This window comes from Rattus norvegicus, chromosome 8 (assembly GCF_036323735.1).
Source record: "Rattus norvegicus strain BN/NHsdMcwi chromosome 8, GRCr8, whole genome shotgun sequence".
Lineage (NCBI taxonomy): Eukaryota > Metazoa > Chordata > Mammalia > Rodentia > Muridae > Rattus > Rattus norvegicus.
In genome coordinates, this window is record NC_086026.1 from 129,405,336 (window position 1) to 129,860,730 (window position 455,395).

A 455,395-nucleotide genomic window follows, 5' to 3' on the forward strand; every position below is an offset into this window, starting at 1 on the left:
GTGTGTGTGTGTGTGTGTGTGTACATGTGTGTGTGCATGTGCATGCATGCATGGGTGTGTGTGTATATGCACATATGTGTGTGTGGTATGTAAGAAGTTATGCTCACCTGTGCATACACATGTGGAGACCAGAGTGTGTGTGTACGTGTGTGTGTGCTTGTGTGTGCATGCATGCATGGGTATGTGTGTGCACATATGTGCGTGCGGTGTGTAAGAAGTTATGCTCACCTGTTCATACACATGCAGAGACCAGTGTGTGTGTGTATACATGTGTGTGTACGTGTGTGTGCGTGTGTGTGTGTGGTGTGTGTAAGAAGTTATGCTCACCTATGCATACACATGTGGAGACCAGAGTGTCTTTTTCTTTTGGTCAATCTCCACTTAATTTTTGAGACAGGGCCTCTCTCTGAAATGGAAACCTGCAGTTTGGCTATGCTGGCTGGCTAGTAAGCTCCAGTACCCTCCTGTCTCTACCCTTTACCCCCAGTGCTGGGGCTACACACACACTAGCACAGTTGGCTCTTATGTCGGTGCTGGGAATCCGAACACAGGTCCTTCTGCTAGTACTCCATACAGTTTACCAGTTAAGCCAGGCTGCCAGCCTCCTATATTTTTAATCTTTTACTTGTATGGATGTCTTGTCTATGTATGTATCTGTGCACCGTGTGATGCCTGGTGCCTGTAGAAGCCAGAAGAGGGCAGCAGATTCCCCAGGGACTTGAGTTACAGGAGGTTGTGGGCTGCCTTTGTAGGTGCCATTGAACCTGGATCCTCTGGAAGAGCAGCAAGTGCTCTCAACCACGGAGCCATCTCTCCAGCACCGCCCCCAGACTATTTTTAATTGACACACGGAAATTATAAGTATTTGTGGAACACCAAATGATGTTTCGATGCACCCAGACACCGCGCGATGTAGAAGGGAGCTAGCCCTAGCCGAGCGTCTGCCATCCAAGTTCTTTCTCCAAGTATTTCCTTGAAACACTGAGCACACAGTGCTTTCTACAGCCACAGCATTGTGCACTAGAACAGCAGAACCTGTTTTCCATGTCTGAGCATGGCTAGGTACCCATTGGCCAACCTTCTTTATCCTTGCCTGCACTTCTCTTCCCAAGAACTTCTATTGTGATTTGTGTCTTCTCATACCCAGAGTCACAGAGCTGACTAGATCTCCATTCTCTAGAGCACAAGCCCTGACTAGAATGCAAAGTTCTCCTTTCTCTTTCCCCTACCCCAAGGACATGCCAGCAAGTCTGGAGACCACGCCTATGGGGCAGCCCTGAGAGCTAGCGAGAGGGGAAGGAGGCACAGCACTAGTTACTTGTCCCATTGCTGTGACAGAGCTCCGGCAAAAGCAGCTCAAAAAAGGTTTGTTTGAGCTCCTGCTATGAGGGACACAGCCTCACAGTGGGAGGTGGTGAAGGGGGACAGGAAGAAGGGGATGATTAGAGCATCTGCAGTCAGGAAGCAGAGAGACAAATGCTGGTGCTCTGCTGGCCTTCTCCTTTTGATTCAGCCCAGAACTCCAGTCCATGGGGTCCGGGGTAGGTAGGTCCTCCTTCCTCACTGAATGCTTCCTGATGCACACCCATGGCTGTGTCTCCTAGGCTGTTTTACACCCAGGCAAGTTGACATGAGGAGTCATCATTCCTATGATTCTCCTAAGAGACCCACTGTGAGAACTTGTCACAACGGTGGATCTAAACATGTAACCCCAAAAGTTCCAGCATGTTCCTTCCCGAACTGTCTTAAACAAACAAAAACAAAAATCCCCCGCATACTCTGAGACATAAAAGCAGGGTGCTTTTCAGGCCCGTCCTGTCTTGTTGTAGGCATTTGGGGAAGCCACCACCCAGGGCAGGATGTCACTGCAGGTAAATACATATAAGCATCTATAAAGGGCAGGGGGACAGGGTTCTGAGACCCCCGGGTTCCACCAACCGTGTTAGACCTAAGGGATGAGGGGAGTGGATCATCACATACAGAACTAAAGCCAGGAGACCAGCCTCTGCCCCACCCCCGCCCTGCATTCAGAAGCCTGACATAAGTGCCCAGGTTTCCCGAGAGACTCGCCATCATATGCCCCAGCACACATCTCACACACTACACAAAGCGAGAGAGCACGCGCACACACACACACCACATATAACACACCATACCATGCACACCATGTACACCACACACCATACCTGCACACCACACGTACCCCACACACTCTAGCTTAGAATCAGCAGCCTTACAGGCTCATACTTGGTTCATCTTCTGCAGGCTCACTGCTGACCTCACAGACTTGTCCCTGCTGTGGCTTCAGTCCCACACAGTTGCTCAAAGTCAAGGAATCTTGCATCTCCCGGACCCACAAAGGGATCAGGGTGCCTCTTTAAAATGTGCAGAGTGAGGGGCAGAGAAGATGGCTCAGGTGGTAAGGTGCTCACCACACAAACATGAGGACCTAAGTCCAGTTCCCAAGAACTTGTGTTGAAGTCAGGCATGGTGACTCATCTACAATCCCAGTGTTGGAGGGGAGGAGACAGGCAGACACCTGCTGCTCATGGGCTATGCAGCCTCCCTGATCTGGGTTCTGTGACAGACCCTGTCTCAAAAACTAATGCGCAATCCAACTAGAGAAGACAAACACACCAACCTCTGGCCTTTACACACCCCCACACCTCCCACACACCCCATACCATACACACACACACACACATACACACACACCACACACACCACACACACACACCCATACATACACACCACACACATACCACACACACACACATACACACCACACACACACCACACACACACACCACACACACCACACACACACACACACACCCATACATACACACCACACACATACCACACACACACACATATACACACACACATACACACCACACACACACCACACACTACACACACACCACACACACACATATACACACACACACCACACACACCACAGACACACACACATATACACACACACCACACATACACCACACACACATACACACCACACACACATACACACACACCACATACCACACACACCACCCACACACACATACAAGCCTCACACAAATGTGCACAGTGATACCAGACCATGAGGCCAAGCATGCTAACCATGGGACCCAGGCTCCATTCCCTCTTGCGCAAACATGTCCAGAGAACTCTAAGCAAGAGAGGTGCATACAAGAATGACCTCTGTGGGGGTTGGGGATTTAGCTCAGTGGTAGAGCCCTTGCCTAGGAAGCGCAAGGCCCTGGGTTCGGTCCCCAGCTCCAAAAAAAAAAAAAAAAAGAACAACAACAAAAAAAAAAAAAAAAAAGAATGACCTCTGCACTGAGCCGAGGAATCTGGGTACATTTATCATGCCCCTCCCTGGGACTTCGTGAGCACCGAGGTCTGTGTGTGTGAGTAGCCTATCATCAGGGCCACAGAGAAGCTACCTTCATGGCTTCCACTGTCTCTTGCTCATGCAGAGACCTCACCTCCCGGCTAACCATGTGCCTGGCAGTATGCTAACAGTGTGTAAGCCTGTGTGGAAGTGGCCCAGTCTTGACCCAACTATTTGTCATCTAACCAGTGGCTTCTCTCAGACACCCAGTTTATCCTCCTGGGAATAGTGCCTATTCATACAGTCTTTGTGAGGGCTCAAAGGTCACCTGCAGGACCCACCTGTGGGAACGTATCTGAGAGGTCAAGTAAGGTCCCCCTGAGCAAATCCTGCATCAAGAATTCAAGTGCCTGAGGTTACTCTGGGGAGTGTCCTTAGCAGGAAGGGAACAAGGAAGTGTTCAGCACACTGGAAGCCCAGATTTCAACATAGTCAGGACTCCTAGAAGCCATCCCTGGGAGGGAAAAAGGTTACCACAGAATAGTCCTCTGGGAGAGTCAGCTTCTACATGCCTGAGGGTAATTCCCCAGGGACAGAACTTTATGGCCAACTTTTACAGCAGCTGATCAGGAACCCCTCTGTCAAGGAGCTCTGGGTAGGGCTACCCCTGGACCCACCCTCCTTCCTCTGGCACAGTCACCCCTCTTATCTGTGGTTTCAGTTACACACGGTCAGCCAGGGTCTGAACTATGAGTCACCGCATGGTGGAGGGGAGGGGTGGATACAGGATATTGAGACACAGCAAAGAGCAAAAGCGGAACATCTGTGTCTGTGTATTGTTTTCCTGTCTATTGTATCGCTGCTGCCGCTGGTCATCTCTCACCGCGCTTGACTCACAAATTAAATGTTAATCATAGGTATGCATGTGTGTGTAAAAACTCAATGAACGCGGCCATCGATACCATCTAGTTTCAAGAATCCAAAAAGGTCCTAGAATATATCCCTGGGCTGGGAACAATGTGGAGAGAGGCTGTGCAGTACTAGAATGAGCCACCTTGCTCAGTGGGCACAAACAATCTTTAATCTGTATTTTGAGATACAATGTGGAAGGGCTAATGGCCGCCTCTCACTCACAGCCTCATCCCAGGTCACACCCACAGCCTTACCCTAGGTTCTGCAGATGCGTTTGGATCTTAGGAGGTGCAGGAATTGCTTTGCCAGGAACACTGACAACTTTACCCAGCCAACCACACCCTCCTCTGGTTGACCACTCTGACGAGGTGGCTCTTCTCAGAAGGCTGAGGAAGGTCCATCCACAATGGTGGAATGAAGCTTCACTTCCCTAAGAAGCTTCACTTCTCACAGAGCAGACGGTGAAGCTGGCAGACAGCCCCACGCCCACCCCAGAATGCAGCTCTGCATTCTGACCTCATCAGACTCACACAGTATTAGTGTTTCCTGTAGCCATGAGGAAAGGGTTGTCTTGGTACTTGGAGGTTTCAGTCTATGATAAACTGGCCTCTTGGCTTTGTGGTGAGGCAACCTGTCACAGCAGAAGAATCAAACTGCTTACGAGCCTGAAGAGAGGAAGAGAGAATTCAAGTCCCACCATCCAATGGGCTGAGGATGATGTCTCCAGTACCCTGAATACACAATATTCCAGACCCACAGCATGCCACTTGCTAACTCAGAACCAGGGTGACAGGACCCCACTCTGTGTGCATGGGAGCATGAGTTTGCTTGGCTACCACTGTTCCACACTGTCTTGCACAGCACACTGACTGTGACTTCTCCACCTTCCTTTTTGTGTGTCAAGAAAAGTGTGGGAACCTAAAGACAACATCAAGTCCAAGGACACTTAGCCCAGCTTCAGGAAGTCAGTTTGGGATCAACTAATCAGGGGCCCTAGGCAAGTGGTCTCACCCCTCAAGCCTTTCTTTCTGTATGGGTGTAATTGGCAATGGTGTCATGAGACAAAGTACTGAAAGCCCCCAACGTGTGTCATGTCCACAGTAGACATGCAAAATATGTCTTCACAGCCTAGCTTGGGGCTATGCATGCGCTGACCTTTGCAAAATGCAACTGAGACAATTGCATTAAAGCTATTTGGCCTTCAGGCCCCCAGGATGAGTGGATGAGGAGGAAGGAGTCTAGGACACTTTGATCTCAATCTCTGCCTGCTGTCCTCTTGTCCCTGGTGGTTTTAACAGCATGTCATCAGCTGTCTACACCTGGGAAGATCCCGCCCTGACTAAGCAAAGCCTCTGTCTTGCAACAGGATAGGTGAATGGATGGGTAGATGGATAGATGAATGGATGAGTGGATGGAAGGATGGATGGATAGATAGATGGGTGGATGGATAGGTGGATGGATGGGTGGATGGATAGATGGATGGGTGGATGGATAGGTGGATGGATAGATGGATGGGTGGATGGATAGGTGGATGAATGGATGGGTGGATAGATGGATGGGTGGATGGATAGGTGGATGAATGGGTGGATGGATAGATGGGTGGGTGGATGGATGGGTGGATGGATGGGTGGATGGATGAGTGGATAGATGGATGGACGGATGGATGGATGGATGGATGGATGGATGGATGGATGAGTGGATGGATGGATGGATGGATGGATGGATGGACAGATGGATGAGTGGGTGAGTAAGTGGATGGATGGGTGGATGGATGGATGGATGGATGGGTGGATGGATGAGTGGATGGATGGATGGATGGATGGATGGATGGATGGATGGATGAGTGGATGGATGGACGGATGGATGAGTGGGTGAGTAAGTGGATGGATAGATGGATGGATGGATGGATGGATGGATGGATGGATGGATAGATGGGTAGAGGGATGGGTAGATAGATGAATACATGAAGATGAGGGCAGAAGCTACATGGCTTTGGCATTTGTCCCACATTGCAGCCCTCCAAACCTGAAAGCAAACACAATGAACTGGTGGTGTCTCTGGAGTAGGCTCTGACAGTGATCTTGTTTGGATATTGATATTTCAATTTTCTTTTACTTACTTAAAATCATTTAATAATCAGGAGGATTGGAGTAAGAAAGGAATCTGGACCTTTAGCTTCACTTTAAAAAGTGACATCACGTAGTACTATGTCCAATTTTCTAAGGAACCTCCAGACCGATTTCCAGAGTGGTTGTATCAGCTTGCAGTCCCACCAACAATGGAGGGGTCTTCCTCTTTCTCCACATCCTCGACAGCATCTGCTGTTACCTGAGTTTTTGGTCTTAGCCATTCTCACTGGTGTGAGGTGAAATCTCGGGGTTGTTTTGATTTTCATTTTCCTGATGACTAAGGATGTTGAACATTTCTTTAGGTGGTCCTTGGCCATTTGATATTCCTCAGTTGAGAATTCTTTGTTTAGCTCTGTACCCTATTTTTTATTTTTTTATTTATTTATTTATTTATTTATTTATTTATTTATTTATTTATTTTTTGGTTCTTTTTTTCGGAGCTGGGGACCGAACCCAGAGCCTTGCGCTTCCTAGGCAAGCGCTCTACCACTGAGCTAAATCCCCAACCCCTGTACCCTATTTTTTAATAGGATTATTTGACTCCCTGGAGTCTAACTTCTTGAGTTCTTTGTATATATTGGATATTAGTCCCCTGTTGGATGTAGGATTGGTAAAGATCTTTTCAAAATCTTCCCTAAGGGGGAAGTCTTCCTACTCGTTATACAAGACCAAGAGCCTCTGCTCCTGGGGATGAGATAAACATTGTTATGAATTGAACCTGAGTCCGGAAACAATGGGACAACCTCAGATAAGGATCCAAGCATGGACCTGCCTTTCTCCAGAATTCCCAGCCATGGGATTGCCTTACACCAGGATCCCCAACCGTGGGACTGCCTTGCATCAGGATTCCCAGCCATGAGGCTGCCTCATATTCTGATCCCCAGCCAAAGACTCTGAGACTAGGACTGAGTCCAATGCCTGGGTTCATTTGAGGAATGGTTCCAGAAGATACTAGTAGGGTAGGTAGGGAGTCTGCTAATGCAGAGTGGCCGGTGAGCAGCTGTCACATGGGCATAATGCCAGATGAGTCAGCTGGGCTGGTGACAATAAATCCAGAGACATTCGGCATAACTTAGCAAAGTCTAATGTCATCATGAACTCTGCCCTTCCTCATGCGTCTGAAGAAGAAAAACGACCACCTCCGCTTTGGCCGGACCTCCAGTGTTTGTGGGTGCTCCGACTGTACCCAGCCCCTAGGGACATGCAGCATGGGCATCCGAGTGGAAGGAGATATTTGTTCGAGTGAATTACGGTTAAAATATTTGCATTGGCAGATATTACTAAAGCAGGGAGCCCTCTGTCGTCACAGGAAGCTGGAGGAAAGAAACCTCCAGCTTTGTTCACACAGATTCTCAGGACTATCACGCCTTTCTGTGGAAGTGGCCCCCCATACTAAGAGATTTCACTGTCACACAGTGGAAATCAGAGGTGGGGTCTGAGAGCAATCCATGCAGTAGTGTCTTGTGTTAACTAGGGACCTAGGAACCTGCCCCAACCCTGTGTGTGTGTGTGTGTGTGTGTGTGTGTGTGTGTATGTGTATGTGTGTGTATGTGTATGCATGTGTGTATGTGTGTGTATGTGTATGTGTATGTGTGTATGTGTGTATATGTGTGTTTGTGTGTATGTGTGTGTATGTGTATGTGTGTATGTGTGTTTGTGTGTATGTGTGTGTTTGTGTGTGTGTCTGTGTATGTGTATGATGTATATATGTGTGTGTGTATGTGTGTGTATGTGTATGCATGTGTGTATGTGTGTATATGTGTGTTTGTGTGTATGTGTGTGTATGTGTGTATGTGTATGTGTGTGTATGTGCATGCATGTGTGTATGTGTGTATGTGTATGTGTGTGTATGTGCATGCATGTGTGTATGTGTGTGTATGTGTATGCATGTGTGTATGTGTGTATATGTGTGTTTGTGTGTATGTGTGTGTATGTGTATGCATGTGTGTATGTGTGTATGTGTGTGTATGTGTGTGTATGTGTGTATATGTGTGTTTGTGTATATGGGTGTGTGTGCGCACGTGTGTGTGCATGTGTGTGTATGTGTATGTTTGTGTGTGTATGTATATGTGTGTGTTTGTGTGTGTATCTGTGTATGTGTGTGGTGTGTATGTGTGTGCATGTGTGTATATGTGTGTGTTTGTGTGTTTATGTGTATGTGTGTGGTGTGTGTGTATGTATGTATATGTGTGTGTATGTGTATGTGTGTGTTTATGTGTATGTGTGAATATGTGTGTATATGTGCGTGTATGTGTATGTGTTATGTGTATGTATGTATGAGAAATTATTAAGTATAACCATATTGACACCCACCACAACTGTAGAGCTTCCGTGCACCTTCTGGTTTTCCCCACTGATTTTCTGTCCCACAGACAGGAATTCCCACTTCCTGTAACAATGAGGGGAGTCAAACAACCAGTCTTCTGAGGAGGTGGCCAGTGGTCTGCATTTCCTATCTTACACCTCAAGAACAGAGCACGGAGTTGACACTTGATTTATTTGTTCATAATTCTTTCTCTCCATCCCTCCAAGCTGGTGAGGCTTCATGTGTGACCACAAAGGGGTTCCCTCCCATCACCCAGTGTGAACCTCAGGGAGAGAGGAAAGCACAAAGCCCCTCTATGGCCCTGAGCTGCTGTGGGAGAGCAACAAGGAGGAAGGATGTGCCTCGGAGTGAATAAAGCTCCCCTTATTCCGGTTTTACCAAACTCCCCACCGCTGTTTCCTTCAGTGCTTGTGTGTGTGAAGTAAAAAAGACATTCTCGGGCCCCTGCCAAAGCCTGGGATAAGCTGCAGGGAGCCAACATCCTGTCAACCTCAGCGTCTGGGGAAACAGAGGCTCCTGGAGCCCTCCCTGACCTCGGCTTCACTGTTGCTTCATGGAGCCCCACCTTGTTCTCCCAGCATGCCTTGTTTGTTAGATGCTCCTTACACTGGTGGCTGTTTGATTCTGACCCACTGCATTTAAAGTCAGGAATGTGCATTATATGGCTCTACTTGTGTGTATGAAGCAGGGAAGCCATGTGGTCCCTCAGTATTTTCCAGGGGACAGTTGGGCTTCAGGGATGTCCAGCTGATAGGACCCGAGAGTACAGGATAGTTTCCCTCAGTCTCTGCAGTCACTGACATCTCAGGCCAGATAATCCTTTGTTGTGGGAGCAATGGTGTGCATCCGTGTGCACTGGTGCATTGTGGGACATTAAACCACATCATCTCCTTCTACCCATCCAACGACAGAAGCAACCTCCACCCACTAAGCCGTGCCATGTCAAATATTTCCTGGAGGTTTTGTTGACAGGTTTACCAAAATAACAAACTTAAATTTTTAACTTTCTATAACTAATAATTGTGGGGTTTTTTTACTATAAAGTGTATATATTGTAATAATTGGGACAAACTTTACTAAAAATTTGTTCATTGTTGGGGATCTGGGGGTGTGGTTTAGTGTACGATCCTTAGTATAACCCTTGCTATTGTTATATTTCTATATAGTTATTTATAAATCTATTATTTAATTATTGATAAATTATATAAAGTTAGTTATATATTTTAAAATATTTAAGGTAATTTTCAGAATGTATATGTACCTGTAGTCTAAAATTGAAACAACTCAGAAACTGAAATTTTCTGTTGACAGTGTGGGGACTGGAGAATTCACCAACTCAATTCAATTGAGAACCATTGATCTTCACACACACATTTGTAGCAGATGTGAAGCTTGGTCTTCATGTGTGTCCCTTAACAATTGGAGCAGGGCTGTCTCTGACTCTCTTGCCTGATACTGGGTTCCCTTCTCCTACCTGGACTGCCTGGCTGGGTCTCAGTGGGAGAGGAGGTGCTTAGTCCTGCCTGAACTGGATATCCTAGGGGAGGATGGTACCCAGTGGGGACTTTGTTTTCTCTGAAGGGAAAAGGAAGGTTTGATAGGGAGATTTGTAGGGGTGAGATTGGGAAGAAAGGAGGGAGGGGGATGCAATTGGGATGTTATATGAATTTAAAAAAAAAGTAACAAGAGAAAAAACAAAACAAGCCATTGACCTGTGGTTAATAGTTCTGGCTTCTCTTGCAGGGGGACCGGGGTTCAATTCCCAGCACCCACATGTGTTTCACAACCATCTGTCACTCCAGTTCAGGAAACTCTGAGGGTCTGGTACTCATGTGTACCCACTCATACACAGGATTTAAAACACAAAAATAGATCTAAAAAATAAACCACAAACAGAACTCCCAGCCTAGGGTGACCAGTCACTGCAGTTTCCCAAGGCTTTTCTTGGTTTGGGTCGTAAGACTGCAGGCACTTGGGGAACTCGGTTACCTTACAGGCCTGTCTGTCCTTTTGATATTGTGACAGGCATTGTTAGCCGCAGAGTTCACGTTCCAAACAGTGCAGATTGAAAAAAAAAATTGTCTTAAGTTTGCAGTTTTGCATTGGGCTGTACTCATCTTGGGGTACACGTGGCCCCAAGGCCTCAGGTTGGATACACCCAAGATGGTCTCTCCTCAATGGTTTGTTTACCCTTCGAACTGATTCCTGTGTCCATTCGTGGGAGATGGTGGGGAGGCTCTGCTAGAAATCTGACAGGAAGGGATTTCTAAGAAATTGCTAGATGGCCTGGTTTTGCTGAATTGTTGATTTTAAGTCGTAGCCAAAGCATTACCAATAACGGCTGGTGTCAGTCTGCAGAGCCACTCTGGGCAGATTCTTTTTCATAGAACAAAGGGTTCCTGTCCCAGGAGTTCATCTTAAGTAGCCTGACACCCAAAGCTAATGGAGCATCCTAACCAGCAGGAAACTGCATCCACACTTTGGCTTCCTGCAGATCTTCAGGTGAACTTTCTGTGAATAGTCATTGCCTTAATTCAGATTTGTATGACTGACCCATCCCTCCATCTAGAGCTGCTAGTGGTAACACAGGTTCTGCCCCACCCTCACCACCCTGTTAGCGTGGGTTGGTGGAGATAGCCAAGGGAGGCTCGGAATGGAGGGTATACCAGACAATTCTTCCTTTCCCGTTTTGCTCTCACCTCCCATAGTATTTGTCTGGCATGGGACCCCACAGCCAACTCTGAAACTTATGTCGCAGAACTTGGACTTTGGGCACTATAAGGACACCTAGCTCCTGCCATCTGACATGGGGTTAGTGGGTGATATGTAGAGATAGAATAAAGAGATCTCCATGAACTCAGAAGTGAGACTGTTTTCCAAGACCATCTTGCACACGGTGGCTGTGAGGGACTTGATAGATGGTTATCTGAGGATTCTAGAAATGCCCCAAAATTCCCAGTAGGGTGTCTGAGACGGTGTCCAGGCAGGATGAGGTGGATACTGTCATGTCCGCTCAGCTCCTGTATCCTCACTGGGATGTACCCAAAGAGCCTGATAGTGCGTTGGACTTCTCAAACTGGTCTCTTAAGGGTAAAGATGGCAAAGCTTGGAGGAGGGTGTTGTGGCAAAAGAAGGAAAGGAGGGAACAGAAAAGGACAAAGACCCAAAGGCGTTATGTTTCAGTCTTTCTGAAGGGGTTCAAGCTGCTTCAGGGGCTGCTGAATTCATGGCCTGCGTTAGAGGGAGCAGGGCTTCTGTTCCTATTTTGGAAGCAATGGCATTATTGCCTCTGCTGGCATTTCACTGATTTCCGAGTTAAAGGTCAGTAGCCTTTTTCTCTGGTTTCATTTATGTTTATGTTTTCCCCTCCTCAAGCATGGAGAACAAAGGCCACTCGTGGTCACTTACCCCAGGTCCTCAGTATCACAAATCCCTCAACCCCTCATCTAAGACTCCCTGGGCTATAGAGACACTCCAAAATTCCCGATGCATTTTGGAAGGGTCATTGGTACATGAACCATATCCTATATAGGTCCTCCGTGGGCTCTGAGAGATCCGTTAAACAATGGCGTTAATATCTAGGAGAGTGATATGAGTGAGTATGTACAGCCGCAGTATGAACTTAGCAGCCCCTCAGCAGCCTCTCTCCACCTCTGCCGATCAGGACAGAAACGCTGTTCTGGCTCTCAAAGCTTGTATCAGTTATTCTTCTCATTGCTGGGACAACATATCTGATAAGAAGCAATTCAAGAATTGCTTTTTTATTTTGTTTTATTTAGTTTATTGTGGCTCCTCAGGGAGCTGTAAGTTCATCGTGGTGAGGAAGGCAGGGGTGTTAGACAGCTGGCCACACTGCACCATCAGGCAGAAGGTAGCCATGAGGTAGTGAGCGCTGGGCTTAGTCGAATTCCTTCATTTGTTTGTTTGCCTTCCTCCTTCCGCTCCTCCTCCAAATGTAGTCTGAAGTCCCAGCTGTGGCAGTTTGGTGGGAAATGTCCCCCTCTGTGTTTGAATACTTGTTACCCCAACAGCAGCACCTTTCGGAAAGATTACAGACCCTATGGGGGTGGAGCCTCTGGAGGAAGTGCGTCACTGGCTGTGAGCATTGATGTTTTACAGCCTCCCTCCCCACCTTCTGCTTCCGGTGCACAGTTGAGAATGTGATGAGCCAGCTTCCTGCTGCTGCTGTGATTCTTTCTATGCCTGAGGTCGTGCCTTCCCTTTGTGTCCTTTGGAACTGTAAGCCAAAATAAACCCTTTCCTCCCCTTAATTGCTTAAGGGCAGCAACAGAAAGGAAACTAAGACATCAGCCTGTGGGAAGGTGGGGAACTGTGCCACCACATTGATGGTGAGACTTTGGATCTTAGCTAACCTGACCCACAAACTCCCTCGTACACATACCCACAGTCAGCTCTTCAACGACGCTAAGTCCTGTCAAGTTGAGAGTATATATTAATCGTCATAGAGTGGTTGAGTCTTGACATTATGGATAAAAGATTGTGGTCTTACCGCCACCTATTTTCCCATCAATATATTAACATTTAGAATGAGAGCGACTCCTAGTCCTCAGCCTGGGTAAGCCCTCACCATTTCCCTTTTATAAGAGTAAAGATGGATTGAGAACAGCTTTTAGGGCACCTGTTCTCAACCTTCCTAATGCTATGACCCCCAGCCATAAAATTATTTTTGTTGCTACTTCATAACTGAAGTAAATATCTGTGTTTTCTGATCGTCTTAGGTAACCCCTGTAAAAAGATTGTTGGAACGGGGTTGGGGATTTAGCTCAGTGGTAGAGCGCTTGCCTAGCAAGCGCAAGGCCCTGGGTTCGGTCCCCAGCTCCGAAAAAAGAAAAAGGAAAAAAAAAAAGATTGTTGGACACCCCAAGGGGGTCACGACCCACAGGTTGAGAACCACTATTCTAGATCCCCAAGCACTTAAGACTGGTTGTGAAGTCACAGAAATGATAGCCCCTGTGAAGCCTAAAACTTCTAGAAGCCAGGTATCCACTGGGACAGCCAGCAAGGAGGGCGCAACGAAGCTCTCAAGAAGCTAAGTCGACTGTTGTATCAGCACAGATCTGAAGTCAGAAGACTGGGCACGGGAGGGTAAGAGGACTGGCCAACCTCTTTAGGACTGGGAGATTGGATAGACAGGTGTGGTCAGTCTGTGCTGCCCTTTGAAGGAGCCCTTGAAAGTCACAGTCATCGCCTACTCTCAAGCTCTATCTCCTGAGTGGATTTGGTCATCGCCTCAGTTGAGGCCAGTCTGGAAGAGCAGTTTCTCCTCTGACAGTCTGGGCGTGTATCCAGGAGATGCTCATGGTGCAACCTTCTGTCCATCAGTTACCCAAGAGCCAGGTGGCCTGGCTCTGCCTGGGTCTCCTGCCACAGAGTGACAGGAGGAAGCAGACAAGTGTAGCTTCATTAGTCCACACTCAGCTTTAAGCCTTAGCTCCAGCATCCTTCTGGGGCGTCTGGCAGAGCAGGCTCCATAATGGAACGACTCAGGATGAGGTCCTGTTACCCCACAGTTCCCTAAATCGGGTCATCTGCTCAGTGAGGGGGGTCACCTCCAGGCAAAAAGACTTGCCATGGCATCATGCACCAAGAGTCTGAAAAACACAGCACAGTTGATGGGCTGAACCCAGGCCCCTCAGCGTGTGCCCACGGAGTTCCAGAGTGGTGTTACGCACAGCACAAAAACCACAGACGCGTCCTGGCAGACACCTCGCCAGGCATCTGGCAGGAAGGAATCCACCTGACTAGAACCACCGCATGAAGTAGTTTGGTTCTGTGCCATGGCTTTAGGCCCACCCCTGGCTTCAGTCTACCTGTGATGAAGAGTGCCCTCCTTGGGCAGACACTCTTGTGGATGACATGTTTCTCTCTGCCTGAGAGAGTCTGAGCAAGGGAGGGAAGGAGGAAGGCACCCAGTCTCCTCTGCGGCTTCCATGGGCATGCACCTGTACACACAATTGTGCGTGCACACACTCTAAAGGGAGGAGTCCCCCATCTCCGGCTCTGAAGGGCATCTTACTTCCGTATATGGATGGTCTATGCAGGCCTGGAGTGGACATGATTACAGCTTCCTAGTGCCCTGGAGACTCCTGGGGTACAAGCAGCCCTGTAGCTCTCCTCTCTCACAGGTGGCCAAGTGAGCAAACCTCTGTTCATAGGGCACACAGTAGGGTTCCTTTTAGCCAGTGACTCCAGGGCCAGACTGAGCTGAGCAATCCGGAGCTTAAAGGCCTTTCCTACGTGATGAGGCCGTTCCTTCTGGAAGGTCTCAGGCCTGGCCAGCAGAGACCATTTGCCACAAATGACTGAGCTAGAAGGTGGGATGTCTTTAGTCTGCTCAAATGTGGCTAGGAGAGACTGCCCACCCACCAGAGTGGTCACCATAGAGATTCCCACCACGGTCGTCAGCTCCTGTGGCAGGCCTGCTGTTGTCAGAGCAAGATGGCAGCATGATGGCCTCTGGTAGCTGGGTCTGACTCATAAGCCTGTACGAGTCGTTCTTGGAGACTTCCAAAAATACCTCGACGTGGAGTTCTCCAAAGAGATCTGGTTGAATACTCCAGATTTTAAAAATACAACTAGCATCTTAGTTCCGGCATTTGTTGCTGTGACAAATGCCCAACAAGAACCTGAGGAGTTTGTCGAGATTCATGGTTTAAGGTACAGTCCACCATCTTGGGGCTGCCATGGCAGCCACATTGAGAGGTCACGTGACAGCCACAGTCCGGACGCAGAGAGATGAACACTGGCGCTCTGCTGGCTCCTTTCTGTTTAGTCCGGGACCTCACCTCCTAGGATGGTACCGCTCACTTTCAGGGTGAAAGTTAGCCCAACATAGAACCTGCCTCGCAGGCACTGCCAGGGGTGTGTCTCACTGTTACCCACCATTTCCTCATCCATCAGCGTGTCACCTCAGAAGCCAGGCTGCCTGTGCTCAGATCTCTGCTGTGCCATCCCGGGCTGCAGCACGGACATGTCTTTATCGTGGTCACCTCTCTGTAAAAAGGTACGGCGCTGGGATATTTGCCCAGAGGTTTCCATGAGGTGAGACTATTCTGTAGTCTCACCATAGACAGGAAAGGTTCGAAACCTGACAGCTTCTCCGTCCGTCTGCAGCTGAGACTTCGGTAGTGAGTGCTGATCCATTCTGAATGCCTTTCCTATCTGCCAAGTTCTTTTTAAAACAAGTTATATCTTCAGGGTATTTAAATTTCCCCTTCATATTATTTTATACACGTAGGTGTTTTGCTTGAAGGTGTATCTGTGAACCATTTGTGTACCAGGTGCTCTTGGAGGCCAGAAGAGGGCGTCAGATCCCCTGGAACTAGAGTTACAGTCGCGAGCCAATATGTGAGTGCTGGGAACTGAACCCACGTCCTCTGGAAGAGTAGCCAGTGCTCCTAACCACTGAGCCACCTCTCCAACCCAGGTCCTATATCTTATAGCTCTTTATTTCTTTAGTGCCTCTTCTTATTGAAGAACCCCAAGTGGCAGGATCTAATGTCCCAGGACCCTTCCCTACCTGACTGAGCACAGACTTACGTTGGACCCACCTACTTGGAGCCACAGCCAAATACGGTGGCTGTGATGGTGGCCATGAGGGCCAGCCACTGTCCAGTGAGCTAAGCAGTGGACGCTTCTCCAGGCCCGTTGACATGTGACTCTGGGAATTGCTCCTGGATGCCTGTCTCCCACCCCAGCTGGGTTCTTATGCTGTTACTTAAGAGCCACGCAGCAGACACAGCTACACTGCCATCATGCAGGTGAGCCACAGCCTGAAGCTCACAAGCCTTTACCCGGGAGCAGTTCCCCAGAGCCTCCAGCAAGCCAGTGTGAGCTCTGACTCACGAAGCTCTCACAGCTTCCCGTTTGCTTCTCCCAGACACAGCTCAGCCCAGTTGCTGTGCTATCATTAGGCTCTGAGGACACAGATGGGAAACCACAGCCTCTCATCTAAGGCCAGCCTGGTCTACACAGTGAGTTCCAGGACATCAGGGGCTACCCAGAGAAACCCTGTCTTGAGAAACAAACAAAGAAAGCATACTGAGCAAGCCATTTAGTACAAGCCCCTAAGCAGCACTTCTCTCCAGCCTCTGCTTCAGTCCCTGCCTGGCTACTCCTGATGATGGACAGTGTGTAAGCCTAATTAACCCTCTCCTCCCCCAAGCAGCTTTGATGGGAGTGTTCTGTCAGAGCAACTGAAGTCAAACGGACACAAGTGTTACTTACAGGGTTTTCCTTCTCAGTCCCCTCAGCCTACTCACAGTCTGTAAGGTTCCCTTTCTCAAAACGGAGCCCTCATATTTTTGTCTGGTTGTTTTTTGTTATGTTTTTTGTTTGTCACTTTCTCTGTGATTCCATTCTGATGGGATCTTAATGTAGTTCTGAGATGCATTTCTGTCATTGCTAAGGACTCCTAAGGATGTCCATTGGCCAGTTGTGCCTCGTCCTTTGTGAGCCGTCTCCACGCTACTCTCTCGTTTATCTATTGGGTTAAAGCTTGGAGTTCTGCTGCTATCTTTTTTTTTTTCTTTTCTTTTTTTCAGAGCTGGGGACCAAACCCAGGGCCTTGCACTTGCTAGGCAAGTGCTCTACCACTGAGCTAAATCCCCAAACCCTTCTGCTGCCATCTTAGTTCTTCATACAATCTAGATATGACTCACCTGTTGGGCATAACGCTTGCAAAGATTTCCTCCTACTCTGTCCTCTGTCCCATCCAGCTGTTCTTTGGCTAGACGCAGGATTTTTCTATTGTGTTCCTTTTCAGAAAGTCCTTGCCAACACCCATGTCTTAAAGCATTTGCCCTGCATATGAGGACAGGGACGGGGCTGTGCCTTCCTCCACACAGAGCCATTGGACCTTCCCAGGGAGGCTGGCATTTCTCTGTGGCTTGTTTTGGCATTGTCTGGTGTCTTTCTTTGCTGCCCAGAATCAACTTGTGGAAGAAAGGGGTTTATTTGGCCTACAGTTCCCAGTCCATCATCAAAGGCGGGAACTCAGGCAGGGCAGGAGCTGAGGCAGAGGCCATGGAGAGTGCTGCTTACTGGCTTGCTCCTGCTGGCTTTCTCACCTGCTTTCCTATAGAACACAGGACCACCTGCCCAGGGATGGCCCTGCCCACAGTGGGCTGGGCCCTCCCCCGTCAATCATTAACCACTGGCCAATCTGATGGAGGCTCCTGTTCCCAGGTGACTCTAGTTTGCATCAAATGGACAAAACCTAACCTAAAGTGCACAGACATTTTTGGGTCACAAGTCGGTGGCCACACTCTGTGGGTTTATATGTGGCCCTCCATTCCTCTCCATTCATCTAGGTGTCTATTTTGGCACTGATGCCACACCGTCCTGTCACTCCGGCTCTGTTGTACTTATCTCTGTTGAGATAAGGTTCCGCCATGCCTCTGGCAGTGAGTGTTCCTTTTGCTCAGGACTCTTTTTGGCATCTAGGGTGTTCCACGTGAATTTTAGGATTCTTTTTTAATGTTGGTGACAAACATCTTTGGAGTTTTGAAAGGGATCGTGGCCAATGGCTGAGCAGGGAGACAGAGGCGGGACTTTTAGGATTCCCAGAGGAGGGTACCAGGGCTCTGGCGATTCTCGCTCTAGCAGATGAGACTGGCCGTCTCCTTTTCTAAGGGTTCCTGGTGCAGCCCATCTCTAACCCACAGATCCAGCCCTGCCATTTCTGTGGAAGATAATTTAAACTAGAAAAAGAAGACAGCAGCAGCCTGCACCCAGTGGTGCCCTAAGAGGGCAAAGGTGTGTGTGGATGGTTTCCTATCAGCCGATTGGACCTTTGCTCCAAAGCAGTCTTAGATAAACACTCCCTGTCCTCAGCAGCCCTCCCTTCTTATTGCATCCGACTTACAGCCATCCCAGTACACAAATCCCAACATCTCCGTTGTATCCCATTTGGAAATAGTTCCACTTCCTATCCTCCGCCTGCCTCTTCCCCTGATCTCTCCTGTAGGAGGTGTCTGTCACATGACTGTACACTTCAGCTTATCTGTCTGCAAAACAGGATCCGTGGTACTTATTTGTAAAGCCAGCAAGGAGGTGGCCATTCCAGCACTGTAAGCTACATCCCAGGGAAGGTGACTCCGACCCAGGTAACCCGCCAGCCTGAGGCTCGCAGTACTGAGGTAGCCCTGGAAGGGCGAGCACCAGTAAGAGCAGAAAGAGAGGGGAGTCGGTGGCTAGGTAAAAATGTCAGGAATGAGAACAATTGTGTTGATGACTGCAGCGGTAATTCTCCCAGGCTTGGAGAAGAGGTCCCAGAGCCACACCTGTCACAGAGCATAAAGAAACAATCAGTTAGCAACAAAGTAGCCAATCCCTTCTTTGCTGAGTGTTTCAGTCATAAACAGGATCAATACTGGACTATGAATGTTGTAGCTACCCATTGTCCTGAGGCTTCTGGGGCCGAGGAGACTGAAGGCAAAGCATCTGATACATTCTGACTCCTTACGGAGTGAGGACATTGTTGGGGCACCGAGGACTGAGCTACACATCGGTGAGTCACATCCCCATTAAGAACTCGTCCACTTGGTAATGCTGCATAACCCAAACCACAGACTCCATCTGGAATGAAACCCGTGTCCACATGCAAACCTTGCACTCCGGAGGCAGAAGTGGAAGGGCGCGGGTTGGAAGACAGATTGAACTGCATAGTGAGCTGGACACTCAGTAAATCCCAAGCAACCCCCTCAAATGAGACAGTCTGCAGGCTCCAGCAGTGCGAACCATTCTGGATCTATAGTGCTGCCTGACTCTGGGCTCACAAACAAAGCCAACTGAGGTTGCAAAACTAACTTTGCTGTTGTTTGACCTTTGCCACGGGTCTCTCTCTGCCCTAAATCTTGATGTTTCTTTTCTCCAGCATTCTTCTCGCATCTTCGCGTTCTTCACGTGGACTCTCTGCGTGTTCAACTCCCTTGTTTTCCTGTGTCATTTTCTCCCATTTGCCATCATCATCTCTGTGGGAACAGAGCCAGTGTTCATGTCAGGGGAAAATTCTAGGCTCTTTATGCCTCTCCCCAAAAAACAGTGGGCTTGGGGAATATTATGGGAGCTAAAGATAGAGCTTTTCACGTAACCAAAAAAAGATCAAAATTCTAACCCTTCTGGAAGCCAGTGGCCAGCTGGGACCACACTCCCTCTGTCCAGAGTTAAACTGGAGATTATTCTGCCCAGGAAACGTAAAGCAGATGTCTGAGCCACTTTCTCTGGACGTTAGAAGACAAACATCCAGTTGGTGGGAATTGATTTATTTTGCCTCCCTCTCTCTGTCTCTCTCTGTCTCTCTCTCTCTGTCTCTCTCTCTGTCTCTCTCTCTCTGTCTCTCTCTCTCTGTCTCTCTCTCTCTGTCTCTCTCTCTCTCTGTCTCTCTCTCTCTGTCTCTCTCTGTCTCTCTCTGTCTCTGTCTCTCTCTCTGTCTCTCTGTCTCTCTGTCTCTCTCTCTCTCTCTCTCTCTCTCTCCTTCCCTCCCTCCCTCCCTCCCTCTCTCTTCCCCTTTGCCTTCTAGGGAACATCTTGAGTATCTGGGTTGGGACATCGGTTGCCATGAGAAACAGTACCACCTCCAAAGTGAAGAAAGAAAACTCTGAACTGAAAAAAGAAAGTTACTTCCCCGCACATCTGCTCCATAAAAAAGTTCTTACCACCTGTGGTGACACATCCCAGCCCTACAGGAGGAAGGGGAGAAAGAGAAGAGGAAGAGGAAGCTGGATGAAGAAGAGACAGTTGATCAGGAGTTCCAGGATAGCCTGGGCTACATGATGAGACCGTGTCAAGAGCAAAGCGAAAGCCCACAGCAATGGGATGCACAAGGGAGTCTCCAAGGACAACGTCAGAGCTTCCTACCGTTCAGCACATGGACGTCGGTCATCTCTGGAGCTAGGGCAGATGTTCAATGGGAGAAGCTGGATGTTGTCTCTGAACATGGTTCCTCTGGAACCCTCCCAGACCCAACTGATTAATTAGTTGTTAAGATTGAGTCTAGCTCTGACTATCGGATCATGCTGAGAATCCTACCTCGGGTGCTATGCGGTCTCCTCCCATGAACCTCGTGTCCACAGGAATCAGTCACATCTCCCATCTCTACACAGTGCCAGCCTGTTGATAACAGTAATGCTCTTATCAATAAACAACTGTAGAAAACAAAACTGCCAAAGGCTTCAGATAATACGGAATTTTAAAATAGGAGTTTAGTGCTTCTCTCTGCCCACCCGGCATTTGTGTGCCGCAAACACATGGATGATGTCAGCAGCACCCGTTGTGGAGATGGAGAGGCAGCTCGGTGGTTAACAGCACTGACTGCTCTTCCGGCAAACCCAGGTTTCATTTCCAGTATGCTCACTGTGGCTTGCAACCACCTGTAGCACTAATTCCAGGGCTTCTGGCTCCGTGGGCACCAGGCATGCATGCACACGCACATGCACATTCATAGATGCAGACAACACACTCAAAGATATTTAAAAAAATATTGTGTGTTGGCAGACAGGTATGCATTAAACATCTATTGTGTGTTGTGAGTGGAGTTTCTTTTTGGTGAGATATTATTATTTCCTTTTTTAATGAGATGGAAAAACTGAAGTCAAAAGAAACTAAATAATTTTAGCAAGTGCTTTGCTGGGAGCTTGTCACATTTCACACTCAGATATGTCTTCTTGGACAAATCATAGAATCTGGAATGAATCTCAGAATATCATGAGAGCCTGAGAACATCCCCCAGAATATTCCAGATAGCCCAGGGGTACAGTGAGAGAAAGAAGGGGATGAAAGGAAGAGAGAAAAGGAGAAATGAGCCAGGAGGGGAGGGAAGGGAAGAGAAGAAGGGGGGGGGGCTTCTTTCTTTTAACTCATTACTGAAGTGTCGACACGCTGTCAGCCAGGGCTCTCCAGAAGAAAAGAGCCAATAGGATGAAGACGATACTGATGAGGTATTCGAATGATTACATTAGACAGGCTGGGTAGTCCAATGGTGGTTGCCTGCCCATAGATGAATGAGAGTCAAGAGCTGCCCAGTCCACAAGGCTGCATATCTCAGCCATCCTGGTCTGGTGCTAAAGGCCGGGGACTCCTAGAGAGCCACCCATCTAAAGTCTGTTCTCGGCAAGCTATAGAAGCCGGAGTCTACAGAGAGTGATGGTGCAGAGCAGACATACTGACCTGCAGAAGGTGAGGGTGAGTAGGCAAAGCGGGCCCGCTTTTCGCTCTGCCTCCTTGTAACTGAGCTGCCAGAAGGTACTGCTCACAAAGGACCCTCAACCAGTCCTTCCTGACAATCTTCTCACAGGTCCACCGAGAGGCACGTCTGCAGTTGGGTTCAGATCCAATCAAGTTGACAACCTAAATTAGCTAGCACACCTCTGTATAGAAAACTGCACATGTCACGGATACCAGGTGAGTCTTCTGCAAATTGAACATGGATCCTCACTGGCACCCATGGTGCCCCCTTCGTGCTCTTTTCTCTACCCGAGGGTAACTATGATGTTAGCTTCCCCAGTCATGATTGCCTTGGCTGGCCTTTGGGCTGGTTTATTCTTTGTGAATTCATTCACGCACCATGCAGCTCTTGGTGTGAATGTGTCTGTTTCCTTTGCTGGCATCAAGTGAGGCTTACCAGCATAGCCGCAGGTACTTGACGATGGTCCAATCCTTCTGCTGATCAAATCTCATGGTCTAAATGTCTCACAGTTCCCCATCCTATCAGTGCCAGGCTCTTGGAAAACATCCAGGTTCTTGCTGCTATGAATAGGGATGCAATGAAGAAATCTAGAAATATCTCTTGGTGAACATATGTTGATATTTCTGTTGGAATGATATAGAGACACAGACAGAAATAGAGGAGGAGACAGAGACAAGGGTGCACGTGGAGTCACCAGAAGCACATGCTTATCCTCAGTGAATGATAGCAGCTCTATGTGCAACTATGCCAAGCCAACAGTGTGCGAGAGTACAGGTGGCAAGCAGTCGTAATGGCTCATGCCTGCAATCCAGCACCCAGGAGGACAAGGCAGAAGGATCCTGATTTACAGGAACGGCCTAGCACACAGATCAAATTCTAGGCCAACCAGAGATACAGTGTGATACTTTGTCTTAGAGAAATAAACAAACACCAATTGCTTTCATCCTCAGCACACTGTGTGTGTGTGTGTGTGTGTGTGTGTGTGTCAGAGAGAGAGAGGAGAGAAGGTGTCTGTGTGTGTCTACGTGTGTCTCTGTACGTGAAGGTGTGTATGTTTGTGTGTCTGTGTGTATGTGAAGGTGTGTGGAGGTTGAAAGACCATTTGTGGGAGTCAGTTCTCACTCCTACCATGTAGAAGCCAGGGACTACACCCAGGTTGCTAGGTTCCACAGCAAGCGTCTTAATGGCTGAGCCATGTTGAGGACCCAGCCTGGTTTTCTCTGGGATTTTATTCGTTTGCATGCCCTAATCTTTTTTTAGACCTACGAGCGCTACCCTCCATCCCCAGACCACTCACAAGTTCTTGCCTTGTAGGGTTCTGGGAGCTGTGGTTTTCCTGGTCCTGTTATCTTTTAGGAGTACCACAGTTCTTAGCAGGACCAGTCTGACCCTCTGCGGCCCATTAGTTCATTCCTTTCTTATCTAGGCCTAGAAAAACTGTCCCTCCAGAAACCAGCTCCCTTCAGGCAAACTCTAATCTCGCTTCCACTGACTGGGAGGGGCAGTTTATCACCTGAATGGAGTAAACCAGCCGAATCTGTTTTGTCCTGAAGCATTGAAAGCTTCAGTCCCTCCATAATGGCCTAAGGTAACGTTCCTGCTCAGCCCTCTACAGGGATGCCACCCACCCACCAGCCATGTGTTCCTTGGCCATCCCCTTCTTTTCACATCACTTTTAGAGCTTAAACCAGCTGGGATAGGGAGAGCCTACTCCAATCCCTTTGCCTTAGACCTGCAGACCACAGGGTCCTCCTGCTCCCAGTCATCATACCGCATACACGTGGCAATGTCACCAAAGGCAATGAAGTCCACGAATATAAGCACTAGGGGTCTTCGTGTGGTCGGCCGTCACGAGGGCGGCCTTGTCCTTTCTGCTTCACCTCCATCCTCTCTCTCCCAAGATGTTCTGCCCGAGCAAGGGGGGCACCCAGAAGTCATCCTTCCTGGCTGATATTGATGTAACAGGAGAGTTGGGAACTGGGGATGGACAGATGTGGGCCTGATTCTAGCTCACAAATCCTTCCTCATCCAGAACCTCCTATTCATTCGCCTTCCAGAGTTTCTGCTGTGATCAGCAAAAGTCTGGGGCTCAGAGGAGCTCAAGGCAGGAACTGAGCACACGCTAATTCCTCTCTCCTTGCAGAGTCAGCCCAAAGCTCTCCCAATACCTCCTCCAGGGAACAGCTCTCCTGGGCCCATCTACGCCAGGCTGTGGTGCGTGATTCCTCATTAGCAGGTGTGAAGAGCTTGGAGAAGGAAAAAGGCAGAGTAAAGGTCCACAGGGCGGGGCCTCTTCGGCTCTCTCTTCCATTGCCCTTCATGCTTGAGCACAGAGCCATGGACATGACAAAGGTGACCCAGGACGCTGTCCTCCAAGATGCTTGAGGCAGCACAGCTTTTGGGAGCCTTTTAGCATTTTAAATCAAAGCAAAGATTGCTCAAAAAAATAAATCACATAGCAATCGAAGCCAAAGGAATGTCGGTGGCTGTCCCTAGAAGCCACATACGGCTATTTTCGGCTCCCAGTAAAGCCTGGACACTGTAATTAACATAATAACATGTTCCCTTCCATAAAGACAGGTGACACAGTTGACCCCAGTCCCCATCTGGGCACAGGACGTGTGCTGTGAGTTGTTTTCTCAGCTGTGGACTTGGGCTGTCCACCACGACCTTCTCATCTTGTGTGGATTGGGGCTGGGTATTTTCAGGAGGATCAGAAAAAGTGAGCAAGGGGTCAACTAGACCTTCAGGGAAGAGCTGATGGATGGGAAGTCTGAAGACATCAAAAGCAGGATAGAAATGGACTCCAGTCGTGAGAGAGAGAGAGTATATGTGTGTGTGTGTGTGTGTGTGTGTGTGTGTGTACCTGTGTGCGCTTGTGCACATGCTTGTATGTATGTATGCATGTGTGTGCTTGTATGTGCTTATATGTGTGTGCCTGGGTGTGCTTGCGCACATGCTTGTGCTTGTGTGTGCCTGTGCATATATATGCTTGTGCTTGAGTGTGTGTACATGTGTGTGTGTGTGCATTTGTGTGTTGCATGCATGTTTGTGCACATGTGTCTGTGGGTGTTCTCACCCTGCATGCATGTAGAAACCAGAATCGAATGCTTAGTGGCTCCTCTATTACTCTCCATCTTTTTCCCCCCTTTTTCAATCTTGTTTTATTTTTGAGACAAGATCCCTCACTGAACCAGGAGCTCACTGATTGGCTTGGCTAACTGGCCAGCAAGCCCCAGAATCTGTCTTCTTTCCCCTGGCAGTCAGGCCACGCCCATCTCTTATGAGGACTCAAAGCCTCATGCTTGCCCAGCCAGCACTTTGCCCAGCAAGTGTCTCCGAAGCCATCATGTCTCAGCGCCACAGAGGATAAAATCCTCCGTTGGTCTTTTTCACCCAAACTGGTGGAGTGAGTACAGTCTCCCCACTAGGCCACCTCCTCATCTGGGGGAATGTCAAATACATGCTTTTAAGCCATCTTCCTTGAACACAGCAAAGCCCAGTAGCCCACAGGGAAGAAGCCACAAAACACTAGGCCACCAGGAAGAAAATGGTGGCCATCCAAAGAAGACACAGCACCAGCTTGTCTTGCATCCTGAAGCTCTCAGATGCTGACCCTTCCTGCCAGCCTTGTTCAGCCATCTGGAGCCTTCCCCTCTGGTCTGCCTCCAGGTCCAAACTAGGCTAGTCTAACCAGATCACTCAGGCTTTCTGATAGTACCTTGAAATGTTGTGACCTGCTGGGCCCCTGTCTATCATTGAGTTGGGTCTTGAACCCCAAAGCCATCTTGCTAATCCTGAGAAGGACAAGAAGCCTTTCAGCAATCTTCCGTTCATTTGTAATGATCTCTTGGGCCCCGTTCAGTCCAGAAGTCCTGGTCCTAAGAATAGCTTATATGCCCAACATGAACTTATCCATGAGTGTGTGTGTGTGTGTGTGTGTGTGTGTGTGTGTGTGTGTGTGTGTCTGTCTGTCTGTCTGCATGTCTGTCTGTCCCTGGTGTGTACAGACACGTAGAAACAGGCATGTATCCACAATAAAAGCCATCAGAGCCTACAATTACGAAGACCTTAGTCATGAGCATAGTAGCTTTCAAACATCCCAATAAACTTAATAAAGGCAGGGCAGGTCTTGCTGTTCATATCCAGACTTTCTGACTTCAGGCCGGAGCCCTCTGCACCTGTGAGCCACATGGAACCCCTGGCAGGCAGAGCCCCTAGGAGGCCATATGCTGTAGATAGCACTAGTCTGACCTGAGTTTGAATCTTACCTCAGTGTCTGTGTGCTTTATGACCGTGGATATGGGAAGGCCAGAGGTCAATATCAGGTGTCTTCCTTAGTCCCTTTCCTATTTGATTTTTGAGACAAGGTCTCTGATCTAGTTCAGCCTGCCTCACTGGCCAGCTGCTGTAGTGACTCTCCTGGCTCTGCATCCTCAGCGCTATGCTCACAGGTGTCCACTGCTGTGCCCAGCTTTTCACACGGGTGCCAGCGATCCAAACTCAGGTTACCATGACAGCATAGCAAGCACTTTACTGAGTGAGCCATCTTCCCAGCCCCAGCAGCTACCAACTTCCTATCAAGGTTTGTATTACCTCTCCACAATGAGGGAACTAATGGTATTTACATCAATGCGGAGTTTATCTGTGAAAATGCCTGGCACAGACCTAACAGAACGAGCGCCCAATAATCTACCATTTAGATTAGTTCTGTACCATGACTTGTACTGACCTCTGAAATATTTCTTGCCCCATCTGATGTTCAGAATGGACTTGATTTTAAATATCTGGGACCAAACTCCACCCCTAGTGAAGAGCTTTTGTCCACGGTGAGGCCAGGTGAGCAGGGTCAGAAGGGCAGTACAGGGTTCGGAGGAAGGGACAGTGACACCTCTCGTGAGACTCTTGGTCTTCTAGATGGTTGGATCCAATCGATTTGTGTGCAGCCAACACAGAGGAAATAATGTGCTGAGATGTAGCTGCCCAGAAAGAATTGTTGACAGCTCTCTTTAAAGGAGCCCCAATCCCATAAAGAGCCAAAAATAACAGCAAAACAATAGTAAGAATCTTGGCTTTCAACATGGAACACACTTCCTGCTCAGAACACTTGAAAAATCCATCTAGAAACAGCATTTGGCGTTCGAGGGGTCAGCTGGAGTCACGTTCAATGAATGCTGCAAGCCTGAGGTCAGAAGGCTGAAGCCCAGATTCCAGCTGCTGCCCAGGCCTGGCTCCTGCAGGAGGCCTCCCATGCACTGATGCCCAGAAGGAATGACCTTTCAGGGGGCTGTGACGGCTCATGGGCCTAACTTAAGAGACACGCCTCTGGACAGACCTCTGAAAATACTTCCAGGAAGTGCCAAGAGTAAATGATGAATGCCTCTTCAGTAGGGGCTCCCAGATACAGAGCTCTGAGGGCAAGGCAATGAGGCCTCCCTCTCTTTGCTTTTTCCTGGGAGTGCCTCCACTGCCATTGTTGCTGGGCCACCATCAGACTCCAGCTCCTTCAACCTCCCAATTGAAGACTGCTGGCTCTCCAGGGGGTCCTCCAGGCCTTCCGTGCCAGGAAGCATTCAGCCTGTGGGTGGATCAGCTACTGGGTTCTCAGTCTCTCTTGGACACACATAGCACCTTTACCCCATGAGTCTTTTCTGAGCTGAATGTGGATCGTTAACTATTTCTGAAGCAGGGCTTCACGCTTAGTGTGACCATAGCCGTTTTGCAGCAGGGCTTCACAGTTAGTGTGACCCGTAACTGTTCTGCAGAGGGAATTCACATTTGGTGTGACCCGTAACTGTTCTGCAGAGGGACTTCACACCTGGTGTGACCCGTAACTGCTCCGCAGAGGGGCTTCACACCTGGTGTGACCCATAACTGTTCTGCAGAGGGGCTTCACACCTGGTGTGACCCGTAACTGCTCCGCAGAGGGGCTTCACACCTGGTGTGACCCATAACTGTTCTGCAGAGGGGCTTCACACCTGGTGTGACCCGTAACTGTTCTGCAGAGGGACTTCACACCTGGTGTGACCCATAACTGTTCCGCAGAGGGGCTTCACACTTGGTGTGACCTGTAACTGTTCTGCAGAGGGGCTTCACATTTGGTGTGACCTGTAACTGTTCTGCAGAGGGGCTTCACACTTGGTATGACCCGTAACTGTTCTGCAGTGGGGCTTCACACTGTAACTCAGCAGATTTATCATGTAAACAAGCATACTCCTGGGAGTGAAAGAAGACCGTAGTAAACACATAGCAGTCCCTGGGACTGTCCAAGGCCAACCTGGACACACGGCCATCATACTCCAACCTATCTGTGCAGAACAGTCTGCATTCATTTCATCATTAGCCTAAGTCAAGAGCGGATGGCTCATTCTGGCCACTGATTGAGTCAGGCTGTGTTTTAGTCATCTAGACTTTGACCTGATTCACAGCCTTGAGCTGAGGAGGGCCAAAGGCATAAAATGTCTGTAGCATACAGAATCGTCCCAACTAACGGAGGAATGTTCTGAACTAAAACGGCAAAAGAATTTCTCCACCGGGAGGTATCGTTGTGTGGGGGTGATGGTGTTATCAAGAATAATATAAAACTCTGGAAGATGGCCTCAAATTCCTCCAGGAACAGTTGGTGTCTGCAGAGGTCATTCTTCAAGGTCAAATTAAAAGTCAAGATTTAAAAAAAAAACTGACATGCATACTCCACCTGTGCTGGCCTTGACTGTTGACCTCGAGGGTACAGCTATTTTATTTCTAAGCAATGGACTTACTGGAGCCGGGGATAGAAGCTGTTGTGAGATACCTAACGTGGGTGCTAGCAACTGAACTCAATTTCTCCGGAAGAGCAGTGAGCACTCTTAACCACTAAGCCATCTTTCTGGCTGTAGATTGTGGCATTTTAGCAGAGATCTACTGAGAAGATTTATGCCATATTAAATGAATTAATCAGTATGACCTAGTTTTGCACACACACATTCTGTCTTCCCATACATAAGCAGAGAGACACAATCTACCTGTTCGCCTGCAGACAAACACGCATGCAAAACTCATAGAAGGATATGGAGTATGATTTGGGGTGAGCGAAACGAGATGACCCAAAGCTCACGGGTTCCCCTTTAACACTTTCTCCAGCCATGAGGAGACAGGCAGCTTCTAGGTATTATCAGCAAGTGCTGGAGACTGCAGCCCCCTGGGGAGAGTCTAAGAAAAGAAACAGCAGCCACAACTCTAAGATCTGTGCCTGAGACTGTCATGGGGTCCCAGATGATTGCCCTAACCTTCGATCAGTCATGGAGTGGAAGCTGCCTCACCCCTGGGCTCAGCGTGCAGATCTGCAGGGACTGGAGCCATGCTGAGGGGCGGGGTGGGCACTGGGTGGGGAACAGGAGGGAAGCAGTTGAAAAGGAGCAAACCATTCTCTATTCCAGTGTTCTTCTGGGAGGGAAACTTGTGCTCTGGCTGCCAAGACAATCATTTCTGGGCTCAGAAGCAGGAAGAGATTCACTAAACACTACACCACAGCACAAAGCATCCTTGCCAAGAATCTGGCTCTGGCCTGACTGGGTTATGGTATAAGTCCTCAGAAGCAAGACCCACAGCGAGATTCATGAGGCACAGGGAAGCTAGTTTGTCATTGGCCTCTTCAGATGACTCACGGATCATGCCAGTTTAGAATGGCAGTCCCCACTTGTGTGGGAAGATGAAGACTTATATTAAGCTCCTTGGTTATACTAATGCCAACACAAAAATAGCACACCCATTTCACTAACAAAGAAACCGAGGCTTGGGCTCAGGAAATAGTGAAGTGCTTGTCATGCATGCACATGGACCTGAGTTCAGCTCCCAAAACCACATAGAAAAAGGTCAGGCTTGGTGGCACATGTTTGTCATCCCAGCACTAGGGAGGTAAAGACAGGTCTCTAAGGCCCACTGGAGAGCCAACCTAGCCTAGTCAGTGAGTTTCAGTAAGAGACACTGCCTCAAAAAGAAAGATGGACAGAACCTGATGAACAGTACACCAGATTTCCTCTGTTCCCACACACATGTGCAATATACCACACTCACACACACATGTATACACACCACACACATACCATATACCATACACACACCACACATACTACATACTATACACACATACCACATATACACATATACCACACATACCACACACACCACATACACACATACCACACACACCACACACATACACACCATACACACCACACACATACACACCATACACAGCACACACATACACACCACACATACTACATACTATACACACATACCACATATACACATATACCACACATACCACACACACCACATACACACATACCACACACACCACACACATACACACCATACACACCACACACATACACACCATACACAGCACACACATACACACTATACACACCACACACACACACACACCACACATACCACATACACACCACACACCCACACCCACACCCACACACCATATACCACATATACACCACACACACTCACTCACATACACACACAAATCTGGAGCTCAAAGAGGTCAAGTCCCACAGTTGATCAGTGTCAGGTTTAATGTAGGTCAGTCACAGTCTACCTTCCCACCAATGAACACCTCCAAAACTTGACAGATGCTGAGGTGGGCCCTGATGTGTAACATGGCTGCTGACTCTCTATGAGCCTTATGTCCAAAGACTCCAGGGGCCCTGGAACTTGTCCTTGAAGACAGGGTGTAGAGACGGTTAGTCCAAATTATCAACTGTCCCTCAGACCACCAGTTAGAAATGTATCCCTGATAAATAAAATGTTACATTTGCTCTAAGGAGAGGGTGTCCCTCTCCAGCTTCAACTTTGTCAAATGACAGCATTAGCTACCAGCCATCTGCTGCTGCATAACAAACAACCCCAAGCCAGGAAGCCTGCAGGGCTCTCCGTTTGTTCAGCCTTTGCCATGGTGAGTTGGCAGTTTCCAGTGGGCCTGGCTGGTGTTCCTTCCTTCTGCTCTTGGTTAAGCTCCTGCCTGCATCTGCTGTCAGTCACGGGCCTTGTCTCTCGTCCCTGAGCTCTCTCAATTCTGAGGTCTCCCTGGACAACTGGGCACAGCTGTCTTTGCTCCACGTAGCCTCTTGTTTTCAGCGGCCTCACCTCAGCCAGGCAAAGAGACCAAGTTTTAAGAGAGAAAAGTCCACAGGGCTTCCTGAGGCCTAGATACAGAAATGTTTCTTTAGGGCTGGAGAGATGGCTCAGCGGTTAAGAGCACCCGACTGCTCTTCCAGAGGTCCTGAGTTCAATTCCCAGCAACCACATGGTGGCTCACAACCATCTGTAAACAGATCCGATTTTCTCTTCTGGTGTATCTGAAGACAGCTACAGTGTACTTATATATAATAAATGAATAAATAAATCTTTAAAAAAAAAAGAAAGAAATGTTTCTTTATACTTTTGACACTTTGTATCAGACAATGCCCATTATAAAGCCAACCCAATTTCATGAGTGGAAGACTAGACACCTGCTCCGGATGGGGAGATCTGTGCAGCCTTCCTGCAGAGAGGCATAGTTACACCGTCCTCATGCAAACAAGTCACCCCTAGTATCTTCCCAACCTAGCTCAGCAACAGGGTGGGTGTTGATTCACCATGCCCCATCATCACTACCCCAGGCCCTGCACCTAATGGACTCCTCCTATTCTTGCAATGGTTTTAATTGTCAACTTGACCAGAATTAGAATCACCTAAGAGACACACCTCTAAATCTGTGAGGTTGTTTCCAGAGAAGTTTAACTGAGGAGGGAAGATCTACCCTGAATGTGGGCGGCGCCATCCCCTAGGCTGGGGTCCTAAACTGAATTAAAGAGTACAAAGAATCAAGTAAGCCAAGCACCCACTTCCTCTCTAGCCCCACGGACCCCCATAGCTGCAGCATGGCCAACTGCCTCACCTTCTCATCTCACAGGCCTCAAAAATCTCACCATATGTTCTCCATGATGAAATAAATGTATGTTCCCAGGCTAAGGAACAGCGGAGAATAAACCTTCCTCCTTAAGTTACTTCTGTCAGGCATTCTGTCACAACAGTGAGAGAAGTAATTAACTCAATAGACGTTTGCCTAAAGAGATACACCGACACATGCACACAAACACACACACACACACTCTCTCTCACACACACACACTCATGCACATATACTTACATATTCTCATGCATACACATACACTCACACACATACTCTCATAAACACACATACAGACTCTCACACTCATATATACTAATGCACATATGTGCATATGCATGCACTCACACACACAGACATTCACACACACTCACATATACATACACTCACACACATATACTCACATACTCTCATACACATGCATATACACTCTCATACACATACACACATAACATACATATACATATACACTCACAAATATACATTCACACACATACTTTCATACACACACTCTCATGCATGCATTCACACACATACACTCATGCACACACACAACACTCTCACACATACACACTCAAACACAAATACACAATAGTGCACATATGCACACAAACGTGTACTTACACACACATACACTCACTCATACACACACATATACTCACATACGTGTACACTCTCATACACTCACACACATACATGTGCACTCACGCCTAGTAAGAGTAGTGACAGTACATTATCTTTTCTTTGGGAGACATTACCTTAGCTGTAACCCAATCAATTTTTCCACACACTTATTTAAGAAAGCATCCGGAGGCCTCTTAGGATATGCCTGCCACTATATGAGGGAGTTCTTGGCATGGAGTACACAAAGGCATGTTCTTGGCATGGTTTGCCCAAAGATGACAAACCATGGAGTGTTACACAGAGAGGGGCCAGCACGCTCAGGGAGAGCAGTGTGAACTGCGTGGGCTAGACTGGAGCACAGGAGAGGCAAGTGTGGAAGTGGGAGCCGTGGGCCTTGCGAGCTCTGTAAATAGTTCCGAGCTTTGTGCTGAGCAATGGGACTGAAAGGTAAAGAGTGGAGGTGGATTGGCATTAATTTTATATCACTCTGGGACAGTGGCAGTGAGCATGCTCGGTGTTGTTTCTGATAAGTCCCCTCATAGGTGACAGTCGGCAGCATTTGTAGATTGACTGGCAGTAGAGGCTGTAGGAGGGTGACATGGGGTTGACATTCCAATGTAGGTGACTTGGTCTACTTGGGTCTACTCTCCAACAGAAGAGGAAAAGCAAGCTGACACAGGCGGAGGTCAGTGTGGCCCAGGTGAGCTCGGGGATACAGCACATCCATGGGCGAGTGTTGAGGAAGTGGTGGGGGTACCTTGGAACTAGCTCGAGAGAAAGGCTGCAGGTTCCCTTGGTTCTGTTGAGTACATTGTCCTTGACTTCTGAGTGGTCCTTGGGGGCCGTCTTGCAGCGTCTCCCAAGCGCCAGGGAACCCCCGCTTCTTAAAGCAGGAGGAAGTGTATGTCGGTTTGCTGGAAGTGTTCACCCAGCACACCAATTTATACTCATTGTGATTGGGCGATTATTTACAGCATTCCCAGGGGTGCAGCGCCAGCTGGAGTCAAGCTTCCTGGAGCCGAGCTTCGTAATGGCTTCCCACCTCACTCTCTCAGCAATTACATTCCGGCTGGTGGTACATGTACTTGTATAAATTGTTCACCAATAAACATGTCCCTTAAGAGCCTTATATACCTTCCAGAGGCTTCATGAAATAACCATACAGGTCCATCATGCCACCCTTCTGCCCTTAGATTTTTATAGGGGATCCCCCATTAACTTTAATGGGGATAGTTGTTAAGTGTCTCCCCACACACCCCTGTTATAGATCAAGATCCCTGCATGACCAGTAAAAGACAGTCTTTGAAAGTCTCCCAGGTTGGTCCTGCCCACCTTTGCAGTGACTGCCAAGGTCCCCTCCGAGGGTGGTCCTCATGCTGTGACTGACCCCGAAGCTTCCTTCCTCACCTGAGGCTTTTTCCTTTGTGGGTTTGTTTTAGAATTGCTTCTATATCAGTCAGGAAGATGGTTGGGCCACTACCGTGAAACAGACTACCCAAGAAACCTTAACCTGATATTTTCCTCTTTCATATGATATTCCTGGGTGTGGGGGAGGCCACTCCCCATGTTCACCCCAGGACCCCTGTCTCCTCCATTGTCCATGGTCATCTTCATCGGTGTGGCCAAAGGCAGGCTGTGGCTAACTCTGGAGTCTGGGGTTGAGAACTTGGTGTGAGAATAAAGGAACTCCATCCACGTGGCTTTTCTGTCTTAACCACCTGGGAGTTTAGCCCTCAGCTCAGCTCAGCTTGGCATGACCCGTGATGGGTTCTAGAGCTTCAGGGAATGCAGAGGGGGTGAAACACTAGCAAAGGTGCCACACCTTTGAATAGCTGTCCTCCTGAACCACGATTTTGAGAATGGAACAGTATTGAGAGGTAATCTTTTAAGACCAGAAAGATGGCTCAGTGATTAAGAGCACTGACTTCTCTTGCAGAGGACTTTGGCTCCATTTCTAGCATACTCATGGCAGCTCACAACTGCCTGTAACTCCAGCTGCAGTGAATCTGACTACTGTTTCTCCTTCTCCCCCTCCCCCTCCTCTCCCTTCCCTCTCCCTCTCCCCCCCTTCTCCTCCACCACTGCCGCCACCACTGCTGCTGCTGCTGCTGCTGCTGCTGCTGCTGCTGCTGCTGCTGCTGCTGCTGCTGCTCCTCCTCCTCCTCCTCCTCCCCCTCTTCCTCCTCCTCTGCTGCCTCTGCTTCTGCTTCTCCTCCTCCTGGCCTTAATGGGTACTGCACACATGCGGTGCACAGACCTGCAAGTATCTGACAAGAAACAGCTTAAAGGAGAAAGGGTTTGTTTTGGCTACATTTTGACTATCCAGTCCATCATGGTGGGAAAGGCCTGGTGGTGGGAGCATGAGGCAGCTGGTCACATTGCAGCAACATTCTAGAAGCAAAGAGCAGACAGGAAGTGGGTCTGAGCTATGAGGGAACGACTTCCTCTGATAGTCTTCATAGTCAAACTGATGCCCTTGCAGAGAGGGATCTCCTGTGGCTTCTTCCTTTCACACAGCATGTCTGAGTCATCAGAAAATTCTGAGTCTTCCTCCCTGGCTCTTTAGGAGCTGACTGTTTCCCACCATGTCCACCACGCACCCAAGTCACCATCCAGCTTTTCCTAGAGGTAACCTTCCAATGCCTGGAGGTCATCCTGTCTACACTGTCTGTTTTCGACACAGCAGTCGGAGTCCCTACAACACCAGAGCCTGATGCTTCTCAGGTCACAATTACCCAGCATCTTTCCCCTCCAGTCAAGATCCGAAGCTAGAAACCCACGATGGTCTGCAAGCCCTCCATCTGACTCTGCCTGCCAAAGCCCCCTCCACTCGCCCCGTCCCTTCCGTTCCAGTCTCATTTCCTTGCTGTGATAAAATATCCAGACCAAAAGCAACTTCGAAGAAGAAATGCTTTGTGTGGCTCATGGTTCTAGGTAGCACAGTCCATCACTGGCAGGAACTTGAAAGCAGGCCTGCTTGCTCTTCTGTGAGCGGGAAACTCCCTTCCTGGGTGATGTTGTATCAAAGCACAAACACGATGAGTATAAGTCTCTGGCTCCTACTAAAACCTTCTGCTTTCACTGCTTTGGAGGAACAGGTGCTTACCACGGGCCAGCGGGGATGACCACCATCACTGACAAGACTAGAATTCGAAGAACCCACTTGCCTTTCTTTTGCCCTTGTATAGTAGGGTGATGTGAGTCTGTGGGATTTGGCTGAAGCCCAGCAATTGTCATCTAAAACTTTCATTGTCTTGCTAATCTGCAACTTGCTGGTCCTTTGCCTAAAGAGAGCAGAGTTTTGGAGGGATTGCTAGTCAGCTCTTACAGCTCTGTGTCTGGTATATATGAAGCAAAACCAAAATCTGATAAGTCCACTGCCATGCCCATCTGTGAGTCTGCAGGGCTTTGGTTGGTCGTCTGCCTTCCTTCCTACCTCGGTCTTAGCCTTGATTCCTGTTGAAACTACCACTACTTTTAGTCATGTTCAATAGGAGGACAAAGTATTTCCTCTCCGTCTCCCCAGAAAAAAGGGTCTCCTGGGCACACTGCTTTCATTTCTCTCAATCCATTCTATGTATTTTTAAATACTTGGTAATGTTCCCTACATGAAGCTCTCGTTTTAAAAAAAAAACACCATCGTAATGTAAGTATGATTTTAATGATTATAGAATACTATCACATTCATATCAAGCTTTTTCTTAGTCATTTCTCTATAACCACTTGAATTATTTCCAGTGTTTTACTGTGTTGTTCCTTTGGCCCATCCCTTAATGAATCCGTGGCTCGTTTCCAAGGCGCTGCTAAATGTAAGTACGGTCGTAATTAGCATCACTGTGTATTTCTGTATTTGAAAGTATCATTTCTAAATATGGAGCTGCAGAGTCCACGGCTAAGAATATTATATTGAGCACTGTTTGGAGGAAGATTTGGAATATGTCTACAGAAAACACTGATAGAAACTCCGGTGTAATGTTTGACTTTTAGTCCCTGTTTGAGGACATCACCAGCTCAATTAGAAAGATGGGACTTCCTGGACCTCTGGCAGGGGCCTGTTACCAACCTGCAAGCCAGAGCTCAAGTTTCAGGCACATCATCTCCCAGAAATCTCTAACATATTCTTTAGTGCCCAGGTCTATGGATTTGAGCCTTCTTAGGATGCATACTCAGTGACTGCTTAGGTTAGAACATTTGTGTGTGGGATGGTCAAAGTCTTCATAGTCTCTCTAACTACCATGAAGTGTGAGGGCCACAAGTGTGCTAGTCACTAGTTTACTTCTATTCACTCATTTAGTTATGTGTGTTTGTGATTGTGTGTATGTGTAACGGTGTATATGTGTGTATATGTGTGCATATGTGTGACTGTGTAAATGTGTATGTAAGTATGTATATGTGAGTATGTATATGTGTGTGATATGTGTGCATATGTATGTGTATATGTGTAACTGTGTGTATATGTATGTGGTGTTGCATGTGTGTGCATATGTGTGAATGTGTATATGTGCGTATGTATGTATATGTGTGGTATATGTGTATGTGTGTGTAAGTGTATGAGTATGTATATGTGTATAGTGTGTATATGTGTATAGTGCATATGTATGTGTATATGTATAACTATGTGTATATGTGTGTGATGTGTGTGTATATGTGTAACTGTATGTGTGTGTGGTGTGTGTGTAAGTATGTGTATGTGTGAGTATATATATGTGTATGGTGTGTGTATATGCATGAGAGTGTGTGTGTGTGTGTGTGTGTGTGAAGACTAGAGGTTTTCAGGAAGTTATCTTTTCTTAATTACTTTCCTGTCTTATTTTTTGAGACAGTTTCACTTTACACTGGAAACTCTGTTTTAGCTATATTTGCTGCCCAGCAAGGAAGTCCCTGGGAGTCTCCATCCCCATTCCTCAGTGCTGGAGTTGCAGGTAAGCAGCACAGTGCCAGTTTACACAGGTCTTAGGGATCCGAAGAGGTCCTCAGCTGAACGACTCGACCTCCTGAGCCTGCTCCTACCCCATGTGTACTGCATTACATATTCAGTAGCCACAGTCTGGGCCACACCATCCCATCAAATCAATAGCCACCAGCCACATGTAACTATCTACATTTGAATTAACTCAAATTAAAAATTCACATTCTCAGTTTTTTACTTGCTGCCCCTCAAGTGCTCCCTTGGCCCATGTGCCCCGTGGTTATTGTGTTGAACAGTGAGGATTAGAAATTTTCCACCATGGCAGAAAGTTTGACTGGACCATGTAAGCAGAGTGATTCCTCTTGAGACCCAGCTGCCACCAGGCACCTTTGTTTCATAATTACCTCCCCACAAACCAATTCAGGCCTGAGACGAAGTACATCCTTCTGCTCATGGAAGACACAAAGGGGCATCCCACCCAAAGAGGCTGACAACAATTACAGTCACGAATGACTTGGAGAATTTACCAGGTGCTGGGCCCCCGGCTAAAAGCTGATTTCCCACAGCCCCAGGTCCTGGAAACCACTCTAGACATGTGAAGATTCAGGTAAATGAAATAGTCTCCCTTTCACTAGAAACAATTTGTCCGGAGAAATGTTTTTCTATGTATGAAGCTCAGACTGGGGAGTAGGAAGCCAGGCTCCTGGCCAAGGACTAAAAGGCTCCCAGCTAATTTCTCTGTAACTATTTGTTTTGCTGGGCACGATGGTTCACACCTGTCACCTCAGAGTTCAGGAGGCTGAGGCAAGAGGATTGTTACAAGTTTAAGGCCAGACTGGGATACAAATCTCTCTCTCTCTCTCTCTCTCTCTCTCTCTCTCTCTCTCTCTCTCTCCCTCCCTTCCTCCCTCCTTTCCCTTCCCCTCCCCTCCTTCTCTCCCCCTCTCTCTCCCTCTCCCCTCCCTATCCTCTTCTCTCTCTCTCTCTCTCTCTCTCTCTCTCTCACACACACACACACACACACACACACACACACACAATGTCGGAAGGTTACTCAGTTCTTTCTGTCCACACAGACCTATTGGCAGGAATGGAGGGAAGAAGGGCCTGGTTTTGTCCACTGGAGTTAGGAGTGCTTCCGCCCAGTGCTGGAGCATCTGTTCGGCTAGCTGAGAAGGCTGTCTGGGCCACAGCACACCGATGATCCCAGTGTGGAGATGAATTGCTAATGTGGATGTTTGCTTGAGGCTGAATTTGGAAGCGAGGTTGCTATGTCACCGATGCTGCCTCAGGTCCCCCACAGCCTGACTGAAGCAGGCATCGCCATCCTCCGCCAAGTAATGTGAAGCTACAGGGCATCAAGGAGGGGCCTGCCAGGGATCGCCCACAGGAAGCCAATGCCAGGGGCTCACTCAGGGACGAGAGACAGGCAGCAGTCAGTCAGAGCCAGGGTGCTCCCCAGATCTTGCTCCAGGGCCCCTGAGCGTAGGAGCTGATGGGAGCGTGAGGTTTCATAAACTGTCAGGATAAAAAGCCAAGTGAGGTGTCTTGGCCATTCCTATCTTGTCTGCTCTGGAGTGGAGCCCGGGCACTCCCTGAGATATTAGAGCATTAAACCTGTCACAGTAAATACTCGGGAATTAATACAGTGACTTCCAGTTCTGGCAGTGCAATTTGCCATCTAAATTGTTACCTTCCCCAGGACGGTACATAAACAAGATGAGCGGGTCACAGGGACTTTGCAACAGGCGTGGTACTCACGGTGCCTGGCTCTTACCAGGAAGAGAGCCCACTCTTGACACTGCCCTTTCTATGCCAAGCAGGGAGTCAGCTCCTGGGAGCTTCACAGAATTACCAGGATGCTGAAGTTCAGAGTCATTGGCCCAAGGTCCCCAAGCTCCTGGAGTCAGAAGGTATCTTCAGCTCCATGTTTCTGACCACTGAATTGGGTCTTGAAAGAGTTCCAGTGCTGGGGACTGGCTCTGTTGCCACGGCGCTCTGTTCGAAAGCATGAGGATGTGAGTTTGAGTCTCAGAACCCACATACGCAGGGGCAATGTGAGGTAGTAGGCCCAACAGGGAGGAGCTCCTGATGGGAGGCATTCCTGGGCTTTGGTGCTCAGCAACCCTAGGCTGCCTGGCCAGCTCTAGGACCTAGTGACAGACCCCGTCTCAGAAAACAAGATGAATGACTCCTGAGATTGTCCTTTAGCTTCTGAGCACACATCCACATTCACATGTACTGACGTGCACAGGTGACCTTCACACACACTAACAGGCATGCATGCACATATGCACATGCACACACACACACACACACACACACACACACACACACGTATGAGAGAGAGGAGGGAAGGGGGAGGGAAACAGAGGGAGGGAGAGAGGGAGAAGAAGAGGGAGGAAGGGGGAGGGAGAGAGAGGGAGAGAGGAAGAGGGAGGCAGAGAGGGAGAAGGAGTGGGGGAGGGGGAGGGAGAGAGAGGGAGAGGAAGGGAGAGAGGGGAGAGGGGGAGGGGAAGGGAGAGGAAGGGAGAGGGGGAGGAGAGGGAGGGAGGGAAAAGGAGAGGGAGGGAGAGAGGGAGAAGAGGGAAGGAGGGAAAAGGAGAGGGGGAGGGGGAGGGGAGGCAAATGGGGAGGGGGAGGGAGAGAGTTGTAGGAAGAAAGTGTCAGCATGAGAAAACACAAACTATAGTGTAGAGAAGGGACTGTGGCCAGAGCTCTGCCCAGCCCCAAGAATCCCTTTTCCCTTTCTGCATACCCCTGTTCCAGCTGTCAAGCCTCTTCATTTCCAACAGTCCCATCAGGAGGACTGGCTGTGTAGAAGGGCTCCCACCATATGCTACTCACAAGAGCAGAAGTCTGGAAGAGCCCGCCTTTGGCATCTCCCCGCAGGCAAGGACTGACTGGGGAATAGGAAACCCTGGCATACAGCCTTGGCTCAGGACAAATTCTGAGATGTGACACAGAGCACACTGTGGGACCAGGCCCAGCCCAGCACTCTGCTTCTGATCACACCCTTGCTGTGTCCGTCTCTCCACCCACCTGTCTTCCTCTCTCAATCCTTAGTACCTTCTGGAAGCGCCTCTCTGGCAGCTCTGTTTCCCACGCATGTCCATCTCAGCGGCTGCTTCTGTGGAGCCCACGCAAAGACAAACTTCCATTGTGAAGGGCAGATTTGACGGCATGCCTCCGGCCCCTTCCTCCTCTATGAACAAGTAGCTGAAGGCCAAGCTTGGTCTTCTGTGCCTAGCCTCGAACTCTCCTCCCTGCTGATAAAGCCTGTAGCCCATCCTCTGAACTGAAAGAGAAACGTAGATGTATTAGTTAGCTTTCTCAAGACAGAAGGACGTATGGAAGGAGGATCCATCAGAGCCTGGAGGCTGTGGAAGGACCAAGAGTAACTGTGCTCCAATCTGTGGGCCAGGAGTCAGAGCCAGACAGGAAACAGAGCTGGGTTTCTAAGACTATGGATGGGAGATGCACTTCTCCATAGCCTACCCCACAACCTCCCCAAACAGCACGAGCTGGGGGCCTGGTGGGGGACATTGAAACCCCAACAGTAGATGTTTACAATCTCACTGACCCCTCACGTGCCCCAAAACAAGTCTTTGATATTCCGGACAAAGCCCCTTCACCCACCTTGGGTGTGAACCAGGGGTCTCTTTTGTTCCAATACTTAATTCTGTTCTTATCTAGAGGGAAAGTGTCCCCTTCCCTGGCCCCTTGGGTGTCTCTATCTTCATCTCTCAGCGTCCCTGAGTCTCACTGAAGAGTCTGTTCCTGGGGCTGGAGAGAAGGGCCTGACTGCTCTTGCAGAGGACCAGAATTTAATTCCAGCTCCCACATTTGATGGCCGACAGCTAGTTCTAAGTCCAGCCCCAGGATCTGGTACCCTGTCTGGCCTCTTTGAACAGCTGCGCGCGCACGCATGCACGCACGCACGCACGCACGCACACACACACACACACACACATTTTTTTTTAAGGAGCAGGCCCAGATGCCACCTCCTCTGTGTCTTCTGTTGCTGCCACATTAACAGCTGGTCACACAGGATTGCATGGAGCAAGCACACGGTGCTGTCCGGACCCACAGGCTGCAACCCAGCTCCCGGGCTGCTGTTCTCACGCACGGCCCAATAACTTCAGGACACTGGCGTGGTGTCTGTGACTTGCACAAGTGCACACGCAGCTTCCCTTGCACAGGCTGCTGTGAGCTCAGCATCCCTTTAATTTGCTTGCGTGCTCTGTCAGTGCCATGGTTGGCACATACGAGGAGACGTCGAGCTTGCCCTGCGAAGCAGGTATTGGTCCTTCTAATTTTGTTTCACTGTACTGATCCGCTCACCTTCTAAAGCTGGAACAGAAATACACAGAACGTTATTTTTAAAAAAAGAAAGAAAGAAAGAAAGAACTTGGCCACATGGAAGGAAGTCACTACTCCCACAGGCAGGGACTGTCACATTCCTCTTGTGCAGCCATCTTGAGTGCCAAGGGACCTCCTTAGAGATTGACAGTAGCTCTGGACCCTGAGAGGGGAGTCACTGCTAGTTCGGTTCCCTGGGTCACAGAGAAATGGAAGCCGGTAACACAGGGGAGTGGGCTGGGCTTTTCTTTCAGCTCACAAGACTGAAGCACACTTCCCATTTCCCAAAGGCCGCAATTATTTCCTGGAGAAGAGATTCAAATGACCCAGATAGTTAATTCAGTGAGACTGCCCCAAAAAGTATTTACCTAAAAGGCAGTTTTGTCGGGAATAACATCACAACGGAGTAGAGGCTGCCTTCCGATGCCTGAAAAATGCAAGTGAGGGGTTCAAGGCTGGGGCCTAATCTAAACAGGGAGGGCAGGGGTTTGGGTGCTAGAGAGAAGAAGCCAAGGAGGGGAGACAGGGAGAGGGGTGAGGAGAGGGGAGAGAGGAGGAAACAACGAGAGGGGATCTATCTCAGTAGAAAAAGATGTAGCGGATCCTCAAGCTCATTCAGCCTTTCAGAGGAACGCCAACAAATCCACACTCAAGCCACGGACCTGCCTCCAAGACAGCGGGGCCTGAGATGTGTGGAGTCACAGCGGCTGGATTTGTAGAATATGTAGAGAACTCCAAAAATCAGACACAAATAAACCCGTGGTCCAGCCAGCAGGTAGAAGGGTGATTTGGAATGCAGCTGGCGAGATAGGTCGGTGGGGAAAGCATTCACAGTGCCAGTGTGAGGGACCTGAGCTCAGACCCCCAGGGCACCAGCACCAGGGACAGTGGTGTGTGTGTGTGTGTGTGTGTGTGTGTGTGTGTGTGTGTGTGTATGTGTAACCCCGAGTTCTTACTGCAAGATGGGAGGTAGAGACAGGAGACTTCCTCGAGCCTACAGGCCAAGCAGCCCAAACCACAAATCTTCAAACTGTATGACTTCCTGTCTCAAACAAGGAAGAGGAAAATTGATGTCTGAGGTTGTCTCATGACCTCTCCTCTTACACTGCGGTGTAAATGCACTCACATCCATCGATGTACACACACATGTGCTCGTGCGTGCACGCACACACACACACGCACTCCCCAGCTCCTATAGACTCCAGTTACTGAGGAAATGTGGCAGTGTTGTGTGCTGACTTGTTCTATCCCTCAGACCCAGTCGCTAAGAGCATAGTTAGGGGCCAGCCATAGGACATACCTCTCTCCCTGTTTCCTGAATGTCCACTCGTCTTCCCATCACCAACATATGTTTCTTGTTCCACACAGGATGCCTGTGTGTCCTGCAGACCTGAGCACAGAGCTGGCACACAGTAGAGCCTCCATAAATATTTGCAGATGGTCTGGTGGGAAGGAGGCCTGCCTTCAGCTGGCTGCATCTCATGCCTCCTGCCATCTCTTGACTGTGGCTGTCTGTCAGACTCCTGTGGCACAGACAGAAGCTGATTTCTACCAACTATGGATAAAAGAACCTTTTCCCGAGTCCTTCAAGGGGAGAAAACACCAAACCAGGGCTGGGGGAGAAATGATTGCCGAATCCACAGTGAGGGCTTTGTATGAAGTTCCTCCGCTTGCTATTTCTAGTGATGCAGGGAAGGGTCAGGTAAAAGGGTGCTTTCCTGGCAGGCTAGGGCATTGCCACCTGGGATGTCTGTGACAAGGCCACCAGGAGAAGGGATGGCTGGGAGGCAGGAAGCCACCAAAGAGCCCTGTACACTACAGAAATGCAGCGCCTTGTCTGGCCACCCAGGAGCTCCAGCAAGGAAACAACATCCTTTTGTGGTCTGCCCTGGCTGACTGCCAGGGCTCAACAAGGGCCTTGTGATATGCACTTTTGAAATGTGTTGGTGGCAGAATGGCATGTCTAACTCGTATTTAATGCCCATCAGCATTTATGTCTCTTTCTCACGCCCACAGAGGCAGACTGGCTATATGTGGCGAACTGTGGCAGCCTGACTTGAGTGACTGGAGCTCTCAGATTATTTTTTACCCTAATCCTGGTCTCTGTCAGGTTCCAGTGGGTCCTTGGAGGACAGAGACAGAAGGAAGGTATGCCTAGTATCCGTCCCCATTTACATACTGTGTAACCTTTGATCACCTTTTGATCAGTGTCACTACAGACTTCTACAGAAGGATGGCAGCCCTGTTTACAGGTAGGGAAAATGAGGCTCAGAGGAGTTAAATCACGTGGCTCAGAATAACACACACAGGATGTGGTAAAGAGGGACTCAACCCCAGCCTCTCTTCTTCAGCAACGAGGCTCTCCCAAACCCTTTCCTGAGACCCCAGGGTCAGGCTAGTGAGGTGGCTCAATGGGTAAAGAGGCTTGAACATCGAATCCGATGACTTGAGTTGGATCTCTGATCCCCACATGGCGTAAGAGAGACCTGACTCTTGAGAGTTGTCCTCAGACCTCCACATGTGTCTCAAAGCACATGCTCAATCACATGCATTAATTAATTAATAATTAAAATTAATAATTAATTAATTAATTAAAAAGACCCCATTCATCTGCATTTCTACCAATTCTACCCCATCTTGTGAGTGACCCTGGTCACTTAGAGTTTGGAAGAGCCCCAGCAGAGCAGGCCCACCCTGTTCCTCATGGTTTGCTTTGAGGGTTTTCTACTTGATTGGGGGCCACTAATTCACACAATGTGTCTTGAAAGCACACACACACACACACACACACACACACACACACACACACACACAAATCCTATGGGTCCCCCCACCCAATGGTTTTCTTATTTTCCTGTAGCTTACGAGCAACATCTGTGCTGGCTCCTCAAGTTCCCTGGGTGGTCCCTACGAATCCCAGCACAGAATGGCCACACACCCCACCAGTAGGAAAGGCTCATCATACTGAAGGGATTCACGAAGTAGAAACGAAGAAACTGAAAGAAAGCTGTCCTGTTGGGCTAGCCCCTGTCCCTGGAACAGCATGCGAAGGAAAGAAGTTAATTTGAAAGTTAATCTCAGAAAGTTCTAGGATGTTGTCGGAAAATGAGACAGAGAAACAATGTGTCAAGATGCTAACAATCAGTTTGCCTCCGTAGAAAACTGGAGCTCAGTCCCCTCAGGCCTTTCTGGGGATACTATACAGAGCATGCCTGAGAGAAGGACCACCCACAGGACAAGAACACTGGGGCCTCTGTCCACCTGCTCCGAGATACACCAAACACTCAAACACACATGGGGTAGAAGTTCTTAGACCTGAGGTTCTCAACCTCTCTAATGCTGAGACCCTTTACCACAGACCCTTGTGTTGTGGTGACCCCCAACCATAAGACTGTTTTTACTGCTATTGCATAACTGTAATTTTGCTACAATTGTGAATCATAAGGTAAATCGCTGATAGGAGAACCCCCAAGGGGTTGTGGGCCCACAGGTTGAAAACTGCTGTCTTAGACAGACCCATGGACATCAGATGCAAAGCTGTCATCAAGTACAGGGGTGATAAGTATCACAGGGTCACAGGTGGGGTACCACAAGCATAGCTTCAGTCCCCATGGTGGTCTCATGCTATATTCTGGGACAAGAGGCCAAAGATCTTCCCTCTTACCCCTTCCTCCTCTGTGGGTTCGATTAGGAAAATACAAAAGGGGACCCTGGGTAGCCTCGCCTGTGGCAGTCCCACCCCCTTAGCCATGCAAGACCAGGGAATAAAGGACCAGAAGTCACTACCTACTGTGCAGGAATCTCAGGAGAGGTAGAGAGTCACATCGATTTGAAATAAATCAATGAGTCAGAGGAAGCTGAGCAGGAAGGAGAAGGGAGTCAATCCTGAGGCTTCTCTGTGCTCTGCATCCGTGAGCTACAGCATCCATGATGAGCAGCCACGGAGACTGGTGGGCGGGGCAGAGGAGGCCTGGAGCAGTGAAGGAAGTGTTTTCACAGTCTTGCAGGAAGTTGCCCATTAGACGCAAAGGTGACCACAAAACAAACTCCAATGTGACTCCTCTCGGAAATGCAAGGAGGTTTGAGATGTGGGAAGAAGGGATTCTTTGCAGTTTGGGGGAGGATATTTGGGTCCATTCCCCCCATTATACAGTAATGGACCAACTGCCTCTTGCCTCTCTAGCACCGATCAGCCTTCTGGGTGTATGATTTCCCCCTGCAGGTCCCATGGGCTTCTTCTGTCTCCATCTGCTCTGTCTGTCTGTCTGTCTGTCTCTTTCCCTTCCTTCCTCCTTCCCTCCCTTCCTCTTTCCCTCCCAACTTCCCTCCGACCATCCCTCCTTCCCTCCTTTCCTCTCTCCCTGTTCCTCTTGTCATCCCCTCTTTGTGTCTCTCTGGGCCAGTACATGTCTAGAAGGCCCCCACATTATCCCCCATCACACTTTCCCGGGGATCCCCAAAGCTCCTTCCAACCTCTTCCAGAGACTACTGTGCACCTCCGGGGAGGGTCTGGATTCTCAGCAACTGAAGCTGCATAAACAAGGGGCGGTGGGGAGTAGAGCATATGTGTCCCAGCGGCCGCCTGTGCTGGCGGCAGCCGGAGGCCTGACAGGCTCGTCCACTGCCAAGCACTACTCAAAGTGTCAGTCACCAACAGCCTTCCATTCAAGGGCCCCTGTTTGCCGTGATCAACATTTCAAAAGCGAGTGCGCAAGGCGTACAGTAGGTTGCTGTAATTCACCCAGGGCTTCGCCTGCCGCTGGGAGACCAGCCGTATTCTTCTCTCTGAGTGAGCTATTTTTACCAACGCTCCCCCCCAACCCCCGCCCCTTCATTCCAGCTCCCGTTTCAGCCTCGGAGCGGAATTAGACTCTTTCTTCCTCTTGTAGGCTCCCCCTCTCTGTTATTATATAAAACCATTGCAGCCCTTAAGGAGTTGCCATCTGACATCCCCAGCTCCTGGATCCCCAGAACAGAGCTGGGAAGGAATAAATGGAAGGGAGGGAAAAGCAGCGTTCTGTTCCGGCTCCAGCAACGTGAACCGTCAGAGAGCTAACAGCAGCCAAGCATTTGGTGTTAATCTTTAATATTCCCAAGAACTTGTCACCTCTTCCTTCAGGCCCACAGCTGCCTCCTCCAAGTGAGCTCATGCTTCTCACAAGACATCACACCTTCTATTGTGTTCTGGAAAAAAATAAAAAGTACCCACCAGAGGGGACTTCTGAGTGATCAGCCTGCCAAGGGAGGAAGGGAAGCTGTGCTCGGTATTTACACGGGAGAAGACCGAACGAGCTGAGCACAGTTCCTCCCGCTCTTCCCAGGCCTCACAAGTTTGCAGCAGATCCTGCCTGCGCTCAGCCTCTGATGCCTTGTCTCCCTCCCCTAAGCCCCAGAAGTCAGAGGCCTGTGTTTAACAAATGTCAGGGATGAACATGGCACCAGAAGGTGCAAAGGCCCCGTGCCTGTTGCTTGGCTGACAGTGTGTCTACTGTTGGCAGTTTATTCTCACCAAGACAGGTAAGCCAGCAGGGTAAGCCAGGACGTCTCACCCTGTGCAAAGGGCAAGACCCTCTCTCTACATATACTGTGTGTCTCCTCTCTCTCTACATATACTATGTGTCTCCTCTCTACATATACTATGTGTCTCCTCTCTCTCTACATATACTGTGTGTCTCCACATAAGTCCCTTAGGAGCAGATCCTAGACCAGGATTCTAGGAGAATGAGTTTATCTGGAAGGAGACCTAGCAAATACCTTAGAGGATGTGAGACAGAGGGCAAAGAGCCAATCCAGCGCGTGTATTGAGTTTAATCCCTGCAGAACCGCAAAAGTCAGTGTGGAGTGTGCCTCAGAGTGACTGCACAGAGCAGCACCTGTGGGGCAAGGGTCAGTGAGCCTCAGCACCCTCACCCACTGGCCATGCCCTGGGTTAGTGCTGCTGGGAGGGAGGTGGAAGTTGTCTGGTCCTTTGAGAACACCTCCAGGATAGATGTGCGAGCGTAGGCCACTGGATGGATGTAACTGGGGAGCTGGCCACTGGAAGGTTGTCACCATGGTACCCATAAGAGGAATGTCACTGTGATGCTGGCCACAGGGAGGACCATTCATCAAGTGGACAGACATCATCGGAAAGCTGGCCACTGGATAGATGTCACAGTGGTGGCTTGCCACTGGGTGGACAAGGCAGTTACCAGATGCCAGGAGATGTCACCTTGGTCCTAACTCTTGGATGTACGTTTATGCGTAAGCTAGAGGGAATATGGGCACAAGACCCATGCAAATGTCAGCGGCCTCTATTGTTTCTTGGGTTTGAGTCCAGATAAAGAACAAGCAACTCCACCTTGACCTGAACCTCCACAAATGTCCTTCCGACTTCTCAATGACTGGGGCTCTCTCTGTTCTGTTCCTCTGTAGATCCTGTATGACACACCCATAGAGTAAAGGAATCAGCAGCTGGGACACAGGGAGAGTGAGGGTGACAGGGGGATGTCCAGCCTCAGGGGAGGGGCTGGCTCTCATTCCCAGTGAATTGTGATCTGAGCTTGCTAGGCCATCTATCTTTGGGAAGAAACCAGAATCCAGGAGAAAGGGTAAGCACACACACTAATTTCAGAGAAAACAAAATCAGGTTATTAAATCCCATTTGCAAATCCCACCTGCTTCCAGCGAGGCCTATCAACTCTTTACTGCAAAGTGAGATTAAAAAGAGGCAGGGGCAGCACCTGGCCGAGCCTAGGCTTCCTCTCAGTGCTCAGTGAAAGCCTGAAATGGAGCTGCTTTTACCACACTGCGGGACTCTCTATTCAGTGCAGCTCTGTGGCTCCCTTGTACATCTGTCTGTCACCTTGAGCCTCTAGAGATCTTGACACCATGCTTCATAGCCAGGCTGGGCCCTTTACCAACCGCTGAGGTTTCGCTGCTTGCTTCTGACCTCAGAGGACCTCTTCATGCGATCCAGGCAGGGAGTCACCCCGAGCCAACATTTCATCTCCATTGCTCACTCCCAATGTGCTGATGCTCATGGTTTCTTCCCTCCACCTCTACATCCCTCCACACATCCTACCTATGGTCCAGTATCTATGTACCCATCATCCTTCTGTACAAAGACTCCAGAGTCACGGAAATGCTATCCTTTTCCTGGAAAGCTGATGGGCTTATGGTGTGTGTGTGTGTGTGTGTGTGTGTGTGTGTGTGTGTGTGGTGTGTGTATGTGGTGTGTGTGTGTGTGGTGTGTGTGTATGTGGTGTGTGAGTGTGGTGTGTGTGTATGTGTGGTGTGTGTGTATGTGTGGTGTGTGTGTGTGGTATGTGGTGTGTGTGTGTATGTGGTGTGTGTGTGTATGTGGTGTGTGTGTGTGTGGTGTGTGTGTGTGTGTGGTGTGTGTGTATGTGTGGTGTGTGTGTGTGGTATGTGGTGTGTGTGTATGTGGTGTGTGTGTGTGTATGTGGTGTGTGTGTGGTGTGTGTGTGTGGTATGTGTGTATGTGTGGTGTGTGTGTGTGGTATGTGGTGTGTGTGTGTGTGGTGTGTGTGTATGTGGTGTGTGTGTGTGGTGTGTGTGTGTGTGGTGTGTGTGTGTGTGGTATGTGTGTATGTGTGGTGTGTGTGTGTGGTATGTGGTGTGTGTGTATGTGTGTGTGTGTGGTGTGTGTGTGTGTGGTGTGTGTGTGTGTGTGTATGTGTGTGGTGTGTAAAGAGATAAAGGGATCAAGAGACTTGCCCAAGGTCCCATGGTGTGTGAGGAAGTGAGTCGCACCTGCTCACGGCACTCCATGTAGAGTGAGATCTCTGTTACAACCTGGGAGTTGGAGAAGGGGGAGAGAAAAGCCACAAGGCAGGGGTGGTGCTGGACAGACTGATCAGCAATGGTGGGGTGGGGGGTCTGGAGAGACTGATCAGCAGCCAAGAGCCCTGGCTGTTCATGCACAGAACAGGGTTTGGTCCCAACATCCACAGGGCAGCTCATAGCCGCCTATAGCTTCAGTTCCAGGGAATATGACGCTCTCTTCTGGCCTCCCCCGCGGGCACTGCACAAGTGTGATACGTATGCTCACATGCAGACACTCATACACATATTTTTTTTTCATTTAAAAAGACAAGCAATCACCCTGCCCTCTACAAATGGGATGAGGGCAAGTCATGGTTGAGGGAGAGGGAAGCGTCAGAAATCTAAGTGGGTGCCAAGAGAGAGGCTGCCAGGGAGACTTGAGACAGGGTAGTTCAGGGTGTCTCTCTACTTCAGTGGGGATTGACCATGGGACTATTATAGATTCGCTAACATCTCACAGAGAAAACTAATAAAACCGGAACAGGAAGACAGCTAATTAGACTAGCCGATGGCTGGTCTACTGAAGATGCCTCATAAACAACTAGCCGAGAGAGGTCATGCGAGGAACATGTCTGCTCACTTCCAGGACTCTCTGCAGAGGACAGAGAGTGGACAAGAAGCAATTTATCTCTGAATCTCTGTCCCAAATTTCCACTGCCCACCACCTGTGCAGAGAACGATGTAGAACAGTCTCTGTACAGACAGGCAGATGTGTATACACACTTGTGCGGGACAGGACCTACCATCACCATAGAGACAAAAACTCTGTGCACGTCTGTGAGGGAGCTTCTTGATTCGTTAACTGGGGCATGGAGAGCCCCCCCTGGCTGTGGACAGCATATCCACGCTGGGGGTCTCAGACTGAATAAAAACCAGAAAGTGAGCTGAAAATCAACATCTATCTGTCTCTGCTTCCTGACTGTGGGTGCTATATGACCTCACACTCCTGTCAGTGTGTTTTCCTTGCCCAATAGACTGTACCTTCAAGCTAGGAGCCAAAACAAATGACTGACTCTTTAAGTCAAGTATGGTCAAGGCTACAAGAAAAGTAAGTAACGAGACACTTTTACTCCATACAGTGCTCTCTGGTGAAATATCAAAGCCAGAGTCTTACATCTGGTTTCTCCATCTTTGACCATGAAACAAACTGCTGTACTTTGAATGTTTGCATCCTGATTGACAGCTCAACAGAGAAGAGAATTTGTTGCTCCTATGGGGTGCTGAGTTCTGTTCCCAGCATCCGGTCCCACATTGAGTCCCACAGCATCTGGTCTCACAGCATCCGGTCCCATAGCATTGGGTTTTACAGGATCCCAGAATTTTGATGTTCCTTTTTGGCCTCCTTAGACACTGCTACTCACATGCACTCAGACATATACCCATGATTTTAATTTTTTTAAAATAAATCTTTAAATGTTTACACCCTTTAAAATCCATGAGTTAAGATCCTGGCCCTTAAGGTGATGGCTTTAGGAATATTAGGAGATGGGGCTCTGAGAGATGATCAGATCATCAATGGAAACCTCCCAAAAGATATTAACGCCCTTATAGAGTGTGCTGTAGGAAACTTGTATTTCCCTTGTGTAGTGGCTGGTTTTGTGTGTCACCTTGACACAAGCTGGAGTTATCACAGAGAAAGGAGCCTCCCTTGAGGAAATGCTTCCATAAGACTCATCTTATGAGGCATTTTCTCAATTAGTAATCAAGAGTCAGAGGGCCCATTGTGTCATCCCTGGGCTGGTGATCTTGGGTTCTATAAGAAAGCAAGCTGAGCAAGCCAGGGGAAGCAAGCCAGTAAGTAACTTCCCTCCATGGCCTCTGCATCAGCTCCTGCTTCCTGACCTGCTTGAGTTCCAGTCCTGACTTCCTTTGGTGATGAACAGCAACATGGAAATGTAAGCTGAATAAGCCCTTTCCTCCCCGACTTGCTTCTTGGTCTTGATGTAGTCTCTTATGACAGGACTGTATCTAACAGTTAACCCAGGGGGAGAAAACAGAACCACAACCAGCAGTGGAGATGCACACGTTCACCTGCAGAGAAACTGTGGCCACCATTGGCCAGGGGCATTAAGCACACTTAAATGCCCAAATGTAAACACATTTTACCATAGCCACCTTAGAAGGCTGTGGCTGCACTGTTATGTGTACCCCACCTCTCACAATGGATTGAGTTCTGTGCAGAATAAAATCACATCCTAAATTAAAGCAGAAATAGTTACCTCCAGACCCATTTTAGATGGTTCTCTCAGCAACATCTGACTTAGCTGTAGTTTGCTCAAGCTTAGTGTTATGGGGACATTTTCGTTTTGATGGCACTTCTGCCCCTAGAGTTGAGCTGGCAAGGGTAGCATGCCCCAGCACCGAGCAATGGTCGTGTGAACGCAGTGTGAATCAAATGAAACGATCTTAAACGTGCACCGATTTGATGACAGAAGCAGACATGTGGGGGCTAGCCCTGCCTGAGGCTAGCCTGGCCTGTAAGAAATTCATCTCAAAAACAAATAAAAACAAAGATAAACTGTAAGATACTGCGAACAAGGACAACACAGAGAATTGTATGAACACACACTTTTTAGGTTTAAAATGATCAATCATCAAGACAGCTCAGAGGGTAAAGCACCCTCACCGCCTGTGGGAGAATCTGAGGTCGGAAACCCAAAACCCACCTGAAGCCAGACTAGGGGCAGGCACCTGTCACTCCTGTGGTGAGTAGGGAGCTGAGATAGAACCCCTGGAAGCTCTCAAGATAGCTAGCATGGGGTATGCAGCACAAAAACAAGACACCTTGCCTCAGTAGTCAAGGTGGGAGGTGAAGACCAACGCCCACGGTTGCCCTCTGACCTCCAAACATGCACGGGGTGGGGGGTGATATTAAAAGTACATTAAAATAAACAGGGCTCAGACACTGGGCAACCAGGGTACTTTTGCAGGGGCCTACTAGGCTCGGAACTAACCTCGTTCTGAACTATGGGACCATCCAGGCATCCAAGGCAGAGGCTGGGGCTAGCATGGGTCCATGGCAGTAAGGTTTTCAATCCTGCTTTGCCCAACTGGTACACCTCAGTACCAGCACCGGCATAGTGTACTGTTGACACGACAGCACAGGAGTCCAGAGGAAAACCTGAGCTCTGTATTGTCTGGGTCCCCATCCCCGCTGTGGTTTCAGCCTCAGCTGCACTGGATATTCCCACAGACTTGGATACCCTCCAGGTAGCCTGGTCCTACCTCAGGCCTCCTGCCAAGCTCACACTGCAGGCTGCCTTCCTGTGATCTCTGCGATCTCTGCGATCTCTGCGATCTCTGTGATCTCTATTATCTCTGTGATCTCTATGATCTCTTCGATCTCTTTGCTCCAGCTAATAGGGTCTGCATCACTCACACAGCAACTCCCAGTGAGTAGGACAGAGTAGGGAGGGCGGATCGGAGGACACATTGAAGCCTCCTCTCTTAGAGGGCATGCTGGGGGCCTTCTGCCTCCTGCAGAGTAAAGGGGACTCAAATCTCACTGTACAGGCCTCCTGCCCTCCCCTGCTGCAACCCAACCCTGTCATCCATTCTCACTGGAAGAAAGCACTCCCTGAGCCCCCATCTCAGGATCTTAAAAAAAAAATTATTTTTTGAGATTATAATTTCACCATCCCCCCTTCCTTTTCTCCTTTCCAAGGGCCTCTCCTCGCTTTTTCAAATTCACCATCTCCTTCTTCATAAACTGTTACTGTATTCATATGTGTACACACACACACACACACACACACACACACACATTCCTAATGATACTTGTATATTCCAGGGCTGACCATTTTCTACTGAAGCACACAGTGGGTGTGCTCCTCCCTGACTGTTTCCCTTGCTCTCACACCCCTCGGTTGCCTGTAGTTCTTTGAATGGGGCTGAGGCCTCCCAGAGTTTTCTCCCCACCAATTTGGATATATATTGTTGTCGTTGTTCAGTTTATGTTTGGCAGTCATGTTGGTGAGATTTTACTGATGTTGATTCTGACATTACCAGGAGACACAGTCTCAAAGCAAACTCCCTGATCCTCTGACCCTTCTTCTGAAATGTTCCCTGAGCCTTAGATGCAAGAGTTGTGTTACACTTGTATCCGTTAGGCTGGGCTCTGCAACTCTGTATCTCCATAGCGTGTGGTTCCTGTAACCGTCTCCATCTGGTTTCCAAAGAAACATTTCTTTGATGAGGAGCTAGACTGCACTCGTCTGTGGGTGAAAGGACAATTATTTACAATTGTTAGGGATCCTGGGGGTTTGATAATGTGATGGCTGGAAGTTCTCCTCCAAGATCTGTGACTTCACTAGCCCTGAATAGCCTGCTAAGGGTCCAGTACTGGGTGAGATCTTTTTTCTGAACAACCCAGGATGAGGCAGGAGGAGGCAGGAAGAAACCATGAGGAAAACATGAGCTCACACATCTCAAGATCATAGGTCTCAGAGCTGCTGAACTGTTCATGGCTTTTGGAAACACTCCACTTCCACCGGCTGATCTTTAAATGATCGGCCTCCATGGGGGAGAAAAATTATGTCAGCAGTAGAGTTTTCAAGTCTTATCTTTCCCTCACAATTTTCTCAAATTCTTGTTTTTGATGACTTTTTTTTTACTTTATCATTTTCTTTCTTTATCACTGTATCATTTTTCTTTTCAGGTCGTCCCTTACCTCTAACTTCTGACCATGTTGTTTGCATGTCCTTCTTGGGACTGGCTTTTCCCACCAACATGAAGCCCTGACCACTGGCCTTTAACTTCTCTCAATGCTGGCAGGCCTTGCCTGCTTGCTGCCTGCCCCTATAGTCTTATATTTCTTAATCCTTCCTTTTTTTTTTTTTTTTTTTGGTTCTTTTTTTCGGAGCTGGGGACCGAACCCAGGGCCTTGCGCTTCCTAGGTAAGCGCTCTACCACTGAGCTAAATCCCCAGCCCTTAATCCCTCCTTTTAATAAGAGTTCTCAATTGTTTTGACCACCCTTCTAGACCACTGTCCAAAGGTAGGGAAGAAAAGATGGGAAACAGAACAAAGGGATGTGGACCTGTTTAGAAGTAGTTCTTTGATGCAATTTTAATCTCCATTTTCAGAATCCCAGCAGCCCAGTTCAGTAGTGTAAGGGTACCAGACATGAATCAGCCATGGTGGCACAATCCAGCAGAAACAGCCAGGCCTCCACTAAATTGACATGAGTCAGCAGGAGCCACCAGGACCAACCGGGATGCCAAGAGAAGTTTTCTGTAATGCCTGCCAGTTCTTGCCTGCTTGTTGCCCCCTCACCTCACCTCTGGCTTGGTGTATGGAGCACCTCCTGTTAGGACAGTGGTGGAAGCTGATGAAGGTCTGGACAGTGAGCCCTCCAATGTCCTACCTTCCTCCTCTTGAGTATGCTGAAAGGCACCGGGCCCTGGACAGGATAAGCAGTCATTGGTTTCCAGCTTCCTGGATCACCAGAACATTCTGGACCACAAGAACATGGCTGAGTTTTCTAAAATATACCTCAGAGTCACAAAGAATGGATGGATCACCAGAAGAGGGACTGCCTCTCCTATAGCCAGGGAATCCCTGGAGACAGAAACTCAACATCAGTGCTGTAATCAGGGAACTGTCACCCTCACATCATAGGAAGCACACCCTGCCATCTTGTCTCTTGGCATCCTTATAGACAGTAAATGCGGCTTTGGAATTAAATCAAATAACTCCACAAGCAACAGAAAGAGCCCAATGAGGCACCTGCTCCCTGCAGCTTCTCCTCACTCAGCAGAGGACACTTCAATGGAGTCTAAGGACTGGCCAGTACTTAAGCCTCTAGGTATTCTAGGAAATGTAACTCTTGGTGTTCCCAGCCTCTGTAGGAAGAGGGAAGACACCAGAAGGGTGGAGATGCTAAGGAAGGTCACACCCCCACATCTGTAGATGTATTCCCAGTGACTCTGAGGTTCCCTTCATTTCAACCAAGTTTGAATTACCTGAGGTACCTGTTGCTTAGATTTCTTGGTGATCACCTTAGCTCTGTCACACAATGGATGTCAATAACCTGCAGATAGATGTCTCCATAAACCCAGCCAGCAGCTCCCAGCACTTACGGTAGAATTGACTTCAGATCGCTATTTGTGGAAGCTGTTTTTATTATAATGTTATTTAAGATATAGAAAGCATGAAAATAGCTATAAAATCCCCATGGTTACAAAGAAAATCTGTTTTAAAAAACTATAAAAATTAATTCCCAAATTAAACCCAAGCAAAATGCTAAAACTAATGGGATTCAAACCAATATGCCATTAGCATGATTAATAACACTGTTTTGTTTAACGTAAATTACCAATGTCGGACCCTAATAGTAGGAAAATTCCCTTTCGAGTTTTGCATCCCACGTGTTAATGGTCTGACTCTTTCAATCGTGTGGGGGATGGCCCCTCGAGGGATGGTCCCTACTGGGATGGCCCCTCCCTGCTGTCACCGTCATTATATTTTTCTTTTGAACAATGAAATCTTTTTTTTTTTAAGTACTGATTTTAATGGGTCAACCAATCTAATGGTGCACTCCGAAATAAAGTGTCGAGAACTTTGAAGCACCAGTGAACGCAGTCCTCATCAGTGCATAATTACTAATGCCCCATTGTTAATGAGCTGTGTAGGGCTGGTTTGCACAAAGAAGACCATACATGCTACAGAGCCCCTTCGAGGGTGAGTCCAGTTACCGCCGATGCTCCAGAGTCCTCATGCCATGTGTGGGTGACGCTCACCCCCCTCTTTCCTCTGCAGACGACCCGCTGGGAAGCCTCAGCTCCTGGGGATTCCTTTGAGATTCAGCTGGTATCCGCATGTTGATTAATACAAATGTAAACAGGATTGAACTGCTCCTATGACGGGAATACCTCCCTGCAAACCAAGAACTGGGTGGGGGACTCACGGAGGGGAGGACGTGCAAAGAAATGAACAGATAATTCAAACACCGAATGTCTAACGGGAATTGATACCCACAACGATATGATTAATTCAAATGGCCAATTAAAAATGATTGTAAGACTCTGCTTTCTATGTATAAAATTAGCAAAAGTAAGAAGTCACATGTTGCCCATATCTTGGATATGATGGACACCCATTTGGGTGGAGAGAGCCTTCATGCGGGAGTACTGAGAAATGAGACTGGGTGTGGCCAGGGTGAGGGGCAACCTGAAGTTTCCTAGCAGGTTTCCTGAAGTTTCCGGCAGGTGCGTCTGGGGTGGCGCAGGTCAGAAATCCCACCCGTTACAAGAGCAGCTGTGGTGGTACACACCTGTAATGCTAGCACTCTGGGGTTGGAAGCAGGAGGCTCAGGATTGTTAATTCCAGGCCAGTCTAAGGTAAATAGTAGAGTCTTGAAAGAAAGAAGGAAAGAGAGAGGGGGTGGGGTGGGGGGGCTCGTGCTTAGGTCCGTGACAGATTTGTGGTAAATGAAATGTTGTTCATTAGATGAATAGGGTAAGTACAGAACGGTACCAGGGGCTGGAGAGATGGCCCAGGCTTAAAATCCTGTACTGTTTGGTTTCTTTGGGTCTGTGGAATATACCATAGGGATCCTGCATTTTATGGCTAATATCCACTTGTAAGTGAGTACCATGTATGTCCTTTTGGGACTGGGTTACCACACTCAGCATGATATTCTCAAGTCCCATCCATTCGCCTGCGAAATTCATTCTGTCTTTGTTTTCCATAGGTGAGTAGTACGCACCCTTCACAGACCCAAAGAAGATAAACATGGACAGCCCAAGCGAGGATGCTTGAATCTCACTTAGAAGCGGGGACTAAAACAATTATAGGAGGGAGATAGAGGGAGGGAGCTGGGTGGGATAGGGGGTGGAGCAGGAAATGGGGGGTTCAGGATCAGGTGTGGGGAGGGACAGGGGAAGGTGGCCAGATGACCATGAATGCAATCCTGCAGCTGGCAGGGGCATCTTGAGGAAGTGCCACACACCTGGGATAAGGAAGGCTCCCAAGGATTAATGAGGGTGACCTTAGCTGAGACTCACAGCCGTGGAGCTATGGAACCTGAAGAGGCTACCTCCTGTAGCTAGACAGAAACCCCAGTGGAGTGATAGGGACACCAACCCACATACAAAACTTTGGACTCAAAATGTATCCTGCCTACAGGAAATGCAGGGACAGGGGATGGAGCAGAGATGGGGGATGGAGCAGAGACTGAGAGAATGGCCAAGCAATAACTGGCCCAATTTGAGATCCATCCCATGGGCAAGCACCAATCCCTGACAATATTAATGATACTCTGTTATACTTACAGACAGGGGCCTAGCATGGCTGTCCTCTGAGAGGCTCCACCCAGCAGCTGACTCAGGTGGATGCAAAGACTCACAGCCAAACACTGGATGGAGCTTGGGGACTCTTATGGAAGAGTTGGGGGAAGGATTGAGGAGATGGGAACTTCATCATGTTAGGAAACTCCTAACTGTCTGTAACTTCAGCTCCAGGTGACCCCTTCTTCTGGACTCCAGGGGCGCACACACACACACACAGAAATAAATATGAAAAGGAATCCTATTATCCTCTTAAAGAAGCCGTCCATCCAGCATAGCATTTATGAGAAAAGTGAATGCTGAAGAGTTCTCTTAAGGGAAGGAGGAAGTAAATACTAAGGGCCTGTATTAACCTAGGACCTGAGGGTTATCCAAGTAGAAAAGTGAGGGCAGATAGTCAGGACCTCAAAAGAGTAGCAATCTGGGCTGGTTCTTTAATTAGCAGGCCAAGTTGCAATGTTGTAACAAAGAGGTTCTAAACAGGGATTGCACTTTTGCTGTGGAATCGCTGTTCTGCACAGTAACTAGGGGGCCAGGACTGTCTCCTTCTGCCCTACCCCATGAAGCAGAGGCATGGCTCAGCCTGTATCCCAGCCCACAGGGAGGAAGAAAAAGAGGGGCTGAGGCAAGTGGCTTGGCTTCTCAGCTGGAAATTAATTCAGAGTCACACAAACAATTGACTCACATGTTCAGTGTAGCTCAGACTTGGCCAAGCCCCAAAGCTGGCCAAGAGACACTGGGAATGGCAAGGTCTGGTTGAGGATCTGCAACCATGGAAAAAAGGGAGAAGAGACATGAGTGGACAACGAGCCATCCACCCAACCCAGCAGCTCAAGTGCATGTTTGTAATATTTTTATTATATTTTAATTTCAAAATGTTTTATTTTAAAGAACATTGTACATGTACAAATGAAATATGATCATATCTATTTCCCATTCCTCCCCATTTTATTATGTGCATGTGTGTGTATTAGTGTGCATGTATGTGTATTAGTGTGCATGTATGTATTATGTATTAGTGTTCATGTGTATGTATTAGTGTGCATGTATGTATTAGTGTGCGTGTGTGTGTTTGTGCATGTGTGTATATTAGTGTTCGTGTGTGTATTTTGTGCATGTGTGTGTATTAGTGTGCATGTGTGTGTGTTAGTGTACATGTGTGTATATTAGTGTGCATGTGTGTGTGTTGGTGTGCATGTGTGTGTGTTTTGTGCATGTGTGTATTAGTGTGTGTGTGTGTGTGTGTGTGTGTGTATAAGTGTGCATGTGCATGCAGGGACCCTCAGAGGCTAGAAGAGAGCATGGGGTCTTCTGGAGCTAGAGTTTCAGGCAGTTGGGAGCTACCTGATGTGAGTGCTGGCAACCAACCTCTGGTCCTGTGCACCGGTGGCAAGCAGTCTACCTTTGGGCCATCTCTCCAGCCCAAGTGATGGGTCTCGAACAGACAACAGAACTAAAAGACAAGCAAACAAGGAAGTGGAAAAAACAAGCCCCCATGAGAGTGCAGATAGCGAAGAAAACAAACAGCCACAGAGCAAGAGAACCCCAGAGTAAACTGACAACCAAGAGAAGCCCGCAAAGTTGTGCCCCAGAGCCAAATCATGCCTCCAAGAAGCCACGCTCCACCAGAGAGTTCACAAAGAAACTTCCTGACTTTGTTCTGGACAGACATCCAGGGTCCTGGGGCACTAAGCAGCAAAGGTGATCTGTGCTCTATCTGTGGTCTAACGGGATCTGACTTCCTTGTCGCCCTTGCCCCTCCCCCATCCATGTCCTTCTTGGGATCTGTTTGTAGACATCCCATAGCAAGGCCTCAAAATGCACTATCCATGTCTGTTATGATTCGGTTGCTATGACTCCACACGTCTGCTCAGGTGGAGCAGGCCCGGAGCCTTCCCTCAGGGCTCCAGATTTATTGGGAACTCCGAGGCCTGTGTGTCCAGGTTACATCATCTCCTGATCCTGCTGGCTCCAGCTGTGACAGGTCACACGGCTTTCTAAATTTAATGCCTCAACGAGTACAATAGCAACAACCAGAAAGAAAGAAAAAAAAAATCACCAGACACCCACTCCTAAGAAAATAAATAAAATCTTCGCCACTGAGGGTGAGCTCGGGGATATTTTATTTTCACACATTTGCACAGCACCTTCCACAGGCCAAACTCATGAATTCTCAGTCTTTATCTTGACATAATATTAAATGGGAATTAAACTGAGCGATGGCGAGGGCTTGTCACAAGACCTGCATAGGGAGGAAGCAGCTGACCATGCTAAGAGAGGCTGCCCAGGAGGGAGGGGACACACAGAGGACCTAACCCTCACCTCGTGGCCCTCCCCAGCGCTGCTTACTGGAGCCACCTTCCTGGGAACAAACTCCCAAGGCAAGAGGTTGTTCTGAGGTTGAACTACAGGGCTTCAACTACACCAGCTTAGAGGCAGTGGCTCTAAGGTTTTGTGAAGGGCTGTCTACATAGTGACATCTGAAGGAAGAGTAGAAATCCACTGGCCAGGGGAGATAGGAGACCCAAGGCTAGCAGGAACACATGCAGGGTCTGAGGAACGTGAGGCAGACTTTTCCCCACCTCCTCGCCACACAGCCCCAGACCACAGGGAACGGACAGGGAAGGATGGTGCAGTGAGCGTGATACTGTAAGTAGTCCCTGACCGGGTTTGTGTTAGTTTCTTTCGCATGTGCTGAGATAAAAACACCCGAGGAAAGCACCACAAGGAAGGGCGGGCTTATTCTGCTCACACGGTTCCAGGAGATCTTCCAACGTGGTGGGGATGACTTGGCAGCAGGCGGGAAAGCGTGGCAGCCAGAGCGTGAGGCGGCTGGTCACGTGGCATCGGCAGTCGGGTAGCAGAGCGTGGTGAATGCTATACTCCGCTCGCTTCTCCCGTTTTATGCAGTTTGGGACCCGGTCGAGCTATAGTCAAGGTTAGCCTAGTCTAGATAATCGTCACAGGCATGGTGAGAGGCTTGACTCTAGATCCCATCAATTGACAATTAATGCTAACATCACCTTTGCTTTCCGAGGAAAAACAAATGGTTTATTTTAGCTCCTGGGTCAATGGACCGCTGCCTTTTCCAGTCTGCTGAGACTCCATGGCAGCTGGAGCCTGTGCAGGAGGTGGCCATTCATCTGATTGACAGGAAGTAGAAGAGACTGGGGACCAGATATAATCTCCAAAGTTTCCAGAACTTTCCAAAATTGTGCAACCATGTAGGGTTCAAAAGTTCTACATATGAAGCCATTTCATATCCGAATGGAGAAAAGTCTCTTCCTTCCTGTGGAAATTTAAGTTCCCATCAGAGAATCTTCAGGGAACAGACCCAAGCAACCTTAGATGTGTGGCTTTGTCCCAACAGACTTACATTTCCCCAGAGAGAAGGGGAAAGCCCTCAGGGGAGAGGGTGAATTGCAGATGGTGGCCAAAAGGTTAATTATCAAAACATCATTGGCCTGTCACGTTCAAAGGGATGGAATTCCAGGTGGGGTTACCATGGCTTGATTTCGGGGGCTGTTTTGTTTACTGTGTAGAGTTTCAGTTTGGGAAGATAGAAATATTCTAGAAGTGGATGGTGGCGATGGTCGTACAAACAGGTGAGTGCACTTAACGTCAATAAACTACACACTTAAAATGGCTTATGCTTTTATATTTTTTTCATCACAGTAATTTTACAAAAACAAAAAATAGCAGTAACCTATTTACCTTGAGCTGGAAAGTGGTTTTTGGTTTTTTGGGGTTTTTTTTGTTTTGTTTTGTTTTGTTTTGTTTTTGTCTTTTGTCTTTTTTTTAAATACGGAGCAAAACTGGGAACATTTACAACACTGGGAGTTCAACTATGGGAAAATTAAATTTTTCATAGCTGAGTTCAGGGACTATATATTACCCCTCCCCAATGCACACATGTGCATGCTTGTACACACACACACACCACACACACACACACACACACACACACACACACGCACACACACACACACACACACACACACACACACAGAGGAGGCAGTTCCTAACTGACTGGAAAGAAAAAAAAAATGTATGAGACAAAGCTGAGAAGTCTTTGCAGCCAGATGGCAGTGTCCTGAGTCTTGTTAAGGATCACAGAAGCTGACGAGGATGCCATGTGGTCAGCTCTGTAGTCTAGAAAGATCGCTGGGCTACAAGGTGGGAATCCTGGACAGCAATGTAGAAGGTGGAAACTGAGCAGGGAAGAAGGCAGGAGGAGTACGGATCACAGAGGTAGAATGCTATGTCACTGGCAGGGAAGGAGGATCACAGAGATGACAGACAGACAGACAGACAGACAGACAGAAGTGAGAGGAAAGAGCTGGAGATATGCTTAGGATTCAGCGAGTGCCTTAGTGAGGGAAGATGGGGGCGGGAAAACAGGAGCATCGAGGTCGAGACCTGGGTCCCGCTTAAATGCCACAAACAGAGGAGAAAAACGGGGTTGGGGCCAAAGACACCACTGATGGAGACAGAAGCTGAAAGGACAGATGGAGTAGTGACTTGGTGAAAGTATCTCTAAGGCCACAACCATGAGATCCAGAAGCCATTTCTCCCCATGATGCAAGCAGGGAGCCCTGAGCAAAGCGCTTCACCCTCTACAGGCTCCAGGGGTAGAATTCAGCCAGACCCGGGTGGGAATGGTCTGCACCAGGATTCTGGAAGGTTTGTCCTCGCCATGTGTCTTGGTTAAGGTTATTATTGCTGTGATAAAACACCACGACTAAAAACACATTGTGGAGGAAAGGGTTTATCTGGCTTAACTTCCACATTGTAGTCCATCACTGGAGGAAGTCAGGACAGGAACTCACACAGGGCAGGAACCTGGGGGCAGGAGCTGATGCAGAGACCGTGGAGGAGTGCTGCTTACTGGCTTGCTCCCAATGTCTTGCTTAGCCAGTTTCCTTATAGCACTCAGGACTACCTGCCCATGGGTGGCACCACCCACACTGGTCTGGGCCCTCCCCAACCAATCACTGATTAAGAAAGTACCACACAGCCATATCCTATAGGGACATTTTCTCAACTAAGGCTCCCTCCTCTCTGATAACTCTAGTTTGAGTCAAGTTGACACAGAACCAGCCAGGACACTGTGGTAGGCTGGATCAATGGAGAAAAGATTCCAGGAACAAGGTCACTTCAGGTTGCCATCACGTGGAATTTACCTCTGATCCTCAAGACTCAGACCGTGGGGAACCTAACCTGGGTTGTGTGGCATACAGCCGTCAAATCACTGCCCACGTGGAAAGATCCAATCCTGTGTCTCAGAAACTCAAGACGGTCCCCCAGTGCCTGACGCACAGTCCATGCTCAGTAAATATTTGCTTATTTGCGTCTTTCACAACCTTACAACCCAGCTAAACTTCACCTTCCCAAAATTCCCTTACTGGAATTGAAGATTCATCCGCTGACTCCTACACTTTGGAGACTCACCCCCTCCAGTTCCTGGAAAAGTTGCTTGGAAGTCTTCCTAGCCTTACTCTCCTGCACAGCACCAGTCTATCCACAGAACTAATACTCATACATGACTGAAGTGGTCAATCACAGGATTTATTTTACGTGTATAAGTATTGGGGTACATGCATTCAATTACACTATGTTTGTGTCTGGCCCCCTCAGATAACAAGAGTGGGCTTGGAACTGGATAGAGATGGTTGTGAGGCAGCACATGGGTGCTGGGAACTGAACCCATGTTCTCTGCAAGAGCAGCCACTGCTCTTAACTGCTTTACCCCAAGTGGTGGCTAGTCTTAATTGTGAACTCGACAGGATCTAGGATCACCTAGGAGACAAACCTGTGAGGATGTCCTTGAGTGAGACTTGGTTAACTGCGGTGGAAAGGCCTTCCCTACATGGGCAGCACCATCCCATGGACTGGATAAAAAGAGAAAGCAACCTGAGCCCCAGCATTCAGCTCGCTCAGCTCCCTGATTACTGATGCAGCGTGACCAGCTGCCTCACATGAGGACTGTATGCCCTCATACTGTGAGCCCAAGTAATTCTTGTCTTCCCTAAGCTGCTTTTGTCAAGTATTTGATGCTGCATCAAGAAAGGTGACAGCCAAGCAGGGGAAGCCAAGTATCTGCCTGGATGTTTATGTCAGACATGTAGGAGCCTGTAAGGCGAGGAGCTCCTCTCGTGTTAATTATGCACTCACTAATTACACAGACAGGATCAGCAGCTTTATTGAAAGGGGCCTGGAGCAGCCACGGGAAGGAAAGATAAGCTCAGTTTCTACTCACACTCAGGTCCGGTTAGAATTCCAGAAAACATTCAATGTTTTTGTTACTACTCAATGTCCTAGGGCTGGATGTGTAATGGGGCTTGAAGGGGGGTGTGTGTGAAAGATGAGCCTGTTGTACTCCCTAATCTAGGCTCTCCCTCCCCCAAGCTGCACAAGACCCCAGCTACTTAATAATAGGCTTCCAAATAGCGAAGGGAGGAACACTAACCGCCAGTGCCTTCTGCCCAGCTCTGGGATATTTCGATGTCAAAGAGAAACGGATATGTGGATGATGAGGAAGGGTAGCATCTGTTTTGCAAGCACAAAAGAAGAGGAAAGCTAAGGAGATTTAGAGGTCAGAGACTGGTCCTAAGCCAAGAAGATCCGCGATTCTTCCTATCCCAGCCCAGGCGCCCCTACATCTGAAACAGGCAGCCCCGTGTCCCTGCAGAACGTCCACCAGAACCAAGCTACACAGGAGACGTTCTATGTGTACCTCTGCGTGAGGGCCATTGGTCACTGAGCAGTCATGGGCCGCTCACAGGAGTCAGCGACGCCTACCTGTGGAGGGCCAACCTTCAGGCCCCCCAGACAGCCTGTGAAAAGAGGACAAGCCACCCCTTCCTCAGCTTTGTCTACCGGGGCTTCGAGCAAGCAAATGCTCCTAAGGAGAGTGACCATGAGCAAAATATGTGGAATCCATTTACGAGGTAGTGAGAACGGACAGCGTCCACCCTGAGAAACGAGCCAACTAAGAGGCCAGACTGAGCGGCGGTCTAGTGGGATCTTTCAGTGTCATGACAGAAAATCAGAATTAAGAACCCTTCTTCACCAGTGGGTGCACTGGCCCCACAAATCCCAGGTATTGGGGTCTTCACTGCAACACTGTTTGAGAATACAAACGAACAGAAATGAAAATGACCTACAGTTGTGGAAAGGGTTACTCTGAAAGTCTGCACCCAATTTCGCACAGAAACATTTGAGAACTGGTGAGCACCCCTTCTAAGGACAGCAGGGGGAAGGAAGGGGAAGAAGAAAGGAGGTGAGAGACCAGGGGAAGTGGGAGAAGGGAAGGGGAAGGGGAAGGGGGAGGGGAGGGGTGAAATACGAGGGGGAGGGGAAGTGGGAGAAGGGAAGGGAGAGGGGGAGGGGTGAGAGAGGAGGGGAGGGGCAGAAACGTTTGTTCTAGCTTATGTACACCACAGCTCTCGGAAATAGCTGATAACTGAGTTTTGCCTTTTCAAGCTACAATAATAAAAAGCTACATAAGTAATACATAAATTAGAACCACACAGACTGACGGCTGGGCTCACCATAGGGATACACTGTGTACTTTCCAGGGTTCCTTCAGACAATAAGACCCGAATAAAAGTGCTTTGTAGTTCAAATGAATCTCTCAATAACCACGTATAGCTTTTCAATTCAATTTTCCAAACGTTTTATATATAAAGGTTGATATATACACATATGTACATATGTGTACACACATGCCTCAGTGCGCATGTGGACTGCACACATGTCAGAGGACAGCTGTGGGAGTCCGTTCTCTCCACCTGTGAGCATCTCATCAGCCTCCAAACATTATATGGTTAAGACCATCTCTTGTTCTATTCTATGGGTGTGTGATATTTCTGTAACCAACTGCCTCATGGTAGAAACTTGGATTGTGTCTTTTTTGCTTTGCAAGCAAAAATAAGTTCTGTGATGAGCTTCCAGACTGCTAGACTGTGGCTGGCACCATAGTTATTTCAAAGTAATTCCTTCGAGCAGAACTGTGGGGTGGTAGGATATGTACATGCTAAGATTCTTAATACGCATTCCCAAAGTGTCCTCTACAAAGGTTGCCAGGCCTGTGGTCCCTCTGCACCAGACTCTGACAACTGGAAATGTTTTCCTAAACTTAGTACCAGCATTCACTGGGCATTTAACCCTGACACAGTGAGCACAAGGCTGTCCATCTTCTCATCTCACCTAGTATGAGTGTTTGTACATTCCACTGTAGATGCATGAAAGCATTTCAGCAGGGATAGTGCCCACCCCAGAAGGAAGGTTAAGTACGTACAGTGTGTGCATCACACACACTGGAAGATTACACATGTGCAGCGTGTGCATCACATTCACTGGAAGGTTACACATGTGCAGCACGTGCATCACACACACTGGAAGGTTACACATGTGCAGTGTGTGCATCACACACACTGGAAGGTTACACATGTCCAGCAGGTGCATCACACACACTGGAAGGTTACACATGTGCAGCAGGTGCATCACACACACTGGAAGGTTACACATGTGCAGCGTGTTCATCACACTCACTGGAAGGTTACACATGTGCAGCATGTGCATCACACACACTGGAAGGTTACACATGTGCAGTGTGTGCATCACATTCACTGGAAGGTTACACATGTGCAGTGTGTGCATCACACACACTGGAAGGTTACACATGTGCAGCGTGTGCATCACACACACTGGAAGGTTACACATGTGCAGCGTGTGCATCACACACACTGGAAGGTTATACATGTGCAGCACGTGAATCACACACACTGGAAGGTTACACATGTGCAGTGTGTGCATCACATACACTGGAAGGTTACACATGTGCAGTGTGTGCATCACATTCACTGGAAGGTTACACATGTACAGCGTGTGCATCACATTCAATGTTGAGAGTCAGAAAGTTCCAAACTCCAACACAAGTCGGACCCCAGGATTCCTGGTAAGTGGTTGTGGACCAGTGCTCACTTATGCTGTCCTCCGAAGTGGGTTCTCTGTGAGTTATTTTCACCTTTGCTAGAGTGACCTGTGAGATGAATATTTCTGAGATGTCTCACCAGTTGACTATCTCCTCGCTGAGCTTGGCAATAGCTCAGAACCCTTGATTCCAGCTACCTTTGGGGGCCTTTGGACCTCTGACCCTTTGGTGCAGACCATTTACTCACACTCCTCACACCCTCTTCATCCACTCCACAACACTCCTCACACACTCCACCCACACACACACACACACACACACACACACACACACTCCTCACACACTCCACAACACTCACACACACTCACACACACACAGGCTCTCCCTCACCCCTTGTCCCAGTTCTCCCTTTTAGCAGGTGAGGACACTATTCTCCTCTAACATCCAGGCATTGAGCTGAGAGAAGGCAGAGACATCCCTTCAGGTAGTGGTACTTGTGTGTCTAGGGTAGGACCCTGGAGGGGAATGTTGGGTCAGTATCAGTTCTAGTAGTGTGTTGCACACGAACCACACCTGTAGAGCCAACCACCTTTAGAACCACTCACCCGTGGGATTACTTTTGCTACCACTGTCATTTTGTGAGTAACCATGGGATTCAAAATGAAACCATTCAGGAAGAATGGCTCGGCAATCCAACCTCAGCAACACTGGGGTCAACCGAGGATTGCAATCCAGACAGGTTGACTGACATGGAAATACCCAAGGGAAGCACCAAGAATTGTCACCAGGGGCTGGGGAGGCAGCTCAGTGCTTGTGTTACTATCACGAGGACCCCAAAAGATACAGCATAGTGGCATATGCTTCTCTGTACAGGGAAGGTGGTGCCAGCTAGTTTAATCAAACTGGCAAATTCCCAAGCCAATGAGAGGCCCTGTTTCATAAATAACTCAAAGTAGGTGACAGCTAACAAAGACACCTGAGCTTTCTTCTGGGCTCCACCTGCATATACATGGCATGCACCTGCACACTCTAAGTGCACATTACATGAACACGTGTGCACGTATCACACACATCACATACTTGCACACACAGAATACTCACACACATGCACATACATTACACACATGTGGACTCCCATTACACACACGTTATACACAAACTTACATATACATTACACACACTCACATTACACACACATTACATGTGCATGCACACATGCACACACACACACACACACACACACACACACACACACACATAAAATACACCAGGAACACTGCAGCTCATAGACCATCGCATCTCCCCTGTACCTTGAGGAACATAACTATCCTGCCCCACTGAGGAAGTCGTTGAAGCTGAAACAAAGCCCCAGCTAACATTTGCAGATGACCACACCCAGCCCAGTCCCTGGATCCCTGAACTAGCTGGGCCAAGGAATCAGGAGCACAGCAGGTGGGAACGCATACAAAAAGATTCCTCACACAATGTTGCTCCAGCCTGGGGAAGGGTATCTGGGCCTGGCAAAGTGTGTCCCTGGTAACTTAAACTCAGCTGCATTCCCTGGTGGGCAGGAGCAGCTGGCCAAAAGGACCCCTGAGATGATGCTCAGTGGGGAGTCAAGCAGAGTCTCTGACACCTCAGGTTTCTTAAGAAGGCTGTGGGAGTTGGGGGTGAGTGGAGAGATGGCTTAAGCATGAGGACCTAAACGTAGATCCCAGTACCCACATAAAAAATCCAGGCATGGGGTTGGGGATTTAGCTCAGTGGTAGAGCGCTTGCCTATGAAGCGCAAGGCCCTGGGTTCGGTCCCCAGCTCCGGAAAAAAAAGAAAAAAAGAAAAAAAAAAAAATCCAGGCATGACTGCCAGACCCTCCCTGCCAACCCCTAGCACTGTTGGAGGTGCAGACAGGAGGCTCACTAGGGCTGGTTGTCAATTTAGCTCAGGTTAACTGAGAGACTATGACTCACAGGAATAAAAGACATGGGGCAGGGCAGGTGGCACCCTTCTCTGGTCTCTGCTCCTACAATAATGAATTCTCACACTCCTGGATGTCCAAATACCAGAACTGGGAATAGAGGGAGGGATGGAGAGAGGAGAGAGAGAGAGAGAGAGAGAGAGAGAGAGAGAGAGAGAGAGAGAGAGAGGGAGAGAGAGAGAGAGAATGTGTTTCTGGAAGAAAGCCAATGGGATGAACAGGTATATCTGCACATGGAAAATTCCAGTGGTTTTTAAGCTATATGAGTGAGTTTGATATTCAGCTCCGCAGCTGCCTGACTTTCTCATCCACGAAGTGGGGTTATCAGAGTTAGGAAGGGTCTCGTATGTAAAAAAAAAAAAAAAAAAAAAAAAAACCATGAAAGAAGTGTTGCTGCACTCAGCTAATGTAAGCCATTATTACTTTTGTTTTTATCACTACTAGGGAGGGTTATTAATAGCAACATATCAGATGAAGGGGGAAAAGCCTTTGATCATGTGCCTGGACGGTTTATTATGGAAAATACTGAATTCAGTAATAAGCAGAGATGGTGCTATTACCAACCACCAAGTTGAATATCATTGCTTCTGGTTAGCAGGAGCCGCTGGGGAGACAGCTTAGCAGTCGAGAGCATGCGCTGCTCTTTCAGAGAACCTGAGCCCAGCTCCCAGCACCCACAGTTTACAGGCACCTGTAACTGCAGCTCTAGGGGATCTGATCCCCTCTTCTGGGCTTCAAGGGCATCGACACTCATACGCACAGGCACCCGCATGCATATGGTTAAAAATAAAATAGTTTTTAAAGCGAACATGAGGCAGTGTGGAGGAAAGGTGAAGTCTCAAGGCAAAAGAAAGAGGAGCACACCATGGGGTTCAAGCACATGCACTGGGACACTGGCAATGGGTTACTCCACCCCTGGACCCAGGTGGCACCCCTAACCTCTATACACATTCCACAGTGTGAAGACAGAGGTTTGTCTCTCATAGGCTCACCATCGCCAACAGCTACAGAACTTGACTAGCCCTTAACCAGCTCCCAGCACCCACAGTTTACAGGCATGAATATATATATTCATGCCTGCTTTTAGAAAATGGGTATAAACAAGAATATAGAATAAGAAGGATTTTGGACTTGGAGCTAAGGGCAATGTTAGGGTGTATGGAACAAAACCAATAGATCATATGTAACCATAGAGGTGTTAGGGGAGGAGCTGGGAAAGCCCACCATGGACCTCTGTACGAAGAGGGAATCTAGTAACTGTTTAGAACAGTCTCAGAACAGGATGGAACCTGTGACAGTTCTAGGGAGAGACTGAGGCCTGTCAATATCCTGGAATCCTGCGCTGCCGGCCGCACTGAAGGGTAGAAAAAGCTGGATCTGGTGCCTACACCAAACCAGACGGCAGCAGCCAGAGACACAAAGGTCTTGGGACGAATTTAGCTTGTGTGCACTGGACTGATGGCTTCCTCCTCCTCCTGCTCTGTGTTAATTTGGTCCTTGCTGTGACAAAATACAAAAAGGAACTCAAGGGAGAAAGGGTTTATATTGGCTCATAATTTATGAGGAGACACGGTCCCACTGTGACAGGTAGGCACAGTGGAAGCACTGGGGCAGCACTTCAAACTGTGTTCACAGTTAGGAGACAGCAAGAGCACGCACAGGAAGCAGGGCTACACAGTAAAACCGTCAAGCCCCACCCACCCCCTATTAGCTACTTTGCAGTTGCTGTAACAAAACATTGTAACCAAAGACAACTTGAGGAAGAAAGTGTTGCTCTTCGATTTTGGTCCAGAGGGAGGGTCTATGAGAAAGGAACAGATGGATGGATGGTAGCAAGGGAAGATCGTAGGGGGAGGGGCAGGATGCTGAGGGTGCATCTTCAAAGCCAGCATGAAGACAAGACAGCAAACTGGAAGTAGGCAAGGCCTTTCCTTCTCAAAGCCCGCTCCCACCAGCTGAAATTCTCCCAGCAAGGCTGCCCCACCTAAACCTCCCCAAACAGTGCCACCAGCTAAGGACCTGAGGCCATGAGTGACATTCTCATTCAAACCACCCTATGACCCACTTCCTTCAGCAAGTCTCCACCCCCTAAAGGTTCCACAACCTAAGACACGAACCTGTGAGGGAATACTCCATATCAAACCACAGCATGGTTTTCATCCTGTCTGGGGCCCCAGCCTGTTGGTCTGTGCTAGACACATTCAGAGATGGTCTTTCTGATTAGCCACCATCCGCACAACAACGGTTTTCGGAAATACTCTCAGAAACACACATCAAAGAGCGCTTTACTGGAGGGAGGCTCAGGCCTCACTCAATGAAATCGAGTAGGCAGTCAGGATGAAACATCAGGACACAATCTTGAGGAGGCATCAGGGACACAGTCAGGGTGAAAAGTCCCTTCAGGGACTGTGATGGTCCAAGCTGACATTCAAAATAAAATGGCAGAGGAAAAGAAATTCGGAGAGAGAGAGAGAGAGAGAGAGAGAGAGAGAGAGAGATCACATATGAAAAAATAGTGTATAGAGGAGAGTGGAACAACCATAGCTACAATGGTTAATATCACCGGCTAACTTGGCAGGATCTAGAATCACTTAGCAGGCAAGACTCCAAGTACACCTGTGACAGGTTATCTAGATGAGGTCAGCCTTTGGGTATGTCTGGGAGGAATTGTCTGGGTCCTGTCAACTGAGGTGGGAAGACCCACCCTAACTGTCTGATTACCCGAGTGGAAAGAAACACCCTGTCTACTTAACTGAGGTGGGAAAACACACCCTAACTGTTTAAATGAGGTGGGAAAACACACCCTAACTGTCTAGTTAACTGAGGGTGGAAGAGCCACTTAACTGTCTGATTAACTGAGATGCAAAGACCCACCCTGTCTGGTTAACTGAAGTGGAAAGACCCACTCTAATTGTCTGGTTAACTGAGGTAGAAAGACCCACCCTAGCTGTCTGGTTAACTGAGGTGGGAAGACACCCCCTGTCTACTTAACTAAAGTGGGGAAATACACCCTAACTGATTAACTGAGGTGGGAAACACACCCTAACTGTCTGCTTAACCAACGTGGGAAGACCCTCCCTGTCTGGTTAATTGAAGTGGGAAGACACACCCTAACTGTGTAGTTAACTGAGGTGGGAAGACATACCCTAACTGCCAGACTGGGGAAAAGGAGGGATTAAAATGTGACAACCACTATTCATCTTTCTCTGCTTCCCAATATGGCTACAATGTGACCAGCCACCTCAGGCTCCTGCCACCAGGCCTTCCGTACCAGGATGGACAGGACCCTCAAACAATGAACCCAAACAAACTCTTCCTTCCATCTCTGTGTTTGTCGGGGTGTTTGATCACAGTGGTGTGTGTGTGTGTTGACACCCAAAGTTCTGGTCCTGCTCTTCTGCACGGAAGGACCTTAGGTAAACACTTTGTTTTGGAGTTTTCTCTAATTTTCTTTTTTTTTTTTTTTTTTTTTTTTTTTTTGGTTCTTTTTTTCGGAGCGCTTCCTAGGCAAGCGCTCTACCACTGAGCTAAATCCCCAACCCCTTCTCTAATTTTCAAATCTCCCTGGTTGGCTTGAGGTTAGTTTTTGGCTTTTGTGGATGTCAGGTCTTGATGCTGACAAAAGCCACTACTCGATCCCTTCTTTCCTTTGCTTCTTCCCCTGCGAAGTCCTGCACCCTTCCAGGTGCTGCCATTTTAGCAGGGACTCAGCAGTGAAAAAGAGAAACTCAGATGAGCTCTGGACATATATTCTATAGCTTGCATGCGTGCGTGCGTGTATGTGGTGGGCGGTGTGTGTGTGAGTGCGTATGTGTTTGTGAGTGTGTGTGAGTGTGTAAGTGTGTATGTTTGTGAGTGTGTGTGTGAGTGTGTGGTGGTGGTGCTTGTTTTTTGTTTGTTTGTTTGTTTTGTTCTGTTTTTAGAACAGTGTCTCAAACCTGATAAGCAGACAAGGACGTCCTTGAAGTCCTGGTCCTCCTAGGGCCTCTGTCCCCTAAGTGTTAAAATTACAGCCTTATACAACCATGTCTCCAGTTTATGTGGGGCTGGGAATGAACCCAGGACTTTCGGCATGTTTGACAAGCACTCTGCCAACCAAACTACATACCCAGTCTTCTTGTTTGTCTGTTTTTGAGATGAGGTCTTGCTAGGTGATCCATGCTGACCTTGAAGATCCAACCATCCTGCACTCTTTGGGCCTCAGCCTCTGCAGTGCTGGGATGACAGACGACCAACACTCCAGGCTCCTGACTTCTTATTTTTAATTCTTCTAAACTGCAGAGTCTGGGAGGCCAGGCATACACCTTACACGCCACTCAACAGTCACAGCTGAACCAACTCGGCACAAAAATCATGTTACTTGAATAAAAAATAATATTGACAGTTCAAATTCATCCACGTCTTATGGAATTTATTTTACATTTCTTCCATTTCAGGATTTTTTTTAAAAGTTATTACTGTTAAAATGTATATTCCAACCAAAGGAAACAGCTGCATTTTTTTTAAATAAATAAAAATAAAAGCCGTCATCTGTTCTGGATTTCTAACTGCTGCTGCTCAGGTCCCTGCTTGCTTTGACTGCCTCTGTGATCCTTGTTGGATGAGATCAAGAGAGCAAAGGCAACAGTTTTTCACACACACAGACACACACACAGACACAGACACAGACACACAGACACACACACACAGACACACACACACACACACACACACACACACACACACACACACACACACACACCTGAAGCCACAGGAAACCAATTAAGGAGTTTCTACTTTATGGAATCAGGGATAGCTGTGAAAGCCCAACTGGCCAACCTGGGCTAACCCACAGCATGTGTCCAGCCTCAGGACTTACCCAACTAATGTGAACTCTTGTTTTCAGGTTTTAGAACCTTAAGGTCCCACTGGGTAAAGGGGGGAAACTGAGGCACCAAGCGGGATCATCAGCACTTGTCAGGAACCCAGGCAACAGGTGAGCTAAAACTCTTGCATTTGTTTTCCCTAAATCTCGGGGCGGGGGGTGTTGTTTTGTTTTCCTGGAGAGGCTGAATGGGGACCTCCCAAACCTTTAAGTCCTGGCTTCTGTTTAACCACTCGGACTCTGGGTGATGAATCCACCCACATCCGTAATGGTGCACACCTGCCCCGGTAGGCGGTCGACCCCGCCTTTGAAAATCCCCAGTTTGGGAGTTATACAATGTGTCGTGTCCATAAAAGTTGCACAAGTCCAATGAGCGAATCAGTCTGAGTCACCGAGTTGTTGGGAGAAAGCGGCCTCCCCAGATGGCTCCTCCTACTAAGGCTCTGGCCCCGCCTCCTGGAGGCTGGAGACTGAATGCTTCCCTGACCTTAAATAGGCATCAGTCTAAGAACCATAACAGAGTGTGGTGAGGGATGAATTCTGGGAATTTGTTGCCGAGAGCCTCCCACCTCCTATTGCTTACAGCCCCGTGGGACCTCAAGCCACACTTTCAGTTAGCAAGTGCTCAGTGGCTGCTGGCAGTCTTCCTGTATTGGATGGCATAGATTTTTCTGGAACCCTTCCAGTTCCACAGACGGGTCTCTCAGGTCACCAGGAGCTAAACCCCCAGAATCGGTAGGCCATGGAGGCATCTTTCCTCCACCTGTCACCCTAGCCCCTTCTGAAAATGGCCAACAGTAGGTATTCATCGCAGGTGTTTGTGGATAGCTCCTGCGTCAGCGAGGAAAGTGTGGGGACCCGAGAAGGAAGTGGCTGCAGAGTTGGAAGGGGTTGTGATTTACGGCAGGCAGGAGCATTTGCTAGCCGCTTGAGAGCTTTCGTAGAACAAAACACCCTTCCTCCATCACCTGCCCCTGCCTTTGAAAGCACAGGATTTACGGGCGTGATGAAAGTCCGTCCCCGCCCGTGGTCTCTTCCCATGCATGACTCCTGTGTCCAGGCATTCACAGGGAGACAATTCAGCTGCACCAGAATGCTGGTGAGCTACGGGGAGGAAAAGAGGGTGTGTCTTTTTGAATGGAATGGCCAGAGCTTTAGAACTGGGAGTCTGGAGTTTCTGTAACCCAGTTCCTTCACAGTACAAATGGGAAACTGAGGACTGTATCTGTGTCTGCCCTTTGGTCACACAACCAGGTGGGAGGGACCTGGTCCTAATGTCCTCTTGCCACCTAGAATTCAGTTCCGTTCAGTTCAGAAGAAGAGCGAACCGTTCTCGGAGTGGGAATCTTGGGTGACCAGAGATCCAAATTGAAGACGTTAATGAAAAACCAGAAGCAAATTAAACAGTATGTACGTCAAGAGGAATAAAAACCAACCAGGCTTATGGCGAGAAGGAAAACTGCTGCGGTCTGAATAATTGTGCCCTAACAAAACTCACACGCTGAGCATTTATGGACAAGGTAATGGCACCAACAGACAGGGAGGGCCTCGAGAAGAGTACAACATAAGGATGGAGCCCTCATGAATGAGATTAGTCCCTTGTGCATGAGAATCCTCCAAGCCACACAACGGCCATTTTGGAAAATTCATTTGTTCCCCTTGCAAAAGAATCATCCTAGCTGGGATTCTTGACCTTTCACATCCCCTGGTGGAGGAATGGGAGGGTCACAAGACCCTCCACACCTGAGTATCTGGCTGCTCCTCACCACCTGTGGTGTGCAACTACGCCTTAATTGCATGTGGCCTCAGGGGAGGGCTACAGTATATAGGTTTGAGAAGACTAGGGAGGAAGGCTTCCTCTATGCAGCTATAGGGAAGCCATATGGGACTGCATGTGGGAGGGGTCCTCCCAAGAGCAATTGAAAATTGTCTAGGGGTTTTAAAAATGTGTCTCTGTATGGCTCAATGACCCCAGTACTTCCCTAGAGAAGAGTTTGCATGTGTGTGCACAGACCCAAGGACTAGGCTGTTTACTGTATCATGACATATGATCTGGACCCACTGAAACCACTCAGGTATCCAAATGCAGAGATGCATACGTGACATGCATACACCCACGATACAGAATGGAAGCAAGCAATCACATACAGCATGAAACTTTACAAAGGGCCACCTCAGCACAGGGCGGATCTTTAATCAGAAAAAGACGGTCCCCTTTGGGTGATACAATCAGAGAAAGCCAGCCCCTGCTATTGGAACTGGATTCAGTTTCAAAGTCCCTCATCCACTCTCCTCTCTGTGACCAGGAGCAGCTGCAAAGTCTTGTCCTACCAACCAGAGAACTCTGCTGAATGGACAAACAGGTTCTAGAGTAATGTGTAAAAGAAATCCTTCTGATTAATTTAAACACACATTGTTTCATAAAAGATAGCCTGTATGTTAATGAGACAGAGGATTAGAGGATTCGGGTCTGCCCCGCTGTTCTGCTGGGGAGGACAGAAGTGAAGGATGCTGGCTGACCTGCCTGTCAACAGTGGTGTTCTAGCTCACCTTTGCACAGCAACAGTGTATCTCTGTATCACTCCTATGATTAAAGCTAAAATTTAAACTAAAAAACAGGGCTAAGCCCTCCTGACAAAATAAATTTATGACACCTGGGGATCTCCTGTCACCACCACCATCACAGTCATGATCGGTGTCAGATTTAAGGGCACCTGTATATGGACCATAACTAACCCAGGTTCATCTCACCCTGCTCTGTGGTGGTGGTGGTTGAGGGGGCAGGCAGAGAGTGACAGAGAGCTTGGTTTGGATGAAGTAACTTCTTAGGGAAAAATTCGAAGAAGGTGAGGCTTCCCTCCAGAGACAGCATTTCCCAACTCCAGCAGCTCCTGTCTGGCTACACAAAGTGGTCAGAAAGCCAACAGCCAACTTGGGCAAGATCGAAGGGACCATCCCTGACCCCTTGGGGGAGGGGCTTTCTCACAGGTGAGAGGAGTTGATGGGTCTGAAAATTGTTTTTAAAGAGCTGATTTCACATTCTTCTTGTTACTTAGTAACATCCATCTTCCTCCAAATCTCCAGCTCCAGCATTCTGTGACTTGGCAGCTCAATTTCCTCTCAGCCTCCTGGTGACCCAGCAGGTCCAGTGGTCACTTATCTAAAGAAGGCAGCACACCGGAGCCTTTAAGACCTCAGCATCCTTCTCCGGGGAAGATTTGCAGCCCTGTGATGATGGCTTCGTTTTCTCAAAACACTCAACTTCTCTTGTCACCTCATTCAGAGGCCATCCTCCTATTGATTGCTCCTGCTTTGGGTAGAAGTTAATTATCTCTGAAACAATTGAGCACTCAGTCAAGGAGACTTCGCTGACGTGACAGTGATCTTGGATGTGCACAGCATAAAGGGACACCAGTCCTATTTCCTGAACATGGCTTTCTTCTCTTCTCTTGGACCTCCCACTGTTATGTCCACCCACAGCCGGTAGATCATGTGCTGGCTAGGGAACATTTTTGTGTGACACACTCTGTCCCTTGGAATTGGTCTCTGGTGGCATTTTCCAGAGCGAACTCCACACAATTTGCCTCCCATAAAAGGAGTGTTCTCTCTCCTCTGGTGTCTGAGAGAGAAGGAAATTGTGAAATGAAAGGGTAGTAAAGGGACTGTTGAAAAACTGAAGTGCTGACAGAGTCCTCCGAGCTAGCTGCAGAAGGGTAAAAAAAAAAAAAAAAAAAAAAATGATGTGAGGAAACTCTCTGAACAAAGCAATGTGGGAAGGGAAGGCTTCATCTGGTTCACACTCCCAGGTCACACTCTCCATCACTGAGGGAAGTCAGGGCAGGAAATCAAGGCAGGAACTTGAAGCAGGACTACAGAAGGCAGCTACTCACTGGCTCACTCACTAAATTGCTTTCTTATGCACCAGATGCTGTCTCGGGATGGTGCTGACCACAGTGGGCCTCAATCAAGACATGGCCACAGGCTAATCTGATCTCAATTCCTCAATAAAGACTCCTTCTTCCTGGGTGAATCTAGGTTGTGTCAGGTTGGCAATAAAAACTGACCACAAGTTGGCTCCAAGCTGATTCCCCTTCCAATACCCTGACCCCTTGCTAGTGAGGTCAATCTTTTTATTATTAGAATCTCCTGGGTCAATGTACCATATCGTTCAGCCTCAGGCTGGCCAGTTTAACTTTTGCTCTTGCCTCTCGCCACCCCAGACTTCCAGGCACAGTTTAGGCCCTTCATTACCAGAGTCGTTAGGGTCAAAGGCTGGGCCTGGGAAGATCTAACTAGCCAGTGTCAGTCACCATCCTCAATAGGAAATCAGACAAGCAGTAGTGAAAAGCGGAGAAGGGAGATGTATTGGATGTGGCCACACTGGGAAGAGGAACAAAGAGGTCCAGCAACCCAGGTCCAGTCTCAGAATCGTGTCTGGACATTTAGGTTAACTAGAAGGCAAGAGGTATGTGTGGGTGAGCAATCCTGGCCAAGGTAGGGTCCTGTCTAACAATATTGTCCTGGCTCCACTTTCCGGCAAAGTGTTCTGACATGTTCTCAGACATGTTTTCATGGGAGACACACACACACACACACACACACACACACACACACACACTTCCGTTGGCACCAAGATCTCACTCAGCCTTTTGTATTCTCCCAACATGAGGATCCCATGGGGGGAAACACCAGTATCATGGGGTCTGATGTCTTACTAGCTTGATAGCCAAAAGGGAGAGTGACTGTGTGTCTCTTTAGATCTGCAGTTCTCAACATGTGGGTCACAAACGCTTTGGGGATTGAACGCCCCTTTTACAGGGGTCACCTAAGGCCATTGTTAAACACAGATATTTACATTATGATTCATAACAGTGGCAAAACGACAGTTGTGCTGTAGCAGCAAAAATAGTATTATGGTCGGAGGTCACCACAGCGTGAGGAACTGTACTGAAGGAACATCAGGAAGGCCGAGAACCAATGCTTTAGAATAGAATATCTGCCCTGCTGCCAGGACTGCTACTCCTCTATCTTGGTCCCTGTTCTTCTGCTCCCAGGACCACAGCTCTTAGAGGGTTCTCCTCAGAGCAGAACTCAAGAGGGCACTGACTGGAAAATATTCTTCGGAAAATCGCTAAGGAGGAAATGAGATGGGAAAGGAAGAGAGTTGCTAGGGACCAAGATCTCAGGACTCACTCCTGAGGTGCCCATTCAAGGACAGAAGTGTAGTTTCCCATGGCAGCCCAGGAGCACAGGCTGAGGGCTACACTGCTCACTGCTCTGTGGATGGAAAGTCTGCGTCAAGTGGTTTGAACGTGCAGTGAGCAGCTGAGTCTGAGAACCCTTACCCAGCGGAAACCAGTGCAGTCTTCATCCCTGGCCTGTGGGACAAATCCTATTCATATTTTAAGTTCCTCCTCTGAGCCTCCACACTCCCTCCCTAAGAGGCAGAAGGTACAGCATCCCCATGGTCCTCTCTCAGTTCTTTCCTCATCCAGTTGTACCAGGGGCCACACTTGGGATACCGTTTGACTGTCCTTCCCAAACTCTCATGCCTGAGCCTTCTGAATTGTCAAGAATACAGAAGTAGGGCTGGAGAGATGGCTCAGCGGTTAAGAGCATTGACTGCTCTTCCAGAGGTCCTGAGTTCAAATCCCAGCAACCACATGGTAGCTCACAACCATCTGTAATGAGATCTGATGCCCTCTTCTGGTGTGTCTGAAGACAGCGACAGTGTAAAAAGTAAATGTCTTTAAAAAAGAATACAGAAGTAAAATGAAACAAAGCAGAGCCTGGAAAGGTAGCTCAGTGGTTAAGAATACTCGGGGCTCTTACAGAGAACCTGGATTTGGTTCCCAGAACCCCCATGACAGTTCATGACTGTCCTTAACTCCAGAGAGTCTTGTGCCCTTTTCTGGTCTCTAAGAGCACTGCGTATGTGTGTTATACACACGTACATGCAGGCAAGCACTCATATGCACAACATAAAAGTGAATATTTGTCATTGAGATAAAGAGTAAATTCTAAGTCTCTACTTTGTTGATTGTAACAGCTCTCTCCCTTCCCCCCTCTCCCCTTGTGTCAAGAATGTTAAGGAGGATAAGGAAAGCCAGTGGGGGAGTACACACTAAAAACTGTGCACTTGGAAAGTTGGGGCAGGAAAAGCACAAGATTGAGGGTAGGTATAGTCTACACAACACGATTCTGTCTCAAAAGCAAAAACAAACAAATAAAAACCAAAACAAAACAAAAAAAAAACTAAACAAAAACATCCACAGTCTTAAAAGATGGCGTTATTTTTTCCACCCCTTCTACCAGAGATTGCCAAAGTGACCACACTACATTGCAAAGCCATCCCACCCCAAGACAGTCATATAAGCTGGTTCTGGCTTCCAGGTCTCCCGGATGAAGCCCCAGCATGTAAACAAGTTGGAGGCAGAAGAGGGGGCTGAAGGGAAAAAGACAACCATGTCTTTCTCCTGAAACATCTCCTTGGATCTCCCCATCCATATGGCAATGGCACTGGAGAAATGGCAACAGATTGCTACTTGTAGCAGGAGCTGGCTGTGTTTAACCATTAGAAGTGGCCAGAAAATAGTGGAATCTGCCAAGACAAATTAAAGACTGAGGAAGGCAGATCCTGCAGAGCAGAGTCCTGACTGGGAAAAATACCTCTTGTTTCTATCTCAGCTACTTGAATGTCCTAAGTGGGACGCTCACGTTTGATTCTCTTAATTGACCTATTTTCTCTAAAATCCTTTTAGCTTTCCAGAGCTGTTCTTATGTGTCCTTATAGGGCTGAAAAATAAGTCCAGGGGCCGTCCTCCCTGCCCACTTCTGTCTGTCTGCCTCCATCTCTTTGAGGGGGTGGCTAGAGTGGTTGAACACAGGCTCTAATCCCCTCCACTTTCAGATCTCCCTGACTTCCCCGACTGAAGAAAGGCCTCTCCCCAGCTCCTCCTGAAAAGTCTCAAAGGAGGGCATTGATCAGCCATGATCCCCATGAGGTCTCACCTGTGACTGGCCCCACCCTGCCCATGTTTGGAATTGCAGAGGTACCAGAACAAAGGTGGTGAGGGCTGCAGTACACAGAACATGACCCCTGACCTGCAGGATCCTAACGCAGGTCTTCAAGAATTCCATTCCGACATCTTGACACTCCTGTTTATCTACAGACTTCTGAAAGGTAATTCAAGTCACACCGGGCTTTTAAATTCCCCCTTTAACAGAATTAAATTACGAGAGACAATAAGAAGATTGGATGTAATCTCCACAGTTTAGCCTCTTCCTCCAGAAAGTTCCGCCATCCTTACCTCCCACTGATGCCCACACACTATTCCCCACCCCTAAACCGGGACAATAAAATGGTAACAAAGTCTGCGAGTTCAAGCGTATTTACAAAGCATCTTTGCCGCCAGTCCTGTTGGATAGCTCTAGATGCTTAACGAAGGCCAACAGTAGGAGCAGAAGGAACTAAGAACTGGTTGCTGATCACAAGGCAGAACCAGGAAGCACTCTCTGTCAGAGGACAAAGCCCTTTGGCAGAGAGTACAATTCCTACAGAAACTGCTTCCCGACATTCCTGGCTCCAGGACATTCCTGGCTCCAGGTAGGTGTGACAGAGGTTCCCACGGCTGCTTCTTTCCATGGGGCAAAGTCCATCTGTGGAGGCCGTAAGCAGGTGCAGCTGGCTGGAAACACAACAAGAACAGGTTTGAACTGCATATGACATTCCCAGGGAGAAACCTCTCACCACCTGGTCCAAACTTGAGGGGCGGGGTTCACAAAGAAAGCAGAGAGGACTGGCCAGACAGACACCACTTAAACCTTCATTCCTGCAGAATCCCTTCCTTCTTCATAAACTTTTTGATGGACATGAGACCTAGAAAATCAAGGTCTAGAAACCTAATCCAGATAGTTCTTGTACTAAACCTGCCAGAATTTGGCAGTCCCCGACTGAGGCTATGACCAAAGTGGGAGAGTGCTTGCCTAGCAAGCAAAAAACCCACCCCTGGGTTCAAGCTCCAGAATTACTCTGAACCAGGCAAGGTAGTGAGAGACTGAAGCGGAAGAATCGGGAGTTCAAAGCCAGCCAGGGGCACAGGAGACCCTGTCTCAAAATGAGAACAAAGGACTCACCAATCCCTTCTCGGTTGTCTTACTGCCATGGCTCACCTCACCCCTTAGTTGGTTTAAAGCAAAGTTTGTGTTTAGCAAATACTGTTGTGTTAATTAACTAATCCCCAGTCAGTCATAGGAGAAGACAGGGTAGTTGCCTTGTTGATGTGGACAACAAGGGATGTCTGTCAAGAGATGTCACTGAAGCCAGTGGCAGCTGCTGTTCCATTCCACTGCCCTGGTGCTGATGCTGTCTGGGCCCTGCTGTGTCTGATTCTCTGTGCTCCTGGGGCTGACGTTTGTTTACCTGTACGATGAAGGTGCTGCGTTGATTGTGTGTACTCCACGGCCATTGTCTAGCTCCTTAGGTCCCCACATGGTGACCCTCAGCCAGCCCGTTGACTTACGGCACATGAATCCAATCCCTGGCACCTACATGAGGAAAGGTGGGCATGGGGTTTTGTAATTCCAGCACCAGGGAGTTCGAAGTTCCCCAGGGCTTGCTGGACAGATGGTGAACTCCAGACCAGAGACAGACCCTGTCTCCAAAACCAAGATGTAAGCAGCAGAGGAATGACACCTGAGACCGTGTCTGCTCTGTGCTTACTCACGCACACACGCAAGGGGACAAGATATTTTAATTTCGTTTTGGTAGAGATAAAGTGAGTTCCTTAACCCTTCTCTCCATTGTAGGTGATTTTGAGAGTGGATGTCCTATCCCTGTGGTTGGGGTCAGCTTAAGCGACCTGTAAAAACACTCACAAATGTGTAAATATCTTTCTGAGACCACAGGAGGAGTCTTCCCTAAGGCTCTGAGTGAAACTGGGCAGCTGCTTGGTACAGCACCTTCTAGATGTCGCTTGGGGAAGAACAAAAGGTTTGGGGCTGGACTCAGTTCAATGAAGGTAATCATAGAATTGGAGGCGGGGGTGGGGGTGGGGGGTGACTTAGAAACAATGTTTTAAGGCCAAGAAAGCAGGCATTTTTGGGTAGGCAATCACCCCCTGGGAAAGTCAGAATAGCATGCAGAGTTGGCTACTGGCGCGGCGGCCTGCACGGCCTGTGCTTTCCGTGTGGGTGATCGCTCGTGTGAACCCATGTTGAAACCTCATTAACTCCACGTGACAGGAAACTGAGACTGGGAGAAGTTCATCGAGTTATCCAGTCTACCAAGCGCCTGCTGAGTTCCTGGCTCTGCCCCCCACATAAATCAAATCACGCATCAATACACAAGCGAGACATACAATACAGCCTGATAGGATTACAGCCATCAAGTACCGGTCCAGTGGATTCGTGAGTGTGATGGTTGGTTTTAACTGTCAGTGTGACTCAGTCTAGAATCAGATGGGTTTGGGGAAAGCCTCCGAGAGGATCCGTGGGGGCGTGTCTTGATTATGTTAATCGATATGGGAAGGCCTGCCCACTGAGGGCAGCACCATTCCCTGGGCTGGGGAACCTTGGACTGTGTAAGGTAAATAGCTTTTTTTTTTTTTCTTTTTTTCGGAGCTGGGGACCGAACCCAGTGCCTTGCGCTTGCTAGGCAAGCGCTCTACCGCTGAGCTAAATCCCCAACCCCGGTAGATAGCTTTAATACGCACTGATCCATGACTCTCTGCTCTTGACAGTGTCTGTAGAATGGCCAGCTGCTTCGAGATCCCGCCATCTTGACCTCTCAGAGATGATGGAGTCTAACTTGGAGTTGTGACCCAAGTCAGCGCTCTCCCCCACTAAGATTATATATTAATACAACAACAGGAAAAAATAAACAATAAACTAAAATGTGTAACTAACTGTAACGATGTGAAGCTCTGCCGAGGAAAGAATCAGGACTGGGGACATAGCTTTGTTGGTAGAGCCCTTACCTAGCTTGCATGAGGCCCTGGGTTTAATCCCGGCCACACATAATTTAAATATGGTATCACATGCCTGTATGCAGGGGATAGAGGAGTACTGCATATAAGTTTGAGGCCATCCTGGAATACATCAGAATCTGTCTCAAAAATAAGCAAGCCAACCAACCATCCGGAGGATAGTCTAGAACATTCTCAGGAAGCAGTGTTTCCTTTCCAGTCTCAGCCAACTTGCAATTACAGAGGTTTGAGTTTCTCACTTGGAGGCAGGTGAGTACTGGGTGCCCTACCAGATTGTGTGGGTGCACGCACAGGCAAAGGAAGGAAGTGTGTAGAGAAACTAAGCAGTAACTGCGGAGGGGGCGGGACAAAGGGAGGGTCTCAGATAGATGTGGGCGGGGCAAAGGGCAGGGACTCAGTACAGTGGAGCTTTAAAGTCCTGGCCTCACAAAGCTAGCCCAGGAGCCTGGACTTTGAAAGAGCCAGCGATAATGTCCCTTGTCACCTGCCACCCAGAGATAGTTGTTAGAGCAGGGTTGGGCTCAACGTAAAGAGCTAGACACCCCATAGCCAGAAGCCTTCCTACAACGAGGTGGTGTCGCCCATCTAAGAGGCATTTGAAATACCCAAGACAGGGTTGGGGATTTAGCTCAGCGGTAGAGCGCTTGCCTAGCAAGCACAAGGCCCTGGGTTCAGTCCCCAGCTCCGAAAAAAAGAAAAGAAAAAAAAAAAAAAGAAATACCCAAGACAATTCTGGTTATCGCAGAGGGGAGCCGCTGCCCTTGGATCACAAGGGTGTCACTCAACACCCCAAGAAGTATATGGTCCTCAAACTCAACAGGACCAAGACTGAGAAACTCGGCTTCCGAGCAAGCTAATCACAACCCGGAGTGTGCGCTTTGCATAGAGGTGTGCCTGTGTTTGTGTGTTCGTGCACCTCCCCCCTGTGTGTGCGTGCGTGCGCGCAGACACACACACACACACACACACACACACACACACTTGGAGGCAGGAGGTCGTCAACAGGAGTCCTCCTTTATCTCTTCCCACCTTAGCTCCCCCACCCCACCCCAGAGCTAAGATCGAACTCAGGGCCTTGCGCCCCCCCCATCCCACCCCCACCCTCACCTCAAGTGTTAGGGTTTATACAAGGATGCTAAGACTCTAAATGGAGCTTCTCATGCTTGCACTGCAGGCAGTTAGTTGACTGAGCCATCTCTCTAGTCTGCGCTCTACACCACTGGCAATCTTGCCCCATAAGTGGGTTCTAAGAGTGGCCCGGTCCCCTTACCCACATCTGCTTTACTTGGTCATACAGGGCCAATCCCCTGCACCTGCTCTGGAGCCCTCCTACCCTCATGAGCTACTGTGGGCACAGCCATCACCCTGGCCTTCTCCTTTGCCAGAGCAGAGCCTCCTAGGTCGATGGAGGGTCCTTCACTCTAGCCCCAGGGGAAGAGGCTCTCCTTCCTGTTAATAGCAGGACTCTGAGAGCCTCTGAGAACAGAAATCAGACCTCCTGGAGGCCGCTTGCTCCCTGGCTGACATCCCTGGGGATGAAGGCAGGCAGTGAATTCTCTCAGAGACAACATCTCTGCAGTTTATTCCCATCCCATTGGAAACAGCTGTGGGTGGAAGGTGTGGGGCAAGGGCAGAGCCAGGGCAGAGGCAGGGCAGAGGCAGGGCAGCCATGTGCACAGTAAAGGAAAAAAATTAAGAGGCTCACAATCTTCCCAGCAAGCTGATTGTCCAGCTTCTGGCCCTTCACGGGACCTCCTCATAGCTCTCAGGAAGCTGACACAGTGTGAACTAGATGAGCACACCCAGAGCGGGCAGCACTCACCCATGCTAGGGCAGGTCTCACGAATTCACTCAGCCCAGTGGCATTGAGGCCTCTGCTATATTGCGGCATGCCTTCTCTCCCTATGGGGATCATCTATATCGGTTCTAACCAGACTAACGTGAAAATCTGGTGACCACCAGCTCCAGCTGATCCAACCCCTGGATCGGACTCATAACCATTTTCCTCACTCCAGCCTCTACCCCCTACACACACACACACACACACACACACACACACACACACACACACACACACAGAGTGCCTTGATCTGGATAGATCTTTTGTCTGGAAGACTGCAGATATAACTGGCTTGCTCCACTCTGGGCCCTCTGCCTAGACCTGTGTAGGCATAGTCTCTCTCTCTCTCTCTCTGTTTCTCTCTGTCTCTGTCTCTGTCTCTGTCTCTCTATCTCTATCTCTCTCTCGCTCTCTCGCTCTCTCTCTCTGTCTCCTCTGTCTCTCTCCCTCCCTCAGCAGGGAGCAGGATCTTATGTGTGCCAGGATGGCCTCAAACAAGCTATGTAGCAAAGGAAGATCCTGAACTCTGACCCTCCACCTGGTGCTAGGGTTTGAGCCCAGGGCTGATTCCCTGCATCAGGCAAGCTCTGGGCCAACTAAACTTTACAGCCCAGTCCCTCTGGTGATCCTTAAGAAGTAGCTCTGATCAAAGCCTTCTTAAAGCCCTTGGAATGCTTACCTTTGCTTCTAGAAGACTCCACATTCCTCAAAGCTAGACAAAAGGTCTGCAACCCAGGCCCTTCTTAGCTTATCTCTGGCCAGTCAAGCCCTGGGGAAAGATCCTGGGGAAAGACTCTTGATGAGTCAACAAGAGAGAGAGAGAGAGAGAGAGAGAGAGAGAGAGAGAGAGAGAGATATCAGAGAACAATAACCTCTAGCATCTTCCTCAGACTCTACCTTACTTCTTTTTAATGTAATTTAATTTTTTTAACTTGTTCACTTTACATCCTGCTCACTGCCCCGCTCCCGGTCACTCCTTCCCTCAATCCTTCTCCCACCCCCTTCTCCCCTTTTCCTCTGAGTCCCTGGGTGGCTCCCTGGGTATCCCCTCACCCTAGTACTTCAAGTCTCTTCAAGGCTAGGTGCTTCTGAGGACAGACAGGGCAGCCCAGCTAGAAGAACACATCCCACAGACAGGCAACAGATTTTGGGACAGCCCCTGCTCCAGTTGTTCAGGATCCACATGAAGACCAAGCTGCACATCTGCTACATATGAGTGGGGAGACCTAGGTCCAGCCTGTGTATGTCCTTTGGCTGACTCTACCTTACTTCCTGAGACAGGGTCTCTCTCATTGGACCTGGACCTCACTGATTCGGCTAAGCTGGACTGCCAGTGAGAACCAGGGATCTTCCTGCCTCTACCCTGCTAGCTCTGGATTCAGGCATGCACCCCTGCACCTCATTTTTATGTGGGTGCTGGGGATCAGACTGAGGTCCTCAAACTGACACAGCCTTTCTCCCCCAGACCCTAATCTCTTATCTGCGTATTGTAAAGGCCAACCCAGTTGAGGCAGCCATGCACAGTCCAGAGCAGCCCGGCAGAGTTAGAAACATAGCTCAGGACTCCCAAGAGCCATAGTGTCTCTAGTCCAGCCATTCTCAACCCGTGGGTCTCAACACCTTCACCAACTTCTAGCTCCAAAAACATTTACACTGTGATTCCTAACAGCTGCAAAATTACAGTTGTGAAGTACCAGCAAAAATAATCTTATGGTTGGGGATCACCACAACATGAGGGACTGGGCTAAAGGCATCAGGAAGGTTGAGGACCACGACTCTAGTCTGTCTTCCTTGTACCTCTCAGGAGAGCACATCTCAGGGCTCCAGACTCCCATGTTCTCCCCAGGTGACCTCTGAGAAACAGGATATTGACTGAGGTTCCTCCAGTTCCAACTGTATGTTCCAAGCACTGTGCTCTGTGTCATTCAGACTTCACCGTTATTAGTCCCATTTTACACATGAACAAACTGAGACCCAAAGGCTGAGTAACTTGAAGGCCACACATATTTTTTTTTAGAATGGTCTAATAATACCCTAAGCCCCTGGTCATCCTGTTTCCAGATTCAGATGAGATCCAAAGCTGCGAGTCGGAATGGGTGGACTCTGTACACTATACATTTGTCTGCGCAGCTGCAGGCTTAAAGGATGCTTCCGCCCACTTTGAGGGTTTGTGTGTCCAGTTTAGCACAGAGGAGTTGGAAGCTGTTTGTTTGAGCTTTTCGTTGTTGTTACTGTTGTTTGTTTGTTTGTTTTTGTGAAGAGGATGGGAGAGGACTCATGCCGTTTGTGGCTCTTCTGATGGAGGAGACATCATTACTTTCCAGGAAAGCCAGGCACTAAGACCATAGTGTTATGTTTTTAATGTGAGACCTCCACCACAGAAATGCATGTTTGAACATTTGGTTCCCAAGACAGTGGACTGTTTGGGAAGGTTTTGGAACCTTTTGGAGGTGGAGCCTGGTTAGAGGAAGTGGTCTCTGGGGGTGGGTCTTGAGGCTTTGTAGCCTGACCCCACTTCCGATACATTTTCTATTGCCTGAGTCTGGATGCAATGAGATCATCTACCTCACATGCTGCAGCCCTGTTTCCCCGCCTCACTCCGTGAGCCCAGGTGCTCCTTCCTCCAGTGGCTTCTGATGGATATTGTATCAAGGCAATAACACAAGCAAAACCACTGCAGGACACTGAGCAAGTGTCTGGTCAGGAGATTCACCAAAGACAAGGCATGCAGTTGCTACCAGAAGGTGGATTTCCCAGAGGCAGAGGCAAGCTGTTTCTTGAGGAGCCAGTGCCCCAAGCTGTTCTTTTTTTTTTTTTTCTTTTCTTTTTTTTTGGAGCTGGGGACCGAACCCAGGGCCTTGCGCTTCCTAGGCAAGCGCTCTACCACTGAGCTAAATCCCCAACCCCCCAAGCTGTTCTTGATCCCTTTCAGAGTCATTCCAAGGTTTGTAAGTGTATCCAACACAGGTTACCCAAGGCCGACCTGTAAGGTTATGCCACTGTTCCCTTCAACACAGAGCATGCAGGATGAAGTAGGTGAGTTCCTCTCACCCACACTGCCCTGTGCAGTGCAGGGGACATGCCCGAGAACCGGAGGGAGGTGGACTTGGCTGTCCACATGGAGAGGATGCGTGCTCCTGGCCTTCAGCAAAGAATGACCTCTTAAGATTTATGGACTTCGTTTTATGTTTTAATGGTTCCTGTCAAAATTCCATACAGCCTCATGACTGATGGGCAGCCACCAACTGGGGCAGATACTCCAAGAAATAGAAGCAGCATGAGTGAAGGCCGGGGACATGGAACAAGTGTCGCTTTAAGAGGCTGACTGAACACTTACTGTACGTAACTGCTTGACTAATATTCAGATCAAATTATTTGAAAGCATATAATTATTGTAGCATAAAGTCATTCTAACGTGCAATGGCTTCCTTGTGTTCTGGGGTTTGAGGCCCCGGAAAGAGACCTCCAGACTCAGTTCAGATTATAATTAACCAAATTTATTAAAACTGCTAGCAGGACCAGTCTCTAAGCCAAACCAGAGACAAGAGTGCAGAGGTGACAGCAGGAAGAGTTTTTAAAGGTGAGAAACACAGCTGGGCGGTGGTGGCCCAGGCCTTTAATCCCAGCACTCGGGAGGCAGGGGCAGGTGGATCTCTGAGTTTGAGGCCAGCCTGGTTTACAGAGTTAGTTGCAAGATAGCCAGGGTTAAACTCCATGAGAAGTCCTTGAATATCTGCATATCCTTAAGGACCAGTTCCTGGAGCCAAAGCACTGTCCTGCTGGGCCAGGATTTGTTAGTCAAGGCAACTTCAAGATAGTCCTCGAATGTCTCTGCACAAGCAGGGTACAGAAGACAAAACCAGCAATTGGTTATACCAAACAGATGTTCACAGCTGCGCATTCCGTGGGGGATGGGAGGAGCTATCAAAGTGCCAGAGTTGCAAACTCTTATCTTCCTGGAACCTGGGTCAGAGACAAATGGCTATTAGGTACCGAGATGGATGCTGAGCATAAAACAGAGTTTCTTTAGCCATCACATCTCACGTCGGCTCTCGACCGTATGATCAAATCGTTGATCCGTGTTGAGGTGTAAGTTGGTCCTGAGCTCATAAGGTGAATGACTTAAACTGTGTATGATACAAGGGCCCCACGGGAGCACATGGAAGCAACAGGAGAGGATTTTAGTTGGCAAATAGTATCACATATATTATACATCGTGTTAAATGTTATGTCAAAAGCACATAATTTGGCTTAGAGACTGTGGGCCTGCTAGCAGTTTTAATAAATTTGGCTAATTGAACTCTAAACTGAGTCTGGAGGTCTTTTTCTGGAGGGGGGGATCCTCAAACTCCATAACACAAAAAAGCAATCCGTTTTTAGAATGGCCGTGTGCAAAAAAACCAGATATGATTTCAAACTACTTGACACAGGGCTCTCCCTATGAGGTTTCGATTGCAGGTGCTGATCGGACTGTTCTCATGACCTTTAGGTTGGGGACACATTAGATAGGATTTTATGGCTGGTGCGAATGACCAGAGGTAAGACTTTTTAAAGACAGTTTAAGTATTCTGAAGAATGCTTTCACAAAGTGGCATCATGTTGACGTTTTCACACATACAGATCTTATAGTTTGATCGCAGCCACGCTAGTTGTACAGGACCATCCTCCGAGTCAAACTGCCACCATCTCTGTCAGATCAGCTGTGAAGAATATCGTCACAGCAGGGCCCGTGGGCTGCTGACATTCCCGCAGAGAAGAGGAAGTGGGGAGGGTCAGTGGTCGTTCACCTGAGGGGTGAGCCTCTCTCCCAGCCAGTTGTGTGAAACTCTGCCCGAATATCGGCACAGCGGCCCTAATTGCATGTGACCCTGGGTCTTGGGAGGAGCTAGAGTACACGGGCGAGGGTAGACTGGGGAAGGGGCTCCATCCTCACGGCCATGGGGAGTCATCATTTATCGGGTACAGACCTTCCAGCGTGGCTTCTTCGAGGCCACCCACGCTCCTATCAGAAACCCTTCATCCGGCTCTGTGGATAAGCTCAATAAACTCATTGGATTCCAAAAATGAACTCTGGAGGAATCCCTATCCCTGTTTGTCACTAGGATTCTGGGATGAGGAGGAGGAGACTCCGTTCATGTCTCCACCTTTAGCAACTGCAGCTCTCTATTACTCTCTTCACCCCCTCCCACTGGACCCGCCCCTTCCACTGGACCCGCCCCTTCCGCTGGACCCGCCCCCTATCCGGCCTCTTCCTTTTCCCAGAGTCCCCCATCTTATATTCATATCTGAGGGTTTTTTTGTTTTTTGTTTTTGTTTTTTGTTTTTTTTAAACGCAGCGTCAAGAGAGAAAAGACTTGAATTTAATAACCTGGCTTGTTTCACTTAGCGTGATGATCTTCATTTCCACCCATTTTCCTCCATGTGATGTAACGTCCTTCTTTGTGGATGAACAAGGCTATGTTGTACACACATTCTGTAATTTCTTCATCCAATCTTTCCTTTATGGACATCTGAACTGATTCCAAGTCTTGGTCATTATGAATGGTGCTGCCGTGAACGTGGTTGTGAGTACGTCTGTGGTCTGCTGACTTAAGAATCCTTGGAGTTGAGTTGGGGATTTAGCTCAGTGGTAGAGCAATCGCAAAACCCTGGGTTCGGTCCCCAGCTCTGAAAAAAGGAAAAAAACAAAAACAAAAAAAAAAAAAACAAAAAGAATCCTTGGAGTTTATACCCAGGAGTTCTCTAGCTGGTTCCCACAATCATTTCTAGTTTTTAGGAGAACCTCCATACTGATTTCCACAGTGGGGTGCCATGATTGACTTTAATTGTTAACCTGACACAGCCTAGAGTTGCCTGAGAAATTCGTCTTGATTGATGGATTGCCCAGATCAGATTGGGCTGTGTGCGTGTCAGCAGGATTGCTTGACTGTTAATCTGTGGGAGGACCCACCCGCTACGGATAGCATCATCCACACGGGCAGGTGGTTCTGAGTTATAGAAGAAAGCTAACCAAGCCCGTGACTGAACCAGCCAGCAGCAATCTCTGTGGTTTCTGCTTAAGGTCCTATTTGAACCTGCCCCAGCTTCCCTCTGTGATAGACTGTGGCCTGGATTGGGTTTTATCTCAGCAACACAAAGGAATATGCCACCTGCTCTTAAGGTGGTTGCAATACCTGATTGGGCTGTCATCCCTTCGACTGAGGAACAAAACCCAATATGCAGAAGAGCCTCAGTTCAGCTGACCCTTCACCCAACAGTAGCACCAGAGAGCCCTGTTGCTGGCCCAGGGTGAAGATGCGGAGACACGGAACTGCTCTTGGCTCTTACCTGTTTCCAAGCTCTGACAAATCCCTGGAAAAGCCACAAGTGTGCTATAGATTTGGGACCTGCTGGTGTTGACCCAAACTACCTCTCTGAGACCAAGACATGCTTCCCACAGGCCACCTGGCTCCTTTCACCAAACCGAAACCCAGACAGCATCTACCAGACCTCCAGGCCAGGGTCAATCTCTGAGCTCCACCATTCTCAGAGTAAATGCATTCAGAGTAAAGGCCCGAAGTAGATGAAACAGTTGTTTTAAAATGCTGATTTCATACCCCTCCCAAAGGCACTCTTTTGTTCTGTTTAATTTTACATCAGATTGGTGATAGTAAACTCTAGGGCGGACTCATCAAAGGAAACTGATAATTGCTAAGGGTATCCTTGATTTTGTTCATTGTTTTGTTAACACCTGATTCTGAAATACGCTCCTTAGGAATGGGCCGGCAACTGGCATAAAAAAATATTAGCGTAAGCAGAATGCTTTTGTGTAGAAGTGCGGCTATCACCTGCCAGCTGTGGTTAGGTGTAGTCACAGCCTTTCCACCTGTTCCCAGGTAGCCAGACAACTTACACCATAAAGGCTTTGTAGAACAGGTCTCAGTTTGTCCCAGCTGGGAGTCCTGTGGAGTGGAAGATAATGGGGGACTGAGGAAGAGAAATCAGGGTGTGGGCCCAGGAAAGTATCAAAATGGCATGAAGGGGTCGTAGAAAAGGTTAATTGGGGTGACCCACTTGGAGACCCAGTAGTCTTCTAGAGTAGCAGGACTGGGTGTGCCTCGGCTGACTCACCGAGACACACAGTCTTCAGTAAAATGAAAACATATAGAAGCAGTGGGTGCTGACGCTCTCCTGTGCCTCCTGAGAGCTTCCGGTGGCCTTCCGGTCTTCTTCAGGGAAGCTCCTGACTTGTGAGGCCGATGTAGAGCAGAAAGGTGGCTTTCACTTTACTCCTAGGAAGTGCTTAAGTGAGACTCAAGAGGAAAACTACACAGTTGTGGCTGGCAAAACTGGTCGTTATGGAAGGGAGAACAGTTCCCACTCGAGACATGTGACCTGAGAGTGGAGGGTGGGACGTGTGTGCGTCAGTGAGCTACTACCAAAGAGAGGGTGAATGGGGCACAGGCAGCGCAGGTGCCTGCTGTACAGCGAGTTGGGTAGCACAGGTGACTGCTGTACAGCGAGTGGGGTAGCACAGGTGCCTGCTGTACAGCGAGTGGGGCAGCGCGGGTGGCTACTGTTTGGAGCACACTAGTTCCTGAGATGCTTATATCTCAGTAGGAAACGTGACCTTATAAAAATGGGTGGTACCGTGGACAGCCTTCATTATTCTCTCCTTTTCCCCCCTTTTATTAAAAATAGATTTTGTTCATACAATACATTTTGATTATGGTTACCTCTCCCTCACCCCCACTCCTCCCAGTCCCTCCCCGCCTCTCCTTCCATCCAGAGCCACGTCTTTTGTGTCTCTCCTTAGAAAACAAACTGGAGTCTAAAGAATAGTTAAAATAACAAAACAAGTCAGAACAGGGCAAAGAGAAGAAAAAGAGCCTGAGAAAAAACACAAGAAACACATAGGGACACACACATTTGCACACACACAAAAAACGCAAAACTGGAAGCCATAACATATATGTAAAGGACCTGTAAAGTTAAAAAAAAAAATCAAAAAAGTAAGATTCACCATTATGAGAAAACCTCTAAAGGCACCACTGAGTTTGTGTTACCATTTACCTCTGGACGTGCACCCTACCCTTAAGAGTGGTTTGTTTCCCCAGTGAGACTCCCTTGAGAAACTCAAATTTTCACTTACAAGTGGTTATCAATTGGAGATAATTCCTGGGTTAGGTAGGGGTGGGGGGTATATCCATTTCTCCTTTCAGCTCTAGGACGCTGTTTGGTGCAGACCCTGTGCCTTTTTGCCATAGTTTCTGTGCGTTCACACACACGTGGGTCCTGCTGTGTGGAGAAGTCTTTGCCTCCTTGATGTCCTCTATCCCCTCTGGCTCCTACACTCTTTGCACCTCCTGTTCTTCAGGGTTCCTTGAGCCCTGAGGGTTGGGAGTTGACGTATACACTGTGTTTAGGGCTGAGTGTTCCAAGGTCTCTCAGTCTCTGCATAACCTGTGACTTCGGGTCTCTGTATTTGCTCCCTCCCAAGAAGGGAGCTTCTCTGGTGGTGGCAGCTAAAAACACCAGCGCCTGCTAGGAAGCAAATGCTTAACACACTCAGAAGTGTGTTTTCAACAATAGAACAATTAGCAAGAAATGAGTTGTTGTTTTTTTTTTTCCATTAAAAATAAATGCTTTCTGTTAACGTTTGTGTGTGCACATGAGTGTAGTACCCCCCAAGGCCAGAAGAGGGCACTGGAATCCCTGGAGCTAGAGTTACAAATGGTTGTGATATACCCAAAATGGGTGCTGGGATTGGAATTCTGGTCCTCTGGGAAGGAATTAGCTGCAGGTCACATAGTCCTGGGAACAAGTACAGCTATCTCTCCAGCACACCAGCCCATTAAAGGCTGTGAGGATTCCCACAGTAATGAAATCTTGTTAACTGTGTGTGTGTTCTGAGCTGATTAGACAACAATAACCCCTTTTACCATAACAGCCTGAAGGGATCACCACTGTACCTCTCTGCCTAGCAGAAAGGTCAAAGGTAACACAATGGTATACATGTTAAGTGTCTGCTTTAGGTCTCTCAGGCACTACAGAGCCAGAAAGATAGTTGTGGTCAACTCTCAGCTAGCTTTCTGCTTGTTCTGGGCTAAATCTCAGATCAAACAAGAAGAAAGGGGGAGGGGAGGAAAATCCTCATCAACCAACCATCTTGGAATGTTCTTTGAAGGCTGATGTTTCTCAAGCAAATACAAACTATTTTCTCCAATGACAAAGTTTAAGATTTGGGGCCAATGCTCTGGCTTTCTCTTGTCCCCTGCTTTGTGGTTATATCGTGACTGCTGAGGCCTCTGATGCTATACCCCTGTTAAAGGTGGGTTAAGAGGCACAAACACAGTGACGGTTGTCTCTGTGGCTTAAATGGAGTCTCCAATGCTGGTCCAGGGAGGTGAACCTTGCTCAAGCGGGAGATAGGAGCCCATACTGGATTGGCAAACAAGGTCTGCTACATTCCTCTTCTAAATATAACCAACCTGCATGCAGATATTTTGTTGCAATAGCCAGTAAGTGTGTGAAAAATATTCAACGTATTTATATATTAGGAAAACGCAGATCAAGCATTGAGATTCATCTCTCCCCAGTTGGAACGGCCACTGTGTTATTAAGAACAACTTAAGGAAGGAGGTTTATTTTGGCTCACAGTTCAAGGGCAGTCAGTCCACCATGGTGGACAGGAGCTTGAGGCAGCTGGTCGCAGTCATGTTGAGCAAAGGAGCAGAGGGATGAATGCTGGTACCCAGCTCGACTTCTCCCTTTTCATGCAGATCATGCTATGGTGCTGCCCACATTTGGGGTGAGTTGTTTCTTTGTGGATCAATCACCACAAAAATGCTCTCCCGGTCACCCAGAGCATGTCTCCTAGTTGATTCTACATCCCAGCAAATTGGCAAGACAAATCATCATTAAGAAAACAAGTGACGGGGTTGGGGATTTAGCTCAGTGGTAGAGCGCTTGCTTAGCAAGTGCAAGGCCCTGGGTTTGGTCCCCAGCTCCGAAAAAAAGAAAAAAAAAAGAAAAAAAAGAAAACAAGTGACAAGTGTTGGTGGGGGTGAGAGGGGGGTGCTGGGCAGAGCTTATGGCCTGAAGGTGGGAACGTTACAATTGGTATAGCTCTGTGGAAATCAGTATGGAAGGTCTGAAGTGAGGGGATGGGGACCGCCACGGGAGTTAATTCAGACTACCCCTAGGTATAACCTGAAGGATTCTAAGCCGACATACCCCAGAGATGTGGGCATCCTTGCACTCACTGTTCACAATAGACAAGTTACAGACTCAGTCTAGATGCCCACTAAAATGAATGGATAAAGAAAATGGGGTTTATAGACACAGCAGAGGTTTACTCGGTCATAGAGGACACAATTGTGTTGTTTGTAGGAAAGTGTATGGGACTGGTGGTCATCATTTTAAATGAAGTAAGCCAGCCTCAGAAAGACAAACGTCATGTTTCCTTTCACGTGTAGAATCTAGATTAAAGAAAAAAGGACATAAAGGTAAAATGGGTGAGGGTGGAGCTCACTGAGAAGAGGAAGGAGACCTGCAGGAGACAAGAGAGTAATAAGAAAATACATTTCAATTGATTTAGATTTTTTAAAATTTTACTTTATGTGTATGGATGTTTTGGCTGCACATAAGTATGTGTGATACATGTCTACAATGTCTTCAGAGGCCAGAGGAAGAGTGCCATCAGATCCCCTGGAACTGGAGTTACAGCTGGTTCTGGGAATTGAACCTGGATCCCCTAAAAGAGCAGCCAGTGCTTTTAACTGCTGAACCATCTTTCCAAACCCAAGAAAATACATCTATGTGTGTATGAAGATGTCACTGTGAGGCAGTATTCTGTATAAGTAACATATACTTCAGTTTGAAAACAAAGAGCAAAGAGACATTTTATTAATGCAGCTGCTGTTTCTGTGTTAGGTTCTGGCTGCTGCTGCGTTCTTGTTGACTTTTCTTCCCTGGCACACAGGTCCACACGTTATGGAATGGCCACTGCCCCTGGAATCTCACCTGCCCATCAGCTCCCATGCTTGTGTTGCAGGCTGGTAGCTTGAGCTATTGCTGCCTTTCCCAGCCTGCGTCCCTCTCCATCGGCTGTCTCCAGGTTGCACGCTGTTTCTCTGCGTCTCCTGCTCTGGAAGGCTATTGCTCTTTATGAAGCACCTCCTAATCCCTAGGGCAGGTTTTGTTGAAGCCCCGTGGGCAGGATGTGCTTCACTGCATAGAGTACGCATGTGCAAAGTCTAACTACTCACATACGTGTCCAGCTGGATACCAACAGGAATAGAAATGTTCTTAAGTTTAAAAAAAAGTCACTAGTATTTTTTATTCTTTAAACTTACATTTAATCTATTTTGTGTGCATTTGGGCATGTGTGGGTGGCGGGCAAATGCTGTGGAACGTAGGTCAGAGGACAACTTGTTCCAGGTGGTTTTCTCCTTTCACTACCTGAGTCCTGGGAACAAACTCTGGTGACTGGGCTTGGAGTTAAGCGCCCAGACTAGGGGTATTTACTGGTGGTTTTCTGTGTTGGACACAATGTTGCCAATCACGGGTGCTGCTCCATTTCATCGTTGCAGCTACCCTGTAAGGTAGAGGGCTTCCACAGAGGTGAGAGAGATCCCCAGAGGGAGCAACCTACCCAAGTTCTCACAGCTAGAGAATGACCAAGGAGGAGTCTAAAATCAGACAGCCGCCATCTGTTAGTAGAAAACCTCAGACATGGTCTGTGAAGGGGGGTGGTGGTGGTGGTTCGTGTTTATCTAAGCCCTTAAAGGCTCTGGAGACACAGAAAACCTGGGTGGGAGCTGGGAGGCTGGAAGTTTGCCAAAACTCAGCTGTAGCCCAGGTTGCAGCTAAAGTTAAGGCAGGTCTCTTTTGTGAGCTTCCCTAAAACATTTGCACATTAAACATTATGGAGCATGCTGAATGGAGGAGGCAGGGGTGGCCTAGAGAACCCCAGCCTAAGAGTCCTAAGTTGGGTTTCATCAAACCTTGTAAAATAGACAGGAAAAAGCCAGGTCTCAGCTATTCCCTACCTGCCCAGTACACCCGGGCTCCAAGAGCAGGCTTGCCCAGATTCCCACAGCAGGCCTGGCTGCACCAAGCAGTCACACCCTCTGCATGTCTGGGCATGCTGACCGCACTGAGCACATGGATTGGTCATACGTGTTGACTGTGGTCTTAAGTTCTCGAAAGCCGACTCTGAGATAAAGGCTGGCCCAGCGTGCCTCCGATTAATGAAAGAGGTGCAGCCTAGGAGACCAGGGAGCAAACAAAAGAAGACAGAGAAGGCTAAGAGGCCAGGAAGGGTGTGTCACCTGGGGAGTGGCTTCAGCCTCCACACACAGGAATCTCTGGAGTGTGACTGACACCTCAGAGTTGGCTGGACCTGAGACCAGGGAGCCCAAGTTTGGTGTCGTCCCCTCCCCCACATCACTGATGAAGGACCTAATCCATGTGTGTGGTACATGCATGTATTCCCAAGCACCGGTGGGTATCTGGACAATGTTCAAAATGGATTCCGGCAGCCTGGGACCAAAGTGTAAATAGGGTATGCAGGTGCTGGTTCTGGGAGATAGACACCAGAATCGGGGGGACGGGTGGGCACAAGATGGTGTTGGTAATCTAATCAGGTGACTCAGGTTCAGAGCTTCCCTCAGCATTCATGATAAAATGCTGAAGAATGGGACCCCAGAGCTCTCTTGGAGCTGTGGTTCTTTCAGTCAGTATACACCAGGGGTGAGAGGTGAGAGCTACAAGGCCAGCATTTCCTGTGCTTTCATTCATCTAATGCTTTAAAAGGGAACATCAGGGGCTGGTGAGCGGGCTTTGAGGATAAAGGTGATTGCTGCCAAGCCTGACAACCCGAGTTTGATCCTGTGCACCCACATGGTAGAAAGAGAAAAACAATTCCTCCACATATAAATAAATGTAACCTTTGAAAAAAGAAGCTGTTAGATTATCAGCAACACTTGAGGTAAAAGCCAGATTCCTGGTGTATGGTGTAGGAATGACAGTTTGTGAGAACTGAGGCTGGGGCTTAGCTGGGTTGGTAGGGTGTTGCCTAGCATGTTTGGGGTCCCTCTAGTTCATTCCCAGCACTTGGAGGCAAGAAGATCAGAAGTTCGTGACATCCCTGCCTATGTACCAAGGCTAAGGCTAGCCTAGCCTAAATGAGACTGTGCCTCAAAAAGAACTCTTAGGTGTCTCTAAAGCTGACACAAAGCACCTTTGCCCAGCTGTTTATGCCTTTTGATACCTGCACTTCGTCACAGGAAACAACATGCTATCCCTCGGAAGGTGCGTATCTCCAAGTTCATTACCTAGTGACTCAAGAGAAGAGAATTGTTAAGATAAAATAGACAAATAATTTTATAACCGCTTCATTGAAAGCCAGGTGTGGTGGCACACTCACTCCTTCAATCCCAGGACTTAGGAGGCAGAGGCAGGAGGATCTCTGCGAGTTCAAAGCCAGTCAGATCTGCATAGAAAGTCCCAGGTCAGCTGTGGCAACATAGAGAGACCCTGTCTGCGGTGGTTTGAATGTGCTTGGCACAGAGAGGGGTACTATTAGGAGGTGTGGCCTTGTTGGAGTGTGGCCTTGTTGGAGTGGGTGTGGCCTTGTTGGAGTGGGTGTGGCCTTGTTGGAGTGTGGCCTTATTGGAGTGGGTGTGGCCTTGTTGGAAGAAGTGCGTTACTTTGGGGGTGGGCTTTGAGAGCCTTCTCCTAGCTTTCTGGAAGCCAGTCTTAGGTTTGACTTCAGTACAAGAGGTAGAACTCTCAGCTCCTCCTGCACCATGCCTGCCTGCATGCTGCCATGTTTCCCACCTTGATGACAATGGACTGAACCTCTAAACCTGTAAGCCAGCCTCAATTAAATGTTGTCCTTTATAATATCTGCCTAGGTCATGGTGCCTCTTCATAGCAATGAAATCCAAACTAAGGCGCTGTCTCCAAACAAAATACAACTCATTGAGGTAGAGTTTGTTAACTATGTAATTCCTGTTGTAAGGCCTGTGGCTCAGTGGATGACAGTAGTCCCTCTGCTGTATTGGTGCAGGATCTTTCCATTCGACCAAAGGGAAATCCATCATCCATCAGCAGTCACTCCTCATCTCCCCAAAGTCCCTGCTTCTAAACAAACACTAGATAAGGTCACGAGCTTTCCTTCTTATTCCTCACAAAATAACCTCCCAGTGAGCCTTCTGGAAAGCCTCCCAGGATCCACCTCACTGGGAGTGTCGCTGCCATTCCTACTGCTGGGCTTCAGGAACAACCATGGGGCCATAGAGAGGGAAGGGAAAATCTTATTGACCCAGGGAGCCAGGCTGATGATTCTATTCTGGGCTCAGGCCTACGGGAACTCGGTAGCCATGTGGAGAACCTGAGGTTACACCATGGCCTGATTCCATTCTGGATACCAAGGAGTGATGTCTGGTGTCTCCTTTGCTGAGGGCCACATCCCCACAGTCAAGGTGGAAAATGGGGCACTCTTTACACAAGGAGTTGGCAGGGCTGTGGGTAAATGCGCCAAGTTCATACCTCCATCGATGGTGCTGGGGAGAGAGCCGAGCTGCTGAGGGGCACTACCAACGTGAGGATAGGTTGTCAGTACCCCGAACCCAGTCCAAAGAGGGCCAGCATGGCAGCTTTCGCTTGCAATCCCAGCTTGGGAGAGGTAGAGACAGACAGACCTCAGGACTCCATGTTCAGCAAGCTTAGTCTACTTTGGTAAGCTCCAGGCCAATGAAAGAAGACCCTATCTCAGTAAACAAGGTGGGCAGTCCCTATGCATTCTCTGTCTCTGTCTCTCTCCCTCCCTTCCCCTCCCTCCCTCCGTCTGTCTGTCTGTCTCTGTCTCTGTCTCTCTCTCTTTCACTCTCTCCCTTCTTCCTCCCTTCCTCCCTTCATAGAAGACCCCTACCTCTCAGGAAAAGAGAATCTAAGGGGGCACCCTCCATGCTGGACGTCGTTTAGAGATGAATTGACAGAGATACTAGAAGATTTCTATCCTTTCAGCTGAAACAGGAAACCCAGAAAACCTTATCCTTGAAACTCAAGGCGATTAAATGTAATCACCCCGAACACACTCCTGCTATGTAGGAGTCTTGGCTAGCCTGTGGTCTTACCGAGTTGAGTGCATTCGGTAAACACTCACCTAAACACCTCTGTCTCCTGGTGCATAAGAACAAGGCTGTTCAACGAACCCATTAGGAATTCCCATTAGGAATGTCTGTGATGGTGTTACCTCGTGCCTGGTCTTCAAATAGACTTCCATCATTTTTACCCAAGCAGGGAAAACCCTCTATGTGCTTGCTCAATAGCAGCCAGATGAGCCCAGTCCCTCTGATGCACCTACTTCACTTTGAGCCCCACTTCCTGGAATCTGTCACGGTCACCTATATTATAATGGCACCACAGCCTGGGGCATGGGGAGGACTATCCTGATGAGAAGGTGGGCGGTGATGGTGAAAGTTTCAGAGACCAGAAACCTGTGAAGGGGTGAGGGGTTGGGCAAGTTCCTGGTCTCATACATAAAAAGCCATGGATGTCCCTAGCTCCCTAGGGCGGCGGGATCTACAGATATGCTGGTCTAATAGCAGAAGTGCTACTGTATTAGTCGCTCCTCTTGTTGCTGTGACAAAAGACCTGGCAAAACCAAAGTCAGGAAGGGAGGTTGATTTTGGCTCATGGTACCACCCATCGTGACGGGGAAGACATGGCTGGAAGAGTGGGTACTCAACTCCCTTCCTCCTTCTTTAGTCAGCCCGCCTGTCCATGGAGTGGTGCTGCCCACACCTGGGGGTGGGGAGGGGGTCTCCATACCTCAGTGAAGTAGTCTACAAACTTCCTCACAGACTTGCCCAGAGGCTTGTCTCTTGGGTGAGTTAGATCTGTCAAGTTGGCCATATTAGCCCTCACAATTCTTCCCAGTTGAGATGAGCAGAGACAGACACACAGAGTCTAGTGAGATGCTTGAGAGAAGGGCAATGGAGCCTCCGATTCCTGTGAGAGTGAGGACTTGAGTTGCCTTCCTTCTACAGAAAATGGCAGGCCTCGTTCCTTCCCAGAGGAGGTTATGTCTCTGTGGAGAAGGCAAAGACCAGTAAGTGTCATTTGCTCCAGAAGCCCTCGGGTATGATAGGGATGACGTCAGCATCAGAGTGGGCTCTGGAGCATAAAAAGCACCACAAGTGCCACAGAAATGTTTGAAGCTGCTCACAGACAGCTAGCAATCAATTAAAAAGTGGGTTTTAATCTGTCTGGCTAGTCTGGTTCTTTGAAAACAACCAAGTTTAATCAAGTTCATGGGTAATTTACAACATTTAAGAAGTAACTAAAAATCATGCCTGCCTTCTTCCTTTCTTCCTGCCTTCTTTCCTTCCTTCTTTCCTTCCTTCTTTTCTTCCTTCCTCCCCTCCTTCCTCCCCTCTTTCCTTCTTTCCTCCCTCCCTTCCTTCTTTGCTTCCTTCTTTTTCTTCCTTCCTTCTTTATTCCCTCCTTTTTCCTTCCTTCTTTCCCTCTTCCTTCCTCCCCTCTTCCTCCTCGTTCCCTTCTCCCCCACCTCTTCTCCACCCCTCTCTTTTTCTGAGTGAACACTTATTAAATAAAATAGATCTAAAAAGTGAACAGCAGAGGGGTGAGCTGTAGAGATCAGGTTTTAAAGAACCATTAAGAGTCCTCTTGGGGCTGGGGATTTAGCTCAGTGGTAGAGCGCTTACCTAGGAAGCGCAAGGCCCTGGGTTCAGTCCCCAGCTCCGAAAAAAAGAACCAAAAAAAAAAAAGTCCTCTCGATGTCTTTTTTTTTTCTTAGTTTTTAACTTGACATAAAAAAAAAAAAAAGAACGCTGCTATTTTAGGAGTAATAATGTCAAAGACGTAGGGAGAGGGCGCACGACTTGACCCATTGCTCTGCACAGAACAAAACAGAGAGAACAGGGAGAAATGAGGAGAATGTACACTCTCAGATGTGAAACACGAACCCAATAAAGGAAATGATGCCAAGCAGCTACTGTGGGTCAACATGATACGGGGGAAATAGCTCTGTTGCAGGTGAAGTGGAGGCAGAGTGAGGACGAGAGATGAGAGACCCACAGTTCATTGGCAAGAAGAAACAGGAAGTACATTTAGGTGACATGATATCAGACCCCAGTCAATCCAAGGACAGTTTTCACAGTAGTGGGTGGCTCTGGAAGAGACCGCAGACTAGACTCCTGTAGTCAGTGTGAGTTGGAGAATCTCTCATAGGATACATTTCTGATAAAAAATAAAAATGTGAAAACAGACATGGTATCATTCTAAAACACAGGATCCTTTTTATTACTTGGAGTGTAGGAAAGTGCTTCTTCTTACACTTTCTAGCTATATTTTTGATTGGTAGGTGTCACGTGCATGCCGAGGCATGTAGGTAAAGGTGAGAGAACCACCCAGAGGCATCTATTCTCCCTTTCCTCCGTGCAGGTCCCAGGATCCAATCCAGGTTGTCAGATTTGGCAGCGAGTACCTTTACCTGCTGAGCCATCCTGCCAAGTGCTTCTGATTATTACATAAAATGCAGAAGAGATGAAAGGAAAGGCTCATTAATTTGTCTACAATAAATAAAATCATGGGCTAGGAATGTAAGTATGTGTGGGGCCTTCAATATGAGGGTTCAATAGTCAGAACCAACTAACTAAACAAATATTAAATTAATGAACAAATATAAAAATCTCCCAAATGGCCAAAAAAGTGTGTGTGTTTGGGGGGTGTTAGATTAAAGAATAGTAAAAGAAACAAAGCAAGACAAGCATAAACAAACTGGGTAGAAAATCCTATTACAGACAGAGAGCAGATGTGCTAACATGGAGATTTTATAGGTAAAAAATCTATAGGTATAGAAGAGACCAGGAGCAAAATATATAGTCAAGGGAGCACAGTGAGAAATACTCAGATGTGTGAAAATATGCTTGGCTTTATTCAAAAGAGAAATGCAAATTCAAACTGCAAAATATCACTCACAAACTAAAAGTTTGATGGTGGAATATTGTCCCACAGGGTCCTCCCGGGATATCTTCATACAAAAAGTCTATTTGCGAGTTGATAGAAGGAAAACCAACAGAGGAATGGAGGGCAGAGAAGAGGAAGTGAAAATGTACATGACCAGCCAGGGTCCCTTCCAAGCTTGTAGAGCTCAGGTGTCGCAAAGCTGAGGAAGGCAGTATGGAGTGCTCTCCAGGATTTTCAAGTAAGAAAACTATGGCACTCACTCGCCAAGTCTCTGCCCAACCATTGGTAGTTGGTGGTGTTTGTAGGGAGTTAACTCTGTCTGCCCCACCTCCCCAACTCTATTCCCCAAGCCAAGCCTGCTTTGTGATACTAGAAGAAAGCCCTGGGTGGTCTCATTCAGCTGAAGTAGAATGTAACTGTCTAGGGTGTGGATGGGCCCCAGCAGTATCCTTCACACACATTCCCATGATGAAATGGTTAGAGAGTAGACACTCAGATATTACTGGTAAAAATGGAAACTATTACAAAACCCGAGGTAACTGTGCCTACCTAGTACATACCATCCGTTGATAGCGTCATTGAGATTCTTCTCTCCTGGGGTCTGTGGTGCTTGTTGCATGAAACTGAATCTAGGGCTGGACATGCTAATCATCTATTCTATTGCTGAGCTGCACCCCTGGCCCTGTGTGGAAGCTTTTGGAAAATTCTCCACATATTTGGATAGATTGGTAGATGGGTAGGTACATAGATGATAGATAGATAGATAGATAGATAGATAGATAGATAGATAGATCGATCAATCGATCTTGTTTGGGTGACATGATCCGGATCTCACCAAGGAGGCCATACTGGCTGTGAGCCCCCATGGACCTTCCTCTTTCATTTCTGGGATTATAAATTGTGGTTACCATGCCTGATTTTGTTACGTGGGTCGAGGGAATTGAACCTATGACTTCATGCTTAAACTTTACCAACTGAGCTATCTCTCGGGCTTCTAAAGGCAACATTCTTCTTTTTACTGTGCATGTGTGTAGGAATGTACATGAGTGTATTGCCCACAGAGGCCAGAAGAGGACACTGAATACCCTGGGCTTGAGTTTCAGGCACTTGTGAGCTGCCTGAGGTAGGTGCTGGTCCCCAACCCTCTAAAAGAGCCACAAGTGCTTTTAACTACTGAGTTGCCTTTCCAGCCTCCAAAGTCAACTACTATTAAGTAAGATATTTCAGGATCTTTTGACGTTAAAAGACACCCTTTGTGCTCATCGCTCACTTCCTTTTAAAAACAGTAGTAAGGATGAAAAAGAACTCTGGAAATTTAGATTCACACAAAGGAGTTAACTATATTTAAAAAATTGGTAATGCAAGAGACTGTGTTTATTCTGTTTACATTGTACATATACTGTATATTCTGTTTACATTGTATATACTGTATATTCTGTTTACATTATGTATATACTGCATATTCTGTTTACATTATGTATATACTGTATATTCTGTTTACATTGTATATGCTGTATATTTTGGTTACATTGTATATATTCTGTATATCTGTTTACATTGTATATACTGTATATTCTGTTTACGTTGTATATATTCACACACTGTATATTCTGTTACATTGTATATATACTGCATATTCCAGTTACATTGGAGAGTATGGGTGGAGGTTCATTTGAATCTGTTAATAGGAAGGATGAAGGTAGGAATCTCTGAAGGACTCTGCAAAGATCAGCAATGACAATGTCAAAGCTACAAATTATACAGGTTATGAATGGATAAAAAGTTGGCTTAACAGATTAAGTAAATGATTTCAGAGTTCTTGAACAATAGATGACTAGAGCAAATAGAATCCAAAATGTGCACAGGAGCAGCTGGAGGATACAGAGATAAAATTCAACAGTTGTATTTATGTTTTTAATCTTAAAATGAGTTAAGCTTCATTGCTATTTAGCCTAAGTATCAGCAGCAGTAAATTGGTGCCATTCAAATAAATAGACATCCAGGGACTACATATATAAAATTACTAAGCACACTGTGAAATAAGAAATAGAAACTTTAAGTCACACTCAGGAGGAAGCCGCAGTGTGGTGTGACTGTTGCAATCAAGCCAGCACTTGAATCTTCTTAGCTCTGTTTGCTTTTTCCAAGTAACAAAGCACCCGGCCACAAACTGAGTAACATTAACCATCGCTTTAGAAAACGTTTCAAACCTGAGCAGGGTCACCTCTAAGGCTAAGAGGAGGGGTTTCTGGAGCTGGGGTTGGACTGAGTGAATAGCAAGCGCTGACAATGCGGGCTGTGGTCAAATTTCTCGTGGAACGTAAGAGTGGAAGGAGAAATGTTTACTGTGGGCAATTCTTCTCGACAACAGACATGAAAGTGCTTTTGTATTTCCCCATATAGATTTCATAATCACACCACTTCCCTGGAGTCAGTGCCTCAGCCTGGATTGGCTTAGGCTAGGGTAGGAAGCCCAGGGAAACCCCAGCAAACGTGGGTGCTTTCACACCTCCCAACTATGTCTCTCAAAGAACTGGCTATTTCCTCTCTATTTAAAAAGAAAACCATCGGGGCTGGGGATTTAGCTCAGTGGTAGAGCGCTTACCTAGGAAGCTTAAGGCCCTGGGTTCGGTCCCCAGCTCTGGGGGAAAAAAAAAAAAAAAGAAAACCATCATGGTCTTTGTTCATCTCTTTCCCATTCCCCAATACAAATTATAGATTTGTAAATCTGAAATCTGAGTAGATTGGAACAGAGATCATGAAGAAAAGGGTTTTGATAAAAACAAAGGAATGAAGAAGATGTGTGTCTGACGATTCCACAGTAAATGTTCAGTACCTCTGTGTCGAAGGCTCCAGCCATCGCTCCAGCTCACGAAAGAAGCATTACAAATAAGACACATTTTTTTTTTTTGGTTCTTTTTTTCGGAGCTGGGGACCGAACCCAGGGCCTTGCGCTTCCTAGGTAAGCGCTCTACCACTGAGCTAAATCCCCAGCCCCATAAGACACATTTTAAAGAAATAATAGCATACTGATGCTCACTCTGTAGGTGTGTATGTGGAAAACTCTGGTTTGAATAAACTTAGACCTTTGAGAGCGAAAATGCCTGCAAAAGTGCACCAAAATATTAAAATGTTTAGATCCTATAAAAAATAAATTTATTCCACTGAAGGCTTAGAATAAATGGGAAAAAGTCATCAATTAGAGTAAAATTTAATGATTAAAAACCTTCACATTTTGATCATGATTTTGTGTGTGTGTGTGTGTGTGTGTGTGTGTGTGTGTGTGTGTATTTGTGTGTTGCTTTTTAACAAACAAAATTTAGGTTGCCATGCTAACTGTAGCATTACTAGGAGAAAAATCAGAAGTGACTATATCTTTAAGTAAAATTTTTTAGCCAAATTAGAAAAAAAATCAATCAGTATATCCTTCTGTTTCTTCACAACCAAAGTTATTTTTTGCTGAACGGTTTAAAATAGAAAGCAAACGCTTATTTGTGGCATCGTGGTGACCTTCTTCCAGGCCCCTCCTGGTGCTACCCCGATTCAAAGTGGCTTTGACACAAGACTGTGGACTGGCTGCAGCAGCTCTCCCTAAAACTCTCCCCTTGATGGCAGGTGAGGGTCATCCTGTATACAACATTCCTCTAAGGTGGGTGAACGTCATGGTCTTTAAAAATTGTTCCTTCGGATAAGGAACTATTTTCTTCTCAGTGACACATAATTTTTGTTGTTAAACTGATGGAGTTCTTTTTTTTTTTTTTTTTTTTTTTTGGTTCTTTTTTTCCGAAGCTGGGGACCGAACCCAGGGCCTTGCGCTTCCTAGGTAAGCGCTCTACCACTGAGCTAAATCCCCAGCCCCAAACTGATGGAGTTCTTAAATATGATGGTCTGTCTTCAATTAAAAAAATGTATAGCTGGTCCATATGTTTCCTAACTGAGACAGCATAAGACCTCCAACCTCCATATATTTCAACATGCCATACTGTGGACTGTGCTGTACACACACACACACACACACACACACACACACACACCAACACACCAACCATAGAATACTATACCCACTGTAACTAAACCATTGGGGTTGAGTTGAGGAGGATTTTTTTTTTTATTTTAACAATAGCCACATTTGTTGAACAGGACTTGTTGTTCTTCATTTTGTTTTAGTAGTGGGGATGGTCCTTGTATTTAGACGTTATATGGCCTGGGTTACCCAGCTCACAACAGAAACACCTGCACCAAATTAATTTGTTGTAGCATATTAATTATCTCATAGCTTCTATTTAGGCTGCAGCTGTTGCTATTATGTTAATAATAATTTTTATCACCACTGTATACAACAGGTTATGGGAAGAATAGAAATATCTCTTTGGGGGGGGAGGTCCCCCCTTGTCATTTCCATGTTTCGATGTCAGAAGGGAAGACTGTAAGAAAATCAGGCAAATTGAGCCCCTAAAGCGCACTGTAATTTTCTATTTCTGATCGGATTTGTGAGAGAATGGCTGAGTGAAGTTAGCAGAGCGTCATCCCCCCACACAAAGATGGCGCGAGCAGAATTTGTGAGAGCGGAAAGGGGTGTGGAAGGAAGGACAGGCAAGTGGGGACGGAACACTGCAGTGCTGGGTGGTGAGTGTTTGCGAGGGGGCGGGGGGTGGGGGTGGGATGCTGCAGTCTCCATGAAATAATAAGGTGGGGGGGGAGAGAAGCAAGGCAAAGAGTGGGTTTCTCATTGTCTGTAAAATATAAACACAGATGAGTTCTGTCTTTGGTTGGTTCATGCCTTTCATTCAGCACAGCAGGGATGTTCTTAAGAAGTTGCCCTCTGAGAAATTTCACTAAATGGGAACCGTGGACCCTGCATGATGAGATTATAATCACAGCAGCCACTCCTTTTACATAATTTTTTGTTTAAGACCCAGGAAGACCCCCCTTTTTTTAAATATATATAAAGCAATAGACATGTATATGTCGATAAACTGAGGGTTCCCGTCACCCCCACCTCAGACTGGTGCAAGTTGAACAAAAAGCGGGGTGATACCCCCTTTCTATGAATCTCAGTGGGTTCGAAAACAATATGAAAATTTTCAGCTGACGAGAACATGTCTGCTGCCTGCAGTGTCTGCAATAGCTCACCATGTTGTCTACTAGCCGAAAGATCAAAAATTATCGATTTCATGGCGCTGTGTGCTCTGGAAAAGAAAGGCTACTTTAACATTTGCATTGTTTAAAAGACAACATTTAAAAGAAAAGACTCGCACCCCCTACCCCCACCCCAAACTCTTTGGGGTGTGAAAGTGACTTGTCTTCATCTCCCTCATGATTTGCTATAATTCTATTATTTTTAGCAGCTGGAGTCCAGAAATGATTTTTTTTTTTCCCCGACGAATTTAGGATTTTGCCGCAGTGTTCATCTGCAGTCCCAGAATCCTCCGGTAAGTTAATCCTTCTTGCGATGGGAAACGCCTTGAACCATCTTGTGAATAAAATACTTGCAACCATTTTGAAAATTTTAATGGGGGGGGGTGTCTGTGTGTGTGTTTGTGTGTGAGTGCATGTGTGTGTTTATTTTTGCACGCGTATAGGCATGGGGGGGTAGGTGTGTCAAAGCACGCTTTCCTAGCACCGCATTGGTATCTGTTATGAGAAATATTAAGAAACATATATATACCTCTGTGCCCTTTGCCTGTCACGATGAGTCTCCATTGCTTCCTCATCACGCTTTGTAGCCGTTAAAACACGTCTTTAGAAAGTAATCCAAGGAAGGCCTGAAGAACACGCAACTTTGAGCATGGAGGACGGTGCCAGCGTAACTAAAGGACCAGGCCACGGCCCATCACCTCCGGCTACCGCTACCTTCACGGTCCCTCCTTCGCTCCGGAGCTGTACATAGGCTGCGCGAGCTTTCCACAGTGGCTCTCTGCGGAACCTGCCCAGTGGGTTACTAGACGGCTTCTGTGTGGGAGAATAAACCACATGTAGTCTGACAAGAGGTATTTACAACTGCTTAGCCTGTTCAACTGGAAATCAACAAAAAGATGACATACCCCTGACTCGGTGTTTTACAAATCAAAAGTCTGGATCCATAAACAGCCCACTTGAGGAACATAGAGCCAAGAGCCGATTGTGATGTCTTTTTTGCCCTGGTGTTTCCACGTTATCATAAAGAAATTGTTTTTTAACAGGTCTTAGAGAGTCAGTATTGGCTGTTTCTGAGTGCATGGTTCTGCTGGGAAAGGATTTGTCCTTCCCAGGGGGATTGGGATGGAATCCAAAGTGGACCACACCCTAATTTCAGTTTGCTTTCCCGTCTTTTGTGCCTATTGTCAAACAGACTTGACAATTACAGTTTTACTTTAAACGAAGGTGATAATCAGAAGAAGCAGTCACCGGCTGTCCTCAAAAGGAGGTTCATTGTTTTAGGTATGCAGTAAATGTTTGACTAATGGATTTGTTAGAGTAGAAGGACCAGTGCTGGCTTATTAATACCACTGCACAAAGTGCAGACACAAGCTGAACGTGTGTGTGGTGTGTGTGTGTGTGTGTGTGTGTGTGTGTGTGTGTGTGTGTGTGTTAGTGAGTATACTCTAGGCTCGTGTTCAGTGTAGCCAAAGCCTGATCTTCGGGTGTTCTGACTATAGGAAAAACACCCCCCCCCCTTTCTCAAAATGAATTATTTTATGTCAAACCCATTGGGCTGATCTTGGAAGAAAGGGTGTAAGAGAGAGGCCAAGTGCCATTTAAGTGAAGTGTGTTACCTAGGGTCAATTGTTTTAGCAACTAATTTCATAAAACCGCCCCCTCCTTAGCTACTTATGTTATTTTCAAATTAGCTCTTGGAACCAGCAGGTTTCTTTATCCGTCAGGTATCTTGATGACGTGCTTCTTTCTAGTGTAATGACAGCATTTGTCTTAATTTCATAGAAATTGTCATCTGGTTTTGGTGACAAAAAAATTCTGGAGCAGTTTTGTTTCGTGAGAGAAGCGAACAGAGGTCTGGAGGAAATGTAAAATTCAGCTCACTGGTTTCAAGGCCAGTCACCTGGTTATGTCTCCAGCAGAGTTACCCTTGACAGGAAGAGCGGTGCTGCATTGTGGCAAAATCCGCCTTTTCTCTGAAACATAGTCTCTGTGAATTATCAATAGGGACGGAGACTTTTAATTCTAAGCTGGGATTAGAATGCTGGAATTATATGCTTTATGTTGGCATCTGGCTAGAGAAATATAAATATAGAGGTGTCTTTATCATTTAGATCTTTCATTGGCGCAGACATTTCTTAACGGGTTTTAATAGCGTTCCCCCCCCCCCCCCCCCGGTTTTTTTTAAAGCTGAATTGGGACACAGAAAAAAGAAGCAAGTGTCAAAAAAAAAAAGATAAGAAAAGAAAGAGAAAGAAAGAAAGAAGGAAAGAAGGAAGGAAAGAAAGGACACCCCTGACAGAGGTGAAGTCAGCTATCTAATTTTAAAAGCAGGACCTTAATCGAGTCGAGCAAATATTCTTTAACTCTGCATGTGACAATTAAAATTAGGGATTGGTGGCTGCAACCACCACTGGTAAAATACCTTTTCCTGACCCATCTCCCCGAGTCAGCCAAGTGAGCCCCAGCCAGCAGCAGAGTTGATTCTGTGGAAATCCCAGCAGAGCTGCAGAGGGGAAAGGTCTAGACAAAGGCCCTCACTGAGCAGCTCCTTCATGGTGGACTGTGGTGGTTCACAGAGTTACGGCGATATGTCTTTAAGATAGGAAATTGAGTCATTTAAAAAAGAAGCTGGCCGTACAGCCCTGGCCCTGCCTCAGTGGTTGCGCAGGCTTCCTGCCAGTACCTGTACATAAGGGCCTATTGTTTACTTGCGTTAATTACAGCGCAGGATGAAAGAAGGCAATAGGGCAACTTTCGCTGTTACCATTGTTTGGGAAGAGACACGAGCTCACAATAATAGACTGGAGACAGCCAATTCACCCCAACTGCACCAGTTTTGACAAGTGCCAAATCGTGGAGGACAACAATGAGGCCATTTCCAAGAGAAGACCCAACTTCAGCCTATTGTAATGATTCAGAAAAAAAATAATGCTCTCGAAGGATACTAAATTAGTTTTGAAAATTTTAAGAGGTTATCCACAGGTCCTCTCAGCAACACACTCGAGTTTCTCAAACAATACAGTAAAAATTGCAGTCCCTGGAAAACGTCCCCACTTCTGGTTCTGTAGACACTGACCCAGTGGGTCCGGGTAAGATGGGATTTCTAGGAATCACACTGATGAACAGGGCCGTGGAGCTGAATCATTTATTCTAGTTAGATGTCAGCAGTCACTCCTGGGGACTCCATGGCCTCCTGGGGTGGGGAGGAAAGGTGGCTGGGCTCCGAGATCCCTGTCCGGATTCTAGAGGCACGGCAGGAAGAGGAGCGGGACACTCCCGCGAACAGTGAAGTGTAGTGGGGTCCAGTGGTGGTTTAGGGGTGTGGCGGCCGAAGCCCCGGTGACTACAGTCTCGAACCTGCGCCAACAGTGGCCGCGCTCCACCCGGCCCGCAGCGACGGACCGCACTCGATCCCATTAGTTTCCACTGGAGCGGGGTCGGGACGCCACGCCCCGGCCCGGCCCCTCCCGGCGGCGCACGCGCAGAGCGACTCGGGCCGGCGGGGACTACTTTCCGCGGCCCGCCCGCGCCCCGCCCCTCGTCCTCGCGCGGCGGAACGCTCCGCGCGGAGCGGCGGCGGCAGGATACACGGTGCCGCGCCGCTTATAAATCGCTCCTTGTGCGGCGCCATCTTAAGCCCTCGCTCGGTGGCGGCCGCGTCAGCTAGTGTTCTGTGCAGCCCGCGGCCCGGGGAGGCGGAGACGGAGCACGGTGGGAGCCGAGCCGTCAGTGCAGGAGGCCGAGGCCGAGCGGGCGGCCGCGAGGGAGTAGCGCGCGGCCCCAAGGTACGGCGCGGCGGCGGGCCGACTCGCGCCGCGCCAGCGGGAAACTTCGCGGGCCGGGTGGCGGCGGGAGGCCGCGGGGACGCGCGGGCTGGGGCCGGGGCCGGGCGGGCGCGCGCCGGGAGCCCGGATGGACGGGTGGCCGCCGTGGGGGGTGGGGACCGCGGTTCGTGTCCCGGCTGGGGCCGCGGCGGGGGCGGGGTGGGCGGGGGCCCCTCCTCCGTGGCCCGCAGAGCCGGGGGACGCGGGACCTGGCACGCGTCCCCTCTGTCCCTCGTGGAGCACGCACAGATAGGTCTTTTTTTCCCCCCCTGCAACGATCTGACTGTGAGTTTGAATCCAAACAACTTTAAACCGTGGAGTCGCCAAACTTGGATGCGGCGTGCGGGATGCGTCGGGAGCGTGTTCTCGGAGGGTGGTGGCGTCCTGGACTCGCGTGGGGTCGGTGGCTGTGGGGCCGAGAGGTGCTGGCGGGAATTCGGGACCGTGGACGAGTCACCGGCCACTCCTGGGGGGAGGGTGTGCGCGGGACCCGAAGCCTGAGTTTGGGGGAGGGGGACTTGCCCTTAGCCAGTAAGTGTGGGGTCCGCCTCAAGTGTTTCTCCCCGGCGCGTTTGCTTTCTGGGCGAGATGGAGTGGCCAGAGCGCTGACCGCCAGGGCGTGGGAGCCTGGAGACTTGTTCTGAGTGTTGTTTGGGGGACCGGACTTGGAACCGACGCTCCAAGTTCGGTGCCCCAGGCCCGCTCCCGTGAGCCCGCTGGCTGCGGGGCAGCTTTGTCTCGGGCTCGGGTCTCCAGACATCTGTGGGCTCCCCTCCCCCGCGCCCCCCGCACCCCCCCCGCCCCCGGGCCTGAGCTCTGAATGGAGAGCGACTGGGCTGCTGGTATGCGGAGGTCGGCGAGAGGAAATCGAGGAGTGGTTTTAGTGAAACGAGAGCTTTGTGCCATGAATAATGGTGGCTTAGACCAGACAGCAAGCTGAAGAGACGGCAGCGTTGCCTTTGATAAAGTCTGCCTCATGTTTTTCACATGGCCAAGTTGTGAAGCATTTTGTCTGGGATTTAGGAAGCCATTTCTCTATTTACTTGAGGCTTGCAGACGTCTCGGTGCAGACTCCTCGTCCCGGGAAAGAGCTTGCCCTCTTGGTTCTGATTTAATGCTGCTTAAACTTGTAGCCTTTGCATTTCGATTTTGTATGTCGGGCTCAAACTTTACTTGAGTTAAGGTCTTCTGTTACATTTAGTTCATTTTCACCTTAAACATTCAGAAATCCCCCAATTAAAAAGAAGTACCTCAAGGTTTGTTTGAGGACGTCCTTTCTCAGCAGAAAACATTGATGACAGTGCTGGGGATAGTCATTCTGTGACCTAACCTTTGTCCTGAAGGCCGAGTCTGGACAAGGCCTTTAGCGGTGGCAGGGAAGTTGGAAACTTGTAGATCTTTCTCTACAACTAACCCTCCCAGGCTGAAGTCCTTGAGGAAGCAGGCTATCTGGGAAGCTTAGCTTGCCTGGGACAGAGTCCTGGGCCTCACGGTCTGCAAGAAGACCAACCTCAAGTCCAAGAAATAGAGTTCACCTGTCATCTGGTCATTTCTAGTAGATAGTCTAGAGCAGCGGTTCTCAGCCTTCCTGATGCTGCGACCCATTAACAGCTTCTCAATTGTTACAGTAACCCCAACCCCAAAATTACGTGCTTGCTGCTCCATAACTTGCTACTGTTAAGAACCATAATGCAAATGTCTATGTTTTCTGTGGTCTTAGGTGACCCCTGTGAAAGGGTTGTTGGACCCCCAGATTGAGAACATTAGTTTAGAGACTGAATATTGGGTATCAGATGTCTACAACTCGAGGGGAAGTGTCTCCTGCTGTAGTGACGATGGGACTAGATTGGGAATGAAGCTTTAGCACTAGTTTCAGAATGCCATTGGCGGGGTGGGGTGGGGATGAGAAGACAACTTTCTTAGTATTTTGAAATGTGTGCTCAGAAAAACTGGTGGAGCCCTTTTGCAAATAAATGCAGAGCAGAGCATGGCCAAGAGGCCTGTGCACACTGCAGGTGGGGGTGCAGTGGTGGGCCTACCATAGTCTGCTGCCATACTTTTAAGCAGGAAGTGGACAGTGAAAGTAGATGGAGTCAGATGAAATGCTAGTGCTGAGGTGAGGTCAAGGTCTCTGCCCATCACCTAGTGGTAAATTTTTAGTGTCCTTGGTCACTGGCTTGGTCAGAAACATACCTGCGGGATAAACTCCTGGTAAACAAGTATTCACAAACTCGTTACAAACGTACATACGTTTTAACTCCACTTTTTGTTTGTTTTGTGGCTCCTGTCAACTTGTTTGCTATTTAAAACAATCTCACTGAAGACATCTTTATGCATAGAGAGAAAATAGCTGAGCAGCTGCCTCAGTTCTGAGGCCTGTGGAGGCAGCCTCTGTCCTGAGACATGGTCAGCCATGAGATGCTTCTGTTCAGTAACACCATTCACGGTGTGATTCCTAGATCAGCTAACAGGTTTTACAAAATGGAAAGTGATTTATGTCAATTGGAAGTGGATCAGAACTTCTTTACGCTCCGGAAAAAGGTCTTCATTTCTTGTTACCTAAGAAAGCTGCCTATGTATGTATTCATTGCAAGACCGGGCTTCCCTTGGCTGGGAACCCAGATTTATCTGCGGGGGTGGAACTCTGGAAAAAAGCATCTAACCTTCCATGAGGAGAAAGACTTTTTAAAGGAAGTAGGCAGTCCTGCTAGGACTTAGCCACTGTTTTGGAACTTAGTTGTCTCTTTTAATTAAGACTCATTTCCCAGTTTCAATTGAGACGGCAGTGCTGTAGTCATGTCCAGCGCCCCCCGGTGGACAGAACACAGGTCACTTTTCCTTGTTCTCAGCAAGTTTGTGTGGAATGGATCCTGAAGACTGTAAGGTGAACCAGTTGTGCCAGTCACTAGACTGGCCTGGGACGGTAGCTGCCTCTCTGCAAGAGAGCAGTCTGTCAGGGCACATCTGCTTACAGTAGGAGCCCAAATGCTCAGGCGCCTCGGGGAGTACAGGAGGCTTGGCTATATTGAGGAGGTAGAGGTGAAATTCTCACAAGTTCCCAGTGAAGATCTGTCACTTTAAAATGCAAGTGCAGTTCCCTCTGGTGAACCAGGAGCAGTATTGGTGGTGGGAAGGTTGTCTGTGGCACACTGAGAGTGCTTTTGTTCTTACAGACCTTCCTTTCCGCCCCTGAGCATACGATACCGTTTCAAGTTAGCCAGGTTAAGAGAGTGAAGTGTATTCTGAGTTAGTTTTGGAAGGGAAATGGTCAGTATATGAAGGATTCTTGAGAGTTTAAGAGTTTGGTTTGGGATTCTGCTTTTCAAAACCAAACTACAATCAAATAGCATAGAGACAGGTGGTGATCATTTAGCCTTCAGAACGCACGGAAACATGAGTACACATTTCTTGCTTTAAGGGAGCACTGTCACATTTGAATGTGACTTTTTAAAAATTCTCTCTTTTTTTTGGAAATATTTATGTCATTTCCCCCTTCCGTTCCTCCAAACCCATATACCCTTCTTGCTTTCATTCAAATTCATGGCCTCTATTATGAATCATTGTTACATACATACACACACACACACACACACACACACACACACACCACTAACTACAACCTGTTCGGTCTGTATGTTTATAGAGCTGGTGTTGGATGACCAATTGTATTCCTCTCTAGGGAAGACTCTCAGGGATTCTCAGTTGCCTGTGGTTCCTTGAGGCCACGTCTGCCCCTCCCTCCACTCAGCACGTCCCTTGTACTATTAACTATCTACCTAAAAATCTTATAGTACACATAATCGTATAAATATACATACATAGTCAACGAGCAGTCTTCTCATCTGGACTGACAATGCTCCCTTCAAATACTGAAAACAAAACCCCAATACTAGATGGGAAAAGCCCTCTTGACCAGATCTGTCCAGTAGACCCCAGAACATAGCAAACTGCCTATTGCTGTTGCCCCCACGTAGTGGAAAGTCCCTATTGCTGAAGAGACCAAGGCCCAGAGGACGCCCTCTACCTGAGTGCTAGTTATAGAACCGGAAGACACTGTACAATCCTTTAAAGGAGGCAACCAACTGTCATACCCAGCCATGATACCTTCAAACCACAACAATGACCAGTGTGGTGCGATAAACCCTAAGGGTGCAGTAGTGGAATCTCATATTTTGGGGTAACCAGCAGTTCTCATAGAACCGGTTCAACAAGAGGGAAATGCCTGGTGCTGGAAACCTAGCCAACTACCCAGGGCTAGTGAAGCCCTGGGATTCGGTGGAGAAGTGACTTGGGTCCAGCTCCTCATGTGGTCTTCAGTGTCCAAATTCAATGTGTTAGGTGTATGGTGGAGAACCCCCACAGATGCTGTGTGCATAGTCAGTCAGCCCACTCAGCTTCTTTAAACTGCTTCCTAGTTTCACTAGAAGCCTCTAAGCTGAGTGTAGTATTAAGCTAATCCAAACTTAGAAACAGTGTTGAGGTGGAGGTCAGGTGAATGCTTTATTTTAGCAGGGCTTTTTTCTTGGTCAGTTTGTGTTTGTGTGGAAGTGGTTTTGTTTATATGGCGGAGTTTTGCTGGACTCCATGCAGCCAGCTGGTGTTCAGAAGCATCATCTAAGCCTGGTGAGGCTCACCCTGCAAGTCACCACAAAAGGCTGAGGCAGGAAGATGCCTGCAGTACAGAATGAGATCAGGAGGATTCTTGCAAGTCCAAGGCCAGCCTGCAGTACAGAATGAGACCATGTCAAAATAAACAACAAAAGTACGTCTGAGTACAGTGCTGTAGCCGTGCTGACCGTGTGCACAGCCTGGGTCTGTGCATCTGTCCTAGGACACTCACTCACTCACCCACCCATCTCACAGTCCCTTGTCTTCTGCAGCTGCTGTAAAGGGTTGTTTGTCTCACTTGGTCCCGGTTGTCTGGAGGAGATTCTGGATTGCTGAGACTGCAGCGCTGCACCTAGCCGGGGTCTTACAGTATCCAGAGGTTTTCCTGGTTGTTTATTGGCATGGGCTCAGAATGGCTTTCCCATTTCCTACTATGCAGCCCTCTTCCAGAGCAGCACTTCTCGACCTTCCCAATGCTGCGACCTTTTAACGTAGCTCCTCATGTTGTAGTGACCCCAAACATAAGTATTTTGTTACTACTTTACACTGTAATTTTGCTTACTGGTATGAATTATAACATAATATGTTTTTAGATGGTCTTGAGTGGTCCCTGTCAAAGTGTCACTGGACACTGAAGGGGTTACGACCCACAGGTTGAGAACCACTGATCTAGGTTCTGTTAGAAGCTGCCTCAAGCCCTTCCCATTTTTCTTCTGGTTTTATTTGAGATTTAACTCAATTTTTGCACTGATATCCTAGGCCTGTAACAGATACATTAACAGTTGTAAAGGAGTTGTGTTTATAGCCTTTATTCCATGGTGAGTTCTCCCGTCATAGAGACCTTATCTGGGGTCAGTGGGTTTGACTGCAGCCAGTTGGTTGGAAGGGGAAGGAAGAGTACAGAAGCCTGGTTAGGGCGTCAGCCACATAAGAGGTAAGGCATGGAGTTTACTGTGAGATGTCCTGGGAGTGTGGTCTGAAGATTTCAAATTTAGGTTGGAGTAAGAATTGGCTACATTACAGAGTGGGTGCTGTAAACTGTCGCCAACATTTCCTTAGTACAGAAGGTGAGGAGCGAGCTGTACCTCCTTCCAGAATTGCACAGGGGCTCAGGAATGAGCTTCCTCACAGTTTTTGGATGTACTGTTGTAAACAAGTGCACACCCCAGGGTTTCTTGAATGGTTTTTCACACTGTTGACTATAGTGGGTTTGACCTAATCCTGCTTGTATTATAATGTTAATTTTGGTTCGCCGAACTGCTTTGAGTGTCTGCACTGAGGGACCCTGCCCCCAGTTGGTTCTGATTGGTAAATTAAGATGCTGGCAGACAATGGCTGGGTAGGGCAGACAGAGGGGGCACTTGAGAATTTCCTGGGCTTGGGAGCCTGAGAACGAAGGAAGGGGATCCGCCATGGCAGGAGTGTATTAGGTTTGCCTCAGCCAATTTGTGACTCCCCATCTGGTAAATGTCTGCTAGAGGCCTTTGTCACCTACCTTCAGTTGTGCTGTTACATTTCCTGGGTGCTAAAGTTCTTGATGTTGTCTGATCCTGTTCTTGTCTAGGAAATTGCATTTGAAATCTAGGAATACCAGAAGAGCTGCAGACACTCTGGAGGGCGAACAATGGTGGAGTTAATGCTAGAGGCAATCTTGTCTACCACTGTGGAGACTGACTGAGTAGGGGTGTTGTAATTGTCTTCTGAGGGGGTGCTTGGAGAGTGCTCTGCCCATTAGCTGAAGGGCTTGGGTTTTCCTTAATTGCTGTTCTGTCACAGCTCATGTTTCTCTATGAAAATTTTCTGAGAAGTTCTATGAAGACTTATTACCTACTCTTTTCTCAACTAGAGGCACAGCTGGAACCCATGACCTCTGACTAAAGGGTCCATCTGTAGCTCCTGCACCAGCAGGCTGGTCCCAGTGTCAGTGGTAGTTCCTGTGGCTGTTAGTTGAGGTGTGCTCTCTTCTTGCATACTTTTGCCCACTGGACCTAAGGGTCTTGTAACTTGGGATGGAGGATTCTGTGTCAGGCTCAGACTTTGATGTTGATGCCTTCACATTATCTACATCACCCTGTTGATGGTCCGTGTATCAGGTGTCTGCCTGGAACACTTCATCAGCATCTGCTTCACTGCCTTCCTCTCCTTTAGGCCACTCATAATTCCTTGTAACACACATTTAGAAAGAACTGTGTCCGCTCCTATGGTCTGGCCTGTGAATTGTTTTCCTGACAATGTGGGTTCCATTGGGTGACTCTAGAATGTAAACGACTCATGGCATTGTTTTTATTGTGAAGTTCAGCTACCCTGTCCCCAACATGACTTTGTGATGACATTTTATGTTCTGACAAAAAGTTATTTACGGTGTTGTGTTTGGGCATTTTGATCTCTTAGTTCCTTGATTCCTCTAGTAATACTGTTTTCTCCCTCAGTTCAGTCCCACAGTCTTGTCACATACTCAGAACTTTGCCCTCCTCCTCTGTTCCAAGCACCCAGCCTGCCAATCCTCTAGTGAATCCTCGCTTATGGGTCGCCCAGGCTTCCCTGCTCCTTAGTCTCTGGACTCCATAGCCTGCCCCTGACTTCATGCCCAGCACTGCCTCCCTTCCGTGTGCTGCTTTACTTCCCTCTTCCCTCTGACCCACCCCCACTTCCTTCTCCATCCATACTCACCTCACCTCTGGACAAACAGTCGTTGTGGTTGTGGTCAGGACAAGAGCCATTGCTCATCCTTCTCCTGCCCTTTAGTGCTTCTCTGAGGCCTGCCTGGCTCTTGGCGTTTGCATGTGGAGGTGCTGTGACTTATAGCACTCAAGATTTTTTAACCTATCCCCCCTCAGTATCAGTGGCTACTCTGTTTCATATTTTAGACCCCTTTTCAGTCATTGTAGCTTCAGCTCAGTTGCTACAGTTGCTTCAAACTCATCTTAAGAGTTCACCACTCCTGTGCAGGCTTTCTACAAACACCCTCAGCTCAGCAGCTCCTTGGCGCTTTCCTTCATCTCTGACCGAGGTTGGAGTGGCTGAGGTGAGTGAAGGGCTTGAACCTCCCTATTAAGTTCCTACTCACAATCCAGCTTTAAATAGATACTGATTAAAAAAAATAGATACTGATTTGCAGATATACCAGCCTTGATTTCTATCCTGTAAATTCTTGGTTTCTCACCATAGTGTGTTGCTAAAGACACCCCAAGCAATGAGTTGGAAACTGACCCCACCTGCTCCCATTCCCAGCTTACATTGCTATAACTGTGGCTGTTCTCTCTCCTTTCATAACATGTCCAAATTCTCTGCAAGTCTCACCCACTTTTCTCTCAGGCATATCATTTTTTTGCTGTAGCTATGCCACCTTAGTTTGGGGCTTTCTGGCTATTCTGCTGGTTTATGCGTTTGCTCCCCTAAATGCACTCAGCACCACAGCCACATGTGGTGCAGCGGCTGCACCAATAGCACGAGCTCCTGTGCCTACCCCTCTGTCTAGCTGGCTCTCCTTCAGACTGTGGAAGCACGGCGGGCTCAACCTTCGCTTACAGGCCTTCCTGTTTTCTGTCATCTGAACCAGACTGGTGCTTTCACACCCCTTGCCCCTTGTTTGCTTTCATCCAATGCTCCTGACAGCGAGAACTCCGTATATATACCTTACACTGTTGAGCTGCCTAACAGTGCACACTGCCTCAGCTCCTGCTTAGACCATGATTTGTGGCTCTGGGAACAGTGCTTATGTTGTCTTATGACGGCAGCTTTAGCTACCTGTGGCTGGTGGACACTTAGAGTGTAGCTGCATCACTGAAAAACTAAAATCTAAAATTTAAGCTTAACCATCCACAGCCACTGATAGATAAGTGGTATGTGCTCCAGCAAATAGAGTGGGTTTAGATGGGCGCTGTGTCCCTGCCAGACCTGGTTGTTCCAATGCTGGTGCTCACTTTCATTCCTGACATGTTTTTCTTCCCTGTATACTCAGTTTTGTTACAGACTCCAAAGGATTGCTCCTACAAGCTGCCTAGTGTTGCTGCCCAGACCTGAGCTTCTGTGAGACACCTGGCCTGCTGTTGTGCCTGCTAGACGGCTTGTGAATTATAGCAAGAATAAGCTGTCCTCTCACCAGTGCGGAGAACCAGCACAAGGGGAGCAGAGGCAGGCCAGGCTATATAGCAAGTTTCAGGTCACGGTGAGACCCTGTCTTAAGAGAAGAAAAATAAGACTCCAATTATCCAGCAAACAAACCTCCCATTTCCTACCTCAGACTGGAGAACTTTCAGGGTCATTTTGTTACACTTCACCCATCTCTTTTCAAATTAAACCACTGAGCTCAAAGTGTGCTTCTTCTTTTTTTTTTTTTTTTTCCCGGAGCTGGGGACTAAACCCAGGGCCGTGCGCTTCCTAGGTAAGCGCTCTACCACTGAGCTAAATCCCCAGCCCCTCAAAGTGTGCTTCTTAAAGGATAACAGAGCCCTGTTAATGTATGTGGACCTTTGCATGGGTTATTAAGTTTTCCTGTGTGTTTCCGCCCTGCTCCGTCATGGTGCCTCTTTTCCTGAACTCTTCTGGCCTCACTTGAAAGCTACCCTTCAGAAGGCCTCTGGAAGCTCTTTAGTGGGCATCCCTAGAACCTGTGGTGGCTGCTGAAACGTTTGCGGAAAAGGTGAAGGGCGTCTGTGTGTCATGTTTATGGTGCTTGCTTGTGTCTTGAAACTATCATTCCTTTTAGATCACAAGATTAACAAAATAAAGCACCAGTGGGGTGTTGATGTGCAGCTCCGGGTAATGACTCACTGTGCTTTGAGACTCAATACAACAGAGATGAGGGGCTATTCTTGAAGCTCTTTGTAGCAAAATAATAAAATGCAGTCACGGTCTCAGTAAAATTCTCACTTTCTGAAATACCCTAAATACCAGGGACCGGCAAGCTGTATAGTTTGCTGTTCTGGAAGCCTACTAGACAGCGAAATGTCATTCAATTTGACGAGGCTACTGGGGCAAGTGGGTGAGGAGAGTGAGTCCCATCTTAGGGAGCAGCTGCTGCCAGTGCACTCTTGAGTTCCACTCTGGTCCTTTGAGTGCGTTTTAGCCTTGGGTATTGCTGCCTCGTGCTGCTTGTGAAGTTGGGCTCTGATGGTCTTTACTGTCCTTGGTAAAGGGTTAGCACCAGCACCATGTGACACTAAAACCCTGTGCCAGGGTCCTGTGCCATCCCCTCTGGCGGTGACAGTTCTCTGTTAGCAGGCACAAGATGAGCTAGCATGTGGGGACACGCTTGCAGATCTGAATGTCTTTAAAGGGTTTAAAAGTATTAAACCTGAGTTAGATTTATCACATACTTGATAGCCTGAAATACTTTTTCCCAAATAAAACTGTGGCATTTTTAGGTCATTTTGTCTAGTTTTATGCTCACATAACCTGTTTTGAAGGTTCACATGAAAACAACTAAGAGATGTCCTTCTTAGTAACCTGTTAACCCACTTAGAAACCCTTTTCTTGTGGCTTAGTCTGTTTAATAAAGAAAAAGAAAAAGAAAAAGGTCACCCGCTGCTGTCCTCAGTGAGAGTGTGATACAGCGGCAGGTTGGCTCCTGCTTGCTCCTGTTTTGTGACGTCTGAGCTGTGTTGGACACACAGTGAAGAGAGAAATGAAGTTCGTTGGGTGCATATCCACCTCCTTAGTATGGTGTTATTCTTCACAGAAGACAACATTTTATTTTCTGATAAGCATGTTAGTCCATCAAATATGTGAGTTTAATGTATGCTGAACACTTTGTAGACTTAGAAACTGAAGGTGAAGTTTCAAGAAACTGCCTTGTCATGGTAAAAGCTAGACACCTGTACCTCTCTATATTAAAACCATACCTACATTCCATCAGACACCATTGAAAAGTAAAAATCACTTACCTAGGAAGCGCAAGGCCCTGGGTTTGGTCCCCAGCTCCGAAAAAAAGAACCAAAAAAAAAAAAAAAAAAGAAAAGTAAAAATCAAACTGACGTAGCCATTCGATACATGTTAAAACTGAAGCTTATCAGAAAGCATACCCCCCCCCCCCCCGCACAGATATACCCCTACCAGCTAAAATGCTAGGCAGCGCCCCACTACCTATGTGGTAATTTTCACAGTAGCTACCGGAACATGATTAAAGGTAAAAATGCACAGTACACAAGAAGCAGGACAAAGGCACCACAGAGGAGGAGAAGCAATGGAATTGAGAAGCAGGACAAGCCCCATGTTCAAGGTGGTTTGTCTGACTCAGGTGACCACTGTTAGAAAGGTGGGTGACAACCACAGCCACCACTGTTAGAAAGGTGGGTGACAGCCACAGCCACAGGCTAGTGGCAGAGTTAGCACCGGCTATCACTCCACCTGGTAAGTTAAAACCTCATTAGTTAATGCTAAAGGAAGCAGAGACATTCCACCTACACAGTGTAACCAGAAAGGCTAGGAACTACATTCACAGGACCAAAACCTAATCTCTATGGGCAAACTAAGTACTTTTGTTACTGGTATCACAGTATCAAAGAAAAAGTCAGGGCAAGGACATGTAGCTAATAAAGCCTCTATGTGTCAAAGAATGTTTAGAGACAATATATTTCAACCATGTTTTCCTCTCCCCCAACCCTTCCCACCCAACAAGAGAAGGGAGAACTGAGCTTCAAAGCACATCTTAAAAACAAGGAGCCACCATAGTGAGGTGTCAAGGAGGCTCCCAAGGCGGCGTCAGCCAGATAGATGGGCGATATCAGGGCAAAGCACTCTGGAAGGGGACAAACACAAAGGGGGAGTATAGTCTGTCTGTAAAAGACACTGTATGGTAACCAACTTAACCCTGGGAGGGGAATGAGTGAAGATGCAGATTAGAGAGCTGGCAGTCCCATCTGACATGGCCTCTTTCTAGTTAGAAAGCAAGACCTCCCAGTGCTCAAAATGCCACTCTCATGCATGTTTTCTTTCTTTTGATGCTGTCACAAACGGATTCCGATAGTTTTGTATATAATTGTAATGGCTACTTTTAAAAATTATTATATTGAAGGCTTATTAAATTACAAAACCCACTTGATAGGCATGAGAGCCTTGAGTTACAGGTGTGTCCCCCTAAGCCAGCAGCTACTTGTGAAGGTGAGAGAACTGAAATTCCCCCTTTCCCCCTCGGGCTGGCTCCATTTTAATAATTGTAAAAGTTTAGAAGTACGGAGAGATTTTTAAGTCTCCAAGTTACATTGAACTTTAGTATTTATTTGAAACGCTAGTACCTACTTCTGTTTTTATTTAGTTCTATGTAAGGTATAGAGAAAACTGCACCAAAACACCCAAGTACTCAGCCACAGATTAATAAGCATTTTGTAGGTGATAACTGTCTTACTGTATCTTATTTTTAAAATAAAACCTAAAATCCGTTGAAGAGTTGGTGCTGTCCTCACTGAAGCAGCTGGTGTGACGTCTGCTGTTGTGTGTCTGTCACAGCATTGCTGGGTCACTCAAACACTAATGATGCTTAAGTGACTTTTGTTAGTGGTTGAGAATTTCCTATGTGTGTATAATGTACTTTGATCCTCGTCACCTGCAGTCCTCTACACTTCTCCCAGGCCTTCCTACCACCTGGGAAACTCCAGATTTCATGTCCTCTCTTTGTCAGTGACCCACAGATTCCAGTTTATAACACCCACATGCTTATGGGTGTGGGGCATCAACTGGAACTTGGCTGGCCTACTACTGGAGGCCATGCCCTTTAAGAAACCCACTCCCCTCCCTCCCTCTCTGACTGAGCATTCATCAGCTCCTCCTCAGCTCTGGGTTGGGGCTTAGGGCCCCCACGCCCATGCTGAAATGCTTGCTGGCTTCATCTTGTGCTAGTGTCTGTTTAAAAGAATGTGTTGTATTTTTCTTTGCGCGTACGCATTTGTGTGTGTGTGTGTGTGTGTGTGTGTGTGTGAGAGAGAGAGAGAGAGAGAGATTAATAACACTGACTGATAATCAACATGGCTCCATGGCTCCAAACACTGACAGAATGTAAGTTAACACCAAGTCCACAGAGGGCACCATACTTCCCATCCACTTCCCAAGGCCTTGTCATGGTCACCTGTGATGCCAGCTGTACACAGGTGGTGAACATCAGAGGACGACTTGGGGAAGTTGGGAAGTTGGTCCTTTCCACCTTTTGTGCATCCTAGAGATGGAGCTCAGGTTGCCACTTGGTACCAAGTACCTTTACCCACTGAGTCATCCTGCCAGCCCGTGCTTGTGTGTTTTTTTTTTTTAAATAATATGTTCTTAGTGATGTTCATAAAGGACCTTTTTAACATTTGTTTACCAGAGGGTTTGAATATGCATATTCAGAGAACTTAAGTGTAGTGCATACATGGGCTTCATAAAACCAAAGTGCTGCATTAAACATCTGACTGACCGACAGGACAAGTCTTTGGGTTTCAACCCGGCAGAAGCACTGCAGCAGTGGGATGGGTGCTAGGAAGTGACAGACAGTGGGTGGACTGACAAAGCCACCGGCATCACAGGTGACCATGACAAGGCCTTGGGAAGTTGATGGGAAGTATGGTGCCTTCTGTGGACTTGGTGTTAACTTACATTCTGTCAGTTTTTGGAGCCATGTTGATTATCAGTCAGTGTTATTAATCACAGCTTAAATGTTCCTTTTATCCTTTAAAATGTACAGTGCTGCTAGCATTTCTGTCATTAGAATTAGTTAAAAACACTTCTTCTATGTTAAGATTGTTAATGTGTTCTTGTAGTAAAAGAAGCACACGAGGAAGGACTGACTGACCACTCAAGAGCAGGAGGCAGGGCTCAGTTCTTCTGTGGTCTTCACTGTGTCCTGGTGCTCGTGGTTAAAATGGCCGACGTGCAGCACTGTAGCAGTAAATTTCTTCTTAGACCATAAGCAATTTTTAACTCCTAGAGATAAATCCAAAGGTTATGACATTCCATAGTTAGAGTAGTGTTTTCTTTAAATAATTGGATTTGTTCTAGTACACATTTTTTAGAAAGTGAATTGTTGGTGTGTGGTTCTATAATGTGTGTGCTTTATGCAGTGATCTTAATCATAGTTAATACTAATTCAAAATTCTTATAAGGTGAATAAGGCAATTTTATCCCTGATGGGAACTTGGAAAGGAACCTTAATGTAAATCTATACTAGTTCTACAAGAGGAATTTACAGATAAAGTCACGTGATCTTTGAGCTCATAGATAACTGGAAAATACATTTAGAGAGCAAGAAGGAAAAAAAAAAAAACCAAAGAGAAATTGTACAGATTCCTTAGACTGGGTAAGGAGATGCGAGAGAAACTGTGAGTCCCACATGTGCCCTGCCTAGAGACTGCAGACACAGCAGTGTCTGTCACTGGTTACTGCCACCTGGATGAACACTTACACAGGTCCTCCTCATACTGTGGTTGGTTTTCTGAAACACCTTGACTTGGTTCCTGGATCCATTACCATTTTCCTCTCTTATGTTTGAGGTCTCTCCCTCAGTGTTTCAGGAGGATTTTGCAACTTTGGTTAATATTTAACCTAACATTTTTGGTTCTAAGTTTCATGGGGGTACCAGGTTAAAGTATTTGTGGCATCCCTTCCCCCCATTTTAAAAGCACTGTCTGTTTTTACTGAGTTTGCTTTTCTTGACCTTTTTCTTTTGACATTGAAGAATCTCCCACAGTGGCAGTTAGAAAGCATTGATTCCCAGGAATTATGAGGTTGGTCCCTTAAGAAATCGGCAGGGTGTGCCTAGAAGGGAGAAAGCAGCCTTTGGCTTGAAGCCTCTGCTGAGGAAAAGTTTCCTTTGAGGCCAGGCCTTCCCTGCTGCACTTCTGGGTGGACTTCCCAGGGCCGTGCTGCTGTTTTGGTAAATAATGCTTAGAATTCTTGCATTTTTGGATCTTTCTTTGACCTGCATATTGCTACTTAAAGCTGTCAGCTCTCTTTCATCCTGTTTTCATCTCCCTGTTGCTGACATTTGCCCTCCACCCACCTCCCTACCCTCCTCCTCTACCCTACAGGGCCTCTGTGAGAAGCAGGGATGATTCTTATGTACTGCATAGGGTGCTTTGTTAGGTGCTAACACTGGATGCTAATGGATTTTGTGTTCAGGACTCTAACATCTGCAGATACTGAGTTTAGAACATGATCTTTTCCCACATAAAATTATTATATATTGTCTTCCAAATAACCAGGTCAGCTTATACACCAGGCAAGATGGTGAGTGTTTGGGTCCCGCAACACTAAGGAGGAAGCAGGGACAGGGCTCTGCCTGTATGTGGTGGTGGCACCGCCTAGTCTCCAGGCCTGTCTGTGTTGGCCACATGAGGGAAGTGCTAGATACATACAGGGTTCAAGTCCCCTCTGCAAAACTGCAGTGAGCCTGCACTTTCCTGAGGGCTGGGGAAGGCAGCAAAGCAAGGCCACACCCCTTTTCCACACAGGAGTGGGCATCATTGTTGGTTAAAGATGGAGAGCTGTGCTCACTGTACAGAACTTTTCTGTTTTTCACTTTAGGGTAGAAGGCTCTGAGGTAGTGGTCCCCTCCTTTGACAGCTAAGTGTCACTTTGTACTGTGGACCCTGAAGCAAGGGCCCAACCTGAGCTTGCTTACATTAGCCTCGGAGGAGTGATGGAATCCAGATGTGATCCCAGCTCAGGAGGGTGAGCATGGCAGAGTGCCAGCCTGGGCTTCAGAGTGAACAGTTTCTCAGAAAACAGGAAAAGATCGGTGTGTTCTCTCTACTTAAACATCGGTCAATGGTGGGGTTTCTCACTTCATTAAATGTTGAAAAACACCATTGCATGAATTGAAAATGTAGCCATACCTAGAGGTCCTTTCTGTGTCTTTATCCATTTGCTGCTGTTGTTAGCTGTAGTGCTGCCTGCTGGGGCAGACATTAATAATAGAGTCTGGGGGTTGGGGATTTAGCTCAGTGGTAGAGCACTTGCTAGGCAAGGGCCTGGGTTCGGTCCCCAGCTCCGAAAAAAAGAAAAAAGAAAAAAAAAAATAATAAGAGTCTGTTCACAGAGTACTAGAGGTCGTGAGCCTTAAGCTCCCATTTCATCCTTGGTAACTTAGTAGTGTTCTTGAATATTGTATAGTAAGGTCAAAGTGAAGACATAACTTAGGCTAACATTCGCCAGTGGAAGACGTCCCACTGTTGATGGCAGGGGCGTCTGTCTATACCAGCTGACGTGGCACGGACAACATTGTGCGAACTTAGGCAAACCTCATCACAAGGGACTTCCATTTGTACTTCAGACTTTGACTTAAAGATATTCTGCTTCTTCAATAAGCTGCATAAACCACCATTCTGATCTGGTAATTGTGCTATATCAGGAAAAACCGTGGGTTTATTTAATAAAAATTTGGTGGTTTTTCTTTAAAAAAAAAAAAATCTACTGCCTCCTGGCTGGGATTTCCAGGCATCCTGAACCCATGCACAGCCTTCAGGGTTGGTGGTGCAGCTGGATTTTAACTAGTGCTCTCTTGGCTTTCACTAGAGAGAGGCCATTCTCTAGCAGCACCTGTGTCCACACTCTGTTTCTGCTGAGAAGAGCCCAGTGGTGATGGAACTGTGGCTCGTCTGAATTTTCAGTGGATGCCATGATGAACTGACTTGGGTGAGGTGTGGGTGGGAGGAGCCAGAGCCTAAACAGGCAGCAGAATCACAGTGACAGGTTAAAAATCAAGCTTGACTTGTGACGACTTGAACTGTGACGACTTGAATTGTGATGACGGAATCTTTTCAGGGTATCTGAAGCTCAGCGCACAACTGCTGTGACACCGCTTTGTGGACAATGGCTACTCAAGGTTTGTGAATCTCCTCAACGAAGATTTGCTTCCTTCCTGCTGTGTGGGGTGGGGTCTGCCTCAGCCCCTGCTGCTCTTGCACACTGGCTACTGGCTTGGTGACATAATCAACAAGCCACCCAATGGGATCTAGTGGGTGGGTGACTCTGGAGTCCAAGTTCATACCTGTTCCATGGGGCTCACACTGGCATCACCCTGCTCCCCACGGTTGCCTTTCTAAGTGTTCAGCAGGTCACAGCGGGTCCCGTCGCTGACGTCGTACTCAGGCAGCATTCTCAGTGCATTAACACTGTTTTGCAGCTGACCTCATGGAGTTGGACATGGCCATGGAGCCAGACAGAAAGGCCGCTGTCAGCCACTGGCAGCAGCAATCTTACCTGGATTCTGGAATCCACTCTGGTGCCACCACCACAGCTCCTTCCCTGAGTGGCAAGGGCAATCCTGAGGAAGAAGATGTGGACACCTCCCAAGTCCTTTATGAGTGGGAGCAAGGCTTTTCCCAGTCCTTCACGCAAGAGCAAGTAGCTGGTAAAGCAACTCTCTGTGTTACCTTCCCTGACAGGGCTGCGTGGGGCTCAGCCCAGCATGGGTGGGGTGGAGGGAAGGCGGAGGGCAACGGAGTCTCACATGCCCAGTGAGTGTTGGATTTACCTTTCCCAGACATTGACGGTCAGTACGCCATGACTCGGGCTCAGAGGGTCCGAGCTGCCATGTTCCCTGAGACACTAGATGAGGGCATGCAGATCCCATCCACGCAGTTTGATGCCGCTCATCCCACTAATGTCCAGCGCTTGGCTGAACCGTCACAGATGCTGAAACATGCAGTTGTCAATTTGATTAACTATCAGGATGACGCGGAACTTGCCACCCGTGCAATTCCTGAGCTGACCAAACTGCTAAATGACGAGGACCAGGTGAGCAGTGATGCCGCTAGCTTTTCAGTTTACTGTGAGGGAAGCTGTCAAGGGGATGCCAATGGCTGGCTGCCCCATATCCGGTTTTGGAAACTCATGGTGCCTCTCCACCCTTATTCTAGGTGGTCGTTAATAAAGCTGCTGTTATGGTTCACCAGCTTTCCAAAAAGGAAGCTTCCAGACACGCCATCATGCGCTCCCCTCAGATGGTGTCTGCCATAGTGCGCACCATGCAGAATACAAATGACGTAGAAACAGCCCGTTGTACCGCTGGGACCCTACACAACCTTTCCCACCATCGAGAGGGCTTGTTGGCCATCTTTAAATCTGGCGGCATCCCAGCGCTGGTGAAAATGCTTGGGTAAGAAGAGAACATGGTCAGGGAATGCGCTGTAGGAAGTAGAGGGTTGCTGGCGTGGCCAACAAAGGTGCTCCCCTTTCTTCCAGGTCGCCAGTGGATTCCGTACTGTTCTACGCCATCACCACGCTGCATAATCTCCTGCTACATCAGGAAGGAGCTAAAATGGCAGTGCGCCTAGCTGGTGGGCTGCAGAAAATGGTTGCTTTGCTCAACAAAACAAACGTGAAGTTCTTGGCTATTACGACAGACTGCCTTCAGATCTTAGCTTACGGCAATCAGGAAAGCAAGGTAGAGTGCTGAAGGTTGTCTCTCTCCACAGAGTCCTCACCACACAGGCTCAGAGATGTGTGTCCCATCCTTTGTGTGCATCCTAGAGAATGTGTCTGTAAACATTGAAGCTCTGTGCCGTGCTAAGCACTGAAGGGATGGGGAGAGGCCTCCTGAGTGAGTGTGTACACTTGGGCAGAGAAGAGGGGCTGGGTGTACAGAGGAAATGGTGTTTTGGGGTCTTGTAGAGATCTCTGAGAGGAAGTGAGGTGTTACCCAGGAGGAGGCGGTGAGAGGATGACATCTACAGTCCTGAGGAGGGAGAGGGTAGTGTGCTGGAGAGAGGTTAGGAGACAGTGTGTTGAGAGCTTTGGGGATCCTGTGAGGCTCTGTGATCTTAAACACAAGCACGGGATGAGACCTGCCTGTGGAGATGTTCAAGGACCTTACGGATGTAGGAGTGGGTACTCTACAGTGTCTCATAAGTGTGCACATGTAAGATCAGGGTCGGAAGCTACAGACTCTTAGTGCCATTTTCAGCTGGCTGTTCTGACAGAACCTTCACCACTACTACAGGCAACCCCACTTGCTTTTCATGGTCTTTTTCCTTTGTGTTCACTGTGGGGAGGTGGCAAGAGTTTTGTTTTTGTTTTTTTTTTTTAATAGTTTTTTTCCACACATTTCTGGTTTGCCTGCATGTATGTCTGTGTGAGGGTGTCAGATCCACTGGAACTGGATTTGCAGACAGTTGTGAGCTGCCATGTAGGTCCTGGGACTTGAACCTGGGTCTTCTGGAAGAGCCATCTCTAGCTTGAGCTGGTATATACTTGAGAGAGTGGGGGTGCCTGGATTTGAGCAGAATGTAGCACAGGAGTCACATCCTTGGGACCCTACTTGGAGGCTGTGGATCAGAGGGCTCCAGAGAACGTGGAATTGCAGGCTGGCTAGAGTTCTTAAGTACAGGAACTGGTGATGGCCGCTCCAGCATTTCCTGAGTCTCCTGACTGACAGTTCCATCTCTCTAGCTCATCATTCTGGCCAGTGGTGGACCCCAAGCCTTAGTAAACATAATGAGAACCTACACGTACGAGAAGCTCCTGTGGACCACAAGCAGAGTGCTGAAGGTGCTGTCTGTCTGCTCTAGCAACAAGCCGGCCATCGTGGAAGCTGGTGAGTGCACATACACAGTCTGAGAGCTCACAGTGCACACTCACCTTTCCCTGCGTTACTGCTCAGTTATTTGTCAAAGACAAAAGCACATCGCTCCATAAAGCTTGTTTCTGATTTTGATTTTGGTAAATGTGAGGTTGGGCCTCACTAGCAACCCTGTGAATATAGAGTCCAGCTTACTAGAGAAGTGGTTATGTCTGTCTTGTTCTGTGTGAGATTTGTTGTGAATGTCTTCTTCTCAGTGAGCCGTTCCCTACTGTTTTTGTCCTGCGTTTTAATTGGGCAGCTATGTATGGCAGTTTATGTTGTGCCTGGTGATAAAGAAAAACAAGGTTCATGTCCAAGCCTCTTGGTTAGGGTGAAAGTAGTTTCAGTTCTCTGGCTTCCTTTCAGTAAGCAGCTAACATCTGTCTAGGCTGCTGAACCAAGCAAGCTTTAGATCCCAAGTAGAGGTGGGAAATGGTGAAGGCATTATGTGGGGGAAGGCGCTGAAGATGAGGCACTGGGTTGCAGCAGCCATCTTTGGGTTGTTGGGAACACTTCAGGTTACTGAGGTCGTTGCTAACAGTGAAACCAGGGGCCTGTAAGACTTGTTTAAATATGTTTGTAGATTGATAAAGTTCATAGGTAGCTGGGATAGCTGGAGATGGATGTGCATGGACTTTCTAAGATGTCCGGGTCATTCTGATGTGGATGTTTATCTTTGAAGTGGTGTAATTGACCTATACCATGCATTCATCTGTGGAGCGATGGGGAGCTGTTCCTACGTAGTCTTGTGAAGATGAGCACAAGACTCGAAGGCAGGTGCTGGGCTCAGTGCACAGACATGGAGCCCTAGCACTTAGGCAGGGGCAGAGTCAAGAGGTCTAGGACTTCCTGGGTTATTTAGCAAGGCCTTGTCTCAGAATAGAACAAAGGAATGTGTGCTATGACAGGAGTGGACAGCACACAACAATGACAGCTACTGAGGAGACCACCCAGACAAGGAGTGCTGCCTGGCACTGGGAAGGGGTTGGGGGGAGGAGCAGTAACCTCGTTTTTGCTTGAGACATGGGAGTTTAGATGCTCTTTGGGTGTAGAGCATTGTGTGGGCCATGTCTCAGAGCAAGGAGAATGTTGGTACAAATACAACTTGAGCGGTGTCAGTAATGAGCTAGGCAGGGCCCTGGTGCATGGGAGTAACTGCTGTTTTGGTACCACACGGAGAGCACCGCTAGAGGTTCTCAAGGTTGAGAGCTGAGGTCTTAGAGGCAACTGTGTGCTTTGCACTTTTGCTGAGCAGGAACATAGCTGCACAGCGGGAACCACTGAAGGAAACAACTGGCTTAGAAACATAGCAAGATGGGCTGGGGATTTGGCTCAGTGGTAGAGTACTTGCCTAGCAACCGCAAGGCCCTGGGTTCGGTCCCCAGCTCCGAAAAAAAGAAAGAAAGAAAAAAAAAAAAAAGAAACATAGCAGGTGGATAGAAGTCCTCCATCTTGGCAAACAGTCCTAGTCCCTTAGCAGCCATGAGACTACAGGAGCAAACCAGAGAAGTGGTCTTTGGCAAGAACATTGGCACCTTGCAAGTTAAGTGGAACTGTCAGGGCCTTGCTAATTTGTTAATAAGGTTATTTAAGAAGGTGACATTCAGCTAGAAGGACATGGGGAAAGCAGGCTAAGGGTGGGACGCTGCCTGAGTTTATGACAGGAAGGAAGAGGGGTGTCTCAGAAGAACCTAATGAGTTGCCACCACTCAGACCTGCTGTCTTCCTAAGCTATTCTGATGAGCATTTGGGGCAAGTTGCATGTTCTGAGAGTTAGTAGTTATATAGAAAGTAGCCAGCCATTTAACAAAGGCAGCCTGGCGAGCTGTGAGGAAAGAATTATTTGAGAGACTATCTTCATCAAGTCAGGAAGGCGGACTAAATTACATTTGTGACAAATGCAAGTCTAATTAGTCAGGTTTGAGGACACAAAGCCAGTATGAAGGACGAACAAGGAGGGAAGAATGTTTCTTGTTCAGAAGTGATTTCAGTTGAAGATGGGGGTGGGGCCTGTCATTGTGGCCCAGGCTATCCTCAGGCTTAAGTGGTTCTGGCTGGCTGAGCTATGCGGTGCAGCTCACCTGACTCCTGAGTCCCGAGGTGTCTTTACCGGTCGGATTACATCCACACTTTAAGACTTGCAGGCATTGCCTTCCCACTCGCCTGACTCCATGACTTGAGGACTGTAGTGTTCTCCTCTGCACACACTGCTTTATCCGCTCAGAACCGACCCTGGTGCCGAGGGTCATTCTGGAAGTGGCTGCTTGCAAGGAGTTGGTCGGAATGTTACCTGCAGGTGAAACCGTCCAACCGTAAACGATAGAAGAGAACATCTGAGATGAGTTGTCACTGGCAAGGTGGACTGGAAAAGTTGTGTGAAGTTCTAGAAAACTGGAGGAAATCAAATCCTCAAGGGGAGGGGAGGCTTCACAAATCAGGGACACTGAGGGATGACAGGCATGCTTAGCTAAGAGCCCATGCCCTTGATGTCTCACTTTGCAGGTGGGATGCAGGCACTGGGGCTTCACCTGACAGACCCGAGTCAGCGACTTGTTCAAAACTGTCTTTGGACTCTGAGAAACTTGTCCGATGCAGCGACTAAGCAGGTATGTCATGCACAGTTGTTGCCTTGGTGCCAGAGTCTCCATGAGGCCTGAACTCAGCGTAATTTTATCTCCACAGGAAGGGATGGAAGGCCTCCTTGGGACTCTAGTGCAGCTTCTGGGTTCTGATGATATAAATGTGGTCACCTGCGCAGCTGGAATTCTCTCTAACCTCACTTGCAATAATTACAAAAACAAGATGATGGTGTGCCAAGTGGGTGGCATAGAGGCTCTTGTGCGCACTGTCCTTCGTGCTGGTGACAGGGAGGACATTACCGAGCCTGCCATCTGTGCTCTTCGTCATCTGACCAGCCGACATCAGGAAGCTGAGATGGCCCAGAATGCCGTTCGCCTTCATTATGGACTACCTGTTGTGGTTAAACTCCTGCACCCACCATCCCACTGGCCTCTGATAAAGGTGAGCTATCAGAGCAGGGTGGGGCTGGCATAGAGATGACCTACTGGGACGGGCGGTGGAGTGGGGAGTGCTGTGCCTTGCCATGTTGTCTACTAACTCTTTGCTCTGTAGGCAACTGTTGGATTGATCCGAAACCTTGCCCTTTGCCCAGCAAATCATGCGCCTTTGCGGGAACAGGGTGCGATCCCACGACTAGTTCAGCTGCTTGTACGAGCACATCAGGACACCCAGCGGCGCACGTCCATGGGTGGAACACAGCAGCAGTTCGTGGTAGGCAGATCTTTGTGACACGTGTCACAGAGTACAGGGGTGGGGTGAATGCAATCTCCATGTGCTGTTTCTACTTCCCCATCCTTTGCTGAAGGGCTGCTAAAGGCTGAGCAAAACCTAATCTGTGTGGTTTTCAAAGACACGTGACAAGCTCTGGTGATGTTTCCTTTGATCAGCCTTTTAAGGACTGGAGTGTAATGTACTGCTGTGGGTCAGATCTTGAATGCATGTGCCAACTGGGATGTACCACGGCCATATCCAGCTCTATCAGTTCTTCCCTTACATCAGAAAACAAGAAGAAGCCTGCTACAGCAGGTTTTAGAACCCCACTGCTGGTGGTTTGTGGGTTTGCTTATTAGTATTGTTTCTGGCCCCTCTCCATAGGATGGCCTCATAGTTAAGGCACCTCCTATACAGTGCCTTATATAGGTAGAAATTCTGTATCCTCATAGAAATCAGGTTGACTATAAAAATAGCAGAGTCACAATATAGTTGTAGATTAGAATGCAAAGACGCAGACTGGTGATTGAGTGGTCTCTGGGTAACCCCCTGCAGCCCAGTGGGATTTTAACTAGGAGTAAAGTGGAGGGGCATTTTCACCAGACACCAGACACGAGTAAGAAATGGAGGACCAGTGGAGAGCCACTCACCTCTCACCCAGAGCGGCTGATGCTCTGCCATGCAGTGAGGAAGCCAACTTTGGGATTTGTCCTCAGTGCCTGTGGGGTTGGTGTGCAGAAGCTCAAGTCTCTTGTGCAAATGCTCGATATTTACATCGTGCCTGTGGTCACCCTGGGTCATGCTGCTCCTGTAGGGTGCGTGGCGAGAGTGAGTCTCGGGGAGTAGTGGACAGGCCAGGCTGCTCGTAGGAGGCTTTTCTGCAGCTGGATTTGGTGTGTGGTTGGTTGACTGCAGGTGTGGAAGCCACAGCACAGGGAAGTTGCTCACTCTCTCTGTACATGGTGCTATGCAGGGGGAAGGCCTTCCGTGATACTCAACGGAAGGAGGCCTCCTTTAGTGAGCACTGGGCGAGCTGTGAGGACCTTTGGAGACCATGCTCAGAGAGTGCCAGCTTGCTAAACTTGTTGTTGTCGTCCTAGGAGGGCGTCCGCATGGAGGAGATAGTTGAAGGGTGCACTGGGGCTCTCCACATCCTCGCTCGGGATGTTCACAACCGGATTGTGATCCGAGGACTCAATACCATTCCACTGTTTGTGCAGGTACGCTGGCTCAGACGGCTGCCCTCCCATCACGAGCCCCTGAACACTGACGGGATTAGACACGAACAGCCTTTCCTTTTGAGTCAGGAGCATTGGGAGGACCACAACCTTGGGGAGAGGGCGGGAGGGCCAGAGCACAAGTCCAGAAATCCTCTCTGCCAGCGTAGCTTTCTCCTGGGAACACGAACACAGCCAAGTGGGCTCTGCTGACACTCCACACTGGTCAAGTCTGTACGCAGTTGGGCACATGCCATGTTTTATTTGGGTTTAATTGGGTCTTGTTTCTCTGTTTTCTCCATAGTTGCTTTATTCTCCCATTGAAAATATCCAAAGAGTAGCTGCAGGGGTCCTCTGTGAACTTGCTCAGGACAAGGAGGCTGCAGAGGCCATTGAGGCTGAGGGAGCCACAGCTCCCCTGACAGAGTTGCTCCACTCCAGGAATGAAGGCGTGGGTAAGCAGAGGAGCCCTCCCTTCCTCCCAATCAGTTGGTCAGCCCATAGGCTGCCTGTGTCTGTGCCTGTGCACTGAAGTTGGGCCTGGCCTCAAGGGCGATTTTCTCTCTCTACTCCAGCAACATATGCGGCTGCTGTTCTATTCCGAATGTCTGAGGACAAGCCACAGGACTACAAGAAACGGCTTTCGGTTGAGCTGACCAGTTCCCTCTTCAGGACAGAGCCAATGGCTTGGAATGAGGTAGGCCAGCCAGCATAGCATGAGTACAGTGTCCTCAGAACTCACAGGAGCGAGCTTAAGTGAGGAAGGTGAGGAAGGTGAGGAAGAGGGTTATGTTGAGCCTTCCAAGGTGAGAGAGAAGGCAGGCAGTCTGCTGAGCGGTAGCTAGGAGTCAGTTTATACTATACGCTATACAGCCTGCTTTTCTGAGTTTGTTAGTGATTTGTCTTTGAATTGTTGTTTCTAGTAAAACTCCCTAGAAGTATATTTTAAACCCTCCATAGTTCCCAACTAGTCTAGATCTCAGTGTGTGATGCTTGCTGAGTGCAAATTTGGGTCATGTGGGTGCCGGGTGGGTGTTCTGACCTGAGCCTTCCCATTCCTTTCCCACCATGTCCTGAAGCCTGTTCCCACGTCTGCCTTTGTCTGGGTAATGGCAGCTTTGCTCTTCCAACTGCTCACACTCAGACTGTCCTTTCCCACTGTGCACTTGGTGTTGGAGCAGTCTGTTGGTGTTTACTGCTGTGCCTGTGTCCTTGGAACAGCCATTGTGTCATATCGTATACACTCAGTGAGTGAGTGCTTTAATACTACATGCAGTCTGAGGTCTTTGTCTTCTGTGATCTTATGTTTATAAACACTCAGGTGTGGTTTTGAAATTTTACATTTTTCCTGTACCCATTTATGTAGACTGCTGATCTCGGACTGGACATTGGTGCCCAGGGAGAAGCCCTTGGATATCGCCAGGACGGTATGTCATAAAGCCCCTGTCTATCCATGCCTGGGAATCTGGGTTGGAGGAAGTGGCCCTTGAATTCCAGAGTCAGCTGCAGTGTGGAGCACGGGGAGCTCAGCTGTGGCCTGCTCCCAGTGTGTGCTCCTCCTGCCACCTGCTGCCTAGCTTTTCGTTGGTCACATAACCCTTCCTCATACCTTTGTCTTGGAGAACAAGGGGGTGGTCTAGCATAGGTGATTCATAGCTGATCCATTAAGATCTTTGTGGAAAATTACCCAGATTTGAGCAGCAGCATAAGGTGCTGCTGCCATCGCCCTCCCTATCTCTGAGGCTTTATCCAAGGAACTGTGGAGCTCTCTGCTTCTCACTTGATCTGGCTGTGACAGGCAGATGAGAGTTTCCCATTCTCAGGAGGTCAGGCACAGGAAGCTGCCTCCTGCTGCTGCCACCTCATGCTGCTGCTGCTGTGCCGTGATAGCTCAGGAACTGTGTGAGGCCTGGCTTTGTGTAATTACGTACAAGAGGAGCCTAGAGAGCAGTGTTCCTGGCAAGATGTCCTCACCGCAGTTAATCCGTCTCTCCTCTTTCCTTTTCCCATCTTGTGGACACCTTGACTCTTCCAGATCCCAGCTACCGTTCTTTTCACTCTGGTGGATACGGCCAGGACGCCTTGGGGATGGACCCTATGATGGAGCATGAGATGGGTGGCCACCACCCTGGTGCTGACTATCCAGTTGATGGGCTGCCTGACCTGGGACACGCCCAGGACCTCATGGACGGGCTGCCTCCAGGTGATAGCAATCAGCTGGCCTGGTTTGATACTGACCTGTAAATCGTCCTTTAGGTAAGAAAGCTTATGAAAGCCAGTGTGGGTGAATACTTTACTCTGCCTGCAGAACTCCAGAAAGACTTGGTAGGGTGGGAATGGTTTTAGGCCTGTTGTAAATCTACCACAAAACAGATACATACTTGGAAGGAGATGTTCATGTGTGGAAGTTTCTCACTTTGATGTTTTTGCCACAGCTTTTGCAGCGGTATACTCAGATGAGTAGCATTTGCTGTTTTCAACATTAATAGCCGCCTTTCTCTCTATACAGTGTATTGTCTGAACTTGCATTGTGACTGGCCTGTAGAGTTGCTGAGAGGGCTCGAGGGGTGGGCTGGTATCTCAGAAAGTGCCTGACACACTAACCAAGCTGAGTTTCCTATGGGAACAGTCGAAGTAAACTTTTTGTTCTGGTCCTTTTTGGTCGAGGAGTAACCATACAAATGGATTTGGGGAGTGACTCACGCAGTGAAGAATGCACACGAATGGATCACAAGATGGCGTTATCAAACCCTAGCCTTGCTTGTTCCTTTTTTTTTTTTTTTTTTTTAATATCTGTAATGGTACTGACTTTGCTTGCTTTGAAGTAGCTTTTATTTTTTGCAGTAACTGTTAGTTTTTAAGTCTCGTAGTGTTATGTTCTAGTGAACCTGCTACAGCAATTTCTGATTTCTAAGAACTGAGTAATGGTGTAGAACACTAATTCATAATCACGCTAATTGTAATCTGGAGACGTGTAACATTGTGTAGCCTTTTGTATAAATAGACAGATAGAAATGGTCCGATTAGTTTCCTTTTTAATATGCTTAAAATAAGCAGGTGGATCTATTTCATGTTTTTGAACAAGAACTTTATTGGGGATACGTGCGGTGGGGTAAATCAGTAAGAGGTGTTACTTGAGCCTTCTTGTTTTGGACAGTATACCAGTTGCCTTTTCCCAAAGTTGTTGTAACCTGCCGTGATACAATGCTTCACCAGACGCGGTTATAAAAATGGTTCAGAATTAAACTTTTAATTCATTCGCTTGTGTCATTTTGTTTGTTCGTCATGAAATGGGTGCTGAGAGCTGTGAAGGCATCATCAGGGTGCCCAGGGGAAGGGAAGAGAAGGGGCGCCATTAGGGTGCCCAGGCTGTCAGGGTAGAGAAGGACCAAGTCTGAATGGGCACGCTCGGTGACCCTTAGCAGTGTCACACCAAAACCCAGGCAAACCAGAGAAAGGAAGCGTGTTTGTCGGCCTTGAATATTGTCCCTGGCTGGCTGTGCTTTGATGAAGTGACTGTCCTGCCACTTCTGACCAAAGGGCTGAGCAAGCCTGTGTAGCCAGCCCTCCTTCTGCTCACTCTTGCTTGCCCGGGAACTAGGCAGACACTTCTGCAGTGGTCTCTGTGCTACACTGAGAATAACTAAAGCTGGAAGCCAACCGAATAAGCCCTTCTTTAGTTAGGCTGGTGTCGGCCCCACTGAGTAGTCGTGAAGCTCTGCCTGGGTTTGGACTTCCAGTGTCGGTGCTAGTGTGACTCGCTTTAGACGGCTATTTGCTTTCCTGGGTTTTAAGATTGTGCCTGTTAAAGCAGCATGGAATTCTAATTCACAGGAGGAGGAGGGCCAGCCCTATGAGGAAGTCCTCAGATACCCACTGGGGTCCAGAGTTAACAGGGTAGAGCTTTACTGCAGTTGGCCTTATGGTTTTTTTTTTTTTTTTTTTCCTTTTTTCGGAGCTGGGGACCGAACCCAGAGCCCTGCGCTTGCTAGGCAAGTGCTCTATCACTGAGCTAAATCCCCAACCCCGGCCTTTATGTTCTGAATCACAGTAGTTCTGGTTCATGCCTAGAAGCGTCAGGTCCTAACTGCAGAGGAGGCAGACCTCAGGCAGTGGTGGAGGTTTGTAGGAAGCAAGCACCACTTTAGCGCACTCAGTAGGGCAGCATTCACAGACGGCATGCCTGGGAGTGTGAGGTACACAAAATGCTGGCAGACACCCACACTTCTGAAGAGATGCTGTAGGGGGGAGCTCCTGTGCTTCGTTTGTGACAGGTGCAGGTGGAGGGAGGATAGGGCTTTGCAGAGGGAGCATATAAACAGCAGAGACCCGGGGGGGAGGTCCATGAGGAGTGTGGTCTGTCCATTCTCCTCCTAACCCCTCACTGCAGCACTAGCAGTAACAAGTCTCTGCAGTCAGTGGCCAGGCCAAGCAAGCAGCGCCAGAGAGGGCTGGCTCAGCGGGTGATTGGAGCTCTGGAACCTACGATTTAAAAGCCAGATGTGGCAGGAGAACTGCCCAGAGTGGAGCCCAGCAGCAGAATCAAGTCGCCCAGGCTGGTGAGATGGCTCAGCAGGTCAGGTAGTCAGAGGGGAAACCAACTTCCCCCTTCCACACGGCAGTGGCATCAAGTAAGTGAAAGTGGGATGATGTTTTTAAGAAGACACTGCCTCAACAAGGTGGAAGGCAACTGGCCCCACAGTAGTGCCCTGACCTTCGCACGTGCACCGGGGTGGGCGTGCACACGGGTTTCAAAAGGAGAGACACAAACCTCTCAGGCAGGGAATGGTTTCCATTTCCAAGCGATCGACATCAACAGTAGAACCACACCCCGGGTCCATTAGGGTAGGGCCAGGGGACTGAGCCAGATATTCTCAAGAGCTTGAGGTGCTGTCAGAGGCAGAGCACTGTGGGTAATAGCAACTCCCAACTGCTAAGCAAGTTGTCACGTGACCATTTGCTGAGCATTCAGTAGAAGAGAACCCAGTGTGGCTGAGTTGAGAGGAAATCATTGAAGTGCATAAATAGAAAAACAGAGAACAGGCAGTTCGTGGCTGCTGGCCTTGTAGCCCCTACAAAAACAAGCTACATCAGGAGCCGGGGCAGCATCGTGACCACCTGCTGCACAGGGTTCAGTGGGATCTGTTTCTGGGCCTGTTGCCTCTTGGTTAACCCCTTGGTTATCACATCTGTCTTCTATCCCTGGAACCCCAGGCTACAGGCAAGGCCACATTTCTTCCCTTGTGCCACCTTCGGCGTGGGTGAAGCGAAGGCTGTCACAGCTAAAGCCGCCTGGGCTGTGGCTGGCTCTGTCTGCACCCATGTTCTGAGATCTGGGAGGTTGTACACTACTTCTTCAAGGGTCTGGGGAGAGGGGTAAAGGACACTTGTCAGCTGCCTGGGACTGGGGCAGGCTGGACCAGAGCACAGGACATGCCAGCCCAGTCAGTGTCCTGGGAATCTGGTAAGTGCATGCAGAAAACAGGTGAACACATGAGCCTGTGGGCAGACCACCACAGCTCCCTAGGTATCCTCAGGACAGCTGTGGCCATTGCTGACTGCCGTGGCTTAGGGCCTGCTCCCTGCCTGGTCCTCTGCTTCCGTGTCTGGTGTGCTGAGTGGTAGCTGGAGTTAGGGAGTGAGACTGGAGTGCAGGCAGAAGCCTGGGTCTGGATGGCCACCACCAGAATTACAAGAGCTCAGGGCAGGGGCTGGCTGGCTATATGTCTGTTTTCTCGAGGGAGGACAAAGGAGAAGCTGTGCTGGCCTCCTTCCCCTGACTAGCCAGTGTCTCACCTATCAAGTCTCCACTGGAGTTTGTAAGTTTGGGAAACAAGCCATGTCACATTGAGTGGGAGAAGCGGGGGATAGGAAGTGTGTGTGTGTGTGGGGGGGGTGGCGGCCAGGCCTCAAGTCTAGCAAGACAGCAACCCCAGGTCCCCTCCCTATAGACAAGCCACCTGATGGAATGTTCTGGAATGTTAAAGCCTTCCTGGTTTAGATTGCTCTATATTCTTCTGAAAGGGAGAGAGGAAGAGGATGTCCAGTTGCTTTGAAGCAGTTCCCAGCACTGGACAGAGGGAGGGGAAGTAAGATCTGAACCTGCTCCCTTAGAACACTCAGCCATGTCACTGCATAACGCAGCCAGGCCAGGTCTGCTTGGGCACAGCCTGGTGAGACACCACTCCTAGCTGCATGAAATCCTTAGTGCGTCTATGTCTGTCACCCCATCCAAGTCCTGCTCAGGACAGTGGAGCCCTGAATCCAGTCATGCAAAGGAGCATTGTAGGCGAGAGGAGGGGCCAAGGTCACCTGGGCTGTGGTATGTCAGGCATGGTGTGGCCCTTTTCTTCATGAGGCTAAATGGGAGCTGGAAGTCTCTCCAGATTACCTTATCAGGGCAGGGCTGCTGGTGATAGTAGGACCAGCTTCCCTGCTACAGAAGGGATCCTCTGCCCTCCCCCCCACCCGCCCTGGGCTAGTTGTTCATATGTGCACACCTCTTCCCCAGAGACATCCTGGAGTAGGTAATGGGCTGCCTATGTCTGTTCTCTTGAGGGAGTAGTGGATGGGCCAGTAGAAACCTGGTTTGAAGAAGTCCCGGAGGCCCCAGCCTCCCATCCAGGGCTGGCTCAAACAGTCCTGCCCCACAGTCCTTCATCCTTCAGTGTCCACTAAACTTGTCACCTGGCACGTGGCAGAGATTGTATAAGGGGTGAGGGGCAGTTGGGAGAAGCAAATCTGCTCTGACACCAACATCCCCACAGCTGCTGGACTCTAGTGTCCTGCACACCTGTGTGCAAACTGAACTTGCTGTGCACGTGAGTTTCACCCAGGCCTCCCTAGGATTCTTGGAATTCTCCATCCTTGAGAAAGAAGTGGCCATGTAACACCAGAGGAAAGTGAGCCTTAGACAAGTCTCCTTGGCTGCTGATGAGGATTGTGGCTCATCTGAGTGGAGGCCACTTGACCACCACATAGGGAGTAATAGGTTAGTCATCTCAGTGAGAGGGCTTGAGGCGCTCAGGTTCTGGCCTATCGATTTTATTAGCTCCACGTGAGGCTGGGGAGAGAGGACCGAGTGGGATCTGACCGTGCTGTGTAGTGGATGGGGCCACAGGACGTCCTTGTCTAATGCCCAACAGCCTGGAGGAGATCCAGGGCCAAGGAAGCCACGACAGTGTCGACGGGTGAGCTGTGGGAGACACAAAGGGGGTAAGGTGTGTGGGCCAAACATCCCCTTAAGAGGGCTGGGCCTCTTGAGCCCACATATCAGGAGCCCCATTCCCTAAGTCCCCTGTTGGGTCAGTGTCTCTCAGCTGCACCTCAGCCTCAGGCCTTGGGCACCGCCTGCCAGTTGATTGTGCCTATGTAGGTCGGTGGACAGGGGTAGCCAGCCTGCCCACCCCTGGCTCCTACACCCCTCCACACCCACTCCAACCCCTTCTTGCTGCACTGCTAGATCCTGACCACCATGTACTGTGGGATGATGCTTGGAGCTGCCAGTGGGCAATTAGGAGCTTAAAATAGAAACTCTGTTTGTGTGAGATACACACAAACCTGGCCAGGAACAAAGAGAAGCATGGCACTCGGCAACCCCCTGAAGAGAAAGTTAGACCATGGGTGGCACCGTCGAAGGCAAGGAAATAGCTCTTAGTGCATAATCAGGTGGGCGGGTGGGGTGCCGCATGAAAGCTGCAGTCTAGTGGCTAGGGCTGCCACCCGGAGACAGTGTTGTGCATTCCTGTTCTGTGCATCAAAGGCCCTGAGGGGTGGTGGAATGTCTTTGAACTTGGCCTGCTTCTGGCAGAGTCCAGGCCAGTCCTGTGGGGCCATGCTGCCCACCAAAGGCCCAGAAGGGCTGGCATGGATGGAAGGCCACCCTCCTGGCAGGGCAGTCTGAGCAGAGCAGTGCCACCCACTCATCCGGCCTCTGCAGGTGGGGACATCTGAACAAACCCTGAGAGACAAGGCAAGGTCTGCCTGTGACCTGGGTGTGGGCGGAGAGGTCACAGCCTTGCAGAATGTTAAGCCTTGTTTGGAACATTAAGCCTCTTTTGAACACATTTGATCCAAATTTAAGTCCAGCACAAAAATAAAGCCACCTTTGGTCTCAAGGCAAACAACCTCAGCAGGTGTGGAGACCCAGATGGCTGGCAAGAAGGGCTTCAGGGAGCTGGCTGACCGCCTCCCTGTTCAGTGGTCCAGCCACCCTGCGCACTGGTCACTGTGCACTAGTCAGCACTGGTGGCTGTTCCTGCCCTCTACCTAACATGGGTCCCAGCAGATGAGGACTGCTGTCCAAGCCAGCCTCTTCCTGCCCTCACAGGACTGGGCGTGAGCTGCTGCACAAGCCTCAGCGCCACAGCTGCCTTCAAATGGATACCAAACCCCAGATACTGTGTCTGAGAGCATTGGGCTCCCTTTAGAAGTGCATTTTCCCCAGGGTAGGGGATGCAGGGACCAGAGCCATCTCCCTGGGCTCTGCTCACCAAGCCTTATCCTGGCCAGGCTGCAGCACTGAACTGACTGGTTGTCAGCCGTAACCCTGCTTTCCAAATTGGGTACCTGTCACTCGAGGCTGTCACTCCACCAAGCATCCTCACCGCTGAGATACCATGTCTGCCCTTCAGTGTGTATGACATACTCCTTGGGTGACCAGCCAACCCCCAGTCCATGTTGTCAACAGACTGTCCAGTGAGGGGTGGGAGATGAGGCTTATCCCCATACTGTCAGCTGCTGGGTGTTAGGTCCCCCTAAAGAAGGGCTAAGGAAGGGAGCCTGGCGACTGCCTCTGCTGACTCCCACAGTCTTCCACCAACAGACGTGTGTCCCTTCCCTTCCCCAGTAGGAATCCAGCTGTAAAGTGACAGGCCACAAGACATTGGCCCCTAATAAGTGAGGGAGGGAGAGGGGGGCAGAAATGGTTCTGACCTGAGCTTGGCTCCTCATACCTGTGAGCTGGAGCCAGGCGCTCCAGGGCCTGCAGAAGGCTGCCGGTGTTCCTGAGGCTTTCTAGGAGCTTCTCATTGGATGTCACCTGAAACGCAAGAAGACAGCTTCCGTTGGTCCATCCCTGACTTGTGGCTGTTAGATGAGGGTCATGCCCCATACAGTGGTCCATAGTCACTTTGCAAGGTAAGCATTTAGTATGTTCTAGGTAACATGGAGGATAATGAACCCCACAAAGTCCAGTTGCCTTGCTCTTGACCTCAGGAAGCTAATGCTGGCCTCAGGTTATTGCCTTGCCATTCAATCCTAGCAGCTAGGCAGGATTAGTGTCTCTCATTTTCAGGATGAGCCTGAGGACTTGGGGGTTGCATGGATCCTAAGCTACATGTGGTTAGATCTGCACCTCCACTAAGATCATCTTCCCCTTCCTGGTGTGCCAGAAGCCAGCTGTCAGTTTGATGCCATTAACTGGTTCCTTACAGAACTGCACATAAAGACGGATGTTTGAAAATGGCAGCTGTAGCCCCCTGATGGCTAGAGTAAGCACAAACTTAGAGGCTGCATGACATATGTCTAGGCCCACTGGCTGCTCTCCACTGCCCCTCGAGGGGGACTGCACACACATGTGATGCATGCAGAGGGCGTGCTTTGGGGAGTCATCCCATAAGCTGCAACGGAATGACCTTTACCCACAAGCCTGCTTAGGAAGCGCAAATGGGACAACTGAGTGCCCAAGAGAGTGGGCCGTGATATGAGCACAGGCGTAAAGAAAGCTGAACATGGACCGATCTGCCCCAGGACACTGCACGCCACCTTAGCAGAGAACCCACTTTCTGCAGTGTGCCATCATCAATAGACACATCTGGTCAGAGTGCTGAGGATAAGAGACTAAGTCTTCGTCAGTCCCCCACACTCGAGGTCCAGCGAGTGAGTGTCTTGGAAGAGGAGGCAGGAGAGAATGTAAGGACGAGGGTGGAGGGGCTGTGACATGCTGTCCTTCAGGGCATGCCCTGGCTACTGCATTCATTGACACCTGCACAAGGTCAAGGCAGGGAGGGAAGGTGCTCTCTGGGCTCCACAGAGAGGGGGAGGTGCTCTCAGGGCTCCATAGAGAGGGGAGGTGATGGCTGCTGTGGGAGGGAGAAACATTCTTTGTGTCTCATGAACCAGTGGGTGATCTTACACCTGAGCAGTACAGACAGCACTAACCTGACCTAATGGTTTTTTAAAGGACAGAGTTGGTCAAAGGGCTGTGTTGGGGAATGTGGGAGAAGTTGAACGGAGGTGGAAGTAAATGTGTTGGTATTTATTGTATGCATGTGTGAAATTTTCAATAAAGAAATGTTACAATTTTCTTAAGCAAACTGAAAGAGCTTACAGAAAACAGTGAGATCTGGGGCACTCCAGTAGCAGTTGCTGACTTGTAAGGGGGAGGACATGAGACATTACAGCTATGGGGAGCTCCAGAGCCACTGAGTCCCATAGAAAGCACACACGTCATCTTCTCCGTCTCCCTGAGCACAGACGCCACCCAGGCAGGATGTACGGCCTGCTCTCAGGCACACTGTCCAGTCAAGAGCAGCAGGCACGTCTGGGCAAGGCCACAAACACCTGAGCTGCCGTGTGCCTGCCTTTGCCGAGAGCTCGAGAGCTCCAGCTCCAGGAGTCCACACAGACAAGTGGACAGATGTCCAGGAGACGTGGGGAGCAGAAAGTTCCCAAGCTCCCAGGGTGGACAGGCTTTCCTACTCCTTAGCTTCCTATCTGATGTGCCCAAAGCCACAGGGCCATGGCCCCTCAGTGGCGGTGACTGTTAGCTGGAGCCCACAGTTGAAGTGCTCTCCTCTGCTCTAACTGTTGGCCTCTGACGTGCAGCTGCACATAGACAGCTTCACAGCAGACAGAAATGGGAGACCTAGGAGGCCACCGGGTCCTGAGATGATACTGATCTGGGAGGGCCTTGGGAATGCAAACCCACAGACCTATGTCTGCATGCCTGGCTCACCCCACCTGTGCAGACTTGGGATGGTCTGACAGTATACCAAAGACCTGGAAGTCACATCCCAACCTGAGCCCTGGGCAGGGGCAGGGACACACCAGGTAGAGTCACACAGCACTTAGGAACCTTTGACCCGAGTCTGAAGCAGGAGTCTCAAGTAGTGGCTGAAGCTACAGAGCAATTTCTGCTGCTTAAACAAAAATATTAGCATTGCTAGTCGGTTTCCAACCAGATTCAACAAGATGATAACCAGGATGAAATGTGAAATTAGCACACAAACATCCTAAGCATCTAAACTGACATCCTTTGACCAAAATTGAACTGTCAATCACTAACACTGTGGAAACAGGATAAGGAGGAACCAATGGTGGCAGAGAACGTATTCCTATGGGTGGTCACACGCATGCACACAGGCACACACGCACATGCACACACGCACATACACACACACACACGCGCGCGCGCGCACACACACACACACACACACACACACACACACACACACACAGAGGAGCAAGCCTCTGAGAGTATGGCCCTGCAGGTTTGTACTGCTAGAGCCGCAGAGTACAAGGACAGAGAAAAAGCACATGCAAATGTGAGAAATCACAGCTGCAGCTCTACAGATGTGTGCAGTGAGATACTTCCTCAGGTCACACCCAGATACCCATAACCCAGCCAGGCATGTGGCACCCACCTGTTATCACAGCACTCGGGAGTTCATGGTCAGCCTGGGCTACCTGAGACCCTGCATCAAAACAAAGCAGGCCTGTGTTTATGGGCAGTGGTGCCTGTGGAGGCCAGAAGATGGCATTGGGTCTCCTGGAACTGACATTTCAGGTGGCTGTTTAGCCATGTATCCTGGGTGCTGGGAACTGGACACCAGTCCTCTGGGAGAGAATAGAGGACTCTTAACCATTCAGCCATTTCTCCAGCCTCCTGTACAAAGTATTTTATTATCTTAGTGCTACCACTCACTAAAGCTAGCAGAGACAAAATAAAGGACATACAGGTCCTATAAGACCCCAGCCTATGCCCATCAACTCCCCTTAAAGCATACCCAACAACCATAAAGTGCACCCCAATATCTGGGCTACATATTCTGACCCACGACTTGGGCAGAAGACCTCTGCTTTTCTGGAAGTCACACATTCTCAGGACCTAAAAGGCAATGTTGGCGCCCAAAACTCCAGAATTCACACCGGCCACAAAAAAGTCCAGCAGAGACGCCCTATTAGACCCGAAGACTCCTGGTCACCAGAACCCCAGGCCACTTGGGCCAGAAGATCAGAAAAGAAACAAAACTAAAAGGGGGTGGGGTATTCAAACAACAGCAACAACAGAAACAAACTCCCATCTAAGGAAGATGAACTCATGATGAACACCTAAACCTATAATAACCTCAGACCCAGATGCTAGAGCAGAGGAACACACATAACACACATAACACATAGGAACACACATAACACACATAAGAACACATCAGCCAGGGGGTCCTCAAACCCAGATGCTAGAGCATAGGAACACACCAGCCGGGGGGTCTGTCACCACCACATAGGAACACACATAACACCACATAGGAACACACATAACACACATAAGAACACACCAGCCAGGGGGTCCTCAAACCCAGATGCTAGAGCATAGGAACACACCAGCCGGGGGGTCTGTCACCACCACATAAGAACACACATAACATACATAACACCACATAAGAACACACCAGCCGGGGGTGTGTGTGTCTGTCACCACCACATACCAGCTGTTATACTTCGGCAAGCCCTGGATATCCAACACTGCTGAAGCATAGGAAAATGACCTTAAACCCAATCTTATGAAGAGGACGGAGGGCCTTAAGGGGATAAATCCCTTAAAGAAACACAGGAAAATACTATCAAACAGTCGAAGGAAATGAATAAAACTGTTCAAGACCTGAAAAAGGGAAAAGAAAGGCAATAAAGAAAACACAACTGAGGGGATCCTGGAGGGAGTGGGAAAGCCCAGGTCAGAGAACAGAACTGTAGACACAAGCATCACCAACAGAATACAAGAGATGGAAGAGAGAATCAGACATAGAAGAGACGATTGAAGAAATTGATACATCAGTCAAAGAAAATGTTAAATGTAAAAGTTATGGACACGAAACATCCAGGAAACCTGGGATATGGTGAAAAGACCTAACCCAAGAATAATAGGAATAAAGGGAGGAGAAGAATCCCAGCTCCTAGGCCCAGAAACTATTTTCAGCAAAATCATAGAAGAAAATTTTCCTACCCTAAATAAAGTAACACCTATAACATACAAGAAGCTTACAGAATACCAGATAGGTTGGACCAGGAAAGAAAATCTCCTTGCTGCTTAATAATCAAAACTAAATATTCAACAAAGAAAGAATACTGAAAGCTGCAAGAGAAAAGGCCAAGTAATACATAAAGTCAGACTATCAGAATTACACCCGACTTCTCAACAGAGACTCTAAAAGCAGAAGAGACTGGGCAGGTGTCTTGCAGACTCTAAGAGACCACAAACGCCAGCCCATATTACTATACCTCTCAATCACTATAGAGGGGGAAAAGCAAGATACTCCATGACAAAACCAAATTTTAACAATTCTATCCACAAAGCCAGCCCTCAGCCCAAGTTGGTTAACTACACACAAGAAAACACAGGGAATAAATAATTTCATGCCAGTAATACCAAAAGAAGGGATTTTTAATTTTTTTTTTTTACCACAACAACTACATGCCTACATGAAGAAATTAGTGAGCTCTCATACTAGTGACTTAACAGCACACCTGAAAGTTCTAGAACAAAAAGAGTACGTGGACTCAAGAGGAGTAGACAACAGTAAAAATCAAACTCAAGGCTGAAATCAACAAAATTGAAACAAAGAGAACAATACAAAAACCAACAAAACAAGGAGTTGGTTCTTTGGGGGAAATCAAAAGGATAGACGAACCTTTAGCCAAGCTAACTAAATGGCAGAGAGAAAAGATAAAATTAACAAATTAGAAATGAAAAGGGGCGCGTAACAACAGACACCGAGGAAATCCAAAGAATTTGGATTTCAAAAACCTGCACTCCACAGAATTGGAAAATTTAAAAGAAATGAACAATTTTGTAGAAAATTTTGAAGAAAGACCTGATGACCCTTTAGATTTCCTAGGTGTCTGTTGTTGTGCCCCCCTTTTCCTCTTATCAAAGTTAAAATCAAGATCATATAAACAACCTAGATAGACCTATGTCTCCTAAGGAAATAGAAGCAGTCACTGAATGGCTCCAAAAGCAAAAGGAGCCCAGGGCCAGATGGGTTTGGTCCAATAGCTCAGGTACTAAGACCAACACTTAATAAATGGGACCTCAAGAGACTGAAAAGCTTCTGCAAGGAAAGTACATCATCAAAGGACAAAATGGCAGCCTACAGGATGGGAAAAGATCTTCACCAATCCCATACCCAACAGAAGGTTGATATCCAAAATATACAAAGAACCCAAGAAACTAGACATCAACAAAACAACTCAATTTAAAAATGGGATATTTTTAAATTGAGATCTAAACTGAGAATTCTTGACAGGCTAATGGCAGAGAAGCACTTTAATAAATGCTCGACATCCTTAGCCATTAGGGAAATGCAAATCAAAACAACACTGAGATTCCAACTTACAGCCATCAGTATGGCTAAGATCAAAAACTCAAGTGATAACTCATGCGATGAGGATGTGGAGCAAGGGGAACACTCCTCCATAGCTGGTGGGAGAGAAAACTTGTACAGCCACTTTGGAAATCAATTTGGCAGTTTCTCAGAAAATTGGGAATAGTTCTACCTCAAGACCCAGCTATACCGCTCCCGGGCATATACCCAAAAGATGCTCCACCATCCCACAATGACACCTGTTTCACTATGTTCATAGCATCTTTATTCGTAATAGCCAGTAACTGGAAACAACCTAGATGTGCCTCAACCAAAGAATGGATAAAGAAAAGGTGGTCCATTAGCACAATGGAATATTACTCAGTTGTTAAAAACAATGACATCATGAAATTTGAGGACAAATGGATAGAATTAGACAAGGTCATCCTGAGGTAATCAGATACAGAAAGACAAACATGGTGTTTGTTACTCACTTATAAATGGTTTTAGTCATAAAGGTATAGGATGCTATAATGCACAGACCAAAGATGCTAAGTAACAAGGAGGGCCTAAGGGGTGACACGGCAGTCTCACTGAGAAGAGCAAATAGAATAGACATTGCGGGTAGACCAGGGGAAGGACCTGGACAGAAGTGGGGGTGGGGATGGCAACAGGACAGATCAGGCGCGGGGAGGACAGAGGGAGAGACTGGGAGAGAGAACGGGAAAGGGGAGGGGGCATCTCTGGGACAAGCTAGAAACCTGGGGCAATGGAAAACTCCCAGGAATCTGTGAGGGTGATCCTCGCTAAAATTCCTAGCAATGGGGGATAAGGCCATTTCCTGCGACAAGGCAAGACTCCCAGTGGAGGGGACTGGACACTAACCCAACCATGACACCTTCAACCTACAGTTGTCCTGCCTACAAGATGTGCAGGGGTAAGGATGGAGCAGAAATTGAGGAAGCAGCCATCCAATGACTGCCCAGCTTGAGACCCATGCCATGAGAGGGAGCCCACCCCAACACTGCTAATGATATTCTGCTGTACTTGCAGACCAGAGCCTAGGATAACCATCATTAGAGAGGCTTTACTCAGAAACTTATGGAAACTGATGTAGAGACCTGCAACCAGACATTAGGTGGGCTTGGAGAATCTTGAGGAAGAGAGGGAAGAAGGATTGAAGGGGCCAGAGGAGTCAAGGATTCCACAAGAAAATCCAATCAACTGACCTGGGCCCATAGGGGCTCACGGAGACCAGGGACCATGCATGGGACTGACCGAGGCCCTCTGCACAAATGTTACAGTTTTGTAGCTTGGTCTTCAAGTAGGGCTCCTAACAGTAGGAAGGGAGGCAGTCTCTGGCCACACTGCCTTCCTTGGGCCCCTTTCCTCATGCTGGACTGCCTTTGCTTGCTCAATAGGAGAGGATGCCCTAGTCTTACTGCAACTTGATATGCCAAGGCTGGTTGATGTCCATGGGAGCCTCCCCTTTTCTGAAGAAAGAGGGAGGAGTGGATGGGGGTGGGGAGGGAGAGAAGGGCTGGGGGAAAGGAGGGAGGGGAAGCTGGGGTCAGGATGTAAAGTTAGTTAATTAATTAACTAATTAATTAATTAAAGGGGGATGCGGCACCATTCCCCACTGGGGTCCCAGACTGAATAAGATAAAGTGAACTGAAGCCAGCTTCCTGACTGTGGATGTGATGTGACCAGCCACCTCAAGTTGCTGCCACCAAGCCTTCCCTACAATGAACCATGACCCAGAATACCTTTCTCCCTGAGAAAACAAAAAGAAGACATAGCAGATGGACTGAGGTGCAACACTACACCTGTTCACATAGAGCGAAAGAAAGCCAGAAAAGAGAAAGTGGGGGCATTGGATAAACAAGTCCCATAAAAAGACGAGATCCTGTCAGAACCCCACAGAGTCAGCAACACAGCAGTAAATGAGTTTTACAATAACCCAGTGACATACCAGTGATGTACCACCCTGCCAGCATCCAGAAAGTTTAAAAAGTGTGATGGAAGTCCTGGGAAGAATTTCTGCAGATAGATGACTAACTGGAAAGGAGCCCGGGGAAACAGAATAAAGGACTGAAGGACTCAGTCTCCAGTCTCCTCTGGGCCTGGAGTGACCTTGCAATGTGGGAAAGGCAAGAGGGGGTGGGCTAGGACTTGGCTGTGGCTCCTTGGTCCCAGTTGCAATAATCTGACAGGTAGTGTTTGGCTAACATCAAATCAAAACAGAAACAAAAATTACTCCAAACACACGAAGCTCACCAATCACTAGAGCTGGGGAATTTGACCTTAGCATCAAGGTGAGTTTTATCCAGTTTCATTTCTGTGGCTGTGTTAAACTCTGGCAAAAAGCAGGCTGGGGGAGGAGGGGAAGAGGCTATTTCAGCTTATCTGTCATTGTGGGGAAATCAAGGCAGGAACTTCAAACGTAAAGTCACAGCACATCCACAGTCAAGAGCAGGGGAAAGAATGAATGTGTGCTTGCCTAGCCCAATTTACCCATCCCTAAACAGTGGAGAATGCCCTGCCTAGGAAATGGTACTGCCCACAGTGGGCCAGGTCTTTCCGCACCAGCAGACTAAATTCCCATAGACATGCTCACAGGTCTAACAAATATAGACGATCCCTCACTGAGACTCTTTCCAGGTGATTCTAGGTTCTGTCTAGTTGACACAAAAGTTTAGTTAACCTAAAATTTGTGTCTAGTTAACCAAAAGTTTGTGAATAGTGAACCAAAAGTTTTGAAATAATTCTGGGGCTGCAGTTTGGTATGTATATATATGCGTGTATCTGTGTATGCATATACATATACACATGTACATATGTATACATGTACACAGTCTGTATAAATACATAAGACCTGGAAACATGCTTCAAGTAACATCCAGTGTGACTCCTCAGTCTTCCACTATTGGCTTCATTAACACGGTGCACTGAGCAGCATCCACCCACTCAGCATGCACAGAACACCTGAAATAAATAACCCAATGTTGATGAGAGCCACTGCCATCCTGTAGACCGGCTGTTGGGTCCTCCCAGGCTCACGGCTGCAAGGCAGATTCTTTGTACAGACTACTCTGTGGAAGGTTCTGGTTCTCTGACCTCAACTTCTGCTTCTCACACAGCAGCCCAGCATGAGGAACGACCCTGGGTCCTCTAGCCCAGGTCTGCCTACTGGCAGGACCTCGTCAGAGTACAGCCTAGGCTGCGAGAGCCAATGACTGGTTTGCTGGCCATTCAGGGACAGAGCCAAGCCTGTATATCAGAATGGACTATGCTGTCCATCTCCACAGGCTTCAGGAAATTGTGTCAATAAACATGACTCATAGTGAGATGTGTGCATGTGTGTGGTATGTATGTGTGTGGTATGTACAGATGTGTGTGTATGTGTGAGGTGTGTGTGTGTGTGTGAGAATGTATGAATGTGTGTGAGTGTATGTACTAGGAGTGTATATGTTAGAGTGTGTGTATGATGTGTATGTATGTATGAATGTGTGTGTGTGTGTGTGTGTGTGTGTGTGTGTGTGTGTGTACGGGCCCTGATTGTGATGTTTGTTTATGACTGTTGATATCTTTGTTGAGCCTGCGTGGCAAAGCGAAGCTGAGGGACTTGAGCATCCCTGCCAGGCCGGGTAGTGCCAGGAGTCAGGATACACCAGAGGCAGCCCAGGTGCTCTGCGGCACTTGTTCCAGACACACACATCACACAGGAGGGTTATCTTTAATTTTTTGGGCTTCAGCTCTCACAGATACAAGTAAAAACAAGCAGGTAAGTATGACAGCTGTACTTCACAGAGTTAAATTTCAAAACCAGACCTTACAACTCTGCCCTGTTGCTGGCTCTTACCTGCTCTGTCTCCTCAGCTGTGTTTTCATGTCTTCAAAGCTGTTTCTCTTGAATGCTTCTCAAGACACAGTCGCCCTCTCTCTGCCATCTGCCACCAGGGCGGGATCTGAGGAGAGCCCCCTGGTGTGATGGCATGGGCCAGTCCCTCTCCTGCCTTCTAGCATGTGTTGTGGGGTGCATTCTGGGTCTTCCCAGAAGCCTCTCTGGCAACTGTGAAGGTCTCACCTTGTGTTAGCCCACACTGCTCCATGTAGGCTCCTGTGTGCCTCGTGAGCTCCAGAGGACGCTGACTGAATGCATCTCAGATGGGTGGATGGACGGAGAATTTTCACAGTCTTCCTGAGCTGCACTGGGGGCTCCCCAAGTTTCTTTAGAGTTTTTTATCTTCTACACAAATGCATGTGAAGCCCCTAAACAAGGAGATGAGCTAAAAGAAATCTGGGTGCCTCAAAAAGCGGGTCGCACATGTCTGAGTGAGTACTCTGTCAGTGTGAAGAGACACCATGACCCTAGCAACTCTTACAAAGGAAAGCATTTAGTTAGAGTTGCTTTATGATGGCTGAGGTTTAGTCCGTTCTCATCATGGTGGATAGGATGGTGGAGTGCAGGCAGACATTGCACTGGAGAAGCAGCTAAGAGTTCTTCATCCCAACCGATCGATCGATCGATGGATCGTAGGCAGCAGGAAGAGAGGAACCTGTGGGCCTGGCTTGAGGGTTTGAAATTCTAAAGCCCACCCGCAATGACACACTTCCTCCTGAAAGGTCACAGCTACTCTAACAAGGCCACCCTTCCTAATGCCACTCCCTAGGCATTCAAATACATGAGCTTGTGGGGCTGTTCTTATTCAAACCACCACACCCAATCAGTAGCACGCAAGAGTTTAGAGGAAACCTGCAGGTCTCAGAAGAAGAAATGCAGTCAATGTGTGTTGGCTTTAATCTCCACACCCTCAGCCTTCAGAGAAATGGAAATCAAAGCTACACTGGGATTCCATCTCAGCCCATCAGAACGGCTGGAAAACACGTAAGGGCTGCAGAGACTGGAGCGCTGGCTGTCTTTCCAGAGGACCCAGGTTTGATTCCTAGCAACCAAGTGGCAAGTTCCAAGGGACTTTGACCTTAAGTTCCAAGGGACCTGATACCATCTTCTGGCCTCTGTGGAGACTGTTCATACATGCATACATGCATGCTCATGTACATGCAGATTAAAATTTAAGGAGGCTTAACCTCTCCTGTTGGGAATGTAAAGTGGAACCCCCACTGTGGGAGTCAGTGCAGAGGTTCCTTATGGCCCTGAAAAGAGAACTGAAAAGTGAACCAGGCAAACCGCCCTGGGTGCAGGCCCACAGGTGTCTAAGTCTGCACAGCAGAGAACCAGCATGGCCACACTTACTGCCATGGCTCACAACAGCCAGGAAACGGACCAGCCCGGGCAGCTGTGGCACACTGATGACACAGTGGGGTTGTTCTCTGGCTGAGAGGAAGGAGGAAATGATAAAGCTGTCAGGGGATCTCTCAGAGGGCTCATCGTGTTGAGCAAAGTAAGTTGGCCTCGGAATGGTGTTTTCTCCCATTTGTGAGCTCTGACAAGAAGCCAAAGTGGAGCCCTGCGAGGAGGGAGGGTAAGAGGTCTGTAAAGCTCGTAGCACTGTGGTCAAAGGGGACAAGGGACACAGCCCATCCCTGTGTATCTCTGCAGACTTGCTGCAGGCAGCAGGCTGGGAGAGCAGGCTTTGCTTTAGCGAGGCACTGATGCTGGCCATCTTCATTCTTTCTTTTCAGACCCTCTCTCCTCCACAAACACCCCCTCCCCAGCCTCTCCTGACCTCACTACTCCGTCTAACTGGACTCCTACTTTCCCGTCATGTCTGATCTGAATCTGCGCAATCAGAAGCCATAGATGGCAAGACGGGGCCTCAGTGCTGTTCTTTCCACCTGTAAGACACAATTATCTTCTAGACGGATTTGTCCACAGGTGCTTCCTCCTTCACGTGAGGCTGGCCAGGTCTCTCAGCTCTCCACAGGGCAGGCAAAAATGCCCTTATTGCTTAGAAACTGCTCATAATTACCTCTGTTTCCAGCCATTAAACCCCATACATTTAAAGCGTTGAATGTAAGAGAGCTGGTTGGGGAAACCGTTTAGGCCTGATGGAACTGTCCACAATTGCCAGGCCCAAAGTAAGTGAGGGGAAGGATGGGTTTAATTGGCAAGAACTGACAGCTGTGGACTTCTTGTGGGATTAGGCACAGACTAGAGTCTACCCAGAGAAAGTCCTAGTGAGATACGGGGTCAAGGTGCCCATTTGCCAAGAGATTACACTAAGTGCTTAGAAACTAAAGCAAGGGTCTCCACGGTGACAGCAGGTGACCGTGGGATGTGCTTGGAGTAATTCCTGCCCGGAAAGAATGTTCCAGGTAGTAGCTGTCATGTGACCTGGCAAGTGTGAGGACCTGGCTCAGAAGGACTAAGGCACTGGGTAGACACTGTATACCTGAGCTACAGTTTTGTAGCAAGTTGGCCCTGTGACAGTGAAGGTATTACCTCTGTGCTCAGAGTCAACAGGATATGTGTGAATATGTGTAATGAATATGTCTTTCTGCTTCTCTGTGTATATATGTATTGCATGTATGTGTATGCATGTGTCATATGTGTATGTGTGTGCACATGTATGAATATGTCTTTCTGCTTGTCTCTGTATTGTATATTTGTGCATGTGTGTGCTTATATGTGTATAATATGCATGTGTGTATGCATGTGCCATGCATATATATATATGTGTGCATGTGTATGTATATACCTTTCTGCTTGTTTGTGTATGTGTGTATATATTTGTGTATGTGTGTATGCATGTGCCATGCATATCTATGTATATACCTTTCTGTTTGTGTATGTGTGTATATATTTGTGCATGTGTGTATGTGTATGTATGTATGTATATATGTGCCATGCATATGTATATAGCTTTCTGCTTGTCTGTGTATGTATATTTGTGCATGTGTGTATGTATATGCACATATATATGTATATGCATGTGTCATACATGTTTATGTATATGTGTATGTATGTGTTGTGCATGTATATATATGTGGAAAGGGCAAGGAGGAGACTTGGAGGGGAAGAATAACCTAATAGCCATTTTTCTCTCAACTTGCCTGTGGAGGAAGGGAAGCTAAGTGGAGCTATGTCAGGTCAACAGGCTAGGAGGACATTACAAAGTTTTGGCCACTCAACTGTTCTATGTTGTTTGGCCTCCATGTGTTAGATCAGCGAGGAAGTCCTTACAGAGCCCCCTTTATAATGTGAGCCCCTATAAGCATCTGCAGCAAGTATGGAGACTCCAAGCTCAAGGTGTCCCCTCTACCCAGAGTCAGTATCCAGCCACACCTCCCATCTTCAAATGCCAGCCCCGTGCCCTGGCTTCATCTGCAGAGGGCACAGAGCTACTCAGGGGACGTGGAAATGGAGTTCTCTGCTTCTATACCATGAAGGACTCAGGTTCACAATCTTACCAACAGACTCACTACGTGAGTGTTTTGGTGAGTGACCCCTTTCCAGCACATCGCAAAATTGTCTCGGCCTTCTGAGCCACATTACACCAGACAGTCGCTGTCACAAGACCCCCTCACTGTCACAAGACCCCCTCACTGTGACAAGACCCTAGTTATGACCAGCAGTGGGTTTTGCTCATAATTTGAGCGGAGACACCTTTGCTACTGGGAATGCATGGCACCCACAAGTATGGAAGGGAGACAGAGGGGACATTACAGGGTGGACCTGGTCCACAAGCTTCTTGAGGGAGCCTGCATGCACGGAACTAGAAGACTAGAAGTTCTTGGGTCAAAGGGACAGGGAAGGAGGCCACAGTGGCCAAGCTGGTGGCTGAGCCCGTGTCCTGCCCTTCTCAACGTGGGTCAGGTCCCACCCTCATTCCGAGGCAGGTAAGAAGCTGATGGAGGCCAGTGGGTAGGTACACAGCTATGGGAAGCCAGAAGCAGCAATGCACGGGCCCAGGAAGTGCAGCAGGAGGCAGGTGCCCCTGTGAGGCTCACCTTCACCCAGGGACCTTCTCGGAAACTGGCTGGACACCAAGATGGGAGCCAGGAAAGCCATGTGAGTCCACAGCGACTCATGTCCTGTTCTGTCCTCCAAATGTCACCTTAAATGTCTGTGTCTCTAAGGGGCATTGAAATTTCTTCCCATTAGCAAAACTTGGAGGAAATTAGAAAGGAAAATTGGAATTCAAGTATATTTTTGGTTTACATGATTAAAGTCGTCAGGCACCAATTAGTCAGAATTTAAGCCGGGTTCTGATTACTGGCCTGCCGAAGTTCCCACGCTCCCTGTGGTTTTAGTCAAGGGTCTTGATCAAATGCTTGCAGCCTCTTTGGAAGTATCTGACAGATGACCCAAATGAACAGCTCCCATGCGAGACGTCCCCCCCTTAGCCAGCACCACACACTGAGCACTTTCTTTGCGGTGCCTTTGAGGAAGTTGTCTGCAGAAGAGAGAAGAAGGGTTTTCAGCTCAGAGCACCAGGACAGCTGTCAGCTGACTGAACACACATTACACATGACTGAGGGAGACAAGGAACTATGGTGGGGTGTGAGGCTTCCTGAGAAAGGGTTAAATTGGTCTCCACAAACACACTGTTAACTAAAGCAAGACTTGGAGCCTCTGGGGAGCATCTTGGCCTTCACAATGATGTAAAGACACTGAACTGACAGCATCCCTTGGCCTTTGCCTGCTGGACCTAGCTGGAGAGAAGTAGGGGGAGAGTTGGGGGATATGTTGCGATAAATATTAAAAATACCCTCACTTGCTGGCACCATGGGGCTGCATGGCATTAGCAGGAACATTCTCGTTGGAGGGCACCATGCCCTGCTACCCCCAGCTTTTCTGTCCCCGGCAGTCTCTCCACCCCTGCTGCTAACCACATGCAGTAGCCGCCCTCTCCCAGCTGGCTCTCTGCTGCGAACTCTGCTCACATTGCCTGCAACCCGGTAAAAATCGGAACTCTAGCAGTTTGCAATTCAGACTTATGTGTTAAATTCTCAATCCACAATGTGTCCACACAATAAACTCACAGCCAATTGATAAAGATATAAACCGCCCACCGAGATAAGATAAATTGACCTGTAGAAGTCCATCCCTGAAGAAATATTCATAACTAGCAGTGGGCATTAGGCCACACGGATCTGGGTCGTCCTTCTTTGCCTCCATTTTGGTTCTTGCGTTCTCTCCATCCAATCACAGGCCTTGCCTTAACTTGTGCCAGCCCTCACCTGCATATAGACATCACCCTACAGGGATACTGGTGGCCCTGTCATGACAGGGCTCGTGATCTGTGGTCACGGATGGCCAGCCAAACCCCATGTTCTCTTGGAAAGTGCTAGACACTTGAGCAGAAATGTACAAGCTATCTTGAGCGGAGTCTCCTCCTGTGGGTGGAATCAAGGCTCTGGAGAAGCTCTGCTTTGTTACACAGAGGGACCAGGGCAAGGATGTGACAGATGGAGTCCCAGTACCCTGACAGGAGGAAGGGGGACTCCCTCTTGATCTTAGCAGGGTACCTGGGGAGGTGGGGTGGCTATCTGTTCCATGGTTCCTTCACATGCCTTAGTGTCAGCCTTCTTGACAGCCCGGAGTGGAATCCGGAAGACCCGCCCAGCTCTGCCTGTTGGAGCATCATTTGGGTTCAAATGGAAAAGCTGTCTGAGGCGCTCCAGCTCCCACCGAAGGCGCCAGGAGAGAAACAGACCGCTGAGCACTTTGTGCGTCCCGTTTTGATTAGCCTTCACACTGTCCCAACTCGCTATTTCTCTTTTGATGTCTAATTTGCAGTCAACCCCTGTGCTTGTCATCTCAAACACTATAGATTTTATTTCTGGACGTTCTCCTTTGAAAAGCTCTCCAGACCTTTTGCACATATGCATGGAGCTAACTTGTCTAACCGTTCTGAAGTCCGAGTTGGTGCTGGCTTGATTTCCTCCTCGCTGCACCTTGGATGACATTTGTTGCCAGGCGATGAGGACTTAGCTCCTGACTGCTTCTCTTGCATTTTCTGTCTGGGGGATGCGTTGACTCAGAAACATTCTGATTCTCTGGGGCCTTGCTGCTTCTCTGCTTTGCTAGAGCTCCATCCAGGGTGACTTTTTCCCGATCAGTGGTCAGAGTGCTGTGTGTTCTACTTGACACCAGTCAGCACAATAGGAGGCCTGGCTGTAGATGGGCACTTGGACAGGTTTCCTGTGAATCCATTCCATCTTCCCTAGCGTGTTGCATGGGTGTACATGAGTCCTGCTCAGTGGGCTGCAGTAGACGCTAAGCTTCCCGTCCACATCTGTATCCTGAGTCTCAGCCACCTTGGCAAACCTCTGCTCTGTCCTCTGTGCTCTGCTCAGGGACTCTGCTGCAGGCCAAGGCCAGTTTCCCACATGCCATGGCCTTTGCCTGCTTGCTCGTCACCTCTTGGGGGCCACTAGCTATCACTGTCACTGTCACTGTCAGTGTCTAGTGTCATGCTAATTCCTCTACCTGCTCCATTCCTCCTCTTGGCTATTTCAACCAGAAGCAGAAATTCTAAATATTAACTTATAACATTCCACTTCCCCACGTCCAGCTAATGTCTTCCCTATAGCTGCTTCCTGGGAGGCATCAGGTCTTTGGTTCTGTGAGCAGTCCTCAGCTTATGGTATAAATGTTACCCAGAAACACACAGACAACAGCACACAACCCCGCCACAGAGGTTCCATTTTTCTTCCAGAGATAAGGATTAATTAACTTCCCTAAAAGGCCTAAGGACTGACTCTTAAAAGCTGGTAGCACCCTCAGAATCCTGATTTAAATTATTCATGAGATCTTTGCCACCAACAAATCCAAATTAATGTCAAGCCTTGGCCTAGAACCCACGGCCATAACAACAGTGGCCCAGAAGAAAAAAATATCATGGATCGGAATGACTAGCTCTTGTGGACTGAGAGGATTTATAATGAGCAGTGTGGTCATCTCCACCCTGGGCTTCTACTCAGGTAACAGGAAGGACAACAAAGGCTTATATGACAAGCTGCCCCTGTCACAACCACATGGCTTGGATACCCTGGGCTCAGGGCTTTGCTTGCTAAGAATTCCGGGTAAGACTACATGAATTTTTAGTAAGCTATGGTTGCTCCCTGTACTGCCCCTCAGATTGGCTCAGGGGCCCATCTTCCAGGGCAAGGAGAAGTGGGGTATCCTAGGAGGGAGGAACAGGGTGGGGGAGAGAGGGAGAGGAGAGGGAGAGAGAAAGAGAGAGAGAGAGAGAGAGAGAGAGAGAGAGCAAGCTCCTCCCACAGCTCATGGTGTGCCTGGCAAATGCCCTGCAAAGGCTCTTTGTGAATCTCTACACAGACCAAGGGGACAGTGAGAAGCCGTCCTGCACACAGTCCCTGCCAGTTTTCAAGGGTGACATCATGGCACCTTGTTAGGGACTTGGTGGCAACATTTGCACATGGATTTTGCTTTTAAAAATATTTGTCTTATCCGACCCACCACTCAGGCGATTCCAAGGCAAGCCATTAAGAATAGAGAAACAAAACATTAGATCAAAAGATCAAACTTTAAAGAACGCCCACAGGATCAAAGCCTCTCCTCATCGCTGGCTGTGGGGAGTGTCTGGCGGAGGCAGAAAGTAGCCTTTTGAGAAATACCCTTTCAAAGGAAGATGAGAATCCACCCTCAGGAATGGCTTAGGGGCGGGAGGAAGGAGCAATGGCACCCGCAAGCTTGGGGTTCTCGTCCTGACAAGTCGAGGCGTGAAGGTCAGATGCTCTGGAACTCCAGGGAGCACCCACTGGATGGTTGAACGTGGTCAGACCCTTTCCTCACATGTGCAGGGGCCGAGGTGACAACAGATCTGCCAGGCCCCTCACTAAGACTGGCCCAGCTGCCACTGTGGGCACCTGGGAGGAGCAGGTGGCTTGTGGGCTGCAGCAGCAGAGTAGGACATCAGCCCAGAGGAAGGAGACTGCACTGTTCCCGTGACACTGCGGCGGGGAGACTCCTGCTGAGCCACATGGTGACTTAGAGGAGCACCCCAGAGGAGAAGGGGGGCTGGAAAGGTCCTCATGAACCCAGGCTCTGCCACAGTGGCTGGCCTCAGACAGTGGATTCTATCCTCTGACCAGGTTAGACCTTCCAGTCTCCTGGTTGCCAGCAGTGCTGGGGGCACACTAGGCTTGTAACCAAGGACTCCTTCTCCAGAGCCTGGGGGAGTTCAGTGATTTAGTTTCCTTTGAAGGAAGCTCTTCACCTCAGAACTGAGCTCTGTCAGTGGTTGCCTGCTTGGTTGTCTCAGGCCAGAGTTCTTGCTGTTGTGCCTCTCATTTGGCTGAGGTGTGTGTGGTGTGTGGTGTGTGGGGTGTGTGTGTGTGTGTGTGTGTGTCTAAGGATAACAGACGTGATCACAGGTGACAGAGGTGGGAAAGGTCAAGGCACGCTGGTCTGAGGCTAACCTCCAGAGCTCAGCAGCTCCTCTTCAAAATCAGACAGACAGAAAGAAACCTGATACCATAAAGCCAAATCCCACGTGGAAACAGCCAGTGTGAACAGAACCGAAGGCTGACAGGTAGTTGCGATGGCTGTCACAAAGGTCCCCTTCCTGCACAAGTGCTACTGAAACCTGGAGTATGGGGTCAACTCTACCAAGCAGAGATAGCCAGGGAGCAGCCAAGGTGGGTCTGTGCACATTACAGTTTTGCAATTGACTAAAACCTGAGAGACTGACATCAAGCTGGAATCCGTCAAATCCTAGGAGAATATCCTTCTTGGGACCTGGTTTGTCGGGCATGTTGGGGGGCCTGGCTGAATGAGGAGCCCTTTCCTTTCAGAGATAAATGCCTAGCAATGCCCTGTAGGTTAATGAGGGCACATTACAGCCTGCAATGCCTCCAGACATCAACGCCTGTGTCCTTGTGAGACCCAGAGAGGCGGCTGTTCCTTGGCTCTCTGCTTTTCAGAAGTGGAGTGTGTAAGGCCATGGAGGGAAGTCTCATGAATGAGGCTGGCAGTTCAGTGAGGTAGGACTGGATCTGTAGGTCTGTCTAGGCTAGATCCAAAGGCTACAGACCTGCTGTCAGCTACAGCAGGGCCCCCAAAGTCCATCTCGGAGCTACCAGAGGAGGAGACAGGGCACAGCAAAGGTCAAGATAGGGGAGACATTTCTTCAGAGCTCAGGAGGCATGGCCATGACTTAGGAGAAGGGAGGCTGGGGGCACAGGGGACATTCTGTCTATTCCATGTTCCAGGATTCCCATGTGAAGGCTTTGTTCTTCAACTCCCCAGCCTGCCTCTTGCTTTCTCTCTGTAAGACCTTCACACGACAGGTAAAGGTATCCAGGAGACAGGAGTCAGACTAATGGCCACCTGACATGTCCCCACAACTGCTCTCTACAAGGGCCACAGACCACACCTTCCTGGTGGTAGGATGCTGCACTGTGTCCTGTGCTTGCAGATTGCTCGATGAGGCTGGCAGAGGGGATGGCGCAGAAGCCCGAGACATCCCCAGTAATCCTGAACCTAGGGTGCCTGGCGGCAACTGATGAAGCCAAGAGGTGAACATGTTCAGGTCGGGGCTGACTGTGAGGAGGCAGACGGCGTGCCCGGAGCAGGAGCCGGGCCTGTGGAGGGTTCGGCTGGTGAACTATAGCCTTGCTGGCATGAAGGTCTGACTTGGACCCTGAGACCCAGTAAAAGGGGTTGGGTATGGTATTCTATGCCTGTAATCCCTGCTCTGGGGAGGCAAAGACAGGTGGATCCTGGGTGTGCTGGCCAGGCAGCCTAACCTAAGCAGCAAGTTCCAAGTTCAGTGAGAGACCCTGTCTCCAAAAGACAAGGGGGATGGTGTGTAAGGAGGAGGAACACACAAGTTGTCCTACGGTGGGCGTGCCTGCGTGTGTGCGTGCGCGCGCGCGCACACACACACACACACACACAGACATTCTCTCTCTGTCTCTGTCTCTGTCTCTGTCTCTGTCTCTGTCTCTCTCTCTGGGACTGTTACCCAACAGGCAGGACCTGGGTTGCCTGCCTGGAGGCTGACCAAGTACAGGGTTTAGGGCCCGCCCCCTTCTAGCAAGCAGGGATAAATTGTTTCTGCTTAATTTTGTAAAAGGAAGAAAAACAGAATCGGGGCAGACAGAGGGATATGGTTTCCTGCTGGCTGGAGAACTGAGGTGTTGTGAGAGTGCAGCTTCCATGGCTGTGCCCCTGGGGCATGGACTCAGCTGTGAATGGAGCGGGGTGCTTATCTTTATATTGATTTTTCTTGGTCCAAAATTCAGAAACAAAATCAGATCAAACAGGGCCTCCAAGGGGTGAAATTTGGTTATGTGATTTTGATCTGCAAAGAGCAGGGCTATGCCAGGACCAGTGAAGGACAGCCTCAGCTCTCCTTTCGCCCCTAGGGCATGGGTGCTCTGGGCATTTGAGCTCATCTGATGGTGTGGGGCGTAGGTGAGTTACAGAGAACCACACTTTATGTCTCTCAGGAAGTGCCAGGCTGAGAACCTGCCACATGCAACAGTCCTTTCTGCTGTTACTCTGATCGAAAGACGGAAGGGGGCGGAAAGAGAGAGGAAGACTGAGAGGGAAGAAGAAAGGAGGGAGGGAGGAAATGGGGAGAAGAAGAGAGGAGGGAGGCAGGGAACAAGTGTCCGTGTACCAGGAGCCCTCTCTGTGATAAAGCCCATCCCAAGGCGTTGTGACCCAAACGCCTCTCAGGGGCTCCAGTCCATAACACTGCTGCCTTGAGGATTAAATACCTCCTGAGCTCTGGAGACAAGATCCAAGCCAGGAGAGCTAGTTTCAACCACAGAGGAGCCTCTCCTCCTCCTGAGATGATGCTGTCATTTTCCAGAGTCCATACAGGTGAGTGTGAATGCACAGGTAAGTGTACATATGAGTGCACAGGTGAGGGAGCAACAGTCATTCCAGTCACTCAAGGGGACATCAATTTAGTCACCAATGTTTACTCCTGTGTGCCTTGTTATTTACCAAGGTTACACATAGGGTCCTGTGAGGACAGGGCACATGGAGTCTGCTCTCTTCAGCTTGGCTGAGAAGCCTTCTGGGCCTTGATCCCACGAGCCTATGTAAGTACAGTCTGAGGATTAAGTGCCTTTGGAGCTACTTTCAAGCAGCCAGTGTCTGAGGCAGGTGAGAGATGACTTATGGGAACACAGAGACTTCTTCGATGAGAAGAAAACTGTTAAATTTCGGTGTGAGTCTTGTGTCCGTCCAGCAGTCAGTGGACAGCACGGTGATTATGAAACCCAGCTCTGGTCTCACCCTTCCTTCTCAATGCATTCTACCCAAGTACTCCTCTCCACACAGCTTGCCCCAGGGAGGGTGAACACCAGAGGGGTATGTGAACAGCCTATGCTAATCCTCATAAACTCATTTCTAGACAAGCACCTCAGCTAAAGGCAGGAGTGTGCTGAGACCTTGGGAAAAGGCTCCTGTCTTAGGGCCTCAGTATGTTTCAGAGAACCCTCTTAGGCACCTACAATTCAAGGGCCAGGCAGTTATGTACCCTCCTGTGTCTCCAGGCTCTCTGTGCTAGCAATATGCCTGCTCTGTCTCCACCAGTCCGACACAGACCTATTTCCTGTCGATAATGTAAAGTCACTACTACATGGGCCTCAGAATACTGTAGGAGACTCAATTCCCAGACTCCTGATGGGCCCAACACATGGTACTTAGAAAAGGGTGTGTCCAGTACACTTGTGGAGCATCTTGGGAAGATGCTCTCCAGGAAAGAAGCCCTCTTTGAGGCCATTATTTGAATGGCCAAGGTGCCCAGTAGCATAGATTGGTCGAAGACAGTGAGCTACAGGGGCCCACTGTGATCTGGTCCCCACACAGGGCTCCCCATGTGACTGTGGCTGTGCAGTTGTATACACAGTATATGCCAGCTGGGGGCTGAGCGGTGAGCAGGGCTGTCCACTCTGGGTCAGTTCAGCTATTTCCTGCTTAGTCCACGTAGACGGCCTATTGGTTTTGTTGGTGCTGTTGCTGTGACATCATAACCCACACACCTGACAAACATTCCCCTAATTTGGGAATACATGTCTTTAGTGAATTCTTTAATTGCAGCCAGTGCTTGCCGGGCTCACTGCTTCAGGTATTAGTTGAGGGGACACAGGACAACAATGGAACTAGGGCAATTCTGCATGCTTCAAATTCTCACTTAGATTTCACATTCATAATAAAAACAGCCAAAAATCCCCCTCCCCTCTGAGAAGTTCAGCCTCCTGAAAGCACCTCCATGATGCCAGAACACATATATCTTAGGCTGCAAAGGTGGAGTCTGTGCTCTGCGTGAGAGCCTAGAGTCCCTTCTGCACACTGTCATTCAGATGCCACAGAGTAGCTCATGGCGGGGGGTGGAGAGGAATCTTGGGGGCATTTCCACCTAACTTCTCACTGCACAGGGAAACTCACAGCTCAGTACTGACTGGAGCAGAGGAAGAGGAGGGAGAGAGGGAGGAGGGGAGAGAGGGAGGGAGGGGGGAGGGAGGGGGGAGGAAGGGGGAGGGGGGAGGAAGGGGGAGGGGGGAGGAAGGGGAGGGAGCTGAGGTTGCTGGGGAGTGGACTGGGGCCAGCATCTCCTCATTACATCACCTGCTGTCACTGCTGAGCACTGCTGGGTTGCTAAGGTGTGATGTGTAAGATGAGGGTAGCTGCCTCCTGAAGGCTCGCTGTGTCTGGGGGCTTTACCTGTGTACCCACAATCCTGGTGTAGACATGTTCGGGAGGGTAAAGACAAGACAGAGGGTGAAGTTGCTTCAACCCAGGTATGAAGTCAAGGGCTGGGAGCCAGCGCTCATGGGCTGGTTTCACTGGCTCCTCTGGGTCTAGTCCTCTCCAAATATGTTTTATGATGAGTCTTCCACAACTGCAAAATAACTTGCCAAGACCTTTACTGTCACTGCTCTGATTCTGGAGAACTGCTGCACCCACTGTGGGATGGTGGGGCTCTCAGGGCCAATGTCCTCGGATGCTGACCAGCGTGTGGGGCATTAGGAATGGCCAGTTCTCACTGTGGAGGATGAGGAAACCAGTACCTGCTTCTGAAGATTCTTGGAGCATTTGTTACAAACCATGCCAGCGCTTCCCTATGTGCTACAGGGACCACACTCCTGGGTAATTGCCCAGAAGAGTGGGAATGCGCGTTTGCACAGAAATCTCCTTAAGGTGCTTACAGAACATTTGCTAAAAATTGGAAGCAACCAGACCCAACACCCTCCTGAAGGAAGAGGAATGAATCCAGAGGTGCATCCAGAGGATGGAATATTGTTCTGTGCTGACAGGGGTGACCCGCCAAGCAGTGGCAGGACACAAAGGGATGTCACCGCAATGTTATGAGTGATCAGAACCAACCCGGAACACTTTTAATGCTAACTCCGCCACTGTAGAGAAAGCGGAAGCATGGGGCAGTAAAAAGAATCGTTGGCTGGTTGGGTCTGCGGGACCAGGAAGGGAGGGTCCTGCACAGCTGGGCAGATGTCTGGGAGAGAGTGACACTGCACAACTGCATACTTGTCCAAACCTATAGGAACCCCCCCACACACACACACACTAAGTATGAACCCCAGTGTGAATTACGGACAGCATGGCGTCAATAAGGTTTGTCAGCTGTGGAGAATGTGCCAACAACCTCCAGGCCCAGGGTCTCAGATAATTACAGGCCCAGGAAAGTCTCCAAGACATTCACAGCTGGATGCCTGGACTCCAGCAGTGGCCAGGAAGGCAGTGTTCTCCCACAGTGGGAGGCTACACACGGGTGGGTGTTGAGAAACCTCGCACTTTCCCTTTAATGTTGCCGTGAATAAAAAATGATCTAAAAATAGACTCTAGTAAAAACAGCAGAGGATCCACATGACTTAGTGTGAAAGAAGGAGCCTCGAGGGGGGCAGACAGCAGTCTGCGGACTGGAGCTGCTGGAGCTCTCAGCCAGGGTGTCCATCCCAAGGGTGGGCGGTGAGCGTCAGAGCACAGACCCCAGGCCTGATACAGCGGAGCTGAACTTCCCTGCAGAAGCTGAGAGGAAGGAAGCTCTGTCCACCTGAGGGAAACTGCCTACTACCTGGGGGTCAGGCAGGAGGCTGCTGGCTATAAGTCATGTGTACCTGCATATGTGTGACTTGTGTATGATTGTATGTATGTGTATGAGACCATGTATGTATGAGTTTCTGTGACCATGTTTGCGAGCATGTGCACATGTCTCCGTGTGTGTGCCTGAACATGTGCGTGTATGATTCCAGACACCCCAGAGGCCTTTGGAAGGGGTAGAAGGAGATAAGCAAGTGAGGAGGGGCCTCCGGGAAGAGGGGTTCTCAGATGACTCAGGGCAGAGGAAGCAGCTAAGGCCCGGGGGGAGATGGGTGGTAGAGGAGAAAAGGGTAGACCACCCAGGCCTTAGGGGAGGAAACACTAGACAAGAATAAACAGAATGGACAGATGGAGCAGTGGGTAGGACAGGAGGGTGGGTGTGCTGGGAGAACCACCTGAACACGCAAACACGCAGAGGTGATGCTGCTCTGTGGAGGCCTTTGTGCCCTGGCCTTCTGCACAGGTGACCTGAGCCAGGAAGGGGCTATAGCGCTATGGACCACTGCCCCAGGGGATCATTTTCTCCTGCCTCATGGGAGACCAATCATCTCTCTACTTTCTGCCAGCTCCACAGTGACTGAACTAACTCAGTGTGTGAGAGCAGCCTGACTTTGGACTTCTTCAGGAGCCTGGGTGGCCACTGAGGTGGGCCTGCGTGTGGCTCCATCCTGCTGTGAACTCTGAAGGCAGAACAGGGGATGTGCCTTGGCTACTTGAGTTTGTGGTGAACCCCACCGTGTGAGCATCCCAAGAAGGTTCTAGAACACTGTTCCAGCAAGGCAGGGGAGGAAGGGGTACTGTCCTCCGCCCCTTCACACAGCAGGACCCCTCAGCTACCTGCCACACACAGCTTTTCCAGAGTCCCGGCGGGTCAGAGTGAAGGTCAGGGACCGAGCTTTTCTCACGTTCTCAGGACAGGGTCACAGAAGCATCTCTGTGATCACCTCGTTCCCCTAACCTGCAGTGCATCCTGCTGGATTTGCACCAATGACAGCACAGCCTCACAGCACACTGGTGAAGCTTTCAGAAATCTCCCGTGCTAGTGCACGGCACATGGCAGAGGAACACAAGCACGCAGAAGACCCTGGCAATGCAAGTGAATGCTTCTCTGACCTTCTAGAACATTCACACCCCTAAGGGGGAGAAACTCAAGGTTTTTGTTTTTCCGTTGAGCTTTGAAGTGGGGGGGGGGGTCTCATCGCTTCAGACATTAAACCCTATCTGTGTGTAACTTACAGCTCAATATATAGACCAAGGACCTGTATAACCACCTGAAGGAGAGCAACGCTTGGCAGCAAATACTCTTCACAGGTCTCTATCACAGCCCTTACTAGTGTTTGTACGCAAATGACCACTCCTGAGTGACCCTTCATCTTGTGGCCTAGTGATGGACGGTCACAGTCACTGCACATTCTGGTGAGCCACCGGCATCCCGGGATCAAAAGCTCAGACGGATGGGACTGGGGAGACATCTTAGGAGCTAAGGGGCTCACTGCACAAGATGAGGACCTGAGTTTGAATCCCCAGAGCCCATATAAAAGCCAGGCGTGGTGACATGGTGTGTCATGGTCTAATCCCAGAGCCCCTGTGGTGAGAAGGAGGTACAGGCAGGAGGAGCCCCAGAGACTTTCATTTTAGGCCAGCTGGCCTGTGGTGAACATGGTGGAAGACCCTGAGGTTGTCCTCTGACCTCCACGCACGCACGCACGCGCACTGTAACATGTGAACACACTGATGGACCCATGGAGAAGAGCACCGGGACATGACAGTGGCTGAGACCAGCTCAAGCCTTTTGTTGATAAGGGCCACCTCCCTCTTTCACGATACTAAAGTTCCACTGGGTCTCGTGTTGTGGGCTTCTGTCTGAGCTACAGCAGCAAGAGGTTAAGTCCAGATGGCCGATGTCAAGCATGGCCGTCTGTCCAGCTGAGTTCCTCAGACTTGGATTCACCCAAGACTTCACAGTCCTGGACGGAGTAGGCCCAGCATCAAAGGGTTGGGGGAGACTTGCATTTCATGACAACAAGAAGAGGTCTGATTTCTGGGTCATCTATTTCCTGAGGGCCATGTATGCTGCCTGCTGCCTGCTGCCTTCATTAGTGAGGGCAGAGCCAGGCAGAGAGGAAGCAGTTGGCGTGCTGAGGGTGGGTTGGCCCATGGGGAGAGCGTTAGACTAATGTGATCAGACAGCATTGTATTTCATTTTAAATGGACTCCTGTTCAATCTTTTAAGATTAGGGGAAATGTGCATTTGGGTACAATGACATAGAGTGGGAGTGGCCAGATGGACCCTCTAGTTAGCTCTAAGCCACATCGATGAGTGGATGGGGCTTGAACTGTGTAGGCAGCTGAAGATGCCACACCATCCAGATTTACTTAAATTTCAACCAGACGGTGGGACACATCAACGCTGTGGAATGAGAGGCTCATTGCTGCTTCCCGTGGAAACAACCTCTGGTGAGACATGCTTTTACTTTAAGTGATGCAATCAAACCATCTCTATTTAAAAACCCAGTCAATACAGAGAAATAGGAGAAAGCATCATCATGAACTCGAGATGGGGAGGGGACCACCATTCAGTGCACCTCACCGGATGCCATCACTGTGGTGCTGCAAGGTGCTGACGCTAACCAGAACAAGGCCTGCCCAAGGAAAAGAAGTCAGTTTGAATCCATTATGTCCGCCACACTGAATTCTTCAGGATTGGCCCTGGTCACTGCAGTAAAACTTAGTTTAAGTTTCTCGAATACATTTATCCTCTTGGTTTCCAAACATGTCTGTGGTTTGTTTGAACCCCCTGGCAACAGCATAAGCTGAGCACAGCCCCCTGTCCCACAGAAATTCAGTAAAATGAGGAAAACAGCCAAACACAGGGAATTCAGCAAGGAAACAGATTTCTGAATATTAAACGCCACGACTGGGAATGAGAACTTCAGTCGATCAAATAAAGGTTACAGAGGATGGCATAGCCGCACCCAGGAGAAGTCGGAAGGATGGAGGTCAAGGTGGTAAAGCTTCTCATTTGAACACCAACAAGAAAATGTGGCATAGCCACAATGTCCCCAAACTCCGGGATACAGTCCAGAGGACGTGCAGAATCCGTGGGGCAGAAGAAGACGTTCAAACTCAAGAGGCATCTAGAACTTCAACAGACATGACCAGAGAGGCACTTCTCTACAGCACAAAGCCAAGAACAATACTCAACATCGTAAGAGAAAACCTCGACTCGCCTAATGGCCAGAGATAGCAGAACAGCAGTCGATCCCTAGAAGCAAGCAAAGTGTGGGAGGATGCATCTCAAGCCTGGAAAATAAACGTTTACTGAGATCGCTGTGCTCAGCAAACTGTCTTCAAAAACAGATGGAGGAGGGATAAGGTCCTTTCAAGACAAGCACAATCCAAGGCAGGTCATGACCACTGACCCAGCCCTGCAGAAGACATCTGTCTGAGTTTGCCTCTGTTGGTGTGATAAAAACAAAACCAAACCAATACAAAAAACCCCACTCTGACCCTAGGCAACTTAGGGGATAAAGGGATTTCTCTGTCTTACACTTCTAGGTCACAGTCCATCATGGAGGGAGTCAGGGCAGGAACTCACTCAGGAGCTTGAAGCAGATGCCAGGGAGGAGCTTGCTGGCTCCCTCTCAAGTCAGTGCTTAGCAGCTTCCTTACCCAGCCCAGGATCATCTGTCTAGGGGATGATGCTGCCCACAGTGGGATGGGCCCCCTTGTATTAATGACTATTCACAGACATACCCTCAGTCCAGCTTGATCTGGGCAAACCCTCCGTGAGATCCTTCGAGGGGAACGCTAGCTGAGTCAGGCTGACAATCACAGCTAGCCAGGACAAAAAACAGATGCTCGGAGGAGTTTTTAAGGTTGCTGTGTTGTACTGACCCACTGAAGTAGCTATGTGCAAAGTGTGAGAATAGCTAGAGTAGTGTTGGGCTTCAGCACTCATTTCTTTTCTTCCCAACCATTCTTCCAGGAGTTCAGATTCCAAGCTGCAAACAGCACGGGTGAAAGCCATTACCCAATCTTTAAATGAAAGAAGGCAACGCAAAGGTCTGATTCCAGTAAAGAACTTAGACTGAGCATCTGCTCTGGGGGATTAGGGGAAAGTTAATCATTTTGTGGTTCTTGTTAGTAAGCATCTGCCTGTGGATCTACATTTGTCAAGTTTTAAACAAACAACCCTAAATATTAAAAAAATAAAAAACACCCTAAATAAGCTATGTCTAACTAATTCAATGCAGTGGAGGGGGATTTTTTTTTAATATTTAAAGAGTGAGTGAACTTTTCATAAAAACAGAATATGCTAAAAGAGCCTACAACTGGAGACTAGAAGACACAACTATGCATTTATTTCAGAACAAAATCAGATCATATTCAAATGCAACAAGGCACCAAATGCCCCAAATACAAAAGAGCGAGTGGTATTTTTAAGTCATTGTTTACATTCTTAAAAATACAGCTTTGCTGTTAGTAAGTTTGCTCTTCAATGATTTTGACAAATTTCTCAGAGCTCAAAAGTCTGCCTTATTTTTAATAACATTTAAAGAGCTTCCAGCTCATGAGCCGATCGGGGATAGTGTAGTCTGCCTAAATTAAGATTAAACCATTGAAATAGTGTGAGGAGTAGACTCCAGTGAGGACATTAACGACTCAGCATTTCCAGCTTGTGCTGCAGTGCTAATTCCACTTTCCAGAGAACACAAGAGAAGTGGTGTTTGCTCAAATTAAGATCTTGTGGCCGCAGCCACGCACATGACATGTGCATGCCGCTCGGGTGTGCCAGGAATAACAGGCAAACCTCCCCAAGGACCCAGTCAGCTTGGTTCCTCTGTCTATCTCCCTACAGTAAAATACAGACAGTCAACTGTCAATTATACACAGTGGACGAGGGCTTCTGCATGATTGTCTGCAAGATCCTCTGAGATGAGGGGCTTCCTGGGCAGGGACATGCACAGCTCGAGGATCCCAACAGCACATTCTCTTTCTGTGTGCCAGTTTCCTTCTGATGCTCCCAGCCATAGGTCAGGGCTACTCTGGGAGCCAGTCCTGGGAATACACCTGTGTGTCAGCCTCAGCCGTGTGAGGACCAGCCTAGAAGAGTGACTGGGATTGGAATCAGGAGCTGCAAGACACAGAGATGGTGGATGCTCAAGGCTCCCCAAGACTCTTCACAGCATGAAGAGGAAACGCATTGCAGACCAAGTTAAGACATGTGACAGGAGCCTCCTTCTTCCATCCAGCCCGTACTGAGGATGGGGGCATGGCTTTGATGGCCCCCGACCTGTTCATTCTCGAAGCATAGGTGCATTATGAATGAGGCAAACTAGCAAGGCCAGAGGTTCACACCTCTACCTCGAGCCTTCTCAGGCAAGGACAGCACTCTAAGCAGATCGCAGTGTTTTTCCACCATTCCTGCGCTGAAGCCCTCAGATTTTGTGCAGGGGAAGGGGCAGCCCCTGAGAATAAAACCCTCAAACCAGGAGTGGTAGTTTATATCTGTAATCGGAGGCGGGAAGACTCATCTCTGAGCTCAGGGCCAGTCTGAGGTATGTAGCCATCCTGGGCTACAGAGGATTTCCTTCACCTGCAACAGTCTTAGGCTGAAGACAGAGAAGGGTCTACAGACAGAGGACACCAGAGCCCAGGTTCCTTACCAGCAGGAACTAAAGAAATAGCTGAGGGGCCACTCTTACAGCACAGGGAGCCTGTCAGGTTATCAGGGCTTAGGGAAGACACCTTAGAGGCTGGGCTAGTTTCCAAACTGTCCAGCCACCCACTCACTGGTGTGTGCCCAAGAAAATGAAGGGCACACACAGACGCTCAGGGCTTATTTGCAACAGCACAAGTGATGAGCGGGCTGTGGGTCGGGCTCCTGGGCCGGCGCAGCTGCGGTCAAGTGCCCTGGCCCTGTGCGGTCAGTGTTAGCTCAGCGATCTCCTGCTGCTGCCAATGGCATCATATTGACCTTACAACTAATAGGTCCAGCCAGCACTACTGTGCCAGGAGGAAGGTGAATTATTAATGAGTTAAAAGGCAGACATAGCTCTTAACTTTTCAATACTCTCTCTTGAGAAAACCTTAAGGGGTAAGTGTCAGGGAAAAAAGAAACACACCGAGAAAATGACTTTTTAAGTGCTTCCCTCCCATGGTGTTGTACGACTGACGGTAACAGGTGGGCCCTTTCCCCTAGTAGAAATGGCTTACATTTCTCTTCCAAAGCCCAGCTTCCATACTTTAGTGCCCTATGGCTCTCAAATTAGTCTTTAAAAAACTGCATTTTTAAATAAAAGCAGGGAGCTGGTTTTGGCTTTTAATTTAGTAGATGTCATATCTGGATTTTTGGAAGAAATGCCACAGTGAAGTTTTGTATTGAATTATGGTTGCTAATGGCCTAAGATGGCCACAGAGCATCTTCTCTGGGGTTAGGATACCATGCCAAGCACTGTGTGTGTGTCTGCAGGTAACTGGGAAGATAGCTAAGGGCCTATGGCCAAGGGAAATCCTGAGGACTAAGGCCAGCCGCGTGGTCACCCCAGAGGGACAGGAGGAGGAGGCAATCAACACTTCCTGAGGTCGGCTCCAGCGAGCGGCTGGGGCGCTGTGCAGCCCACCACGGCCGAGCAAAGGAACTTTGTGCTTTCGATGCTGGGATCCAGACAGTGATGCTCCCACAAGCTGGAGAAGACGGAGGAGCATCAGCACTCACACGCAGTGCTCAAGGAACATGAATCCAGATTTAAAAGCGCCATGCTGTAGTGACGGCAGTACCACGAGTTACGCCAGGGTGGATTCTGAGGAAGGAAGTCTGAAAGGTTCTGAGTAACAGCAACAGGCCATGGCAATGAAGGATGGAGCTGAAGTCAGCACAGACTCACAGGCAGCAACTGTGGAGTGCGTGCAGGGCTGCATTCTTCTCCCAGGCAGCAGTTATTATCATGGCACCACCTCTGGGAGTGTGCCACCACACATGAGTGTAAGACAGACTTGGGCCTGCGGTCCCTACTACCTTTAGGCACACAGTCAAAGCAAGACACCACTGTCTCTGTCTGGCTAGGGTGCCACTATGCCGCCACATTCAGTTACTAACATCTGACCTCTCTGTTCTCATCCACTACCTTCCTACACACTGTATGTCATGCCGAGTAACACAAGAAGCACATGAACTGTTTATGTTGTCATTAGAGACAGGGCCTCTTATAGCCTAGACTGGCTCTGAGGAACCATGGTCTTGCCCTGTCTGGAGCCTAGGCTGGGACTGAGAAGTCTGGACACGAGTCCTCAGCTGGGAATGTCCTCCTGCCTGGAGTGACCCTGTAGGAGATGCCCTCCTCAAAGTAAGGTTCAGGCAAAACAAATTAATGCAGTTATTATCGTGGCTACTTCTAAAGCCTGGAAATTAATCATCAGGTCTCCCTGGCGCTTACTTTTCTCTCTCTACTACAATAAACCCCAGAAAGATGTTTCCCCCCGCAGATCTCACATGTCCACTAACCACTGCGTGGTGTTTCTAGAAAGAAGAACAGGGGTGTTAACTAGGGTGAATGTCCCTGAAACCACAGCTAGTTCCCAGGACACTCAGTGTTGCTGGAAGCTGAACAAGTATGTGAGAAGAACCAAGGGCTTAAAATCCTCAATTGCTCTGCCATAGGCCCACAGCACTCAGCTGAGGCCAGACCGGTGTTGCAGGTTAGTCTCCTACGAGACACTTAGTTCACATCACTTAGCCATGATTGGAACTTCTACTCTGAGGGTCACACAAATGGTTGGCTGCCAGGACTGCACAGGGAGGAAAAGCCCCCAGCTCTGCTCTAGACTCAAGGAGCTAGAATCTCATGTGGGACCAAAAAATCTACACTTTTACGAAGCTCTCTGCAGCCCCTGTGGGCTCACAGACCTCCCCAGGGACCCCATGAGCTCACAATGTCCTCTGTGGTCCCTGTGGGCTCACAAAGCTCCCCCGTGGTCCCCATGAGCTCACAATGTCCTCTGTGGTCCCTCTGGGCTCACAAAGCTCCCTAGGGTCCCCATGAACACATAAAGCCTCCCCATGGTCCCTGTGAACTCACAAACTCCCCATGGTCCCATGGGCTCACAAACTTTCTGTGGTCCCTGTGGGTTCACAAAGCTCTCCCGGGGTCCCCATGTGCTCACAATGTCCCCTGTGGTCCCTGTGGGCTCACAAAGCTCCCCTGGGGACCCCAGGAGCTTACAATGTCTCCTGTGGTCCCCATGAGCACTGGGGCTTCAGAGCCATGGGCACAGAAATGATGCCTGATCAAGTATTTGGATTACACTTTGCCAGATACATCTCTGACATGTTAAAAGTGTTTTGCTAACAACTGCTTCCCTCAAATTAGGCAAGGCCAAATACAGTTGAGAGTCAAGGATTTGCATGCCAGACCTGAGGTGAAAACAAGAGTGTGTGGCCGGGGGCTAGCCTGTGACAGAGGTCAGGGAGCCAGGGGCTAAGATAAAAAGAACAACCAACGTTGAGATCTTCCCAGTGACTGAAGGATATGCTGTGGGTAAAGCGAACATCTACATCCATCACTGAGACACGTTTGCCAGTCAGCCAGGAGCAGCTAGAATGCAATGGAGGGAGGACAGGAGATGCAGGGAAACTCCAGAGCCGCACTACAGCTCTGGAGAGGGCAAGTTACATTGACTCTGTAATTTGCATCTATCACGATACAAATGTTGCTGGTGGTGGGCCTAGGACCCTCCAGAGCCACAGTGGAGAGTTTAACCTGGTGGAAGTCCTCAGCAAAACAATCCGACAGGAACCGAAGGGTGTGTGTCCCTGCCCTGAGGTCCAGTGAGCCTGCACACGGATTTCTGTTCTGGAGACGGATGGCTTAGGCACAAAGCAACAGGGGAGAGCGCCAATGTGCAGTGCTTGGTTAGAACAAAGTTAAAAGAAACAAGGTGTCGACAGGTTAAATTACAAACAGGACTAGGTAAAAGCTGTGCTCATGCTCTCTCTCTCTCTCTCTCTCTCTCTCTCTCTCTCTCAATTCTACACAAGAACACATGTATGACAGCTGCATGTATACCTTTTTAAAGTCCACTCACATTATAATATGTATAGATATATGTTTACACACTTGAACCTGTGCCCATCAAGGAGTAAACACAGTAGTGTGGGAACTGATATTGGAAGGAGACTTAAACCCCACCTCTAGCAGAACATTAGAACTGCAAGGCACAAGAGCAAGGTTGTTCTGTCTAAAGAAAGAAATTTACCTGCAGCTCAAGGCAAAAGAGTTATCTTCTGGTTAAATGCGTATTTTTGACTACATACCAGTGGGCTCAGCACTACCCAGCTCTCCTATACTGTACACCACCATGCTCCATGTCATGATAGCATACAGTACTGCAGTGCACGCTCAGCAGCTACGACCGGCTGTAAACACATCTGAACATTCACCGGTCCCTCCCAGCCCCTTCCGTGTGCAGCTCCCGCTCCCTCAGGCATCTGGACCTGGGGTCAAGGGTAGAGCAGGTAGAGGAGACTATGGAGGGCTGAGTCAGCAGCAAGTGGCCTCACAGCTACTGCGATTTGAGAGAGCTGTGGGACTGAGAGGTTTTAGGACAGGAAAGAGAAAGGTAGAAGCCGTGGTTTTGAAATATTTCCTGTGTGAGCAATATGGTAGACTCATTGTCTGGGTTCACACCACCGGGAGTCAGCAAAGCTTGCCCCTGCCTGAGAAATGGCAGTTGTGGCAGTGTGAGCCCCAGCACAGGGCTTCCCAAAGTACAGTGCTTAGGCTGGGGCCTTAGCTCTAGCGGTCAGTCCCTCCCCTCCCTTTAATTCAACAGGAAGGCTCTGCTGAACTCAAGAGTTTGCAAGGGACCTAGGAAATGCTGGCCTTGAAGAGAGCACCCCAGTGGTGGCCATTAGCCAGCTGTCTGCAGAGCATGGAAGCTGAATCCCCTGAGAGGGCTGTCGAACACCTGCTTCCTTGAGTTTGGACTTTTCCAAATTCAGTGCAATTATGGAGTGTCTGCTCGGTGCACAAAGGCAGAGATGCTGCATGGGGTCTGCAGATTTACTCCTCAGGGCTGCAGAAAGGGGCTGAGCCCTGCTTTGGCAGAGAGAGGGAAGGTCAGCAAAAAGGCAACAGTGCTAAGGCAAGGACAGAGAACCTCCGCAGGTAGAGGGGAAACGGACCGGTCAGGGAGTGGCCAACAGAGCAGGGCTGACTCATGTGGTCGGAAGGTGGCCGCTCTCTGTGCCTCTGCTGACAAGTGATTTCTCCCCTTCCATTTCATTCAGGCATTTCATTCAGGACTGTGGTCCTGGGAGAATCTCATTTGGCCTCCTTGCTTCCGCTCAGCATCTGTCAGTGGTTGAGGGGGAGTGATGCACTCAAATGTCTCCTTGGGAGAGTGTTATTACCCATGAGACCTTGGGTGCCTGGCAGAGCACCACCCATCCCCACAGCATCATGTACAGCAGCAGAGCCCTGGGTTGGGGCAAGGAGGCCTGTTCCACCCAAGAGAACACCTCTGTGGTCCTGGGGCACAGCCTACCATCATCTGAAGGTTGAAAAGATGTGTTGTTCATTAAACCCAGCTTGATCTTATACATTGAGGTCCAGAAATGAGAAGACAGGAGGGATGAAACCATTCGCCTGGGAATTTCCAAGGGTAAGCTGTCCTCTCCCAACTAATGCCAATCTGGTTACTCAGAGAAACGAGGCCCAGAAAGTAGCTTTAAAACTGGGTGTCATGGGAAACCTAAGGAACCAATGTCAGCCACTGGTAAGCTTATGGGAAAAGCAAATGCCTCAGGCCCAGATGTAAATTCTTCAAAGGCAAGCTAAACTCCAAACTGAAAAGGGGGTGGAGAGGTGGTTCCTCGGGTAAAGATCTGGGCTGTGCAACTCTGACCACCTGCCTACCCTCCTCAGAGCCATGGTGGGAGAAAGAACACCTGTGACATCTGCACGTGTGCCCTAGCATGTGCTCACCTGTGCACACGTGTGTGGACCCAGTAATAAAAACAAAGAGGAATTTTTTAAAAGTGAAAATGAAAGAGGATTTTGTGCTGTTCTGTAAATAATTCAGATTTTTGAAACCAATGCTTATTCAATTAGTACATTTTAGAATATGTATCACTGTCCTGAAGTGCTGTGAAGCCCTGGCTTTGACCCCATGCCATGCTGCAAAAGCCAAGTGTGGTTGAACACACCAGTAGTCCCAGTGCTCAAGAGTTCGAGGCAGGAGGATCAGGAGTTCAAGGCCTTCCCAGGCTACAAAGGGAGTTTGAAGTCAGTCTCTACATGATCCCCTGCCTCTAACAAACAAAATCCAGACATGAACATCGCAGGTGAGGCATTCTTGGTCCCGAAGAAAGGTTTTATTCTTATAAACAAACTATCTGCAGTATGAGTGGGTTCTATGCATGTACATTCACGTATGCATACATTGATTTATTCATATGCATAATGCATTTACACATGCAACAGCGCAAGGCAAGGTCTCTATCATCTTCCGGGAAGATACACAGGGCGATGGTGTTGCTGCCCCCACTGGCTGCCGCTGCAGGCCTCAGTGTGTGGGCCGTGAGTGTGGGAGGTGTGGGCGGCTCAGGCTCCCTGAAAGTGGAGCTCTGCACAGCTCTCTGCAGGCAGCAGACCCAGCACTCTGGTTTGAGAACACCATCATGTCTCATAAATCAATACAGACAACTCTTCGTATTTGATTCCTGAATACACGTTTGGAGTTAATTCATTATTAACTAAAGTGCAATTCAAGAGTGCTGATGGGGCGGTCTGCCCGACAGTCCCCAGCCTGCCTGGCAGTCCCCAGCTCTCTACTCCATCAGTCCACACTGCTTGGCAAGGGTATTCACGCTGAGAAGGATGTTTACTCTCAGTAGGGTAACATCACCATACTACCCACTCTGTTGAGAGTCAAGGAAAGATACTGAGTGGAGTCTGTCTCAAGGCCGAGGTAGCTGACAGGATACAGTGTAGATGTTTTGGAGGCAAAGGGAAACTGGCCTGGTGGATGGGTGGTTTATTTCAAGGCTATTCAGAAAGGCCTCGGGGAGAGCATGTTTTGGGTTGGGGTAGACATGGTAAAAGGCCCAGAAGATGGGATACCATGGCCAGACAGCACTCAGTAAGAGCAGGCAAGCCCCTTCCCAAGAGAGGGTGGCAGGCCCTGGCAGATTCTGTGGGTGGAGGCTCTAAGAGACGAGCAGGAGAGACACTGTAAGCCAGGTCTGCTAACACGTGGATGCTGGGGGGCCTGCCTGCCTTCTACAGGTTTTGATGAGTAAGGCACAGCTTACTTTAAGGGTGATTTGGTTTATTTCCTTTTGTGGAGATGAACAGAGAATAAATAAACAGAAAAGGAAGAAGCTTGGAAGGAGAGCAAGGTTTGTGTGCAAAGAAGACAAGGTCAGTCTTGGCAGCCTCTGTTTACCTCCGTGCTCAGTAGCATGCTGGGAAATGTCCCAGGGCACTTTGTCCAAGAGCAAATTGCAGCAAACTCCGTCCTGCTAGGTTTACCTCACTGTTCCAAGTACATAGCAGACCCACAGCCACTCAGGATACCATCCCCCACTCTCCTTGGCAGAGTTCCCACACCTTCTGTGTCCTCCCCTTCCCCAGGACGGCTGGGCTCCCAGCCTCCTCTCTGGTCTCCAGAAGCCACACCCCTTCCACCACTGACAGAAGCGGCCTTAGGATCCCTATTAACGTAATTAACACCTTTGCACTCTAGAGCAGGCCCCACCACCATCGCTTTCAAGTACAGCCATTATGGAAATTGGAATCCAGATGTGTGGTGGTTGCGTCATAACACACACCCATTCTGTGCCAGGGGCTGCCCAGGGCTGCCAGCCTGCTTACATACTGGCGGTGCTAATTACCGTGATAGCTTGTGTTTATGTGGCGCCATCCTGCCCCAGCCACCTCCACGAGCACCAAGGCGTGCAATTAACCATGGGGCATAAAGAGCAATAGCTAAGAACACGGAGGAGTTTTCAGAAGGAGCCAGAGCTAAGCTTAACGCATGGCGGCTCTTTTTTCCTCGGGGAACGGGCTGTCCCGGTGACTCAGAGCTGAGGGGCACACTGAAATCTGAGCATCTCCCTTAAGTCTTTTGTGAAGTTGGACCGCACTGCCAACTCGAGGAAAGACTCAGCATGCCTGAGCTTGAAGCTGGAAGAGCAAGGCATGCCAATGTCAGAACCCTGGGGATGTGGGGGAGCCGGACAGACCGGGCTGGCCAACCCTAGGCAGACAGGAAATAGGAGGGATGGAGCACTCCATGGTGAGGGGTGAAGAACGACCTCCTTCCCTCCGTTCCCAGGAACATGAGGAAGATAGGGCGCTACAGAGCATGCACGACTACAGTATCTACAAGCATGGAGTGTGGAGGGCTGGGGGTGAGGTGTGCTCATTAACAGAAAACCAGGGTCAGGCCCACAGAAGGGCAGCCCTGTGCTCAGTAGGAGAAAACCCTGGGTCAGGCCCACAGAAGGGCAGCCCTGTGCTCTGTAGGAGAAAACCCTGGATCAGGCCCACAGAAGGGCAGCCCTGTGGTCTGTAGGAGAAAACCCTGGGTCAGGCCCACAGAAGGGCAGCCCTGTGCCCAGTAGAAGAAAACCCTGGGTCAGGCCCACAGAAGGGCAGCCCTGTGCTCAGTAGGAGAAAACCCTGGGTCAGGCCCACAGAAGGGCAGCCCTGTGCTCTGTAGGAGAAAACCCTGGGTCAGGCCCACAGAAGGGCAGCCCTGTGCTCAGTAGGAGAAAACCCTGGGTCAGGCCCACAGAAGGGCAGCCCTGTGCTCAGTAGGAGAAAACCCTAGGTCAGGCCCACAGAAGGGCAGCCCTGTGCTCAGTAGGAGAAAACCCTGGGTCAGGCCCACAGAAGGGCAGCCCTGTGCTCTGTAGGAGAAAACCCTGGGTCAGGCCCACAGAAGGGCAGCCCTGTGCCCAGTAGGAGAAAACCCTGGGTCAGGCCCACAGAAGGGCAGTCCTGTGGTTTGTAGGAGAAAACCCTGGGTCAGGCCCACAGAAGGGCAGCCCTGTGCCCAGTAGGAGAAAACCCTGGGTCATGCCCACAGAAGGGCAGCCCTGTGCTCTGTAGGAGAAAACCCTGGGTCAGGCCCACAGAAGGGCAGTCCTGTGGTCTGTAGGAGAAAACCCTGGGTCAGGCCCACAGAAGGGCAGCCCTGTGCCCAGTAGAAGAAAACCCTGGGTCAGACCCACAGAAGGGCAGCCCTGTGCCCAGTAGGAGAAAACCCTGGGTCAGACCCACAGAAGGGCAGCCCTGTGCCCAGTAGGAGAAAACCCTGGGTCAGGCCCACAGAAGGGCAGTCCTGTGTCCAGTAGGAGAAAACCCTGGGTCAGGCCCACAGAAGGGCAGCCCTGTGCCCAGTAGGAGAAAACCCTGGGTCAGACCCACAGAAGGGCAGCCCTGTGCTCAGTAGGAGAAAACCCTGGGTCAGGCCCACAGAAGGGCAGCCCTGTGCCCAGTAGAAGAAAACCCTGGGTCAGACCCACAGAAGGGCAGCCCTGTGCCCAGTAGGAGAAAACCCTGGGTCAGACCCACAGAAGGGCAGCCCTGTTCCCAGTAGGAGAAAACCCTGGGTCAGGCCCACAGAAGGGCAGCCCTGTGCTCAGTAGGAGAAAACCCTGGGTCAGGCCCACAGAAGGGCAGCCCTGTTCCCAGTAGGAGAAAACCCTGGGTCAGGCCCACAGAAGGGCAGCCCTGTGCTCAGTAGGAGAAAACCCTGGGTCAGGCCCACAGAATGGCAGCCCTGTGCCCAGTAGGAGAAAACCCTGGATCAGGCCCACAGAAGGGCAGCCCTGTGCCCAGTAGGAGAAAACCCTGGGTCAGGCCCACAGAAGGGCAGCCCTGTACCCAGTAGAAGAAAACCCTGGGTCAGGCCCACAGAAGGGCAGCCCTGTGGTCTGTAGGAGAAAACCCTGGGTCAGGCCCACAGAAGGGCAGCCCTGTGCCCAGTAGGAGAAAACCCTGGGTCAGGCCCACAGAAGGGCAGCCCTGTGCTCAGTAGGAGAACTCGCAGAGACCCCACTCCTAACTGTATAGTGAATTTTTGGAGGGATGCTGGCAAGTGAGACAGTGGGCAAGAGGTCAGAACCGGAAAGGTGTGGACACCAAGATGGATTAGAATGAGAAGAGAGAGGCAGGGACAGGGACGAGTCAGTCTGCTTCCCATCGCAACAACAGATGCCAGATGGCGATGAAGGGTTGCTTTGGGTCCTGGTTTTGGGGCTCTCGCTGTTCATGGTGGCAGGCTGCACTGTTCTACACATACTCACAGCAAGGGGCAGAACTAACAGGCCAATCGTGGAGGGAAGTGTAAGTCAGGAGAGGCTTGAGCTGCACTGACCCCTTTGGAGTCAAGCTCCCAAACACCTAAGACCTCCCACCAGGCCCCAGAGCTTAAAGGACCACAGCACATCTCCATAGCATATCAGGGACCACACCCACAGCACAGTGCATGGGCCTTTAGGGGCCATTTCAGACCAAATCTCAGAGCTGAGTTACAGAAGAGGGGTTGGTGCTATGTGGGGGGCACTGGGAAAAATGAAATCTCTTGGGTGGAAGTGCATCTCCATAGAGGGCATCAATGTAAACCTGATTTTAAAATTTGCAGGGCTTCCCCATTCAGGATTTGTTTGCGACTGTTAATCTCAGCTGTCCACTTGACTGGATTCAGAGACACCTGAGTATTGACATCCAAAGGTGTGTGTCTCTGCTGACCTTTCCACAGTGGCTCAATGATGAGGGAGGACCATCCTGAATGTGGGAGGACCATCCCAGGGGTTGGTGTTGAAGACTGAATAAGAAGGGGAAAAGGAGGAAACTAGGGAAACAAGAATATCCCCCTTCTCCTGGCCCACTGAGACATGAGGAACCCTTGTCACACCCTTCTACCATCAGGAACAGTTCTGTGTCTTCCCCACCACTGGTCACAGCACTGAGACATGCACTGAACGCACTCATGCAGACACTGGGCGGTCCCTTACAGTTCTTCTGGGGAGGCAATGAGGCCCTGGGCAGAGGTGATGCTGAGGCAGCTCCTGGGACTGGGCCAGGAGAGCGAGCCCTACAGCGTGGGGTGGACATCTGCTCGTCGACCGGAAAACCACAGCCCTGTTCTCATGTGGCTTCAGACATGTAATCTTCTTTGGCTCATTTCACCTCCTTTCCCCCCCTCTTCTTCTTTTTGAGAGTTGTTATTGTTTTAAATTAGCTTACAACAACACTGACCTTTTCCTGTGTATAAAATGTCCACGGACTTTAATATGGCAATCTCTCATTCACCACCACAGTCAGGGCTCAGATCTTCATTCCTGAGACCAGTTCCTCCGGCAGCCTCTCCCCAAACACTGACGAGCTCTGGTCTGTCTCAATCCCCGAGGTTGTGTAGTTTTGAGAACATCAGAGATGGAGAGGCATGCCCTATGCCACCTTTGTCGCCCACTTCTTTCACCCAGCAAGAAGCCTCGAGAGACCCCAAGGTGCCGCACTTATCCATGGTTCAATGCCAAAGTGGGATCTGGGTAACAGGGCTATGCAGAACCCCCCGCCCCCCAGGGTTCTCAGTTGTCAGGGGCTCTATCCGGGGAGTTAGGAATACAGTTTCAGGCAGCTGGAATCATTTGTCTCTTCTTTGTCTTTCAGCTGGTGTTTAATTTTAATTCTGGAAATATAATCTGTGGCTACTGTAACCCCAGATGTTTAAAAACACAGACTCGGGCTTTAAGGGGATTCAGTCCGTCATGGTGGAGGGTGGAAACCCCGGCAAGTGGGTACGAACTGGGCTGTGCCTCAGGTGTGCAAGCACCGAGCTGCTCCAATGCTTGAGGATAACCAAGCACAACTGCAGGATAAAACACCGAGACCAACTCCCCGGGTTTGGGTCTCAGGGAAATCAAAGTCTCCTGTCACATGTGTAACTAAGGTGTCACGGTGTCACAGTGTCACGGTACCACAATGCCACCTGGGTCCTCAGGTGCTCACATTTTTCTCCCTCACAATCTGCCTTCCCCTCACTCTTGACAGAGCACACCAGAGCTGGAGTGTGGGCCACGCCTGTAATTTACTCAGCATTTGGGATCCAAAGGCAGGGAGGTTGGTTCAAATTCAAGGTGGCTAGCCTGGACTACAGTATGAGCTGCACTCTCAAATGTCTTACCACACTGACTGCAGTCAGTCAGCATCGTCAGGCGTCTTTGTACCGCAAACTGAACCTCTCAGGTTGCTTCTGACTAACTTCTCAGCACTGTTTTATCCCTTTGGGTGATTTCATAAATCTTGGCCAGTAACTCAGTATTTTTGTCTACCCATGAAGAGGGTCCCCACTCTGTCTTGGTGCCTCTCAGAAAACAATTATCGACATATGTCAGCTGAGAATGAGTAGATACAGAATTAGAAGGAAATGACCAGGCGTGGAGGCATTTGCCTTTAAACCTTGCATTGTGGGAGCAGAGGCAGGCGGATCTCTGTGAGTTCAAGGCCAGCCTGGTCTACATAGGCATACTATCTCAAAATAACATGGAAATATGCCACAATTGTGGTAGATGCCACCTGAGATTGCTGTATAACTTTTCTTTCTACCCAATTCCTTCCAAGCTAAGATAGTAACTGCTAAAGATAAAATAAAAAGAGCAAGACTTCATGCCATGTCAACACAAGGTCACTGTTACATGGGGACTTGGGATGTCAGACCTTAAAAGTTTCCATGTCTTTCTTCAGAACCCACTGAAAAGTTCACAGCACCATGTAGTCCACAGGATGAGGTGAAGAAAAATCAGAAACCAGCACACACACACACACACACACACACACACACACACCTATACTTCCAAAGCTTACATTCTCCAAAATCAGTAATTGCAAAGCAGATCGGGGCCCCTTCATGACTTAGGAGAACTCTAGAAAGCTGTCAACTTTGGCATGAGTCAACTCCAAACATGAGTCAGCCTGATTTCATCATGGTCCCTACTGGAGGACCACACTCTCACCTTCCTGTTTTTCCTGGGGCAGGCAAGGGGGGAGGCAGAGATCTTAGCTGTGCAGTAGGCAGGGTCTGTGCTACACCACTCACGAACTGCTCATGTAGACAGTGGTGCAGGGGCAGGCAGAAAAGTACCTCAAGATCCTTCCTTCAAGGGCTGGGTGTAGTGACACACACCTTTAATCCTTAAATCTTAATCTACATACCTTAAACACAGCATTCGGGAGGCAAAACTAGGCAGATCTCTGAGTTTGAGGCTAGCCTAGTCTACAGAGCCCAGGACAGCCAGGTTACACAGAGAAACCCTGTGTCGGAGAGGAAATACTCTTCCTTTAGGAGAGGAAATGCTCTTCCTTTAGGAGCTCATGCTAACCTTAATATCCACAGACAACCGGTCTTCTAAAACGTTTCCAGTTTCTCCCCTCAAGCACTGCATGACAGACTGGGAGCCAGATGGGACAGGGTGATGGCTATTTCCCATCATGAGAGGAAGGAGTCATCTCTGGTGCTATCGGGGTCAGAATAAACCACAAAGGCATCCTGAATGGCTACGCCACATAGGGCCACTGGATTAGACCACACAGACAGACAGCACCTGGACAGGCCCATGTCACCAGCTGTCCAGTCATCTCTGTGAGAACAAAGCCCGCCCAGTGAACAAGGTCACGACATTTCTGCATTGGGGAGCAGACTAGGGCTCTGGGGACCCCACTTGCTTCTGTTTGTGATGGGACCCCCTCAGTCCCCCGCCTCCCTTTTTTTCTGTGATCATGCACAGAGGACCGCTGACTCGGGCTGAGAAGTAGATGGAAATCAGAAGTGGAGGCCCACCACTGGACAGCCATCGCTTGGCAGTAACTATAATTCATGGTGTCTGCAACCCATGATGGCCCTCAGTGCTCCTCCACTGTGGTGCCTGGAACTGCCTTCTGTGGCCCAGAGTCTCTCAGGCGAGGGTGACGAAGGGTAGCGCCACCTTCTGGAGGTCTTCCACTTTCTCATGTGAATGTTTTCCTGAGGTTTCCTCTGGGGACCTAGGTGTGCTATTTGGCCTTTTGCCTTTCTGCAGCGGGGTGAAGCAGGGTTGACCCTCTGGATATGCAGGAAGGGTGCAGAAAATAAACCATGAGCATCCAAACTGGCAGGGCCAGGACAAGGTGTAAGGATGCAGAGGCCCCGGGACTAGAGATGTATCTGTCAGCTGCCCTGCACCACTGGCCACAGTGGCTGCTAGAATAAGACAGTGGGTGCCACGTTAATAACACACCCACGTACTTAATGGCCAGACGCTATTTGCTTCGCTGAGATCTGGGGAGGAGGATAATGTTCCCTGACCAAGGAAAGCAAGCAGGGATGGATCTGAGGGCAGGTGGAGGTCTTCCTCCTCAAGTGTTTATCATGAAATTTATGTTGCTATGGTAACAGGAAGAGGGCTGGACATAAGGAGTTTGGAAAAGGGGGTAGCAGGCTGAAGAGGGCTTAACCCATAGAAAGTGTTGTTAGGATTTCCACAGACTGGGTGGTGAGGCTGCCTCTCTGCCAGTTGGAGGACTCAGTTCTGCCCCATCAGTGGGAGGCCTGCTTAGTTGCTGGTGGTGCAGTAGCTATGCAGGTTTTTGCTAATTGCTGTGCATTGGGGACTCAGGGTACAGAGAGGGTGCCTCACCCTGATGTTCTGCCCTCTTCCTAATTGGGATTTGGGGGCTTCCAAGATGATTTCAGATGACTGGTAGACCACAAAGGAAAAACAAAAACAAAGCTCACTACATTAACTTTCAAGAGCAAATGTGCACACACCCACACACATGTGTACATACAAAGTCACACTTGCACACACACTCTCACACACATCCACATCCACACATGCATACACACTACATTCTCACACACACTTGCTCTCTTCTCTCTCTCTCACACACACACACACACACACACAGACACACACAGACACACACACACACACATACACACACACACACACACACACACACACACACACTGGTGTTGCCAGAGGCTACCTCTTGCATGCTTTCTACCCCTGTAACTCAGGGGTCCTCCAAATGTGGCCACAGAAAGGCCACTTGTGAGGTCATATGGCATTGAAATAAAGCCACACTGTGGATCGCTGAGACGTCTTGCCTCAAGAACATGGAGCTAAGGTTATTCTATGGGAAAGCATGACTTGTGTAGGAAGAGTTAACATAGATACTTCTTAAGGTTTCCTGCTTACTTACCCCAAGTGTACCTCAGTCTATAGAGTAGCAGGAATGGAGGTTTGCTGAGGAGGAGGAGTAGAGGAGGGGAGCCCTGTGGCGCTGTCTGGGGGACGTGAGGGCTTGGAGGGCTGTAGCCAGGTTTGCTGAGATGGAACCAGCGGGGTGGCCAGCTCCTGCTGTCACAGATGGAGCCACCGCAGCCTGCAGCCTCCCCACAGCGAATGAGTGGCTCCTCTGCCTTGGCCTCCCTTGATCATAGATTATGGGGAGGGGATGGCCTTGAGTTTGAGGCCAGCCTGTGACTACAAAATCATGGAACAAATGTTAAGATTTTTAGAAGAAATATTCTGTCTGTGCTTGTCTGCTCAGTGGGAAAGCTGGAGACTGAAGGATTTCTCAGCGCTTCTTGAGAATATAATAGAAGAAACACTGAGATAAAATTTGATTTCCTAACTAGTCTCTACCCAGTAATGACACAAGCTATCAGTGTAGCCTGTGTCTCACACGCCACTCTGCTCAGGAGCCCAGTGCCACTATGCTGATACACAGGAAACTGTGCATGGGGTGTAAGGAAGTGAAGGGAGCTGGGTGCCAGAGGCAGGGGGATGAGAGGGACAGAGGCACACTGGGTCTCACCTCAGACTGTTTCTTATTTTGGGTGAGAAAGAAAGTTCCACCCCAAGCCTTTAAAAGGATTCTAAAAATGGAATATATCAGTAGGAGACAGCCCAGATAGAAGGTCACCTGTACTCTTTGAAAGAAAGACATGAGCAGAGAACAAGAACGGTGTCTCTGTGCCTCTGTCATAGGCAGACATTCCCTGCCTGCTCTAGAGCAGGCTTTCCCACAGCTGTGGGGCTAGGTACAGTAGGAGCTAGGAGGGCAGGCAGGACACATGGACACCAAGTGTGGCAGTGACCACATTCTCCACCTCAGCTTGGGCCCCTCTTCAGAGAGACACACAGGGCTTTCTGCCAAGCTTCCCAAGAAGCAAATCCTGAATTTGTCATTGGTCAAACACCTACTGAATGCATTTGAGTCAAACACTGGGAAGCATCCCTGGGACAGATAGATATCCTGCCTGGCCTCTCTCCCTTCATCTGCCTTTGCTCTCAGGGCTTCTCCTGTGAAACCTGCCTTGCACCATTTTTAGTAACTATGACCCAAGGCCTAGTTGTGTGTGTAATGAATGGGGACAGGGTCTTTATTCTTGTCATTATTCCCAGAACAACATGGTATGATATGTTCTTACGCTGCACTGAGTATCATAAATAAATAAGAGGTGACTTAACGTCCACAGGGAGATGTGATGGGCTACACACCAGGACCACGCCATTCTATGAGGACTGTGACCTGCAGGGGAGGGTTGTTTACCCTGGCAGCAGCCCCCACAGATGCCAAGGGACTGCTGTGTGGGGTGAGAGTGAAGTTCTAGACTGAAAGTCACCTTGCTCGTGTCACTGTCTAGAGGGAAGTGAATCCTTACCTGTCTGAGGGGCCAGGGGAGGAGGGGAGGGTTGGCACTAGAAGGCAGAAGGTGTCTCTGTCTCTGTCTCTCTCTCACAGACACACACACACACACACACACACACACACACATACACTAAGACAGAAAAAAGTTAGCGCTTGCCTAGGAAGCGCAAGGCCCTGGGTTCGGTCCCCAGCTCCGAAAAATAGAACCAAAAAAAAAAAAAAAAAAAAAGACAGAAAAAAGTTTCTACACACATATGCATGGACACACACACATATAGTAGATACACACACATAGATACACAGGCAAATGCACAGACACACACACACATGCACACGCACAATTATGAGGTCCTGGGGCCCTGTTCTCACCACCATTTTACTGGCAAACCCACAGTCTTGTAGCAGCAGAACCACTCAGCCACAGGCTCCTGCCCACCTTGTCCTCTGGGCTTCCTCTGCATGGACTGCAGGACCACCCTCTAGCTTCCTCTCCCCCTGCGTGGACCCCAGGATGGCCCTTTGGGTTTCTCATCCTAATTGCAGTGCTGGAATGTCAGGCAACTATGGGTGTGGTGACCCTTGAAGTCCCTCTGTCTGGGCTGGACTGGTGTCCCTGGAACAGAGGGACAGGGACACCTTTGTGTCTGGCCGCATCTCTGAAAACCGCAGATGAGAGCTTATCAACCTCTCTTCTCTCAAAGGCCGAGAGCCACGGGGTGGAACAAAGCAATTTCCTTACCAAGGAAGCTTTTATGTTTCCTTCAGAATAGCACCTGTGCCCACACAGAGCAGGAGACCGGGCGCTTGCTTTGAAAGGCAGAAAGTAAATAAGGACACAAAGAGAAGGGGCTGCAGCCATCTCTCATCACTAGGATCACCAGCCTCAACATAAAGGAACCTGGCGCCTGGCATCTCAGCGCCCCTGGCCCTGGCCCTGGCCCTGGCCCTGCCCCTGGCCCTGCCCAGAGAAGGTAGGCATGCCCACAGCATTTTAGATATTGAGAAAAGAATCTTAAGATAGAGAGAGAGTCACAAACTCAGTTTGTGCATCTGGCTATTCCTCATCAGCCTCCCCCAGGGTGGCTTTGCTTCTCACTGGCCTTACCAGGAGTTCCTTCCTCATTCACCCCTGTCCTCTCATACTCTTGAGATCAATGGAATACAAATTGTTGGGGGAGGGAATCCATTTGCCTGGACCTAATTTACCAGGAAGCTCCAGGTGTACTGAGTAGGGTGGGACAGGGTGTCAGTCAGGGTGTGTGTGTGTGTGTGTGTGTGTGTGTGTGTGTGTGTGTGTGTGTGTGTGTGTGTACACATTCAATGAATGCTTCTTTACACGAAGAGATTATTGTGATGAACAGGCTCACACAACTGTGGAGACAGGAGATGCCACTGATCTGCTGCAGTAAACTTCAGATCTGGGAATGCTGGTGGGGGAGCTTGAAGGCCTGAGAGCCTGAGAGCTGATAGCACCGGTTCTAATCCAGGTGTGATGGCTAAGGACCCAGATCTGTGAACCCCCTTAAGTCACCAGGCAATAAAAAAAGAGCCCTCCTTTTGTCTCTGTAGGCCCTCACTGGCTTGGTGATACCCATTCACCAGTCTGGTGGTTCAACAGAAGCACCCTCAAACATACACAGAAGTATCACCCACAAGCAATATAATGAGACGTGCCTGGGGGTGGAGCTTAGAAAGGAGGCGGGGCCTAGGCGATATGGGGAGGGCCTAAATGGTTGGGGCCTAGAGCAAGCCCTTAAGTGGGCAAGGCCAGAGCCCACACAGGGCCCTAGTCACCTCAATCTGCACCCCTCTCAGGGACCTTAGTCAGAGACTGCTTTTGGCATGCCAACCATGTCTGCCCTCCCAGAGAACCTCAAGCACATGGAGATTAAGGGCGTACAATGTAGCCTTTGCCAAACCTGATACCCAGTTCTCTTGTTTCATGTAAAATCATAATTTGAGGTCTTGAAAGGCCATTCATTCTGAGGTGAGCTCCTGACTACCACAGGCCAGGAGGTGGGAGGGTGCCTCTGGAGGAGACGAGGCAAGCTCTATCCAAGAAAATCTTCCTGCTTTTGACTTGGACTTGTCTGGCAGAGACTAGATGCCAAGCTCCTGCAGGCGGCTGGAGGGAACACACACAGCTTTGCTTACTGGTGTATTTAAGAGGGTCACATTGGAAGATCCAGCCAGTCCCACTGCCCAGCGTGATGGGCAGCAAGAGGTGATGTAATGTTTTCTACAGTGACTTTTAATATTTGCAAATGGGTACAGGGGCCAGGATCATAAAGAAATATGGTACCCACCTACACCGTACAAGAAATCAGTTTAACCCACAGAGGAAATGAACAAGGAAAACATCACCAGAAACAAGAGCCTATCAGACCTCACTCTGCCCTTTAACCTCAAACCTCTGCTGCCTGGGTCACATTTGCATAATTAAAATTGTTGGGTCACATTTGCATAATTAAATTGCTGGGAGCACATGTTTTCATTTGGGTGGCAAAATACATATTATTTCTATTATGCAAAAGCGATTTGATGTTTGGTTGGGTTTTTATTGTTTACTCTTCAAATTACAAATGATAGAAAAATAGGGTTTTTTTTTTTGTTTTTTGGGTTGTGTTTTTGTTTTTGTTCTCCTTCAAATCTAACTGACCGCAAAGCATTCAGATGGAAGGTTTCAATGACAAGATTATGGCCAAACCAATGCAAACACCGCTGTTAGGCATGGGAGAGCTGGGTAGGAAGTGCTTGGACCAGCCTACGCATCGTTCCAGGGTCTTGAGGTGCTGTATGAACTTGCGTAGGGTCATTTGCTCCACGTTCGCTGGTTCATTCACTCACTACTGAGCTGGGGGAGGGGTGGCTCGGCAGCAGAGTGCTTTGCTAGTACACACAGATCCCTGTGCTCTTTCCCTAGCAATGAATAACAGGGAACACATTTGATGAGTGCTCTTGGCTAGAACGGGGTTAACTCGATGGCCGGGGCTAATGTAATAGTAGCTGGCAGCAAGTAGCATGGAACTGTAAGTTTAAGTTAATTAAAATTAAGTAAGGCTGAGTTCCCACACCTCAGTGGCATTAGCAATGACCAGAGTATTTAACAGCCACTGCAGCCATGGCCACTGGGGGAGCAGGCACAGAGAGAACATGCCCTTCGATAGGAAGCTCTGAACCGTGCTGAGCTAGACCACAGAAACTTGAATACTCTGTTCCAATCTTTTCTTTTTTCTTCATGAAACTCAAGTCAAAACCCAAGCTGTGATTCTAAAAAGCAAACAGCCAGAAACAGTATTTCTAAGGCTATCCTGATTGGATACTTCCTAGGGAGGGCCAGCAGGGAAATGGGCACTCTGTTTCCTAAAACTGAGACAATGTATCTGCATTGAAGAACCAGCCTGCCTCCATGTTAGGCTTCGAAGCCATCTCATAGTAACCACAGACTGGGCTCATTCCCATTTATGATCACTATGCCCCATCTATAACCTTAACTACAGATGACACTGTACTGCCTGCTCCAGGCCTGACAACCTTCTTTCAGGAGAGACTGACTTGGTAGGTTTGTGTTCTGTTCCTGTAACCCTGTCTATTTTACCAGCTAAAGCTTCTTTTTGGAAACTACACCCCTGAGCTTTATACAAGCCTTGTGTTCTTCACATCCAGGGTTGCTCCCAAAATAAAGCTTGCTTCAATTAGAAAATTTCTCCTCGAAATTTTCAGGTTCAACAGTATAGGAAACCTCATGTCTAAAAAACACAGTCACCAGCCTGAGTGGAGGCTTTCCAGGAGTGTGTGTGTGTGTGTGTGTGTGTGTGTGTGTGTGTATACATGTGTGTGTGCTGGAGGGGAGGAGAGTGTGTATGAGAGAGAGTGTGGTGTGCGTATGAGGGGGGGAAACAGGGAGGGAGAGAGATGTGTGTGTGTGTGTGTGTGTGTGTGTGTGCGCGTGCGTGTGTGTGTGTCAAAGCCAAGGCTGCAGGGAAATCACACAATACAACACATGCACGTGCATGAACTCACGAACAATGCCGGGAACACTTGAGATTCCTGGAGGCACTACTAGATTTTGAATTAGTTTTTCGTCTCAGAAATCTTTTGTAGTGAGCAATTCTTTGTGACCCCCACGTTGTTATGCAGACTGAGCCCCAGTTAGGAAGTTGGGAGCTAGATCAGTTAGAACGACAAGGAGAAGTGCCTGGCTATGGCAGTTGGTCACTACAGGTGACAAAGGAGCCAATGCGCAGCTTGGGACTTGAGGGTGAACCAGAGTCAGATGTGGTCAAGCATCTCAGAGGTGTTTTGTGTTCTGTGCGTTGCCTCTCAGAGAAGAAACACAGATACCTAGATGTAGAGAGAAGCCAACAGCAACAGCCAAAACAAAGACAAACTGCACGGCACTTTAAGGGTCAGGTGGCTCAGTTGGTAAAGTCCTCACTTTGTTGCACAAGGACCCGAGTTGGAGCCCCAAGAGTCCAAAATAATAAACAAACAAACAAGCAAACAGAGGGCCAGTAAGATGACTCAAGAGGGGACAGACACCTGCCAACAAGGCTGGCCCTCTAGGCCCACACAATGGAAGGAAGGCACACCCTTCCGGGTGTGCTGTGCTACACACAGGATCTACCCTGCACACAAATAAATACAATGCAATAGTTAGAAACAAACCCAACGAGATGGCACAGTAGCTCACGACTGCACTTCTTCCTCCCATTCTCTAAGAAATGCAATGTAGTCGGAAGCTCCTGTAAAATGGCTTTATAACTCAGGACAGTTTCTGGGGCCAGTATAATTATTGGTAATTTTGTCTATATTAAAAGTGAAGGCAGCATAAAGTTTCAACATGCATTAAATGATGTCATTTGGGGATGTCACTGGTATTATAGGAAATCATTGTAATAAGGCTCAGGATGGGACATAGACAAAGTACAGTGATCTGCCTGGTGGGATCTCCTTCCTTGGAGTCCTGGGCTGGTGCTGGCTGAGGAAGCAGAGGGGGACAGGAGTTCAAGATGAAGCATCTCTTTGTTGGGGAAGAAACAAACTTCCAGTCAGAACAGAATCCCTCACAGCAGTCACTTCCCATTCCGGGAAGAGAAGGCTGCTTCCACCTGAGTGTCTGTCAGTCTGAGGCTTCTCCTGTCTGTGCAGCCAAAGCTGAGAGGCCTCTAAGAGTGCCAGCCCTGCTGGGGTTAGTGGACACCGAGTGAGGAACACCCAGGCAGGGAAGGACAGAGTGTGCCAAGCCAACCAGAATCCTGTGAGGTAGAGGCTCCTCCCCACCAAGCTCCACAGTGATTACTGATGGGGACGACATGGGAACGAGTCACGGCGGGCTGGCCTGCCCTCTCTTGAGTTTTACAGAACTTATTTGAAGGGGAAAAACATTCACTTCAATAACACTATGTCTTTCTTGTTTGTTTTTAATTTGGAGGCAGGCCTTGCTGTGTAGCATAGACAGGGCTGGGCTGCATCACACTGCATAGGCTGACCTTGAACTCATAAGGACCCTCCCGCCCCACCCTCCAAAGTGTTAGAACTACAGGCACACTATGATGGACGGACTCCGTGCCTGGCTCTGTACTTTTAGACGTTCAAACAAGATTACACTCAGTTGGGCTCAGGTGTGGTGGACTTGGATGCCTTCTTCTCCCTATTTTTAGGTCCAGCAGCACCATGGGGACCAGCCTGGGTGGGATAGCTCCAGTGGGAGAGCTCCTGAAAGCAACATTCCTGCTCCCAGGGGAGCCTGTGACTGGTCATCTGTGGTTGGGGCAGATGGAGCCCTTTGGGATGACCTGGGGCTACTGATGGTTGTGTAGCAGCCAACAGTCTCTTGATTAGGGTTGTCTTATCATCCAAACCCTGGTCTCAACACCCCCATGATCCACTGTTGTCCCTGAGACCCACAAGACTCAGGCCAGGCTCCAGGCCCCTCTTGGCTTGCACTTATGTGGAAGCCTTTTTCATACTGAAAGTTTAGTGATTCAGTACAAATCTCTCTGTACTAGTGATGAAGACCTTGTGGGCCAGGACACCGTCCTCCCCTTTGTCCTTAGTCTAACACCCTCAGGCACTTGGCTCTCACTTCCCTGCTTCCTGCCTCCTTTCCTAGGTTTGTCCTGTCTTCCCTCTTCCAGTGTCAGGTTGTTTTCTTGGTAATTGCCACCCGCTCCCTAAATGCTGGGGGGGGGGGCATGAATGAGACATTCCAGGGACGAGCAGCCTGTTCTACAGCCTCCTCAGGAAGAGCTCCACACAGAAACCTGGAGATAACAGATCTGCCACGGGCTGAGGAAGACAGGAGGTAGGGCGGGGATAGAACACTGCTCAGTAGGGAACTAACAGCTAGCCAAAGAGCAGAACAGTAGAGGTCAGAACAGGGGTGGACAGAGCCTGGGAGGGGAGGGCTGAGAGCAAGTCTAGAGAGAGAAACCCAGGCCAGCCCAGGCAGGAAAGACTTCAAACTCCCACTGCCTTCCGAGGAAGCCGAGGGACCATCCTTCTCACAACATACCAGTCGCATCTGGGTACACGCAGGATAGTAGGGTTAAATTTTACATTCATTTGCCATCCATCTGTCTGTCTATCTGTCTTATCATTTGTTCGTCTGTCCATTCACCTTTGTCTCTTCATACCCTTCTATAGGTGGCACTGATTTCCTCGTTGGTAAAATTCACCGTGGACATTTTTGCTTTTCGTTCTCTGCAACAATTAGCCAAGCCAACCCTGATGCCCACCCCTCAGCAGGGCCCAGCTGGGCTGTCTGAAGGACAAGAGTCAGGGCAGCAGCTATGAGGAGGGGGCCAGAGACGGGGAGCGTGGGAGGTCAGGGTGGGGAGTAGGGCTGAGCCGTCTTGGGGGCTGGCTTATGATCCAAGGACTTGAGGACTGTGTTAGCCTGCACCATGAACTACTGTTTATGAAATGGACACAGGGAGAAAGGGGCGTGGCTGTTGTGTGCAGGAAGCAAATCTGAAATAAAATAACTGACAAAGGGTGGTGGTGAGAAGATGCTGGGTTCTTGGTTTTGAAGAGAAAATCAGTCTGTTGCATACAAACACGATGTTGTCAAAGATGATAAAGAAAAGGTTAATTTCATTTGAGAAATCTTTTTCCAAGTATTTTAGGGACGCTATACTTAGCACAAGAAGAGGGTGAAGTACTGTCTTGGACCTGAGGCCTCAGGCACAGGGACTCCAAAGTTTCAAACTTCTCTAATGATTTAAAAATAACACACAAGTTATTACTCAGGATTTATCTTCAAAGAATGCCAATTACAGAACGTGGTAACTGGAATCCCCCCTTTAGACAGAGGAAAGGATTTTTAAGGGAAAAAAAAGATTCACATGATTTATCCCTCTTTCTAAATAGAGCAGGCACTAAAGAAAAGCAACATCATCACAGCCCCAGCTGAGTTCAAAGGCTTCCTTCTTTAGCTTCAAAGTTTATCCCAATAATCAACTCAGTTCCGAGCTACGCCTGTGTGAGCTAGATGGTACATGCACATACGGGATATACTGCTTCAGCATGCAGAACACAGCTCCACTTCTGAAAAAGCTATAAAATAAGGAATTCTTGTCTTGAATGTTCCCAGTTTAGAGCCCATGCAGAACCGTGCAGCCCACACCCAGGCAGACACGTGAAGACAGGCCCTTTGTTCCCAGCTTTCAACACTTGAGGTGAGCAGGCCCTTCTAGGGCAGGCTCTGGGTGACCTTGTCCACTTCACTCCTTCCTCTCTGCTCCACCAACAGGCCACACTCCAGTCTAGAACCCCCTCACTCTGGCTCCATGCTGTGGTTAGTGGTGGTCCCAGGGTCCAGTCCTGTTACATTTCACACTAACTCATCTCAGTGTCACTTGCTCTAAGATGCTTGTCTCATTGTCTCCAGAGCTAAGGTCAGTTGTTACCTTTGCACTGTCCCATCACTTTGGGGTCCTACAGGACGGCTACACCAGGGAGCTCTTACTGCATTCACTGCTCTCCTTAAGAAAAGCAACAGGACCAGCTGCTTGCATCACCTAGGAAATGAACATTCTTGGGAAGGGGTGACACTGATCAGGTTATTAATTGAGGTGAGAGATGGCCTACTGTGAGCAGCGCCATTCCCTACACAGAAATCCCAGCCTGTGTAAGGGGAGAAAGTGAGCAGGGCAGGCATTCATCACGGTTGACTTCCTGACCATGGATGCCATGTGACCAGTTAGCCTCCCTGCCATCGTGAACTTCAGCCTTGAGCTGTGAGCTGAAATAACCCTTTCTTCCTCAAGTGGTTCTGGTCAGAGTATTTTATGGACTGGCACATTAGGGCTCAGGCCACCTTAAAGGTCACTGAAAATGGAAAGCCATTGATGCAGTTCTCACAGTAAAGACAAGTCCAGCGATCCTTCTTATTCATGCCCAGCACAATGTCAGCAGGCCAGTCACACACTCAGTCCTGGCTCAGGGCAGGCATGGGAACCTGCCAGATGGCATGTGCCTTCTAGCCCTGCTCTGAGGACACACATGAGGAGACCTGACTAACTAGGTTGGCTCCAGAGAGCCACTATCTGGACCCCTTTGACTTGGGACAACTTGAACTCATGTTCCTTCTGGCCTGTGTTTGGCAACATGGAATGTGTCAACCACCACCACCTGCCCTCCCTGAGCCCGTGTGGAGAGCAGCCAGTGTCAGTCCTTTGTCTCCTGTAGCATGAAGGCAGCTTGAGGGTGCCTCTACCTCCTGTGGAACTGGGCTCCAGGAAAGGCAAAGTCAGCCTCTCCCACCACGGGTTGCTTATCGGGTGTGCACAGAACTCTGACTTCCCCTTGCAGTTCAAGGCACACGGATACAGCACATGGCTTCTCTCTGGAGGAGTCTCTCTACAGAATCCAGGGCACCACAGTCCAGCCCTTAGTGGAATAGCATCTTCTTCATGTACTCTTTGCCCACAGTGCCACTCCCGGGCCACACAATCTTTCCAAAGAGTTAGATGTAGATCAGGTTGTCCATCTTGGCATTATTGACATGGGCGTAAATGTTCTAGGCTATATCCTGGTGTGTGTGTCTGCCATGCGCCCACATGTATTCCATTAGTTAGCACCACACTATGATAAATGAGAGCTGTGCCAGCTGTTTCTCCACAAACACAACTCATGCCCGTATTTTATGCAAACTAGCTATTCATCCCCAACACAGACTGATGCTAACGGAGCTGACGGCTTATCTGTCTTTCCCATCAACAAGGACAGCGCGGTCCGCACCTGTTGTCCTGATTGTGGTTTGCCCGGTTTCTCAGTAAGTGGCCCTTTTAAGATGAGGGGAGAACAAGGGTCTGGAAAGGGCACAGCCGGAGACACATGGCCTGTCCCTTTCCTTTGATTTGCCTCCTGGTAATCACCTGGTCTCTGAAACCACTGACTGCCCATCCTGCAAAATGATACTGTGAAGCCCAACCAACTCTGTTTTTAAAGAAACTTCATTTTGTGTGAGACCAAGAACTAAACTCCAATTCCAGAAAGAAAACCACAACGTCCACTTGGGCAAACATCCCACCAGCGGGGTCAAGGTGCATAGAGACAACTTAAGACACCCTGCAGAGAACAGGTAACCCAGCTACCCTGTGCATCAGGCGGCTCTGCCCCCATGTCAGGTTTCTGTAGATTACCCCAGAAATGCAGTTTTAAAAATATTAACTTGCTGACCTGTATGGAAATTCCCCAAGCTTGCTGTAACCACAACAAATACCCTGTACCCCTAGACTTGGGGTTCTCTCTCTGACCCACTGCAATGGGGATGGCGAGAGGCCTTGATTGAGAGGATTGGCTCTTCAGTGGTCTCTGGGGTCCCTGCGATTTGGTCATAACAGTATGACCATCACCATAGCTACAGAATCCCTCTGCTGCCTGTCAAGGACACACTTTCTGTTCCTCATCCCAGGGAACCAAGGACCAGCCCTGGTCATGGTACCTGCTGTTCAAATGAGATAAGACTTAGGGAATGAAAGAAAGCCTCAACCCCCATTCAAGTTTGGGTGCTCCCCCACCCCATTTCCATCCCTTCCCCCACCCTATTTCCTTGCCTTCCCCCACCCCACTTCCTTGCTTCTCCCCACTCCACTTCAATGCCCCTCTCCCCATGTCCATGTCTCCCCAGCAATCTTGTGTTTCCACGGTTTAGTGCTGTAAGACTGGACCCAAGGAGAGACACATACACTCCTGAAAACTGAGTGACTTGCTTCCTTGTATCCCCTCTCTGGATACTTTCTTAATAGAGACTTTAAGGTAGAGTCTCTTCAGAGCAGTCTGCACAATCACCTTCCTTCTGTAGGAGAGCTGTCAAGATGGCTGTTTGGGAAGCATTTCAGAAGGTCTCAAACCCAAACGCATAATCAGTCTCGTGTTTCATGCAAACGAAAGGCAGCGTGTCCCAGGGCATCATGGGATCTAATCACCAAAGAACCAGGAACTCAGAGAGCAGCTGCCACCCGAATCCACCACAGCCAGCCCCAGGCCACAGGGCGGGGTCTCCCCGCTTGCGTGTCAGGCTGCTTATGAATGTATAATGATTTAGTATAAGAACATTACACTTTAATAGTTTCTGGGAATGGCAGGATAGACTGTATAAATGTTTAACTAGCGTTGTCCCGTAGTCCACACTTTGTTTATCTCGTTACTGGGTATGTGGAAATGAAACAGCAAGCCTAAGATGTCATGGAAATCAGAGAAGAAGACTTGGGAACAGACGCCCTCCGCAAACCCTTCTCGAGCCCTACGGCGATCCAGCAGCTTCCTGCAGATAAACACCTGGGTCTCATTTAACTTCCCAGTTCTTTCCCCCTTACATGTAATTTAAATTGCTTATCATTTTGACCTTGGTAAGATGAAAAATGCATGCTTTAAAATTCAGTGTGTTTCCACATTTAAGGCCACCCCGGGGACAAGCCTGTCCCCTTGGGCTCCATGCCTAACTGCTGGTGATGTTACATGCTTTCCTATAAGGAACGGGAATCATCTAAGACCCATCGAGCCTTATTAGGACGAGGTGAGGTGTGGCAATCGTTGGGATGTTTCAGACACACAAATGAGGCCTGAAGCCTCCTGTGAGGAATACATTTGATTTGCTATTGTCAATGGTGTCGCTTACCGCCTATCTCTTAATAACCTCCCCAGCTCCTAATATTCAGTGAGCATGGTGGTTCTCTCTTGACACATTTGCTCACAGAGGTCCTAAACTATAGCACCCAAAAATACAGGCTTACTTTTTTTTTTTAAATTAATGTTAGAAAAAGTAGGCATAAACCATATGCCATTTAAACTGTAGCAAAAGGCAGCTATTGGGGGGGGGGCAGTGTGAATAGTGAGAGTCCTGTGTGGATAGTGAGTATCCTGATGGGGGAGGCAGTATGCCTAATGAGAGCCATATGTGAGGGGACAGTGTGACTAATGAGAATCCTGTGTGGATAGTGAGAGTCCTGTGGGGGGCAGTGTGACTAATGAGAATCCTGTGTGGATAGTGAGAGTCCTGTGGGAGTCAGTGTGAATAGTGAGAGTCCTGTGTGGATAGTGAGTATCCTGATGGGGGAGGCAGTATGCCTTATGAGAGTCATATGTGAGGGGACAGTGTGACTAATGAGAATCCTGTGTGGATAGTGAGATTCCTGTGTGGGGCAGTATGAATAGTGAGAGTCCTGTGTGGATAGTGAGTGTCCTGTGGGGGGCAGTGTGACTAATGAGAATCCTGTGTGGATAGTGAGAGTCCTGTGGGAGTCAGTGTGAACAGTGAGAGTCCTGTGTGGATAGTGAGAGTCCTGTGTGGGGCAGTATGAATAGTGAGAGTCCTGTGTGGATAGTGAGTGTCCTGTGGGGGGCAGTGTGACTAGTGAGAGTCCTATGTGGATAGTGAGAGTCCTGTTGTGGGGACAGTGTGACTAGTGAGAGTCCTGTGTAGATAGTGAGTGTCTGGGGGGCAGTGTTAATACTGAGAGTTCTATGTAGATTGTGAGTGTCCTGTGGGGGGGGCAGTGTGACGAGTGAGAGTCCTATTTGGATAGTGAGAGTCCTATGTGTGGGACAGTGTGAATAGTAAGAGTCCTGAGGGACAGTGTGACTTACAAGAGTCATATGTGAGGGGTCAGTGTGAATAGTGAGTGTCCTGTGGGGGCAGTGTGAATAGTGAGAGTCCTGAGTGTGGGGGCAGTGTGACTAGTAAGAGTTCGGGGGTGGAGGGACAGCGTGAATTGTGAGAATCCTGTTTTATTTCCAGCTGTTTGTGAGGGTACTTTTCACGTCTTAGACATTTCTGTACCATCCAACTTGTGCACCTCAAAGGTCACATGCTGACTATTCTGTCAGCCATCTGAGATTAACTTTGCTAAGATAACAAATCCTCTTCAGGTCTAAGCTGACAGGACTGGGAGAGGAGGGAGGGAGGGTAACATCAGAACCAGGAGCCCTGGGAGCCTGGAGGTGAAAGAAAGGCAGCAGATGAAACACCCTCCCCAAACACAGTGAGGTTGGACTCTGCAAGGTGGAGCGACCTGGGCCCAGGCGCTGTGGTGGGCAGGGCACAGGAGGCAACAGCAGTAGGGGGTTCGACAGTGAGCAGTAAGGATCCTGGGTACAGATGGCCAAGACTATTTAAGCCCCTTCCATGTCTCAGACGTAGTGTCGCCAGGCCCACGTAACCATGTTACATCTGTACTGGCTAGTTTTGTGTCAACTTGACATATGGGAAGAGGAAATCTCAGTTATGAAAATGCCCCACCAGATAGGCCTGTAGTGCTTTTTCTCCATTGGTGATTGACGTGGGAGGACCCAGGCAGCTGTGAGCAGTGCCACCCCTCAGCACAGGCAGAGGCAGCCAGTCCCATGGTGTCCAACAGGATGAATGCTTGCGCTCTCTATTTCACTTAGTTGGGCCCCTGGCCCATGGGACGGGAACGTGCATCCATGCCCATCTAGATCCTGTAAAGTTGACAGAGTGCTTAGTCCTCACCTGCTATCTACAACCTCACACAAGGGGAAGTCTGTTAGAGCCCTGGACTGCTTCACAGGGGAGAGACTGGAGTGCAGACGGGCTTAACAACCCAGCTGCACACGGGAGCCGGTGCACACTCTGCTGTGTGGCTGTGCAGCCTCTCATTCCCAAATGCCATGGTGCCCCGTCACAACCTCTAGCCACAGGCCACTTGGGAAGGGCACACTGAGCTTTGACAGTGTTTCCAGACTGACAGTGCCCAGAGGAAGACCCAGCCTGAAGATGGGTGGCCGTCCTGTGGGCTGGTGGGCTTTGAAGACAGTTCTGTGCTTGGGTCCATCGGGGAGGGGCAGGTCTAGCTCTATAAAGACAGTTTGTTGTTTTAAACAATCAATATGCTCTGTACAGGGCTGTGCTAGAGAGAACAATAAGGAGACACTGGGACAGGTTCTTATCCTCACAATGGTGACAATCCTGAGGGTGGGAGGCACATACAGAAAATGAGAACGGAATGTAGGTAGGAGCCATAGAGGCAAGCAAGGGGCCCCTCTGTCCTGCCACCTGCTCTGCACCAGGGGACACAGCTGTGACCCCCAACCAAACACCTAAGGAAATTAAAGAGAGGCAACGTGTGGGGCTGGGCACAGAATCTTCCAGAGAGAGGACGCCACACATGCAAATGTCCCAGGCACACCTTGTATACCCAGGGATGACAGAACCCTCGCAGAGGTGAGTCACATAGATGGCAGCAAATTGTGGGGCCTTGTGGGACAAGGTGTCTTAGATTGTTTCTCCCTAGACCAGAGTCAATGGAAGATCTGAGCAGTATAATCTTACATAGGACTTAAAGGGTCCCGAGACAGCAGGGCAGGGGAGCAGGAGCAACAGAAGAGGACAGGGTCCCCGTAGGAAGTGACAGGTAGAAGCTAACAGAAGAGGCTGGATAATGATCAGGTTCTCAGTATGTTGGAGGAAGGGCCATCGTGCTTTGCAGGTGAGCAGGCGGCTGAGGGAAGAAAGAGCTCCTCACCTGTTCTCACCTCCAGATCTGTACTCCAGGAGTCCCCTCCTGGAGCAGGAAGCCTAACTGCTCTAAGAACCCTGAGGTCATCACGAGATGGACAGGGATGGGGAAGCATCATGCTGGAAAAGGCTGTGGGATGTGTGGTGACCAGTCAGCAGGGAGATCTGGAGCATCCATTGTCAACTCCACAGTCTGCAGGGTGACAGCCAGAATGGCCCAAGGGGACAAAAATGAGTCCCAAGTTTGAAATGAATCAGAAGCAGGTGGCTGCTGTGCCTCCCAGAGGCAGACAAGGCCAGAGGGGTGGGGGAGGAGCAAGACGGCAAAGTTCACTGAGAGAAACTGGCTGAGTCCACAGGGGACACAGAGGGGGCTCGGCCACTGTGAGACTGACAGAGAGGCACTGGCTGAGGGAAGACCTCAGGAGGCTTGGGCACATTCTTAAAGGTTAGAAAGTTGTAAAGGTACATTTGACGAAGAGCTGACATTACTCTGCTGCTGGAGAGCGTTCTTTTGAGTGGGATTAGGCCTGACACGGGGAAGCAGGCAGGCAATGGTGTCCAAAGCTACACTACTCAAAGTATGATGTCGCTGGTGTCCTAAGTTCTAAGTGCTTTTCTACGTCACAGCACCACCGAGTTTCATAGCCTCACACAGTTAATGAGGACATGTATTTAAATACATCTTATTAGGCAGCAGGTGATGTGTATTTATTATTTTGTTCTAGCTAGAACTTTTCTTTTTCTTTTTCTTTTTTTTTTTTTTTAAGACATGGTCTCATGTAGCCCAGGCTGGCCTTGAGGAACAACTCTGGGTGGATCCTCCTGGCTCCCCCTCCCAAGAGCTGGGGTTACAGGCGTGTATCGGTGCGGCAGCTCACTGCACACTATTTTACTGGGCAGAGGACTCATCAATGTTAATTATCTCTCTCTCTCTCTTGACTGTGAAATATTCATAGATGGTCAAGTGTCTTCCCCATTGTGACTTAATGGATTTACATTAGATGCAGGTTCCCGCCATGAAATATTTATGAGGACCAACTCTGTTTTGATGTTTTCTGGAAAGTGGTTATTTTTGTATTTACATCAATATAAGTAAGGGCTTCAGCCAGTGTGTGAGCACAGTAATTGAACGAGCCTGTGCTTGCTCCGGGGTCCTGCTTGTCATAGCGTCCCTGACTTGCTGCCACCTTAGAGAGCTCAAACAGCCAGGCCAAGGTGAGCCTTGCCCAGAGGACTTTTGCAGACCACTCTGCAGTGCTGCTCCTGTGAGGGTTACAGGTCTTCTGCCTCGATTAATAGATTAATAGATGAGCCCACTCTCCTGGCCTGTCAGATGATAGGACATCAGCTGTGAAAGCCACAGACCTGGAGAAGGGCAGCCTGGAGAGCAGTGCTGACCACAGCACATGAAGCTGACAGCTGTGTGCAGTACAAAGTTATTGGAGGGTTTCCTCTCTGTCTCTCTGTCTCTCTGACTCTCTGTCTCTGTCGCTGTCTCTGACTCTCTGAATCTCTGTCTCACTGTCTCTCTCTCTCTCTCTCTCTCTCTCTCTCTCTCTCTCTCTCTCTCTCTCTCTCTCTCATCGTCTCTGCCTCCCTCCCTCTGAGGAAACCTCACTTGAACAGAAGAGGCAGAATCCATGCTGTGACAGACTCTGGGTAACAGCCCTGCCTGGATGAAACAGACAATGCTCAAGAACTCTCCTGGAACACCAGAAGGTTCTGCCAGTGCCTCACTATTTGGGGGTAAAAGTTACGTCACACACTGTGAGTGATGGTTACATGTTCTAAGCTCAGAACACACATATACATGTACTCACAAACATGCATATACAAACACAACACATCCACACACAAACACACACATACACATATACTCACACACACACACACAGTCACACTCACATACATACACTCACACACTCTGGGTTCAAACTCTGGCTTTACAACATGCCTTTCTGGCCTCCTGCACACACACCTCCCTGAAACTACAAAACGGAGCTGACTGCATCCTTCCACTTGGGGTTTCTCTGGTGCTAGCACCCCATCAACTTGGTTCCACAGCCAGCGTGGGTGCAGCCCTACACACTCTGACTAGTACAGCATCATCAAGGCTGCAGTGGAAGGGACCCCCTTCCCGGCCTGCAGTGGTGCTGACAATCCAGCCCAGCAGAGCCTCCAGTGTGACTCCCTGCAGGGAGGCCCTGGCAGGCCTGGCCCTTCTCCAGCCTTTGTAGTGGTAATGGTCACAGTCAGCCTGTGCGCCACTGAGCAGTGGACTCCCATCCTTGGGACGCCCCAGGGCCACGGATGATACACTGCCAGAGGCTCCAGCTCTCTGTGGCCATGCAATTAAACCTAACAAGGCACAGGGTACTCTCTGGGGGTGCACAGAGATGCCCACGGTAACTGGTAACAGGCTTCTGGTTCCCCAGGTGCTGGGGATTTTCTACTGGCAGCAGGGAAGGGCTGAGGAAGGGTCAGGACCTTGAGGGAGGCCAGATGGGGTCATGTGCTTATGCATAAGTCATGAGCTGGTCGATGGCACTGAGCTCTCCTGAACAAGGCACAGTGAGACCGATCCCACCCCTGGTGTGGAGAAGGTGACACCTCCAGGCTGTGAAGCACCTGCTGGCCCATCCTTCTCCACATCTCTCTACAGGGGCAGCAATCACATCACAGGGCACATCGATGATGTGCATCTCATCGTGTTTAGCTCCCCTATCACTGAACCCTGAGTGGAGGGGGTGTGTGTAGACAGACTTGGCCCCCTACCGAGAGCACAGATGGATGGAAACGTGGGAACTGCATGGGTCACGTGACTGCCACTTCACAGGTCACGTGTACACAGTCTGTGTCCTTGTGAATGACTGTTCTACTTCAAGCTCTTCCTGTCCTGTGGCACTGAGGGGTCTGCATGGCAAAGCACTGTCTTGAGATGGTCACTGGTACCCCCAAAAGGTGTACAGTGGGTAAGGGACAGGGTGCAGTCTGGGTTCTCTTCTCTACATCTGGAAGGGCTTGCTTGGGTTCAGTGGAGACACTCCTCCTAGCCTCATCTTCCCCCTTCATATTCACCCCTGAACTGACTAATAGCAATGACAGCTTGCTCAGTGCATACATCAGCAGGCACCCAGCATCCTCAGAACAGCTGAGGCAATCTGTGCTCGAGTCCAGCGTGTCTCCCTGGTTTATTGATTTACTCCTTTCCTGAGACTCCTCTAGCACTGCTCCAAGGTTTCCTATGTGTAGGTTCTCTGCTGGATCAGCTCAGCTGTAAGGACAGAAGACCCCAACAGAAACGTCCATTTGAAACTCCCTGATCCATTTGAAACTCCCTGATCATTTCTAATAGGGGCTGCTGGTGGTGTTTAAACAGAGTGTGAGCAGGCCTTCTAGAAACAAGTCGGCAGATGTCAACGTGCGTCCTGCCTTCTTCCTCCCTGCAAGCCATGGGTGCTGTGTGGGAAGGGAGAGATAGCCTGAACTTTTCCCTTGGGCTTCTTTCCCCCACGTCATCTGTATTAGCACCTTCTCTGCAATCCTGAAGGGGCAGGCACAGGGGGCACCAGGGCCTCGTTAAAATGCAGGGATGAAGCCTGAGGCCCAGCATTTCAAATAGGCACTCTGGTCCCTGCAGTCACAGGCCACTCTGGTCCCTGCAGTCACAGGCCACTCTGGTCCCTGCAGTCACAGGCCACTCTGGTCACTGCAGAGTCATAGGCCACTCTGGTCACTGCAGAGTCATAGGCCAGGGGTGCAATTCTGAGGAAGAAAGGAGTGGGGTTCTGTCAGTCAGCCACACTGTGAAGGATGCCAGAGGCAGGGCCACCAAGCACCCCCTGCACTCTGGCACCCAAATCCCTATGCCCCTTGTGCTGAGTTATCAACAGGTAGAAAATCTACGTTTCCTATGAGAGCCCGTGAGGGACATTTCTCCAAGTCATGGCTCATGACCCCACCTCATTTGAGAGGAAGGAGAAACTAAGATTTGACAAGATGTGGCAGCCTCTGGAGTCTACAATTTTGATCAAAACTCAATGAAGCAAATTCAAAATCTCCTTCCTGTATCGGAGACGCATCTCACAGCCTAATGTGTTCTATGGTGAGGCGGCAGAAAAGTCTGGGATCTGGAAAATAAGACGGCTGAAGTCTCTCTTGCAACTATAAAATTTGTCTATCGGAGCAGGGGCTGAGGATCCGGCTCAGGGGTAAATGGTTGGCTGTACACAGCATTCCCCAGTACAGAAGCTTGGAATGGCAGTGTGCACCCCTAATCTCGGTGCTGGTGCTGAGATAGAGGATAGGGGTGACCGGGAACAGTGAGAGACTGTCTCAAGACAGCAACAGAGTAAAACACCCAGCATCAGTTCCCATCCCCCACATGGGCACGGAGGCCTCCTCCCCGGTGTATACACAAAGGAGCTTAATTTTTACCTATGCCAATGGAGAGACAAATGGATCACATGGCCATGTCAAATAAACTAAAAATGTCAGTTAAATTTTTTTTTCCGGAGCTGAGGACCAAACCCAGGGCTTTGCGCTTGCTAGGCAAGCGCTCTACCACTGAGCTAAATCCCCAACTCCAAATGTTAGTTAAATTAAGGTTGAACTTCCCAGTTAAAGACATAACCACCCCCCAATAATCCTCCTGCAGGGTGGGTCTCTCGGGTGCCGCCTGGAAGATGTCATGTCAGCAGGGTGCACTGTCCACTGCACACACTGCACATGCTTCGCCTCCACGCAGAGGAAAGCCAGACCCTACACAGCTGCACAGCCACAGAGGCCAGGAACAACCAGCAGACTCCACACATCTCACAGTGACCAGCATCAGGGACAGGGAGGAGTCCCGGCCACACAGTGGCACCAGTTTCCACACCGGAACACATCACTCTTAAACTCCCACAGAGTTCACTCAGCGGGGGTGGGGAGGGGTGAGCCAAGACAGTTCCTCAATAAAGGGGTGGCCTCTGGGTCAGTGTGGGACGGTCTAGTCATCTGTTTATCATGGTATTAGAAATGTAAGGTATTTCCCGGGGTTGGAGATTTAGCTCAGTGGTAGAACGCTTGCCTAGCAAGCACAAGGCCCTGGGTTCAGTCCCCCGCTCCAAAACAAAAGAAAAAAAAAAAAGAAGAAGAAGAAGAAGAAATGTAAGGTATTTCCCAAGAAATCATATGCTTTGGGGAGCAGAACAAAATGGTCTGATGGGGGCTGGAGAGACGACTCAGCAGTTAAAGGGCACCGGCTGCTCTTGCAGAAGACCCGGCCGGGTTCAGTCCCCTGCATCCATAGGGCAGCTCAGAACCATCTGTAACTCCAGCTCTGGAAATATGACGCCCTCTTCTGACCTCCATGGGCAATACATACATGAGATGCACAGATACACAGGCAGAAAAACACTCATACACGTGAAGACTCATAAGATAAAAGCAATTTATAACAGGCATATATATTGGTCTGAGCAAACGCAGATGGGCCCTGACTTGCACTGGTTCTTCTTAAGATCTTTGGATCTTTCCCTGGTGTAGACACGGGCAGTGGCCTGTCCCAAGCTCCTAGTCAGCCACCCAAACCCATGGAAGCAGCCCACACTCTAGGGTGTAGTGGCTGCAAGGTGTAGCAGGTCAGCTATGTAGGAAATGACTTTTGGACTTATAGTTTCAATTTTCTGTGTCTTTATGGGATGTAATATCATCAGAAGCTCAGGATAGTCTGATGTTGTAATATCTAGTTCAGCACCGGAAAATATGACTGAATGCTCTATTTGTCTGTCTGTCTGTCTGTGTGTGTGTGTCTCACTGTCTCTGTCATAGGTTTATACTGTATATACATCAACAGTTATACTTAGCAAGTGAACGACCCGCTTGCTGGGTATTCACAGGTCAGCTAACTGTTACATATCAGCAGACCTGTCTTCAGAACATCATGACTCACTGTGACCATCATCATATGGTAAGTAAACAGATGTATTTATGCATATATGATATGCAAATGAACCCACATGGGGAATGTGGGAAGGCACCTGCATGCCGAGGTGTTTAGTTCTGCCCTTTTTCACACTACTGGGTTGGTGTCAACAGATCTGTGAACATACTATTCCCATGAGGGGTATCAGATTGTCTGGATCCACATGGCAAAATTCTTTGTGCTTCTTACCCTATATTTATTTTTTGCATGTATTTATTGTGTGTATGTGTGCTTGCAAGCCATGGTACATGTGTAGAAGTCTGAGGACAACTTTAGGGAGCCAATTCTCTCTCATCATGTGGGTTCCAGGGATTGAACTCAGGTCTTTCTGTTTGGTGGCAAGTCCCTTTAGTAACTGAACCCTCTTACCAGCCCGTCTTGTTTCTTAGATTATCTTGGGCTGGGTCGGGACCTTCCTACAAGTCCATCAATATGTCTGGCTTGGTCATGGCTGTAATGGGGATTGGTTGACTGGTACACCAGTAAGTGGTTTGGGAGATCTGGCTTTGATCTCATAAGGATTTCTTTATACCATGAGTCTGCTGAAGGCCAGGCAGCCTTGTCCTACAGTGAGTGAGTGAGGCATTCCAGGTGGAGACTAAACTTGCCCTTTTATGGGTGTGGTGATTCTGGAAGCCTGGGAACCAGGCCCAGAGCTCAGTGACTCTTGTGTTCACCTGCAGGGAGCCATGGGGATGGTGGGGGCAGAGGAATAAGCAGCTCTCATGTGGGGCTGGGCCCATGCTGTGCTTCCTCTGAGCCCTGCTGTCTTGAGGCTGGGCTTCTTTTGAAAACTATTATCACTATGCACATGTATAATGTTTGTTTCTGAGCACATGTGCCAGAGTACGAGCGCTCTCCGATTTTTCATGGGTCCAAGGACCAAACTCAGACTGCCAGGCGTGCATGGAGGTGCATGGACGTGCATGTCAGGCACTTTAGCTGCTGAGTGTCCCCGTGGTCTGGGGCCGAGACTTCTCAGAAGCTTCACAGGGCACCTGTTTCCTGCCTGTGGTCGACAGGCTCCTCAACACTGAATACACGCTCTCAAACCAATGCTCTCTATCTACTAGAGACTTCTCAACCTGCTGCTTTCCTGTTATCAGTGACAGTTTGCACTCTGACTAATTTTTATAGCTATTTTAATCAATTTGTGATGAGTGCTTATGTGGTTTTGGATATGCACATGTAGCTCTGTGTGTGTGTGTGTGTGTGTGTGTGTGTGTGTGTTGGGGGCCTTGGGCCTGCAGAACACACCTCTGAGCTCACAGGACGCCCCCTTCACCCCTTTTATCCCCTTCCCCTCCCTTCCCCTCATTTCCTTCCCAAGTTAGCTGAGCTCTTCTCTCTTTTTCTTTTTGGTGTTTCATTTTGTTAAACAAACAAACAAACAAACCAAAAACCCCACATGTCATTAAACTTAACATCTTAAAGTGTACACCTTAATGCTGCTCAGGAAACCCAGGGTCTCAACACTGTCCCATAGTCAATTCCAGAATACCTATCAGACTTTTCTATAAATCCAGCTTTTCAGTAATTCAGATTAACATTACTCTAAAGTGTATGACATTGGTACATTCTTCAAGCCTGCCTAAGATCTTCAAAAGTCTTGGTGAAATGAACTAAGGGGCTGCCAGTGTGTTAACGGACAGTCGACAGTAAATGTGACCATCTTGCCAATGCACTGAGCTGCATTTGTGAGCAGTTTCCCTGGTGTCACAATGGGAGTCTTGCTCTTAAGAACACCTGAGACTATGCCTCATCTGGTTACACATGGCCGTCAGGAGACAATACTGGATTAAAAACTGCCCAGCCTGTAAAGAGAATTAAAAAATCCATTTTGCTGCCTGCTCTGGAGTGGAGCCCTTAGAAAGGGATTGTCTCTATTACATTTTCATCAGAGACCAACAAGAAGTACGGCCTGTTGTCACAGTGCCTGGGAGGTAATGACTTCCAGGTTGCTAGGCAACGCCACAATGTTAAAGGCCCAAGTATCTGTGATCTCTAGAGACACTCAAATTTCATTAAAACCCGTCCATACCCATCGCACAAAAGGCCTGTTAGGAGTTCATAACCAGGCTTGGGTTCTGGATATAATAATGATTTTTTAAGTGGCATCAAAACTTCTGTGGTACTTAAAAATCAAATATTCTAGAACTGCGATTAATACAATCTATGTTTCTGGCTCCTGTTCCTGGAGAGACAGCAAGTGCTCCTGGTTTATCGTAAATAAAAGTAGTTAGTGTCCTGAAAAAAACCTGTTGTGTGGCACTTTGAGAGCCTCTTTGAAGTAGGGATAAATATACTCCACGAATGAAGCAAAGTGAGAGGTGCGGGGAACAGGGAGCGAGGGCCCAGTGTGACTGCATCAGGAAGGAGCCGAGGGCAGCAGGCGGTCAGCTGGGATAGAAGCCACGATGCCAGGGGGCACAATCTTGGAACACTCTGGAAATGGGCGCTTTAGGAAGACATTTGAGGGAGCCAATTCCCCCTGCTTCAATGGGATCCTAACAATGACTTCAAGAGTGTTACGCCTAGCATGCTGGGCCCCAGTGTCTGCCTTGATCTATGTTTAGTCCAAACCCTTCACCTATGGGTCGTAACAGCACATGGAGCTGTGGATCTGGAAGTCAGAGGTCAGAGGTCAGAGGAAAGTTGGTGAGCAATAGGCTTCTGGAGGCTTGATGCCGATTGACTCAAATCCCGCACTGTGACGGAGTAAACCTGGGGAAGAGCACCCCAGCTGGCTGTCCTGTGACAGATGGTCAGCTGTGAAAACATACGTGCGGGTAACATGATATGGAATACACAGACGTGTGTGCATGCATGGGAATGTATATGTAATACACAGACATGTGTGCATGTAATAAGTTAGCAAAAACAGAGGCCAAGAATTTAAAGGAGAGTGGGAGGGGTATGTGCGAGGATCGGGAGGGGGAAGGGGAGAAGTGTTAGAATCAAATCATTACAATTTCAAAAAACAAAACAAAACAGAAAACCACACAGTGACTCAGGAATGGGGGTGTTTGCAGAATTGTCTGTGGCTACGTTACTTATGTTGCTGAAGCCTGGCTGTGAATGCACAAGTCCCATGCAGTGTGTGTGTGTGTGTGTGTGTGTGTGTGTGTGTGTGTGTGCAGTGTGCCATGTGCAATGTGTGTTCAGTGTGTGTGTTCAGTGTGTGTGTTCAGTGTGTGTGTGCAGTGTGCCATGTGCAGTGTGTGTGTTGTGTGCAGTGTGTGTGCACAGTGTGTCATGTGCAATGTGTGTTCAGTGTATGTGTGCAGTGTGCCATGTGCAGTGTGTGTGTTGTGTGCAGTGTGTGTGCACAGTGTGTCATGTGCAATGTGTGTTCAGTGTGTGTGTGCAGTGTGCCATGTGCAGTGTGTGTTGTGTGCAGTGTATGTGCACAGTGTGTCATGTGCAATGTGTGTTCAGTGTGTGTGTGCAGTGTGCCATGTGCAGTGTGCCATGTGCAGTGTGCCATGTGCAGTGTGCCATGTGCAGTGTGTGTTGGATACAGTGTATGTGCACGGTGTGTCATATGCAATGTGTGTTCAGTGTGTGTGTGTGTGCAGTGTGCCATGTGCAGTGTGCCATGTGCAGTGTGCCATGTGCAGTGTGTGTTGTGTGCAGTGTATGTGCACAGTGTGTCATGTGCAGTGTGCATGCTGTCACATCATACAGCTCTGTGTGCTGCACAGCAAACACAGACTCAGCAAACACAGACTCAGCTTGTCAGGATCAAATCAGTCAGTCCATCTCTGGATTGTATTACATTACAATATTTGTCTTTTAAAATTGCTGTTTGAGCTTCAAACACAATTCTTTAATGAATTCTAGCTTAATATTAGGATAGAATTTCTGAAATGACACTAAACACATCTGCCGTGTGATATGAACACATATCTGCCGTGTGATATGAACACATATCTGCCGTGTTATATATATCCAAAGAGGGTGCTCAGACCCACAGTGACAAAACCAAGGTGTGGGCGGAGTCTAGTGAATGTGGTCCTGTGGTTATATCCAGCTGAGATTTAACTCCCCAGGCAATGTTCATGTATCTCATTGGCATGCAAATACACTGCTATCTTTTATAAGTGGTTAAGGCTATATGTATGCCAAAGAGTTATCTTAAAATAAAATTCCTTATGCTCTATTTTCAGGCAGTGTCTTCTGTTCCTATTTATACACACAGGGCTGCAGAGACATTTCTCACATGTAAAGAAGTTGTCGGGGTTGGGGATTTAGCTCAGTGGTAGAGCGCTTGCCTAGCAACCGCTAGGCCCTGGGTTCAGTCCCCAGCTCCGAAAAAAAAAAAGAAAAAAAAAAAAAAGAAGTTGTCACATGGTCACATGCAGGAAAAGTTTACAAATACTCCCACATGCAGACATACACACATGATCTCCAGGACATGTTCTTCTGTGATAATTAAGAAGTCTAGGTGAGCTATTTCCTTTCTTTTGATTGCTGGAATGATACATGGAATTCATTCGGGGGAGTTCCCAAGGTAACCTGCAGACTATGGCGATCTCGGGCAGGCAGGAAGATCCACCCAGCACAGCTGTAACCAGGCAGGCATGGCCCTGGGAGGGGCTCCCAGGAGACTGCAGAGTCTTCTACCAGAACCGCAGACGCTTCATGCCTCCTACACTCACATTTATTATGTATTAACTGGGGTAAGTGTGCTGCTCTTAACAGTTTCCCTGGACTCACACCCAACCCTGGTGCTGCACACCATTAATCCTAGCACTTGGGAGGAAGAGATGGTGGATCTCTGTAAGTTCAAGGCCAGCCTGTTCTACATATCAAGTTCTAAGACAGTTAGGACTAGAGAGACCCTGTCTCAGAAGAAAGGAAGAAAGGAAGAAAGAAAAAAAGAAAGAAAGAAGAGGGAAGGGGAGGGAAGGAAGGAGGGAGGGAGGAGAGAGAGAGAGAGAGAGAGAGAGAGAGAGAGAGAGAGAACAAAAACAAAGTTATAACCTTGAGAAACTTAAGTCAGGAGAGAAGAACTCCTAAGGGGTGTGTGTGTGTGTGTGTGTGTGTGTGTGTGTGTGTGTGTGTGTGTGTGTGTGTGTGTATGTTTGTGTGTGTTTATATAGATTTATTTAGATATTTATAGATTTATTATGTATACAGCATTCTGTCTGAATGTATACCTGCAGGCCAGAAGAGGGCACCAGATCTCATTACAGATGGTTGTGAGCCACCGTTTGGTTGCTGGGGATTGAACTCAGGACCTCTGGAAGAGCAGTCAGTGCCCTTAACCTCTGAGCCATCTCTCCAGCCCTCTGATGTATATTTTTTTTTTTTGGTTCTTTTTTTTCGGAGCTGGGGACCGAACTCAGGGCCTTGCGCTTCCTAGGTAAGCGCTCTACCACTGAGCTAAATCCCCAGCCCCTGATGTATATTTTAATACCAAGAATATTTCTTTGCTTTTGTGGTCAAAATTAGATCCAGTCTGAGTCTGAGTTCTGCAACTCAATGTGGTCATGAAAGAGAAAACTAAGAAGAAGCAAGCAAACCCTGGATCCGCAGTCACAGAACACCCACTGTGCTGTCTGCTTGATAGCGCTGGCCAGAGATGCTGTCATCTGCAGTGTCTGAGCCACATCCACAGCCATCGTGGGATGCATGGGGCATGGATGTGCCCACAAGGGCTCAGCAACAAGGAAATGCCGTGTGACACTTATGTTCACAGAACAGCACTTGGTGACCAATATCAGAACTTAGACAGGAATTGACAGGTGGGCACTTGCCACATCCCACTTGGCCTTGACCGGACTTAGGCAAGGAGGGAAGGAGGGAAAGCCAGACACACAGATTTTTAAAAAGCTGTGATTAGGTGGGCAGCGCTCAGTCTGATGGAAAGCACCAGCTACACAGCAGGGTTCATATGCAGAGTACCAGGAGAAGTGTCGGCAGCCTCCGAGGCCAGGCTGCCCCATTCCCAGCAGGCACAGGTCACAGAGCAGAGACTTTCCAAGGATGGATGCTTGAGAGACATCTTAGTCAATCACATCTCCCTAGAGCCAGCCACGACATGGCTACCAGAATTACCCACTGCCCACCCAACACCTTCACTGCCCTACATATGGGCCTGAAGGTGACAGCTATCACCTTCTCTTGGATGTCACCTGGTCTCCCAGAGTTGTTGGCAACTTCTTTTCAGCTAATCTTAGGCCCCAGACAGTTCTCATACGCAGTCACCATTTTGAGTGTTGGAGGAAGCTAGCTTTAATGAACAGACATGTAGGCTAGTCTGCAGTCCTTCTAGAAACACTGAGTGATGCACAGGCTTGGGAGCAACAATGCCCACCACGTTTTTAAAGCAAAAACACAAAGTATGATTACAAACCTCCAACTTTCTAGTAAACGAAAACAGGAAAGTAGACCAGCAGGTTCCACAGAGTTCTCTGAACTTGCTAAATAGAGACAGACAAGGAAGAGGACCTGGGGACACGCTCAAGTCCATCAGCAGAATTTGAACAGTCTGATCCTTTGTTAGTGAAGATTATGGCTTCAGAAGGAGTGAGACCCTAAACAGGAATGCCAGGGTATTTCTTCTGATGACCCATATCCCCCAACCTCCTAGATGATGGATGGCTAGCCAGTGTATTCCAGTCAGGACATGCTACAGTCGCCTCAGGCTGACCAAAGATCTGTGAGGCAGGAAGAGGAGGAGCCTGGAGGCCTGAAGTGACTAAAGGACTGCTCCTGACAAAGCTTTTGCATTTTCTGAGCATCCCTGATTTAGCCCAGAGAAGCTCTCTAAGTGCCCATTGCAGGGCAGCTCTAGGGAGCAAGTTTCACCTAACAGTAAAGGCAGGATTCACCAGAGAGGCTGTTACCCGCCCCCCGCCAGGGTGTGGGGGAAGTGGGGGCAAGAGTCCTCAGACCCAACATTCACTTCCAAGCCTCAAACAGTGTGGAGACCTTGGTTTGGTGGCTTTATTCTCCCCAGCTGTGTCCCAGCTGGCCTGCAGCCACTGCTGGCTTCACCTGGGACACCTTCTTTCTTCTTCCCATGTGTAGATGACAGCTCATCCTCCCATTCACGACTTAAACGTCACATGCTGTGCTTGTCACCTTGCCTTGTGTCCTGTGAGCTTGGCTGTGTCCCCAGCAGCAGTGCCAACTACATTCTGACATGTGACTAAGTGCAAGGCGGATATCTTATGTGTGTCCGCATCTCCCCAGGCACTGGTGGATCTGGAGGGCAGGAGGGCAGGAGGGCCGGAGGGCAGGAGGGCAGAGAACCCTGGCCTTCCCGGTTTAGCCCCCCACACCCTGCTTTACATGCAGCAGGATGTCTCTCCTGGGTAGTTCTAGGTCAGTGGTTCTCAACCCATAGGCCAAGACCCCCACAGGGGTTGCATATCAGATGTTTACATTATGATTCTTTTTTTTTCTTTTTTTCGGAGTACATTATGGTTCTTAACAAAATCACGGTTGTAAAGTGGCAACCGAAATAATTTTATGGCTGGGGTCACTACAAAACAAGGAACTGTACTTAAGGGTCATAGCATCAGTAGAGTGGAGAGCCACTGCTTTAAATAAACATAAGCTGAATACTTTAAAAAACAAGGAAAAAGAAATAAAAACAAATTAGACAGAAGGGGACGTTTCCCCTTAGAATGCAATGCTGGGTAGAAGAACTGACATTTTTCGACTCCTGCAAAATTAAAATATAAAACAGCACCATGCTTAAGTCAAACAATCAAAACGAGTATTCCAGCAATGGGTAGGTGTGTCCCCTGAGCCCCGGGTTTGGTGGACTCGGGGGGGGGGGGGACCATCACTGCTTCTGGGGACTTAAGGTGAGAAGGCAATACCATGCCGACCCACACTGCACACCACACAGCGTGACAGTACCCAGCCTGTGCTCTTTAAAAACATGGAGAAAGAAACAGTGCGAGTCCATTCCAGATTGAAGTTGAATACACTGGGAGACATCTTAGAGCAGAAAGAAAGCCATTTAAGTCACGGACCAGGGGCAGTTGGCAGAAGCAGAATAGGCATGGCAGGGGTATGGAAGACTCAAACCAGTGTTAAATTACTAACCAGGACACTACAGCCAGAGAACCAATCTCTCTCTTCTGTCCCTCCCTCTCCCTTACTTGCTTTTTAAAAGAATGCTGTCTCTTGAGTTTCTCAGCTGGTTCAGAGAGACAACATAACACATCAAGTATAACCAATGGCAACACACAGATTAACACCAATGTCAGCCACCTATGACTGCATGCAGACAAATGGGGCCCACACCACACACCAAACATTTCTGGAAATCAGAAATAAGGTCCCTGCCCAGTGTGGGTGCTGGAGGCAGGGGGCTGTGGCCCTGGCTGACTCACCATCCTCTTGAGGATCCTCAGCAGAAGCTTCTGGTCCTTCGGGTCCTCCTTGGCCATCAGGAGGTCAGCAAAGGTCACCAGGTTCTCTGGGGACAAGCTCTCAGGGTTCTCTCCTCCATACAGCTGCACCAGGATGGACAGGCACTTGGATGAAACCTCGGAGATCTCGGGGTCCTCGCTGGGAAGCTGGAAGTGGGCAGAGAGGGCTGTGTAAGTTCTACTGCTGTGATGTGTTGCTGGAGTCCAGCTCAGACCGACTTCACAGTGAAACACTGGAGGGAGAAGGTGACAGACACTGGCTGCATCACCCACACACTATGGTGCCTTACTGAAGGCTATCCACCCCAAATCCAGGCACCTGTGTTTCCTACAACCTCCAAAGAGAGTGGCCCTCAGCCAGCAGCAATCGGGAAAGACATCATGTGTGCCAACACACGCGTGCTGGCCAACACACACGTGCTGACCAACACACGCGTGCTGATGTATGCAGTGGGCTGCACCAATTGTGCATCAGCAGTTTTTGCTTTCTGAGCCTCCCTCCTCGCCCTCTTTGCTTTCTGTCGTGAGACAGGGTCTCGCTGTGTAGCTCAGGCTGGCCTGGGCCTCCTTCCTGCTGGGTCACAGATGTGACCCTGTACACCTCTTTAGGCACATGCTTACTAGGAACTTGCTTAGGGAACCTCTGCTACATAAAAGCCACTAAGGCTGACCACTCCTAAGGCATCTGCTTATTTCCTTCTTCGCAAGCTCATCGTGGTTTAGGAGAGGAACTACTGGCCTTGGTGCAGTGGCTCCTGCCTCTTGGCTGATCCCCACTTTCTACAGCTGAGGAATATTCCACGGAGTAGGCACACAAGCGTTTATGCACCCACTAAAGAAAACATGCCCCGTTTCCTATGTGAAGCTATAAAGCTCCTGCAAACATCTATAAAGGTCCTAAAAATAAACACCACTGTTTACTCTCTGGGGAGCCCAGGGCAGCTGCCAGGCTGAGCAAGGGGGACTAGGGTTTATCTTTACGGAAACCACACCAGTGTCTCCCAACAGTAGTGATGTCCTTCCCCTCAGTCCCAGCTCTGACGTATGTGGTGTGGTGTGGTCTAGCCTCGTCTCACTCACTCCAGAGTTCCTTAATCGTCCCCGGTGCAGCCCCTGGTGTCTGGCTCTATATTTTCCAAGTACGGCCTCAGTGTAGGAGCACGCCCTTTTTGTCAACTTCACAAACTCTTTAGCATAAAAAATTCTGATGAAATCCAATTAATGATTTTCTTCTTTCTTTTTTTCAAAAACAATTTATTTTATGTATATATATTTATTCTGGTGTCTGTCCTCAGACACACCAGAAGAGGGGATCGGATCCCACTACAGATGGTTGTGAGCCACCATGTGGTTGCTGGGAATTGAACTCAGGACCTCTGGAAGAGCAGTCAGTGTTGTTATCCACTGAGCCATCTCTCCAGCCCCCAATTAATGGTTTTCTATTCCTAGAAATGGTGCTGTGGTGTCAAATCTAAAACTTCTTGGCTACACCTTCAGTCCTGAAGGTTTTATCCTATATTTTCTCTAAATGTATTATAGTTTTCTATTTTATACTTAAATTTCACTTAATTTGGAGTTGACTTGCATGTAAACTGTGAGGCTTGGGAAGAGGATTTTGTCTGAACTTCCTGTTGCTCCAGCACTGTTCCTGAAAAATGAATTAGTTAGCAATCATCAGGAAGGGTGAACTGGGAGAGTACAGGTAGGCTACCTGCCCACCAACCTCCCCTACTCTCTCAGCTTCCCCTACCCTATCTCCAGTTCAGTGCCCCGCTAGTTGCCATTTCTCAGTGTCCAACTGGGATGGAGATGTCCTGCATAGACTGCATAGACAACTGGGATGGAGATGTCCAACACAGACTGCATAGAGTCCTGGCCACACTGACTAGGAGACCAGAGAGGAAACAGAAACCAAGGAACAAAACACCCAACCATAAGACAAACTCAGAAATTAGCACCTAGACCTATAATCGCTGCAGACCAGTGCCCAGGAGCCAGTGTGAGAACACACAACGGCCAAGCAGTGTCACCACCAGAGCCCAGCCCTCCCACCACAGCCAAGCAGTGTCACCCAGAGCCCAGCCCTCCCACCACAGCCAGCCCTGGACATTCCAACACAGCTGAAGAACCATGAAAGACCTTAACACCAACTTTATGAAGACGATAGAGGTGCTTAAAGAGAAAATGACCAACTCCCTTTGTAGGTTGATGTCTTTATGCAGGAAGGCAGGTACAGGAGAGAAGGAGGCCTGTCAATGGATGAGAAGGAAGGATGGAAAAGAGAAAAGTTTTAGAAAAAGAGGAGAGGGAGCCGGAACGAGAGAAGCAGCTGGGAAAACATGGCAGCAGATGTTAAGAGTCTTCTCTGCCCATAGATACAGGTTGATATGAGTGTGTACAGGACTTTGATGGGCAGATTATATCTTATCAATCAGATCAGAGGTTATTGCTTAGTGTTTTCTTTCATGTAGTGACTTAATTGAATTCAAGAGAAGGTGTGGTGGCGGGACACCCCAAGCCCGTCACAGAATTGGGATGTGTGTGCCTGTCGTGGTAACAACCTCCCAAGGGAACCCGCAAAGCTGTGAGGCACTGAACGGCTTGCAGAACTCCCGGGTTAGAGAGTACCATGGGGGCCAGCACGGAGCCACTGAGATAAATTAGAAATAGCTCTACGGCCCACTGGAGCCGGAACTAGAGAGAGCAACTGCCCAAGTATGTGGGGGAAAGGATCACACTGCTTTATTTTTACTGCAACATCCCTTAAAGAAATCCAGGAAAGTACAAACAAACAATTTGAGGAAACGAAGGAGACACTTGAAACTGTACAGTACCTGAAAATGGAAATGGAAACAATAAAGAAAACTCAAACCAGGGAATCCTGGAGATGGAAAACCCAGGTAAGAGATCAGGAAGTACAGACACAAGCAACAACAGAATGCAAGAGATGGAAGACAGAATCTCAGGGATAAAAACAGGATGGACGAGACAGACACATCGGTCAAAGAACATGTTAACTATGAAAAATTCCTGACACAAACACAAGGGAATCTGGGACACTGTGCGACAGCCCAACCTGAGAATAACAGGAGCAGAAGATGGAGATTTCCAGCTCAAATATTTTCAACAAAATCATAGCAGAAAACTTTCCTGGCCTAAGAAGGAGATGCCTATAAAGATACAAGACGCTTACAGAACACCAAACAGACTGGATCAGAAAGGAAGGCACTCCCCCACCATACAATAATCAAAACTAAAAATTCAACAAAGAAACAGTAGTAAAAGCTGCAGGGGGAAAGGCTAAGTAACACACAGTGTCAGAGCCACCGGAATCACACCTGACTTCTCAATGGAGACCATATAGCTGGAAGGACCTGAAAAGATGCCCTTCAGGCTCTAACAGACCACAGCTGCCATAGATGCCAGCGCAGACCACTGCGCCCAGCAACACTCTCATTCACCATAGAAGGCGAAAACAAGACATCCTATGATGAAATCAAACTTAATATCTATCCATAAATCTTCTCCTACAGAAGGTACCAGGAGGAAAACTCCAACCCAAGAAGGTTAACCACACCCATGAAAACACAGGCAATATATAATCTCTCAGCAGCAAAACTGCACACACATAAACACACCAAAATGACAGGAATTAACAATCACTGGTCACAGTATCAGTGGACTTTATTCCCCAACAAAAATACACACACTAACAGAATAGACGGGAAATCCATCCTTCTACTACATACAAAAAAACATACCTCAATTTCAAAGATAGACATTTCATCTGAATAAAGGGTTAGAAAAAGATTTTTCAACTAAGCAGACTTAAGAAACAAGCTGGTGTAGCCACTCTAATATCTAACAAAATAGACTTCAAATCATAGTTCAGCAAGAGACAGGGAAGGAGACTTAATGCTCATTAAAGGGAAAAATACACCAAGATGATTCTTCAATCCTTAATACCTATGCCTCCAAGACAAGGGTATCCATGTTCATAAAAGGAACAGTACTAAAGCTTAAATCACAATTGATTCTCATACATTGGCAGTGGGAAATGTCAATGCCACACTCTTACCAACTGACAGGTCATTCAGATGAAAACTAAACAAATGTTATGGAGCTCACAGATGTTATGAACCAAATGACACATTTCACCCAAACACAAAAGATGATAGCTTCTCGGCACCTCGGCACACTCTTTAAACTGACCTTTAAACTTGGTCACAGAGCAAATCATAATAGGTAGACAAGAAAACTGAAATAACCCCTGGCATCCTATCAGACCGCCATGGATTAAAGCTGCATTTCAATGACAACAGAAACAGAAAGCCTACAAATCATGGAAACTGAACAGCTCTCTACTATGGGTCACTGGGTCAAGGCAAAAAGAAAGAAATGAAAGACTTTCGAGAGTTCAATGGAAATGAATATGCAACATACCCAAACTTAAGGGGCTCGAGGAAAGTGGTGCCAACAGGAAAGTTGAACACCTAAATGCTCTAGAACAAAAAGAAGCAAATACATGCTTGAGGAGCAGAAGGCGGGAAATAAACTGAGGGCTGAAATAAACAAGCTGGAAACAAAGAGAACAGTATAACAGATTGATGACACAAAAAGCTGGCTCTTTGAGAAGACCAACAAGATAGACAAACTCTTACCCAAACCCCCTAAAAGACAGAGAATATCCAAATTAACAAAAAAACAAAAGAGTGAATCTAACAACAGACACTGAAGAAATCCAAAGAATTATTAGGTCTTAATTTTAAAAACCTGTACACTACAAAATTGGAAAATCTAAATGAAATAGGTATTTTTTTGATAGATACAACATTTATCAAAGTTAAATCAAGATCAGAGAAACAATTTAAATAGGCCTATAACCCCAAAGGAAATAGAAGCAGTAATTAAAAGTCTCCCAACCAAATGCAAATCAAAACAACCCTGAGATTTCACCTCACACCAGTGAGAATGGCTAAGATCAAAAACTCAGGTGACAGCAAATGCTGGCGAGGATGTGGAGAAAGAGGAACACTCCTCCATTGTTGGTGGGATTGCAGACTGGTAAAACCATTCTGGAAATCAATCTGGAGGTTCCTCAGAAAATTGGACATTGAACTACCTGAGGATCCAGCTATACCTCTCTTGGGCATATACCCAAAAGATGCCCCAACATATAAAAAAGACACATGCTCCAATATGTTCATAGCAGCCTTATTTATAATAGCCAGAAGCTGGAAAGAACCCAGATGTCCTTCAACAGAGGAATGGATACAGAAAATGTGGTACATCTACACAATGGAATATTACTCAGCTATCAAAAACAATGCCTTTATGAAATTCATAGGCAAATGGTTGGAACTGGAAAATATCATCCTGAGTGAGGTAACCCAATCACAGAAAAACACACATGGTATGCACTCATTGATAAGTGGCTATTAGCCCAAATGCTTGAATTACCCTAGATGCATAGAACAAAGGAAACTCAAGACGGATGATCAAAATGTGAATGCTTCACTCCTTCTTTAAAAGGGGAACAAGAATACCCTTGGCAGGGAATAGAGAGGCAAAGATTAAAACAGAGACTGAAGGAACACCCATTCAGAGCCTGCCCCACATGTGGCCCATACATATACAGCCACACAATTAGACAAGATGGATGAAGCAAAGAAGTGCAGACCGACAGGAGCCGGATGTAGATCTCTCCTGAGAGACACAGCCAGAATACAGCAAATACAGAGGGAATGCCAGCAGCAAACCACTGAACTGAGAATAGGACTCCCGTTGAAGGAATCAGAGAAAGAACTGGAAGAGCTTGAAGGGGCTCAAGACCCCATATGTACAACAATGCCAAGCAACCAGAGCTTCCAGGGACTAAGCCACTACCTAAAGACTATACATGGACTGACCTTGGACTCTGACCTCATAGGTAGCAATGAATATCCTAGTAAGATCACCAATGGAAGGGGAAGTCCTTGGTCCTGCTAAGACTGAACCCCCAGTGAATGTGATTGTTGGGGGGAGGGCGGCAATGGGGGGAGGGTGGGGAGGGGAACACCCATAAAGAAGGGGAGGGGGAGGGATTAGGGGGATGTTTGCCCGGAAACCAGGAAAGGGAATAACATTCGAAATGTAAATAAGAAATACTCAAGTTAATAAAAAAAAAAAAGTCTCCCAACCACAATAATAGTCCTGTGCTAGACAGATTTAGTGCAGAATTCTACCAGACTTTCAAAGAAGAGCTAATGTTAATATTTCTCAAATTATTCCTCAAATAGAATTGGAAGGAACATTGCCCAATTCATTTTATGAGGCCACAGTCACTCTGATACCCAAACCAAATAAAAATTCAACAAAGAAAGATAATTACAGACCAATTTCCCATATGAACACAGATGCAAAAATACTCAATAAAATACTTGCAAACTGAATCCAAGAACACATCCAAAAGATCATCTACCATGATCGGGGGGCTTTAGAGACACAAGGATGGTTCAACATATGAAAATCAGTCAACATAGTCTACCACATAACAAACAGAAAGAAAGAAGCCCACACAATCATCTCTTTAGATGTTGAGGAAGCCTCTGACGAAAACCAACACCCCTTCATGTTAAAAGTCTTGGAGACACCAGGGAAACAAGGTGCTTGCCTAAACACAACAAAGGCGCTATAAGGCGAGCTGATGGCCAACGTCAAATTCAACACAGAGAATCTTAAAGCAGCTCCACTAAAGTCGGGGCCAACACAGGCTGTCCACTCTTTCCGCATCCATTCAATACAGTGCCTGAAGTTCTAGCTGGAGCAGTAAGACAGCGGAAGGAGATCAAGGCGCACAAACTGGGAAGAAACATGTCGGGGCTGGAGAGGTTGCTTGGCGGTTAAGGGCGCTGGCTACTCTGCCAGAGGAACTGAGTTCAATTCCCACAACCACGGGGTGTAGTGGGATCCAATGCCCTCCTCTGGCACACAGTGTGCATGCAGGTAGAATACTCATACATTAAAAAAAAAAAGATGTCAAAATATCATTACTTGTAGATAATATAGTACAAACAAGTGACCCCAAAAATTCTAGCAGGGAACTCCTATAGCTGATAAACAGCTTTAGTGCAGTGGCTGAATAGGCAGCAAACTTAAAAAACAAACAAACAACAACAACAACAACCCAAACCAATCAGGGAAACATCTTTCACAACAGCCTCAAATCATATACAATGTCTTGGGGGTAACTCTAACCAAGCAAGTGAAAGACTTGTATGACAAAAACTCCTAATCTTTGAGAAAGGAAACTGAAGATGATACCAGACGATGGAAGATTCCCCCATGTTCATGGATCAGTAGGGTTGACATAGTGAAAATGGCCATTCTAACAAAAGCAAGCTACAGATTCAATGCAATCCCCATTAAAGTTCCAACACAATTCTTTACAGGCCTTGAAGAAACAATACCCAACTTCATATGGAAAAGCAAAAACCCCAGGATAGCTGAACCAATCCTCTACGATAAAAGAACATTTGGATGTATCACCATCCCTGATTTCAAGCCGTACTAAGGGCCATAGAAACAAGGGCTGCCAGGTATTGGCATAAAACAGACAGGTTGATCGATGGGATCAAATCCACATACCTATGGCTACTGGGTGTTTGGCAAGGAAGCCTAGAACACACAATGGAGAAAGGAAAGCATCTTCCACAAATGGTGCTGGTCTAACTGATGTTGGCATGTAGAAGAGTGGAAATAGATCCACACCTATTACCCTGCTCAAAACTCAAGTCCAAGGGGATGAAAGGCTTTGGCATGAAACCAGATCCACCGAACCTGTGACAGCTGTTCTCAGTTTGACTCTACGGAATGAACCTGTGACGGCTGTTCTCGGTTTGACTGTATATGGAATGGACCTGTGACAGCTGTTCTCGGTTTGACTGTATATGGAATGGACCTGTGACGGCTGTTCTTGGTTTGACTCTCTATGGAATGAACCTGTGACAGCTGTTCTCGGTTTGACTGTATATGGAATGAACCTGTGACGGCTGTTCTCAGTTTGACTGTATATGGAATGGACCTGTGACGGCTGTTCTTGGTTTGACTCTCTATGGAATGAACCTGTGACAGCTGTTCTCGGTTTGACTGTATATGGAATGGACCTGTGACGGCTGTTCTTGGTTTGACTCTCTATGGAATGAACCTGTGACGGCTGTTCTCGGTTTGACTGTATATGGAATGAACCTGTGACAGCTGTTCTCGGTTTGACTCTCTATGGAATGGACCTGTGACAGCTGTTCTCGGTTTGACTGTATATGGAATGAACCTGTGACGGCTGTTCTCGGTTTGACTGTATATGGAATGAACCTGTGACGGCTGTTCTCGGTTTGACTGTATATGGAATGAACCTGTGATGGCTGTTCTCGGTTTGACTGTATATGGAATGAACCTGTGACGGCTGTTCTCGGTTTGACTCTCTATGGAATGGACTACAATCCAGAGATGGAGGGCACATCTGTGATCCGGATCTTGAGGCTGAAACACAATGGGCTTTGGTCCAGATCTTGAGGCTCTCCTTTAATCTGGGCCATACCTTCTGCTGGAGGCCTGTATAAGGTTCTCTGTCTGCTGCCCTTGCTTTGCCAGCACATCCACTGGAGCCGGCTTCTTCAGGATTCCAGCTTATACAGAAGGCCAGATAAGACATCCAGCCTTGTGTCAGATGAGCAACTACTAGACTCTCGGGAGGCCATTTCTCCATCTATAATGGAATTTATTGGAGTGACACACAGGCTGCAGTCCAACCAGGCCAACAATCGACAATGGCCTGAGAGAGAGGGGAAGAGGAGGGGGGAGAGACTCATTCCATTCATTCCATAAGGTCTGTGGCTCTAGAAAATCCTATTACAGAACCTAACAGAAGAGAAACTAGGGAATAGCCTTGAATGCATTGGCACAGGAGACAACTTCCTGAACAGAACACCCATAGCTCAGGCTCTAAGATCAACAATTAATAAACGGGACCTCATGAAACTGGAAATCAGGTGAGGCAAAGGACACTGTCAATAGGACAAAATAGCAGCCTGAGGATATTGTCCATAGGACAAAATGGCAGCCTGCAGATTGGGAAAAGATTTTCACTAACTCCACATCAGATAGAGAGCTAATACGCAAAATATATAAAGAACTTGAGAAGCTAGACATCACCAAACCAAATAACCCGATTTAAAAATAGGGTACAGGTCTAAACAAAGAATTCTCAACAGAGGACTCTCTAATGGCCAAGAAACACTTAAAAAATGTTCAACATTCTTCATGACCCGGGAAACGCAAATCAAAGTGACTCTGAGATTCCGACTTACACCTGTCAGAGTGGTTAAGATAAAAAACCACAAGTGATAGCTCATGCTGGTGAGGATGTGGAGCAAGGGGAGCACTCCTCCATGATGGTGGGAGAGCAAACTTTTACAGCCATTACGGAACTCATCCTGGAAATTCCCCCAGACATTTGGGGATCGATCTCAGTCAAGACCCAGCCACACCACTCTTGTGCACACACCCAAAGGATGCCCCATCCCACCACTTGCTCAACTAGATTCATAGCAGCTTTATCCATAATAGCCAGAAACTGGAAACAACCTGGACCTCCCTCAGCTGAATACCGGACAAAGACAATGCGGTACATCTATGCCATGGAGTGTTACTCAGCTGTTAAAACAATGACATCCTGAAACTTTCGGGCAAATGGAAGGAACTAGGAAAAAAATCATCCCGAGGGAGGTCACCCAGGCCCAGAAAGACAGACACTCACTTATAAGCAGACATCAGCTGTTAAGTAAAGGACAATCGTGATACAATCGACAGGCCCGGAGAGACAAAGTAACAAAGACATTTGGGCTGGGGCTGTCATGTGTCTGCCTGGGAAGGGGAAATAGATTTTGCAGGTAGACTGATGGACAGGTGGGGATGGGAGCATGAGTGTTCGGGCACTGAGGAGGGATGGTGAACTGTCCTGGGAGAGATGCTGGAATTGGGGGCATTCCGTGGTGACAAAGAAAGGGCCATGGAGTCTTCCTAAATTCCATGAGGGTGACCCTAGAGGAGCCTCCTAGTAACTGGTGGATACGGAGCCTATTCTCTACCACCAGGCAAGTTTCCCGCAACAAAGTCTTCCACCTCCAGCTTGTCCTGTCTGCAGGATATGCTGGGGTAATGGTGGCATGGAATGTATGGGAGTGGACAACTAATGACTTGGTCCAACTTGAAACCCATGCCAAGAGAGACAGCCCATACCTAACACTGCATGGAGGGCCAGGAACCAGAGACTGGTCAGCCCAGAGACAGGGGATAGAACCAAATATGACCACCATGCCCAGAAGTCAATGAAATGATTCTGCTATACTCACAGAGCAGTGCCTAGGCCAATCGTCATCAGAGAGGCATTGTCCAGCAACTGAAGGGAGCAGACACAGAAACCGTGGCCAAACACTAGGCAAAGCCAGGGAAACCCTGAAGAAGATGGGGAGGAAGGACTGTAGGAGCCAGCAGGGTTGAGGTCAGCATGAGAACGTGGCCCACAGAATCATCTAAGCAAGGCTCATAGGGGCCCACAGAGACTGGTGTGACAAACACAGCTTGTGTGTGTCTGAGCTAGGCCCTATGCATATGCATTTTAGTTGTGTGTAGCTTGGTGTTCTTGAGGGATCCCTAACGGTGGGAGTGGGAGATATCTGACTCTTAGCCTGTTCTTGGGACCCACTTCCTCCTACTGGGGAGCCTCATCCAGCTTGCTATGAGGGTCTGTGTGTAGTCCTTCTGTAATTGTTATGCTCTGTTTAGTTGATATCCCTGGGAGACCCACTCTCCACTCTCTCTCTCTCTCTCTTTTTTTTTTTTAAGGAAAACTGAGGAGGAGTGGATGGGGTGGGGTAGGGTGGCTGGGAGGAGTAGAGGTTGGGGAAGCTGCAGTTGGGATGCAATGTAATATAAAGAATACAAATTAAAATAAAGAAAAAAAGATCTGAGAGTGCAAGGCCAGAGACCTGGCCCAGTGGCCAAGAGCACTCACTGCTCACAGCTTGGTTCCTAGCACCCACACCACCTCAATCACCAGTTCCTGAGGTCCAGTGACCCTGGCTTCCATGGGACCCTACATACATGCATACATACCTCCACACAGATACACACAGGCACTCATACTTTTAAAAAGTCACTCAGATGTGTTTACATCACCATCTTTCTGCAGGGTCTTCCTCATTCATGGAGAACTTCCCTCCCATGGCTTTTTCCTCTTCAAAATTTCTTCAGCTGTTTTAGGGTGTCAGCTTCTCTTTACAGATTTTAGTATCAGCTTGCCTGTCTCCAGAAACCTGCTGACTCTCCTCAGGAGTTGCCCGATGCCTGTGTGCCTCTTGAGTAGAGCAAAGGTTCTCACAGTGGTGAACCTTCCGAGTGGGAGTGGCTCTCTCCAGCTATATCCGCCATCTTTGACTTCTTCTGCAGCATCCTGGACATGCCTGCTACTGTGTGCTGTGCTGCGCTTTGCTTTCTTTGGAGCAGTTTTACATGATGCTATTATATTTTTTAGTTTGAGTCTCTGTGCACTCACTCTTAGCTCACACAAACAGGACTTTTTAAGATGAATTTTCAGGTATAATTAGCACAAAAGTGACAGATGCGCTATGACACGTTTTGATGAGTTTGACTGCGTTTTCTTTATTGTGTCTGTATCTTGTGGCCTGGGTGGAATGACTGACACCTGAGAATGGTCTACACAGTCACCTCCAGGCAGGGCTGGCTTCCTGAGAGAATGTGTGCCTTTTCTCTCTTCCAGCACCATGTCAACTAAAAATGGCAGCCATGACACCGGGACTCTCCTAGTCTTAGAGAAATGGAATTGAGCAGCTCAATGTTAAATATGATGTTGGCTGTGGAGTTTTCATAGACATTCTATCAGCTTGAGAAGCCTTCCCATCTAATCCTCATTTGATGAGAATTTTTATCAGAAACTAGTGTGAGACTTTGTCAATGACTTTCTGTAGACTCACGATATATCCCACTTCTTCATAAGACCTTGTAGGTATAGGATATATTAACTGATATTTGCTCAACAAATCTGAGGGGATCCTGCTGTGATGTTGCACACAGGTGTGCTTAAAGTACGGGTACTGCATGGAGGGCTGAGACTGAAGTCAGGTCCGTGGGCTGGTTAGTGGTGTTTGTGTGCACACACATGCGTGCGTGTGTGTGTGTGTGTGTGTGTGTGTGTGTGTGTGTGCGTGTTTTAGTGTTTGGCTTTCCTGATTATTCTTTGAAGTCAACAACAGAGTGACCCCATACTCAGGAAATGGATAGTGAAATACTTTCCTCTTTTATTTTATGTAAGAAATTATGTAAGACTGTTACTAAATCTCCTCTCTTTGGTAGAATATTCTGGTGACATTATCTGGGTTTGGAGAGATTAGAAATCTAAGTTCCTTGATGAGTGTAGGACAATCCAGTGTTCCTCCTGGTTGAAGTTTTGCAGTTTGACAGAATGGATCAGCGTCTTCATGAGCACAACATTGTTGGGAGCACCCCGGGCTCCTCTCAGGGGCTATGCCCACGCCTTCTATCCCGTCCCACAGAAGTCACTTCTGTTTCTCTGATCTTTCAGTTTCTTGTAAGCTTTCAAATCCTCCCCCCCCCCAAGAGTTAATTCTTCATTTAATTGGTTTTCCTCTTTTGATTTGCTTTGAGTTAATTTTATATTCTTTACCTATTTCCTAAAGCAGCAGTAAGGTTTCACTGCAGCATCGTGCACACATGTCATTGTGCTTTGTCCCCATTCATTACCTTCCCCCATGCCCTCCCTACCCCAAATAACTTCATTCCCCCCTTTCTTTCTTCTCTTGTTAATTTTTGCTTGTGTGGCAGCACTGGGGACTGAGCCCTGGGCCTCAGGAATGCCTGCCAGGCCCCGCTCACTCTCCAGGGCCTCCACACCTCGAGCCCAGGCTGGCCTCAGAGCTCCTGAGTACAGGTCAGACACAGCACCACCACGCCTGCTGGGTTTTCCCTTTCTTCTCATGTAAGGTTTTGAAATTATAAATTTTTCTTTAAGTGATGCTTTTAGCTACATTCTACAAGTTTTGATATATTTTCATTTTAGTTCAATTCTATGTATTAAAACTTCCTGAGAGAATTCATCTTTGACCTGTGAATCATTTTAAGTGCGCTTGCTCTTTAGATGTTAAATTTCTTTCCTGTAGTCCTTTTATTACTGGCTTCTAGCCTGGCTCCATTGTGGCAAGGAGAGGACTCTAGGAGGAAGACTTGCTCTGTGAGCTCTGGCTCACAGCTCAGAGGTCCAGTCCATCAGAGCAAATGTCAGAGCAGCCAGGGCTTGAAGCAGCTGCTCACACTCACCTACAATCTGGAGGCAGAGAGGGGTTCTGCTGCTGCCCAGCTCCCTTCTCCATGTACAAGGTTCAGGATCAGAGCCAGGGGATGGCGCCGCCCACAGTGTACAGTCTCCCCACCTCTGTTAATGTAATCATAATAACCCCAGGGTACATGTTAGGGTCCATCTTCCAAGTGCTGCTGGGCTCTGTCACCTTGACAACTAACACTCACCACTGCAAATGCTTGTTCTATGCAGAAACTGGTTTGCGGTCATGGCTTACTACATACCTCCTAGCTATATCTATAGACACAAACACGTCCAGTTAAATTCGAACCTAAGATAAACATGTTATCATTATGCTTTAAGTGACTCATTCGACATCTTGTTCTTACAATGTCAGCCTCGTTTCTTGGAAGTGCTCTCTCTGGCCCCTTGTAAGCAGACACATGCGTGCAGCCTGGGTATGATTCTAAGGATGCATACACTTGAATTTTAAGAACAGTTTTAAACTTAAAATCACAGTTGTGGCGGGTTTGTTTCTCTTTAATCAACGTGTCCAATACAATGTGTTCAAAAATCTTTCTTATTGTGTATTCTATTTTAAAAATATTACCTACCACAGTGCTTTGTCAGAAATTATATGGGGATACTTAGTTGCAGAGAAGAAAATACATAACAAAGAAAGAACAAAAATAACCACTTCACAGCTCACAGCAGCGTTTCCTGCCTCTTTGATGCAGCCAACAGTGCCTGGAGACAGATCTCTGCACCTTCTCCTGGTGCAGGACACCTTTTACAGGACTCCACCCAAGGCAGTCAATCCTGCTGCTTGTCTCCAAACATCATGCCCCACCCCACCCTGTGGCAGTGAGAATACCAAGAGCAGGTTAGCGAGGGACTTCCCCCACCCCCATTCCAGGCTCCCTCCCCAGAGGTGAGGGAGTGCTGGACCTCTGCCACTAGCACATTGTAAACTTAAACGTGGGGATTTAGAGGGAAGATGGCCCGCTGTTCCCTTCATTGATTTGACTCTAAGTCTATGAGTCACAGATTTAGAAAACATCTCCAAGACAAATCGCACGGGTGGCACAGACGGGTCCTGGCTTGTCCTGAGTGGCATTCACAACGCCCTTCAGAGTTTGCTGCAAACTGTGGATGGTGGGGAAGCACAGATCCTTTGAAAGATCCTTATAACACAGAAGGGCTGTAGCTTCAGGGAGGAGTCTGTCAACAGCTATTTTAAAGATCAAACACTAACTTAAAACAAGCAAGCTTTCACATGAAAACCTAGGATTACTGGGTTTGCTGGTTTTTATTTTTTCCCCACTTTACAAGTATTTGCCGCAATTCTCATCCCCACGGTGAACATGGCTCCTGTGAGCGCTCCCAAGTCTACAACCCACTGTCCTCACTTCTGGGTGACATACTCATCTTACGCTGTCTGTCAAATGACTTCTGTATCCCCGCATGAAATGACACAACTACTGGCTTCTAATCAGTCCTTGAACACTTTCCAGAACGACACAGAACAGTCACTGCCTCCGCCCAGGTTTACACAAGAAAGGAAGAGGAGGATGCAGGAGCACAGCCTAGAAAGGCAGTGAGGCATGCTGGGAGGAGCGGGAAGGACAGGTTCCAAACAGGGAAGTGGGAAGAGACTGCTTTCAGTCCCCAAACTCATCACCTGGAAGAAAGGGAAAGGCTTTGTTCAGAAGTGACATCCTTCCGGCCTTGCAGAGACAGCATGAACAGAGAAAGACAGACATTCCTGAAGGCACACTGGGGATTGAACAGGCCAGGAGTCTCGGACTGACTGACCATGCACTGAACACCTTTGTGATGGGGACAAGAGGAGCTAAGGCTCTCGAGTGTGAAGAAGGCCACTGGGGAGGTTCATCTGAAACAGACTTCTGGGCATGTCTGTGAGGGCATTTCCAGGGAGGCTTCACTGCGGCAGGAAGGTGCACACTGCACGTGGGCAGCTCAGTCCTCTGGGCTGGGGTCCTGAGCTGAATAAAAGGGAGGTGAGTGGAACAAAAAGGCATCCGTTAGCATCTGTTGGCACCCATTGGCACCCATCAGAACTGTCAGCAACTGTCTGCCTCTGTTGGCATCCGCCGGCCCCCATTGGCATCCGCTGGCATCCGCTGGCATCCATGGACATCCACCGCTCTCTGCCTCCTCACTGCGACTACAGTGACTATGCTGCTCCCTGTCATGACAAATTCTACCCTCAAACTGTGAACAAAACAAACGCTTCCTTCCTGTCATAGTGTCACATGTCACAGTTACTGTCAGGAAGGGCCAGTGCTGAGGGACAGGGTGCATGAGGCCATCGAGTGGGCACATGATGTCCTGGGCTGCTGCCATAGGACATCAGCCATGGCTCCTTTGAGAAAGGGATGGCTGGCCAACTGTGGAGCCATGTGGACACTGGAGAACAACTTTCAAGGTTTCCACACCAAGATCCAAACAAGCCCACGACTTCGCTTTGGAGTGTGCCTAAAACTAGGAAGGAGAAAGGAGAAATGGCGGAATCTGGAGATTCCTTCCTTCTAGTATCTGGGTGGTAGCTTGTGCTTGTGATGCAAGTGTTTCAAACCTTAATAGAAATGTTATAGGGAAAGGAAAGGCAGCATGCTTGGTGCTTCTGAGGAGGTGAGAGGAGGCATCGGGCTGGGCTGAGCGGGCAACAAGCAGAGGCCAGAGGGTTCAGGTGAGAGCGGGGCAAGGGAAGGGAGCACAGCCTGCAGACATGGACGTCACAGCCATGCTGCCACCCACAGTTGACTCCGGTGTCACCATGGCGTGAGGATTTATGCAAGGGGTACTACATGTGGAATTCAGAGGGGTCTCAGCAAAGATCCCAATCTGAAAGCTCTCAGCATGCAGACCTGAGGCACATGCTACAGATCACTGGCTGACTTCAACGCCACCCCAGCAGGCCGTGAAGTACAGACCCCAGCCCTTTGTAAGACCTCAACAGCGTGTCACCACACGTGGCAGATACCTGATACCTGATAGGTAGCCAGTGTGACACAGGGGCACCTGTCTCTTTGGTGTCTACGATTCGTTTGTAAACCACATGGTACCATTTGACATCAGCACTTACAATGCACAATGCCCCATGGGAGTCCCTCCTGTGCTGAGCACCTGGTCCCCATTAGATGGTGCTAGTCCAGTGTGGACCCTGTAGGAGACGGAGCTGAGCCAGGAGTAAGAAGTTGGGGGATACCGTGTGGAGGGGGCACAGTGCAGGGTCACTGCCCATGGTCTCCTTCCATCGTGCTCTCTGCTCTCCCCCCTCCTCCCCAGGAAGACTCTCCTCCTCAGGAGGGTCTCAGGAATCTGAGGACCAGAGCCCTCCCTGACACACCAAGTCCACACAGTTGTTTTTTCCTGAGTTTTCTGGTTTCGGTCATGACTCAGGGAATTCTAGTGTTTGACTCTTCAGAAGCACAGCTGCGCTAACTGCTCCACTCCTCTCTATTCCTCAGCCACAGGAAATCTTAGTCTATTTTCTATCACGAGGCAGCCCTTGGAAGGTGATTTCTAAGAAGGACGTCATGTAAGACATCGACAAGGCAGATAGTGATTGTGTACTGAAAAACCAACATTAACTTTTCAAACTGTTCTGACTGGGGCCTGTGAGAGAGCTCCATAACGATACTTACATCACAAGCCCCATGATCTGCATGGAGTAGGAGGGCATCGGCTCCACGGAGCCGCCTTTTGGAGTGGCCCGCTGGCATTTGATATTTACTTTGATGCCAAGTTTGGCAATTTATATTTTTCTATTATTTTCATCCCTTTTCCATATTGGCAAATTTAATGCCTCGAAGTTTGTGTATTTTAAGTTTGTGTGGCTCCTTCCTAATGCTACAACCATCACCACCACCAACAACAAAAATCCAAACTGCAGTTTCCTGAGCCAAATCTTCATCCATAAATGAAGCTAAGAAGATTCAGAGCTGCAGTCAAGGGAGGTGGAAAAATGGGGGCATTGCAGACTTAGAGCCCCGCAGCATCAGAACTAATTAAAAGCACCCGGAGTGCCTAGCCATCTTACTGTGGGAGTCAGTGCTGAAATGCGAACACAGCATCAGGAAGTTACTTCGGGCACTCAGAACAGACACAAGTATGAAGAGAGCAGTTCAGATCCCAGATCCCATGTAGAAGACGGTGGGCATGGTGACCCCTGTAATCCTAGAACATGGAGACATGAGAAGAGGACCTGGGAGTAAGCAAGCAGTCTGTGTTCAACTGAGAAACCCTGCCTCAGGGAACAAGGCAGAGCAATAAAGGAAGTCATCTGAGGCTGACCTTGGGCTTCCACACGCTCACACACGTACACCTACACCTAACACACCTCTGCCCATGCACACTCGAGCATGCATACATATGTGCACATAAGCATATGCACACACACACAAACACACACACACACACACACACACACACACACACACAGGCTGTTGATTGACTCAAAGACTGAAACTCTCTCTTGTATTAAAGTAATTCCTTCCTCAGAGTTCCGATCTGATGAATATAGGTAAGATGTAGAAGGTATGCTCTCAAAGAAACTAAGCAGTGATCCAGGTTTTCTTTAAAAGTGTGATTTCCAAGGAGGCAATGGTGTCCTTTACTAAAACTTCAAGGCCAACACGATAACAACTGCCTTAACACTAAGTCAACCAACCCAGTGACTTACAGTAGACCCGAGCCTGAGCAACACTGTTAGAATGTGGTGAAGCCGTTACCGTCTGGATGTTTTCTTTAAGGCAAAGTCACAGCTCCCAAAGGACATGGTTCATTATCCAAGAGACGTATCCAGACTGAATGAAATGAGACTGTTCATCTAGAGTCTGGAGCTGAAGGACTCCGAGGGCCCAGAGGCGTCTCTGCAGTGTGGCTGGTGTGCTCTGAGGACCCTAGTGATTGCAGCCTGGTGGAACTCACTCAATCAGCATGCTGTGAGCCTGGAGGTCGGCTAATTGTAGAGTCGCACTCTACGGAAATGCCCCCGGGTCCATTATTTTAGCACATTAACAAGGCTGTGTGCAGAGAGGTTTATTACAATACGAGCTGGCTGTTTATTAGATGGGGGTAATATGATTACAGGGCATGCATCACGGGAAAACCCCAGGGAGCCATTGACAGGGTAATGCTGCAGGCATAAGGCCAGAACAAAAAGCCAAACATTGTTATCAAAACGGCTAACCCACTGCATCACGGTTACGGGTGAATAGCCACGTTATTCAGTGGCTTCAAACTTGACAGAGCTGGTCTTTCAGAGAGCATCTACAATCGCATGGCTTCGGGCGGGGGCAAACTGAAGCAGAGAGCACACAGCTTCTAGACTCTGGAGAATTCTGCTGTGACACAGTGGGTTTCATCACACCGTGCTTGCACTATGGTAAAGATAACTCAGGACCAACAACACAGAGCAGAGCAAGTGCGGTGGAGCATGGCCTCTGCTCCAAGGCCCTGCCAAGACCCTGCAGTACCTAACCAAACAACTATAGGGAGGATTATCCTGTCCCTTTTTAAAGTTACATTTACTTAGTAACTCCATGTGTTCTACCACATGGGGCCCAGGTATAAAACTCAGTTGTCAACCCTGGCAGCAAGCCCCTTCCCCTGCTGAGCCATCTTGCCAGCCCTTGTATCCCTCTTGGAGGTAGAAGCTTGTACTAATTCGCCCACTGCCGTCATGCGTCTGATCATGCTGAAGCCTGTGCAACCACTTCGGAGGTGCTCAGAGCCGACCCAGCTGACTCCAGTCAAGGGCCTGACCCTCATGTGGATTCAGATGACAAGAACTACAGCGCTGACTGTCCAACCGCACTGTCAGCCCTGCTGGTGGCCAGGGAAGGGCAAATAGATGGGACTCTAATAAACGATTTCAACGAGTGCATCTCTGCAAATCAGCTGCAAACCAGGGCCACCTTAGCTTAAAGCTGTCTCCCTTGTCATCCTAAATACACGATGGAACCTACGTGGGAAGGTACATCTCAGGTGTGGAAAACGTTCCTTTCTCTGGAAAATCACCAGGCGAGGGGCTTTCAGTGTAACCCTTGGTACAGGAGCCTCAAAGGCCACTGAAACCTGCGATGCTAACCTGTTGGAAGGGCATAGAGCCTCGGCTTGCCCTCGAGTGGACTTCAGGATCAAACACAATGTAAACCTGGTATAAATCATTGCTGTGCTGAACTGATCGGAGAACGATGGGAAAATAATCTGTACATGCTCATTACAGACATGATCTGTAACAGACATGTTTGTAATAGACGTGATCTGTTACGTGGCCGTATAGCCGTGATCTGCTACGAGTCCATTACAGGCGTGATCTTCTTTATGAATGATCTCAACCCATGGCTGGCTGGATCCAAGACTGCAGAATGGGCAGAGCGTCAGGCTGACAGAGCTCACCTCCATTCTGTGTTACCTCTAAGAGGATCCCTGACACCCAGCCCTCTGTGCACCTCTATCACACATTAACCTCAGCCAGGGAGGTGAGGGTTTCATAGGATGAAGCTTGACTGTCATCTCCAAGAATGTGTGACGTTCCCAACCATGGAATAAATAGTAACAAAGCCAGCTGTAGTCAGGAGTGTGGATGGAGGCTTGCAGGTGTGACTCCGGGCACGGGATCTATACAGCATTTGATCCCCAAAAACTTTCACCAATACGTATCCACCTCACTCATCACAGAAAAAATGGCACTGGGCAAAACCCACTGGCTACACATGAAGGCAAGACTGTGGAGGATCTGTCATCTCAGATGGGAGGAGCCATAAAAACCAGCGGAAAGTCCCCAAAGTGCCAAGGGCACCGACACATTTACCTGTAAGACAGACACCATCTTTGTAATGAAAGTATCTGCAAAGTGAGAAATAGCAAGGAGAAAATGAAAGAGTCCATTTGCTGTGACAAAAAGAAGCTCTTACTAATATTCAAAGGTGCTTTACCAAGACAGATAAAACAGGAAAAGCAGGCAGAAGTCACAGCAAGCAATCAGAGACAGACATTAAGGCAACTGACCATGACAACGCCTTTAATCCCAGCACTGGGGAGGCAGAGGCAGGCAGAGCTCTGAAAGGAGGAGGCCAACCTGATCTACATATTCAGTTCCAGGCCACCCAGGCTACAGAGAGAACCCCCAGCTCATCTCACAACAACAAAACAAAAGTAAGACAACCTAGAAAAGTCTTTCCTTCATCCACAAAGAAAGAAACGCAAGGTTCTCAGAGACTCAGATACAACAGACGTAAACAGCAAAAATGACACAAGTTCAAGAAACCTGGGGTTGGTGCAGATCCTACGAGAATGAATGTGCCCTGTGCCCTGTGCCCTGTGGGGAGGGCAACAGGAAGCCAACGCCTCAGCTTTTCCCCGGGAGCCCCAGTTTCAGGAATGTGTCCTGTGGTTATGCAATAGTGTTTATAAGATCATCTAGTGAGCAGTCTCAGTCCACTGCACTTAGAATCTATTCCTCAAATATGAAACCCGAAGGGTGCAGGGTCACGGGAGGGACCCTCGCTGACATGGCTCTGGTGATTGAAGACCTAACCTGCACTTCCACCATGACCTGCTGTGGAAAAGGGTTCATGTGCGCTCCCACTACAGACTCAAAGACACGACTCAGAGAGCTCTGGGTTCTAAGTATTTCGAATTATGCTTACTGAACACATGACATATATATATGAAACATACACACATGTATTTTTTTATTTAATAGTGAACAGTAGCACATAAGCTATGTGTGGCAGCTGGGTGTGGTACCTATAATTCCAGGATTTGGGTGGTGAGACAGGGGAGCACCTCAAGTTCTAGGCCAGCCTGGGCTACAGAGTGAGGCCCCTATCTCTGAAAGCAACTACAGGGGATGGAGAGATGACCCAGTGATTAAAAGCATTTGCTCTCTTGCAGAGGACCTGGGTTCAGTTCCCAGCGGCCACATGGAGACTCAACAGCTTGTAACTGCAGCTTCAGGGGTAGGGCAGGGTCTCCATCTGAACGCACAGGTCACATGCCACCCCAGCACAGGCACGCATAGCCACCTGACCTGTCAGCCCTTCTTCATAATTTGATGCCTCTGCCTGGCATCACTGGTCATCGCTGTCTGAACTGAGTAGAATAGGAGCCTGCAGGATACAGTCAGGCCTTCAGCAGCCGATCTACCTCCCTCATGCTGATGACTGAGTTAAGCATCGAGTCTCTCCTATTTGCAGTGTCTCTGCATAGAGGATTCCGTAATGACCATGGCCTCCCTCCGCCCGGCAGACAGCTGTGAGACTTCATTTACATGAAATATGAGTTTCTTATTTTTGCCCCAAGAGAATCTTATGTTGTGAGCTAGCCATAATTACAGAAATAGTTCTGAGCTGAAAAATATTTCCCTTACAAACTATGCATATGTGAAGGAAGCTGGGAAGGAAGAGTCTGAGGTATCTATAATTGAGCGCCGCAGAAGACAGGTGTCTGTTTGCAGGCCCTGACTGGGTGCTGCCCCCAGGTCCCATGGAAGGAGGATCAGGAAGAAGTGGTGCACCCCATGACTTCTGTCCTGAGCCCAGCTCTCTCCCCAGGGAACCTAGCAACCAACCACAGCTTAGCCAACCAAACAGAAAAGGAAAAGGCCTGCGACAAGTCGTGCAGAGGCTGAGCATCCACACCGCCACATGACCTTTTCCAGCAGTCTCTGCTTGTGATGGTCAGTGCTGACCATTACCCTGACAGGTCTGGATTGCCTTGAACAAAGGCCACCAGGTACTCTCATGAGGCATTATCGAGGTTAGAATAGTGTATGGCCATGTCTGTCAATCATGAGTGCCATGATTAAGTTATTCTAGGCCTGGGTTTGTGAGGGATCAGCTTGGTGAGTCACTCCGATTATCTTGATTAGGTTAACTGATGCTGGACAGCCCACTGTAATCCTGGGGGGCTCCATTCCACGGACTTTGGTCCTGAGAGGGGAGAGAGTGAGCCAAGCACACGCAGGCCGCTTTTGTTACTTTGTTGTTACTTCGTGGCAGCCACAGAAAAGTAACCCAAAGGAGGCAAGGGCCAAAGCATTACAGCCCAGGGTAGAGAGCCTCAAAAATTCTAAATGATGACCTGTGCGAGGATAAATGGCCATAAATAAAAACACCTGCTTGGCTACTCTGAAAACTGCCCAGAAGCAGTACCTTTAAGAAGTTCCTAGTGAAAACTTTGTAACTGCGTCCCACGGACTTGCGGAGTTTCATTTCAAACCTCATGCTGGCTGTTCTTCCTTATCTCACTGACTCCTAAGCGAATCTTACAGTGATCCAAGTTGAAGTGGTATGTAGAGCTGACCCGGAGAAAGGCGCCTTCCTGGGGGTGCACACACACAGTTAGGGGCCCTACCCACAACAGCCTGCTGGTGAAGAGGTAGGAGCTGTGTTCTCCAATGGTGACTGAAAAGTAGCCCTGTTAGGAACCTTGTGTCCTCTGTAGAAGAGCGGCCCACAGATACTTTGGGACAGCAAGAAGGAAAGACATATGCATCATCTCTCTCTTTTTTAAAAGAAATCACTATTTTTAGCTCACAGAATGATACTAGGTGACAAGACACATGGAATTTGCTGTCTAGAAGTAAAAAAGTATTATTTTTCAAATTCAAAACAAGGTTTCATGTTCATCTTAGTCATGATGGACTGGGTATTAAGAACCACGAGACATTTTATGGTCACAGGAAGTCACCCCAACTGTTCTCAGCCTACAGACTGCACCAGCACACTGCCCGCCCTTGGCTGGAAGAACCAGACTTGTGATACGGACGCTGCTGCTCACTGCAGGTCAGTGTCTCGGGAGACAGAAGAGATGCACATCCTAGGTCGGCATGCTCACAGTCCTAGGTTGGCATGCTCACAGTCTTAGGTCGGCATGCTCACACTCCTAGGTCGGCATGCTCACACTCCTAGGTCAGCATGCTTAGGCCAAGGTGCATGTGTGGTCAGAGAACAACTTGGGGGAGTCAGGTCTCTCCTTCTACCATGGGGGCTTTGGGCTGGAGGGGGTGGGGATAATCCATTTTGGGTCCAGGTACTCTGAAGGCAGAGGCAGGCAGATCTCTGTGAGTTCCAAGCAGCCAGAGCTACTCAGTGAGCTACTGTCTCCAGACAGATTGCCCTCCTTGCTGAGCCACCACGCATGACCTGTGTGATTTTTCTAAATGCTTGCTCAAATTCCTCGCAAAGAGAATCCCTCTGCCTCCTTCCTGTTTATGGTGAGTTTGGTCACAATCCTGACGATTACTTCTGCTGACTCTGGTTTGGGTGCTTGTCTCCCTGAGTCTGGAGACAGCAGCCAAGTTCACTGACTAGTTCCTTCCCATGCGTTTTTTCCTAACAAGAGCATCAAGCTATAAATCTCCCTGCTCTGTAAGGGTCATGGCAGCCTCCCACAAATTCTGCTGCAGTGTGCTGTGGAGACAACACCGGACTCATCTCTGCCTCCACCTGATACTCACCTCCCAGTGCAGTGGCATCCTGTGGACTGACCACCACGTACAGTGCCAGAAACTGCAACTGTGCAAACCATCAGGAAACAGCAGCGTCTGCTTTTCTTGGGCCTTGCAGAACAGAGTGGGTGATTGACAAGAGCCGTGTGTCATCAGACACACCTGCTGTGAGCAGGCTCCCACCAGCCTCGGATGGACCACCATCTGTGCACACAAACCACTCCTGAGGCGGCACCCCACAGGATGCAAGGTGGATGGAGGTTTCCTGCTTGCACACCCGCCAGCTCTTCTGTGTGTGTGCCTTAGTGCCTGATAAGGAGAGCAGCCAAACCTGACTCTGCAGCTGCTGTTAGCCAGGAGGACAGCTGCTCACCACAGGCTGCCCCATCCCAGCAGGTCCTGGGACCCTGTTGCCCTGGGGGCTTCCTCAGATGAGGTACAGGCTGTCATGGAGACACAAGCAGCTCATGTCTGATCAAGCTGATAGGCGTCTGCAGCAGCTGAGGTGTTTCTAGGCGGGAACTAAGAACTCTGTCTCTCCACGTTCAAGGTTTAACACACTTGTTCAGAAGGCAGAGGGAGTCCTGTGTGAAATAAGAACTGTAGCAGCCTGTGTGTATGCGTCAGGCCTAAAGGATGCTGGGTGGATGCCCACCGTTAGAAGATGCTCATTCTAAGGGCTGAAGAGATGGATTGGATGCAGCTGCAGGTAAAAGAGCTGCTACCAAGCTTGATGTCCTGTGTTTGATCCCCAGGACCTGCCTGAGAGGAGGAGGACTGACTTCTGCAAGCTGCCCTCTGGCCTCCACATTGGTATTTTGACATTGTTAATACACAAGTGCACACAAAATAATTAAATAAATGTAAACAATGCTTATTCTAAACACAGGTTAAATTATATGCACTCTTGAGATCTTTCAATTCTATATACATTGAATTATCATCTGATAACACCCTGGTATTTTGTTTAATCTCATGTTAGATATTTTCCCACATTGTTACATAGGCTTTGTAAATCATATTCGGTGGTATAGAATTCTACCTTAAAACTAGAATTTCGGGCCAGAGAGAGAGCGCTTGCCACACAGGCTGAGGACCTCAGCAAGGGTCTCCAGAGCCTATATACAAAGGTCTCATGCCAGCAATGCTTGCTTCTCTGGTGGGATGGGAGCTAAGACAGGAGAATCGCCCAGAAGTTCAAGGGTGAGCTAGGCTTGAGTACCCAGTGCTGTAGCAGAAGGCAGACCCCACCTCAGCAAGCTAAAGACACTGCTGGAAGTCACCCTCCGACCCCCTCACTCATGTTCACACACAAATAAAAGTTTTAAAAACCAGAGCATAATTTCCAATTGAGCAATCTGTAAGTTATTAAGAAGTATTTTGATGTTAAAAATAATGTTGTGAGTTTATTTATGTATTTACACAAGCACACCCAGACTCCCAACTATTTCCCATCAGTCTCACTCTGGAAGGGATCAAAGGCAGGGATAATTGAAGAGCTTTTGACACGAACCTACTTACATTTTCATTTGCCGAGTAAGAGTCCATAATCAGTTTCCGACTCCAAAGATGGGAGAGTAAAAACCCGTGTTTACTGTTTTGCTTAATTTAATTTCCCTCATTATTTAATGAGCTTCTGTACACTTGGTGACGCTAACATGGGGAGCTTTGTTGCATTTTCCCCCTGCCGAGCTGAGGCCAAGTCTTTATGGTAACCAAGAGCTTTACCATGGGGCACAGCCCAGTGCCAATATGTGTGTTTTTTTCCCTCCTGACTGCTTTGACCAGCTGTCTTGGGTCTGTTTCTACTGGCTTAATCCCCTTTGGATCCCACTAAACTGAAGTTATTAGTTCTGTACCTCCCAAATGTACAGATCACTATCATCCCTGATCACAAGATGGGAGACACATAAACAGAAAAGTCATGGTAAAGGTCTGACCATGGGGCCTGGCTCCCAAAGTCAACCCTTCAGCCCTACATGGGAGTCATGCTATTAAGGCTCTGTCCTCATGGAGGCCACACAAACCCAAGCATAAGTATGCAGAAATACTGTGCTCTTGTGCTTTTAAATCAAGGCAGGAGTACAGGGAACATGGAACAAAGGGCTAAAAACCCTTTCTGTCAACAGCTTAGATATGACCTGTATCTCAGAGTCCCAGCCCTTCTGTTCCTCACTCCCCATTTTCCTCAGTGCACCCTACTGCTCACTCTGGTGTTTAGACACCTCCTTTAGGGGAAGGGGGAGGAAGAGAAAAAAAGACGAGGAGAGGGGAGGGGAGGAGGGAAAGAAGGGGAGGAGGAACAGCACAGCATGTTGTGAGCATGTGGAGGGAGAGGAAGAAGGAAGAGGAGGAGGGGAAGTGAGAGGAAGAAGAGGAGGAGGGGAGGGGTGAGGGGAAGGGGGGAAGGGAGAGAAGGGAGAGAAGGAGGGGGAGGGGGGAAGGGAGAAGAGATGGAGAAGGAGAAGGGAGAGGAGGAGGAAGGAGAGAAAAAAGAGTAGGAGGGAGAGTAAGAGGAAGAAGAGGAGGAGGGTGGGAGAGGAAGGGGAGAAGGAGCAAGGTTTACAAGAAAGCTTGCCAATTTCAAACTCACAAGACCCCTCTGAAAGGTTTTATAACTAGCAACAGCTTCTGGGAATGAGGAGACTTTTCAGTGGAACTGTCTGTACTGTGGGAAGAGCTAATCTGGCTCTCTTGAGCTGTCAACCATGGGCATGGGCTCTTTGGATCTGTGTCTATCTGCCTTTGAGTTAGTTATGATATGATAAGAAATCCCAACTAACACATTGGTTCTAAGCTAGACTTGGGCGGAGTCTTGGTAGTCTTCCCTCGGTGTCCCGTGAGGTGAACAGACATTTACTCATGTTTCCCCGGGGAAGATCACAGAACACTAGTACTGGAGAGCTGGCTTGAGGGAGTGATTGAGTACTGCACTGTGGGTCCTCCATGGGTGAGAGGCGTCCTCTGGGAACTCAACAGGATCCTTTCTATCCCATCAGGGAATGTCTTCCTAGCTTGGGGCACCCCAGCCAAGAACAAAATGCTGTTAAAAAGCTACACTACAACCACACCAATAAAAGGGTCCACAGAGTAATGGGAGGGGCAAACCTGTAGTTCTGGAAACTTCCTTTCTTAAAGTGACACACATCTAAACACCAACTGCCACATTCTTGGTCTCTCCTGTAGAAGGTGACAGTGCGTGGCATCTATTTTGTGAGCCTGGGCACATTCAGGATGGCATGGCCGCTGACAACAGTACCCATGGTCAACGCTCAGAGCCTCTGTGCTCACCAGAGCTGCCTAGTTATTAGGGTTGTTCTGTTTTGCTTGTATAGATTGCAAGTAAACTTCTACAAGGCCCTGGTCAGTGCTACCTTGTCCTTTCTGACCAATCAGAAGAAGTAGGGCTCAAATGGTTTCAGAAATAGAAATGGTCCAACAAATGCCAGGGCGGACGCACATGCCAAGGAGAAAGCAGACACCAGAGATTCCGTGACACTGAGGTGAGTGGCTGGCCGCAGTCTCCACTGCTTATCCTCTGAGGAGAGGGCAGCAGAGAGGTGCACGCAGCTAGGCAACCACATTTGGCTTCTTCTCAGCCAGATTGTGGAGAGTCTCTGTAATATCCCCCCCGTTCCTAGCAATTTGTGTTGAATCTCTGTCCTGGGCCCCAAGGTGGAACAGAGACACATGTGGGGAAAGGGCTGGCCATGTAGCAGGAGAGGCAGAGAAACCAATGTTCCCACACTACAGATGCTGTGCATACACATGAGTCCTGACATTTTCATGCAAAGAGAACTTAGAAGACTGTTGGAACAGGCCAGGGATTGATGGTTTCCACATGCCTTTCACCGTGATTCTCCTATGCTGTCTGCAAGCAACATGGGCTGGGAATATTGCTTGGACTTTCCAGAAAGAAATGATGGGTGCATTTTAAGCTGCAGTTCTCAGGGTTGCCCAGGTAAAAACACTGAGTCAGCTGATCTGGTAACTGAGGCAGTGGGCGGATATTGAGTGGGAGGGCAGAATATACAGGTGGACACATGATCATTCCCAACCCAGATGGAGCCAGAGTGGGCAGCTCCACTGCACCACTCTGAACAACCTCTCAGAGGCCCTCAGAGAAAGGCAATGGTGGCCTGGGACATTCCACTTGCCACAGCTCAGCATGTTGTATTGGTCACCTGGATCTCACAGGAGGGGTATGAATACAGCATGGTCTCTCCTTCCCAGGCCTGGGAATCCTAAAACCCCTCTGTCTTTCTCTCCTCCCCAGCTGCTGGCTATTGGCATCTGTGTTCACCAATCAGAATTAAGAGGGGGCAGGTTCCCAAAAGTTACATGCAGACCCTTTCATCCGAACAGTGTTGGGGGACCCAATTAGCATTAGAATACAGGCAGCTACTTTCTCCCCTTTTCGTCCAATTAAAAAGGCTATTTTCTCTCAGATGTACATTGAACAGAATTATAACAATTATGTAAATTGTAGGGTGTGACAGACACTTAGACATCTAGTTCGTCATATTTGGCAATTTAGATAAAGCACTCTATTGGCTATCCTAACTTAGAGTCTGGGGTGGTGGCAGCACCGCTCTCGTGGGATGTACTCTGCTATCACCTCTAATGTTAACCTTTACATCACCCCAACTATGCCCAATTTACATATTATATCAGGAATATGTGAACAGAAAAAATGCACGTTGTGGAGGTTTCTTGACCTGCCACAGAATTACATGTAGATAAACCCGTAGTATATCGAAAACATAAGTTAAAATGCATTTAACATGCTTCATCTACCACACATCAGCTCACAATACAACACACTCATGGGCTGTGTCCTCCCACAGTGGGAAGCTGAAGGCATCTGTGGCTCCTGGTCACGGCCCAACATGAAAAGAATGGCCCTATTCTATATCACACACCCAGAGAGAGGCTCCATTTAAAATCCCACACGCCATCATAGAGCTGATGAGTCATGGTTAGAGCCACAGTCTGTAGGGAACATCTCGTGTTTGAGTTCATGTAGGGTTTCAGCATTCCTGAGGGTCTTAGAACATACCTTCCACAGGAGAAGACACTCTGCTCATGGTGCTGGGTTGACAGATTCAGTCTCTTAACGGTGCATTTACTTTCCCTGGGCCATATTTGGAAAGAGCTTCAAAACTACCAAGTTCATTCTCTTGTCTTTAGGCCAAATGCTTCCAAAGTCATCCAAGTTGGATTAAAACTCAAGGGTCCATTTATTCTTTCCATAGGAAAACAATCCTGTCTTCTCCTGTGGCCTATCACAGTTTTATTTTTTTTAAGATTTATTTATTTATTATATATAAGCCAGAAGAGGGGATCAGATCTCATTACAGATGGTTGTGAGCCACCATGTGGTTGCTGGGATTTGAACTCAGGACCTTTGGAAGAGCAGACAGTGCTCTTAACCACTGAGCCATCTCTCCAGCCCCCTATCACAGTTTTAAATAGCTATTGTAAATGTATCTCCATTCCACGCATGCTCCATTGAGGTGTTCTGTCTGTGTGTGCTCCATTGAGGTGTTCTGTCTGTGTGTACTCCATTGAGGTGTTCTGTCTGTGTGTGCTCTACTGAGGTGTTCCATGAGTGCTCTATTGAGGCGCTCTGTGTGTGCTCCATTGAAGTGCTCCCTGTGTACTCCATTGAAGTGCTCTGTGTGTGCTCCAGTGAGGTGCTCAGTAGCTTTATAACTATTTTTGTCACTTTATGCAAAGCTATAAATGTGTGTTAACCTTTCCCAGAAAAGACACAGGACAGCACTCTCGTCATGGCCATTGCTGAAGCTCAGGTTGCAGTAAGAACCTGGATGTGCATGATATAGACCACATAGAGTAGGCAAATATCCACCAATCCACTGGGGCCTCAGGCGGGCAGCCAGCACTTCAGTGAGCTGGGATCCGTTGGGGGACAGTGCTGGGGTAATTCACGCACACCCAGGGTAGGCTGAGGTGCCATGAGGCACCAGCCCTCTGAAGCAGTCAACCAGAGGAGGTCTTGGGACAAGGAGGCTGGATGGGAAGACAGGAGACTTATCAGCAGGTGACAAGAGTTGAGCACATGACCGTGCATGCAACCTGTGTCCAGCAGAAAATCTGTAAAAGTAGAGTGAGCTCTGGGAAGAATTTGTAACCAGGAGAGGGAGCTGTGTAAGAATACTCGAGATTCTGTGTGCTAGGACTCTGGTCTGAACAAAGGATCACATCTCAGATGCTTAGGGGTTGGGGGCTGAGAGAAGAGGAAGACCTTGCTGCAGGCAGGAGACATAGGCCCAACAGACCCAATAAGATGAGGCAAAATTCAGATGCTTACATGACAACAGAAGCACAGCTTGGATGGAAGCCAAGGCTCTGATGTAGCATCACCGAGCTAGGCGCCATCGCCTGCTCCTCTCGTTAGTCCTAGGAGGCCTCAGGGACACAGTCTGGGTGGCCTTGCCCTTGCCATTTCTAGCCTCGAGCCACATCTGACTCCAACTCAAGGAAGGAACCCCATGCTATGTCAGCCAGCATTGTCTTCTATTGCTCATAAAAGCTCAACACAGGTGAAATGCACACATTGCCGGCCTGGGCAGACACGGGCTGTTGTAGTTCACTGTAACATAGAAAGGGATTTTAGACGAGTAGGGAAGGTGCTTCCACAGCAGCCTCTGTGCCACCCTTGGAACTTTCTGGAGGCCTGAGGTGCTGGTAGAGATACCCAAGACTAGAGCAACAGGTCAGACTCTGCAGGCAGCACAGGCGTGACAGGTAGGGTGGGCCACATCTGCCCACATCAAAGATCCACCCAATGACTGACTTGAGGAATTGCAGGCTTAAAGGATAGATCAGCTCAGAACATGAAACATGGGGCCGTCTACTGCATTCACAGTCAAGGCCTTTTAAGTCTAGTCTGCTCTGCCCCTGTGTGGCATGTGTCATCATAGGCTGTTTATGTTTTATTCTCAATCACTCAGGACAGACACCTGTGGAACGAACAATTCTGAAAGAGGAGTGGGGCTGTCTGTTCCCCTCCCCCGAGAGTTAAGTCTGTCACCCAAAGCCATCTGTCTCTCAGAATCAAGTTAGGAGGCCCCAGCAGCTGTGGCAGGCAGGACTGGAAAACTGTGGCTGTGAGGGGCTGTAGCCTGCATTCTGAAAACCATTTATGTTCCCCCATTACCTCTGTAAGGATTGGATATGACTGCATAGCAGGGCGCAGGACAGCTCCCCTCACCATTCTAAACAAAGGCCTTGGTGAGGTTGGCAAGGCTGTTTCCTGCCCATGTGTCTGTCTGTCACACCCTCCCTTCAGCACCTCTCCTGAAGCCACCAGAGCCCCAGCTGTAAAGGCTGACCATCATGGAAACCTCTCCCACTTAAAAACAATCCCAGAAAACACAGAGCAGTCTTCTAACCCAACGGTGCCCCCACCACCCGACTATTTCCAAACCCAGCTGAGTTTAGGGTTTCAAGGGTTCAAAGCTAATCCAGAGGCCAATGAGAACTTTGACGAGGAACACATGGGTGTTGGGATCAGACGTCTAAGCTCTGAAGTTTTGTGTTTCTCGATTCAACAGCTCCAGGGGCCTTCTTTGTAAAGTGAAGGTGGGCCCCGCATCACAGAAAAGAAGGGATTAAATGTGATCCATGCTGAAGCAGAAAGAGAACTTCACTGCTGCCAACACTGGCCAGACCACCTGGTGCTTATGGGCCAAGTCCAGCTGACTGAGTGCCCACAGCCACCACAGACCAATAAGGTCACGTTCTGCTATGTAATGCCTGCCATGCCCCCATGCCCCCTACTGAGCAGAGCTCAGCTGAGCCTGAGCCCATGGACACAGAGCAGTAAGGTCTGCCCTCACGGCTGTAACTCCTTGATTAGTTCCTGGGCCCACTTCGCACTTCCTGTACTCTTGCTGTCGTTGCTAATTTATGACAGAAACCCACTGCTAATTGTCTATCCTTCTCCGGCTGAACCTTTGGGGTGGTTTTCATCTATCTGATTATTTGGTTTTTCGATTGATAAGACAAGGTCTCACTCTGTAACACAGAAGGCCTGGAACTTACCACTTAGTCCAGGCTGGAGCCAAGCTTTAGGCAATCCTCCTGCCTCAGCTTCCTGAGTCCTGGGATTTCAGGTGACCACACATAGCCATAACTTCCTGGATGCAACCAAACCTATACAATACTTGCCTAAACTGCATTTGTGGTCCCTGAAGCCACAGGGCAATGAACAGCAAGTACCAGCTGCTATGACCTCACCAGTGAGCTACCGGGCTCACAGAAGCAGGGGCCAGAGGAACACCGCTCTCATCTGGTTCTGGAGGCACAGACAGGCGTAGCTTCCATGGACCTTCTTGAAGCTTTTTGCTTTCTACCAGGTTTATGGAGTTCCACCAGTGGACCCCAGATGGCTGCTTTCTAAGAGGGAGCCACCTGTCTTCCTGCGACTGCTGTCTGAGGGGGAGACACGTGTCTCTCGGTTTGATTGACAGCCGAGCTGGTCTGAGTTCCAGGTCTGCACTGGTCTCACCCAGAAGTTCAGTGGCCTTGTTAATCCTGCCTGCTTTCTTCCCTGTCCTGTCCAGGGTGAGAGGCCTGTGTCCGCACCTCTCTGTCCCTGTGGCATCCTGTAAAACTTTGAAATCTCTCTTGGAAGGGAGTGGATTTGTCCTTATGGAAATTAACTGCATTTTTTTAATCAGACTTTCATTAAGAATGTAATTGGATTTGATTCTGCCTTATTTATTAATTGTATACATGTATGCATGTATGTATATATAGATGGATGCATGGATTTATTTACCCTTCTTGAGACAGGGTCTTACTGTGTAGTTCTAGCTGTCCTCACACACACTGTTATTCATCTCCCTCTGCGGAGAGGCATACATACACCATCTTACTTGGACATGAAATATTGTCTTAATGATAAGCCACCTGTCTTAAAATCATGTATAAATTTAGTTTTTACAAAACAAGTGGCATTGGGGGCTCCTTTGATTCCAGTTCTGAAGGAATCAAAATAACAGGAGCTCAAGTGAAATTCAGGTAACATTGTTTCCGTCTCTGCTTTTCTGTAAAGGCACACGGGTACCCCAACACAGCTGAGCCCTCACACAGGCCAGCCCTTACCAGTGGGATGAGCAGGCTGATGAGGTCTGTGAGCGGTTTGCTGAGAAGCAGCAGGTCCTCTGCAGCCTGTGTGTCCCCTCGTGAGCCCGACTTCTGGGCCTGGAACAAAGGAAAAGAAATGTAAATTGTCTGGGTGGTTGGTCGGGTGAGAGGGCTGGGGAGGGCAGGGCTGCCCTGCCTCCCAAGTGCTGGAAAGATGGAAGTCCCAGAAGAGCCACCAAGCTTCAGGACACTGTGACAGCAGTGCAGACCTAGACAGTGAACAAGGATGGGGGGGGGGGGGCAGGAGCTGCCGCAGGAAGGGTGGCGGGACTGTGGTAACTACCTTCCTCAGCTCATTGCTGTGACAAAGTGTCTCAAAGGAGCAACTCTGTGGTGACTGTGAATTCAAGGCCTGGTACACAGAACACTCCAGGCCAGCCAAAAGAGCACAGTAAGACCCTGTCTCAAAAACCCCCAAAGCAAAGGAGGAACTGTGGGGAGAAGGGCTTATTCTGATAACACTTTGAGGGTCAGGTCAGCGAAGGATGTGGAGGTGGGAGGGGCTCTCAGTGTGGGCATGTAAGCCTGAGGCCACCTGCTCATGTCTCAGTGGATCAGGAAGCCTCAAGCCCTGCCCCCAGTGACCTACTTCCTTCAGTGAGGCTCCACCTCTTAGAGGTTCCATGATCTTTCCAAACAGTGCCACCAGGTGGGGACCTCATGTTCAAAAACACACACCCAAGGTGAGACATTTCCTATTCAAAGCTCACACATTCTATAGCCTGCAGTAGGTGAGCTCCCTGCAGTGGGTGAGCTCCCTGTCTCCAGATTTCTGGCCCTACTTTCCTATTGAGAAAAATGAAGTGTAGAAACAACAGCCAGAAAGATGGCTCAGTGGGCCACAGTGTTTGCTACTTAACATAAGGGACCTAAATTCAGACCCCAGCACTCAAACGAAAAGGCAGGTGGCATGGCTGTGTGGGAGGAGGCAGGAGGCTCTCCGAGGCTCACTGGCCTCTACCTTAGCTTTAGGTTTACTGCAAGGCCCTGACTCAGGGAAGGAAGCTGAGCCTGAAGGAGCGAGACACCTGACGCCTGCTGTAGCCTCTGAGTGTACCTGAATACATGCATGCCACATACCACACATACACGGCACTCACACACACATATACACGGCATTCACATGCATGTACACACGCAGCATTCACAAGCATGTGCACACACATACGCACAGCATTCACATGCATACACACACACACATACTCACACGAATGCGCACATACACACATAGACAAACACACACAAAAATAATTGGGGGGAGGGAATGAAAGGAAACTTTAATTTGGTTATCCAAAGTCACCTAATAAGTAACAAGACCAGAGGTCAGACCAAGGCCATCCAATGCCGAGTCACACCACTCATCCCTCCGGGTGGTCACACCACTCACTCCTCTGGGTGTTTCTGTGCACACCGTGATGTTCCCAGGTGGATCTCAAGTGGCATCCACAGATCACCCAGTCACCTCCCCAATCCCATGCTACATGGCCAGGCTTCAGGATGGTTCTCCACTCCTTTGGACTCTGTCTGGGTTACTTTCCTGTTGCTGTGATAAAAATCACCCTGGCAAAAGCAGCTGAAGAAGGGGCCTTTTTTCCGGTTCGGAGATCAAGGGCACCATCTCCTGAGGCAGGGGAGTCCAGACGGAGAGCAGCCTGCAGCACTGCTCCAGGTCTGCAGGCAGAGCTATGAGTGCATCCATGCTTTCCTCACTCCCACAGTCTGGGGTCCCTGCCCACGGAGGGTCAAGACAGGTCTCCCCACCTCAGCTAACGCAGTTGAGGTAAATGCTCCCAGCTTTGCCTAGAGGCTTGTCTTCCAGGTCAGTCCCCATGGGCCTCCATAGAGCTAATTGTGAAGGTTTTTACCACAGAGATAAAGAGCTTTATATTCAGAACAGGTTCTGATACTACCTTAGCTTTAGAATGGGCAGTTTGTTCAGATGCTTCTCTGTTTTTGCTTTTAGAATGTGACCTCAGCCTGACCTTGCAGAGCAGGCCTCTCCGCCCTAGATCATGACTCCAGGGTCCTTCCATAGAAAGCCAAGACTCCCCCGCACTTCAGGTCTACAAATGGCATTTCACCTGCCTGCTTCTTTTATTGCTACTACTGGTACAGAAAGACTTTGTTGAGGATCCGATACCAGCCCTGAACACTTGCACCTTTCCTGGCTGAGGGGAGAAGAGCCTGCTCTCCTCTGCTCTGTCTTTCTAAGAAAAGCAGTTTTCTCCTGGAGACCTGGGCCTCTCTGCATCTTGGCTGTTGATCCCCCGCCTTCGGAGGCACAGGCTGATGTGGAGAAGCAGCCTCTGCACATTAAACATTAACATGTTACTCTGGAGCTGGCACTGGTGTCTCCTGGTAAGGCTAAGACAGGCTTGCAGATTAGGATGTGGGCTGCAGCAGGGCTGTGGGGCCAGCACTTCCTTTTTAAAGCTTCTGAGCTGGCGGGGGGGGGGGTCACAGAATACTTGTCCTCAGGATGCCCAGTGGGTCTTCAGGTAATACCTAGACCCTACTGTGGTAGTCACGTGCCACCTCTCTACAGTGGTCAGGGACCCCAGAGAGACCTCTGCTTTGCATAACTTGGCATCTTGTGAAAGGAACACATGAGAAACTTAGAGAAGCCTTTCACAAAGGACTCACCCAGTCTGTGACAGAAGCCCTGCATAGTGAGAGGTATTGCATGGACATGGCAGCCCCCCCTTTCACCCCCCAGGAGCTCGGAGAAACCACAGAGGTCCAGAACTGCCTCCACTCACACCTCAGCATCTCACTCTTTAGGTTAGCCACTGGGTATTCTGGAGCTCCTGTCCCTACATGACACAGGCACTGTCCTTCCATTCAGGTCTTGTACCCCTGCCTCCGACCCACGGACTCTTTCCTAAGAAGACAGTGTCCCTTGTCACTGCTGTGCTATAACTTGACCCTTTCTTACCCAGGGTCTCTAACCTGCCCATGTGCTGTATCTAGGCAAGAGACGACAGAAGCCTGGTCAGGTTTGGAGAAAAGTAATTACATTTGCTAGACACCTGAGGTAGAATTCCACATTGCTTGATGGCAGGCTCAGTGAGGAAATGAAAAAGAAATAAACAAGAAAGACTTACAGGTTCCCGGTTTGTGCAGCAGGAAGGGACAGGCATGGCTTGCTGCAGGGGGGAAGCATGGCTTGCTGCAAGGGGGAGGTCAGCATGGTTTGCTGCAGGGGGAGGCATGGCTTGCTGCAGGGGGAGGCCAGCATGGTTTGTGGTGGGGGAATGGTCTCAGGGGACAAATGGTTTGTTCAACATTAAGTCCCAGGGTATCTGGTGGTCACACCAAGCAAACTGCTATATATGAGCACGGGACCCAGAGAACTCATGAGAAATATAAACATAATAGCCCCTCAACCTGGGAATGTCAACTTATGAGCCATATTTGACAGTAAATGACCTTGTGATATGATCTAAAATAGAATAAAAAAACATAGTTTCTTGGGATAAAAAAGCCCAACACTGAACACAAAACCATCACTTCCAGCCTTGCCACTTGAATCTTGTGTGTGGCATCAGGCACTCCACATGGGTCTGCCAAGGGAGCAGACGTCAGGCATCTGTGTAGAATGAGAGGCAGCAACCAGACTGTCAGATATGCTGAGGTCTGCCCAGGACCCATCTCAAACTCGCCTCATCAAATCCCAGCGCCTCAGAAAGTTTTCACGAATTGTGAGTGGGACAGACATGCTAGTACCGTGTGACCAGACATACTTTAGGGCTGAAGGAACCCAAGACCTTAGTGTTACCCCAACACTGAGGAGGTGGGGGAAGAATGCAGGATGGAGGTGCTTGGAGCTGGGCAGGTAGAGAGGGGGCCAATGGGAATGCAGTAGCACCCTGGAGCACCCTTAGAGGCCAAGAATGTCCCTGTTAGAGTCAGAAAGTTATGCCATAGGGAATGATGGGTGATTGCTGTTCTCAAAAGAAAGGAGGGACTTAGACAGAATGCTGGTAAAGATTTCACACAAATTCAAGATGCAGTCAGAAGGTGACTCACGGGGAAGAGTCACAAGGGAAGACCACAGAGATGAGAGGTGAGAAATTCTACAATACACCAGACAGAGGACAGTCCCAGCCAACTGTAGGCTGCGTGAGAGAGACCAAGAACAGTTCAGTGCGTGGACCATACTGACACAAGACCCAACTGTCCCACCGGCACAACGCTGCAGCAAGCTTGCTTCCCCACCTCAGCACTGAGAGACAGGCCCCCAACTGGGAAGTCTGGTGAACCTGAAGACCCACCTTCCTAGAAATCTGGCCCAATATCAAAACTGGATTCAGATCCCCTCCTGGGATCCATCTGAGAGCTCCCTGCCCTCCAGACCATGGCCTGCCCATGAGTACAAGAAGATGAGCGTGGGCATTTGTAGCAGACAGCCTTCCCCAACTAAACTGAATGGTCCCAAAAACTAACTTCCCCTCCTTTAAAATAAGCAAACATATCGATTCGAGAACATTACGTGCTATGCTTCGATCGTACCCACCCTTCTTCCCACAGCCCTATTCATCCCACACCTCCCTGCCCATACAACCTCATGTGCTTGCTCTCTATTTTTTTTTTTTAAAAACCCATCCAATTTATGCTGTTCAAATTCTCTCGGGAGCGGGGCCTGCCCTGGCTGGTGGTCGACCTTCCAGGAGGCGAGCTCTTCAGGAAACACTGACTCTCTCCATGCAGCTATCACGTGCCAACAGCTCCTCAGCTAGGGGTGGGATTCATGACCTCTCTCCATGGTGGAATTTTGTCTGGCTTGGTGATATAGGTTCTATGTGCTGTCACCATCACTGTGAGTTCCCGAGAGCATCTATCCTGCTGTGTCTGGACTGCAGTTTCCTTGGAGGTGGGTATGAAGGACCCCCTCCTGTTATCAGTATAAAACAAGTCCTGACTCTCATACCCACAAGTCAGTGCATCTCTGAAGCATCCGAGAACTGCGTCTTATAGTACACGATTAACACACAGAGGATAGGAGACTGCAGTTGGCTCTGCCTGTATGGGTGGCTATACCCTCCCCCACTCTTGATCCGGCTGAGGTCACACAGGACTGGGTCTACACTGGGATCCTAAGTCCATCAAGTAGCACCATGATGTGTTGGCTTCCCGGGGGAGGGTTTAGTCAGCAACACCTCCTGCCAACAAGGTGGTAGGTGCTTCCCTCCTCACTGGTGTCCAAGGAGTGGCCACTGGAACTCCTAGGAGCAGGTGACAGAGGATGCTGTGCTTGTCCACGACAGTGGTGTGTGCTCTATTCTTTCTTTCAGATTTCACAGCAATCCTTCACAGAGTTACCATATCTGCCTCAAGGATGAGAAAACCAGCAGGCAGACAGCTGGGGAAACTGGCTCAGAGTCACAGAGGCAAAGGTGGTACTCTGGGGGTCCCATGAGTTCTCTGTGCCTCCCTGTCCCTCATGCCCCACACTTGGGGAGATGAGCTGGGGCTGATTCTGAATGACGAGACTGCCGAGGTGGGAGCTGAACTTCGGCTGAGATTCCAGCTGTTGCTACCACCCCTCCCTCACCCGCTCACCCCACTCCTGCACCGAGCTTCTCTCTCTCCTTCCTAGGAAGCAAAGCTCTTCTGTATCTGACCAACACTCTAACCTTCACTGATGTCCTTCCACTGGCCCCTGTAAAGAGGCTCCATCAGATGCAGACACTGGCTTTAGTGCAGAGTCCCTGTGTGGAGGGTTTTAAAAGCAGCAGAGGTGACTCTCAGGTGTGCAAACATCCAAGCAGGGAACGAGCAGAGTTGTCTCTCAAGAGCACTCTGCTCCTTTCCCAGCTGCTTCCTCTAACTCAGCCTGGAGGGCTGCACTTCCTGCAGATGGAGATCAAAGCCAGCAGCTACCTTGACAGAGTGCAATGGGGTCAGAGGCTATGAAAGGACAAACCAAGCGATGTCGTGCTGGAGTGCGGGCAGTCTGAGGGAAATTGGCAAACAGTTTGTGTTAAGGAGCTTTATTTAGTTTTGTTTTTTTTTAAGTCCCGAATATCTCGTCTGCTTAATCACCTGGAATTAAAGAAGGCTTCTCTCCTGTCTTGGAGTTTGTAAACTCCTCATCTTTTTCTTTAATCTATAGCCTTTATGCTTGATTCACAGACCGAACATCAAGGTGTTTGGAGCAGCCAGAGGCTGCATCTTAAAGAACTTCACAAAACCGGGATGGTGAAAGCAGCAGAGAGAACAGTGTTGTCTAAAGAGGGACTCACAGGGTGGGGTAGGAAAGTAGAGTAGGACGCCGCCATGACACCACTTCCATCCCAGCCAAGAGGGACCATCTGATACAGGACTCAGTCATCTCAACAAGATTGTACACCTGCCTGTGACCTGATCTTGGCGTGAGCCATGACACTCATCTAAGTGTCATGTGACTGGGGAGGTCAGTGAGCATCAGAGGAAAAGGGCCTGGGGAGGCGCCTATCACACAGAAGTACCCAGGAAGACCACTCCTCTCCCTGTCACAGAGCACAGTACAGAACATGGGTCATATTCATGGTTTACGCTGCCTGTGGCCATAAGAACACATTGCAGACCTCAGACTCATCTCACAGTACCAGATATTTATCATCAGTTACAAAGGAAAGCAAGTGAGTGAATGTAAGTAGCATATACACAGAGACAGACAAACAGACACAACTGTGGTAGTTAACCTTCCTTGCTAACTTGATGAATTGCCGAGAACAGCATGAGGTGGGAGCCACCACTGAACAAACAGGAGACAGATGGGTGTTGGTGTTATGTCTGTCTGCCGCCTTCCTGCTGACTCAATGGGAACCTTACACTCCTGCCCCCATGCCTACCCACCTCGACAGACTGTATCCTTCTAATATAAGCCAAAATAAACAGTGCTGCGAGCTGCTGTTCACCAGGTATTCTGTGAGAAGAATGAGATTACTATAGATACAGATTCAGACGCATAAGGCGCATGTGCGTAACCATCCAGTCTGTCGTTCCACTAACATGGGTATAGCCAGTCATTGCTCCCAGCATGCTCTCAGCTTCTTGCTGAGGGTAGGCCAACTGCAGATGTCCTCACACATAAGTGGTTTCTCAGGCGATGCCCAGCAAGCCTTTCCCACCCTCCCTGAAGACTCTGTGACACAGTTTGCTCTCCTTGATCCCATCCCCGCCTCACGTGGCCTGGGTGGGCTGTGTCCGCAGTGTACACCCCTTGAAAATCCCACAGCCATGGTACAGTATTACAAGGCAGAGAGCAGGGGGCAGAGCACTTACCTGCAAAGCCTGCCGGACGATTCGGGATGTGTAGGTCAGCATGCCCAGCAGGATGTCCAGCAGTGAGGCCAGCAGTGTGGCCGCTGGCTCTGTGTTGGTTTTATTGTCCCTATCCAGGCAAAGTGTGGCAGTTTCTGTGAACATGTTGCAGACGTGACCAACGAGTCCTGATGGGAGAAAAAGGGAAGTATTTGTGATGCGGCAATGAACATAATGACATGAGCTGGCAGGGGCTCGGGGACTCCGTGTGGCATGGACTGTGTGTGCTCAGGCTGTTTATATGGGAGGCCGCTTAAACTGAAGGCTTCTGAGCCCTGAGCCTCAGCACCTGCTCAGGAGCCTGGAACAGGCCATGGAGTTTTCCTTTTCCTTTTTCTTTTCCTTTTCTTTTCCGTTAAGTTTTTTGAAAACTTCATACACTGTGCTTTGGTCACAGTCACCGCTCCCCCCTCCATTTCCATTCCCCATCCATCCCCCTCCCCCTCCTCCCTCTTCCCCTGTTTCCCACCCACCCAACTTTGTGTCTTTTTGTTTTAACTGATCAAGTCCAACTTGTGCTGCTGTTCATACACTCCTGGATGAGTGCCTTCTACCACACCAATTGCCCATCTCCCCTCTCCGTCCTGAGATGTGGTCTGGCTTGAGCCTGCTGTGCAGGCTATCACAGTGTCTTCTCTTGGTCTCTCAGCTCTCACTGGAGAGGCTTCCTTTTGTACCGATCACCAGAGACACGCACAGATGGTCATGGTGCAGAGAATGAGAGATGCTGGACTGCTCAGCCCTGAGTTGGACATCTGTACCATAGCCATCCCTGAAGCTCAGGGCTCACTGTAGAATGACAGTAAGAGCCAGAGGTGGGGGGTGGGTACCCCACCAGGATACAGAAGGGCAGCTGTGCTTACGAACGCACATGATGGTGTCTCTTAAGGCAAAGCTCCTCCAAACCACGCTCAGAAACACACACCCACGCAAGTAGGCTTGACCAAGCAGAACGTGCTACAGACAAGCTGCAAGGTTCTTCAGTCCAACCAAGTGGGGACCGGGGTGGGGACCGGGGTAGACTCAGAAGCCGAGTCTCTCAAAGGTGACGGACAACTGGGGACAGACAATTGGGCGATTCGCAGGAGATAACACCAGCAAATCTGTCTCATGCATTTAAACATTGCAATCAATTACAATGTAAAGAAATGCCTAGTTTATGATGTGCAGGTTTGGCCTACACATATGGCTACACCTCACAAACACACCGCCAACCCTTAGTGTGGTGTAGTAGATGCGAACATTTCACGTTCTGCTGCTGCTGTGCACATTCTTCTGATATCGTCACCATTACTACATTTAGCGTTATCCTATACGTTTATATGACTGTGTCAGAAGCAATAGGAGACAATGACGTTGCAAACATAACTCATGCACAGGACAGTAGGAACCGTGTAATTCAGACCGACGTGTTCTCAACGAAGAAAGTCAACCTTGAAAACTCTTACACACACTGGAGCATCTGGTGAAGAAGCGCGGCCTTGAAGGCCAATTCTACTGGACCCACAACATACTTTTCCTTAGCCCCCAGGTCGCCAGATGGGTGGGGGCCTTAGAAGCTTCTAGTCTCTTCCACACAGTGTAAGGTGGAATACACCTCAGAATACACAGCAGGTTTCCCCGACAAACACAAAGGCAACAATTTTATCACTAAAGGTGAAACCAAACCACACAGGCTTCATTCAGAGTTGTAGCTCTGTGGTAAAACCAGGTATAACTGCCATGTAGCTTCATACCAAATATACACACATATAAACACACATACATACATATACACATACATACATATACCATACATATACACATTGTACATACATATACACACATACACAATACATACATATACACATACATACATATACATACCATACATACACACATATGTACATACATACACACATACATACACACATATACATACATGCACATACATTACACATACATACACACATATATACACATGTACATTCTCTCTGTCTTTGTCTCTATCTCTCTGTCTTTGTCTCTCTCTCTGTCTCTCTCTCTCTCTCTCTCTCTCTCTCTCTCTCTCTCTCTCTCTCTCTCTCGGTTACTCTGTGAAGGCATCTCTAAAGCAGGTTAACACTCCCCAGCCTGCAGGTTATGTGCTAGCATAACAATTATTTTTTATTTTCATTTTTACATTTCTATACGTGGGGAGTTTGCTTCATGTAGCCATGTGCATGGTGTGCTTGCAGTGCCTATGGCTTCAGATGCCCTGGGATTGAAGTTATAGGTAGTAATAAGTCACCCGGTATTCTGGGAATTGACCCAGGCCCTCTGCAAGAGCAGCCAGTGCTCTTACCCTCTGAGCCTTCTCTCTAGCCCCAATTGTAACAGCTTAATGCTGCATCCCAAAATCTCTAAAAGAAATGAACCTTCATTAAGTCAAAGAACCTGGAATTATTCCACATTCATTATACCCAGCTCATCAAGCTACTTTGAGAATAATTTTGTGCTAATTATGAGCAAACCCCTTAAGGAGCTCTCTCTCCTCACAGGTCATTTCCAAGTGTTTGGTGTTCTGGGAATATTAATGTGCAAGAGCTGTCCCCACTCAGGTCACAGTGTTCTTAGTAATTCCTTCCTCTGTTGTGATCTGCTGAAGAGGAAGCAGATTCAGAGCGTGTGGAAGAAGCATTCTGCCGTTCTGTGTGAACACAGCTCTAAATCCAAATGTGATCCCAAAGAGGCTTCCCTCAGGGAGACTCCACTCTCTTGTGGCTTATTAACATCTGCCTTTGGGGCTGGGGATTTAGCTCAGTGGTAGAGCGCTTACCTAGGAAGCGCAAGGCCCGGGGTTCAGTCCCCAGCTCCGAAAAAAAGAACCAAAAAAAAAAAAAATCTGCCTTTGCAGGAAGAGGTGGTTGGAGTGTAAGATTCCATGTGGAGAAGTCGTTCTTTCTACAAACGAGCACTAGCAACACGTGAACACAAGTCTACATTTCACCGAGGTTAACAGCTCCATTCCACACCTGTCCTGGCCTGTGAACTGACTCCGTAAGGCATCAGGGTTCTGCTAACATGATGGAATTAACCAGCACAGCATGGGGCAGAGTCCTGGATGGCCCAGCTGAACCCAGTGAGTCCCAGGGTCTCCTGGGACATTAAATTCATGGGGGGGTGGTGGTGGTATGACCTCAGAAAGTAAATGCTGGAGTCTGGCAGGAATGGACCACATCTCAGTAAAGCTGGGGTGCCAGAGGCTTCTCTGCTTGCTTTTGCAAAGTCTGGGACCAAGCTTCTAGAAGGAAGGGGCCTGCCCAATACTTCAGACTTCAGACCTGTGTTGTTTTAGAAACTCCATTTGTTACCATGGTCTCCATGACAACGGCAAGCAATAGTAGGTGGTGTGTATGGAAAGCCCTCAAGGCTTTGATGCACAAGGCTTGGCCCTGCATGTAGCAATATTCAAACGCTGGGCCCTGAGAGGTGACTGAGTGACCAGGGCTGTGAATGCACCAGTCAATCCACTGATGGACTCATTGCAAAGTGGATGCACCTTGTAAGGCCCTCCAGCTTCTCAGCAGTGCACAGGCTGGGACAAAGCCTTCAACACCAGGGCTGGGAGGGCAACCGAGGCCCAAACAGTAGCCCTGTGCCCTTGAGAAGAGGGAAAAAACTCCTATGAACTCCTGTCTCTGAACCTGCCGGCAGTCCACACAGAACATTGTTTCCAGACATATTCAAGGTTAAAGCACATTGAACTTTGACTGTCCATTATAATCAATGTCCACCCATACCTAAAGAAAGTCATCGTGTGTCACACGATGTTCCCAGCTTGAGGGAACTGTACCACCAAAGGCCTGTAGGGTTCTTTCCCACTGCTGTCCTCAGAGCCTCAGCCAGCGGCTGACCGCATTGCAGCAACCACTGCGCAGATGATAACCGATGCCAAGAAAGGACCATGTGGCCCCACCCTGTGTCCGCTGTCTTCCTGTAACTAAAGTGGCTGGAGTTGCAGAGACAGGAAGCCAGGGATGCCCTGTGAGTCCAATGTCTGAGCACAAATAACATGTGGTGGTTGACTTCATCAGTAGGACAGGGGTAGTGGAAGGGACGGGGAGGGGCTTCAAGTACGATGCTCAATCTCTCTATTTTATGCTAACCCTTAAACTCTGGGCTAGCAGTTAAGAGCAGATGTGGCTCTTCTAGAGGACCCAAAATCAGCTCCCACATGTCTGCTCACAATTACATGTACCTCTAGCTCCAGGCCCTCTTCTGGCCTCCAAGTGTACTGTGCACACACGCGCACACACACACACACGCGCGCATGCACACATACACATGCACTTGAGCACACACGCACATGCACACACACATGCACTTGAGCACACACACACACGCACATACATACACACACACGCACATACACACACACACACACTTGAGCACACACGCACTTGAGCACACACACGCACATACATACATACACACACACTTGAGCACACACGCACTTGAGCACACACGCACTTGAACACACACACTTGAGCACACACGCACATGCACACGCACACGCATGCACAGTGAGGTAAGCCTGTTTTGGAGTCATGGTCTGCAGGTCTTAGATTCACCTCTGTAGACAGCAGTCTGAAATATCCCAGCAGTTGTCACTTCAGGGACATTGTAAGCAGCAGTTAATTAACTGGTGCCACTCACAGCAGAAACCAGCTGGCAGCTGCTGCAGAGTCAGTCACTCTGCAGTGACACACTCAGTGGGGAGGGCACAACATTTTCAGGACTTTTTTTTTATTTGTAGCTGATGGGGGTGTTGTTGTTTTGTGGAGAAAATATTATTTAGGAAAAAAACTGACAGGCAGACTTGACATCAAATTTCTGAAGAATCTGAAGCTACAATAAAAATCAATTCAAGTCATGAAGAAACTTCTACATGTTCACTTACATCTAAATGAACCAGTGACGCCACAGAAATAACAAGAAATGGGGACACATGGCGGAAGCAGAAGAGTCAGTGTGGGGCTCCCGTCAGTGGCTCCTGACCTGGAACCCACCTTTGCATCGCTGCAGGGCACGGGGCTCTGGAGTGACCTCCCTGTTTCCCAATCCCGGAGTCCCCATCCCTGACCCCAACACAGCAGCACGCTGCTCAATTATCTGAGAAATATCTGTCCTCTTACTCAGCCAGGAACACGGCATAGGCAGGAGCATCAGCAGGGCCAAAGCTTGCAGCCCTGGCACCCAGCAGGTACCTCAGGAACAGGTGCTGAGCCCTGACACTCTAGCGTGACCGGGGTCTGAGCAGACCAGAAAATCACTGGTGTTCATTAGCAAACTCGTTATTGACCATCGCAGTTAGTGGCTGTGTTAGAACAAACCAAGGTCAGCTGAGGGGAACTTGCAGCCACAGCACTAGAGCTTGCTGCAGTGAGGAAGCCAAGTCTCAGGGCAGCTGGAGGCTGGAGGGCCATAAAGGCGGAGTCAGAGAGGCCTAAGATACCTCACTAAAGATGGGGCTTGACGGAGCTAGAGAACACAGTGCACCTTCCTTCTAGCCAGGGTCCCACACACATCTGGCCTCCTGAAGTGAACCCGAGTTTGAACCTGAGGCTGAAACAGAGTCTGGCAGTCATAGGCCACGTCTGTGAGGGGGTTTGGCTCTCTGGGACAGCTGAGCAGAAGCTGTGGGTCACAGTTCTGTGCATGTCCCCCCTTGGGGAACTCTAGAGTTACATCCAGTCCCCAGAAGCCAGAGTAAGAAAAAGAGGCCCACAGTCATGGCTGACATCCTAGTTTCTGTCGGGATGACCAAGATAGGTAGCAAATAAGCTGAAAATATCAGAAACAGAATCAGAAACTTATCACTGCTTCTGGGTAATGTGAGTCTTTGAGAAATGTCCACTACCAGTCAGTGTTTAACGCTTCCCACACAACCCGAAAACCCCTTGCACGGCCTAGTGAAACATGTTGTGAAGAGGAGAAACAGAGAATGCTGTAAGGAAATACCACAAAAAGGACAGATGAGGCTTGAATCCACAGACTAAAGGTAGATGTGTTTCAATAGGAAGTGCAGATAAAACTGAGCCCGATGCCCGTAGAATTATTACAGGGCTTGGAAGCTTGCTGGGACTTTTTTTCTCCATCTTTATTAAGTTGGGTATTTCTTATTTACATTACAATTGTTATTCCCTTTCCGGGTTTCCAGGCCAACATTCCCCCTAACCCCTCCCCGTCCCCTTCTATATGGGTGTTCCCCTCCCCGATTACTGGGATTTTTAAGGACTTAACAAACAGGCCTTCAGGTTTGTTTGAAACATTAAGTGCAAAATGATAGCCCAAGTCACCACCCCCTGAAACCCTTGCAGGAGACAATAAAGTGCTGTGATGCTAACATAGGCATGAAAAGCTACAGCAGGGGACAGAATCCAGACCGACAGATGTCCCAGGAACCAGGCACGCAAAGGTGAGGTAGTACACAGGCAAGGACACAAACAGACGGATTTTAAGCCCTCTTGGGAACTAACAGTGCTGTGTAACTACTTCATCACTTTAAAAGAATCACCTCAGGGGGAAGTCTCTGCTGTTCACATAACTTGGAAATAACCCAACTTGACTGAAGCCTTAGACAGAAAGAACCAAGCCCTTGGGTGGAGAGGCCACAGCAAGTGCAAGAAAACAGGGGTGGATTTGACAAGGACAACTACATTTCAAGAGGTGAGAATAGTAACTCGGGTGTATGTGCATCCACAGCCCTTAAACACCAGAGCCCTTACAAATCATCAAGGGAAATACAAACAAACATCTGGACTACTCTTAATGAAGGACAGAAACAGGAAGGACAATTCCATGGAAAGTGCTCAAGGAGCAATTAAAGAACTTACTCAGGAAGAGTAGAGAGACTGGAACTCACTCTAAGAAGTGAAAAAACAACAACCAACCAACCAAACCAGCTGAGACTAAGAGAGACACTTCTCTGGCACCCAGCCTGGGGAAAAGCAGCAGAGGACAGGTGTCGAGAACACTCTCCCTTGCCTTTTCAGCAACTTCCTGTCAGGCACAGAGGGCATGCGACTTTTATAACCAGCCATGTCACAAGCCCTGTGCTTTACACATGTTATCTATGCACAGACATGATCTGCTCTGGCCAGTCAGTCCTTATCCCCACCATGCTGAGAAGCCAACTTCGCAGAGGGCTCAAGTGGGACCTGAGCCAGCAGTTTGCTCAGTCTTACCGTCTTCCTCATGCCCGAGGGCTGCTCAGCAAGCTCTCCTAGTGTGGATACATGTGTGGGTCACCTCTAGCGGAAACTCATTTGGCAGGCTTGTGGATATATAGTATCACCTCTATGACTGACACACTTCTACCTTCATGTACTTCTGCATTATTTAAATTTTTATAATGAATATGCATTGCTTGGCTGATCAGAAAACATACAGATATTTTACATCTTTCAGAAAATCAAAAGAAATGATTGACAGAACTTGAAGCATTTTTTAAATCTGTGGCTGGAAGCTTAATTAGCTCACTGCAAGACTTTGGTTTGACTCCCCAAAAGCAAAAGAAATTCTTTCTACCTGCTCACACTTTCTCCTGGTTTGCCCCAGTTTTAAAAGAAACTTTCAGGGTTGGCACTGAAAGGCAGATTCAGGAGAAGTGCCGCCTGGCTGCCTGCAGGACTCCATAGTGCTGGCCTCCACAGCTGGATGATCCAAGTGGAGAAGACAGACTTGCAAGATGGCACCTCCCACCCATCCTTCCTGGAGGCCTCTGGGCAGGAGGGGCCCCATCCCCTCTCCTCACAGCTCCATCCCATCTCAGTCCTGTCTCCTGCAATCACTCCCCCTCTAGAAGGAGCCCCCCTTCCCTATAAGTCTCTGTCACCTCCCCCCTCTCTGTCTTCTGCCACCTGTGCCTTTCAGCCTTGGTGCTTGCTCCTGGTACCATCTTGGGGCAAGTGATTCAGTGGAGGACACCTGCCCAGTGTGAGCAAGACTCTGGGTGTGATGCTTAGCAGAGCCACCGGAAGAAGAAAAAGTCCACCATCCTCCCTTGACTCTGACCAAGCACACGATCTGCTCCTTCTCACCTTTACACTTCAGTCCAGGCTGCAATTTCCCAAGGATGCTGTGCTGACAAGGCCTCTAGCAGAAGAATACTCTCTACCCGACTGCATTCTGCTGCCTTGCTGGGCTCTCTGATGTTCAGAACTAACTGGCTGGGGAAACCATCCTGGATTGGAAGCAGAGGGAAAGCCGAGGGGACTTCAGAAGACTTTAAGGGCAGTGATGACCTTCTTTGCTATGACCTAACACTTGGGCTGGCATCTCATTAATGGTCATTAAGTGGCTCTCTGATCACAGAGCCAAGTCCTACAAACAGCTCTGTAGGTCAGAGGGCCATGCCATCCCCACTCCTGGTACAGTATTGCATTCACCAGCACAGCCCATCACCTCTGCTACAGCCACAGCCTGAGCATCAGGCCAACAATCACATGGTTAAGAATTAGCTCTCTCTACACTCCAGCACCTGCTTACTGCACATCTCCAAACACAGTGCATAGCCACTGCCTCCCATGGTCAACCATCACACTGAGGTGCTCTGTTCCCACTCCTCAGGGAAGCAGGGGTAGGCTCACCAGCCTATACCACCACAGCCCTGGTTCCACACAACCCATTCCTCTGTGCACTCAACACTTCCCTTTAAGAGCATCTGTGTGTATTTTCCAAGTCAACGACCCCATCCTCTCAGACAAAGGTGTTCTTCCCAGCTGGACTGCAAGCTCCTCACAGATTTCTATGGAAGCAAACACACCCTTAACTGTAGAACATGTATGTACTCAAACAAAATAAGGTCTTTTCTGAGATCTATAATGAGGACCAGGGTTTTGGAACACAGAAGGTAACCAGTCAATAAGAAGTTGACCTAGGAAGAGAGAAAGGTGCGGGAATGTGCTCCTGGGTATGGACAAGGGTCTCTGCTTCCTTCACCCTCTCAACAGCTGACGCTTATGCTAGGTAAATGTCTGTGAATTTGGCATCAGGAAAGACAGTCAAAGGACAGAGATGACAGATAGGGGAGCAACATTGTGACTGTCACAGACATGAGTGGTTTCAGAAAGAAGAAAAAATCAGTGAAAAACATGCCTGGCACACACCAGACCTGTCATACATGATGTTAACCCTAGACAGTGACGTACCTGTCCCACACACCAGACCTGTCATACATGACATTAACTCTAGACAGTGACATGCCTGGCACACACCAGACCTGTCATACATGACTTTAACTCTAGACAGTGACATGTCTGGCACACACCAGACCTGTCATACATGACACTATCCCTAAATCAAGTATCAGAGACAACGGTTCCTCAAACGTGAGACAGGAACCTGCAAGGGCTCTGACCCAAAGGGAGGGAAAACTTTAATGCAGCTCCCTCACTACTGCAGCTTCAGTGCTAATTGAACTTCCTGGGATAAGACTAGTTGACAGGCCTGAGCAGGAGAGGAGAAGCTGGGGCTGGAGCTGAGGAAGTGAAAGAGTAAAGGTAGAGGGATGGAGAGTCACTCAGAAACCTTCCTGGTGCCCCCCAAAGCCTCTGCCTAAGTTCTCTGACACTCTCTGCATGAATCTGAGGGAGGTGTACCAAGATGACTCCTGCAAACCTGCCAGGCTCACACAGCAGGGAGGCAAGTCTGACAGCCAGAGAGGAGGGCTCCCTAAAGAGTCCTGAGTGTTTAACTAAGACCCAAAGGCCACTCCTTATTAACCCAGGTGAGGCAACAGGAATTCAAAATAAGCCTTGAAAGAAACCAGCTGAGCCTCCTAAAGTTAAATGACAGCTAGAGAAGATCCGGCATTCGTTTCCAGAACAGAATTCAGATATGCAGCCCAGGCCAACAGTAGCCGCCTGTGACACAAAGTGAGTACCGTCCCCAAGAACAAGGAGGTGCAACCTACAACCAAGGAAGGAGGGAGAGCAGGGGGAAGTGCAGAGAGGGTGCAGCTTTCCTAAGTAGCCAAGGACAGTGCAGGGACAGCGGAGAAGATGTGGTCACAGCAAATTAACATCAGACCCCCAGGCAAAAATTCACGGATGTTCAGAAACAAAAAGTGTGTTCTGCATCCTCGGTGGGAAGAAGGGTTAGAAATGAGGGTGTGGGGCTCAGCTCAGCTGAAGGTAGGACTGTAGAAGTGATTCAGTTGGAAGAAAAGCAAAAAAGGTGGTTACCTTGAGAGACAGAGACCACGGTCAGCTGGATGAGACTCAATTATATATAAAGTACATATATTTGTGTCGTGTGAACCATTAACTGGAGGTTCAGCTGAGAAAGGGAAGCGTTGGGGAAAGAAATACTCTAATCGTTCAGAGTTTCCAAAATTTATTTTTAAGATTGTGTGTGTGTGCGTGTGTGTGTGTGTGTGTGTGTGTGTGTGTGTGTGTGTGTGTGTGTGTGTGCGCGCGCGCGCGCGCATTCTCGCGCAAAGCAGAAGGAGCTTGGCAAATGCAAACAGAAGATAGTAGGACCACACTTAGACACCTTCGTGGCTTTCTGGGAGGAACGGTGAACCTGGTCACTATTATCTGATATTTCAACATCCTGAAATGTCACAGAGAGCCACTGTGTGGGGTCTGAATTTTACTTACAAAAGAAAAATGAATCTGTCTTAGAGATACTTAGTAGACCTTAAAGTCCTAGAAATACCAACAGGGTCTGTGGTTTTGTTATTTTCGATTTCAGTAATAGGAAAAACTTTCACAGTTGAGTCCACGCAAACCAACATCTTTTCCTTGTGAAAATGAAGAGTAGGAAATATTCCACTTATTGTGAATCAAGACAGGAACACTCCTATGGCCAGAGAATGCCTGTCACTTTCAGGATGGCATGGCTGCCCCTTCTTTCTCCCTGCCCTCTCCCTCCCTCCTAACCTCCATGTTTGTGCTGAAATGTGCTCAGGAGAAGAGAGGCTTCAACATCGATCAGCCCTGTATACAGCACTGCATCTCACTATGCCAGCCCTTCTGCTCACCCCACCCCAACGTACCACGCAGGTCACACAGGTCACACAGGTCACAGGTTGCCAGTCTTCTCCAGACAGTGCGTGTGTCTGGAAGGGGCCTTCGATTTATCCAGTTGTGCCCAGTCTCTATCAGTGGCTACAACTTGTCAGCTCTCAACATCTGAACAAACATGAATCATGAGCAACTGGAATTAAAAACCAGTTCTGCTTCTTGTCTGTGAGATGTTTGGGCCTTCCGATCACACAGATGTTCTGAATTCATTTCCCGTCAGTGTCTGGTCAGCTGCTGACTAAACCCAACAGCTACAAAAGGAGCATCTTTGTAGGCTCCACCCCTAAGCCCCAGTGACCAGAGAGGAAGTAGTTATGCCCCCTTATGCGTGATGGCTCTCAGAGGGGACTACACAGCCACCATCTCCCTGCGGAAATGTTCGGTTTAACTTGGCCCCATATTTGAAGACATCAGACTGATTCAGAGTTATACTTAAGTCTAGAAATGCAAAACGTAAACATATATTTAGAGATAACATTTTATGTCTAGTAATTTTCAGTCTAATCAAAAGTTGTAATTTAAAATGAACTAGCATTAAGCAGGGGAGACGGCTCACTTGTTAAAAGCAATGGCTGCTTTTGCAGAAGACCCCAGTTGCCAAAACTCACACAGTGGCTCACAGCTACCTGTAACTCCAGTTCAAAAGATCTGGGGCTCTCTTTTGGCTTCCACTGGCACCTGCACAGTGCGCTCTCTCGCTCGCTCTCTCTCTCTCTCTCTCTCTCTCTCTCTCTCTCTCTCTCAAAACACTAACATCATTCTTAATCACAGAGGCACTAGGTACATTTGTCATTGCATGCATACTGTGTGTATAGAGAGATCTAGAAGCGAACAGAGATGTGTACCCACTGCAAATGGGATTTACATTAGCTACACAGAGACACACTGGCCCTGAAGGCAGAGAAAGGGGGATACCGACAAGGCTGTCTGTGGGCCAACATTAATTACCAATATCAACAGACAAGTAAAGAAAGAAGCATCATCCTCCCCCAGACCATTCAACGAGACAATGGCTTCTCTGAAACCAAACATCGGGTGAGACAGCCATGTCTGCTACCGAACCCTGAGGAGAGAATGGGGAGTACACAGAGACTACAGCACCATGTCTAGATAAACACAGATGAAAACCCACTTCACAGATTGCCAGCAAGTCAAATCCAGCAAAGAACAAAGATCGCCAGGGGCTGGAGATGGCCCAGAGATGAGGAGAGCCTGCTGTTCTAGCAGAGAACCCAGTTCAGTTCCCGACATCCATGCTAGGAAGTGCCTTTAGACTCACAACCCAAGTACGAATGACTTTCCCTGCAGAGTTAGGGAAGGAATCCTAAAATTCACAGATGCACAAAGACCCTGAAGGGCCAGAGCCATCGTGAGAAGAGAAAACCTAGAACCTTCATGTTCTTGAGTTCACATCATACTACTGAGTTGAAGGAACCAAAATGGCTTAGCTCTGAAACCCTGAGTCACCAGCCTGTGATCAATCACTGTGGGAGTCGGGACCATTGTCCTTGAATCACTATAGAGCAGTTTTATGGCTGCCTCCCTCTTCTCCCCACAGGGGGATTATGGTACATAGGATGCCTCCTGGGAAGGAGAGTGGGATGAACAGGCAAGCCCACAGTCAGCCATACGATAGCACAGGGGCCTACCCAGAGTGCAGACCCCACACTAACCAGCACAGCAGCAGAGGCAAAGCCATGTTTCCATGGACAGTCTGAGGTCAGTACAGCTGATCACGAGAGATGCTAGCACATCTGACTGGAGACAGGGTTCCCGCCTGTCACAGCTGAAGCTCTATCCATGGGCACTAGTCAAGCACAGGGGATATGGATCTCTCTACCCAGGACTGGGTTTCCGTGGCCTGGCATTGAGTGTCAAGGCAAAGTCCTGTACAGACCAAGTACCCACAGACAGAGAAGAGGGGAGGCTGTGCCTGGGCACCCAGGGCAGTGTGAGCCTACATTTCTGCCTGTAGACGCTGGCTGAGTCTACCACCTGGACTTAATTCCTTCTTAATTCCTCCCAACTGTCAAGTTGGTGGACTTTTACATTCCCTAGTAGACAAACCTCTAGGCAGGCCTGTGTGGGATCGTTTAGCTTCCCAGCATGCCTGCAAGGGATTGTGTAGTTAACTAGGTTAATTGAGGTGGGAAGGCTGCAGTGTTTAACAGAGAACCCCACAGGCTACTTGGGGGGGTTTGAATGCTTGGTCCTTAGTTAGTGGAACTGTTTGGGAAGGATTAGGAGGTGTGGTCTTGTTGAAGGTGTGTCACTGGTTGGGGAAGGGAGACTTTAAGGTTTCAAAGGCCCTCTCCAGGCTCTATCTTGCTTACTCTCTCTGGCTGCAACATATAAATAAGATGTAAACTCTCACCTATTGCCCCAGCACCATGCCTGCCTGCCTGCCTGCTGCCATGCTCCCCACCTCTGATGCTGAATCTGTCAAGACCTTTCTCTCTCAGCTTGCTCCTGCAAGCAGATTTTATTTGTATTCTTGGAGTTGGAGGAGAGATGGTACAGGCCATTCTCCACTCTGTGGCTCCCTCAAGGACTCTTGCTTTGTTGCTATGATAAAGCTGGATGCTGAGGTGCCTTGCCCCGTGCCCTAGGCCCTGTAGAAGTATCTTCCATGCATAAAGAACTAAGTGAGGCGAAGACTGCAGGAGGGTCTTGCACCAACACTAACATTTATTAAGGCTTCTGCTCCTGAACAGTTTTATCGAGCATCAGTTGGTGACCATTCTGTGGGGATGGGATGACAGGGATGAGCTGTGTTGGTAGTGCCAACCTGCTTTACTGTGTCAACCTGAGAGGGTCCTGCCTCCAGATGATTTCAAACATAATAAATCCTCCCTTTTTCAGAGTAATTTATGAAACTGACTGCAGAAACAGGCATTCGAGTGTCCCACGTACATGCCAGAGCCATCAGACAGTCTCCAGCCAACAGTGCCGACAGTGGGAAGGCAGAACTAAGGAAGTCCCCCAGGAAGAAGGGTCAACTTCAACTCAAAACACTTGCTTCAAAGGGGACCTGTGTGGATTATCCTGAGCGAAAGGTGAGTGACCATGCGTTTGGGTTGACCCGCTGTGGAAGAGGTCATACAAACTTGTATAGTTAGACAAAAGCACTGAAAGTCACAAATTGTCACCTACCCCAAAACCTTGCTGTGGTCATCAGGGAGGCTTCTGCTGGCTGATGTTCTGAAGCCTTTACCAACATCTCAGCCAAGTGGCTCTGTGAGGGTCACTCTTCAACTGTCAGCTTCTGGGATCCGGCACATCTGTGAAGGATTCTCTAACCAATGGCCCATGCCCTATGTATGGGCAACACCACACCACGGGCAGTGAATGGAAGAGAAAGTGAGTCGAGCCCTGGACTACCTCTCTGCCTCCTGATTGCTGCGCCACGTGATCAGCCTCCTCTTCTGCTATGATGGACTGCACCCTAAAACTGTGGGCCACACGAACCCCACTTCTGTTGATTTTGTCTGGTATTCTGTCTAAGTCGGAAGATCACATGACTCTGGCTCTTCACCTGTGTACTGTTTACTTCTGTTGCTGTGATAAAACACCCCAACAAAAGGCGATGGATCAGAGACACTGGTTTATCTTGGCTTACAGTTTCAGAGGGACACAGTCCCTCACAACAGGGAGGGTTCGGCTGCAGGAGTGTGAGGCTGGCCCTGGCAGTCAGGAAGCAGACTGGTCACGTTTCATTCTCATACAGGAAGTAGAGAGCAAGAACAGGAAGTAGGGCCAGGCTACAAGGCCTCAAAGCCCAGCCCTAATGATGCATATTGTCCAACAAGGCTCTACTGCCTACAGTTATAGAACCTTTCCCAACAGAATTACCAACTGGAACCAATGTCCAAACACACCAGCTGGGGACATTTCACATTTGAACCACAGCCATCTGCAACATCCCCCTCCCAGCAAGCATGACGCTCTGTCAGGCGATCTGTGGGACCTTTACCATAGGAGCCGCTTTCCTAGGGACCTTCAGCTCACAGTGGGTTAGCAGGACTGGCCAGGTCTATACACTTTTAAGCATGTTATTAATCTCCAAACATACTGAGAGCTAATGAGTGGCATCTACACAGGAAGCACCTGGGTTTTCAATAACATCATCCTTCAAAAGAAACAACTGCCCCAGCTCAATGTGCAAAAACTGAAGCCAGTGCCAGGGCCAGGTGGGAGGTGGAACAGAGCGCCCAGCGGCACCCCCGCTGAGCGGTGCCTTGCCTGGGTTCTGGCTGGACGAGCATCGGGAGGGAGGGAGGGAGGGGCAGGCCTCTCATCTCTGGTCATCTTCCGTCTTTCCTGGTGGGAGCTGTGTGTCCCGAGTGAGCATCTGAACCCCGTTACCCGCCTTTGGTCATCTGAACAATGAGGGGCTTCAACAGGACAGAGCTGCTGTGGCTCCAAATGCCCTGATCCAAAGACAGTCGCTCCCAGCTAGAGGAAGCACTCGGAGGACAAGACACCTGCCACACAAGAGTGGGCACCTGGGCTCGGATTCCCTGAACCCAGACAGAAGCTAGGACAGTGACAGTGGTGAATGCCTGTAACCCCAGCACTCTCTCTTGGTGAGATGGAAGGCTCGGCAGGAGAATCCCCCAAAACTCACAGGTCAGCGAGGCGGCCATTCACGGTGGTGAGTAGCAAGAGGTGGTGGGAAGTAGGGACCATGCCTGAGGTTGTCCTCTGACCCCCATACATGTATTCACACATACGTGAATACACGTAGTATAGACGTATTAAAAATAAAACAAGTGGTCTGCTCAAGGAAACAATGGGAAGGGGGGTATTCCAGGCAAGGAGCAGAGAAAGAAGGGGGGAGACACTGGAAGAAAGATGTAGAAATACCCACTTACAGGAAACTGTTCACTGGATGGTGAACAATGACCTGTTTGCACTCAAGTATTTGTGAGGAACTGAGGCAGGTAAGAGAGGAGCCCCGACTCAGCTCGCGGCTCAGTGTGCTCATTGTCTGACAGTACCTGGTTTCCATATCTGCAAGTGGAAGGGCCGGTAGTCTACTCTATCAAAATGTTCCCCTAGATTGCTGCCCTCTGGGGTCTCACCTCCTAAGTGTTTGGGATGCTAAGGGCTTTGACGATAAAACGCACATGAGGAATCTCAAGTCTGAGTGATCTCTTGATAGTCAGTTTACAGTCAGAGCAGCAGACCCCCGAGACAGAGAGCACACTTCACCCGTGAAGGGGAAGGATTAGCCTTGTTTTGCAGTGTGTGGAGGAGTTATTAATGCCTCCATAAAGTTTTATATCTGTTTTAATCCCATTAATAACCATCTTTGCTTTAATGTCCTGCATGCTGAATCCTCTAGCAATGAGCTGCGGTAACTGCCGCCTGTGTGAGATTTGTTTTCCCTCTAAAGATATAAAAGAGAAGGCACCAGAGAGCTTGGCAGCGCTGACGCCATTAAAGGGAAGAGGAGAGGCAGATGCCCCATGCTTTTTCTGTGAGTCTAACCTGCTCTTTCCACATTTCTATCTTCAGTTCTCAAATGTGGCAGAAGGAAATAAAAGCGAATGTTCACCACATCAGGGAAAGCACTTACACAGGAAACAATTTACATCGTAATAGCCTGATTCCCTCACATAGGCTTCCCCCCTGCACTGCATCTGGAGACAGCAAGGCTGCTCAGTAAATGTGATGCAAGCATCTCACAGCCCAGGAGCTCAGTAGCCCAGAGGCCAACCTCTCACACTGTGTCCCCAGGTCCAGAGCTGATCTCCATGTCCCCCAGTCTCCAGCTTGCTAATGTGAAGTGGCTGTCTGGGGACTTGAATAAACTGAGGCCCTCGATCCCATGATATCGCTCCTGTGTTAGGAACTCGGGGAACTGACAGGAGATTTGCGATGTCTAGGAAGATGAGGCTAAGCTATGGGCAGGCAGACTACCATCCTAGTTGAGAAGCTGTGAACTCCAGTACTCACTGGCGGCTGACACTGATGCCCTACATATACCAAAGGATAAAGGAAAAATATTCCAACCAAACACAACCGATCATGGAACACCTGAAGGGCCAGCCTCCTTAAGCCACTCAAGTCTGACCGCATGTCCTGTCCCATAGAATGTGCACGTGTGAGCTCGCACACACTGTGCTCTGCCCATAGCTCCTCTCAGGACCAGCGGTCTGGGCCTCACTGTTATCAGCGCTTCTTCCTTCCGTCATCCAGCGCTTTCATCCATAATTCACTTAGGCGTTCTCCCTTTTGAATAGGAGACAACTGATTCCCCACAGTAGGAACACTAGTCTAGTCTTCCTTCAGAGAAGCCCAGGAGAATGCTGAGGGGATGGGAGGGAGACCCTCAAACGGGCCATTACTTGTGCTTCTTCTTTGGGGAGGTTGTCTATTCAAGTATTCTCTGCATTTGTGAATGAGTGCCTGTGTTTACCGTCATTGAGTTGTAGATGCTTTTTATATATTATGGATACTAGTTTCTCTTCAGAGATAAGGTGTGCAGGTATATATTCATTCCTCTGTCTGCAGGAACAGGAGGATTGCCTTCTCTATTCTTCACTGACAAGGAATTATAAGACCATGGGGAATGTATGCCATGAAAGAAAGCACCAGGTACAGTGAAGAAGAAAGTCAACCACGAATCAGGACTGATTACCAAACAAACTGTCAGTAAATGAATGCTAGAGCCATGCCTGTGGTGCTCATCCACCAGAAGTGTGGTTCATTTCCTCCATAAGCTGTGATCAGGCCAGACAGAGTCGTCCTCACAGCTGTCAGCTTAGTTCTGTCTCCTGGGTGCCAGGCTGCAGGTCTCCTCTGGGCCTCGCCTCCATTAGCACGTTTACACACAGCCCCAGATCTCCCCCGATGAAGCCTTCCTCTTCAATTATCACCTCCTAACAGAACTGTCCCTTTGTTCAGAATCCTGCAGTCACCCATTTTGAAAATGAGTCATTTCCCACTTATTAACAACAGGGGCTCCAGAGCACTGGCTGCTCTTTGCTGGTTGGTGAAGGCTAACTCAATTAAACTGGAACCCACAGTCCTTCTTGCCACTCAGCTGTCTGCGGCTTCCCTTCCCTCCTCCTCGTCTTCAGTGGTCAGACATGATGTCAAGCTGACAGGCTCACTGGCTTTTACTACTTACCTTAAATGCTTATGCTAATATTGGTGATTATGCATGGAGAATTTACATATATTATCATTTGACTTTCAAAACAAACACTTGGAAGTGGCTCCTGCCTCTCTGGAGAGAGGAGCCTCAGCTTCTTAGAGAGTAAGCTGCAGACTCAGACTCAAACCCACGCTGCCTTCTCCAAATGCTCCCTGAACTTGTGGATGTGCCCTCTCTGAGGGAAGATGGAGGTAAAGGCAGGCCTCTGGGGAGCTCCTAAGCACCCACTGAAGGCAGAGCTGCCTGAGCTCTTTCACCAGAGTCTCGGACTCACTTTCCACAGAGTATTTTCCTCAACAATTTTCACGTTTCAAAATCAAATCCAGGCAAGATACGGTGCTATACCCCTTTAATCCCAACACTAGGAGGCTGAGGCAGGTGGATTTCTATGAGTTCAAAACCAGCCTGATCTACACAGTGAGTTCCAGGACATCCAGGGCTACATAGTGAGACCCTGCTTCAAACTTTAAAAGAAGTTTGGAAAGAGAGGAGGAAGCTTGTTAAGTGTCTTTTATTGAAGCCCTTTTGGCTGGTAAAATGGCTTTGCTATTTCAGAGCACCTGAGCCTGAAGAATCCTCAATGAACATGGAGGAGTGGGCCCAGCAGGAAGCCAGACACATGGCATCAAGTAAGAAGGAAACACATGGCCTGTTGATTGACAGGTCAAAATAAAGAGAAGATAAAAGGAGGGGAACTCGGCCGCTGCATGCAACGTCTTAGCTCCCAAACATGGGGGCGTAAAATCCCAGCTCAGTCCCAACACAGTGCAGACAGAATTGGGTAAATGCATGATGTCTTGTACTACACATAGTAGGTCCACACAGAAGGGAGATGGGCGCTTCAGTGTGGGGGAGGTAGTGCCAGGGTTGGTGCATATCAATCACATGGGTGAGCTACACTGCATACAGCACAGCTCACTGGCACCTCCTTACAGGGAAGGTTCTGGCTGGGAGATCTCAGGGTGTCGTTGTCCCAGGGCCACCAGCAAAATGGGGAAGGAGGCAAGGCTGAGCCCTAGGATTCAGAAGCTTGGGATGGGAGTTGGGGAGTGGCAGGGACCACAGTTACCTCTTAAGCATTTGTATCTCTTAACTGCCTCACGGATCATCTTACCTTAAACCCTGCCAACCTCATGTACGGCCTTGCATGCAGTGCCTGGCACCTGCTCCACACCCATCCTATGCCAACAGAGGCTGAGTCCAGGAAGTATCTAACTGCACCAGGAGTGAAGCACGGCAGGGGATTCTCCTGGGGAAACAGGACTAGTTTATGCGGCATTGTTTCTTTACTATGTTCCAGGCCCTTTTCCAATGGTTCATGCCCATTAGCCATCTTCATCCTCCCCTCCCACCTCCAGGTGGGCGGGTGTGATGTCATCATCTCCATTACAGAGCCAGAGACCCTAAGTAGCCACCTCAGGGATACAAGTGACTGAAGGTGTCTTCACCCCAGCCCTTGCTGCTCTTCCAGTCCCCAGCCTGGGACAGGGTTAGTTCAACATCATAAGTATGCAGATAAAGCCCCTTACCCATAGACTCACTGCACCTGCCCGTCCGATTGTGCTCTTGCAAAGGTTTAAGGAAAACCGTAATCAGGTAAACTCTAACTGACCCAGTTCCTCATAACTAAGATGTGTAGAAGTTCCAAGAGAATGTATTTTAGCACATTTTAGGGATTTTTCTCAGGTTTTACCATGCATGTCGCTGCCTACTTCAGCGCCATTGCTAGGGTAAGCACATGCATGGGGGTGAGCACATGTGTGAGGGTAAACATGTGCGTGAGGATGAGCATGTGCATGGTGCATGATGGTTACTACAGAAATGGGGGTAGAAGTTGGAGACGTGGCTCAGTGTGAGAGTGCGTTCCTAGCATGCACACAATGCAGCCCATAATCACCCATCACTCCAGCTCCACTGCAGCCAGTGCCCGATGTCTGAAGGTACCTGCACTTGCAAATATACCTTCACAGAAGGCAGACAGATATACAATTTGAAATAAAATAAATGTTTAAAGGAATGAGACCAAAAGCAGACCTTGTGGCCTTTGTAATCCTAGTCCTAAAGCGGCTGAGGCAGGAGACACATGGCAAACGTTGTATGTTTCCTCAGGTGCTGTTAATGCCTCTCCAGGTACAGGTTTGCTAACTCATCTAGTAAGTTTGAATTTTGAAATGGGACTTCCCATGCAGCCCAGGCTGGACCTGAACTCTTGATGCCCCTGCTGTTGCCTCCCTAGTGCTGGGACAACAGGCATGTGCCACCCAGCTTTGGAGGTTATTCGTAAAGGAGTGTAAGAGGGCTCTCAAATGTGGTTCCTTTATTCTTACAGCACAGACAATTCTCAAAGTGATTTTCTGGTCTCTTGAGTAAACACTGATTTAGACAGATTAATATAAACTTGACAAAAAAAAAAATCAGTGTTTTGATTCCTGACACCCTGTGAACCATCGAAGACAAAGAGAGCTCCTTTAAATGCCTCTTTGGAGGTGCTCTGTTTTGCTTTGTTTTTCTGTTCTGTGGCACTGTGCTGCTGTGTTGTGTAAATCTGTCACCCTGACAGCTCTGCTGGGAATGCCGGGCTGGCCCTCAGATCCATTAGGGAAATGTCAAGGTATAAGATGAGCCCAACCTCAGCTCCGAAATGTTAATAACGCTGATAGTTTTCGGATAGAAGCAAACAGTCTCACCCTGGTTTGTAATCTCACCCTGTTTTAAAATAAAAATGCTTTTTAAAAAACCACCGAGGGGTTGGGGATTTAGCTCAGCGGTAGAGCGCTTGCCTAGCGAGCGCAAGGCCCTGGGTTCGGTCCCCAGCTCCAAAAAAAAAAAAAAAAACCACCGAAACCACTGAGTTATACAGTAACCCTTCAATCCAGTGGTGCTGGTTCATGGGGTGAGAGTCAGGAGTTCAAGGTCATCCTTAGCTGCAAGAGCACCGAGTCACAGAACTGCTCTGCTCAGCTTCACGGAACTCCAGACCTCTGTGCCCCTGGATGCCCAGGCCATGGCCTGGTGACACTCATAACCTGACCACCTCTATGTCTCCAGATGCCCAGGCCATGGCCTGGTGACACTCACAGCCTGCCCATCTGTACTCATCAAGCTCTGGCCTCTCCTGTTGCTGTAGTAGGAAGCAGTAGATTCTGGGTCACCACCACCACCACAGGCTGGACAGTCCAGAGGCCACACCCCACCCCGATTTATGAGCCACTCATCGTGGAACTTGAAACTCAGACCGTTTCTCTCCTCTGTACGTTCCTTTGCCTCCCACTGTATCTGAAGCTGCCTCACCCTGGAGATAGCCCACAAGAACCAGATGCAGCTCAGCTCTGTCCACAGACTGGGCAAGGAACTGCACAGTCATGCGTCCAAGCCCCACAACCTTTGCTGGCGTGATTCACTCTCGGGATGGAAGAAAACTGAAGCAGTTGAATGCACAGCATGCACATAAAGCAGAGCTCCAACACCTGGGACCGAAATATCAGAACTGCGGCTGGTGACGTCATTATCGAGGCTGACCTCGGAGATCAGTCTAACAGCTGCTCGTTAGCCGCTGGCCCAGCAGCTCTGGGTGCTGAAGAGCGAGGGTTGCTCTTCCAGGGTTCAATCCCCAGCTTACCTTGCTCATAAAGCAGCTGCATGTTTGAGTCTTTGTAGGCCACCAGGTTGTTGAGTAGAGCAATCACACTCTGCATGGTATTACCCAGAATGCTCTCCTGATGCTCCTGCAACAGACCAGGCAGAAACACGTCCTGTCATCCTCAAGACAGACCACCTTTCTCCTCCACTCTCCCTTCTCTCCGGACACAGAAGCGCTGCAGAGATGGAGTTAAACCTCCACCGCACTCCCCACGTCAGCATCTTACAGAGCAGAGCTCGGATTACTGGTTTACTGTGGGAAATAACTAAACGAGGCCTTAGTTAAATGTCCCCAGGTACCACTGGTGTCCTTCTCAGTTCCAGGATCCCAATGCAACTGTGTTTCATTTACAGTAAATTCAGTTTTTGCAACAAATATTCGCTGTGCCCCAAATATCCACTTGGAAGTAAAGATGGGGGTGGGGTGACTAGAATCCTGCTGCAATGGAGCCACCTCCCAGCAGACACAGAAGGCAATGAACCTTGAGCACACTAGAGAGTGGCATGAGTGCAGAGGGTAGAACTCATTGACAGCAAAGAGCAGGAAACCGTGGTCTGGGGGTAGGGTGGGAAGAGCTGCAGGGCTGAGGGGTGTCCTGTGAGCCATGATCTCCAGAACCAGCATGAGTTTGTGTGCTCTGCTCACTGTTCCTTAGGTTGTGCCATCTGGGGCAGAGGGTGATAATGGCGTTAGCAGCAGGGACCTCATCGGTCCAAGGCTCACCATTCTACCCCACAAAAGCCATGGTACGGAGTGTCTGTTTCCAGAAGGACTCATCGTGACAGCCACGGGCTTCCTGAGAGTTTGCCAGCAGAACATCGCCTGCTCCTCACTCCTGCACTTGGGCATCCACACCTTGGTCCAAGTTCGTGACTTTGAGTTTTCTTAGGAAACTATCTACAGGCACTAGTTTTGAAACTCACTCCTCTCATGTCTCATGGAGCACTCTCTCCTGCCTTCTGGAGAAGCCCCTCAACCTTACTTACCTTGTCCTTGTCTACTGCCAGCACTCCCATCGGCCAGACTCAGCAAAGCCTTGTCTGAGACACAGGCCTGGTCTGTAAGGCAGCTTCCCATCTAAAGACCTGTTTCCATGTTCTTCTCTGAGTTCTGAGTCATGTGAACATACACTCCCCATAGTATGCTGACATTTCTGTCCACTGACTAGGCATGACGTGACCACCTCCTGGGCAGTTAACTGCACTTGGTCAAAAGCTTTAAGGGCCAAGAAGGTGGTCATCAGTCCTCTTCACCATGGCTGTGACTGCCAGGGATCAGAGAAAGACCATGGGCAAAGAGGCCAGGAGCTCCAGGGTAGAGAGAGCAATGTGTGCCTGTGACTGGGAAACATCCTCAGGACAGACCCAGCCTGTTGTGGAGAGTTCTCCTGACTCCATGCCGGCTGGGTTGCACCATCTATCTCTCTCTCTGACACAAGACAAGGTGTAAGCGTTCCAAGTGCCAGTGTCTAACACTGATTTCATAATCAGATGTGCACAGAGCGCTCCTGGGTAGATGTCCACAATCCTGCATCTCCCTGACACTGGCTTAGGACGATGGATGTGAAGGTGGCTGCAAGCCCCCAACTCCATCCAGTTTTGCTCACCGCTCGGTGGTAGAAGGAGGGAGTGATAATAAGAGCCCAGATGACACAACATGCTGTTCCTGATAAGTAACTAATGATACAGAGCAAACTTGTCCTCTCTGAGGGTGCGGGCCAATCCACCTTCAATTTAGGTCCTTTTTGGAAATGACACAAGCGCCCCTTGCTCACAGGCCACAGCATCAGCAAATGTAGCCCAATCTCACTGCAGATAGATCTATTGATACCCAAGTAATCATGATGGAAGGTACCCCTTCTCCTGTTTCCATTTTCAAAGACATTGTCTCATTAGCACCCAGGGAATCACTTTTGGCCTGGAAGCCACAGCAGTGCCCAGATTCTAGACTTCCTTTCTGGGATTCTGGGAAAGAGGGAACCCCGACAAGAAGCTGAAATCTCTCTGAAAGTCCTGGTCCTCCAGAGACCAGCAATGGAGGCTTTCTTGAGCTGTGGGCCAGCATTGCTCCTTGCTAAAGTCCTTTCTTCAACATGGCAGTCAACTTTAAAACCTCATACCCCTGGCCATTGAGAAGCCACATCAGATCCTAGCCAAGCAGGGTGGGCTCCCAACCAGGAGGTCCCAGTAACACCTCAGAGTGAAGGCCTTTGATAGCCACTCCTCTCATTCCATCTGCAGAGGCCTGTGGCCCTGAGAAGACACAGTCTCACCAACATTGCTGGGGGTTAGGGGACTGGGGTACTATGGGTTTGGTGCACAGCATAAAGAGGAGACTCCCAATTGCACTGGCACACTGCGCACGGCTCCCTCTCTGCTCTCAACACTGTTTCTAGCTTCTTTACTTCCAAGCCCTTACGAACCTGAACCCCACATATCCTACACTGAGGACTTTACAAAACTTATGTTCTAGAGTTATCTTTGCTTGCTTTATTTACTATATGTAACAGGCTTCTACATGGTGCAGGGAGGGAGGGAGGGAGGAAGGGAGGGAGTAGAGTCTGCACAGACGCCTCTCTCTTCACAGTGAGGAGGTTTGAGAGCAGCTGAGGACCACAGTTGTGGCAAAGCCATGGAGAAGGCACGAGTGTGGGTAAGCCCACACCCCGCTAACATTTATCAAGTTGAGTTACTTCACCTCTTAGACCTTAATAAGATTTGTTCCTGCTCATTTATTTCTTTAAGACAGTGCAGAAAATTATCTGGGGACAAGAACACAGAGGTAAGTAAGTGGGCACATCTGTGGTGGCCATGTCAGGAGACAAGGGCCAGGAGCTGGTTTCAGTGGAGTAGAGCTGGAGGAGGAGGTAGCTTTGGTCAGAGGCCAAGTCATGGGGACTTGTTCCAGTGGGTCAGCCCTTGCCCTCCCCCAAATGTATGCCTGAGTTCCAGGGTGAGCAGACAGTAACAGGAGGCAGGGTAACTCATCCTTATCTCCACCCAGACTCCCACCCCCACCCCACAAGGTTAGAGCCCACAGCACTGTGTTCTCCTGACATAAGGGAAGGAAGAGACAGGCAAGCACACAGGGCCTTGCAGTTAGCTCTTGGAACATGGTGGGGAGTCCCAGCATCAGCACTGGCAGAGTCTACCCCAGCCGGCCTCTGTATAGCCGGGTGGTCAGTACAGCAACATGTGAGAGCTTGCTGGGTGCAGAGTACAGCTCGCCGAGCACATAGCTCATTTCGCATCTCACTTTGCCCTCATAAAGGCATGGAAGGGCTCACTTCTTTCTACAGATGAGGGAGGAGGTGACCATGACCAAGCACAGCTTGTCATATGCTCCACAGTGGCAAAACCAGAAGCTCAGTCTGGGCTGGTGGAAGCCCTGCCTCTGTGTGTGCAACACTGAGACAGGTTATAGAAGTTGTGGGTCAGGCTAGTCAGTACTCGGGGTGGGCCGTGCAGCGGCACCTGCAAACCTGTCAGGTTATCTGAAAGGAGTGCAGAAGTAATTGGGTTACTCATGCGTGAATCCAAGCACTTAGAAAGCAGAAGGATCACCTGCATTTAAGGTCAACCTGGGCTACAGAATGATACCCTGTCCCCCAAATAAACAAATTTAAACCAATCTGGATCTGGGGTAGGGGAGGGAAGGAACCCTGGAATATTGATTTGGGACACAAAGGGTAAACATGCCCCTCTTCCTTTGTGCTACAATGTGTCTGGCCTCCACTCTCCCTTTGTGCTACAATGTTTCTGGCCGCCTAAGGACATTTGTATGTCTTAAGAGGCTACATTGGGGAATAAACACATTACCCAAAACAACAGCCTGAACGCACCGGAAGCCTGTCTCAAGAGAGAAGACATCACCAACCCACAAACAGCAAGCCCAGGGCACCTCCTTCCCATAGCACATCTGGAAGCTCATTTGTGTGCCTGACACCACAGTGTGGGGACATTTAATAAACAGGACACTGAAGTGCTAACAGAACACAGGGCGTGCCAGCTGAGATAATTATAGCAGAAGCAGCAGAACTCAGTGTTTGGCATCACAGATGAAACTCCATTAAAACGGACAACCTCTGCTAAGGAAAGAGGTGGGCACCCAGTCTGAAGTGCCCATCTTCCCACTAACAGCCTTGGAGCTCATGGAAGGCCCTCAAGGGCCAAGGACTCAGTAAGTAAACAGTAGGAACAGAGCAGCCTTTCTGAAGTAGCTTCACTGCAGGCCAGCATCACACCTCACTGTGGTGCCTAAGACACTGAAGGACTTAAGTCTCCATTGAGAAGTCTGGTAAATTTGTGGCAGTGTGTCCACAATTAGGGGAACACAGAAGCAACTTCAGGGTCTACTGGGAAGTATGCATCTCTAGAGAGCAATCACAACAGATAGTATTCAGTCTTCAAAATGACTCCACCTGACACACTGTGGCGGTCAGTGCAAGAAGTCTGACAGAAAGAAAATGCCACAATGGGATGGTTCACCTCCACTGTCAACCTGGCTGGATTTGGAGTCACCTAGGACCACACACTTCTACAGTGGGTTCAATGTGAGTCGCTGGATGTGGCAGTGTCCACTCACTTCCTTTTGCAAACTTTCATCAGAGCCCTGAGAGCTTTGCAGGTGGTCTTTACAGCAATGGTGAGCAGACATGCAGGCGAGAGACACTTTGCTTTGACAGGTGACTTTTTTTTCTTTTTTCTTTTTTTCTTCTTTTTTCTTTTTTTCGGAGCTGGGGACCGAATCCAGGGCCTTGCGCTTGCTAGGCAAGCGCTCTACCACTGAGCTAAATCCCCAACCCCAACAGGTGACTTTTTATGAGGTTCTTCTGCCCACAGCTCCTGCTCTGTGGATGCTGACCTGGGCCTCCACTTCCTTTCCTTTCATCCACTGGTGGCTGCTGTTATAACCTGTGTAGTTGCATAGCCTTGTGATTCTGCTTCTTCCTGCACTATGCCCAGCATCCTCCTCTCTGTCTGTACTGTCTAGGATGCAGTCTCCCACGTCGCAGGATTCCTAAGACAGCAAAGGCTCAACCTCCATTCCCACAGCATCTATCACAGAAGCTCCAAGCTGGGATGAAACATTCGCATCTACAGGAAGCCCAAGGATATTGTTTCTAGAGATCTGTTAATGTCCAGAGCCCTAGTGGGGCTTGAAACCCTGGGAGACAGAAGGCTAGAGTGACAGGGCAAGGGAGAAGCAGGATATGGCTCTGACATCCTCGACTCCAGGCAATTTTCTTCAGAAGAATTTGGAACTGTTCTGTGACTGAGTCACACACTAACCCTTGGGGTGGGGGATAGGAAGGAGGCAAGCTGGGTGAGACTCAAAGGTCACCTGAGGGTTTAAAATTAGTCTGGTCATTTGCCAGAGGCAAGGGACTCCTGGGAATAAAGGGCAGGATCTGGCCCTCTGAGGCTGGCTGTTGTGATGGCTGGAGTGTCTGCCATGCACCAGCTGTGCCGGGAATGATGTGGCTCAGCAGCTCCTCGGCTGACAAGGCCAGCTTTCAGGTGAGGAGTGGGCTCTGACACAGCTGGGCCCAGGCTTTTGTCTCATCTGGAGCCAAGGTGTATGGTGCAAGTAGCCTAGGAGTCCATGGATGTAAGACAGAGTGGGCATCATCCCCATTTCTGACTACAGAAGAGAAGGGGGAAGGAAACATTACTGTTAAATCTGACTGACAGATAACGCAGGGGCTCTTGGGCAACAGCAAGTACCAATTACCACGAGGGAAGCTCTCTCCCTGGCAGAGCAGGCGGGTGGGAATCGACCGGTACCGCTGCCAAGCCCTTGCCGCGCTCAGCGTTAGAATCCTAAGCCCTGGTCCCACGGTAGCGGCAGCGCTGAGTAGGCCCTTCTGGCAGGTTAACTGTGTCACTTGGCTCCTGGCCTGGCGTATTCATGTCATTTGGAGTTCTAGCAGCACGCCTCCACAGTCCTGGCTCCTGATGGGGTGTGCCGCAAGGCAGCATGGTGGGCCACTGCCAAGTCTGCTTAGGCAGAGGGCCCTGGCAGCACAGCCTAAGGGAAGCAGCCAGGGCCAGTGTCCCTGGAGACAGAGGGCGTCTCATTTATGTATTTTCTTGGAGTGCTGACAGATCAACCTGGCCTGCAATGTGCTGAGAGAAAGACCAGCCTGAAGCAGGAAGGATGGACCAGAAAATGCAAGAGTGCACACGGCCCCTCTCACCCCGCAGCTGCTGCACACGGCCCCTCTCACCCCGCAGCTGCTGCACACGGCCCCTCTCACCCCGCAGCTGCTGCACACGGCCCCTCTCACCCCCGCAGCTGCTGCACACGGCCCCTCTCACCCCGCAGCTGCTGCACACGGCCCCTCTCACCCCACAACTGCCTAAAGGCCTGCTGCGCCGCGTGAGGAGCTATTTGGATAGACTCTTGTTGAAGGTGCAGTTCCCCCACTGGGCTGGGGGTGGGTGGGTGGCTGAGGCCCAGTAGCTGTGAACATAGGTGCTCAAGGCAACGGGCTGGACACCCAGGCAGGAGAGTACTGAACCAAAGGCCACTGAGGAGAAGCCTGAGGAACAAACCATAACTGCCAGTTAAAAGCAGCTGCTCGACAGCGGGGTGGCACACGGTCATGATTCTAGCCCTGGAGAGGTGGAGACAGGAGAACTGTTAAGTCGTTCTGTGGTGTGAGCCTGTCTTAAAAAAAAAAAAAAAAGGACAGGACAGAACAAAATGAGATGTTAAACAATACACTAAATTAAAATTTGAGCAATTCTTAAGGAAAAGCATTTTCTTTAGGAAAAAGCCTCAATGATTGTGTCTTCACTGGTGGACCAAATGGGCCAAAACTGCTTTTTTTTTTTTTCCTTTTCTTTTTTTCGGAGCTGGGGACTGAACCCAGGGCCTTGCGCTTGCTAGGCAAGCGCCCTACCGCTGAGCTAAATCCCCAACCCCCCAAAACTGCTTTTTACTACCACACTGTTCCCCACCATGGGGTAATGTCCGGTTAACAGATTCTGGTGAGCTGCTTATGCTCAGTGTGAATTCTCAGGAAGACCAGTTCATACAGGTAGACGGACACATAGATGCAGTGCCTGAGGAGTCCAGTAGAGGGCGCCATGTCCCCTGGATTTACAGGTGATTGGCAGCTGCCAGTGTGGGTGCTGGGATCTGTACACAAGTCCTTCCCAAGGGCGGTTCATGCTCTAGGTGCTCAGCCATCTCTCCACCGTCCATCGTGCCGAGTCACCTGCCCTGCCACTGTTGCCTCATCTAACAGAAAGCTGAGCAAGCGGTCCTGGAGCATAACCCAAACCGTCTCATCTGTGTACAGAAACCACCATGCTCCCTCCAGTCTATGAAACAAGCAGTGTGTGCCAGACCCTCTCGAGACTCCACAGGAGAACCCCAAACCTGCACCCAGATGCAGAAACAGTTCAGTTTTATTGTTCATGGATCAGTCTATGCCATCGAGGACCATGGTCGATTCAAGGCAACACTGCCAGCCATCTTCTTCCAGTCTCTTATCAGCTGGGATCATCGCCAACCTCAGCTAAAACACAAACAGCCACCTGTGACTGACCTAGACTGTAGGCCATGCCCTGCAGGGCCGGGGACAGAGTGCTCAGGATTTGGCCAGGTGAGGCTGATGTGAGCTGGAAGTTCTCAGGAACAAGCAGGCAGCGGTGCTGGTCAGGGAGAAACGACAGACTCAGAAGAGAGAGAGGCTCTAGGGAACAGCATCAGCCATGGCTCTGCAGTTCAGAGCACCTGGGCATTTGCACCAGGAAGACAGTCAACTTTACCAAGCCACACCAAGGCCAGCTACTCAGACCAAAAACTGCACTGGGCTGAGGTTTCGGAATCCACCCCAGACTGAGGGCAAGGATGAATGCCTAGGGCTTGGAAGATGCTCGGTAGGTATGATCACTTCCCGTGAAATCAAGAGGACCTAGATCCAGTCCCCAAGCACCTTCTTAAAAGCTGGGAATGGCACACATGCCTGTTATCCTAGCAATGGGTAGGGCAGATACAGGGGACCAGGCAGGCAGCCCCACCAGGGGTAAGCCTGAAGTTCAGTGAAGACCCTGTCTCAGAGAACAAGGTGGAAAGCAATGGACCTTACTCAATGCCAACGTCTGACCTTGGAATGCACACAGGTGTATCATACACATACATACATACACACATACACACACACACACACACACACACACACACACACACACACTGACATAAGAATGAACACAAGTTGTCAATGGAGTTCAAGACCAATGAAGAGCATACTACCAACACAGTGTCAAATGGAAAAGGCTGCTGTGACTGTTGATGAGCGCTGTGACTGTTCATATCCCCTGTGACTGTTGATGAGCGCTGTGACTGTTCATATCCCCTGTGACTGTTGATGAGTTCTGTGACTGTTGAGCTCTGTGACTGTTGATGAGCTCTGTGACTGTTCATATCCCCTGTGACTGTTGATGACCTCTGTGACTGTTCATATCCCCTGTGACTGTTGATGATCTCTGTGACTGTTGAGCTCTGTGACTGTTCATATCCCCTGTGACTGTTGATGATCTCTGTGACTGTTCATATCCCCTGTGACTGTTGATGAGCTCTGTGACTGTTGATGAGCTCTGTGACTGTTGAGCTCTGTGACTGTTCATATCCCCTGTGACTGTTGATGAGCTCTGTGACTGTTGATGAGCTCTGTGACTGTTGATGAGCTCTGTGACTGTTGAGCTCTGTGACTGTTGATGAGCTCTGTGACTGTTGATGAGCTCTGTGACTGTTGATGAGCTCTGTGACTGTTGATGAGCTCTGTGACTGTTGATGACCGCTGTGACTGTTGGTGAGCTCTGTGACTGTTGGTGAGCTCTGTGACTGTTGGTGAGCTCTGTGACTGCTGATGACCGCTGTGACTGTTGGTGGGCTCTGTGACTGTTGATGAGCTCTGTGACTGTTGATGAGCTCTGTGACTGTTGATGACCTCTGTGACTGTTGATGAGCTCTGTGACTGTTGGTGAGCGCTGTGACTGTTGATGACTACTGTGACTGCTGATGACCGCTGTGACTGTTGGTGAGCTCTGTGACTGTTGATGACCTCTGTGACTGTTGATGACCTCTGTGACTGTTGATGACCTCTGTGACTGTTGATGAGCTCTGTGACTGTTGATGACCTCTGTGGCTGTTGATGTCTGCTGTGACTGTTGGTGACCCCTGTGACTGTTGATGTCCCCTGTGACTGTTGATGAGCTCTGTGACTATTGAACTCTATGACTGTTGATGACCTCTGTGACTGTTGATGAGCTCTGTGACTGTTGATGAGCTCTATGACTGTTGATGACCGCTGTGGCTGTTGATGACCACTGTGACTGTTGATGAGCTCTATGACTGTTGATGACTGCTGTGACTGTTGATGAGCTCTGTGACTGTTGATGAGCTCTGTGACTGTTGGTGAGCGCTGTGACTGTTGGTGGGCTCTGTGACTGCTGGTGGGCTCTGTGACTGTTGATGAGCTCTGTGACTGTTGATGAGCTCTGTGACTGTTGATGAGCTCTGTGACTGTTGATGAGCTCTGTGACTGTTGATGACCGCTGTGGCTGTTGATGACTGCTGTGACTGTTGATGAGCTCTATGACTGTTGATGAGCTCTATGACTGTTGATGAGCTCTGTGACTGTTGATGAGCTCTGTGACTGTTGATGAGCTCTGTGACTGTTGATGAGCTCTGTGACTGTTGGTGAGCGCTGTGACTGTTGATGAGCTCTGTGACTGCTGATGACCGCTGTGACTGTTGGTGGGCTCTGTGACTGTTGATGGGCTCTGTGACTGTTGATGAGCTCTGTGACTGTTGATGAGCTCTGTGACTGTTGATGAGCTCTGTGACTGTTGGTGAGCGCTGTGACTGTTGATGAGCTCTGTGACTGCTGATGACCGCTGTGACTGCTGATGACCGCTGTGACTGTTGATGAGCTCTGTGACTGTTGATGAGCTCTGTGACTGTTGATGAGCTCTGTGACTGTTGATGACCTCTGTGGCTGTTGATGTCTGCTGTGACTGTTGATGACCCCTGTGACTGTTGATGTCCCCTGTGACTGTTGATGAGCTCTGTGACTATTGAACTCTATGACTGTTGATGACCTCTGTGACTGTTGATGAGCTCTGTGACTGTTGATGAGCTCTATGACTGTTGATGACCGCTGTGGCTGTTGATGACCACTGTGACTGTTGATGAGCTCTATGACTGTTGATGACTGCTGTGACTGTTGATGAGCTCTGTGACTGTTGATGAGCTCTGTGACTGTTGGTGAGCGCTGTGACTGTTGGTGGGCTCTGTGACTGCTGGTGGGCTCTGTGACTGTTGATGAGCTCTGTGACTGTTGATGAGCTCTGTGACTGTTGATGAGCTCTGTGACTGTTGATGACCGCTGTGACTGTTGGTGAGCTCTGTGACTGTTGATGAGCTCTGTGACTGTTGATGACCGCTGTGACTGTTGATGAGCTCTATGACTGTTGATGACTGCTGTGACTGTTGATGATTGCTGTGACTGTTGATGACCTCTGTGACTGTTGATGAGCTCTGTGACTGTTGATGAGCTCTGTGACTGTTGGTGAGCGCTGTGACTGTTGATGAGCTCTGTGACTGTTGATGAGCTCTGTGACTGTTGATGAGCTCTGTGACTGTTGGTGAGCGCTGTGACTGTTGGTGAGCGCTGTGACTGTTGATGACTACTGTGACTGCTGATGACCGCTGTGACTGTTGGTGAGCTCTGTGACTGTTGATGACCTCTGTGACTGTTGATGACCTCTGTGACTGTTGATGAGCTCTGTGACTGTTGATGACCTCTGTGGCTGTTGATGTCTGCTGTGACTGTTGATGACCTCTGTGACTGTTGATGTCCCCTGTGACTGTTGATGAGCTCTGTGACTATTGAACTCTATGACTGTTGATGACCTCTGTGACTGTTGATGAGCTCTGTGACTGTTGATGAGCTCTATGACTGTTGATGATCTCTATGACTGTTGATGACCACTGTGACTGTTGATGACCGCTGTGACTGTTGATGAGCTCTGTGACTATTGATAAGCTCTGTGACTGTTGATGAGCTCTGTGACTGTTGATGTCCACTGTGACTGTTGATGAGTGCTGTGATCTTGTGGTCAAGTCTGATCAGCTGTGGCTATTCTTAAGATGGGGACTCAAGGTGGACCTGCTGGAGTCCTCGGAGCCTCCACACCTTGGGACTCTCTCAACAGTAAGACTTGGTTGTGTTCTGAACTCACGAGCCACACTTCCCTCCTTTGAAGGCTCCTAGATGAAGACAACCCACACGGCTTTCGGGAGATGAGGTGAGAGTGAGCAGGTGGGAAGCTCAGATTCGAGGCTCAGCCATCAAAGAGCAGAAATGAAAGGAGGAACAGCATTAGTGGTTTCTGTCCTAATGGCACCTGAGCCTCCTGTGTGCCCCAGAAACATCTCCGAGCCGCGTTGTGACAGGATGCCTAAATGAGGTCTCGGGAAAGATAATGGAGCTTTAATGATGGAAATAGTAAGGAAATTAAACCCCATCATGTTCCATTAAGCACACTCTCAGCTCCAGTCCTCACTAAATTATTTTAGTATGATTTTGCTTCTGCCTCTTGAAATAACCTTTCATGGTGATTTGATTTGCAAGCACAAATAAGGCCCATTTATATTCCAATATGAGACCCTGTGAGATTAATAAGAGATGGACCATCTAAGATCTCGCCATTCTGCAATTTGTTGGGGGGAGGGGGTGTCTTATTTTATATTTGTGTCTGTGAGATGATCATTGTGCTATAGTTACAGGCTCAGTTTGCAGTCACCCAAAACCTGCTGGAGCCCACCATCAGCCATGCAGCTCCTCCACCTGCCACACCCCTTCCCATGCTGGCACCCTGTTACCCATGACCTCACCCCAGTCCTCAGCCTCAGTCCTGCTGCTCTCTGGCAGTGTCACTCACATGTGTAGTGTTTTGTTGTGACCGACAGACTCCTAAGCTGTCCATACCAAGGAGGATGCTGCAGTGTAGCCATCCAGATGCACACCTCAGGGACAGGACAGCAAGGTGTGTGGTTAGCAGCCATGCACTATGTCAGGGACAACTCTAGGAGGACAGGACTGTAGTTTACCCTTAGCTCCACGGCAAGCACAGGCACCTTCCTAGCACTGGCCAAGCAGGCAGGTAGGTGGCTTAAAGATTCTTCACTGTACCTAGGGCTTCCAGAAAAGCATCCCAGAGAGAGAATTCTGATGCTTAAATGGACCCACAATTCACTGGGAAAATGGCTCTCCAAACCAATCCTAGCTGAAGAATTTAAAAGACCAGAGGACTCTAGAAACCCAGGGTGACCCTGGCTAAGACTCCTAGCAGTAGGGGATATGGAGCCTGAACTGGCCACCTTCTGTAACCAGACAAGACTTCCAATGGAGGGACTGGGACACCCACCCAGCCACAAAACCTTTAGCCTACAATTTGTCCTGCCTATAAGATGTGCTGGGGGTAATGATGACTCAGAAATTGAAGCAGCAGCCAACTAATGATGGTCCAGCTTGAAACCAATGGCATGAGAGGGAGCCCGCATCTGACACTGATAATATTCTGCTTTACTTGCAGACAGGAGCCTAGCATAACTGTCATCAGAGAGGCCTCATCATCAACTGATGGATACAGTCAGAGACCCACTGCCAGACATTAGGCAGCGCTTGGAGAACCCTGAGGAATGGGGGGGGGGGGGAGGATTGTAGAGCCAGAGGGATCAAGGACATCACAAAACAACAACAACAACAACAACACCCTACGGAATTAACTACCCTGGGCTCTAGGGGCTCACTGAGACTGAACCAACAACCAGGGAGCCTGCGTGGACTGACCTAGGCCCTCTGCACACATTACACTTTTGTAGCTTGGTCTTTGTAGTGGTTTGAATAGGTTTGCTCCCACCCCTACCCCAGACTCATGTGTTTGAATGATTGGCCCACAGGGAGTGATGCTACTAGAAAGTGTGCCCTTGTAGAAATGGGCGTGGTCTTGGTAAGATCCCACCCAGCTAAGCCTATTTTTTATGTGTTTGCAGTTGAACGATGAATAGTTCTATTATTATGACTTGGTTATTGCTTTTGCTTGGACGTAAGGAGACAGGACTGTGTATCAAATTGACATGGGATGACACAAGCTTTTGATCTGATCTTGAGGCATAATCAATCATGAAAAGCTTAGGCCTAGGCATGGTGGCACACACCTTTAATCCCAGGAGACAGAGGCAAGCAAATCTCTGAGTTCAAGGCCAGCCTGGTACAGAGCAAGTCCTAAGTAGAGAAAAGCTTAGGTCCAGAGGTGGTGGTGCACACCTTTAATCCCAGCATTCAGGAGACAGAGACATGCAGATCTCTAGGTTCATGGTCAGTCTACAGAGCAAATACCAGGGCAGCCAAGCTTAGGTAGTGAAGGAGTTGGAAAACAGAAAGCTGGTGATAAGGTACCAGAATAAGGGGGCCATGATCCAGCTCCTGCAAGCAGCAGAACTCTGTTTCAGCCATGTGATTCCAGCTGTAGAGTCAAGAATAGGAGTTACTGGGACAGTTGATGCTGGTTAGCTGGAACTAAGAAATTAGCAGTGATTAAGGAGACCAGCATCACTGAGATGAAATCGTCTAGGAAGTGTTTTCTGAGAGCATAAAGAAGCTGTGTTTCAGAGATAACCAAGGTTGTACCTCCTGCTCCTGCAGGACTTGTTAATGTGCAAAAGTCACCCAGGTGGTACTGCTTTTAAAGGTAGCAAGGGGTCATGGAGAGCAGCTGAGGCTTGGCACTAAAAGAAGTCAGAGAAGACCATTGGTGAAGGTGCAGCCTCAGTTGCAGTTGATGGCCCAGGTCATGCAAAGAAGTTGAGCCTTGGCACCATGAAAAGAACCTATGAGAGGGGACTGGGGATTTAGCTCAGTGGTAGAGCGCTTACCTTGGAAGCGCAAGGCCCTGGGTTCGGTCCCCAGCTCCGAAAAAAAGAACCAAAAAAAAAAAAAAAAAAAGAACCTATGAGAGGCTGTCGGTGAAGCCTAGCTGCAGCAGAAGACAGTTTACTGGAGATGCCAGCACGTGGGATGATCACTAAGAACAGCAGCAGCAGTGGAGTGGAGTGGAGTCAGCCAGAGCCTAGAGTGCTACAGAGGGCAGAGCTGAAGATGTGACCCAAGCCCTTTGGAGGAAACCAAAAGATAATTTATAGATCCCAGACATTGGAACAAGAAGCTGTAAAGTTGAACTTGTCTTGGAAACCCCAAGATGTTAGAGATGCAAAGCCATTGGATACCTGCTGAGGAAAGCTGCTAACAGGAGTGGAAGCAGCCCAAGAGAAAGAAGTGTGGTGCAGTCATCAAAGCAGACAGGAGGTGGAGACCTGATGAACGCTTTGACATCAGACATGGAGATGCAGAAACTTTGGAGTTTGTCTTGATGGTTTTTGCTTGTTCTTTGGTCCAGGATGCCCTTACTGTGATGTTTTAGAATGGTAGTACATGTGCTGTGATGCTGGAAGTAAGTGTTCTGCACTTTGATTTTGACTTTATAGGGGATGACAGTTAAAAGAATGAATGAACTTTGGGTATCAGTCACCCTTTGGGGAAGATTGCTCCAGATCAATGAAGATGTACTACTATCTCGTAGTGATGCTATATAGACACATAGATGATTTCTTAATTCTTAATGATGATCCTATAAGAATTCCTAAGATTATACTAGTAATTATTATGCCCTTTATAATAGGACTATTATTAAATCCTTTCTGATGTCAAAACTGCATTGAGAACTCTGCCAGTCTTCAAGTGTCACGAGTTAATTGCTTCTAAGGTAGAAACTTAGAACTTTACAACTTAGAACACATCCCAAGAGGTTGTAAAACAATTAACCAAAGGTCATAAAGGGAACTAATGATTTATTGTAGGTGCAAGAATAGAAGCTAAAATATTGACTGGGTTTGTCTAGACAAAACGTCAATGATAACTTAGTCACAAGAATTATGGTTTTTAACTCTCAGTGAACCTGTGGAGCTAGTGACAGATAATGAACATCTAGCTAGATAACCAGTCTTATGGAAACACACACAAACATCTCTGCCATAAACTTCTTATCCAATTTATGATTTAAATTTATGTTTGAACTTTTAGTGAACTTTTGTAAAAAAAAAAAAAAAAGAGGGGGGATGCTTGGGAAAACCATGTGATGTATTCTCCTAAAAAAGATACAAAGAACTAGGAATAACAACATCTGGGCAAGGGCAGAAGGAGTGTATACAGAAAGAGAGACAAGAAGAAGCTGCAGAGAGCAGAAAGAGCAGGTGGGCTTCTCCTCACCATGGGACAGAACAGGTCTCTTCTTAACAGCAAGGCAGGCTTAGTCTTACTGAAAAGAACAAAGCTTTCTTCTTACAAACTTGGATTTAATTCATTTGGTAATAAAAGGGTCGAAGCTTTTTCTTTCACTATGCAATAAATATTGAAGATCATTTTTCATCCAGAATGAGTGAGTTTTTCTCTGCAGGAGCTTGGGATTTTGCTCCATATACATATGTAAGTATAGCTGTGTGTGTGAGAATATGTAAGTTGATTAGACAGATTGTTGGGCCCAACAAATAGTATGTGCTAATGAACATGTATGTATGCATGTGTGTATTAATGTATGTGTGTTTATGCATATTTGCTTGTGTAAAAGCTTTTCCTTCTGCCAGGGTGACTCTCTTCTCCTGGTTCAAGTAAATTCATTGCTCCAAACCTCCCTCTGCCTGACAAGTGAAAGGAGAGGCTTCTGGGCTAGAGAGAAAGGACCCCTAACAATCCTTTACTTAATACCCCTTCCTCTGTGCACTGGTAGGCTACAGGTGTTAATCGCCCAAGTCAGCTGTTTTCAACCACATAATAGGCAAAAAAATTCTTTACAATTTTTTTAGATGCCAGCAGCTTCATAATTCAGTGTAGTTAGAGAGTGGGAAGGCCAGAGACCATCAGTCTTTAAAGCTAGCTCTGTCCAACACTGTGTCCTATTTCAAACCATTCCAGGCCGGGCTGGCTCCCAACATTGATGTAAATGTCATCTGGAGGCTTACTGCCTCAGTCTGCTAACCTAGGCCACTCCTGGAAGCTTCTAACCTCCATACAATCTAATCTACACCTAGAATGTTTTCAGCCTCTGAAACCCTTTCTTGTTCTTTCTGAACTCTGGCTGGCTGGATCAACTCAGCTGTTCTTGCTCAAACTTTCTCTCCAAGCTGACTGAGTCAAGCTAGCTTCTCTTAGTATCTTACTGAATTCCTCCACTTGGCCTCAAACTAACTCAGGCGACATGCTCTAATCTTCTGGTTCCTCGCTCTCTGGCTCATTATGTCTTCACCTGTCTCTACCTTGTTCTCTCTCCAATCTGTCTCTGTAAACTCTCTCCTTCGCCTTCTCTGTGCTGCTCTACTCCCCTCTCTACTGCACTGCTCTCCACTAACTCTACTGTATTCCTATGCTGTACTCTCTTCTTTCTGTGCTGTCTGTCTCTCCCTTAAGTAGATTCCCTTTCCTCTCTGTTCTCATGAGAGGTGGACATATTCGATTTTGTCAAATCTTTCTCTGATTCACTACTTCGTCTGCCACTCAATTAGACATCACTTTCAAACATAGGTGCTTCCTTCTACAAACTAACTTTACCTTCAATGTTTGTACACGAAGGGTGTGTCTGCATTCCAGCCAGAGGGATTAAAGCTGTGTGCTAAGGGCTGAGTCACACCACGACTAGAAATGCCCTATGCTCATTATTTACAAGATCTGCAATTGTCAAATGTCCACACTACCCATAAGGGGTAAAAACTCAACACAATTCCTATCAAAATCCAAGGAGTGTAATCTCTAGAGGAATAAGGAGAGGGGAGAAGGGGAAGGGGGGAACATTACTTAGACAAGAACAAGGGTCAGGTCACCATGAGACCAGGCTTGCTCTCAGTACCTGCTAGCCCTTGGCTTGCTCTAGAAAAAGAAACAAGGTTGAATAAAGTATTGGAATGTGAAGATTCCCTTTACAGAAGGTAAGCAGACAGGGAGCTGCTGCAAGCCTTGCAGCCCAGCTCTCAGAAAGTGGGGGAAGGAGGAACACAGTTAAGAAAGCTTTCTGGTCCCCAAAACTAAAAATAAAAAGATGCAGGTGACTTAGATTCCATCTCAAAATAAAAAGTGAACACAGCCCAGCAGCGAGTGCCAGCCTAGCCTGTATGATGCCCTGCCCTAGGTTCAATCCCCCTCATGGGAAAGAGGGGGCAGGAAGAGAGAGAAGAATGGGGATGTGAGAGCATTAGAGATCTGAAAGAATTTCTCACAAGTACACATGCATGATGAAAAGACCACATGTCAGCTTTTCCAGTGGGATGGGGAAGCTGCAGGGCTGAGGGAGCTGGAGAGGTGGCCAGAAGCTGTGCAGGACAGCCTGGGCTACATGGTGAGATCCTGGATAAGTAAAACTAGACACATGATGGACAGACGTGCATCTGTGTGGCACGTAGAAGTATGCACGTGTGGTACGCATGGAAGTAAAATGGATATATGCAAATATCCAGTCATGGAATGTCGATGACAAGTCATATTGGTCCCCAAAATAAAAATGTACAGGTTCCATCTGATGGCAGGTTTACAGGGTGGACCTACAAGCAGAACCCAGGTCAGGAGACACTGAAACCCACATGGGAATTTATATTGCTGCATGGTCTTTAAAATTTGTTGCCAAAAACCTTTAACAAATCTTTCTGAGGTATGTTAACTAAAGAATTAACTTTTTTATTAAAAACAAACAAACAAACAAACAAATCTTGGGGCTGGAGAGACAGTTCGCTGGTTAAGAGCACTGACTGCTCTTCCAGAGGTCCTGAGTTCAATTCCCAGCAACCACATGGTGGCTCACAACCATCTGTAATGGGATCTGATGCCCTCTTCTAGTGGGTCTGAAGACAATGACAGTGTACTTATATATAATAAATGAATTAATAAATAAAAAACTTTATTTCTGACACATTGTTCACTACAGTCAATCCCTGCCTTTCTGGAGTTCTTAGACACCCCTGAGGGACAAGTGGACACAGGGAATACTCTGAGAATCCCATGTTGGGGTTGGTCTGGTGCTACTATGTATTCAACGGCTAAATACTGGCCCCCAAGATCTGGCTGCCCCTGACGAGCAGATCCTCACGTATAGCAAGTGATAGCAAATTGCTCCCCAATTTAAAGTTAATTAGTTAATAAAAGCCTAGAGCCTGTGACTGGGCAGTAGAGAGAGAAAGGCAGAATTTGAGGATTGAATGAGGGGTCTCAGGAGAGACTAAACAAAAGAGGAGAGAGGAGGGGAAGGAAGGAGGCCACTGCCTGGAGAGGGTCTGGACCATGAGAGTAACTGGGTGAGATTCAAACAGCAAGTAACAAGGGACACATGGCTGGGACAGAAGTTACAATAGCTCAAACCCTGCCTGATCTAGGCTGGTAGCTTGTAAATAAAATACCAGGACTGTGAGTCGTACGCACAGACTAGCTAGAGTAACAGCTCATTTACAATCCTCAGCTGCAAAATGACATAGAAGAGCTGAGATGGCGGGCCCTGCCTCATGGTGCCCATCCCTCCCTGAGCAGCCATCAAGACTGGACCTTGCTTCAGCCCCAGCACATCTGACCAGCTCTCAAAACAAGCCACAACAGGCTTACAAGGAATCCCTCTGGGAAGGTTTAAAGGATTGGAGCTATGGGAATGCTAGTGAATGTTTTATGGTAAAATAAAGTTAAAATCCAGAGTTTCAGTAGAATAGGGAATATCTCAGGAGACAGACAGGCAGACAGACAGAGATAGGAAGCTGTCTCCCTTTCTATGCATACAAGTGATGGATTTCCCGTTACACAGCACAGAAATCCCTGACTCATGAACTATGGGGACAACACGGGTAAATGTATCAGTTCTGCTTTGCCCAGTGTGGATCAAAAATCACAGCGTGGACTCCAATTTAGGAATCACCATCAAACACAGGTGGTGTTTCCATTTCCCACAGAACGCACACAGAGCAGGAGCATCCATTCCCATGTGTTTAACCTCAGCTGAGGCTTCTGAGACTGTTCTATTCCCTCTCAGCATTTTCTGTGGTCCACTTACTGTGTGTGAGTGTGTGAGTGAGTATGTGTGTGTGTGTGTGTGTGTGTGTGTGTGTGTGTGTGCGTGTGTGTAAAATGATGGGGGCTGGAGAGATGGCTCACTGTTAAGAGCACAAGATGCTTTTCAGTTCCCAGCACCCACATGGCAGCTTCAAAAGAGTCTGTACCTCCGGCTCCAGAGGACTCTATGGCCACCTCTGGTCTACATGGTACACAGACATAGACAGAGACAAAACACCCATGTACATAAAATGAGAGGGAGCGGTGAGGTTCTCCTCACTGATGAGATCAAGAATAGTAAGAAGCCTCACAGCTTAAAATGACACACTTCGTCCTTAGAGTATTAGAGAGTGAGAGACACACCTCGCAGGCTCAATGCTGCCTTTCTGGAGCATCTGGGGAGTCTGCTTTCTCATGTTTTCTAGCTTCTAGAGGTGGCCATGTTCTTGCGTCTGTCACGCTCTGAATGGGAACTATATCCACAGGTTCCTGAACACCTGGCCCCTAGAAGTTTGTGGAACCTTTAGGAAATGAGACCCCACTGAAGTAGGTAGGTCACTGGTAAGGGCCTTGATTATCTTCAGCTCCACTTCCTGTTCTCTCTCAGCCTCATGATCCACATGACGGACCCACCACCACAGTAGAACACATTCCACAACCAAGCCTTCCCCTCCTTGATAGACTATATCCTCTCAAACCAGCAGACAAAGTAAGTTCTTCCCCTTTAAGGCTGTTGTTAGCTGTTTTATCACAGCTACAAGAAAAGGCATGAGTGTGTATGCCAAAGCCTATGCTGGCCAGATTGGGCTCTCTCGTGCAAAACTCAGAACCCCCTCTATGCTTTCTGGACCCTCCTTGTTTCAGGACTCACAGGATCATCTGGAGCAGCCTCCCTATCTTAAGGTCAGCTGACTTACAACCCTGGTCCCATGTCCACCCTTGTTCCAGTGTCATAGCCTTAACTCCTGTAACATAGCCTAGATGCTAAGACATGGGCATGTTGGAGAAGGACAGCAACATTCTTCCTTCCTTAGCTTCACAATGTGAAATCCATTCCTCCCCTACCACAGGGGAGAGAGTCTGTCCACACATGTTAATGAAAGAAAGAAAGAACTCCCAGGAAAGTGGCACATGAAGGGACAGGTTGGGTAATAGCCTCTGGCTAATCCACACGCTCCGGAATGCTCTCCACACAGAAGCCTCCCAGGTATAACTTTCTAAATGGAAATGCAAAGATCAGTTCTCTGCTCAACATTCTTTCGTGGCACTGAGAGGTTCTGAGGTTAAACCAGACTCTGTGGTCCATCCTGGCATGGACTCACCACCATCCTCGTTACGCACATACTGGCTCACAGGTATTTGCTGAGCACTTGCCCCTAGCCCTTGGTGAGCTAAGTGCAGGAACACAGTGGAACCCAACAAGAGACGGCTCCTGCTGCAGGAAGTTGGTGACCCAGAAGGACTTGACCAATTCTACCAATGGAAAGCTGCCCCTTGGCCTCCTGTCCTTTAGGATGTACTGGGTACCCTCAGCAGGGCCAATGACAGAGGGATATGGCAGAGTCAGGAGGGGCAAGAAGAGGAGCCAGTTGGGGTTAAAGGTAGCAAGAGAACAGAAAGCATGGTCCATGCACAGAGAAGACAGACACCTTCATGTGCAGTAGGAAGGAACAGAGTGCACACACACACACACACACACACACACACACACACAAACAACTTTATGAAGAAATTTAGTCAAAACTACTACATTTAGTCAAAACTACTACATATAAACCAAAATGAAATTCTAAACAATGTTAAAGTAATCCACAGAAAACTAAGAGGAAAAGAATGTAAACAGATAGAAAAGTCAATAAATAAAGCAACAGGCAATACCTAAACATGTCAATCATCTCCTTAAGTATAAAAGATCTAAATGGACTGCTAAAAAGACAATTTCACACATAGATTACAAATGAGAATGGCTCAGCTGCACGCTGTCTGCAAGAAACTCAGTTACTGTATAATGGTCCAGGATGTTGGACAGGCACAAGACAGAAGAAAACATAAAAAGGGAAGTACAGCACGCTGGCGTCAGCAGAAACGGCCAACCACAGGAACAGAGACACTGGGTAAGGGTGAAATGATGCTGGTCAGATTACGTAAAGACTGAGTTCACCAGGAAAACTTGAGTCCTGCTCCCCTTCCCATTGCTGTGAGAAGAAGCAACCTGAGGGGCAAACAGACTTATTTCAGCTTATACTTCCAGGTCACAGCCCTTCACTGAGGGAAGGCAGGAACTCAAGGCAGGAACCTGACACAGAAGCCAGTAGAACACTGCTTGCCTGCTGGCCCTCTAGCACATGCACACGCTCGCGCACACACACACACACACACACACACACACACACACACACACACACACCAGCACCTGCATCAGCACCCATACCCACACCCACTCATGCTCACCTAGCTTTCCTGTGTAAGCCAGGACTGTCATCCTATGGAATGGTGCTGCCCATAGTAGGATAAGCCTTCTACAGTGATTAGCAAGAAATATAGTCCTCACAGGCATGCCAGTCTGAACAGGCCAATCCCTCAACTGAGACTCCCTTCTCAGGTGACTGTAGACTGTTTCAAGTTGACAATTGAAGTGATTGGTACACCACAGAAGACCTAGGCATGTATGCCTTTATCACCAATTCTGCAAAACAGGGAGGCAGGGAGACACAGACAGACTCAAAGACAGAGAGATCTGGAACTTCAGCAGATGCCACCATTCCTCCCTTCTCAGTAAGTAGAACTCAACACCAATTCACCAAAACATTAAGAATAAGTCCACCAGTCTGTAATGATCCACTAGACATGCAGTGAGAGGCTGTTTAATCCTGAGGTGCATCCAGTGAAGGGTTAGGATGGGAGACAGATATGGTCCTTCCTAAGAAAATTCTATGCAGATGGCTTGGAGGGAAGAGCAAAATAAAAGGTCCTGAGATGCAGAGACACCTTAGGTGACTGAGATGTCACTCTATAAGAGTGTGGTCATGAGAGACATGCTAGGAGAAGTAAGACCGTGAGCAAATATGGACTCCTGGGATCTTTGCTTTGCAATGTGCGTGATAGAAACTGCCCTAAACAGGCATGGTGAGACGTCCTTAGTAGACAGGAGCTGGTAGGAAGGACGCTTCTACATGACAGGAAGATCTCTTTTGCGCTGGCTTTACACTTGCTAAGTAAGCCATCTACCATCGAGTCCCATCCCAGCCACACATTTCAGTATTTAGGAGAATTTAATTATGAGAGAGAAGAAAATAGTGGGGTGTGGGATATTTCTTGGGGTATATCACATAAGGGGGAATATGTGTGCAATAAACGCAAACAGAGGTAGAACAACAGCCAAAGGTATAAGTTAGTAAGCATAAAAGGCACGCTGGGCACTCAGGGCACACTAAAAGTACACAGGAAGTACCAGATACCCAGGCACAGCTAGGACGTCTGCGTGGCTTCCTGTTGCTATAAATACCTGTGTTAAGATTGAAGATATCAAATTAACAAACACATCCCTTGAGTTTACATCCCAAGGGAAATAGAGACAGCAAGACCACAAACACAGAGTGAGGGTGAGAGACAAGGAACACACACCAGAGCAGAAGTGACTGGAAAACAAGAGGCCATGCTGACTCTGACAGGGGCACTGACGGTCCTGCCTGTGGTGGGTGAGGCAGGCACTCAGCAGTGAAAGCCTGAATCAGCCCCCATCACTTCAAAAATAAACACGGCAACTAATGGGAACGTCGTAAGATGATAAATGAAATTATAAACATATAGACTTGATATCACAGAAATACAAAATATTCCTGGATGGGGTGGTGCATGCCTTGAATCCCAGCACTCAGGAGGCAGAGGCAGGTGGATCTCAACAAACTCAAGGCCAGCCTGGCTACATAGCAAGTTGCAGCCAGTCAGGGGTGTATAGAGACCCTGTATCAAGTAAATAAGTAAACAAAAAGAAATCCAAAATAAAGTAAGAACCACAGGAATAATTCTATGCCAAGCATTCAGTTAGTTATCTACAAAAAGCAGATGAATTTTCCGAACTTACTACTACCCACCAAGAGAAAATCATGGAGAAGCGAAGACTCTAAGTGTGGTCAGTGAGCAAAGACACCAAGGAACTCACCAGCAGCAAGCCCAGGCCCTGACTGTGCCACAGTGAGTTCCACCAAGCATTTAACCAGTAATTCCAATCCTCCTCAGACCCTGCCAATGACTGACTGTCATACGAAACTTCTAAACACTTGAGAGGCTGGTGCTACCCACACAAAAGCCAGACCAGGAACCAGAAGAGAAGAAACTATGGACCAATATCCCGGAAGAGCAGTAATGCCCTCGACAAAGTACCATAAGTGCAGAAAGTCAGTATGGTGGAGGGTGACAAGTCACGACCCAGTGACGCTGACTGTGGACTGCAAGGATGGTTCAGCCTCCACAGAGATACAAACGCAACAGAATAAAGGACGAAAATAACAGCATCCTCTCAATAGGTGCAGGAAAAGACATTTAACAAAATTCAACATCACAACAAACTTTCATCGACCTAAAAAAAAAGTACCTTAGTAAAATTAAATACAGCAGATGGTGGCTCATGTCATACTGAACAGTGAGAAACTAAGAGCTTTTCTGCTAGAAGCAGATCAAGGCAGTGATGTTCACCACAGCACATCACTGGGGCGGGGCCAGCCATGGTGTTCACCACAGCACATCACAGGGGGGAGGGGCTAGTCAAGAAACTGACATTACATACACTGCACAGAAAGACGCCTAACTGCAAAACTGATGGAACTCTGAATTCAGCAGAACTGCGGGACACGGAATATTAAAATCCTCTTACATTGCCTCACATCAATCATGAATTACCTTAACACTGGTGAGAGCGGCTGGAGAGACGGCCCAGCAGTTAGAGGGGTTGGTTCTACAAAAGTGCAGAGCGGACACAGATTCCTGCCTGCAGGTTAACAGGGAGTGGCTATCCTTGCAGCACAAGCTCCCTGTGTCAGAGACAGCAGGATAACTGCATCTGGCTGGCTATCAGTTAAGCCAAGGAAACAGTTCCCAGTCCAGGGAGAGAGAGACTTTTCCTCAAAAGGATGAAGAGTGACAGAGGATAGCCACGCCCTCTTCTGGCCCGTGCATGTATGCACAGGCACTGCGCCCTACACTCAACTGTGTATAAACTTGGAGCAGCACACCAAGAAATGGACGTATTTTTAACTAAGAAAACTATTCATAATACAATAAAGGGGCAAAAACATAGTTATAACTTCAACTAAAGAGATGAAGGAGCTGTTTTGAGTTTTCTAGGGGATGTGCATGAAAATAAAACATTCCACACAGGTATGGAGAAACGGCAGACACAAAATGTCTCCTAACGGGGTCAACTAAATGACTGCGGTGCGGCGACGTCCCTGATAAGGAACACGCACGAGTGCAAGCATATTCATACTCGCATCCAACCAGCACTGCTGCAGTCAGTACAAAAGAAACCAGGTCCTTAGCGCAGCTCCATTTTGAACAAACACACTACACACATGTAAAATGCTGAATGTGTTCTCTGTGAACAGCCAAAAGCAAACGAAACTCCCTGCTTTTCTAAGCTGTGCATGATACAAGGTTTTATCTTGTTTGAGGATGTCTTCTCTAAAGCAACTGGCTGATCACAGGGAAGTTGGTTTTCTAATCCTGTTTACTTTGGCGCATTTGCTCAGCCGATGTGGCCCTACTCAGTATCACACTGTTGCTGTTGTGACCAACACATGTCACTTAATGACCCCACCACATACCTGCAGATTGTACCCTAGTCATGAAAAAGCATTTTCCAAATACAAGTCTATAGCCTAAAGAACGAAGCCTGTACCTGTGCGAACCCACCTTCAAATTTCATTTATAAATTACTGTTGTTGTGTGTGTGGTATGTGTGATGTGGGTACAAATACCACCCTGTCCAGGTCAGGGGACAACTTTTGGGACACCATTTCTTCCTTCCACTCTGTTTTGAGACAGGGTCTCTTTCACTGTTTCTGACCTTATATCCAAACTCCAGGCTAAGTGCCATAAGAGCTTCTGGATGATTCTCCTGTCTGTCTCTCATCCTGCCAAGATCACAGATGAAAGCCAACAGGTCAGCTTTTCCACGTGGGCTCCAGAGACCAAGCTCACATAGTCAGGCTTGCATGGGGAGTGCTGTGACCTGCGAAATACCTTGCCAGTCTACTTTCACATCAGTAAGGATATTAGCAATGGTGGGGTCCTGCGTGTTATTAGCAATGGGCTATACATAGATAGCTCCTTTCTGTGAGCTACAGAAGCCCTGACAGCACAAATGGCTTTTGGAATGAGATGAACCTACTGTGTGCCCAGGTATTATTGACATCCATTTGGTGGCACCCTCCAAAGGCATGCTCCTGAGCCGTCTGGAGTGTTAATACCACCTTGCTTCCTGTGCTAGGAAATGTCTGTCCATTTGCATAGGAGACTTGTCAAGAGCATGTCACACAAGCATCTGGATTCCAAACGTCCTAAGGAACCTGCACACAAACCCCAAGAAGCAATTCCCACAAATTAGGACAACTGGAGTTGAGAGATGCAGAGGTAAAACCTGAGTGTGCAGGACCCAAACTATTCCTTACACAAGGCAGGGCTGTGGCAGGGCTGCGGCTGGGCCACCCTAGCATCTGGGAGGTGAAATCCCAAGGCACCAAGGGTCCATAAAGAGACGCCTTTCTGAAGACAGGGCTGACTCCAGAGATTTACTATGGCTCCCTTCCGCTGCAGTGCGGGAGCTGTTAGAACAACAGGACCGCCAGGCTCGTGAACCGCTAATCACATTTTTATTGTTCACATTCGCCATTGAAATTGCTTTGCAACTGTTTGTTTTGAAACAGGCGCATAAAATATCACGACAGCAGTATTTTGGCACATATTGGAAAAATCTGCCATGAATAAAGATTTTTCTTCCAATAAAATAGAGTTTGCCTATATCACTTGGCATTAAAATGATTTATTGAAGTAGCCACAACATAAACCATAGAAATAAAATGAGAGATTAGAGTTACAGGAACGTTCAAAGGCTGCTTCATCCAAACTCACATTTAAAACACACTTTAATGCGACTTGCAATGCTTTGAGAGAGACACAGAAGAAAAGGACCAGCCTGCGCCCTGTTAAGGTGGCTTCCCAAAATCAGTACCGAGCACAGCAGAAAGGCCTGCCCACAGCCTCCGGAGCTACCACTTCAAACCCACTCATGTGTCTGCACATTCCACTCTCCCTGTTCCGCTGACCCACCACTCTCTACCTAGACTCCTTCCCCTTCCAGGATAGCTCTTCCTTCACCCCTGAATCCCGTCCAAGGTCAGTTTGAGAGATACACCCTACACACACACACACACACACACACACACACACACACACACACACACTTAGCAGAGCACACCCTTTCCTCTGGGGTGGAAGCTCTTCTCTCACCCTCTGTTTGGCTTTTTCCCTATGCCACAGAGAAATTCCTGGACGCAGGAACCCCAAGGAGGGGAGGGGGTGCGATGGCGACTCACAGTCCTGAAAGTGGAATGTGATGCCCCTGGTCACAGGGTACCCAGAGAGAGAAGAGAGCAACACATGCGTGCCAGCTCTCGGCCCACTTTCTTCATCTTGGTCCTGGGTGCCTGCCACAGAGAAGAAGCCAGTGACTCCTGCCCACGAGAAGAGGGGGATGGAGGGTAACAGGCTTGTGGAAAATCATCCTATCTCTGGCCTGTTCCAGAGCAGGGACCGGTGGGTGACTCAGGGTCGATGGTGAAGCAATACTTTTCCAGCTGCTCACTGGCCATGCTCCTGAGACCCTATAAAAGTCCTCCCCTCCTCCAGCCCCCGCTGTCTCTGTTCCCGCTCAGAGGCAGCCTCCGTTCTGTTTCTCTCCAGTAAATTTCCTGTGTGAGGATTGTTGCATGGGTGACTTTGTGGTATTCCTTACTGCTGAGCTACCCTTGCACCAGAAAACCCTTTTCAGGGCGAGTGCTCACCAAGGAAACAAAGTGCACTGTGGGTACAAGGAACTCTGGGAAGGAAGAACAAAGCTACAAGGTGCAAAGCCCATATACAGGCTTTAACCATAGACAGCTTTGGGCAGAGTGAAGAGAAGAGTCACCCAGAGGTCACTGTAGGCTGCCATGCTAGGAATCAAGGTGTGCTGCTGTCTTGTTGATGGGTCCCTCACCATCTTCTTACTGGGTCTTGTTCAGATCCCACCACCCATATGCCATGTGCCACATACATCATGCACATGCCACATGCCACACACATGCCACATGCCACATACATGCCACACACATACTACATACATACCACACACAAGCACATGCCACATGGCACATGCCACACACATGCCATGCACATGCCACACAGGCCCTCAGACTCAGATGTCAAACCACACAGAGGTATGTGCTGTTTTCTTAACTCCAGGAACAGGCCAATTGTAAAGTGCACAGGGAGTTTATCAGACAGAGAGAAAAACATCACAATTCAACTCAGAACCCTTACTCTTCACGTCTTCTCAGACTTGCATAGACAGAGACTTCTGTAACACATTTATGCAGAGGGAATAAATGTGAGATCAATTGTCTACAGCTGTGACACCCAGATCACCTGGTTGACAGCAACTGTGAGGGGCCACAGGTTTGGAAGGTTTGCTTCAGGTCAGAAACATCAGATGCAGATGTGTCCTTCACAGAACAGGGAGAGCTGGTGGGGAATCCCGAGAGGAAGGGGTGGGTCCACAGATTGCCACACACATAGCACTGGTTAGTGTGTGTGCTAATGAGGAGGACACAGGCTATTTGAATGAAGACAGACAGAAGCACAGTAGGAATTGACCTCATATAAGTAGCTGCTGTCCCTTGTTTATTCTTCACTCAACAGCCGCACATCCTCTCTAAATAATCCCACTGGCTGACAAGATGGCTCCGTGGGTGAAGGTACTTTCAGTCAAGCCTAATGACTCCAGTTTGGTCCCCAGAACCAACATGATGGAAAGCTGTCATCTGACTTCCACACACATGTTGTGGCATGTAGGTCCCCCCACCAACAAGTAAATATGAAAGTTACAAATAATATCCAACAAGGAACCTAAACACTGAATATCCTCTTGGATTCAGAGCATCACACTAGCAGTGGTTCAGGGCGTAGGACTCAGTTCCTGGTGTGAAGAGCAGGTTTCACCCTCACTCCCTGTGGGAAAGAGGGCGGGACAGCCAGGCTTTAATAGTGGTGTGAGCATTAACTAAATGCTCACCGCTGCTGATCATGAAGGTGCAGCACAACACCTGCCAGAAAGAATTTCCTGCTGGAATTTTAGACATGGAGATGGCCGGGACGGCCACAACAAGTATCTATTCTCTGCTAACTGAACGGACAGAGCAACAAGTATCTATTCTCTGCTAACTGAACGGACAGAACAACAAGTATCTATTACTCTGCTAACTGAACGGACAGAGCAACAAGTATCTATTACTCTGCTAACTGAACAGACAGAACAACGAGTATCTATTACTCTGCTAACTGAATGGGCAGAAAGAGTATCTATTACTCTGCTAACTGAACAGACAGAAAAACGAGTATCTATTACTCTGCTAACTGAACGGACAGAACAACGAGTATCTATTACTCTGCTAACCAAACGCAGTAGTGAGGTGCCCTTTAGATTCCTCTCTCTGCTCACAAGTTTGTGCCTCTCTCAGACCTTGTTGGAGAAGTTCCTTTGCACACTGAATGGTGGTTAAAGCAGCAACCCAGAACTGTCAAAGAATATCTGTGGATCCTTCAGATGCAAAGGAACATGTCTATCGTGGCCCCTGCCCCCAAGCCTCAGAGACCATCATGGAGGAGGGGCTTAAAGGAAAGGGGTGGGGAACCTGGTGTAGGTGGTTTCAGAACACACAAAGCCACTGTGCTCACTAACTCACTAGGGGTCGCCTGCACAAGATGTGTGCAAGAGTCAGCCAGCCAGCACTGCAGCATGGGCAGGAAGGAGCTAGCTGCAGGAAGAGGAAGTAGGAGTTCCCAGAAGGCTCCTCGTTGATTGGCCACGCCCCCGTGAATGGTCCCAAACCCAGGAGCATATGGCCAGTGTGAATTGCGCTCTGGGGATTCTTGAGAAAAACAGAAACAAAAAGGTGAAGTTGGGAGAGGGTGGGGATTGGGAGGTGAGGATAGGCGCAGTTAGGGGTGAGTAAGATCACCATGTGTCATATACACATATGGTATTCTCAAAGAAAAAGCACTATTATTTTTAAAGGAATGGGCAGTTTGCTTTCACGGCCCCCAGTTTTGATCCAGAATGTATCCTCACACACATATTAATACAAGACTCTCACACACACTTGCATATAAGAGTGGAACTCAGGTGATGCTCTTGCCACCGCCCCCATGCCGTCTGCAGCATAGACCCCTCCACCATGTTGGCTGGGGAAGCCAACCCTGTTGCCCTCCCAGGCTCCCTTTGAGGACAGATGTCCATGTTTTCAAATGTTGAACAAGTGAGGCTTTCCCCCACAGCATACAGTTCCATGGAGGATGAGAACTTTTTTTTTCAGTCAGCAAGGGAACTGAGCCACCCGTAGCAGGGACCCACCGTCATCACAGCATCTGCCAGGAAGATCTGCCTAGCTCTGGAGCCTCTGTGTCACTGCCCTCTTTAGACACCAAATGTGGCTCCAGAACCCTTTGCTTTCTACACTGTGACTAGCTTTTATGGCCCAACTCAGCAGTTTTCTGCCTCCACTGTCGTCCAAAACAAGACCAATTCAAGTCTGTAACAAGCAGCAAGCAAGGGATGCCTGTGCTCTGAGGGTGGAGAGATGCCGACCCAGTGACCCAGTGACCTGGTGACCTGGTTACCTAGGAAACGGACTCAAAGGAGGGGCATCTGTTTTTTCACAGTTCCAGGTTTTTATCTACAGTACCAGGAAATACCTGATAGAGAAGCTCTGCCCCGGTTGGCAGGACACAGACTCGGAGGCCAGGATGGTACGCACACTCCCATCGCACCCCTCACACCTCCCAAGGTCTTTCCAAGCTTAAATCCATCCTCGGATTACACTATCTATTGTGCCACTGGCCCCATGGCCTACTTGTGTCTGGAAACGGACACACTCAGAGGTGGCTTCGATGACTCAGCCCAAGCAGGTTGCCAAGCAACAGTAGCATTTGCAGAGGCATGCACAGGGCTGTGGCAAGCCAAACAAGCCCCACTCAGCAGCTTCAAGGCATATCTTCCTTGCCCTCTTCTCTCTTCCTCCCAACATCACCTCTAGACCCCCTTCCCGCACTCTGAGCAATTCCTCTAACCTGGACCCCACACTCACCATGTGGTTCTTGACATCTGGCCCACAGCTGTGCTTGATAACACGCCTAGGAGGTGGAGCATCCCCATCTCCCCTCCCTCCTCCTGGGTGGCTCCACAAAGCCTGCTCCTTGCCTTCCCACCTCTGTCCTGTGGGGTCACAGCAAGACCCTGCACAAGCCTTTGCCTTCAGAACAGTGAGACGCGGCCATCAACTCTTTGTACACAGTATGTGGTGTTTGCTTTGGCATCAGAGATAGACACCTCCAAGGAAACCCAGCTCTCCACCAACACTGGAGCTAGGGTCTGAGGCACAGTTGGTTGGCCTTTGCTTTTCCACACAGGCACAGTTTGAAATGAATAAGGGAAGCTCCCTCCATCACCTGAGTTCTGCAGGTTAGGGTGCTAGGAAGAAGGGAACTTTTCTGTGGCTGGCGGCACTCCCGTACTCTGAGCTGCAACTCGACTCTCAGGTTACCAGAATCTGAGGGGGAGATTTTCACAGGCAAAGAAAGCCAGTGCTGAGATCCACATTTCATTCTCCTCACACAGGAGCCACAGATCGAAGATGTGGTTAGATGGGCAGTGTTTGTTTAAGATGCCTGTCCTTGGTTGGGGAAAGGAAGCTAAGCTGTTCTGAGTTCTGAGGAAGACGACTGTGTGATGGCTGATCTGGAGCCTACTGACGTTCATGCTGAAGAGAAGGTTTGCACACAAGTGCTGCAGGAAGGAAGGAGAGGAAGGAGGGAGGGAGGGAGGGAGGGAGGGAGGGAGGGAGGGACAACCATACAGTTCACCCCAAAACCTGAAACGCTCACTTGAATTCCAAAGGACGTGTTTGCAATCTTACCAGAATTACTTCGAAGATGAGCGGGACCAGTTTGCTTTCTGCCACAAGCCTGTAAGGGGAGGGAAAGGGGGTTAGCACCAGTATGATGATATGAATTTAAACTGCTACCCTAATAGGGTGGAACAAAGCCCCCATGTCTAACTGTGTAATCTCTGCTGGAGAAAGCCTAACTGGATACACGCAACTCCAGCAATTAAACATAAATACGAGACATCTTCACAGTGATCAGCTCAGCCTAACTGATATTTAAATGTGAAAATTAATTAAAATTCTCGATTATTGTAAAGACAACCAACCAAGGTAATGCCGGGTTAAACGCTGTAACCAGTGCACACTGCACACAGAACCACTGGCGTGCGATGCTGTCACGTTCTTATCTCTGTCTCATTAGCTTCTTCCCGGCATAAATAAATTAATGCGCAATGAATTTTAATGGCCTTTAATTTTTAAAAAATTGGACACCAATCACCCAGTCTACTCTAGGCACTTTCTTTCTTCAAATCTGGTTATAAATTATCATCAGTTATAACAGAATAATTATTTCATGAAACTTTAGAGAAAATCGCCCTGATGAAACCAGAATCTTCCAAGTAAGCTGGTTTTTATTACGCTTGATAATCTGGGGCTGGGGCACACCTCAGTGGGAGAAATTTTACCCCAGTGCCACAAAAAGTAACTTGAAGGACAGCAAGACAAACAGCAGCAGCCCAGAGTAAATACCAGGCCTGCACAGCCCCTCTGTCTCTATGGCAACCACAGCTGAGCTGCAGTGGTGTGAAGGCAGCTGTAAGAATGCCGAGGCAGACAGGCACAGCTCTGTACCAATAAAACTTTATTCTCCAAATGGATTTGGTTAACAGTGACCACATTTGGCTGCCGGAGAGATGGTTCCGTGGTGAAGAGCACACACTACTGAGGCAGAGGAGGCAGGCTCAGTTCTCAGCACCTACACTGGGCGGCTCACAACGATCTTTAGCTCCAACTTCAGGAGATTCCATCCCCTTTCTGGCCTCTGCAGCATCTCTGCACATACGCACGCTTTCTCTCTCTTTCACGCACACACACACATGTGCACACACACACACACACACACTTCTGAAAATATTAGAAATAAATCTCAAGGAAGCATGATCTTTTAAAGTATCTTGTTAGAATCGATTTTGCAGGATAAGACAAGCACATTGCCTCTGTTGTAGATGTGCGCTCTGTTGTCTGCGTCACTGATAACACTGTGCAGACAGAAACAGGGCTGTAGCATGGGCCTCCCAGGAGCTTGTCTGTCTGTGATAACACACAGATAAAAGAGGGCATCACAGTGCTCACAGGCACTGCAAAGGGAATGGGAGATGTGGGTTTCCCAGGCGGAAACACAGAAGTGAGGATGGCCGCCATTCCCCACAAGGTGTCTGCAGTCCTGAGCCGCAGCAGCCTGAGAGCCCTTCAGAGAACAGGAGCACAGAAGTGTGGCCTTGGCATGTGACAGCGTGCCAGTCAGCGAAGGAAAGGACAGAAGCTGTCACTGGGGATGATGCTCACTGGTTGTTGTTCTAAATAAAATGAAGCAGGTACAGAAACACTCCAGGAGGCTGATATGGTGATGCGCGACACACAAACATACACACACACACACACACACACACACACACACACACACCCAGCTCTGGGGAGACTGAGGCGGGAGGCTCATAAGGTCCAGGCTACCCTGATCCACGTGGTGAATTCAAGGCCAGCCTGAGCTACAGAGAAAGATGCCATATTCAATAGAGAAAAGACCAGGAGATGACACTTAAACATGGACTCTAAATGAGTCAAAAGCAAAGGCAGAGAGGGCAGGGCCAGGTTAGCCAAGCACTTTGTGGTTGGTTGGAGAGTCACAGGCCCTAGAGGGGCTATTCTCACTGGTTTGCTAAGTGGCCTTCTAGAGCTCTGTGTTTATACCCGCTGAGTGCTGAGTGCTGCTCCCGGTCTGGGCAGCCCCCCCCCCCCCCCCCCCCCCCCCCCCCCCCCGTGGGCAGCCACTGATGCAGATTCACCACTACTCAGCGGCTGAGGAGTGACTGCTGAGGCCATGCTCTGAATGGACATCTATGTCAAAGGCCCCAAACTCAGGGAAAATAGCAGACAAGGCGGGTGGGACGGGTAAGAAGAGGAGCACGGGTGGAACCCTGTGAAACGTCAGTTGTGCCTGGGTCTATACACTTATGAATCCACTGCAGCCGTGGTTATCAGCATAAGGCCAAGCCAGGTCAACTTCCAGTGTGGGCTGGGGAGAGGCTCGCGAGGCTCCTCCCCTGGGCCGAGGCACTAGCAGCAAGTGAGACCTGCCTGCTGGGGAGGAGGCTCCCCTTATCTGTCCAGTGTGGCTACTGGAAGGTTGCCATGCTTGGGTAGACAACCCCCAGAACCGGGGCATGCAGCACTGATCAGAACCCGTGTACTCCACAGAACAAGAGAATGTAAGGTGACTGGGGTGGGGACAGAAGGGGGAAGGGGGACAAGAGTGGCTGTGACCAGGATACACTACAAACGTGCCAAGTGCCATACCAAAGCAAAACAAACAAAATGCAAACAAGAACAACAAATCTCAAAGTAAAAAAGTGTCTAAAATGAATCCCTCCTCCCCTAAGTTGCCTCTGTCATGGGGCTGTGTCAACGATGAGAGCAGAAGCAAAATACATGAAGTAAAGGCCTGGACCTACAAACCAACTTCTCCCAGCAGGGACACATCCTCCCCAAGGGTCTCCTCTACCTACATCTCTGTGTGTGTTCCTGTCTCTCTCTGTCTCTCTCTGTCTCTCTATCTCTGTCTCTTCGTCTCCCTCCCTCCCTTCCCCGCTCCCTCTCTCTTTCTCTCTGGCATCTGCACTGTCACCTACTTCAGTCTCTCCCCTTGAGTGGAAACAGGAAGTGATTGCTTTGACCCATGAAGTGTCATGGGACTGATAATCTACACTTTCTGCTTCTGTTCATGTGTTTTTCAGGATGTCTTTATAACGATGTCACTGTCGTGCTATTTTAGGGAAAAACATGTAACTACTTTAAACGCAGTTACATAAAACAACCATTTTCCAAAATCTGCAGGCTCTGTGGGCCAAATGTTTGGTCTTGCCTTTGGCCCCCAGTGATTGAGGTCACAGTTGGGAAGACAGAGGATGGGGTATCTTGGAGAGTTGAAGGTGTGGGAAGGAGCCCCATTCACATGCCTTTGTACCTGGGGCAATTAGAAAACCTCTTGGTTGATTCTGTTTGCTGGGGCATCTACCACTGTCCCCTCCACATCTCCTGGGCATTCCCAGCATGAATGTCCAATGTCCAGGCAGTGAGCCTGGGTGAGGAGTGTTCAAAGGGAATCAATGGATATCAGATGGACTCATCACAGACTGGGAGTGGTATGTTTATGTTACACTGGACTCCAAGTAGGAAATGTCTATGTTGCCGTCTTTGTAGAACACAAGCATCTATGGTATCTGTCTGTGACAAGTAGAGAAAGTCCTCAGTTGAGTAGCAGCAGTTCAGAGAAACAGAGATGGATGGCCCATGAGGAACTGTGGTCACACAGCAGCTTGTCACCCACTAACAGCTTACAGACATCCAGCTAAGGGCTCAATGCTCTTCAGATGTGTAGTTGGCTATGCATGCTTGGGGCAACCTCTCAGAGGACCATGAAGCCAGAATCAGAGTGTGCCAGGAAGCGCTCTAGTCTAGAGGCTGAGTACAGGAGAGACCATTTCTAATCTTCGCACTATTTGCAGAGGTCAGATCTCTACAGGAGGATTCAGGTTCCCATTCGATTGCTGGCTACCAGCTAAAGACCCATTCAGCTCCTACTATAACTGAGGTTTAATTTAGGGTTAGGGTCTGGGCCTAAACTCTTCCAAAAGGTTCACCCATCCCTCCCGTATATGTCAACCAAAGAGATACTAGTGGAAAGCAAGAAAGGTGATTTAATCAATATGGCTGCATTGGGATCTAGAGACTCCCTCATCCATCGTCAGGGTCCTGACACAGACCTGGGTTTAAACAGACGGCAAGCCGTATGCAGAGCTAAGCAGTCCTAGTCAGGTGTGGCCCCACATGTCATCTCTCTCTGGGTTCTGTCCCTCCTGCCTGGTGGTCTAGCAAGTGGCTGAACTGTGTGTGATCTCATGCTGGACATGGGTTCAAGTCTGTGTTCTTGCTACTGCCAGGGCTCAGTCTTTCCCTTCCCTGGCATGAGATCCCTGGGTCCTACTGTCCCCAAAGTCTGTCAACACAAAGATCTGTCTAGAGACATCTTCCAAAATTTACCCCACAGTCCTTGCCATGTGGTCCCCTCCATCTCCAAAGTGAGTAAAGAATGCATCATCCCTGTGCGTCCAGTCCTACAAGCTCTGCATCACTGACATCATCCCGGTGCATCCAGTCCTCTACACATCTCACTGGTACCCTAACCCTGAGTAAAGAATGCATCATCTCTGCATCCAGTCCTCTACAAGCTCTGCATCTCACTGGTACCCTAACCCTGAGCTCTAGACCACATTAGAAGGGCCTGTATGCTGGGGCCTTCTCTACATTTTAAGGTCATCTTAATTATACCTGCAATAACCCTAAAACATAGCATTGAATTAATGTGGAAGTGGCAAATGGATGTGGAGGTTGGGAGAGTCTTCCAGGGACTGGGACACTCCAGGCCTGTTCTGGAGTGCTATGGGCCCCAGACCTAACCTCGTCCCACCTCAGTTACACCACACCTCTGCCTCCTCTTAAAAGAACAATGCCAAGATCATCCATCCTCTGGAGAAGTTCATCTTCTGCTTCTAGTCCATCTGTGCACACTGAGCTGGGGGTGCACACACTGAGCTGTGGGTGCACACGCTGAGCTGAAGGTGCATACACTTAACTGGGGGTGCACACACTTAGCTGGGGGTGCACACACTGAGTTGGGGGTGCACACACTGAGCTGAGGGTGCACACACTGAGCTGAGGGTGCACACACTGAGCTGAGGGTGCACACACTGAACTGGGGGTGCACACACTGAACTGGGGGTGCACACACTGAACTGGGGGTGCGCATGCTGAGCTGAGGGTGCACATGCTGAGCTGGGGGTGCACACACTGGGCTGGGGGTGCACACACTGGGCTGGGGGTACACACAGAGTTGGTGGTGCACACCCAGCTGGGGGCACACTTGCTTAGCCCCCCAACAATGCTGGTTGGGAGCCTTAGATTTTATATTTATTTGACTTAAGGAGCAGCTGACTATAAACAAAGCTTTTTGTCTATATAATTTACCAGTCTAGTGGGCCAGTGACAGTCATTTTAAATTAAAAATCTCCAACATCAAGCTGCAGTTCAGATTATTTGTTCAGTGAGTCAGCTTCAAAATTAAATGGCTTTCTAATGTTTAGTTACAGGATGATGTGTCATCTGTCCCCAAAGCAAGGATGTCTGTGGTGTTTCTCCTCCAAACATCTGCTCCCCTGCCATGCTTCCTAATGCACTTCAGAGGACTGCAGGCTCTCACCAAGGAGAGTGTGTGTGTGCATGTGTGCACGGGGGATGTGTGTGTGCATGCATGTGTGCATGGGGGATGTGTGTGTGCATGCATGTGTGCATGGGGGATGTGTGTGTGCAGAGGACTGAAGGGTCTCACCAAGAAGAGAGAGAGAGAGAGAGCGAGAGCGTGAGAGTGCACATTGGTGATGCATGTGTGCAGAAGACTGCAGGATCTCACCAAGAAGTATATGTGTGTGTGCGCACATGCATGCACGCACTCACATGTATGTGGGGGGCATGTGTATGTAAGTGTATATGTGTGTGTGTGTAGATGTGTGTAATATATTTTTCACATACATACACAAAGATGTCAGGGTTGAAATTCCCACAATTTTAACACACGTTTATCTTGCAAAAACCCAAAGAATTCTGTCCAAGCAGACCACTTTTTCCCTGAGGAAATTCCTACCCCAGTGGATACAAACACATAGACATGACTTGCTCAGGCCAATAGGCTTGACTGCTCCACTCTCTGAGAAAGCCTTAGAACTAAGTTACAGTATCAGTCTATAGTGGAATACCCTGTTTACACAGAACTCTTGCATTACCCAAACAGTCATAGAAAGGGTAACAATATTCACAACAGAATGTCTGGTCAGGTTAAAGTGTCTTCAGTGTCTTCCAATAGGAAAGACACTTGAGGGGAAAAGAAATTCTGTTAACAACCCAGTAACACAGTCCTGAACTACATCTGCTTAGTGATGAGACCACAGGCTGGGTCTCTCATCACACACACTGAGTGAGAAAAGGAAGCTGCAGACAAGACGGCAGTGTTCGTTCTCTCTCTCTCTCTCTCTCTCTCTCTCTCTCTCTCTCTCTCTGGTTCAGTTACTTCATGAAATGTAGGTTGTGGTCAGGTAAGTGCTTCTGCCTTTTCTCACCATCCATTCGAGCATGGATCTCATGCCTACCATGTACGGTGCACAAGGATGAGAGAGAGGAAAGAGGGGGAGGGGGAGGGGGAGGGGGAGGGGGGCTGACAACTGCGAGCGCTAGGGAAGGAACCGGAGTGAGCAGAGTGAGGACCTTAAACAGCAGCCAACTGTGACAGCAGTGCTGGAAAGCACCGAGTCCTTTGCTGGTCAGAGAAGAAACTGAGGCACAGACATGTAATGGGGTGAAGAGAAATGACACGAAAGCAGACTGCAGCTAGAAAGAGAGGTGGAAGGTATGGACAGCACGGGGGAGGGGTGACATGTGGGTGGCACGTGGGTGACATGGGGGTCCTTGTGCTCACAGACAGGAACGGAGTTAAAATACGGCTAAAATACGTGTTCATGGATCTGGAAGGACAGCTCAGTGGTTAAGCCTGCACTGAGCTTGCACAGGTCTTAGGTTCTATTCCTAGCACCAATACTGGTTGACTCACTACTGCCTGTGATTCCAGCACCAGGGGCTCCAGTGCCCTCTTCTGAGGGTGCTACATTCACACAGTGAATGTAAACTCATGTAAACATGCACTCGTGTGGGCACACATGCGTACACACACACACACACACACACACACGTACACACACACACACACACACACACAGAGGTGAGGAGGTCAGGCTCGAGGGTGAGCCAGGCTGCTGAGCTTGGCCTTCATTTGCCTCAGGATGGGCAGGGATGCCCCCACTGGCCAAGCTCCATACCAGCAGCCTGCATTCGTGTGGCCCATTGGCTGGAAACAGTTGTTAGGCTTTTTAAAGGACTAAAGGAAATCAAAACATGACTGTGTTTTAATGTATGAAAATTACATGAAATTCAATTTTCGGTTTCTATGGGTAAACACTGCAGTGAAGCCCGGCCTGCTGTGCAGGACACCCCACACTGTAGACCTGAGGGTCACAGCAGAGGACACAGTCAGCATGCAGCGAGGCCTGTGAGGTGTGAGATTAGGAAGCCTGCTGTTGGTCACCTCCCCCTACCTTTACATTGATGGTGAGAATGGCAGACAACATTGACTGTTCTCAGGTGGGTTAAAATCGGGGCTAGGACACAGCTCAGCAGAAGCCCTTGCCTAGCATGTGCACGACCCACATGGTCTCACCACTACCACAAGGACGGAAAAGAGCTCCAAAGTCAAAGCAAGGGTCCACAGGACCAGGTGAGCAGAGTCTCATTAAAGATGAGCTGTCAACAGACCTCGGAACACAAGGAGAGAGCCAAGGAGGGAGACTGCAACATGACACTGACAGATGTCGCATTGGCCACCACCAGAGCATGGTCACACAGCGAGCTACTCACTTATCCTAGAGAGCCAAGAGCCTGTGCTAGTCTTGAGAGAGAGAGAGAGAGAGAGAGAGAGAGAGAGAGAGAGAGAGAGAGAGAGGAACCAGAGAAGCAGGCAGGCATCTTTAATCCCTCACTGAGCCTGAAACAGCTCATCACCTCCGAGTCCTAAGACGAGTGGGAAGGGGAGCGAGTCTGAGCAAGTGGTGAGTTAAATTTGAGAGGACTGAGAGGGACATGGAGAACCCCACACCCCGCACATCCCAGCTGCCTTGAGAATCCAGTCAGTTCCTGGCATCACACTAGGTAATTCCATCGAGGAGAATCACTAGCAGCAACTATCTACAACAGACTCTTTTTAAAGCACTGACCATTGAACCTACACCTAGGCAAGCTTTCTCCCTATTATGCTGCACCTGCAGCCCTTACCTACGATGAGCCCTTGGGTGATTTCCTTGTAAATCACACACCAAATAAGCCATCCACTTCTGGCCCAGGGTAACTGCTCAGTGTTCACGAGACCTTGAAGTCACATCTCTGCTGACAGAGAACAGTGGGGAAATATCACACGTGAAACTGCACTGCTGGTCAGACCAGTCCCCAGTGCAGGGAATCCGCCATGAGGTGGCATTGCTCTATTCTAATTGTGCTCACCCTGCAGGACCAGAGCTTAGGCAGGGAGACCCTGCCACCAACCTACTCATGTGCTTCTCGCCTCAGCTCTAATTCTTTCTCCACTGAGATTGAAAGCTTACGTTGGAACCTGAAGGCAAGCCTGGGGCCACACATGCCTTCATCTTCCTCTCTTCCCATCGATGATTACATCTCTCTCTCTGCTGGCCATCATATGTGTGTGTGTGTGTGTGTGTGTGTTGTGTGTTATGTGTGTGTCTATGAGTGTGTGCATGTGTTGTGAGTGTGTGTGTGAGTGTGTGTGTGTGAGTGTGTGTGTTGTGTTGTGTGTTGTGTGTGTCTATGAGTGTGTGTGCATGTGTTGTGTGTGTGTGTTGTGTGTTGTGTGTGTCTATGAGTGTGTGTGTTGTGTGTTGTGTGTGTGTCTATGAGTGTGTGCATGTGTTATGTGTGTTGTGTGTATGAGTGTGTGTGAGTGTGTGTGTGAGTGTGTGTTGTGTTGTGTGTTGTGTGTGTCTATGAGTGTGTGTGTGAGTGTGTGTGTGTTGTGTTGTGTGTTGTGTGTGTGTCTATGAGTGTGTGTGCATGTGTTGTGTGTGTTGTGTGTGTTGTGTGTGTGAGTGTGTTGTGTGTGTGTGAGTGTGTGTTGTGTGTGTTGTGTGTGTGAGTGTGAGTGTGTGTGGTGTGTGAGTGTGTGTGTTGTGTGTGTTGTGTGTGAGTGTGTGTGAGTGTGTTGTGTGTGTGTGAGTGTGTGTGAGTGTGTGTGCATGTGTTGTGTGTGTTGTGTGTGTGTGACTGTGTATGTGTGTTGTGTGTTGTATGTGTGTGAGTGTGTGTGAGTGTGTTGTGTGAGTGTGTGTGTGTTGTGTGTGTGTTAATACACTTCTAGGTGCTACATGTGCATGAGGTCAGATGACAGCGTCTGAGAGATGGTTCTCTCCTTCCACCCTTTCCTCCCATCCATGTCTGACAGGGTATGTCTGGCAGGATCTTAGGTGAAGCCTGCTTCACTTCTAACCTGGTCTGTTCCTGGCTTTGGGAGTAGATGTGAAGAAAGCACATCATGATCTTGGAAGGTCCTTTCCTCTCTGACATGGGCTGAGCCCCAATTTGACAAAGTCAACAAAAATAAAGCATCCTTGTGCTTGTCTAAGTATTTTGTGTAAGGAATTCGAAGATAATCGTCTGTCAGAAGCCATCCAGGAAAGGTGATGGCAATCAAGTGAGTTTCCTGGAGATGGCCCCACCGTCTTCCATGGCTGTGATGGGTGCACTCTGAGACGAAAGGTCCTCAGAGACTTCATCCCAGGATTGCTTCTCTATGCCTTTCCTGCCACTATTACATAGGCTAACAAGTCCTGGGCATCAGCCCACCCTAGTGGGCAGATCTTATATGAACTTTCATGTAATAATGCAGTTTAGACAAGTTGATGACTTCATAATTCCTGATAATGATATTATAGAATTCCTAAATTGATACAATTTCAAGGCCTGTATAGAATAAAAGCTGTAAATAGAATTCTGTAAAATTTTATGTGTTCATGGCTAATTGCACTAAGAAAAGAAAGCAGGCTTGGAACAAATTTCCAATCAAGGAAAACATTTCTCCTTGGTTAGCTGTGAGACCATTATCTGGTAACTAAAGGTCATAAACTGGGAATGGACAATTTATTGTAGGTACAAAGATAGAAAATAAAATATTGACTAATTTATATAAAACTTCAAATTAATAAGATACAAGACACGATTTGTCTCTTGACAAAAACCGTGCTAACTTGTGACATAAAAATTGTTGCTTTAAGCAATCTACAGATTCAATGCAATCCCCATCAAAATACCAATCCAATTCTTCAAAGAGTTAGACAGAACAATTTGCAAATTCATCTGGAATAACAAAAAACCCAGGATAGCTAAAGCTATCCTCAACAATAAAAGGACTTCAGGGGGAATCACTATCCCTGAACTCAAGCAGTATTACAGAGCAATAGTGATAAAAACTGCATGGTATTGGTACAGAGACAGACAGATAGACCAATGGAATAGAATTGAAGACCCAGAAATGAACCCACACACCTATGGTCACTTGATTTTTGACAAAGGAGCGAAAACCATCCAATGGAAAAAAGATAGCATTTTCAGCAAATGGTGCTGGTTCAACTGGAGGGCAACATGTAGAAGAATGCAGATCGATCCATCCTTATCACCCTGTACAAAGCTTAAGTCCAAGTGGATCAAGGACCTCCACATCAAACCAGACACACTCAAACTAATAGAAGAAAAACTAGGGAAGCATCTGGAACACATGGGCACTGGAAAAAATTTCCTGAACAAAACACCAATGGCTTATGCTCTAAGATCAAGAATCGACAAATGGGATCTCATAAAACTGCAAAGCTTCTGTAAGGCAAAGGACACTGTGGTTAGGACAAAACGGCAAGCAACAGATTGGGAAAAGATCTTTACCAATCCTACAACAGATAGAGGCCTTATATCCAAAATATACAAAGAACTCAAGAAGTTAGACCGCAGGGAAACAAATAACCCTATTAAAAAATGGGGTTCAGGGGCTGGGGATTTAGCTCAGTGGTAGAGTGCTTACCTAGGAAGCACAAGGCCCTGGGTTCGGTCCCCAGCTCCGAAAAAAAAAAAAAAAAAAGAACCAAAAAAAAAATGGGGTTCAGAGCTAAACAAAGAATTCACAGCTGAGGAATGCCGAATGGCTGAGAAACACCTAAAGAAATGTTCAACATCTTTAGTCATAAGGGAAATGCAAATCAAAACAACCCTGAGATTTCACCTCACACCAGTGAGAATGGCTAAGATCAAAAACTCAGGTGACAGCAGATGCTGGCGAGGATGTGGAGAAAGAGGAACACTCCTCCATTGTTGGTGGGATTGCAGACTGGTAAAACCATTCTGGAAATCAGTCTGGAGGTTCCTCAGAAAATTGGACATTGAACTGCCTGAGGATCCAGCTATACCTCTCTTGGGCATATACCCAAAAGATGCCTCAACATATAAAAGAGACACGTGCTCCACTATGTTCATTGCAGCCTTATTTATAATAGCCAGAAACTGGAAAGAACCCAGATGCCCTTCAACAGAGGAATGGATACAGAAAATGTGGTACATCTACACAATGGAATATTACTCAGCTATCAAAAACAACGAGTTTATGAAATTCGTAGGCAAATGGTTGGAACTGGAAAATATCATCCTGAGTGAGCTAACCCAATCACAGAAAGACGCACATGGTATGCACTCATTGATAAGTGGCTATTAGCCCAAATGCTTGAATTACCCTAGATCCCTAGAACAAACGAAACTCAAGACAGATGATCAAAATGTGAATGCTTCACTCCTTCTTTAAATGAGGAAAAAAAAATACCCTTGGCAGGGAAGGGAGAGGCAAAGATTAAAACAGAGACTGAAGGAACACCCATTCAGAGCCTGCCCCACATGTGGCCCATACATATACAGCCACCCAATTAGACAAGATGGATGAAGCAAAGAAGTGCAGACCGACAGGAGCCGGATGTAGATCGCTCCTGAGAGACACAGCCAGAATACAGCAAATACAGAGGCGAATGCCAGCAGCAAACCACTGAACTGAGAATAGGTCCCCCGTTGAAGGAATCAGAGAAAGAACTGGAAGAGCTTGAAGGGGCTCGAGACCCCATATGTACAACAATGTCAAGCAACCAGAGCTTCCAGGGACTAAGCCACTACCTAAAGACTATACATGGACTGACCCTGGACTCTGACCCCATAGGTAGCAATGAATATCCTAGTAAGAGCACCAGTGGAAGGGGAAGCCCTGGGTCCTGCTAAGACTGAACCCCCAGTGAACTAGACTATGGGGGGGAGGGCGGCAATGGGGGGAGGGTTGGGAGGGGAACACCCATAAGGAAGGGGAGGGGGGAGGGGGATGTTTGCCCGGAAACCGGGAAAGGGAATAACACTCGAAATGTATATAAGAAATACTCAAGTTAATAAAAAAAAAAATTGTTGCTTTAAAACGGCAACCAAGTGATTGGGAAATACCTTTACCAATCCTACAACTGATAGAGGGCTCATATCCAAAATATACAAAGAACTCATTAAGTTAGACTGCAAGGAGACAAATAACCCTATTAAAAAAATGGGGTTCAGAGCTAAACAAAGAATTCTCAACTGAGGAATGCCAAATGGCTGAGAAGAACCTAAAGAAATGTTCAACATCTTTAGTCATAAGGGAAATGCAAATCAAAACAACCCTGAGATTCTACCTCACACCAGTCAGAATGGCTAAGATCAAAAACTCCGGCGATAGCAGATGCTGGCGAGGATGTGGAGAAAAAGGAACACTCCTCCATTGATGGGATTGCAGACTGGTAGAACCATTCTGGAAATCAGTCTGGAGGTTCCTCAGAAAATTGGACATTGAAGTACCTGAGGACCCAGCTATACCTCTCTTGGGCATATACCCAAAAGATGCCTCAACATATAAAAGAGACACGTGCTCCACTATGTTCATAGCAGCCTTATTTATAATAGCCAGAAGCTAGAAAGAACCCAGATGCCCTTCAACAGAGGAATGGATACAGAAAATGTGATACATCTACACAATGGAATACTACTCAGCTATCAAAAACAATGACTTTATGAAATTCATAGGCAAATGGATGGAACTGGAAAATATCATCCTGAGTGAGGTAACCCAATCACAGAAAAACACACATATGATATGCACTCACTGATAAGTGGATATTAGCCCAAATGCTCGAATTACCCTAAAGGCAAAGAACACATGAAACTCAAGAAGGATGACCAAAATGCGAATGCTTCACTCCTTCTTTAAAAGGGGAACAAGAATACCCTTGGGAGGGGATAGGGAGGCAAAGTTTAGAACAGAGACTGAAGGAACACCCATTCAGAGCCTGCCCTACATGTGGCCCATACATATACAGCCACCAAACTAGATAAGATGGATGAAGCAAAGAAGTGCAGGCTGACAGGAACCAGATGTAGATCTCTCCTGAGAGACACAGCTAGAATACGGCAAATACATAGGCGAATGCTAGCTGCAAACCACGGAACTGAGAACGGGACCCCTGTTGAAGGATTCAGAGAAAGGACTGACAGAGCTTAAAGGGGCTTGAGACCCCATATGAACAACAATGTCAACCAATCAGAGCTTCCAGGGACTAAGCTACTACCCAAAGACCATACATGGACTGACCCTGGGTTCCAACTGCATAGGTAGCAATGAATAATCTAGTAAGGGCACCAGTGGAAGGGGAGCCCTTGGTCCTGCCAAGACTGACTCCCCAGTGAAGGGGGAGGGTGGTAATGGGGGAGGGAGGATGGGGAGGGGAACACCCATATAGAAGGGGAGGGGGCGGGGCTAGGGGGATGTTGGCCTAGAAACCGGGAAAGGGAATAACAATTGAAATGTAAATAAGAAATACCCAATTTAATAAAGATGGAGAAAAAAATTGTTGCTTTAAACTTATAATGAACTTACGGAGCTAGTGACGTTTAGTCAGGATGATGAATGTTTAGTCAGGTACTAATCTTAATGGAAAGACTTGTAAACAATTCTCGTAACTCCTTAAACCTTATTGATCTATGAAGTAAGAGTGCTGAGAAAACAATGTGCTTAATTATCTGGTTGTAAAAGTTCTATCTAATAGCTGTATGAGGTAACTCTTTAGAGAACTGAGAACAGCAATAAAGATTGTTGGATTTTTATTTATTTATTTATTTTATTTTTTTTTTTTTTTGCTTCTTCCAGAGTGTGTGTTTTCTCTACATGCATGACTTTCTTCCTTTCCCTTTTTCTCTGGCTCACAAAGAGTTAAGAAACTCTGAAGAGGTGCCCACTAGTCAAAGAGAAAACAGTCCAAGCAACATACTTCTTTTCTTACTGCTATCCCCTGCTGCTATCAGCAGGAGTTAATTGCCAGAAACCAGCAGGTTTTAACCACAAAATAGCAGGAGAGAGTTAAATTGCCAGAGGCTATCAGCTTCCAGGCCCCCAAGACATTAAGAGAGAGTTACAAAGACAGAGACCATGGGTCTTTGGCCTTTGTCCACTGCTGTGGCCTGCCTTAGTACCTGAATGTTGGGGCTGGCCCCCAGCAATTGTTTCCTATACTCAGGACAAACTTAAATTTGTTAAGCACCCACAGGTTGACAGGCCTTGGGAAACATTAGAAGTTCATGCCCTAAGCAGGGACAGCAAGGAAGCCTGTGAACCAGTTGTCAACACAACACATCAAAACATCACAAAGCCCAGTCCTACTAAGATACTAACTGTCTGCGCTAACATTCTGTGACCATGAGGTAAACCCTTAGGGGTGTGCAGACCCCTAGATTCCACCACCAAAGGCTACCAGCGTCTGGAGGTGAGATCTTCCACCTCACATGCCACTCGACCTTTCCACCAGTGTATGTGAAAGGTCCCTTGACTTATGACAGACAGTTCTTGTTCTGCCTCCATGTGAAACTGCTGACAGGGTTACCACATTGGAACTTGGTCTTTGGGGGGATTATCTAACCCCTGGTTCTGGCCATGGTTGCTCAGATTTGGTTCCAGAATAAATAATTTCTTATCATCCATGTATCATTCTATGTAAGCCTAGAGGCCACCTGGCTCTAATGCAGGAGAATCTCAATCCAGGCAAGAGGCTAGCCTGGGCTACATAGGGAGACTCCATCTCAAAGAAACTAAGGCTTCTTGAAGCCCTGTTTCCCGCACTGGTGAGAATTTTGCCCCAACAGCTTTCTTTTCCATCTTTGGTAGCTGCTGACTAGAAGTGAATAAGTCAGTCAAAGAAGGAGGTCAGCTGGAGACGGCCAACATGGCCAGGGGGTTTCTGTGAACCTAAGAGCCTCCTGCCTCCGTGGGACCTACAGGCACACAGCACACTGATTCCTGTGGGCCTCGTTTACAAGACCTCACGTTTTGTTTTTCTAAAGAGCGATTTTTATGAATGTTGCCATAAAATGAAGAGCCATTAACATTTTGAACAAACTGAAATGATATTTCTTCCTAGATTTAGAACATAACTGGACTCGATGCGATCCAAGAAAAGATTTGATTCTGCTGCAAAAGGACTCAGATTAAAATGCACCTTCTCTGCAGCGACTGAGAGCTGATAGGCGGAATGGTAGACACGCGATGTGAGCTCTGTTCTTTCAGATGGAGGGTTTGCTGTGACTGCTGCAGGGTCTGCTGCAAAGTCGAAAAGCAGGGAGTCAGCCCTCCTCTCAGCCCACTCAGGAGCACCTGACAGTCAAAAGAGCTAAGAGGTCCCTGTGGGTGGTGCCATCCCTGGGCCGTGATCCTGGGTTCTATAATAAAGCAGGCTGAGTAGGTCAGGAGCAGCAAGTCAGTAAACAGCACCCCTCCATGGCCTCTGCATCAGCTCCTGCCTCCAGGTTCCTGCCCTGCTTGAGTTCCTGTTCTGACTTCTCCTGTGATGAACAGTGATGTGAAGTGTAAGCCACATAAACCCTCTCCTCCACAGGTTGCTTTTGGTCATGGTGTTGCCCTGGAATTCACAAAGCTCCACCTGCTTCTGCCTCCAGAATGCTGGGGCTCCTGATGCACACTGCCACACCCAGCCGGCAATTTAGCTTTTATTTTTGTGAGGCACAGAGGATAAACACCAAAGAGATTCAATGTCATGAGTAGCTGGATGAGTGCTAAATAAAATGAAATTTAGTTTTCATTTTATTAGTCCAGCCAAGAAGCCACCAAGAGTCCAAATAAGAGCAGGTCTGCAGAGAGCAGCCAGGGGCTTGATAAGCAAAAAGATTTAGTTGTCAAGGAACAAGAGAATGATAATCTCAATATTTAAAGATCAACTACAATACAAAGCTATACTGCTTCACACACACACACACACACACACACACACACCTCCCTACAGATATGTGTATATGTATAACTGACATAGGCATAACTGTCTGGGATGACCACACACCAAAATTCCAGTTCTCCAGCCGGGAGGACAGACTCGGACAGCAAGGGGATGCTGTGGCCAGAGAACCTGCGGCTTTACTGTTAGAATTTAAGACAGAGATTATATATTCTAATATTTATGTGTTCAGAGCAAACAACATGCTTCTAAAATTCAGTCTACTGGCTCCCGTTCTCAAATGCTTAAGGGGGAGAACCTACAAGAGTTACCTTCCAAGCCTAGATGTAATCATTTCCAAAGCAAGACCATTCTGAGGAGGCTCTTTATGGTCCTGCTTCTCTAGGGTGCGGGGATTCATCTGAACAGAAGAATTGGAGTCCAGAGCACAGGAGTGAGTTCAATTGTTCTTAAATAACAGAACAGAGCAGCAGATATCTGTCCAGGAGGATGCTGAGTCCGAGCACAGGCTGCAGGACAGGGAGAGACTCTGGTCATGGAAAAGAGGGCTGTGCATTCAGCTCCGTGCAGGAGCACTGGTCTGCCTTTATCAGCTCCATGCAGAAGCACTCGCCTGCCTTCATCTCAGCACAGAAGAAGAAAACAATGAACTGGCTAAAGCCCCATGACCTGGACAGACACAGCAATACCAGTCTTGTCCTATATCCTTCAGTTGTTAATAAACACCATAACCAAAGCAACTCGGGTGGGAAAGGGTTAATTCACAGTCCTTCAAGGAGGGAAGCCAGGGCAGGAACATGAGCAGGAGTCCCACAGAAATGCCAACCACCCCCCAACCCCCACTATACCCCCCCACCCCTGCTGACTTGCTTGGCCACCTTGTACACAGCATAAGCCACCTGCTGGGAATGGCACCGCCCACAGTGGGCTGAGACCTCCCACATCAATTAGCAATCAACAAATGAGAGGCCAAACCTATTCCATCTTGGGACCAGCTTCCATCTTAAAGGAAAAGAGCTTGAGAACTTGACCTACAGCTGCACCCAAGTACCAAGAAGGACCCCATGGCTTGTCCTTGCCCACACCCCAGAGTCGTTCCTTAGCTACTTCCTAGCAACAGTCAATCAAACATTAGTCTGACTGTCTCAGACGTACTTTCAGACTGTGATTGTTCACAGTCTTGCCTTAGGACACCCGCCTGTCGGCTTACAATAATTATTCTATTAGATGCTGCCAGGCTGGACACCCCCTCACTTGCTCCCATTTCCTATAAAACCTTGTCCTGCTGAGGGTTCAAGGCTGCTGTGCCTTCCCACCCTGCTGTGTCAGAGTTGGGTTAGAGGAGAGGCCAGGGCTGAGCTTGTAATGAAGAGACCGTAATGCGATTACATCGGAATCCGCTCCTTGGTGGTCTTTTGAAGGTCACAGACGCTTCCTGGCACAACAGAAACACCTCACGGATGTGCCCACAGCCTAACAGAATGGAGGCAAGTCCTCAACTGAGGCCGTCCCACGACTCTAGGTATGTTGCGGTGTCGGTAGCTGAAGCTGCGAAGGTTCTCAATTCATAATGTCTAGGAACACCACTCTTGAATTTCCACACAACTCCATTGCTCTCTTGTTGGAAGTAACTTTAGAATTAAACTCCTTTAAGAAGAGAGATCAGAGTGCTCTGTCTAAAAGCTGTGAAAAATACAGCTTCAAAACGGACAAAGGAAAGGGGTATGGGCTTTGTGCACCCTGAGTTGTCGTGGCTGGGTACAGTGAGTGTCACACTGTCCCCTACAGAATCAATGTGCGGCAGCAGCGAGCGCCTGAGACTGAGCGTCCTCTGCAGTGCTCTGAGCAGACAAACGCTCTCCACCACTCGTAGTCACTGAGTTAAATCAGATGCAGCAAACATCAGCAAACCCGACCAGGGCTTACCGGCTATGAAGCAGGGCACCAGCTGGCATTTCAAAACTGTGTGTAATCTGGACATGGTGGCACACACCTGCAATCTTGACACTGAGGAAGCTGAGGCAGGAGGATTGGTGCCATTTGAGGTCGGCCTGGGGGACACAGTAAATTAGGGGACAGCTTCTACTGCAGAGTAAGACCTGCCTCAAAAAAAAAACCACACACACATGTACACTCACACACTCACACACACACACATGCACACACAATGTTGTTATGCGTGTTGAGGGTTTTTCCTCCTTTAAAGAGTTTATCATTTGGGTTGTATGTGTAAGGCAGACATGTGTGTGTGTGCACTTGTGTGTGTGCCAGTGCGCTCACACAAGGCCACACGTGTCACAGTTGTCCTGCTCCTGTGAAGCAGGGTCTCAGCTCTTTTCATATGTACCTGAACTAGCTGGCCTGCTGCTTTCTTGGGATTCTCCTGTCTATAGGAGTGCAGCGACTACAGATGCTCACGCTGTGTACCCAAGTGCTGTGTGGCCTCTAAGACTCTAACTCAGGTCATCTGGTTATCTCCCTGGGTCCACACTGTCAGTTTGACACATCACAATTCCATGGTGGGGTTAAAACATGTGAACCTCGGCCAAGGCAGCATCAATGACAACAGTACAAAGTGGGAGACTGAATGGTGGCCCCATCCCTTGGTGGCTACAACGCTGGCCTCCCAGTACCTGGTGAAAGCAGGGTTGTGTTCTGTCATGGCAACAAGCAGCTTCAGCGCGTAGGCTGGAACTGGGTCGGGCTCCATGAGGATGTGCTCGTACCTGAGGAGCAAAGCCACCAGTCATGACTCAGTTTCTCTCCTTATATGGCCCAAACCTCAGGAAATGACAGGCTGTACCATGCCAACATCAGGGGGAAGTGCATCTAGCTAGGAGCACAGTACTAAGCCACCACACATTTGGGTCCCGTGGTGAACATGAGGTCCAGTGTTGCACCCACAGCTGTGTCCACCATTGACATCTGTGGCTAAGACACAGCATAGTGGCAGTGGAGACACGAGGGTCAATCACAAGGGGACAGATACCAGATGATGAAAGAATTGCACATTCGAGTTCCCTTGTGCAGGCAAGCACAGACACATGAGGGCTTGTCTGCTCACTGTAACATTGTGCGTCTTATACCTACCCCACTCCACTCTGTGTGTGTGTGTATGTGTATGTGTGTGAATGTGTGTGAGTGTGAGAGTGTGTGGAGTGTGTGAGAGAGTTTGTATGTGTGAGTGTGTGTGTGTACGCATGTCTGTGTGTGTGAGTATGTGAGTATGTATGAGTGTGTGTAAAAGAGTGTGTGTATGTGTGTGCATGCATGTGTGTATGTGCGTGTCTGTGTGTGTGAGAGTATGTGAGTATGTGTGAGTGTGTGTAAAAGTGTGTGTGTGTGCGCGTGTGTGTGCATGTCTGTGTGTGTGAGAGTATGTGAGTATGTGTGTGTAAGAGAGAGAGTATGTGAGTATGTGTGAGAGCCTGTGAGTGCGTGTGTGTGTATGTGTGTGTGTGTGTGTGTGTATATGTGTGCGTGTGTGTGTGTGTGTGTGTTACTGGGAATATAAGCCAGGGCCTTTCACCTGCTGGACAGGTGCTTGCACACAGAGCTACACTCTGGCCCAGAATTCGGTGCCTAAAGGAAACAAACTTCCAGAGGTCTGTTGAGCCACAGGAATGGGAATTACCAGGTTTGAGTCACGATCGTTCCTAGTCAGTGTTTCTGCAGCAGCTAACTGAGCCCATAGTATGCTGCCACTGATGGGAATCCATCTAAATCCCAAACGCTTGACGAAAATAATGCCTTGAAGCCTGTGAGGAGGAGGAATACGCCCTTGCGCCCCCCCCCCATTCTAAAAGATGAAGCCCTAATCATTTCTTTAGTCATTATGGCCTTGATGATTTTACAGGTAACAAGAGAATTTTCTTTTTTAATGGAAAGGAAAGAAAGGCCGTGTTTGTGTCCCCCGGGAGAGGGATGCTGGATGCCGTTCTGTCATAATGACATGGGTAAAACATTTTATCAGCATGATCCTTCCAATGCCAAACACTCAGCTGAAAAATTAATACACAAATACACTGCAACGCTCAAACGCTCGCCCCTGTGTGAGTGGGCGGCATGGTGCTTACTGGGGTAGCAGCTCGTCCCTGATGAGCGCCAGAAGACCGCTGTCAGAATCACAGCTGGCCTCTTCGTCGCCATCCTCCGGCTCCTGGCTCACCAGCAGGGTTGTGGTCTCTGAGAGCAACCGCAAGCTGAAGAGTCTCCATTCCACTGGAATGAAGAAAAAAACTCTAAGACCGTGAGTCCAGAGAGACAGACAGACAGACAGACAGACAGACAGACAGAGAATGACAGACAGAGACAGAGACAGAATAGAATGTGTGCTCATCACGGTGACACACACTTGCAAGGCAGGACGATGGTGAGGACCAGGTCACTCGAGGTCCCCAGCAGCACCCAGTTATTTCCAACAAATAAAACCCTGATTCTTAGTGTGATGGCCTCACTCACCATTCTGGCTTTGAACCAAGGACACCAAGGGCGGCAGAATATAATCCACGACCTGGAAGAAAGAACAGGAGGCTATAGCTCGGAGCTCTGTACAGAAAACAGATGTTGTGCACCAGCCCTGATGTGTCCAAGGCAGAGTCACTATCAGAGGAGGGAGAAGAGAGACAAATGGGACTTAGGAGGTGTGAGAGGTTATCTGGGCTAGCAACATGAGGACGCAGTGGTGGGGAAGGCGGGCGGCAGGAAGGAGAGATGAACGCTGGTGTTCAGCACATTGTGTCTTTTAGGTTCAACCCAGGCCACTCCCTAAGGAATTGTGACACCTCCCGCCTCAGTTTACCTAATCTAGACAAGCTCTCATGGGGATCCCAGGGGCTTGCCTGCAGTGATTATGCATCATGCTCCCCTAAACCAAGAGAGAAGCGATGCCACTGGCTGGAGATTTCTCTGCACTCCTGGGACCTCATGGGCCCAGGGTCACTGTGTAGAATACATTCAAACGAACACTGTGAAGGAGGCAGCCAAAAACTAGACAGCAGATAGGCAGAGAGCAACCTCCAAAGGGAAGAAGCACCCCAGCCAGCAGACACACAGCTTTACTTAACCCCAGTGAGGTCAGGCACACAGAACTTTAAAGAGAGAGCACCTTACACCCAGATAGTTTAAAACCAAACAAAACAGCCAAGGCCTGCAAGTCAGTGTAGAGAAGGGACTCAGATTCCACAGCAAATTAATAATAACTTCAATAAATACAGCAAGTTAGAAAGCCAATTCCACACCATGAGGACTCAATGATGCCACTTCTCTGTGACTGATTACATGACTAGACTGGGGAAATCTCACAGTTGTACTTTGTGTGTGTGTGGGGGGGTGAACTCACAAAAGAACATAGACGGCATGACAGTCTGCATTATGAAGGAAGGCGCTGTGCGACCCTGCCCTGACCTGCACACTTGTTTAAAGACCTTCCAAATCCAACTCTACCGCCATTTTGGTTTTAGCTAATGCTGCTTTTCCTCACTACCTCGAGGCAATCGCAGCAGTGTCCCGCAGTGACAAATTCTACCCTCAAACATGAGGAGGAGTCTCTGCAGAGGGACCGCAGAGCGAGAAAATTTAAAATGTAGCCCAAGTGCTAGCACATTGAGAAGACGGCTCCCGCCTAGCTCAGCAGCACTGAGGTCTTCATCAGAGGCTTCTCAATGAGAAAGACAAGAGGGTTGAAGAGATGGCCGGCAGTTAAGCACACACTCTGCTCCAGAGGACCAGAGTTCAGTTCCCAGCACCATGTTCAATGACACACAACCACCTACAAGTCAAGCTCCGGAGGATCCAGCACCCTCTTCTGGCCTCTGTGGGCACCTGCACTCAAGTGCACACACCCTTGCAAGGATGCACACGCCTACCCACATAAATAAGGAAATGAACGAACATGTATTATGTGAGCATTAGTCCACTCAGCAGTTCACACTACGGCTGGAGAAAGTAGAAGAGTCAGCAGGCCACGGTCAGGATGTGTTATAGGTGAGAGGAGTAAATTAATTAAAAAACAAAACAAACAAAAAGTGGGAAAGCCATCTGATAGATTTTATTAACATTTTGTTTTTCAACTTCAAGTAAGGGAAAGAAGACTACCTCTGTTCTGGCAGAACACGGACTTAATATATAATGACTCTAGCAAAAAGGAAAACATAAAAATACGATTTAAAATATTAAGTGATTATGGTCTTCAGGGCACAGGGCCAAGAAATGTTTTTGATTCCTAGAGTTATTATCAGGAGGAAGAGGAAGACAAGGAGGAGGAGGAGGAAAAGGAGGAAGAAGAAGATGAGGATGAAGAGGAAAAGGGTGGGGAGGAGGGAGAAGGGGGAAGTAACAGCAGCTCAATAAGCAACGTCACAGATTCTTCTCTGTCTGCTCACAGACGTCTGTAAGCAACGTCACTTCTCTGTCTGCCCACAGACGTCTGTAAGCAACGTCACAGATACTTCTGTCTGCCCACAGACGTCTGTAAGCAACGTCACAGATAGATACTTCTCTGTCTGCCCACAGACGTCTGTAAGCAACGTCACAGATAGATACTTCTCTGTCTGCCCACAGACGTCTGTAAGCAACGTCACAGATAGATACTTCTCTGTCTGCCCACAGACGTCTGTAAGCAACGTCACAGATTCTTCTCTGTCTGCCCACAGACGTCTGTAAGCAACGTCACTTCTCTGTCTGCCCACAGACGTCTGTAAGCAACGTCACAGATACTTCTGTCTGCCCACAGACGTCTGTAAGCAACGTCACTTCTCTGTCTGCCCACAGACGTCTGTAAGCAACGTCACAGATAGATACTTCTCTGTCTGCCCACAGACGTCTGTAAGCAACGTCACAGATTCTTCTCTGTCTGCCCACAGACGTCTGTAAGCAACGTCACAGATTCTTCTGTCTGCCCACAGACGTCTGTAAGCAACGTCACAGATAGATACTTCTCTGTCTGCCCACAGACGTCTGTAAGCAACGTCACAGATACTTCTGTCTGCCCACAGACGTCTGTAAGCAACGTCACAGATACTTCTGTCTGCCCACAGACGTCTGTAAGCAACGTCACAGATACTTCTGTCTGCCCACAGACGTCTGTAAGCAACGTCACAGATTCTTCTCTGTCTGCTCACAGACGTCTGTAAGCAACGTCACAGATTCTTCTCTGTCTGCCCACAGACGTCTCAAGGGTTACTGTCTGTACTTGACTGGTTGAGGGATGTGTAACTGGCACACATGTGACTCCTATGCTGACACCATCAGCTACAGCGTTTACACAACATAAAATGAATTATACGGATGAGCTGACAGTGTCCACAGGGGTCTCGTCACACTGGTATCAAAACAGTAGTTACTTGGTGCTAAGTGTGATCATTTATAGATGTGTGCATACACAAACGTAGCCATAAAGAGCCAGGGTTTCTAGGAAGAGTAGGTGTGTTTGACCCAGCCGCTGGGTTTCAGATGTTAGAGCCTGTGGTGACCAGGCTACTTGGTGATTATTCTCTGCCTAATGCCAACCTCCCTTGTTTTCTAGTGCCACAGATCTGAATTTGCAGATGGGGAGGGCCGACTATGCTCACTTGACAATGACCTAGACAGAATCAAACCAGTCCTGCAGTGATACCCATCTAGAGACACCAGGCAAGATGGAGATCCAAATCCTGAGGGCAGGCTGGCCTGTCTATCTGCCCCATGTCCCTGGAGCTCATGCTCCCACTCACCCACCCCCTCCTCAGTAGCTGAAGGAGGGCTGAGGGGGGACAGACAGCACACAAGGGTGCTGAGGTCAGAGCAAGCTATTCCTACAACAAAGAGCTCAGTGCACGGGCCCAGCCAGCAGCAGGGCAAACGTGTTATCAGTTGATGTTTCAGTATGAAGGCCTTTCCATAAAACTGCATGCACTTTGGTTTGTGTGTTTAAAGCAACACTCTAAAAATGGAATCTACAGGCATCAGCAACACCAAGCCAATGTTAATTACATCCTCCTGAATGCAGGCAGAATTCTGTCTGAAATCACGTTGGGGGAAAAAAAATCTATGTCCCCTCTGCAGGGTTGACCAGGCTCCAGGCCCTTCCCCATACGGGGATGCGAGGGTGGGACACCAAATAATACTTCTAATCCATCCAGGTATTTTAGAAAAGGACTGATTTCATCAAAGTGGGGTCTAGTGAAGGATCGGTGAGATAAAGCTGTCTCCCAAAGGTGACATTCAGACCTGAGTGGTTCAAATGCTAATGCACCACCCACTGGAGGTGTTTCTCTGACCACAGCACATCTCACCTGTAATGTGCCTCCCCCAGGGCAGAGAATAAAAGTAAGTCCTGCACACAGCTCTACACCTCTATGATCACACCCTACAAACTACAGCCTCAAGTACCTCAAAATGCGCACAACAACAACATTGCTCACTTCTCTCTGACAGCAAACGTGATTCTTCGTCCCACCTCCTCCCAACAGCCAGGTTCCCATCCAGGTCACCCTGGCCAAGTGAGCCTGACTTTAGGGCAGTCCCTTCAGGCTTCCTTTCTAAAACATCTTTCCCCAGGGAGAGGATGCCTGCTCAACTCTAGGCCTGGTCAAGTAGAGCCATATACATCCTCTGCCTCTAGCAGACACTCCCCATCCTGATGAACACCTTGCACACTCAGCTCAAGAAACATGTCCTTATACAATCAGGTACAAACCAGCAGACTGCTCAGGACTGCTGCATCCCGAGGATCTCCTATCCACAGTACACCCTGCATCTCCAGCCTTCCTTCAAAGAGCTGATTCACAGAAAGGCCTTACTACTATGAAAGTCACTGAGCCCAGAAAGGAGGGGGGGGGGAGAGATAAGGGAAGGAAAACACCAGTTACATTTAATCTTTGCCTAATGTCCCATCTGTGTGACCAGGAAGGGCGCTTCACCCCATGTGGCACCAATTTCTGGAATGCTGACAGAAGCTTCCAGAAGCAGGAACACTTTCCCTCCCCTAGAGAGGCCGGCTGTCCTGGCTTTGCATACTTGACAGGTTCAAACTCAACAGTGCTTTCTCTTCCTGGCCAGTGGGACCATTTCCCTCTACCTGATGCTGTTTTGGGCTAGCACACACTCTCTCTTCTTTTATACAGTCTAGGACACAAACTCAGGGAATGGGGCCACCCACAGTGGGCTAGCTCTGTGCTTGTCCCAACTACCCATGTACCAACCCCCTGCCATCAATTACCATAATCAAGACAGTTCCCTGCAGACATGCCCAAGAGCAACTTGATCGAGACAGTTCCCCGTGGAGACTCGCTCCCTTCCACTGTGACAATACATTGTATAAAGCTGGCAATTAAAGTGAACTTGTGCACAGATTTAATGTTGCCTTATACCCCCTCCTTGGTCAGGTCTCCCCACACAGTGTAAGGTGACTCACAGATGCCTATACCAGGTGGAGCTGGCCTCCTAGACACCCCAAAGCAGCAGCTGGGCCGGCTCCGTGCTTACCAAGAGTTAAATGCAGTTAGTGCTTCCATACGAGCAGGTATCGATTAGGAGCCTTGAACACAGTATGTGCTGAAATCTAAGACAATCCGAGGCTCCCTGGGGTGTGCGTCTTTTCCTCATGCATTCCACTCATACACAAGAAGAGATAATTAGATTTCCCATGAGCCTCGGCATTAGAGAGCATTTTTATGAAGCGGTAACATTGTGACGATGCCTTTTCTATCATAATTGAGGCTGTTGTGGCAATAATTAGCACACTTGTGTTTCATGATTAGAAAACACACTAATTAAATTTCTATTTAAATGCAATACAGATATTTATAAACACTGGATCTGAACAAATTAGCCATGAGGTTACTGTTCATTAAGCAAGAGGATCGATAAGTAACATCTCAATCAAAGACCTGGGACTCGCTGGCCCAGCACATGGCTGTGACTGCCTCTTTCCTATTAGGTGTGGATGGGAATGTGGAAAACCCTATCCCGGCACACTGTGATGAGGGATGAACCCCCCAAACCCTAGTATTAAGTCCTGAAAAGACATCGGGGAGCTTCAAGACCTATTTCTGGATGGAAGTCTACGTTAGAATGTGATGGACTCTGGCAGGAGGCATTCACCAACCAACCGAGACAGGACCCTTGGGAATCGCTGGCTCCTGCCAGGACAGGTATCTAGTGAGCCAATGGGTACATGGCTCTGTGCAGATGAAGGCATTGACTCTCCAAGTAGGGCAATGCCAGCTCTGCCACCAAGCCCGGGCCACTTAGTCACTCCTAGAACACAGAGAAGCACGTCCTAGAAGTTATGGTCTCCAGTGTCTCCTGCACATAGAAGCATGGTGTGACAGGGTCTCAGTTGAAGAAAATGGGGCTCCTAGCAGAGGCCAGCACGAGGCATCTGAGGAGAACGGAGTGCACACAGAGGCTTCAGAGAGAACACGGGACGACTGAGCCAGGAGCACAGTGCAGCAGATCCACAGGGAAAGGCGAATGTCTGTCTTCTGATGCTGCCATGCATCTGCATGAAATGCACATAAACAAGCACATCTACAGGGGCCAGGAAACAAGAGCAGTAATGTAGACATGGAAAGAAAATGCATGCAAATTCTGCAAGATGTCTTCTTATGACAGAGGAAAAATAACCAAAGTCACAACCAGTGGCTGCACGGGCAGCATGACCACAGCAGGAGCCAGAAAAGGGGACTTGGTAAGTCACAAGTCACAGATTCACTTGGGCATGCAGCCCCAGATCCCAGAACTAGAGAGGGGGGGCACCCCCTAAATTCTGCAAAGCCACCTCCACAAGTGTGTGCTACCGGCTACCACAAGGAAGCAAAGGGATAGTCGGAGAGGCCCACCCCTCCCCAGGCAAAATTGGAAGCAGCTTTCCAGGGCTCTCCCTGCTCTTTTGAATGGTTTCTCCGGGGATGAACAGCTGTCAGTCTGACTGACACACGTGTGCACAAGATTATCAAGTGACTGACAGAGGGCTTCCCTAGAAACTGACCGTAGCGCGGTAGTCGGCCAGCAGAACCGGGTACTGGATCACTGCTTCAAATGCCGACAGGGTGATCTTGATGAACTCCTCTGACGCCACGATGCCTAGGATCACAGATCACAGAGGCAGTCACCACAGGTGTCCGCCTCCCAGGCCCTTCATGGCATGCGCAAAGACCCAGGATGCTCACCTATGGCTCCATCTATGTTCGTTTCCCCCAAGTCAATTGACTTAATGTGACTCTGAAAAAGAACAAGTATTCAATGAGTGGGGGAGGGGGTCAAAATAACTCAGAAATAAAATTTAGGTAGTGTAGCATTTTGTCTGAATCCATACCCAATTCTTAAATTCATGGAAAACACTAAACACATATATTACAAACACTGTAATCACAGTTTTAAATGTGCTGATATAAATATTATATGTAATAAATGCATATTCTACTCATATACACAAGAAGGTGGCTCAGCAGTTAAGAGTTCAGTTCCTAGCACCCAAGTCAGGTGGCTCACAACTGTAACTCTAGCTCCAGGACCTCTGACACCTCCTTCTGGACACCACAGGTACTGCACTCACATGCGCACAAACCCCACACAGATATATACATACACATAATTTTTTAAGGTTTATTTTATGTATGAGTGCTTTGTTCATATGTGAACCATGTGCTTGCAGTGCCCAGTGACTCCAGAGGAGGGCTCTGGATCCCCTAGACTAGAGTTAAAGACAGATGAAAGCCACCACAGGGTGTTGGAAACTAAACCCAGGTTTTCTGCAAGAGCAACAGTGCCCTTAACTGCTGACCCATCTTTTTCCAGGCCCCTAAAATAAATCTTCAAAATTTTACTCCACATAAATTAAAACTACACATAAACAGATAAAAATAATTTTGAAATACACAAATGGGATTTAATGTTGCAGTAATTCAGTGGAAATAAAACAAAGGGGAACCAGTGATAGTCTATACTGTCATCCCAACACTTGGAGACTGAGGCAGAGGGGTGGCCCTGAGTTTTAGGCTACCCAGTGATACCCAGTGAGTCCAAGGCCAACCTTACCTACAGTGTGAAGACCTTGTCTCAAAATAAACATATGAGAAATACCCAGATGATACATAAACCTTCCCCATCACTACCTCAAGCTAACCCGAATGACGCCTAATGCAGTGGTCTTGGCCATCCCAAAGGTACACAGGGTCAAGGTCAAGGTGAAACAGAGGTCAAGGCCTCAGTGCAGGTCTCACTACCCAGTGCCTGACTTTGGAGTTAGCACTGTGTTTAGTTCCTCCAAGCCTCCTATCTACAGGGCACATATACACATACACCATACACCACAGCACGTGAGAGGGAAGACTGAGCAGCTGGGTGTGAGCCCCCTGATACCTCCCCTCCCAGTCCCTGGCTGGAGGCTCTGAGCAGGACAGCTGTTCCCAACTGTGAGCTCAGCGAGACGATCTTTGTCACACTGTGACAGGCTAAGCACCCGTGTTCTTTGCACACAGTCCCATACATGCCTTCAGCTCACAAACCATCATCAAATACAATGCTTTGTACACAGCAAACAGCAGAGTTGGGGTTACACCTTGATAACAGATTGTTTTCTAGGGTTTGCCCCATTGAAAAGCATGATAAGAAGCAAATAAAATATGAGGGCCACAGAACTGAAAATAGCTAAATATAAGCCATTAGCCCAGAGCAGAGCTTGGCCTGCCGTGATGGGATTAACCAAATGTGGTGGCCTGTGCCTGTAATCCCAGCAATCAAGAGGCTGAAGCAGGAGGATCAGTGTAAATCCAAGGCCTGTCTGGACTATTCAGTGAGTTCGAGGCTAACCTGCACTATGTAGCAAAACTCTGTCCCCGAAGGAGCAAAGAAAAAGAAATCCATAAATAGAAAGGCAGTGCACATTGTGAGCGCATCCCACGGCATCACATAGCATGGTGTGAGCGCATCTCACGGCAGGCTGTGGCACTGCGCTGAGGAGAAGAAAGGACTTCCCATCTACGGGTGGAGTGCACAGCCCTACCCCTACGAAACTTAGCTCCTCACGTGAACTCCCCACCCCAGCACAGAAACCATCACAGCTCTGAATCTACCTTTCCAGATGTTTAAAAATATTCCCACACGTGTATCTCTGGACATTTAAACTAAACCTTTAAGCTATGTCTTTTAAGTCTCATTTCTTTCTGTCTGAGAGGTGTTTGTCTGCACATATTCCTGTGCACCATGTGCACACCCGAAGCCCACAGCAGCGAGAAGAGAGCATCAGATTCGGAGGCTGGAGGATTATGGCTCTGAGCTGCCACATGGGTGCCAAGACCGTGAAGCCCAGGCCCTCTAGGGAAGCAGCCAGTGCTCCCAAGCTCTGAGCAATCTCTTCAGCCCCTAAGTTGTATCTTTTACTAAAATTCTACCAAACTACGCAGGCCTACAAATGAGACAATATTTAGCCATGGAAGTGCTTAGGGAAGCAACTTCTCCGCCAGTAGGTAGCTGGGCTTCCCCAAGCCCATGTTGTCCCTTCTCCTTAACCCTTTCTTTTGCCTGGTATCCCAGAGCACCTCCAGATGGCCACAGGCAGCATGGACTGCAAAGCCGGAGTCTCTGCAGGGGAGCGGACAACAGCACACACAGGCCCCACGGCCAGGCCAGCTGAAGACTGAGGGGCAGAAAACAGCCACGTCAGGGCCGGAGAGACGGTCCAGTGGGTAAAGAGGCTTCCCATACAAGGGGCACTTTGGTGTTTTTGGATCTCCTTCTAGGAGGCAGAACAGACCCCACAGCAAGATGGGAATGGGTGCTTGCCCCCAGTGCAACGACAGAAACTCCTCACCAGCACATTTGTATGGCTACAAGTAAGCACTTGGTCATTTGCTCTGCAGCCTAGCAGGATACCATCCCCACTTTCTCCACAAAACAAACCAAGAGCCATCAAGAGGTCAGCACTCGCTTATCAGAAAGCTGTGCACAGGTGGGGAGTGTCTTGTCTGTCAGTCTGCACTTTAATAAACCAGCAGGGTCAGGAGAACCTGTGCACTGTCAAGTCCCCGTCCTGGGCTCATCAACCAAGAACCTCAAGGAAGAATCCAGGAAATACAGGTTGCGCCCATCAGGAGTCCACCCACTCACTTCCCTTTCATCTTTCCTTCCTGTTTTCTGGCCCAGTTCAATGGGAGCTTCAAAAATTGAAGATCTGTAGGAGTGGAACAATTAGCAGTTGGCTAATCCCTGTCAGTGGAGCCTATGAAAGCCCAAGATGGCTTAACCGTGACCTGCAGTCATGGCCAAACAGCAGTCTTCCTTAAGACCCAAATTTCATTTAATTGGGGGAAGTGTTCCTGAAGCCAATTCCTATGCTCATATATCCCATATGTAGTTATCCAGACCATTCTGCCGTAAAAGGACAGGAGCCAAGCAACCGCTCCAGCCCTGTCCAGCTTACCCAACCTCTGGGTTTGTTGGGTTTACTTCCAGAGCTGAGGGTGACAGGAGCTATGTACCTGCCAGCAAGGACGCCGCGGTCCCTCAGCTGCACAGATGACGTCTCACCACACTCCCTCAGTCGCCATGCATTCTCTATACACTCTAGAGCAGTGGTTCTCAATCTCCCTAACGCTGCCACCCTTCACTCAGTTCCTCGTGGTGTGGTGACAAGACATGAAATTATTCCGTTGCTACTTTGTAACTGTAATGTTGCTACTGTTATGAACCTGACAGGGAACCCCTGTGGCCCACAGGTTAAGAAACACTGCTTTAGAGCCTCCTCAGACCACATGACCCAGTGCAACTGAAGCAGAATTGCATACAGCTGGAAGGGAAGCCCTCAAGCTGTCCCAGCTGCTCTGATGAGGATGGCAATGTCCCTCCCATGACACAGCAAACTGAGGCCTGGTGCCACTGGAAACACATGGGTCCCCTCTTTAAGTACCCTTTCGATAATTGAAGACACGGCAGCTCTGGACCTCTCGTCACACCCACCCTACCCAACGCCAACAAGTTCTAGCGTATGCTGTTCCTGGATACAGCGGGACTGAATACTGGGATCTAGGTACAGTTTTTAAAAGCTAAACTATAGTGAGCCGGTGTGGTGGAGACTCCTTGAACACATTTAGAAAATACTGACAAGAACATTGAGCTCCAGATGGACCAAGTAAAGCTTCCTTCACAAAACAAGTTAGGGAGACAGCTCAGTGGGACAAGTGCCTGCTGAACAGGCACAAGGACCCAAGTTCAGTGCCCAGCACCTACCCAAAGCTGGACACAGCAGTGACTATGCGCCCCTGTAACCCCACAACAATGGTGTCCTTTCTGTTGCTGGGATAAACACCCTGACCAACAACAAAGTGTGGAGGAAAGGGCTTGCTTTAGCTTACGGGTCACAGTCCATTACTGAGTGGAGACAACAGGGCAGGAGCTTGAGGCAGTAGCCATGGAGGAACACTGCTGACTGGCTTGCTTCCTCTGACTTGCTCAACTAACTCACTTATCCAACAAGCGCACCTGCCCAGGGATTGCCCCGCCCACAGTGGGCTGGGCCCTCCTCCATCACTGGCAATTAATCAAACACCTTACAGATGTGCCCAGTCCAATCTGTCCCTGGCAATTTGTCAGCTGAGATTCCCTCTCCCCGGTGGAGCTGGGCTGTGAAGCTGACACCTGGAGCTTACTGTGAAAGACTGCAGGTTGGAGCCCGGGAGACCTAGACACTCACGGCCAAGCAGCAAACTCAGGGTGTTCTGGAATAGACCCTGTCTCACAGGACTAAGTGGAGAAGAGATCCAAGGTCAACTTCCAGCCCACACATGCCAGGAAGGCAGGCGCATTGGCAGGCATGTATGTGCTTGCACACACTGCTGCACGTATGTTTGACATTCTTCCACATGAGCTCCGCAGACTTCAGGGACATTCAGCAAACCTTTGCTAACCAAAGTGAAGACGAATGTTTTCAAAGCTTCAGATGCCGGCCTCTGCTTTCCATTTCCAGGGGCTGGAAGTATGAGGTTGGCTGGTTCCCTCGGTTGACATCGGAAGGACACGGGAACTGGAAGAGTATTTTTGCTAATTTCCAGGAAGACTTAACTCATAGAAGCAACATCTGATTCAACAGCTCACGACAAATGCACAGATAACTGAACCAGGTTGTGGATTAGCAGTGACCTGTGCTTTCCAGGGTCACTCAATGCCAAGGAGGTACAAACAATACAGTGAGAAAGTCATCAAGGTGCTCTAGAGCAGCCATGATGCACACTGCGAACACTGCCTCAACTAGGAAGCTAGCCCAAGGACCATCTCATCCCTGCGTGTGTGTGTGTGTGTGTGTGTGTGTGTGTGTGTGTGTGTGCCCTTGGACAACTTTCAAGAGTCAGGCTTCTCCTTCTATTGTATGGGTCCAGGGCTTAGACTCAGGTCATCAAGCCTGGCTACAAGCTCCTCTAACCACTGAAGCCATCTTGCCAGCCTCAAAATAAGATATTGGCCATTTTATTCATCTAAACTCCCTACTGAGAACCAAGACCCAGAAGTGAACCAGGCAGGTTGGTTTTAATTCTCAACAAACACCAGAAGACCAGCAGAAGCACACCTGTTCCTGGGGAAGAAAGAGGCCCTTCCTCTGTATGGCCTCTGTCCTTGTCTCTGAGCCCATGTGGTGCTGTCCCTGAAATAGGCGTAAACACTTCCCTCCTGAAAGTCCACACCGGCTTCCCTGGTTGTTGAAACTGTTAAGCATGCTCACTGCAAGCAGAGAAAAGTCCAGACAGGAAAATAGGTGGGGGAGGGAGGGATGGGGATGGAACTGGGGCAGAGGGGAAAGAACACACAGAAACACAGGCCACACCCGTCCATGCAATACTGTGTGAAGCACTGCATGGCAGGTCCCAGGAGCCAAGACTGTTCTAGACCCTGACATGTATGTGGTGTCCTTAACAGCACTTGGGCTCGGTAGGAGACAGAAAAAGAGCAGGTTACGGTGACGGTGGATAACCGGGGTGGTGATTACAGATGCAGGAGAGTGCACAGCCCATTGCACGAACTTCCTAGACTTAAGGGTTCATACCATGAGGACAAAGCTGAAACTGAGCCCCAACGCTTTGACCTCAGACACCTCTCTTCAATGTGTGTCCTAGAAACATCACTTCCTGCTCTAAGAAGAACATTCTAGAAAACAACCTCACTCATGAGCAGCAGCCCTTTTCCCCCACCCTCCCCCAAAACAAAACCGGTGCTGAAATGCCACTGTGCCTTGCCTGTGCCTCCATGACACCCTCCAGCCTCCTAGGCCTAGTGTAGACAGCAAGGTCGGGCGGTGAGTGACAGGACTTGGCTGTCCTGCCTCAGCACACCCACAATGCACTCTGTCACCTTCTGGGCCACAGCATCATCAGGAAGATGGGTGTGTGCAGACCCGGAATGATAGTAACAGGGCAGCTGGTTTTCACGTCTTCCCACGTTGTCGAAATCAAGTAAAAATGGGAAGAAGAAGAAGAAGAAGAAGAAAAGACGGAGCACAGCTGAGTCTAACTTGCTAAACTGTCATCCTAGAGAGACATGTGCATGGCTAGCAGTGAGCCGGTTGGCAACACGGCATTCTCAGCCCCCCACTCCCACCATGTCAGTTCAAATGCTTGACTCAGTATCTACTGAGTGTTTATGTGTGCTTTTTGCCCTATTAGGGGCTGTCTCTGAACCAAGTACATTATCAGGAGAGAATGTATTTTTCCCAAATGTCAAATTTTATTACAGAGAACAGATAAAAATATAAAAAGGTCACTTCCCTACAAACAAATGCCACCAAACCTTTTAACTCCTCCCTTCTCACACCCATGCCGCAGCCAGCAGCAGTGGCAGTGGTGTTAGCCAGACATGATTCCTTGCTACTCACAAGAATAGTTCCATAGCTGAAGAGAAACTCTTCTGTCACAACTTGAGGTCGAAACACCTGGGGGACAAGATTTTCCACAGATCAGATCTCCAAAGCCAGTCCCAGACAAACGGACAGAAGGGTCTGGTCTCAGTGGGGGTGGCTCTGCTCTAGGGGACAGGCCTGGGGGTGGCATGTGTTACCTGAGACATGACCAGGTGGAGCACCACAGGCATCATGGGGAGACACATCTTCAGCTGCTTCCCCTGGACCGTGGATGGGTGCTTCCGGCCGGACACGTTTGCCAAAGCGTTGAGAATGTCACCTGAGAAGCACATCAGAGGAGGTATGGTGGTAAGAGACCACAGAGGTGAGGTGATTCACCTTCAATCTACAGTACTGGGTAGCCAGTGAGCCTTCTCATTCACTTTTATGCGTGTGTGAGGGAGGATCTCATGTAGCTCAAGCTGGCCTCCAAGTCAGTACGTGGCTCAAGGTAATTCTCCTGCTTCCACCTCCCAGGTGCTAGACCTACAGGCAAGTGCTGGTGTTTTCCGTGTGTGTCACCATGTCTGGTTCTATGCAGTGCTGGGAATCAAACTCGGGGATTTGAGCATCCTGGGCAGGAGCTCTACCAACTGAGCCACATCTCCAACCATACACACACACACACACACACACACACACACGCACATACACACATGCACACACACACGCACACACACATGCACACACATACATACACGCACACACACATGCACACACATACATACACACACGCACACACACATGCACACACATACATACACACACACATACACACACACATACACACACACAAACACACACACATACACACACACACACACACACACACACATGCTGGTAATACAGGACACTCGTGCCCTCTGGGAACAGAGTGGGACGATCTCCATAGCCACTATCAACCGACTTCTAGCCTAGACACAATATAAAGTTATGGTTTAGTAGTGGTCTGAGAAATTTATTTTTCTATTTATTGATTTATTTCTATTCTAATTGATTATCACTGCTTACTGCCTTAGAAAACTAATCTAAAATTACAAGTAACGAGATTGTAAAGCAAAATTTGAAAAAGCAAACAAAGAAAAATTGAAAACAATGTTCAAAACTTTTAGGATTTATTTTATTTTCATCTATGTGTGTGTGTGTGTTTGTGCAGTGTGTGTGTGTGTGTGCGTGTGCGTGTATATGCTTAAGTGCAGGTGCCCAGAAGAGGGCATCAGATCCCCTGGAACCGGAGAACAGACGGTTGTGAGCTACCATGTGGGTGCTGGGAATTGAACCCATGTGTTCTGGATGAGCAGCCCATGCTCTTAACTGCTGAGCCATCTCTCCTGCCCCAATTTCCAGCATGTTTCTGGCTGAACTGTGAGGTGCTCGGTTTCCAATCATGAGGTGAGAATGTTCCTAATTTACTAGTAAGAAAGAGTTGCTGGTAGATCTGCGTCTTCGCCATGAGGGTCAGAATCTGGCTCAATGTGCTGAACACCGCCAGTTTAGAGCCACATCTGCTGGGAAAGCCAGGGGAAGAAACCCAGTAACCCCAATCCCTCCTCAGATCACTTTAACTTCCAAAAGTAACAAGGCAAGGCATTTCCTTCTGTGCAGGCAGCGTCCTCTGCAGACGTCGATACATGTTCTTATATTAAAGATGCCTCTTCAAACCACCTAGGTTCTCGGATGTTGAACCATCAAAATCCATGACATCAAATTTTAACATTTTAGATTAGAAACTTAAACCTGTATATAATGTACTTCTGGATGTGGTGCTGTATGTCTCAATTCTTAGTACTTGAGGGACTGAGGTTGGAGGGTCAGGAGTTCAAAGCCAGCCTGTGCTACACGGTGAGTTCAATTCCAATCCAAACTTTGTCTCAACAAAGGAAACAAAAAACAAACAACATCAATAAAAAACAAAAATGGGTGTGATGGTGTGAAATGGGTGTGATGGTGTGAAATGAATGTGATGGTGTGAAATGGGTGTGATGGTGTGAAATGGTTGTGATGGTGTGAAATGGGTGTGATGGTGCACACCTTTAATCCCAGTCCTCAAGAGGCAGCAGCACAGTTGTCTCAAGCAACAATAACAACAAAATCAACCCATAAAACAAATATACATTTAAAAATTCTTTTAGTGATAAATATATATATTTCCAATCTCAATATGGGCAGATCACTTCTCATAGTGATCACTATCCTTTTGACTATCATAGATCACTTCCTTTTGACTAGGATCAAGTGCATATGTAGATGAAAAAAAGATGTAAGAAAATTAACTCAAAATGACCGTATAAATCCAGTATTAGATCATGGTTGTTGGGCATGGGGTGGGGGTGGATCTCAGAGACCTGAGGCTGGGGCGGGGGCGGGTGGGATCTCAAGCTCACTATGTAGCTGAGGATAACCTTGAGCTTCTGGTCCTCTGCCTTTGCCTCCCAAATGCTGGACTGCAGGAAGACATCACCACTGGATGGTGTGGAGCTGGGCATGGAACCCAAGGCTTCATGCATGGGATACACGTACTGACTGAACTCGACGCTGGTTTCCCTTTTCTTTTTTTTTAATTGCCATTTACCTCAGATAACACATCTCAACCCTTTGACTGACACAAAACAATTAAAAAGTAAACCAGGCAAGTTTAAGCCTTAAAGCCATAGATTCAAGCAAAGCGTCTCCACACTGCCCTGCAAAAACAGACACTGAGACTTAAGATAGCACAGCACGCATAAGACCTGTGCCAGCTCCAGCCAGCCAGACGACGGCAGGATTGATGTGTGAGGCCGACATGTGGTGGCTGCTAAGAGAGAGAGGGGCAGCTGGTTTTGTCTTTTGTTTTAATGCTCTGATCCTGATAGGCTGATCACACTCAGAGTGGTCCCCAAAGCTAAGACTAGCTGGGCAACCCCAACTGGACTGGACAGGGACCACAGGGACCGCAAGAAAAGAAGGAAGAGGAGGAGGAGGAGGAGGGGGAGGAGGAGGAGAGGGAGAGGAGAGGGGGAGGGGAGGGGGAGGAGGAGGGAGGAGAGGGGGAAGGAGGGGGAGGAGAAGAAAGAAGAAAGAGAAGAAGAGGAGGAGGGGGTGAGGAAGAATTAGAACAAACCAAAGCTGGATGGGAAGGGGAGGAGTTTGGGAGAACAACCATATTCAAAACACACGTAAAATTCCTAATAATTATTTTTTAAAATAGAACAGGGAAACAAGAGTGGACAAGAGGCGATACAGAAGCTGCCCACAGACAAGCGAGCACCTCTGGGCCCTGAGAAGGGTAAATGGCTGCCACTTACCGAGGATCCGTGGTGACTCCTGCACCATGTGCTGGATGAGGAGATCCAGGCACCTGGCCAGATATTCGTTCCCGCTCTGCAGCTCCTTGCCTGGGGAGGTCTTTCTGCTGTCTCTCTCAATGTACATCACCAGCCTGCAAAGAACACAGGGCAAAGATTAATGCTCCTGATGAGACAGACACAGAGTCTGTCCTAAAGCAGCACCGAGTCAAGTGTTTGCAGAGACAGAGTCCCAGAGGTGCTGACCAGCCATGCAGTCAACCTCACTTTAGCAGTGCAGATGTTCATGCAGAAGAAAATAAGGCTGTGTTAAGTCTCTCCCCATGTTACAAACAGAACCCCAAATTCATTAGCCTTTGGTCAATGGAAAGACACATCTTCTAAGTGACAGATGGTGGCCAACATTTGCACACAAAGGGCTCTCATCCTCCCAGGATCAGAGGAGAACTGTTGGTACCAGCTCTTCTGTTGGCTGTTAATATTAAACTATGGACACAGATCCACCATGCATGCATACATGCACACGTGTGTGTGAGAGGCATGCTATGTGCTGTCCTGACTACTTATGAAACTCAGCGTCTTCTTGTGTGTTGACTGACCATCTAGAACACACATGTGTGAAGGGACACGTGTGTAAAGGGACACGTGTGTGAAGAGCCTGTTAAGTCTTGCTTCTTTTGCCCACTAATTCTCTGGTCGTTTGGGTTACTTGCTCAAGCGTGTCATTCCTGTGACGATTGCCTTCCACTGCTCTGTGGCTTGGTTTGGATTTGTTTGTTTTAAACTTTGCTCTAACAGAAGTCCCCAACTTTAAGTTAACAACATGTCAGTTCTTCCTTCACAATTGGAGCCTGTGGGTCCTGCCGCAGGAGCGAGACCTAAGCCCACAGTTGTCGGAGTCTGTCTTGCTGCCTACTGGATGCTTCTCTGCTTCACCTGCACACGCAAACACACCTACCTGGTCATGCACAGTGTGACTTGGACAGAGGTTTACTTTCCTACACTGACATTTACATAAGGCAAGGCCAGTGTTTTAATTTGCCAACCTTTCCCCCTGGCTGCTACCCCAACCTTCTTGTGTTCTCCATATTTTCTATCCCTCTGGCTCTACATTGATCCCTGAGGATCCAGCCTCTATGAGAGGAGTACTGTGCAGCCTGCAGTTGGATTTCTCCAGACAACCTTGGCATTTGCCTCTGGAATGTAGTGGGGACACTCGGACAAAGACTGGGATAACTCCAAAGTGACCTTCTCCCTGCCCTGGGAAATCTAAATCAATCTAAATCTCAATCTGCTTGCATAACCCCTCTGGGGGTCAAACAACCATTTCACAGGGGCTACCTGAGACCATCAGAAAACACAGATATTTATATTAATATTTTCGACATTATCAAAATTACAGTTAGGAAGTGGCATCAGGAATAATTTTATGGTTGGGGTCACCATACATGAGGAACTGTATTAAAGGGTCACAGATTTAGGAAGGTTGAGAACCACTGCCCTAAATCAATAGCTACCCAGTTGTAGAAAGCAGGCAAGAGGGGCAAAAGAAGGGAAAATATGTCCCTCAAATCCATGGTGTATACAAAAGTATATGTCTTCAAGAATTTAACTTTTCTCTAAAATCGAAATTATTCACCACAAAATTTAATAATGTGCTCTTAATTGCCCAAGTCTGAAATATCTTTTCCTTAAGTTGAAGTCTACTCACATTTTGAATCCCTACTGCAGAGCGAGCCTGTAAGAAAACAGCCTGTGTCTGCTGAGGAGAACCCAGCAGGAGAGAGAGAACACAGCTGAGGAGGGCCAGTGTGGCCCACCCCAGCAAGCCCCACCAGAGTCTGCCCAACAACCAGCACCAGGAAGCTCTCGCAGGTCACTGACAAGGGAGCCTCCCACACTTCATGAACCCACTGTGGAAATGGGGAGACCTTTGTATGCAGCGTTCAAAACAGTTTAGACCCCAATCCGACAAACTCTATTTCTTAGCATTCTGTATAGACCAGATTAAAAGATCAGCACTCAGAAATAATCCAAAGTAAACTGCAAAAGATTAAAAACCCCTTCTTCCCTCCAACTTCCTCAGTCAGATTAGAGCAGCCAGGAGAGCCCAACAGCTTTAAAATATTAAAAAGTCTCTGTTATTATTTATATTGTTGGTTGGTCCAAGACAGTCCCACTCCAGGATAATCTTCATTGTCCATTTGACGGGATAGAAAATCACCTAGGAGACATACCTCTGGATGTGTTTGTGAGGGTGTCACCAAAGAGGACCACCCAGAATGTGAGAGGCAAAGGCTCACAGGCTGGGGTTCTGAGCTGAAGGAAAAGGAAAAAGAGGAGCCAGATGTGCACCACACAGATGTGCACCACACAGATGTGCACCACACAGATGTGCACCACACAGATGTGCACTGACCTTCCCTGCTCTCTGCTTCCTGAGTGGCGCACATGTGAGGCAGCCCAGGCCCACACTCCTGCTATGCATCCTGCCATGGTGGATAGTACAGTCTCAACCATGAGCTGATCCAACCCTCCTTCCCTGCACAAGTTACTCTCTGTAACTGTTCCAGGGGAAGGAGGGAGAGGTCACACTCTGCCATTGTCTCAGCTTCCCCTTGTCCCCTTGGCTGTGACCAGCAGTTGACTGCTGCTACCCGGGTCCCCTGCAAACCTCACAGTCAGTGTGCTGCTGCAGCATGACATCACCTCCACACAAGCCACAGCGGTTCCCTCAGTTCCAGCTCCCTCCATGCTGAGTCCACCGTGTCCACTGTCTACACTGTGGTAGCCTTTGCTTCTCCCTGTTCAGGAATAATTTCCCTTACTTACTGGATGTGTTTCCTCTCTCCTCCATCCCTGCCAGGATCCTAGATGAACTCCTCTTCCAATCCAATACCCACCTTCATTTCTGGTCGAAGCTTTGACTCAGCTCTGGAGGCCAGGTGATAAATGGACTTTGGACCCAAGTTCAAATCCCAGCAACCCCAGCATATCTATGGGCCTACCCTGGTTGGTTCTTAGCAACTCTCAAAACCCAGACGCTGACTAACTGACCTGAAATGTAAGAACTACTCTGAGAAGAAAGGGAAAATGGGAACCTAGAATGTTCCTTGGAGACTTGATCAGTTAACTGGAGCAGTTACTTAGAGCCTGCAGTGAGTGGGGCCCAGGACCAAGGCAGCACAGTGAGTCACAACATGAATCTCGGGCTTTTAGAGCAAAGCCATGCTCCCGTTGGTGGGACCAATGCCTTTTGCAGCCCAAGTTGCCTGCTGTCCTCTAGCAGACTGGGCACACAGTAGTGCATCATTTATGGGGTAGGAATGATCCAGGCTAAGTGCAGAACATCCACCGTGAGTGGAGGAGGTTCAGATCTCCATGCACTGCCAACCGTAACCCTGATTAAGCACTACGACAGTTGACTGGCAGAGGAAAACAGAACCTGTCTGAAAGACAGAGTATGGGCAGACACATCGCTCTACTGATCTAATCAAATGCAACCCTTGGGGAACATCATCCAGTGAGCACACCGTCAAACTGGAGTTCGCTGCATCCTGCCTTTCCACTGAGCATGGCTAAAAGCGCTGGGCGCGCTGCCAAGGAGCACTGGAAGGGAGCTCAGTGGATGGGTAGAGCTCACTTGGGGCTTGAGATATTGAGAAGAGACTCCAGGAAAGAGAGCTGGGGAGACAGCTCAGAGGGCAAAGCACTTGCTGTGGAAGCAAGAAGATCCGAATGTAGATCCCAAAGAGAGGCCAAGTGGGCGTGGTGACCCGCCTGTAATTCCAGTCTCAGAAAGCCAAGAAAGGATCCCCAGAGCCAGTTAGCTACAAAGACTAGCCCTGTTTGATGAGTTCTGGGTTTGATTGAGACAATCTGGCTTAAAGAATAAGATAGACGAGAGACTGAAATAATTCCCAACCTCAGCCTTGGACATGCACGCATGCACATATGCTTTGTACACACACATATGTGTGTACACATGCAGGTACACCCACATCTGCACATGTGCTCAAATGTAAATATGCATTCATACACTCAGATCACACATGTGTATACATATGTAATGGTTTATTTAAATGAGAAATGTCACCCATGGCCTCAAGTACTTGGATTCTTTGTCACCACTGGGTGGCGCCATTTAGGGAAATTATAGAATGCCTCAGACATGAGGTCTGTCTAGAGGAAAGTCCAACACTGGGGGCAACTTTGAGAGTTCATAGCCTCGTCCCAGGTCCTGTGCTGTTTCTGCACATGGTGTTTTATCACAGCAACAGAAAAGTAACTAATATAATAAAAAAGAAAAGAGGGAAGTTCTAGGGAAAAAAAAAGAGATCTCATGAGAATGTTTCCACAGAATGGCGACACTAACAGAAGAAGATGCTCTCCATAACCACGTGGAGAAAACGCACACTCTGCAAATGTTACCAGAGTGCTTTAGCTGCCTTTGTGCTTCCACACAGGCCTGGCTATGACACGGGCACAGAGGCAAGAACAGAAGCTCAGCAAAAGGAGAGTTAGTGAGGGAGCTTCAGGGGTGTTTGCTCTGTAAGCTACTTACAGAGCTAGCTTACTGGAGAAGCACACACCCGTGTAGGTTCCGCCACTAGAAATACCCATCGAGTTCCTAAAACATATCCAAGACTGCCCATGCAAGGGTAGCCTCAGCAGGGCAACAAATGCTCCTCCCTCCATCTCTATTTCAGATGTAAGGTGGCAGCAACAATTTTATCAGTTGCTGTCATCTTTAACTATTGTTTTAATTTTTAGCGTGATTGTGTGTAGGTGCATGTGTCACAGCACATACGTGGAAGTGAGGACAACCTTTGAAAGGCGTTCTCTCCATCCACATTTGCAAGGGTTCCAGGGGTTGAGCTCGGTTCTCCACACTTGCATAGCAATCAGTACATACTGCACCATCTCTCCAGCCATTTCTTTAATTATTAATGATGCAGACTATCTATTGGTCATTAGAAATCTCTTTAAAGCAGAGAGATTATTATGTACAATAAAAAAACTATATAAGTTTTGTGAGCATGTAAGCTTTACCTATAACTTCTATTTTATTTTATTTCTGTATATAAGTGTTGTGCCTTCATCTGTGCACCACAGTGTGCAGTACTCATAGAGGCCTGAAGAGGGAGCTGGAGTTACAGGTGGTTGTGAGCCACAGTGTGGGTGCTGGGAACTGAACCCCAGTCCTCTGCAAGAGCAGCAGGTGCTTTACCTGTGACTTTTAAGGGACAGAGAAGTTTCCAGATTATATAGAACCAAGATAAGTATTTGCTTCTGTGCTTTCTCTTCTCCCCCAGATTTAAACATATTTCCTTCCAGCTGTTTTTGGTTTCTTTGGGGTATATAATTCTTTAATCCACCTGGAATTAACGTTTGTATAAGCAGAGAAAATAAAATTTTCCCACACAGTTAACAATTATCCAGAGTAAATATTTCTTTAAGAAAATCTTCCTTTTAAGATCAAAGCAGTTTTTTTCCTTTATTTCACTGATTTCCTTATTAGCCGAGATGCCAGGGTGGTGGGGAGAAGCCTGATCCCCACTCATCCCCAGGACTCTCACACCCGGCTCGCAGCACACATCACTGTGGACCTGTAGAACCATCCATCCTCTGGAGGAACAGTCCTCCCTAGAGACGCTCAAGGTCCCATTTCACCATTCTTCACATGCAGTGCGAGCACAGAGCCATTTGGAGAAATGGGTGGACATCTGGGGGCTGTCCTGTCCTTTCTGTCAGATGTGAACAGCTCAGTGCCACAGCCAGTCTTCATGGCAGATGGACGGGAGAGCTGACGTCACACAAAACGTGCTGCAGTATAGACCATCAAGGGACAGCAGCGATGACAAAAAGTAGAAAAATACCCACAAAATACCATAAAGGTTATCACAGGCTGGGGCCAGAGATGTCCATCAGGGACTGACAGGCAACAGGCTGATGTGCTCAGGACTCAGCTATGGCAGAGTGGCAGGGCCAGGAAAAGCTGGGCACTGCTGCATAGACAGGCAGCACGGCAAGGCAGGACAGGCTGGGCACTGCTGCATAGACAGACAGCTGAACGGCCTGGGTTGGGCAGCTTCCTGCTCAGCTTGGCATCTACTGCAGACAGCAACTTACCCTGGGCTGCAAAAGGAGGCAGGACCTCTGTGCTCTGAGAGCAACTTACATCACCAGGCCAGCTTCCCAAGTCTAGGGGGAAAAGTCAATCTGTACTGCCTTGAAGACCCTGCAATCCTTTTAGTCTTTTCTAATGTTTACTTATTTATTTCGTCTGTTTGTTGGGGAGGGGCACATGGATACACACGCCACAGCACATGTAGAGGTCAGAGGACAGCTTGCAGGAATCTGTTCTCTGACCGTGTGGGCCCAGGTCATCAGACTTGGTGGCCTTCCGCTTTACCTGCTGAGTCCCCTCAAACACTCCCCTCTGGATTCTTGTTTGGTTTGCTTTGTTTTTGGTTACAGGAGTGAGACACACAGCGCAGCTCCTTCCTGTCCTAGCGCTGGTTTCAGAGAGAAGGATGAGTCTGCACAGGAGAGAAGGCTCAGCAGGGTTCATGTCTCCCATCACGGGCACACAAAAGCTGGACCAGAACCAGGGAAAGATGGGACTTCAAGTCCACCCCTGTGGGCCCCGCCTGTCACAACCTTCAAACTGCATACCTGGGGGCTAAGTGTCAGATCCCAGAGCCACTGGGTCACACCACACTCAACTCATCACACTTGGTATAAAGACTGAGTCAGGACAGCTAACCACTCTGTCCCACGGGGCTCTGACACTAATATGGTGTCCTTCATTGGCTCCTATTTTTGATGGATGCTACACGGAAACATGAAAAGACATGTGCTCTACCACTGAGGAGTCCTCCTGTACCAAATTATGTTCACAATGAATACAGAACAGAACTAGACCTTCCCTCCCCCCTTATCTATAAACACCCCCAGGGTCAATCACATGACCCCTCACGGGATCCCGTGCCATCAGTACTCGCTGGCAGGAATGCCCTCTGGACACCCTGGGCTGTGGAACCTCAAGCATTCACAGTGGCTGGATATCAGACATAAATGTGCCAAAACCACAGAGATGGCGTTTACTTTCAGGCAGTTCCCGGCTCCTCCTGAGGGCCACAGCAACTCATTTCCGCAGGCGACTGTATATCCACAGGGGACTGTAGTCCCTCTTCTGTTGAGATGGAGAAGCCCCCTCTCCTGAGTTCTCTACCACTGGACATAACAGTAAAATCAATTTAAAATTACAATGAGCCTAATTAACCTGTGAAGGGTGAAGCTGAGGAGTGAGTTGCCTAGAGAGTGGCTGAGGAGGAACAGTGTGGGAGGGACAAACAGAGTCTCCTGTGTCAGTCCCTGGCTCTCACCTGAGTGCTTCCAAAGCCTCCAGAACAGTCCCAATGAGTCTCAAGAAGCCTGCCTTCCTGAGCCCCACATACAAAGCTGTCTGACAGATCAAAGGGAAGCCACGCACAACCTCCCCTTCCTCCTCCGGAGTTCTGGTGGGCCATGGGTCTTGGCCTTTCACTGCAGAATCCACTCTAGACCCCAGCTGAGAAGTGTGGGCAGCACCCCTTCCCTCTGCAAGGATGAAGCTGACAACGGTGGCCCAGGTCCCCAGGGCAGGAGGGAGCCAGGAGTCACAGGCTGACCATCCATTTTCTACAGCAAAGCTGGGTCACTTCAGGTTCCCCCAGCCACAGCAGAACCAGTGTCTGACTGGGAGCTATTTACCATTCCCAGTAGTAATGGCCCAGTCCCCACACAAGGGAAATGCCAGAGGTCCAGTGGCCAGCAGCACTCTCCTGCACCCTGGACCTCCTGATGCAGAGTGAAGGAAGACTAAAACCTCCTGGAAAGCAACACCTCCAGAATATCATCAAAGACCAAAGATCTGAAGATCACAGCACCACCAAGCTGGACTGAACGGGAGCAAACAGCAGCGTGAGTCCCGTGCTGGGAAGAGCTGGCCAGCAGCAGACACCATAAGCATGCTTCTGTGATGGGGCCAGCAAGTAAAGCCAGCCACTACCACACTTGATGACTGGGTCCCATCGTCAGGACTCATAAGTGGAAGGAGGGAATGGGCTGCTAAAAATTGTCCTCTGACCCCGACATGTGAGTTAGGGGCGTTCATGGCCCCACCACTCAAAAAATGTAAGAAAAAATAAAATTTTTAAAAATCACTGAAAACGTTCTTAAATCTAAGGAAAGAATTTAAAGTCTTAAATGAAAAATGTAAACCCTCACTAGGTATTCTTAACAGTGCAGAGGACAAGTTACAGCAGGAGATTTGAGAAGAGGACATTTGAAATTATAAAGCTTAAAGTCCAGAGGGAACAAAAGACTAGATGAAACAGAAGGAGATTCGGTCATAATAGGCAAAGGGAAGTTGAGGCCAAGGGGCTCTAAAGTACGAACAAAAGTCATGGCTGAAAATTGAAATACTCCCCCAAAGAGTATATAAAACTTCTGAATCCTAATGGAAACAAAGTATCTTTAAACAGCAGAGATGGGACACACTGTGCAAGATGGAGTGCTGGCCAACTGAGACAGACGGGAGACCAGGACAGACGGCAGTGGCCAGAGAAGAGGCGGGGATGCAAAGTCATCAGCTGCGGGTAACGCAGGCAGGAGAAGGAGCTTCAGGAACAGGAAGAGGTCCTGCCCACAGCAAAGGTGACCTCTGGCTTTACCTTGTGTGTGCACACACATCTGTATGATGCCTGTGTGTTTGCCTATGTGCTTATGCATGTTTCCTTGCCCATGGAAGCCAGAAATCAACTGTGGGTGCTGTTCCTCTGAAACAGTCTGCCTCAGTTCTTGAGACCAGGAGCCTCCAGATGTTCTCTGTAGAGTTCAGCAGCTGGGAACCCCATCTCCAGGGACATTTCCCAGCTCTGCCCTCACAGCGCCTGGCCCCATTCCTGCCTTTCCAGTGTGGAGTCTGCGTCTTGTACACGGGGGAGCGCCTCAGCTGCTTCCTCCCTGCAGTGTTGGGGATGTTTCTGTGCCTGTGCTCATATTTCATATGCTGGCTTCTGTACCCAGAGATCTGGCTGCGGTCTCCATCTCCTTCTGATCGGCTAAATAAAAAGCTGACTAGCCTGTAGCTGGGCAGGGGAAGAGAAGGCGGGGCTTCCAGGTTGGGGGGGGGGGGCAGACTCAGGCGGGACCCAGAGAGTCATCATCCATCATCCATCTGGACATTAATGGAGAAGAGGCCAGAGTGGGGCTGGGAAGGAAGCCAGGCCAGCGCTGTTGAGTGGGAATAGCTCAGAAGCTACCCAGCTACACAGTGCCTTTTCCACTCTGGTGTACCCACAGAGCCCTAACTGAACATGGCCTTGGACTTTCCAGGAGGTCTGCAATCCCACCTCTTGGGAAGGCTGAAGCCTGAGGACCATGACTTCAAGGCCAGCCTGGGCTACACAGTGAGTTCCAGATGAAATGAAAAGAAACTGACTTTCAGGACCTTCTGGGCCTCAGTGGAGCAGGGCTGAGGTGTTGAAGAAACGCTGGTGAGAGTGAGCTGAGCACCAAGAGAACTCCATGGGCCCATGACAGCACTTCCTGTGACAGGAATGGGTGGGGGCAAGCCCGGTGTGGTGTTTCACACAGAGAACTCCTGGGAACACTAGGCAAGAGGACCAAGGTTCGGGCTAGCCTGGGCTATAAAACCAATCCCTTTCTAAAAACAACAAAATCAAAAATCTTAAAGTGACAGTCATTTAGCCTAAGATTGTTTTAGAAATCCCACCCCCAGTCCCAACGAGTGTGCGCATGCACACACACACACACACACACACACACACACACACACACACACACATACACACACTGTTGTTGTCTGTGCCTCCCAAGGTTGCTCTACTGGGCCTTCAGCTTCTCACCCTAGAATCTTGCAGGCGAACCCTGTAGGTCGATGTCATTATGCAAGTAAAGGCAGACAAGTAAGGTCAAGGCCATGATTGGACAGTTAAAAAGTAAGCGGGGAGAAAGGAAAGAGAGGAAGAATCAAGTTGGAAACAGGGAAGGATGACCCAGATCCAGGTGGTCTTGAATTGCCAAGGTAGCTGGAATGGATTTCTGTAGGCAAACTTATCTTAATCTAGGTGGGCGGTTTATATCCTTATCAATTGGTTGTGAGTTTATTGTGTGGATTTTGTGGATTGAGAATTTAACATATAAATCTGATTGTTGGGTTACAGTTTATTGAGTCTTGATTTTATTGGGTGGATGAGAGTTTATACTTTAACTACCAGGGGCGGTTGCTGGGAGTGTGGCAGAGTCCATGGTAGGGAGCTGCAATAGCTCAGCCCCTGCTGGACTTCTAGAGCCCTGACTCTACTGGGTAGCTGGGACCACAGAGTTGGCGGCTGGCAGAGAGCCACTGGGAGAGATGCTAACCTGAGGTAAATTAGCAGCACTAGTTCCAATGGCCCCCTGGAGCCGGAACTAGCAAGGGAGCGACACCGCCAGGGTACACACAGGAACCGGTTCCGCCATTTTTTATTTTTACCACACCACAACCCCTGGTCCTCAGAAGGAACAAAGCCTACCATCCTGAAAGCCTTAGAGGGATCCAACCCTGGGCAGGCACCTCGCCTGCTTGTGCTCAGGGTCCTCGGGGGAGACAGATGAAACTCTTGACAAACTTGAAGAAGAGTTTCAACAGGGGATGATAAAGGCCGATTAGTCAATCACACATACAAGCCACCAATCAAACCGGCCCTGACGGGCCCTCCGGGAGGCACCGTACCTGGCTTGGCAGCTGAGCAGCAGCATGTCCCGGTTATGAATGAGGACGTACAGCAGCACCAGGAAGGCTTTGGCTCTGATGGGAGTGGACGGACTGTCAAGTAAGCGGATGACGGTAGAGACAAAGTCCTGTGGAAGACAAGTTGGAAAGTCAACACAGAGCCTGCAGTGACCACACAGGCCAGGAGGTAAAATCTCATCAGCTACGCCTGTGTGCTCTCTTAAACCTGAAATTACCCAGTGTGTGTTGACAAAAGCATTTGTTTTTTATGCTGTTGATTGTTGGCCTTAATTCCTACACCTGTATCTTTTAGGAGGGCTATGAGAGGGGTTGAGGGAGGGACTAGGAGGAGGAAAGGGAGGAAAAAGTGATATTTTAATTAAAAACATATTTAAATTTTTTATAGATAATTTTAAAATATTTTTAATATTATTTATTTAATGTATATAAGTACACTGTAGCTGTCTTCAGACATACACTAGAAGAGGACATCAGATTGCATTACAGATGTGATGGTTGTGAGCCACCATGTGGTTGCTGGGAATTGAACTCAGGATCTGTGGAAGAGCAGTCAGTGCTCTTGACCGCTGAGCCATCTCTCCAGCTCCCAAAGATAAATTTTCAAATGGTGAGTGATTTGCTCAAAATCTGAGCTGAGTTCAAATCCAGCCCAGTTGAAAAATAAAAAGTACTCAAGTATAAACTGGAAGTGTAGCAGGAAATACTCGACTACAGACAGGAAGTGTGGCAGGAAGTAGTAACAGGAAGTGTGGCAGGAAGTAGATGGACCAGATAGACATAGGAGGAAGATGCAGGTTTGAGTCTCAGCAGGAGCAAACATGTCTGCACAGCAACAGTTACCTTGAACTGACATAAGTCTGTAGAGCTTAATAAACAGAACCTAAGCCACACTGGAAGACAGACATGAATGAAAACCCTCCATCCTCCTGACAACACTGACCAACAGCCAGTGACACTCATCAGATGGAATGAAACCAGGGCAGGTTCACATGCAAACAGGAAAGGCACGCACACACACACACACACACACACACACGCACGCACGCATACACACACGCACATGCACACACACGAACACACACGCACACACACGCACACGCACACACACACGCTCACACACACACACGCACACACACATACACACACACGCACGCATACACACACGCACATGCACACACACGCGCACACACACACGAACACACACGCACACACACACATACACACACGAACACACATGCACACACACGCACACACACGCACACCCACACATGCACACACACGCACACACACGCACACACACGCGCGCACACACGCACACGCATACGCTCACATACACACATGCGCACGCGCACACACACACACGCACACATGCACACACACACACGCACACATGCAAAGAGTAGAAACTTAAGGGTTCTTTGGAAAGTCAGTTGGGTGGTATTTTGCTGGGGCAAACACATGAAGGAGTGTTTTCCTGAAGTGGACACAGGTGAAAGACTAAGGCAGACTCATGAAGGAATGTTTCACTGAAGCAGACAGAGGAGAAAGATGTTCTGCTAAAGCAAGCATGTGAAAGAACATGTGATGGAGGATTCTTCGCTAACAACATGCATGTACTGGTCTGCTGTACATTGCATAGTTGAGCTGCATTTGTCAGAACTCCATTGAGAGAAACGCACCAAAAATCTTCCAGTGGTGTGCTGCAGTTTCTAGCCGATTCCTCAGACTAGGAGTGATTGGCAGAGTGGTGTCAGCTGAGGCAAGACACATGGAGGACATGTGATGTTTGGAAAGAATAAACATCAAACTCAACGGACAGTGATGGGGGCTGAGCTAGGATTGCTTATAGAGCTAGCTGTGCAAACTTGTGGGTCTCACATCTTTGCTGATCTTTGCTTCCCTGAGAGAGGTACAGCCAAGAACTTTTCCTGGTGTTCCTATTGTCCCTGGTCCCTCCTGCTGACCTGGGCCAAGGCTGAGGCCTGGTTGTCTCTGCCAAGTAGTGCCACCGCTACTGACTCCTGTTTGCTTTCCCAACTCTACCAAACCGATTGCTGGTGCATCCATGAAGTGTTTGTGAGTGGATCGAGCTGCTGCTGCTGACCTGCGAACTCAACTGCTGATTCCCAGACAACACGGACGGGAGTTACTCCAAAGAGCCTTTCTACACAGCTCCACTTCCCCATATCCTTTCTTTCCACTACCTCTGGTGGGGGGTGGGCTACAAGGGAGGTTAAAGCACTTAAGAACCATCATTAAAAATAGGCATTGAGGGCTGGAAAGATGGCTCTGTGGTTAAGAGCACTGACTACTCTTCCAGAGGTCCCAAGTTCAAATTCCAGCAACCACATAGTGGCTTACGACCATCTATAGTTAGATCTGATGCCCTCTTCTGGTGTGTCTGAAGGTAACTACAGTGTACTCATATATAATAAATAAATCTTTTTAAAAAAAGGCATTTAAAAATTAAAATTAAACACACACACACTCATACACACACACACTCATACACACTTACACACACTCCAAACACTCAAGTTCCCACCAGCTCTGGGCTGGAACGACAGCTGCATGGCACGGGGATCTTTTCTACAGGGAACATCACTGGGCTGAGCACAGAGCTGGACTCAGTCTGCAGTCTGGATACAGAACCCATGCCTGTTTCTCCTTTTAAAGTCCCTGGTTTATTTTTAAGGGACATTCAGTCACGTAACTGGGATGAAAGAGGCTAACATTTAAACTGGTCAGAAACTGCAGCACGGTTAAGGACAGACACGTAGAAACTACTGAGTAGTGGCCTCCACTAGAACAGGTGCGGGACACACGCAGCCTTCTACACCAAGGGCACACATGCTCCCTCTACCCTCACGATCATCACAGTAATAGCCAACCTCACTCTCTTCTTCCTGACTCTTCCCCTGTCCCCATGTCCAACTGCACTTCCTGTGTCCCTCCTGAACTCACACAGGCTCTGACTCCCTCCTGTGGTGGTTTGAATATGCTTGATCCATGGGAAGTGGGAGTATTAGGATATGTGACCTTCTTGGAGGAAGTGTGTCATAGTATAGGGGTGGGCTTTGAGGTCTCTATGCTCAAGCTCTGCTCAGTGCAGAAGAGAGCCTCCTCCTCGCTGCCTATGGAAGACAGTCTCCTTGCGGCTGCCTTTGGATCAAGATTCAGAACTCTTGGCTCCTCCAGCACTGTCTGCCTGCACACTGCCATGCTTCCCACGGCGATGATAACCTGCAAGCCAGCCCCAACTAAATGTTGTCCTTTATAAGAGTTGCCTTGATCATGGTGTCTCTTCACAGCAACCCTAAAACCCTAAGTAAGACACATCCTGAGTTCATGCACATTCTGCTTCCCTCCAGAGTTTCTAAACACCTGCTGTGTAAGCTACAGCCAACAGTGGATATGTGAGTGCCCACCACTAACATCCCTACAGCCACTGCCACCCGGGTACTGGACCTGTGTCCCTCAGCTCTTCATCCGGTCACGATGTTTACACACACACACAGACACACCCACAGAGACACACACATGCACACACACAAACACACACACACACACACACACACACACACACACATGACAACCTTCTTCTTCTCCCATGTGGTCCAGAGATCAAGCTCAGGTCCTAATTCTTATCAGCAAGTGCTCTCCGCTGCTGAGCCATCCTGTCAGTGCCTGCTCTTCTTCTCTGTACCCACTTAGTCACCACGTAGAAATAAGGCAAGAAAAGAACCCTGAACCCAGAATGGGTGAAGGAATCCCCTGTGTGACTGCAAGGAGCTGGCTGTGACCGGCTGACGGCCGCCTGTCCACACTGGGACTTGTCAGACACCAGGACAGGTCTCTTCATGGAAAAAGAAAAGCCTGAGAAAATAGCTGACACACATGGATGACACTGGGACCAAGGGACTTAACAGAGGAAACTACAGTGAGCAGTGGGAGAGCCAGGACTGGCATACCGGGAGAATTAAACCTTGGAGAAATAAACACAAAAGGAAGCCTAGGTGGGGGAGGGGAGGAAGGGGCTGATTTGAATCTCAGAATGAGGAAACACTCATCAGTAATCTATTAAGAAAGTGTAAGTATAAAGAAGACGCTCAATTCTTGGAAATGAAAATATTCCACCCACCGTACCCTTTATATGGGTAAAGGTGAATTTTCCTGACATAGAAATATCCTATCCATAAAAAAACAAGACCTATAACACTGGGCCCTCGGAACAGTGGAGCCCCTTTAGGCTCCTCTACAGAATCCTGTCAGGACTTCATGACTTCAGACATCCCAAAAAGCACAGCATTCAATAGTCCTGATTTGCTTTCTGCTGTGATGATAAACACTGTGATCAAAAGCAACTTGGAGAGCAAAGGGCTTATTTGGACTACAGTTCACAGTCCATTACTGAGGGAAGCTAGACCAGAAACTCAAGCATGGAACCTGGAGGCAGGAACTGAAGTAGAGACTGTGGGAGAACACTGTTTACTGGCTGGCTCTCTACCTCAAGATCAGCTACTTTTCCTGTACAGCCCAGGCCCACCTGACTAGGGAATGGCACTGCCCACAGTGGGCTAGGTCCTCACATATCAATCATTAATCAAGAAACTCCCTACTGACATGTCTACAGGCCAATCTGATGGTGGACATTCTTCAGCTGAGTTCCCTCTTTCCAGAGGTTTCGATTTCCTGTGTCACGCATGATGCAGCTGAAGCTATGACACTCAAGTTGTCATCACTAATGGTCAAAAAAATATAGAGTCAGGGAAAATACTAATCCACTTTCTGAAAAGTGGACCAGCAAAGATGAAGGTGTCCCTGCACTTGTATCCACCTTCAGTATATCTGACAGCAGGCAAGGGCTCAGCCCTGCCTACAGCTGACAGGAAATGACTGTGGCTCAAAATCCTGCAGGTTTCTTCCAACACAGCTGCTAATCTGAAGGAATTTATCCTCAGATTGAAAAACAAATGAATCCCATATGCGCATCCTTGCAATGGTAACAGCATCACAAATACAATCAGAGCAATCAGATGTAAAATGGGAAATCTGATAGATAACACAGAACCAAAGCAAACACCCGCTTCCAAGTCACAGATCTTGTTCATGACAGACATCAGGGCAGGCAGAAGGGAAGGGTTTACAGGAGATGGCAGACACTGGTGAAAGCCTAAGACTCACTAGCCGGCCAGTCCGGCCTACTCCCACCATCACAGTCGACAGCCAATGAGGATGCTTCCACCCACAGCCAACAGCCAATGAGGATCCTTCCACCCAGCATCACAGCCAACTATGAGGATACTTCCACCTAGCGTCACAGCCGGCAGCCAATGAGGATGCTTCCACCTTCACAGCCAACAGCCAATGAGGATCCTTCCACCCAGCATCACAGCCAACTATGAGGATACTTCCACCTAGCGTCACAGCCGGCAGCCAATGAGGATGCTTCCACCTAGCGTCACAGCCGGCAGCCAATGAGGATGCTTCCACCTAGCGTCACAGCCGGCAGCCAATGAGGATGCTTCCACCTAGCGTCACAGCCGGCAGCCAATGAGGATGCTTCCACCTAGCGTCACAGCCGGCAGCCAATGAGGACAGCCTGACCACATTCCCTGGTGTGGTAATATTCTTGAGATCAGCAAGGGCACTCAGGTGATCGTGATGGCATTGCACTCTTGCTTCCTGCTGATAGGAGCAAGAACACAAACTGACCTCACATCATGCCTTAAGGAAGCTCTACCGAGGCATTCTTGGAGAGGACACACGCTGGTTAATGCAGACTGAACATGATGGCAAGATGCAAATTCGTCATCTGATTAGCACTTGGAGATCGTTTCCACTTCATAAATCCTTCATTAGCAACTTCTAAACCAGTACCTCTAGTGTCATTGCAAGAAAAACACTTTGGGGGCTGCCAAGGTGGCTCAGTGCTTAAGAGACTAAAAACCTTTCCAGGTGCCTTTGGCCTCTGTCCATCAGATACATACATGGTCACAGACACACATGCGCACACAACGCTCATGCACATCAGATAGATAAATCGTTAAAGGGAAGGAATACACCTGGCATAAGGAAGCTGCCTCACTGTAGGCTCTCCCGTTGGCTCCCCCCTGGGTTCCCCAAGGGGCTAGACCACACTGCCTGTCACTGCTGGTCAGTCTGCCCGTCACTAGCCTGTCACAGGGTCCCACAAACATGCATGCAGATTCAAGGTCAGTTACGGTAAGAATCCACACTATTTTTGGAGAGGGGCTGGGTTCCTAAAATCTATTTCAGATAGGATTTCAGATAAACTTTAAGATGAAATGGAACAGTAGCAAATTTCCATCTTCAAATCCATTTTTAAAAAACAAAAATTGGCCAGTGTGGTGCCACAAGCCTTTAATCCCAGCACTTAGGAAGCAGAGGCAGGTGGATCTCTGTGAATTCCAGGACAGCCCAGTCTGCAAAGCAAGTTCCAGTACAGGCAGGGCTACATAGAAAAATGTCTCAAAAAACCAATAACAAATAAAGTAAAATAAAATAAAGTAAAAAACAAAGATCACAAATGGCTCCAAATCTTGATTAATAAGAACTCGATGCCTAGGAAGCGCAAGGCCCTGGGTTCGGTCCCCAGCTCTGAAAAAAGAACCAAAAAAAACAAAAAAACAAAAACAAAAACAAAAAAAAAACAAAAAAAACTCGAAACTGTTCATAAACTTAGCAAACTTTTAGTAAAGGCAGATTTTTTAAGAGACTCATCCTCACCCTTAACCCACCAAGAACCATACAAATGGCACCTTTAAGGTGTCCTGTGCCACCTCTTACCTCAGGAGGAGAGAACATCACAGCCCCTACCAGTTTTAGTGTCAACTAAACACTGGACCTAAATGCCAGCCTGGTGGCCTTTTCTACCAGTCAGGTCAGCCAGGTGGCCTTTTCTACCAGTCAGATCAGGATCCAGGGAAATCAGGGATTTGTGGAAAATCAGCATTAGCTGATTCTCACTACAGAGTCCTGTGGGAAGTGGGTGTCAGGCCACTGGGTGCCCAAGGCATAGATGCCACAGTTATGGAGAGATTCGAGGAGCAAGGCTCCACACTGTACAAAGTTGTGTCTTCCCACAATGATTACTATTCTTCCAGCCCAGTTTGACTGACCAATCGGGAGCCATTTTCCCTAAGTGGGGCAACTTGGTTCTACTTGGTTCCCTAAGACTTGGTGCTTGAATTGATCCCAGTTGAAAGTGAGGAGAGTAACATAAACATCCTCCTCACCCTGATGTAGATGGCAGGGAGAGAAGTAGAGTCAGAGGCGGAGAGAGAAAAAATAGAAGTTATATAGATATACAGAGGACAAGCAGGCAGGCAGGCAGGCAGGCAGACACATTTGCAGTTATCTTAGCAGGTTAAAGCACGTTTTCCATCAGGAAGCTTTGTGATTGAGGAGGAAACGAGTGTCTTAGTTAGGGTTTCTGTAGCTGTAATAAACACCACCTAAGGCAACACAGGGAGGAGAGGGCTGATTTTATCTCACAGACCACCATGAAGGGAGTCAGGGCAGGAGCTCGAAGCAGGGAGCTGGAGGCCGGAATGGAACCAGAGGCGATGGGGACGCACTGCTTGCTGGCTTGCTCACCATGGCTCACTCAGTCTGCTGCTTATAGCTCTGAGGACCATCTGCCCCGGGTAGCCCTGCCCCCTAGTGAGTGGGGCCCTATCACAGGCATCATCGACCAAGAAAACACACTACAGACTAGCCCGCAGGCCAATCTGATGGAGACATTTTCTCAGTTAAGAGTTCCTTTTCTCAGATATGTCTACATTTGTATCAAGTTGACAGAAAAAAAAAAACAGTGTGGGGTGGTGTGTGTGTGTGTGTGTGTGTGTGTGTGTATGTGTGTGTGTGTGTGTGTATGTATGAGAGAGAGAGAGAGAGAGAGAGAGAGAGAGAGAGAGAGAGGATGTGTGTGTGAGTGTGTGTGTCAGAAAAATGTTTGCAAGCTGGTTCCCTCATTCCTCTGTGTATCTAGAGATCACACTCAGGTTAGGTCATGAGTTTGGCAACAAGTGTCTTTAACCACTGGGCTATCCTGTCCCACAGGTTCCAGGTCATTCTTTTCTTTAACTTACCCATCAATCAAGTTGGGGATGGGGGAAGAGAGAAAGAGAAGGTGCACATACTTACATGCACACATGGAGGCCAGAGGAAGCCTTCAGGTGTCCCGCTTTATCTCTGTCTTTGAGACAATGTCTGTCACATGAACCTGAAGCCAGTGAATCTGACTGCCACCAAGGGCCTCACGGCAATGGGGAGTCACACCCAGCTTTTTATGTGGGTGCTGGGGATGGAGACCCAGGCCCTCACACTTATATAGCAAGTGCATTTACCCACTGAGCCATTTTCCCAGATGACGAGCTAATATTCTAAATAATTATAAGACAAATAAGGGTAGAACTGTAACTCAGTGTTCGAGTGCTTACCCAGCATACACAAAGCCTGGGTCCTATCCCCAGCACCAAATAAAGCTGACAGGATTGTACACAGCTGCAGTCCCAGTTGGAGGGGGCAGGAGAATCATAAGTTCAAGGCCATTCTGAGATACACAGGGAGTTTAAGACCAGCCTGGAATACTGAAAAATTCAAATTGAACTACACTGAACTAATATACTTCAAATTCTAAAAAAAAAATCAAGTGCATACCTAAGTGCGTATGGAATTGGCATTGTCGGAGAGTACAGCATAAGAGAAGGAAGCACACGGATTAAACTACCTGCACACGCCTACATATCCAAAGCACAAAAACACTAGCAAAAAAATAACAATTGTACTTGAAATCATAACATTAGTGTTACTGTCCTGACCAAACACTATAAAACAGCAAAATTCTATCACATTAGGAACCAAGATTTCCAGCTTAAAAAAAAAGAAAAAAGAAAAAGCCAACTAAGGTAAAACTATAAATGCCTCCACAAGCAGGTGACATATTCTTAAATAGATGTTCTCTGGCTCTGTCAATCAAAAAGACTGGAGATGATAAGCAACCAGAGCCCAAGGAGAGCCCCTGCCAGAATCCTTAGAGAGACAGCCAGAGACAAGACATCCAAGCCGGAAACCACTGTCATATCACACAGCAAGATGCAAAGACCACAAGAGTCAAGACGGAGAGGCCCAGGAGGGGACTCGAAGCCTTTGGAAAAGAAGCTGTTCTGGGCTGTGCTGACTCACAGCGCCAAATCAGAAAGCGCACACGTAAGAATACTCAAAGAGACGGTCTTTGGAGACTGCTAAGCAACCAACTCATTATTCTGCAGACCAGTAAACAAATGTACAAAGCATTTGCCCTGCCTTTTCTCTGGTAAAATGCGCAGATCGCTCCTCAGACGTCTTCCCAACAGAGGGATCCCGAGCAATAAAGATAAATGACAAGATTCTGATGCCAGCAGAGCCCAGCATAGACAAACCCCACCCAAAGCTGCTGGGGCCTCAGTAAAACTGGATGCTCTGCGTGCCCACCAGAGCTCCGCACATCAGAGGGGAGGCAGGTGAGGGATGCACATTGTCCATTCTCCTGGGAGGAAGCCATTCCCTGGTGGACTTTACCCTCCCCCAAGCCGCCAAACTGGGATCTAGTAAACCTGTAAGCACACATTCCAAGAAACACACATCTGTTAAAAGATGCTGTGTCAGCCAAATCCAGCGGCGGGGGGGGGGGGGGGGGGGGGGGGAATACAAAGAACTCTGAATTCTCTGCTCAAAAACCCATTTTGAAGCTGGAAAAGGATGCAGAGGGACACGAGTGCTGAGCAGGTGAACAGACCTTCAACCTGAGGTAGAAGGTGTAGTTAGATCCCGGGTCAAATAATCTACCAAAGCCCTGGACAAGACAATGAGGAAACTGTGAACCTGACAGGAAATCAAGAACAGGAAGGGCCGGCAAGACAGCAATGGCACCTGCAGCCAACCCTAATGATTTGAGTTCAATCCCCAGGAACCACATGGGAGAAGTAGAGACTGGGCTCCGGCAAGTCGTATCATGGCCTCCACATGCAGTCCCCTATTAGATGTAAGTACAGGCACGCACTATACAAACACATGGTAAAAAGGCCTGCGCTGCTGGTTTCGTGATGTAGTGAAACAGCAAGTAACTAACCGATAACCTGAGTGTCCTTGATGTACTTGAGCCAAATGAAATTAGCTGTGTGTGTGCAACCACTGGTGACAGGTACAGAGAGGCTTCAGTAATTCTGCAAAGTTCACGTTTGAAGGTTTTCATTAGACACACATGCCCCCAAGCCTCCATCACTCTGGCTAACTCTCAGTGCCCGTTTTCAGTTCCTCATCACAGCTAGTGCCCAGGGAGTCTTTTTAGAGCATGGTTTTGTTTCTGCAGTCAGGGTGTGTCTCTGTGACAACTACGGAACACGCCACAGCTCTCTGAAGCTGGATGCTGGATTCTATCTACTGAGCTGTACAGACTTCTGGACCTGTCTCCTCTGGTGCTTAGAGGGTCTAAGTTCCAAGATCAGCCACCATCTGCCTGTGTGCTCATGTCAAAGTGGAGTTTGCAACCTACGTGAGTCCAGAGCAAAGATTCCAGTCAGAGCCACAACTGTCAACAAGTGAAACTAACTCCCATGGCTCACTGAAGTTCCAGAGGTGAGAGTTTGCAAAGAGAAGAAAAGAGGAATTCACCATGGGACCTGTGTGTCTGGGCTAAGATCTGGAAGACAGAAAAACAGACTGAAGGGAAGAAAGGGGCTTTGACCACGAACTCAGGGCAGCTCTGAGGTGCAGCACTTTCTCCGCACAGAGCATTGGGCCTTTCAGCAGCAAGGCAGCTGCCTCCAACCGCTAAACCACACTATCAAAGGTAAACTACTCAGGAAAGGGCCTTTTAAAACTAAGAGACACCTGGCAATTTTACTCAAAAGTTTATCACAAGAAAATATTAAGGAGCCAGAGAGACAGCTCTGGGTTAAGCACTTGCGGAGCAAGCACTGGGTCCCCAGCACACAGGCCAAAGCCAGGCCTGGAGTGCACCTGTAACCCCAGTGCTAGGCAGGGAGACAGAGACAGGAGGACTCTGGGAACATGCTGACCAGTCAGGTGACCAAACCAAAACAGCAAACACTATGTTCATTAAGAGACTCTCTCAAAAAAATTACTAAGGTATAAAGCAGTAGAGGCCTTCCTGCCTTTTCCTGGGGAGATGGAAACAAACATCTGCTCATCTCAAATAGGGCAGTGAGGACAGACCAAAGATATGACTCTGTCAAAGCCACACTTGGGGAAGCAATGGGCTTATTACAGTGACGTACAAAAGCATGAGTGAAGAATTACTCACAGGAACAAACTCAGTATCACCAAAACACCCACCCAGACTGAGTGTGGGCTTAAAAAAGTAGTTACTTTTGCAACTCAACAGGCTGGAGGGTCACCTCTCCTCAACTATCCTTACCACTTATATAACCTTGGGAAGAGAGGAACCTTGTAAGTCTAGTCTATTTCAGGGACTTCCTGAGACTTGTAAGTTGTTAGCTTCTGAGTCAGAACCAGCCTATCTCCAGGATGAAAGATTTAAATACCAGGAAATTGCTACAAAATATCCTCACCTGTGCATGCACAAGTAAGCACACCAAACACACATGTGCATACAACACATGCACACATACATAAGAAAATAAGCATGTCTATGCAAAGCCACACGAACAAAGTTAAGTCAGCCACACAGAAAACTACTAAATAGAGACTACTCTGTTTCAGCTAAACACCATGAAAAACACATCCCTGACCCCATTTACAAAGGGGCTGTGAGGTCCTAGACTTCATCTGACCATGACATGGCACCCCAACACCATCCCCTGACAGAGCAGTATCAATAAAGACTCATGGAAAGCTGGAGCTCCCATCACAACTCTGCAAAACCAGAAACTCTTCTCCAGCAGGTCCCCTTCCCCAGGTGGATCCCCCTTCCCAGCCTTGCTGTCAGAGAATACCTATGGGGGTCTGCAGTTTGCTCACATGCAGCAGTAGTAACCTTCCCCCCTTTCCCTGTACTTGTCACGAGAAGAGGCAGAGCAGGAAGCCCACATCTTCATCCCCTTCTATCAGTGATGAAAGTACTATTCCCAGACACCAGCAACAGTGTATAAAGTTTCCAGGGCCCAGCTGCCCACCTGCCAGCCAGGTGCCCATCATGGAACGCAAGGTAGAACAGTCAGAACCCCCTATGAACAGTGCCATGGGGGCTCACTCATCCTTCAACTTCAGTATCAAAGAACTCAACAAGGAACCTGGACACCTGCCCAAACCAGCAGTAGGGAGACAATCCCTCCTTCCTCATGCCAGTGTGGTGACAGCCTACAAAAGTAGGAAATTTAACTATCATCAAGCCTTATGACACACCACTCAAGATGTTGTCTGCATGTTGAGTTATAATTTTCAAGATTAAAGCACCTTGGTTGTGAGTCAGCACCATTGAGGGCGATGGTGACAACCCCCCCCCAACTATATACTCAGGATGCATTTTAGCCCTGAGCTGTGCACTCAGGATGCACTTCTGCCAGAGCTGTGCACTCAGGATGCACTTCAGCCCCAAGCTGGGCACTCAGGATGCATTTCTGCATGATGAGAGGGGATGGTTCTGTTGGTAAAGCATTTGCCAGGGAACTTAAGACCTGCAGTTCAGTCACCAGAACCTGCATGAAGGTGAGGACCAGCTACACGAAGCCATGGCACGTGTGCTCACACAATCACATACACTCAGTAATAACATTTAAAGAAAAGAAAGGGCCAGTCCTGCCTTAGCCACAGCACTTTTAACTCATCTGATCTCACAAGCCAAGCAGAGTTGATAAGTGTGATGGTGCACACTTAGGTGGGAGAAAGAACCAATATAAATTAAAAGTGAACAAGCATCCCTCTGTTATCTGGAGATGATATGTCTGGAGAGCTCCCCAACCTAGGTGCAAAATGGAGGACTCCCTCTCCCAGCAGGGCTCCCTCTACTCTACCTGATCTGGGGAGTCCGGCCCCCACACTCCCCCTGAGGAATATCATGTTATCCTTGGTGAAATTCTCTGAGCTACAGGTTCACCTTTCTAGGAGGCCTCTCCATGCAAATGAGGTGTCTGCAGAACCTCTGCATGCAAATGAGGTGTCTGCAAAAAAATCCTCTGCATGCAAATGAGGTGTCTGCAGAACCTCTCCATGTAAATGAGGTGTCTGCAGAGCCTTAAACCTCAGCCAATGAAACTTCACCCTAAGAAGACCCCTTCCCACTTTCCAAGGTTTATATAGCCCTTCATCGAAATGAAGAGCACAAGCTGTTCTGCTGACTATCATCTAAGACAGCTGTAACACTGAAATCTCCCCAGGAGAACTCTTCCTCCCTGCATTCACTGCCCTACCAGGATCCTGCTGACCCACCCAATCTGGACTCATCTGAGTGCAAACACACTGAGGGGAGGCACTGACTGTGAGACTCAGCCTGTCTCCATCCTTCCCCAATGGAGTACAGCTGCAGGTGGACACACCAAGGGAAGAAACTAGAAACAGAATCACAGTATCTAATGTTTATGACTTTGTAAAATATAATATAAAAATAAAAGTATATCAAAAGTTTAAAAGAATTCTGTCAAAATTCTCCACCTTTCTACCACAACTCACTGAGTAAAGCTTCCTAAGGGTGATTGGTTTTGGTCTTTCTTTAATTCATTCTTTCTTTCTTTCTTTTTAACATTTATTTTTCTCTCATATATTACATCCTGACCACAGTTCATCCTCTCTTCCTCTCGTCCCAATCCCTCCCTCCTCCCTCCCTTCTCTCTCAGATCCTCTCCTCACTTCCCTTCAGCAAAGGGCAGGCCTCCATGGATATCAAGCAAACAGAGATATCAAGCAAAGCAAGTTGCAGTAAGGCCAGGCACCTCCACTCTTATTAGGGCTAGATGAGCCAACCCAGTAGGAGGAAAAGTATCCCACGTCCCACCAGCAGGCAAAAGAGTCAGAGATGGCCCCACTCCCACTGGAAAGGGTCCCACAAGAAAACCAAGCTATATAACCGTAAGGGTGACTTTTCTGTACAATGATGGTAGAATTTAATAGCTTGGAAAACTTGATAGTGAATATAGACACACGGATTACTGAACAATCCTTGCTTGCAGCCACAGCCATCTGAGTAACATCACACTGGAGTGAAGACAAAGTGCTGTGCTCGGCATTTAGACTTTCATTTATTTTTTTAACTGTTGCCTCAAAAGTCTGGGATTGCCTGGGGGACAGGCCTTTGGGAACATGGGGTGGGGTGGGTTGGTGTAGTTTGGTGGTACATCTGATTGTGGTCACTGAGGTGGAAGGACCTGCCCACTGTGGATGTCGCCATCCCCCTGGCTAGGATCCTGGTCTGTACAGGTCAAGAAAGGAGCAGCCTGTGGTCATGCTTTACAGAATTCTGATTTGAGAGCAGGGGTGCTGCCCAGGTCGGGGGGCGTGCCCAGTATGTGAGAGCACCTGGATCCATTGTTAGTGCAAAGCGGATGACGAATGAAGTGGAGGCTCTGATTTTAAAGTGTGCCTTGCTACCATGGCAGGTGCATAGAGTGCTGCGCAGAGAGTTCTCTTGGAAGAGTCCCAGCAGACCAGAAAAGCTGGAAACACATCTAACTTTGATCAAACTATTGTGACCCTTAAGATGTCACTTAAACAGTTTGTGTCATATACAAACTATGTACAAACACTGTCTTTTTCTAAGTGTTGGCGCATCACATAGTGTTAGGCTTCTGAACCATTAGGTTCAAATCGCTCAGCAGAAGCAACATTCACATGTGGGCGTTGAAGCAGCAGGGGAGCAGGAGGCCTGAAGGGCGGCATTCCCACTGTGGCCTCAGTCACGGAGGTGGTGGAAGAACATTCTTCAGTGGGGGAAAGAATTAACACTCGGAGAAATGATGACACAGAGACCCAGCCACCGTGCAGACCAGAAACTACCAGGAATCAGATAAAGGCCATCAAGAGCCCAGAGAGACGAAGGAAGAAGATGCAAGAGGTGACAGGAGTTAGACCAGATTTAGGCCAGGGGAGGAATGGACATGAGTCACAGGAACCAGGGAAAGGGAGCCCCTCCTCTGAGGAAGACAAAGCACAGTGGGAAGCAGCCAAGCTGCAAAGACGCAGCAGAAGGAAGATCAGCAAGGAGAAAGTCTCACAGGCCATACTGCTTCTCCTCACCACACGAAGACAGCAGAAGCCACATGCTGGTGCGCGTCACCAAAGGCCACTTCTTGCTTCTTCCGGGGAATGTTCTGTGGTACATACGGGATTCTGACAAAGGTTAAAAGGCCTCCTTGGGCCTGCAGAGATGACATTCTATGGAGCATGTACCACTGTAGGGGGAGGAGTCATACCTTCTCTTGGATCAGCCGCTGGAGATGAATCCCACAAGACAGCATGGCTGTGAACAGGGTCAGCATATACTGCTGCACTTTGCAGATGGCTGAGGCCAGGGAGCTGATGACAGCATTGAGACCCACCTTCTCGATGACATTCTGGAAGGCAGTGGGAGACTGCCGTGTGATTCTGCACAGGGCCTGTGGAAACAGGAACACAGATCCTTCACAGACTCTGAGGGTAATGGGAACCCCTAACACCTATACACACCCTACGCCTCTACTCAACACCCACACACGCCCCACACCTCTGCTCAACAGAGAGGGCACAAACCTGCTGCTTTGTCACTTGTTTTAAAGCCATAGACTTAGACGTTTCCAATTAACTTAAGATAAAAATCCAGCTGCTAATACTACTGAGGAAAAGGGGCTAGAGAGGTGTCTCAATGCTCCTGCAGAGTGCTCTGGTTTGATTCCCAGCACCCACATGGTGACTCATAACTATAACTCTGGTTTCAGTGATCCAGCCCTGTGGTGGTTTGAATATGCTTGGCCCATGGGAAGTGGCACTATTAGGAGGTGTGGCCTTGTTGGTGGAAGTGTCTCACTGTGCAGGCAAGGCTTTAAGGTAATATATACGCTAATGTATGAAATGGAGAGTCCCTTCTGGCTGTCTTTGGATGCAGATGAAGGATTCTCAGCTGCTGCAGCACCATGTCTGCCTGGACGCTGCCATGCTTCCTGCCCTGACAATAGTGGCCTAAACCTCTGAACCTGTAAGCCAGCCCAAATAAAATAATTAGAAGTTGTCCTTTCTAAGAGTTCCTTTGGGACATCCACATCAATCATGGTGTCTCTTCACAGCAGTGAAACCCTGACTAAGACAAACACCTCTTTCTGGCCTCCACAGGCACTGCACACACATGGCACATTTACTTACCGGACAAGCAAACAGACACACACATAAAACTTGAAATACAAAGAATGAACGATGTTTTCAAACATTTGGAGGTACAATAATAATAATTACATTGATGGGCTAACAACTCACAAATTTTTACAGAACAAGCTTATTGCTCCAATGTAAGTAACATAAAATACTATCAAGCCCCTTCATGTTGAAAAAGACTTATAGATACTTTAACATTTAATGCTATCAATTGAAAATAAGTCTAATCTTGCCTCTGCTCTACAACCTGGGGCTCGCATGGTCTTCGTTTTAACTAGAGGCAGCTTGCTGAATGCACACACTTTTCAGTGTGCACAGGACACTGTCTCAGGATATCTGAAAATCACTCAATGCTCTGACAAGCGTTCCTGTCTCATAGATGACAGGCTACAGCCTAGAGCGTTCAGGAAGCTCTCACAGACGTCAGCCCTAGAGCGTGGCTCAGAGATCTCCCTCCACTGATGCACGGCTCATAATTACCGTCACTCAGCTGACTCATACCTGTGACCAATTAATAATGAGACTAAGGAGAAGGCAGGTGAGTCGTCAGACACACACCAAGAGACCGAGGGGTTGGGGGAGACAGTGGGGAGGAGGGCGTCCTGGACATTGCTGAGATTTGGAAATCTCAGCAAAATAAAGTCTTTTCCTTCTCCAAGGGTGAGCGGCTCTTAAGGCTGCTCCTGTTGAAGTGAAAGAAAAACAGGCACCAGCGGGTGTGAAGTGAAGGGAAATGGTGTGAATTGGAGTGAACACCAGTGGTGTGAACTGGAAGAATTTGACTCCCTATAACGTCATTTCCAATCTTTACAATCTTAACCTTGGTTAGGAAGAGAAAGGCAAACAAAACCCCATCATTAACCAAGGAATGCTCTTGGGAAAGAGAGGCCATGCCAAGCCTCTGACCACTGCCACTCAAATGTGTGGAGTAAATGACACTGTCCTCATTTTCAGTTATATATAACTGAATATATATATGCATATATATAACTGAATAGATATATAACTGAATAGATATATATAACTGAATATATATATATATATATATATATATATATATACATGTATATCCTAGACTGTTTAAGTATATGGAAGTAAACTTTTTTTAGAAAAATGTACCTGAGAAATACTTTGTCATTTCTGCAGCTAATGAATAAGTAAAATTGCTGAGAGCGTGAACGTGCCCTTCGACCTGCCACTGCTCAGAGCATTTTATCTCTTCCATTCACTCCCCAGCTCGACTCCCCACAGACAAGATGCTGACTCCCTAGCAGAAGGCCATGACACAACTTCTGCTCCAAGCCCTGCTGGGGCTGGCGTTCTCCAAGAGCCTCAGTGCCCAGGATGCTGGTTCTCAGTGGGGGGCAGTGCTTCCTGGGAAAGCCAAGTGGGCTGGCCAGGAAATACAGGCTAGAAAGGAGGAGCTTATGCCCCAATAGCTCTCTACAGAAGTGGCTTCGTGAAGAGCAGACATGCAGACTGGGGACTTTCTAGAGTGTCAGCATTTGCTTTTTGGAAAATTAATTAAAGATTCCTTAAACCCTGGCTACAAGGATCTAAGAATAAAAGAAACATTCCACTGTCTTAGTTTCCATTGCTGTGAAGAGACACCATGACCAAGGCAACGCTTACAAAGGAAAACGTTTAGTTAGGGCTGGCTTACACACCTCCTCCAATAAGGCCACACCTCCTAATAGGGCCACTTCCTATGGACCAAGCATATTCAAACTGCCACAGCTACATTTGGAGAAGTGCAGAGTCAAGCATTTGCGTGAGTTTCCCAAGAAGGAACCAGAAGACTCAGAGGCAAAAGGGCTCTAACAGAAGCCACTCAGCAGCCTCTCTCACTGGGATAACGGTGTAAGGAGAGGTAAGCACAACAAGCAGGGGAGCCAGGCCAGCTGCTGGCACTGCCTCCATTTTCCTCTTGGCAGCTGAGGACTGAGGGTGACAGGAGATGAGAGGCTTCAGGCTGGAAGGTGAGGTGTAAAGCCAACCCCAAAGGTGGTATGAGAAGTGAGGTGTGAAACCCTCCCAGGGTGGTGTGAGAAGTGAGGTGTGAAACCCTCCCAGGGTGGTGTGAGAGGAACTAAGAAACACAGTGTAAGCACCCTACAACCAGGAATATAGAGACAATGACAGGAGGAAGCGTCCCATTTGTCCAACAGACTAATGACATGCCTTCACACACCATTGACCTTTATACCCAGCCATGATAACCATGCGTGAAAAGTAGCGGGCTGCCCATCAGCACCAAGTGAGCCACAGACCTACAGAGGCCTGAACATTAAAGTGGCTTCATCTCACATAGGATGCAACCATTTAGCACAGAGTATGAATGCCCAGACTAATAAGATATACTCTCTGCCTGAAGGTCCAGGCCTGGGAGCTCAGGGGTCAGGAAGCTGAGGCAGGAGTTCAGATACTAAAGATCTGTGTGGGTTACAGGAGCTCAGGACCAGCCTGGACAACTTAGTCTAACAGAAAAGGAAGGAAGGAAGGAAGGAAGGAAGGAAGGAAGGAAGGAAGGAAGGAAAGAAGGAAGGAAGGAAGGAAGGACAGACAGACAAACAACCTTCCTGAAGGGAAAAGGGGGGCTGTGGATACTGCTCAGTGGTAGAACACTTCCTGGCATGTGAGGCCCTGGGCTCTCCCCCCGTGGCAGAGAGGAGAGAAGGGGATGTCAAGATGGCACCACAGGCTTTAAGGCAGTGCTGCCAAGCTGATAACCTGGGTTTGACCCCTGACCCCTGGGATGCAGGTGGTGGAAGGAGAGAAGGGACTCCTCCAGGTTGCCCTCTGACCTCTACCACACGCTGTGATCTTGTGAGTACGCATTCCCCAGGACCCACCGGCTGTGAACTCTCACACTCAGCTCCACATAGTTTTAGTCAGTGATGAATGCCGCATCCCACGCAGTTCCTCACTCTCCCAGGCCCATTTCGGAACTCTGCTGTGGTACAGCTCCTGAGATATCCCTCCCATCGACATCTCTATCCTTTTCATTAAACTGACCCTCATTCAGGGGCACTTCCTCAAACACAGTGCTCAAGTCCCTGGCTCCTTCCTCCCGAGATTTAACACTCACCGAGATCGCGGTTATCCGAAGGGCATCCACAGTGGAGTGTCTGAAGAGGTGCCACAGGACAGGCCCAATCTCCCCAGTTGTGAAGCCCTGCGCCTGGGCAGAAAATGTTGTGCAAACATTCTCAATAATCTTCGCAGCCATGTGATTGACAACCCGTTCCTCCTGGAGAACGAACAAAACGCAGGGAGACTCAAAAGGTGCCGCTTCCCCAAGTCAAGGTTCCTCCGTGTGAGGAACATGTGTGTGTGGTCTCTTCGTAGCCACTGGGGATAATGTTCTGGCTGTTATGGGGCCGATACAAAGGGCCAGCAGTCTCTTCACCAGCGAGCAGGGAAAACACAACCCTTTGTACTAAACAGGAAGCAGAGCACAACTTCACCTGTTTTAAATAAAATCAAAATGGGAAAATGATCCAGAAAGTAACTAATGTAAGCAACATGCGCACAGTGTGAAACCAGACATAACTTTTAAACTATGGAGAGCTATCAGAGCGACCCCAGCTCGGCCTGGCTAAGGATGATCTGGGCAGCAACAGCTGCAACACAGAGCCACTCAAACACAGGACCGAGACTCCCGAGAAAGACATGACCTCAGGGGTGACCAAATCACCCACGGGCTAAAGCAAACTTCAACACTTTCAAACGTCAAACTGCTTTCAGCAAGCACAAATGTTCTTGAGGAGGGCTGGAGGGACGGCTCAGTGGTAAGGGTGCTTTCTGCCGATCCCAAAGGCCTGTTTGGTCCACAGGACCTACATGATAGAAGGAGAGAACCACAAATTGTCTTCTGGCCTCTGAGTGCACACCATAGCGCATGTGTGCCCATATGTGCATGTGCACGTGCGTGCATGCGTGTGTGCGTGCCCACACACACACAGTGAGTGAATGAATGCAAAGCTTCAAGTGCTTAAATGCTACGCAAACTTTCAGCAGTGGATGATACAGAAAGTTCATTGTCTCTGACGCCTCATCAACCATTCCCTGGCAGACAGGAGAGCACAGCTCTACAGCGGAAAACTCAAGGCTGGGGAAGGAACCTGGTGAGGTGCTTGTCTTGCAAGGAAGAGGACTGAGCTTGATTCTCAGAACCCACATAAGAAGACTCAGGCAGGTAGTGGAGGCTTAGTAATCGCACTGCTGGGGAGGCAGAATAGGTGGGTCCCCGAGGCCAGCTCTCCAGCCATCACGCCTGTGAGGCAAGTTTCAGGCTCGAAAAGTGTGTGTGCGTGTGTGTGTGTGTGTGTGTGTGTGTGTGTGTGTGTGTGTCCCTGTCCATCCCCAAGAAAGACAGCTAAGGTTGTCCTTTAGCCTACACACACACTTGAAAGTAATTTTAAAAAATTAAAAACCAATATGGCCGGGGCTGGGGATTTAGCTCAGTGGTAGAGCGCTTACCTAGGAAGCGCAAGGCCCTGGGTTCGGTCCCCAGCTCCGAAAAAAAGAACCAAAAAAGAAAAAAAAAAAAAAAAACCAATATGGCCACAAAGATTATGAGACTATGTTCTAGTCATCTTTAATGGAACATCACAAATCAATTCTGCTGAAAAAGTGAACAAAACAATAGCTAGGAAAGGCCTTTGTGAGTGATGCATTAGTGAGGACACCAGCATTACACTGAGTGATGATTCCTTAGCCAGCAGACCAGCATCACACTGAAGCGAAGCCCCATGGGTCCAGTATCTTGGAGGATCTTTCATTGAGAGTTTGTATCCCATTCAATATAAGGAAAAACTGATGCAACAGAGATGCAACTGTGGCAGTGATAAAGTAAACATATCTGTCAGAATTATTCACTCCTTACTTAAAATACGAATAGACTCAAAATAGCATAAAACCCTCAGGATGTAACAAATGTGGAAGGTCTCCAGCTGGGATTCATAACATGAAACATTCATACAAGAGAATATGGCAGGCAGCAGGTGGGAAGTGTCTCCCCTGGAGCTCTCCCCCTTTAGGACTACTGAGAACTCACACTGGAAATAAATTTGAAATACACTGAATGTGGGACATGCTGCCACTAGCACACCCATGTTAGGGACCCCAGGGGAAGGCACGCTGGGACTCCATGTTAGGGACCTCAGGGGAAGGCACGCTGGGACTCCATGTTAGGGACCTCAGGGAAGGCACGCTGGGACTCCATGTTAGGGACCCCAGGGAAGGCACGCTGGGACTCCATGTTAGGGACCACGGGGAAGGCACGCTGGGACTCCATGTTAGGGACCACGGGGAAGGCACGCTGGGACTCCATGTTAGGGACCCCAGGGGAAGGCACGCTGGGACTCCATGTTAGGGACCCCAGGGGAAGGCGTGCTGGGACTCAATGTTAGGGACCTCAGGGGAAGGCGTGCTGGGACTCCATGTTAGGGACCTCAGGGAAGGCACGCTGGGACTCCATGTTAGGGACCTCAGGGAAGGCACGCTGGGACTCCATGTTAGGGACCACGGGGAAGGCACGCTGGGACTCCATGTTAGGGACCTCAGGGGAAGGCACGCTGGGACTCCATGTTAGGGACCACGGGGAAGGCACGCTGGGACTCCATGTTAGGGACCACGGGGAAGGCACGCTGGGACTCCATGTTAGGGACCTCAGGGGAAGGCACGCTGGGACTCCATGTTAGGGACCTCGGCGAAGGCGTGCTGGGACTCCATGTTAGGGACCTCAGGGGAAGGCACGCTGGGACTCCATGTTAGGGACCTCAGGGGAAGGCGTGCTGGGACTCCATGTTAGGGACCTCAGGGAAGGCACGCTGGGACTCCATGTTAGGGACCCCAGGGGAAGGCACGCTGGGACTCCATGTTAGGGACCACGGGGAAGGCACGCTGGGACTCCATGTTAGGGACCTCAGGGGAAGGCACGCTGGGACTCCATGTTAGGGACCTCAGGGAAGGCACGCTGGGACTCCATGTTAGGGACCTCAGGGAAGGCACGCTGGGACTCCATGTTAGGGACCTCGGGGAAGGCACGCTGGGACTCCATGTTAGGGACCACGGGGAAGGCGTGCTGGGACTCCATGTTAGGGACCACGGGGAAGGCACGCTGGGACTCCATGTTAGGGACCACGGGGAAGGCACGCTGGGACTCCATGTTAGGGACCACGGGGAAGGCACGCTGGGACTCCATGTTAGGGACCTCAGGGGAAGGCACGCTGGGACTCCATGTTAGGGACCCCAGGGGAAGGCACGCTGGGACTCCATGTTAGGGACCCCAGGGGAAGGCGTGCTGGGACTCCATGTTAGGGACCACGGGGAAGGCACGCTGGGACTCCATGTTAGGGACCACGGGGAAGGCACGCTGGGACTCCATGTTAGGGACCTCAGGGGAAGGCACGCTGGGACTCCATGTTAGGGACCACGGGGAAGGCACGCTGGGACTCCATGTTAGGGACCACGGGGAAGGCACGCTGGGACTCCATGTTAGGGCCACGGGGAAGGCACGCTGGGACTCCATGTTAGGGACCTCGGGGAAGGCACGCTGGGACTCCATGTTAGGGACCCCAGGGAAGGCGTGCTGGGACTCCATGTTAGGGACCTCAGGGGAAGGCACGCTGGGACTCCATGTTAGGGACCTCGGGGAAGGCGTGCTGGGACTCCATGTTAGGGACCACGGGGAAGGCACGCTGGGACTCAATGTTAGGGACCTCAGGGAAGGCGTGCTGGGACTCCATGTTAGGGACCCCAGGGAAGGCGTGCTGGGACTCCATGTTAGGGACCACGGGGAAGGCACGCTGGGACTCAATGTTAGGGACCTCAGGGAAGGCACGCTGGGACTCCATGTTAGGGACCACGGGGAAGGCACGCTGGGACTCCATGTTAGGGACCACGGGGAAGGCACGCTGGGACTCAATGTTAGGGACCTCAGGGAAGGCGTGCTGGGACTCCATGTTAGGGACCACGGGGAAGGCACGCTGGGACTCAATGTTAGGGACCTCAGGGAAGGCGTGCTGGGACTCCATGTTAGGGACCTCGGGGAAGGCGTGCTGGGACTCCATGTTAGGGACCACGGGGAAGGCACGCTGGGACTCCATGTTAGGGACCCCAGGGAAGGCACGCTGGGACTCAATGTTAGGGACCTCAGGGGAAGGCACGCTGGGACTCCATGTTAGGGACCTCAGGGAAGGCACGCTGGAGAGAAACCCTTTTAAAACAACAAATAGGAAAAGGTTTTTAGGGTAATTCAACCCTAAGTACAGTTAATTTTCACTATCAGCTTAACTGATTACAGTCACCTAGGGGATACCCTTGAGCAAGTCTGTGAGGACATTTCCAGAGACAATTAGCTAAGGAGAGAAGTCCAACTGTGAATGATCTGAGATCTTAGGATGAATAAAAACACTGGAGAGAGGAAAAGCTCACCACTCTCCATGCTCTGCTTCCTGGGCACTGAGATATGAGGAATCAAGGAACCCCAGCCACTGAGCTGCAGCTTTGGTAGACTGTGCACCTGCACACCAGGAGCAAAATAAGCCCGTCCTCCCTCACGACGCACCAGCCGGGGATTCTGTCACAGCTACAAAGGCGAGTAACATGGCACGGCACGGCACGGCACGGCAGAGAACTCACACTGGAATAAAACCAATCGATACACTGAATGTGGGGAACCCTTGGCATGCTCCCCCTTACTGTATTTCTGAGATCGAACACATGAGAGCCCTTCAAAGGCTGGTGTATGCAGAGCACTCAGCGAATGCTCAGTCCTCACTAAGCATGGAGTCACTTTGCAATTAATGTCGGTTAACGTAGTAAATATGGAAAACTCCAGAACCAGAGTGCTCAGCTATTCCAGCAACAAAGAAGGTTTTAATAAGATTATGAATTAAATAAATGTGGGTGATCCTTTGGTTAGAGCTGTCACCTGTTGCTTTTCAGAGGGCCACAGTGGTGAGAAGCTTGCAAATGTAATCCCTGCAGCTCCTAACTTTTCACACGTGATCCCCTGTAGCTCTCAACATCACACGTGATCCGCTGTAGCTCTCAACATCACACGTGATCCACTGTAGCTCTCAACATCACACGTGATCCACTGTAGCTCTCAACATCACACGTGATCCGCTGTAGCTCTCAACATCACATGTGATCCGCTGTAGCTCTCAACATCACATGTGATCCACTGTAGCTCTCAACATCACACGTGATCCACTGTAGCTCTCAACATCACACGTGATCTGATATAGCTTTCAATGTATACAGAAGAACTCAGAACTGGAGACTAAAATCCATAGAGGTGTCATGAACATGGGGCAGCATTTAAAGAGAGTTCTTCTAGAGAGACCGCAGGGGCAGGAAAACCCTATAAATGTAATCACTGTGGGGTCTTTCTGTAAGAATTCTCCCCAGTCATCCGTTGGCGGCTGCACAGTGGAAGACTGCACAGGCCCCGACTGTGCAAGTGCTTAGCTCCATCTTCAGCACCAGGAAAATCGTAAGAAAAACCAAATTCGATTTGTTTAGAGATTCTTGTCTTGTATATTTGGCAACACTCAAAACAAAGCCATAAAGAGATCAGTAAAACTTTTGTTAAGATAAAATCTTCCTTTAGGAGAAATCTTACTAATGAGGAAGGGGGAGGCCCACAGAGACAGAGAGAGAGAATGCCACTCTGACTCCCATGGTCCACGGCGGCTCCTCCATGAGGAGTGAAGCAGCTTTCACCAAGGACAGTGACCAATGCCTGTGCTGTCCTGCAGAGGAAGCCTTGTGCCCACAATGCCATGCTGACCAGAAATATACCTCTTTTATCTAGATGGAGTGTTGGACAGATGTCAGAACACAGCCCAAGAACGGAGTCACATGAGGGAGATTCTGAGTGCAAGAGTCTTGTGACCTCAACACTGAACTGTTCTTGAAATGTGCTTCCACATCTGTACCTTCCCAGATGCGTGTACAGGACCGAGTTTATGTTAGAGGATTGATTACAACTGGCTATTGTTATTTGTTCCTCTGGAAAACGTGTTTTTACCTCTCGCAGCCTGTTCTTGTGATTGTACACTTTACTCACGTGATTCCTCCTATCCCCCAGCATAAATGTCTGATGCTCTGAATAAGGTTGACCACTGCCTGAGACTTGATTCCCAGGTCTTCTCTCCTAGGTAGCACCCAGTTAGAATGGTGAACAGATAGAAGGGTTTGCAACAGGCTTCTGCAGAATTACTCAAAAAAACTAGTCAACTTTACAATCACCAGGGGAAACCTAGGTGCCCTTTAAGACACAGATCATGGACTACTAATTCTGAGTGAAGAAAGAAAAATGTACAGAATGATTAGGGTGTTTGCTGATGATGGAAATTAACCAAGGACTGAGAGCGGCTGGTGTGGGAATCTAAGGGCAAGAGCCTTCCTTGGGAGCCCCTGCTCCAGTCAGAGCCAAGGAGCTCACTCACTGGACACCAAAAAAGACACGACAGTTCCCTCACATTTTCTCACTGTTGATCACTGTCTCTCAAAGAGAGATCTGAAGTAGAATTCAGAGAAATCTGTAATGCAAACATGGGAATAAATTTAACCAAAGAAGTATAAGATCAAAGACTTGAAACTGTAAAATGATGAGGAAAGAATCTGAGATGGTTTGGATGACGATAAGATGTCCGGGTTCACCAGCTGGAGGGATTAACATGGCCAAAAAATTCAATGGCTTAGCTAACAAAGTCCCAACACTACTATTACAGGAACAGGAGGAAAGTCTAACATTCATTTGGGAGTCCACAAAGGACCCCAAACAACCATATCAGGACTCAGATGTGCAGACAAGTCTGTGAAACAGCACCTGGAGAACAGAGACTGAGGAATAGGGGGACTGGGAAGACCGGGAGTTTAAGGCCAGCCTAGGCTACACATTACATGAAACCATCTCTAAAACTGAACAAAAACGCATACAAGTATGAACAGATAAGAGAGAAAGTCCGTAGTGAACACATGAACGTATCTGCATTAGCTACAGGGACTTACGTCTTACGTTTATTTACCAAGCTGTGTACACACCCCACAGTACATGTGTGGAGGTGAGAGGACAACCTGCAGAATCAAACGCAGAAGTTCCCATGACATGGTTCAGCTGTTAAGAGCACATGTGTCTCCACGCTGGGTGGCAGACATGTCTGTATGTCCAGCTCTGACACCCTCTTCCAGCCATAGTGGGCACCTGTATGCACGTGTGTGCACACACACACACACACACACACACACACACACACAGAGTTAAAAATAATCTTTTTTAAACACCTGCAACACATAATCACTGGAGACAAATATGGATTTCTTTGGGCAGAGCGGCACTGCGTGTGCAATTTTCCCAGTGATTCAGAAAATAAAGGCACAAATGCATGGTTTTTAAGAAAAGGCACAAATGCATGGTTTCTAAACTCAGCTCCATAAGGTAGATGGGGTAGAATGGTGGCAGCTGCTCAGGGTCCCTCTGTGATTTTCCCCTTTACTGATGGCTGGAGTAGTTCCTAGCAATGGGTCTCAGCAGTACAGCTCCCTACAAAGCAAAAGGTAAATTGTATTTAAGGTAAGACAAGCATTCCTGAGACCAAGGCTGGCGGATGACAGGAAAGGCAGGCGGATGATGGAAAGGCTGACCATCTTCCCAAGCTGTCAGATGATCTGCACACTGCCTACGACTGACACAACACCCGATATCAAGTGTGAGATGTGGGCTCCCCACACCCTGCTGGTGGGGGAAATCTACAGGCAGGCAGCACATTCTCCGGGCTGAGAGGAGCTGTGGTTTAGACAGCATTCACCAGCCCCAGCCTAGCTGTAAACGACAGAATTGCTGAGCTGGGCGTGCAGCTCAGAGGCTGTGCGTGTCCTCAACATGCACATGTCCTGGATTAGAGTCCTTCCTTCGAAGTGTCAGGAGAAACACAGAGCCCTCCCTTCCAGAGGCCAGCACTGGGGAACCTTGTGCTTGGCTGTGCACTCAAAGATGGAAACCTGACCGGAGTCACAGGGGTTCTTATTCCACTAACGAGGATGAGGTCCAGTGAGAGGGCTCAGCAGGCAAAGGACACGGGGGAAAGGGAGAAATCACTCCCCCAAGTTCTCCGACTTGTGTCATTACATACGTAAATAAATATTTCAAAGTAATAGATAAGATGTAATCCCAGAGGGGAAGAGATTCCTAGGTTGGAACCCCCACCCACGAGGGGTATATGGGTTCAACATCAGATTCACAACAACAGATTCACAAAGTTTTCCACCTTTTGCTAAGAAAACAAACTGCATCAGAAACACGCTACACCACGCAGGAGATAGACTCACACACTATACCACGCAGGGGATAGACTCATACGCCACACCATACAGGGGACAGACTCACATTATATACCACACAGGGGACAGACTCACATTATACAACACACAGGGGATAGACTCACATTATACAACACATAGGGGATAGACTCACATTATACACCAAGGAGGGGACAGACTCACACGCTACACCATGCATGTTCTGCAATTTGGTGGTGGTGAACACTGCCAAGACCATGCTCAATTGCTTCTCCAAATCAGAGAATCTTCATAAATTATAACAAAACTTCAACCTTCCCCTTTATGAAAACATAATTCAACAAGTACATGCATGTACCCAGATGGGCACACATGCACACATATATAACTCACATACACATGTGCACACCTATGTCCATACATGCACACACTATATATAATTCATGGTATAAAAGGCAAGCATGTTACTAATATTTAAAACTATATCAATTTTAAAATGGTAATAATGTAGTGATCAAATGTTATTCTCCATGTTGTGTCATCTGCAAAGCTCGCCCACAGACAAGAGGTAAAAATAAGAAGCAGAGTACTCATGCTCTCCCAGACAAACGGACTGACAGACAGAGCCCGATCCAGGACCTGCAGTGCCCGCCCGATCCAGGACCTGCAATGCCCACCATGGCGAGCCTGACCAGCTCCTGAAGCCTCCACCCCAACGGCTGGTCTCTAGACCAGTGGCCACACTAACACTTACCCCCTGAAGACAGTGAGTACCACCTTGTGTCTGTCAAGTCGCACTCTACACACAAAGGACACTTCTCTAAACTTTCTCAGAAAATCCCCATCGCCCCAGGGGTGGATAGCTCATTAATATCCATTTTCTCCCTCCACCCACCTTCGGTCCACTGTATCTATTGTTCACTAAAGCATTTGTATCTTGTTTGCTTTGTGAACACTTAAATCCCTGCCACCTGGCCTTGGGTCCATTGCTCCAACTCAGCAGTAAAGCAGTGAGGAAAGACTGGAGAGAAACCTCAGCTCAGGAAAGAAGGAGAGGAAGCCCAAGGCCTGCCGGCTCCAGGCCTGCTTGCTGCCAGCAGAGGACCCTGGTGCTTCAGGTCTCACACCTGCCCTCTGGCCCTGCCTTCCAAAAGGCCAGGACATCGTGTCCACAGGATTGTCATCTCCACCTGTGCTCCCAGTGTCCACCAAGTGTCCTGGTCTAAGCCTTGAGTGAGGAGCCTGAGCATGGGTCCTGGCTACAGCTGAGGACACACTCTCATGTTACTAATAAATGTGATACATCATACCCCCGTCATACCCCATGTCACATCCCACATCACAACCCATGTCACATCTCCTATCACACCTCATGCCATAGCTCATGTCACAGCCCATATCATAGCCCATGTCACCCCATGTGACATCCCATGTCATACCCCCTGTCACATCCCATGTCATACCCCATGTCACATCCCCTGTCACACCCATGTCACACCCCCGTCACATCCCATGTCATACCCCATGTCACATCCCATGTCACACCCCTGTCACAACCTATCATACCCCATGTCACATCCCATGTGACATCCCATGTCACACCCCTGTCAGACCCCATGTCACATGCACCATCATGAAAACAGACCTACAAGCTAAGACATGCTCAGACTTTACTTACACACTGTGGTGGTTTGCATGGCCCCAAAAGCTCATAGATCTGAATGCTTGGTCACCAGGGAGTGGCCCTATTAGGAGGTATGGCCTTGAAGGAAATGTGTCACTGGGAGGTGAGCTTTGGGGTTTCAAATGCTCAAGCCAGGCCCAGGGTCACTCTCTCTTCCCGTTGCCTACAGATCATGATGTAGAACTCTCAGCTCCTCCAGCAACATGTCTGCCTGAGAGCTGTCCTGCTTCCTGCTGTGACAACAACGCACTAAACCTCTGCACTGTAGGCCAGTCCCAGTTAAACGCTTTCCTTCATAAGAGTCGCTGTGGTCATGGTGTCTCTTCACAGCCATGGGACATTGGCCAAGACCACTTGCTGCCTTCACTTCAGTCTTTTTCACTCTTGCAGTAACTAATGTGCTTAGCCTGTGGCTTTTCCTTGGGTCATATAACACCAAGAAAACAGCGACCACTACCCCGCAAGGCCAGTTACTAGCACTCTGCGTGGTATCATGGACACTCCATGACAAGGGGTCACAGGACAGGCATCTGCATGGAGCGCAGAACAGCGGCTACAAGCTCATCAGGGGCAGACAGGCTCAGGGAGGCTCTGCATACACCCTGCCTGCTGGGCTGCCATAGCAAACTCTTGGACAGAGGCGGGATAACTAACAGCATTGCACAGAAGATGGCCAGGCTCCACTGTTCACATTTCCCGTCGTCTTTTAAACCAGGCGCTTAGATGAATGAGGATACCAGCCTGCCTGGATTATTAAATTCAGGAGCAACACTGGCAGACAAGCAGCCTGCATTGCTTCAGGCTACACTCCTAGCCTGGAGGGCTACTGCAGTTATTGGGCCTACAGAGGACAGCAAAGGTACCTTACCCCTTCCCGGAGGCACCTCATAAGCACAGTGTATGCAGCCAGGGGGACAGACCAACATTCCCTGGAGTGCTGGGTTTTTTCTTCCTAAAAAAATGAAGGTGGAGAAAGACGGTGAAGGCAGTGCCACAAAGGTCGTCATTATTTGAGAAAAAAACTTTCATGCATATACATCTGAAGCATTCCAGGTCCCGTTGAAAGCACCATGGGCACCTGACGTTCTGATCTGACCCGGGGTCTCTTACTGCCGTGTGCACACACAGTATCTGCATAGCGTGCTGAGCAGGCCCTCACACGGCTAGCTGTGCCCTCAGCCCACCGAGCTGCATCACTTATCTGGAGTGAGGGGAAGATGCAGAATGTTCAACTCTTACCATGGCAAAAGCCCGGGCTCTGGCAGCCTCAAACTAGGGTGGACCACTCTCCCTTAAACAGACAAGAAGCAGAGGGAGGAAAAACGTACCTGCAAGATGAAGACAGAGGCCCTGGGGACCCCAGTGTATCTGCCCCCAGCCCTCCCTCCTCCTTCCCCAGAGCCCCTGCCCCAGCCACTTGGATCACTTGGCCTAAAATTCTCCACTCCATCGAAAGCTTGAAATACTTTTCCCTTCTGGCCATAGTTTTGCCCTTGCTGGGAAGCCTAAGGCTTTCTCCAAGCCTGAGGTCAAACAACAGGGTCCCTGGAGAAGGGGATGCCACAGGTCACAAGTTGCAGGTCACGGGTCACAGAGGCATGAGTGGGGCACTGTCACCTCCAGTCTCTGGCTGTTCTGCTTCTCTGACCAACTATCTCTATTTCTCTATCTCTAACCTGTGACCCTCCCACTGCTTGGTAAACTCTCCCCTTCTTGGAGAATCTGTGAGAAAGAAATAACCAAGGCCACTATGCACCTGCCACACACGGTGGAAGTCATCACTCTTCCTGATGCCGTCTCCTGACAGGACAGCACTCCACTCCTTCCCTTTGGCTTCATTCCCATCCTGCCTTCTCCTGGCCCACGGGTAACAAACAACCTGTTCTCTATGGCTCCTGGACACAGTATGTCTTCTCTCCACTAAGTCTTGTCTCCACCTCAGTGGGCTCGCTGTCTCCCTCTGCAGAGGATCCAGCCTGGGCTACAGCGGGCACGTGTCCCGCCCCCTCATCCCTTATACAACCACCTCCTACTGGCTTCTGAGTCTCCTCAGCCTACTCTGCCTGACTCTGCATCCCCACTCCAAGTAAAACTGTGCAAGCCAGCTAGTGCTGAGGCACAGCTACTGCTGTGTGAGTGTAGAGTGTGTGGTGTGTGTGTGTTCACATCCACTCAGGTGTGTGTGACAGCATAGGGTGATGCTGCCATCTTTCTTGTCTGCAGAAGTGCATTGATGATGTGTCTCTCACTGGAACCCAGAGCTCACAGAGCCAGCTGGCCTTGCTAGCCAGCTTGCCCACCTTTATGGCTTCTGAGGATGGACGTTCTGGTCCTCACTTTTCCTGGCAGTACTTGGCCCACTGAGCCACTTCTCCATCTCCCAGCCCCAGATCACCAGTAACTTCGATTTCACCACCCAATGTGTTCTCCTTCATCATGTGCCTTAGACCTTCAGCTTCACTTGGCCCCAGTGATGCTCCCCCTCCTCAGAGACCCACGGCTGTGCCCTCAGTTTATCCCTGGCTTATCCTCATGAACCTGGGGATCCCTGTTCTCCATCTAGTCCCTTCACTTAAACCAGAGTGGACCAAGTGTCCATCTTGCACCTTAGGGACTTCTCCTTGCTCCTTAGGATCAAGACACGTCTGGGTCAATGGGCGTTTCACCCTGTGTCTATCTAGCCTCCTCACTCCTTCCCTGCTCACCTCAGGGGCCTGCATACACGATCTGCATTCCTTTATTGTAGACTCACTGGCTTATTTATTCACTCATTTCTGGTCCTGTGGGTTGAGCCCTGGGTCTCAGATGTGCTATGCACCCAACCCCCAACAGGACGCTTAACTAACATGTGCTTTGATCCGAAACTTCTAAACAACAGTCATGTGGCGGAGACACTGCTAAATAAATAACAGAGAGAAATATATACTAAAGAAAATAAACGAATCAAATGGAGTTGGGTGATACAAAGAAAATCCAGGGGGGAGAGGTGTGGAACCACAGACCAGATGCCTCACCAGAGGCCACGCAGGAGCCAAGAAAGGCTGTACAAGTCCACTTGTGAGAGAAAAGCAGGTGTCATGGGAGAAAACGGCACAAATAGAAGAAAGTGTGGGCAAAGGTGCAGGAAATGCAGTGCACAGGTTGGGGGATACAGTGCACAGGTTGGGGGGTGCAGTGCACAGGTTGGGGGGTGCAGTGCACAGGTTGGGGGGGACGTGCAGTGCACAGGTGCTGGGGGTGCAGTGCAAAGGTACAAGGGTACAGCAGGGCAAGGTAGGCTAGATACGGATGGAAGCTGAAGAGACAAAAACTTTAAAAATACAGAGAAAGAATGTTGCCTTTTGAAACCTGTCAGAATATATAAATCTCACAAGAGTAAGATATGACTATCCCATAATCTATCAATGTCCACTTAGTACTAGTCTTTAAAACACACTAGTTACCCACAGCTAACTCCAAATGCCCTTCACCATCTGCTATCAAAAGATCCCACAGTCACGTTTATATCTGCACGAGGTAGTGTCTCATTTAAACCAGGTGGAGTTCTTACAGTGGGAGACCAGCATCTTCCCCTGCTTGAAGGACTTAAACCACAACAACCCACCGAGGGCTTTAAGGACTTTAGTCCCTTCATTTTAAAACATGGCTGATACTCTGCTAAGCCAAAGGAACAAACACTCTGGGAGGAAGAGGTTTCTATGCCAAAGGAGCATGTGAACATGGAGAGCCGCAAAAAGATTGCCCAAGCTCTCTGCTCAGGAGTGGACAGTATCCTAAGGCCCTAAATTATGCGAAGGGAAGAAGTGAGGTGGGATTTGTGGGAGGTTATCAGGGCTCAGTAGGGAGTGTCAGAGTTCTTCCAACAGCACAAGGTTCATCAGACAGCCTCACCTGGGTAGCTACAAGGTAGAGAAGCTGTCCGAGGGTGGGCAGGAGGCATTGCTTCAGCTTGCCACTCCTGAAGTTCTCCCGGATTAATTCAGTTAAGAGTGTGATCGCCTGCAACAAGAGAAAATATATTACGTCACTTCAGGGTGCCTGGAAGTAGTCTATGTTCTGGGAACACTGGCTAACAAGACACCTTTAAACAGCCACCCTCAAACGACAATTGATGAGCAATAAACTGTGTTCGTATTTCTATTTCATCAGGGTGAAGTACTCGTGCAGGCACGCACATCCCACGGCTCATGAAGAAGGCAGCTTTCGGGAACTGATTCTCCTCTCCCACTGTGGGTTCTGGGATATAACTCAAGTTCATCAGGCTTGGTGGCAAGCTCCTTTACCCACTGGGCCAAATCGCTGGCCCCTGTGGTGTCTGCAATGAAATACATTTGCAATGTGTGTACATCTGAGCAATCCTCAGTTCCCAGTGTTTCTTTGATGGTCCTTTGGTTGTCCCATGCAATGGTCTTCTCTTTGCCACTAGTCTGTGGTCATAGTTTCTAAAGTCTCTGTACATATGGCCATACCCTGTGTGGTTTATTTTCTGGTCTCTTGCATTCTTATAGTTGAGATTTGCCTGTGTTATTATACATATTGATGGTCCATTCTTTCCTGCTCACACATAATACTCCATTACCAGGGTGTACCATGATGTGTAATATATATCCAAAGTGCTTGTTAAAGGAAATCACACAGCTGTGGTGCTTGCCCCAGCAGGAAGTTCGTCATCGTCACCAACTGTCATGAAGTGCCACATTCAATCCTCTGAAACTGGCAGTGCTCAGAAGTTTGTTATCTACAAAGTTAGCAGGTTGATCTCTAACAATTATACTTTAAAATGGTGAGAGTACATAATTCTAAAGAGAAAGCAAAGGGCGAAATAAGGCAGTTTGCAATGTAGGGAGGAAAGCAAGAGAAAGGGGGCAAAACAGAGGTGAAGCAAATGGGCTTTCCTTCTCTTATACATTATGTATTATGTTTGATTCTAAGGCAAAAATTAGAAAAGTACAACTTGGCTCTGATATATTTAGAAAACATGTTTTAGATAATTACATAAAAGACACAGTTTTAAAAGGGAGGAATTTTCTACACCTCACTTGAACTAGTAAAATGACACTAACTATGATATGTTGAAATAAAAACCTAAGAGCAACTACTAAAAACAAAATCTACACAAGAGAAGAATTTAGTAACACCAAAGGGAAAAAAAATGAAAATGGAGTTGCATGTTCAGCAAACTCCAAGAAAGTAGTAAAAGGAAACAAAAATAAAATAAAGTCAATAAATAAGACAAACGAAAAACAAAAGTCAATTGTCAGACATAGGATCACATGTTTTAATAATTACTTCAAGTGTAAATGGCATAAATACAGTAAGTAAAAGACAGAGACTGGAACAGTAGAATTAAAACACAGCATGACCCACATATAAGCTGCCTACAAGAAACTCACATAAAAGTTTGATGTAACTGGTGGTTGGCTGTGAAAGATGAGAAATTATGTAGCAGCAGGGGTGAACGGAAAGCAATGATGGCTGCATTGACAACAGAGACTTCAGAACAAAACAAAGTCTGCTAGAGACCAAGGGACACTTCTACATGATAGTAAAGAAGTCTATTCATCAAATACATACATATACACACATATTGTTTACATACATATAGACATACATAAATATACCATATACATACACAGACCTGGATATACATACATGTTTATATATAATATACATATATAAACATGTATATACATAAATATTCACACATATACACATATATGTGTATGTACCTATCACACACACATATATACACACCAATCCTAAATGTGAATCCCCAGTAAGAGAACTGTAAACAATGCAAAACCCTTTCTCAAGACAAACAAACAAATATAAAAGCAAATCCACAGTCACAGTCCTGGACTTCAAGGCCCACTTCTTAGACACAGAAGACAAAACGCACCATGGTCTCACTTTGATGTGAGGCTGCTGAGACGCAGACTAGCATGGGGGTTAACAGAGGCAGGGTTTGGCACCCCATGACCTTAAGAGACAGAAGGAGAGCTCACTGTGGGAGAGCAGATGTTCACATGAGGATGGAGGGAGAGCACAAGAGAATGCCTGACCAACATGACAAACTCACATAGTGACCCAGGGTCATACAGTCAGCCTGTGAGACAAGACAGCTACCAGCTACCAGGAAACACAGGTGAACCTCATCCTTAGTCCAACACCCTGAACAAACAGGTAGCTCAAATGGACCATGGGCTTAAACATAAACTACAACCCACCCAGGGAGCGGACATGACATGGACCTTCACCGTCCAGGGCTAAGAAAGGCTAATCTAACGCTGAAGGCATACAGATGATGCACAGAAGAGGACAGACAGTTGGCAAATTCAGCACCACAGAAATCAGGGAAATGCAAATTAACTCCAAATGAGGTCCCCCCACGCCTCTCAGAACTAAAACTCAGAGGGAGCATGAAAAGCTCTGGGTGGTGAGAAGCCATGTCATCCACACTGTGACAGTGAGGTGTGAACGGGGCAGCCATGTGGCAAACCAGCTCAGCTCCTTTAAGATAAAGAGTGTACTGCAGCACACACGTAGGGGCAGAAGCAGGACTTTCATGAGTTCAAGGCCAGTCAAAAGCCAAGGGCTGGGATGTAGCTCAGTGGAAGGCCATTTGCATGGCATGCAAAGGTGACAGGTGCAACCCCCAGCACTGCAAAAATAAACTGAGAAATTTCACAACGTGTTGATTGTTGTGCTGGACATTGACCCTAAAGAGGGAATTTACAAAGAGCTATTTGTACAAGAAGAAACAAGCCTGATTCTAGCAGTTTTACTTGTAATTCTTAAAACTGGAAAAGACCCAAATGTCCGTCAAAGGGCTAACGGTTAAATACACTCTGCACAAAGTGCATGGAAACTGCTTCATAATGCAGAGCGGGGAGACAGAGCACAGAGTATTACGCTGCAGAAAAGAAACCAAAGGCTGCTTTCAAAGGGTGGCCTTCACGTCTACATGACGCCCCCGGAGTGATAGTTAACGTTTTCTTTGCTGTTCATTTTTGAACCAATAAAGTCTGTGAACCGTAAAAAAAAAAAAAAAAAAAAAAAGAAACCAAAGGCTGCGGTACCATATGCTCTCCACGCAGTTCTCTCAAAAGGACCAAGCAGAGAGATGGGGACAAGCCTGGTGGCCATGGCACTCGAGCACGCATGGGAAGATAGACATAGACACAAGGATCTGGGGACCCTCAAGTCCGCTTTCCTTAGTGGTCATAGGTTGACATCCCAAGGTTCTACCACTGGGGGATGCCAGACGGAGTGTGTCCAATGTTTGTAGAATGTCTGCATGAAAGTCAACAACAGCCTCGAATTAAAAGACTCATTTTCATAAAAATCAAAGGTATCCTACATTCAAAAAGCAGGTTAGGTTTTCTGGTCCCAAAGCTTGCTGCTGGAACTTACAGAATTTCTCCTTCACAATCCCCTCGGGTTTGTGGTGGTGAGTGAAACCAGAGACTGAGACCATTTTAATGCTGTGAGCTTTTAAAGCCATAAATTACAGTCAGCAGACACACAGCTGATGAGTTACCCAGGCAACCTCGCATGCCACCTACAAAAAGTTAACATGAATTTAATTTAACAACATCTCTGCAATATCAAGTTATTGGTTTTCCATTTATCTTTAAATTTTAGAAAAATATCAATATTAAAAAGGGAAGAAAGGGGACTGGAGAGGTGACTCAGTGGTTAAAAGCACTGGCTGCTCTTCCAGAGGACAGGAATTCAATTCCCAGCACCCACATAGCCCCTTAAAACTGTCAGTAAGAGCAGCTCCAGGGAGATCTGGCGCCCTCTTCTGTCCTGCTCATGCACTGCATGCACATGGTGTCCATGCATACAGCAAAACACCCCTCCATATAAAACACTGGGTCCTTTTTTAAAAGTAACGAAGAGGAAAGCATGTTCCTGTTGACTGAGGTAAATCAGAAAGCAGAGTGGGAAGGTGAGACGGGTTAGCTGCTCTCATGACTGCCTACCTGAGCTCGACCACTGGCCATGCTCATGCCACATGGGCTCACACACATACAGGAAAGAAAGCAAGGCCAGAGCCCAGCTGCTGCCCTGGCTGCAGCCCTTCCCCTCACAGACAGCACAGGCTCCCATTGAGACACTGCCCATCAGCCCCTAGCTAAAGGACTTCCTGGTTCCAGGATCTCTCACCTGGGGAGGTGAGCAGACACCGAGGGGGCACCGGTGGCCACACGTCCTGCCTCCAGCCCCCTTTCCTGCCTTCTGCCTGGAAATCCAAGAACCCCAGCAGCATCAGGCTTGTGTTATCAAACTTCCCCCATCCTCAGAACCAGATGGAAGAAACCCCGCTTCTGTCGTGAATCCTAATTCCTCTCCTCCAAGCCACTGCTATGCTCTGGTGCTGGGGCCTCAATTGTCCTCAGAGTGCCAGCACACTGCTGTCTGTCTATCTGCCCCCGCATTAATAACTCCTAATGAACTCCAAACCCCCAGCAGTGCATCTCGAGGTCCTCCTGAATCCACATCTGAGACCGCATAGCAAAACAGATAATAAAAATGCCTTCTAAACACTGTGAACCTTGTCCTGTAAACGAACAGGCTGTGTCAAAATCCCTGTGCCCACTTCCAGGGAATGGCAGCAAAATAACTTAAACATCCTCTTACTGAGATCATTTTAGGTTAGATAAATCTGATAGACTCGTGACAGAGCTGGCAAAAAGAAGGAGAAGAAGAAGGAGGAGGAGGAGGAGGGAAGGAAGGAAAGAAGGAAGGAAGGAAGAAAGGAAGGAAGGAAGGAAGGAAGGGAGGAAGGAAGGAAGGAAGGAAGGAAGGAAGGAAGGAAGGAAGGGGAAGAAAAGAAAAAAAACCAAGAAACTTCAAAGACCAAGATGGGAGGACAGACAGAGAGAAAATAGAACAGGGAAGGTTGGTGCACACAGGATGCTTTAACTCGGGAGGATGGTGGTAAATCTTGGTGACTTTGAAATGACTTTTGAAAGGGGACTAGAAACAAACCCCAGGGCTTGTCCTTAGTGCGCTATCAAACAGACCATCCACATCAAGATGGGACCCCAAGGCTGTATGAATAAGAAATGGGCCATCCTGTAAGAGAGGGCACTAAGAGACAAGGGTTCTTTGGTGTTAAAGGAAGCAGTGAGGGAAATGTCCATCTGTCTGCCGTCTGTCATCATCCCTGCCTACCCATCCGCACCTCGAAGAATCTAACCAAACAGGAGTCAAATGCACATCCACTCGTAGAACCTCTCCCTCCACGACAGGGACTGAGCCAGGGACAAGGGGCAGTGAGGTCGGCCGGTTCCTGGGCTCAGAGGCTCGGATCTCCAGAGCCTCCCTCAGCCCACATGGGAGTCATTGGGAATTCACAAACACACAGCCTGTCTTAAGGCCCGATAATGTGCGCTGCAGCCAGCTGTCCGGTGACCCCAGGTTCCGGGGACACTGTGTTGGGGCTCATTTGTCTGTCCTAGCTAGTCTGGGAACGTCCTTGGCAGAGTTGTTCTGAGTACCCAGAACTCTCATGAGCCACCAAAGTGGAGAAACTCTGGCCTGGAAGTTGAGACAGCTGGAAATGCTGGGCTATCCCTGGGATGCAGCCATCCATGCCACCCTCAGACGCACCCTGCAGAAGTGGGCCTGGGGGGCACCAGCCAGAAGGACTCTGAGGGACCCAGCCTTTTCAGGCTAGAGGTGAACTGGGAGACACTGACAGTGAACTTCATTGTTTCCTCCCTGTCAGGTGTCCTGCTATGTCCACCCAGGAGGACCCTGGATCATCTGGTCACACACAGGACACCAATCCATCCCATTGTGTTGGTGACACTCTGCTAGCTGCACCTGGTGAGCTGGACTCTGTGTCACATGGCAGACAGTGAGAGACAGACCTTGAAAAGGCTCTCATGGTGTGTGGCATTGGCAGTGACCTCAAGAGACCCACAGTATGGAGCACACAAGAATCACCCTTTTGGAATCGGCTGGAGAGCTGCCTCAGTGGTTACAAACACTTGGAGCTCTTGCAGAGGACCCAGGTGTGGTCCTCAGCACCCACATCAGTGGCTCAGGCCACCTGTAACTCCAGTCCCATGGAATGTGATGCCCTCTTCTGGCCTAAGCAGGCACTGCATGCAGGTGGTCCACATACAAACAGGGGGGGAGCACAAATGAAACTAAGGAACAGAAAGTTTACAGTAAGAGAAGTTACTGCATGTACTGCCTACAGTGGTTAGGAGGTCCAGCCCTTTGGGTTTGGAGACACCCTCCATCCTCCCACCGATCACTGGTGAACCTCCCAGGTTTGAGAGAACTATGTAGCGGCCCCAGCTGCAGCGCACGCAGGCTGCTCTGCCAGTTGGGTGCCGAGATGCACACCATGCTACTAGAACTGACTACTGACCACGGAGACACTGCATATGGCCTGTGGAGAGCTCTAACGCCAGGACCCAGCCAGGGTTTGTCAATCGTCCTTCCACAGCCCTTCTCCATGTGGCAATCAGCAGTCAGAGGGATAAAACGGAACGCAGCCATGCGCTGGCCGTTACTATTACATAACATGGGGCAGGGTGCAGCAGTGACCTCAGTATGGCTGGAATGGGGTAAGAGTCCAGGACACAGTCCGCAAGCATGCCCCTTGCCTCGAGGGCACAGGAACTGGGTTGATCCATGCACCAACTACAAATCTTGTTTTTCAAAAATAATGTATTCCTAAGACCAAGCCAAGCAGAGTACCTCGCTGTCTGTGCGTGGCTGACATTCTCATGGTATCTGTTGCCACTGCTTGCATGGATACCTCTTCTCTCCACAGCCCTACAGAGGAACAGGACTGGTCACAGGGAGACATCCGTGATCAGAAGGCTGCATCTCTGCAAACCTCCCACAAGGGGGCCCAAAAGGATCGTGGGGAGAGGAAACCCTGAGACCCACAACTTTGGATTAACACCTCTATGAGACAGAAATGGACTGTGGGATAGAGCTGAGCCAGTGGGTCGGAAGCTTACAGCATCCTGCATTTGAATATATTTAAACAGACATCAAATGGAAGCAGTGTGGAGGGAGCTCTTCAGTGAGAGCACGTGGCACAGACTCTAGTGCTTCCCCTGAGTGGCCACCAGAGGGCAGCAGACGTAGTCGTCGGGAGCCTGGGGCTGCCTCTGTGAGATGGGAAACAAGTCCGTGCTCAGCAGCACTGGCCTCATCATGCTCCCTGGCAACTGCCTCTGTTGAATGTCTAACGGACTGAGAACAGAGGCCTCCCGGAACCTCTGTGGCTCCAGCAGGGAGCAGGCTTAATGGCATCAGGGCCCTCTGATGCTGGAGGGGACAGAATGATCAGACATTCGTGCTGGTAGAGCTTAGGCCAGTCCTGTCATCCAGATGGCCACCTCCTCTATGCTACTCATTCTGGGTTCCCACCCCACCGCTACCATCATGGACCATGAAGTAATGGTGATGGGCCTCCACGCGCCCCGGGCGGCCCTCAGGGCACTGCCCTGGAAGGTCAGCCCTGTGTATTCACCTTGGCTGCAGAGTCTCATTCCCACCTCACCATGGGTGGGAGGCTCTGACTGACATGGTCCCCTGCAGGAACGTTTGCTTTCTGGCTTTTCTCCCTTATCAGTCCCTGAGACCCACAGAAAGGGTAGTGTCCACCAGAGCCTGCATCCAGCCTTTCTTGATAGGAATAGGAACACTTGCTCTGTGCACTTCACCTGAGAACAGGTTCCTTTGCTTTGAATAACTGAGGTTTTTCGCAACTTCCCAAAGTACTAGCTTTTCCATTTTAACTTCAGTTACTTCTACTCAAGACTGGCAAGATGGCACAGTGGCCACCAGGTTGATGAGCTGCACTCGATCCCCAGGATAGCAGTGGTAGAGAGAACTCCAACAAGCTTTCCTCGGACCTCCAACCTGTGAACCCACATACACACATGCATATGTGCGTGTGCGTGTGCGTGTGTGTGTGTGTGTGTGTGTGTGTGTGTGTGTGTCCCCAAGGACAATGTATCCATGTGCCACGTCCACATTGCAGGACTGGCCTCTGGTCTTCTCTTCCTGACCACGCATGGAGCCTCACACCTTGCAGAGGCCATCCTTGCAGTAGCCACTTTCTCAGCATCATTAGCTGCTTTATACCAGGACAGGACCCTGTGGTCAGGACTCTTCACAGCTATACCCAAGAAAGACACTGAACCTTCTGCCTTTCCTGCCCTCCTCTCACCACACACAGAGAGCCTGAAGAGGGTAGGGGGAATCTATTTCCTCTCCCAGATTCCAGGCTTCACAGTGATGTGGAGAGCTCCACAGAGGTATGGGTTATACATTTATTTACTATTTATCAGGGTGCCCGCGCCACAGTGTACATGCGGAGGCTGGAGGACAACTCTCAGGAACCAGCCCTCTCCTTCCATTACATGGGTCCTGGGGATTAAACTGGGGTTGACGGTCTTGGCAGCAACACCTCTGCCTGCTGAGCCATCGTTCCTACCCCAGTGACACATTGGGAACGGCACACACCGGCTCACCCAAGAAATGTTTTTCAATGAAGCCCAGTTTCCCTTGTCATGTTATTAAAACTGGGTCTCTTGGATGTTACAATCATCTAAAGATTACAGCACAAAGACCCCCACTCACATCAAGACTGCAGCTCTGAGTCTGTAAGGTGGGGAGCAAGGGAGCCTGCACCACCCACTCGTCATCATATTCTTAGAGGCTGGACTTCAACTCTTCCTCAAACAGTGGGACTACAAAAGAGGCTTGTTTTAAATTGCATTTTTTTTTCTGCTTCAGAGATCTGTTTTTACAGTGTCTGGGCAGATCTTTCAACCTCCGAGTCACTCTCCATCTACTAAAGCATCAAATGCAATGGCTGGTGAGGCTCTGGGGACCCTGCATTCAGACTCCCATGCCTTCTGATGCTGCTCTGAGAACACAACCCAGGAGCTCTACGGCCCGGGCGACTGTAGTCAGCAGATTCAGGCAGAGCCACAAACCCAAGAGTGAAACTCACAGTCCACATGAGAAATTAAGAAGTGCACATTGTAAGAATTACCTCCTAGGGCTGGGGATTTAGCTCAGTGGTTAGAGCGCTTACCTAGGGAGCGCTTACCTAGGAAGCGCAAGGCCCTGGGTTCGGTCCCCAGCTCCGAAAAAAAGAACCAAAAAAAAAAAAAAAAAAAAAAAAAAGAATTACCTCCTGTTGGACATGTAATGCAAAAGTGACCCTGGATGTAGCAGTCCCCCAGTGACAAGATCATTGGGGCTCAGAACACACAGAGACTAAGAACGTTTGCAAAACTGTAGTGATTCGACGCTCGCTTTATCTTTTCCCAGAAAACCCAAAGAGAAGTGGAAAGAGGTCAGAAGTCTCACTGGTACTGGAATAAACATATATGCACAAGTGCAGAAGAGACTGACTGGGCCCTTTCACCTGATAGAGCATCTGCTCACCAGGACAGGCTGATGGCCCCTGCTTTTGCTTGCCCATCAGAGCCTGTGGCCGAAGACAACATGCACAGGTCACAGGACATGAAGAAATCAAATCAGTGCTGACTGGGAAGCTTCCTCCTGCCATGTCGAACTCATGGTACTGAGAAGTACTGTGTGGGCTGCTGGGAACATGGGGTTGTCACAGTCTCACCCAGCTGTGAACACTTGGACTGTAATAACAGCTGGCATGGGGAGCTACGCCTGAGGGTGCAATGGTGGCGTGAATGTTAGGGGACAGCCAACCACTTTTTTACTGGCTTTGAAGCCGGATCCACACACACAGGAAATACATACCTCCCTCTGCACATCTGGACAAGAACCCATGGTGGAGAGCTCACAGGCCCTGGGAGTGAACCTACTACTATTAGTTTGCTAAAGGATACTGACTCAAAAGGCCTCCTAAACACTTAACTTTGTAGCCTCACTTTAGTGCAGCTCCTGCCTTCACCAGAGAAGCTTCATTGTCGCAGTGGATACCGCACTTAATTCCAAGGCTTGTGGCAAAGTGGAGAAAGAAGACAGGACAGGGAGTTTGTAAGGGAAGGCCAAGGAAAGCAGTATGTTCTGGACAGGACAGAACTGGATAGAACTGGATGGGACAGGACAGGACAGGACAGGACACCGCTCTCAGGGACTCACACCTTGTCCTGTCTGCACAGGGTCAAGCCTGTCAGCATTCTGGCTTAGAGTGGGAGGGGCTCACCAGCCCCCACCCCACTACTCAGAAGCTATGGACAAATGGTGGTCTTGGGGACTGGAAGAGTTGCTGTTCGTTATGGGTGTGGCCCCTGGGTAGGCTGACCACACTGCAGGGCGTGGCCCCACACCCATTAGTCCATGGACTGCCCAAAATGGACGTTATGGGACTTGAGAGAGAAGGGGAGACAAAGCTGAGGCTGGAAGCTAGAAATGTATGACATTCTCAGAGAACTAATGAAATACATTATTGTCTATTTACTTCATGCTTTTTCTGGCCTTCAATATCTGTGTGTCCTGTCCCTACCAGATTCACTGGAGTATAATTAGCTAATTGTACACATTTTCAACAAAAAATAATCAGGCATGTTGACTAGAAAACTCCAAGGACAAGCTCACTGAATCAGCCACATCAGGCTGTACCCATCACACCCAGCTCAGGCTCCAAGCCTGGCCTGCCCCAGCCCCTTCAGGCCCACATGTCAGGTCCGCTGTGACTTTTGAGAATTTCCTTCCCTTTCTTGTGCACGTTTAGTCTTTTTGTCACGTTTAGCCTATACTTCCAAATGTCATTTCTTGGTTTTACTATAGGGAGATGTTGGGAGATTTGTATGGCTATACTTCCATAACTAGAGAAGTACATTATAACCAGAATGTAATAAGAATATAATAATAAGTGCTACACAGAAAACCTGTGGAGGAAACCAAGTTCACATGTGTATGAAGTGCAGTATCCCCAAAGTGTGACACAGCTCAGGCCCCACAGAAGTTTGAGGCAGGAAATTAGGGGGACCTGTGCAAAGCGCAGGGGGGGGGGCCCAAGCATGGGCTGGGAGATGGCTCGGCCCTTGAACACACCCACTGCTCTGGCAGAAGCTTCAGGTTTGGCTCCCAGTACCCACACCAAGTGGCTCACAACCACCTGGATGCCAGCCCCAGGAGATCCAAAGCCCCCTTCTGACCTCTAACAACATCTCTACTCAGACACAGGTACACAAATACACACAAATAAAAATAAAATTACCGAAATCATAACTATGAGTAAACTGATATTATTTCTTTAAAATACCCCAGCAAGAAAGAAAGAGAAAACAAAGAAAGAGAGAAGGAGCAGCCAGGAGGCAAAGGAGAAGCAGCAGGGAGACAGAGAAGTAGCAGCAAGGAGTGCTGGAGAGATGGCTCAGTAGTTAAGACTAAGAGCACTGGCTGCTCTTCCAGAGGTCCTGAGTTCAATTCCCAGCAACCACATGGTGGCTTACAACCATCTATAATGGTATCTGATGCCCTCTTCTGGTGTGTCTGAAGATAGTTACAGAGTACTCATATACATAAAATAAATAATTCTGGAAAAGAAGAGGAAATAGTTTTTTTAAAAAAAAAGAAGGGGTTGGGGATTTGGCTCAGTGGTAGAGCACTTGCCTAGCAAGCGCAAGGCCCTGGGTTCAGTCCCTAGCTCCGAAAAAAAGAATAGAAAAAAAAATAAAATAAAATAAATAAAAAGTAGTAGTAGCAAGGAGAGAGAGGGGAAGGAGCAGCAGGGAGACGGAGAAGGAGCAACTGGGACACAGAGGAGCAGCAGCTGGGACACAGAGGAGCAGCTGGGACACAGAGGAGCAGCAGTGGGACATAGAGGAGCAGCTGGGACACAGAGGAGCAGCTGGGACACAGAGGAGCAGCAGTGGGACACAGAGGAGCAGTGGGACACAGAGGAGCAGCAGTGGGACACAGAGGAGCAGCAGTGGGACACAGAGGAGCAGCAGCAGTGGGACACAGAGGAGCAGCAGCAGTGGGACACAGAGGAGCAGCAGCAGTGGGACACAGAGGAGCAGCAGCAGTGGGACACAGAGGAGCAGCAGCAGTGGGACACAGAGGAGCAGCAGCAGTGGGACACAGAGGAGCAGCAGTGGGACACAGAGGAGCAGCAGTGGGACACAGAGGAGCAGCAGCAGTGGGACACAGAGGAGGAGCAGCAGCAGTGGGACACAGAGGAGCAGCAGCAGTGGGACACAGAGGAGGAGCAGTGGGACACAGAGGAGCAGTGGGACACAGAGGAGCAGCAGCAGTGGGACACAGAGGAGGAGCAGCAGCAGTGGGACACAGAGGAGCAGTGGGACACAGAGGAGCAGCAGTGGGACACAGAGGAGCAGTGGGACACAGAGGAGCAGCAGCAGTGGGACACAGAGGAGGAGCAGCAGCAGTGGGACACAGAGGAGCTGCAGCAGTGGGACACAGGAATGAAGAACTGACATTAGTGATTAGTGACTAGTGAACCGCCTCAGCCTTCACACTTGACTTTTCTGTCTTGTCATTCTCCAGTGTAAGAAAACGTCAGTGAAAGGGCTAACCTGGGCCTTTGGGTTAGAGGCTCACAGTTACATGTTCAGCATCCTTCAGCATCTACTGCCTCCCTGGGACTAAATGGTACCCAGAAGAGCTGCTGCACACAAGACCCACAAGGACTTGACTGGTCAGCATGTTAAACCTGTATTCTTCTGAGGACATTACATTAAAAAGTCAAAGAAGAATGCTCAAACACTCACAGTGGAAGCTTGGTCAGCGCTGTTCTGACAACCATTGCTGGTAAGAGGTAAGAGGAAGCCAGATAGGTCAGAATGAGTTTCAAAGACCTGACCTCAAGAGTTCTAAACCTGAGGCCCCGCGGCAACATCCCCACAAATCACGCAGGCAGCTGAGTCTGCCCTCCTCTGGAAAGGCTGCCAGGAATTAACCTTCAAATGGAAACTGTGGCCGATGCCACTGCCAGATGATACTAAGGAGAAAGTCCTAGACGCTGCGAGAAGACGAGACCCATTCCTGTGCCTGCTAAGCTGTAGAGCCAGAGGCCTCCAGGTTGAAGAGACTGTCAAATTTACCAGGTTTTTCTTCGGTGTTTGACTGCCCCCTAGTGGCTACTGAAATTGATACAGGCAATTGCTTACAACAAAAGTATTTTAAAGTACGTAATAGAAATAAAATTTAAAATGTGCACAGAGCCCGGCATAACGGCACACATCTATAATCCCTGTGCTTGGAAGGACGAGGCAGGCAGATCTCTGTGAGTTCGAGGCCAGCCTGGGCTCCAGGTGAGCCAGGGCTACACAAAGAGACCCTGTCTTTTTTTAAAGTACACACACACACCACGGTACCAATAAGGTATATCTAGAGCTATTTCAACATACAGATAAACCCCCCATTACTCAACAAAGTTGAGTTTGCTCCAAGTGTGCTTACTTCAAAACAGTCTCTACCTTACAGCTACATACACACTCCTTCTGTCTGTCGTGTTCAGGACTACACTCAGACAGCCACAATCTGCCTCTCCCTAGAAAGGGCTGCTCTGCAGGGCACGTGGCAGGTCAGGAAGCCTGAGTTTGGTGACCAGCTGATGGCTGGCACCTGAAGTTCCCAGCGTAGGTTGTCCCTGACAACTGGAGACAGCTGTGTCACAGTGACCAGGCATGGAGAGTGCTTATCTCTAACACATTTGAACTGCATACGGTATTTCCAACTGTTGTCAATACTCTATTAAGTTGTAAAATATGGGGGCTGGAGAGGTGGCTCAGTGAGAAAACTATCTGCTACACAAACGTGTGGTCGGACTTCAGATCCACAGCACCCACATAAAAGGTAAACACAGTCAAACATTTCTGTGTACTGGAGGTACAAAGACAGGCTTGGGTACTGCCTTAGTTAGGGTTTCCACTATTGTGGAGAGACACCATGACCAAGGCAACTCTTATAAAGGAAAACATTTCATTGGGGCTGGCTTGCAGTTTCTGATGTTCAGTCCATTATCATCATGGCAGGAAGCATGGCAGCGTCCAGGCAGACATGGGGCTGGAGGAATGGAGAAGTCTACATTTTGATCCTAAGGCAGCCAGGAGGAGGCTCTCTTCCACTCCGGGTGGAGTTTGAGCATAGGAGGCCTCAAAGCCCTCCTACACAGTGTCGCACTTCCTCCAACAAGGCCACACCTCCTAATAATGCCACTCCCTATGGCCAAGCATTCAAACACATGAATCTATGGAACCAAACCTATTCAAACCACCACAGGTATAAATCCCCAAGCTAATGGCCAACCAGTCCAGACAGTCAGGGAGAGACCCCATCTGCAAAGGCAAGGTGGGAAGGACAGTGGAAGAATCATGACATCAACCTCTGGCCCTTCCACACACATGTGCACCTAACATGTACAAACACATACACTACATACAAAAATAAAGTCATGATGGAAAATTGTAAAACAGGGAGTGAGAAAAACTGTTTCCCAGTCCCCTGCATCTCATCCTAATAAACACAGAAAAGCAGAGCTGCAAAACTGAAGGCAGAGGAGCCTGGGGGCGTGGCCTGTCTGGAGGCGTGGCCTGAGCCTAACTACAGTAAGGCCCAGACACTGAAGGCCATGAGCTTCTCTTGAGCACTGGCAAGAACAAGCACTGAGAGGACCAGCCAACAGGTGTGGAGCAGGAGTGAGGCAAGTCTGTCACCAGGGGTGATGATGGGCAGGTCCCAGGTGACTCAAGATGTCCCCTGCACAGACCCCAGGGAATTCCTTCAGTGGGGAACTTCTGATAGCCAATAACACAGAGAGTCCCTAGCAGGAGATCCCATGGGAACAAAGGAAGCTTCCTATCGTCCCCCAGTCATTCCTGTGACATCTACCTGCAGACATCTTGGAGGGTAACTGAGATGAGCCTGCCTGGACTGTACATCACAGAGGCAGCCACATGGTGGTAACATTCACTGCACAAGCCAAGAGTCCCCTTTCTTTTCCCCATTTTCAGTTCTTTGAGTCAGGGTCTCACTATGTAGCCTTGGCTGGCCTGGAGCTCCTGTGGAGGCCAGGTCTGCCTCTGCTGGGATGAAAGACATGCGCCACCACACCCAGCAAACCCTTCTAATACCAGTGTGTGCCTAGCACGTGGGAGCCCTCAGTGAGACTCCCAGCACCAAAATAAGGCAGGGAAGAAGGACGCTGATTCTGGAAAATGTCTGCAGCATACAGAGAACCTTCAGGCACAAGGCTCACCTGTCAGGGAGCTGCTGTCCCAGGACAAGGGGGAAGATATTAAACTCAGCATGAAAACCCAGAAGGGTCTGATTTAAGTATGAGCCATGCTTTGAGCAGTCTGGTGCCTCCCTCCGCTGCCTCCAACAAAAGGCCGAACTCCACATGAAGCTGAACTACGAGTTAGAGCCCAAGGAGGGTCCCAAGGTCTTACAACTGCACAATTCCCTCAAATCTCAATTAAGTGGAGGCCAATGAAAGCTGCGTGTGCTACGTTATAAAATCAAAAGCATTCTTTCTGGACATGTATAACACATCAGTAATGAAGAAATCACCTCAATAACAGGCACGCTTTCCTGAAGTTCTGCTGTGTGCAAGGCCAGCATGCCGACCACCCGAGCAACCTTGGACCGTCTAGAGAGAAGAAACAAACCGGCATCAGTCACCACTACCAGCCACCACTACCAGCCACTACGCATGATGACCTGAGTCAGCTGTAAGATGGTGACGTGGGGCTGGCAAGAGGGCTCAGTGGGTAAAGGAGCTTGCCACCAAGTCTGAAGACTTGAGTTCAATCCTGGAACCCACATGATGGAAGAAGAGAGCTGACTCCTGAAGGCTGTTCTCTGACCTCCACATGTACACTGAAGTGTGCACATACACACTCACATAAACTATGAAACTCCCCCTCTTGTGCATACAGAACATGAATCACAGTGTCAGAGTTTAGATGGTTTGTGGTTTTTAAAAACCTGGAGAATAGGGCTGAGGAGATGGCTCAGGGGTTAAGAACAATGACAGCTCTTCCAGAGGTCCTGAGTTCAATTCCCAGCAACCACATGGTGGCTCAAAACCATCTGTAATGGGATCTGATGCCCTCTTCTGGTGTCTGAAGACAGAGACAGTGTACTTACATACATAAAATAAATAAATAAATCTTTAAAGGAAAAAACTTGGAGAATAGAAAACCTTACAATGACAAGTTTTATGAAAGCTTTTTTATTTTGCTTAGTTTTTCTCCTTTATTTTATATTTATGTGTTTTGCCTGCATGTAGGCACATGCACCCTGTGCATGCAATGCTCAGGGAGAGCAGGAGACTCGCTAGAATGGAGCTACAGATGTAGTCCTCAGAGAGCAGCCGGTGCTTGGTAACCACTGAGCCATCTTTCCAGCCTCTGTTCTTCAATCTCAATAAACACTAGTTTTAATGAGGTGGCTTTGATAGCCTCATTGGATGTTGAAAAACTACTAAGCAATGCGTCAGAGTGATTTGAAGAAAGTAATATAGAAAAGTCACATTGATAAAACTTTCATTGGAAAAAGACAAAAAAGTAGGATGGGAAACGAGGGATTGGAGTAAGTGGGGGGAGAGTGGGAAAGGGGGAGGGGGAGGGGGAGAGGACAATGAGGGGATGTAACCAAAGTGCATTACACATCTATGAAATTGTGAAATAATAAATAATTTTTAAAACTTTTTTCTCATCGAAAACTAACATGGTGAGGAGCTCGGATCTGAACTCTCACTGTTCTTGGAAAAACCTTTATGGGATTCACATGAGGAAACAAGTCAGACTTAGAAGTGTGGCCAGGAACGTGTGTCCTACCTCCTGAAACAGAGCCAGGCCTGACAGGCCTCAAGCCTCTCTGGTTCTTTGAGATGGGAATCTCATGACATGGCTCCCAGGCTGGCCTTGAACTCCTGACTCTCCTGCCTCAGCTTCCTGAGAATTGCAGGTGAGTGTTGCCATGCCTGGCTACTTCTGTGTGTCTTACACGTCAAATAAGAAAAAAATCTAAACCACAATCAATCAAGTAAGTCCCACAAAAGGAAACATACAAGAAATCCCTCTCCTTGATGAGAGCTGACTAAACACAGACCCTCGGGAGTCTACTGACATGAGAGATTTGTTGACCTGCAAGATAACTAGAAACCGAAAGAAAGAAAGAAAGAAAGAAAGAAAGAAAGAAAGAAAGAAAGAAAGAAAGAAAGAAAGAAAGAGAGAGAGAGAGAGAGAGAGAGAGGGAGAGGGAGAGGGAGAGGGAGAGGGAGAGGGAGAGGGAGGGAGGGAGGGAGGGAGGGAGGGAGGGAGGGAGGGAAGAAGGAAGGAAAGCTGGAAGTGGAACAGAAACCGCATGTGACCCAGACAGATGAGGCTGACAGAGCGGGGTGGACAATTGCCCTCCTGAGAGCCACTGGGAAGAGGCCTTCCCTGAAGGCTGGGACACCCCACAGCGAGTGATCCATACTGAGGAGGACACAGACATGTGAGGGAGCCAAGGCTGTGATTTCCTACACTAGGGCTGGGGAGGGCCTGTGGTAGTCAGGATGACAATGGCTCCCTTAGGCTCATATGTGTGAATACTTTGTCCCTAGTTGGTGGAACGGTTTGGGAAGGATTGGGAGGTGTGGCCTTAGTGGAGGCAGTGTGCCACAGGGGTGGGTTTTGAGGTTTTAAAAACCCACACCAGACCCAGTTAGCATTCTCTGCCTCCGACCTGCAGATGAAGACGTGAGCTCTCAGCTGGTCTTGCCGCACGCCTGTCAGCTTGACACCATGATGCTAGTAGGTTCTAACCCTGTGCTGGTGTAAGTCCCAAATAAACTCTCTTTCTCTATGTTGCCTGATCCTGGTGCCTTAGCACAGCAATGGGAAAGTAAGTAAGACCAAAAAGACATGCCAACTCCAGAGGGAAGCCCAACCAAGCCACTGGAGCCAAGCTCCAGCACCCATGTAAAAGACAGACATGGTGATGTGTGCACCTTGTACCCCAATGATGTGGCAGGCAGGGACAGGAGTGTGGGAAATGGCCTCAAGTTGTCAATAACACTAAGACCATGTGTGTTGTTGCCCCAGCCTAGGGAACAGCACCAGGCCATGGGTGTGTGCGACACTCCCTTCATGGGTGCTGCATCATGGCCATGGGTGTGTGCGACACTCCCTTCATGGGTGCTGCACCATGGCCATGGGTGTGTGCGACACTCCCTTCATGGGTGCTGCCAGAGCGGCCCCAACGTCAGGAACAGGCTTCAGGAGCGTGGAGGAACAAGCTTGCTAAGGTCTTTCCTAGTCACCCGGCTTCAAAGCTGCTGACACTGTTCAGAACTCTTCCCTGAGGAGACATGGCTCGGTGACTCTGAGGAGGGTATGGACCACCTGACAAGCGCAGTCTCTGTATGTGGAGCCTCAGCCGCTGGGCAGGTGTGCCCATGGCCAGTGCTCCAAACGCTTCTGACCAAACTTCCAACCATGAGTCAGAACCTTGCTAAGGGCTCAGAGCCTGGCTGGAGGAGACGAAGCGTGAGCCATCAACACAACAATGCTCAGGTAAAATGATTTAACAGTTGGCTTCGAAGCTGACTGGCTCTGGGGAATAAGGGCAAGTTCCCTTCTCATGACCTGCCTACACCGAAGTCTACCAGAGTTCATGTGTATGTTGAGTAGATCCCTTGTTTTCCGGTGGAAAGTATTTTGGGTGAGATTTTCATTTTATAAATACATCGAGTTATCAAAATATCGTGGGTTTCATTTGTTCTTAAGACTGTGCAATTCAGTGTAGAGAGAGCATTACTTCGGTAAAAACCCCCAGTGATCAATTTTTATAAGATTGAAAAGGAGTACGAAGGACAGTTAAGTAATGCACATTTTAAAGGCGAATACATTTTACTATAAGTCATAAAATTGGAAGATGGTTGTGAAAACTGAGCGTTAAAATCTTGCAGGCCAAAAAAAAAAAAAAAAGAACAGAAGCACTTTCATGTCAGCAGGGGGCGCTGCAGACCAGGAAATGACACCCAACAAACAGCAGCGCTTTCCAGGCTATCCTGCAGTCCTGTTCCCTTTGCAGAAAGAAGATACAAGGAAAACTTCCCTCTAAAGCCTTTCACAAACTCTGCAGGTGCCCTCGTATCTCACAGCATGGAGAAGAAACTGCTGTCACACCTATACCAGCCTCATCAGCTACGAGTTCCATCATAAATCTCCAAGGTGACAGTGACCTTCCCCATGGTACACCAGACTGTCTCCTGGCCCCACAATCTGCCAAGGATCTACTGAGTAGGTGAGGACACAGCCCCACTCTACAGATGAGAGCACTGAGGCTCAGTGAATGTAATTTGCCTGGCGGGGCTGATCTGGGGGTCCCAACCCTACACTTCTGCCTCCCACATAGACGCCTCCTAGAAAACGGTTCCACCACGTGACCAAGCTCCACCAGCAGCCCCCATACATGACCTCTCTGCATGACAGTCCCCATAATAGTGTGGGAAGCTCCTGCCACAGCAGGAAGACAGAGGAAACAGAAACAGGGACAAAACCCCCAAAGGCAGGTCCATCTCACAATGGACACTCAGAAAAGCGATGGTCTTCCATGTTGGAACAACAGGCAGTGGCTACTTCACATCTCTACGCTCAACTATGTCTCATGGTTACCTCAGGTTCACTGTGGACGACTTAGGAACTGTGATGAGGTGTCTGGCAATAACTATAAAATCACAAAGAATACACCTTAAAATATGAATGTTACTTACATATCCCAGTTTGGAGCTATTCGCAGATGCTGGATTAGCAACTGGAACTAGAATTTAAAAAAGAAAAACATCAAAATGTAAGACTTATTCAGAGCAACATCCAAAGCACGTGAATTAACAGGGAACTTTACACACTGGCATGAGAATCCCACCAGGGAGGTGACCACTGACAGACGTAACCTCAGCCAGTGAGCGTGCCAGCAAGATGAACATAAGTAAGAAGCAAGAAGCGGGCACTGGAGGGACAGCTTTGCAGTTACGAGTGGGTGCCGCTTTGCAGGCGACCCAGGTTCAATATCCAGCACCCACAATGAAGCTTACAACCGCCAATCATCTGTAACTTCAGCTCCAGGGCATCTGACACCTTCTCCTGGCCTCTAAGAACACCTGCTGTACACGTGTGCATGCACGCGCGCGCGCACGCACACACACACACACAGAGACATACACACACACACAGACATACATGCACACAGACATACACACACACACACACACAGAGACATACACACACACACAGACATACATGCACACAGACATACACACACACACAGACATACACACACACACAGACATACACACACACACAGACACACACACACACACAGACATACACGCACTGAATCTTTAAAAAATTAATAAGATGTTTGATTTCTCCTACTAAATACTGTCTAATTTTTGACTCCCCACCCCCGACAGACACCCACAAGCAACCTTCATAACGACTCAGGACCAAAGTGAACTGAACCTTCTTCATGCTGACTTCAGGGGCTCAATAGAAAGTCACTGCTGCAACTTCCAGAGGCTTGAGGAACCCTACCAACCCTGGCAGTACCAGTGAGACACACCAAGGAAGAATTATCTCAGGAGAACAGAAAGTGGTAGCTGTGAGGCTCTGTGTCCTTTACTACATCAGAAACCTTGGCATGGGCCACCTGAGCTCACAGCAGCACAGAGTCCCGCCTCCTTACAGACAGGTACCATGGCTGCCGGTCAACACTTAACAACTGTCCACAGTTCAAAATCAGTATGCACACAACTGATTCAAGGAAGGAATTGAAGATGATTTTCTAGAATTTTCATGAATATAGTTTTCATTTTTTTAAAAAATCACTTTTTTCTTTGCAATGAAGCCACATTACAGTTGTAACCAACTGGACCTGGTGGCACAGGCCTATGATCCTGGCAACTTGAGAAGTTGAGGCAGGAAGATTATATGTTCAAGATCTGACTAAGCTACAGAACATGTTCAAAGCAGTGGCTCAAAGTAAGAACTAGGGTCAGGGATGTGGTTCAGTGGTAGAGCGCTGGCCTAGCCTGGGTAAGGCCCTGGGGTCCCCCGCTCCACCACAAAAACCAAAAGGCTTGGTCCTTGTCTTGTTTTTATTGCCTGTCCTGTGCTGTGTACAGGCTGAGGAGCTACCCTACTCCTGAGCCTCGCCTCACTCAGCCCCGAGCCCTTGCTCATGTGTCTTTGAAATGCAGAGGCTGCCACAGTGGTGGGGTCCCTGGGATGCTCATCCACCTTGCAGTACCTACCAGCGGGGAGTGAAGCAGCCTGGTGGCCACCTCCTTGTGAGTGGCCACCACACACAGATAGCACAGGAGGTTCAGCTTGGCCCGCAGGGCCCCTGTGCTCTTCTCACTGGAGTCGACGTGGGAGCACAGCTGCTGCAGGAAGTCACTCCAGTCCTGGTCCTTGAGGGCCAGCAGCTTCTCCACTGTGGAGAGAAGGAGGCAGAGGAGCAGAAGGAGTGTGTGTGTGAGGTGGGAAGGACTGAGCAGACATCCAGTGAGAAGCAGAACAACACAGAACTCAGGGCCAGGATGAGGACAAGACATGCCAGTATCAACATGAAAGGCACCCACCCCGCTCTGAGGAGATGCACTCCTCTATCCAAGGAGATTAGCCATGTCAGTGAACTACAGCTAAAACAATGGCAATGCTGCCCATAACAATGACAGTAATGCTGTCCGTAACACTAGTCTTTCAAGTCAGAGAGCTGGGAGAGCTTGCCTCGCAAGCATGAGGACATGAGTTTGATGTCCAGAGTCTACATAAAAAGTTATACTTGCAGTCCTGGCACTCAGGAGGTGGGGGCAGGAAGCTTCCTGGCCAGCCAGTCTAGTCTAGTCAGTAAGCTGAGACCAAGGGACCCTCCTCAGAAGAGGTAGACTGTATGTCTAAGGATAACACTGGGGGCCATCCTCTGGCAAACATGCTCACACTTATATGTGCACCCACCCACCCACTCATGCAGTTATAACCACACGCATCTACACACATTTTTAACAAGTCTGGTAAAATGACTGCTAAACACGTCCAGGTCAGGAGGGTGGCTGGCCAAACACGGACTGCAGCCTCCGGCTTCCCACACAAACCAGACACACACCAGAAATGGCATCTAAATGTAGAGGTTACAGCTTATCTGTCTACAGACAGACTCGATTATAAATGCTCCCTAGTTCTGCTCCCTCCGCTTGTGGGAAGACTCTTGGTGCTGGCCACACTGTGACTCTGCCTCCCTGTCCCTCAGAAACATCCCTCCTTGGCTTTGTCTTAGTTTGAATCCACGTGTGAGCTTGACTTGCACACTTTTAAGTTGGTGTCTTCTTAACTGTGTGTCCTTTTGTTATTGTGAATTTAGTCCCAATCACAGAGCCACAGCGGAGGACTGGCCCCCTAAAGAGATCAACCCGGACTGGAGAGATGGCTCAGAAGTTAAGAGCACTTACTGCTCTTCCAGAGGGCCTGAGTTCAATTCCCAGTAATCACATGGTGGCTCACAACCATCTGTAATGAGATCTGATGCCCTCTTCTGGTGTGTCTGAAGATGGCTACAGTATAATATATATAATAAATAAAATAAATCTTAAAAAACAAATCAACCTGAAGTCCATCAAAATCCCTGGGGTTCACTCCAGGAAAGGCTTTCACGGGCTGAAAGGCAGCGATCAGCAGAAACCATCCCCACAGGGATGAGCCACCCAACTTTCTCTCCCTGTCCTGGTCCTTCTAACACAATCCCAAATCTTCACCATTGGCACTCACAGCAGCAATATGCAGGACAGACATCTCACTGTCCTTCCCAGGGAAGGACAGAGACTCGCCATCCACTCAGCAAGAAAATGGGCCCAACACCCCAGAAGCTTCCCCACCCACAGACAGCCACCAGCCCAGGGGAAAACCAACAGCTAGCAAAGACAGACGCATCAGCAGTTGACTCCTGGTGTGCAGGACATGGCCTGAAAACATTGCCAAGAAAACAGGTCATTAGTTATCCCTCTCACAGACGCTCCTCCTGCAAGTACAGAAGGATCATACGTACGCCAGTGCATGAAGGCCAGTGGTTCCATGAGCCTATGACTTACCAGAATATGCTGGGAGGTGCAAGATTTTTGGGTCAAACTTGATTGCAGGTTGCTTCATTATCTGTGGTGGGAAAAACACTTGTGAGAAACCCTTTACACCCAATAGCTGCCCCTGTATCCAAGCACAGATCAGCAAGGCCTCTGTGGTAAAGAACAATCTGACACCTAACTGTCATCAGAAGGATTCAGTGGGTGTGGGGCAGATCCCAAGGCCCCAGCCTGGGGAGGTACAGGCAGGAGTGCTAAGGTTCACGTAGCTACAGAGCGAGACCCTATCTCAAAGCACCAGCGAACAAGAATAATCCAGCAGCGACTGGTGACATGAAAAGGTGTAATACAGATCGTTTCTTTTGAAAATCCTTTCCCACCAATGTCTTCAGTCAGGCAGAGCCTCCCAGAGGGCTCAGGTCCCACCTCAGCGAGCCACTGAGCCAAGGAGGAGCAAAGTCACTAAACACGTGACTCTATGGTCAGATGGTCATATATGATTGGGGAAACAGGGCAAATATCTCGTAAGCACTAAAACCTTTAGTATTTAACAATTAGAAACAGGCAGGACAAAATTATAGACAGATACTTCACAGAGAAACTTCTAAAAAGTAGTACAGAAGCAAGTTGTTAGACGACTATGGCGTGGCATGGCGTGGCGTGGACAGGGTCAGTGCAGGTGGAAGGCAGGCTGAGGTCTTGATGTGGTGTGCACAGTGAAGGCCGGGTAGGCCTTGATGGCTGGCTCTGAGAAGAGAAGAACCATTCCAGAGGACACTAACACACAAATACTTTATCACACACTTGCACTTCATCTGAGAAATCCTGTGATGGAGAAACCAATGGCTGGTCTAGGAGTTTAGACCATGGCCCCTGCGCCTAATGTCTGCAGAATTGTGTGTTGCTGTCTTTAGCCCTCACAGACAGACAGCATTCTTGACAGAAATGACAAAATGAGTCTTACTCAAATCTGATGCTCTAAATCATGCTATTTCAACCACGAGAAGTCCTTGCAAAAATCTTAACTAAAGTCACTCCACAAAATACCTGACCATCATTCAGTAAAGGGTTTTAATTATGAAGTGTTGCAGGCCATGACAGACAGGGACAGACTACTACAGTAGACAGACAGATGGAGGGGGCTCAAGTGTAATGTGGGCCTTGAGCAGACAAAAGGCATCAGAGGGTCAACGGGTAGAATTGTGGAGACTGGGGTCATTAAGCCCTGGGCCTGCCAACCTAAGCCTATGGTGACCCACCTCAGGCCAGGCACAGCAAAGGCAAGCAAGGCCTTCTCTAACCACGAACCTTTTCCCTGAATCTAAAACTTGTTTTAAAAATATAGCATACAGTTGTTTAGATAAAAATAGTTTAAAAAACAAAATTCTGTTCACTAAAGTTTCCCAGAAACCTTACATAAGGAAACAAGGGAAGAGAAAGCCGATGGAATCCCAGGCTACTCTACAAAGCCCACTGGGACAGCACCACATTACCCATGAAGCCTTGCAGAATTCAGTCTCTCTGCCAGATTCTGACTCATGGGAAGACTCAGTCCTTTAAGGGAGATGGTCATGTAAGGCAAGGGCTGGCTGTCTAGGAAATCAGCACACTCCCAGACGAGAGCAGGGGACATTGCCACAAATGAATGTGAAAAAGATTTTCAAAAAACAAAGCTGGAAGAATAAAACATGGTGTGGGGCAGGGGCTGGAGAGATGGCTCAGAGGTTAAGAGCACCGACTGCTCTTCCAGAGGTCCTGAGTTCAAATCCCAGCAACCACATGGTGGCTCACAACCATCTGTGATGGGATCTGATGCCCTCTTCTGGTGTGTCTGAAGACAGCTACAGTGTACTTACATACATAAAATAAATAAATAAATCTTCTTTTAGAAAAAAAGAATAAGACAGAGCTGAGGCAGAGGGTGACTGTGTGGGGCTGGAAATCACAGCAAACATGGAGACAGAGACAGTGCTTCGCAGTGAGCCCTGGTCACCTTCAGCAACACACTGCTCTTACAGAAGCAAAGAGTACACCAGGCACTGAGACCCAGGGCCACGCTGGCCCCACAACCTCATCAGTACGGACATTGTGCAAGAGACTGGGTCTGTGTGGCCGGCATCCCTGAGTCCTGCTCTATGTAAACACAGCTGGAGACAGGGTGGGGCTGGGAGCTGAGATCTGGGGTCTGGAGGTTGGTGGGCCTCCTCGCATGCACGGCACATGCACGGCACGCAGCAAGTGTGATCAAGCAGGATGAAGCGCCCCCCTGCAGAGACACGCGAGTGAAGGGAGAGCAGAGGGCCTCTGCGGCATGTGGCACTGCGGCACACGGGACAGGCAGCCCGGAAGAGACAATGAGGAGAGAGTGCTCTGACCCCCACACACACTCTACTTCGTAGCACCGCCACAGTGGGTGTCCCCCTGCACCTTCGGATTGTCTATAATTGGGGTGATCACAAGGTCTGAGTCTGTGTAGATCAGCTCTCTCATCTGGGATTCCAATGCCCCCTGGCTCAGGTGCCCGCTTGTCATCTGGAACAAGAGCAAAAGCCACATTTGTAAGGAGAGTGACAGGCCAGCCGCTCAGGACTCCTGTGTCTTCGAGTGCTATGAAAACACCATCAGTCCTGAACGGTGTGTGCTGTGCCCATTTTACACACAAGAAGTGTCAGAAAGCAACTAGATAGTCACACCACCGTCCTGATGGCAGACTGGTCACACCAACAGTTCTCACCCCCTGGCCAGTCAGGATCTCACTACAGTCCTCCTCCAGCATGGGGCAAAGGTGACAGCACTGCCCAGGGCTTGTCTCGCTTTTGTTTCTTGCTTTAAATTTTTTTCTTTTTTCTTTTTTTTTTTTTTTTTTCCCGGAGCTGGGGACCGAACCCAGGGCCTTGCATTTGCTAGGCAAGCGCTCTACCACTGAGCTAAATCCCCAACCCCTCTCGCTTTTGTTTCTTTTTTTTTTTTTTTTTTTTTTGGTTCTTTTTTTCGGAGCTGGGGACCGAACCCAGGGCCTCGCGCTTCCTAGGTAAGCGCTCTACCACTGAGCTAAATCCCCAGCCCCTCACTTTTGTTTCTTAAGATGAGCCGTGCCCCACCCTTCATCCACAAAACAGGCAACCACTTCCGTCTTCCTGAGTACTCTTGAAATCAAATTCTAGGATTTTAAAAGTGCAGCCTTGCCTCTAAAGAATTAAAACACACACACATTGCATTGTGTCAGTAGGGTGCGCACACACACACACATATTCACACACACACACACACACACATATTGCATTGTGTCAGTGGGGGTGCACGCACATACACACACACACATATTACATTGTGTCAGTGGGAGTGCACATACACACACACACACACATATTGCATTGTGTCAGTGGGGTGCACATACACACACATGCACTGTAATAAAATAATGAATGACTACATATTCTGTAATTCCATTTACATGAAATGTGCACAACAGGCTGTCTAGGAAGACCCATGGACTAGGGTGGGAGACGTGGAGGAGGCTGAGAGTGACAGCAGTTACAGGGTTTCTTTGAAGGATAATGAATGCAGCTCTCTGATTGGCTGGGATAAGTCACACAGCCTGTGAATCCAGAACAAGCCCATGAAACATCTACTTTAAGTGGGTAAATGGTATTTCATGTCCTACTCCTCAATACAATCACCACCACTTACATCAAAGCAACAACCAGGGTGCTGTGCTTGCTAGGAAAACCAGCATCCATCAGGGTTCACACCACAGTCAACCCTGCACAGCAGGGTTCATACATCAACTGATAATTATCTCCACAGGTGTCTATAACGTGACATAAGTCCCATGGCTGCTCACCTTGGATAAAGGAGAGGTCTTCTGAGGTGAGCTGGGGTCCTCACCCTCTCCAGGATTTAATTCCACCATGGCACTAGTCCTTGGAGTGGGCCGTGAACTGGAAAACACAGACAACTTAACATCAATAGGCTGTGGAAGTGATCCCTTCCACTCCCTGTCTCCTAGCAGAAAGAATGGTGGGAAGCCGGAAGGACTCCATGCCTCTTGCACATACCTGAGGAGAAATATGGACTCATTCAGCTGGCCTCCCATGATACTCTTGGGCCTCAGCTCAGTCGGGTTTTCTGTGGTCAAACAGTAACATGTTACCCAGAAGGAACTGAAACCACCATGAGCAGAATGAAACACAGGGAGACGTGAAAAGAAAGCAAACATGCGGTTAGTGGGCTCCTCTAAATGGGCCGCAGCCCACAAACTACTCAAACCAAGCCTTACCTAGCCTGAAAGACTGGCTGAGCCGATGAGCTCCCTTCTGCCCTTTGGCTTGTCCATTCTTAGGGCTCTGCAAAAGCTCTCTGGAATCATGTGGTCCAGAACATTCCATGACATTTCTGCTGCTTAACAGGAGAGATATACAAACAGGAGAGATAACTGGGAGCCTCACCTCAGACTCCCTCCCCGGGGTTTTGCAAATAGCATAAAAGGTGTCAGAGCATAACTGCACTGTGTCTACACTGAGCCCTTTCTAGATGCCAGGCATCCATCTACACCAGAGGTCTAAAAACCCTTTCTCTGACAAATGGCCAGAAGCAGACAGACAAGCAGATACCAGAAACAGAGTGCCACAAAAACCAGCAATAAGTTTCTCTCCCTGTTACGTGGCCTGGGGTCCATGAAAACTAACTGTAAAGGCCACGGTCTGTTGCTGTCCCAAATAACAGGAATGAGCGGTCTCTACAGCTGAGAGGACAGAGGAATTCTCTAGTGAGCGGATTTCTTTTGTCCCTGAGCATCCTGCTGCCAGGTAACCCTGACACCACCCGACTTCTCCAAGACTTGAGTCTAAATGATGCTCACTCAGTGCTGGTTAGAAACACCCAGAAGGGGAAAGCGCCAGCCCAGCTCTGAAGCCCCACTGACAGGAGGACATAATGAGAACCCGGCTATGGCACAGATGCTCACAGTTAACACACTTCGACTTCTCTACGCAACACACCGCACTTGACAAGATTAAAAACAGAAGCAGTCATTTGCCAAGGAGCAAATGGGGAAAGTTAGCAACACCACCACTGTGCCTAGTGTCCAAGACTGAGAAAATAACAATAAAATGTCTGAGCAGGACACACTAGATGAGTCTCTGCTCACACATGACCGCCATGTCCGCAGAGCTTTGACCTCCTAACTCTGGAGTTGCTTGTTCACACAGGGAAGGCCAGGAGGAATGCCAAGTTCATCACAGACCCTCTACACTTAGGCTGACAGCAACTCCATGATGATACTTCCCTTCCCACCACATGATCTTTAGGGGAATAAAGGCTGGCGAGTCAGACACTGGTCCTGTGGTTCCCACACCAGTAGCCCATGTCAATTCCATCCACTTTGTGACCACACCTAACTGAACAGGGGCTGATGCATTCTGTGCTGAGAAGGCAGGCACCCAGCTGTGCCCAGCAAACCAGTCTGTGGCTTCCACACTGAACCCTGACTGGAGGAGGGAGAAAAAAACCCTGAACAAGATGAGAACCAGAACATCAAGACTAAACCTGTCCTGAGGAACCTCGAAGTGGCCCCAAAGGCTAGACCCACACTGGGCCTGGGTGGCACAGAGGCTGGGGCACACTACCTGAAGGTGGAGTCCTCGGAGACCGAGTCTGAGTCTTCTCTCCGCAGGGCATCCTTCCAGAAGGGGTGCTGCAGAACTCCCTCCCAGGATAATCTTTAGGAAACATGGTGGCACAGCTGGTTAAGGAAATCCCAACCTGACCCACACTCATGGCATCAGATCCCACCATCCGTGAGTGTCAACTCCACAGCTCATTTACATATCACTCTTCCTTAGCAAACATCAAAAATCAGAAGCCGGAACAGCTAAAAACTCTGAACTTTCAAGTTCACAATCCAACAAGTCTAATGAAAATATTCACCCTTTATCTTACAAAACGGGCATGACTGTTTTGGTTGGTTATGTGGTTCTGATATGAGCTGACACCTCAAATATACGTGTGTGCACTCATTCTGTACTGGTGGTTGTTGAGGGAGGTTGTGCAACCTTTAGTAAAAGGGCACTGGCTGGAAGGAAGTGCATAATGGGAGGTGGGGACAGAGGAGACATTTCACAACCTTGCCCCACTCCTTGTCTGTTCTCTGCTTCCTGACTGGGGATAAAATGTGACCAGCTGCCTCACACTCTGGATGCTTCCTGGCTGGGGATACAATGTGACCAGCTGCCTCATGCTCTGGGTGCTTTCCCCCACCCGCCATGAGGGCCTCTGTCCCTTTCTCAACTGTGAGCTAAAATCAACCTTCCTCCTTTACTTGCTCTGGCCGGCTTCTGTTACTGTGGCAGGAAGCAACCCATGCAGCTGAGCCCCGTTAGTATCTAGGTGTGCACACTGCACTGAAAGGAACTGAGCTCAGTGAAAACACACTTCCAACATCCAAAGGCTGAAGGAAGGAGAAAGAAGAACCTGAGGAAAAGATGAAAGGAACAGGAGGTGAAAGGAGAGAGAGGGGGATGCACAGGTGGTATTGATCTGTAATCACAGTGCAGGAAGCTGAGGAGGGATTGACCCGAGCCATACAGTGAAGTCCTCATCTAGAAAGGAAGGAAGGAAGGAAGGAAGGAAGGAAGGAAGGAAGGAAGGAAGGAAGGAAGGAAGGGAGGAAGGGAGGAAGGAAGGAAGAAAGGAAGGAAGGAAGGAAGAGAAAATCTTTGTACCCCCATGACAGGAAAGCGGTCTCCACTCCTCATCCTCAAGACCTGACCGTACCTTTTCTGAGGATCCTTCTGCAGCAATCCATCCAGCAAGTTAATGAAATCTGAGGATGCTTTGGGGAATGAAGAGTCTGTGAACAAAGATTTTCCCAATGGAGACGGGGTAAGAGGAGCCTATAAACATGGACTTGGTGTTACTGTCTGTCAGCAGCACCTAAAGCAACAGCATTTATGCATTCAAGTTGTTTTAACAGGCGGCACTGAACCCATTAACTATGTTACAGCATGCACTGAGCAGGACCAGTGTGCAGAACAGACACACAAACCTTTAACATGTGTGCATCCTCGTGACTCAGTCTTAGCTGCCCTGGAACATTCCTTTCCCTGAAATAACCACAGGAGGGTCTGGAGCCCCAGCCACTCACCCCTGGTCTTCAGTGCTAGCTGACCATCTTCTCTGAAGCAGGCCTAATTTTCCCATCTTTGCCCTATAATACACTATAATTCGGATCCGGGCAGCCCCGCCTTTCTTCAGAAAGATTTCAACAGAGAACTAACAATACTGAGCGTGACTACGATAGAGCCGCCCCATCCTTCAGACCTCACAGCACTTAGAAGGGTAAGTACGCACGGTGGTCATGGCCAGTCTGTGGCTGGAAGTGGCCTGGACAATAGTGACCTAGGAAACAGCTGAGCACCATTTCCTTGGGCACTGACGCACAGAATGCTGGGCACCGTGATGTAAAAGCGTCTTTTATTCGCCTGATGTAACTGTCGTCTTGGAAGCTTTTGCCTCTATCTGCGAACCTAGGCCTTGTTCTGGAAATTTCTCACCTCTGTACAATCTTATCTGGGCCTAGAATGTTTTTAGCTTCTGAGACTTGATGCTGAGTGAACTTTCTAGTTCTTTCTACTCTCTGGCTGGCTGATTCAACTGTTCCAGCTCAAACTCCTCTCCAAGCTGACTGTTTCAATCTGGCTTCTCTCAGCCTCTTTTTGCTCTAGTTGGCCCCAAACTAATCTGACAATCTGTCCTAATCTTCTAGCTCTTTTTCTCTGGCTCATTCTGTCTTCACTTGTGCCTAGCTTGTTCTCTCTCCAAAACCTGTCTCTGTACAACTGTCTCGGCAAAACTGCCCCTCCATGCTCATGACAGTTGGCATATCCTGTCAAATCTTCCTCTGAATCATCACTTTGTCTGCCCCTCAATTAGACATAACTTTTAAACATGGGTGCTTCCTTCTACAAACTAACTTTACTTTCATTGTTTGGGACTAAAGGTGTGTACTAAGGGCGTGTGTGTGTGTGTGTGTGTGTGTGTGTGTGTGTGTTCCAGCCAGAGGGATTAAAGGTATGTTCGAAGGCTGAGCTACATCACAACTAGAAACAGGTTTTTCCAGTAAACAACACAATCTTGGGGCTCACAGTGTGATCAAATATCCTGCACCACCACAGCCACAGTCTGAGGACAAGCTCTTTGCCATAAGCCACCAGCTGCACAGAAGTCTTTGCTTCACCAATAGAACTGAGAAATACAGCACTTCTTCCTGAGAAGCAACTCTGAAACAAACACATGGGACTGAAACACACACACACACACACACACACACACACACACACACACGTGTGAATCTTTACAACAGACTTCTTGTGGTAATTCATTGTTTTAAATGAGGGAAGCTGTTGGTATGGCTTGGTTTTCTCTTTCAGCGTTGAAAATAGGAGGGAAGTGTCCTGATTTGAAGCTGCTGTCACACGTAGCTTTGGCAGCTGTGAAGAACCTGCTGTAATGGTGGGCCTTCGAAAGCTCAGGTAAGATGCTTAACTGCGCTCACCTACCTTTTGGGATCGGTGGCAACGGGTCTTCATACAGAATCTTCTCAACTAATTCTGACATCGTTTCTGAGAAGAACGGGGGTCTCCCTGAAATCACATGAACTTGCAGAATCAGTTTGCATCCCCACTAATCCCAAACTAACTACAGGTATTCCAGAGGAATTACACAATCATAAATACAAGATTTACACACGTTCTAGGGAAAAGGCTGTTACTAACTACCGCATGCCTGGCAAGTGTCCAGGCTACACACTTCCATCCTTCTCAAATGCAGAGTTAATTTTCAAATCAATATTCAAGTTCACACAGGGTCAGCCCTCAGTGCCTCCAAGTCACTCGCCCACAGGCCGCAGGAGACCTACATATTCTCCAGCAGTCAGATGCATTTCAGCATTGTAGATAGTTATGAAAGTCACTACATGTCAGATGCTCCAAGAGCATCCACAGCCTAAGAACAAAGTGTAGTCTGGTGTGCACAGAAATGTTTTAGAACTGATTTTGTGACACCTGCTAGATCAGGCACTTGCAGACACTAAACACACAGTTTGCTCCTGTTTTAGCATGGTTTGGTTTTATAATGAACCAAAAACCAATCACCTGAAAACATTTCATAAAGTAGACAGCCCAAGGACCAGAGGTCACTGGTAACAGAGAATTCAGTCCCCGTCACGATTTCCGGAGCCGCATATATCAGAGAGCCTGAAAACCAAAGCCAAGAGTGTCTGGGTTAGGCATGTGAACTATTCCAGCACAGGAGCTCCTGAGACGAAGACACAGGAATTGTAGCATGTACCAGGGCAGACTTGCTAGAGTCAGTGAGATGGCTCAGTAGAGCAGAGCTGCTTGCCACCAAGGCTGACGGCCTACAGTCAATCCCCTAGACCCACGCAAGAGAACAGACTCCCTCAAGCTGCCCTCTGACCCCCACTCACCATGGTACAGACATGCCCACATATCCACATGCCTACATCCATTGTGTGTGTTTGGTGTACACCAAATGCAGGGAGAAGCTAGGGTTGACGTGACACTGGATGAGTCCTCTATAGATCTCCACCTTTATTTTTGAGACAGGGCTCCTCGCTGAACCTGGAACTCGCTAGTTTGACTTGACTGTCTGTGCTGCAAGCCCCAGGGATCTTCCTGTCTCTGCTCCCCTGTGCCCCAGTAACTATGCACACAGCCATACCTGGCTCTTTTTACATCGACTTTAGAGGATCAAATCCAGGTCCCCCTGACCATGCAGCAAGCATTTACTCACTGAGCTACTACCCCCATCCCTGAGCACGGTAACCCCAATACTGCTGGCTGCACCTCACTGCCAAACCCACCTGCCAAGAACATGCCCTGAGAGTGGACTGCAAAGACCAGCCTTGCCACAGGGCTGAGCACACTGGGGAAGAACTGGTGTGTGCCAGGCCCATTCTGAGAGCTGAGTGAGCCAGCCCTGCTCGGGTGGGTGATGGGAAGATGCCCACAGTGTCCGAGACCTCTTGTGCTGACACCTTAGAGCTGCAGGGACACTTCAAGCCCAGGATCAGCTACGCGTGTACAGGACCCTCTGTCATGTTTCTCCACACACGTGTGGGTAGTGAAGCAGAGGCCCACGCTGCCTCCTCAGCATGGGCTCCCGCCTACCTCGGACTCGGGTCTTCATGCTCTTCCTCAGTGTGTTCTCCCCACTGTCACCACCTCCTTCTTCTGCTGCCACCAAAGCGAAGAACTCCTCCAGGCTTTCCCCTTCCACCTTTGCCAGGCAGAAATTGCTGAACTTCAGTGTTCCGGGCCCTTCCAAGAGTATCTGCAAAGATGGAGAGAGTGGCGGAGGCTCCAGAGGCTCCAGCGGAGGCAGGCTCCAGAGCCCAATTCAGGCTTCACAGGGACCCCGGAAACTGTGCCCAGGGCTTTGCAGCCTCCTTGCCCTGTCACAGCTCAGAAAAATGTGACACTGCACTTTTAAAAGGAAGCCAATGAACTACAGCAGTGGTCTTGAAAGATGTGGTATAAATAAAACTGGGGGGAAGCTTCACCCCCCAAACAGCCAGCATGGCACTCTAGTAACAGGAGAATCCAAGCTGTCACAGTCTCAGACGCCACAGAGCCACCATGGAGCTTGGGCATTATGAAGATGAAGAATAAAGATAAAAGTGGCAGGGCCTCTGTATCCTCGAACACTACACCCACAAAGTCTGTGGGCCAAGATTATTAGGGGGAAGATTTCCTGATGTGCACAGGTTACCACACCATTCACTATGTGGGCCTGGAGCATTGTGGGATGTGGGTACTTGACAGGGCTCAAGGCCAAGCCCCAAGAACACACAGAGGTGACTGAGGATGTAAAGACCCACCTGCTTGTGTGCCATTTATTAAAAAAAGGATGTGTAGTGTGGGGTTTTGAACTGAGGGGCCATAACTAGTGCTGAACATGGACTTGGGCCTAAGTCACCTCCTACCTACTGCCTGACCTTGGCAGCCCGTGGAGTCCTGCTTCTCACACGTACAGCAGGAAGGGTAAGGTCCCTTTTCAGCTCTGTGGAGAGTCATGGAAGTCTCACAGACAAAGGGCTGGGACTGACTCAAGTTGGCCAATGCCCTGTGTGATCAGAAGTTGGCTGTACACTGCTGAACCAGCCCAGAAAAGCTGCATCATTCCAGCCACGTCACTGAAAATGCTAGACAACAGTAACAGGGCTGGTGATCTTCTGTTGAGAGCAGGTTAAAGTCAGCCTAACTCAGACACTGACACTCACTCACCACAGTGGCCTGCAATGTCCCCACCAGCATCCCCTGGAGGCCTGATCAAACACAGACTGGCGTCCAGCATGTCCTAACTCCACAGCACCATGCTATCCCAAACAACAGCCACTGGTGACACAGGCCACAGGTGGGGCAGTATTCCATAAAGCCTTATTGACAGAACAGGGACCCTACCCAGCTCTTCCCAATACTACTTTTCTAAAGCAGTTTACATCACAGACCCTCCTGGAAAGCCTTGCAGTATGCCTCATTAAATGTCCCACACAAGGCTAAGCAAACTATAGCTCGGACCCAGAGGCCACATCCTCAGCTGTGAACTAAAAGGTTTTTACATTTTTACACTGTTTTCAAGAATAAGAACAGTATGTTTGGTGGGGGTTACTTCAGGTTTGGGTTGTTAGAGACAGTCTCACTCTGCTATCCAGGCTGTTCTGGAACTCACTATATACCCCAGGCTAGCCTTGAACTTATGGCAGTCCTCCTGCCTCAGTCCTCAAGTGATAGGACCATAGGCACAAGCCATCATGCCCACTCTGAATGGTATTTCCTGATATGTGGAAATCTATAAAATTCAAATTTCAAAGTCTATAGATGACACCCACATGTTTGCATATTGTCCTTGCTGCTTTTTGCACTACCGTGACAGCTGAGTGTCTGAAGACCTGGGTTAGGTTTATGACTGCTTCAAGCAAGAGCTACTGTGTCATCTGTAAGACCTCCACAGTCTCCCTCTGTCTTCCTTGTGTGTCCCCACCCCTCCCTTCATGGTTTCATCTTCACATACCGATTGCTGACAGAGCAAACCACAAACAACGCTCCGCTTTCACTCCACGGCATAAAAGACACAAGGAGCTCAGACTAGCGATGCCGCCATTCCTAAGTGTGTGACTTACGCAAAAGTCCGAGATGCTTTGAACACACCTCGAATACCACAGCGAGGGAAGCCTCAAGGGAGTTTGTGACTCAAGTCAGGTCACATGGCTTCCGAATCAGCCTGGGGGAACCGGGAAGCTGAGCAGACCCATGATGCTTGGATAGAACAGAGCGGCATCTCCAGGTTGCCAGCAGTGTAATGAAAACAAGGTGCTGTCTGTGCCATCAGGAAAAGGACACGGTCAGGAACGCCACTGTCAAACAGGGCGTGGCCGTGCTCCAGCACCGAGAGAGGACTGCACTGGATCATCACTCACAGCACAGGACACAGGAACTGAAAACTCAGAGACCTCTGCAGTGAGGAAGGACTCTGTCCCAAAAGCAACTTAAATAGACCACATACATAGATGACATAGATTTCCTCTTATTAAAAAAAAACAAAACAAAACAAAACCCTGAGAAAGCCCTTGGAGTTGAGACGTGAGGTACCAGGAAGTCAGAGCTCTCAAGTTACCTTCCCAGGAGAAAGGTCACAAAAGAGAATGCCAAGCCTGTGGAGATGGTGCAGCCCTGTGACCAGGTCCACCCCAAACTCTCTCACGACATCTTCCGGGAGGTTCTGGTCCTGAGCAATCACTGTTTCTAGAGAACCACCTACGAGGATTGAGCCTGGATCAGCCACCACTATCACCCACCATCCACCACCCACCACCCACCACCCACCAGCACCACCACCCGCCCACCACCCACCAGCACCACCACCCACCACCCACCACCACCACCACCCACCACCACCACCACCCACCAGCACCACCACCCACCAGCACCACCACCCACCACCCACCACCACCCACCACCACCACCACCCACCACCCACCAGCACCCACCACCCACCAGCACCACCACCCACCACCCACCACCACCACCACCCACCACCCACCACCCACCACCACCACCACCCACCACCCACCACCCACCACCCACCACCACCACCATCACCACTACCCACCACCACCACCATCACCACCACCCACCACCATCACCCACCACCACCACCACCCACCACCACCCACCATCCACCACCACCACCCACCACCATCCACCACCATCCACCACCACCACCACCACCACCACCACCACCACCACCACCACCGCTGCCCTCCAGTCAGCACTGTGTCTGCATGCACACACTCACAGCCCTACCTGTGCAAAGCTCCACCACCAACCAGAGATGATTGCTGGTCTCGTACCACTCGTGAAAAGTTACGATGTTCTTGTGTTTTATCTCGTGGGTGAGTCGGACCTATGAAAACACATTTACAACTGAGAAAACAGAAAAACCATGGGGTTCATTTACAACTGTCAGAGGTGCAGGTTCTCAAGGACTGTCACTGGGAAAGGCTATCATGCAACTTTGACAAACATCATGAGTGTGTGAGTGTTGTGAGTGTGCGAGTGAGCGTGCAACTGCTAACAGCAAAGAAAACTACTTATGGTCAATGATGAAAGTAACATCAGGATGGCCACTGCCACGACCGAGGAACCGGGACGTTCTGTGGAGCTGTAACGGCGGTAAGTGCCAACATATCTGATGGAGGGTGAGATATACTGGGTGTGTGCACATCACCCACAAACCTGGCTCAGCCTCACCAGCCTGAGCACTCGGGCACAGGGCCTACTCTGCAGTCAACTAACTGTCTCAGGGCTCATGCACAAACAGATGTTCTGTATGCCTGATGGAACAGAAAAGAGCCAAACGCAAAGTCCAAACTGTGCGCTGGGTACCCCCACACCACTCCCTCCCCACCCCCACACCACCCCTCCCCACCCCCACACCACCCCTCCCCACCCCCACACCACCCCTACCCCACCCCCTGTCCATGACTGCACGCCTGAAAGCTGTGGGTCTTGCCTCTGCCTGGCCACCCAGGACGGACCGCCTGCCTCAGCTGTCAGCACTCCCCACCCATCTCTACTGTCTCTCCCTATTGAGCTGCTCCTGAGTCTCTGCCAAAAGGCACCTGGTGGCTGACCACTTCATCTAGGCTCTCAGTAAGAGAAGCCAGATGAGCTAAGGCAGCCTCGTGCCCAGCCAGAAAACATTTCCGCACCCTCTGTGGATATGAGCAATGTTACTGGGTGTCACTAGCAGACATTTCGCAGGGGTTTCAGTCAAGACATCAGGTCACCCCAGCAGACCTCTTCCTCCTCCTCTCCCAGTAATCTGCCAGGGCAGGTGAAGCTGGAGAGGCTCCAAAAGGGCCTGGAGCACAGAGCCAGGCAGTGAGGACAGGGAGCTGACAGCAGCAGGGAGCAGGTTACACAGGCTTGGCCCTCACAGGAGAAAACAACTCTACCTCAGGCAATGTTCTTTCAAGTTTCCATCCTAACCTCAGATGCTGATGAAGCCACCACCCTCCTGTTCCCTCCTCACACAGCAGAAAGCACCAGCCCCAGCTACCTTCTCCTTCCATCTTGAACACTCCAGCTCCAGTTTTTTCTCCACTGAAGCCTCGCCTTGGAGGCCACTGTCGGTCACCTCTCCTTCCCTAAGTCCTCAGCCTTTACCCCTCAGCTGCACAGCACAGCTGAGCTCTCTCTGCCCTGTATCTATCTTTCTCTGACAGCCCCTGCCCCAACTCTGTCACAGCTGTCAGCTCTAGGTAGCTGCTTCTGCCTTCTCAGTCACTGTGGATGCCTTGGGCCTGACTTCCTCCTCAGGGGGTGTCGGCGGGCCAGGAGCAGAGTCTCCTCCCAGCCAATGTAGTTAACAGAAGCAAAATAGAACAAGGTATACCAGCTCAAAGAGCCCAGCGGCTACAGTCAGTGGCCCCCTGCCTGTCTCACTGGTCTCAGACGGGTGGGGAAGCCACTGTCAGTGAGGCTAGCTCACTCCCTCTCCAGTCTGCTGCTTGTGCTGTCTTCTGCTCTGCTCTGCTGGCTGCCCGTCCATCACTTTATACACTTCATGCTGTAATGGAGGAAGCTAGGCCTCTTCCACCTTCCCTCACTGTGACCTAACATTGATAAATACAACAGTGCTTCCAATTCCCATCTCTGTCCCGAATGTGCTTCTTTTTTTTTTTTTTTCCCCTTTTTTTTCGGAGCTGGGGACCGAACCCAGGGCCTTGCACTTGCTAGGCAAGTGCTCTACCACTGAGCTAAATCCCCAACCCCCCGAATGTGCTTCTAAAGCGCACTCAGACGCCCAAAGCCTTCCTGACAGTCCACTGGATAGACAATGGGCTCCCTGAAATCAATGTCAGACCTGCCCATCTCTGGGCTGCCTCCCCTCTCAGTAACTGGCAAAGCCATTCATCTGGCCGGACGCCCAACAAAACCACAGCTCCTCCTCCAATCCATGTGTCCTATGAGTATCTGAAACACCAGCACGGCTTCGCAGAGGGGTCCAGGCTCTCTTTACACATCACTCAAAACCCAGGAGGAGGGGGTGTCTGTGGACCAGGAAGGAAAGGGCCTGGAGTACAGCTTATGTCACCTGCATGGACACCAGTGAGCAGAGCTAACCTACATCACTGACAGTCAGAGCAGGGTGTGTGTGAGCAGCCCACTTTGTCATGCTGGCACAGACCCAGGAGCTGGGAGTGTAATCTGTGCTGTATCCATACAGCCGGCAATCCGTAAAGGCACAGCAAGTGTTTCCAAGCCCTTGTTTGTCCTGGTCAGGTGGCCTCATCTGCTGTCATTGCCCCCCTACCCTGTGTCTGTCTGCAGAAGACACACTCCACAGCTGGCAGCTCCTTCTCAGTCTCCAGGCTCACAGTTACCGCAGAACAATCTGTGGGCACCGAGAGTGCATGCCTCCCTACAGAATGGACTGTAAATGTGTTCCTATAGTGTGATGCATGCTGGGCCAGCAAATTAGCTTGACGGGCAAAGGTGCTCACCGCCAAGCCTGATAATGAGTCCAATCACCAGGAGCCACAACCCAGAAGTTGTTCTCTGGCCTCTGCCGGAATTGCATGCTGGAGTGTGTGCACACATGCACGCGTGCGTGCATGCATGCGTGGTAGGTCAGGGAACAGCTTTTATGAGCTGCTCATTTCCTTCCCCTGTGTAGGTTCCAGGGATGGAACTCAGGTTCGTCGGCCGTGGTGGCAGGTACTTCCCCACCAAGCCGTCTGGCCAACCTCATACACCAACTCTTTTTTTTTTTTTCTTTTTTTCTTTTTTTCTTTTTTTCTTTTTTTCTTTTTTTCTTTTTTTCGGAGCTGGGGACCGAACCCAGGGCCTTGTGCTTGCTAGGCAAGCGCTCTACCACTGAGTTAAATCCCCAACCCCATACACCAACTCTTAAAACAAATGTCTATTATCGATCCCCTTGCGCCAAAACCACAAGCGCTGAGCACCACCTAGGCAAGCTCATTACTCAAGGCTGACAGCAACAGACAAGAAGAGATGGGGCTGTTGTTCCAGGGCAAAAACCTTGACTGTGGGTACAGCATGCCTAATGGCTTCTGTTACCTTGCTACCTATTTATTTGAGGATGGAATGCTGGGCCTTGCACACGGTAGGCAAGCATTTCACACCATCCTCTGTAGCCCAGGCTGGCCTTGACCTGTCCATCTTCCCACCTGCACCCAGACTCTCGGGATTATGTTCACGAGTCACGTGGCACCCTGTAGCCTCCAGGAGGGTAGAACCCCCCAAGACTTACCCAGTTGGTTATTTCAGGCCGTTTGCACTTCTCGGTACAAAGGATGGCCACAAAGTTGATGGTCCCTTTCCTACGCCCCTTATATACGACGGTCCTGCTTCCTCTGCCAATCTCCTCATACAAGACGAAGTTTTCCATGTCTGCCTCAACTGCTCATATACGGTAAAACAGCATGTCCAGCTCCTGGGAAGCAAACAGAAAAGAGGGAGACAGATGCAAGCCAGCAAGCAGCTCCAGGAGTCAGCCTAGGATTCATAAACAATACCACAAACCCGTCTCTACCACGGCAACACAGCAAGATGAGTTTGTTTGTATTTTATACATATGTGTGTTCTGCCTGCATTTATGTCTGTGCACCATGTGTGCCTGGTGTCCAGCAAGGACTGACGAGGGCATTGTATCCCCTCTAACTGGATCACTGTGAGCTACTATGTAGGTGCTGGGGACCAAACATGGGTCCTCTGCAAGAGCAGCCAGTGCTCTTAACCACTGAACCACATCTCCAGTCTCTCTCCCACTCTTTTTTTTTTTTTTTTAAACAGGGCATCTTGCTATGTAGCCCCATGTCTCAGTTAGGGTCACTATTGCTCTGATGAAACACCATGACCAAAAGCAAGTTGAGGAGGAAAGGGTTGATTTGGCTTACACTTCCACATCACTGTTCATCATGGAAGGAAGTCAGGGGAGGAACCTGAAGGCAGGAGCTGATGTAGAAGCCATGGAGGGGGTGCTGCTTATTGGCTTGCTTTGCTCCCCACGACTTGCTTAGCCTGATGTCTTATAGAAGCCAAACCACCAGCCCAGAGATGGTACTACCCGCAAAGCAATGGACTGGGTCCTCTCCCATCAATCACTAATTAAGAAAATGCCCTAAAGGCCGGCCTACAGCCTAATCCTATGGAGGCATTTTCTCAATTGAGGTCCCCTCCTCTCCAGTGACACTAGTTTGTGTCAACTGGACATAAAACCAGCCACCACAGCCGCCTCCGGGCCTAGAACACACCACACTCACCTACTAGCCTAGAACCCACCACAGCCACTTGCTAGCCTAGAACCCACTATACCCATACTAGTCTAGAACCCACCCACCACATCCACCTACTGGCCTAGAACCCACCACACCCACCTACTAGCCTAGAACCCACCACAGCCACTTGCTAGCCTAGAACACACCCACCACACCCACCTACTGGCCTAGAACCCACCACACCCACCTACTAGCCTAGAACCCACCACACCCACCTACTAGCCTGGAACCTACCAGTCACCTACTAGCCTAGAACCCAACACACCCACCTACTAGCCTGGAACCTACCAGTCACCTACTAGCCTAGAACCCACCACACCCACCTACTAGCCTAGAACCCACCACACCCACCTACTAGCCTAGAACCCACCACACCCACCTACTAGCCTAGAACCCACCACACCCACCTACTAGCCTAGAACCCACCACACCCACCTACTAGCCTAGAACCCACCAGTTGCCTGCTGACCTAGAACCCACCACACCCACCTACTAGCCTAGAACCCACCAGTCACCTGATGGCCTAGAACCCACCACAGTCACCTGCTGACTTAGAGCCCACCACAGCCGCCTACTGGCCTAGAACTCCCAGTGCCAGGATTTGGCTGTTCTCCCCATCACAGTGGAAAGAGCCTGGCCTGAGAGAGTAACATGCGAGCCCCTAACTTCACAAGAAAAAGGAAACAAAGAAACAGCCTGCGAATGCGGTAATGACAGTGCAGGTCCGGTCAACTGCTCCACATTGTATAGGACGGTGGCTCAGGCCACACCTTGCCAGAAGTGACTCCATAATTAAAAACAGAAGTGTGCTCCATTTGAGTAACGCTGCTGCACCGGGATGACTTGACATCTGCCCAGTCTAAGCCATGGCACACAGACTGATGGGTCACTTATTTAAGCAAATAAAATATTATGACCTGAAAACTCACTGAATTAAGTCAAGAAAGCATGGACACCTGAGACCAAAGCTAAGTAACACACACACACACACACACACACAGAGAGAGAGAGAGAGAGAGAGAGAGAGAGAGAGAGAGAGATATGGGGGGGTAAACAGAAGATAGATGACAGAGACAGAGAGGAGGAGAGGGAAACAGATTGAGAGACAGAGGTAGGGAGAAGGAGAGACAGAGAGGGACAGAGAAAGAGGGAGAGAGAGATTACATACAGACCAATTTTATTGAAATAGACTCACAAATTTTAAATAAAATACTGAATGCAGGAATACATCAAAACCATGGCCAAGCTGGCTGCAGTCTAGAGGTGCAAGATGTGTTGAACATTCACAAGACAGGCCTGAAGACATGGCTCTGAGCTTAAAAGCACAAATAGTTCTTCCAGAGGACTACACTGGGTAACTCCTGATATTACAGAGGCATTTTCCTCTCCAACAACGCTAGCTTGTGTCAGGTTGACATGAAACTAGCCAGCACACACATGGGTCTTTACTTTTCATCCCTGTACAAACAGGGTGAAAAGTTTAACCCCAAAACAGATCAAAGACATTACTATGTGACCTGGAGGAACAACTGCTAGGAAAGTGCAGGGAGGGCATTCTAGCTAAAGACAGAGGTAGTGCTTCCCGGAAAGAACTCAACAGCTCAGGGTATAACCCTGTGAGCTAACAAATTATGTCAGTTGAAACCTTCCTCACAGCAAAGGAACCAGTCAGAGTGAAGGCATCGACTCATCTCACAGAAGATTAACGTCACACACACACACACACACACACACACACACACACTCAAAAAAGCACCAAGAATATAAACTACCAGCCAACAAATGAGAAAAAGAACAGAACAGATAGTTCTCAAAAGCAGAAAGACAGACGGCTTATAAATGAGCGAGAACATGTTCCCATCATCAGCCATCGGAGAAATGCAAACTCAAAACACTGGGATTCATCCCGGTCTGAACAGCTGCCATCAAGGAAGCACTGGTGAGAACGTGTGCAAAGAGGGAGACTTGTGCAGAGAAGGTAGTATAAGAAACACACTCCGTCCTGACAGTGGAGAGCACACCTGTAATCCCGGCACTCAGGAGGCAGAGGCAGGCACACCTCTGCATTCGAAGCCAGCCTGGTCTATGGAGCGAGTTCCAGAATAGCCATGGCTACACTGAGAAGTCTTGTCTCAAAAAAACCAAGCAGGAGGAGGAGGAGAGAGAAGAGGAGGAGGTGGAAAGGAGAGGTAGAATGAAATGACATCGTTTTCAGGCAGAGGAATAGATTCAAAGTCATTGTGGTGATTCAGATGAGGTAAGCCAGAGCCAGGAAGACAAACACTGCACTCACTCTGGCGGAATCGAGTGGGAACCGAACAGTATATAACCTAGATTTAAACATATGCCATACATGGGGCATGGGAGTAGACAGAGGACTATGGGCAAGAAAAATCAGCCTAAAGGGAGGAGAGACAGAAACAAAGGGTCATGAAAGGCAGGAAAGACACAACACCATGTTTCCTCTCGTGCAAAATCAAGACACAAATGTAAGTCCTGTGAAGGCACAAGATGACTACGCAAGGATGAGAAAAAGGAGAAGCAGAAGGGGTAAGAGAAGTAGGAGAGGACAGTGAGGGGCGGGCATAATCAAAACACAGTGACAGACATGGGAAAATGTCACAGTAAAGCTCTGAACTGTACGATTGCTTAAAATGTCATTTTTACAAAGGAACACAGGGTGCTGAGAAGATGGTTCACCTGGTTAAGGGCTTACTCTGCAAGCTTGTGAGGACTTGAGTTCAAATCCTCAACACACACACATAGAAACCCAGTAATCCCAGCTTTGAAGCTCCTACATGGGAGGACCCAGAGAGCTCACTGACAGGCTAGACCTTGTCTGGAGACAGCACCAGAGGAAGACACCTGACACCCTGCTCTGCCTGCACTCACAGGTGCATGCACCAGCATACTCACATACGTGCACACACACACTCTCTCTCACATGTTCAAGAAGCTCTGTCAACACTATATCAATGGACTGGAGAGATGGCTCAACCATTAAGAATACATACTGCTCTTGAAGAGGGCCTGAGTTCTGTTCCCAGCACCCACACTAGGTAGCTCACAACTACCTGTAACTCCAGCTCCAAGGAATCCAACACCATCTTCTGGCTTCCACAAGCGCTCATCATGTGCACACGCACATAAATAAACATTTTTTTTAAAGTAAGACTTTAGATAAGTTGCTGTCCTGGTGGAAGTGGCCACGCCTCTGATGAGAATGAAGCGGGTTCGGAGATGTAACCAGAAACGGAGCCGCAGCTGCCCACCCACCTGCACGATGGTGGGGGACCCGAGTTGCACGCGCTCTGCCTTGCCACGGTGAGGCCGCAGCCTGGACAGAGGAAACCGAGGCACCCGAAGACCTGGCCAACTCCCCTGGACGCGTGGGTGAGCCCTCTGCGTCACCATAACAACCTGCGAGACGCGGGAAAAGGAGCGGGACCTTGATTGGCTGATCGCTACCCAGGAACCCGGAAGTGACCGAGTTTACGTGCCCATCCAGCGACACTAAGGACCTCGCACTACTTCTGAAATGAAATGATCTCGCTGGCCTAAGGGAAGACTAGAAGCTGAAAAGAGACGGGGCTCGTGAGCAGTTCCCAGGTGTGCTGGCGAGCATCCCTCAGTATTTGGACGCCGCCATCCCATCTCCATGGCAACAAGCAGAGGGCCGGAAGAGAACCGGATGCTGACTGGCGGAGCGCTTCCGGCTCTATGGGCTGAGGCCGGAAGTGAGAATTCTCGGGCACACCTTCTCCCAACCCTAAGGCCAGTGAATCCTTTCTAGAAAGATCCCAAGGCTGAGGTGGGAGAAATGGCAAGATGCACACAGCACCACGGCAAGACCGTTTGGCTTTTACACGCCCTCCGGTCTCCATGACAGCAAGTAGGCGATGCATGGCGTTGATTGGCTGAGCTTAGGAGGCGTGGACCGGAAGTGGCCGGAGATTGGCGTAGGTAGAGCGGGTCTCCTCAAGGTCTAACCACTGATGTCTCCAGGGGCGCGGGGCTCTGAGCCTCTTCAGGAAACTTCCAGGCCTGGAGCCCATTGGTCGCTGCAGACTCAGGGGACCGAAGTTAGGACCGATCGGCCCCTCTAGGCAGGGTGCGCAGTGGTGATCAGATCCCACCAGGAAGGCAGCGTAACCGCACGGCTCCAGCCTCCCAAGCTGCGGGCACCGCAGATCTTGGTGGAACTTAGTCTTTCATGTCTGCCTGATCCCAGAGCGTCACAGCTTTAGCCGTTTTGCTGTGTTTGCTCTTTAAACAGGGTTTTACTGTGTAGCCCAGGGTGGCCCCCAACAGGAGTGATCCAATTTCCGTTCCTATGTAGGTTGGCAGTATCTGTGGAAGGAACAAAGCCCAACTCAGTTGATGCAGAATTCTACTGCCAGGATCGAGGTGGAGGTGGGGCTAAAGTTCCTTTTCTGGGTTGGGGTGTGGTGGTGGGGAGATAGGACTCTAAGTTTCTAAGGATAAACCAAAGTATAATTCCACCACAGCTCATGCTCGGGAACCAGCGAATTTTTAGGCTTAGGTACAGAGCCCGAATGAGGGGTTACAGACAGGAGCACGGCGAGTCCAAAGCACTGGAAGGTCTTCGACCGGCATGGAAGATGGCTTCCCCATAGCCACATGAGATGGCACTCCCTCCCCATCCCTGCTTCTTCAGCCTGTATATCTAGGACCTCTCCAATACACCCTGCTCCACACGTAATTAGGAGAAAATATATATGACTGGGATGAGTGGTCGGGAGCTCAGGTGAAAGTCCAAAGACCCTCCTGTCCCCTCTTAGGACGGAATGCCAATAGTCAACTAGGCCTGCTGTGATGATCCTGGGCCGATTCAGTAGTCGGAGATGGCAGTTGTCTGACCTAGAAGACAGTTGCGTTTGTGAGAGCGTGTGAATGGACGCCAGAGGTCAGTGTTGGGTGCTCTCCTCTGGAGCTGTTCTTTAGTTTTATTTTTGACACAAGGTCTCTCACTGGCGCCTGGGAATGGCTGGTTAAGGTCGGCTGACTGACCAGCAAGCCCCAGGGATCCACCAGTCCCCACCACCCCAGCCCTAGAATTATGAGCATGCACCATCACGCTCAGGTTTTATGTGGTTGCTAGGGATTGAACTCAGGTCCTCAAGCCTGTGTGGCAAGCACTTTACCGACTGAGCCGGCTAACCAAAGGAACACGATTGCACACCACACTTGGCGAACATCTCTGTTTCTGTTTCTGTGTCTGAGGATAAATTCCCACGTGGTAGGTGACATCAGCGTTTTTCCTTGCCTCTATGTTACAGAGTAGGATAAAAAGTGTCCCCTTAGACTCATGTCGAAGGCTTTCTCTCCAGCTGGTGTCCCTCCTCAATTTGGTATTTAATCACATCTATGAGGACAGTTGTTCTAGCTTTTGAGAAGTAGTTATGAAAGTGGGGACTGGCTAAAGTTAGTGAGTCTTTGGAGGCAGGCCTATGAGGTATCTTGTCCTGTATACTCTCTCAGCTTTCTGGCTACCATGAAGTAAACAGCCCTGTACCAACAGCCCCTCCTGCTGTTCTACTTGGCTGGGAGCCAGAAGCCGCAGGTCCACAGACTGAAACTGTGCATTGTAATGAATCAATCTCCCTCCCTCACTCAAGATTGATTGATTGATCTTGTGTCTGAGTGTTCTATCTGCATATACACCTGCATGCCAAAAGATGGCATCAGATCCCCTTATAGGTGGTTGTGGTTGCTAGGACTTGAACTCAGGACCTCTGGAAAAACAGCCAGTGCTCTCAATTGCTGAGCCATCTCTCCAGCCCTGAATTTCTCTCTTTAAATTATTTCTTTCATGAATCTGTCACAATGGCAATAAAAACCAACATACCTTATTTTAAAAATTGTTTTCAAGCTTAAAGGATTCCTTCTTACAAGTAGATTTGTATCTTTCTCTTATTATTGCTTCCTTTCTATATTAGATTACTTAATCCACCTAGGAATTAGTTGGCAAACACAGGGATTTAAAATATAACTTTATTACTCCTAAGAATAATTAGGCAATTATACTAGCAGTAAGATTCTCCCTCTCTTTAGGAATTTTTGATATCCCCCTCATTATAGCTCTAAATTTTAATATATGCATTAAATTCTATTTCCAAGTTATCACTCTTTCTCCCTTGGGCTATTTTTGTACTTATAGGAGAAAGTTCATAATTTTAGTTTTAAATATTTATAATAAAAAAGGAAGAAAAATTATCTGCACCGATACCCTTATATTTGGGAAGCTAAGAGACAAGTATTGATTGAGCCCACGAGTTAGATCCAGCCTAAGCAACATAAGACCTTGTCTCATTTTTTAAATTATCTGCAGAGAAAGACTTTTTGAGAGTTATTAATACCACAGACAGCATGGAGGAAGTCTGGGGAGAGAAAAGCCTTCAGTTCCCACAGGTGAAGTGGGTTTCTGCTCCTCTTCTCCTCTCGCCTTGCATCCCAGGGGGCTGGGATTATGTTCTAAGCCACCGAGACCTGACAACTCGCTCTATTGGATGTGTTTCCTCCTAAATGTCATTTTCCACATTTTAATGAGAAAATCTGATAAAGGTGGCATACTTTTAGCAAAATGCAAACTAACCATGTAGCCTTGAAAAAGAGATTATGAAATCAACAACCAAAGAAGAAATGATTTGTGAACACTTACCAGGTCGTGGTGACTCCTCTCAACCCAGACCATGATAATAGCATGTCCATAAAGGACTTACTAAGTCCAGAGACACCAAAATGCTATGAATGAACTGATGTCTGCAGTTAGAATGGGCTGGAGCAAAGCTGCACAGGGTGGGGGAGGGGACTGTTAAGATAGACTGCATCCAACGGAATGATACGGAATTGAGTGTGATACAAGAGGAATCACACATACACACACACACGCGCACACACACACACACACACACAAATATATATGAAATTTGTCACAATAAAATATATTTTTTAAACTATCAAAAATGTAGGGATGTAACCCAGAGGTAGAGTGCTTGTCTAACATATATTAGGCCATGGGTTTAGTCTACAGGACTGCAAATCCATAAAACAAATGCTGAATGTGGTAATGTTAATTAATCTCAGGACACCAAAGGGCAAGCCACGTTCCCTAGACAGACCCTCTTCCCATAGGGAGAGCTGGGAAGGTGTTGGGGAGGAAAGTAGAGAAAGAATTCCATTTGAAAAGTATTTTCTGTGTATCGAACCCTTCCTCCCCCACTCCCATCTCCATGAACACCCTGAGATTCGTGAAAGTTCTTGGAGTTTTCTTGAACTAAAACAGTTTCTATCTGATTTATCCAAGGACCCATAGAGTCCTGGCTACTATAACAAGGAGGGTGATTAGCCTCCCCCTAGCCACAGATCAGCATCCTCACAGTTGTTACTGAGCCTTCTGGTCCTGAGGTGCTCAGAGCCTGTCAATTGCTGGGACAGAAATGGCCCTTGGTTTATAAGACTATATGCTATATTTTGCTTGCTGACCAAGACCAGTCGTTTAGGTATCTTGACATCACCCTAAGCTCTGCATGATCTGCATCTGTCCTCGATTTTACATCATGGTTTCACCATTGATTTTTAAATGTCTGACATCCAAAGAGGCCAGAATAGGGAATTGGACCCCCTGAAGGAGAGTTACAGACAGCTATGAGCTGCTGTGCGAGGGCAGGAAGTTGAACACCGGGCCTCTGCAGAAGCAGCCAGTGCTCTCGATGATCAATTGCTGAACCAACTCTCCAGCTGCGTTATCAGTTTTAACGATCCTGGGAAAGCATGGCCTCATTCTGGCATCTCACAGGTATTTGTCTTAAATGTTTTTATGTTTTTATTCCCTCTGGATTGGCATCTGAGTGGAGCTGCCTCAGATCCATTGCACTGGGGACGAGAGACATATCAACACCACGTCTTTCCGTGGCTACCCTGGCTAGCATCCCATTGCCTTCCTTGGTCTTAATCAACTCTAACCAGCCTGGACAGCCTCCTGTCAGCCGGCCTGGGACAGACAGTCAGAGAGCACAGCGTGGAAGACCAACGGGCCAGAGGCACACCTGTGTTGTTGGAGGTCCAGCCCAGGAGACAGAAAGGGAAAAGGAAAGAAAGGATTTCTGCAAGACACTGGTGATTCCTGAGATTCTTCATTTTACTGGAAAAGGGAAAAGAGAACACGTGCCAAGCGAAGACATATGAGGCACAGTGGGGTTGCTTTCTTTTCATGTGTGTGGTGTGTGTGTGTGTGTGTGTGTGTGTGTGTGTGTGTGTGTGCATGTGGGAGGCATATGGAGGGTGTGGGGGGCATGAGTGTGTAGGTATGTGCGCGTGTGTGTGCATGTGTGCACGTGTGTGAGCGTGTGTGCATGTGGGGGGCATGTGTGTATGCATGTGTGGGGATGTGAGGGAGCATGAATATGTAGGCATGTGTGCATGTGTGTGAGTGTATGCGTGAGTGAGAGAAAGAGATTTTACTGCATACTCTTTTTTTAGTTTTTTATTTTATTGTAGAGAATATGTATATGTATGGGTATTTTGCCTACATGCATATCCATGAACCATATGAGTGCCTAATGCCCAAGGATACCAAGAAAGGGTGCTGGTATTGAATGGAGTTACAGATGGTTGTGAGCCGCCATGTGGGTACTCTGTGTGTGTGTGTGTGTATGTGTGTGTGTCTGTACATGTACTCGTGCACACCACATGTGAGTACAGTGCCTGTGGAGGCCAGATCCACTGGAGCTGGAGCTACAGGCAATTATGAGTTGCCATATATGGACTCTGGCAAGGAGTCCTCTGCAAGAGCAACAAGCACCCTCAGCTTCTGAACACCTCTCCCACCCCGGGAGTCTTCTAATATACTGTTTAGACTTTTGTTTTCTGTAACTGTGGAAGCAGGATTGGCCTTGTCACATTTCTGGATCTGCTCTGACTTTGTCCTGCTTTGTTGATTGGATCTCTTGCTTCTTTTAGATTTCTCTAATGATTGGACGTGATGTGTTCCACCAGCTCACGTGTGAAATCTCAGCCACCAGCAGTGCCATTGGTTTTGGAGCTTGTAGAACTTGTGAGAGGTGGCACCAGCCTGGAGGAAGCTGAACAATGTGGAATGCCCTTGAGGCTTATAGTCTGGCCTCACTTTCTGTCCCATATCTGCTTCCTTTTTTTTTTTTTTTTTCTTTTTGGAGCTGGGGACCGAACCCAGGGCCTTGCGGTTGCTAGGCAAGCGCTCTACCACTGAGCTAAATCCCCAACCCCCCCATATCTGCTTCCTAACCTGCCCAGATGTTAGCCACCCTTGCCCCCCTGGCCATGAGCTCCTTCTCCCATGGTGCCTTCTCCACCATGGTGGATGGCACCATTGAAACATGAGCCCAGATGGACCCTTTCTCCCTTCAGTTGGTTTTGGTGTATGTTTAGTTGCAGCAGAGAGACATCACTTCCTGTGCACTCCCCACAGTTAACAACATGTATTTCCCCAGACAGAGAGTCAGACCTACCTTCTCTCTCCACCCACATATCCTAAACTTTTCCAGAGTTTTGAAAAGCAGCATACTTTCTTTTCTTTTCTTTTCTTTTTTTTTTTTTTGGTTCTTTTTTTTTCGGAGCTGGGGACCGAACCCAGGGCCTTGCGCTAAATCCCCAACCCCCATACTTTCTTTTCTAAACATTATTATTTTCATATTTAAACAATGATTTACTAATAAGTCCTGTATGCTTCTATTTTTTAAAGCCTATTTTAATTAGTATACTTCAGTATTTTACCTCCCTTCTAGCCCATCACCCACCAGAGGTAGTAGAAAGAAAGGTTAATCCAAGAGAGGACTTATACCTGTTTAGAAATAGTTTTATTTTAATTTTTAATTATTAATTATTAATTTAATTTTTATTTATTTATTTAATGTGCTCTGTCTGCATGTACACCTGGAAGCCAGAAGAGGGCATCAGAACTCAATACAGGTGGTTGTGAGCCACCATGTGGGTGTGGGAATTGAACTCCGGACCTCTGAAAGAGCAGTCAGTGCTCTTAACCATTGAGCCATCTCTCCAGCCCTAGAAATAGTTTTTTTTTTGGGGGGTGGGGCAAATCCAATCCATGTTGTCAGGATTTGAGCACTTTAGCTTACGTGAATCAGCAGCCATAGTTCAGTCCACTCACAAACACCGCTCCTGAGTCAGCAATGGCAGACGACCTAAAACACGAGGTTCTCCCAACTGGCTCATTCGTGGAAGCGACAGGAAAGACGAGAAGCCACTGGAACACCACCAAAAGTGTTTTGGTGCATTTCTCTCTACAAAGTCTTGACAGACAATAACCAGTCAAGAGCAGCAAAGTGAACCGATATCACACAGCGTCATCCACTGTCTGTCTGGTTATATTTATACATTTTCAAATGTGTTCTCTCAAGTGTCTGCTCCAGCAAAACACCACATGCCCTTTTTCAGGCCACTTCCAGAAAAATGCTATGTGTATCCTCAGTAAAACATCCTCTCATAAGACAGTTTTCAAAAACAAAACAAAACAAAAAAACTAGATTTTTTTTTATCGTGTCAAGCCAGGAGAGGAAGAGAGGGAAAGAGAGAGAGAGAGAGAGAGAGAGAGAGAGAGAGAGAGAGAGAGAGAGAGAGGAAGAGCGGAAGGAAGAGTGAGAGAACAAAACTAGATCTTAAAAAAAACCAAAACTTTTCATTTCAAAGTACTTTGGATTTCTTAATTTTATTAACTGTGTGTGTGTTTGGTTTAAGTTTTACTGGTCGGGGGCTGGGAAGATGGTTCATCAGTTGTGGGCCCTGGATGCTCTTGCAGGGGACCTGGGTTCAGTTCCCAGCACTGACAGTGGCTCATGACAGCCGGTAAACTCCAATTCCAGGAGGTCTGGTGCCCTCTTCTGACCTCTTCAGGTACTGCACTAGTGCAGGTATCTCTGATTTTCACCAGTGTGGTTCACAGTTAGAGAATGGTGATTGGTGCTTTGTTTTTGAGACAGAGTTGCATATAACCCAGGCTGGTCTTGAACTTGTTATATAGCTAAGCATAGCCTTGGACTCCTGATCCTCCTTCCTCTCCCTCCCAGGAACTCTGTCCTGGCTAGTTTTGTTGTTTACTTTACCTCTTGAGAATAGAAATCTGTATACCTTCTGGAGTTCTACTTGGGAGAATTTTAGTCTCTTTTAAAAATACATCATATTAGTGTGTGTGCATATATTTGTGCACACGCTTTGTGTGGAGGGGCGGGGAGAAACAGAGACAGAGAGAGACAGAGTCAGAGGGCAACTTGCAAGAGATGTTTCTCTCCTTTCACTACGTGGGTCTCAGGGACCAAACTCAGGTCTTCAGGCCTGGAAGGAAGCTTCTTTACCCACTGAATCATTTCTCAAGTAGCCCAGACTGACCTTGAGCTCACTGAGTCCTCCTGTCTCTGCCTCCACAGAGCCAGGATTAGGGGATGAAGGCGTTTAGATGGAAACCCAAGATTGAGTCAATATTACGGAGAAGATCCACCTCTTAGCAGCATCCCAGGACACTTGGATAGCCTGTCCTTGGTTCTCAGCTTTTATCACCAACTGCGACCTCTTCTGTGGATAGGACATACCCTGCAGTCTTATCACTTTCTGAAAGGCATGGATTGCGCCCTGTTCCTGAAGTTCTGAAGTTATCGCTACAGCTAACCGGTTTGTCCTTCGCTTTCTGCTGAGAAAGCATGCCCTGCGTGAAATGATGCAGTTTAAATAAACTAAGTTTCCCTAGTCACATTCGGCCTAAGAAGTCGACTTTATTACTGCCTAGGGCTACGCTGTGAAGGCTGCTTCTCATTGGCTTATTCGTCTCTGACTCTCCGGAGGCTGCCTCTCATTGGCTGATATATTCATGAATCTCAGCAAGAGAAATGGAAGTTATTCATCTTGGGTCACCGTTTCTTTTGCTGAAATTGATAAATTTAGAAGCCCCAGGAGGAAGAATTTTCTCCTTGCTGGTGCCGAGCCCAACAGGAATGGGACTTTTGTTTTCTTTCCACATTCCTCACAGTACTGAAACTGCTGGCCCCGCCTCGCCTCACCTCCCTCGGTGTGACGTAATCACAGTCTCAGGTTTCCTCGCAGTCCCTCTGTGCTGATGTCTCAAGCATGGACAAGCACAAGGTTAAGCACAATAGGCTTAGAGCATAGGCTTTCGCCCAGAGTAACCCCCAAAATATTCAGAGTAAAAAGCTTTTTGGACAGGGTCTCTGTAGCCCAATTGGCTTCAAACTTGCTAAGAAGTCAAGCATGACCCTGAATATCTGATTACCCCTCTACTCCCTGAGATCTGGCATCACAGTTGGGCTGAGTCCCCAGTGTGTCTTTTTGCTTCTTTGGAGATGTGGGCTCACTATGTAGCTGAGGCTGGCTTTGAACTTGTGATCCTCCTGATTCAGCTTCCCAGGGGCTATGCAGGCAGTTTATTTGTGAATGATGGTGAGAAGCTGGGCAGGAGATCAGGGAGAGGAAGGTCATCAGCGAAGGGTGTTTTATCAGCATAAAAACAGGTGGATGCCTAGTCAACGAAGGCAGTTCAGGAGTCTGTGCACATCACACATTGCCCAGGGAACACGAGATGGAAATTTCTAGAATAGAACCTTCTATTTCCCAGAACACCCAGCTACTGATGGAACAGAGTATGTTTTAGTGGTCAGAGGACAAGGCCAGAGGAGAGGTGGTACCACAAGTCTAGAGAGGTGAGAGGAGTAGAGCCCCAGCAGTGTCCCCTCCATAGGTTTTCCCCAGTTCTGATCAACAGATAATCACTTCCAACACGGTAGTGTGGTGTGATGATGTGTGTCCCTCCCCTCGCCATTTATAAATAGCAGTGTCTTCCCTGGGGATGAGGCTCCCAGCTCCCAGTACTGCTTGACAACCATATATCCTCATGCACCACTGTAATGTGACCTTACCATTTGGACCAATAAAACTTGTTTTTTTTTTTTTTTTTTTTTTTTTTTTTTTTTTTTGGTTCTTTCTTTTCGGAGCTGGGGACCGAACCCAGGGCCTTGCGCTTCCTAGGTAAGCGCTCTACCACTGAGCTAAATCCCCAGCCCCACTTGTTTTTTTTTTTTAAGGCAGTCTCACTACGTAGCCCTGGCTCACCTGGGTAGCTCACTACATAGATCAGGCTGGCCTTGAACTCACAGACATGCTTCCATCTATCTCACACTCCAAGTGCTAATGTTAAGGGTATGTGTTACCATGTCCAGGGCATTTTTTTTTTCTTGTATAAAGCATTGCCAGGGGTTGGAGAAATAGCTCAGCCATTAAGACACTGGCTGCTCTTTCAGAGGACTTGCATCCAATTCCTAGCACCCCTGTGGTGACTCACTACTGCCTGTGACTCAGGTGCCAAAGGACCTAATGACCTCTTCTGACCTCCACGGACACTGCACACGCGTGGGTACACAGACACACATGCTGGCGAAACCATTCTTAAATATAAAATAAAATGAAAAAGTTTCAAAATAAATCCAATTAAAAATAGGTTGTGTACGGGCACCTACTTCTCAGACATGTTAGCGGAACACCGAATCTATTCTACCCTCCCTGTACTGATCATGATAGGAGTGCTTTCTTTCGCGTATCCCTTCCTTTCTCCCTCCCTCCCTCTCTCCCTCCCTTCTCCCCTCCCTGACAGAATCTTACAGGGCTCACGCCAACCTCTAACTTGCTGTATAGCCAACAATCCTGTTTCTACCTGACAAGTGCTGAGAATGCACACGTGAGGCACCGTGCTCAGATTTTACTTGGTGCTTGGGACCACGCCCCGGGTTCCGTGTATGCCGGGCAAGCGCTTTACCACCAGAGAAGCTCATTCATCCTTGACCCACGGCGGAGGCACCGTACGTCACCTCTCCTCGGTCCTCTCACAACCCCCTTTACCTTCGATCTTCATCCTGTATTATCTAAGGCCTCCGGGAAGGTTCCCAGAGGTGTTCTTTCTTCCCGCTGTCGCTCCAGGATGATGCGAGTCAGCACCTCCGTCTCTTCCTCCATTTGTCCAATTTTTCTCTCAGCTCACAGGCTAACACCCAAGTCCCTCTCTTCCTTACTGAAGTCCCCCCCTCCACCCACACCCTTAAACCCACTCTTATCCTCTGGATAGCCATCTCAGCCTCCCACTACAGGAAGAGATGGACGACCTCGTCCCGGTTTTCTCTGCAGATGCTCCACCCTCACGTTCATGCCTTCGGCTGTCTGTCCCACCACGCCTAGCAGGAACGATGTCAAGGCTTCCTAAATTCACCTCTGTTTCATCATATCCCTGCAACCACACAGCTATGTCTCCAGAATTTTCTCCCCGGGGAGAAGGGTTTAGACAGCATCTGCTCTCCTCTTGATGTCAAAACAAAATTGACCCCACCGAAGTTTATGCTGAGAAAACAAGTGAGTTTAGCACGATTACGTACAGACCTCGGGTAGGAGTTACAGCCAGGGCTGGGGATGACCTTTAAGGAGCCACCCCTCACCGGTTCAAGCTTACTCTGGCTGTGTGGGTGGCTCCTAGTCTTCCCACCTATGTCCTCGAGCCCCTCCCCGAGAGTCCGAGGCCATGTGCAATCTGGGCAGAATTACCGACAACTCAGGAGAAGGTCTTTCTACTCAGCACGCCCAGCTGTGACAAAGTTTAGTGAATGGCACAGATGGCGGCAGTTCTTCCGAGGACAGACCTGTCCCACAACACAGATCAGTTCGCAACCTAAAGTTCCTCACTCTTTCTCCACACCCTAAGGCCCTTTCTGGACTCTTTTTTTTTTTTTTTTTTTTTTTTTTTGGTTCTTTTGTTCGGAGCTGGGGACCGAACCCAGGGCCTTGCGCTTCCTAGGCAAGCGCTGTACCACTGAGCTAAATCCCCAACCCAAGGCCCTTTCTGAAACCCAGTCCTGCTTCCAGCCATTGAGAAGCGCTTTGGTGGGCCCGATGTTCTCCCTATCCCCAAGGCCGATGCTTCTGCATCTCCACGGAAGCCTTAGCTCCATAGATAGATCTTCCCATCCAACTAACTCATCATACATCCCGACAATCCCAGTTAGACAGCCTGCATCCACTCCATGGCCCACTTCCCAAGCCCAGGCTAGGCTTGTGCGTACCACATTATCTGCCTCCTCTCCAGGAATGGAGAGCCCATAAAAGGCAAGATTGTACCCTGTGGGGCTATCATTCCGACAACTACAACGGGGCTGTTGCAGGACCGCCTGGGGAGACGTGAGCAAACATCAGCTCACTTCAGACGGGACACAGAAGACAAATCAAAGGGTCTAACTTGCAAAGCCAGTGAATTTTTAGGGGGTTGCTTACAGGAGAGTATGTCACTAAAGGCAGTCACATCAGTAGAATGCTTACCTTAGCCTGGGTGTGGACTCACAAAAGCTGCATGTCATCAAACCCACCCAACATTGCAGGCAATTCCACCAAAGGGTCTCCTTTGCCAGCAACTGGTTCTTCTTATAGAACCTGGGGTTTGGTTTAGCTTTAAAAAAAAAAACACTTTATTTTTTACATTTATTTGCTTTATGTGTATGAATGTTTGGCCTGCAGATAGGTTTGTGCACCATACACACGCAATGCCTGCAGAGTCTAGAAGGGTGTTGGAGGCCCTGGACTGAAGTTACAGATGATCGTGAGCCTGTGCAGATCCTGGGATTCAAACCTAAGACTTATAGAAGGACAACAAGTGCTTCAAACCACTGATCCATCTTGCCAGCCCATTTCTAACTTTAAAAAAAAGTGTTTGTTTGTTTGTTTGTTTATTTATTTATTGTGCCTGCGTGTGTCTGTCTATGTATGTCTGTGTGTACATGTGTGTGTGACTGTGTGTATATATGTGTGTGTGAGACTGTGTGTATATATGTATGTGTGCACATCTGCATGAATGTTTGCGTGTCTGTATTTATATGTGTGTGTATGTCTGTGTGTGTTTGTATATCTGTATGTATATGTTTGCCTGTGCCTATGTGCGTCTATGTATGTATACATGTGCACATATACATGATTATGTATATGTCTGTATGTATTATGTGTATGCCTGTATGCATATATATATACATATATATATATATATCACGTGTGTGTGTGTGTGTGTGTGTGTGTGTGTGTAGTCAGGGGACAGCTTTCTGGAATTGTTTCTCTCTGTCCACATGTGAGACCCTGGGAACGGACCTTGCATATACAAACCACCACAGGCAACTTACCCTAACTCTGCGATCATCCTGGGGCTTGTAAGCACCATTAACTTCCTGAGTCCTCTGAGCTTCCTTCTTTGCTCCACAAGGGGAATTTCCAACCAGGAGAACACAGCTATGCACTAGCCTGATCTAGTACGTGCCACAAACGGGCACACACAGGCTATGCAGAACATTGTGTGATGGGAGTCCATTGTACTGCCTATGCTGGTCTCCGGCTCCTGGAATCAAGTAGCCTTATGCTTCTGTCTCTCTGGCACTGAAACCTTAGCCCTAAGAGTTCCAAGCTCTGAGGCAGCCATTTGTTTTCATCTCTTAGGCTGTCAATTCAAACTTTTCTCCCATTGGCTGCGAGTCAGGGGCTGTTTTGGGTGCAGGGAATACACAAACAGGAATCCCAGTGTCTCACCTGTAGGCTACAGTTCATCTTGTTTTCTTACTTCTCCAGTTATCTCTTTGAGTCCTAGGAGATGGGAACTGAGAGTTGAAAGACTCCATGTTTCACCTTGTTCTGTTCATCAAGGTGTTAGGTAGAACAGAACCCCAGGCACTTAGAGGGGTTCTATACCCTGAGGTGGCTTCCCCCTCCTGGTGTCATTCTTTCTATTCCTAATTCTCCCTCCCCCTCCTATTGGGTCACTTTCTTAAAGAAACCACTTGTGTGTTAACACTTCTCCAGTCCTGATTCTGGGGCCCCCAGGCTAACATAGGGACAACCTTATTAAGTCATTTTCTGCATTTGGGGTTCCCAGCCTGTACTGTAGGTTTTTTTTTTTTTTTTTTTGGTTCTTTTTTTTCGGAGCTGGGGACCGAACCCAGGGCCTTGCGCTTCCTAGGTAAGCGCTCTACCACTGAGCTAAATCCCCAGCCCCTGTACTGTAGGTTTTTAACTAGTATAGAGCAGTTGCTCTTATTTTATTCTCTCTCTCTCTCTCTCTCTCTCTCTCTCTCTCTCTCTCTCTCCATTTTCTCTTGGTTACTACCTCAGATCCTGGAAACTATCAAGTGTATTGCCTTCTCTTGAAACAGGAATTCACTATGTATCCCTGGCCGGCCTGGAACTATATGGTCTTCAGCTCACAGAGATCCTCTTCCCTCTGCCTCCCAAGTGCTGGGATTGGGTTGGCTCATTAGATTCAACAAAAAGGAAGAAAACAGTGGCTCTCTTGGCCCCGTGGAGGCCAGAGACCTCTGCCCAGTGTTCTGTAAAGCTGAGAGCTGCCAGGTCACTTTACCATTTCTCTCTAGTCCCTGTGCCCTCGACTTGTGCCAGCAGGACAAGGCTTTGGGCTCTCCCTGAGAGGCTCTGCCTGCCACCTGCTTCCTCCATAGTGGAGAAAGGACAGCAGCTCCTCTCATCAGGGGCAGGATCCTGTGTGTACTTTGGCACCGGGAACCAGATGTCAGGGCCCTGCCCCGTAGAACAAGGCTGCAGACAATGACCGGGCCTGAGTGGCCGACCTCACAGATCTGTCCCAGCTTGGCGTCTCATGGCTGTAGGAACCGAGTCTCAGACAGCTGGTAAGAACACAGGAACACAGGGCAGCTACAGTTACGGGCCGACCACTAATTTGATGCTTCTGTGGTTCTACGCCACTTTTCTGCCCACAGTTTCCTGCAAATGAGAGGTGTCCAGACTTGTGACATGATGTTGTCATCTACAAAGTTTGTGTTCTAGCAAACTTATGAAAAAAATTAAACTGAAAAAAAATTGTGAAGATGCCTTATTTTAAAGTAAGGTTGTCACTTCGTGTTGGCCATGTTCAAGGTTACCCTCAGCGGCACAAGTCTGAGATTAGGAGGCACCGGGAAGGGTTGAAAGAACGCCTCTCCCCATCCAGCTGTGCACTTTTTTTTTCCTTTTTCTTTTTTTCGGAGCTGGGGACCGAACCCAGGGCCTTGCATTTGCTAGGCAAGCGCTCTACCACTGAGCTAAATCCCCAACCCCCCAGCTGTGCACTTTTAAATCTAGGGTTTATTTTATTTTCTTATATTTTGGTCATATTCTCCCTTTTGGATCCCCCAAGATCCTTCTCCCCGCCCACCCAATGTCACATTCTTTTTCTGTCTTAAGCCAAAACACACACACACAGGCACACACACTCACACTGACACACATACTCATGTGTGCAGCACACTCATGTGCACACATGCAGAGTCAGTTTTGTGCTGGCTAACTCTCCTGAACAAGAAGCCTGCCCTGGCATGTGGTCGAGATGCCCGCTGACACGCCAGATGAGAAAACAGAGTCCCCCTTTGTCACAGATAGCTTCTTATTGGTGGTGGGAGCCTGTGTTTGCTTCCCTCCCTCTCTGGGCGCTGGGACTGTGTCAGGCTTGAGCTTGTGCAGGTCTTGTGTTTCCTGCACAGTCTCCAGGAGCTCGTTCCATTGTGTCTGGAAGACATCATTTCCTCAGAGTCATCCATTATATGCTGGCTCTTAGGCTCTCTCACCCTTCTCTCTCACGTAAACCCTTGAGCCTTGAGGAGAGGGTATGAAGCAGAGATCTCACTTAGGACTGAGTGCTCTGAAGTCTTGCTTTCTGTTCAGCTACGGTCTCCGTGTGAGTTCCCATCCACTGCAAGACGAACCTTCTCTGATGAGGGTTGAGCAAGGTGCTACCCTGGATCCCAGTCAGGTGTGGTGGCTGTGGGATTCCTGATAGTCCTACAGTGAGGCGTGAGCTGGGAATGGCTAAGGATGGTAGTGAGGAAAAACCAGGGGGAACCTGGCTCTTCATCTCAAATGGAGACCACGTGCCAAGGGAATGGAGCTGGGCTAGGCCAGATCTCAGTTCTTAAGGCACTGGATCTGCTGGTTTTACCTCAAACAATCTTCCCCCGACCCTTTAAGACCTCAGGTTGTACACAGCACCATTCCTATTGAAGACTGGGTTCGGAGGCTGGTCACCTTCGGATTGCTTGTTCTAGATCCTGCCGGCCCGCCACGGTCCCCTCTATCAAACCTGGCATATACCTGATGATTTAATCTTCGAGACTGAAATTCCACTGATATAATTGCACATTTACATTCTATCAAAAAATTAATGTTCTGCCACCTGCCGCCGTGGTATGCATTTGGAATTCCAGTGCTTGGGAAGCAGAGGCAGAATGACTACTTCAAGGCCAGCTTGGGCTGTATGAGACGGTCTCTAAAAACCAAAACCACCCACCAACCAACCTCAAACCCAAAACTGAGCTAGGAGATGACTCTCAAGTGTGGACTATGTTAACATGTAACCTGATCTCAAACCCCGAGTACTCTGAACAGTCAGGCATGATGGCATGTGAACGTCACTACAGTACTGGGGGCAGGGGAGGGCAGAGACAGGCTCATGCTGAAAGCTTGCTGACTGAGCCAGGCTAGCCTCACCAGGGAGCTGCCCAGGTTCCGTGAGAGACCCCACCCTCCATGGTTCAGGGGGCATTCCAGAAGAGGGGGGCAGAAAGAGCGTTAGAGTCAGAGGATGGGGAGGGGGCTGTGAAACACTGTCTTCTGCACATAGCATGAGTGTCACTCACAGGGACTCCCAGCGGTTCTGGTCACCTGCACAAGATCAAGCCCACAGAGAGGGCAGAGATAGGACGATTATTTCCAGGCTCCACCCCTTAGGGAGGAGCCTTCGGCGGTTGAGAGATGCTGGGCAAATGGTCCTTTTCCGAGGGTCTCATGCTCCAGCGGATGCTCCACACCCGGGTACACAGAGCAGCACCGATGGATTTATTGGGTTAGTCGGGGGAAAGACACGAGTCGTGAGGGGAATGTGTTGGGTGGCCATGTGTGGAGTTGGAAGCATGAAATGGGGACAATCATATTTCATCGTTTGCGTGTATAAAATTCTCAAGAAGACCGAAAGAGTAAGGTGGAGAGAAATAGAAGAAACCTAATGTCAACTTCTGGCCTACCAGTTGGGGCATGAGCACATACATACAATGGACATTGTCTACACACACGTGCACACAGGTGCATACCCACACACTTGCACACACACATACACACACATTGGCACACATATGTGCACACACATGCACACACAGTGCACAACATCACATGCACCCGCACACACGTGAACACAGGTGCATACACACACACTCGTACACACACACACACACATTGGCATTCATATGTGCACACACGTGCACACATACACACATGCACACGCACACATACAGACACACACTGTCCACCTGGCCTCAGCTCTTATTTGATGTTTTTGGAAAACCCTTACATTTAGAAAGGAATTCAAACCTATTAAAGATACCCTAGGGGCTTAGCAGTTAAGAGCACTGACTGTTCTTCCTGAGGTCCTGAGTTCAATTCCCAGCAACCACATGGTGGCTCACAACTATCTGTAATGAGATCCAATGCCCTCTCTGGTGTGTCTGAAGACA

The 455,395-nt window shown here is 48.6% G+C and overlaps 2 protein-coding genes and 3 long non-coding RNA genes across 29 annotated transcripts; 4 read left to right on the forward strand and 1 right to left on the reverse strand.

Annotated features, from left to right (window-relative positions):
* Positions 1-107,542: 107,542 nt before the first annotated feature.
* Positions 107,543-109,643, forward strand: LOC102550417 (uncharacterized). The gene is made up of 2 exons (XR_001839634.3): positions 107,543-108,890; positions 109,185-109,643. It is a non-coding gene; the product is annotated as an uncharacterized LOC102550417 (long non-coding RNA).
* Positions 109,644-112,240: 2,597 nt separating this feature from the next.
* Positions 112,241-139,326, forward strand: Ctnnb1 (catenin beta 1). 10 transcript variants are annotated; one of them, XM_063266226.1, is made up of 18 exons: positions 112,245-112,382; positions 119,979-120,054; positions 120,991-121,197; positions 128,760-128,820; positions 129,121-129,348; positions 129,481-129,734; positions 129,857-130,095; positions 130,182-130,383; positions 131,388-131,532; positions 134,062-134,165; positions 134,242-134,580; positions 134,692-134,850; positions 135,951-136,070; positions 136,372-136,522; positions 136,643-136,764; positions 137,434-137,494; positions 138,103-138,323; positions 138,735-139,326. In XM_063266226.1, exons 4-17 carry the CDS (start codon positions 128,808-128,810, stop codon positions 138,309-138,311), a joined length of 2,346 nt encoding a protein of 781 aa, XP_063122296.1. In that variant the 5' UTR covers positions 112,245-112,382; positions 119,979-120,054; positions 120,991-121,197; positions 128,760-128,807; the 3' UTR covers positions 138,312-138,323; positions 138,735-139,326.
* A 3,769-nt stretch (positions 139,327-143,095) lies between these two features.
* Positions 143,096-438,220, reverse strand: Ulk4 (unc-51 like kinase 4). Of its 9 annotated transcripts, none has more exons than XM_039082731.2 (37): positions 438,063-438,219; positions 433,760-433,942; positions 430,285-430,384; positions 429,596-429,735; positions 427,090-427,252; positions 426,052-426,153; positions 425,458-425,541; positions 423,674-423,749; positions 422,527-422,619; positions 421,179-421,300; positions 420,958-421,027; positions 420,744-420,840; positions 419,327-419,431; positions 416,912-416,972; positions 415,079-415,260; positions 413,540-413,586; positions 409,345-409,423; positions 393,715-393,822; positions 390,692-390,775; positions 379,912-380,073; positions 375,893-376,075; positions 360,483-360,610; positions 349,697-349,830; positions 346,571-346,692; positions 346,389-346,445; positions 339,700-339,751; positions 339,519-339,613; positions 333,008-333,059; positions 332,623-332,767; positions 331,180-331,272; positions 312,297-312,345; positions 280,899-281,004; positions 259,025-259,191; positions 251,714-251,812; positions 218,685-218,870; positions 145,022-145,107; positions 143,096-143,262 (listed from the first exon to the last, which is right to left on the reverse strand). In XM_039082731.2, exons 2-37 carry the CDS (start codon positions 433,895-433,897, stop codon positions 143,199-143,201), a joined length of 3,831 nt encoding a protein of 1,276 aa, XP_038938659.1. In that variant the 5' UTR covers positions 433,898-433,942; positions 438,063-438,219; the 3' UTR covers positions 143,096-143,198. The 9 variants fall into 9 exon arrangements, with proteins under 9 accessions (XP_038938659.1, XP_063121919.1, XP_038938660.1 ...); XM_063265849.1 differs by having other exon boundaries at positions 421,179-421,297; positions 437,861-438,193; XM_039082732.2 differs by having other exon boundaries at positions 437,861-438,190.
* On the forward strand, positions 274,523-277,966 carry LOC134480250 (uncharacterized). 4 transcript variants are annotated; one of them, XR_010054527.1, is made up of 4 exons: positions 274,523-274,768; positions 275,462-275,596; positions 276,634-276,717; positions 277,835-277,966. It is a non-coding gene; the product is annotated as an uncharacterized LOC134480250 (long non-coding RNA). The 4 variants fall into 4 exon arrangements; XR_010054526.1 differs by lacking the exon at positions 277,835-277,966 and having other exon boundaries at positions 276,634-276,769; XR_010054529.1 differs by lacking the exon at positions 277,835-277,966 and having other exon boundaries at positions 275,513-275,596; positions 276,634-276,769.
* Positions 438,221-438,763: 543 nt separating the features above from the next.
* On the forward strand, positions 438,764-446,549 carry LOC120094299 (uncharacterized). Of its 5 annotated transcripts, none has more exons than XR_005488579.2 (3): positions 438,764-438,897; positions 439,126-439,199; positions 439,589-446,549. It is a non-coding gene; the product is annotated as an uncharacterized LOC120094299 (long non-coding RNA). The 5 variants fall into 5 exon arrangements; XR_005488578.2 differs by having other exon boundaries at positions 438,853-439,199; positions 439,589-439,713; positions 446,228-446,549; XR_005488577.2 differs by lacking the exon at positions 438,764-438,897 and having other exon boundaries at positions 439,060-439,199; positions 439,589-442,925; positions 446,228-446,549.
* Positions 446,550-455,395: the final 8,846 nt, after the last annotated feature.

Coding starts and splice junctions, on each gene's coding strand:
- Ulk4 (XM_039082731.2), bottom strand. CDS start 433,897: ATGGAAAACTTCGTCTTGTATGAGGAGATTGGCAGAGGAAGCAGGACC. Junction 360,611..375,892: donor AGCGGCTGATCCAAGAGAAG/GTATGACTCCTC, acceptor TGTCTTCCACAG/GACTTTGTCTCTACCGTCAT. Junction 346,693..349,696: donor GGAGTCACCACGGATCCTCG/GTAAGTGGCAGC, acceptor TGTGCTTCTCAG/GTGACATTCTCAACGCTTTG.
- Ctnnb1 (XM_063266229.1), top strand. Junction 134,166..134,241: donor CCGATGCAGCGACTAAGCAG/GTATGTCATGCA, acceptor TTATCTCCACAG/GAAGGGATGGAAGGCCTCCT. Junction 136,765..137,433: donor AGCCAATGGCTTGGAATGAG/GTAGGCCAGCCA, acceptor CCATTTATGTAG/ACTGCTGATCTCGGACTGGA.